This window comes from Myotis yumanensis, unplaced genomic scaffold, assembly GCF_028538775.1.
Source record: "Myotis yumanensis isolate MYYU_CA2020_CCGP unplaced genomic scaffold, mMyoYum1.0.hap1 SCAF_1, whole genome shotgun sequence".
NCBI classification, from domain to species: domain Eukaryota; kingdom Metazoa; phylum Chordata; class Mammalia; order Chiroptera; family Vespertilionidae; genus Myotis; species Myotis yumanensis.
In genome coordinates this window covers 48,186,315-48,763,030 of record NW_027223752.1, presented here as the reverse complement: position 1 = coordinate 48,763,030, position 576,716 = coordinate 48,186,315, and the positions used below count along the sequence as shown (strand labels likewise).

The following is a 576,716-nucleotide window of genomic DNA, read 5'->3' as shown; positions in this document are numbered from 1 at the left end:
GAAATTTGACCATGATTTCAAATAAGCAATTATGATTCAGAAGACATGCTTATTCATAGTTCCAAGGCCCCTGCCCCACCATACAGCAAGTGGCCGCACGCTCAGCACCTCCCTGGTCTCATCTGGGCGGTTCTAGCTTTGACTTGGAAACAAATGAATTCCATCCTCCCCTCCCCCTTCTAGTTTCCCTTTCTGTGTCTCTCCCATGTGTGTGTGTCTCTAATGAAGAGCACAGAAATTAGCAAACCAGCTTTGCCTCCTGGGCAGGATTTATGAAATCCAGGTGTTCCTGGATGTAACAGTTTTAAAACTTTCTTTTGGCTGCTCAGCGTTGTGCTGATTTTTGTTGGAGCATTGCCCTTCCCTTACTCACTGGTGAGGCTGACTCTACCCAGGCTCAGCAGAGACACCCCACCTGGCCAATCAGCAATGTGCTCAGGAACAGGCCCAGGCCTATGTCAGTCAAAGAGTTCGTTCCGGGATTTTTGCTGAACCTGCTGGGAGAGAGGGTCTGCCTTTCCCCTGGGCTTCATAAACGGGGTCAATGTGACTCTAGGGCTTCTGGTGGCCATCTTGCCACCACTTGGGGAGGGAGAGGCATATAGAAGAAAGCAAAGATGAGAGATAGTTTATATATTGATTTCAGAGAGGAAGGGAGAGGGAGAAAGAGATAGAAACATCAATAATAAGAGAGAATCATCGATTGACTGCTTCCTGCATGCCCCCTACCGGGGATCGAGCCCGCAACATGTGGATGTGCCCTGACCGGGAATCAAATCATAACCTTCTGGTTCATGGGTTGACACGCAACCTTAGAGCCACACCGGCCGGGCTTATTATTTTTTGCTTAAGCCCATTTGAATTGAAATTATATCACTTTCAATTTAAAGAAAGCTGACTGCTAGCTGGATGAAGTGTAAACTGATTTCTGAATCAAAGACAATATGTTTCTTTAGTTAAAGGAGAAAAAGAGAAGGCAGAGGAAAATAGTAACAGAGAAACTGGGATAGAGAGGCTGGAGTCTGTAAAATACTGCCTTACTTTTCCTCTCTGCTTATTAAAACCATTTCCCTCTCTCCCTCCAAACCATGTCATCTGTCTCTACTGTGCTTTTAGCAACACAGCCTTGAAAAGGAGACCCCGAGAGACTGGTCATGCAGAATGTTTAGACCATGGTAGGTTTTCTCCCCGAGGAGCCCTTCCTTGAGAATTCCTCCAGAGACTGTTTTGAACCCCAACCCTCGCTCCAAGCTGATAGGCAGCGGCCCTGGGGAACCGTGATCTGGATCCCCACCCACGGCTTGGAAAACAGTTCTGGAGTAAGCGTTCCGCTTCCAGGAGTCTTCAAACCGTCAGTGGACAAGCAGCCTCATGCCCTACCCAGGTGCCAGAGAGGATTAGATTTGGCTTTTAGTGGCCTCACCCTCCCACCCCCAAAAGAGTTTAAACAAGATAGAAATCTATTTTCTTCTTATGTAAATGAAGTCTGGATTTAGGCTTCCTGAAGTTGTCAAGAACCCAGTATCTTTTTATCTTGCCTTCCCACCATCCTCAGCATTTGGCACATCCATTCCCTCCTCCCTCCCTACCCCCCTCTCTCCTCTCACCCACACACCACTTTCACTTACATCACTGGACAAACAGACGCAACCAGCAAGGGAGGCCGGAAGGGTGTCAGCTAAATATTGGGGAGGGGGGGGTCTATTACTAAGGAAGAAAGGGAAAACGGATAGTGGGGGACAGTAGGAGTCTCTGCCATAGCTTTCCCGTGATGTGCACAGCAAAGCACTTCACAGGAACAGCTCAGCTGCTGGTGATGTTGCTGATGGGGCCTCTGGGGAAAAGAATAGCTCCAGACCCTTCAGTCCAGACACCCTGCTGTGCCAAATGGCCTGGGACCACCCGGGGAAGCCTACCCCTTCATTATCTGTTCTGACCATTCAGGGGTCACTGCCCCCAGGGAGTAAGGCCTCAATTCCCGCCTCAATTGCTCAAAGACAGCTGGACTTACAATGGCATTAGATCCGCAGAAACATCTTAGGAAACTCGCTGGGAGCCAGAAAGCAGGCAAAGGAGCCTTGTCCCTACTTGACCCCATCTCAACTGACACTGGACAATAGCGGCTTTCTTAGTGAAAAAATAAAGTGGGGCGTGTTTCTTGATATATTTCACTGCCATTTGACATTCAGGGTTCGTTTGTGAATAAGTGAACTGTGGAATTCCACACCGGGCTGTTTGATCTCGGAGCTCTTTCTGCCGCTCAGAAGGACTGGAGCCGCCTGGGAAGGTCGTGCAGGCACAGCTGTGTGACAAACAGCCTTCAGGGAGGACCCCGCCTCCCCACTCTCCGCTTGACATTTGCAAAGTGCTTGACATGCTGGCTGGCACTGGTTAGGGACTCAGTCAATATTAGTTTAATATGGGCCTGAGTGTTCTGGGTGAGAAGGGACTTATTATCATTTTATGAAATATTTATTACACATCAACTATGTATAAGGGACTCTCTAAGCACCGGGATGGGTCACAGAGATGAAAAAGACACCATCCTTTGCCCTCAAGTTTACAATTCTAATAAAAATTATTTCAAAAAGCTGTTTAATTCATGTTAATTATCAAAACAAAACAAAAAATAAGAAGTGCCCAGCCGGCATGGCTCAGTGGTTGAGCGTCGACCTATGAACAAGGAGGTCATGGTTCGATTCCCAGTCAGGGCATATGCCCTGGTTTCGGGCTTGATCCCCAGTAGGTGGCGTGCAGGAGGCAGCTGATTAATGATTTTCTCTCATCATTGATGTTTCTATCTCTCTCTCTCCCTCTACCTTCTGAAATCAATAAAAAAAATATTTAAAAAAATAATCAAGAGCAGAAGCTGGGGGTCCTGCTTTCTGCTTATGTAATTCTAAGTGTCCTTGAAGAGGCTGCTTTCTCAAGCCTCATTCTGTCTCCTGGAAGAAATGGTGAGGATTCGGTTCCCATGAGCCAGGTTTTGGGGAGTCTCAGGCAGAACGCTGTCCTTGGAAATGCCAGTGGGGGGCCTTCTGTTTGGTGCAGTCACCTCTTGTCTCAGGCTGAGCCTCTGCCACAGTTCACCTCTCTCTGAAGTGAGAGCAACTGTATTTGTTTCTTCCTAGCTCTTCTGTCCTCCCCCCTTGGAGTCTGTGTTGATGGAAGCAATGATATCTGGGAATTATGGGAAACTTCCTGAGAACTGATTTCACATCAGATCTTTCTTGGGAATGTAGGAGTGAAATAGCTGGCTTTTCAAAATAGCAGTTTTGTTTTGAATTAATCTTCACACCAGCTCTTCCCAGGAAAAAAATGATGGAGGAGGGAACAGAGGGCAGGATAAAATACCAAGAGAGTAAAACAAGATGCCCAAAGACCTGGGCAAAGATCAGAAATTTCTAGAGCCCAGTGCTCTTCTACCAGACAGCTGGGGGCAGCTCTTTGATCTCTGGGCACACAAGTCCTCTATGCCTGTGCCTTGGGCAGCCCCTATCTCTCCCCCAGGGCCACTGTCCTCCCCCTGCACAGCAAGTGTGCTGTGTCCAGCACTCTATGGTCTTCAAAGTCATCCACATTTTTGTTTCATTTATTCTATAGTCACTCCATGTTTATTGAGTACCAAGAGGTGCCGTCTGGAAATCTTGCCTCCATTTGCTACTAGGAGGGGCATGCATTTGCATCAACCTTTCTGTATAATTAGTCTCATTTCTCAAGAGTGGTTTTGGACTTGAAAGTAGATGTTCCTCCAACCTTTTCTGAAAGCTGTGCTTGCAGGTCTTAGGGAGGGGCCCACTCCTTCAAAATAGTCTTACATGTCCTTGGCCTAGATGAGCCCCGTCTCCCTGCTCATCCCCATGGGTATTCAAAACCAGAAGCATCGTTGCACAGTCCGGGTTGTCCCCAGGGAAGTCAGAGGTGGCTGGCTGTAACTAACAAACACTCTTTGTGTGGATGGGGCTGAGTCACCTGACAGGTCTGAAATGTAACTTCCTCCTCTGGGGCTAGGGGAACTGAATCTGAAAGACTAGAAAGGAGGGTCAAAATGAAGATAAAAGTAGAGTTTTGTACTTAGTGATAAAAAAAAAAAAAAGGTGAAAGGAGAAGGAATCCCATCTTGATGGTGTTGTATGTGAAACTGACTTGGAGATTTTGTTTGACTGCAGCTCAGTGTGAACCAAGGCCTGATCTGGCAGCTAGAAACCAAACAACCTTTGACTGTGTTGGCTGAGCCACAGTGTGTAGAGAAGGAGATGGGAGCCCCTTGGGCTTGCTGCAGGGCGGGCCATATCTGAAATGTTTAGGCTCAGTTATGGAGAATATATATATATATATATATATATATATATATATATATATATTCCCTTTCAGAGAGGAAGGGAGAGGGAGAGAGAGATAGAAACATCAATGATGAGAGAGAATCACTGATTGGCTGCCTCCTGCACACCTCCTACTGGGGATTGAGTCTGAAACCTGGGCATGTGCCCTTGACCGGAATCTAACCCAGCAGGCCAACACTCTATCCACTGAGCCAACCAGCTAGGGCTGGATCCACATTTTAAGAGACATACTAATATATTAGAAGGATTCCTTAAGAGGATGGTGTTAGTATAGAAACACCACCATATGAGAAATCATTGATATTCAGTCTATGAACACAATGTATGGACATGACAACTTTTTTCAGATATTTAATTGGTCATATGGAAAAGGGAGCCTGGAGAACTAAAGGTTGAGACGGGCTACATCATTTTCAGATCTTCCAATGTGGACCTTCCACTGTGGACTTCCACAACTTCCAGCCCCTTCACCTCAAAATGTGGTCTGCATTTTCCTCTATCCTTCCATTTCCTCCTGTTTCAGAAGAAGAATCATTCTTCCTTCTTTTGGAGGTTGCCTTATCCTCCCACCTCACCAATTACCATCTCCTCCAGAATCTTTACTTTTTCCTTCTCTACTGGTTCTTCCCATGAGCCTATGAATATGAGGAAGATAATGATTTTGGTTCTTATTAGGTGCTAGGTGCATTGTGATTTATCCGCCTCAGTCCCCAGACCAGCCTAATGATATCCTTCCTATTTATAGATGAGGAAACCGAGGCTCTGAGGAGTTCAGTGATATTCCCAAGTTCACACAGTTGCCAAGTGGTGAAATTAGAAGTCAATTCTAGGTCTATCTGCCTCTAATACTCTGAACTTCACTTGTATTCGGGCTTTTAAACACTCCCTTCCCTTTCCCAGCCAAATTCCTTGAAAGATGTCTCTTTTCACGTATCTACTTCCTCACCTCTAATTCACTCCTCAGCCTGTGCAGTCTGCTTTCTGCATTCACCCCCTGCAGAAACAGCTTCCCCCAAGGTCATCAGTGACCGGATGTTAATTCAAACAGTCTCTCCTCAGTTCTCATTCTACCTGGCCCTTCCTCAGCATTCACATTGCTGACCATACACCCCTTTCTCCCTCCCTTTTGTGTCTGGCTGAGCTCACCTTACCTCTCATCCTTCTACTCCTCATCTTAGATCCCTTAGGAATCTGTGTGTGAGATTTCCCTGGTAGATGTGAGGATAAGATATGGAGTGAAAAGAATGGAGTGTGCTCGAGAGCACAGTTCCAGCGATTCCCCTGTCCTCATCCATGTCATGTGGGGTCATAGTGGGCAGGGAATAAGGCAGAAATGAAGGACCAGGAATAGGGACTGGTATAGTTTCAAAAAAACAGAGAGAGCTGGCAGGCAGAAGGCAGTACTTAGGGAATGAGATGGTGAAGGTCAAGGAGAAAGCAGGCTGAGACCCTGGGAAAAAATGATCATGATGCAGAGCAGATGAATATTGGTGAAATTATGGATGTTGAGGAATTAAGAGTCTAGATTGTTGGCTGGCTCATCTACCTAGGCTCTTAAACCCTCTACAATCATGAAAGGAGGTGTGTTTAAATTCCCTAACTTGTGCCTGCAGCCCATATGAAGCTGCGTCCTCGGCAGCAACAAGATTTTGCATCCTTGGGGCCCATCTTCAATTTTCCAGTTTCCCCAGAGCTCAGCATTCCTACTCCAGGTAAGCAGGGCCATCAATCCAGTGCAGTACTGAGTGGAGCACATAACTCCAGGAGTGCCCCACCTTGAACCACTCTGATAGCACAGTGTCTAGCACACAGAGCACTTATTGAATAAACAGATGAATGAATGAATTCATTTCTTGTGAGTCTCACTCCAATTTAGTTCAGCAACATTATTTGAGCACTTACTGATATCAGGCTTTTTGTGAAGGATTGAGACAGATCAAGACGAGAGAAGGAAACAGAAAACAGCCTGATGCCCAGGCAGAAAATAGCCCTGGCTGATTCTAAATTAGGGCAACACCTTAGAGCATCGGTTCTCAACTTGTGGGTCGTGACCCCTTTGGGGGTGGAACGACCCTTTCACAGGGGTCGCCTAAGACCATTGGAAAACACGTATAATTACATATTGTTTTTGTGATTAATCACTATGCTTTAATTATGTCCAATTTGTAACAATGAAAATACATCCTGTAAATCAGATATTTACATTACGATTCATAACAGTAGCAAAATTACAGTTATGAAGTAGCAACGAAAATAATTTTATGGTTGGGGGTCACCACAACATGAGGAACTGTATTAAAGGGTCGCGGCATTAGGAAGGTTGAGAACCACTGCCTTAGAGGGTTCCAGATGCAGCCTAAGGCTCTCCTGGGCTCAGCATGCAAATCTCCTTTAGAATCCCAGAAACCCTTTAGCTTGATACATGACAGCAAGGCAGTCTTGATGTGACCACTCAAGAAAATTTAAATTTTCTCAGTTACTGGGCCTCTCCCCAAGTCACCAGGTGAATGAAGTCAAAATGTCATAGTATGGCCCTGGCAGGTTTGGCTCAGTGGATAGAATGTCAGCCTTCTGGTCAAGGGCCCATGCCCGGGTTGTGGGCTTGATCCCCAGTAGGGGGCGTGCAGGAGGCAACCAATCAAAGATTCTCTCTCATCATTGATGTTTTTATCTCTCCCTCTCCCTTCCTCTCTGATATATATATATATATATATATATATATATATATATATATATATATCTCATAGTATGTCTTGGACCAGTGATGGCGAACCTTTTGATCTCAGCGTGTCAGCATTTTGAAAAACCCTAACTTAACTCTGGTGCCGTGTCACATATAGAAATTTTTTGATACTTGCAACCATAGTAAAACAAAGACTTATATTTTTGATATTTATTTTATATATTTAAATGCCATTTAACAAAGAAAAATCAACCCAAAAAATGAGTTCACATCTCACCTCTGACACGCGTGTCAGAGGTTCGCCATCGCTGTCTTGGACAGAGCTGCTGCTGAGTCCTCAATGGAAGGCCCTGGAGGCTGCATTCAGGAGAGTCCCTCTGTATTCTCTCTTCAAGTTTTCCAAATTTAGGGGGAGAGGGGACTTACTGCTCATCCCCCTTGCTTCATCTCTCAGCTCATTTTATTCTGACAGGAGCCTGAAGATCTCTTTTTATTTACACAGAAACAACCCCTGCCTCCAAATTCCTTGCAGTATATTTTGGAAAATGCCCTCGGGGCTGTTTCTATCTACACCAAGTGCTAGAGCATCACAAGAGGCTTCTCCTAATTCCAGAAGAAGATGCAAGAAAAGAGCCTTGCCAGAGAGCCCACATTCCTCCCTGCTGTGCCCGCATTAAAGTGGCTGTGCCCTGACTCTCCTGTTCTAGGCAGCGAGGCCCGAGGAGAGCAGGCTGAAGACTCAGCGGGACAGAAGCATAGGCCTTGGAAGGCTGCCACCACAGGGCCTCCCTCAGGGACTTCCAGGAGAGCTTCCCTCTTTGTTAATTGCCTCGGTCCCTGCTACAGGAGCTATAAAAACCCAAGTAAAACTGGAGCATCCCACACCGTGGGGTCACTTTTGGCTGGCAGGCCTCCTCTGCATGCACTCCATTTCTCTCCCCCTCAAACAGAGGGGAAAAGACAACCCAGGGGAAAGAGGCCAAAGAGAGGAGCTCAGAACACTGGTGAGGAGGGGACTGGACCACGAGACAACAGGGAATCCCTTTACACAGAGGCCAGCTTTGATGTGGGAGTGGAGCAGGGGGATCCAGAAACCCTCGGGCAGAGGCTGAGCCCCAGACCTGGAGTCCCAGAGCTCTGACTCTGTTTAGACTCCTGGGCTAGTCCCCACACAGGAACTGGGTTGGCTATGGTGATAACTGGCCGCCCTGGGGACACATTCATCCGCTGATGTGCTGTACAGCACTGGGAGAAATTCTGATCCACTGTTCATAGATCAGGGGAGTCACAGATTTATGGCTCCTTTTGGAAGAAAAAGAAAACCAGAAGATATTGCTAAACTGCACTGTCATGACAAACTGCTCTGTACCGGCTGCACAGAGAGCATGCCTGACCATTCTCCACACGCTCCACCACAACCTGGGACCTCCCCCGGATGGTGGCCAGGTGCTATTGACCTTGCACTTGCCCTGCTGTTTTCCTTATAGTAGAGGAATATTTCTCTACATACCCTTTGCCATAAAAAATGATTTTTCAAAAAAAAAAAAAGATTTTTCAGCCTGCCCAGCGTGGCTCAGTGGTTGAGTGTTGACCTATGAACCAGGAGGTCATGGCTCGATTCCTGGTCAGGGCACATGCCTGGATTGCAGGCTCAGTCCCCAGGGGGGACGTGCAGGAGGCAGCCAATCAATGATTCTCTCTCATCATTGATGTTTCTATCTCTCTCTCCCTCTCTGAAATCAATTAAAAAATTTTTAAATGATTTTTCAACACTAGATCCCCCAGCTCCTATTGGCAGTTGAATTTGCAAACCTTGATCTAAGGTGCCTCTATTAGCCAATATTGTTTCAATTGCTAGAGACAGAAAATAAACTCACCAAGTTTAAACAGCAATAAGAAGAGGGGTGGGATGGCTCATGCAGGTAGGAAGGATACGTGGGTCGCTATAGATATGAAGGAAAGACTGCAAAAGGAATCAAAGAAAATGGCCATGCAACTCTGCCAGGACTCTCTCCAGCTCGCCGCTCTGCTTGTCTCTGCGTCTCTTTGCATGATGCCCTCATTCTCTTTCAGCAGAGATGCCTTTGCCACAGGAGTGGATCATGGCCACCTGAAGCCCTAATTTAGAAATCCCAGTAGAAAAAAGAGCTTCCTTTCTCCACTTCTGAAAGTTAATCCCAGGAAAGTTAATCCCACTGGCAGTTGGGTCACATCTCTTAGAGCTGCAGGATGTTTTCTTTCAAATCCCACACTTAGGTGGCTAGTCACTATTCTAAGCAGGTCACAAATATTAATTTATTTAATCACTTTTTTAAAAAGCCCATGAGTTAGGTCCCACTGCAAATGAAGAAACTGAGGCCCAGATAAGTTAAGTGGATTTCCCAAGGCCACTTAGCTATTTAGTTGGTGGAACTGGAGTTTAGACCCAGGCAGTGTGGCTCCGGAGTCCAAGCTTATACCCCCATGCTATGGTTGCAGTCCTATGCTGTGGTTGTACCCCCTGCTATTATTTTGCAGGTTTGCTGCATAATTCTAGAGGAAGAAATCTTGAACCCAGGAGAACTGGACTTGGGAGCATGACCTACACAGGCAACATGGAGGGCCAGCACATACCCACCCCTTGGGCAATCACTGTTGTCAGGGTGGATGGGAGACTGATGGTGGTTCATATCTGGAGTGTGTGGGGTAGGCACTGTGACTGACAGCCCCTGTACCACATCTCCTGAGGGATGAGTGGTTCCCCAGAGAGAGAAACCCAGGCCAATAATGCATGACCATCTCAGGAACATCTAGGGTCAGTCATGGCTTACAGCATCTGCTTGCCTTCCAGCCCCTACAGATATCCGAGATATGAGGTAGCCTCCGAGAACATATTCTGGTTTAGGGTCTCTTTTTCAAAAATTATAGGTTTAATCAATTAGACAATAAAAGGTAATCAGATACAGACAGTCCTCGGGTTACGTCGTTTCGTGGTTACGTCGCCACCTCCCATTTATTTATAAAAAAACGAAAGTTCCGTCATATCGACGTATGTACATGTGTGCTTTATGTTTTTTATTATTTATTTGCCACAAGTAAAGGTCAGGAATTGTTATCTTTCTTTAAATTGTTTTTATTGTCTCACTTCATTACTGCTGTGTATGTGCTCCATGTGAGTGATGTGGGTGCTTATGTAGGTGGGTTCCAACTTAACCGCGATTCGCGTTACGTTGCGCCATAGGAACAGATCTCCCGAGGACCTACTGTATAGCTCAATGTCAATAACACAAAAGTGGCTTAAAAAGAAAACTCTCCCAATCACTGTCTATTTTCATGCTCTGAGCTTCTCATAACTCCACCTTTTAGTTGAGAGACCCCATACAAGTTACCTACCCTTTCTGAATTTCAGGTTCTTCATCTGTAAAGTGGGAGTATAAGGCCTATCTTCTGGGGTTGTTAGGATTTGGTGAGATAAGCAACCATCTAGCATGGCCTTCGGCACATGGAAAGCTAATTTTCACTTTTGCTTTCATGGGCAAGTGTCATTCAGAACACTCTTCTCTCACTTCTACCATTCACAGACCTTATAAAGTTACATGGATTCTTATGCAGAACCTTACTGCAAAATAGATAAGGGCAAGCCACCCTGGATGAAGTGAAGGAAGGGCTGGGGGAGAGGTTAGTTTGGGCTCTCTGTTGTCCTCCACATAAGGCTCCTAGGAACAAAGTTTGAAAACCAGATCTGAGTCAATCCAGGTATCCAACAACACCACAAATATCCACTCTGTTTGCACTCCACAAATAAATTATCTACTTCATTATCCACCCCCAAACTTAATGTCTTAAGACAACCACCATTTTATTTGCTCATGATTCTATGAGTCAGCCTTTTGGGCTGAGCTCAGCAAGGAAGTTCTCCTGGACTACTTATATAGCTGCTATCATACAGAGGCTCCCACGGGACTGGATAGTCTAAGATGGCCTCATTCACACATCTGGCAGTCCATAGCCATCTCAATAGTCCATGCTGGCTACTGGCTAGGCTTTTATCTCTATACTAGAGGCCCTGTGCATGAAATTCATGAAGGGCGGGGCAGGGGAGGGTTCCCTCAGCCCCGCTTGCACCCTCTCACAATCCAGGACCCCTCGGGGGATGTCCGACTGTCAGTTTAGGCCTGATCAAGCCTAAACGTGCAGTCAGAATCCCTCTCTCAATCCGGGATTGCTGGCTCCTAACCGCTTGCCTGCCTGCCTGCCTGCCTGCTTGATCGCCCCTAACCACTCTGCCTGCCGTCCTGATTGCCCCTAACCACTTTGCCTCGGCCTTCTGCCCGCCACTGCTGAGGCTTCATCTGGAAGGTCATCCGGAAGGTTGTTTGGCTGTCTGGCCTATTTAGCATATTATGCTTTTATTATTATAGATCAGTGATGGCGAACCTATGACACGCGTGTCAGAGGTGACATGCGAACTCATTTTTTTGGTTGATTTTTCTTTGTTAAATGGCATTTAAATATATAAAATAAATATCAAAAATGTAAGTCTTTATTTTACTATGGTTGCAAATATCAAAAAATTTCTATATGTGACACGGCACCAGAGTTAAGTTAGGGTTTTTCAAAATGCTGACACGCCGAGCTCAAAAGATTCGCCATCACTGTTATAGATGGTCACTCATCCTAGGAGAGCTGCTCTGAGGCTCTTCATATGTAGCATTGAGTTCTAAGAGAGCAAGAATAAAAGCTGAAAGGCCTCTTAAGGTATGAGCTAGGCAGTTACATATTATCACTTTTGCCACATTCTACTGGTCAAAACAAGTCATAAGACTGGAACTGGAACCCAAGTTCTGCTGCCTGCCACCGTGAAAACCAAACTCGTGAGACAGATGCTGATGAAAAAGGAAAGAGGTTTATTCAAGTGTCAGCATCTTGAGAATATGGGGGACCCTTGCCATGAAGCCCATCTCAACATCTCAGTGCAGGCAGAAGTTTTTATAAGAAGGGAGAGGAGGTTGAAAAGTTCTCTACGTGCAGGCCAGCAGAGTCCATTCTGATAAGGACCTGGAAACTGGTCAAGTGATGGTCTGGTGTGTGTCATCCTGGTCTTTGTCATCCTGTTTCTATATCGTCCCGGGTCTATGGTTGAAGGTCAGCAAATCTCCTGGAACTGGGATGACTAAAGGTCAGAGTCTGTATCTTCTGAAGTTAGTTCTTAGGATTCTTATACAAACATGCTCTTTATCTACCAGCTACATAGTCGTCAGAATCAGCATTTACAGAAACAATATCAAAAGAATGGCGGTGGGACGGGGGGTGTACAACTATCCACTGTTACAAGAACAGCTCATATATAAATTCAAGAGGTAGTGAAATAGACTGTTGACAGGAGGAATGTCAAAGACACATTGAAAGGAGTTATTTATACAGAAATGGGAGGTGTTTTTGACTATTTTTTTTTGTAACCTACCACTTCTTATTTTCTATAACCTTTTAAAAATAAACTTGGCATGTGTCTGGTATACAAGGATGACAACTTATAGTGTGTGTGGGAGAATGTGGAAAACCCTGCCAGTTCTCTACTCATTGTTCTTTCTCCATCTCTTTCTTATTTACAGAATCTTAATTCTTTTTTCAGGGTGGTGATGTGCCCAGTTACAAAAATTCACCTTCCTAATAGTGGGGGTGACCATGTGGCCCAGTTCTGGCCAATGAATGTAACCAGAAGTCTCCTGGGCAGGGCCTCTGGGAGAGCTGTTGTTCTCTTGATAAAAAGGAATAGGTTCTGTGCTGCTTGCCTTTTGTCTTTCTCCCTTCTTTCCCCCTGCCTGATTGCTGCCTGGATTTCATATGCAATACTTAGGGGTGGAGTAGCCTTCTTGAAATCATGAGGATGTGGTGAAGGATGCCAGAATGGAAGCACAGAAGAAGCCTGATAGCTGATGGCATGATGGGGCATCAATTCTAGTCCTAGACTCTACCTCTGAGTTTCTTGGTGCCGGAGAAAAACAAACCTTACTTGGTTAGCTCACAGTTGGAGCGATGCTTTCTGATACTCAAACAGGGAGTGACAAGATGAGGAGACTGGAAGGAGGGCAGAGGCTGACGGTGAAGGGCCATAACTATTAGGAAGACACCACAGTTGCTATGAAAACCGAAATGAGTTTCTGCCTTTTGTTATACACATGTGTGTTTGGATGTGTTTGGATGTGCAGGAGTCTGGATATATATGTGTTTGAGTGTGGGGCGAATGTATGCATATCAAGATACTATGGTTGTTGAAAAATTTAAAATCAAATTGGAGTCCAGATTTGGAAAGGCTAAAATTATAGGTTGAAAGTGAAAAAATAAGTTTAATGGTGATGACTGAAACCCATTAGTTAGATTTTTAAAAAAATATGTCAAGACAGGAGAGCTTAGTTTCACAGATAAGGGTGGGGCGATGGGGGGACGGGTTTAAGTTGACTGCAAAGCCTTAGAATGAACCATGAGTTCTAAAATTTCACCCTTCTGACTGCGGTGATTATCTAGATCCAGAGCACAGGGAACAGACGTCCTTCAGCCTCTGCATGACTGAGCCCTGCAAACCAGCACTATGTCCATCCCAGGGCTGGTGAATGGAGCCCAGCCAGAGGAAGACCAGGATGCCATCCAAAGATCTGGGAAAGTTTAACTTGGATGAGAAGACATGGAGGGGGCTGATATAGTAATAACAGCAATAAGTCATCTATCACTGTCTATAAACCACACCTAAAACGTAGTGATTTAAACCAACAATAACCACTCATTTGCTCATGATTCTGCGGTCTGGGCTGGAGAGATTTTCTCTGCCCCATGTGGTGTAGTGGTGAGGGCTGGGCTCTCCGATATGTTTGCAGCCAGCTGGCAGGCTGACAGAGGCTGGACGAGCCATCATTTGTTTTCCTCGCATGTCTGTCACCTCATATGGGCTGGTTGGAATAGCTGCACCTCTCTGCTCATGCTCTTTCAGCCTCCTCCACATGGCCTCTCATCCTCAAGGCAGCCAGCCCAGGCTCCGTGGCTTCTGAGGACAGCAAGACAGTGAAAGCAGATGCTACACAGCTCCTAATGCCCAGGCCTAGAAACTTTGTCACCTTCTTCTGGACCAAGCAAGTCATGAGACCAGTCCAGATATAATGTGGGAAAAGACCACACAAAAGTATGAATATAGGAATGTGATTCATTTGGTAGCAATCTTTCAAAAAAACCAACATTCACTTTTTCTATAGTCTTTATCATTCACAAAGGACATTTACTTGTACTATCTTATTTGATCCTTACAACTAAGGTAAGATATGATCGATGGTGTGCTGGTAAAACAAAATAAAGCAAGAAAAAGCCCCAATTCATCACATTTGCCACTTGTCATGGTGTAAATACTCCCACCATGGCTCATTTTAAGAGACTAATGTGAGATCACTGAATGCAGAGCTGAGAGAACACACACTCAATAGCTGGTTCCAACACACCAGTGGATATTATCTCTACTTGCAGATGAGGTTATGGGACACTCTCAAAATCACACACAACTGATAATGACAGAACTGGGACTCAACCCAGATCTAAATTGTATGGTTTGGATAATTGTTCTCAACCACTGAGCCACACCAGCCAGGCTGGATCACTTTTCTTCAAGCAGTTTTCTTTTAACAGCTAATGGGCTGCTCTAGAGAAGGAGTAGCTGAAGTCTAGGCTGACCAGAAGGCAAAATAAGAGTCAATGTGAATAAGTTTCAGAGAGGCAGATTTCAATATAAGCAAGTCAATGTGCAAATGGATTCTCCAGTCATAGAGCCATCCAAAAAGAATGAATTCCTTTTTGCCATAGTGTTGTCCCTATCATAAAGTGTGAGTCCAGACCTTTGAAGATTTCTGAATTAGGGAAGAGGTTGAACTAGATAACCACAAAGACCCATTTATCTCAGATTCTGGATGTAAGAATGTTCTGAACTCCCAAATCTGGAATCATTTAATGTCCTTTTGAGACCAAAGAAGATAAGGGAAGGGGAAAAGGTGAGTGAAGAAAAGAGAAGATAAGAGAAGGAAGAAAGGGGGTGCATGTTAAGTCCTGGGAGAAGCTTGGCCAGATGAGAAGTCCCAGCCCTGGAGAGCTGGGTCTACTGAGTAAATTCAGGGTTGAGAAATGGGTCTTCACTAGGGTAGCCCTGGTCTAAGTGACAGAGCCTTATGACTCATAATATGGACCCACAACATTTATTCTATCCCAACTCAATTAAATGACCGCAGACAGGCCCAGACTTTGTGTCTGAAACATTAGGATGTTCTCAGTGTAGTAAAACGCAACCACCGATATAGCCTGGCTGTTTAGATAATGCTCTTTCTTTCCAAATGAGCTTCTTTAACTTTTCTCAGGAGGAAAACTTGCTGAGGATTTAGCCTTTAGTCTCTTTGGCTCAACCAGAACCCAACTGCTCCTCCTCCTGGCTGCTCACTAGGACAGCCGTGTGAAAGTACCGATGATTTGCTTGGTGGTCTGGCAGTCTCCGGCACTTTCCCCTCAGCCCTGAGGCCTTCAAAAAGCAGTTAAAGGTGTTGGTTTTACAACGAGAAGCACAAAACTGGAAGCTTTCCATAAAGAACAGCTCAAAACATGAGGAATAAATCTTGGCATTTGGCAATAAACACCTGGGATGTTTCCTGGGATGACTCAGGCGTCACCAACAATGCCAAGACATTACACGGGTAATCATCAAGCCTGAGAGCTTCCCGAGGTGCCCAAGACAGTTACTGACGTAGATAATTAATCTCTGAGAACATGTCTTTCAGTTCAAAAATTGCAAAAGTTCATGCAGCTCTGGTTCTGAGGAGGTGCTGCTTCCCTGTGCTAAACCCAAAGAAAGAAGGAAAATTGACCAAGTGAAGCCTGGCCCTGCTCTTTCTGCCGGCAGCTCCCTGAAGCAGGACCAGCTCTTGGGCCCATCCAAGGCTTTCAAGGACACGTTCACATCAAGGTTCCTAGGTGCCCACTGAGTGACATGCCCCCCCTCCCCCCAGCTCCCCAAGTCCAATGGACCGGACCCATCACCCATGGGTTGAAGGGTCTGGAATAGCTGGGCAGGATGTAAAATAAGCAATGATGGTTTCAAAAGCTGCTCCCCTGGAGACAGGTGCTAGGGTGGCTGTACTCCCCTCGGAAATACTTAGACAATAAGGAGCCATCACTGATTTATACACAAACTGGCACCAGCTGTAGAAACCAGAGGAGCCCTCTCCCCAGGCCCAGAGTGCCCTCAGTTATCTCTGTTTTGCTCTTGCACAGAAATAGGTGTAAAAACCGCAGGGAAACAGGGCATATGCTATTAAATTAGAGCTTCCTGTTTCCATTCCTCACTCAGCAAATGGTAGCACTGGGGCATCCAGTCAGAGACGGGAACTGCGGGACACTCTGAGCCTGGGACCTGGAGCTAACTCAGGGCTCAGGTTTGGGGACTGCTTCCTGAGATCCATGTTCCTTCCTCTCCTTACTCCTTTCCTCCTTCACTCCTCTCTTCACCAACTTCAAATTACTAGAATCACAGACCTTAAGGAACTTAAAGACCATGCTATTTAAACTCCTGCTTTTATAAGAAAGGCCCAGAGATGAGGGGCAGAGATGTTGACTCTTGAAGGACATTCAACTAGTTAATCAAGTCTCTCAGAAGCCAGTTCATACCATTAACCTTTTCAGTGAATGATCCTCTTCCCCATTTCTCTCTTTCCCAAACAGGGTGTGGGAGCCAGCCTCTAAGATCCCTGCCTCCTGGTATTCACACCCTTGTATAGCCCCCTCTCCCACTATGCCAAGGTTGTTCTATAGCAGCGGTTCTCAACCTGTGGGTCACGACCCATTTGGGGGTCGAACGACTCTTTCACAGAGGTCGCCTAAGACCATCGAAAAACACATATATAATTATATATTGTTTTTGTGATTAATCGCTATGCTTTAATTATGTTCAATTCGTAACAACGAAATTGGGGGTCACCACAACATGAGGAACTGTATTAAAGGGTCATGGCATTAGGAAGGTTGAGAACCACTCTTCTATAGAATATAGCAGACATGATGGTATGTCACTCCTGAGATTAGGTTACAAAAGACTGTGGCTTCTGCTGTGGACTTTCTCTTTTTCTTGAGTCACTCACTATGGGGGAGGTCAGCTGCCACATCATAAAAACATTCAAGTAGGTTATAAGAGGTTCACGTTGTGAGGAACTGAAGTCTCTGGCCAACAAACAATGAGCAACTAAGACCTATTCACAACCACATGATTGAGCTGGCAAGCAAATCCTTCCCCAATTGAGCCTTCAGATGACTGCTGCCCTGCCAACAGCTTAACTGCAACCTCATGAGAGACCATGAGTCAGAACCATGATCTGAGCCACTCCTGGATTCCTAACTCCCAAAAACTATGAGATAATAAAATGCTTGTTGTTTTAAGCTGATAAATTTAATAATCATTTGTTACATAAGAGTAGATTTAAAACACTAGAGTTTCTTCTTAAAAAAGAGAGAGAGAGAGAAAGTAAAATTGCAGTGTACCAATCAACAAGTCCTTGTCCTACACTTCCAGGGAAAAGGAAGTTTCCCTGAAGGTCTAGGGCAAGTATCTCATTGTCACAGGACTGAGTGCCTTTCCAGGCCTAAGTGAAAGAATTCTAGTTAGTGGGCTGCTAGAATGGCACCAGTTTCCTTTATAGAAGTTGTGAGCATGTGGCCCATGCAAATTCGGACCACATAACGTGCTTAACGTATAAACCTTACAAAGCTTTAGAAATAGAGTTCCTCATTGGTAGCTGTTCTGTAACTTAAGGATACTTCCTTAAGTTCAAGGTAATTTCCTATGATTCTAGGGTCCCAGTTAAGACTGAGTTTCCGTGTGATGTTTTCAGAGGCTGCAGCAAAGGTAGAGCCTGCATTTAATATGTCCTCCCCACCCCCATTCACTCTCACGGTGGACCAGCCCAACCTCATCTGTCATATACACACCTTCAAGAGAAGAAGCTCTTTGTAAGGTGTCTCAGCAAAAAGCATCTTACAAACACATACGTTCAACAGGATATGATCACAAATGCTCTTCCTGACAGACTTCCTCACTGGAGAGTCCATAAGTAACAGGTTCTATCCTATGCCCCCTGCCCTGTGCTCAGAGGGAAGCTCTGTCTTGTTTTCTTTCCAGAAAACCTATCGCTGGAAGCCTAATGTGCTTCCTGGTGCTAGGTATTTGTTTCCTAAAATATAGCTAATCTAGGTTAATGCTTTTCTTTCTTTCTTTTTCCTTTTTTCAATTTTTTTTTCTGCCCTTCAAGTGTATTCAAAGGAAACCTCCTCTGGGAAACTTGCTAACTTCTTATTTTAAAAATCCATCATGAATATTAGCTATTACCTTCCTTTTGGGAGGGATTTCCATTGAATATCTTGGAAACAGACAAGCCAGAGAGGTGAACCTGATGGGGTCTCCCAGGTCAGTTAGAGAAAGTGAGAGCTGGCTGGTGCTCACTCTGCAACGTCATGGTGTCTTACTGTACAAAATAAAGCCAAGTTCATTTGGCTGGGAGAGGGCTAGAGGCGCTTTCAGGACCCATTGTATGTGAGCCAACAACCTCATCCCTCCAGCTGTTCCTCGGTAGCCTAAAGGAGACCAGGAAGTAGAAGAAAATAAAGAAGTTGGATTCAGAAGTCAGTTTCCACCAACAGAAACAATGGGTGCAATTGTGCTTCTCACATAGCAGCAACTGCTCTCAAGAAGCATTAAATAAAATTATGCACATGCTGTCACTACCATGAGAACCTCGCCATGGGAATTTCCGGATGCAGTCTTTTGGAATCTGAGGGATCTGGGAAGACCATTCCAGTAAAAGAGAGATTCCATAGAAAACTCAAGTAGTGGCCAGTTCTTGGGTTACCTCTCCAAGTGAGAAAAAATGCAAATATGTGCTTTAGGAGCTTCCTCAAAACAAATGAAAATCTTTGTTAATGCAAAAGATATGCTTTTCCCTTATTATTAAGATAGTGCTGATAAGGGGCAGAAATAGAATGTTGGGGAACAAGCCAGAATTGTAAGAAATATTAATCGTGCTCTGTTAACCGTGATTGTTTTATTCTGATTAAAGAAGGCGCATTCTAACCTGCCTGGCAGGTACACACAGGACCTGGGAGCTCACCTGGAAATGCAGCCCGAACTCCCCATTTGGAGCTGCCCATTATCATGGAAAGGTTAACAACTTTGCTGCAGAAACCAGAATGCCAGACTTTGAAGACCCCAGCCCTTGCATATCACTGAGCCCTTGAAGACCCCAGCCTTTTTGCGTACCTGCAGGCCTTTGCAAATCTCCTGCCAGCTTATCTGTTAACTTTTTGGCGTACCCTTTGGCTACTTCCCCATGTAATCTTTATCCTTTCACCCAATATAAGAAGCTGGCTTGTGGTGGGGTGCAGAGCAGACTTTTGTGGATGACCTGCTCCTCTCCCATATTGCTGGCAGTATTGGAATAAACGCTCATATGTGACCCAACCCTTTCTCTGCTTAATTGACTCGAGTAGTGACAGGCAGCACGGACCCATTGTTTGTCTGGTTACAGTGCTGGACTTGCTTCTGGAAAACATCCAAGGACAGAGGCTGAACTGTTAACACATTCAGAGGCAAGAAAGAGACCCTCAGAACTGGGAAATTATCACTTTACATGGTTTCTTGCCCTTGCCTTGATCTGTGCTCATGCCAAATTCTGCAATGTCTCCAAATGGCGGTGGTCCTGTGTATATGCTATGACCTGAGACTTCTCAGAGGTAAGACTGCGGTGGACTCTCAGAGGCAATGCGGTATGCTAGTAAGAGCCAGCCCCTGCCTCAGGCACTTGCTAGCTGCTAACCTCTAAAACTTCCTTAGCTTCTCCCAGCCTGTTTCATCTGCTTTACAGTGGAGATTATAACCTACTTTCTGGAGGTTTTTGTTGTTGTTTTTTTGGTGAGACATTAATGAGATGATGTATATGAATGAGGTTTAAAAACTAAAAAGTAATCTCTGGATTCTAATGAATTGTGACCGATCTACCCCATTAATAGTTCAATGACTCAGGGTCAGAAGAGGAAGCCTTGCCATGTGCCACATACCATGTGAGACCTCATCTGAGCCTACCCAGAGCTCTGTTCCACCAGATGAGCAGAAATCTCGAGTGGGCATACTTACCTTCCTGGGGCCTTCCCAAGGCAGTGGAGTGATGCTGCTGGAACATCTTCGTTCCTTCTTTTCCTTCTGTCCATCTAGTATTGCTTTTTCTCTCCTACTGTGGTGTCTGTGTTCCATTTCTCACAACCTGTTTCATTTACAGATCAGAAGACCAATTTCAAAAAACTCATTGACCCAACTCTCTTCTGATGACTCTCACATCTCTGTCTCTAGCCCTTACCCCAATCCCAAATGCCTGCTGGGCAACACTATTTAGATGTCCATTCTACCTTTAATTTAGTTTTTTAAAAAGGATGTTTCCTTAAAATGGTTCCAACTCCCAACTATGATAAGCTAGTAAATTAAGGGATCTAGCTTTCATTTATTTATGTTACCCTTTACTCTCTTTTATTCCCTATTCCAACCTGTTACTAAAATCTGGTACATCTTCCTTCAAAATGGCTCTTGAAATCCCTTCATTCTTTCCAGGTCTTTCTTGCTATCCTGCTTCAAGTCTTCCTTCCCTGAAATCTGAATTCATGTCCCTACTTCTCCTCCAACTCTCTCCCATTTATTTGAACACAACTTGATCTTTGTATTGATGAGGAAAATAAGACATTTTTTGGGGGAGAGCAGCCTGACTCTGTGCCTAGTTAATCAGTATCCATAATGGACATTCCTGTTAGCCTATAGTCTAGTCCAGTGATGGCAAACCTATGACACTCGTGTCAGAGGTGACACACGAATTCATTTTTTGGTTGATTTTTCTTTGTTAAATGGCATTTAAATATATAAAATAAATATCAAAAGTATAAATCTTTGTTTTACTATGGTTTCAAATATCAAAAAATTTCTATATGTGACACGGCACCAGAGTTAAGTTAGGGTTTTTCAAAATGCTGACACGCCGAGCTCAAAAGGTTCGCCATAACTGGTCTAGTCACTGCCCCTTCCTTAATTATCTGGTTTGCAAGACCTATTTACCTAAATACTCACATTTTACAGAGGCCATAAACCATGAACAATCCACAATCCCCTGAGGGGGTTATCTGCGTTGGCGCCAGGCCAGGCCTTTAGGTGTGGTCTCAAGTCCCCCATCCCAACACATGGGGCTTTTTGCAAAGCCCGCGAAAGGTCCCGAAGTCTGATCCATATTTGGGGGACAAAGAAACCAAAGGGTATAAAGAGAAAGCTTCCTCCGTATTGGCTTGCTCAGGATATGGAAACAGGCTCCCCTGAGTCACAGTACTAGTATATCTGGAAATAAATGGGTTTTTCCTATATCGCTGGGTACTCCTGTGTATTTTTCAGTCGCCTGGTAAATTCTGTAACAGTATTAGTTAGGTTAGGCTGGGCTATGCTGCAATAACAAATGACTCTAAAATCTAAGCGGCTCTGCCCTAACTGGTTTGGCTCGGTGGATAGAGTGTCAGCCTGCTGACTCAGGGGTCCCGGGTTCGATTCTGGTCAAGGGCATGTACCTTGGTTGCAGGCACATCCCCAGTAGGGAGTGTGCAGGAAGCAGCTGATCGATGTTTCTCTCTCATTGATGTTTCTAACTCTCTATCCCTCTCTCTTCCTCTGTAAAAAATCAATACAAAAATATATTTAAAATCTAAGCGGCTCAATACAACAAAGGTTTACTTCTTATTTACATTACATAGCTATTATGGACTTGCTCTGGCTCTGCTCCAAGTTGTTTTCATTCTGGGAACCAACCTGATGGAACATTCCTTATTTGGGACAGTGTGGTTCTCAATGCAAAGGGAAAAGAGAACATGGTGATCCATGAGATAGCTATTAAAACTTTTGCTTAGGAATGGCATACATCCCTTTTACTCATATTTTATTGGCCACATGTCCAAGTCTGATGTCATCTGGGTAGGGATGTATAACCCTTCCATAGGGAGGGGAAACAAATAATTGTGAACACTACTATCATGCCACAGTACTCATTCCTACATTTCAGTTTTCCTCTTATCTCCCATGACTCAATGCCAGATGTCAAAACCTCAGCCATCTCGCTGTCCTATGAAGCCTACTCTCTCTAGCTCAGGTGCTTTCTCTTTGTAATGACCTCCAGTTGACTTTATAATCAATAGTCCCCGATACTGGATTTATTTTAAGTGTCTATCTGCCCATAGCCCTTTAGGTGACCTTGTGATCCACTACTCCTGGCCACAGCTCACTGGACCTTCAGGGATAGCAAATGACTTAAGGATAGCCAAAATATAAGCTCACAGAGGGCTATGAACTAAACCAAATATATATATAGAAAAAAAACAACTACCAAACACCACCAGGTGGAGAAAGGATATACCACTTGGAGTGCTACTTAAAGTTGAAGGGATGCCTTGAGGCAGAGTCAGAGCAGGTGGAAGTCATCTGTAAGTTGAGGTTCGAGAAGAGGCAGAGAAGGCTTGCCAGTCCTCAGAGTTGTTTTAAGTCCAGAGCTAACCACGTGGGCTCTTACAATGAATCCTTATTTTCTTGAGACGTTTGAGGGGTCTTTGTCCTTATTATCAACAAACCCGGAATAAAGCCACTTTGGGTTTAGAGAAACATCGGTTGTCAACTTGTTTCCCATGAGTTTAGTTGATCGTCCCATTTAGACTTTAGACCCCCCAAAAAAGGAGCATGTTTGTGTTCTCCATGAGCTTGGCACGGTGTAGATCTCCATAAATATTCTGCAAATGGCTTACATCAATTTCTATATAATTTGCCTCATTATCATCATTGTCTTCTTTGAAGCTAATTCTTGAAAATCAACCCAAAGCATTATTTGGAGGCAAATGAAAAAAGAAATACAAATCTCCATACCCAGGAAACAGTTCCTATGCCCACTTAGCACACACTTCTTTCTGGGGCCTTTGTCATTGATGGCTGTGGATTATGGGCACCGGGTGGACTTATCAGAGTTGCGGTAGCCCAGTCTCCAAGCCTCTCATTTAGGTCTCCCAGGGCAAATTGCTGGGTTTCAGACTCAGCCTCTTAAAACTAGGATTGACACCTGATTATGGTGAGGGGTAAATAGTGAAAATGAAGAACCATCAATGGAACGAGAAGCAACACAGATGCTTACTAGCAGCAAGTCCTCAATTTGCTTAAAAAATGCCCCATGTGCTCAAAGCAGCTCAGCCCAGACTGTCATGATATGAGATGTATAAAGTGAGCAGATGAGAGGAGCAGCAGGTGGCCGCTTGGCTACTGACCAGTTTCTGCAGAGGCCTTGGCTGTCCTTTGTTCTTCTTTCCCCGTTCCTTCTGCCTTCCAATCCCCCACGTCGAAAACAAGTTGGGGAAATAAGGGCAGGAGAGACCACGTACAGTTTTGTTTTGTTTTTTCATGTGTGTGTCTGTGTATAAAATTATTCAACAGAGAAAGGTTTAGTTGGCTCTGAAAAGACTACATACCACATTTCCCACCCCAGCTAGACATTAATTTTCTGCCAAGAAAAGGAAAAAATAGACAGATGGTAGATAGATAGATACCTAGTTACATAGATACCGACAGAGACAGACAGACAGATATTCACAGACAGACCCTGCCAGTTAGCACCAGCCCTTCATCCTTGGGAAGCATCCTTAGCATGACTCTCAGGAGGGGAGCAGAAAAGGCTCTGCTGAAGGATTTGACTCACTGGGTGTACCACTGATGGTCTGCCTGCAGGTGGAGAGAGGATTCCCTGAGGTTCTCTATTAAGAGGAATAACCAAGGGAGACTCCAGCCGCTCTCAACATCTTCGTATCCCGACATGAGGAATCAGGGAAAGCGCTTGACAACAGTGGCTGTCCCCAAACTCCTCTGTTTGTTTGGACTGTCCTAATGAAAGTCCAGAAACTTGTGTTAAACAACAGGCATTCATTGTCTCAAAGTTCTGGAAGCCAGAAGCCTGAGATAAAGGGGTCCTCAGAGTGGGTTCCTTCTGAGAGCTGTAAGGGAGAATCTGTCCCGGGCGTTTCTCCTAGTTTCTGGTGGTTTGCTGGTAATCTGTGGAATTCCTTGGCATGTAGAAACATCACCCATTTTCGCCTTCATGTTAACGTGGCATTCTCCCTCGGTGCTTGTCTGTCTCCAACTTTCCCCTTTTTTATAAGGACACAGACATATTGGAATAGGGCCTACCCCAATGACCTCATTTCAGCTTGATTGCTTCTGTAAAAGACCTTATCTCCAAATAAGGTCACATTCTGAGATAGTGGGGTTTAGGACTTCAACATATTTTTTTGTGTGTGGGTGGGACGACACAATTTAACTCACATCAGGCCTCATCTCATCTGACCCAGCATGCTGAAGTCTGCATTCACCCCAGCCAGCCCTGAGTTTTATAACCAGTCAGACACATTGACCTTCTCCCTTTGTCTTGACCTCTTGGGCTCAGTTAGCCAGAGGCCAGGGAAACAGAGGGATTAAAGCGTGCACAGCTTGAAAAGCGCAATGGAGGGAAGTGTCTTTAAAGCATCTCTAACCATTTTTGTGGTTTCTCCAAATTGGCGCATGTTCTCAGCTTTGCTTGATTATTCTAACTAACTCCACCCCTCTTTTTTAGGTAGTATTTTTTAAAATTAAATTTATTGAGGTGACATCCTATATAATAAAAGCCTAATATGCTAAGTGTCCGGTCGTCCCATTGTCCAGTCATCTGTTCAACCAATCAAAGTGTAATATGCTAATGATATGCTAAGGCCGCTCAACGCTCGCCATGCTGTACACTGACCACCACAGGGCAGATAGTCAACCGGTTGACCAGTCGCTATGATTTGTACTGACCAATAGGGGGCAGATAGTCAACCAGTCAACGAGTCACTATGACATGCACTGACCACCAGTGGGCAGATGCTCAACGCAGGAGCTGTCCCCTGGTGGTCAGTGCATTCCCACAGGGGGAGCACCACTTAGCCAGAAGCCAGGCTCACGGCTGGCGAGCGCAGCAGCAGTGGTAGGAGCCTCTCCAGCCTCCACAACAGCACTAAGGATGTCCAACTGCTGGCTTAGGCCTGCTCCTGGCGGGGAGCGGTCCTAAGCCAGCAGTCAGACATCCCCCAAGGGCTCCCAGACTGTGAGAGGGCGCAGGCCAGGCTGAGGGACATCCCGCCCCCTGAGTGCACGAATTTCATGCACTGGGCCTCTAGTTGGCTAATTAAAGTATGTAGGTTTCAAGTGTATAATTCTATGATACATCATCTGTATATTGCATTGTTTGCCCACCACCCAAAGTCAAATCTTTCATCACCATAGATTTGACCCCCTTTACCCTTTTCTTCCCCCTACCCCTCTTCCCTATGGTAACCACCATAATGTTGTCTGTGTCTATGAGTTTTTATTTTATGTTCATTTGTTGCTTTCAGTTTTATATCCCATATATGAGTGAAATCATATGGTTCTTGACTTTTTCTGTCTGACTTATTTCTCTTAGCATGATATTCTTAGGATCCATCCATGTTGTTTTACAAAAGGCAATATTTCATTTTTTATGGCTGAGTAATATTCCATTGTATATATGTAGCACATCTTCTTTATCCAATCATTTATCTAAGGACTAGAGGCTCAGCACATGAAATCATGCAGGTAGGGTCCCTAGGCCTAGCCTCCTGTGATCAGTGCCATCTTCTGCCCATTCACCAGTCCCCAGGCCAAACGTCGCCTCTGCCACCAGGCTGTCAGGCCATTGGGATCACCAGCTCATGCCCGGCTGCTCAGGGGCTCAGGCCTGCAGGAAAGCAAGCGCCAGCAACTTCACCTCCATGTGCATGTGCTGGGCCAGCTGCTGATGGAACCCGCTGCCCGCTTAGGGCCACTCATGCGGGTGCCGCTGCCACTGCTGCTGCTGCAGCTGCTGGGGCTTGAGGTGCTGACAGAAGCTGCAGGGTGCGCCCACGATCTACCCACCCCAGCGTGAGTGGCCCGAGCGGGCAGCGCGTTCCATCAGTGGCTGGCCCAGTGCACGTGCATGGAGGTGAAGTTGCTGGTGCCTGCTTTTCCACAGGCCTGAGCCCTCTGAGCAGCCAGGGATGAGCTGGTGATCCCAATGGCCTGACAGCCAGCCCAGTCCTCCTGCCACCCACCCCGATTCCCCTGTTCACCATCACTGATCCATCGGAGCCTGCAGGCCAGGGGCAGGGACCAAGAGGTCAGCCATTCAGCCCGCTCGCCAGTCCCCAGTCCTTCCCTGCCCCGCTCGCGGGCCGGCGAGGTGGGAAGGATCATGAGGTGCCCAATGCACCTCATGGTGACCAGTCATTTGGTCGTCACGGTCATCACGGACACTGGCTTTTTATATATATAGATACTTCAGCTGTTTTCCATGTCTTGGCCACTGTGAATAATGCTGCAATGAATGTAGGGGTGCATATATATTTGCAAATAAATGTTTTCACATTTTTTAGGTAGAATCCCAGAAGAGGGGTTGCTGGGTCATATGATAACTTTATTCTTAATTTTTGAGGAGCTTCCATACTGTTTTCTATAGTGGCTGTACCAGTTTACATTCCCACCAGCAGTGAATGAGGGTTCCTTTTTTCTCCACAACCTCTCCAACAATGTAATTAATTGCCTTGTTGATAACAGCCATTTTAACAAGTGTGAGGTGGTATCTCATTATAGTTTTGATTTACATTTCCCTAATAGTTACTAAAGTTGAGCATCTTTTCATATGTCTGTTGGTCACTTGTACATCTTCTTGGGAGAGATGTCTGTTCAGGTCCTCTGCCCATTTTTAATTGGATTGTTTGTTTGATGTCCAGTTGTATGAGTTCTTATATGTTTTGAATATTAACCCTTTATTGGAGCTGTTGTTTGCAAATACCTTCTCCTGATTGGTTGCCTTCTTGTTTTCCTGGCGGTTTCTTTTGCTTTGCAGAAGCTTTTTAGTTTGACATAATCTTATGCATTTATTTTTGCCTTTACTTCCCTTGCCTTTGGGCTCAAATTCTTAAAATCCTGTTAAGACCAAGGTCCATAAGTTTAATACCTATGTTTTCTTCTGTGTAATTTGTTTCAGATCTTATATTTAGCTCTTTGATCCATTCTATTTCTTCACACTTCCTTGGGAAGAGAGAGAAGGAACACCGAGGCTGGCTGCCTCCCTGGCTCCCGGTGACTGACTCTCTGCAGCAGGACTCTTGCCAGGCAGCCACTAAGGGAAGTAGAAGGAGCCCCAGAAACTTTGGGCTGTGAACATGGAGTTCATGGAGGCGGAAATACGGAGGTCAGTCCTGGCTCTCATGTGGGAGTCAAAAAAGGGAGGAGGTACAGAGGATGTGGGGAGAATAAGGGGACCAGAGAGGGGACAAAGGGGTTTGGAAAAAGAGATATTATTATTACAGACTTCTCTACAAAATAGGTAATTTGTGGGTAGTGCAGATAAATAAGCTTTTCATTAGGCTGAAAGGAAATTGTGTGTAATAGTTGGGATTATATTTGGTTTTGTGTAACAGAAAATCCCCAAATAATAGAGGCTTTATAAAGATTGACCTTTATTTCTCCCTTACATAAAAGAAGCCTGGAGATGGGCAATCCAGGGCTGGATGGCAGTCCCGTGGTCATCAGGAAATCAGGCTCTACTAATTATTCTGCTCCCCGAACCCTGGCATGTCTCCTCATGGTCCCTGAAGGCTGCTCAGCCTCCAGCTATCACATCCAGATACCAGGTAGCAGAAAAAGGACTTCTCAGAGACCCCATACATTAGGTGTGCCTACTCATTGTCCAGTAAGGTAACCATATGATCTTTCCTCGGGATAGCTGTGTAAGTAGCACAAACTGGGGATTTGATATTAAGAAAAGAAGAAGGAATGCTGGAGGGCAAACAGTGGTCTCCACCACCGTACTTTATATGAAGGGAGGAAGTCACTATCTGCATTCCTAGCTTATCCTTGAGGAGAGAATGTTTCTGAAGCAAAAATTCTTTGTGTCCGGGAGGATCTCCCTTTCCAACCTCATATTCCATCACGTTTGAATGGTCCCTTGGGTGTCAGCTCAACCTCAGCTCCTCAAGGAGTCCTCTCAGCCCCTTAGCCTGCATTAGCCTCCCTGTCCTATGCTCCCAGGGCACCTTGTGCTTCTCCTTCAAGCACTTTGCGCTCTAGTCATTATTGAATTACCTGGCGATTTTGTGTAAGGGCTGCCTTCCCTGTAAACTAGCCTGTGAGCTCTGTGACAGCAGGGGCTCTGCCTTGCTCACCATTATCTCTGTAGTTGGTGTCTTGGTTCTGTGGCTGGACCTAAGAATTAAACGGACATAAAACATGTTAACAAGATTGAGAAAAGCATACAAATTTTATGTAATATTTTTACATGTACATAGGAGTTTTTAAAATATTTTTAAATTTATTTGAGAGAGAGAGAGGAAGGGGTGGGGAGAGAGAGAGAGAGAGAGAGAGAGAGAGAGAGAGAGAGAGAGAGATTTGTTGTTCCATTTATCTATGTATTTGATGGTTGATTTCCGTATGTGCCCTGACCAGGGATTGAACCGGCAACCTTGGTGTATCAGGTTGGTGCTCCAACCAACTGAGTTACTTGGCCAGGGCTACCATAGGAATCTTCAAAAGGAAAATGAAGACCTAAAGAAGGCATTAGGCCAAAAATCTTATATACCTTTTAAAACAAAGAACCATATATCATGGGGATGTGACAAGACAAAGGGGCTTAGGCTAGGGGCAGTAAATTTTGGGCCAGTGACTAGGAAACGCCTGGGGGAAACTAATGGAAGATAAGAGTTATTTTAGTAGGTTTGTTGGCACATTTTAGTAGGTTTGTTGGTCCATTTGGGCGTCCGTCTCTGGTGATAAGAATGGTCTTCTCTTCCTGGTGCAGGGAGGGCACCTTTCTCAGGGGAAATGTAATGAGCTGCTTTCAGGTAGAAAGGGGAGGTCAGAGAGGCCTTCCTGCATCTGCTGTTTCTCAAGTGACTTCCGCGGAAAAGAATCAATATGGTAAAAGTGACATAATTTGGGGTGGCACATTCTGAGCCCCTTCATACACCCTCAATAAATACTTGTTAACTGACTGACTTTGAGTGATCAGAATACTAGCGAGGCCCCAGATTCAAGGCCATTTCCAATGAGACTTCTCTTGGACTGAATTCCCTGGCTGAGACTGGAGGGCAAACCCGGAGTCTCCAGGGCTGTGTGCCTGCCAGGATTTGAGCAGCCCGAGCGCCCCTGTGGATGGTCTGGGAGGGAGGAGGTTGGGGCTGTCAGATCAGCCTCTCGGGGGAAGACTCCCACGGCAAACTCCACTTTACCTCTTTACAAAGCCAGCAATGCCAGGAGCACACCCAGGAGGCGGGGAACAAACACGGCAGTGTGGGTGAGCTTCGGATCTGAAAACGCAACCAAAATGCAACCGGCTGCCCGATGTGTGGGGAGGAAAAGTAGGTCACCGTCTTCCCTCAGTCGGGTGACGTCCTCAGGCCCTAAAGGGGAAGGAAGAGCTGTGTGATCTCTGGCGCCACAGACTGAGCAGATTTGGTCACGCTCAACTTTGTGAGAACTACCTGCCCCACATCCCCTCACTTCCGGGGCTCCCTAAAAAATCAGGAAAACATCAGTCCAGGCTCTTCAGCCTTTAGGGCAGTGATGGCGAACCTTTTGAGCTCGGCGTGTCAGCATTTTGAAAAACCCTAACTTAACTCTGGTGCCGTGTCACATATAGAAATTTTTTGATATTTGCAACCATAGTAAAACAAAGACTTATATTTTTGATATTTATTTTATATATTTAAATGCCATTTAACAAAGAAAAATCAACCACAAAAATGAGTTCGCGTGTCACCTCTGACACACGTGTCATAGGTTCGCCATCACTGCTTTAGGACTTAGATAGGAATCTTCCTGAAGCCAGCTTTTTATTTTGTTATTATTTTTTTTTTATTGATTTCAGAGAGGAAGGGAGAAGGAGAGAGAGAGAAACATCAATGATGAGAGAAAATCATTGATCGGCTGCCTCCTGCACGCCTCACACTGGGGATTGAGCTCGAAACCCCAAGCATGTGTGAGCCCTGACCTCCTGGTTCGTAGGTGGACGCTCAACCACTGAGCCATGCTGGCCGGGCCTGAAGCCAGCTTTTTAAGCAGGAGCCCATTTGAGCACCACCCAAGGGAAAAGATAGAACCCAGAATCCAGCATGGCCCCCAAGCCCTCCATTTTAAACTTCAGGAGGGAGCATCCCTTTCTCTAGCATGGGACCACAGGATTTTAAAGGAGGGGGCAAGAAAGAGGGAGAGCTTGCGGGAGGCCTCCAGCAAAGCGCTGCCTTGAAGCTCATGAGATCTGTGAATAGGGTTCCCTCCAACTTCCCCTGCCCTGGGAGAAATGAGAACGAGATTGAGAAATGAAAACGCGGCTCTGATTTGGCAGACAAAATAACACCCCCTGCATCCTGTCCCTCCACACCCACCTTTATATTTATTCATAACAACGAGGCACACTTCCACCACTTCTCCTTCTGATTGAGAAGCAGAAAGTGATCTTCGCCCTGGGTATGATGTGGAGATTTTTCTGGGGCCAGTCTGAGATGATTCAGTGCTGCAGTTGTTGCCTCCTAGTTTGCAAGAGTTGATTATTAAATATTCAAGAATTTTGTGAGCCATTGCGAAACCATTGGTGACTTTGAAGTCTGCCATGGTGGGAATATTTACACTATGGAATTAGGCCAATCTTACAAATCGTGTGTGTGTGTGTGTGTGTGTGTGTGTGTGTGGAGAGAGAGAGAGAGAGAGAGAGAGAGAGAGAGAGAGAGATGCTGTACTAGCACACAATGCATTACTCACACAGGAGCTCTGAGTGGACTGCAGGAGATAGCAGGAGAAAGAGGGTGTTTAGTGCTTTTGCCAACATCTTTGTCATGTCTGCCTTCTCTGCTCTGCATACATTTCCTGGGGGTCAGTGTTTTCTCTGTAGAAACACCTATGGATCCCACTTCTGCTTCATCAGAGAAATCTACTTTTATCACCCCTGGGCTAAGGGGCTCCAAGAACCCAACCTCCAAGAGCATCAGGCCCATTTTCTTGCAGAAAAGAAGAGAGAAGAAAAAGCTGAGGAGGTGCCTTTAATGGCAACAAGTCAATGGGAAAGTAGACATGGGCAGCCTGAAACTCAAGGCTTGGCTTCCTTCAAATCCCCTGATAAAACCGCAATCCACGCTTGCCTATTAAGGCCACGGGTGATGTTTCTTATGTAAGTGGATCCCTCTGCTTCACAGTCATTTTCAGAGGTCACGAAAGGTTGAAAGGAAACAAATTATTTTCACGAAAAGGATAGTACATGAGACCAGGATTGGTATGGAGAAGGGTTCTTCAACTTTACTGGGCTGGCCAACTTGGGGGACGGGTGTTTGCAGAAACACAGACTTGCAGGATTTTCTCTGAGAAATTGAGACCCTGGAGATCTGCAAAGGGAGCCAAGAGCCAGCCTGGTGAAGAGCTCCCTCTCCCAACCCATCATTCCGCTGCTGCACTTGGAGAAACTGGTCTGAAGAGGCTCCTCAGGAGGCATTTTGTAGATGGTGGACTGACCCCTGCATAGCACCCTGCTCAGGGCCCAGGCCCTGCCTTGCCACAGAAGCTGGTCTTCAGGATTGATCTCTGGGACAGGTGGGTCCAGCGTTGTGCCGAGAGGTATGGGAATGCCATAAAAACACAGGAGAGCATTCCATTCCTCATCACTGTCAGTAAGAAATGGGGTGGAGCCTGGGGAAGGTAGTCCCAAGGCTCTCAGAAGAACAGCTGGGGTGTTGTTGCAGAACCAGAAACCTCTAAGAGATATAGGAACAGCCCCAGGTCTCAGCCTCCACCAAACCCTGCCCTCCAGCCCTGGGTGAGCCAAAACGGGGAGCATGGGGAAGCTCTGGGTGGAGGCCTCCATCTGTGGGAGGCCAGCCTTCCAATCTCCTCTCCACCTAGATCAACCACCCACCTGCAGTCAGACTGCCCCAGGGGCAGCCTCTCCATCCAGGCTCCTCCTCTACACATCTAGGGGTGACCGTGAACTTTTGTTTCTCGGCACAAGTGCAAGGATGCTCTTTCCCTGTGGGCTCAGAGAACCCTTCAGAAACTACCAAAAGTCGTTTTGAATTTAGACTTAGAAGGCCTGGCAAAATTCATCTCAAGAACTCAAATCTGCTTGCAACGATGAGGTGGAAGGGACTGTGGCATCCCACAGATGTGCTCACTCTGGAGGGAGGCTCCTGATCCACAGTTGTCCCTCCTCCGCCATCCTGTCCACTGCCCTCAGGAAGACACCCCCCTCCCCACTGAGAGGGCCCGGCCCTGCCAGAGGGTGTCATGGTGACAGAGAGAAAGATGTCAAGCTCTACCTCTGCACAGTGCATATTGTGTCACCAGAGGAGAACTCTACTGCAGCCCTTCCTGGGCCGTGCTCTTTATATTTCTAAGCCACTTCCTGTTTCCATTTCTAGGTCCTAAGCCAAGCTTACAGTTGCTGTGATTCACTCACTCAGGAGGCTCTGCTATTAACTCCCCTCAGAGACCATCGCTGCCTCTCAGGGAGGGATCGGTGAGTGCAACTTGGAACGACAAGGTCTTGGTTTGTTCTTAGGAAAACACACAAACTATCCCAGGCTTTTCAGAATGCTGCATGCCTAGGCCCAGAAACTTGGCACGCCTGGAAAATCTGTGACTTGCTTGGTTTGCATTTTCTGCTGTACTGACAACCAGGTCCTCAGTCCAGGGACGGAACAAGTACGCTTTTTTTTTTTTTAATCCTCACCCGAGGATATTTTTCCATTGGTTTTTAGAGAGAGTGGAAGAGAAAGGGAAAGACAGAGAAACATTGATGTGAGAGAAACACATCAATTGGTTGCCTCCTGCACACACCTTGACCAGGGCCCAGGCCGGGGAGGAGCCTGCAATGAGGTACATGCCCTTGACTGGAATAAAACCTGGGACCCTCCAGTCTGAAGGCCAATGCTCTATCCACTGAGCCAAACCAGCTAGGGCTGAATAAGTACGCCTTTAAAGGACTTTTTGCCAAAGACATTACTGGAAAACTTGCTTTGCCAAGGGGCCAGGCCTACCAGGCACCATTAGGCAACAGCTAGTAGTCCCAGAGGAAGACGTGAACAAGAAGCCATTTGAAAGCATTATCTTCTAGAAACTAAATTTCACAACAAGGAGCTCAGACATGAGCCAGTGTTCAGCAACCTGGGTTCATTTGAAGGCAGGCAAGAATAGGCTTTGCACAATTCTCCTGCCTTCCCTTTATGATTTCTAAGCAGTTTACTTCTTGGGAAGGATTATTCCAGTGGAACAGTGAGTACTAAGGACAAGGCATTGGCTGATTTGGTCAAGGTCAATGTGCCAAGTCAGCACCAGGGTGCTATTTTTGTCTCCTAATTTCATTTTCTGACGTTTCTTTCTGTGAAAACGTCCTGTAAGCTGGAGCACACCTGAGGTGGCACAGAAAATGCAGAGCTGCAATCTTTTCCCTTGTCCCTGAATGAGCCATGTATTCAGGACGACACTGGGGCCAGGGCTTGGGGCAGGGTCCCTGCAAGGGTCACCCAGGCTGCAGACACATGCATACCACATCTCATTCTACAGCAGGGAAGAGAAAGGAAGAGGGAATAACAGGCAGAGAAAGGCCCAGAAATTCAGGCCAGCCTAGGAAATAGGACTGGAATGCAGAGCCCTTTCCAGAGGCTCTCTAGGTCCTGATTGAGTGAGATTATCTCCAAAGAGAAAAGCAGGTACTCCGAGTCTAGTTGTGCAGAGAAGCAACAATGCTACATGCAGATCTACAGAAAACAGAACACAAAAAAATGTCATCTTCTTAATTATGGAGGATGTAGGGAAGTCGGAATTCTCAAACCCTGATGGTGGGAATGGAAACTGGGAAAACTTGGTTGGTTGGCAACTTGGTAATGTATGTTCAAGGCAGAGACAATGCTCTGTGTTCATGAAACTCTGTTTTTTCTCCTAGACACACAAGAAGACTACATTTCCCATCCTCCCTTGCAATTAGGAGTGATCAAGTGACTAAGTTTTGGACAACTAAAAGGTGGATAGAAGAAGTGATGTGAGTTACTTCCAAGTCTGGCCTTAAAACCATCTCTCCATTTTCTCTTCTCTTCTCTTCTTCTCTTTCATTTCCCCTTCCCCTTCCCCTTCCCCTTCTCCCTCCCTCTCTCTCCCCCTTTGCCTGTCAGCTGAAATCAGAGAATCAGTGGAGAACTCCAAGGCCCTGGCAAATGGGGAACAAATCCTGGTTCCAGACAACTGCACAAAATGCCCTCCACCCCCAACTATATGACCTACACTGAGCTGTAATATAAGAGAGAAGTAAATCTTTATTGTGTTAAGCCACTGAGATTGGGGGTGTTTGTTATAACATTTAGCCTATCCTGACTGATGTAGGATCAAAATCCTTATTAATGCCCATAAGTTTTGAGCTAAAAATTATATTCTTTGCAACATATCCTAGGGAAGTATTAAGAATAGTCACTATATCGCCGAAACCGGTTTGGCTAAGTGGATAGAGCATCAGCCTGTAGACTGAAGGGTCCCAGGTTCGATTCCGGTCAGGGGCATGTACCTGGGTTGCAGGCACGTCCCCAGTAGGGGATGTGTAGGAGGCAGCTGATCGATGTTTCTCTCATCGATGTTTCTGGCTCTCTATCTCTCTCCCTTCCTCTCTGTGGAAAATCAATAAAATATATTAAAAAAAAAAAAAAAAAGAATAGTCACTATAGTATTGCTTATAATAGCCAAAAAAGGAGAGGAAACATTAATCTCCAATAATAGAAGATTCTTTATATAAATAATAATACAGCTTTACAAAGAAATATTAGACACTTGATAACATTGAAATGTATTTATTGATGTGAAAAACAATCATGATATAGTGTTATATGTAAAAGAGCAAGGAACAAAACAATATGGAAGGTATGACTCTATAATCATTTACACATCTGTGTGTTTGTATATATAGAAAAGTCTAGTAATATACCAAATAACAGTGATTATTTCTGGTAATAGGATTACAAATGGCTTTTTAAAAAAATTGTCTCTTTTCTGCAATTTTATGCCTTTTCTACAATCTACACTAATAAAAGACAAAGATTTGAATTGACCATACCTTCACTATGCCCCAAGCCACACCCACCAGCCAATCAGAGCAACTATATGCAAATTAACCCAACCAAGATGGCGGCCGGCAGCCACAGAGCTGGAGCAAGCAGGAGGCTTGGTTGCCCGGGCAATGGAGGAAGCCAAGCTTCCCGCCTGCCTGGGCTGTGGCCTCCGCTCATGGCAACAAAGTTTCAATTTTAGAAGACAAATAAATCCCAGATACCTGCTTCCAGCCAGCCTCCACTGGGAGCTTGGGTCGCTGGGGGCCGTGGCCAGCCTGCAAACAGCCATCAGCCCCTCACCCAGGCTGGCCACACCCTCATGGGGTGAGGGTCCCTGCTGGGGGGCTTAGCCAGCCTGAAAACAGCCCTCAGCCCCTCACCCAGACTGGCCAGGCACCCCAGCAGGACCCCCAACCCTGAAGGGGCTGTGGCCAGCCTGCAAATGGCCCTCAGCTCCTCACTCAGGATGGCCAGGCACTCCAGTGGGGACTCCCACACTGAAGGGGCTGTGGCCAGCCTGCAAACAGCCCTCAGCCACTCACCCAGGCTGGCTAGGCACTCCTATATAATAAAAGGGTAATATGCAAATTGACCCTAACAGCAGAACAACTGGGAATGATTGGTCACTATGACACACACTGACCACCAGGGGGCAGATGCTCAATGCAAGAGCTGCCCCTTGGTGGTCAGTGCGCTCCCACAGGGGGAGCTCTGCTCAGCCACAAGCCAGGCGGACAGCTGCCAGTACAGCGGTGGTGGGAGCCTCTCCCGCCTCCTCAGCAGCGCTATGGATGTCTGACTGCAGCTTAGGCCTGCTCCCCGCTGGCAAGTGGACATCCCCCGAGGGCTCCCGGTCTGCCAGAGGGATGTCTGACTGCCAGCTTAGGCCCAATCCCCCAGGGAGCGGGCCTAAGCCAGCAGGTGGTCATCCCCCGAGGGGTCCCATTCTGCGAGAGGGCACAGGTCGGGCTGAGGGACCCACCTGAGTGCATAAATTTTGTGCACTGGGCCTTTAGTAAACATATATTTCTTCAGTTAAAAAAATTTTTTTAAGTAGCCTGCTAGAAATGGAAGGGTCTCCTTTGAACTTGCAGGCTGGCCATGCTCTCTCTGTGTATAGGTGTAATGCTTGCAAAGGAAACCCAGGTCCCTTAGATGCTGTATTGGTCAGGGGCTAAAACTCCACATCTGTTGATCTTATCCATCAGGAGCACACTCAAGCCCTTCACATAGCTTCAAGGCTCAATTCTACCAACCAATTTCCCTGGCTTTAAGGAAGGAAGTGCCTTTTCATCAGAATTCCCTTCTTTTGGGGTCCTAAGGTGGATGATTTTAGAAAACTGTACCACAGGTCTCCCTTCTCCCAAGACAAGCTGGGTGATGTAGTCCATACTTACACTGCAGAAAGCAGGGCAGGAAATAACATTCTAACTACAGGTCTTTATTCAGAAACCCAGCAGCCTCGCCACAAAATACACGCAGAGAGCCTTGAAGCCTCGGGGCCCTGGCCTACAAGATCAAAGAGTCTTACGCAATCTTTCCAACTGAACTTTGAACAAAAAGCAGTGCTGCAGGTTTTTGTTTTGACTTTCCAACCACATGATCATGCCAGAATTAAGTTGTAACTCCAATGTTTTTTTCCTGCTGAATTACTCCCTACCCTTTTCAACAGACGGTCACACAGAGAGGATATGCCACTGAGGTTTCCTGTTGAGGAAGGTTCTTTGGGTTCTGTGAGGGGACCATATATTAACACAACTCAAGTATAAATTTTGTGTGCAGTAGGACAAAGCTATTTTCGTTGAATTCAATGTCTTTTTTGGCAAACCACATGTCCCCAAACTGAAGGCATGTAAGGAAGGAATGACTTATTTTTAACAGTAGATTCTGATATACTGGTATTGCGTTGAGAAAATGGCTTTCCCAGGAGCTCGAGGACCGGGGAGTGCCCACAAGAAAACCTTAGCAATTCTTCTCCATGACTTAACTCCAATCTGCCCCTCAAGGCCCAGACAAAGAAAGTGCTCACAAAGGCCTCTGTGGGCAGGTCAGTGCACACCAATGTTTTCCCCATTTCCAAATTCCTCCCCAGTGAAAAGGTTGTATCATGTAATATCTAACCCGAGTGCTGTAGGCTCTGAGTGAACACCTTCTGGGCCAATGCAGTCAGACTCACATTGGTGTCTGGCTTAGAATTGCTCGGGGGCCCCTCCCACTCAGGGTCTCAGCCCCTCCAAGAGGTTTCCCCAGGTAATGAGAACCCAACAGAGAGGAGTAGCTAAATACACTGTGCTGGAGGTACAGTGTTATGTGATCTTGAGCAAGTCCCTTGTTTTCTCTATGTCTGGTTCCTCATTTGTAAAATGGTCTTAATAGTTGTAAGAATTAAATGAGAGAATTCATGTAATGCACTTCCAACTAAAAACAAAACACAGTATTTTCATTTTTTAAAAATGGCCTCCAAAGTCATTGACACATCTCCCATGCAGAGGTGGCCCTCTACGTCTCCTCTCTAATTTGGTGTCTGAAACTGCCTCACCAATAGAATGTAGGTAAGAGATGCCACACCAGTTTCCAGCTGCAAACCTTCAGAAACTGGTAGCTTCCACATCCTGCCTTGCTCTTGGAACCCAGACACCACACTATGAGGGAGCCTGGCCACATGGAGTGTGTTCTGGTGGAAAGCCCCAGCTGAGGTAAAGCAGAGACGGTTTTGAGATGACTCCAACTGCAATCACCATAGGACTGTAACCACAAAAATTGGAGATCAGAAACCCTGAGCAAAAACCACCTCGCTGATCCCAGTCAACCTCAGAACCATGAACCATAAGAATAAAATGATTGGTCCTGGCCACTGTGGCTCAGTTGGTTGGGCATCATCTCGATTCCCAGTCAGGGCATACTGCCCATTTTGCGGGCTTGATCCCTGGTCAGAGTACGTGTGGGAGGCAGTCAATATATGTCTCTCTAATTGACGTTTCTCTCTCTCTCTCTCTCTCTTTCTCTCTCTCCCCTCCCCACTCTCTCTTCTTCTTCTTCTTCTTCTTCTTCTTGAAGAAGAAGAAGAAGAAGAAGAAGAAGAAGAAGAAGAAGAAGAAGGAGGAGGAGGAGGAGGAGGAGGAGGAGGAGGAGGAGGAGGGGGAGGAGGAGGAGATTGTAGTTGAATTTAAGTAGTTGTTTTAAGTCACTGTTTTCAAGGAATCTGTTACTCAGCAATAGGTATCTGAAGCCTTTACTTGTTGCTTTAAGGTCTCACATTGGTCCATGAGTGATCTTCGCTCTCACTTGCTATTCCTCCTTTGGCAGGGGGATACTCGGTTATTCTGCTTCTTCCTCCTCAGCTTTGTACAGTCGGGTGTGCCCTTCCCCTCCCCTCACTCAGAGATTCTTGTACGTTTCTGAATCCAACTGCGAAGCTGACTGAAGTTTTCCCCCCAGCGGAAACTTCTTAGCTCCCGTGTTAATAAGAGCATTCAAAGAACAGGACAGACAGCTTCTCACCATTGCTTGCTGGCTTCTGTTGACTACATTTCCCTCTGTTAGAGCTTGTTTTTCCAAAAAGAATGTAAGTTCATTAAGGGCAGGCACCCTGTTTTAATTTGTGTACAATTTTAATTTTATTTTTGAGCAAATTTTAATTTTAAAAAAATATATTTTTTTTATTGATTTCAAAGAGGAAGGGACAGGGAGAGAGAGATAGAAGCATCAATGATGAGAATCATTCATTGGCTGCCTCCTGCACGCCCCCTACTGGGGATTGAGTCAGCAACAGGGGAATGTGCCCTGACTGGGAATCAAGTCTAGTTCACTGGTCGATGCTGAACTACTTAGCCACATCGGTGGGGCAAAATTTATTTTTTTGAGAAAAAAAGTGATCATAGCTAATGGGAACCAGTTAAAAGCCTAAGTCCATGATGATACTCAAAAAGGGACAAGTAGTCAAAAGTGTGCTAGAGGAAAATTACACTGCCCAATATGAGTCTATTGGTGCCCAAATTCTCAATTTAAAAAAAAAGTGTATGGGGATAAATAATTCTGTTGTTAAAACAGGGTGAAGATGATTCATATAAAATGAAAAATCCTGGTGTTAGAAGGAAATTTTCTTTGATTATCTCAATGTTGTCTCCTTACTGGGAATTTAAGCAGTTACTCTATTCTGTTCAAGATGTAAGAAATATTTTAACTGCTGAGTTATAACTGCAAAAATCGTGACTCTTGGGTCTGGCACTGGAGTAACAGTCAGCCCTGACGGACATTCGGTGGCTAAGTGGGGGGTGGGGCGAGGGGGGGGGGGGGCTGGGAGTGGTGGTGCTCCTAGCAGCATCGTGCACTCTGCACATGGCTCCTCCACGACCTCTGTCGGGAAGCGTGTTACATCATGTCTCCTGCTCTGTGGAACCAGCTCCCTCAGTTTCCCTATCCGTTGCCAACCAAGAAGCTTAACATGCTCTACGACCACGGGAGCACCTCCATTGTCCCCATCTCCAGGCTGGGTCAGTGGTGCCTTCTCTGTGCTCCCACGGCCCTTACTCTGCCTTTCTGTGACTGCGTCCGCCTCTCTCTAACAGACTGTGCTTCTTGAGGGCCTTGACCACCATTTGCTTTTCTCCTCCTGCTCCCTGGCAGGAGCAGGATCCCCCTTAATAAAGCGTTAACTGAATAAATGAGTAAATGAATTGCTGAGTGAATGTACTTTCCTTTATTTCCTTTCAACCAGGACAGATTACTTGCTTTTTCCCCAAGTGTGCCCTTGTTCCCTTGTCTCTGAGGGGACTGGGTTTTATGTGTTTCTGGAAGCCTTCCCAGGGCACACAGTAGTGTAACAGCAAGTTTGGCTGCATAATTTGCAGGATCCAGTGAAAAATGACAATGTAAGATGCTTAGTTCAAAAATTAGTAAGAATTTCCCAACAGTAACAGCAGAGCATTACGCCATGGAAAGTCACTCTGGCTGCCTTTTAACGGCACAGGTCACACGCCCATGAAGCCGGCCTGTGCAACAGCTACGTGGTATTTGCATCAGCCCTGCATGCCATGCCCCTCCTTCTGGTAATTGTAGTGTTTATTTGGGGAACCACCCTTTTATTTGGGGAACCACCCTTTTCTACGTAGCTTGGATGGGACTGATGTTCCATTTGGATGGGACTGCCTACCCCAAGAGTGAGCATGTGATCCTGGTCTGACCAATGAGAGCGCAGCCTCTTCCTTGTCACGATTGGTTCAGAGATGAGCAAGTGACCCAAGAACAGCCAATGAGAACCATACTTCAGAAAGGTGTTCTTTTTTGCTGGCGCTACTAAGTTGATAGGAAATAGGCCTAGAGCTTTTGGGAGTCACCAATAGGGGAAATCCTGCCTCAAGATAAAGCTGATACTGAAAAACCAGAGCTGAGAAGATGGGCAGTGAGGGGAGAGATTCGTGCCAACATCATTTAAGCAGCTGATTGAGCTGTCCCTCCAGACTTTTCTCTCTTTTTTTAATAATTTGTATAAAACAATAAATTTCCTTCTTGGCCTAAGCCAGTTTACTTTGGGTTTCAGTCCCCTGTAATCAAAACAGATCTGACAAATGAGTGGGAACTTAATAAATACCTTTCAGTTTGAATAACAGACCAGACGGGCTTGAAGGGATCCATTGTTACAGCCCTATTACCTGTCCTTTGCTTGGTTCCATTTGACTTGAGATTCAGGGCAAGAAACAGAATCGCCCAGAGAGACTGTGACTGGGTTATTAAAATGGGAATTTAATAGCATGTGGAGGACTCACCTCGTCTTCATGCTCATTGTTTCGCCGGTAGAGGGAGACAGAAACGAGGAGCCTGGGCTGAAACGAGGGGCTTTGCTTTGGAGACTTGAAAACAAAGTGTTTATGGTAAACATGTTTTACTTTGATCATATGAAATAATAATGATAAAGTTTATTGTTTAAAGGACTTGGAAAGACCTGACCCAGGCCAGTTTATCTTTCTGCAGACTTTCAGGGTACCAGTCCCATATAGTTCACTCGAACCAGCCATGCCAACCCTTCATCTAAAAGCCAAGCTTCGTAGACCCAGAAGTCCTGGTGAGCCCTGCGTCTCCCCCGCAGGACTCAGGCTGCCTGCTCCCCCCCTCTCTGCTCAGAGCTGCTGGGTCCAGGCCAGCAGGGCAGGGTGCCTAACCACTCCCCACCTGCATCCTTTCGCCAGTTTCATTTGGAATCTTCAGAAAGGGTCTCAGATTGCAGACTCTCCTGCCAACAACAAACATCATTTGTCCTTTGGCTGTGTTGGCATGAAAACCAAACTGTTTCATCCCCAGGCCAGCCAATACCGTGAGTCCAGTTAACGTCCCTCATGACCTCATCAGTCATCCTTCACTTCTGCTCAGAGTGCAAGCCTCATCCGTGCTCTGCTCCCCTCCCAGCCCCCCACACCCGCTCTCTGCATCTACCTCCCACGCGTATGTCCACTGCCGCCTCCCCTGACATCCCCTGTTCCACTGTGAGCCGCCTCTCCATCCTGCTCCCTCCCTTGGACTCTTCACTGAATATTTTTTTTATCTTTAAATTCTTTATTAGTTAAGGAATTACAAATGTGTCCTCATTCCCCCCCCCCCCTCATTAACCCCCATCCTCTCCGCCCCCCCGCCCCCCACTCATGCTCTCATCCCCCTGTTGTCCATGTCCATTGGTTTGGCTTATATGCATGCATACAAGTCCTTTGGTTGATCTCTTCCCCTTACCCCCACCCTCCCCTATTTTCCCTCTGAGGATTAATAGTCTGATTGCTGTTTCTCTGTCTTTGGATCTGTCCCTGTTCATCAGTCTATGTTGTTCTCTATAGTCCACAAATGAGTGAGATCATGTGGTATTTATCTTTCTCTGACTGGCTTATTTCACTTAGCATAATGCTCTCCAGTTCCATCCAAGCTGTTGCAAAAGGCAAGAGATCCTTCTTTTTTACTGCAGCATAGTATTCCATTGTATATTTGTACCACAGTTTTTTAATCCACTCATCTGCTGATGGGCACTTAGGCTGTTTCCAAATCTTAGCTATGGTGAATTGTGCTGCTATGAACATAGGTGTTGAGGATGTGGAGAAAAAGGAACCCTCTGCACTGCTGGTGGGAATGCAGACTGGTGCAGCCACTGTGGAGAACAGTATGGAGCTTCCTCAAAAAACTAAAAATGGAACTCCCATTTGACCCAGTGATCCACTTCTAGGAATATATCCCAAGAAGTCAGAAACACCAATCAGAAAGGATATATGCACCCCTATGTTCATAGCAGCACCATTCACTGAATATTTTGTGTCGATCCTCCCAAGGACGCCTACCACCTCCCCCCATCGGCCGCTCGCAGTTCTCAAGTGGAAACTTCCAGGGCCTCTCCCCATCGCTGTCATCCTTGGAAAGTTTCATTTTCTAATGGGTGTCTCAGCCAGTATCCTAGTATCAAGTTCATTTACCAACTCAACCTCAGTGAGCTTTGTCTTCTCCCCACGTCAGCCATGTTCATACTCTGTATAGTCTCAAAACTCAGAACTGAAATGTTAAATTCCATTTGTTTAAACACACTCACTCACCCCTCCAATTCTAACTTCAATTCCCTGGTTACCAGCTTTCATACTGTCAGCATTTTAAAAATATATATATTTTATTGATTTTTTACAGAGAGGAAGAGAGAGGGATAGAGAGTTAGAAACATCGATGAGAGAGAAACATCAATCAGCTGCCTCCTGCACACTCCCTACTGGGGATGTGCCCACAACCAAGGTACATGCCCTTGACTAGAATCCAACCTGGGACCCTTCAGTCTGCAGGCTGACGCTCTATCCACTGAGCCAAGCCAGCTAGGGCACGAAAATAATTTTATGGTTGGGTCACAACATGAGGAACTGTATTTAAAGGGCCAGAAGGTTGAGAACCACTGCGTAGAGCATGTTACTATACTGAATACTGCAGGCAACTGTAATATAGTGGTATTTATGTATCTAAACATACCTAACACAGTAAAAATACAGCATAAAAACATAAAAAGTGATACATGTGTCCAGGACATATGTCATGAATGGAGCTTGCAGGACTGGAAGTTGCTCTGGGTGAGGCAGTGAGTGAGTGGGGAGTGGCTGTGGAGGCCCAGGGCATTACTGTACACTACTGTGGACTTCATAAACACTGTACACTTAGGGTTAACCAGATTTATAAAACAACACAAGATTAAATCAAGCACAAGAGAAAATGATGCAATCAAAATATGAGGTAAACATGGAATGGATGAAGCTGTTGCCAGCATAACAGGACATACTGTTTTACAGAGACTACATTCTAAACTATTGATGAAAAGCATAGTATGGTAAATGCATCATCCAGTCACAATCATTTATTATCATCATCAAGTATTATGTACTGTACAGGATTGTAGGTGCTGGCAGCACAGAAGGTTTGTTTATACCAGCATCACCAGAAACATGCGAGTAATGTGCTGCACTGCAGCATATCATGGCCATGACTTCACTAGGCAAGAGGAAATTTTTAGCTCCATTATAATAGTTTTTTGTGTGTTTTAAAAATTTTTTTTATTTGAATTTATTGGGGTGATACTGGCTAACAAAATTATAAAGGTACAATTCTATAATACATCACCTGTATATTATATTGCGTTCACCACCCCAAGTCAAGTCTCTTTCCATCACCATTTACTTCTGCTTTACCCTCTTCTACCTCCCACCCGCCTTTCCCTTTGGCAACCACCATACTGTTGTCTATGAGATTTTTTTCTTTGCTTAATCCCTTCCATTATAAGCTTATGGGCCCACTGTAGTATATGTGGTCCTGTTAGGCAGCACACGGCTGTATTTGGCATTTAGTATCTTTGCATACAATGCAGCCCTTCCTGAGAGGCTCGAACCCCCTCCCCACTTAGGCTCCTTTCCAGCTCCTGTCCCAGCATGCCATTTGCTTCCACCGTCTCTAATTATTCAGAGTTTCCTGATCATTACCCAGTTCACAATCCTGTGCCTGGCAGGTGCTGTTTCTTCTTTCTAAAATGTTCCTTCTCCCCCATCTCCACTTGCCATCCAACGAACTTCCAGTCCTCCTTCAAAATCTAACAGATGTCACCTCTTCCACTAAGCCTTCCCTAAAACCTCAGTGTTAGATTTCTGTGCACTCCCATGTGACACCATAGACACGCAACTCCTTCTCTGTCTCGCCCAGCTGACTGTGGGTGTCTTAAGGCCTGGAACTTAGCACATTGTTCCATAGGTGAAGAAGGTGAGAAATTTAAAAGAGTAGAAACTGCCCCATTTGGCATAATTTGCCCTTGGAGTGTGAAAAGGTGTATAAGGTCAAATCACAGCAGGAAGATGGATTTGATTGGGGGTCCCTTTGCCGCATTCTTCCCTCTCCCAGGCTGATTCTAGGCAGCTAGGCCTCATCGCTTCACAGGCCTTGCAAGCCTCCATGGGGGAGAACTTACTTTCCTCTGTGCTCAAGATTCTCCGGGAAGGGTCTGGCTGCACACACAAAGTACCAACGTCATTGCTGATGGATGTCAGGAAAATCTGACAGGCCCATTGTGGGGAGCCTCTATAGGGTTAAACCTCGGACTGACCTGTTGGCAAAGTCACAAACAAGTCCCAGCTTAGACAGCACAGTCCTCTTAGCATAATTAGGCTTGACCTCATGACGCTCCCTAGATCTTACCTGGGAAGCTAATGGGCTGAGGGAAGTGCAACAAGAACAAAAACAAGTGAAACTCACAAGAACAGTGTAAACAGGTGAAACTCACAAGAACAGTGTAACTTTGGTAACCACTACCTTGTTTACCTCTGACTATAAAAAAAAAGGCTCAGCTTGCCTCTGGTTCTTTCTCTGTGGCCTCAGCCAGGCACAGGAAGATCCACGGAGACTAAAGAGAGCTAGAGAGTTCTGAACGCTGTCTCCGTGTAAAACATTCTTTGCCGACTCCGTCCACAACTTTGGGAACCCCTGGACCTCTGGGGCTGGACCCCAGCAGCCCATTTCACCCAACGGGAACTTCACTGTGATGTTTAAAGGTAAATAAACTACAAGCTGCCGACTGTGAAATCTATAGCTAGACCTGGTCCTTGCACTGAACTTCAGACGCTCAGATCCAAGTGCCCAATAAACTTCTTTACCTGGCTGTCTCCCAAACTTGACGGGCCTAAAATCAAACTCGTCATCTCTCTTGTCCCCGTATATCCATGACTGGGAGTCTACCAGTAACTCACCAGTGAGTTTTTCTGGAATTCACCCTCCTCTTCATTCCTCTCGCCAGGACCCTGGTCCCAGTCCTCAGCCTCTCTGGCCTGCGCAACAGCATCTGCTCCCAGCCTGTGCTCTCCTGGCTCCCCAGGGATCCATGCGAAATGTAAATTCGATCTTGTCCCTCCCCAGTCAGAGACCCTCTCACTGCCCAACACAAGTTGTCAAACTTTAGTCTGCACCTGAATCGCCTTGAGACCTTCTAAATCATGTAGCCCCTCTCCAAAACCAATAAATCTGAGGATCTGCTGGGTGGTGCCAAGGGACTCACATTCTTAACTAGTACTCGAGGGATTCAAACATTACAACTCGTGGGATGAACGCAAGCTCTTCATCCACTTTACCAAGCCCTCCTCATGTGAGCCTTGTCCTCTTCAGGAGAGGCCTACCCACCTCTCGAGCCTCACCCACCCCCTCACACACCCTGCTCTCTGTGCACTTCTCACCTTTGATCCCGCCCGCTGCCAGAAGGGTCCTCTCTGAATGACCCCCCTTTTCACGGAGGCCATTCTTACGTTGTAACTGAGCTACTCAGAACATCAGCATCACCTGGGAGCTTGTTAGACATGCAGAGTCACAGGCCCCACCCAGCCCTACTGAATCAGACCCCAGGTGATGCCAATGCACTTCAGAGAATAAGAAGCACAGGTGTAAAACTCAGCTCAAGCCCTAGGTCAGTGGTCGGCAAACTGCGGCTCGCAAGCCACATGCGGCTCTTTGGCCCCTTGAGTGTGACTCTTCCACAAACTACCGACTTCTGCGCGCATGGGCCACGAAGTTTCAGTCGCACTGTACATGCGCGCCCACACGTGGTATTTTGTGGAAGAGCCACACTCAAGGGGCCAAAGAGCCGCATGTGGCTCGCGAGCCGCAGTTTGCTGACCACTACAGGTGGTTTGGCTCAGTGGAGAGAGCGTGGGCCTGCAGACTGAAGGGTCCCAGGTTCCATTCCAGTCAAGGGCACATGCCCCCTTGCAGGCTTGATCCCCAGTAGGGGGCGTGGAGGAGGCAGCCAATCAATGATTCTCGCTCATCATGGATGTTTCTATCTCTCCCTCTCCCTTCCTCTCTCTAAAAATCAATGAAAATATTAGAAAAAAGACAACAAAACTCTGCTCAAATAGCACCTCTTCCAGGAAGCCTTCCCAGACTGACACACTCATCAAGTATTCCTCTAAATGAACACTGGGCATCCGCACCACTGCACCTGTAACATTTCGCAGGTTAAGGCCCCTATACTCCAGTCACAGAGAACTATAGTATTTATAGCATTGTCCAAAGAGGAGTTTTAACCCCCGAGAACCCCAAAGTCAAGGGCACACCCCTTTCTTTCTCACCGCCCCATTCCCCATCTTGGTATCCCTACCCCGTCTTCTCTGTGGGTGCTCAGCCCCACAGGTGTCCCCAACCTGCAGGGTCCCTGCCTCGCCAGGCTTCTTAGGGGATGCAGCTCTTCAGCCCCGTCTGCTTCCCCCTGAGAAGCTGCCGTGTGGCCTGGTCTCTTCGCCCCTCAGAGATCGCACAGGTGGGAGGAGAGAAGGAGGCAAGTGCCCGAGGCTCTCAAAGAGTTGGGAGCCCCAGGCTTCGGTACAAATGTGTTTACTTAGGTTGTTAATCCTTACCGGAGGATATTTTCCCATTGTTTTTTGTTTGTTTGTTTGTTTTTTAAGACAGAATGGAAGAGAGAGAGAGAGAGAAACACGTGGATTGGTTGCCTCCTGCAGGCCCCCGACGGGGGAGGACCAGAATCGAACCCGGACCCTTTGGTCCGCAGGCCGACACGCTATCCACTGAGCCAAACCAGCTCGGGCAGTTTTGCCTTGCTTCGTTTTGTTTTAAATGTATCTGCCTCTCCCCTCCTCGACCAGCGCGTGTCCTGTTCACTGCTGAACACCTGGCCTGTGCTTCACCGACGGGAAGAGCGACGGCCTGGGAGCCAGAGCCTGTTGGCGATGTCACCCTGGGCAGGCCCCTGTCCCTCTCTGAACACCCAGCTCTTGGCCTGTAAACGGGGATGACCATATAGCCTGGTCCCCTCACTCCATTCAGGGGCGTTTCTGTGACTATGCCCGGTGTGGTGCGCATGCGCACATGCACAGGCTTGCAAGCACACAGGTGCGCAGGCGCACACACAGCCACGCCCTCTCTGCCGTTCATCATCTCAGAGCACAGCAAAGCCCCGGTTTCCTGGCATCTTTCTGTGCTGCCGTGATGCCATGAATGACCTGGCTGATGCTCGGAAGAGCGTCAACAACACACACACAAAGGAAATGAGACACAGGCCGAGTTCTTCCCGGGCTGGGCTCCGCAGTCATTTGTTTCTAACGGTGATGATGAAGCAGGGTTACACTGAGAGTTTGAAGTCATCGCTTGATCACAGAGCTGGGGAGATATTTGTGACTCTCACCAACACATTAAGGAAAGTGTGGGTGAACCAAGTGTGGGGCCCCAGATTGGATGTGCAAGTCAAAGATCTAGAAAAACGGCAGAACCGTCTGCTCCCGTGCGGTCTGTTTGGTGTCACTGTACTGATGGATGCCTTCGCTGGCTTCATGATGAACACACACAGGAGATTCTTTTCTAGGGATGTAATACATACATACAACGTGTCTCAATGCAAGAGAGAGGGGGAGCGAGCCAAGCCCAGGTCAGCTGTCTGCCAGCTGCTGCAGAGTCTCTGCCAGGGCACTGGACGGGGAGGAACTAATCCCTTGGCATCCACATGAGCGTTGAGACTGGAGATTGTCCTTTGGGGGCAGGCTGGGCATCTGGTACATGTGGAAGGTCTCACTGTGAGTGTCCCAGAGCCGTTAGCATGCACAGAGGGACACTGGCCGTCCGGGAGCTCGGCCCAGCAGAAGCCTGGGCTGGCTTTAGCAGAAGAGTGAGGGAACTGTGGGCCCCGGAGCAGGGTGCTTGTGGAGGACGTCTATGGGACCTTTGTTTTACCTTTTACTTGCTGAGTGGTATGGGACCTGAATACAAAGGTTTTTATTTTTGGAATGGTTAGAACTCAGGCAGAAATGAGATTTTGAAACCAGATTATTCCTCCTCCACCATGTTATTAATAACAATGATTTATGACACACCTACTATGTACCACACATAGTATTAGGCACTTGGCTTATGTTGTCATAGGTAACATGCTCTCTTCACAAAATTGAAAAGGAGGCCAAGGAGCTGAAGTGATTTTTAGAACCTAAAGTAGAACTTGCAGTTCTGACTCCCAACTCCACTTCCCGCGCGCTGTCGGCCTTTCCCAAGCGTTCTCAGTGACCTCTTTGGTCAAATGAATTTAGGAATGTCTGCATATTTGTGTGCCCTTCGGTTTCAGTATGCTATTAGCTGAAAAACACAGAACACCCCGTGGCCTGAACACTGAAGAAACAACCTGAAGAGCGAATGCAATGGTGTAACAACATCGGGAATTGAGATCAGCTGCTTAGGATGTTCTTGGCTTTTCCCTCAGGATTCTGCAGGAGCTCCAAGCGCATGTCTACATGTGATAATGTCCAAAGACAGGAAGAGGCACATATTCATCTTGTGTTTCATTTCAAGAATGAGGAAAACCTTCTTAGGAGCCCCCCAAGCCTAATTTTTGTTATACCCCAATGGGCAGGGCTGCAGCACATATCCACACCTAAATCAATTACTGTCAGGGAGGATGGCTTAGTCAGTGGTCAGCAAACTGCGGCTCGTGAGCCACATTTGGCTCTTTGGCCCCTTGAGTGTGGCTCTTCCTAAGCCTTAGGAGTATCCTAATTAAGTTAATAACAATGTACCTACCTATACAGTTTAAGTTTAAAAAATTTGGCTCTCAAAAGAAATTTCATTCGTTGTACTGTTGATTTTTGGGTCTGTTGATAAATGAGTTTACCGACCACTGGCTTAGATCAATCTACTTGCCTCCTGGGCGCTGGGGAAGGAGCCCACAAAACACACAGATATCAGTCAAACAAAATCCATGGTATCTGAGCAGAGAAGTGGAGTGGGGAATGGTACTGAGTAGAAAATCAACAGGGTCTTCCATACTCCTGGAGAGTCCCATTGCACATAAGCATATTTAAGGCTCTGGTTTAGTTTCTTAATATATTTTTACTAGTGACCCAGTGCATGAATTCATGCACACTGAAAGGAAATTAATTAGAAGAAATATTTTAATATTGCTATTTGCCCTTTCTCTATAACAGAAGTGTCAACCAAATTTACCATCGACAATGACAGATAGAAACACACGTGTGATATTGCCGCCAGCGAGAGCTTTATGTGTATCACACATGCCTGAGTCAACTTAGCCTTTTATAGACATAGAATAAACTTGCTTAATTAGACCTGCTTTCTGATTTAGCTAAACTTTTTCCAGCCCAGTGAAGCATCCCAACTTCTCTTTCAGGTAATTGTCAGCAACACAGCAGTAAATATCAACACGAAGCACATTATTATTGTAGATCACGCAGGGAGAACAAAGGGTAAAATATTTAACTGCAGCAGTGTTTGACTATATTCTGCAGAGTGAGAAAACCTGAAGTCATTTTCAAGGTCCACCATTTCTTACCTCTTTTCAGTCGGGTCAAGTTTCTTAAGCTTTCTAAATCTCCGTTTTCCAGCTAATGAAAAGAAAATAGGATTCCACCAAGTCTCCTATCTACCTACTCCAGGACATCTGTGAGGATCAAATGAGAGGAGGCATGTGAAAACGTTTCACAGACATTTGGTTAAAGTGTAAAATGCTTCCACGTGGCTATGAAGCAAGTCGTGTTCCTGGGCTGGAGAAACTCCAAGGAGGTTAGTAGCTAGGAAGAGGAAGCTGGGTGTTGCTATGTGACATCATTACCCAGATGGTCAGACACTTAGCATATTAGCCTTTATATATATAGATTGCTTTCAGAGAGGAAGGGAGAGGGAGAGAGAGATAGAAACATCAATGATGAGCAAGAATCATTGATCAGCTGCCTCCTGCACGCCTCCTACTGGGGATTGAGCCTGACAACCCGGGCATGTGCCCTTGACCAGAATCGAACCTGGGACCCTTTAGTCTGCAGGCCAACACTCTATCCACTGAGCCAAACCAGCTAAGGCTGGCTTAGTTTCTTTACTAACGCACTTAACTTCTTCTGAACCCAATGCTTCTCAAAGTTACTTTTTCTTGGCGTTGTTAACTTGCTGCAGGCACATTGAGAAATACCAGGTCCCCATGTTGTTTGTCCCAGTTAAGCGCCAAGCCTGAGAACTCTAGAGCACACGCTCTGTGCACATGCCACATAACAATGAGAAAACAGCTCAAGAATTTGAAGGAGAGAGTTTTCCCGGGCCCCATTAACAGGAAATAAAGGCAGGAGTTTTCTTTCTTCTCTAGTCTCCTTTTCTTTCTGACCATTCTAAATTAATAGGCTTAAGACGTTATTTTTAGTTGAACTTCTTTCCACTAACCTTGCCACCAGGAAGGGAGAAAAATGACAGCTTTCAATATTGATTCAAGAAGGACCGATGGTTAGGTCAGACCAGGACTGCGTTTCCTCCCATTCTGCGCGTGCAGCAGCACTGGGAAAGCCTGTAAGAATGCTCTCCGACTCATTACTTCCCTGTGGCCTCTTCTCAGAAGCCAACAGCCGCCAGAGCCTGGACAGCTGGCAGTCAGCTCTCATAAAGCACTCAGCTCCGCACACCTCTCCCTTTCTCACTTCCTCCTGAGTCCTCCGGCCTTTCCACCCCGGACGACTTCTCTTCTGTGCATCTTCCCTTGTTGGAATTTCTTACTGATTTACAAAAAGGAGACCTCAAGCTGTCTTTGACATTGATATTGAATGGAAATAGGAGCCCACTGTAGCTCTCTGCTGAGGAAGCCAGCCCAGCGCCAACTGAGAGACAACTTTGAGTTCCCGCCCCGACCTCAAACTGTTGTTGCCTCTCCCACCCTCTCTGGTTCCTCAGTGGATATAGGGAAGGGCCCGGCAATTACTTAGCTCAAGAAAAAAAAAATGATTTCCCCTATGGGGTAGGATGGGAGCAGAAAAAACTTGAGAAAAGGTATAAGAAATCCTTTGTTTAAAAATAGTCCAGAATTTCTGCTTGGTATTTTCCTGATGTTTATTTATTGAAAAACCTGATTCCAGTTCCTCTTGAGTGTGAGGCGGACAGTGGAAAGGCTTGGCCTCACCCTGGAACCCGGCATGCATGCATCCAGCAGGTTGGTACTGAGCACCTCGGGGGCTTGGCCTAACCCTGGAACCCGGTGTGCATGCATCCAGCAGGTTGGTACTGAGCACCTCGCGGGCTTGGCCTCACTCTGGAACCCAGCGTGCATGCATCCAGCAGGTTGGTACTGAGCACCTCGGGGGCTTGGCCTGGGCACTGACTCACCGAGTCATCACTGGCCCTGATCCAGAAGTAGGGTCCTGGAAGCTCCCTGCTATGTGAGTCAGTGCCTGTTTAGTTGGTGTTATGGATTGAATGATTGTGTTCCCCCCAAATCCCTATGTTAAAGCAATAACCCCCAACCCCCAGTGTGATGGTATTTGGAGATGGGGCCTTTGAGTGATAGTTAGGGTAAATGAAGATAGGAGGATGGGGCCCTGGTCTGCTGATATTAGTACCCTTATAAAAAAAGGGAGACACTGGAGAGTTCTCTCTTTCTTCTCCTCCCCTCCCCTCCCATCTCTGCCCCTTCTCCCCTCTCCTTTCTTCTTCCTCTTCTTCTTCTTCTTCTTCTTCTTCTTCTTCTTCTTCTTCTTCTTCTTCTTCTTCTTCTTCTTCTTCTTCCTCCTCCTCTTCTTCTTCTTCTTCTTCTTCTTCTTCTTCTTCTTCTTCTTCTTCTTCTCCTTTTCTCTCTCTCTCTCTCCCTCTCTCTCTCTCTCAATGAGAAGGCAGACATCTGCAAGCCAGGAAGAGTGCCCAACTATCCCCAGGAATCCAATTGGCCATCACCTTGATATTGAACTTCTGTGCCTCCAGAACTGTGAGAAAATAAATTGCTGTTGTCATAGCCACTCAGTCTATGGAATTTTGTTATGGCAGCCTGAGCAGACTAAGGTTGTTGGGTACCCGGGAGGTGCCATGAGGGTGGGGTCCATGGGAACTTGGGAGTAGTGGCTAGTCACCAATAGGTACCGAAATATTTCACTATTTTAACAACTGGTAAAAATATACTGTTATATACCAGCACTGCTCATGGGGTTTACATTACAGAGGGAGCAGACTATACACAAAATAAGCAAAATAAATAATATATCAATGGTGTGATGTGCTGTGGAGGAAAACAAGGAAGAGGAGCGGATTAGGAAGCACCATGGGGCAGGGAGGAAAGAAGGAAAATGGCTTGTTCCTCGTCCTTTGAGGGCACTTTCCAGACATTGCACGTTACACTTAAAGCCCGTTGCTCAAAACTTAGTCACACAACCACACCTTGCTGCAAGGGAAGATGGGAAACCTGGCCTATTCTGCAAAGTTTCATTACTGATGACGCATAGAATGGATATTGGGGGACAGAAGGGGAACAACACCAATTACAGGCCAAATTGATAGCATGCGCCTCTTAATGTGATGCCCTGAGAAGAACTACAAAAACATGAGCATCACGAAGTACAAGAAAGGGTGGGGGGACTCTGCTAGAACACGGGGGACTAAAGGGAGGGGACAACGAACTGCAATTTGTCAGCCATGATTGGATCTTAAATTGAAAAAATTGAATATGGGTATATATTATGTAATATTATCATATCATTGTTAAGTTGAATGATATTGTAACAATGTAGACAAATGTTCAAGTTCTTAGGTGGTACACATTGAAATATTTAGGGGAGAAGTGTTATGACATAAGCAACTTATTTTCAAATAGTTCAGGACAAGAATGTGTATACATAGAGACAGAGGAAGTGAAACTACAGATGGGGCTAAATGCCTAACAACTGGTGGATCTGGGGGAAGGGTAGGTGGATGTGCATTGGAGGATTCTGTAAACTTCTCTGTAGTTTGATTTAAAACAAAAACAAAACATTGGCAAAGATGGTACAGAACCCTGGATGGGTTGGAGGGAGGACAGGGCCGGGCCCAAGCACGGCTGAATGCGGAGCTCCATCTCCTCAGCGGCTCTCGCCGCATCCATCAGCGCTTCTCTCTGCAGCCGGGGCTCTTTCTGTCTGGCTGCAGACAGGCTCAGACCAGGAGCAGGGCACAGTCCACTGGCCTCTCTAGATTCCCAGCCTCCCATCTAGTAACCAGAGAGGAAAGAAGTGCTCAACTCCGTGCTTCAGGCTCAAGAATCCCGGGAAGGGCCAGGACCCAGGCGTAGCTATTGACTCCAGGTCATGGGCAGGGGGCGGGGGGACTTCATAAAGGCAAAGGCACCAGGAGAGAGAATCACTTACAGCTGGTGGGGAGGAGGAGAGGAGCAGTGGAATCAGGTTGATTCATCACTTTCTTAGGTGACAGGAGAAGGTGAGGCCATTGCCTACAGGAGAGAAGATAAGAAGACAAGTTGGGTGTTCTATTTTGAACTGGTGAGTTCAGAAGCTCTGAGGGCATCTGGGGGGAGACATCTCACATATTGTTGGAAACAGTTCTGTAGCTCAGAAGAGCATTGGCCGTCCCAGGCGCTTGGTGACTGTGTGGGTGTGTCAGTGTCATCCCTGGTCCCACAGCTTAGCAGCAGAGCTTGTCCCTGTAACTGGGCCCCTGGGTGAGGGAGACCTGGCCAATCACAGGGGAGCAGAGGCCGGAGCCATGGAGAGTCATTGCATCCACATTTCTGTTCAATGCTTCAGCTTTCCCGACTCAGCCAGGGCTGCTCCTGGGCAGTGCTGAGCGAATGTTTGAACAGCATTTAGTTCCTAAGCCTGCAGTGGACTGAGCCCCGCAGGTTCAGAGCCTCCTGCCGGGGTAGGCAGCCCTCTCAGCTTCTCCTTCAAGCCCAGCTACCGCAGGAGCCACAGAGCCACTCAGAGCTCTGGCCTGGCTTTCCACAGACAGCTCCCTGCCAAGAAGTGTGTCACTGGGGGAAGGGAAATATAGCCAAAGTCCCAGGGGACTGGCCCCTTCTCCTAGCTTCCTCTCCAGGACACACAGGGCTCCTTTATTTGCTGTGGTCCTTTTCTCTTCTTATTCAGGGGAAGTTGAGCCTGTGTCTATCCCTGAAATCCAGAGTGAGTCAGGCATGGATTTGGATTCAGTTTCTCCATCCACCAAATGGGAATAATAGTGCCTCCTGGGAGGAAGTGGAAGCCAGTGAGCCAGCTCAGGTTAGGAGCTGGGCACAGAGCTTGGCGTGTGAGGGCTGGGAGACGTGTCAGCTGCTCTCTCCCCGGGAGAGTCCTCTCCTGATGCCGCTCAGCCCTCCCCTGGGGAGGTTTCTGGTCGCAGAACAGAAGAGATCCTTTCAAATTGGAGGCCCAACGATGCTGTAGGGAGGGAGGCTGGAGGAGGGCATGTGGGACTTCACTTGGGTAACTCCCAGGCAGAAGACTCTGGGGCTTTCCTATCATCTTCGCAGTAAATGGCCCATTTAGAAAGCTGAGTCACTGCCAGCCACTCAGCCTGTGGAGACAGGCAGAAACAGGAAACAAGGCAAACACCCTGCAGCACAGGCCTCACCCACTGGCCTGGGGTCCGCCTGGCTGTTCAGCTCTCAGAAGCACCTGGACAGGCTCAGGGTCTGCATGTTCCTGGACCAAGTTTACTCTCATCCCATTGATCCCTTTTCTTTGCTCCCAAATAGCCTCCTTGTTGTGGAGTTATACATTTACAAAGAAAGTGTGGCCTCCTCATGGCTTGCTCACAGAGGGTGCCAGGCCCGTACCTCCCCCCATTACCAAACTAAGTGGTCTGACATCTGAGTGAGAAGTAAGGCATCTACTGTGTCCCCAAAAGAACAGACCTGCCTGGCTGTCTCTGCTTATGCTGATCTCTATCATAAAAAGCAAATTCCTAGGAGGGTTTTCATACATTCAGGGGTCTGGGTGCCTGAGGTGCCGAATTCATGAAAGGCAGCCAAAAAAGAAGCAATGAGGGCAGCAGAGGTAGCAAAGAACAGCTGCACGAATGTGGCCATCAGTTCATCCAAGGCAAACCCTTGAAGAGGGATCAGGAGGGCACAGGCTTCCAATTGCTGATTTTATAGCCACTCAGCCCCCAACTGAATTCTGAGTCACCAATCAGGGCTGTTAAACCAGAGGGTCCCCATCCTGCCTCCAGCAGCCTAGTCAGTGCCAGTGCCCTGTAGGGGAGAGGGCGGCCCCATTGCACCATCTCCCGGTGTGCAGAGAAGTTTCCAACCCAAAGCAACATTTTTTGACAAAAGATTTTTATTGATTTCAGAGATGAAGGGAGAGAAAGAAAGATATAGAAACACCAATGATGAGAGAGAAGCACTGATCAGCTGCCTTCTGCAAACCCCCTACTGGGGATTGAGCCCGCAACCCCAGCACATGCCCTTGACTGGAATGGAACCTGGGACCCTTCAGTCTGCAGGCTGACAATCTATCCACTGAGTAAAACCAGCTAGGGCCAAAGCAACCTTAACACTCAACTACAGCTGCCCATAAAACAAGGCAAACCAGTTGCCCAGTGAAAACATTCTCAACTCTGGCCTCTCCCTCAGTAAACTTCTTGCAGGACCAAGTATGGGGCCCCAACTTGTCTGTGGCTTGAGGATCCAGCTCTCACTTGTGGGAGCTCTGAGTTGCAGGAGGTCCCGTTCCTGGGAAGTTCCTGGGCCCCCACAGCTTTGGGCATTAAGGTCCCAGTAAAGCATGGTGACCAGGGCAGTGATGGGATGGGGCTTCTATCAGTTGGTCAGTGGGGGCTGGTGGTAGGAGGGGTGGGAGGTGCCCATTCCTGTCTCCCAGGGGCTTAAGCTCCTCCCACTGCCCCCACATTAGGTGACCAGGGCTTCTTTGGGTGATACTGCTGGGTAGTGGGTCTCTGGTCCAACTATCAATAAGTAAAGAGTCTTCTGGAACCATAGACTCTTTTACCATCTACCATCCCTGAGAATTCCCAGGCCACACCCATCCACGATCCCCACAAGTCTTTCCATATTTTTGGTCCTCTTCCCCCTCTCTAAATCTCTCCCTCTCTTTATGGTGACATTCTCCTCCCCTTTCCTGCTACCCGAGGACTCAGGCCACCTTTCCTCCCATCACAGTGGTCAGCGGCCTGACTAGCAGGTGTCTCTCTGAATCTGTGGAGAACCCCGATGTGAGCATCACAGAGGCCCAGGCCTCTCCCTGAGGTGGGGGAAGGAGGAGACATTTTCTACTCCTTCCTAGTGAGTCATCTCCCCAACCTCCACCACCCACCACAGAAATTAAAGGGGGTAGGGGTAGTGCTTTTTTACAGAGAGAGAGAGAGAGAGAGAGAGAAAGAGAACAGGATGTCAGCTTACAATAAAACAAAGACTCAAGCAAATTATAACTAATAAGATTCAGCAAGTTTGCCAGATACAAGATCAGCCTGCACAAATCAACAGCATCTCTCCCACCCACAACAGCTACTAGAAAATATTACTAAAAAGAAATCTTCACAGTTGCAGTAAGGATCACAAAATATCTGAGCATTAACCCTAAAACTGCTATACAAATTTAAAAATTTAAGATGATCTGAATAAGTAGAGCACCTCCCATGCTTTTGGACAGGATGACCTAATATAGAATGCCTCATCTTGGATGGCTTTATTAAGACCTAATTGAATTAATGGCTAACCTACAGAGGCAGTGCAATTCCATTCAAAATTCCAAATTGGATTTCTTTTTGAGGAACTCAATACATCACTTAGGTAATATTATTTGTTTTTTCTTTTTATCTGTTGCACACAGTTTATTTAACAATAAAGAAATTAGTTGGTACTCTACCTGTAGTCATTGAATCTTCTTGTATTTTCATATCTATGGTAGTTTTAGCACTGGCATGATTGACACTAGACTTGCTTTTCCTCATTTCAAGTTTCACATAGAAGAAAGAATGCTCTTCTCTATTAACATTAGCATGGTCTAAGAGAGTGATCAGCCCTATTTTTTGTCTGTAACCAGTTTTATCAGAGAAACTAAGCAACATTTTCTACATCTGCCTGATAAGAGTTTGGCTTAAGCCAGTATGTATAGATGGATGTGTGGCGTGTGCGTGTGTACGCAGGAGCCAATTCCTATCATGAAGGGGCAACAATTCAATAACACCCAGAGTACATAATAGGAAAGAATCACCCCACAATGTCAGAAAGTCATCAGGATACATTATAAACTTGCATTATTTCAGGAATCAGTTTCTAAATATTATTTTTCTTCTCTTTTAAACATAAATGTTTAAAATCTTAAAAATACAAATAAAAAATATGCATATAATGAACTTGTTTTCCCATTCTAAAGGCATGAGTCACCAGCAATGACGCCCCAGAAAAAAAAATTTTTTTAAAACAAAAAGAGACCAGATATTTAAATCAACTGGTTTTTAACAAAAAATATGCTTTTTATTGTTTCTTTAAACAGCAATCTACCCTTCTGTTGCTTAAAGTAGCAGTTCCATCTAGGAATAAAACGAACCTAGCTGCTTGGATTTCAGTACAAAAGGCCCAAGAACATGAAAGGGAAAAATAGTGATTTTCTCACAAGGCTGCAAAACCTACACAAACTTTTCTAGGGTGTCTACTGTGGTGTCACCAACCAGGTACAGTTCACTGGGCAATGCACTGCTTTGGGGGTATTCAGCTGTGGTAGCATTGCATATTTGGGGTTCCACAAGTGTCACTGATCCACTGGGAGTCCTGGGTGGGGAGAACCAGTCTGCGGGGAGAGGTGGTGTGGTGAAGGCTGGGGCGTATCCATGGTGATGGGCTGGAATGTGGAGGCTGGGACTGGGGTCTGGAGACTGGACAGGGGCCAGAGCTCTCACCTGGCTACTGAGGGATGTGGCCATCTGCTGGCCAGGGAGGAGAGGCCTGTGGCTCTCTGAGAGCATGTGCTTCTGGGGCTCATGGGGTTTGTTAGGTCCGCGCTGACAGGAGACTGGTCAAAAGACGTTGTGAGAGTTTAGAAATTTTATTTATTTTTAAAAATATATTTTATTGATTTTTTACAGAGAGGAAGGGAGAGCGATAGAGAGTTAAAAACATCGATCAGTTGCCTCCTGCACAACACCTACTGGGGATGTGCCGTAACCAAGGTATATGCCAGGGGTCCTCAAACTTTTTAAACAGGGGCCCAGTTCACTGTCCCTCAGACTGTTGGAGGGCCGGACTATAGTTTAAAAAAAAACTATGAACAAATTCCTATGCACACAGCAGTGGCAAGAATACCCGGTGGGCCGGATAAATGTTTTCAGTGGGCCGCATGGGGCCCACGGGCCGTAGTTTGAGGACCCCTGGTATATGCTGTTGACTGGAATCAAACCTGGGACCTTTCAGTCTGCAGGCTGACACTCTATCCTCTGAGCCAAGCTGGTTAGGGCTAGAAATGGTATTATTAATACACACCAGCATATCCATTTCAGCAAGCAAGAGTAGGGAGGGCGGGATATTTATGTCTCGGTGTGGGTCGGATGGAGGTGCAGGCGGTTGCAGGAAGCTGGGTCAAGAGCTGCTTTTCTCAGCCGCTTACTTGTCACCTGTGACACCTGAAATGAGAATAACAGGAAAACAGCAGAGAGGACAGGAGCCTCAAGCGGGGACAATAGAAAACACTGAGCACAGGGGAGAAACTGAGGGCAGGGAAAGGTATAGAATTTGCCTGTTAGGTCCTAATAGGGTTTGGCTGGCCTGGGACCCAATCTGCTGCTGGATCTGCTGCTGCTGCATGGCTGCGGGTGGCATCAGCGTCCCTGAGGCTGCTGGAACTGGGCATGTCCTGCCAGGCCTGCAGCCATGCCAGCGCTGCCTTCCTGCTGCTGCTGCTGCTGCTGTTGCTGCTGCTGCTGCTGTTGCTCCGCAGCATCTCTCTGTGCTGTGGTTCATTCTCGCCACGATGGGGTTGGGCCTGGGTTCATGATGTTCAAGGCCTAGCCCTGGGGGTTCAGGCCTCCCATTGTTGCTGCTGCAGAGGGACAGCAGGTCGGGCCGCTGGTTTGCATGGCGTTCAGGTTCTGCAAGCCGGGCTGCAGGCTGGGCTGGAGCTGAAGGTTAGTGGGCTTCCCCGTGGACACGGGTGGGGCTAAGTTCAGGCTGAGCTGAAGAAGCTGACTAGTCACATGCTTACAGGCCAGGGCTGGGACTGAGTCGGAGGCTGTGGTGTCTGGGGTGTGTTGGGCTGCTGTGGGAGTGTCCAGGGTGGTGCTCAAGGAGGGGATGGCAGGCGGCTGAGGCACGTGACGGGAGTTCATGGTGGCATCCGCTGGCGCATGAGCTACCCCTGCGGCAGGCGGTTCCCAATCCGCTGCTGGCGGCGCCGGAGCCGCTGCTTGCGGAGCTTCTGTTTGATGTTGAGGCAGAAGAGAACGGGGCATGGGTTTTCTTGGCAGTGTAGGGCATGGTAGATGCAACGGAGGCTTAGGTCCTGGCACACTGGGCAGCCTCCATTGGCCTTGCGCTGGCAGCGCTTGGTGTGCCGCACAACAAGGTTCATCTTCCGGCAGAGGGTCCTCGAGCAGTTGGCGTCACCGCACTGGCAAGCGTGCTCCAGGGACTGGATCCTCTGCAGGAAGGACCGGCGGGTTTGCACCATGATCCGGATGCGCAGCAGGATGCCCAGGCGCCGAGACTCCCGCTGGTTACCGCTCTCATCGCCCTCCTTGGCCTCTTCATCCAGGCCCAGCCCCACCTTCACCATCTCGTGGATGTGGCCCTTGGTGTTGTAGCAGTTGATGCAAAGGTCGGAGTCCTCGCACCGATAACAGAACCAGCCTGTCTCCACCCGCTGCTTGCACTCAGTGCAGGTGAGGACACACCAGTCCTGGCCCTGGCTGTGCATCTCCACCGACATCGCTAGGGAACCTAGGAAAGAAGAGCAGAGAGGACAGACTTGTTCAGTCAAATACCTTCAAAACCACAGAAATACATGCAAACTTACCTTCTCAGGGGTCAAGCCACCAGTTACGGTTTTATTGGGCTATTTGCTACATCGGAACCAGTGCCCCCAAGGAACAACACTGCACCTGGAGGTCCCTGTGTGACCAGAATGAACTACAAAACAGTGGGTCCGTGGGGAGAAGGCACTTGCTGTTCCACAGGCCGCATATGGGAGTTGCCTCCGAAAGTCAGCGGCAGCTACACAGGCCTGCGTGTGAGACACAGGAGGCGGACGCACAAAACGGAGGCAGGCGGTGCACAAAGCCCAGGGCCCGTCCCTTCCCACTGAACACTGTGGTGTCGCTACTGAGAAGACCAGCTCCCGCCGCCAGCAGAGCTGCACTGCGAGCTCAGGGGATGCACTCAGGCTGAGACCAAACATCAGGGACTCCACCAAACAGCCCCATTCTCAGCATCCAGCAACTTTACCTCCACGAGTCCACGCAGACCTTCAGCTCCCTACACTGTTAGGTCTGATCAAACCACCTCAGCGACACCCCCTCCCCGGGAAACTGTCCCGTAGATCATTTGGCAACTGACCGTCCCTTCCGCTCAGACCACAGTCCCTTTGCTCAGACCAGTCACTTTCGGTCCCTTCCTTGCCCAGGGTCCTGACCGGCCCAGAGAATTTCCCGCAGGAAAAGCCCCTGTAGAGCCCTTTGAACCCTCTGCCTCCCCCGTCCCTGGGTGCTGGCACCATTTGGGGGCTGAGCCCATCTGCTTTCGAGATGACTTAATAAATTCATAATTTCTTACCACTTTCGGCCTCGTGCTGCTCCTCCTTCGCTCCTTCAGCGACCCTCATAAATTCCTAAAAGCATTTTTTTAAAAAAAGAAAAATTGAACAAAATTATGGCATAACCTCCTGGTTCCTCTTAGCTGCCTAAAGACAAATACCGGGAAGCGCTCCGCCCCCTTCCCGCCTCCGTCCCCTTTGCTGCCTCCGCCCCTTCCCCGCCTCCACCCGCTTCCCCGCCTCCGCCTCCTTCCCCGCCTCCTTCCCCGCCTCCGTCCCCTTTGCTGCCTCCGCCCCTTCCCCGCCTCCACCCCCTTCCCCGCCTCCGCCCCCTTTCCCGCCTCCGCCCCCTTTCTCGCCTCCGCCCCCTTCCGGTCCCCCCTCACCTCACTCTCCCCGCGCGGGGATTTCCGGAAGGACGTGTCCTCCTCCCAGATCCTTGGACAACAGATTTGGGTTTGTTCTCCGGTTGGGACAACAGGCAGAGACGTTTGCAGTGACGAGGAAGGAGGTGGAAGCTCATGCAGGGCTGACTTGCCCTGGTTCACCCCCTGATAAGTGGTGGAGCAGTTACAGAGAATTCAGTTGGGTTGGACGAAAACAAAACCAGACGTGGAGGATAAGTACTGGCCTATGGACTCATTTTGTGAAATAATGTTGATTTCATGTCATTTGTTAAATGAATCCATCAGACCGATTGTCCCAATTATGCCCCGATTAATTAATTATCTGTCTAGACCTAGTGGGACAAACGCAGGTGACAGGAGTCAGCAATCACGGCCTATGCCCTGGTGCTTCAATGTCTAGACAGCTGAGCCGAACCGGAACACATGAACACACGAGACAGAATCAGTGTGCAATCACTCGGGGTTTACTTACCTACTCCTAGTGGGTCCTAGGCTCCAGCAAAGGCCCCCCGCGATGCACACCGAAAGACGGACGATGCAGACGGAGACAGACAGGCGGCCGCACTTGGTTCAGGCCCCCACAGCAGAGCATCAGTCAGGGGCTTGTCCCACGGAGCGACGTGGAGTCCTCCTCTCACCAGGCAGGAGCCGGCGACTGAAGAAAATCTGTTGCTTATGCAGCCAGTGGCCAACAACGTGTGTCTCATCCGTGTGGGCCTTTGCTAGGAGCAGGGTGTGTACGCTTCAAGGGCTTTAGCAGTGGTTCTCACCTTGGCTGCACATTAGAATCACCTGGGAATCTTTTTAAAATCCTGACTTCTGGGCCTCATCCTCCGGAAATTCTGTTTCTTTGTTACTAATGTTGTGGCCCCACCCCATAACAAAGAAACAGAATTTCCGGAGGATGAGGCCCAGAAATCAGGATTTTAAAAAGATTCCCAGGTGATTCTAATGTGCAGCCAAGGTGGAGAACCACTGGCTCAGGGTATTCACATCCAGGTAGTGGGGCGTTCACCACGTTGTGGAAGTGACCCAGGACTGGGGTCTTCACACAGCAAACATTTCACACATTAATCACTTCACACCGTAAGTATTTCCACACATTACAGGGTTTCCTTATGACCATAACGTTATTATAACACTGCTGTGATACAATTGACTGTAGATTTGGGAAAACTCGGGTTTGTGTTTACATGTAGGCACACATTGCAGACATACTTCAGTAGGAAAGCCCTTTCTAAAGCATATTGAAACGAAAATAATCACATTTTCCAAAAGTTTAATGGTGCTTGATAGGGTTTACATAGAAGTAGGCAATTAACTTTAGTCCTGTTGGCATTCCAGTGCAGTTGCCAAGCAGTTCAAGCTTCTGGTTTCTAGATGTGCTTAGATTTCTAGAGGAAAATAAGTAAATGGAGGCATCTCCTAGAAGAAAAATCCAAATTGCCATTCAATTATAATATTAGAAAAACAGAAATGATCTCACTAAAATAAGGCATAACAATCAGATCTTATCAATTCTGTTTCCACTCTCTTTGCCTACTTGTCACTCATTCAGCATTTCTATAAAATAACACCCTTTCCTCTTGCTTTTAGCAGGAGTTGTCTAGGTTGTGCTGTATTAACGAGCAAACACCAAATAACGAAGGCTTGTAGCTTGATCATTGTTGAAGCTAAGTAATGGTATAGCAATTTTGAAATATTATTGTCTTTGCTTTTATATAGGGGTGTTTTTTTTTTGTAATAAACAGTTTTTAAGCCTCTATGGCTTAAAACAACAGAACTTTGTTTTTTGCTCACACTACATGTCCATCATGGATCACTGAGGTCTCTACTCCTCTACTGCACTCTGTCCTCAGTGAGAGACACGGGCCAGCAAGCTGTCACCATCAGGAGTGTTGCTGGTTACACGTGGAGTGAAGGACCATGCAGGAGCCATGTGCTGGATCTTAAGGCTTTGTGAGGAAGTAAACTATCATGGTGTTCTCCTTTCATTGGCAAAGGAAGGCTCATGGCCACACTTAACTTCAGGGGCTTAGAAACTATGATCCTACTATGTGTCAGGAGGAGTAAAACTGGATCTAGTTGGTGAAAAGGACTAATACTTGTCACAGCCCTGAAGAGATGTGAATGTGGGAGTTGAAGGCCAAAAGGTGCTTTTAATTTTTCCTAATAGATCTCACGCTAAAACAAAAACACTCAGCTTTCTCATTTGGGATAAAACAGTCAAAATTATAGCAAGTTGGACAGTCCCATAGTGTCAGGAACAGCTTATCTGTCTCTACGTTTCCAATGCAGAGAGTCCTGTCCTGTCTTTATCAGGCACTAACATAAGATTTGCTGAACTAAAGGAAGGGGGGAGGGGGAGGGAGAGGGCAGGGGGCAGGGACAAGCTGTGTGCATTACCCAGCATCCCTTAGAGCGCCCATTACTCATCTTGCTTCTTACTTTACCAAATTCTGTCTCGCCCTGGCTGGTATGGCTCAGTGGATGGAGCATCGGCCTGTGGACTGAAGAGTCCCCGTTTCGATTCTGGCCAAGGGCACATGCCTGGGTTGCGGGCTCCGTCCCTAGTAGAGGGCGTGCAGGAAGGCAGCCAATCAATGATTCTCTCTCATCACTGATCTCTCTCTCTCTCTCTCTCTCCCTTCCTCTCTGAAATCAATATATATATATTCTCTCGTGACATCCCCAGGCAGAGCGTGGAGGGCCTGGTGCTTTTCTAGTTCACTGGGTTATGGAGGCTGTTCTGTGTGGCCAGGATTTCTCAGCCGAGAGCCTTGAGCTTGAACTCACCAATGTCAGGAGCTCCAGGAGGGAGCCTCAGGATCATCCTCCCCCAATACTGCATCTTCCAGGTGAGGAAACTGAACCCCAAAGAAAGTAACCACTTCTATTTAGGACTATATGGCCTCCCGAGACCCTGTGTCTTAACATTCTCCATGCTTATGTCTGAATTAACTTTGCAACCTGGGTATCCTGGGCCCAGTCATGTGCTTTCTCTGTCTCTCTCTTTACTATGTTAGCCATGCTGTGAATTGCCATGTGCTCAGGCAAACGAGAGAGAGAGAGAGAGAGAGAGAGAGAGAGAGAGCTATTTAAATAGTGCTGGCAATTCTGCCTGCTATTCCACTAAATGAAGGAAGGAGAATATGCTGCTCCCAGTCGGTCTTGCTCTCCGGCCCCTCCTGTGTGTGATGATTAGCAAGGCTTTGTGTAGTTCTAACACAGTCCCTAGATACAGGCCAACTCTTCACCTGGGGCTCTGAACAGACACTACATATTCTGTCTCAAAACTCGAGGAAAAGCTGGTCCATCAAATGCAACAAAAAATGGAATCATGGTCTCCAACGTGGCAACTTCTGAAAGGATTTCCGAGGGTAATTGAAACTCTTCTCACTGTCTTAGGCCCTAAGCTGGGTGTGATGTGCCTATGCCCTAATCATGGCCCACACGGGAGACAGGCTGACAAGAAAGGACACATTCAGAGCAGGGCCAGGTTGAAGTCACCCTGTGGTGGCCTCTTGCTGAACAGTCTTATGGGCAAGGGAGTAAGGAGAGAATGAAAACATCACTGAACTATAAAATCATTAAAATATTGAAGAATTTAAAGACTTAATGACTCAGCAAAGATGGAAACGGTAGAAACGCAGAGCTCAGTCATTAGAAATGTGTTTTGCACACCACGTTCACCCTCCGTGAAAATGGGGGAGAAATACATTTAGGGTAAGATTGCCACAGTTGCCCAAGCGGGTGGGGTAGAAAAGTGGTCCTGAGCGCCCAATGAGACAAAAGCTTTCAGGTGCTCCCATTGCCTTTCTGAAGCTGCCACCATTTGAAGCTGTTGCCAATTCACCACTCCAGGGACTGCCGACTGTGCAAGATGCAGAAGCATTTGCTGAGAGAGATCCACTCACCGGGAAGAGGCCAGGAAGAGACGGGCTTGTGGAAGCATCAGGAGGAAAGGCAGCTGGAGAAATGTGTAGGCAGCAACACAAGGGAAGCGACGTGCCAGAGAGCACATTAGTCTCCTACCCATGCAAGGTGCTGTCTTCTTACCCATCCTTAGTTACGCACTGTGTTCACTTGCTGGGGCTGCCAAAACCAAGTATCAGATACCGGGGTGGGGGGTGGGGGGGTGGGGGCTTAGCCAACAGACATGTTTTCTCTCATTTCTGGAGGTTGGAAGTCCCAGATCAGGTGTTGGCAGGTTGGTTTCTTCTGAGGCTTCTCTCCTTGGCCTGTAGACGGCTTCCTTCTTTCTCTGTCTTCACTCGTCTTTCCGTTGGGCCAGCTGTGCCCACATCTCATCTTCTTCAAAGGACACCCATCTTTTTTGGTGTAGGGCCAACCCTCAGGAGCTCCTGTTAAACTTAATCACTGCGCTGAAAGCCTTATCTCCAAGTCACTCACCTGCTGAGGTACTGGGAGTTAGGACTTCAACATATAAATTTGGGAGGCAGGGGAGACACACTTTAGCCCATCAGTCACTAGATGATTATAATACATCAAAAAGGGAGGCTGAGAGGTTTCTTTCCTTCACAGAGAAGATGAAAAGGTCATGGTGTATGGGGTGGCTTCTGCCTTTTAAGCTGTTTGATTGCCTGAAACTCCAACAATGAAATCCTGTTGCCAAACTGCTGGGACAGTGAGAGGACAAAAGCCAGGGCTGTTGGCCATGGACCAGGCATGTGATCTTCAGCCAAGCCTCAGTTTCCTCATCTGTGAAACACGGTAATTAGGTCCCGATTGGTTGTAATGATTGGCACTCCAACTTGCTTCTGTGAGCTTTCCCATGTGGCAGAAACAAGAAAGCTGACACCTCCATTCTGGTTCTGAATGCCATCCCCAGCTCAATGCACTGTGTGAGATGGGAGGACAGCAATGAAGGCGAGGCCACTTTTCTGTTGCCATTTCTGTTGTCCAGGTGAATCACATAAAAAGGAAGGAGGAGGCTGGAATTAGGGTGCTAGGGTCTCATAACCAGGCTGAAGGTCTTGCAGAGCAGTCACTGTGAGGAAGTAGCAGCAGAGCAGTGCCCTGGGAACCCTTCCTTAAGACATGCTGCAAAATGTGAAAAAGTGCCTAGCTGCACTGCTGTAATAACAATTCTAATGCCTGTCAATAAGGGCCTGACTGAGTAAGCAGTGGCATATGCACACACACACAGTGGAATCCTATATAATATATAATAAGGGTCATATGCAAATTGACCTTAAGGGCTGAACAACTGGAACAAATGACCAGTCACTATGAGGTGCACTGACTATGAGTGGGCAGACACTTAACACAGGAACTGTCCCCTGGTAGTCAGTGTGCTTCCACAGGGGGAGCACCACTCAGTCAGAAACCGGCTCATGGCTGGCCAGTGCAGCTGCAGTGGTGGGAGCCTCTCCTGCCTCCGTGGCAGCACTAAGGATGTCTGACTAATGGCTTAGGCCCTCTCACCACGGGGAGTGGGCCTAAGCCGTTAGTCGGACATCCCCCAAGGGCTCCCAGGCTACCAGAGGGATGTCTGACTGCCAGCTTAGGCCTGATCCACCAGGGAGGGGTGCAGAGCTCCCTGCCAAGAAGTATGTCCCTGGGGGAAGGGAAATATAGCCAAAGGCCCAGGGGACTGGCCCCTTCTCCTAGCTTCCTCTCCAGGACACACAGTTCTCCCTTTCTTTGCTGTGATCCTTTTTGCCTGTGTCTATCCCTGAGATCCAGAGTGAGTTTTGGATTTGATTTTCTCCACCTATCAAATAGGAATAAGAGTGCAGCTGCCTCCTGGGAGGAAGTGGAAGCCAGTGAGTCAGCTCAGGTTAGGAGCTGGGCACAGAGCTTGGCATGTGGGGGCTGGGGGACAAGGCGAACACCCAGCAACACGGGCCGCACCCACAGGCCTGGGGTCGGCCTGGCTGTTCAGCTCTCAGAAGCACCAGGACAGACTCAGGGTCTGCATGATCCTGGACCAAGTTTACTCTCATCCCATTGATCCCTTTTCTTTGCTCCCAAATAGCCTCCTTGTTTTGGAGTTATACATTTACAAAGAAAGTGTGGCCTCCTCATGGCTTGCTCACAAAGGGTGCCAGGCCTGTACCTCCCTCCACTTCCAAACTAAGTGGTCTGATATCTGAGTGAGAACTGAGTCATCTACTGTGTCCCCGCAAGAATAGACCTGTCTGGAGAAACCAAGATGGCGGCATAGGTAAACACTGGAAATTTCTGCCTTGCACAACCACTTCAAAAATACAACTAAAAGACAAAATGGACATCATCCAGAACCACAGGAAGCCTGGCTGAGTGGAAATTCTACAACTAGAAGGAAAGAGAAAAGCACGCTGAGACTCAGAGGAGGTGCAGAAGTAAAGTGCAGAGGTATGTAGGTGCATGGGGAAAGGGCTGGCAACTGAGGGCGAGGTTGTCTCTTTCAATCAGGAGGGAGTCTCAAGCTCCCGACTGCTCTGAACTCCAGTTCCAGGTGAGTCTCTGGGGACCCAGACTCACATGGGGAGAAACTGAACTGTCTTGCATCAGTCGGAACTGGAGGGCGGTTTTCTCTCAGAGGTGCTTGCAGTGACTACCAGGGAACACTGAGATGCCGGGCATCTTAGGTAGGACTGAGGAGCAGCCATAGCTGTTTGCTCCACCCTATTGATCCCCTGAGACCCTGCCCCACCCAAGCTGTGCTCAGAGTCTTTTGCATCTGAAAGGCTTGGCCCTTTGCAATCTGAAAATTACCTCACAAACTGCACCTGGGCCAGAAAGACCCAGAGCTTCCAAAAGAAGGCCTAAGGCCCCACAGCAGCTTGCATTGCTTCATAGCTGGGCCTCATCTGGGCACCTCCAAACCCCAAACAAAGAAGAGGCATCTCCAGATCTCTCCATAGCTCCTACTGCAGCTGTGGGCAAACTACGACCCGAGGGCCGGATCCGGCCCTTTTGAAATGAATAATGATGTTTACTTTGAATTTATATTAGTTCACACAAACACTCCATCTATGCTTTTGTTCCAGCCCTCCGGTCCAGTTTAAGAACCCATTGTGGCCCTCGAGTCAAAAAGTTTGCCCACCCCTGTCCTACTGGGTAGCCTCAGGCAGAGGCTAAATTAGCACCTCCTTAGAAATCTAAGAGCCAGTGTACCCAGTGGTCAGAGTCGGACCATTCACCCTTGCCCCAGAAGGGTGTCTCCAGCACAGAAGTTCTCCCACCGCAGACACAGCTGATTCTAACAGCCAATCAGCCTGGAGGTCAATTCCTCCCAGTGATACCTACAACAATCAAGGCTTAACTACAACAAGACTGTGCACAAAGCCCACAAAGGGGTGCACCAAGAGTGTCCACCTCAGGTAATTGGGGAGACTGAGCCACTGGGCCCTATAGGACACCTAGCACACAAAGCCACTCTATCAACACAGGGAAGCATAAAAAATGTGGACACAAAGAAACAGGTCACAAATGACAGAAATGGAGGAAAGCAAACGACTGGACATAGAGTTCAAAACCACACTTATAAGGTTTTTCAAGAATTTTCTAGAAACCGCCAATAAATTTAGCGAGATCCTCGATAAATCTAGTGAGACTCTCGAGGATATGAACAAGGACCAACTAGAAATTAAGCATACACTGACTGAAATAAAGAATATTATAAAGAGATCCAAGAGCAGAATAGAGGATTGCAAGAATCAAGTCAAAGATTTGAAATACAAAGAAGCAAAAAACACCCAACTGGAAAAACAAAAAGAAAAAAGAATCCAAAAATATGAAGATAGTGTAAGGAGCCTCTGGGACAGCTTCAAGCATACCAACATCCGAATTATGGGGGTGCCAGAAGAAGAGAGAGAGCAAGATATTGAAAACCTTTTTGAAGAAATAATGACAGAAAACTTCCCTTACTTGGTGAAAGAAATAGACTTACAAGTCCAGGAAGCGCAGAGAACCCCAAACAAAAGGAATCCAAAGAGGACCACACCAAGACACATCATCATTAAAATGCCAAGAGCAAAAGACAAAGAGAGAATCTTAAAAGCAGCAAGAGAAAGAAAGTCAGTTACCTACAAGGGAGTACCCATACAACTGTCAGCTGATTTCTCAACAGAAACTTTGCAGGCCAGAAGGGAGTGGCAAGAAATATTCAAAGTGATGAATAGCAAGAACCTACAACCAAGAGTACTTTACCCAGCAAAGCTATCATTCAGAATTGAAGGTCAGATAAAGAGCTTCACAGATAAGAAAAAGCTAAAGGAGTTCATCACCACCAAACCAGTATTATATGAAATGCTGAAAGGTATCCTTTAAGAAGAGGAAGAAGAAGAAAAAGGTAAAGATACAAATTATGAACAACAAATACACATCTATCAACAAGTGAATCTAAAAATCAAGTGAATAAATAATCTGATGAACAGAATAAACTGGTGAATATAATAGAATCAGGGGCATAGAAAGGGAGTGGACTGACTATTCTCTGGGGAAAGGGGTGTGGGGAGTGCAGGAAGAGATTGGACAAAAATCGTACACCTATAGATGAGGACAGTGGCGGAGGGGGGGGGGGGGGGGGCTAAGGGCAGAGGGTGTGGTGGGAACTGGGTGGAGGGGAGCTATGGGGGGGGGAGGAACAACTGTAATAATCTGAACAATAAAGGTTTAATTTAAATTTAAAAAAGATTATTATTAATTTCAGAGATGAAGTGAGAGAAAGAAAGATATAGCAACATCAATGATAGAGAATCATTGATCGGCTGCCTCCAGCACACCCCCTACTGGTGATCGAGCCCGAACCCCCAGCGTGTGCCCTTTCCTGGAAACCAACCTGAGACCCTTCAGTCTGCAGGCTGATGCTCTATCCATTGACTCAAACCAGCTAGGGCCAAAGCAACAGTAACACTCAACTACAGCTGCCATTAAAAAAGGAAAACCAGTTGCCCAGTGAAAACATTCTCAACTCTGGCCTCTCCCTCAGTAAAACTTCTTGTCAGAACCAAGTGTGGGGCCCCAACTTGTCTGTGGCTTGAGGATCCAGCTCTCACTTGTGGGAGCTCTGAGATGCAGGAGGTTCCGTTCCTGGGAAGTTCCTGGACCCCCACAGCTTTGGGCATTAAGGTCCCAGCAAAGCATGGTGACCAGGACAGTGATGGGATGGGGCTTCTATCAGTTGGTCAGTGTGGGCTGGTGGTGGGAGGTGCCCATTCCTGTCTCCCAGGGGCTTAAGCTCCTCCCACTGCCCCACATTAGGTGACCAGGGCTTCTTTGGGTGATACTGCTGGGTAGTGGGTCTCTGATCCAACTATCAATAAGTAAAGAGTCTTCTGGAACCATAGACTCTTTTACCATCTACCATCCCTGAGAATTCCCAGTCCCCAAACCAACCCCAATCCACCGAAGTCCCTCTCAGGAGTCGTATCCTTTTCTTGATACTCCCCCCTCTAAATCCTCCCTCTCTTTTTGGTGACCTTCTCCTCCCCTTTCCTGCTACCAGAGGACTTAGGCCACCTTTCCTCCCATCACAGTGGTCAGCAGCCTGACTAGCAGGTGTCTCTCGGAATCTGTGGAGAACCCCGATGTGAGCATCACAGAGGCCCAGGCCTCTCCCTGAGGTGGGGGGAGGAGGAGACATTTTCTACTCCTTCCTAATGAGTCATCTCCCCAACCTCCACCACCCACCATAGAAATTAAATGGGGTGGGGGAGTGCTGAGAGAGAGAGAGAGAGAGAGAGAGAACAAGATGTCAGCTTACAATAAAACAAAGACTTAAGCAAATTATAATAAGATTCAGCAAGTTTGCCAGATACAAGATCAGCCTGCACAAATCAACAGCATCTCTCCCACCCACAACAGCTACTAGAAAATATTATTAAAAAGAAATCATTCACAGTAGCAATAAGGATCACAAAATATCTGGGCATTAACCCTAAAACTGCTATAGAAATTTTAAAATCCAAGATGATCTGAATAAGCAGAGCACTTCCCATGCTTTTGTACTGAATGACCTAATATAGAATGCCTCATCTTGGATGGCTTTATTAAGACCTAATTGAATTAATGATTAACCTACAGAGGCAGTGCAATTCCATTCACAATTCCAAATTGGATTTCTTTTTTTAAAAATTAATTAATTTATTGATTTAATATATTTCTTTATTGATTTCAGAGAGGAAGGGAGGAGAGATAGAAACATCAATGATGAGAATCATTGATTGGCTGCCTCCTGCACACCCCCTACTGGGGAACAAGCCCACAACTCAGGCATGTGCCCTAGGCCAGAACCAAACCTGGGACTCTTCAGTCCGAAGGCTGACGCTCTATCCACTGAGCCAAGCCGGCTAGGGCTGGATTTCTTTTTGAGGAACTCAGTACATCATTAAGGTATAGTTATTTGGTTTTTCTTTGTGTATTGCACTCAGTTTATTTAACAATATAAGATATGAGTTGGTAATTTACTATAGTGATTGAGTCTTCTTGTATTTTCATATCTATGGTAATTATAGCACTGGCATGATTGACACTAGACTTGCTTTCCTCAAGTTTCACATAGAAGAAAGAATGCTCTTCTCTATTAACATTAGCATGGTCTAAGAGAGTGATCATCCCTATTTTTGTCTGAAATCAGTTTTATCAGAGAAACTAAGCAACATTTTCAACATCTTTGACAAGAGTTTGGCTTAAGCCAGAATGTATAGATGGATGTGTGGTGTGTGTGGGTGAGTGTGTGTGTACGCTGGAGCAAATTCCTATCATCCACGGTCAATAATTTGAGAACACCCCGAGTAAAGAATAGAAAAAAAATCTCCCCACAATGTCAGAAAGTCGTCAGGATACATTATAAGCTTGCATTATTTCAGGAAGCAGTTTCTAAATATTATTTTTCTTCTCTTTTAAACATAAATGTTTAAAATCTTAAGAATATGGATATAATGAACTTTCTTTCCTATTAAGAAAGCATGAGTCACCATCAATTATCCCCTCACAGGAACAAAAAATTTTTTAAGGAAGCAAAAAGAGAGACATTTAAATCAACTGGTTTTAAACAAAAACATATTTTTATTGTTTCTTTGAAAAGCAATCGACCCTTCTGTGGCTTGGAAGTAACAGTTCCATCTAGGAATAAAAACAGCCTAGATTCTTGAATTTCAGTACAAATGGTCGAAGAACATTGAACAAAAAAGTGATTTTCTCACAATGCTACAAAACCTACACAAACTTTTCTAGGGTGTCTATTGTGGTGTCACCGATCAGGGACAGCTCACTGGGCAATACACTCCTGTGGGGGTATTCAGCTGTGGTAGCCTTGTATATTTGGGGTTTCTCAAGTGTCCCTGATCTATGGAGCTGGCCACGGTATCTGGGAGTCCTGGGTGGGGAGAACCAGTCTCGGGGGAGAGGTGGTGTGGTGAAGGCTGGGGCGTATCCGTGGTGATGGACTGGAATGTGGAGGCTGGGACTGGAGTCTAGAGACGGAACAGGGGCCTGATATCTCACCTGGCTACTGAGGGATATGGCCATCTGCTGGCCAGGGAGGAGAGGCCTGTGGCTCTCTGAGAGCATGTGCTGCTGGGGCTTATGGGGTGTGTTAGGTCCATGCTGACAGCAGACAGGTCAAAAGACGTTGTGAGCATTTAGAAATCTTATTTTTTTAATTTAAAAAATACAGTGGGGCCTTGAATTACGAGTGTCCCGACTAACGAGTTTTTCGAGATATGAGCTGTCTCTTGGCCAATTTTTTGCTTTGAGTTGCAAGCTAAAATTCGGGTTACGAGCCAGCTTCAGATACCCCACCGCTAGTTGGCGCAGCAAACCTCACAGTGAACGCCACAACATCAGCCCAGCATCATTGTCTCACTCGTTCACTTTAAGATTTGACATACGAGTAATTTGAGTTATGAGCTCCATCATAGAACGAATTAAATTCGTAAGTCAAGGCCCCACTGTATATATTATTGATTTTTTTTTTTACAGAGAGGAAGGGAGAGGGATAGAGAGTTAGAAACATCAATGAGAGAAAAACGTTAATCAGCTGCCTCCTGCACATCCTACTGGAGATGTGCCTGAAACCAAGGTATATGCTGCTGACCAGAATTGAACCTGGGACCCTTCAGTCTCCAGGCTGACACTCTATCCACTGAGCCAAGCCGGTTAGGGCTAGAAATGGTATTATTAATACACACCAGCATATCCATTTCAGCAAGCAAGAGTAGGGAGGGCGGGATATTTATGTCTCGTTGTGGGTCAGATGGAGGTGCAGGCGGTTGCAGGAAGCTGGGTCTAGCGTTGCTTTTCTCAGCTGCTTACTTGTCACCTGTGACACCTGAAATGAGAATAACAGGAAACGGCAGAGAAGACAGGAGCCTCAAGCGGGGACAATAGAAAGTACTGAGCACAGGGGAGAAACTGAGGGCAGGGAAAGGTACAGAATATGCCTGTTAGGCCCTAACACGGTTTGGCTGGCCTGGGACCCAATCTGCTGCTGGATCTGCTGCTGCTGCGTGGCTGCGGGTGGCATCAGCGTCCCTGAGGCTGCTGGAACTGGGCATGTCCTGCCAGGTCTGCAGCCATGCCAGCGCTGCCTTCCTGCTGCTCTGCTGCTGCTGCTGTTGCTCCTGCTGTTGCTCCCGCTGCTGCTGCTCCGCGGCATCTCTCTGTGCTGTGGTTCATTCTCACCACGCTGGGGTTGCGCCCCGGGTACATGATGTTCAAGGCCTGGCCCTGGTGGTTCAGGCCTCCCATTGCTGCTGCTGCAGAGGGACAGCAGGTCGGGGCCCGCTGGCTTGCATGGCGTTCAGGTTCTGCAAGCCGGGCTGCAGGCTGGGCTGGAGCTAAGGTTAGTGGGCTTCGCCGTGGACACGGGTGGGGCTAAGTTCAGGCCGAGCTGAAGAAGCCGGCTAGTCACATGCTTACAGGCTGGGGCTGGGGCTGAGTCGGAGGCTGTGGTGTCTGGGGTGTGTTGGGCTGCTGTGGGGGTGTCCAGGGTGGTGCTCGAGGAGGGGATGGCAGACGGCTGAGGCACGTGACGGGAGTTCATGGTGGCATCCGCTGGCGCATGAGCTACCCCTGCGGCAGGCGCTTCCCAATCCGCTGCTGGCGGCGCCAGAGCCGCAGCTCAGGGAGCTTTCGCTTGATGTTGAGGCAGAAGGGAACGGGGCATGGGTTTTCTTGGCAGTGTCTGGCATGGTAGCAGCAAAGGGCGATTAGCTGCTTGCACCTTGGGCAGTCTCCATTGGTTTTGCGCCGGCAGTGTTTGGTGTGCAGCACAGCATGCTTCATCTTCAGGCAGGACTTCAGCCAGCAGTAGGCGTCGCGGCACTGGCAGGCGTGCACCAGAGACCGGATGCAGCCCTGGATGGCCTGGCGCCGAGACTCCAGGGGGCTCCTGAACTGCATCTCCCCCTGGTTGCCGCCCTCATCGCCCTCCTCGGCCTCTTCATCCAGGCCCAGCCCCACCTTCACCATCTCGTGGGTGTGGCCCTTGGTGTTGTAGCAGTTGATGCAAAGGTCGTAGTCCTGGCACCCGGGGCAGTGCCAGCCTGTCTCCACCCGCTGCTTGCACTCAGTGCAGGTGAGGACACGGCGGTCCTGGCCCTGGCTGTGCATCTCCACCGACATCGCTAGGGAACCTAGGAAAGAAGAGCAGAGAGAACAGACTTGTTCAGTCAAATACCTTCAAAACCACAGAAATACATGCAAACTTACCTTCTCAGGGGTCAAGACACCAGTTACGGTTTTGTTGGGCTATTTGCTGCCACATTCCCTTTCTCAGACCAGACACCGTCCCTCCAGACTCGCCCGGAGAATCCCCGCTGAAGAACAGCCCCCTCGAGTCCTTAAAAACTCTGACCCCCGATCTCTGGGTGCGGCACCATTTAGGGGCTCAGCCCATCTACTTTCTAGATGACCTCATACATTTTTCTTTACCTCTTTCGGCCTCGTGCTATTCTTCCTTCGCTCCTACAACGACCCTTACAAATTCCTAAAAAAGCTTTAAGAAGAAAAGAAAACTATGCCTTAACTTTCGTTTTCTCTTAGCTGCCTAAAGACAGAAATCCGGAAGCGGTCTGCACCCTTTGCTGCCTCCGCCCCTTTCCCGCCTCCGCTCTCCCCGCGCCTCCCCCGCCCCCCCCCCCCCCGCCCCCCGCGCGCGGGGATCTCCAGAAGGACTTGTTTTCCTCCCAGATCCTTGGACAACAGATTTGGGTTTGTTCTCCGGTTGGGACAACAGGCAGAGACGTTTGCAGGGACGAGGATGGAGACGGAAGCTCTGGTTCACCCCCTGATAAGTGGTGGAGCAGTTACAGAGAATTCAGTTGAGTTGGACGAAAACAAAACCAGACATGGGGGATAAGTACTGGCCTATGGACTCATTTTGTGAAATAATATTGATTTCATTTCATTTGTTAAATGAATCCATCAGACCAATTGTCCCAATTATGCCCCGATTAATTATCTGTCCAGGGGTGGGCAAACTTTTTGACTCCAGGGCCACAATGGGTTCTTAAACTGGACCGGAGGGCCGGAACAAAAGCATGGATGGAGTGTTTGTGTGAACTAATATAAATTCAAAGTAAACATCATTACATAAAAGGGTACGGTCTTTTTTTTTTTTAGTTTTATTCATTTCAAACGGGCCGGATCCAGCCCGCGGGCCGTAGTTTGCCCACGGCTGGTAGACTTAGTGGGACAAACGCAGGTGACAGGAGTCAGCAATCACGGCCTATGCCCTGGTGCTTCAATGTCTAGACAGCTGAGCCGAACCGGAACACATGAACACACGAGACAGAATCAGTGTGCAATCACTCAGGGTTTACTTACCTACTCCTAGTGGGTCCTAGGCTCCAGCAAAGGCCCCCCGCGATGCACACGGAAAGACGGACGATGCAGACGGAGACAGACAGGCGGCCGCACTTGGTTCAGGCCCCCACAGCAGAGCATCAGTCAGGGGCTTGTCCCACGGAGCGACGTGGAGTCCTCCTCTCACCAGGCAGGAGCCGGCGACTGAAGAAAATCTGTTGCTTATGCAGCCAGTGGCCAACAACTTGTGTCTCATCCGTGTGGGCCTTTGCTAGGAGCAGGGTGTGTAGGCTTCAAGGGCTTTAGCAGTGGTTCTCACCTTGGCTGCACATTAGAATCACCTGGGAATCTTTTTAAAATCCTGACTTCTGGGCCTCATCCTCCGGAAATTCTGTTTCTTTGTTACTTAATGTTGTGGCCCCACCCCATAACAAAGAAACAGAATTTCCGGAGGATGAGGCCCAGAAATCAGGATTTTAAAAAGATTCCCAGGTAATTCTAATGTGCAGCCAAGGTGGAGAACCACTGGCTCAGGGTATTCACATCCAGGTAGTGGGGCGTTCACCACGTTGTGGAAGTGACCCAGGACTGGGGTCTTCACACAGCAAACATTTCACACATTAATCACTTCACACCGTAAGTATTTCCACACATTACAGGGTTTCCTTATGACCATAACGTTATTATAACACTGCTGTGATACAATTGACTAGATTTGGAAAAACTCGGGTTTGTGTTTACATGTAGGCACACATTGCAGACATACTTCAGTAGGAAAGCTCTTTCTAAAGCATATTAAAACGAAAATAATCACATTTTCCAACAGTTTAATGGTGCTTGTTAGGGTTTATGCGGAAGTAGGCAATTAACTTTAGTCCTGTTGCATTCCCAGTGCAGTTGCCAAGCAGTTTGAGCTTCTGGTTTCTAGATGTGCTTAGATTTCTAGAGGAAAATAAGTAACATGGAGGCATCTCCTAGAAGAAAAATCCAAATTGCCATTCAATTATAATATTAGAAAAACAGAAATGACCTCACTAAAAAATAAGGCATAACAACCAGATCTCATCAATTCTGTTTCCACTCTCTTTGCCTACTTGTCACTCATTCAGCATTTCTATAAAATAACACCCTTTCCTCTTGCTTTTAGCAAGAGTTGTCTAGGTTGTACTGTATTAACGAGCAAACTCCAAATAACGGAGGCTTATAGCTTGATCATTGTTGAAGCTAAGTAATGGGTATAGCAATTTTGATATATTATTGTCTCTGCTTTTATATAGGGTGGTTTTTTTTTTTTTTTGTAATAAACAGTTTTTAAGCCTCCATGGCTTAAAACAACAGATTTTGTTTTTTGCTCACACTACATGTCCATCATGGATCAGTGAGGTCTCTACTCCTCTACTGCACTCTGTCCTCAGTGAGAGACACAGGCCAGCAAGCTGTCACCATCAGGAGTGTTGCTGGTTACACGTGGAGTAAAGGACCATGCAGGAGCCATGTGCTGGATCTTAAGGCTTTGTGAGGAAGTAAACTATCATGGTGTTCTCCTTTCATTGGCAAAGGAAGGCTCATGGCCACACTTAACTTCAGGGGCTTGGAAACTATGATCCTACTATGTGTCAGGAGGAGTAAAACTGGATCTAGTTGGTGAAAAGGACTAATACTTGTCACAGCCCTGAAGAGATGTGAATGTGGGAGTTGAAGGCCAAAAGGTGCTTTTAATTTTTCCTAATAGATCTCACGCTAAAACAAAAACACTCAGCTTTCTCATTTGGGATAAAACAGTCAAAATTATAGCAAGTTGGACAGTCCCATAGTGTCAGGAACAGCTTATCTGTCTCTACGTTTCCAATGCAGAGAGTCCTGTCCTGTCTTTATCAGGCACTAACATAAGATTTGCTGAACTAAAGGAAGGGGGGAGGGGGAGGGAGAGGGCAGGGGGCAGGGACAAGCTGTGTGCATTACCCAGCATCCCTTAGAGCGCCCATTACTCATCTTGCTTCTTACTTTACCAAATTCTGTCTCGCCCTGGCTGGTATGGCTCAGTGGATGGAGCATCGGCCTGTGGACTGAAGAGTCCCCGTTTCGATTCTGGCCAAGGGCACATGCCTGGGTTGCGGGCTCCGTCCCTAGTAGAGGGCGTGCAGGAAGGCAGCCAATCAATGATTCTCTCTCATCACTGATCTCTCTCTCTCTCTCTCTCTCCCTTCCTCTCTGAAATCAATATATATATATTCTCTCGTGACATCCCCAGGCAGAGCGTGGAGGGCCTGGTGCTTTTCTAGTTCACTGGGTTATGGAGGCTGTTCTGTGTGGCCAGGATTTCTCAGCCGAGAGCCTTGAGCTTGAACTCACCAATGTCAGGAGCTCCAGGAGGGAGCCTCAGGATCATCCTCCCCCAATACTGCATCTTCCAGGTGAGGAAACTGAACCCCAAAGAAAGTAACCACTTCTATTTAGGACTATATGGCCTCCCGAGACCCTGTGTCTTAACATTCTCCATGCTTATGTCTGAATTAACTTTGCAACCTGGGTATCCTGGGCCCAGTCATGTGCTTTCTCTGTCTCTCTCTTTACTATGTTAGCCATGCTGTGAATTGCCATGTGCTCAGGCAAACGAGAGAGAGAGAGAGAGAGAGAGAGAGAGAGAGAGAGAGAGCTATTTAAATAGTGCTGGCAATTCTGCCTGCTATTCCACTAAATGAAGGAAGGAGAATATGCTGCTCCCAGTCGGTCTTGCTCTCCGGCCCCTCCTGTGTGTGATGATTAGCAAGGCTTTGTGTAGTTCTAGTACAGGAGGAGTAAAACTGGATCTAGTTGGTGAAAAGGACTAATACTTGTCACAGCCCTGAAGAGATGTGAATCTGGGAATTGAAGGAAAAATGGTGCTTTTAATTTTTCCTAATAGATCTCATGCTAAAACAAAAAACTCAGTTTTCTCATTTGGCATAAAACAGTCAAAATTATAGCAAGTTGGACAGTCCCATAGTGTCAGGAACAGCTTATCTGTCTCTACGTTTCCAATGCAGAGCTTCCTGTCCTGTCTTTATCAGGTGCTAACATAAGATTTGCTGAACTAAAGGAAGGGGGGAGGGGGTGGGGGAGAGGGAGGGCAGGGGGCAGGGACAAGCAGTGTGCATTACCCCGCATCCCTTAGAGCGCCCATTACTCATCTTGCTTCTTACTTTACCAAATTCTGTCTCGCCCTGGCTGGTATGGCTCAGTGGATGGAGCATTGGCCTGTGGACTGAAGAGTCCCCGGTTTGATTCTGGCCAAGGGCACATGCCTGGGTTGCGGGCTCCGTTCCTAGTAGAGGGCGTGCAAGAAGGCAGCCAATCAATGATTCTCTCTCATCACTGATCTCTCTCTCCCTCTCCCTTCCTCTCTGAAATCAATATATATATTTATATTCTCTGTCATGACATCCCCAGGCAGAGCGGGGAGGGGCTGGTGCTTTTCTAGTTCACTGGGTTATGGAGGCTGTTCTGCCTGGCCAGGATTTCTCAGCTGAGACCCTTGAGCTTGAACTCATCAATGTCAGGGGCTCCAGGAGGGACCCTCATGATCATCCTCCCCCAATACTGCATCTTCCAGGTGAGGAAATTGAACCCCAAAGAAAGTAACCACTTCTATTTAGGACTATATGGCCTCCCGAGACCCTGTGTCTTAACATTCTCCATGCTTATGTCTGAATTGACTTTGCAACCTGGGTATCCTGGGCCCAGTCATGTGCTTTCTCTGTCTCTCTCTTTACTATGTTAGCCATGCTGTGAATTGTCATGTGCTCAGGCAAACGAGAGAGAGAGAGACACTACATATTTTGTCTCAAAACTCGAAGAAAAGCTGGTCCATCGAATGCAACGAAAAATGAAATCATTGTCTCCAACGTGGCAACTTCTGAAAGGATTTCTGAGGGTAATTGGGACTCTTCTCACTGTCTTAGGACCTAAGCTGGGTGTGATGTGCCTATGCCCTAATCATGGCCCACACGGGAGACAGGCTGACAAGAAAGGACACATTCAGAGCAGGGCCAGGTTGAAGTCACCCTGTGGTGGCCTCTTGCTGAACAGTCTTATGGGCAAGGGAGTAAGGAGAGAATGAAAACATCACTGAACTATAAAATCATTAAAATATTGAAGAATTTAAAGACTTAATGACTCAGCAAAGATGGAAACGGTAGAAACGCAGAGCTCAGTCATTAGAAATGCATTTTGCACACCACGTTCACCCTCCGTGAAAATGGGGGAGAAATACATTTAGGGTAAGATTGCCACAGTTGCCCAAGCGGGTGGGGTAGAAAAGTGGTCCTGAGCGCCCAATGAGACAAAAGCTTTCAGGTGCTCCCATTGCCTTTCTGAAGCTGCCACCATTTGAAGCTGCCGCCAATTCACCACTCCAGGGACTGCCGACTGTGCAAGATGCAGAAGCATTTGCTGAGAGAGATCCACTCACCGGGAAGAGGCCAGGAAGAGACGGGCTTGTGGAAGCATCAGGAGGAAAGGCAGCTGGAGAAATGTGTAGGCAGCACCACGAGGGAAGCGACCTGCCAGAGAGCACATTAGTCTCCTACCCATGCAAGGTGCTGTCTTCTTACCCGTCCTTAGTTACACACTGTATTCACTTGCTGGGGCTGCCAAAACCAAGTATCAGATACCGGGGGGCTTACCCAACAGACACGTTTTCTCTCATTTCTGGAGGTTGGAAGTCCCAGATCAGGTGTTGGCAGGTTGGTTTCTTCTGAGGCTTCTCTCCTTGACTTGTAGACGGCTTCCTTCTTTCTGTGTCTTCACGCATCTTTCCTTTGGGCCAGCTGTGCCCACATCTCATCTTCTTCAATGGACACCCTCTTTTTGGAGGAGGGCCGACGCTCAGGAGCTCCTGTTAAACTTAATCACCGCGCTAAAGGCCTTATCTCCAAGTCACTCACCTGCTAAGGTACTGGGAGTTAGGACTTCAACATATAAATTTGGGAGGCAGGGGAGACACACTTTAGCCCATCAGTCACTAGATGATTATAATACATCAAAAAGGGAGGCTGAGAGGTTTCTTTCCTTCACAGAGAAGATGAAAAGGTCATGGTGTATGGGGTGGCTTCTGCCTTTTAAGCTGTTTGATTGTCTGAAACCCAACAAGGAGTTGCCAAACTGCTGGGACAGTGAGGAGACAAAAGCCAAGGTTCTTGGCCATGGACCAGGCATGTGATCTTCAGCCAAGCCTCAGTTTCCTCATCTGTGAAACACAGGAATTAGGTCCCGATTGGTTGTAATGATTGGCACTCCAACTTGCTCTGTGAGCTTTCCCATGTGGCAGAAACAAGAAAGCTGATACCTCCATTCTGGTTCTGAATGCCATCCCCAGCACTATGCACTGTGTGAGATGGGAGGACAGCAATGAAGGCGAGGCCACTTTTCTGTTGCCATTTCTGTTGTCCAGGTGAATCACATAAAAAGGAAGGAGGAGGCTGGAATTAGGGTGCTAGGGTCTCATAACCAGGCTGAGGGTCTTGCAGAGCAGTCACTGTGAGGGAGAAGCAGCAGAGCAGTGCCCTGGGAACCCTTCCTTAAGACATGCTACAAAATGTGAAAAAGTGCCTAGCTGCACTGCTGTAATAACAATTCTAATGCCTGTCAATAAGGGCCTGACTGAGTAAGCAGTGGCATATGCACACACACACAGTGGAATCCTATATAATATATAATAAGGGTCATATGCAAATTGACCTTAAGGGCTGAACAACTGGAACAAATGACCAGTCACTATGAGGTGCACTGACTATGAGTGGGCAGACACTTAACACAGGAACTGTCCCCTGGTAGTCAGTGTGCTTCCACAGGGGGAGCACCACTCAGTCAGAAGCCGGCTCATGGCTGGCCAGTGCAGCTGCAGTGGTGGGAGCCTCTCCTGCCTCCGTGGCAGCACTAAGGATGTCTGACTAATGGCTTAGGCCCTCTCACCACGGGGAGTGGGCCTAAGCCGTTAGTCGGACATCCCCCAAGGGCTCCCAGGCTACCAGAGGGATGTCTGACTGCCAGCTTAGGCCTGATCCACCAGGGAGGGGTGCAGAGCTCTGGCCTGGCTTTCCACAGACAGCTCCCTGCCAAGAAGTATGTCACTGGGGGAAGGGAAATATAGCCAAAGGCCCAGGGGACTGGCCCCTTCTCCTAGCTTCCTCTCCAGGACACACAGTTCTCCCTTTCTTTGCTGTGATCCTTTTTGCCTGTGTCTATGCCTGAGATCCAGAGTGAGTTTTGGATTTGAGTTTCTCCACCTATCAAATAGGAATAAGAGTGCAGCTGCCTCCTGGGAGGAAGTGGAAGCCAGTGAGTCAGCTCAGGTTAGGAGCTGGGCACAGAGCTTGGCATGTGGGGGCTGGGGGACAAGGCGAACACCCAGCAACACGGGCCGCACCCACAGGCCTGGGGTCCGCCTGGCTGTTCAGCTCTCAGAAGCACCTGGACAGCCTCAGCGTCTGCATGATCCTGGACCAAGTTTACTCTCATCCCATTGATCCCTTTTCTTTGCTCCCAAATAGCCTTCTTGTTTTGGAGTTATACATTTACAAAGAAAGTGTGGCCTCCTTATGGCTTGCACACAAAGGGTGCCAGGCCTGTACCTCCCTCCACTTCCAAACTAAGTGGTCTGATATCTGAGTGAGAACTGAGTCATCTACTGTGTCCCCGCAAGAATAGACCTGTCTGGAGAAACCAAGATGGCGGCATAGGTAAACACTGGAAATTTCTGCCTTGCACAACCACTTCAAAAATACAACTAAAAGACAAAATGGACATCATCCAGAACCACAGGAAGCCTGGCTGAGTGGAAATTCTACAACTAGAAGGAAGGAGAAAAGCACGCTGAGACTCAGAGGAGGTGCGGAAGTAAAGTGCAGAGGTATGTAGGTGCATGTGGAAAGGGCTGGCAACTGAGGGTGAGGTTGTCTCTTTCAATCAGGAGGGAGTCTCAAGCTCCCGACTGCTCTGAACTCCAGTTCTGGGTGAGTCTCTGGGGACCCAGACTCATATGGGGAGAAACTGAACTGTCTTGCATCAGTCGGAACTAGAGGGCGGCTTTCTCTCAGAGGTGCTTGCAGTGATTACCACGGAACATTGAGATGCCGGGCCTCTTCGGGTAGGACTGAGGAGCAGCCATAGCTGTTTGCTGAGGAGCAGCCATAGCTGTTTGCTCCACCCTGTTGATCCCCTGAGACCCTGCCCCACCCAAGCTGTGCTCAGAGTCTTTTGCATATGAAAGGCCTGGCCCTTTGCAATCTGAAAATTACCTCACAAACTGCACCTGGGCCAGAAAGACCCAGAGCTTCCAAAAGAAGGCCTAAGGCCCCACAGCAGCTTGCATTGCTTCATAGCTGGGCCTCATCTGGGCACCTCCAAACCTCAAACAAAGAAGAGGAATCTGCAGATCTCTCCATAGCTCCTACTGGGTAGCCTCAGGCAGAGGCTAAATTAGCACCTCCTTAGAAATCTAAGAGACAGTGTACCCAGTGGTCAGTGTGGGACCATCCACCCTTGCCCCAGAAGGGTATCTCCAGCACAGAAGTTCTCCCATGGCAGACATAGCAGATTCTAACAGCCAATCAGCCTGGAAGTCAATTCCTCCCAGTGATACCTACAACAATCAAGGCTTAACTACAACAAGACTGTGCACAAAGCCCACAAAGGGGTGCACCAAGAGTGTCCACCTCAGGTAATTGGGGAGGCTGAGCCACTGAGCCCTATAGGACACCTAGCACACAAAGCCACTCTATCAACACAGGGAAGCATAAAAAATGTGAACACAAAGAAACAGGTCACAAATGACAGAAATGGAGGAAAGCAAACGACTGGACATAGAGTTCAAAACCACACTTATAAGGTTTTTCAAGAATTTTCTAGAAACCGCCAATAAATTTAGCGAGATCCTCGATAAATCTAGTGAGACTCTCGAGGATATGAACAAGGACCAACTAGAAATTAAGCATACACTGACTGAAATAAAGAATATTATAAAGAGATCCAAGAGCAGAATAGAGGATTGCAAGAATCAAGTCAAAGATTTGAAATACAAAGAAGCAAAAAACACCCAACTGGAAAAACAAAAAGAAAAAAGAATCCAAAAATATGAAGATAGTGTAAGGAGCCTCTGGGACAGCTTCAAGCATACCAACATCCGAATTATGGGGGTGCCAGAAGAAGAGAGAGAGCAAGATATTGAAAACCTTTTTGAAGAAATAATGACAGAAAACTTCCCTTACTTGGTGAAAGAAATAGACTTACAAGTCCAGGAAGCGCAGAGAACCCCAAACAAAAGGAATCCAAAGAGGACCACACCAAGACACATCATCATTAAAATGCCAAGAGCAAAAGACAAAGAGAGAATCTTAAAAGCAGCAAGAGAAAGAAAGTCAGTTACCTACAAGGGAGTACCCATACAACTGTCAGCTGATTTCTCAACAGAAACTTTGCAGGCCAGAAGGGAGTGGCAAGAAATATTCAAAGTGATGAATAGCAAGAACCTACAACCAAGAGTACTTTACCCAGCAAAGCTATCATTCAGAATTGAAGGTCAGATAAAGAGCTTCACAGATAAGAAAAAGCTAAAGGAGTTCATCACCACCAAACCAGTATTATATGAAATGCTGAAAGGTATCCTTTAAGAAGAGGAAGAAGAAGAAAAAGGTAAAGATACAAATTATGAACAACAAATACACATCTATCAACAAGTGAATCTAAAAATCAAGTGAATAAATAATCTGATGAACAGAATAAACTGGTGAATATAATAGAATAAGGGGCATAGAAAGGGAGTGGACTGACTATTCTCTGGGGAAAGGGGTGTGGGGAGTGCAGGAAGAGATTGGACAAAAATCGTACACCTATAGATGAGGACAGTGGGGGGTGGGAGGCCTATGGGCAGAGGGTGTGGTGGGAACTGGGTGGAGGGGAGCTATGGGGGGGAAAAGAGGAACAACTGTAATAATATGAACAGTAAAGGTTTAATTTAAAAAAAAGAAAAAGGATTATTATTGATTTCAGAGATGAAGGGAAAGAAAGAAAGATATAGAAACACCAATGATAGAAAATCATTGATCGGCTGCCTCCAGCACGCCCCCTACTGGTGATCGAGCCCAAACCCCCAGCGTGTGCCCTTGCCTGGAAACGAACCTGAGACCGTTCAGTCTGCAGGCTGATGCTCTATCCATTGATTGAGTCAAACCACTAGGGCCAAAGCAACTGTAACACTCAACTACAGCTGCCCATTAAAAAAGGAAAACCAGTTTCCCAGTGAAAACATTCTCAACTCTGGCCTCTCCCTCAGTAAACTTGTCAGGACCAAGTGTGGGGCCCCAACTTGTCTGTGGCTTGAGGATCCAGCTCTCACTTGTGGGAGCTCTGAGATGCAGGAGGTTCCGTTCCTGGGAAGTTCCTGGGCCCCCACAGCTTTGGGCATTAAGGTCCCAGCAAAGCATGGTGACCAGGACAGTGATGGGATGGGGCTTCTATCAGTTGGTCAGTGTGGGCTGGTGGTGGGAGGTGCCCATTCCTGTCTCCCAGGGGCTTAAGCTCCTCCCACTGCCCCACATTAGGTGACCAGGGCTTCTTTGGGTGATACTGCTGGGTAGTGGGTCTCTGATCCAACTACCAATAAGTAAAGAGTCTTCTGGAACCATAGACTCTTTTACCATCTACCATCCCTGAGAATTCCCAGTCCCCAAACCAACCCCAATCCACCGAAGTCCCTCTCAGGAGTCTTATCCTTTTCTTGGTACTCCCCCCTCTAAATCCTCCCTCTCTTTTTGGTGACCTTCTCCTCCCCTTTCCTGCTACCAGAGGACTTAGGCCACCTTTCCTCCCATCACAGTGGTCAGCGGCCTGACTAGCAGGTGTCTCTCTGAATCTGTGGAGAACCCCGATGTGAGCATGACAGAGGCCCAGGCCTCTCCCTGTGGTGGGGGGAGGAGGAAACATTTTCTACTCCTTCCTAGTGAGTCATCTCCCCAACCTCCACCACCCACCACAGAAATTAAATGGGGTAGGGGAGTGCTGAGAGAGAGAGAGAGAGAGAGAGAGAGAGAGAGAGAGAGAGAAAGAAAACAGGATGTCAGCTTACAATAAAACAAAGACTCAAGCAAATTATAATAAGATTCAGCAAGTTTGCCAGATACAAGATCAGCCTGCACAAATCAACAGCATCTCTCCCACCCACAACAGCTACTAGAAAATATTATTAAAAAGAAATCATTCACAGTAGCAATAAGGATCACAAAATATCTGGGCATTAACCCTAAAACTGCTATAGAAATTTTAAAATCCAAGATGATCTGAATAAGCAGAGCACTTCCCATGCTTTTGTACTGAATGACCTAATATAGAATGCCTCATCTTGGATGGCTTTATTAAGACCTAATTGAATTAATGATTAACCTACAGAGGCAGTGCAATTCCATTCACAATTCCAAATTGGATCTCTTTTTTAAAAAATTTATTTATTTAATATATTTCTTTATTGATTTCAGAGAGGAAGGGAGGAGACATAGAAACATCAATGATGAGAATCATTGATTGGCTGCCTCCTGCACACCCCCTACTGGGGAACAAGCCCACAACTCAGGCAGGTGCCCTAGGCCAGAATCAAACCTGGGACTCTTCAGTCCGAAGGCTGACGCTCTATCCAATGAGCCAAGCCGGCTAGGGCTGGATTTCTTTTTGAGGAACTCAGTACATCATTAAGGTAAAGTTATTTGCTTTTTCTTTGTGTGTTGCACTCAGTTTATTTAACAATATAAGATATGAGTTGGTACTTTACCATAGTGATTGAGTCTTCTTGTATTTTCGTATCTATGGTAATTATAGCACTGGCATGATTGACACTAGAATTGCTTTTCCTCAAGTTTCACATAGAAGAAAGAATGCTCTTCTCTATTAACATTAGCATGGTCTAAGAGAGTGATCATCCCTATTTTTGTCTGAAATCAGTTTTATCAGAGAAACTAAGCAACATTTTCAACATCTTTGACAAGAGTTTGGCTTAAGCCAGAATGTATAGATGGATGTGTGGTGTGTGTGGGTGAGTGTGTGTGTACGCTGGAGCAAATTCCTATCATCCACGGTCAATAATTTGAGAACACCCCGAGTAAAGAATAGAAAAAAAATCTCCCCACAATGTCAGAAAGTCGTCAGGATACATTATAAGCTTACATTATTTCAGGAATCAGTTTCTAAATATTATTTTTCTTCTCTTTTAAACATAAGTGTTTAAAATCTTAAAAATATGGATATAATGAACTTTCTTTCCTATTAAGAAAGCATGAGTCACCAGCAATTACCCCCCACCGCCTCCCAGAAACAAAAAATTTTTTAAGGAAGCAAAAAAAGGGAGACATTTAAATCAACTGGTTTTAAACAAAAACATATTTTTATTGTTTCTTTGAACAGCAATCGACCCTTCTGCGGCTTGGAAGTAACAGTTCCATCTAGGAATAAAAACAGCCTAGATTCTTGAATTTCAGTACAAATGGTCGAAGAACATTGAACAAAAAAGTGATTTTCTCACAATGCTACAAAACCTACACAAACTTTTCTAGGGTGTCTATTGTGGTGTCACCGATCAGGGACACCTCACTGGGCAATGCACTCCTGTGGGGGTATTCAGCTGTGGTAGCCTTGTATATTTGGGGTTCCCCAAGTGTCCCTGATCTATGGAGCTGGCCATGGTGACTGGGAGTCCTGGGTGGGGAGAACAGTCTCGGGGGAGAGGTGGTGTGGTGAAGGCTGGGGCGTATCCGTGGTGATGGGCTGGAATGTGGAGGCTGGGATTGGAGTCTAGAGACAGAACAGGGGCCTGAGATCTCACCTGGCTACTGAGGGATATGGCCATCTGCTGGCCAGGGAGGAGAGACCTGTGGCTCTCTGAGAGCATGTGCTGCTGGGGCTTATGGGGTGTGTTAGGTCCATGCTGACAGCAGACAGGTCAAAAGATGTTGTGAGCATTTAGAAATCTTATTTTTTTAATTTTAAAAATAGTGGGGCCTTGAATTACGAGTGTCCCAACTAACGAGTTTTTCGAGATATGAGCTGTCTCTTGGCCAATTTTTTGCTTTAAGTTCCAAGCTAAAATTCGGGTTACGAGCCAGCTTCAGATACCCCACCGCTAGTTGGCGCAGCGAACGTCACAGTGAACGCCACAACATCAGCCCAGCATCACTGTCTCACTCGTTCACTTTAAGATTTGACATACAAGTAATTTGACTTATGAGCTCCATCACGAAACAAATTAAACTCGTAAGTCAAGGCCCCACTGTATATATTATTGATTTTTTTTTACAGAGAGGAAGGGAGAGGGATAGACAGAAACATCAATGAGAGAAAAACGATCAGTTGCCTCCTGCACCTCCTACTGGAGATGTGCCTGAAACCAAGGTATATGCTGCTGACCAGAATTGAACCTGGGACCCTTCAGTGTGCAGGCTGACACTCTATCCACTGAGCCAAGCTGGTTAGGGCTAGAAATGGTATTATTAATACACACCAGCATATCCATTTCAGCAAGCAAGAGTAGGGAGGGCAGGATATTTATGTCTCTCTGTGGGTCGGATGGAGGTGCAGGCGAATGCAGGAAGCTGGGTCTAGAGCTGCTTTTCTCAGCTGCTTAGTTGTCTCCTGTGACACCTGAAATGAGAATAACAGGAAAACAGCAGAGAGGACAGGAGCCTCAAGCTGGGACAATAGAAAGTACTGAGCACAGGGGAGAAACTGAGGGCAGGGAAAGGTACAGAATTTGCCTAACTGTTAGGCCCTAACACGGTTTGGCTGGCCTGGGACCCAATCTGCTGCTGGATCTGCTACTGCTGCATGGCTGCAGGTGGCATCAGCGTCCCTGAGGCTGCTGGAACTGGGCGTGTCCTGCCAGGCCTGCAGCCATGCCAGCGCTGCCTTCCTGCTGCTGCTGCTGCTGCTGCTGCTGCTGCTGTTGCTCCGCAGCATCTCTCTGTGCTGTGGTTCATTCTCACCACGCTGGGGTTGGGCCCGGGTTCATGATGTTCAAGGCCTGGCCCTGGTGGTTCAGGCCTCCCATTGCTGCTGCTGCAGAGGGACAGCAGGTCGGGGCCCGCTGGCTTGCATGGCGTTCAGGTTCTGCAGGCGGGGCTGGAGCTGAAGGTTAGTGGGCTTCCCTGTGGACACGGGTGGGGCTAAGTTCAGGCCGAGCTGAAGAAGCCGGCTAGTCACATGCTTACAGGCCGGGGCTGGGACTGAGTCGGAGGCTGTGGTGTCTGGGGTGTGTTGGGCTGCTGTGGGGGTGTCCAGGGTGGTGCTCAAGGAGGGGATGGCAGACTGCTGAGGCACGTGACGGGAGTTCATGGTGGCATCAGCTGGTGCATGAGCTACCCTTGCAGCAGGCGGTTCCCAATCCGCTGCTGGCGGCGCCGGAGACGCTGCTCGCGGAGCTTCTGTTTGATGTTGAGGCAGAGGGGAACAGGGCATGGGTTTTCGTGGCATTGTTTGGCATGGTAGCAACAAAGGGCTATTAGCTGCTTGCACACTGGGCAGCCTCCAAAGGCCTTGCGCTGGCAGCGAGTAGTGTGCAGCACAACACGCTTCAGCTTCTGACAGTCAGTCCGAGAGCAGTTGGTGTCGCGGCACTGGCGGGCGTGCCTCAGGGACTGGATGCAGCGCAGGATGCTCAGGCGCCGCAACCCCGGGAGGTTCTTCAACTGCAGCTCCCCCTGGTTGCCGCCCGCATCGCCCTCCTCAGCCTCCTCAGCCTCTTCATCCAGGCCCAGCCCCACCTTCACCATCTCGTGGGTGTGGCCCTTGGTGTTGTAGCAGTTGATGCAAAGGTCGTAGTCCTGGCACCCGGGGCAGTGCCAGCCTGTCTCCACCCGCTGCTTGCACTCAGTGCAGGTGAGGACACAGCGGTCCTGGCCCTGGCTGTGCACCTGCAGCAGCATCGCTAGGGAACCTAGGAAAGAAGAGCAGAGAGGACAGACTTGTTCAGTCAAATACCTTCAAAACCACAGAAATACATGCAAACTTACCTTCTCAGGGGTCAAGCCTCCAGTTACGGTTTTGTTGGGCTATTTGCTACATCGGAACCAGTGCCCCTAAGGAACAACACTGCACCTGGAGCTCCCTGTGTGACCAGAATGAACTACAAAACAGTGGGTCCGTGGGGAGAAGACACTTGCTGTTCCACAGGCCGCATATGGGAGTTGCCTCCTAAAATCAGCGGCAGCTACACAGGCCTGCGTGGGAGACACAGGAGGCGGAGGAACAAAACGGAGGCAGGCGGTGCACAAAGTCCAGGGCCCGTCCCTTCCCACTGAACACTGTGGTGTCGCTACTGAGAAGACCAGCTCCGGCCGCCAGCAGAGCTGCACTGCGAGCTCAGGGGATGCACTCAGGCTGAGACCAAACATCAGGGACTCCACCAAACAGCCCCATTCTCAGCATCCAGCAACTTTCACCTCCACGAGTCCACGCAGACCTTCAGCTCCCTACACTCTGTTAGGTCTGATCAAACCACCTCAGCGACACCCCCTCCCCGGGAAACTGTCCCGTAGATCATTTGGCAACTGACCGTCCCTTCCGCTCAGACCACAGTCCCTTCCGCTCAGACCACAGTCCCTTTGCTCAGACCACAGTCCCTTTGCTCAGACCAGTCACTTTCGGTCCCTTCCTTGCCCAGAGTCCTGACCGGGCCAGGGAATTTCCCGCAGGAAAAGCCCCTGTAGAGCCCTTTGAACCCTCTGCCTCCCCCGTCCCTGGGTGCTGGCACCATTTGGGGCTGAGCCCATCCGCTTTCCAGATGAGGTTGATCTAATAAATGTATAATTCGCTACCACTTTTGGCCTCGTGCATGTGAGGTCTGATCAAATAATCAAATTGATACCCCTCCCCTGGGAAAATGGCCCAAAGACCATTTTGCAGCCGACATTCCCTCCGCTCAGACCACATTCCCTTTCTCAGACCAGTCACCGTCCCTCCGGACCCGCCCGGAGGAGAATCCCCGAAGAGGAAAAAGCCCCCTCGAGTCCTTAAAAACTCTGACCCCCGATCTCTAGGTGCGGCAGCATTTAGGGGCTCAGCCCATCTACTTTCTAGATGACCTCATACATTTTTCTTTACCTCTTTGTCCTCGTGCAGTTCCTCCTTCGCTCCTTCGGCGCCCCTCACAAATTCCTGAAAGCTTTAAGAAGAGAACTATGGACAACTTCCGGTTTTCTAAAGACAGAAATCCGGAAGTGGTCCGTCCCCTTTCCGCTTCAGTTCCGTTCCTGCCTCCGTTCCCTTCCTCCCTCCGTCTCCTTTCCCGCCTCCGCCCCCTTTCCCGCCTCCGCCCCCTTTCCCGCCTCCGCCCCCTTCCGGTCCCCCCTCACCTCACTCTCCCCACGCCGGGATCTCCAGAAGGACGTGTCCTCCTCCCAGATCCTTGGACAACAGATTTGGGTTTGTTCTCCGGTTGGGACAACAGGCAGAGACGTTTGCAGGGACGAGGAAGGAGGTGGAAGCTCATGCAGGGCTGACTTGCCCTGGTTCACCCCCTGATAAGTGGTGGAGCAGTTACAGAGAATTCAGTTGGGTTGGACGAAAACAAAACCAGACGTGGAGGATAAGTACTGGCCTATGGACTCATTTTGTGAAATAATGTTGATTTCATGTCATTTGTTAAATGAATCCATCAGACCGATTGTCCCAATTATGCCCCGATTAATTAATTATCTGTCTAGACTTAGTGGGACAAACGCAGGTGACAGGAGTCAGCAATCACGGCCTATGCCCTGGTGCTTCAATGTCTAGACAGCTGAGCCGAACCGGAACACATGAACACACGAGACAGAATCAGTGTGCAATCACTCGGGGTTTACTTACCTACTCCTAGTGGGTCCTAGGCTCCAGCAAAGGCCCCCCGCGATGCACACCGAAAGACGGACGATGCAGACGGAGACAGACAGGCGGCCGCACTTGGTTCAGGCCCCCACAGCAGAGCATCAGTCAGGGGCTTGTCCCACGGAGCGACGTGGAGTCCTCCTCTCACCAGGCAGGAGCCGGCGACTGAAGAAAATCTGTTGCTTATGCAGCCAGTGGCCAACAACTTGTGTCTCATCCGTGTGGGCCTTTGCTAGGAGCAGGGTGTGTAGGCTTCAAGGGCTTTAGCAGTGGTTCTCACCTTGGCTGCACATTAGAATCACCTGGGAATCTTTTTAAAATCCTGACTTCTGGGCCTCATCCTCCGGAAATTCTGTTTCTTTGTTACTAATGTTGTGGCCCCACCCCATAACAAAGAAACAGAATTTCCGGAGGATGAGGCCCAGAAATCAGGATTTTAAAAAGATTCCCAGGTGATTCTAATGTGCAGCCAAGGTGGAGAACCACTGGCTCAGGGTATTCACATCCAGGTAGTGGGGCGTTCACCACGTTGTGGAAGTGACCCAGGACTGGGGTCTTCACACAGCAAACATTTCACACATTAATCACTTCACACCGTAAGTATTTCCACACATTACAGGGTTTCCTTATGACCATAACGTTATTATAACACTGCTGTGATACAATTGACTGTAGATTTGGGAAAACTCGGGTTTGTGTTTACATGTAGGCACACATTGCAGACATACTTCAGTAGGAAAGCCCTTTCTAAAGCATATTGAAACGAAAATAATCACATTTTCCAAAAGTTTAATGGTGCTTGTTAGGGTTAATGTGGAAGTAGGCAATTAACTTTAGTCCTGTTGCATTTCCAGTGCAGTTGCCAAGCAGTTGGAGCTTCTGGTTTCTAGATGTGCTTAGATTTCTAGAGGAAAATAAGTAACATGGGATGCAGCGCCTAGAAGAAAAATCCAAATTAACACTCAATTATAATATTAGAAAAACAAAAATGACCTCACTGAAAAATAAGGCATAACAACCAGATCTCATCAATTCTGTTTCCACTCTCTTTGCCTACTTGTCACTCACTCAGTATTACTGCAAAATAACACCCTTTACTCTTGCTTTTAGCAGGAGTCCTCTAGGTCAGTGGTCGGCAAACCGAGGTTCCCGAGCCACATGTGGCTCTTTGGCCCCTTGAGTGTGGCTCTTCCACAAAATACCACATGCTTGCACGCATGTACAGTGCGACGGAAAGTTCATGGCCCATGCGCAAAAGTCGGTTTTCAGCCTGGGCGAGTCTATTTTGAAGAAGTGGGGTGTGTTGGTTGGTGGGGCGATGGGAGACGCGGCGCAGAGGAGGAGTGCCTGAGATTCATGCAGGAGTTGAGTGAGCCAGTCAGTCAGCAGTCTCATGTGCAGTGGTTAGTGCTAGTCACGTCTGCAAATCGCGGGCAGGTGACAAAAGTACCTACTCGAAGCATAAAGTTACCTGTATTTTTCCAACCAACTGCAACTCCTACAGGTATTTTTGTCATCAACTTAAGAATTGTAATTCTTTTGTGTTGGTGGCTTTATTATTATAAAATGAAACATTTTTTAGGTGCCCTGTTTGACATGGCTACAAAGAAGAAGCAAAGAAAAACAGAAGACGAAAACTGTGAATTTACAGTTGAATTTGAAGTTGAATGTACCTACCTATATAGTTTTAAAAATTTGGATCTCAAAAGGAATTTCAATCCTTGTACTGTTGATATTTGGCTGTTGACTAATGAGTTTGCCGACAACTGGTCTAGGATTTGCTGTGTTAACAAGCAAACCCCAAATTAAGGAGTCTTATAGCTTGATCATTGTTGAAGCTAAGTAATGAGTATAGCAGTTTTGATAAGCTGTTGTCTGTGCTTTTATATAGGTTTATTTTTATAATAAACAGTTTTTAAACCGCCATTGCTTAAAGCAACAGAATTTTGTTTTTTGCTCACAGTATAGGTCCATCATGGATCAGTAAGGTCTCTACTCCTCCACTGCACTCTGTCCTCAGTGAAAGACACAGGCCAGCAAGCTGTCACCATCAGGAGTGTTGCTGGTTACACGTGGAGTAAAGGACCATGCAGGAGCCATGTGCTGGATCTTAAGGCTTTGTGAGGAAGTAAACTATCATGGTGTTTTCCTTTCATTGACAAAGGAAGGCTCATGGCCACACTTAACTTCAGGGGCTTGGAAACTATGATTCCACTATGTGCTCAGGAGGAGTAAAACTGGATCTACTTGGTGAACAGCACTAATACTTGTCACAGCCCTGAAGAGATGTGAATGTGGGAATTGAAGGCCAAAAGGTGCTTTTAATTTTTCCTAATAGATCTCACAACAAAAAAACAAAAACACTCAGCTTTCTCATTTGGGATAAAACTCTCAAATTATAGCAAGATGGACGGTCCCACAGAATCAGGAACAGCGTATCGTTTCCATGTTTCCAATGCAGAGAGTCCTGTCCTGTCTTTATCAGGTGCTAACTTAAGATTTGCTGAACTAAAGGAAACTGGGGCAAGCAGTGTGCATTACCCAGCATCCCTTAGAGCGCCCATTTCTCATCTTGCTTCTGACTTTACCAAACTCTGCCTCATGACATCCCCAGGCAGAGCGGGGAGGGCCTGGTGCTTTCCTAGTTCACTGGGTTATGGGGGCTGTTCTGCATGGCCAGGCTTTCTCAGCCGAGACCCTTGAGCTTGAACTCACCAATGTCAGGGGCTCCAGGAGGGACCCTCAGGTTCATACTACCCCAATACTGCATCTTCCAGGTGAGGAAACTGAACCCCAAAGAAAGTAACCACTTCTATTTAGGAATATATGGCCTCCCAAGACCCTGTGTCTTAACATTCTCCATGCTTATGTCTGAATTAACTTTGCAATCTGGGAATCCTGGGCCCAGTCATGTGCTTTCTCTGTCTCTCTCTTTACTATGTTAGCCATGCTGTGAATTGCCATGTGCTCAGGCAAATGAGAGAGAGAGAGAGAGAGAGAGAGAGAGAGCTATTTAAATAGTGCTGGCAATTCTGCCTGCTATTCCACTAAATGAAGGAAGGAGAATCTGCTGCTCCCAGTCGGTCTTGCCCTCCGGCCCCTCCTGTGTGTGATGATTAGCAAGGCTTTGTGTAGTTCTAACACAGTCCTTAGATACAGGCCAACTCTTCACCTGGGGCTCTGAAAAGACACTACATATTCTATCTCCAAACTCGAGGAAAAGCTGGTCCATCAAATGCAACGAAAAATGGAATTATGGTCTCCAACGTGGCAACTTCTGAAAGGATTTCCGAGGGTAATTGGGACTCTTCTCACTGTCTTAGGACCTAAGCTGGGGTGTGATGTGCCTATGCCCTAATCATGGCCCACACGGGAGACAGGCTGACAAGAAAGGACACATTCAGAACAGGGCCAGTGTGAAGTCACCCTGTGGTGGCCTCTTGCTGAACAGTCTTATGGGCAAGGGAGTAAGGAGAGAACGAAAACATCACTGAACTATAAAATCATTAAAATATGGAAGAATTTAAAGACTTAATGACTCAGCAAAGATGGAAACGGTAGAAACGCAGAGCTCAGTCATTAGAAATGCGTTTTGCACACCACGTTCACCCTCCGTGAAAATGGGGGAGAAATACATTTAGGGTAAGATTGCCACAGTTGCCCAAGCGGGTGGGGTAGAAAAGTGGTCCTGAGCGCCCAATGAGACAAAAGCTTTCAGGTGCTCCCATTGCCTTTCTGAAGCTGCCACCATTTGAAGCTGCTGCCAATTCACCACTCCAGGGACTGCCGACTGTGCAAGATGCAGAAGCATTTTGCTGAGAGAGATTCCCCTCAGGGGGAAGAGGCCAGGAAGAGACGGGCTTGGTGGAAGCATCAGGAGGAAAGGCAGCTGGAGAAATGTGTAGGCAGCAACACAAGGGAAGCGACCTGCCAGAGAGCACATTAGTCTCCTACCCATGCAAGGTGCCTTCTTCTTACCCGTCCTTAGTTACACACTGTATTCACTTGCTGGGGCTGCCAAAACTAAGTATCAGATACCGGGGCGGGGGGGGCGGCGGGGGGGCGGGGCTTAAGCAACAGACACGTTTTCTCACATTTCTGGAGGTTGGAAGTCCCAGATCAGGTGTTGGCAGGTTGGTTTCTTCTGAGGCTTCTCTCCTTGGCTTGTAGACGGCTTCCTTCTTTCTGTGTCTTCACTCGTCTTTCCTCTGTGCCTGCTGTGCCCACATCTCATCTTCTTTGAAGGATGTAGGGAGCTGCTATAGAGTTAAGCATGGGATTGACCTGTGGCAGAGCCACAAACAAGTCCCAGCTTAGAGGGCAGAGTCCTCTTAGCGTAATTAAGTTTGACCTTATGGCCGCCCCCTAGATCTTTCTTGGGTAGCTAATGTGCTGTGGGAGCTGAGCAGGTGCTGCCAAAACAAGTGAAGCTCATTGTAACTATGGTGACCACTATGGTGACCACTATCTTGTTTTTCTCTGACTATAACATAAAGCTTGCCCTCTGGATCCTTCTCTGTGGCCTCAGCCAGGGACAGGAGATACATTGAGCGCCAGCTGTATTCTCTTTGTCTTTTCTTTAATCCTTTGCCGCCCCTCCTCAGGCTCACCAAACCCTTGGCTGTGCTGGCCTGGCACAGGAGGACACCCTCTTTTTGGAGTAGGGCCTGTGATGAATTGAATGTCAGTAAAAAATTTTAACAAGGATGGGGTCAAGGATAGGTAACCAGGCATAACTCCAAGTCTCCCACTCCCAGACATCGGCGTCAAGGTCCTGATTAGACCCTTGTAACTGTAAATCAAGGAGGTTTGTGTTTTCTGGGAATAAAAGCTTGCGGAACACAAAGCTCAGGGCTGTTACAGGAGAAAGCCTGTGGCAGTCACTGGCCAGTTCAATAAATCCTCGCTTGCTGTTGAAGACCTAATTGGAGTTGGAGGTCTTATTCTCACGAACGTTGGTCCACAACAGGCCGACCCTCAGGACCTCCTGTTAAACTTAATCACCGCGCTACCGGCCTTATCGCCAAGTCACTCACCTGCTAAGGTACTGGGAGTTAGGACTTCAACATATAAATTTGGGGGGTAGGGGAGACACACTTTAGCCCATCACAGTCAATAGATGACTATAATACATCAAAAAGGGAGGCTGAGAGGTTTTGTTTTCTTCACAGAGAAGATGAAAAGGTCATGGTGTATGGGGTGGCTTCTGCCTTTTAAGTTGTTTGATTGCCTGAAACTCCAGCAAGGAACTCCTGTTGCCAAACTGCTGGGACAGTGAGGGGGCAAAAACCAGGGCTGTTGGCCATGGACAAGCCATGTGATCGTCAGTCAAGCCTCAGTTTCCTCATCTGTGAAACACGGGAATTAGGTCCCGATTGGTTGTAATGATTGGCACTCCAACTTGCTTCTGTGAGCTTTCCCATGTGGCAGAAACGAGAAAGCTAACACCTCCATTCTGGTTCTGAATGCCATCCCCAGCACTATGCACTGTGTGAGATGGGAGGACAGCATTGAAGGCGAGGCTACTTTTCTGTTGCCATTTCCGTTGTCCAGGTGAATCACATAAAAAGAAGGAGGAGGCTGGAATTAGGGTGCTAGGGTCTCATAACCAGGCTGAGGGTCTTGCAGAGCAGTCGCTGTGAGGGAGTAGCAGCAGAGCAGTGCCCTGGGAACCCTTCCTTAAGACATGCTACAAAATGTAAAAAAGTGCCTAGCTGCACTGCTGTAATAACAATTCTAATGCCTGTAAATAAGGGCCTAGCTGAGTAAGCAGTGGCATATGCACACACACACAGTGGAATCCTATATAATAAGGGTCATATGCAAATTGACCTTAAGAGCGGTACAACCGGAACAAATGACAAGTTGCTATGATGGGCACTGACTATGAGTGGGCAGACAATCAACAAAGGAACTGCCCCCTGGTAGTCAGTGTGCTTCCCCAGGGGAGGGCCACTCAGTCAGAAGCCGGCTCATGGCTGGCCAGTGAAGCTGCAGTGGTGGGAGCCTCTCCTGCCTCCGTGGCAGCACTAAGGATGTCCGACTAATGGCCTAGGCCCACTCACCACGGGGAGTGGGCCTATCCCACAAAGGCTCCCAGGCTGCCAGAGGGATGTCTGAGTGCCAGCTTAGGCCTGATTCCCCCAGGGAGGGGTGCAGAGCTCTGGCCTAGCTTTCCACAGACAGCTCACTGCCAAGAAGTGTGTCACTGGGGGAAGGGAAATATAGCCAAAGGTCCAGGGGACTGGCCCCTTCTCCTAGCTTCCTCTCCAGGACACACAGGGCTCCCTTTCTTTACTGTGGTCCTTTTTGCCTGTGTCTATCCCTGAGATCCAGAGTTTGTTTTGGATTTGAGTTTCTCCATCTACCAAATAGAAGTAATAGTGCAGCTGCCTCCTGGGAGGAAGTGGAAGCTAGTGAATCAGCTCAGGTTAGGAGCTGGGCACAGAGCTTGGCATGTGGGGGCTGGGGGACAAGGCGAACACCCCGCAGCACAGGCCTCACCCACAGGCCTGGGGTCCGCCTGGCTGTTCAGCTCTCAGAAGCACCTGGACAGCCTCAGAGTCTGCATGATCCTGGACCAAGTTTACTCTCATCCCATTGATCCCTTTTCTTTGCTCCCAAATAGCCTCCTTGTTTTGGAGTTATACATTTACAAAGAAAGTGTGGCCTCCTCATGGCTTGCTCACAGAGGGTGCCAGGCCTGTACCTCCCTCCACTTCCAAACTAAACGGTCTGACATCTGAGTGAGAAGTAAGACATCTACTGTGTCCCCGCAAGAATAGACCTGCCTGGCTGTCTCTGCTTATGCCAATCACTATCATAAAAAGCAAATTCCTAGGAGAGTTTTACACACATTCAGGGCTCTGGGTGCCTGAGGTGCTGAATTCATGAAAGGCAGCAAAAATAAAAAATAAAAAAAAAGAAGCAATGAAGGCAGCAGAGGTAGCAAAGAACAGCTGCACGAATGTGGCCATCAGTTCATCCAAGGCAAACCCTTGAAGAGGGATCAGGAGGGCACAGGCTTCCAATTGCTGATTTTATAGCCACTCAGCCCCCAACTGAATTCTGAGTCACCAATCAGGGCTGTTAAACCAGGGGCTCCCCATCGTGCCTCCAGCAGCCTAGTCAGTGCCAGTGCCCTGTAGGGGAGAGGGCGGCCCCATTGCACCATCTCCCGGTGTGCAGAGAAGTTTCCAACCCAAGGCAACATTTTTTGAAAAAAGATTATTATTGATTTCAGAGATGAAGGGAGAGAAAGAAAGACATAGAAACACCAATGATGAGAGAGAAGCACTGATCAGCTGCCTCCTACACGCCCCCTACTGGGGATCGAGGCCACATCCCCAGCGTGTGCCCTTGACTGGAATGGAACCTGGGACCCTTCAGTCTGCAGGCTGATGCTCTATCCATTGACTCAAACCAGCTAGGGCCAAAGCAACCTTAACACTCAACTACAGCTGCCCATAAAACAAGGCAAACCAGTTGCCCAGTGAAAACATTCTCAACTCTGGCCCCTCCCTCAGTAAACTTCTTGCAGGACCAAGTGTGGGGCCCCAACTTGTCTGTGGCTTGAGGATCCAGCTCTCACTTGTGGGAGCTCTGAGTTGCAGGAGGTCCCATTCCTGGGAAGTTCCTGGGCCCCCACAGCTTTGTGCATTAAGGTCCCAGCAAAGCATGGTGACCAGGGCAGTGATGGGATGGGGCTTCTACCAGTTGGTCAGTGTGGGCTGGTGGTGGGAGGGGTGGGAGGTGCCCATTCCTGTCTCCCAGGGGCTTAAGCTCCTCCCACTGCCCCCACATTAGGTGACCAGGGCTTCTTTGGGTGATACTGCTGGGTAGTGGGTCTCTGGTCCAACCTTTAATAAGTAAAGAGTCTTCTGGAACCATAGACTCTTTTACCATCTACCATCCCTGAGAATTCCCAGGCCACACCCATCCACGATCCCCACAAGTCTTTCCCTTTTCTCAGTCCACTTCCCCCTCTCTAAATTTCTCCCTCTCTTTATGGTGACATTCTCCTCCCCTTTCCTGCTACCAGAGGACTCAGGCCACCTTTCCTCCCATCACAGTGGTCAGCGGCCTGACTAGCAGGTGTCTCTCTGAATCTGTGGAGAACCCCGATGTGAGCATCACAGAGGCCCAGGCCTCTCCCTGAGGTGGGGGGAGGAGGAAACATTTTCTACTCCTTCCTAGTGAGTCATCTCCCCAACCTCCACCACCCACCATAGAAATTAAATGGGGTGGGGGGAGTGCTTCTTTAGAGAGAGAGAGAGAGAGAGAGACAGAGAGAGGGAGGGAGAAACAGAATGTCAGCTTACAATAAAACAAAGACTCAAGCAAATTATAACTAATAAGATTCAACAAGGTTGCCAAATACAAGATCAACCTGCACAAATCAACAGCATCTCTCCCACTGACAACAGCTACTAGAAAATATTACTAAAAAGAAATCATTCACAGTAGCAATGAGGATCACAAAATATCTGGGCATTAACACTAAAACTGCTATACAAATTTAAAAATTTAAGATGATCTGAATAAGTAGAGAATCTCCCATGCTTTTGTACTGAATGACCTAATATAGAATGCCTCATCTTGGATGGCTTTATTAAGACCTAATTGAATTAATGATTAACCTACAGAGGCAGTGCAATTCCATTCAAAATTCAAAATTGGATTTCTTTTTGAGGAACTCAGTACATCATTAAGGTAAAGTTATTTGCTTTTTCTTTCTGTGTTGCACTCAGTTTATTTAACAATATAAGATATGAGTTGGTACTTTACTATAGTGATTGAGTCTTCTTGTATTTTCATATCTATGGTAATTATAGCACTGGCATGATTGACACTAGACTTGCTTTCCTCAAGTTTCACATAGAAGAAAGAATGCTCTTCTCTATTAACATTAGCATGGTCTAAGAGAGTGATCATCCCTATTTTTGTCTGAAATCAGTTTTATCAGAGAAACTAAGCAACATTTTCAACATCTTTGACAAGAGTTTGGCTTAAGCCAGAATGTATAGATGGATGTGTGGTGTGTGTGGGTGAGTGTGTGTGTACGCTGGAGCAAATTCCTATCATCCACGGTCAATAATTCGAGAACACCCGGAGTAAATAATAGAAAAAATCACCCCACAATGTCAGAAAGTCATCAGGATACATTATAAACTTGCATTATTTCAGGAATCAGTTTCTGAATATTATTTTCCTTCTCTTTTAAACATAAATGTTTAAAATCTTAAAAATATGGATATAATGAACTTTCTTTCCTATTAAGAAAGCATGAGTCACCATCAATTACCCCCCTCACAGGAACAAAAAATTTTTTAAGAAAGCAAAAAGAGAGACATTTAAATCAACTGGTTTTTAACAAAAACATATACTTTTTATTGTTTCTTTGAACAGCAATCAACCCTTCTGTGGCTTGGAAGTAACAGTTCCATCTAGGAATAAAAACAGCCTAGATTCTTGAATTTCAGTACAAATGGTCGAAGAACATTGAACAAAAAAGTGATTTTCTCACAATGCTACAAAACTTACACAAACTTTTCTAGGGTGTCTATTGTGGTGTCACCAATCAGGGACAGCTCACTGGGCAATGCACTCCTATGGGGGTATTCAGCTGTGGTAGCCTTGTATATTTGGGGTTCCCCAAGTGTCCCTGATCCACTGGGATTCCTGGGTGGGGAGAACCAGTCTCGGGGGAGAGGTGGTGTGGTGAAGGCTGGGGCGTATCCATGGTGATGGACTGGAATGTGGAGGCTGGGACTGGGGTCTGGAGACTGGACAGGGGCCAGAGATCTCACCTGGCTACTGAGGGATGTGGCCATCTGCTGGCCAGGGAGGTGAGGCCTGTGGTTCTCCGGGAGCATGTGCTTCTGGGGCTCATGGGGTATGTTAGGTCTGTGCTGACAGCAAACAGGTCAAAAGACATGAGAATTTAGAAATTTTACTTTTTTAATTTAAAAAATACAGTGGGGCCTTGAATTACGAGTGTCCCGACTAACGAGTTTTTCGAGATATGAGCTGTCTCTTGGCCAATTTTTTGCTTTGAGTTGCAAGCTAAAATTCGGGTTACGAGCCAGCTTCAGATACCCCACCACTAGTTGGCGCAGCAAACCTCACAGTGAACCCCACAACATGAACCCAGCATCATTGTCTCACTCGTTCACTTTAAGATTTGACATACAAGTAATTTGAGTTATGAGCTCCATCACGGAACAAATTAAACTTGTAAGTCAAGGCCCCACTGTATATATTATTGATTTTTTACAGAGAGGAAGGGAGCGGGATAGACAGAAACATCAATGAGAGAAAAACGTTGATCAGCTGCCTCCTGCACCTCCTACTGGAGATGTGCCTGAAACCAAGGTATATGCTGCTGACCAGAATTGAACCTGGGACCCTTCAGTGTGCAGGCTGACTCTATCCACTGAGCCAAGCCGGTTAGGGCTAGAAATTGTGTTATTAATACACACCAGCATATCCATTTCAGCAAGCAAGAGTAGGGAGGGCGGGATATTTATGTCTAGGTGTGGGCCGTATGAAGGTGCAGGCGGTTGCAGGAAGCTGGGTCTAGAGCTGCTTTTCTCAGCCGCTTACTTGTCACCTGTGACACCTGAAATGAGAATAACAGGAAACGGCAGAAGGACAGGAGCCTCAAGCGGGGATAATAGAAAGAACTGAGTGCAGGGGAGAAACTGAGGGCAGGGAAAGGTACAGAATATGCCTAACTGTTAGGTCCTAACACGGTTTGGCTGGCCTGGGACCCAATCTGCTGCTGGATCTGCTGCTGCTGCATGGCTGCGGGTGGCATCAGCGTCCCTGAGGCTGCTGGAACTGGGCGTGTCCTGCCAGGCCTGCAGCCATACCAGCGCTGCCTTCCGGCTGCTGCTGCTGCTGCTGCTGCTGCTGCTGTTGCTCCGCAGCATCTCTCTGTGCTGTGGTTCATTCTCGCCACGATGGGGTTGGGCCCGGGTTCATGATGTTCAAGGCCTGGCCCTGGGGGTTCAGGCCTCCCATTGCTGCTGCTGCGGAGGGACAGCAGGTCCGGGCCCGCTGGCTTGCATGGCGTTCAGGTTCTGCAGGCTGGGCTGGAGCTGAAGGTTAGTGGGCTTCGCCATGGACACGGGTGGGGCTAAGTTCAGGCCGAGCTGGAGAAGCCGGCTAGTGACATGCTTACAGGCTGGGGCTGGGACTGAGTCGGAGGCTGTGGTGTCTGGGGTGTGTTGGGCTGCTGTGGGGGTGTCCAGGGTGGTGCTCAAGGAGGGGATGGCAGACTGCTGAGGCACGTTACAGGAGTTCATGGTGGCATCGGCTGGTGCATGAGCTACCCTTGCAGCAGGCGGTTCCCAATCCGCTGCTGGCGGCGCCGGAGACGCTGCTCGCGGAGCTTCTGTTTGATGTTGAGGCAGAGGGGAACGGGGCATGGGTTTTCGTGGCAGTGTTTGGCATGGTAGCAGCAAAGTGCGATTAGCTGCTTGCACACTGGGCAGCCTCCAAAGGCCTTGCGCTGGCAGCGGGTAGTGTGCAGCACAACACGCTTCAGCTTCTGACAGTCAGTCCGAGAGCAGTTGGTGTCGCGGCACTGGCGGGCGTGCCTCAGGGACTGGATGCAGCGCAGGATGCTCAGGCGCCGAGCCTGCCGGATGCTCCGGAACTGCAGCTCCCCCTGGTTGCCGCCCGCATCGCCCTCCTCAGCCTCCTCAGCCTCTTCATCCAGGCCCAGCCCCACCTTCACCATCTCGTGGGTGTGGCCCTTAGTGTTGTAGCAGTTGATGCAAAGGTCGGAGTCCTGGCACCCGGGGCAGTGCCAGCCTGTCTCCACCCGCTGCTTGCACTCAGTGCAGGTGAGGACACAGCGGTCCTGGCCCTGGCTGTGCACCTGCAGCAGCATCGCTAGGGAACCTAGGAAAGAAGAGCAGAGAGGACAGACTTGTTCAGTCAAATACCTTCAAAACCACAGAAATACATGCAAACTTACCTTCTCTGGGGTCAAGCCACCAGTTACGCTTTTGTTGGGCTATTTGCTACATCGGAACCAGTGCCCCCAAGGAACAACACACTGCACCTGGAGCTCCCTGTGTGACCAGAATGAACTACAAAACAGTGGGTCCGTGGGGAGAAGGCACTTGCTGTTCCACAGGCCGCATATGTGAGTTGCCTCCTAAAATCAGCGGCAGCTACACAGGCCTGCGTGTGAGACACAGGAGGCGGACGCACAAAACGGAGGCAGGCGGTGCACAAAGTCCAGGGCCCGTCCCTTCCCACTGAACACTGTGGTGTCGCTACTGAGAAGACCAGCTCCCGCCGCCAGCAGAGCTGCACTGCGAGCTCAGGGGATGCACTCAGGCTGAGACCAAACATCAGGGACTCCACCAAACAGCCCCATTCTCAGCATCCAGCAACTTTACCTCCACGAGTCCACGCAGACCTTCAGCTCCCTACACTCTGTTAGGTCTGATCAAACCACCTCAGCGACACCCCCTCCCCGGGAAACTGTCCCGTAGATCATTTGGCAACTGACCGTCCCTTCCGCTCAGACCACAGTCCCTTCCGCTCAGACCACAGTCCCTTTGCTCAGACCAGTCACTTTCGGTCCCTTCCTTGCCCAGAGTCCTGACCGGCCCAGAGAATTTCCCGCAGGAAAAGCCCCTGTAGAGCCCTTTGAACCCTCTGCCTCCCCCGTCCCTGGGTGCTGGCACCATTTGGGGCTGAGCCCATCTGCTTTCCAGATGAGGATGATCTAATAAATGTATAATTCGCTACCACTTTTGGCCTCGTGCATGTGAGGTCTGATCAAATAATCAAATTGATGCCCCTCCCCTGGGAAACTGGCCTAAAGACCATTTTGCAGCCGACATTCCCTCCGCTCAGACCACATTCCCTTTCTCAGACCAGTCACCGTCCCTCCGGACCCGCCCGGAGGAGAATCCCCGAAGAGGAAAAAGCCCCCTCGAGTCCTTAAAAACTCTGACCCCTGATCTCTGGTTGCGGCACCATTTAGGGGCTCAGCCCATCTACTTTCTCGATGACCTCATACATTTTTAATTCTTTACCTCTTTCGGCCTCGTGCAGTTCCTCCTTCGCTCCTTCGGCGCCCCTCACAAATTCCTGAAAGCTTGAAGAAGAGAACTATGGACAACTTCCGGTTTTCTAAAGACAGAAATCCGGAAGCGGTCCGTTCCCTTTCCGCCTCCGTTCCGTTCCCGCCTCCCTTCCGTTCCGCCTCCGTCCCTTTCCCGCCTCCGCCCCCTTCGCTGCCTCCGCCCGCTTTCCCGCCTCCGCCCCCTTCGCTGCCTCCGCCCCCTCCCAGGGCCCCCACCCCCCAACCCCCTTCACTCCATCCGCGCGGGGATCTCCGGAAGGACGTTTGCTCCTCCCAGATCCTTGGACAACAGATTTGGGTTTGTTCTCCGGTTGGGGCAAAAGGCAGAGACGTTGTGGCCCCACCCCATAACAAAGAAACAGAATTTCCGGAGGATGAGGCCCAGAAATCAGGATTTTAAAAAGATTCCCAGGTGATTCTAATGTGCAGCCAAGGTGGAGAACCACTGGCTCAGGGTATTCACATCCAGGTAGTGGGGCGTTCACCACGTTGTGGAAGTGACCCAGGACTGGGGTCTTCACACAGCAAACATTTCACACATTAATCACTTCACACCGTAAGTATTTCCACACATTACAGGGTTTCCTTATGACCATAACGTTATTATAACACTGCTGTGATACAATTGACTAGATTTGGAAAAACTCGGGTTTGTGTTTACATATAGGCACACATTGCAGACATAATTCAGTAGGAAAGCCCTTTCTAAAGCATATTAAAACGAAAATAATCACATTTTCCAAAAGTTTAATGGTGCTTGTTAGGGTTAATGTGGAAGTAGGCAATTAACTTTAGTCCTGTTGCATTTCCAGTGCAGTTGCCAAGCAGTTGGAGCTTCTGGTTTCTAGATGTGCTTAGATTTCTAGAGGAAAATAAGTAACATGGGATGCAGCGCCTAGAAGAAAAATCCAAATTAACACTCAATTATAATATTAGAAAAACAAAAATGACCTCACTAAAAAATAAGGCATAACAATCAGATCTCATCAATTCTGTTTCCATTCTCTTTGCCTACTTGTCACTCACTCAGTATTACTGCAAAATAACACCCTTTACTCTTTTTTTTAAAAAATATATTTTATTGATTTTCGACAGAGAGGAAGGGAGAGAGATAGAGAGTGAGAAACATCGATCAGCTGCCTCCTGCACATCTCCCACTGGGGATGTGCCCGCAACCCAGCACATGCCCTTGACCGGAATCGAACCCGGGACCCCTCAGTCCGCAGGCCGACGCCCCATCCACTGAGCCAAACCGGCCTCAGCAACACCCTTTACTCTTGCTTTTAGCAGGAGCCCTCTAGGTCAGTGGTCGGCAAACCGCGGCTCCCGAGCCACATGTGGCTCTTTGGCCCCTTGAGTGTGGCTCTTCCACAAAATACCATGTGCTGGCGCTCACGTACAGTCCAATTGAAACTTTTTGGCCCATGCGCAGAAGTTGGTTTTCAGCCTGGGCGAGTCTATTTTGAAGAAGTGGTGTTAGAAGAAGTGGTGGTGTTGGTCAGTCTGGCAACGGGAGACTCCGTGCAGGCGGGCCGAGGGGCACACAGCTCTGGGGAGGCGCACGGGATTCATGTAGGAGTTGAGGGAGCTGGTCAGTCAGCAGTCTCATGTGCAGTGGTTATTGCTAGTGGCGTCTGCAAATCGCGCGCAGGTGACAAAAGTACCTACTCGAAGCATAAAGTTACCTGTATTTTTCCAACCAGCTGCAACTCCTACAGGTATTTTTGTCATCAATTTAAGAATTGTCATTCTTTTGTGTTGGTGGCTTTATTATTATAAAATGAAACATTATTTAGGTGCCCTGTTTGAGATGGCTACAAAGAAGAAGCAAAGAAAAACAGAAGACGAAAACCGTGGATTTACAGTTGAATTTGAAGTTGAATGTACCTACCTATATAGTTTAAGTTTAAAAAATTTGGCTCTCTAGCCAGAACCGGTTTGGCTCAGTGGATAGAGCGTTGGTCTGCGGGCTCAAGGGTCCTGGGTTCGATTCCGGTCAAGGGCATGTACCTTAGTTGCGGGCACATCCCCAATGGGGGTTGTGCAGGAGGCAGCTGATTGATGTTTCTCTCTCATCGATGTTTCTGGCTCTCTATCCCTCGCCCTTCCTCTCTGTAAAAAATCAATAAAATATATTTTTTTAAAAAAATTTGGCTCTCAAAAGAAATTTCAATCATTGTACTGTTGATATTTGGCTCTGTTGACTAATGAGTTTGCTGACCACTGGTCTAAGTTTTGCTGTATTAACAAGCAAACCCCAAACTAAGGAGCCTTATAGCTTGATCATTGTTGAAGCTAAGTAATGGGTATAGAGGTTTTGATAATCTATTGTCTGTGCTTTTATATAGGTTATTTTTTTGTAATAAACAGTTTTTAAACCTCCATTGCTTAAAGCAAAAGAATTTTGTTTTTTGCTCACAGTACAGGTCCATCATGGATCAGTAAGGTCTCTACTCCTCTACTGCACTCTGTCCTCAATGAGAGACACAGGCCAGCAAGCTGTCACCATCAGGAGTGTTGCTGGTTACATTCGGAGGAAAGAGACTATGCAGGAGCCATGTGCTGGTCCTTACGGCTTTGTGAGGAAGTAAATGATCATGGTGTTCTCCTTTCATTGGCAAAGGAAGGCTCATGGCCACACTTAACTTCAGGGGCTTGGAAACTATGATCCCACTATGTGCTCAGGAGGAGTAAAACTGGATCTAGTTGGTGAACAGCACTAATACTTGTCACAGCCCTGAAGAGATGTGAATGTGGGAATTGAAGGCCAAAAGGTGCTTTTAATTTTTCCTAATAGATCTCACAACAAAAAACAAAAACACTCAGCTTTCTCATTTGGGATAAAACTCTCAAATTATAGCAAGATGGACGGTCCCACAGAATCAGGAACAGCGTATCGTCTCCATGTTTCCAATGCAGAGAGTCCTGTCCTGTCTTTATCAGGTGCTAACATAAGATTTGCTGAACTAAAGGAAACTGGGGCAAGCAGTGTGCATTACCCAGCATCCCTTAGAGCGCCCATTTCTCATCTTGCTTCTGACTTTACCAAACTCTGTCTCATGACATCCCCAGGCAGAGCGGGGAGGGCCTGGTGCTTTTCTAGTTCACTGGGTTATGGAGGCTGTTCTGCCTGCCCAGGATTTCTCAGCCGAGAGCCTTGAGCTTGAACTCACCAATGTCAGGGGCTCCAGGAGGGACCCTCAGGTTCATACTACCCCAATACTGCATCTTCCAGGTGAGGAAACTGAACCCCAAAGAAAGTAACCACTTCTATTTAGGAATATATGGCCTCCCAAGACCCTGTGTCTTAACATTCTCCATGCTTATGTCTGAATTAACTTTGCAATCTGGGAATCCTGGGCCCAGTCATGTGCTTTCTCTGTCTCTCTCTTTACTATGTTAGCCATGCTGTGAATTGTCATGTGCTCAGGCAAACGAGAGAGAGAGGGAGAGAGAGAGAGAGAGAGAGAGAGAGAGAGAGAGAGAGAGAGAGAGAAAGAGAGAGAGAGAGAGCTATTTAAATAGTGCTGGCAATTCTGCCTGCTATTCCACTAAATGAAGGAAGGAGAATATGCTGCTCCCAGTCGGTCTTGCTCTCCGGCCCCTCCTGTGCGTGATGATTAGCAAGGCTTTGTGTAGTTCTAGTACAGCCCCTAGATACAGGCCAACTCTTCACCTGGGGCTCTACTGAACAGACACTACATATTCTGTCCCCAAACTCGAGGAAAAGCTGGTTCATCGAATGCAACGAAAAATGGAATTATGGTCTCCAACGTGGCAACTTCTGAAAGGATTTCCGAGGGTAATTGAAACTCTTCTCACTGTCTTAGGCCCTAAGCTGGGGTGTGATGTGCCTAGCCCTAATCATGGCCCATACGGGAGACAGGCTGACAAGAAAGGACACATTCAGATCAGGACCAGGTGTGAAGTCACCCTGAGATGGGCTTTTGCTGGAGTTTTATGGGCAAGAGACAATGAAAACATCACTGAACCATAAGATCATTAAAATATTGAAGAATTTATAGACTTAATGACTCAGGAAAACTCAGTAGAAATGCAGAGCTCAGACATTAGAAATGGGTTTTGCACACCACGTTCACCCTCCGTGAAAATGGGGGAGAAATTCATTTAGGGTAAGATTGCCACAGTTGCCCAAGCGGGTGGGGTAGAAAAGTGGTCCTGAGCGCCCAATGAGACGAAAGCTTTCAGGTGCTCCCATTGCCTTTCTGAAGCTGCCACCATTTGAAGCTGCCGCCAATTCACCACTCCAGGGACTGCCGACAGTGCAAGATGCAGAAGTATTTGCTGAGAGAGATCCCCTCACCGGGAAGAGGCCAGGAAGAGACGGGCTTGGTGGAAGCATCAGGAGGAAAGGCAGCTGGAGAAATGTGTAGGCAGCAACACAAGGGAAGCAACCTACCAGAGAGCACATTAGTCTCCTACCCATGCAAGGTGCTGTCTTCTTACCCGTCCTTAGTTACGCACTGAATTCACTTGCTGGGGCTGCCAAAACCAAGTATCAGATACCGGGGTGGGGGGCGGGGAGCGGGGGGCCCTTAGCCAACAGATGCATTTTCTCTCATTTCTGGAGGTTGGAAGTCCCAGATCAGGTGTTGGCAGGTTGGTTTCTTCTGAGGCTTCTCTCCTTGGCTTGTAGAGGGCTTCCTCCTTTCTGTGTCTTCACTCGTCTTTCCTCTGTGCCAGCTGTACCCACATCTCATCTTCTTCAAAGGACACCCTCTTTTTGGTGTAGGGCCAACCCTCAGGAGCTCCTGTTAAACTTAATCACTGCGCTGAAGGCCTTATCTTCAAGTCACTCACCTGCTGAGGTACTGGGAGTTAGGACTTCAACATATAAATTTGGGAGGCAGGGGAGACACACTTTAGCCCATCAGTCACTAGATGACTATAATACATCAAAAAGGGAGGCTGAGAGGTTTCTTTCCTTCACAGAGAAGATGAAAAGGTCATGGTGTATGGGGTGGCTTCTGCCTTTTAAGCTGTTTGATTGTCTGAAACTCCAACAAGGACTCCTGTTGCCAAACTGCTGGGACAGTGAGGGGACAAAAGCCAGGACTGTTGGCCATGGACCAGGCATGTGATCTTCAGCCAAGCCTCAGTTTCCTCATCTGTGAAACACGGGAATTAGGTCCCGATTGGTTGTAATGATTGGCACTCCAACTTGCTTCTGTGAGCTTTCCCATGTGGCAGAAACAAGAAAGCTGACACCTCCATTCTGGTTCTGAATGCCATCCCCAGCACTATGCACTGTGTGAGATGGGAGGACAGCAATGAAGGCGAGGCCACTTTTCTGTTGCCATTTCTGTTGTCCAGGTGAATCACATAAAAGGAAGGAGGAGGCTGGAATTAGGGTGCTAGGGTCTCATAACCAGGCTGAGGGTCTTGCAGAGCAGTTGCTGTGAGGGAGTAGCAGCAGAGCAGTGCCCTGGGAACCCTTTCTTAGGACATGCTGCAAAATGTAAAAAAGTGCCTAGCTGCACTGCTGTAATAACAATTCTAATGCCTGTAAATAAGGGCCTAGCTGAATAAGCAGTGGCATATGCACACACATAGAGTGGAATCCTATATAAGAAAAGGGTAATATGCAAATTGACCTTAATGGCTGAACAACCGGAACAAACTATAATGTGCACTGACCCCCAGGGGGCAGACACTCAACGCAGGAGCTGCCCCCTGGTAATCCGTGTGCTTCCACAGGAGGAGTGCTGCTCAGTGAGAACCTGGCTCATGGCTGGCCAGTGCATCTGCAGTGGCAGTAGCCTTTCCTGCCTCCGCAGCAGCACTAAGGATGTCTGACTAACCAAAGGGAGTGGGCCTAAGCTATTAGTCAGACATCCCCCAAGGGCTCCCAGGCTGCCAGCTTAGGCTCAATCCCCAGTGTGTGGGTCTAAGCCGTCAGTCAGACATCCTCCAAGAGGTCTCAGACTGCAAGAGGGCACAGGCTGGGCCTAGAGACCCCCGAGTGCATGAATTTGCATGCACCGGGCCTCTAGTGTTCTATAAGGGAATAAAAATAATATTTCTGTATATTGCCCTGACATAGTTTTCAAGATATATAGTTGTGGGAACTATGCCAGAGTCGCCAGATAATTAGAGTGTGGAGGCCTTGTTGATAGTACACCTGACAGCCACGGCCACTCTGAACTTGGGAATCTTTTTTTAAAGGTAGAACTTTATTTACATTTTTATTGATGTTGGAGAGGAAGGGAGAGGGAGAGAGAGATAGAAACATCAATGATAAGAGAGAATCATTGATTGGCTGCCTCCTGCACGCTCCCTACTGGAGGTCGCGCCGGCAACCCAGGCATGTGCCCTTGACCGGAATCAAACCCGGGACCTTTCAGTCCACAGGCCGACGTTCTATCCACTGAGACAAACCGGCTAGGGCTGAACTTGGGAATCTTAATCACAATGTCCAATGACTACTCAGCTTCATGGCCACAGTGATCTCACGGTACACTGTGCTCCTCTATAACCCAAATGATTGATGTCACTGTTGGCAACTGGCCTCTTTTGTCCAAGTGGTATAATGCGTTACTGACCAGCTGGGGGTGCAGGAGTGCAGGAAAGCCTGGAGAGAGGGAAGAGGCTAGAGAGGCAAGAGTAGAGCGCTCAGGTGCCACTACTATGTGAGGCTGTGAGTCTAGGGGCAGCGTGCGTCTGTTCAGATAATAGCTGTGGGTACAAAGCCTAATGCTGCTTGGTGAGAACGATGTATTTGTTCACCAGCGGGTGTGCAGCTGCCTCTATGGGATTTTGCTATGAAGAACTGATTTGTCTGATGGCTAAACGGCCACTGGCTTTTACAATAAAGACTCATTCTTACTCACGCACAACTTCTCATGGCTTCTCTGTCTCTCAGACTGGTGTCCCAGAAGGTGCAGCCCTGGCAGAGGGGCTCAGAACCAATAATTAGTGTAGCGAGCAGTGTTTGAGAAGGAACCTACCCTGACACTTGCCGTAGTCATTAGTAGGAATCAGAAGAATATGCGGACTCAGAGCAGCTGTGCTCTAGCTGTGCTCTGACAATAGTCAAGTGAAAGAAGCAAAGTGGATAAAGAGGTATAAAAATACGCTATTTAGAAAGGGAGGATAGATATGTATACTTAAAAGAAATCTCAGAAAAATGGACAAACAAAAAAGAAGTCCTAAGACTTAATAGCCAAAATTGTGTGATTGTGAGGTCTCAAACTCTGGTGTGAAACTAGAAAGAAAGGGGCAAAACTGCCTGCCTGCTTCTCCCCCAGGTTCAGACTAGAAAGTAGGGAGGAAGCAGATGGGTGGCTGGGGAGGTGCAGAGGGTCAGTGAGCATTTCCTGGGTGTCTGCCATTTACAGCACCTGAGCCAGGCTCCTCACATTCATTTTCTCCTTTAATCCTTCTCAGCTTCGCTTTGAGCTAGGTCCGTGGTCGGCAAACTGCGGCTTGCGAGCCACATGCGGTTCTTGGGCCCCTTGAGTGTGGCTCTTCCACAAAATACCACATGCGGGCCCGCACGTACAGTGCGATTGAAACTTCGTGGCCCATGAGCAGAAGTCGGTTTTCGGCCTGGGCGAGTCTATTTTGAAGAAGTACTGTTGATATTTGGCTCTGTTGACTAATGAGTTTGCCGACCACTGAGCTAGGTGTTTCTACTACCCACACTTTATAGATAAGAAAAGGAGAGCAAAGAGAAGTTAGGCGACTTGGTCAAATTCATAAAACAAGTGAAGTCCCAGAAAGAGGGATTTGTACCTGGGCCTTTGATACCCCAGCTGTAGCCTCACCCTCCAGGTAGAGCCCTTAGGCCCGGCCACATAGAGGTAACGGCTCCTCAGAATCCAGTTTCTGACTTCTCCTCCGCCCACTCCTGAGACACCAGGCCTGGCTGCAAGGGAGGGGCCCCTAGCTTCCTCACTCCCGGCTTCTCCTGGTCTGGCTGCCGGGGAGGGAGGAGGCCCTCTAAGGCACTGGCTTTGGATTTGATTGCATGTGAAATCACCTGAGGGGTTTCAAAAACTACTGATAATCAGATTCTGTTTTAACATTACGGGGTTCAGCCTAGCAGCAGAGCCTGTCCCTGTGTTGGGGCCCTGGGCAAGGGAGACCTGACTAATCACAAGAGAGCAGAGGCCGGTGCCATGGAGATCATTGCATCCACATTTCTGTTCAATGTTTGAGCTTTCCCGACTCAGCCAGGGATGCTCCTGGGCGGTGCTGAGTGAGTGTTTGCACAGCATTTAGTTCCTAAACCTGCAGTGGCCTGAGCCCCCTGTTAGGTCGGAGAGAGCCCAGGATCCGATACATGCAGACGTGTGATGATATAATGGACTCCCCCCCCCCCCCCCCCCCCCCCCCCCCCCGGCATTTCTAACAGATCAGCATGCCAGACACAGATACTGGCTTCTCCCTGAATCAACATGCCCCCCACACAGATACTGACTCCTTCCTGAATACCCCTGCTGACCCCCTGCAGCGGAAACTTCCTCAGCTGAATACCTCAGCTCATGTCCCCGCCCCTCATCCCACCCCAGTATAAAAAAAGCGCCCCCTCCCTGTTAGCGAGAATCCACATGCCCTGTCATTGGGGTATGTGGGTCCCCCGGGGACGCAATAAACCTTTTCCTTTTCTTTCTTTTTCTGATTCACTGGACTCTCTTTATTTCCTACGCCGCCTCCTGAGCCACCTAACCTAACACCCCCCAGTTTCAGAGCCTCCTGCCAGGGTAGGCAGCCCTCTCAGCTTCTCCTTCAAGCCCAGCTACCACAGGAGCCACAGAGCCACTCAGAGCTCTGGCCTGGCTTTCCACAGACAGCTCCCTGCCAAGAAGTGTGTCACTGGGGCAGGGGTGGGCAAACTTTTTGACTCGAGGGCCACAATGGGTTCTTAAACTGGACCGGAGGGCCGGAACAAAAGCATGGATGGAGTGTTTGTGTGAACTAATATAAATTCAAAGGAAACATCATTACATAAAAGGGTACGGTCTTTTTTTTTTTTTTAGTTTTATTCATTTCAAACGGGCCCACGGCTGCACTGGGGGAAGGGAAATATAGCCAAAGGCCCAGGGGACTGGCCCCTTCTCCTAGCTTCCTCTCCAGGACACACAGGGCTCCTTTATTTGCTGTGGCCCTTTTGCCTGTGGCTATCCCTGAGATCCAGAGTGAGTTTTGGATTTGAGTTTCTCCATCTACCAAATGGGAATAAGCGTGCAGCTGCCTCCTGGGAGGAAGTGGAAGCCAGTGAGTCAGCTCAGGTTAGGAGCTGGGCACAGAGCTTGGCATGTGGGGGCTGGGGGACAAGGCGAACACCCTGCAGGGCTGGCCTCACCCACAGGCCTGGGGCCCGCCTGGCTGCTCAGCTCTCAGAAGCACCTGGACAGCCTCAGGGTCTGCATGTTCCCGGACCAAGTTTACTCTCATCCCGTTGATCCCTTTTCTTTGCTCCCAAATAGCCTCCTTGTTTTGGAGTTATACATTTACAAAGAAAGTGTGGCCTCCTCATGGCTTGCTCACAGAGGGTGCCAGGCCCGTACCTCCCCCATCCACCCAGATCCCCTCTCCCAACCTAAGCGTTCTGACATGAGCGTGAAGAGAGGCATCTACTGTGTCCAGGCATGAACAGACCCGCCAGGCTGTCTCTGCTTATGCTGATCTCTATCATAAAAAGCAAATTCCTAGGAGAGTTTCCATACATTCAGGGCTCTGGGTGCCTGAGGTGCCGAATTCATGAAAGGCAGCCAAAAAAGAAGCAATGAGGGCAGCAGAGATAGCAAAGAACAGCTGCACGAATGTGGCCATCAGTTCATCCAAGGCAAACCCTTGAAGAGGGATCAGGAGGGCACAGGCTTCCAATTGCTGATTTTATAGCCACTCAGCCCCCAACTGAATTCTGAGTCACCAATCAGGGCTGTTAAACCAGGGGCTCCCCATCCTGCCTCCAGCAGCCTAGTCAGTGCCAGTGTCCTGCAGGGGAGAGGGCGGCCCCATGAAGTTTCCAAACCAAAATAACCTTAGTACTCAGCTACAGTTGCCCAGTGACAACATTCTCAACTCTGGCCTCTCCCTCAGTAAACTTCTTGTCAGGACCAAGTGTGGGGCCCCAACTTGTCTGTGGCTTGAGGATCCAGCTCTCACTTGTGGGAGCTCTGAGATGCAGGAGGTTCCGTTCCTGGGAAGTTCCTGGGCCCCCACAGCTTTGGGCATTAAGGTCCCAGCAAAGCATGGTGACCAGGGCAGTGATGGGATGGGGCTTCTATCAGTTGGTCAGTGGGGGCTGGTGGTGGGAGGGGTGGGAGGTGCCCATTCCTGTCTCCCAGGGGCTTAAGCTCCTCCTACTGCCCCCACATTAGGTGACCAGGGCTTCTTTGGGTGATACTGCTGGGTAGTGGGTCTCTGGTCCAACTACCAATAAGTAAAGAGTCTTCTGGAACCATAGACTCTTTTACCATCTACCATCCCTGAGAATTCCCAGGCCCCACCCATCCAGGTTCCCCTCAAGTCTTTCCCTTTTCTCAGTCCACTTCCCCCTCTCTAAATCTCTCCCTCTCTTTATGGTGACATTCTCCTCCCCTTTGCTGCTACCAGAGGACTCAGGCCACCTTTCCTCCCATCACAGTGGTCAGCGGCCTGACTAGCAGGTGTCTCTCTGAATCTGTGGAGAACCCCGATGTGAGCATCACAGAGGCCCAGGCCTCTCCCTGAGGTGGGGGGAGGAGGAAACATTTTCTACTCCTTCCTAGTGAGTCATCTCCCCAACCTCCACCACCCACCACAGAAATTAAATGCGGGGGGTGGGGGTGCTTCTTAACATACTCACACACAAAACAGAATGTCAGCTTACAATAAAACAGACTTAAGCAAATTATAGCTAATAAGATTCAGCAAGTTTGCCAGATACAAGATCAGCCTGCACAAATCAACAGCATCTCTCCCACCCACAACAGCTACTAGAAAATATTACTAAAAAGAAATCTTCACAGTAGCAATAAGGATCACAAAATATCTGGGCATTAACACTAAAACTGCCAGATAAAATTTAAAAATTTTAGTAAAGGAAACAAAATGATCTGAATAAGTAGAGCACTTCCCATGCTTTTGTACCAGATGACCTAATATAGAATGCCTGGTCTTGGATGGCTTCATTAATACCTAATTAAATCCATGATTAACCTACCAATTCAGTGCAATTCCATTCAAAATTCCAGTTGTATTTTTTTTTGAGGAACTCAATACATCTTTAGGGTAATGTTATTTGCTGTTGTTTTTTCTTGTCTGTTGTACGCAGTTTATTTAACAATATGATATAAGAAATGAGTTGGTACTTTACCATCCTATACAGGGATTGGTCTTCTTGACTTTTCTTATTTGTGGTAGTTATAGCTCTTGCATGATTGACACTAGATTTGCTTTTCCTCATTTCAAGTTTCACATAGAAGAATGCTCTTCTCTATTAACATTAGCATGGTCTTAAGAGTCATCATCCCTATTTTTTGTCTAAAACTAGTTTTATCAGAGAAACAAAGCATCATTTTCTATATCTGCCAACGAGTTTGGCTTAAGCCAGTACAGACGTGTGGGAGTGTGTGTGTGTGTGTGTGTGCCCAGGAGCCAATTCCTATCAACAGGGGTAATACTGGGAGAATGCCCAGAGTTCACAATAGAAAAAATCTGCCCACAACATCAGAAAGTTGTCCGTGTTAGGTCGGAGAGAGCCCAGGATCGGATACATGCAGACATGTGATGAGACAATGGACTCCCCCTGGAATTTCTCACAGATCAACGTGCCAGACACAGATACCGGCTTCTTCTCCCTGAATCCACATACCTCCACACAGATGCTGACTCATTCCTGAATACCTTGCTGACCCCCTTGCAGCTGAAGCTTCCTCAACTGAATACCTCAGCTCACGTCCCCGCCCCTCACCCAACCGCAGTATAAAAAAAGCGCCTCCCTCCATGTTGGCGTGAATCCACGTGCCCTGTCTTTGGGGGTACGTGGGTTTCCCGGGGACGCAGAATAAACTTTCCTTTCCTTTCTTTTCTGATTCACTGGACTCTATTTCTTGCGCCGCTTCCTGAGCCACCTAACCTAACAGTCCGGATGAATTATAAGCTTGCATTATTTCAGGAATCAGTTTCTGAATATTATATTTCTTCTCACTTTTTAAACAAATGTTTAAAACCTTAAAAATATAAGTAAAAATATGGATATAATGGACTTGATTTTCCCGTTAAAAAAAAGGCATGAATCACCAGCAATGATGACAAAAAATCCAAACAGAACCGCTCTCCCCCAAGAACAAAAAAAATATTGAAAAAGCAAAAAGAGAGAGAACATATATTTAAATCAACTGGTTTTTAACAAAAAATATGCTTTTTATTGTTTCTTTAAACAGCAATCTACCCTTCTGTGGCTTGGAAGTAGCAGTTCCATCTAGGAATAAAGAGCCTAGATTCTTGGATTTCAGTACAAACGGTCCAAGAACATGGAACGAAAAATAGTGATTTTCTCACAAGGCTACAAAACCTACACAAACTTTTCTAGGGTATCTGTGGTGTCACCAACCAGGGACAGCTCACTGGGCAATGCACTGCTGTGGGGGTATTCAGCTGTGGTAGCATTGCATATTTGGGGTTCCCCAAGTGTCCCTGATCCACTGGGAGTCCTGGGTGGGGAGAACCAGTCTGGGGGGAGAGGTGGTGTGGTGAAGGCTGGGGCGTATCCGTGGTGATGGGCTCGAATGTGGAGCCTGAGGTGCTGGGGTCTGGAGACGGGACAGGGGCCAGAGATCTCACCTGGCTACTGAGGGTTGTGGCCATCTGCTGGCCAGGGAGGTGAGGCCAGTGGCTGTCTGACAGCTGTACTGCTGGGGCTCATGGGGTTTGTTAGGTCCGTGCTGACAGGAGACTGACCAAGAGACGTTGTGAGAGTTTTAGAAACTTTATTTTTAATACACACCAGCATATTTATTTCAGCAAGCAAGAGGAGGGAGGGCGGGATATTTATGTCTCGTTGTGGGTCAGATGGAGGTGCAGGCGGTTGCAGGAAGCTGGGTCTAGCGTTGCTTTTCTCGGCTGCTTAGCTGTCACCTGTGACACCTGAAATGAGAATAACAGGAAAACAGCAGAGAGGGCAGGAGCCTCAAGCGGGGACAATAGAAAGTACTGAGCACCGGGGAGAAACTGAGGGCAGGGAAAGGTACAGAATATGCCTGTTAGGTCCTAACACGGTTTGGCTGGCCTGGGACCCAATCTGCTGCTGGATCTGCTGCTGCTGCATGGCTGCGGGTGGCATCAGCGTCCCTGAGGCTGCTGGAACTGGGCGTGTCCAGCGCTGCCTTCCTCCTGCTGCTGCTGCTCCTGTGCTCCGCGGCATCTCTCTGTGCTGTGGTTCATTCTCGCCACGCTGGGGTTGCCCCCGGGTACATGATGTTCAAGGCCTGGCCCTGGGGGTTCAGGCCTCCCATTGCTGCTGCTGCGGAGGGACAGCAGGTCGGGGCCCGCTGGCTTGCATGGTGTTCAGGTTCTGTAGGCTGGGCTGGAGCTGAAGGCCGGGCTGGCTGGGCACTCACTTGGCCGTGTGCTATTTGATGAGATCTGCCATCAGCTGAGGGTTTGACTTGCGGATGCTGAGCACGTGCTGCTGCTGGGGGAGCTGGGAGACTTCAGGGTCCGCAGCAGGTCCTGCAGGCCCCCCGGTGAGATGCTCTGATGTGGCTGCACCTTGGGTCTGCATAGACATCACGGGTCTGGGCATGCCCCACATGGGCTGTCGCTGGGCGATGGGTGCCGGCTGCCACTGCCGGGGGTCGGGGAGCAGAATAGCAGGCCCACTGACCTGGTTGGGTCACATTCAGGCCCATGGGGGCCATCTGGCTCTCAGGGGTCACAGTCCCGCAGGGCATAGCGTTGTTGGTGCTCACCCAGTACAGATGCTGCCGCTGCTGTGCCTCACGTGCCACCTGCCGGGCGCCTCCATTGCTGCAGGTGGGCCTGGCAGGGGCCGTGGGGCTGGCACTGGTTAGTGGGCTTCCCAGTGCAAACTGGTGGGGGCTGAGTTCTGGCCACGCTGGAGAGGCCGGCTAGAGACATGCTCACAGGCGAGGGCTGGGGCAGGGTCGAGGGCTATGGTGTCCAGGGTGTGCTGGGATGCAGTGTGGGGGGCGCGGGTGGTGCTGAAGGAGGGAAGGCAGACGCTGCTGAGGCACGGTGCGGCTGTGGATGGTGGCATCCGCCGGTGCATGAGCTAGGCGTGCTGCCGGCGGTACTGCAACTCCTGCTGGCGGATCTTCTGCTTGATGTTGAGGCAGTAGGGAATGGGGCATGGGCTTTCTTGGCATTGTTTGGCATGGAAGCAGCACAGGGCGATGAACTGCTTGCACACACCACAACCTCCATTGGTCTTGCGCTCGCAGGTCTTGGTGTGCTCCATGACACGCTTCATCTTCAGGCAGGACGCCTGCGGGCAGCTGTAGTCGCCGCACTGGCGGGCGTGCCTCAGGGACTGGATGCAGCGCTGGATGGCCTGGCGCCGCAACTCCCGGAGGCTCCTCAACCGCCGCTCCCCCTGGTTGCCGCCCTCATCACCCTCCTTGGCCTCTTCATTCTGGACCAGCTCCACCTTCACCATCTCGTGGGTATGGCCCTTGGTGTTGTAGCAGTTGATGCAAAGGTCGGAGTCCTGGCACGAGAGGCAGTGCCAGCCTGTCTCCACCCGCTGCTTGCACTCAGTGCAGGTGAGGACACAGCGGTCCTGGCCCTGGCTGTGCATCTCCACCGACATCGCTAGGGAACCTAGGAAAGAAGAGCAGAGAGGACAGACTTGTTCAGTCAAATACCTTCAAAACCACAGAAATACATGCAAACTTACTTTCTCAGGGGTCAAGCCACCAGTTACGCTTTTGTTGGGCTATTTGCTACATCGGAACCAGTGCCCCCAAGGAACAACACACTGCACCTGGAGGTTCCCGTGTGACCAGAATGAACTACAAAACAGTGGGTCCGTGGGGAGAAGGCACTTGCTCTTCCACAGGCCGCATATGTGAGTTGCCTCCTAAAATCAGCGGCAGCTACACAGGCCTGCGTGTGAGACACAGGAGGCGGACGCACAAAACGGAGGCAGGCGGTGCACAAAGTCCAGGGCCCGTCCCTTCCCACTGAACACTGTGGTGTCGCTACTGAGAAGACCAGCTCCCGCCGCCAGCAGAGCTGCACTGCGAGCTCAGGGGATGCACTCAGGCTGAGACCAAACATCAGGGACTCCACCAAACAGCCCCATTCTCAGCATCCAGCAACTTTCACCTCCACGAGTCCACGCAGACCTTCAGCTCCCTACACTCTGTTAGGTCTGATCAAACCACCTCAGCGACACCCCCTCCCCGGGAAACTGTCCCGTAGATCATTTGGCAACTGACCGTCCCTTCCGCTCAGACCACAGTCCCTTTGCTCAGACCACAGTCCCTTTGCTCAGACCAGTCACTTTCGGTCCCTTCCTTGCCCAGGGTCCTGACCGGCCCAGAGAATTTCCCGCAGGAAAAGCCCCTGTAGAGCCCTTTGAACCCTCTGCCTCCCCCGTCCCTGGGTGCTGGCACCATTTGGGGCTGAGCCCATCCGCTTTCCAGATGAGGTTGATCTAATAAATGTATAATTCGCTACCACTTTGGCCTCGTGCATGTGAGGTCTGATCAAATAATCAAGTTGATACCCCTCCCCTGGGAAAATGGCCCAAAGACCATTTTGCAGCCGACATTCCCTCCGCTCAGACCACATTCCCTTTCTCAGACCAGTCACCGTCCCTCCGGACCCGCCCGGAGGAGAATCCCCGAAGAGGAAAAAGCCCCCTCGAGTCCTTAAAAACTCTGACCCCCGATCTCTGGGTGCGGCAGCATTTAGGGGCTCAGCCCATCTACTTTCTAGATGACCTCATACATTTTTAATTCTTTACCTCTTTCGGCCTCGTGCAGTTCCTCCTTCTCTCCTTCGGCGACCCGAACTGATGCCTAACAGCCTTAAGAAGAGAACAAAACTGGCAAAACTTCCTGGTTCCTCCTGAAAGCTGCCTAAAGGCAGAAATTCCTGCAGAAATGCGGGAACCGCTCCGCCCCCTTCGCTGCCCCCCCGCTTCCCCGCCTCCGCTCCGCCCGCCCCCCCCCCCCTCTCCGCTCCCCCTCACCCTTCCCTGGAATCTCCAGAAGGACTTGTTTTCCTCCCAGATCCTTGAACGACATATTTGGGTTTATCTGGTTGGGACAACAGGCAGAGACGTTTGCAGTGACGAGGAAGGAGACGGAAGCTCATGCAGGGCTGACTTGCCCTGGTTCGCCTCCCTGTAAGTGGTGGAGCAGTTACAGAGAATTCAGTTGGGTTGGACGAAAACAAAACCAGACGTGGAGGATAAGTACTGGCCTATGGACTCATTTTGTGAAATGATGTTGATTTCATTTCATTTGTTCAATGAATCCATCAGACTGCTGTGATACAATTGACTGTAGATTCGGAAAAACTCGGGTTTGTGTTTACATGTAGGCACACATTGCAGACATACTTCAGTAGGACAGCCCCTTCTAAAGCATATTTTAACAAAAATAATCACATTTTTCAAAAGTTTAATGGTGCTTGTTAGCGTTTACGTGGAAGCGGGCAATTAACTTTAGTCCTGTTGCATTTCCAGTGCAGTTGCCAAGCAGTTGGAGCTTCTGGTTTCTAGATGTGCTTAGACTTCTAGAGGAAAATAAGTAACATGGAAGGCATCGCCTAGAAGAAAAATCCAAATTGCCATTCAATTATAATATTAGAAAAACAGAAATGACCTCACTAAAATAAGGCATAACAACCAGATCTCATCAATTCTGTTTCCACTCTCTTTGCCTACTTGTCACTCATTCAGCATTTCTATAAAATAACACCCTTTCCTCTTGCTTTTAGCAGGAGTTGTCTAGGTTGTGCTGAATTAACGAGCAAACTCCAAATAACGGAGGCTTATAGCTTGATCATTGTTGAAGCTAAGTAATGGGTATAGAGGTTTTGATCATCTATTGTCTTTGCTTTTATATAGGTATTTTTTTTGTTGTTGTAAAAAACAGTTTTTAAAACTCCATGGCTTAAAGCAACAGAATTCTGTTTTTTGCTCACACTACATGTCCATCTTGGATCAGTGAGGTCTCTACTCCTCTACTGCACTCTGTCCTCAGTGAGAGACACAGGCCAGAAAGCTGTCACCATCAGGAGTGTTGCTAGTTACACGCGGAAGAAAAGGACCATGCAGGAGCCATGTGCTGGATCTTAAGGCTTTGTGAGGAAGTAAACTATCATGGTGTTCTCCTTTCATTGGCAAAGGAGGTCTCATGGCCACACTTAACTTCAGGGGCTTGGAAACTATGATCCCACTATGTGCTCAGGAGAAATAAAACTGGATCTAGTTGGTGAACAGCACTAATACTTGTCACAGCCCTGAAGAGATGTGATTCTGGAAATTGAAGGCAAAGAGGTGCTCTGATACTCCATCATTTTTCCCAGTGGGTTCATCCCAAAACAGAATCACTCAGCTTTCTCATTTGGGATAAAACACTCAAATTTATACCAAAGTCAGGAGTCCCACAGTATCAGGAACAGCGTATCGTCTCTATGTTTCCAATGCAGAGAGTCCTGTCCTGTCTTTATCAGGTGCTAACATAAGATTTGCTGAACTAAAGGGAACTGGGGGCAAGCAGTGTGCATTACCCAGCATCCCTTAGAGCGCCCATTTCTCATCTTGCTTCTGACTTTACCAAATTCTGTCTCATGACATCCCCAGGCAGAGCGGGGAGGGCCTGGTGCTTTTCTAGTTCACTGGGTTATGGGGGCTGTTCTGCGTGGCCAGGCTTTCTCAACCAAGAGCCTTGAGCTTGAACTAACCAATGTCAGGGGCTCCAGGAGGGAGCCTCAGGATCATACTACCCCAATACTGCATCTTCCAGGTGAGGAAACTGAACCCCAAAGCAAGTAACTGTTATGGGTTCACTCAGCGAGATAGACCACCGACTCAGAATTTAAATTTAAGAGCCTCGCTGAAACCGGTTTGGCTCAGTGGATAGAGCGTCAGTCTGCGGACTGAAAGGTCCCAGGTTCGATTCCGGTCAAGGGCATGTACCTGGGTTGCGGGCACATCCCCAGTGGTGGGTGTGCAGGAGGCAGCTGATCGATGTTTCTCTGCCATCGATGTTTCTGGCTCTCTATCCCTCTCCCTTCCTCTCTGTAAAGGATCAATAAAATATATTTTAAAAATAAATAAATAAATTTAAGAGCCTTTATTAAGGTGGCCAGCTGACTACAGTGCGTCCCTTTAGTAAGGGGCTTCGCAGCCTGCAGTGCTGAACAAGGGTATAGAAAAATCTTTTATTGCAAAATCTACATAATGTTTAAAAAAAAACCTACAAAGGATTTTATTAGCTGTTCCTTAGAAGTTCACAAAACACACAAAGCATTTCAGTAGCTGTTTCTTAGAAGTTCACAAGAACAAAGGGGAGGTAAACGGAGTTACATCTGGCTGGGTTGAATCATAATACATTGTTTTCTGAGACAATCTAGCAATTTTTCTCTGTCACGATCTCGACCAGGTAACTTTTCCATACCTCAGTCCCTCCCCCTAGCACATTCCGTAACCCTTTCATGCCTCAGTCCCTCACCCTAGCACAGTAACCACTTCTATTTGCTTTGGGAGTAGATGGCCTCCTTAGAATCCAGATTCCGTCTTCTTCTTCACTCACTCCTAGGCCTTCACCCAGGCCTTGCTGCAAGGGATGGGCCTCTAGCTCCCTCCCTCCCATCTTCTCCAGGTCTGGCTGCCAGGGAGGGAGAAGTGCCTCTAAGCCACTGGCTTTGGATTTGATTGCATATTAAAAGCACCTGAGGAGTTTCAAAAACTACTGATACTCAGCTTCTGGTTTAATGTGTATGGTTTGCAGCCTAACTGTGGGGTCTTCAGAAACTCCCCAGGCAATCCTAATGGGCGGCACTGTGTGAGGACCGGGGCTCTGAGCTCTCGCTGTTTTCACGTGTGGGGGTGTGCAGAACTAGCTTCTGAGAAAGGAACGCCCGTGTCAAAATATGCTGCTGCTGCTCAGCAGCTCTGTACCGCAAGCTGACAAAGGGCGTGTTGACAGTGAAGGGAGGCTATGGTCCTAAGGACAGATGGGCCTGGGAACCGCCAAGTGACCCAGCGGACTGCCAGGCCCTCTTGCCAAGACTCCTCAACTGGAACGGTGTGTTAATTTCCTAGGGCTGCCCCAACAAATTACAGCAAACTTAATGACTTGAAACAACAAAACTTAATAACTTGAAACAACAAAAAGTGGCTCCTTAGGGAGGACAGAAGCCCCAAATCAAGGCTCTTGACAGGGCTGGCTCCTCTGGACGTTCTGAGGGAGAATCTGTCCCAGGCTTCTCTCCGGGCTTCTAGGGGCTGCTGGCAACCCTTGGCGTTTCTCAGCTTGTCTCCACACGGCGCCCACCTGCCTCTGTCTTCACAGGGCCGCCCCTCTGTGTCTGCACGTCCCTGTCCTTTCTCTACAAGGACATCAGTTATTGGACTCCGAGCCCACCCTAAACCCAGGAAGGTCTCATCTAAAGACCCTTCACTTAATCACATCTGGCAAGATTCTATTTCCAAACAGGGTCACGTCCACAGGTCCTGGGCGTTAGGACTTGGCCTGTTTGGGGGGAGCCACAATTCAAACCACTACAGATGGGAAACAGGGTTCACTTTCTTACTGCTGCCCTCCCCAATGCTGCTCCTGAGCCGAGGAAACAGCTGACATAAATCCGTGCCCTAAGGACAAAGGGGATGGGCCTGGGACACAGCACTGAGCTTACCGTCAGAGTTCCATGTTAAACACGGTGCTCTCACAGCTCACTTAAACTTTGCCAGGAAACTGGTAGTTCTAGCTACTGCTCAAAGGGGGAAACTGAGGTGCAGGAGGCTACAGGACTGCCAAGCTCATAGAACTAGCAAGGGAGAGACCTCCCGCTCTAACCATGCTGCCCTCCTGTTGGGATCAGCTACTGTAAGGAGCCATGACTCAACCCCACTGTCTTCAAGGAAGTGGGCAGCTGGGAGACCCTTACCTGAGACCAGGGGTCTAATCAAGATCCAGCATCATGCCTGGCCAGCGTGGCTCCTGGCTGAATGTCAACCTATGATCCAGGAGGTCATGGTTTGATTCCTGGTCAGGACACATGCCTGGGTTGTGGGCTCAATCCCAGAGTGGGGTGTGCAGGAGGCAGCTGATCAGTGATTCTCTCTCATTTCCATCTCTCCCTCTCCCTTCTTTTCTGAAATCCATAAAAATATGTATTTTTTAAAAAGATCCAGCATCGTGCCAGCCAGTTTATCACCAGTAGCTCACGGGCCTGCTCTGGTCACTTCTTTCTCAGGTTCCTGTGACTTCCTTCAACGCCTGTCTACAAACACAGAGGCCTTGTGTGTGCCAGGCACCTTGGCCTCTGGGAGGAGCTCGGTCATTGTGAAGAGGTGACTTTGTGTTTGGTTGTTCCTGGCCTAGCTCAGCAGGAAGCCTGTTTGATAACACAAGGTTGAAGAAAATACATCTATTTCCCGGACTTAACAATCCAGGGGACCCACAGACACACGTTGATGCACAACGAAAACAGAAGCAGTGGGTTCTGACACCAGCCTCCAGGCTCTTGTCAACTCAGAATGAATGGGAACCTGAAACCTGAGCAGCCAGGGGATGGTGCTGGTGCCCTTACCTTCAGGTGGGGGCCCAGCTTTCCAGGGGTCCTGTGGTCTGGCCAGTGATGCCCGGTCAGCTTCATCTTTAGAGTCTTCATGATTAAGCCCAAAGGCTTCAGCTTTGCTTGTCCACCTTACCCATGGCCTCTGCTCCGTTTCTAGGAATGAAGAGACACCTGTGGTTGAACACCCCCAGTGTCCCTGCTGAGGACTCCTGCCCCCGGGCCCCTGTCGCCATCTCTTGGCCCTTGGGTATCAGCCACCATTACCATCACTTCAAATTTAAAAAATCAACCCTATCTTCCGCTTCTGACTAGTCCCCTTTCTAACCTTTTCCACCTGCTTAATGGCACCACCTAGAAAATACTAGTAGATGTCATTGTTTGGCCCTCTCCCCCTCTTTCCTCCTCGTGGCACAAGACAGGAGGCACAGTACAGAGAAGAGTAGATGAGGAAGGGAACAAACGTTGAGCACCCCCAGGAAGAGGCAGCCCTGTGCTGTGTGCTAAATCGCTGACCTCAGTAATCCAGGAGGTGGGGGGACAGTAATACTGTCCTAATTTTGCAGGTGAAAAACAGAGGCTCCGAACGACTCAGGGCCTTGAGGCCAGGCAGCTATTGGTAGAGACAGATCAGAATCCACCCTGTGCTCCCTGTACCCCACCGTCATATTCAGCCTGACTTGTTTTTTCTGGGGACTCCCAGATGTGCCGCTTTTCTCCTGCCTTTGCTAGCACTGCCCAGCCCAGGCCTTCGCCATCTGCTTCCTGAAGTGCTGTAACAGCTTCCCAGTTATTCTTTGCATCTACTCTTTAAAAAATATGTTCTTACTGATTTTAGAGAGAGAAGGAGGGAGAGAAACATGGATGTGAGAAACACTGATTGGTTGCCTCCCTGACTAGAGATTGAACCTCCAACCTGAGTATGTGCATGAGTCAACTTTCAACCAGCTGAGCCACACCAGCCAGGGCTGCCTCTACTTCATTCTGCTCCAAATGGCCGGTGTCCAGCTGCTGTTTAATTCTCCTGTAGTGCCCGGCCGAGGACCCTGAAACACGCCCCTGTCTCCAACATTACCACCACACACCTAGACGCACAGATGTGGTGAGATAATAACATCTCCCGCTTATTGAGTGCTAAGTGCCCTGCTCTATATGCACATTGCACTTAATGCTCGCAATAACACTGAGGTGTATAAATTTTTACGGATCCCCAGAGAGGCCAAAGCGAAGGCCGAAGTGGGAGTGTGGATTCTTCTCTGTGAAAGAAGCCTGGACTGGATTACCAAGGTCCCTTCCGGGTGTGTGCCATCCTGTGAGTTGAGAGCCACTGTATTTATTCTCAAGCCGCCCAAGTCAGCCACAGGACTGGGCCTGGCACCAGGCGGTTCCGGGGGGATTCTTCCTGACATACAAGATTGGAAATGGCACCATCATCCTTGGATTTCTACTTTGCAAATGTGTTGTTTTAGCCATGCTGGCCTACGCAGCACCCCGAGTTCTCCTAGAGCCCTTGCGGGGCTCCAGGCAGATAGAGATTCTGTTCCCTTCCTCCTCAAAGCTCAGACCCCTCCCCGTTTCCCTGGGAGAGAGAATCAGCTGAGTTCTCTCCTGTGGGCTTGCAGCCTGCGGCAGACAGGCAGGCCCCGGGCATGGCTGAACTGGAGCCCAGAATGACGTGACCTCATGTTTGGTATCTGATTTCAAAGCACAAGGCTCAGATTCTATCATAGCTGCACATTTCTGAGTCTTTATCTTCCATCCCTGCCTTAAGCATTTCAGTCCACCCAGCCAATCTCTCTCCCCTACCGCACCCCCACACCCCACTCTCATTCTTTGTCTTTTTTTGGAAGATATTTCGCAGTTGAAAAGAAACACATCAAAATTAAGACCATTCCTTGTGATAATAAAATATGTACAAAATAAGTGAAATCCTGAATTATTTTTTAAAAATATGTGGGTTTTTTTGTGCCTGTTTAAAAAAAAATACATTTTTATTGATTTTTAGAGAAAGAGGGGTAGGGAGAGAGAGATAGAAACATAGATGAGAGAGAAATATCGATGGACTACCCTGACTAGGATTTGAACCGGTGACCTCCTGGTGCATGGGATGACACCCAACCACTGAGCCACACACCTGGGCTGGCCTGAGTTCCTTAAAACCTGTCATTGAGGAATGAGTGTCTCTGGAACCATCCTTTTCACAGGGCTGAGAGCTGCAACGAATAGAACCCATCAGAGACTCAGATACACTCAGAATAAGAAATGCACCCGTTTGTTATGAGCAGCTGCATGCGGCTGAGTGCCCGGAGGGGTGTGGGAGAAAGGTGGCATTCATTCACTGCTCGGCAAAGGGCTGGTGCCAACAGCACCCAAGGAACCAGGTCCCAGTGCCATGGTGGCGCCTACCAGGTCAGCATCCGCACAGGCAGGGCCATGTGGGAGGACTTCCTGAGCAGCTCTCCCCAAACCCTCCAAGGAGACAGTCCAAGGGCCCTCCGTCTACGGCCTGCCTGCCGGGTGGGGGAGGGGCAGGGCCCAGCTGGTCAGCTTGCAGCCCCCAGGGATGAAAATCCTGCCTTCTGCAAAGGAAGGCCACCCTTCACTTCCAGTTGGGCCTTCCCTCTGGATCATGTTCAGCCAATGGGAATATAGAACGCCCCGTTAAATTTGAATTTAAGATAATGTTTCAGTATAAGTACTTTCCAAAGATTGCATGGGGCATACTTACATTAAAACATTTTTTGATTCATTATCAGAAGCTCAAATATAACTGGTGTCCTGTATGTTATCTGGCTCCCACACCGCCTTGCAGTCTTTCCTTCTGATAGGCCTTCCCAGGGAGTATTTATTCTCACCGTGTGCTCTCAAGTAGAAAGCTGTGTATTTCTGATTCTCCTGGGATTCCTGGTAAAAAGGCAAAGACTTCAGGCCACACCTACTGAATAAAATCTCCAGGGCTGGGACCCAGAAATAAGCATTTTATTTTATTTTTTGGTAAAATGTATTTTATTGATTTTTTACAGAGAGAAAGGGAGAAGGATAGAGAGTTAGAAACATCGATGAGAAACATCGATGAGCTGCTCCTGCACACTCCCCACTGGGGATGTGCCCGCAGCCAAGGTACATGCCCTTGACCGGAATTGAACCTGGGACCCTTGAGCCCACAGGCCGACGCTCTATCCACAGAGCCAAACCAGTTAGGGCCAGAAATAAGCATTTTTATCAAGTTGTTGTCTAGGTGATTCTGATACATATTTGCATTGGTTATCTCTTGCTTCTGAACAAGTAAACACAGACCGAAAGCAGCCATCTCTTATGTCACAGATTGTAAGGAACTTGGGGATGACTTAGCTTTGTGACACCGGCTCAGGGTCTCGAGATGCTGCACTAGGTGTGGGTACAAGCAGCAGCAGCTCATGGCTCTGCTGGTGCTAGAGAATCTGCCTCCCAGGTCACTCACGTGGCCTTTCCAGGCTTCAAGTCTGTGCTGGCTACTCGCTGGAAACACCAGTTCCTCACCACATGGCTGCTGGCTTTCCCCAGAGCCAGGGATGGGGTGTGGGGGTGGGATGGGGAGAGAGACTTCCCAAGACAAATCCAAAGGAAGAGAATTACACTCAAAGGAAGAGAATTACACAAGATCATGAATACAAAGAGGTAGGAGTCATTGAGGCTGCCTTGCAGGCTGCCTACCACAATGTTCACGTTTGAGAATGACTCCTACAGATCAGTCCTCAGCTCACTACAACCAAGACCACATTTAAAAAATGGGAGCCAGTTTCTTTTATTAATTTTTTTCTTCTATTTCCATTCCATCCATTACCCTTTGTGGATTTGAGACAACAACAAGGAAGAAGAAAAACAATCAAAATGATAATCTTAGGAGAATAGCAAAAAGTTAAAATTTTAAATGTCTACCAATATTTTTTGAGTAGAAGGAAATTATTGGCAAATGCTATACATATATAGCTGCTCACTCCTAAAAAGTTTTAGCCCTCAATGTGGCTCTTGAAGAAACTCCTATGAGGACTTCTGGAAACATAAGTAGGGTGACCGATTGTCTCAACTAGCCCAGGACTCTCCCACGTCCTGGAAAAGCCTCCAGTACAAGCAAAATGAAATGACTGGTCAGCTTCTTAACAAGAAGCCAGTGAGAAACCACATCAGCTACTCCGCCCCCATCTATAGATGGGGGTCCACCTCGTGATGAAGCGGAGAGAGCGAGAAGCCCGGCAGTGTGTGCCCTCAGCCGTGGCCTTAAGCTCTCTCATCTGGAAGACAAGGACACTAACTCACCATAACTCTGCTTCAATGAAGTTTTAAAATAATGTTGCACGAGAGGTGCCATTTAGATGCTCAGCTGCTAATTTGAAGAGCCAGACCCAGCACGAAAGGCGGGATTAAAAGGATCACTCCTTTACACCAAGCATGTCAAACTCAAAGGCTAACACGGGCCAAATAAACAAGGTTTAAGTGTATGTGGGCCGCAAAAAAACAAAAGCTTCAATTTTCATAGAAACGTAGGTTTATTTCGATAGAGACATGCTGAATACAAAGGGCTGAAGTAAATGAGTAATTGTTAACATAAAATAATAGAACATTTTAATAAAAATTAATATATTTTCTTGAACAATAACCAAACACTGAATAACTGCACAAGTTAATAAGTGTAACGCAAATAAACCTATTTTTCTTGTTTTCCAAAAGCGAAATATTTCCTGTTGCGCACACCAAACAAGTCAGTCCAAGACTAATGACATGACCATTGGCTGCTAAAATATTCGCTGCTAGTATTAGTGGAGAGAAATGGTGCACCTGTGCATTAAGGTGCATAAGGGAAATGAATGCAACAAGATTATAGTCATCACTCATTAGCAAACATTGTAGTTTGTTATTAATAATTATGTATAACAGGGATATTGTAAAAATTAAGTTACGAAATTTTTATTAAAACGTTTCTTATATACCGTTATATTGGCTGGGCCACAAAAATATTTGTTATGGCCCTCGGGCTGTGAGTTTGACATGCTTGCTTTTACACACTTGCAACCAAATCTGACATTTTCTCCCTCAACTAGGCTGGCTGTGCTGACCGCCTGTCAAGGTGAACACAGCCCACAAAAGCAACATACATACGTTTAGTTTTCATTTTAATTTTCCATTTAATCTCCAAATTACACTCTTCCCTCCAGAAAATGCTAAGCTACCAAAAAGGACAGTCATCTCAATTGTATCCTCAATGACAAGCTTCCCAGAAAGCCTGTGGGAAGACGTGATAGAAAAGACATGATTCATTTTTCACAGCCATGATGGTGTGACTCCCATCTCCCAGGGACAGAACCTGTCACCAGCATCGCTCTTCCCCTCACCCTCCTCCACTTCCATTCCTCAAGATTTGGGAGACTTTTCTTGTTGGCAAGAAAAGCAGTGATCTGTAAATTGTGTTGAAAGTGCTCATCCCCTCTCTGTTTTTCTTCTGCTTGCACCAGTTCTGAGCAGGCCTGGGCATTTATATGATGTAAACTCTCTAATTCAAAATAGACAATGATGCCCTGGCGAGGTGGCTCAGTTGGTTGAAGCGTCATCCAGTGCACCAAAAGGTTTCGGGTTTGATCCCCAGAACTCGAAAGATCGATGTTTCTCTTTCACATCAATGTCTCTCTCTCTCTCCCTTCCTCTTTCTAAAAATCAATAAAAACGTACCTTTGGGTGAGGATTTAAAAAAATAGACAATGCCATGTATGCATGGCCCTGACCCTAACCCCTGCTTCCCAGGGGACTGTTCCCTGCCACTTGGCAGCCTAGTAACCTAGAACCTCTCTGAGTTCCAATGAGAAGAATGATTCCTGGCCTACCAGCAGCAGGGAGTGTTTTGTGGAGATCAAATCAAATAAGATGAATGTAAATGAAAGATCTTTTAAAACTTAGAGTGTCATATAAATATAAGGTGTTTCGTTTTTATTAGGGTCCTTCCTCTGACATATTTCAGATATCTGGCAGCTGAGTATTCCCATAGTATTATTATTTGCATTATTTACTAGGTGAGAATTTCTACCTCCCAACCTTAGCAAGCTTACCTAATAATTATAGCAATCTTAAGGCTGCCCACAAAGCTGCTGCCTTATGATTTCTGTTTTATAATTTTAACTCTTAAGAGGCTGATTTTTGCCCTTGCAATTTAGACCCATCTCCATGGTGTGTCCTTTTCCTGACTTTCAAGAAGGTGATATTTCAGTTTATGCAGAATGTAGCTTTTAGTTTTCTACCATTTCTATAGAATTACAAAGTGTTTTAAAGATCTATTTTTGAAGTTAGCAGTTCTATCTCAATAAAATTGATTTTTGAAAATGAGCAATGTTAGCAAATCTTAATCCAGGGCATGAACCTTGGATGCAGGCTCTTCCCCAGCCTGTGCAGGAGGCAACCAATCGATGTGTGTCTCTCACATCGATGTTTCTCTCTGTCTTTTCCTCTCTCTTTCACTCTCCCTAAAAATCAATGGAAAAATATCCTTAGGTGAGGATTAACGAAATAAAGAACAGTATAAACAAAACAGAAACAGAAACAGAATCATAGACACAGAATAGACTGACAGTTGTCAGAGGAGTTGGGGGTTGGGGCACTGGGTTATTCAGTGAAGGGTTTGAGAAAAAGGTGAAGGGATTGAGAAGTACTAGTACAGATTGGTTGTTGCAGAATAGTCACACGAAGGTAAAGTACAGCCTAGGAAATACAATCAATAATCTATAATGATAAAATTGTAATATGCTAATTAGACCAGATGTCCTTCCAGATGACCTTCCAGACGAAGCTGGGGCTGTGAGGGAAACCTGGGTCCCGGGTGCCAGAGGGAAGCCGGTGCTGGCAGCCGGGGGAAGTAAGGCCTACTCTTGCACGAATTTCATGCATCGGACCTCTAGTATTGTAATAACTATGTACAATACCAGTTGGGTACTGGAAATATCAGTGGGACCACTCTGTAAAGTATATGACTATCTAACCACTATGCTGTTCACCTGAAACTAATAAAAATAATATTAAGTATAAACTGAATTGAGGGGGGGGGAATATAATAAGTGCCAGATGACTGAATAAGACAAAAACAGAAGATTAATGATGATGATGATGATAACAATAATAATAATAATAATAATAATAATAGAGACCTGACCAGTGTGGCCCATTTGGTTAGAGCATCATCCTGTGCACCAAAAGGTCATGGGTTCGATTCCTGATCAGGGCACATATCCAGGTTTCGGGTTTGATCCCTGGTTGGGTTGCATATGGGAGACAATTGATTAATGTTTCTCTCTCCCTCTGTCTCTCTGAAATCAATTTTAAAAGAAAAAGGGGGACAGAGTAACTGAAGGGGGGTTTGCATGACCACTCCCCTAATCCTGGTCGATACTTGGCATTGGTTATTTGGAAAGATGGTAGCAAAAGGCCTTGGGACTCCTGGATGAGTTAGTCATGAGAACTCTCCTGCGGCAGAAGAGTTTCTGGAGAGATTCACAAGCTGCAGCCATTCCTCCTCCTCTCAACCCGGGGAGGCTGCTCAGGCTCTCTCCTTGCAGACTCCCACGCTCCTTGCCATAGCCCCATGGAAGGACGGCAAACAATGCCACTCTTTTTGTTGCAAAATAATGGAGACATTTTCCAAGGCTATCTGGCAAGTTACGCCTGTGCTCATGAGAGATTGCTAAGAAAAATAAAGCCAAAGAATTTCTCCAGCCTTTTATCAATTAATTTCAAACCTACTTACAGCATTTACACTTCCTTACAAACACACACACACACACACACACACACACACACCCCATACTCTGCTCACGTTTCCCAGATCTGGGCAGAGATCTTTAAGTGCAAAGTTCTGAATTGTTAAGTGGCATTATTAGCTTGTATCGTATGTTAGCCCTAATCAGATTTAAACATTTAAGCAAGATCACATAAGGCAGCACTTCTATCCATTTTGACAGTCCTAAGCCCATCTATATGCAATTACAACATTTAATCTGGTTTCCTATTGGTTGGTAATTTAATTCTCCTACAACTGCAGCCAATCATCTGTCAATCATGAAAGCTGCCTTTAAAATCAACCTACACTCTATTGTGGGGAAAAAGTTTTTCATAAATGAGCCCTGCGAGAGTAAGGGATCGTCATGGAAACTTTTGAAATTCATGGTCTTATTTTTTCTGCTCAATTTGGTTTCAGGATGCTGTATCATCACAACGTAAAGACCTTAGGCATCCCATATAAGAAATCACATTTTAAAACTACCTTACCGGGTTAAGCTCGCGTGTAGCGGTGTGGCGGCGGCGGCCGCAGGGCAAGAGTTTGGCGCGATGTCTCACACCATTTTGCTGGTACAGCCTACCAAGAGGCCAGAGGCAGAACTTACGCTGACTGTGAATCAGTGAATGAATGCAGGGAAGGCGTATGTAAAGTGTAGGAAGAACATCTGAAGAGAATGAATCCCAACAGCCCCTCTATCACATGTGATATCAGCCAGTTGTTTGATTTTATTGGTGATCTGGCAGACCTCAGCTGTCTTGTTTACCAAGCTGGTACCCAGACATACCAGCCTTACAACAAAGATTGGTTTAAAGAGAAGATCTAGGTGCTCCTTCGTCGACAGGCCCAACAGGCCAGGAAGTAGTTGTGTTGGAAGCATTTGGGGGTTGTGGGTGGGCTTGGAACACAGGTGTGTACAGCTATCTGTAGTGGAAGTTTTGTATTAGAGTAATCCTGTTTCCATTTTCGTACACTCTAGCCAGGATTGAATGTGTTAGAATTCAGCCATGGGCAAACTACGGCCCGAGGGCTGGATCCAGCCCGTTTGAAATGAATAAAACAAACAAACAAAAAAAGACGTTACCCTTTTATGTAATGATGTTTACTTTGAATTTATATTAGTTCACACAAACACTCCATCCATGCTTTTGTTCCCGCCCTCCGGTCCAGTTTAAGAACCCATTGTGACCCTCGAGTCAAAAAGTTTGCCCACCCCTGTGTTAGATGATATGTGAAGATCTTGTTCAATCTGAACTCCCATCACCCCTTTCTCTCTCTCTCTCTGTCTCTCTCTCTTTTACTTAAACATTGTTATGATGATTCAGAAGGAATTTTTTTTTGTCAGTTAATGTTGATTCCAATCCTTCATATCTGCTTTATAACATTCACTGTACTAACCCTTCTTCAAGTTGGGGTGAGGGTAGTGACACAGTTTAATTATGTGCTAAGATAAAGTCTTAGTGAAAAACAAATACATGTTCTTTAGTTATATTAAAAAAAGAAGAAAAAACTACCTTACCAATTTATTTGGAATAACATGGTGTGAGTATCAGTTGTATTGAGTTTCAAATCTGGTGATATAAAAGAAAATTAGGCTCACTTCAATCTTTTCAAATATCTCATCTGCTCTGGACTATTACATCTAAAGTCAAGGAAAGTGTGTATTGTGTCTGTAATATCTGCACCCCAAGGGTCAGTCAGCTCTGCCCCCCAAGGTCCCCTCTGGTCTATCTTGGGAAAAGGGAGGTTTGATCTTGCACCTCCCCGAGGGCCCCGCCCAGTGTGGGTGCTCTCCCTGGCTCTTCCACTCTGCACCGTCCATCTGGTGAGCTCTGCCCTGTCCCTCCCCGTGCAGAGGGCACTGCTCCCTTCCTGTGGGCACCCAGAGGGCGAATGTGGATAAGTATGTTTCTTACACTGGCCTCTTCACGTCCTGTCACCACAGGTAGGCTATTCCCTGGTGTCAGGCTTTTCTGAAAGCTGCATAACTGAAGGGAATTACAAGAAAAGAGGTAAAAAAATGAAAACTCCACACTAAATGGAGGCTTTTCCTGTAACTCAAGAGGAAGCAGCAAGGAAGTTTAACCTTCCTTAGGTGACACCTTCCATTCGGAATGTGCTCTCCGGGCTGCAGGCCCAGGAAGTTATAGCTCTGCCTCCAGTTTCCAGGCACCCCGCTAAACATCGGGGTTGTTCCAGCCCCAGAATCCACCTGTTCTCCTAAGCTATTCATATTCTCAACCACTGAGTATTCCCCCTAAATGATCCCAAGATGGGGATGAAGAGGTGGAGGAGTGAACACCTGGGGGCAAAGGTGGTGGATTTGCTTTGTTGTTGTTGTTAAACACAGTTAAATCACTCCCACAACAGGAATTTGTTTCTTCACTTAAGCTTTCTGACTAGTTTTATGATGTTTACTTTTGTAGTTTGCTAGGTCAGGATCTCCACAGAATGATGATCAACAACCAATACTATTCTCTGAAGGTTGTAAATCACCTGCCAAGCAGATTACTTCCTGGGGAAAGTGATGGCTGAAAGGCTCTTAAGATAGCAGGAGGGCAGAAAGGTTTGGAGGCTCTACATCCAGTTAGGGCCTGCTCACTGGTCCTACATGGAAGGGAAACCCCACCCCAAACCAGCAGAACAGAGTCAGCTGGGCTATATAACTGGCTTCAGGCCTGGCTGGTGTCCGAGGCTCAGACTGAATCACCAGGACAGTGTCCCGATTTCTCTCTCTGCTTCCAAACGCCGCTTTCCTCTGTGAGGGCTGTTACACTCGGGCAGCTTGGGCTTATTTTGTCCTGAGTATTATTTACCCCAGAAAAGAAGTGCCTCTTATCCGGGAGTGTTCTGTGAGGTTAACTTCGGTCATGTGACACCTACCCGCAAGCTGTGGCTGGGAACATGAGGCTCTTGGCAGTAAAATCAGAAAGGAGAGGAAGACCGAGTTCCTCTGATGGGGAACTGTATGCTACACTGATTTCACATAGAGGCAGAAAGAGTTAAAGATGGAGGGAGGATAATGATGCCACTAATAAAACTAGAAAGTGAGGCAGAAGAGTCTACTTGGCAGAGATTTTGCTCAGAAATGGACATAAAGCTAATTGGGCAAGAGGAGGAAGATAGCAGGCAGGCAGGTGAAGAGGGGAGGCCAGAGCTCAGTGAGGGGTCAGAGACAGAGGGCTGGAGATGGGGAGCCTACAATAAGCTCATAGTTGGAAACATGAGAATTGCAAGATGTATGAAGGAGAGTGCACAGAGGTGAGCTGTGAAAGGACAGAACTCTGGAGAATTGTGAGGTAGGCAACACAAGGAAAGGGAATTAGGCAACTAATCACTGGGAGAGGGGAAACGTTGAACCTACTTAAGTCTAACAGGAGGAAAGTTATATTCCCAAAGAGAAAAATGAATAAGACCTCCATGTTCAACATGAATTTCCAGTGTTGGTTCTGTATCTTTCATTTCATATTCTCCTTGTTCCTTTTCACAAGTGAACTCACAAACAAAATCCAATGAGCAGTCACTGTGGCTAAAGATTTATGGTTTTCTTAGCACTAATTATTTCCACCATGGTCTAAGTTGTATTAGTTTGAGACCCGAGCTTCTTATCATTAGTAGTAGCATATTCTTTTTTGGGTCTTCTCTCATTTCTCTAGAATAAGGATCAAGTATTAAAATAACAATCCAAGCACCACTGTTCTACAAACAACTGAACTATTGTTGACTGGCAGGCAGTATCACTATGTTGATTTAGGGACAGCTGCACAAAATATGAACTTGGCACAGGAAAGGCAAGTTGGAGGAGTCGCTGTATGAAGTACACTGATGGGAGTTGTGTGACTATCAACAAAGTTAAATTGAGGACTGCTTGTCCCTGAAGCCAAGGAAGAAGACATTTTCAAGATTTCTTTTATTGTTTCATTTGTTTCCAAATATTCCTCTAAGCTTAGTATTTCCCAGGGTCTTATCTTGGATGTCTTTTTTCAATCTATACATTCAGGGCAATCTCTAAGACCTCATTATTCACTATCAACCCTATCATCTGCCCCTGAGCCTATATATTTAGCTGCCTATTACATTATATCTAACCAGGGTGTTGAGGCTGACAAGAATGCCATTGAAAAGGGACAAGATTCACATTGTAGATATTTTTGTTTGGAAGTTAAAGCAAAAAGTTAAAAGTCTAGCCATTGATCCCAGAGTTGTAAAATTTGTATACATGACAATTTTCTAGTAGGTGGCAATAAAATCTCTAGTTCTAATACAATTAGTATATTAAAACACTTTTCCAACAGAACATATTAAAAAAAAAAAAGGAACCTTTTCTGATGTGCACAAGGGCACGATAAGGACTGTGCAGGCCCTGGCTCCATTGGGCTCCACGGCACCGACGCCACTATTTCTCGTTCAGTGAGGTCCACAATGGCTCTCAACTCCTCCCCTTCCTTTCCATTTTCACTGTTACTTCCTGCATTCAGACCCTCCCACCCCAATATCTCTTGCCTGGGCCATTGTTATCGATGCCTTTCTGATCTCTTTGCCTGATGTTTTGCTCCCTCCAGTCCACCATCCAGACCATCAGAGTCTTTCTAACGTGATTTTGCTGTTTAATATCTTCTCATTGCCTACAGAATCCAACTTACACTCCTGAATAAGGTATGGACTCTCCATGTCCTTCCCCTGCCTTCATGCCTACCAGTCATTTGCTACATACACCCCATGTTCCAACAAGCACCACATTTGATACAGTTGCAGGTATTTGTCTAGAACAGCTGACAGGTTGCCCAATGAATTCCAATTCATTCTTTAAAAATCAGCTCAATTGTCCTCCCATAAAATCTTCCCTGATTATAGGGCCTAGGCAGAGTTAACCATTACTCTCCTTCATATTGCTGCTATGGCTTATTTATACCTTTATTATTGTACTTCTTTAAGAGTTACAATTATTTTTGCATATGTATTTCATATTATGGATGAGTGAGCAGCTTAAGGTTATGGATTGCATTTTATAGATTTGTTTGCCCCTAATACCCAAGAGAGTAGAGTGGAACCTCGGTTCTCAAACTTTGAGCTCAATTTGTTCCAGAAGGCTGTTGAGAAGTGATTTGTTCGAAAACCAAATCATTTTTCCCATTAGAAAGAATGTAAATGGAATTAATCCATTCCAGACCTCCAAAAGATGGTTTTAACCTTTCTTGTATATAGTATATGTCTAAAGTACTGTTTATAAATAAACACTTTTAAAACAAAAAGGACAGAGGAAGGACGGACATTGGTGTCGGGGAGACTATAACTACCATGTCTTTGCCAAAACCTCAGATGTGTGGCCTTCTGGTCAAGCGTCTGAGATTTCATATTGTTGGAGCCATCGTTGTATCCCTGGGGGTTGCAGCTGCCTCTAAGTTTGGTGTAGCTGAACCAAGAAAGAAGGCATATGCATATTTCTACAGAAATTATGATTCCATGAAAGATCTAGGAGATGAGCAAGGCTGGTATCTTTCAGAGTACAAAGTGATCTTGGAATGTAAAGAATTTCTTTTGAGTTGAATTCCATGGAAGTTTGTCACTGACCTGTGTTCCTGAACTATGAAACATGAATATTTGAGCTAGGAATAGTTTCTCTTGATAAACGAAATACTGTGGACAGTAAAAATGTAAAAATAAAAAATAAAGGACATAAAATGTAAATGAAAATTTAACAAAAAGGAAATGAAATGTATAGTAAAAGTGAAATTTTACGTACACACTAGAACTTATCTTTAATGTTGAGAGCTACAGATGAATGGATATGGAGAGGAGGGATGGAGGGATGTTATTGCTTGGAAAGGTCAGGTAGCTGTTCTGGGGTTCTTTCTCTCTCATCTCTTTGCTCCACTAGAACTTGCCTTCGGCTCACGGGCCTCTCATTAAAAACCTACCCAATGATGTTTGTTTTCGCTTGTGTTTTAACACTTGCCTGAAGAGAAACACTGCAGCATTGTCATTGAACAAGTTTATTGTTCGATTTGCTACTTCTTTATCTTCGTGATATTTCTCAACAAAACATTGCATTTCTCCCCATTTCCCAAGCCTTTCCTTTGTTGTTGTTTTTTTGCTTGTTTGTTAATCCTCACCCGAGGATATTTTTCCATTGATTTTTAGGGAGAGTAGAAGAGAGGGGGAAAGACAGAAACATCGAAACAAATCGATTGGTTGCCTCTTGCTTGAGTCCTGACCAGGGCTTCGGCCAGAGAAGAGCCTGCAACCAAGTACTTGCCCTTGACCAGAATTGAACCCAGGACCCTTTGGTCTACAGGCCGATGCTCTATCCACTGACTGGCTAGGACTCGAGCATTTCCTTGATTAGTGAAGTAGGAATATCATCCCTACCCTCCTCCACTTCTGAAGAGCGCTCCTCTGCTATTGTCTGTTGCTGCTCCCTCTGAAGGTCTTGGAGTTCCTGGGCAGACAGCTCAGTGTTGTGGTTCTCCACCAACGCCTCCACATCATCATCATTCACTTCCAACTCACAGACTTGCCCAGAGACACAGTATCCTCCACAGCCACACAGGCTTGTCCTCAAAGCCTTCAAAGTCTCTTTCAGCAACGGACTCAGGCCACAATGTCTTCCAGGCTGATTGCATGGTCTGGAAGACACTTCCCTCCAGGCTTTGTCTATGAGCCGCAAGCAAGTGAAGATATTAAAATGTTCCTACCAGAATTCCCTGAGGGTTAAATTAGTTTCAGAGGTCACCTCAAAACATCTCTGAAACTTTGTGTCAAGTTTTTTGAAATTAGAAATGACCTACTGGCTGAGAGGAGTTGTTAGGTGGCAAGAACCTGACAGTGATGAAGCTGTACTCCTCCACCAACTCAGCTGCCAAGCCTGGAGGTGGGCAGGAGCATTGTCTATTACAGGAAGTGCCCGAGTGGCCATTGTTTTTCCCCAGAGGTATTCCTTCACACTTGGGGCAAACACTTTATGAATCTCCTCAGTAAAAAATTGCCTGGTTACCCAAGATTTGCTATTAGCCTTCCACATCACATTCAACTTGTTTTTCATGCGATTATTTTTCTTGAAAACTTGTGAGTTTTCAGAATGGTAGACGAGTAGAGACTTCAGTTTAGAGTCCTCACTCACATTCCCACACAACAACAATGTGAGCCTGTTCCTCAGTGGCAATGATTTCCTCTGTGTGATGTAGGTCCTCTTTGGCATTTTCTTCCAGAAGAGGCCTGTCTCATCACAACCGAACCTGTGCTGGGGAACCGATCTGTTGGCCTCTGTGTGTTCTTGAAATCCTGTCATAACATTATCAGCAGCTACTTTGTTGGAACTGACAGCCTCCCCGTGCCTCACTATACTATGAATGCCACTTTTCTTAAATGTATTAAACCACCCTTATCACTTTCAGCTCTTGTTCCAGGGGTGTCTTTTAGGAGGTCAGCATGCAGCATCTTCACTTTCTCACATATCATTGTCTCCCAAATGCTGTCACTGGCTAACTGCTTTTCATATCCAAGTCAACAATTGCCTGTGATGGTTGTTTCGTGAGCGCTTTCACACCCTTAGCAACATCAGCACTCTTGATGGCCTCTTTATGTTTCCAGATCAGACATGCAAACACCTCTATCATACTTTGCAATTATTTCTTTTTTAAGCTCTATTGCCGTCCTCACAACTCTCCTTTTCACTTTGCTGCTATCACTAACCTTCCTAGGACCCTGGGGACTTACTGTATGTATTCAATAATAATACATATTTAGTATACAGCATCAAAAGCAAAAAAAACCCCACAAATATATTTACAGCACAATTTCTTGACATGCTAGCAATGTGAGAGTTAGTGGAAAACTGACTCATGCTTACGCATTCTCTCCTTTGTTTGCCGCCTGAGAGACGCCAGTGATCATACGGGTACCAGCATGAAAGGGTTATCAGATGGAGAACCAGTTTTGTTAGACAACATTGACATTTTTCCACAAACAACTTGGTTTTGAGAACCGGATTTTTTCAGGATGGGAGATGTTTGAGAACTGAGGTTTGACTGTATTAATGTGCATCCCAGACATCCAGCATCGTATCTATTGTCTGAATTGAAAGTGAATCAACGCGTCGAATGTTTCAGAGAGGTCATGGACAGTGGATTAGATAAAGGCCGAAGGGTAGAAGGGAAGGTAAATGTGGGAAAATGTCAACAGTAACAAGCCACATTTCATTTGCTGGGCTTTGAGGAGTCTCCAGGAACTTCTCTGCTAGGTTTTGTGGCCTCCTCTAGTCTGCTGTATTGGGGGCTATTTCTCTGTTTCATTTGTTTTGCTTTGGTATTACATTCTGCTGGGAAATACCAAATCAGTAATGCTTTTTTTCTTATTAACATTTTACAGGATCTTTTTGGCAACAGCAATCTCTAAAGAGGAGGTGAAGAAGTCATGGTGGGACATAACAGTAAATGACAGGTGCTGCTGAGCTTGGAATCCTTTTTGACAAGGAGGCTTTTGTTTTCCCTGGACCACATAATGTGTTGTTTACTAAAGAAGACTTTGCACCTCTCTAATTTGTATGAGTTTACCTTTCTGAATTCTCAGAGGCTTATGCTGGGGAGATGCCTTCTTCCCTACCCTCATCCCCATGTTATCTAGTTTAACCACCACTACAGTGCTATCAGTAGATGGTGCTCTCATTTTACACAAAAGGACACTAACCTTCAAGGTTTAACTTGCCTAAAACTTACAGCTAGATTAGATAGTAATCAAGCGAGCCATTTCTCAAGACAGAAACAGAATGTTCCAGCCTGGATGCATAAACAGAAGGTGATAGGATTTAGAACTGAACTAGGGCTGTCTTCCAGAGCAAATTGGGAATTCGGTTTCTACCGGCCACACTAAGCCTCTGATAGTCTCTCCTCGCCCTTGGACTCTCAGGTTAAAAACCAGAAACTCAACTAGACATAGAGTAACAGACTGAATGTGGGTGTCAAATCCATGCTATAGAGTGAGAGTTCTGAACAACAGAATTAAAAAAAAAAAAATCCCTCTGACAAGATTTAGAAACAGCTATTTTAAAAGCACATTATTGTACCTACAATCATAAATGGCACTGAAATTCAAAGACATTTTCTGGTTAAACATTTGTTATTTATGGGAGTGTGAAACTTGTTTTTCCTGTTTTTAGGTTTCAAGAAATCAGGCCTAAACTCCATGTGAATGATATGCCAGATTATTTTTTACACTCATTCTGAATGTAAATGTAATGCTTCCCATCTAAGTTTTGGATAAAACATACTATTTATTCTTGGAACACCCCAATATGCAGCTGTACTGTGCACACAGTACAAACGGGCTTTCAGGACACATTCCTAAAAGAACAAGGTCATCTATTGAATGTACACACATGAGATTGTTTGTATTATATACACATAACTTGGACAGTGATTTATCAAAGCCATAATGAGCCAACACGAAGACCTGGAACTCAGCCGGTTAATGCCTGGACTCAGTAGGTTAACAAATGGGAATAAAAGTTAACCTTTAAAAATTTACACCAGGAGTGCTTAAAAGCACTGAGCCATTAGAAGTCTAACAGACTGCCAGTGGTACTTTATTAGCGCTAATAACATGAAGGAAATGTGCTAACTACTGAAACATTCAAGCCTCTAAGAACTGCATCTAGAGTAGCTTTTTCAAAAACCTTTATTTTGTTTTGCAAGGAAGCAATAGCAGTTTTCAACCATGTGAATATTAAAATGAACTTACTCTTCATCAAAATGTTACTGTATTATAGGTAAGTAATAAATGTTTCTAAAAATTAAGACCGACTATTTAGTGTTCATGACAATCTTTTCCATCAATTGAAAACAAAAAGATCTTGAAAGTTTAATATGATGTAGTTAAGCATGTGCCACTTTATACTGACTGCTGGAGAAGCAGATACAATTCAAGGCTCTGACTTTCATTCTTGTCTGTTGGTACACAGTTTAAAGGATTAGTTAAGCTAAGTTACTGTATCTCACACATAGTCTTACCACATGGTAAAAGATCATTGATCCTGAAGGCAACTGCTACAGAGCATTTTAGGGTCATCTTGCTCTTTTAAGAGTTAATATATCTAACCTCTGAAAATGGTTATGCAGATACATCAAGTCTCAGACTTCAAAAATAATGACCTGCTGCTGTACCCTACCTGCTACCTAACTGGTCTCAGTTTAACAGACATAAGAGCCAAAGAAGGAAGAACTGGCTAAGAATCCAAGGCAATGGAATGTTAAGCTTGAAGCTCCAACCAGAAAGCCCAGGCTCCCATGTTTAGAAATGAGGATTTTTTTCTGTCCCCACACTTTTCAAATGATTTTTAGATAGGAAGGGAAAGGGAGAGGAAGAAACATCGATGTGAGAGGGAAATATCAATTGGCTAACTCCTGCACATCCCCTCCCAGGAATTGAGCCCACAAACCCAGGCATGTGTCTTGACCAGGGAATTAAACCAACAATCTTTCAGTGTATGGGTCGATACTCAACCAACTCACACCGGTCAGGGCTCTGAATGCTCAAGGAACTTGCTTTAGAACCATAAAAATGAACACCAAAGGGTTTTCTTCCACCATAATTTCTTCTTTCTAAAATTGTTCACTTGTTCAAATAACAGCACTGTGCAAGTATTCTCCACCTCCTCCCACCATGAGAGAGGAGTGATGTTTATATGGGTACTATACTGTCAAAAAGATGCCCACATTTTGCACTGCATCACAGATAGAAATTAATTTGCATTATTCACATTTCCCAGTCCCCACATGTAAAATAATTCCACCCCAACTATAATCACAACATTCATAGAACACTTACTATGTGTATGGTACCTACATGCATTGCATGTATTAAACTGATTTAATCCCTAGGGCAGTGATGGCGAACCTATGACACGCGTGTCAGAGGTGACACGCGAACTCATTTTTTTGGTTGATTTTTTTTTGTTAAATGGCATTTAAATATATAAAATAAATATCAAAAATATAAATCTTTGTTTTACTATGGTTGCAAATATCAAAAAATTTCTATATGTGACACGGCACCAGAGTTAAGTTAGGGTTTTTCAAAATGCTGACACGCTGAGCTCAAAAGGTTCGCCATCACTGCTCTAGGGTAAACTATGAGATAGATACTATTATGATCGTCACTTTACATGTGAGGAAACTGAGGCACACAGAGTTTAAGTAACTTCCTCAAAGGTCACACAGCTATTATGGCAGAACTGGGATTCAAACCCAGATAATCAGTCCCAGAGCCTGCGCTCTGACAACACTGTTTGCAGAATGCACATAAACATCATCAAGAGGATTTGCTCTAATGTTTTTAAAGTCTACTATTTTTAAAACTATTTTGTTAATTATATATATATGGCTAATATGCTAAGTGTCTGACTGTTCGACTGTTCAACCGGTAGCTATGATGCCCACTGACCACAGGCAAGCAGATGCTCAACACACAGGTATGGAAACATGGAACAGACTGATGAATCTCAGAGGGAAAGGGGGAGGGAGGAGGGTGGGAAGAGATTAACCAAAGATCTTATATGCATACTAGAGGCCTGCTCAGCCTGGCCTATGCCCTCTCGCAATCTGGGACTCCTTGGGGGATGTTGGACTGCCGATTTCAGCTCGATCCCCGCAGGCCAGGCTGAGGGACTCCACTGGTGCATGAACCTGTGCACTGGCCTCTAGTGAATTACATAAAATGAATTACATAAATTGAATTATATAAAATGCATCTCACAATCAATGGACACACTAGATCTTCACAGAACTCTACCAACACATAAGACCTAAGACAATGTCTTAAATGATCTCAAATACTAACAGTTTTAACCTAACTGGTGAAAATGATTTGAGAATTTCCCACCCAAAATAAAAATGTGCCGAAACCGGTTTGGCTGAGTGGATAGAGCATCGGCCTGCGGACTGAAGGGTCCCGGGTTCGAATCCGGTCAAGGGCATGTACCTGGGTTGCGGGCACATCCCCAGTGGGGGATGTGCAGGAGGTGGCTCATCGATGTTTCTCTCTCATCGATGTTTCTAACTATCTCTCTCCCTTCCTCTCTGTAAAAAATCAATAAAATATATTTTTTTAAAAAATGTTGCTTTTCCATTACTTGATTTTCAGTAAAATTTTGTTGCCCATTTTTTCTCCTGTAGTTGTATTAGCCTGAAGGTCTCTATGGTATAAAAACTGGATAGTCTATGTTTACAATGCTTTTCTATCTATAAAAGGCTAAGTGACCGACTGTCCATCCATCTGTGCGGCCGGTACATATGACGTGCACTGGCAATTTAAAAATAAATGTTGACTCATGCATGTGTGATACATATAAAGCTCTCACTGGCACCAATAGCACGTGTGTGTTTCAATCTGTCATTGCCAATCGTGAATTTGGTTGTTTTTGTTGACATTCTGAAGCTGAAAGCAAGCGGTGGCATCGTAAAAATATATCTAAACATGTGAGTCTTTGTCCTAAAAATGAGCATGTTCATAAATTAAATGAAGAAATTTTGGATATACTCAATGGAGATTTTCACACCTATTAGAGTGATGATTCCATAGATTCAACGGATGATGCTGAAAAGGAAAATTTTTCCCATAGAATTTCTTAACAGTATTACTCCTTTGGGAATACTGTGTCATAAATGAAAATTGAAAGTGGGTGCAATCCTCATGCTACTGAGAAATCTTAATAGTAAATGGAGTCTTTGTAATGGTACTAGATTTATTATCAAAAGATTGTGACCTAACATAATCGAAGCTGAAATATTAACAGGATCTGAAGAAGGAGTGGTTGTTCTGATTCCAAGAATTGACTTGTCCCCGTCTGACACTGGCCTCCCATTTAAATTAATTCAAAGACAGTTTCCCGTGATGCCAGCATTTGTGATGACTATTAATAAGTCAGAAGGACAAACTCTAGACAGAGTAGGAAAATTCCTACCTGAACCTGTTTTCGGACATGGTCAGTTATACTAGTATGTTGCTTTCTCTTGAGTTTGAAGAGCGTGTGACGTTAAAGTTGTAAATACTTCATCACAAGGGAAATTAGCCAAGCACTGAGAAAGTGTTTTTAATATTAATGTGGCATACAGAGAGATATTAGAATATGTTTAATCAATTTATCAGTCATTGTTTTTATCAATGTTGTTTTTATATCATGTTTTTGTTTTTATTTCATGTCTTTGTTATATCATGTTGTTATTGTTTATTAATCAATTTATATATTATTTTCATATACATTTTACTAATTTTCTTTCATCTCTGACACTTCTATTATAGAGAAAGGGTGAATAGCGATATTAAAATATTTCTTCTAGGTCTGAGGAACAGCAGCTGTGTGTGAAGCCTCCCCCCACCAGCCAGAGGAGCCACCACAACTGTGAACAGCACCCACCAGAGGAGCTGCTACCAACTGAGGAGCAGCTGCTACCACAACCACCCAAGGAGCAACCGCAGCCCAAGGAGCCACTACCACCTAAGGAGCAGCAACTGAACGACTCAACATCTAGATATGGCAGTACCATCAAACATGGGTAGACAAAGAAACCCCCAAAGGAAAGAAAAGGGGGACTCGCCAGAAAAGCAGCTAAGTGAGACAGAGGCATGCAACATGACAGAAAAAGAATCCAGATTAAGGGTCCTAGAGTGCATAAACCGGATGGAGGAAAAAATCAACAACTTATGCAAGAAGCAAAAAGAAACAGATGAAAAAATCAATAAATTATGTAAGAACCAAGAAGAAATGAAGAGTGATATAGCTGCAATAAAAAAACACCATTGAAAGTTTCAACAGTAGAATAGGAGAAGCGGAGGACCGAATTAGTGAATTAGAAGACAGGGAAACAAAACACACCCAAACTGAACAGCAATTGGAGAAAAAAATTAGAAGACAGGAGGAGAGCCTAAGGGAGCTATGGGACAACATGAAATGAAACAACATACGAATAATAGGGGTGCCAGAACAACAGAAAGAGGAACAAGGGTTAGAAAACCTATTGGAAGAAATAATATCAGAAAACTTCCCAAAGGTGGGGAAGAAAAAAATCACACAAGCACAGAGTCCCAAACAAGGTGAACCCAAAAAGACCCACACCAAGACACATCATAATTAGCATGGCAAATGTTCAGGACAAAGAGAGAATCTTAAAGGCTGCAAGAGAGAGACGGAAAGTTACATTCAAGGGATCTCCCATTAGATTAGCAAATGATTTCTCAACAGAAACACATCAGGCCAGAAAAGAATAGACAGAAATTTACAAAGTGATTCAAAGCAAAGGACTGAATCCAAGAATACTCTTTAAATATATTTTATTGATTTTTTACAGAGAGGAAGAGAGAGGGATAGAGAGTCAGAAACATCAATGAGAGAGAAACATCGACCAGCTGCCTCCTGCACATCTCCCACTGGGGATGTGCCCGCAACCCAGGCACATGCCCTTGACCGGAATCGAACCCGGGACCTTTCAGTCCGCAGGCCGACGCTCTATCCACTGAGCCAAACCGGCCTCGGCATGAATCCAAGAATACTCTATCCAGCAAGGCTATCGTTCAAAATTGAAGGGGAAATAATAAGCTTCACAGACAAAAAAAGGCCAAGGGAGTTTATCACCACCAAGCCAGCAATGCAAGAAATACTAAAGGGACTGGTGTAAAAAGAAGAAATAAAAAGCTCAGAAAGAAAACAGCCACACAAAAAAAAGAAATGGCTACAAACAAGTACCTTTCAATAATAACTTTAAACGTAAACGGACTAAATGCTCCAACTAAAAGACATCAAGTGGCTGAATGGATAAAAAAACATGACCCATACATTTGCTGTCTACAAGAGACCCACCTCAGAAGAAGGGACTCACACAGACTAAAAGTGAAGGGATGGAAAAATATCTTTCAGCCCTGACTGGTTTGGCTCAGTGGATAGAGCGTCGGCCTGCGGACCGAAGGATCCCTGGTTCAATTCTGGTCAAGGGCATGTACCTTGGTTGTGGGCACATCCCCAGTGGGGGGTGTGCAGGAGGCAGCTGATCGATGTTTCTCGCTCATTGATGTTTCTAACTCTCTATCCCTCTCCCTTCCTCTCTGTAAAAAATTAATAAAAATATAAAAAAAGAAAAAAGAAAAATATCTTTCAGGCAAATGGAAATGAAAAAAAAGCTGGGGTAGCAATACTTATATCGGACAAAATAGACCTCAAAGTGAAGGCCATAACAATAGATAAGGAAGGCCCTAACCGGTTTGGCTCAGTGGATAGAGCATCGGCCTGCGGACTCAAGGGTCCCAGGTTCGATTCCGGTCAGGGGCATGTGCCTTGGTTGCGGGCACATCCCCAGTGGGGAGTGTGCAGGAGGCGGCTGATCGGTGTTTCTCTCTCATCGGTGTTTCTAACTCTCTATCCCTCTCCCTTCCTCTCTGTAAAAAATCAATAAAATATATTAAAAAAAAAAGAGATAAGGAAGACCACTTCATAATACTAAAGGGATCAATACAACAAGAAGATATAACCCTGATAAACATATATGCATCCAATGTAGGAGCACCCAAATACATAAAAAAAACTCCTGGAAGATATCAAAGGAGAGATCAACAACAATACAATCATAGTAGGGGACTTTATTACACCACTGACATCACTGGATAAATCCTCTAGACAAACAATCAGCAAAGAAAAAACAATCCTAAATGACTCACTAGATCAGATGGACTTAACTGACATCTTCAGAACACTTCACCCCAAAGCCACAGAATATACACTCTTCTCAAGGGCTCATGGGACATATTCAAAAATAGACCACATATTGGGTCACAAAGTCTCCCCAAATTCAAGAAGACTGAAATCATACCAAGCATCTTCTCAGACCACGATGGCATAATATTAGAAATAAACTACAATAAAAACAACCCAAAATACTCAAAAAAATATATTTCTTCTAATTAATTTCCTTTCAATGTGCACGAATCTGTGCACCAGGCCACTAGTTATCAATGAATCAAAAAAGTTCAAATTCTGATGTCCTTTGAAGAAAAACTGAAAGTCAAATAGCTGGCTGAAGCTCACAGGAACATCAGTCTTTGATGTAACAGCTACCTACAATTCTACTGAGGAAGATACACTGGTTTGAAAAACTAATTAAAATTAATTAGTAGTTTTGCCCTAGCTGGTTTGGCTCAGTGGATAGAGCATCAGCCTGTGGACTGAAGGGTCCTGAGTTCGATTCCAGTCAAGGGCACATGCCTGGGTTTTGGGCTCAATCCCCAGTGGGGGGTGGGCAGGAGGCAGCCAATCAATGATACTCTCTCATCATTGATGTTTCCATCTCTCTCTCCCTCTCCCTTCCTCTCTGAAATCAATAAAAATATATCCTATATAATAAAAGGGTAATATGCAAATAGACCAAACAGCAGAACCACCAAACAACCAAAGTGTAATCTTACCTAATAATAGACAAACATGTAAATTGACCATACCTTCACTACGCTAACCAGGCAATCAGGAGAGTATGCAAATTAACCCAACAAAGATGGTGGTTAATTTGCATACGTAGGCCACAAGGGGCGGAGCGAAGCCTGACGGCCCCGGGGCCAGAGCAGCGAAGCCTGACGCTCTGGGGCTGTCTTCTGCTGGAGCCCAGCCAGAGTGAAGGCCTGGGTCCTGGGTGCCAGAGGCAAACCGGTGCCAGCAGCCAAGGAAAGGGTAGGCCTATTGCACGAATCTCTTCGTGCAACAGCCCTGTAGTATGCTAATGATATGCTAAGGCTGCTCAACTGATCGCTATGACATGCACTGACCACCAGGGGGCAGTAAACTGTTCAACCAGTCACTGTGATGTGCAGTGACCATCAGGGGGAAGATGCACAGACCAGTAGGTTAGCTTGCTGCTGGGCACTGAGTGAGATGGGCCGGACACACCCTGGAGCCCTCCCCTGGTTCCTCCCCAACTTGATCGTGCACCAGTGGGGTCCCTCAGCCTGGCCTGCGCCCTCTCGCAATCCAGGACCCCTTGGGGGATGTCAGAGAGCCAGTTTCAGCCCGATCCCACAGGCCACTCCCCTTGGGAGGGTGCCAGACGCAGGGCTCATGGCTGGCAAGCGCTGCTGCAGCAGCACGACCCCCTCCCGATCGGGACTGATTGGGCGCAAGCCCGCAGCAGGCACATGCAGGCGGCATTGGACTGCGGGTTTCGGCCCGATCCCTGCAGGCCACCCAGAGGGACCCCACCTGTGCATGAATTCGTGCACTGGGCCTCTAGTTCAAAAATAAGATAAAATTAATTAGTAGTTTCAAGTACCTCAGATATAAAATCATGCATTATATAAAAGGTGAATTTAATTTTTAGAACTTGAATTTAGCCTCTTAAATATCTGTCTCTCAGAGAAGATTGCAGAGAAATGGCTTCTGAATTGCAATTTATGTAGCTTTATGAGACATTCAAAAATTCAAAAGGCATATCAGAATGCAATGGAAGGAAGATAAATCAAATACAATTTCATAAGAAAAAAATTATAGTTTCACTTATATGGTTGTTATGATCTGAATGATTGTGTCCTCCCCCAAATTCATATGTTGTAACTTATTCCCCCAATCGGATGGTATTTGGAGGTTGGGCTTTTGGGGGTGAGCAGGAAGCTCTCAAAATGGGATTAGTACTCTCTAACAGTGGCTGGTGTTGCTAAATGGTTAGAGCATCAGCCTGAGCACCAAAGGATTGAGGGTTTGATTCCTGGTCAAGGGCACATACCTGGGTTGCAGGAACATCAATGTGTCTCTCTCACATTGATGTTTCTCTCTCTCTGCCCCCCTCCCTTCCACTCTCTAAAAAAAATCAATGAAAAAAATATCCTTGGGTGAGAATTTACAAAAAAAAAAGAGGAGGGGGTTCTCAGGGAGATCACTTGCCCCTTCTGCTATGTGAGGTTACAGTGAGAACAGATGTTCATAGGAAACAGGCAACTTGATCTTGGACTTCCCAGCTTCCAGAATTGTAATAAATAAATTCCTGTTGTTAATAAGCCAGCCAATTTATGGTAATTTGTTATAGCAGCCCAAACAGACTAAGATAATCATGTTATAGTGTGAAAGGAACTCATAATAGATAGGTAGGATTATTCTTTAAAATCCAATTTGATTCATCTTTTAAATGCAAGTGTGATTCCATTTGAAAATATTCTATTTTAACAACTTCCTTTCTATAAATTATTTAAAGACAAAGTCAAGCATTGCCACCTAGAGGGAACCTTTAGAAAAACAACAGTCATGTTTTTATGACCCTTGTTTCTCAAATGAAACATCTGTAATCTGAGTTTAATATTGTATTTGGCATCATATATCAAGGAAATTTTCAAGGAAAAGGGTAAGAAAAATTTGAAAGATATGTGTAAAAAATCCCATTACCAATCATTCTGGATTATTACTTCCTGAAATAATTAACAACAACCTAAGCACTCCCAAATTCACCAAACATATGATCTGTGGACCCTTCTTTGGTTATGAACTATAGCAGGTTAAGACTCAAAGCTATGCAGTCTCGAAGATTCTTAGTTGTAACTGGTATAGAAAGGAGACCCAAATCATTGGTGACTATACCTGTTAATGATTTTCTTTTTCCAGCTATTGAATTCCCCTTTCCACTTTAGTATCACCTTTACTTTCTTGGCCAGATTCTCTAAATTTTGAGCTATTTAGTCAGTTTCTAAAGCTCAGCCCTGTTTATTTAAAAATCTATTTCATAGGAGATTCCACATCAGATTCAAAGCTCTTTTCCTCTCTATGCAGCATAGGTCCACTCTAATCACGAATAGTTTGTTTTTGTATTTCTCCTCCCTTGGCTCTCTTCTTTTTGGGAAGCAGATGCTAGGTTTCCTTATAGCAGTAGCCCTCAATGTAGCCTATACACTAAAACCATCTGGAGCCCTTTAACAAAAACACCATGCCTCTGATATAATTGGACTCAGATGGGGCCTGGACATGGCTTTTAATTTTTGAGGTGATCCCATGTGTAGATTAGTTTGAGAAGCTGTCTTATTATGGAGGCTCCCTAATTGGCTATAACCGTGTTCTGGTAAGTGCCCCAGGGATTTCATGGTGCACAGTGCAACCCCCACTAGTGTGAACGGCCAGAGGCTCACTCCTGAGCAGCTCCACCCAGCACTGGCTGTCCTTTGAGATTTGAGAGTTGGCTATATTCAGCCAATTGGCATCACATCTCACTCACCTGTTGCACTTGCCTTTTAACCTCCTCTAATTGCTGCACAAGTTCTCTAGCCCCCAATTCACATATCACTCTCAGGCTGGCAGGATCCATCTCTGATAACTCTGCCTGACAGTCCCATTACCTCTCCAATTCCATTCCTGGGCTCTGGATAAAACAACAAATGTGCAGACCTGCTGGGTAAACACATTCAACCAGGTGGAAAAAATGCTGGTCTGCCCTTCTTGGAAGCATCCCAAATCTTGAATTATTCTCTCAGGCCTTCCTCCCATGGTTTCTAGGTGCAGATGCACCATTTCCTCCCTCAGGACAGAGCCCAAAGGACTAAATCCCATTCCTCTACAATGCACTTCTCCAAAAGAACCCCAGGCTCCCTGGCCATGTGGGGGATGGTGGTTAGTGAGGGCATGTTATATGAACTGGCACCTCTCAGTAAGCCCTGCAGTGCTCACTGGTCCTAACCACGGGTAGTTCTCTGATCTTAGAACATGGGGACCTGGTAACGTTTAACTTCCACTTTGGCCTTATTCCAGAATAGGGAAAAATCCCACTTGACTTTCTGTTACAAATTACTCTAATTCTACAGTTAGACACTTAGGTCAGTTCCCCAGAAACAGTGATGAACGTATGCAAACGACTTAAGATGTTAAGTCAAGTAAAGGACTGGGAATAGGATGGGAAGGGGAGGAAGAACACACAAGTGTGATTCTGGCCAAGTTGAATAGAGGTCGACTTCAGCCTGACTCCTCCAGGAAGTTCTGAAGTGTAAGGTACACCTGTCCTCCCTCGGCCGCCTCCACCACGGTGGGAGGCGGACCCAGAAACCCGCCCGCGCCTCCGGTCAAGTCCTCCAGAGTCAAGTCCCAGCCCACCCGTGTGTGCCTCGCCGGCACGGAGCCCTACCCACCCCGTGCATGCAGCCTCCTGCTGATCATGCGTTTTGGTGTGTCAACCACAGGCTTTTTATATAATAGATGTCGAGGGGCACTTTAGGCCAAAGACCCACAAGTAGACTGTATATCCTGAGTATAATGAAAAGGAGAGGAGAGTGACAAAGGATCTGAGGAATCCAGGTGCCCCATTACAGCTGGTCAATATCCAACTTAGTTTCACAAGTTCCATAATGTTATGGACAAGCTAGAAAATGGTCATTGGTCCTCAGACTTCACTAATAACTGGTGCTCTCTGCAACATAACTGCTTAATAAAATGCTAAGGGCAGGATGAACAAAGTATTCGAAAAAGAACAGTAAGACAAACAAGACTAAAGTAAGCCTGAAGGAAAAACTGTCCTGGTGATATTAATCCTTAATTTCTCTACAGGGGGCTGCTTTTGTCTTTCTGGAAAGCAGTTATCTGCTTTAGATGATTATTTTCTTCAAAGCAATTTCTGAAGCCTTAAAAAAAAAAAATCACAGGATCTCAAAAAGAATAATTATTTATTTTATTTTTATTATTTTTTAAATCCTCAACTGAGGATATTTTTTCCATTGATTTCAAAGAGAGTGGAAGGGAGGTAGGAGGAGGAGAGAAAAACATTGACACGAGAGAGAGACACATTGATTGGTTGTCTCCTAGGGCTGGCGAAGTATGTGTCCTTGACTGGGAATTGAACCCACAACCCTTCAGTCTGCGGACCGACACTCAAACCACTGAACAAATCGGCCAGGGCAAGAACATTTATTTTAACACATAAAATGTGCCACCTAGCACCAATGCCTGTAAGTACCAGAATTCTATAGTTTATTATTACTCTTTAGAACAGTTGAGATTTAAGTACTTGACAGATCAGTTTGTGAGCAGATGATTATCATAACATAAAGACTACACAGAATCAAAACCATTTGCTAAATGTATATAGAATTACATTTGCAGTTATTTAAAAATGTCTCTGTTTTGTAAACAAGTAAACATCAGTGATTTTTATCCACTTTTTCCTGGAAGATATATAGTATGAGAAAAGTGAACTAGCCTGAAAATGGGCTTTTTACTTTCACTCCAACCCCCCTCATTCTAATCTTATGATTTCTTAACTTTCATTCTTACTCACTACAGTGTAATTTACTAACTCATGTAGACACATATGGTGGAGGAAAAGAATAAAACTTTGGCCAATGTAACTATACAAAATATGTTGGGGCTTTTTTTAACGTAAAAGAACATTTACTAGTAAGTAATAAAGCTATCTTAAAAGCAACAAAGTGGAAGATACATGATAAAAACCACTGCATAATTATGTTAAAATGAAAACCTTTTAAATTTACCTATCTTGAAGATAAACTAAAACTGATTTGAATTTAAACTTTATTATACAGCAGTATATATTTCTCTTTAGAAACTGGATCAATTTATCTAATTCCGGAAAATAAGCTAAGTCAACCATGAAGCTTCACTGTTTATTTTTGGCAGACTTTAGGCTAACCTCAATACCTATTTTTATTTGAGGAGTGACTAATACACAATGTTTCTTTTAAGCAGAACTTGATACTGAGCTAAAAGTAAACTAAGTTGGATTTCAGGCCAATTAGCTGGCAGACCGGCAGTCATTTTCTGTTTTGCAGGCAGCCCATGATGGTTGTTGTCTATTATCAGATCTCTAAAGACATGCTGGAAAAATCTGTGAACACAATCTTCCCATGCTCCATTCACATCTTTAGCTTACCCAGGTTGCTGGAGGCTTGGGTAAGATGACTAAAGATATCAGGATGGAAATTTCTATAAGAAAAAACAAAACAGAAACTTTACAGAATGAATTATTACAAATGAAGTACTTACTGAGTACTTAATACTAGGTAATATACCTAATAATGGCTAAATGCTATTCAAATGAACAACTATGGATAATGTTTAGAGATGATTCTTTGCTGATACCTAAAGCACAAGTAACCAAAGAAAAAAGAAATATTCAACATCATCAAAATTAAAAACCTTTGTGCTTAAGGACATACTATCAAAAAATGAAAAGACAACTTAAAGAATGGGAGGAAGTATCTGGAAGTTATATATCCAGTAAGAGTCTAATATTTAGAATATATATATAAAAAACTTTACAACTATAATTTCTTCATACCTACTAAAATGGCTATAATAAAAAAGATGGACAATGACAAGTATTGGTGAGGATGTGGAGAACTGGGACATAAACCATTGCCGGTAGAAACATAAACCATTTTAATAGCTTTGGAATAGTTTGGCAATTCCAAAAAGTTAAACAGAGTTCCCATAAGACCTGACAATTCTATTTGAGGAACATACCCAAGAGATTTGAAAACATATGTCATACAGAAATGTTTACATGCACATTCATAGCAACATTATTCATTGGAGCCAAAAAGTGAAAGATACTAAAAAGCCTTTTAACTGGTGAACAGATGGATAAGGTATTGTATGTCCATACAAAGAAATATTATTCAACTATAAAAAGGGCGCTAAGTGCTGATGTGTGCTACAACATAGCTGAACCTTAAAAACACCATCCTGAGGGAAAGAAGTCAGACCCAGGAAGCCACATAGGGTGTGATTCCATTTACTAGTGTCCCCTGCACATTCCTATGAAACCTTTCATGAGCTGAAATGGCATAAAATGAAAAGTATCCCTGCTTTTGCATTATGCCACTTCATTTTTACGAAAGACTACGTTAGTACCCATTTTCACTAAGCAAAAGAAATCCAAAGAGAATGTTCGCTTTTATAGAAGACATTACCATACGAATGTAGGTCTTTTGTAAAAGCAAAATGGCATAAAGTGAACTTTCCGAAAGCAAGGGATACTGTATATGAAATGGTCAGAATATGCAAATCCACAGAGACAGAGAGTAGATTGGTAACCACAAATTAGGCGCTGGGGGTGGCAGAAACAGGAAGTGATCACTAACGAATACGGGGTTTCTTTTTGGGGTAATGAAAATGTTTAAAATTAGAAAGTGGTGTCCGGCTGGCATGGCTCAGTGGTTGAGCGTCGACCTGTGAATCAGGAGGTCATAGGTTCGATTCCCATTTAGGGCATATGCCCCGGCTGTGTGGGCTTGGTTCCCAGTAGGGAGCATGCAGGAGGCAGCTGATCAATGATTCTCTCTCATCATTGATGTTTCTCTCTCTCCCTCTCCCTTCCTCTCTGAATTAATAAAAATATATTTAAAAAAATTAGAAAGTGGTGATGGCTGTGCAACTCAGTGAACATACTTTAAAAACCACTTTAAGAGGGTAATTTTTATGGTACATAAATTATATCAATTTTTAAAAAGGAAATTATTCTTTGCCAAAATAAAGCCTTTATATTTCAAAAACAAAATCATTATGCCTCAAAAAAAATTCTACTTTTAAAACTACACCACAACTTCAACTAAAATGGACTCCTCTTAAGGCATAAACCATTTTTTTTTTACCTTTGTATCTCCAGCATCATGCCAGGTAAGTTTGTTGATTTGAATTACTAATCCCACCAATCCTCTTACCTTATAGTCCTAACATCTAATATTGATCTCAAAAATTATAAGTTATTTGCTTTTGACTAGAATTTACATAATCAGAAAACTTCATCATGAACAAATTCAAAGCAAAGATAACAGAAAAAATGTTATTAAATTTAACATCCTTAGTCAATAAAATTAATCATGTCCCTGCCTTATACCAACCAGTCACATACAAAAGGTGCTGGGATAAAAATGGACACAATTCTTCCTTTCTACAGACTCAAACTCTAGACATTGCTGAGGCAACCTGCATAAAATGTAAATGTTATAAGAAGTAAAGGAAGCAGCAAAAGGGGAATATACATAAAACAGTGCATTTCTCATTATCGGACAGATCTGTCTTGTTATATTTTACTTTAAAATTTTTTTTCTTTATTAAAGTGTAGATGACATAAGAATTATATATATGTATATATACATATATATATATATATATAAATTATATTTCTTTATTGATTTCACAGAGAAAGGGAGGAGAGAGAGATAGAAACATCAATGATGAGAGAGAACCATCGACTGGCTGCCTCCTACACCCCCCACCCCCCCCCAATGGGGAATGAGCCCGCAACCCAGGCATGTGCCCTTGGCCGGAATCGAACCTGGGACCCTTCAGTCCGCAGGTCGACGCTTTATCCAGAGCCAAGCCGGCTAGGGCCATAAGTATTATATTAGTTTCAGGTGTACAACATAGTGATTCGACATATAACTTTCCTGACCAGGAATTAAACCTGAGCTGCAGTGGTGACAGTACCAAATCCTAGCTACTAAACCACCAGGGAAGGGTTGTTATGTTTTACTTTGACTGTTAAAAAATTCTGAACGGTTGGATAAAGTTTACAAAGGTCAGAGCTGGCTGGCATTTTTAAATCTCTAATAAAAAATACCAGAAACTTATAAATAGCTAAGTTACCTATCTGAGGTAATGCCCGATTTTAAAGCTATATAATTTACAGCTGGACAGGAAGAAGAAGCCTGCCTTATTTTAGAGGAAGAACAGGAGGCCAGGTAAAGTGATCTTAATATTGAGTTAGTGCCTGAGTCCAGTAAATCATCATATTATTTCCCCACATCAAAATCAACATCTACACCACCTATAAGCTGAGAGACAGTGTCCAGCTAAACAAACCTCCTCAGAGGATAAAGAGCCAGGAACGTATTTACCGATTTTTTCTTTCTGAAGTATAAAATATGAATATCTTCACTTCGATATTCTTCATCATGTTTTTCCAAGGGAATTTTTTCAAAGTCAAAGTCTAGTTGAAGAAGCTATAAATTTAAAAGAGATATATTTCAAATTCAATAATATGAACTGTCCTGTGGTGAGAGAAGTCAGAATAGTGGAGTACTGACTGGGAAGGGGCACATGGGAGCCTTTTGAGGCTGTGAAAATGTTCCAAGTCCTTATCCTGGGCAGTGGTTACTTGGGTGTATGCACATGAAAAATTGAGTTGAGCATTTGAGCTGAACCTTAAAAACACTATCCTCAGTGACAGAAGCCAGACCCAGAAAGCCACATGGTGTAATTCCATTTACAAAAGCATTTTACATATTTTATGTATCTTACATATTTTAACTCAATTGGAACTGTTTAACAATACAAAACTTTCAATGATAAAGTTTCAAGAGTTCATTAACATTCCTCACATTTAAGAAAAAAACAGCCCAGCCAGGCAGTGGCTCAGTGGTTGAATGTCGACCTATGAACCAGGAGGTCAGGGTTCAATTCCCCGTCAGGATGATTCTCTCTCAACATTGATGTTTCTATCTATCTCTCCCTCTCCCTTTCTCTCTGAAATAAAAAACAAAAAACAAAAAAACCCACAAAAACAAAACAAAAACAAAAACTTTAAAAAAACCCACAAAAAAATAAAAACATTTCAACATATATCTGAAGCAGAGTCATATATTTGCTTTCTCATTTAATCAAAGTAGTCCTTTCAATGGATAAAACTGCAGGGCTATATATACAGGGGTGGGCAAAAGTAGGGTTACAACTGTGATTATACAAAACAGTTTATTCTTTTTTTATAGATTTTAAAAAAATTGATTTTCAGAGAGAGATGGAGGGAGAGGGAGAGAAACATCGTTCAGCTGCCTCCTATATACCGCCTACCAGGGATAGAACCGGAAACCCAGTCTGTGTCCTGACTGGGAATTGAACCAGCAATCTTCCAGTGCACGGGACACCGCCTAACCACCTGAGCCACACCAGCCAGGGCCAGAGTTTATTCTTCTATTATTATTTATTCATTATTGTATTATTTTCCATATGAACAACTATAAACCCACTTTTGTCCACCCCGGTATGAACCAAGAGAAGTCACTTGTAATGTGATGGATTTTTGCCCATAAAAAGGGATTGGGCTTGGCTGAGTGGCTCAATTGGTTGGAGCGTTGTCCTACACACCAAAAAGACTGAAGGTTTGATTCCTGGTCAGGGCACATACCTAAGTTGTGGGATTGATTCACGGTCAGGGCATGTATGGGAGGTAACCAACCAATGTTTCTCTCTCATGGATGTTTCCCTCCCACACCCTCTAAATTCAATGAACATATCCGTGGATGAGGATTAAGAAGTAAGTAAGTAAATAAATAAATAAATAAATAAATGTTTGGGTGAGACACATCGATTGGCTGCCTCCTGCACCTGCCCTGACCAGGTTGGGCATCCGAGCCTGCAACTGAGATATGGGCCCTTGACTGGAATTGAACCTGCAACTCTTCAGTTCACAGGCCGATGCTCTAACCACTGAGCAAATTGGCCAGAGTTGTGAGTTTTTGTTAAAAAAAAAAAAGAAACAAAATCAAACCCTGAAAACCTAAGATTATCTTGGTTAAAGCTTTCACAAAAATGTAGAGGTGAACACATAAGTAAAAACATACATTTCCATGATGTATTCATATATATATATTAAATACGTTCCCCAAAAGCCAGCATGTTTAATAAGGGAAACATTACAAACTTTCTCAGAAAAGACAAGGGCATCACTACTATTATTTTACATTGTTCTTTATATATTAGATCAACTAATTAGAAAATAAAAAGAAATAAAGGATCAAAAGATGAAAAAAGGGGGAGGGGGCTTAGTAGAATGATGGGCTGTCAAGAATCCTCCTTGGGTTCATACAACCAGAATGTTTTCCTGACTCAAAATTACCATAATATGCTTACACACAGTCATACACAGGCTCCCTGAAGGGTAATCACTACAAAGATAGATATAGTAGAGGACCCACCTCAAAATATTTTTTCTCGATTTCTGGATTTTTCCCCATTGTTCGCTGTTCATAACAACATATAATACAAGTCTCAGATCCACTAAGATCTTTTAGAGTTTTCAACAGCGGCTCCAAAGACTGTTCAAAAAAGAATAAAGTTTTTGTTTATAAAAATTTTTATATTTTTACTGTGAAAGGGGGGGTAAGGAAGGTGGAGGGGTAATTATCTCTCCCCTACAATTTATCCATCTTTGAATCAATCCAACAAAGTTCAAGTAGTTAAGACTCTAATGATTAGTAAACTCTTTTTTTCAGTAAACTCCTCTTAACCACTGTATTGACTTCAGTTTCCAAAGGAAGGATTCAAGTAATTGCATTTTCAAGATCCCATGGAAAACAAATGGAGCTGACTTCTCTTAAAAATTTAATTATTTAACTTGGGATTTAAATAATCAACAATTTACCACAAAAGCAAGTCTGACCTAACCTGAACGTAAGTTGGCTAAATGTTCATTATTTTAAAAAAATGTCTATAATTTGCACACAAATTGATAATTTTTAGAAACCATTCTATGAGTCTAATAAATCTTGCCACAGAACAATGAATTCCTTACAATGCAATTTAATTCTGTGTCTTGCTTAACATGTTCACTAAGAACAGCTAAAAAAAAAATAAAATAAAGAATCTTATATCCAAATGGCAAAATCCTTTTAAAACTTTACAGAAGCCTCTAGTAAAATGTGCATAACACTTTTCTCAACATGATTCACAGGTCCATATGATAATCAGTATTCCCTGGTGACCTTAATTTCCCTTTACTGTGTCATTAACTATTGGACAAATATCCTGAATTCCATATCCTAAAATGTGAAGAGATGTGTGCTCTAGAATTTAGGAAATATGGTACATCTTCTAAACAGACTTCTCTCATTGAATATTTACCTCTTCGTAGTATATGCAGTCGGCCATCAGTATGTAGTCTGGCGGAGAAGGAAAGTCTTCTATTTCTTCCCCCCTTAAAAATGCCAACCAAATATTTTAACTGTTGCTTTAATAATTAAAAATATTCTTGTTTGAAAAACAAGACCCGGAAGATCCCCTTTCTATTAGCCATGCTTTTAGCAAAACGCAATTTAAAGCAAACTACAAATCGTTACTAAAACAAGCCGAAAGGCCATACAAACCATTTCAGTACCTTGGCTTGAACAGAACCAGTGACAAGATGCTTGTTCATGTTAATATTCATCTTCAGCAAGTCTTGCAATTCCTCAAGATCGGTGACTACAACATCTGCCCTATAAAATAACGTCGACTGAGACGTAGACACACGGATGCGAAGCCAGTAATCAGTTTCCCAAGTCAAGCGGCGCCCCTCCCGCCAGCGCTTACCCGAGGGTCGCGGCCATGAGCCCCACGGCCCCGGTGCCGGCGCCCAGCTCCAGCACCGACCGCCGGCGCAGCGCGTGGGCCCCGTCGCCGGCGAACCCGGGCGTCTCCAGGTATTTAGAAAGAACAATGGCAGCGTCCCAGACCACGCAGCCCACGCCGCCGGAGCCATACTGCTGCAGTCGTAACGCCGTGCCATCTCTCTTCTCCAAAACTCGCACAAAGTTCCCCAACGGGTCCTCCGTTGAGGACTCCAGAGCAGCCTCCATGGCTGCCCCGCAACAGAATGCGGCGCACGAACTGACGTCACGCCCACGCGCATCCCCCTGAGGCCCCGCCTCCCGAGGGGCCCCGCGCCTCCTAGTGGCGGAGTTGGAGCCTCGATTTACCAGCAAAGGCACAAAGCCCGGAAGGCAGCGTTACCTGGGCGTGGCCCAGCGCTGGGCCGCCAGCTTCCCCTGCATCCTGGACAGCCTCTCTCCCCTAAATTACAAGTCTGGCTTAATGAACAGGCAGTTTAAATCACTTTTCCAGACAAAGAGAGTAGTATAATCTGCTCTTTAAAAAACAAAGTCAACCTCAGAATGTTTTTACCTGATTGGAGATTAACTCACACCGTAGTTATTGGCCTTAAATCCATCTCACCAAGGATGGCTATAATCCTGCTTATTAAAAATTGCCAACATGCTCCTAATTTTTCATCTGAATTCCTAAAAATTACTAGAAGCTTGCTGATTACGTTTAGCAGTAAAGACAATTACCCTCTAAAATTTACATCACTTAAATGCTTTGGGATTATGTAACTGAAGCTATCCATAACCCTTTGAAAATAATGTGCATATAAATATTTCTACAAAACTGACCAATCTCCCCCCTTGTTCCTTATACTGAAAACACATATTTTAAAAGTCTTTTAAAAATTAAGACTGGGGTGATTTATTAATCTTGTTAAGCACTCTGATACAAAGCATATAAAAGGCCACAGACCAGTAAATAAACAACGTGGCTTTGGCTACCTTACAACTGCTGCTACACCACTATCAGCAAAACACACTTTTTCATCACTTTTAAGGAAGGAGTCCAAATAGCAAATAAAAGTTTTACTCACTTCTCTGATTAAAAAGTTTAATAAAGCTTTAAGTATTTGCTGGTTTAAATATTACCAATCTAAAAAAAATATTTAAAAAAATTTTAGTTAACACAAGATTTATAGAGAAAGTTACTAGGTTTTGAAGGCAAGGCAGTTGGTTCCTATGCCATAAGAAACTTTTCCTTTGAATTTATCAATTAGTAAAGTAGCAGATTGTATTATACACCTCAAGTCACTTAAATTTATATAGGTTATTAGCATCTTTAAATATACAATATAAACAAAACTGTACATACATGGCATATTAACTTTGTTTTCCAAAATAATAGGCAATTCATTAGCTAAAGACACCATAGTTTGCAAAAACAAAAGGCACATCTGAAAAAATACATGCCCTTTTCTCCTCTATGATGGGGTTAGGTAGTCTTTTTGTTTACATTTTGGCTAAATAATAGACACAGTGCATTCTATGCTTTTCATTCTATTTTTCATTTTTGTCTTTAGCAGCAAATTCTGGCATTTAAGACATGGCATTAACAAGTTTAAGAACAATGGGTGTTATTCACAATTCTCCAAAATGTAAAAACTAGAAGATGGTCAAACAAGTTAAAAAATCAGTAACACCATACACCTCCTATATTTGTGTAAATTTATTGCCTTAAAAAGGCAGCTATTACTCAAATCTGAAAAGTTCCACAAATGCACTATCCCTTTTCAGTGCAATCAGTCACTTTAAACCATATTTTACAGAGACTACAGTGCAAATATAAATTCTTTATACTGGCCTTTTGGCAGCACTGAGGATCCAAGACAAGGCAATGCTACTGATCACCTGAGGATAATGACGAAGGACTTTTGTATTTTTATTTTTCCGATTTTAAAAGCTTATTTGATCAGTAGCATTTTTAAGAGCATTATTTGTAAAAAGTACTAAAATACTATGCCTTTTTTTAATAAATTAAAAAAACACATTTACAAATATCATTCCAGTGACAATGACTACATATGGCTAAGGTCATTGAGGAGTTTCTGCATTTTCTAGCAAAGGCAGTCTATACAATGGGGGGTGTGAAAGCTCCCGTTTGTAAGTCTTTGGTGGCAGTTTTGGTAGGTGAGGGCTTGAATTCTGCCTTGGTGGAACAGGGGGAGCTTGAGGATGAGCAAGATTATTGTGACTAGAACTGAGCACGTAGCATCGACGTGGTACCCTTGGAGAGGGTGTGCTAGGAGGAGTGTTTGGTGAATTTGGACACGTGCTAACGTCTCTGAACCAGTCTGGATCTCTGTGAAGATGTCCCAGTGGAGGTGGCTGAAGATTAAATGGACAGTTTATAAAGTGTTCTGGAGGCCGAAGGGGAACTGGTGGAGGAGTATCAGGAAGAGGATCTCTCGGCGGTGGTGGAGGTGGACTATGCAGAGGCCCATCAAATGCACCAGTAGGAGCAGGAACTCTGGGTTTTACCTTTGGAGGAGGAGGTTGTCTTGGTGGAATAGCAGGGGGGTCATCATCAGATTTTGTATTTCCCTTTAAAAAAAGTAATTAAATTATATTTCTGTTCTCCTGAAAAATCTGGAAGAAAAAGTTATTAAAAGAATTGCCCTGGTCGGTGTGCTCAGTTGTTAGAGCATCAGCCAGCAGGCCAAAGGGTCGAGGGTTCGATTCCCGGTCAAGGGCACGTACCTGGGCTGCAGGTTCGATCCTGGCCCTGATCAGGGCAGGTTCGGGAGGCAATCAATCAATGTGTCTCTGTCACATCAATGTTTCTCACTCTCCCCTCCCTCCCTCCCATCTTCCTAAAAAAATCAATGGAAAAAATATCCTCTAGTGAGGATTAACAATAACTGAATGAATGAATGAAAGAAAATTCCTATGTGTCAAGTTAAATCCAGGAGTTCAAAATAGGTTCATTTGATTCAGATTTATGACTAAATTACTCCCAGTTTAATTCAGGGCCCCAGTTTAATATTTTTATATATGAGATGTTTTAATAGAAATCTTAGAACATAATGCCATAGGTTATCTTGCTTTATATATACAACTCATAAACTTATGCATTTTTATAATAATAGACAAGTGAATGAAAAGTATATATAGTTTTGCAGACATGAAAGAACATGATGTTAAGAGGACTTAATATATAGCTGCTGCTTTCTGGCCACCTACTCTACTTTTCCCAGTGAGGCTTAGAGTTATGGTTTGAAACATTATGATCCAGGGACCAGCAGTAACAGCAACAGTGGGGAACTTTTTAGAAATGCAAATTATTGAGCCCCACCCCAGACCTACAGAAACAGAAACTCTGGTTTTCAACAAGCCTTCCAGGAGATTTTGATGCACCCTAAAGTTTAAAGAATGCTTTGAATATTAAAGTTATGTCCACCTCTTCTAGTACATAGTACAGGAGCAAAAATGTACTTCTGAGTATTTGTGAATCGGCCCAGTCTCTTTTTTAGAAAAAGTATTATGAGTAATTATTTAAAGTATTTTTCAAATAAAACAACCCAGATGTTTAAAAACCATAAAGTGTACCCAAATTTTAACTGACAGACTCTTTAGAAGAACAAGCACTGTTTTAAAGATTTACAACTTTGAATGAGATGAGGCAAACCTAAGTCCTGTTGAGTACCTTGGAATTTGAAGCATCATGATCAAATTTTTTTCGAGGAGGAAGGGGAGGAGGAATCAGTGGCTCTTCACTTAGTTTATGTAAACTACCACACGAACTGAAGAAAGACTCTGTGGGTTAAAAAGATTAGTTTAACCACAATTCACAATACATTCATTACATAAATTTAATTTCAATTTGTGATAACCTCTGCTATGGCATCTGTCAGACTGTATGGTAGCTGACTACTGTAAGCTTTCTGAGGGCAGTGTGTATTTATTTTTGTATCCCTAGCACTTAGCACAATGGTACTACCTGGCACGTAGTAGGTACTATCTCTATATATAAAAGCCTAAGCAACTGTTGTGACAGAACAACTGGAACAACCAGTTGACCAGTCGTTATGATGCATACTGACCACCAGGGAGCAGATGCTTAATGCAGGAGATGCCTCCTGGCCAACGCTGCTCAGCCAGAAGCCAGGCTCATGGCTGGCAAGCGTGGCTGTGGTGGTGGAAGCCTCTCTCAACTCCACAGCAGCACTACTGAGCAGTGGCAGCAGGTGCAGTGGGCCGGGATGAGCGTGAGCGGCACAGCACCTGGTCCTGGTTCTGGCTTCTCCCTGGCCACCTGCTACTTGGTACACTGCTATATCCCGCTAGCAATCTGGGACCCCTCGGGGGCCTAAACCGGCAGTCGGGGTCCCGGATTCCAAGAGGGCGCAGGCTGGGCTGAGGGACAATCCCCCCAGTGTATGAATTTTGTGCAATGGGCATCTAGTAGCTAAATAAAAGCATACAATTTCATTAAGATTAAATAGAGATGTCGAATAGGTTACTGAATATCTGAATCTAAAGGTCAAGAGAGAGATTCTGGGTAGAGGAAAAAATTGGGGAACTATCATCATATAGATGATGTAAGACTGCATGAGACAATCAAGTGAGAGAGAAGAAAAGAGGGCCAAGGACTGAATCTCAGGGCTTTCCCATGTTAACAGGTTAGGAAAATGAAGAGAAATCAGTAAGAGAGATTAAGGAGCTAAAAGTAGAAAAACCAAGAGAGTGGATGAACAGTCATCTTCATGTATATTACTGCTTTCCCAAAGAGATGATATTTTTGTATAAACGAAGGCTGAGACTGTCTTTCTTATTTGCCACTGAATCCATTGTACTTAGCAGAGTGACTGGTACAAAATGAGTACTCGATTTTCTGTTGAATGAGTAAGACCAAAGGGAGTGAACATTTTTATGATTTGATATGTTTTCAGATTTCTTTCCAGAAGGGTCAAACTAATATACCAACCTATAGGGGTAATGTATGAAAGAACCTTTTAACATACGCTTGCTCATATTTTGATCTGGATGGTTTATTCATGTCCATTGTTAATGGATTCTTGCTGTTTTTCTCATTGTGTGTGAGCACTTTTCACACTTATTATTTTATTTATTTCAAGGTTTATTTTAGGATATTCACAATTTTAGGCAGTTATTCTCAGTATTTTTAAATTAAATTTCAAACAATTTTATCATGTGAAAAATATATTTTACTACCATCCAAAATAATGGTGTTAGCCCTAGCTGGTTTGGCTCAGTGGATAGAACATTGGCCTCCAGAATGAAGGGTCCCCAGGTTCCATTCCAGTCAAGGGCATATGCCCGGGTTGCAGGCTCAATCCCCAGTAGGGGGCGTGTAAGAGGCAGCCAGTCAATGATTCTCTCTCATCATTGATGTTTCTATCTCTCCCTCCCTCTCCCTTCCTTTCTGAAATCAATAAAAATTAAAAAATTAAAAAGCAAATACTATAAAATGAAATAGTGTTATGGACTGAATTGTATTCCCTCCCAAAATATGTGTTGAACTCTAACCCAAGTGCCTATAAATGTTGACTTTATTTTAAAATATGGTCTTTACATATATAATCAAGTTAGTATGAAAGCAGGCCCTAATCCAGTGTGACTGGTGTCTTTTATAAGAAGAAGAGAAGAGACAAAGAAGAGACACATGGAGAAGATGGCCATGTGACAACAGAGACAGACTGAAGCAATACTTCTACAAATCAAAGGATGCCAAGGATTGCCAGCAAATGCCAGAAACTAGAAGAGGCCAGGAAAATTCTCCCCTATAGGTTTCTGAGGGAGCATGGCCCTGCCAACACCTTGATTTTTGGTTTTCTAGCCTCTAGAACTGTGCTCTTTTAAGCCACTCGGTTGTGGTATTTTATTACAGCAGCAATAGAAACTAATATACATAATAAAACATTTCTGCCACAGAACAAGGAAATTAATAAAATACAGAAACTTCAATTAAACCAGGATACATCTGAATTCTGAAGCATCAATGCATGAAAGTGGACTACAACGTATATGAAGGAGACAAATGGATAAGATGAAACCCATATGTCTATAGTCATTGATATTGAGAAAAAGCAGCAAATATGCCCCAAAGAACCAAGGGATCAGGAGTTAAAGGCATTTGGTACAATAAACTGCATGGGCATGAAAACAGAAGACTTGATTAAGTCTTTATAAGGGGCAATTAGAACTCCAACCCCATTCTCCACTTTGTGAGGCCAAGAAACTACCTCATGCCACCACTGGGACTTTTATTTTTCTGGAGGATCTAAAATTCAGACACGGGACACTAGTTTATGATAGGGAACGGCTGTTAATTTCAAGTGTTTTAGCATTATTTGCTTTTTAAAAAATTAAAATAAAGTTTGGAATTAAACATTTAAAAGAATAAACTTACTTTTCTCATAAGACAAGGGGCTCTCTTGCTACTATCTAAATCATATACATTTTACTATGATAGAAGCAGAAGTCCTCCAGAATGAAAGATTTATTCCCAAAGATGCTATGTCCTTCCTGAGTTATTGTTTTAAATAAATGACCATAGAAAGAAAGGTGACATTTACATCATAAATTATGAAATAATTAGGAATAGCAGAATAGTGATTTACTCAAAATACTGCTTTAATAAGATCATGTGAAGAAATAAGTGATCATGGGCTAGCCTGAGAACCTAAAAAACATTTAGTATATTATGCTTATGGGAAAGTGAATTGGACGGGGTGGAGAAGAGAAGAGATAACTGATATGAAATCATTTTTCATTCCATGCCCAGTTATGCTCTACGTAAGTTATATCATTTGATCCTTAACAAGCTTACAGATGCTAAGTAATGTGTTCAATGGTCACATAGCTCCTAAAACATAGACTGCAAAATGATGAAAACAAACTATAGTAAAGTTTAAATAGTACCCAGTTGTAAGCAAATATCCAATTTATTATAAGAATTTCACTCAAATATCAAATTTTAAAAATGCTGTTAAACCCCAAATACTCATATACAAATTTAATCAACTTAATTATTATCTTTATAATCATTTCATTAGAATCAACTAAAATTCTTACTTGAATGTGGCAAGAGAACTGGAGCAAAGATGCTATTGCTGCCTATGGGAATGAGAAAAATTAATTTGAAAAGAAAGATATGTATGATTCTTATTTTTTAATATGTCTGCACAAAGTAACATGCAATAATACACACAGAGTACAGAATTTTATCATCATCTTTTGCCATCTAAGTATTTTAAAGAAATGAACCCAATACTCTGTACTTAGAATGCAGTTTTTTCTTTATCGGCATTAGTTTCCTCTCTATCACAGTCTCTTTTTAAATTTCCTTCACAGAACTTATCTGCCTGTTTTCTTATTCATTGTCTATTGCTCTCTTTAGAGTAGTGGTGCTCAAAAGGTACTATATAAATGTTGTTGAATGAATAAATTAGAAAATAATGTGCAAAAACAATGCAGGAATGATGTTTTACTTCCTTGTGTTAATCACTGTTTTCACATTTCACTGTCACTTTCTATGCTAATAGAGTTTGAAAAGGATTCTATAGTTCTCTAATTAAAATGATGAGAATTACCTTAAACACAAGATTCCTTTTTTTTAACCAAATAGTTTACATCAAATACATACCACAGGAACTGTTCAGATCCACATCTAAAAACACACTAAGGTCTGAAGAAGCAGATACTGGTGGAGTAGATGGTGTATTTGGAGAGGTTGGTGCTGACACTGTTGACTCAAGCTCAGTTTCAGCAATCCGACTAAAGCTTATTTTACATGGTTCTCTTTCTAAAGGTGTTGGATGACCTCGTAAAGTGCCTGAGGTAGAGCCATGTCGGCCTGTATTAGGCCTTATTCCAGGAGATTTTAAAGAGAAAGTTGATTTCCTGGGCTAGGAAAAGCAAACATAATTATCATTACTAATTTGCATGTATTTTTATTTTTACGAGTTAGTGCTACTTTAATTCTTAGCATCCTATATAATAAAGAGGTAATATGCAAATTGACTGTCATGCCCTCACACAAGATGGCTGCCACACTGTGGGCACAAGATGGCTGGCAGGGGAGGTCAGTTGGGGGCAACTGGGTTGGCAGGGGAGGGCAGTTGGGGGTGACGGGCCAGCAGGGGAGGGCAGTTGGGGGCAACCGGGCTCGCAGGGAAGTGGTTAGGGGGTGATCAGACAGGCAGGCACGCGAGTGGTTGGGAGCCACCAGTCCTGGATTGTGAGAGGGATATCCGACTGCCAGTTTAGGTCCAATCCCTGTATAGTTATAAGGGTACAGTAACGTCCCAACATTCTAGTAAAATACTTTGGATATATGACACGTAGACACAGACAACAGTGTGGTGATAGCCAGAGGGAAAGAGGGTTGGGGGGAGGTGAAAGTGGGCAAAGGGGGAAAAATGGGGACAGAAAGACACTTTACTTTGGGTAATGGGTTCACAATACAGTACAGTATGTAGATAATGTTTTATTGAATTGTACGCTTGAAACCTGTAAAGTTTTGTTAAGCAACTAGAGGCCCAGTGCACAAAATTCGTGCACGGGTAAGGTCCCTAGGCCTGGCCGGCGATCAGGGCCAATCTGTGGGGCCCTTGCTGGCACCTGCCTTGCTGGCCTGGTGCTGCCCACTCGCCGGCCCCACTGCCACTGCTGCCAGTTGCCTCCCTCTGCGGGCAACCAGCAGGGTGATCGGGGGCGGGGGCCCGCTGGCACCAGCCTTGGCTGGCCTGGGGCCTGTGGGCTGGGGGCAACGCCTGTGTTGAGCATCTGGCCCCTGGTGGTCAGTGCATGTCATAGCGCCAGTCGTTACGCTAGTCATTCAGCTGTTTGGTCGATTTGTGTATTAGGCTTTTATTATATAGGATGTCATCCCAATAAATTCAATTTTTAAAAAAGAATACTTTGGGGTTTGATTGGCTTAATTTTAAGATGGACTTGAATATAAGTAAACCTCTTTTCATACTGCAGAAATAAAATTCTTAAAAATCTGTGTGAATAACTTTTTACTCTCAAAACACTTCAGCCTTCAAGTCACTGGTATCAATTTTACAAATATTTACTGTGGATATAATATATGCCACATATTATGATAAGTGCTTCCAAAAAAAAAAAAAAAAAAAAAAAGAGACCTTGCTTTTTTCTTCGTAATAGTAAATGACCAACTTCTACAATGCCACTCTAAAGTCTTTAGAGAAACTGCTATCATTGTCCTACCACCTTAATCTGCTCTCTTTAAAAAATTCTTATAGTGAAATAAAAACACATGAAATTCAGATTCAGATAACTTGAATTAAAATCTCAACTATGTCAATATCTTAGCTATGCAGCTCTAAAAAAGTTATTTAAACTCCTTTGAGCCTCAGTTTTTATGTTGGTAAAACTAGAGTAAGATGCATATCTGCTGTAGAAATGAGGTAATATGAAACTACAAGCGTACTGCTTGGCCCAAGTGTTTTTACTTCCTTTCACATCTTGCTTCACTTCTAGCTACTAAGAATTGGTCTTCCACTATTCTGATTGCCACTGTAAACCCAAGGAATAACTAGGAACTGTAGCAGCAAATTTTAACAAAAGAGGTGGGTTCTAGTGACAACCATGGTGCTCTAATGGCAGGAGTCATGGTCGAGCCAGAAGAACCACGATACACCTGCTTATTTTTCAGGTCTTTCCATTTCCTGTTTCATCCAGCTACCTGTCATTTTAGGTTCTCACTTTCTCACAGCTTTCCCCCTTACATTAGGATGGATAAAAAGTGAACAGATAAGTAAGTGGTACTAAGATAAATGATAAACTAGATTTTATTAAAAGGTTAACATTTTCCCCCACAATATATGTAATTTTAGAAATAGTATACTACTGTAAAACAAAACATTAAAACTAGCTCTTCAAGCCCTGGCTGGGCGGCTCAGTCAGTTGGAGCATTGTCCCATATCCCAAAAGGTTGTATGCTCCATCCCCAGTTGGGGTATGTATGAAAGCAACCAATCAATGTTCCTCCCTTCCTTCTCTCTCTCTCTCTCTCTCTCTCTCTCTCTCTCTCTTCCCCCTCTCCCTTCCTTTCTCTCCCCTTATCCCTCCTTTTCTCTCCCCCTTTCCCCTTCTGTCTCTCTAAAATCAATTAAAAAACAACAACATATCCTCAGGTAAGGATTAAAAGAGACCCAGCTATTCAAGTAAATTACACTTTTAATGGAAATACGTTGTTAAACATTGAAGATAATATTGTATTAAAAACATTTTTTTTCAAAATTGTAATGAACTTACAAATCGAGGTGGCTGTTTGCAGTTTCGGGGTTCAATTTCTAGTGATTTGTTGAACAAATAATCTGTAAACTCTTTTTCAGAAGCACTTCCCATGGGGTTAAGGTTTTCAAAGAACCGCTGGAATTAAATATCCATAAGTATATGTTTTAGATCTTGTTAAGACATTTATTTTATCAACAAAGAGATCATAATGTCTGAAAGTGGACAAAGATTTATTTTTCCAATCTTTCTGCTTTCGAATAAAATTGTATAAAAGTTATATATTCTAGTCTTAAAGTTCTATTAAGAAGATGAACAGATTTTCACTTATTACCACATAATGGCTTTATCCCTCAGTTAATATGATCCCTACTCATTATAACAATAAAATTATCATCACTAGTAAATTATCAAAAGTGTTTACAACAGAATTATAGTTTTAATCCACAATGAAACTTTGACAATCAGAAAAAAGGAGAGCTAAACTGGACAAAAGTTTATTCAAAAGCAATTTAGAGAACAATAATAAACAAACTTATAGAGTAAAATAACCTTTTTCTTTATGAGATAATATTTTATAAGCTTAAGTTTCAGTTTTAGGTAGAAAATTTAAATGATTTAGTAAAGTGAAAAAAGACAAATAAACAGTAATCTCATTAACCACAGATTTGACTGTTAATGTTTCACTATTAAAATATCCTTGTTTTAACTGTGTATGAATGCTTATGGATACCTAGATTACATTTGTTATGAAAAATTGGGATCACACCACAGGTCATTCTTTCTTAGGATTTTAGAGTACTTTGTTTTGAACTGGGAACAAAGAACAGTTACCATCTTATAATTTAGGAGGGAAGAATGGTGGCCATTTTCATTCAATGTGCCCAATCTGCAGACTACATCTGAAAGTTTAGCATAATTTTTAATGTGAGGTGAACTTATTCGGATAGTTATTTTATGTTCTGAATTTCAAATAAGTATAAAACAATAAAATTCATTTCATAAATATATCATAATTTACTCTAATTTAGAAGGTATTCCACATCTTACAGTACCACAGAATCAATATTAGGAATTATTGCTGAAAATAAAACATCATTTGATACAGCGGTTCTCAACCTGTGGGTCGTGACCCCTTTGGCGGTCAAACAACCCTTCCTCAGGGGTCGCCTACAACCATCCTGCATATCAGATATTTACATTACGATTCATAACAGTAGCAACATTAGTTATGAAGTAGCAACGAAAATAATTTTATGGTTGGGTCACAACATGAGGAACTGTATTTAAAGGGCCAGAAGGTTGAGAACCACTGATTTGATAGAATGTTTAAAAAAATAATTTTTTGCTATGCATATATACATACTATTCTACGAGCACCTTTGTATTTAAACCCAGTGTTCTTATGAAGGTATTAATTAATGTTTTATTGGTATGTAAAATACCTAAAATAGATACCAATCAGTGATAGTACTAGTAGTGGATTTTCTTTTTACTGCATGAACATCAGAAAGGTTCTTTCATTCCATTTCTCATACATTTTTTGCAAGTGTTACTTGAACCAGTTATACAAAAAAGCAATATTTTCAAGAGAAAATACCTAATAACAATTAACTTTAGATTGTTAATATAGAATATGTAATATTTGCCATGTCTATCTGTTCATTAATTATTAACAAAATTATCTTATTTTCATAGAAAAATATATAGCAAATGTGTGGTTATGACATTTTTAAGAGATGACAGGAATTAACATGTTCTCTTTTAAAGATAAGCCAAAAAAAATATTTACCCTCATTTCTGGTTCAATCCGTAAGCAATAAGGTTGATTTTGATACTGCTGAATTTCTCCAGTAATTTCAGCCACTTTCCTCCTCTTACTGAAATTGATTAAATCTTTCCCTTTCTTCTTTAAAAAATCATTATTTCCTTCTTCAGTCTTCAGAATATTTGTTAAATATATTCCTAGTAAAAATGTATTTGAAGAAAAATTATAAAACTGGTTATTTAACCATTTGGGAAAAACAACCTATTTAGAAAAGTTGAAAGATATCCTAAAATCCAGCAATTCTACTCCTGAGTGTTGATAAGTCTGACAGACATAATAATTAACTCTACATTAAGAATTTAACATGGAAGTAATTTAAAATAAAAATATTAGGGTTTTGAAAAAGCTTAATTTGTCATTTCTTAGACTAGTAGCCTAAAATAAAAGGGATTCGTTCACAAAGTCTAAACTGTAGTGCTAAATCTATTCTAACCATTTTAATATTTGGTTATAATATCTAATGCCAATGATCTTAAATGATTACTGATAAATAAATTTTAAGCTAATTCTAATTAATAAGACTAGAGATTTATAAACTAATTTTGTTCCCCAAAGCCCATAATTTAAACAGAAAAAGTATTATTCCTCATTCTGGGACAGTAAGAAAATTTTAGTTCCTTTTTCATGCGTAATTATTGATTTATTTAAATCAGTAGCTCTCATCTGGGGGCAATTTTGTTCCCTAGGGGACATTTGGGAATGTCTGGAGACATTTCTGGTTGTCACAACCAGTTGTGTGCGCGAGTGTGGGTGTGTACACTCATGCATGCTATGGTATGAATGCTCAAAAGTCATGTTGAAATCCTAATGCCCAATATGATGGTTTTAGGAGGTGGGGCCTTTCAGAGGTGTCTAAGTCATGAGGGTGGAGCCGTCATGAATGAGATATGTTCTCTTATAGAAGAGACCCCAGAGAGCTCCTTATAACAGCTCTATGAGGTATTATCAGTCTTCATTTTACAGGTAAGGAAATAGAGAGTTTAAGTTTTATTTATTAATATAGATAGCTAATAAAAGTAGATGCTCTCAGGTATCAAATAAGGACAATCTGCTTCTCAAGGATGGTTTCTTTTGTATACAATACTAGTACACTTTCCCCCAAAATATAAGTACACACCTAGTAACTTACCAAAAAAAGGCACACAAGGTGGATTGATTGACTTAAGTTTTACTAAGTATTTTTTAAAGTGATCTTGACTTAATTCCACAGCTTCATCCAAAATTTTCCTTTTTCTTTCCTGCAAGGCCTTTCAAATATATAATTAAGTATAACTTGTTTTTACAGTTCAATCATATTTTATGAATGCAGAGCTTTTAACTTTATACATTTTTATAAATATTTGATAAAACAATTTTTTAAATTAAGAGATAAGTATTCCTTTCTGCACTTGCCTGAAATTTATCTTCTGATATCTATAAATATAAAACTTAAAAACCTAGTTTTTTTTCTAACATAAATTAGAGGATTAAACAACAAAAAAATTCTTCCTCTGGACCTCATTATTTATAATTCTGATTAACACAGAGTTTCAAGTTATAGCTTTAGGAGAGAAATATGATTTCCTAGTGTTCAAATATTCTTCCACTGAAAGATATTTTGAGGCTATGGCAAGGTTTTGATAAGGAGAAGGCTGTGAGAAGACAAGAACTAAATAAAAATTTACTAAGTCAAGTAAGCAGAGTCATTTATTTTATATTTCATTATTCTATTTTCTTATTAAAATTAATTACATTATTTTAACCTGATAGTATATATACACACACACCCCCACAGCAAATATTATGCCTGATGGAGAACCATTCAATGTATTTCCTTTAACTTATTACAAATCTAACCAAAGAGATGTGAGATTTCCATCAAGAAAACCATGAACCTTATTAAACAAACAAACAAACTAACTAACTAACTAACTAACGGAAACATATGCTATGTTCATGTCATGGTTGGGAAGACACTGTAAAAACGTAAGCTCTTCACTAACTGATTTACAAAAACCATGCAATTCCTATCAAAATCCAAACTTTTAAAAAAAATGAAACTTAAGCTGATTCTTAAATGTATATAGAAGAACAAAGGGGTCAGGAGTAGTCACTCTTGAAAAAGAATGATTGGTGGGAACTTACAGAAGGCAACCAATTGATGTTTCTCTCTTTCTCCCTTCCGCTCTCTAAGCATGTCCTCAGGTGAGGACTAAAAAAAAAAAAAAAAAAGAAAGGAAAGGAAAGGAGAAAAGGGAATAAGCATGAAATTCAGAATCAAAAGGGTAGCTGGCTCTGAAGGGACAAGAAAAGAAATTGAATTTGTAGAAGTTCTTAAATTAGATGCCATGTATAGAGGTGTTCTTTATATTTTTATTCTTTATACCTAATACACATTTTCAGAATATTGTTCTGCACACAATATTATAAGAAACTAAATCTGAACTTCTCAAACTAAATATACTAAGAATATTTCAAAATCAGAATTGAATTTATTAAAAGACTAATATTTGGCACTATTTGACTGTTAATATCTTTAATACATAAAAAGTTCATACAAATCAACAAAATGAAAACACCCAAATAGAAAAAACATACATGAAAGCCATTTATCCTCCACTCCCCTCTAATCACAACCCTCTGAAAGAACCAATGTTAAGAAAAATGTATGTATCCTTCCACACTATTCTCAATGCTCATACAACTTCACTTACATGTATAATGTTTGTTCTGTTTGTTACATCAAAATGAAATCATATTATACTCATTATTCTGATGTTTTTTAAATGACTTTTCCCCAAAATATCACAAATACTCTTCCAAGACATACATATAGATCCTTATTAACTTTTTTTTTCTATAGTTGAACAATATTCTACATTATAGGAGTAGGACAACGTATTCAATCATTCTCTTATTGATGAACATCCAGGTTATTTCTAGTTTTCTGTTGCCACAGTTAATGCTACAGAAATTACATCTTTTTTTTTTTTTTAAATATATTTTATTGATTTTTTACAGAGAGGAAGGGAGAGAGATAGAGAGTCAGAAACATCGATGAGAGAGAAACATCGATCAGCTGCCTCCTGCACACCTCCCACTGGGGATGTGCCCACAACCCAGGTACATGCCCTTGACCGGATTCGAACCTGGGACCTTTCAGTCCGCAGGCCGACGCTCTATCCACTGAGCCAAACCGGTTTCGGCCAGAAATTACATCTTTGTACATTAACTTTATAGTCTGGCTCTTTTATTTCTGGATCTAAGACTATGCACATTTTAATTTTAACATTTATTGCCAGATCACTTTCCAGAAAGACTATAAAAATTCACATTGTCAAAGGAAATATATTTGCATTGCTGTGCCTCTAACATTTTATCCTTCACTTAGACCAGTGATTCTCAACCTTCCTAATGCCGAGACCCTTTAATACAGTTCCTCATGTTGTGGTGACCCCCAACCATAAAATTATTTTCATTGCTACTTCATAACTGTAATTTTGCTAGTTATGAATCGTAATGTAAATATCTGATATGCAGGATGTATTTAGGTGACCCCTGTGAAAGAGTCGTTCGACTCCCAAAGGGGTCGCGACCCACAGGTTGAGAACCGCTGACTTAGACAATAAAAAAGATTTTCTGGGTACAAAAACAAAGGAAGAATTCATAAATGAATGATTGATATGTTTAACTAAATAAAAATGATAAAACTTCGTATATAAAGACATATAAATTTTTTAAAAAGCAGTTAAATAAAGACAAATAGAAACTGAAGAAATACCTGGGCAATATTTGACTAGGTGTTAATATCTTTAATATATAAAAGATGGTAAAAATTAATAAGATGCAAACATCCAAATACCAGTAAGAGTATATAAATTACAAAGAAGAAAGTAAAATGGCCAATAAATACATTTAAAGACATTCAACCTTACTACTTATTTTTTTTTTTTAAATATCTAAAAAGGTTTTTCTCTGGGCTATGAAATCTGTAATTAAGTTTTTAGCAAGATAATAGCCAGAGGGATTTATCATATCTTGCTAGAAAGTGCCTTGATGATATTATCAAAAGTCTTAAAAGATACAAATACTCTGAGCCAGCTATTCCACCTCTAGAAATTTATTCTAGGGAAATAATCAAATTCTTACAAAGATTTCTGTAAATGGATGTTCCATGTTAAATTACTTACCACAGCAAAAAAATCAGAAGTAGCTTAATTGTCCCACAATAGTGTGTAAAATAAATTATGGTTTATATCACTGGATAGAAAATAACTCAGTCATTAAAAATTTGTTTTTGAAGATAAGCTAATAAAACAAGAAAACATGACCTAACCGGTTTGGCTCAGTGGATAGAGCATCGGCCTGCAGACTAAAGGGTCCCAGGTTTGATTCCGGTCAAGGGCATGTACTTATGGGCACATCCCCAGTAGGGGGTGTGCAGGAGGTAGCTGATCGATGTTTCTCTCTCATTGATGTTTCTAACTAACTCTCTATCCCTCTCCCTTCCTCGCTATAAAAAAAATCAATGAAATATATTTTTTTAAAAACCACCAAGAAAATATTTATGATAAAAAGGTACAGGCCATAAAAATCTATGTACAATATGATCTAAATTTTATTATTAAAAACATGTGAAATATCCCTTCTATACTTTCTGTATCTTCTGAATTTTCTATAATAAACACTAAACATATACTACTTTATGATTTGAAAAAACAAATAAATTTAGGTTTTAGAAAGGGTTCTCTCCATGTTATTATTTCTCAATCTACCAAAGATGATTAGAATAATTTGTATACTTATATCTGAAATCCTTTGTCATTATTTAAAGCTATCAATCAATGTGCTGTTGAAAAAAAATCCATTTGGAACTTCATTACATTTTTAGTAAGCATATTTTAATTAAACAAAGTCCCAAGTCCCAGATTCTTTCATGAACCCTAGGCTTACTTAGTATATATTGATGTAATTTTCTAATATCTTAAAATCATTGCATTTAAGGGAATAAGATAGATTTACAACAAAAGATAGGTGGTAGAAGGAATCTCTTTATAATTTTACCTTCCCTCAAAATAATGAAATATTTAAGCCCAAAACTTACCTCAAAGGTATGATCTAGTCTGTATACTGACACTGAGTTTACTGCACTGACTATTTCCAATACACCATTGAAATTATTCAAATCTTGAAAAACTTGCAGAATTTCTATAATTCTACTTAGTACTGCCACCCGTTCCTCAAAATTTTCTGCTTCCACAATGCACCTAACAAAAAAGAAAAAGAAAAAAATTCAGGGTTTAGAAAGCAATTTCCTCACCTCATATAGAAAATATATTTTCAGCAAGGATTTTGGCTTATATATTAGTTAATATTATGATTAAGAATGAGACACAGTAAGTAAAAACTTACTTTTCAAACCAGAGAGTAAGATTTGTAGTATGGCGAATCATTTTTAATAAATTCGGAGAATTTATTTCTTTATCTTCTTTGGTCCATACACTCCCTACAAGTTCAGAAGGTTGAACTTTCCTGTGGAACCAAAAATCAATGCAACTTAACCTACAAAGGATTATCAAAATTATTTAAAATTCTAATACTTAATAAGAAAAACACAATCTAAAAGATAAATGGACAAATATAAGAAGAGGTAGTAATTCACAGAGGAATAGACCCACTAGCCACAAATATAAATTAATACTTTCTCTTACTCAGGGAAAAGAGCATTAAACCATAATGAAATCCCATTTCACTTCAGTTAGACTAATAAAAGCCTGACACCAAATGGGCAAAAATGTGAAAGAACAAGAAATTTCCAATACTGGGGTGAAGTAAAAATTGATACAGCCACTTTATAAAGCAATTTGTCAATGTCTCATAATACTGAAGATATACAACATACTAGATCATCCAGCAATTCTATACCTATACTCTAGGTATATACTCTAGATACAACAGGTTATAAGAAAACATTTATAGGAATGTTCAGTGAAGCACTGTCTGTGAGAGTGAAAAGTCCCAAACAACCTAGAGGCTCATCATCAAGAGACTGTATAAAATATGGAGTATTCTTACAATGGAATACCATACAGCAATTAAAATAAGCAAACTAGCCCAGGAGGTGTTAGTGGTTGAGCATCAAACCATGAACCAGGAGGTCACGATTAGATTCCTAGTCAGGGCACATACCTGGGTAGCGGGCTCAATTCCCAGTAGGGGGCATACAGGAGGCAACCAATCAATGATTCTCTCTCATCATTGATACTTCTATCTCTCTCTCCCTCTCCCTTCCTCTCTCTGAAATCAATAAAAACATTTTTTTAAAAAAAAGAAAAAAAAAACAAAAAAAAAATCTAGAGCTATATTTCTTAACTTGAACAAGAGCCAGAAACAATTTAAGTAAAAAACAAGTTGCAGAATGATACATAAAATTTTTAAATGTGAAACAAAGCTATCTATTGTTAATGAATGTTTATATTGATATTAATTATAAAGATATAATCAGGAATAGTAAACACTAAATATAAGATAGTGATATTACTTGGGAGAAAGAGGAGGAATGGGGTTGGAGAGAATTACACAAAGGATTTCAACTTTATTCATAATTCTTTTGTTGTTCATGAGTGCTTATTATATTATTTTCTACATTTTTTGGAATACCTGAAATATTTAATAAAAATGTCAAACAAAAGAGCTGATTAAATAATTGTACATAGTGAGTTAGGGTTACATAATTTAAAAAATTGACCAGCACCCTGGCTGGTTGTGGCTCAGTTGGTTGAGCGTTGTCCCATTCACTGGTTCAATTCATGGTCAGGGCATATTGGGGTTGCGGGCTCAATCCCCAGCAGGGGGCATGCAGGAGCAGCTGATAGATGTTTCTCTCTCTCTCTCTCCCTTCCTCTCTCTAAAATCAATAAAAACATTTTTTTAAAATAAGTTTCCTTTTTTAAAAAAAAATATATTTTAATGATTTTTTACAGAGAGGAAGGGAGAGGGATAGAGAGTTAGAAACATCGATGAGAGAGAAACATCGATCAGCTGCCTCCTGCACACCCCCTACCGGGGATGTGCCTGTAACCAAGGTACATGCCCTTGGCCGGAATCGAACCTGGGACCATTCAGTCCGCAGGCTGACGCTCTATCCACTGAGCCAAACCGGTTAGGGCAAAATAAGTTTTCTTAAAGTGGTTCTATTATTTCACCAGAAATTTAGTTTAGTGTTAATGTTTTATGTAGTTACCCATCTTCCATAATACACATATCATTTAACAAAGGTATTCCTATGTTCTGAAAGCAAGTCCACATAGAGCTAGGTGCTTTTTTCTTTCTGATGTCTATTCGTGTAACAGTCACAATATGAAGAAAAACTTGATTCAGTACTATCTGCTTTGTTAACTCAAGTAAGAAGTCCTTCCATTCCTACTTATCACAAATCCCACATAATAAACAAAAACAACCTGAACTCCAAATTACTTAAAAAATAACATGATACTCTGAGTCAGATGTTGACAACCTCCAACTTGTGTGCTAAATTCTGAATAACACAGCCAAGGCAAAGCACAGGCCCAATTCTAAAGTAGACAGAGTTTTTTGCCTAGTGCTAATGGAGAATATCCCTTCCTACATTCCCTATTAGCACTAAACTTTATATAATCTTACTTTTCTATGTAATCCCTGTAAAAAAAATGGCTGCTAATCAGGATAATTTATTTTTATATACAGTGTCCCCAAAAAATGTATACACACACTTTAAATAATTATAAAGGCAATGTTTATTAAAATACACTAGAGGCCCCGTGCACAAAATTCGTGCATGGGGCCAGGGGTTCCCTCAGCCAGGCCTGCACCCTCTCCAATCTGGAATCCCTCTCGCAATCCGGAACCATTGGCTCCTAACCGCACACCTGCCTGCCTGCCTGATGTCCCTAACTGCTCCCTTGCCGGCCTGATGGCCCTAACTGCTCTCCCCTCCTGGCCTGATTGCCCTAACTGCCTATCTGCTCTCCCTTCCTGGCCTGATCCCCCTAACTGCCTATCTGCTATCCCTTCCTCTCTATGCCCTTCAGACCCCGGCACAGGCGTGCTGAGAGCTCTCTGCCATGGCCCCACCCCCATTCTGATTGGTCATTACGTGACGGCGTCCAGGTCAATTTGCACATTCCTCTATTATTAGTATAGATTTCATTTTCAAAACTGAGCTATCGGCTGTTAAAGTGTGTATACATTTTTTTGGGCACCCTGTATATGTATATTTTTAGTCCTCACCCCAGGACATGTTTACAGGGAGGAAAGGGGAGAGAGGGAGAGAGGGAGAGAGGGAGAGAGGGAGAGAGGGAGAGGAGAGAGGGAGAGAGAGAGAGAGAGATGTCATTTGGACCAGCAACATTTTGGTGCATAGCAAAGAAAGGTGATGGAATACAGATCAAAATAAATATAGCCAAGCACATGTCTAGTGATCCGTAGAAATGAAAGAAAATGGTTTGGAAGGATTTTTTGTTTTTTTATTTATTTTTTAAAATAGTTTCATTGATTTCAGAGACAAAGGGAGAGGGAGAGTTAGAAATATCAATGATAAGAATCATTGATTAGCTGCCCCCTGCACACCCCCTACTGGGGATCGAGCCTGCAACCTGGGCATGTGCCCTGATCATGACCTCTTGGTTCATAGGTCAATGCTCAACCAATGAGCCATGTCGGCCAGGCTGGAAGTTTTAACTATGGCTCATCATCACACTACTTTGGAAATAATTTTTCTTTAAAGTTAATATTGACTTCAAAGAGCTAATGTTATTTGATATGCCTTAAAAGAAATTAAGAAATCTTTATTCCTCTAACAATTTTGTTATTTATTTGCCTGACAAACCTAACCCTGCCAAGCTCCCAAGAAAAATTCTGATTATGTAGAATCTGAAAAAAAGAAAAGCAAAAAGAATAAAGCTCGTCTCACTCAATATTCTATCTACTTAGTTGCCAAAAGCCTAGCATCTATACTGACTGATTTAGCTGAAACAACTCAATAAAGCAATCTGAGAGAGGTAGTATTAGGAGTAGGAGCTCAGGGACTACTTGGAAAGTGGCTGCCGTTCTAATGCATTAGTATTCTCTCTGCCACTGCTCTTGTGAAGGATTGCTAAATACCAAATCTGGGCCTATACAGCAATACATTTTAAGGCTTTTGCCAGCCGAACAGACTGAAGTTAAAAACTGTGCTATAGCTGTAGCCAGTTTGGCTCAGTGCACAGAGCGTCAGCCTGTGGACCAAAGGGTCCCAGGTTCGATTCCGTACCTTGGTTGCAGTCTCCTCCCCAGCCCGGGCCCTGGTCAGGGTGCATGCAGGAGGCAACCAATTGATGTGTTTTCTCTCACATCCATGTTTCTCTCTGTCTTCCCCTCTCTCTTTCACTCTCTCTGAAAATCAATGGAAAAATATCCTCAGGTGAGGACTAAAACAAACAAACAAAAAAACAACTGTGCTATAAACTTTCCATCATGCTGATAAGAATAGATGAAGGTATTTTTAAGCACTCGTGAATAATTTACTAAATGTTCTGAAAACAGAGGTAGGTTCAAGCTTCTTGAAAACAGAGCAGCATATTATTGATAATGTCTACCTGTAGAGATCAGATTCCAAAAGTGTCAGCTGACGTGCAATTTCTATTGGATGAAGTGTCATGAGATCAAATGTTTCAAACTGTCCTGGTCTGCTGATATGCCATTCAATTGGTGGAGGTGGATTTTCAAAGGTAATATTATGGCTTATTCCATTTGCCTGAGCTTGTTTCTTCCTCTTGATGATCTTAGCAATTGACTCTACCCATTTCTTCATGGCTTTCCCTAGATAAAGATACAAAACAAAAATGTCTTTTATTTGATAGATAACATAAACCTTTACATAATGTTTAACATTTATCTAGCTTCAACAAGGACCAACTCAATGGTGTCCTTTTGTTTCATCTAATCCCTGTTATTTAAAAACAAATATAATATTTAAGTATATATTTATTTAAAAATTAAAGATTTTAAAAATAACAATACCATGATCACATATAAAAAATGACAATAACTTGTTAATATCATCAAATAGTGTTCAGTCTGGCTGGCATGGCTCAGTGGTTGAGCATCGACCTATGAACTAGGAGGTTGAGGTTTGATTCCCGGTCAGGGCACATGCCAGGCTATAGGCTCAATCCCCAGTGGGGGGTGTGCAGGAGGCAGCCAATCAATGATTCTTTCTCATCATTGATGTTTCTATCTTCCTTTCCCTCTCCCTTCCTTTCTGAAATCAATAAAAATATATTAAAAAAATATTAGTGTTCAAATTTCTCTGATTATCTCATGTTTTCTTTTAGTTGGTTTGAAATAGGATTTGAACGAGATCTACACATTGCACTGAGTTAGTGTGTCTCAAGTCTCCTTCAATCTCTCATTTTGCTTGTAATTTATTTTTACTCTGTGTTTCCCCAAGTCTGAATTTTGCCAATTCCATCCCTGTGGTATCACTGCCATGTTTTGCTGTCCCTGTATTTTCTGGAAATCAGATACATAGAGACTTGATCTGATTCAGGGTCAATTTTTGACACGAATATTTGCTAGTATATTTTTAACAGGAGACATAGAATGTCCAGTTACTTCTCTTTTTGTGATGTTACTAGGAATTGAGAAATGGTAATCTAATTCTATCATCCTTCTTCACTTACTAGTTATAATACTTCTAAAAAAGAAAGTTTCACAAATCAACTATTTGGTTATCCTGAGGTATGGTATAGACAAGGCCTTTAGATATTAACTATAGACATTAATATAAAATTTACTTGTTTTATTCTAATACGTGTGTGTATTATAAAAGCTTCTTAGATTACATACAATTTAGTGTCTCCATTGCAATATTATTTAAATTAATTTAGTACTATAAATAATTTTAAAGTACACCTGGAAATTTTATCTTGAACATCTCAAAATTTAAAGAAATCATATTCTCTATTTTAAGTAAAATTTCCCTTAAAAAACAAGTACATGAAATAAGTTAGGCTTAGTTATAGTATTCTTAATTAACACATTATACTATCAGATAAAATATAAATGTTCTTGATTCAATAACATACATTTAATGACACATACATCTGTTTAAATGTTCATGGCCTAGACTTTCATTTCATGGGCTGTGTTCTCCTACTTCAGGTAGGAAATTCCTGCCTTTCAGGTGCCAAAATGTATTAAACACTTTTCCAGGGGGAAGTAAACATTATTTAAAAAGTTATTAACTTTTCAAAACTAAAGAATAAGATTAAAGAGACTAAGGAAATATTTGTAATTATACAAATATATAATTAGTTGAAGGAATGGCAACCTTGACATGCGATAAAAATAAATGGCTTAAATTTATTAAAGAGCACATTTGACTTCTTTAAAAGAAAGATACTACTAAAAAACTTGAAAAGGTAAGGTTCTAAGACTTCAGGTGGTTCTAAATATATACAAGTTCCTTCGAGTCTTTAAATATTATTCCAAATCTTATTTCAGTTTTTTTAAAAATGAAAACTAGTTTAGCTTTTAAATTAAAAGTCACACATATTTAAAAATAAACTCATGTGTGACATAAGATTCAATCAAACCTTTAAATAATATACCTCTTACACTTGAAATGAAGGATTCTAGTCTTTCGAGCAACTCCAAATCTCTTTCAAAGTCATAAAAATGGTGTTCAACCCAGTGCCGAAATACATTTAAGATCCTGATAAAATGGGGAAACAAACAAACACATTTTAATGAAACATAAGCATTCAGTTACACTTCTTGTACCTCTCTTAATGCCATGGTGATAACTTTACATACAAAGGCCATAACACTCACAGAGCCTGTAATTTGTACTTAATTAATATCTTAAGTGCTTCAACAATATGAAGACAGATCTCAGACTGTAAATTATTTTAAAATTATACTTTTTAAATATTTTATAAGTATAAAAAATGGTTCCTGTAATGGTTCCTTCAGCAAAAGTACATTTTCTTTATTCAGACATGCAAAATTCATTCTCTATATTATACAAAGCTATTTTAAATGCTTATGTTAAAAAGGATTTTTATGATCTAAATTTTTATATATTTTCCATATAAGATGGAAAATCAACTAAGATTTAATATATTTGGTTCAAATTTCTATGTAATTTACAGACATATCCACATTCTTTTTTTTCAAAAGAAAAAATATTTCTGACAGAGCTATTTTGTTTTGCAGTATCACAAAATATTACTTATGACTGTCCAAGTAGAGATTTAATCAATCTATACAAATATAACATTCTACTCTTAGACTTAGAGATACAGTAAATTAATTAGATTAGCATTTCTCCTTCATTATTTCAGTGGGTGACTATTTCTATATTTTTATTCAATTAATTAGAGTGACATTGGTTAATAAAATTATATAGGTTTTAGGTGTACAATTTTATAACATATCACCTGTTATTGTATTGTGTGTTCACCACCCCAGGTCAAGTCTCCTTCCATCACCATTTAACCTTCCGTTGCACTCTTTTACCTTCCCCACCCCATTTTCCCTCTGGTAATCACCATACTGTTGTCAGTTTATGAGGATGGGTTTTGTTGTTTTTTTTCTTAATCCCTTCACCTTTTTCATCCAGCCCACCTATCCCCTCCCCTCTGACAGCTGAGTCTGTTTCTATTTTGTTTGTTAGTTTATTTTGTTCTTTAGATTCCACATATAAATGAAATCATATGGTATCTGTCTTGCTCTGACTGGCTTATTTCACTTAGCATAATACTCTCCAGGTTCATCCATGCTGTTGCAAAGGCTAAGATTTGCTTCTTTTTTTTTTTTTTACGGTAAAGCAGTATATTCCATTGTATAAATGTACCACAAATTTTTTATTCACTCATCTACTAATGGACACTTGAGCTGCTTCCAAATTTTGGTTACTATAAATAGCACTGCAGCGAACATAGGGGTGCATATAATATTCTTTCAAATTAATGTTTCGGGTTTCTTTGGATATATTCCCAGAAGAGGAATCACTGGGTCATAAGACAGTTCCATTTTTAATTTTGTGAGGAAACTCCAGACTGCTTTTCACAGTGGCTGCACCAATCTGCATTCCCCCACGAGGGTTCCCTTTTCTCCACATCCTTCCCAACACTTGTTCGTTTCTAGGTTAGCTTTCTTCTTTTCTAACTGACAGACAATAGTTTTTCTCCCAGGCTAAGAAAATTCTTTAAATTTCTAATATCTGTCATGCTATCTGAACAAAACCACCTTAGTCATTGTGTGCCTGGTTAGGTATGTGGCTTAGAAAATATTTCAAGATATCACAAAACTGTTAGCTTCTAGTTTGCACAGGGTTAATTCAAATAACTACTTCCATTTCCTCTCCTTCCTAGTTTCTACAGTAGCCAATGTAATTTCAAAATTATCATATAAGAGAAAAAAATATCTCATAATTAGATTTCATCAAAATGAAAAACTTCTCATCAAAATATATTATTAAGTAAAGTAATAGGGAAGCCACAGATTGAGAGAAGATATTTATAAAACATTTATTTGACAAAAGACTGGAATCTAATCCTACTCAGTAACTATAACAACTCAATAGTAAAAAAACAACTCAAAAAATAGGCAGAAGATTTGAATAGATTCTTCACAAAATAAGTATGAATAGCCAGTGAGAGACAATATAAAGTTCTCAAACATCATTAGTCATCAAATTAAAACCACAGAGAAATACCACTACACCCCCTCAGTGTATATAAGGTATAAAGGTAGTCATCATTAAATGTTAATGAGGATTTGAAGCAACTGGAACTCTAATACATTGCTAGTGAGAGTGTAATCTACACTAATAAAAGAGAAACATGCAAATTGGTCATCACTCCACTACGCCCACCAGCCAATCAGGGCGAGTATGCAAATTAAGTCAACAAAGATTGTGGCGGCCATGGAGCTGGAGTGAGCAGGGGGCTTGGGTTGCCCACAGCAATGGAGGAAGCCAAGCTTCCCGCCTGCTCTGGCCACTGCTAAAGGAGTGGCTGGGGGCCTTGGTCACCAGGGGCAACACAGGCTTCCAGTCGGCCCTGGCCTCTGCTCAAGGAGGGGCTGGGGGGCCTGGGTCGCTGGGGGCTACCCAGGCTTCCAGCTGGCCCTGGCCTCCGCTCAAGGAGGGGCTGGAAAAAAATAAAAGGAGGGGCTGCCCTCCACTCAAGGCGGGGTTGGAAAAAAAAAGGAGGGGCTGGGAGCCTGGGTCACGGGGAGGCGTGGCCTGCCTGAAAACAGCCCTCAGTCCCTTACCCAGGCTGGCCACACCCCCATGGAGTAAGAGTCCCCGCTGGGGGGCCAGGCAAGCCTGCAAACAGCCCTCAGCCCTGCACCCAAGGCTGGCCAGGCACCCCAGCGGGACCCCCCACACTGAAGGAGCTGTGGCCAGCCTAAAAATGGCCCTCAGTCCTTTATCCAGGCTGGCCACACCCCATGGAGTAAGAGTCCCCGCTGGGGGGTGTGGCCAGCCTGCAAACAGCCATCATGCCCTCACCCAGGCTGGCCAGGCACCCCAGCAGGGACCCCCACCCTGAAGGGGGTATGGCCAGCCTGAAAACAACCCTCACCCAGGCTGGTCATGCCACCATGGGGTGAGCGTCCCCACTGGGAGGCATGGCCAGCCTGCAAACAGCCATCAGCCCCTCACCCAGGCTGGCCAGGCACCCCAGCAGGAACCCCCACCCTGAAGGGGGTGTGGCCAGCTTGAAAACAGCCCTCAGCCCCTCACCTAGGCTGGCCATGCCCCCCCAGCGGGGACTCTCACCCCATGGGGGTGTGGCCGGCCTGCAAACTACCACAGGCCCCTCGCCCAGGCCACCCCACACCCCAAGGGAACCCTCACCCTTATCTGGGACACCCTTCAGGGCAAACCAGCCAGCCCCCACCCCTGCACCAGGCCTCTATACTAATAAAAGGGTAATATGCTAATTAGACTGGGAGGCCTTCCAGGAGACCTTCCAGATGTTCTTCTGGACAAAGCCATGGTGGCGGGGCTAAGGCAGGAGCGGTTAGAGGCCAAGAGGGGAGGGCAGTTGTGGGTGATCAGGCCAGGATAGGACGGCAGTGGTGGGTGATCAGGCTGGTGCAGGGGGCCTATGGGGGTGATCAGGCCGGCTGGGAGGGGAGGCAGTCGGGGGTGAGCAGACCAGCAGGGGGGCCAGCTGGGGGCGAGCAGGCCATCAGTTGGGGGTGATCAGGACTGTGGGGGGCAGTTTGGAGTGAGCAGGCCAGCAGGGGGGCAGTTGGGGGCAAGCAGGCCAGTGGGGAGGGAAGATGGGGGCGAGCAGGCCAGCAGGGGGGAGCAGTTGGGCGTGAGCATACTGGCACAGGGGGCAGTTGGGAGTGATCAGGCTGGCGGGGGTGGGGGCAGTTGGGGGCAAGCAGGCCAGCAGGCAGAGTGGTTAGGGGCAATCAGGCAGGCAGGCAGGTGAGCAGTTAGGAGCCAGCAGTCCCGGATTGCGAGAAGGATGTCTGACTGCCGGTTTAGGCCCAATCCCTGTAAATGGCAGTAGGACATCCTTTTGAGGGGTCCCAGATTGGAGAGGGTGCAGGCCCGGCTGAGGGACACACATACACACACACACACATCCTTCCCCTTCCCTCCCCCCGCACGAATTTCGTGCACTGGGCCACTAGTACAGTATAATCATTTTGGGAAAGATTTGGCAGTTTCTTTTAAAATTAAACATACACCTACCCTACGACTCCGCCATTCCACTCTGAGTTATTAACCCAAGATACTATGTAAGAAGTATATTCACAAAAAACTTGAAAAATAAAAGTTCATTGAAGCTTTTTTCATAAAAATGAAAACTGAAAGGAACCCAGGTGTCCTTCAGTGGGAAAATCAATAAACAAACTGTGGTATATTCATATAATAGAATACCACCTCAGCAATAAAACAGAACAAACTATTGATACAAGCAACAACATGCTCAAAAACATGTGCAGTGAAAGAAGTTAGACACAAAAGAGTGTACAATATAAGAATCCATTTATATAAAATTCTAAAATAGGTAAAATTAATCTATGTAGTAAGATAAATACTGCTTTGGGCAATCAGAACAAAAACTGATTAAAATGGGCATAAGGGGACTTTCTGAGGTGATGATAACATTTTATATCTTGAAAGGAATCTGGATTATAGAAATGTATATATCTGTTAAAAGTCAACCAAAGTATATTGTATACACAGTTTAGGAAAAAAGAATAAACAAATACCATTAATGATATACAAGTTGAAGTATTTAAAGAAAAGTGTACTTTGAATTACAACTCCCAAATGGATGATTAATGGACCAATAGAAGAATGATAAGTGAATAAATGTATGATAAAATCAGGATAGCAAAACATTAAGCCCAAGGTTATTAGATGTTCATAATGAGACATGAAGAAAAAAAGGTGTGTGTGTGTGTGTGTGTGTGTGTGAGGGAGAAGTTGACAGTAGGCAAACTCATATGCAATTGTATAAGTTTTACTTAATAGGTATCCTGTTCTGTAAGAAAGAACTTAACTGCTATGAGGTCAACAATAATACCTATACCTGAATTAAGAGGTAAAAACTTTTGTGCTAACTATACACTGAAAATCGAATGGCACATTCAAAATATAATATACACGCCAAACCTAAGTTGCACTGGTTGGACGTATTCCTTGCGAAACCTTTTAAGGTCTACACTAATTGGTTGTTCGCCTTTCTCTGCTGCCAATTTATCTGCTTCAGTAGGTTCTGGCTCTGGAATTTCAAATCTAAGAAGAAAAGCAAAATGAGAGAAATTTTTCAATGTTTATACATAAATGAAAAGGATTTCAAATGCAGCAATAAAAATATTTTAACTAAGCAACCTTCTTTTCTACTATTTATGTGAAAAGTACAATTACTGATAAATTTTCCTTAAAGCATTACATACTACAAAAAATTGCCCTTTGGCTATACAGTACTAAGGTTTTATAGTCTTACTTCTATAAAAAAGTTTAATAACTAGTATTTATCAACATAGAAAAGATCAATGGAAAAGATTCAAGCAAATAATCTGTAAGGAGTATAACCTCTTTAATATCCATAATATTTATTTTTTAATTGCAAGTAGATATAACTTTCCTTAAATAAATGAATATAAATCCTAAGAGAGGGTCCAAACTGAATTTTAAACTGTAAAGAACATACCTAAATGAATAAAGTAAAAAGCAAAGTTAAAAAAAATAAAAACTGCCCACAAGAAATACAGCTAAAATATGTCTAACACTAGAGGTCCGGTGCACAAAAATTTGTGCACTCGGGGGTCCCTCAGCCCAGCCTGTGCCCAGCTCCCTACGATCGCCCACGCCGCCCCTGCTCACGATCGCTGGCTCTGCCCATGCTCAGGCCTAACACCTCTGGCCAAGGCATTAGGCCTGGGCAAGGGACCCCCAGCACCCCACCATCGCCAACTCGGCCCCCGCTCCCTGCGATTGACGGCTCCGCCCTAATTCCTCTCACCCAGGCATTAGGCCTGGGCAGGGGACCCACAGTTCTCCAAGGGACCTCCTGCTCCACCCCTTCCCAGGCCTAATGCCTGTGGCCAAGGCATTAGGCCTGGGCAGGGGACCCCAAGCTCCCACCATCAGCAACTCTGCCCCTGCTCCCCATGATCGCTGGCACCACCCCTGCCCAGCTGCAGCCACCCTGCGATGACGGACTCCACCCCTGCCTGGGCATAACGCCTCAGGCCCAGGCAGCGGCGACCCGAAGCTGCAGCCGCCCCAAGATCTCGGGCTCCGCCCCACCCAGCTCCCATCGCTGGCTCCACCCCTACTTCCAGCTATCACCGGCCAGTGTGGCAAAGGTGCCCGATTCTCCGATCATGGCTGGGGGGCAGGGCTGCCCCCCGGCTCTTAGCTCCCCCCTAGGTTTCCGATCACTGTCAGTGGCAGGGGGCTTCTTCCGTGCTTTCCCTTTCGCCTCCCTGCATTGTGCCTACATATGCAAATTAACCGCCATCTTTGTTGGTGGTTAACCGCCATCTTGGCTGGTGATTACTTTGCATATCTTGCTAATTAGCCAATGGGAAGGGTAGCGGTCGTAAGCTAATTACCATGTTTCTCTTTTATTAGATTAGATATATGCTTTCTTAATTTTGGACATGGAAATACAACCAAGTATATCTTCACAGCTCATTACAGTGTCTCAGTCTGGTAAACTTTGTTTCATAGAAAAACAATGATAGAGGTCAAGATAAAATTCTGGCATTAAGTTTTTAAATGTGAAACAAAAATTATTTTAGAGTCCAGATGCTACATTTAACCTTTAAAGCATTTAAAATGCCACTAATTGTACTCAGTAAAAAATAAAAAGTCAATCTAAAACTTACTTTAAAAAATTAATTGCAATAAGAAAATGTTAATTTTTAGGTCTAATAATGATATTTTGATTATGTTTTTAATAAGAGTACTTATCTTTTAGAAATACAGCTGGAAATATTTACAGGTGAAATACACTGTCTAGAATTTATTGCAAAAGACAGTTGTCCCTTGGTATTCCAGAGGATTGGTTCCAAGACCCCAGCAGATACAAAATCCACTGTTGCTATGAACCCATAGAAACAGAGGCTGACTGTAATCCTGGGATCAGGATGTTGAAACGGTAGGAAAATAGGGGACACATGAGTTGATAATTACTGCAGTTGGATGACTGATACATGAGGTTATTTTATTTTCCTATTTACCCTTGTGCACATTTTGAAATATTTCATATTAAAAAGTTTGTTTTAAAAGTAAAAAAGTCTCTTTTATTGATTTTTTACAGAGAGGAAGGGAGAGAGATAGAGAGTTAGAAACATCGATGAGAGAGAAACATCGATGAGCTGCCTCCTGCACATCCCCCACTGGGGATGTGCCCGCAACCCAGGTACATGCCCTTGACCGGAATCGAATTTGGGACCTTTCAGTCCGCAGGCCGATGCTCTATCCACTGAGCCAAACCGGCTTTGGCCAGAAAACAATTTAATTAAGATACATAGTTTTATCCTCTAAAATGGGTCTTTCTGATTACCACTATAAACATTGCTAAGCTTTGAAAAGACCTCTATTATAAACAGGGATTTCAGTTTAAGCACACTGTTTAAAGTGAACAGAAATACTGCTAATTTTATGCCAAATAAATTATATTAAAAAACTACTTGAGTAGATACTAGGTACCCAGAATTTTACAAGATAAAAAACAGTTTAGTTTTTACAAAATGTAAATATAAGTGAAATAAAAATTTTTCTTACCGTTCAATCAGTAAGCTTAGCAATTCCTGTGGTTTACAAAATGAACGATATGTAGTAAGAAAAGTACGAACAAAATTGGGATCTGAAAAAATAGAGCATAAAACAGGTTGCATGTTCAATTTATTCAGCATATTTTGGAGGTCTTATTTCCTTTTTCCTTTTATCCTGGCTTTTCCCACTGTGGCTCTTTCTGCCAATCACGGTATTTCTTGAGAAATGAGGATTGTTTTCAAATTCAAGATTTATGGATATACAATTTTTATGAATATTTAATTATCAGTGAAGTTAATACTATATTTTAGAGACATTTAAAGGAATAAGACAGTTACTTATTCCTTTTGATTCTGCAGTATTTTTTTCATATTTTAGAGGCATTTTTTTTCAGGCCTCAAGCCTTTTGAACATTTTTAAAAGCTTTTAGCTCCTTTGGCCTAGATCCATGGTCGGCAAACTGCAGCTCGCGAGCCACATGCGGCTCTTTGGCCCCTTGAGTGTGGCTCTTCCTAAGCCTTAGGAGTACCCTAATTAAGTTAATAACAATGTACTATCTATATAGTTTAAGTTAAAAAAATTTGGCTCTCAAAAGAAATTTCAATCATTGTACTGTATATATTTGGCTCTGTTGACTAATGAGTTTGCCGACCACTGGCCTAGATAATCACTTGTAATGAGTTTCACATACCTGCATACATATGATATGTTAATCTTTCAATTAACTTCACCACTGTTCCTCCTTTAATAATGGGGATTCCACTTCTACTTTGCAAGTTGTCTTCAAAAACAATGTTTTCCTCAGAGTCTTTTACCACAAAACGATAAACTTCAGGACTTGGTAATCTCAGTGGTTGCTCATTTTCTTCTTTTAATAATACTGAATCTAGCATTCGATCTAGAGTACTACGATAATGAAGAGAAATAAGTGCTGCCATCCAATTATTTTTCTCTTCAGCAGACTTAGCAGCAAATATTATGCTGTTTTCATCTTTGGATACTAATTCAAAAGCATTTCTGTACTCAGAAGTATCTTCTTTATCACATATTTGTATTTTTCTCATGACAAATTTTTCTTTTAATCTATATTCTGCACTACTGTAACCTGGAAGGCGTGACTGGCTGTGATTGGGTTTGCAGCTAATCATTAAGCCATCAAAAAGAAAAATATGCCGTTCATGTTTAGCACCAATTCTTGTCAATGGACCTTCCATAATGAATTCATTACAACACTGTCCAATATCTTTGCCTTCCCATCCATCTATGTTTTTCTGAATTTCATTCATTTTTTTAATAGCCAGGTGCTTGCTTCTTAATTGACGATTATAAAAAGGGCAAACAGGATCCCTAAAAAAAATACCAAGACAAAGTTAGCTTATTCAATGACTAAGCAACCATAATTGCTTTAAGTGTAAACTACCTCAGATCAAGTGACAAAAATACTAAATAACCAAACACTAGATTTTGCACACAGCATTTATTTTCTCCTACTAACTTTGCCACTCACTACAAGCCTCAATTTCATTATTGTGAAAGAGAAGTACCAGAGGCTCTATATTTCATTCCTACTGCCCAAATGAATTAAAATTAAATAATCCTATTTCTTATATAAATTATACAAAATTTATCAACTATGTCTTTTAAAGTTTTTACACATATCTTAACAATATTAGAATGCCAATTTAAAAAGACTACAAGACCAAAATAAAAATGTAAAACCAAAGTATAATTTTCAAGAATGCAACTATCACTATAAATAACACTTCTTGAGAAAAACAGGCATCAGATGTAAGTGAAGTATGCAGAAGCATTCATATTTTTAACAGTTTGGAATTACCCAGGTCGGCGTCGAGGTGAATACTGCTTGTAAATTCGGTCCATACTACCTTGGAGATTCATGAGAGCAGTAATCGCTTGGTTCAAACATTCTCTATCTTCTTGTTCTTCGCTACGAGCTTTCAATTGCTAGGAAGACCCAAAAAGAAAAATTAAACCTACTTTGTTCAATAGTTTCCCTTTCTCATAATTAGAGGAAGCAGCAATATTATAACTCTAAATGAAGTTTAAATGCACTTAATAAAAACCGCTATGATTTCATATAATTATGTATACTTCTGATCCCTCAAATCAGTCTTCTTTCTACATATGTGTTTACAATACAAATATATAAAGTCCTATTACCAAAGCAATCAGGAAAAAAAACAACAACTGTGATAACCATTTGGACATTTTCTAGGTATATAAAAATAGCTCAAAACATGAAACTTAAAAGTGAATTTCATTTGTTAATAATTATGAATAGAGAAAATAAGAAACACAAATTATTTCATATCTATCTACTTATATAAAAACCCTGGGTGGTGTTCATCATGACCAGAACCGCCATGACCAAGCGGAAGGAAGTCAGTCCTGCAGGGGTTGTCTTGGAAACGGCTGTGCCCTCCCCTGAGCTGTTTCCCAGAGCTGTTTCCTGTAAGGGCGGGGTTTGAGGCAGGAACCCGCCCTGGGAGCGTGGAGGCATATCTTTCTAAAGTGTGCTGCGCCAGCACGGGGTGAACCTGAGTGGGGCGGCTGAAAGGCTTAGAAAAGACAGACAAGAGAATGAAAGCCGGGTCTCGGTAAGACAGTGACCATGCCCACAGCCATGCCTTTATTTTATAGCAGATGCTACAAGGCAAAGTAAGGGCGTGACCAAGATGTTTACAACATTCTCCTGGGTTTCAATCCTACTCAACTACATGCACCTGAACTCTATCAAGCCTACATCACTCAGGCACGTGGGGCCACGTGTTTGGACCATAGGTTCAAGCTTACAACTACAGCTGTTGGCTATAATTATGCTGGGAGGGCCCTGACCACCAAGCTGGGACTTGCACATGGCAATGAGAGGACTGTGCTCTCTCATCAGTCCAAGGCTTGAACCTGTCCAAAACACTGCAGTGGCTCCCCACAATAAAGTTTTAATTCTGTTTCTTTGTTACTAATGTTGTGGCCCCACCCCATAACAAAGAAACAATTTCCGGAGGATGAGGCCCAGGAATCAGGATTTAAAAAAAAATTCCAAGGTGATTCTAATGTGCAGCCAAGGTTGAGAACCACTGCTATAGATAATATTAAAAATATATCTAAACGTGCAATCCTTTGTCCAAAAAATGAGCATGTTCAAAAATTAAATGAAGAAAATTTGGATATACTCGATGGAGATTTTCACACATATTTGAGTAATGATTCCATTGATTCCACAGATGATGCTGAAAAGGAAAATTTTCCCATCGAATTTCTTAATAGTATTACTCCTTTGGGAATGCCGTGTCATAAATTAAAATTGAAAGTGGATGCATTCATCATGCTATTGAGAAATCTCAATAGTAAATGGGGTCTTTGTAATGGTACCAGATTTATTATCAAAAGATTATGACCTAACATTATCGAGGCTGAAGTATTAACAGGATCTGCAGAGGGAGAGGTTGTTCTGATTCCAAGAATTAATTTGTCCCAATCTGACACTGGCCTCCCATTTAAATTCATTTGACAACTGTTTCCCGTGATGCCAGCATTTGTGACTATTAATAAATCACAAGGATAAACTCTAGACAAAGTAGGCATATTCCTACCTGAACCCGTTTTTGCACATGGTCAGTTGTATGTTGCTTTCTCTCGAGTTTGAAGAGTATGTGATGTTAAAGTTCTAAGTACTTCATCACAAGGGAAATTAGTCAAGCACTCTGAAAGTGTTTTCACTCTAAATGTGGTGTTCAGGGTGATATTAGAATAAGTTTAATCACTTTATCAGTCATTGTTTGCATCACTGTTGTTTTTATATCATGTTTTTGTTTTCATATGTTTTTGTCATTTTTATATCATGCCTCTGTTGTTGTTATATCCTTTTGTTACTATTTATTAATAAATTTATATATTATTTTCATATACATTTCACTAATTTCCTTTCAGCTCTCACACTTCTATTATAGAGAAAGGGCAAATAGCAATATTAAAATATCTCCGCTAATTAATTCCCTTTTAAAAAATATATATTTTATTGATTTTTTACAGAGAGGAAGGGAGAAGGATAGAGAGTTAGAAACATCGACGAGAGAGAAACACTGATCAGATGCCTCCTGCACACTTCCCACTGGGGATGTGCCCACAACCAAGGTACATGCCCTTGACGGGAATTGAACCTGGGACCCTTGAGTCCGCATGACGATGCTCTATCCACTGAGCCAAACTAGTTAGGGCAATTAATTCCCTTTTAATGTGCACAAATTTCGTGCATCGGGCTACTAGTCCTATATAATAAAGAGCTAATATGCTAATTAGACCAAACAACAGAACAACCGCCCGGATGACCTTCCAGATGAAGCTGGGGGTGCGAGGGCTGGCCGAGGCAGCTGGGCTGTGAGGGCCGAGCCCCTTGCATGAATTTCGTGCATCGGGCCTCTATCTTATATAATAAAAGCCTAAGTGACCATTACGACAGAACAACCAGAAAGACTGGTCACTATGATGCGCAATGACCACCAGAAGGCAGACATTCAATGCAGGAGCTGCTCCCTGGTGGTCAGTACATTTCCACAGGGGGAGCGCCGCTTAGCCAGCTGGTGGCAGCACTAAGGAGCAGTGAGTTGAGCATTAAGGAGCAGTGAGCAGGCGGGTGGTAAGGAGTAAGGGGTCCCAGACTTCGAGAGGGATGTCTGCCTGCCAGCTTAGGAATTGGGCCTAAGCCAGCAGGCGTACATACCACAAGGGTTCCTGGACTGCAAGAGGGCACAGGCCAGGCTGATGGACCGTCTCCCCGCCCCCACACACACACATAGTGCACAAATTTCATGCTCTGGGCCTCTAGTCTTTATATATAAAAAACCTAAGTGACCGTTTGACCGGTACTATGACGCACACTGACCACCAGGGGGCAGACGCTCAACACACAGGCATGGAAACATGGAACAAACTGATGAATCTCAGAGGGGAAGGAGGAGGGCAGGAAGAGATTAACCAAAGATCTTATATGAATACTAGAGGCCCGGTGCACGGATTCATGCACTGGTGGGGTCCCTTGGCCTGGCCTGTGAGGATCAGGCCAAAACTGGCAGTACGACATCCCCCAAGGGGTCCCAGATTGCGAGAGGGTGCAGGCCAGGCCAAAAGACCCCAACGGTGCATGGGCCTCTAGTTTGTGATAATATCCTTTCAGTTCCTTGCTGAGGAAAAGGAACCATAGCTGAATGGTTCTGAGATTGTTTTTGGAATATGCGGAAAATTCAAATGTATCAACAATTACTCTCAAATAGTATCATTCCTTTTTATTCCTTTAGTATTTCAGTGGTATGTCTTAGAACAAAAATATTCTATCACAATACAATGACCAACTTCTGGAAATTTAACACTGGTAAAGGTCTATTATCTAATACCCACCACATGTCCAGTTTTGTCAATGTCCTAATCCTGTACGTTAGGGTAATTTCCCCCCAATATAGGACCTAGTTAGTGCTGCACTTAGCTGTCATGTTGCTACTGTCTTTTTTAATCTGCAACAGTTCCTCGGCATTTGTCTTTCATGGCCTCCCTGAATAAATAACACACATACACACACACACATCTATAAAAGCCCTATATATCCAACACCCATATTAATTTTTTTTTCTAACTTCCCTAGATAGAGTTAGTTCCTCCTGCTTCAGTGGTCCCATAGTACTACTTACATTAGGTACTTACATTTTAACTAGAGGCCTGGTTCACAACAACCGTGCACTGGGGAGGGGGAGGAGGGGAGGAAGGGGCCCTTCAGCCCGGCCTGCACCTTCTTGCAGTCCAAGACCCCTCACTCCTTACTGCCCACCTGCAGCGGAGGTGCGAGAATCTCCTGCCACCACTGCTGTGCTCACCTGCCGCTTCTGGCTGAGCGGTGCTCCCCCTGTTGGAGCATACTGACCAACCAGGGGGCAGCTCCTACATTAAGCACCTGCCCCCTGGTGGTCAGTGCACGTCATGGCAACTGGTCATTCCGTCATTTGATCTATTTGCATATTAGGGTTTTATTATATAGGATTCTTTGTTTGATGGTCATCTTCTTCACTAAACCATGACATCCTTAAACATGGGGATATGTTTTGCTCATTTTTTGTAGTATCTGCAAATGGTAGGTACTCAATAAGGTAATTAGAATGAATGACTACTGTATAAATACTTATAATTTTAATGTTTAGACAAATGACAATCATGAATATTTACTGAGCTCTTATTCTATACATGTTCTTTTATGCATTAGCTTATTTAATCTTTGTCACAACTCTGTAAGGTAGGTATTATTATTATACATGTTACAAATGATGAAACTGAAGCACAGAGCAGTTAAGTAATTCATCCAAGACGAGTAGGAGAGTCTGTATTCAAACCTGGGAACAAAATTCAGGGCCCATTTCTGCCATTACTACACTGCTTCTCTACAATGACACCAGATACAATTATGCAAAGTGCTGGTATATGCCTAAGCCTGGTGACCAGGAGTTGAAAGGGATTCCTTCCATGTTAAAAACAAACTGAATAATTAATAGTTTAAGAAATAAAATGAAGTTAAGTGTTCTTTGGAAAAGAGGTCAAAGAGATTAATGCCCTTGCAATAGGTGCTTAAATTAAGTTAATACAGTGGAAGTGAACTTTTATTAATTTGTAATATCTTATGAACTTGGCTGAAGAATATACTCCTTGTTTAACTTGACAATCATTATTCTCCTTAGTTACATATAAGTATATCTTGTCCAAGATTTTGCATTTCATGTTCACTTAAAGACTTAGCATGTTTCTCTTGAATTCTCAAAAAAATGTTATATCTACTATAGATATCTGTGTGCCTAAAGCAAGGGAAATTTTAATAAGTTATAATTTTTCTGTAATTCATTGTGTATATATATGTGATCAATTCTTTGTTTTGTAACAATAAACTTCTATCTAGGTTTTCATAAAAATAGAATTTAAGTAATTTGGTGGGAAATTTAACTCATTTGTATATTACTTTTCTTTGTGTCTTAAAAAATGCATTATCTTTCTTCAGATGTCTTTGAGTGATGTGTCAGTACTGAAAAAGTAAATATTATGTAGTAAAATAATCTTCATAATCTTTTTCAACAGCCAGAACATTTCCTTTAATAACATTATCTCAAGCTCTTGATTTTATGAATATACTTACTCAAATATACATACACAGGAACACAAAGACAGTGACAAAGCAAATATTACCTGTTAACAATCAGTAAATCTAGGTGAAGGGAGCTCACACTATACTATTTTTGTAACTTTTCTCTATGTTTTTCAAAGTAAAAGGTAAAAGAGTACTACCTAAAAATTCAATTATCTCGTATTTGAAATACTGGCTTATCTTTCCCAATGAACCTCATTGAAGTTATTAGTACTAGGTTTTCCTGTTAAGCTTTAAACTAAAGTAGGATAGATTAAGTTCTTTTGAGAGGAGAATTTTTATTCTTTCCATTACTAAATTTCCAAAGAATAACCAGAGAGTTAGAGAGCAAAAGAATGTTATTTGTCTTTGGAATAAATCAATTCTGAATGTGTTCTTAATAACAGAAGAATAAACATAAATGTTTCTTCAGAATATAAGAAGTATATTATAAAGTTACTTATAAATCAAGAAATAGTTTTTTCTTCTTCTTCCTCTTACATAAAAATGTATATGTTAAGAAAAAAATCTAAAATTTATCTGAGAAAAAATAGAAAATGAAAGTAGTTCATGATTAACCCCAAAGATGTTCAAATGAAAAGAACAAAAAGAATATATTATCTATAAAATACACTTATTGATTTAATAAGAATAATCCAATAATGTACTCTAAAATAATTTCAGGCAATCTATAAATGATGTCCTATCAGTTTTCATTATAGTTGTTTTTCTATTTTCTTATCATAAAACTGATTCTGGGAAGTAAAGCTTGAATAATATTTAAATGCTACGTCAACACATAAATCTTCCTTGCTGTGTGTCTGAAGCAAATATTTCAAATTAAAACTGCTCCGGATTATATTTACTATTCTCAAAGAAATGTGAAAGCCTTAAGTCACACTGGTCCAGCCTTTTTTTTATGGTTATCATCCAAAATGTGCATAACATGAAATGAAATTTCTTTTGGATGAGAACTTGAACCCAAACAATATCATAAAAAGGCAAACTACAGAATAGGAGAAAATATTTAGAAATGATATATCTGATAAGGTATTAATATCTAAAATACGTAAAGAACTCCTAAAACAAAATAAAAATATGCTCACTATCACTAATATTTAGAGAAATGCAAATCAAAACTACAATAAAATACCACTCCATACACATTAGGATGGCTACTATCAGAAAATAAAAACACAGAAAATAACAAGTGTTGGCAGGGATGTAGAGAAATTGGCACCCTGTACATTGTTGGTGGAGATGTAAAATGATATAGCTGCTATGGAATATGGTACAATGTTTCCTCAAAAAATTAAAAACTATAATTACCAGATGATTTAGCAATTTCACTTCTGGGTATATATCCAAAAGAATTGAACGCAAAGTCTTGAGGAAATATTTGTATATCCATATTCATAGCAGCGTTATTTACAACAGCCAAGAAGGAGAAGCAACCCAAGTATAAAATGACTCTGGTTTCATAACAAAAAAATAAACACCACTGAACTGAACACTTAAAAGAGGTAAGATAATAAGTTTCATGTTATGTAGTTGTATCACAATTAAAAATAAATAAAATGCTATATAAAACCAATAGTATCACAGTCAGAACAGATGTAAAAATAAAGTAACTTTTCATCTATTCATGTGATAATTCACTTAGCCTGTGTCTAGAACAGTGATGGCGAACTAATGACACACGTGTCAGAGGTGACATGCGAACTCATTTTTTTGGTTGATTTTTCTTTGTTAAGTGGCATTTAAATATATAAAATAAATATCAAAAGTATAAGTCTTTGTTTTACTATGGTTGCAAAGATCAAAAAATTTCTATATGTGACACGGCACCAGAGTTCAGTTAGGGTTTTTCAAAATGCTGACACGCCGAGCTCAAAAGATTCGCCATCACTGGTCTAGAATTAGTCCTTATTTCAGTGTTTTTCAAACTGCATGTTATAATCCATTAATGCATCACAATTATTTTTTTTTAAAAATGGAAGAGAGTATGTCAGAGTACACTGCATAAAACTTTGTGCGTGTGTGTGTGTGTGTGTGTGTGTGTATACAGTCATAATGTTAAACGTAGTTCTTACTATGGATCATTCCCACTGTATAACATACAGGGTGATTCCCACAGGACAATAAATGCCAGAAATAAGTGGGCTACTTTCTAGAATATCTAGGCCCTCTGGATCCCACTAATTAAGTATATGCTTACCAAAAATCAGTAAATGTTTCGAAATATGTTGATGCCAGTTGTGCTTATGTTATAATTATGTAATTTGATTACACATTTTATAAGTCAAAGAAGTATATATGTGTGTATATATATATATATATATACATATATATATATGATATTTATGTGAAAACTCAGTCAAATGATTTTAAAGGCAAGTCCCTTTAAAAAGGTATAGGGACAACGAATGTAAAAGATTTGGAAGAATTATAAAAACATAGATTTCTGCACTAAGATTGCTTTACAAGCACCTTCAAATTCATGTTTCATCTAAAAGAAAAGGGAAATAGAAATCATAAAAGATAATTTGTGACTTAAGTCAGAAAGATTCATATTCAAAGAAAATATTTTAACCTAGGTCAACAGATTAAGCATATCCTTCCTATATAATAAAAGCCTAATATGCAAATTGTCCCCTCAACCAAGAGTTCGATTGGGAGTTCGACCAGGAGTTCAACCAGGGGGCGGAGCTGGCCAGCCAACCTCCCTTGGCTCCTCCCTCCAGCAGGCCCTGCCCAATCAGCCCCCGACTGGGGTGGGCTAGCCAGACCCCACCCGTGCATGAATTCATGTACCAGGCCTCTGGTAAATATATAAGTACATATAAGATTTCATTTTATGATTCTTTGCTTTATTTTAACTAACTAACCAATTACTAGTTCCAATCGCAATAGCTAAGAATACTTGGAGTCCAGTGATTAATTGGCGATAAATGTAGATATGGCCTCAGGATGAGTAAGGCCATCATAGTTAATATCCTGACCTTAGGTACAGATCTCAGGGACTTTAAAAACTAAACATACAGATGAGAAAAAAACCAAAAAAACCCACCTTCAATTACTTCAATTATAGAGTCAAACCAGCATTTTTAAATGTTGGCCAATGTTAGAAGGCAATTATAACACTAATGATAGGATTTCCAATTAGACATGAGCATTACCTAAAATGTTTTAGGACTCCAAATACACATCTGGAGCTGCCAATGTATTATTCATATGAAGCCTGTAATCTTTCTTTTATGAGTTCTTTATGGATCCATTAGTCTCCATGGAGATATACACAATCAAGTGGCTCATCTATTTGTGCACAAAAGCTAGTGAGCTCCAGCATCACACATTATGGGTTACAAGATTCCATAAAAAAGAATTCTTGAGGTAGGCATTCATTAGAAATCATCAAATTAATACCTTGCCTAGATGCTTATAAAATATAGAGTTATTCTGGTTTTTATTTTAATATTATTACTAATGAGTTAGATAAAGTCTGAACAGGGTCTTTTAAGCCATCAACCTGGTATCCTGAAGGAGAGGTACAAAATGCTGAAGCAGAAAGATCCCTTACTTACAAAAGAGCAATAAAAAATGTCGGGAAGAAAATTTTACTGAGCAAGATACGTTGAAATTACAATTGAAAAGGGAAATAATCTAAAAGTAGGCAAAAGTCCTTAGATGTAAACTGTAGTTAATAAAGAACAGTAGCTAGTAGGTAGAGAAATAAAAATGGAGAGTCTAAAAAATCTCCATCTCTCCATATGCCCTTTTGGTGTCTTAAATATCAAGAGAAAGTGCAAATGGAACCTGGAGTGGAAAAAAAGAGCACTCAAATTCTGATGCCTGTCCAAAGGCAGCAGACTCTCTCTTTTATAACCAGGCAGTAGTGCTGTAAGGCTCAAAGAATGAATAATAGAGGGAAATCACCCATCACTCATCAGTGAAACTATAACCCTTAGAATAAATATAAAGTACATTCAGGTTAATTAATGCATAGCAACAAGAACAAATAGAAACGTGGAATACAAAGACAAACCACATAAGATACTCAAAATGGCGAAAGACTTAACTCCACAAAAGGTTATCCAAGAGACCAATAAACATACTATACACACATTCACTAATAATCAAAGAAATACAGATTAAAACTATCAGAGACTATTATAAATACAGATGACAGAAATTTTAAAGTATGAAAATATGCATAAAGAAAGATATCTCATGCATTCTGGAAGGAGTGTAAACTGTACAACCCACTTTGGAAAGCTGCTTGGCATTATCAATTAAATCTGAAAACATGCACACCCTAAAACCAAGCAATTCCATTCCTAAGTATATATGCTAGAGAAATAAAATGCATGCACACGTTACCAAGAGATAAATAAGAGAATGTCCATAGCAAGTGTTACCAGTAATAGCAAAACAACCAGAAAAGAATAAACAAATAATGGTTTATTCAAACTGGAAGAAAACTAAACTATAACAACATATAAGAACATCAATAAATATAACTTTGAGAGGAGATATAACATAGAAAATAATATATTGATCGAATAACAATTTGACCAATTTACATAAAATTCAGAAACAGGCTGTATATATATATATATATATATATATATATATATATATATATGTGCCATATATATATAGTATTAGTGATATATACATATGTGTTTAAACTGGAATCAAAAGCAAGGAAGTAACTGCCATTAAAGTTAGGGTAGAGGTTTAGCTTTGGGGTGTTTACACATTATATTTACTATGTAACACACTTATGTTTATGTTTTATTACATACTTTTCTGAGAAGTATGTAATGTACCATAATAAAGTTTATATTGCTTATTAGAACATTTAAGAATACAATATATTTTTATGTTTATTGATCTTTAAGAAGAGTTCAAGTTTTACCATAATTCTTTTTTAAATGTTGCTTGGGTCCTAGCTAAAAAAGGAAAAATACTACACTGCATGAAAAAATATGTCAACTTCAGAAGTATTTTTCTTAATAAGCTAAAGCAAGATGAAAATTTAGAACAGTGTTATGTATAAAAGTTATTATTTATTTAAAACAAAAGTTAAGCCCATCCGGTGTGGCTCAGCAGTTGAGCGTGGACCTATAAACCAGGAGGTCACAGTTCAATTCCCAGTCAGGGCATATGCCCAGGGAGCAGGCTCAATCCCCTGTAGGGGGGTGTGCAGGAGGCAACCAATCAATAATGTTTCTCTCATCATTAATGTTTCTATCTCTCTCTCCTTCTCCCTTCCTCTCTGAATTTAATAAAAATATATTTTAAAAAATATTAAATATAAGTTAAAACATTGTTGCTGTCTGCCTCCAAAAATTAATTTTGAAAAGTAAACTCTTGCCCAGCCAGTGTAGCTCAGTTGGTTGAGTGTTGACCCATGAACCAAGATGTCACTGGTTCGATTTCCAGTCAGGGCACATGCCTGGGTTTCAGGCTTGGTCCCCAGTAGAGGGTGTGCAGGAGGCAACCAATCAATAATGTTTCTCTCGTCAATGATGTTTCTATCTTTCTCTTCCTCGCCCTTTTTCTCTCTCTAAAAAAAAATCAATAAAAACATTAACTTAAGAAAAAAGTAAACTTTTTTTTTATAACATTAGTACTTTGAGAGTCTATATTATGAAATGACAGATGAAGATACATTTTCGTATCTCTATCCACATGGAAATGACATGAAGATAAGTAAGAAATGCAAGCTTTTCTTCATGTTCTGTAATAAGAAGTAAACATTTAAGATAATTTATTTTTATGAATAAAAAGTATTTTAAAATAATCTGATCAGATTAAAAAAACTAGTTTTTAAGCCTCATAAATGCCAGTACTTTTGGTTCAGAAAGCTTTCATCTTACCTTTAATAATTCAAAATAGTGCCAACAGTGATACACAGGCACTAGCATAAGACGTGGAAGGACATAACGAACTGCCTCTCTAAAACCATCAGCAATGGACTGCAAAGCAAAAAGATATAATATTATACCGCTGATATCAAGGATATATAACAGCAGTGCCAAACAGACATACCTTTTGAAATTACAAGAAACAGGCTTAACAAAACTATAATGAAAAACATGTTCTTTATTAAAATTGAAGAGTTGTCTGAAAGGACGAGATCTCAAACCTGTGGACACGTGGCCCCCGCCCTTCCCCGCATTCTCAGTGAAGGGGCAGGGACTGCGCCCTCCATCTTACCCTGGGTCCTCCATTTTTGGGTGGGGCTTCTTCCCGGAAGGAGCCTCTGCTAGCCACACCCAGGATTCTCTGGACTAACCAATGATAATCAAGGGAGGTGCACGCCATCACTATGACCACATCCTGTGTAATGAGACACTGACTCGCGCCTGGCCAATCAGTGGGGCCCACAGTCCCCTCTCCCGCCCTTACTCCACCCCCCTATAAAACTCCTGGTCCCATCAGGCTTCTCTCTCTCGGCCACTGGGCTTGCCGTTGTGTCGGTGAGTGTGGTGGACGGGAGCTCGAGCTAGCTTGAAATAAAGGACTCTCTGCTTTTGCATCAGCCCCCTGGTGGGCTCTTGGGAATCTTGAAATCTGGGCATAACATTGTCGATTAAGTTTTTTTTCTCCTTTTTACTCCTTAAAGTTGTTAAATACTTAAATTTCTTCATCTCTTACATGGCTATAATAACTTTCACTATAGTCCTCTCAGCTTTTCTTTAAAAAATTGGGGCTCCACATACTCTACAGGAATTTTGAAAAGTGATGAACTTTTTCTCACATTTTTATGTCACCATTTGAAATGCTTTAAATTTAAGTAGTTACAAAGGATATTTGGGGGGGGGGTGTTATATATATATTGTAAATATGATTTTAATACATTTCACCAAACAATGATTTAAAAAATTTCAGATTTAGCTCATTTAATTTATTAAAAATGTCTGTCATATCACTTAATTGACAGAGCCAATCTTCACTGTCAAAAAAAAAAACCAGTCAGATCAGACTCTTTTTCTGCAAAAACTCTGACTTCACTCTTAAATTCAAATACACATGTTAATGTCACAGTCTTAAGTATGGGAAGTATCTAGAAGAACTGAACACCCAGGTATGGGAACTTTAACTTTACAAAAGTCTCCATCATCTTTCTCCCACTGTCCAATGAATGGTGAAGTAAAATAAAAGTTAAACCACTGCTGCTGTCTGCCTCCAAAAATTAACTTTAAAAAGTACACTCTTGCCCACCCAGTGTAGCTCAGTTGGTTTTTTAAAAAGTTAATATTCACCCTGCTACATCCATCTCACTTCTTAATTCTTAGATATATATGACAAGACACAGGTAGACATGACATGCCATTTCAACTACCAAGAGTTTTAACAATCAAAGTTCTCTTGGAATCTTTGCTTTGTACTCAATGAACTTGTGACATTGTGATTTATAAGATATCTCATCTACATCACAGTTCCAGGCTCCCCAAACCCTAGGAATTTTCGAAGTTTAGAGAGTGAGAAAAAGTGCAAAAAGGTGCCTTTTGTTATGTTAATGATGACTTTTAGACTAGGGCTGGTTGCCAGGAGAACCAACCAACCCTCTGATTAGAGGTCTGGAATTTTCAGCCCCACTCCCAGGCCTGATTTAAGGGAGGGAAGAGGGGCTAGAGATTCGAGTTCAATTTCCAGTGGCCACTAACATTGTCAATCTAGACTACCTAATGAAGCCTCCATATAAATCCAGGAAGGGAATTCATTGGTCTTTTTGGAGAACTTACATGTTGGGGAACCAGAATGTTTCCACGTGCCACTATGCTGAGGCCCCAAGCTCTATGGGGACAAGCTTTTTTGTTGGGAACCTCATCCCATGTTGTTTGTTCATCTGGCTAATGCCTCATACCCCTTAATATCATTTTCCCTTTATATACTTTCATAATAAACCAGTAATCTAGTAAGTAAAATGTTTCTCTGAGCCAATTTAGCAAATTGAACCTAAGGAGGGAGTCATTAGAACCCCAATATAGCCAGTTGGTCAGATAAAGCAAGGGTTACATATATCTCAGTTTTAAAAACTAATAGTCTGGCCTGGCTGGTGTGGCTCAGTGGTTGAGCATCTATCTATGAACCAGGAGATCACCGTTCGATTCCTGGTTGGGGCACAAGCCTGGGTTGCGGGCTCAATCCCCAGTGTGGGGTTTACAGGAGGCAGCCAATCAATGATTCTCTCTCATCATTGATGTTTCTATCTTTCTCTCCCTCCCCCTTCCTCTCTGAAATCAATAACAACATGTATTTTTTAAAAGAAAACTAATAGTCTGTAGAATACATGATTTTCTAAAATATATAAGGGATTTAAAAGTCAGTCATGTTGGTTTTAAATATCATTATGCATGATTTATTTAAATTGGTATTTCTCTTCAGATAAATACAGACAGTAATATATAATATGAAGAATCTTGTATGTTGCCTTTAAAAGATATCCTCATAGATAAACACTCCCATAATTCTCACATATTAATTGAAATTAAGTTGTAATTTGTTCAATAGACTTGGCAACTATTAGTTGGGCCAAAGCTCATATTTTTAAGGTGTGCTATACAAATTCTAAAAATTTATTTATTTATATTTTTTATTATTGAAATTATTACATATGTCCTCTTTTCCCTGTTGTCCTCTCCCAGCCTGTCCCCACACCCCACTCCCGCCTGTGTCCATTGGTTATGCTTATATGCATACAAGTTCTTTGGTTGATCCCTTCTTCCCCCCCAACTCCTCCCCGCACCTAAAAATTTTTTTAAATAATTTTTTTAAATGAAGCATTACTTTAGCTTTTTAAAGTACAAGTGAGTTTGACCTGCAAAGGGGTTTTACCTAACTCTTTCAACTTCACTGAATATCTGGGGCACAGTGGGGCAGGATGAGCGGGAGCGGCAAGGCACCTGGCCTGAGTTCAGGCTCCTCCCCAGCCGCCTGCTGCTTCACGCACTACTACATCCCTTGGGGGATGTCAGACTGCAGGTTTTGGCCCAATGCGGGGATCCCTGAGTGGTCCTGGATTGCGAGAGGGCACAGGCCAGGCTGAGGGACCCCACTGGTGCATGAACCCGTGCTCCAGGCCTTTAGTATGTATGTATATACATGTGTGTGTGTATGTATCACATAGACACAGACAACAGTGTAGTGACAGCCAGAGAGAAAGGGAGGTGGGGAGTGGATTGATGTGGGCAAAGGGGGAGAAATAAGGATGGGAAGGGACTTTGCTTGGAGTGATAGGCACAGGATGCAGTATGCAGATAATATTTTATTGAGTTGTACACTTGAAACCTGTATGGTTTTATGAACCAATGTCACCCCAATAAATTTAATGAAAAAAACAAATATGAAGTCACGAGCATATAGGCAGTAGCTAAAGCAAAGGGTATAAATAAAGTCACTCAAGAAGAGCATTAGAGGGACAGAAAATCAGAGGTTGACCGTGGAGCCTGCAATTAAGGAGACTGAGAAGAAGAAATCAGAGAAGATGAAAGTTAGGAGAAAGTATCATGGGAGCCAAAAGGACAAGAGGAGGACTCACAAATATTACAGACATAAATATGAAATAAAAATATCCACTTGGTTTCATGGTTAAGTTGATTGTCAAGGCAGTTTTTATTGTTATACCCTGATTAAGACACAAGTGGTAGAAGTTTAGTGAAAAATGGTAAAAAGTAATATGAAGATAATTGGCTACAAAGGGGGAAAAAACAAAAAAAGAACATGACAAGGTTTATTGCTTGTTTTAAGAAAATAAAGATTTGACCATATTAATATGCTAAGGGAGAAGAGCCTGTCTAGATCAGGAAGTTTCTACAGCAATAAGTAGTCAAGGATCATCAAAGCCAACATAACCTTCGTTTAGTGTTATAAAGTAAAAATATAAATTTTGTCTCCACTTACTTTCACTTTATCTAACTGTATTACTGAACCAATTAATGTGTATACTTCCCATTAATATATTTATCTCCTTAAATTATAGGCCTGATAGAGAAATCGGTATGAGTACACATAAGGATATTCTCCACTCCTGATGATTTCAGTTCTATCTTGTTGAAAATAAGAACCTGAAATAGCTCTCCATAATCATCTCTATATCCCAGATCTAGAATTTGCCAGATCAGTATGTGTGATGGCATTCTTTAAAAGATTTCTATATTAAAAACAGATTAGTTTTTTCAATCTAAAATAGGGTTAAAATGAACAGATTTTGAAAGATTGGTGACAATTTTCCTCAGTTGCTTTGTGAAAGATCCTAGAATGACAAATATTTAGAATGAATTGGTAAAATAGTTCTTTAGTTGCTTTACTTTAAAAAATGACTTTAAATTTACCTGAAAGTGTAGAGCCACTGCAGGTCTGGCCATCAACTCACTGAAATGTTCATTAAATTTTGGTGAAAGAATGTCCTGGGATAATGTTTCATAAGGATCAAATGCTTGCTCCTATTTTTTAAAAAAGAAAATGTGTTAGGTTTAAAAGATCATCTTTTCTATTAATATGGCACAGGTTATTTAATGGCAAATTTTTTAGAACTCTTTGCCATCTACTTGGGAGGGGCAAACAGTAACTATGGCTGTAACTGAGAATTTTTTAAAAATGTAAACAATGACCTTGAGACCTTGAGCTATTGATCACAGGAAGCTACTAGTCTTAAAATAGGTCACTGACTTTGTGTTCACAAGTATTAAACTATTAAAATGCTTATGCACATTACCCCCAATAAGTAAAAAGTGTATCTATTAGTAAAAGAAGGCTGAGATTTGAAATTTCAGTTAGTCTTGCCTACATTGAAATAAGTTTATACTTAGGATACTTTCAAAGAAAGCAAAAAGTGATACTGCTCTTTGATGGTACTGTTCTTTTGGATAAAGATTAGAAAAAGAAAGCAAAGACTAATATACAGTAAAATAACAAGACAGAAACTACACATATTTTGTCCGATGTTTATATTTAAATTCCTACTATTTGATAATAATTAATATCTCCAATGTTTAGTTAAAACTAAGAGGTCTGTTTCATTTCTGTATTTAAAAAAATATAGCATGTTTTTCAGAAATAACAAGTATTGGCAAGAATGTAGAGAAATTGAAACCCTCATCTACTGCCAGTGGTAATGTAAAATGGTATAGCCCCTATAGAAAATACTTTTGGCAGTTCCTCAGAGAACTAAACAAAGAATTACCATATGACCCAGCAATTCTACTCCTAGGTATGTACCCCAAAGAACTGAAAACAGGGACTCAAACAGATACTTGTGTAACAATGTAATTGCAGCATTATTCACAATAGCCAAAAGGCAGAAAAAAACCACAAGTGTTCATCAACAAATAAGTGGATAAACAAAACATGATATATAGATACAATGCTTAACCATAGAAAGAAATGGAGTTCTGATACATGCAATGACATGGATGAACCTTGAAAACATTAAGTAAAATAAGCAGACACAAAAAACAAATATTGTATGATTCTAGTTATATCAAATATCTAGAATCAGCAAATTCATAGAGACAGAAAGTAGATTAGAAATTACCCATGCGCCGAAACCGGTTTGGCTCAGTAGATAGAGCGTCGGCCTGTAGACTGAAAGGTCCCAGGTTCGATTCCGGTCAAGGGCATGTACCTTGGTTGCAGGCATATCCCCAGTAGGAGATGTGCAGGAGGCAGCTGATCGATGTTTCTCTCTCATCGATGTTTCTAACTCTCTCTCTCTCCCTTCCTCTCTGTAAAAAATCAATAAAATATATTAAAAAAAAAAAAAAAAAAAAAGAAATTACCCATGGTTGGAGGGTGGGAAAAAGAGGGAGTTGTTGCTTAATGAGTAGAATTTCTGTTTAGGGTGGTAAAAAAGTTTTGGAAATAGATAATGGTAATGGTTGTATAATATTGTGCATTTAATTAACGACACTGAATTGTATACTTAAAAGTGGTTAAAATGGCAAATTTTTTAATATATATTTTACAAAAAAACAAAAATGCCTGGCTGGCGAGGCTCAGTGGTTGAGCGTCAACCTGTGAACTAGGAGGTCACGGTTCGATTCCAGGTGAGGGCACATGCCCAGGTTGCAGGCTCATCCCGTGTGGGGCTGCAGGAGGCAGCCAATCAATGATTCCCTCTCATCACTGATGTTTCAAATCTCACTCTCTCTCCCTCCCCCTTCCTCTCTGAAATCAATAAAAAAATATTTTTGTAAAAATTAGAAAATTGTTTTTGAATCATAGTATCTTTAAGAGTATAGCAGGCAAGCAAACTACAAATTAATATGCCAAGTTATCACAATATAAAAACTTTCTAATAAAAAGCAAAGCTGAATATTTTGGTTAGGCATCAGTAACTAAATATTTTCAATACTATATTTCATTGTATATAAAATAGATATATAAAAGTGACCTATATTTTCAGAAAAATTTAAATAAAAATTAGAAAATTTACATGAACTCTAAAGATGTACTTTGAAAATCCTGTTTTCCAAAAGAAATTAAAAAGAAATGGCCAATGAGTATGACAAGATGTTCAACATCATTAGTTTAAAAAAACACACAACAACAGTGAGATGCTGGAGTTTCTTTTACCACTAGACTGGCAAACTGGCATAATCTCAGAATTAGTGGAGGTGTGGGGAAAAAAGCCTGCATATACTAGAATTTATTTGGAAGTAAATTTGGCAAAATGTTTCAAAGTTCTAAAAACATGCCAAGTCTTTAGTACTACAATTCCTCTTCTACGAATATATTCTAAAAACAATTATTAGACTATGAAGTCACAGTATGAATATGTTTGTTGCAGTATTATTTACAATAACAAAAATGGAAACAACATACATGCCTAATGATAATAGATAGTTAAAATGTTATGGTGTCTCCATAACAACGTGGTACTATTCGGACTTTAAAAATTGGGCTGAAGTACTTTTATTAACCTGGAAAACAATTGTGATATATTCATCGAAAAAATAAAGCAGGTAATAAGAGAGTAATATCCTATTTTTGTAAGTACACATATGTATGTGTGTGTAGAAAATACTGTATGCTATAAGGATAACTTCTGCATGTTGCAAAACGAAGTGATTTTTATTTTATTTATATTTACCTCTTTGTGATTATTTTTACAGTAAATTACATTACTTTTATAATAATTTAGGACAACAAAATGATTTTCACTTTGGAAACAAAATTAAAATACAAACTTCCTTTTCAAATTTTGGAAATTAAGACTAAAATTCACAAAAGCTAAACAGCTCTGGTCAATAAAGTTTCTTTTACTTAAAATGCATTTGCCATTAAAAAAACTTAAAACTTACTATTTTATCAACTTTCACTATAAGTATTATCATACACACACTATAAAGTGTCATTATAAATAGAGTGGAACTGTACGTTGCTATTGGTTAAATTTTAAGTATTTTTTATAATAGCTGGTAATGTCTTCTAACTTTTACCAAAAAAATCTTACTAAATTTCTTAATAACAGCATTTAAGATTTAAATGAGAATAAAGTAGTTTTATAAACTTACTTCTGCCAAATCTTCAAAACAGCTGCCAGCTAAGGGGTGAGGACTGCTCTCATCAGTCATTTCAACTGTGTCTTCAATCAAACCTAAAAGTTTTATTGTCAACTCATGTATATCTGATATGTTACTGAAAATCTTTTCAATGTCCTGAAAAAATAAAAAAGGTCAAGATGCGAGGTTGAAAATATTGTTTAAAAGTTGTTAAAGTAATATAAATATTAAGGGTGTAGCTTACGCAATCACTTACTAATATATTCCAAGACATATAATATATTCTAAAACATAGCAAAAGTCAGTAACAAATAAGAAAGGGGAATTAAAAGCCTTTTGGATTACACATAATAAATTTATTGGAAAATATAGATTCTGGAATAGTTTTTATAAAATTTATTTATTTATTTATTTATTTATTGCTTAAAGTATTACAAAGGGTATTACATATGTGTCCTTTTTTTCCCCCCGCCCTTGACAATCCCCTGGCCTCTCCTACCCCCCAGTGTCTTATGTCCTTTGGTTATGCTTATATGCATGCATACAAGTCCTTCAGTTGATCTCTTACCCCCCTCCCTCCTGCCCCCCAACCCTCCCTGGCCTTCCCGCTGCAGTTAGACAATCTGTTTGAGGCAGTTCTGCCTCTGTATCTATTATTGTTCAAAAGTTTATAATGGTCTTTATTATCCATGAATGAGTGAGATTATGTGGTATTTTTCCTTCATTGACTGGTTTATTTCACTTAGCATAATGCTCTCCAGTTCCATCCATGCAAATAGTAAGAGTTCCTTCTTTTTTACAGCAGCATAGTATTCCATCGTGTAGATGTACCACAGTTTTCTAATCCATTCATCTACTGATGGGCACTTAGGCTGTTTCCAGATCTTAGCTATGGTGAATTGTGCCGCTATGAACATATGGGTGCATAAAATTTATTTTTCAATTGCAGTTGACATAAAATATTATATTAGTTTTAGGTATACAATTATGTGATCAAACATTTCTATACTTTATAAAGTGTATATAAGTCTAGCACCAATCTGACATCATACATAGTTATTATAATATTATCAACTATATTCCTTATGCTGAACTTTGTATCTCCATGACTATTTATTTTTTATTTATTTTTTATTTTTATATATATTTTTTATTGCTTAAAGTATTACAAAGGATATTACATATGTGTCCTTTTTTCCCCCCCGCCCTTGACAATCCTCTGGCTTCCCCTACCCCCCCCGTGTCTTATGTCCATTGGTTATGCTTATATGCATGCATACAAGTCCTTCAGTTGATCTCTTACCCCCCTCCCTCCTACCCCCCAACCCTCCCCGGCCTTTCCGCTGCAGTTTGACAATCTGTTTGAGGCAGCTCTGCCTCTGTATCTATTATTGTTCAAAAGTTTATAATGGTCTCTATTATCCATAAATGAGATCATATGGTATTTTTCCTTCATTGACTGGCTTATTTCACTTAGCATAATGCTCTCCAGTTCCATCCATGCCGTTGCAAATGGTAAGAGTTCCTTCTTTTTTACAGCAGCATAGTATTTCTTTGTGTAGATGTACCACAGTTTTCTAATCCATTCATCTACTGATGGGCACTTAGGCTGTTTCCAGATCTTAGCTATGGTGAATTGTGCTGCTATGAACATATGGGTGCATATATCCTCTCTGATTGGTGTTTCTGGTTTCTTGGGATATATTCCTAGAAGTGTGATCACAGGGTCAAATGGGAGTTCCATTTTTAGTTTTTTGAGGAAACTCCATACTGTCTTCCAGAGTGGCTGCACCAGTCTGCATTCCCACCAGCAGTGCACGAGTGTTCCTTTTTCTCCACATCCTCTCCAGCACTTATCGTTTGTTGATTTGTTGATGATAGCCAGTCTGACAGGTATGAGATGGTACCTCATTGTTGTTTTGATTTGCATCTCTCGGATGATTAGTGACTTTGAGCATGTTTTCATATGTCTCTTGGCTTTCTGAATGTCCTCTTTTGAAAGGCGTCTATTTAGGGCCTTTGCCCATTTTTTGATTGGGTTGTTTATCTTCCTTTTGTTAAGTTGTATGAGTTCCCTATAAATTTTGGAGATTAGGCCCTTATCAGATATGACATTGGCAAATATGTTTTCCCATACAGTGGGTTTTCTTGTTGTTTTGTTGATGGTTTCTTTTGCTGTGCAGAAGCTTTTTATTTTGATGTAGTCCCATTTGTTCATTTTCTCTTTAGTTTCAAGTGCCCTAGGAGCTGTATCAGTGAAGAAATTGCTTCGGCATATGTCTGAGATTTTGTTGCCTTTGGATTCTTCTGGAATTTTTACAGTTTCCCGTCCTACATTTAAGTCCTTTATCCATTTTGAGTTTATTTTTGTGTATGGTGTAAGTTGGTGGTCTAGTTTCATTTTCTTGCATATATCTGTCCAATTTTCCCAACACCACTTACTGAAGAGACTATCTTGGCTCCATTGTATGTTCTTGCCTCATTTGTCAAATATTAATTGAGCATATTGGTTCGGGCCGATTTCTGGGCTCTCTATTCTATTCCATTGACCTATATGTCTATTCTTGTGCCAGTACCAGGCAGTTTTGAGAACAGTGGCTTTGTAATACAGCTTGATATCTGGTATTGAGATCCCACCTACTTTGTTCTTTCTCAGGATTGCTGCAGCTATTCGGGGTCTTTAATTCCAGATGAATTTTTGGAGAGTTCGTTCTAGATCTGTGAAGTATGCTGTTGGTATTTTAATGGGAAGTGTGTTGAATTTATAGATTGCTTTGGGTAGTATGGACATTTTAATGATGTGGATTCTACCAATCCATGAACACGGTATGTTCTTCCATCTGTTTATGTCTTCCTCTATCTCTTTTTTCAACGTCCTGTAGTTTTCTGAGTAGAGGTCTTTTACCTCTTTAGTTAACTTTATTCCTAGGTAGCTTAATTTTTTTGGTAAATGGGATTGTTTTTATAATCTCTCTTTCTGAAAGTTCACTATTGGTGTATAGAAATGCCTCAGATTTCTTGGGGTTAATTTTGTATCCTGCTACATTGCCAAATTCATGTATTAAGTCTAGTAGTTTTTTGATGGAGTCTCTAGGGTTTTGTATGTATAATATCATGTCCATGACTATTTTTATAACTGGCAATCTGTGCTTCTTAATCCCTTTCACCATTTTTACCCATCCCCTTCCTCCTCCCATCTGGCAATTACCAATTTGTTATTTATATCTATAAGTTGTTTCTGTGTTTCAAATTCCACAAATGAAATCATATATATCTTTCTCTGTCTGACTTATTTCACCTAGCATAATACCTTCTAGGTCTATCTATGTTTTTGCAAATGGTAAGATTTCATTTTTCATGGGTGAGTAATATTCCATTGTACATATGTACATCTTTATGCAATCATCCACTGAAGGATACTTTGGTTGTTTCCATATCTTGGCTACCATAAATAATGCTGCAATGAACACCTGGATATAAATACCTTTACAAATAAATATTTCAAAATTTGGGGGTAGGCATCTAGAAGAGAATCCAGATTGCTGCGTCATATGGTAGCTCTATTCTTAATTTTTTGAGAACCCTCCATACTATTTTCCATAATGACTGTACCAATTTACATTCCCACTAGCAGTGTATGAGGGTTCCTTTTTCTCCATATCCTCTCCAACACTTATTTCTTATCTTATTGATAATAGCCACTAAGGTACCATTTCACTGTGGTTCTGATTTGTATTTCTCTTATAGCTAGTAAAGCTGAGTATCTGTTCATTTATCTGTTGGCCATTTTTATATCTTCTTGGGGAAAAGTTCTGTTCAGGTCCTCTGGCCAGTTTTTTATTTTTATTTTTTATTATCATTATTTTTTAAATACATTTTTTTAAATTGATTTCAGAGAAGAAGGGAGAGGGGGAGGGAGGGAGAGAGAGAGAGAGAGAGAGAGAGAGAGACATCAATGATGAGAGAATCATTGATCGGCGGCCTCCTGCACGCACCCTACCAGGGATCGAGCCCACAACCCGGGCATGTGCCCTTGACTGGAACTGAAGCTGGGATCCTTCAGTCCACAGACCGACATTCTATCCCCTGAGCCAAACCAGCCAGGGCCAGTTTTTTATTTTTTATTTCTTTCTTTAAACAGATCAGGTATTTAATTAGACTCGTCATAAGATATTTAGAACACCAACTTGTGAGAATAAGTCCCATTTGTGAGAGCAAAGACAGAGCGAAGGTAGCCCTGGAGCTGAGAAACAGCTTTGAATTTTGGCAGAATTTGTAAGTCCACTGTTTTCTGATTAACCTTGCATTGTTTTATAATCTCTTATGTCCCTTTCTCTCTGTCAAAGAGCTCACCATCCTGGTGTCTAGGCTTGTGCAGCCTCTTCTTTTAAAAATAAATTATTTTTAAATCTTTATTGACTTTTTGAGTGAGAGAGAAACACACATGCCCCTACTGTGGATCAAACCCACAACCTGACCATGAATTGAGCCTGCAACCTGGGTATGTGCCCTGACTGGGAAACAAACCTGCCACCTTTTGGTGTGGTAGACAACACTCCAACCAAATGAGCCACACTGGCTAGCTTCTTCTCTAAGTAAGCATCAGTGAGATGTTTGGGGATTTTCACAGCACTGATACCAATTTTAGTGGAGGTGGCGATGACAAATTTCTGGTGTGTTCTATGCCTTTGTAGAGGAACTCAATTTAGGGACAGAGGTCCAGTCATAAGTAGCAAGCCATTGTTCAGATGCTTCAGAAAAACCACCCTCTTGTCTCTGTGGTGCCCAGTGAGGATAATCAGAATGGTCACTGGGGAATGATGTGGGCCCACAGTCTTCTTACAGGTTAACTGAAGTGTTTCTTGTTGTGGTTCAACAGCTTTAGATGTGCATCATCAGTACAATAAGATCTAGGTATTTTGCTAAGTTTAACCACTTGGGTACCATAATTCTTCTTGCCACCAAATGGTTTTTCGATGGTACCAAGAACTTTCTCCTTTCACTTTTTAATCCTCGCTTTAGCTGCTGAATACTTCCTCTTGCAAATGGCCTTTCAGGAATACATAGCCCACTAGGAATATATGCCAATTCCTCTCACTAGCACAGGGTTTAGCTGCAGTGGGGCTTGCCCTTCTTAGGTGTGTTGGCCTTGAGTTACCCTTCTTAACCTTGCTATCAGCATCCGTTTTCTTGGCTTCAGGTTTTTCTCCTTAGTATCCAGCTTCTCATCTTTTTCACTTACCATCTAGCAAGTTGGGAAAGAAGCTCTGCCCATTTTAAAAATTAAATTGTGTTTTTATTGTTGTTAAAGTTGTATGGGTTCTTTGTATATTTTGAATAATAGTCCGTTTTCAGAAGTATTGTTTACAAACATTTTCTCCCATATGGTTGGTTGCCTTTTTGTTTTGTTTATGGTTACTTTTACTGTGCAGAAGCTTTTCATTTTTAGGTACTCCCATTCATTTATTTTTGCTTTTGCTTCTTTTGTCTTTGGGGTCAAGTTCACAAAAGCCTCTCTGAGATCAAGGTCCCTAAGTTTAGCACCTATGTTTTCTTCTATGTATTTTTATTGTTTCAGGTCTTATACTACGTCTTTAATCCATTAAATTTTTGCATTTGGTGTCCAACAGCAGTCTAGTTCTGGCTGGTGGCTCAGTTAGTTGAGCATGGTCCTGTGCACCAAAAGGTCACCAGTTTAGTTCCCAGTCAGGGCACATGCCAGGTTGTGGGTTTGGTCCCCAGTCCCAGTGTGTACTGGAGGCAACTCATCAATGTTTCTCACAGCGATGTCTCCCTCTCTCTTTTCATCCAAAATCAATAAAAACCTGTTTTAAAAAATAGCAGTCTAGCTTCATTCTTTTGTATGTGGTTTTCTAATTTTCCCAGTACCATTTATTAAGCAGGCAGTATGGTTTTGACTCACTACCATACTGTTTTGATTATTGTAGCTTTGTAGTATAATTTGAAGTCAGGGAGTATAATACCTCTGATATGTTGTTTCTTGTTGTGTTTTTTTTTTAAATATATTTTATTGATTTTTTTTTTTTTTTTTTTTTTTTTTACAGAGAGGAAGGGAGAGAGATAGAGAGTCAGAAACATCGATGAGAGAGAAACAGTGATCAGCTGCCTCCTGCACACCTCCAACTGGGGATGTGCCCGCAACCCAGGTACATGCCCTTGACCGGAATCGAACCTGGGACCTTTCAGTCCGAAGGCTGACGCTCAATCCACTGACCCAAACCAGTTTCGGTAGTTTCTTGTTTTGTTTTGTTTTTTTCAGGATGGCTTTGACTATTCAGGGTCCTCTGTGGTCCCATACAAATTTGATGGGTTTTTTTGCTCTATTTCTTTGAAAAATGTCATAAGGATTTTGATGGGGATTGCATAAAGTCTTTATATTGCTTTAGGTAATAAGACCATTTTAGCTATGTTGATTCTTCCAATCCATGAACATAGAATATCTTTCCATTTCTTTGTGTCTTCTCAATTTCTTACAACCTGTGCCTTATAGTTTTGGTATATAGGTTCTTCACTTCTTTTAAGTTTATTCCCAGGTATTTTATCCTTTTTGTTGCTATTGCAGACAAAATTCTTTTTCTTCATTTCTTTTTTTGATATTACATGGTTAGTATATAGGAAAAATATTTTTTAAAAAAAGAGTATTTGCTTACCTGAATTCTTTAGAGTTGACTTTCAAAGCTACAGACATAAAAAGATGAACAAAAACTTCCATCCTACTCTCACCTCTCCTGCCCTGTCTTTTAACAGAGCAGCTCTGCCTTTGTTAATGTGATATTTTGCATACTTTTATCCTTAAAAAGTTCCACTGTTAAAACTTTAAAGTACTGCCTTAAAGTACCTACCAAAAGACAGGAGAGCCCTTGCTGGTTTGGCTCAGTGGACAGAGCGTCAGCGCAGGGACGAAAGGGTCCCAGTTCTGATTTCAGTCAAGGGAATTGCAGACTCAATCCCCAACCCATGGATGTGTGTGGGAGGCAACCAATCAATGTTTCTCTCTCTGTGTCTCTCCCCCACCTTCCACTCTCTCTAAAAATCTATGGAAAAATATCCTCAGGTGAGGATTAACAAAAAACAAACACACAAAAAGACAGGAGAAAGCATGTCTTTTCTAGACCGTTCATCTTTTTCACCATCTTCAAATGAACGATAATAAATCTTAGATGCTGCATAGCAGAAAAAACGATTTCATTCCAGTATAATTCCCCTTTCTCATTTTGCATCAAATTCTCATTATCATCAAACTTATTACATCTATACTAATAAAAGGGTAATATGCTAATTAGACCGGACATCTTCTGGACAAAGCCATGGTGACAGGGGCCCAGGCAGAGGCGGTTAGGGGGCGATCAGGCCAGCAGAGGGGAGCAGTTAGGGGGTGATCGGGCCAGCAGGGGGGAGCAGTTAGGGAGTGATCAGGCCAGCAGGAGGAAGCAGTTAGGGAGCAATCAGGCCGGCAGGGGGGAGCAGTTGGGGGTGATCAGGCCGGCAGGTGAGGGCAGTTAGGGGCGATCAGGCTGGCAGGGGAGGGCAGTTAGAGGGAATCAGGCCGGCAGGGGAGGGCAGTTAGGGGCAATCAGGTCAGTAGGGGAGGGCAGTTAAGGGCTATCGGGCTGGCAGGGGAGCAGTTAGGGGGCGATCATGCTGGCTGGGGAGAAGTTAGGGGCATCAGACCAGCAGGCAGAAGTGGTTAGGGGCGATAAGGCAGGCAGGCAGGTGAGCGGTTAGGAGCCAGCGGTCCTGAATTGCGAGAGGGATATCTGACCGGCAGTCGAACATCCTCCAAGAGTTCCTGGATTGGAGAGGGTGCAGGCCGGGCTGAGGGACCCCCCTACCCATGCATGAATTTAGTACACCAGGCCTCTAGTTAGTATAATAATTTACATATTTTAGCCAAAACCGGTTTGGCTCAGTGGATAGAGCGTCGGCCTATGGACTGAAAGGTCCCGGGTTCGATTCCGGTCAAGGGCATGTACCTGGGTTGCGGGCACATCCCCCGTGGGAGATGTGCAGGAGGCAGCTGGTCGATGTTTCTCTCCCATCGATGTTTCTAACTATCTATCTCTCTCCCTTCCTCTCTGTAAAAAATCAATAAAATATATTTAAAAAAAAAAAATTCTTAAAAAAAATAAAAAAATAAAAAATAATTTACATATTTTAAAAACCCAGAAGTACTACATGAAAGAATGTTTGTTTTATATACTCCTAAAGTTACTATTTATGATTTTAAGCTGCTATCTAACCTTTAGGGTAGACAGAATTTCAAACCCAAAAAGTTACTTACAGAAGGTTTAAACAGCTTTTTGTCAGAAAGAAAGGCTTCTCGAAACACTTTTATGATCATATTTAGTTCCCGCAGATACTGTCTTTCTTCGGCAATTTCAGTTCTGACAAGGTCATAGTAGTTTAATTCACCTGAAGAACTAGGCTCATCTTCACAGAGAGAAACCAAACCTATGTCATCCTGATCAAACATGTCCATCAAAACCTGAGAAATAAATCAATAGTGCATGACTTATTTTCCTTACTTTTATAAAATCATCTCAAAGTACTTGCAATTAAAACATTATACTAAACAATGAGAGCTGTCTATATAACAGGCCAATATATGAAAAAATTCAAAATAAGAGAAATATGAAAAGTTGAAGGGAGAAAATAAATATTTCTGGAAATAAGATAAATCTAATAGTAAAATATGTGTGTGTGTGCGCAAAGAACAACTCAGTCAAAATCCTAGTTCAACTACTCATTCACCTGTGATTACAGATGATTATTCTTTTAAAGATAGATTCCTTATCCTATATAATAAAAGCATAATATGCAAATTGACCGAATAGTGGAACAACCGATGTGTGTGTGTGTGGGGGGCCTGCGAGCAGGTGGCTCCAGGCCAGTCAAGGCGCATTCCAGTGGGCAGAGGGAGGGGACAATGATGGGGAGGCGGCAGCAGCGACCAGCAGCAGGGCGATGGGGGCCAGCACCATCCTGATTGCCTGCCCAGTCACCTCCCACAGAGGGAGGCCACCAGCGATGGCGAGGCAATTCAGGGTGGGGCTGGCCTCTACTGTCCCCAGATCAGCTCGCTGGGGATGCCTCCTGCAGAGGGAGGCCACCTGCAACTGGGGTGGGGTAATTCAGGTTGGGGGAGGCCGCTTGCCATCCCCAGATTGGCCCGTCGGGGTCACCTCCCACAGAAGGAGGCCAGACTGCAGCTTAGGCCCGCTCCCCATGGGAGCTGAATATCCCCTGAGGGCTCCCGGACTGCGAGAGAATGCAGGCTGGGCTGAGGGACCACCCCCCCTCCCGAATGCACGAATTTTCATGCACTGGGCCTCTAGTATATAAAATGAAATTGATGAGAGAATTCAATGAGGTAATGTGTATAAAATGCATACTACTATGTCTAGCAAATAGCAGACATTCAAAATAGTAGTTCCTTGCCCTACTGTAAGGATGGTTATATGCACTTATATGTGTTCAAAGGAGAAAAAAAATGAAATGATACTATAGTAGAGGCACATGATAGATGAAAAGTGTGATGCTTTCCTGAAGGATAACATTAACAACTACTATTAAATTCATTTGTTAAAACCAATCACCCCAGCCGAAACCGGTTTGGCTCAGTGGATAGAGTGTCGGCCTGCGGACTGAAAGGTCCTGGGTTCGATTCTGGTCAAGGGCATGTACTTGGGTTGCGGGCACATCCCCAGTGGGAGATGTGCAGGAGGCAGCTGATCGATGTTTCTCTCTCATCGATGTTTCTAATTCTCTATCTCTCTCCCTTCCACTCTGTAAAAAATCAATAAAATATATTTTTAAAAAAACCAAAAAAACAAAAACAAAAACCAATTACCCCACAGAAGCTTAAGTTGTTATAGCAACAATTTCTCAGAAAATAGGAAAAATTGCTGCATAAGTCAACCAACATGCAAGAACTGGTTGTAAATTAGAAGCAGTAAGAAAAAGATGACCATACTTTTCTCAATTAAAAATAGTTAATAGCCTGGCCATCGTGGCTCAGTAGTTGAGTGTCGACCTATGAACCAGGAGGTAACCTTTTGATTCCCAGTCAGGGCATATGTCTGGGTTGTGGGCTCGATCCCCAGTGTGGGGCGTGCAGGAGGCAGCTAGTCAATGATTCTCTTTCATCATTGATGTTTCTATCTCTCTCTCCCTCTCTTGTCCTCTCTGAAATCAATAAAAATATATTTTTAAAAATCTCTTACCTCCCTTCCAATTATCACATTTATTTTAAAAATATATTTTTTTATTGATTTTAGAGAAGAAGGGAGAGGGAGGGAGGGAGGGAGGGAGGAAGGGAGGGAGGAAGAGAGAATCATTGATTGGCTGCTTCTTGCACGCCCCACACTGGGGATCAAGCCCACAACCTGGCATGTGCCCTTGACTGGAATCAAACCCGGGACCCTTCAGTCTGCAGGCTGATGCTCTATACCCTGAGCCAAACAGCTAGGGCTATAAAAATATATATTTTAAAAATAGTTAATAAAGAAAAATTGGACCTACTTATATATTCTGAAAACTACTTTCTTAGAGTTCAGGGGGGAAAAAGGCATAATCTCAACAAGGAAACTCCAAAACATAAAACAACTTCAAAGAGATGAGAGAAAATTCTGACAACACGCTATGAGATAATCATTCATTCATTCATTCATTCTTAAACTTCTGATTGACTAATCACCAGCCACTGTGCTAGATATTGGTAAAATATAGCAATGAACAAAATAAACACTGCCCTCCTGATCTTGTTGACTCTAACTCAGAAATATTTCTTAAATGTGGTCAGCTGCATCTGCTATACTTTCTCCTATGTGAACTCATCTTCTTAGATGATTACCAATGACTATGTAGATGATAATGATTCCTTAACTGTTTATCTCTAGCTTCAGCATCTCTCTGGACTCTAGGTAAGTGTTATGTAAGACTTGCTAGTTATCTCCCTTTCTGACCAAACCTATATAGGTGTACTCCACCTCAGCATCACTAATAGCAACATTAGGTACTTGATCATCATAACTAGAAAACTTGTCATTACCTTAGACTTCTCCAACTTCTATATTAAATCTGTCCCCAAATCCTGTTAACTGTAATTCAGAAACATCTCTTAAATCTGGTCAGTTCCTTGTATTCTCCTCAGTCTAAATCTAGAATGTCTTCTCTGACCTTCCTTACAACTATCACATTTATTTATCTGACAAATACATAGCCATTTTAATCACTTAGCTCAAATATAATTTTCTCTGTATAGCTTTTCCTACTCTCCCTGGTTCCCCTTTCAAAATCTTTTCCACTGGCTTCAGTCCTCTAGTAGCAATCTTCTTTCTTTCCTATGTAAACTCCTATATTGAAATTTCTAAGAGACCAGAACAATGACACTCAAATAGCAATAAGCTCATCTAGCATCCAGATCTTGGTTTTTAAATACTATAGGCCACAAAACAGAACCAGGATATTTTAGGAAACAACCAATTCCAGGCTTGAGCAGTAGGTAAAGAACAAGTTGAACCTAGAACATCTTATGTCAAAAGAGAGTGTTCAAAGATGATAGGGACAAAGAAGCCAACTTGAAGGAGCCCCACTGGCCAAATCTGGGACAATTTAATGAAGTAGTGGATTAGGGCCCATTGAGTAAAATAAATAAATGAATAAATTTAAACTGTGCTTATGTTTTTGTATGTAGGACATTAAACTATGTTGGAAACTTACTCTCAAGTGGTTCAGGGAACAGGCAAATTTTACTAAAAGTATGAGATAAAAACAAGTTTTAAAAAGCCATGCAATCATAATTTTCAAAGTAAAAATAGAAATAAGAAAGAATTTCTACTATGAAATTTGAGTAAAAAATCATTTTTGAGACTATGGTATAGTACAGCCGTGGACAAACTACAGCCCGCAGGCCGGATCCGGCCCGTTTGAAATGAATAAAACTGAAAAAAAAAAAAGACCGTACCCTTTTATGTAACGATGTTTACTTTGAATTTATATTAGTTCACACAAACACTCCATCCATGCTTTTGTTCCGGCCCTCCGGTCCAGTTTAAGAACCCATTGTGGCCCTCGAGTCAAAAAGTTTGCCCACCCCTGGATAGTGGCTCTCAATCATAATTGCTTATCAGAATCACTTGGGATACTTTCAAAAAATTTGAAAATACTGAGGCTTGGAGGCCCAACCCAGGCTCAGTAAATTAGAATCTTTGCAGGTGAGATGCATCAGTATTCTTTAAAAGCTTTCTGGTAATTTTGATGTACAAAGTAGAGAACCACCGGCATATGCCAGGTCCTGGGGGTCACTCACCCTTAGAGGTCTAGTTTAGGCAGCCTCTTTGTGAAGTGTTCCTGGTCTCCCTTATACCTTTAACTTATTCATTTAATATCTTTAATTACATTGTAATGCAATTATTTGTTTATAATATTTTTATTTCCCATTAAAATAAATTCCTTTTAACATAGTTTGCTGACTTTTTCAGTGCTGTATCTTCAATTCTCAGAACAGTGACTGGTCCATGACAGGTACTCAAAAATATTGACTTAAAGGGTAAGAAAAAAAGAAGGACAAGTAGAAAGGGAAGAAAAGGAGGAGAGAGAAAAAATAAAGACTCAATTTCTTTCCTCAGTAGCTTACAGCCAGGAAGGAAGAAGTATAACAAATTATCAAAAGGAAGTAAGTTTGGCATTGCAAAGTCTTTTTCTCTCTACCTGTGCCCCACTAAACTATTCTATGAAAACAAATTATGTTTTTCAAAATTACTTATGCTGAATACTCTGTACACTATTTGTTCCTAAAAATATAAAACTCAAAAAAACAACAACTGTAAAAGTCACACTACCTTTCTTAAACTAGTTTGAGGTTCTGCATGCTTTTTTCCTATAGATGAAAGATTCTTGTCGGGGGAAAAAGAGATTCCTATCTTGTCACATGATGAAAAATCCTAAAATATCCTGGTTAGTCTGTAAAGCCAGCATTTTTCTGCCTTCCAAAACCAGGAGTTATAAAAATTACTAATATAATAATAAAAAAGTGGGAGGTAGAAGTAATATATAGTCTCTATTATTCAAGTTGAATTTAAATTCCTTCTAACACTTACCTTATCTGCACACATTGACACTTTAATGTCCTGCTGAGATATTTCATAATGTCGAATATTAAAAACATAATTACCAGCCAATTTCAAAATATCAGCTGAGATATACTCTAGTACAGCCACAATATATAAGGACACATGGTAGTCCACTTTGTACCCTAAAACTTCCTGTGGAAAAAAATAAACAATTTAATTCTAAAAAATGACACTATCAAGTACTAGTCAGACACTTAAAAATTTCACTTTAACATTATCACTTACAAAGGATTCTCTATAAACCTAAAGTCTAAACTTACAGATACCATAAGATATAAAATGAATTATTGGTCCCAGTACCAGGGTTTTTTTTTTAAGAAAGAGACATCTGCCCTGGCCAGTTTGGCTCAGTGTAAGAGCGTTGGCCTGCGCACCAAAGGGTCTCAGGTTCAATTTCTGGTCAAGGGCACCAAAAAAAAAAAAAAAAAAGAGAGAGAGAGAGAAAGACACCTAATCTAACAAATTTGCCTTTAGTATCTAACTAAAAGAGACAGTTCATTTTAATATAGAAATCTTCGTTTGGACTTCACTGAAAACTTCTTAATACATTACCCAAAATCTATTTGACAAGTATCTGCTATCTTCAAGGACCTTGCTTTAACCAATATTCCCAAATTACAATGGTTTCTATATATATATATATGTAGAAAGGGAGGGTCTTAGAATTTTTACCAAGGGGTATTCAAATCCATGTATACCAAGTATTTCCTGTAGATTAAATAATATTCCCTAGTCTACTTTCCAATGTATATAAAAATATCTGTGATAAATACAGATTAATTTAAAAACAGTTTTGAACTCACAGTTTTTGGCATTATGCATCTTCTTAAGGTTGAAAATAAGTCAGGAGTAGTAGTCATCAGAAGATGCCACAAAGATGCATTATTGCTTATCACTAACTTTTAATATTATTTGAAACAATCTGATTTTTATCAAAGTATACTTATTTTTATTTTGTACACATATTAAGAAATATGTAAGTACGAGTAAGTACAAATACACACTCAAGTGCACATATACAATAACATAGATCATGCTATTTAAATACTGTATGTGTGTGTATATGTACATAGCAATGCTATATAAGTATTTTTTTTATGAAGAACTTCCCCAATGTTTAATTTTTTTATTACCTTCAGTGAAGGATGGATTTTGTCCACAGGCAGTAAGAGGGGATTTCTTCGTTTTCGTTTCTCTATGGCAGATTGTGCATCAGCAATAGCCCATTTATCAATTGGATGAGGAAAGGTCTTTTGAACTCGTTCCTATTTAGATGATAGCAGTACTATTATTAACAGAAGTGCTCATAAGTAGAAAATTCAGACAACTTTATTACCATTCTTAATGGAAGTAACAATGTTTTGACTCTTGTAATAAGTAAAAATATTTTTTTTAAATCAACAGAACTATTAAGATTCTTCCAAATAATCCCAAGGGTAAATAAAAAGGTGAAATTTAAATAAAAAGCTTTAAGTGTAAGCATAATTAAAATGGAACTGAAAAAAAAGAAAAAGTAATAATATTAGGAGAGATTAAAGCTAACATAAAATACTCTATCAGTGATTGTACAGTAAGGTTTCCTAACAAAAATTAACTCATTATTAATCATTATTATGCACTCACTCTCCTTTTCCTAATCTTAGACCTTCAGATATAGAGAAGAATTTTAAAAAGAAGAAAGATCAGGTACCTCTTGGAGGATCAAGAGGGTGGCGGAAGTTAGAGAATGACTTAAGGAAATGCATCTCTTACCAAAAAATATTCAAGCCTATTAGGTTACTATTATGGTTCATCTAACCTTAATGTGAACCAGTGATTGGTATGAATAATGAGAAGTAATGATAACTGAATCAATTTAGCAGAATTTCTAATTTTTTAAATTATATTAACCTTTTAGCATATTTAGCTATTGAAAAGTATGCTTTTATTATATTTATTTAATGAGCAATTATTACAGCAGAGATTAGGGAAACAAATGCTTTATTGACAGAGTTCCTGAAACTCTTAATAGTGCGGTAACTCCAAAGAAAGATTTTCCTTCATAGTGGGAGCTGCTGCCTTATTATGGAAACAACTAGAGGCCCAGTGCATGAATTTGTGTACAGGTGGGGTCCCTCGGCTTGGCCAGTGATTGTGGCTGATTGTGGCTGATCAGGGCCAACCAGCAGAGGGAGAGACCACAGGAGATTGGCAGGCCGCGGGAGGTTGGCTGTGGGAGTGCATTGACCACCAGGGGGCAGTTCCTGCGTTGAGTGTCTGCCCCCTGGTGGTCAGTGCATCATGACAGTAACTGGTTGATGGGTCATTTGGTCAACCGGTCTTAACGGTCACTTAGGCTTTTATATATATAGATATATAGATATTCAAAGGAAAGGTGATATAAACAGTATAGTGCAAAAGACAGACTCATAGATAGGGGGTAGGCCGGCAGCTGTCAGGGAGGAAGTGCTGGCTGCAGGGGTGGAAATACTGAGCAAAAAAGAAAAAAAGAGAAAAAACTCATGGACCATGCACAACAGTGGTGATTGCTGGGGGGGGGGGGGGGGGGGGGGGGGGGGGGTTTGGAGGAGGTGAAGAGGGTATAGGGGAATAGCGATGGATGGAGCCTTACTTATTTTAATGCTCACCCAAGGATATGTTTATTGATTCTAGAGCAGCGGTTCTCAACCTGTGGATCGCGACCCCTTTGGGGGTCGAACGACCCTTTCACAGGGGTTGCCTAAGACCACTGGAAAACACATATATAATTACATATTGTTTACAGTAGCAAAATTACAGTTATGAAGTAGCAACGAAAATAATTTTATGGTTGGGGGTCACCACATGAGGAACTGTATTAAAGGGTCGCGGCATTAGGAAGTTTGAGAACCACTGTTCTAGAGAGAAGAAGGCAGGGAGAGCAGAGCAGAGCAGAGTAACATCAATTGGCTGCCTCTCACACATACTCAACCCGGGATTCTCACTGGCAACCTAGTCATGTGCCTTGGCTGGGAATCAAGCACTCAACGTTTTGGTGTACAGAATGATGCTCCAACCAACTGAGCCACACCAGCCAGGGCAATATATTATTCCTTTAATATAATGACAATATTTATATGCAGTAAAATGTACAGATCTGAAGTGTACAATTCAATGAATTTCGGAAAATGCTTTCCTAATCAAGATACACAACATTTCTATCATCTCAATCTCCACCCCTCAAAGGCAGCCACCCATGATCCTGATTTCTATCATCATTCATTTTAGCTGTTTCTGAACTTGATCTAAATGGTATCATTATAATATATATTCTCTGGTATATTATATTATATTCTCTGGTATATAATGGTATATTATAATATGTCTGTGAATTGTAGCTATGTTACTGCAGATATCAATAGTTCGTTCTATTATTTTATTACTGAGTAGTATTCCATTTTATAAATCTGCCATAATTTGTTTACCTATTTTCTTATTGATAAAAATTTGAATTGTTTCCAAATTTTGGCTATTATGAATAAAACCATTTGGACATTCATGTATAAGTCTTTTTGTAAACATATATTTTCATTTATCTAGGGTTAAAGAAGTAAACTTGCTGGGTCATAGGATATATATATATATATATATATATTTATATATTTATATTTATATTTAACTTTACAAGCAATTGCCAACAATTTTCCAAAGTAGTGATACAATGTTTCACTCTCACCAATGTAAACAGTTCTCTTTGCTCTACATCTCATCAACACTTGACGTTATCAGTCTTTAATTTATCCCTTTCAGTGGGTGTGAAATGGTATCTCATTGTGGTTTTCATTTCTATTTCCTTGATGACTTGTGAGCTTGCGTACCTTTTCATATGTTTAGTGGCCATTAGTAGATCTTCTTTTATGAAATACCTGTTCAAAACTTTTGCCCATTTGGAGTAAAAGTAAGGTGTCTTTTTATTAGTAGAAGTTCTTAACATATTCTGGATACAAATTCTTTGCAAGGAATACATACTAAAAAAACATTTTCTCCTAGTCTGTGACACTTTTTTATCCTCATTAATTTTATTCTTTAATACTGTTATTTGAGTCCTTTGTAAAAAAATACTTGCTTAACCTCAGGTTATGAAGATATTCTCCTGCAGTTTCTTCTAGAAACTTTATTGTTTCAGCTTTTATGTTTAAGATCATGATCCATCATGAATTAACTTTTGTGTGAAATTAAGTTTCAAGGTTTTTTTGCCCCATAAATGAATACAGTTGTTTAGCACTTTTTTTTGGCTGAAAATTTTTCCTTTCCCCATTGAATTGCCTTGATATATTTGCCGAAAACGAACTGACCATCTAACCCACATAATGGCATTAGTTTCTACAATTTAGAACGTAATATATTTGGATTCAAAAATTTATTTGTGCAGTGGCTCAGTAAGTTTTTTAAATAACAAAATAGTTTTTTACCTCCACATCTTGAACAGTCCTTGGTTGGGCCATGCATAATTTATTAAGCAGCTGAAAAATCAGCTCTTCAATATAATAGAGAGATTCTTCATTAGCTGAGAGATTGGGATGTACTTGCTCCTGAACCTTTAAAAACAAAGTTCTCAGTTAATATACAGGCAAAAGAATATTTATTGAATAAAAGTCAGAGTGTTATCTACAATAATAAAAGGGTAATATGCTAATTAGACTGAACATCCTTCTAGGTGTCATTCTGGACGTCCTTCCGGACAAAGCCAGGGCCGGAGCGAAGCCCAGGTCTTGGGTACCTGGCGGCAGCAGCCACAGGAAAGCAGCCTGGGTCTTGGATGCCTGCCAGCAGTGGCTGGAGTGAAGCCGGTGCCGGCAGCCGGGGGAAGGAAGGCCTACTCTTGCATGAATTTTCATGCATCAGGCCTCTAGTGTATAATAACATGTTAGTATAGTTACTCATATACAGACATGGAACACATACACACAAATATCTGTATTTGTTGTTCTCTATAAGCTTTTCTTAATCCACAGAGCAGTGGTTCTTAAACTTTTTGAGATCCTATGACAATCTATTGACCTTTCTCCTCCTTACCACCAAAAAATTATATACACATAAAATATTCTACATAATTTCAGAGGAATCACAGATATCCTGAAGTTAACTAATATATCTACTAAAAGTCCCTGAATACCAGGTCAGAAATCCCAGCAATAGAGGTCTCTCTAAATAACTATAACATTTTACAAATTATAGAGCTGCTCTAAGATGTTAGTCCACTTTCTTTTACACTCCTTCCTTAATGTCACCTGGTAGTTGGGCTGAGCCTTTTTTGTTGTTAAATTTTTTTGTGTGTCCTCTAATAATTTTTTATTTTTCAATTGACATATAGTATTATATTAGTTTTAGGTATATAATCCTGTAATTAGACATTTATATAACTTACTAGAGGCCTGGTGCACAGATTTGTGCACCAGTGGAGTCCCCTGGCCTGGCCTGCAGGGATCAGGCCGAAACCAGCTCGCCAACATTCCCCAAGGAGTTCCAGATTGCAAGAGGGCATGGGCCAACCTGAGGGACCCCTAGCCGAGGGATCCGTGTACTGGGGCTCTAATATGCATATAAGATCTTTGGTTAATCTCTTCCTGCCCTCTCCCCTTCCCTCATCCCTCTGAGATTCATCAATCTGTTCCATGTTTCCATGTCTGTGGTTTCAGCTCCTGCGTTGAGCGTCTGCCCCCTGGTGGTCAGTGCGTGTCATTGCTATCGGCAGGTCAGCTGGTTGGCGGGTTGCTTAGGCTTTTAAATATATAGATAAAGTGATCACCCTGATAAACCTAGTACTCATCTAACAACATACACAGTCATTACAATACTAGTGACTATATTCCCTATGCTATATTTTATATCCAAACTATTCTGTAACTACCAATTTGTACTTCTTAATCCCTTCATCTTTTTCTCCCATCCCCCCAACCGCCCTCCCATCTGGCAGCTGTCAAAATGTGCTCTGTATCTATGAGTCTGTTTTGCTTATTCATTTATTTTGCTCTTTAGATTCCACAAATAAATGAAGTCATATGGCATTTGTCTTTCTCTGTCTGACTTATTTCACTCAGCATAATACCTTCTAGGTCAGTGGTCGGAAAACTGCGACTTGCGAGCCACATGTGGCTCTTTGGCCCCTTGAGTGTGGCTCTTCCACAAAATACCGACTTCTGCGCACGGGCCACGAAGTTTCAATCGCACTGTACGTGCGCGCCCCAGGTGGTATTTTGTAGAAGAGCCACACTCAAGGCGCCAAAGAGCCACATGTGGCTCGCGAGCCGCAGTTTGCCAACCACTGCTCTAGGGCCATCCATGTTGCAGATGGCAAGATTTCATTCATTTTTTTTTAATGGCCGAGTCATATTTCATTGTATAGATGAACCACTTCTTTACCCATTCATCTATTGAGGGACACTTACACTGCTCCCAAATCTTGGCTATCCTATATAATAAAAGGCTAATATGCAAATTGACCCAATGGTAGAACTGGTTGCTATGACATGCACTGACCACCAGGGGGCAGACACTCAACACAGGAGCTGCCCCCTGGTGGTCAGTGCACTCCCACATGGGGAGCTCCACTCAGCCAGAAGCTGGGCTCACTGCTGGCGAGTGCAGTGGTGGTGGTGGGAACCTCTCCTGCCTCTGCGTCAGACATCCCCCCAGGACTCTTGGACTGAGAGAGGGAGCAGGCTGGGCTGAGGAACCCTCCGAGTGCATGAATTTCGTGCACCAGGCCTCTAGTTGTACATAATGCTGCAATGAACTTATACATGAAAACGTATTTTCAACTTAGTGTTCTGGGTTTCTTCAGATAAATACTAAGAACTGGAATTGCTGGGTCCTTTGTTATCTCTTTGTTTTAAAATCTTCTTTGTCTGGTATAAGTATTGCTACCCAAGCTTTTTTGTTTTTTTCATTTCCATTTTCATAAAATATCTTTTTACATCCCTTTACTTTCAGTCTGTGTTTTTTTTTCTGAAGTGAGTCTCTTGTAAGCAGCATATGTAAAGGTCTTGTTTTGTTATCCATTCAGCCACCCTATGTCTAGTTGAAGAATTTAATCCATTTATATTTAAAGTAATGATTGCCAATTATTATTCATGACAGCTTTGCTGGGTAGAGTAATCTTGGTTTTAAGTCCTTATATCATGCCAATCACTTCTAGCCAGCAAAGTTTCTGTTGAGAAATCAGCTGACAGTCTTATGGGTTGTCACCCTTGTAAATAACTGTTTTTCTCTGGCCATTTTTAAGATTATTTCTTTGTCTTTAATCTTTGGCATTTTAATTATGATATGCTTTGATGTGGGCCCACTTTGAGTCATCTTGTTTGGGACTTTCTATGCTTCCTAGATTTATATGCCCATATCCTTTACCAGGTTAGGGAAGTTTTCAGTCATTTTTAAAAAAATTTATCTTTATTGTTGAAAGTATTACAGATGACCCCTTCTCCCCCCCCCCCACCTTTGACCCCCTCCATCCTCCACTACCTCCAGGCATTATTTTTTCAAATAGGTTTTCAATTCCTTGTTCTCTCTCTTCTCCTTCTAGCACCCGCAAGATGCAAATATTGGTATGCTTGAAGTTATCCCAGAAGCTCTTTAAACTATCATCCAGTGGTTCTCAACCTTCCTAATGCTGCGACCCTTTAATACAGTTCCTCATGTTGTGGTGATCCCCAACCATAAAATTATTTTCGCTGCTACTTCATAACTGTAATTTTGCTACTTTTATGAATTGTAATGTAAATATCTGATATGCAGGATGTATTTTCATTGTTCGCGACCCACAGGTTGAGAACCACTGCATCACTTTTCAAATTATTTTTTCCTTCTGTGTTCTGATAGGGTGTTTTCTGCATCTTTATCTTCCAATTTACTGATCTGACCCTGTGTTTTTTCTACTGTTGATTCTGTATTGTATTCTTCATTTCGATATTGTATTTTGCATTTCTGATTCTTTTTTATGTTTTCTACCTCCATTTTTATGTTTCCTATCTTTTTGCTAAAGTTCTCACTATATTCATCTACTCTTCCCCTAAGTTATTATTTTTTTTAATCCTCACCTGAGAATATATTTTCCACTGATTTTTTCTTTTTAGAGATAGTGGAGGGAAGGAAGGAGGGAGAGAGAAACATCTATGTGAGAGAGACACATTAATTGATTGCTTCCTGATCACACCCAGGCACATACTCCTGACTGGGAATCAAACCCAAGACTCTTTGGACCATGGGCCAATGCTCTAACAACTAAGCAAACTAGCCAGGGCTAATCTTCCCCTAAGTTTATTGAGCATCCTTCTAACAATGTTTGTTTGTTTGTTTATTTATCTTATTGTCTAAAGTTTTACATATGTTTTCTTTTCCCCCAATTGACAACCTCCCTACCCCCAGCCATTCCCACCCCGGGCAAGCCCCCCACCGCCCAGAGTCTGTGTCCATTGGTTATGCTAATATGCATGCATACAAGTCCTTTGGTTGCTCTCTACCCAACCCCTACCATTTGTCTCTGGCTCTATTCTTGTTCATCAAATTACATTGATCATTATATCCCACATATGAGTGAGACCACGTGATATTTATCCTTCTCCGACTGGCTTACTTCGCTTAGCATAATGCTCTCCAGTTCCATCTATGCTGCTGTAAATGGTAAAAGTTCCTTCTTTTTTACAGCAGCATAATATTCCATTGTGTAGATGTGCCACAGTTTTTTAATCCACTCATCTGCTGATGGGCACTTAAACTGTTTCCAAATCTTAGCTATTGTAAATTGTGCTGCTATGAACATAGGGGTGCATAGAGTAGTAATAACAGTGTTTTGTATTCTACATCTATTAGATTGCTTATCTCTATTTTATTTAGTTCTTTTCCTAGAGTTTTGTTCTGTTCTTTCATTTGGGACATGTTTCTCTGTCTCCTCATTTTGGCTGCTATCCTGTGTTTGTTTCTATGTATTAGGTAGAGCTGCTATATCTCCCAGTCTTGCTAGAGTAGCCTTATGTAGTAGGTGTCCTGTAGGGCCCAGTGGTGCTGCCTCTTGGGTCACCCAAGCTGGGGAACTGTATGCACCCTCCTGCTGTAGTTAAGCCTTGATTGCTGTTGGCATGTCAATGAGAGGGATTTCCCCCCAGGCCAATTGGCTGCAAGGCCTGACAGTGACTACAGCAAAGGAGCTGCTATCCAGGGCCAACCCTGTGGAGCAAGACACACTTCAGCAATGAGTTCACCCTTTGAGGATGTCCCTCGTGGAAGTGGCTGAGTAGTGCTCTGATGTGATCTGAAGCTGTCCATCTAGTGTGTTGGCTCTGGGTCCTCCTGGGATGCATAGGCCAAGATCAGCCACTGCCTGTGCCATGCCTAGGGCCACCTAGCACTATAAAGCAATCTGCAGATGACTCCTACTTGTGCTGGGCTTGGAGGTACCCAGGAGAAGCCAAGCTAGAAATGAGACTGGCTGCTGTTAGTACCAGGCATAGGGCCACTTAGCAAGAGGTATGGGCATGCCAAGGCCAGATGCTGCTTTTTTGAGGTTTGTGAACCTTTAAGAGATTTTAGGAAAGTCCAAAGTATGAGCCAACACAAGCAGTTTGTGTGGAAAAGCCACTGGAAGTGGCTTGGGTGGGTCTGAAAGTTGGGTGGGGCAGGGTCTTAGGGAATCACTAGACCTGGGTGATCAGTACTAGCCAAGTTGATGGAGACTTAGCTATGACACCCACCTGCCAGCTTTGTGGGGTTTGGCTCAGCAAAGGAACAATGGCCTCTACCAGCACTTCTGTCTGAGAGAAAGCTGCTCCTTCAACTCTCACCCAAAGCCAGACAATTCGGTTTCTCCCTATATGTCCCTGGTACCTTTTGAACTGCTATCCCAGAGCCGGAGCTTAGAGTGAGTTCAAGTAAGTCCTAAGAGGAACACCTGGGATTCCAACAGCCCTTCATCTCAGCAACAGCCTTCGCTGGTTTCACAGCCAGAAGTTATGGGGATTTCTCTTCCCAGGTGGGTGGGGGCCTGGTGTGTGACTGGGACCCTTTGCTCTTCGGGGGGGGGGGGACCTCTGCAGCAGAGATATCCCTCCCGATTTTTAATCACCACACATAGGTAGGGACCAGCCTGTTGCACGTCTCTACCCCTCTACCAGTCTCCACCTGGCTTCTTCTTTATATCCTTAGTTATAGGACTTGGGTTCAACTAGATTTCAGGTGGTCTGCAAGATGGTTATTCTGTAGTTTAGGTGTAATTTTGATGTGATTGTTGGAGAATATGAATCCCCCATTTACCTACTTCACTATCTTGGCCTGCTGTTAAATTTCTTAAAGTTAGAACTTAGTAATCTGTCCTAAAAATAATCCAGTCAAACTGGATATGAGGAATAATAAGGTAAAACATAATGTCTAGTATAGAGTAGGTATCAAGTAAATATTGGTTGAAAGAATAATTGAGAGAAGTACCACTATAACTTTTTATGCTATGGTATTAGAAGATGTAAGTGCCATTGACATAAAAAGTAATCGAAAATTTAGCCCTGGCAGGTGTGGCTGTTAGTTGTGGCTGTTGGTCCTGTACACCAAAAGGTGGTGGGTTCAATTCCCGGTCAGGGCACATAACCAGGTCACAGGTTCGATCCCCAGTCAGCGCGTATGTGGGAAGCAACCAACTGATGTTTCTCTCTGACACTGATGTTTCTCTCTCAAAAAGTCAATAAAAAGTAAAAGTTAAAAAAATATTTATAGTCTTGTAGTTATATTAATTACTGAAAAACTCATTCAATAATTAAAAACCTTCCCACAAAGAATAGCATGAAGTTTATCACTTCATCTAAATTCTCAAAATTCATCATAAAATTGTTCATTATGGCCGAGCCGGTTTGGCTCAGTGGATGGAGCGTGGGCCTGCGGACTCAGGGGTCCCGGGTTCGGTTCCGGTCAAGGGCATGTGCCTTGGTTGCGGGCACATCCCCGGTGGGGGGCGTGCAGGAGGCAGCTGATCGATCTCTCTCATCGATGTTTCTGACTCTCTGTCCCTCTTCCTTCTTCTCTGTAGAAGATCAGTAAAATATATTTAAAAAAAAAAAAAAAAAATTGTTCATTATGCCCTCTTGTGTTTTTTAAGTGTGTAAGATCTTTAGTAGCATCTCCTTTCATTCCTATATTTGTGTGTTCAATCTCTTTCTTGGTAAGTCTCTCAGAGGTTTATCAATTTTATTTTATTAAACTTTTCAAGAACCAATTTTTGCCTTTGTTGATCCTATTTTATGTTTGTAGTATATTAAAATTATATCTGCTTCATGTTCATGTTTTCTTTTGCTTTTTATTTAGTTACTTTTCCTAACTTCTTGAGATACATATGTGGTCATTATTTTTCAACCCTTCTTTTTGTCATATATACACTGAGTGTCCAGATTATTATGACCACCTGATGTTTGTAGGCAAATTAGCTATAATTTCGCGCTGAGGTTGCTAGAGGGCCAGACCATTATAAATTGGGAAGCAGGTTGTTTATCACGACAGTAGAAGGGATTTTTTTCTGAAGATATGGGTAAACAACGCAATTTAACAGCATTTGAACACGGGATATATTTGAACGTGAGTGGCCAGATTATTATGACCACCCCATCAGTACTTGGTTGGGCCACCTTTTGTCTTCAATACTGCAGCTATTCTTGGCACTGACTCCACGAGATGTTGAAAGGTGATGTGAGGAATCTGACACCATGCCTGATGAATAGCACTGTCCAGTTCTGTGAGATTTGATGGTTGTGGAACCAGCTGCCTGACGGCTCTTTTAACTTCGTCCCACAAATGCTCAATTGGATTGAGATCTGGTGATTGTGGGGCTACCTAAGCAAGGTAAAGTCTCCCTCATGTTCTTGAAACCACTCCTGCACAGTACAGCATCGTGGCATGGCATATTGTCTTGTTGGAAGATGCCATCTCCATTGGGATATGCCATCAACATGATAGGATGAACTTGATCAGCAACGATACTTAGGTCTGTTGTGCTATTCAGATGTTGTTCCACATGAATTAAAGGGCCCAACTCATGCCAGGAAAACATGCCCCAAACCATAACACTGCCCCCACCAGCTTGAAGGGTTGTACTCATGCATGTGGGGTGCATGCTTTCATGCTGTTTCCACCAAATTCTCACTCTGCCATCTGCATGATGCAACTGGAAATGTGATTCATTAGCCACATGACTTTTTTCCAATGCTCGACTGTCCAATCCTTGTGTTCCTGTGCGAATTGAAGACGTTTAATCTTGGTAACTGCAGACAGCAAAGGTGTTCAAACAGGCCTTTGGCTTCCATATCCCATACGATGCAGTGTATGGCTAATTTGCCTACAAACTTCAGGTGGTCATAATAATCTGGCCACTCACGTTCAAATATATCTCACGTTCAAATATATCTCACGTTCAAAGGCTGTTAAATCGTGTTGTTTACCCATATCTTCAGAAAAAGATCACTTCTACCATCGTGGTAAACAACCTGTTGCCCTATTTATAATGGTCTGGCCCCCTAGCAACTTCAGTGCGAAATTATAGCTAATTTGCCTACAAACGTCAGGTGGTCATAATAATCTGGCCATTCAGTGTATATTTTCTCTAAGAACTACTTCTGTAGAAAACAACAACACAAACAACAACAACAAAAAAAACCCCCACAGATTTTTTACATGGAATATTTTTGTAGCCACACATTTCAAAATAGCATCTAATTTCCACTACGGTTTCTTCTTTAACCTTTAAGATTTACAAGTATTTTTCTTTCTACACATATGGGATTTTTATTTTATTTTTCTAATAGCTCCAACCTTTATTCTGAAACAATATGCTTGTATGTACAAAGAATTCATGGACAGATATAGAAGACAACAAAAAAAATTTCTTTGGGGAGAAAGATCAAGGATTTAGTTCGTGAAAGACACATATTTTACTGACTCTTCTGCAGTGTTTGAGTATTTTTTAAAAATCAGTGTATATATTACCTTTTAAGTTAAAAATAAAAAATAAATTCCTAAAGAGATCTCAAAAGCAGCTTTTTCTTGAAAAACTTACTAACATAGTAGATATAGCAGCATCATAAAGGCTATTTTTTTAAAATATATATTATTGATTTTAGAGAGGGAGGGAGAGGGAGAGAGAGATGGAAACATCAATGATAAGAGAGAATCATTGACCGGCTGCCTCCTGAACATCCCACAATGGGGACTGTGCTTGCAACCTGGACATGTGCCCTGAGAATTGAACCATAACCTTCTGGTTCATAGGTCAACACACTCAAGCACTGAGCCATGCTGGCCGGGCTCCTAAGGACTTTTCATACTACTTTGGTCAAATAAATTGCTGTGCAAAGTCCTACTGTAAAACTGTAAAACAGAAGTCCTTATTTGTCATCTTTCCCTTTTGTTTTCCTATACACCAGTGGTTCTCAACCTTCCTAATGCCTCGACCCTTTAATACAGTTCCTCATGTTGTGGTGACCCCCAACCATAAAATTATTTTCGTTGCTACTTCATAACTGTAATTTTGCTACTGTTATGAATCATAATGTAAATAGCTGATATTAGGATGTATTTTCATTGTTACAAATTGAACATAATTAAAGCATAGTGATTAATCACAAAAACAATATGTAATTATATATGTGTTTTCCGATGGTTTTAAGCAATCCCTGTGAAAGGGTCACTCGACTCCCAAAGGGGTCCCGACCCACAGGCTGAGAACCGCTGCTATACACCATCTCTCACAAACTGGGTAGAATGTTATTCCCTCTTCTGTCGCTCTTCTTTGTTAAAGGATACAAGGGCTCTCTTCTCATCACACTGGAGATCTTGTTCTCTTTACACAGTGGTATAGCCTCCATTCTTCAGTGCCAGCTACCACTCATAACATAACCTGAGCATTCAAATGAAGCAATTGTCAGCCCAATTTCACTTCTTCGTGGGATACACTTTCCAGCTTTTACATACTCAGCCATGGGTGCACCTTCACCTGGGAACAGAGCATGGCCATTGTTCAAAGGTTTCTCATCTTGAGATATGTGTATTATAGGAGCTTCTGGACCTATAAGATCCATGATTACCTGCAATCTTTGAGTACTCAATCCAGATATTTTTTGGCAACTCCCCTTATGAATTCTTATAGCTTGAGTCACTGGGTTGGTTTTTTTTTGGTCTTTTTTCTTTTTTCCTCCCTCTTTGCTCCTTTCTCTTTGTTTTTGGCTTTCTTTTCTTCTTTTCCTCATCATCAAAGCTAGAATTAGTGTCAAGAGTGTGAATTACTGTCACTATTATCATATTAGCTGTATTTTCTTTTGGACTTTCTCTTTTTTTCCTGTAAGCTAAAATTAGTGTCAGAGTGTGAATTACTGTCACTATTATATTTGCTATATTTTCTTTTGGACTTTCTCTTTTCTTCTTGTTTTTTGAACGACTGGTTTTCTTTTTTCTTCAAACTGGAATTAGAACTGTTGGTCTTCTGAGTCTTTACCTCTTCATCTTCAAATGAAGTGTGTTCATCAGAATTCAGCTCAGGATAGTTTGGAGAAAGCACATACACCTCAGAAGCTCCCACCTCCCCAACCATTCCATGTCTTTCAGCCTTCTCTGCTGACAGCTCTCCACCATCTCGTAATATTCTGCCCATAGTTGGTCACCTGCCTAGTGGTGGTGATGGTAGTGGTATTCATCACAGTAGATGAAAGAGGATGAGAAGATATAGTTGCCGAGCCCAGGTTGGGGGGTGTCCACTCTCAAGACCTAGAGCGATGAGGGTAAGGAGAACCTGCCCACCAACCCCACGGAAGCCTAAGGCCCTTGCAGCCATGGAAGTGAGGGCAAAAGGGCTGCTCCTCATTGAGCTCGGTCACTGTCTCCGGGAGCCAGGGGCATCCTCAGAATAGTGGGACCTGAACACTAGTGCCATCACATATGGAATTTTTAAAAATTATCCTTTTTTAAAAGTTGAATTCTAGAATGATCACACTGTGGTAAGAAAACATGCCTATGAGATAATCAACCAAAGACCTTGTATGCATATATGCATAACCCATGGACACAGACAATAGGATGGTGAAGGTCTGGGGGAGTGGGTCAATAAGGGAAAAAAGGGGACATATGTAATACTTTCAGTAATAAATATTTAAAAAAATACCCCCTATGATTTCAATTTTTTAAAGCAAACTTTCCCAGAAAACAGAAAAAGAACAAGATAGACTTCCCAACTTACTATAAGGCTAGCCTTGATATAAAAACTCAAAAAGAGAGATGAAAATTATAAGCCATTATTTTCACTCATGAACCTAAAAACAAAAGACTGAACACAACATCAACTAAATTCCATTATACACACATGCACACACACGTATGTATATATATGTATATTATATATTATATATATACTAGAGGCCCAGTGCACAAAATTTGTGCAAGAATAGGCCTTCCTTCCCCTGGCTGCCGGCACCCGGGACGCGGGCTTCCCTAGCAGCCCCGGCTTCATCTGGAAAGACATCCTGTCTAATTAGCATATTACACTTATATTATTATAGATGTTTCTATCTCTCTCTCCCTCTCCCTTCCTCTCTGAAATCAATAAAAATATATTTAAATAAATAAAAGAATAAAAGTGAAAAATAATATGCTCATCTCAATAGACATAGAAACAGCATCTAAAAAATTCAACATTTATTCATAAGAAAGTCTCTTAATGAATTTATTTAATTTGTTAAGAGTATATCTACAAAAAACATCATAGTTAACGTTGGTGATAAACTGAAAGCTTTCCTTTTGATCAGAAAAAATGTTATCATTTCTATTCCACATTGTACTTGAAGTCCTAGCTAGCCTAGTACAGCAAGAAAAAGAAACAAAAATTAGAAACAAACAAACAAACTTATAGATGATTGATTGCCCATTGTGATAGTTAATTTTATTTATCAACTTCTAGGCCACAGGGTTCCCAGATATTTGGTTAAACATTGTTTATGAGTGTGTATGTGAGGGTGTTTATGGATTACATTAACATTTGAATTGAGAGAGATAGAGATTGATTCTGTCTCTGTGAGACATCAAACTAATATACCCATGAAGGAAAATCAAAATATTATACAAACAAACTACTTGGATTTATAAAAAATGAAACTGTATTCTATGTAACAGCCTCTAGTTACTTTATAAAACTTTGCCATTATCTATATTATCTATATATAAAAGGTGTTATACAGTCTAATATAATAAACACTAATTATATGTGGCTACTGAGCACCTGAAATATAGCTCCACTGAAGTGAGATGAACTGTAATAATAAAATACATATCAGGTATCAAAGATTTAGCATAAAAATGTCAAGTATCTCAATGAGTAGATTTTTTGGGTTAAATAAAATATATTAAAACCTATTTCATCTATTTCTCCTAACTCTTTTAATGTGCCTATAAGAAAATTTTTAATTACATATGTGGCTTATATTATATATCTATTGAACATCACTGCTCTAAAGAAATAAGTACACATTTACCAGAAAACACATATAAGAAGGCTCCTAAGTAACATTATTAGTAATACCCGTAAAGAAACTCAAAGATCTATCTAGAAGAGATAAATTGTGGCACATTCAGACAATGGGATATATATATATATATGATTAACTATAGCTACATATATTTTGGATATATTTTCAAAATAATGTTGGCAGAAAGAAGCCAGAACAGATATAATGGGATTCCATTCACAAAGTTCAAGATGAGCAAAAATAAAAGTAGTGTTTAGGAATACATAGTTAGACAACAAAACTATAAAGAGCAAGGCAGTGGTTACCATAAAAGTGGTTACCTTTTGGAGAGTTCTATCGAGAAAACTTCTGACAATGTGCTGTTTTCTAACATGGGTGATGGTTAAATAGGTGTTCCTCAAATTGTATATTTATGTTTTATGCATTTTCTGGTTGTGTGTTACCTCTCACCATAGATAAGGTTTTTAAAACTTAGAGAATAAGGGCTCTCCTAGTTCCCAGTTCAATGAATTACATTAAAATTTTAAAACACTGGAGACAAAGAGAATATCCTACAAGTTTAGGGTGAAGGGAGAAAGTGAGTCATTAGGCTAGCTCCAGATTTCAACAGTAACATTAGAAGCTAGAAGGCAATGATTTCCAACCTAGATCCTAACAAATTATAAAATGAAGACTTGCTTAGACAAAACAAGGTAAAAAATTTTATCTCCCATATATCCTTTCTCATCAAGCGTCTATAGTTTGTACCTCACTAAAACAAGAGTATAAATTAAGAAAGAGAAAAATATGGGGTAAGGGAAACGAAGGAATCAATACAGACGAAAAGTCAAAGGAACACCCAGGATGGAGTGAAGAGAAATTATGAGAGTTGTACAATAGGCAAAGAAGATCATCAGTCCAAATTGGAGCAGATCAGAGGCTCAAGGAGAAAATGTCTCAAGAAGATGAAATTGATAGAGCATATGATGAATCTAAAGATCTTAAGAGGATATTTAAACATCTGATAGAGAGTTTGACCTTGAATTAATAAGTATATAGAAAAGTATACAAAGAAACAAGACAAGCATTAACTCTAGTAAAAGTAAAAGGTTAGGTAGAAAAATAAAAGTGGATTAATTATAAAATAGCATCTACAATCATAATAATGTAAACTTCAAATATTGATCCAACTAAAATTAAGATAAAACCATGAGGTTACGGGGAAGGCAGAAAGTATATATGTGTGGTTGGAAAAAGAAATGTATGTTTATTAAAGAATATGAAATCCTTACCTTCCATGTTGGAAAGTCAACAGATAATGCACACAACAGAAAAATAAAGAAGTAGCAATATAAGTACTTTTTTTCCTTAGTGATATGGAATACTGAAACAAATCACTGTGAAAAATAGAAGTGATTGCCTGTAGGAAGCAGAAAATTTTGTGACTAAGGAGGAGGTACTTTTTTCATAACAAGACTTACAGAGCTAGTTATCTTTTTATTTGCATAAGTAATTTTGACAAAATACAAACTAATTTATAAAGAAACATGATTTGAAGTAAGGAAGTAAGAAAGAGGAAGAACACATGAAACTCTAGACAATAAAGACTTTTTAAAAAGAAGTGTGGATAGGAGTTTAAGGCAGTTAGAAACTCATATAGGACCAAATACAAAAAGTCAGGCTTCATGTTTTCTTAAAAATTCAAAATATTAGTAGATTTGGCAAAAATAAATATTTCCTCTTACATCTTGCACTTTAACATGACAAGAGAAAACTTAACTACATCTGACTTTATATTTCTATTAGATCAATATAATAAAAAAGACTTTCCTTTTTTATGTGAAATAAAAATTTATATTAGAAGGTTAGCAGTGGCGTTCACAAAGCTATCTCTTATAACATTCTTCCATAAAAGCCAAGGGCCCTCCTTCCTTAGTGAAAATGTGCATGAGAATTAAGATAATGTCTAAAAAAAAAAAAAAAAAAAAAAAAAAGATAATGTCTAACTGGTATGGATTTTTTTTTCTGTGATTATGATTTTAGTAAATAACCTGCAAAGGAACTTCAACATTGAGCATCAAAGTTTTTTATGCTAGCGCTAGCCGATTTTGCTCAGTGGCTAGAGCATCGGTCTAGAGACCAAAAGGTCCTGCGTTTGAACATATTCACAACGCAAGGACACATACCTTGGTTGCAGGCTCCTCCCTGGCCAGGACCCTGGTTGGGGCTCATCAACCAATCGATGTGTTTCTCTCACATCGATGTTTCTCTCTGTCTTTCCCTTTCTTTTTTACTTTCCCTAAAAGTCAATGGAAAAATATCCTCGGGTGAGGATTAACAAAAAAACAAAGTTTTTTATGCCAAACTTCTTAAAGTAGTTGCAAATATGAAAAATCATAAAAACAAATATATAATGTTAAAATCCAACCATGAATATTAATAGGACATCAAGATGACAATAAAAGATAATCATACTTTGCACTTCGACCAGATTTACTATCTCAGGACCCTAAGACACAGTAAACATAAAACTACCACATTAGAACAAAGTCACCTATCATTTTTTTCTGAAGGACTAGTCAGAAAAAGAGCAATTAAAATAATTTTCAGTCTTTAACAGTACATTAACAAGTCAGACCTGTATTTTAGTTACATCACATTTTCAAATTGCCAAAAGGTATTTCCTTACACATACACAGTAAACAAAAGTCATAATACTATAGAGATCCAAGCACAGACACTATAAAAGCATTAAACTTTAAATTATTTTTTACCCTAATACACACTAGATTTGACAAATTTCAGAATGCTGTTTCCTAATTTATATTTTTAAGTTCTCAATATTCACATAAATAAAAAATTTTGCCAGTATATTTGTTAAATCAACTAATATTTGAGTTTCTGGTACAATCCTATGTAATAAAAGCCTAATATGCTGCCGAAACTGGTTTGGCTGAGTGGATAGAGAGTTGGCCTGCGGACTGAAAGGTCCCGGGTTCGATTCTGGTCAAGGGCATGTACCTTGGTTGCGGGCACATCCCCAGTAGGGGGTGTGCGGGAGGCAGCTGATCGATGTTTCTAACTCTCTATCTCTCTCCCTTCCTCTCTGTAAAAAATCAATAAAATATATATATATTTTAAAATCGTGTGAGACCCAAACTCGGCCTGCCCCACCCCCACTGGGCTAGATCCGGACCCAGCCGGTTCCACTTTTCTCAAGCCCTGCCAGGCTGGGGGGCGCAGCCTCAGGTCCCCCGTCAAGCCCCACTGGGTGGAGGGGCACAGCCTGAGGTCCCCCAGCCCAGCACCGGGGCAGGGGGCACACCTTGAGGTCCTCTGTCAATCCCCGCTGGGCAGGAGGCATGGCTGAGGTCCCCTATCAAGCCTGGCCAGGCGGGGGGTGCGACCTCAGGTCCCCCGGCCTGGCACCAGGGCAGGGGAAACGGCCTGAGGTCCCCTGTCAAGTCCCACAGAGGGGTGTTGGGGGGGGGCACAGTCTGAAGTCCCTGCTGATTGCTTGTTAAGGCTCGTTATGGGAACGCAGCCTCCACTGTGTGTACAGCCATCTTCTGTTATGGAAACCCTGTCTCCACTGTAGGCACAGCCATCTTGTGTTACAGGAACAAACCCCCCTCTCCCCCCCGCGATGCCATCTTTGTGGTAGAGTGATGGTCAATTTGCATATTCCCTCTTTATTATATAGGATAATTTTGATAAAGGTGCAAAGGCTTTTAGCAAAGGAGAAAGGATAGCCTTTTTACTAAATGGTGGTAGAGCTTTGCACAGTAGCTAATGAGGTTTATTTTAGGCACGATTATTGCTAATTTGTATAAATAAATAAATAAATAAATAGTGGTAGAACAACCAGATATCCATATGCAAAAACATAAACATAACATATATAAAATTCTCATTATATATAAAAATTAACTAAAATTGATCATAAATCACAATGTAAAACCTAGAACTATAAAACTTCTAGAAGAAAAAAAAAAGGAGAAAATGTTTGTAATCCTGGGTTAACTAAAGATGTCTTAGATGGCACTAAAGGCATGGCTTCTTCAGAAGCAAATGGATACATTTCATTAAAATGTAAAACTTTTGCTCTTCAAAAATGATATCCTATATCAGTGGTCGCCAACCTTTCGGACCTCACAGACCACCAGTGGTCTGCAAACCACTGGTTGGTTACGGCTGCTCCAAAGGTTTCCTTAAACCAGCATTGCCAACCTTTTGGACCTCAAGGACCATCAGTGGTCCACATACCACTAGTTGGCGACCACTGTCCTAAATAATAAAAGGCTAATATGCAAATTGTCCCTTTGACTGGGAGTTCGACCAGGGAGTGGGACTGGCCGGCCAACCGCCCGTGGCCCCTCCCCCCGGCCGGCCCCGCCCCTAATCGGCCCCACCCCAACTCTGAATTTCGTGCACTGAGCCTCTAGTTCTCCCAATAAAGTTGCTAAAATATATAATCTAAGGTAAGCAGTCTTCTGATCAAGGTATATAATCAAGAAGTGAAACCACACCCATCAGTGTGGCTTTGCGGTTGAGCGTCCACCCATGCACCAAGAGGTCACAGATTAGATTTCCAGTGAGAGTACATGCCCAGGTTTCTACTCGATCCCCAATAAGGGGCTGTATACGGCAGCCAGTCAATCTTTTATCAGTGTTTCTATTTCTCTCTCCCTATCCCTTCCTCTCTACATCAATTTTTTGAAGTGGGGGGAAAAAAATAAAAGAATTGAAACCACAGTTTATGCTATAAACTCACTAAGGTCAGGAACCATTTCTATGTTTTTGGTTTCTTCCTATTTCCCCACTTTTTTATTCCTAACACACAGGTAACCTAGTATCTACCATGCCATGGTAAAGAAAGCACTCAGGAAATATTTGCTAAATAAATAAATTTACAGTAGCAAACAGATTTCTTGGCATGACTGAAAACTAGAGACTGGGAAAAATTAAGTACTCCATAATATTTGTTTTTATTTCACTAGATATGTACCTGGAGACTTAGTTATCTCATAAAACATTATAAATGAGGAGATTCCCACTCTATGTTCCCCTATACCCACTGCCTATTAATATTGACTTCTCACTTTCTTTCTTTTTTAAAATATATTTTATTGATTTTTTACAGAGAAGAAGGGAGAGGGACAGAGAGTTAGAAACATCAATGAAAGAGAAACATCGATCAGCTGCCTCTTGTACACCCTCTACTGGGGATGTGCCCGCAACCAAGGTACATGCCCTTGACCAGAATCAAACCTGGGACCCTTCAGTCCGCAGGCCGACGCTCTATCCACTGAGCCAAACCAGGCAGGGCTCACTTCTCACTTTCATTCAGTGCTCTTACTTAGGTGCTTTCTTGACAGGTTTTCAATGTAGTTTTATTTAAAACTAGTGGCCTGGTGCATGATATTTGTGCAGATTGAAAGGGAATTAATTAGAGAAATGTAATTTGGACTCACTATCTAATATCAATAATATGTGAGTGTAAGGCAGTCTGCATTTCTGAAATTCAACGACATAAATTTTAGCTATTACTTTGTCAAATAAATAGAAATTACAGGTATCATTTAAAAGAGCACTCAGCTTAATATTAAAAACTCTGGCTACCAAGTCAGGTCTGTTTTCAACTTTTTGCCAGCGTTGTAAATTGTTTGCAATGTCTGCCCATTTGGGGTTGCATGTCATGGTTATGAATAAATCGGGCTTGCCATAGTTCGTTACAATTGCCATAGCATCCTGATATCGCCGCTGCATATTTCTGGGACTACCCTTAAAAGATGGGAGTATTATCATTTTACCAATCAGCACACTGTCATTTTCAGATCTAGATTTGAGATAATCCATCAAACCACTATATTTTTCAACTCTCATCTTAGATTGGTTTGTTTTGATGAAATTTATCCGATTGGCCTCCATTTCTGAATATGAACCCACGATAAACTGTTAATTTTCCTGCATTTAAAATAGGATTGAACGTGTCCCACACAGACAGATGAAATCCATAATACTGCATTTGTGTGACTCGTGTCCTTACATTTTGTCTAGTATTATTGTAGATTACACTGTTGTCTCTGAGTCTTAATGCAATATCTGTTCCCCAGCCTTTTTCACCATGTGGAAAAAGAAGAGAATATGTCATTGCACCTAATGTAGAAAACAGGATATTAATTTGTTTCATTTTAGTGGCATTTGGATGATTGGGATCTGGTTTACAATGAATGAGCAAGTCCCTTTAAAAAGAGGGTCTCCATCTTTGTTTCTGAATATGACAGCAACCTTGGTTACATGGGGAGAATTATATCTACCTGGGTCACTGTTATGATCATAGTTCATTGCCATTTTACTTCTGTGGGAGGAATACCTTTTGCTGCTGTTTCAGATTGGGCTTCCTTTTCTACCTCATGTAGCATCTTGTATGATTTTGTTAATTAATTTATTTCATGTATGAGGTTGTTGATGTTGATCATGAGTCTTTCTGTGCAGCCTTGGTTTTCTGGCATTGCTAATCTTTTACTTGTACCTTTGGTTGTATCCAAAATATAGAGTTGAGCAAACTTCCAAGAAACACCATCCAAAGGATGTAAAGTTCTAGTACGGTAATAAACTTGTCCATGTATTCTAAAACAGTATGGCCCATATCCTAATGGCGATGCAATATTTGCACCCATGGAAGCAAAAGCAAAAGAACTATTTACGGAACAAATATTTTCCATGAATTTTTTACTGTCAGAATCTTCGTTTGTCATTAATCTTTTTAAATATGCCTTGTAATCTGGAAAATGTATATCATTTGGACAGACTTTCCCTTTGCTACAACATTGAGTAAATTTCCCATCGGATGGTTTTTCATCAGAGAAATTTAGTGATAGGCAAAATTCACATCGAACAGTCATTCCACTACAACTATGTTCGAGGATTGCATCATCACTGAGAAGGCAGTTCCTACCAGTATTGGTAGTACTTGTTGATGACTGTTCTCTAGACATATTCTGTTGTCACCACCGCTTTCTTTCAACTTTAAAGGGACAATGGTCTTTAGACATTTTCTGTTGATAACGCTTGGCATCAGAGCAACGTTTTTCCAGTAGCTGGTGTTCATATACATTGTGTCGCAGGGGCCACTTTTTTTCAAGATCAGACCCACACTGCTCTGGAGACATTCTCTGTGGATAATGCTGGCATCTTTTGGCTGCAGACCTACGTTGTATCAACAGTTGTTCTTTAGACATAGTCCTACCTCTCTACTGTCACGGTCTGAGACGCAGGTGAATGAGAGTCATGGCTATCAGACCGCTGAGAGCTGTCTGACCAATGGCTGATTCTGGCTGATTCTGTGGGGGTGGGACTTCCTCCTCCCTGCTGTCAGTTTCCACAGCTGTGATGAGGAAGCTGGGGTGACAGAGGGAGCCACGCCTCCAAGCTGCCCTCTCTCTCGCTCTGCTCTATGTCTAGCGGTTTCCTGCTCTGCCAAGTCCTCCAAACCTCCTGCTCTCCGCCCACTCTCCTGCTCTGCTCTCTGCTGGCAAGATCCCAGGAGCCCATGGGTGTGACTAGGCGTGGCCAGTCTCACCTCCTACAGCCGGCGAAGGTCCCAGGAGCCCACAGGCGTGGCTTGGCATGGCAGGCCTCACCTCCCGGGGCTGGCAATGGTCCCAGAAGCCCGCTGCCACCATCGCCTCCTGGGGCGCTTGACACCTGCATATGCAAATTAACCTACCATCTTTGTCAGGTTAATTTGCACACTCACTCTGATTGGCTGGTGAGCGTAGCGGAGGGATGGTTAATTTACATGTTTCTCTTTTATATACAGGACTAGAGGCCCGGTGCACAAAAATTTGTGCACTCGGGGGGGGAGGGGGGGCCCCTCAGCCCGGCCTGTGTCCTCTCGCAGCCTGGGACCTCTCAGGGGATGATCACCTGCTGGCTTAGGCCCACTCCCTGGGGGATTGGGCCTAAGATGGCAATCAGACATCCCTCTGGCAGCCCAGCAGCCCTCAGGGGATGTCCACTTGCCAGCGGGGAGCAGGCCTAAACTGCAGTTGGACATCCTTAGCTCTGCTGAGGAGGCAGGAGAGGCTCCCACCACCACTGCTGTACTGGCAGCCATCAGCCTGGCTTGCGGCTGAGCAGAGCTCCTCCCATGTGAGAGCACCTTGACCACCAGAGGGCAGCTCCTGCATTGAGCGTCTGCCCCTTGGTGGTCAGTGTGTGTCATAGTGACCAGTCATTCCCAGTCATTCTGCTGTTAGGGTCAGTTTGCATATTACCCTTTTACTATATAGCAGGGGTCCTCAAACTACGGCCTGCAGGCCACATGCAAATACAAATATTGTATTTCTTCCCGTTTTGTTTTTTTACTTCAAAATAAGATATGTGCAGTGTGCATAGGAATTTGCTCATAGTTTTGTTTTTTTAAAAACTATAGTCTGGCCCTCCAACGGTCTGAGGGACAGTGAACTGACACCCTGTTTAAAAAGTTTGAGGACCCCTGCTATATAGGATAGAGGCCTGGTGCACGGGTGGGGGCCGGCTGGTTTGCCCTGAAGGGTGTCTCGGATCAGGGTGGGGGTCCCGCTTGGGTGCCTGGCCAGCCTGGATGAGGGGGTGATGGCTGTCTGCAGCTGGTCACACCTCCTTCAGGGTGGGGGTCCCCACTGGGGTGCCTGGCCAGTCTGGGTGAGGGGCTCAGGGCCGTTTTCGGGCTGGCGGGTGACTGAAGCTCCCAACCTCTCCTTTTTTTCTTTCTTTTTTTATTCTGGGATTTATTTACCTTCTATGGCTGTCACTGGAACTGAGAGCCGGCTTTAGCTCTGAGGCTTGGCTCCAGCTTTGAGACCTCGGCTGCTGAAAGCAGGTTTCTGGGTTTGTTTAGCTTCTATAATTGCAACATTGTTTCTTAGAGTGCAGCTCAGAGGCCGGCAGCAGCAGGTGGGGAACCTTGGCTTCCTCCATCACTGGAGCAAGCAAGCCTCCTGTTCGTTTCAGCTGCCTGACTGCCGGCCGCCATTTTGGTTGGCAGTTAATTTGCATATCACCCTGATTAGCCAATGGGAAGCGTGTCAGAGGTACGGTTAATTACCATATTTGTCTATTATTAGATAGGATGAGGTAAGTTACAGGACAGGAAAATCATTCTATTTAGGTTAATATCAGGTGATGGCTTACCATAAAATAATCAAAACATGTAAAAGAGACTATTAGCTGAAGCTAAAATTTTTATCATTAAAATTTTCCTTGATTAGAATGAAATAGCATGTGATCTGTAAGACTAGATCAATGGTGCTCAACTTGTTCCAGTGGCAGAGAATTTGGAAGTCACAGTGTTACTTTAACTCTACACATTAAAATGTGAAATGTGGAACACTATATATTTCAAAGTCTTTCTACTTAACTATCATATGTTTTATATAAGAGAAGAATTTTAGGTTGTTAATTTTTAACGTGACTAGACTACATGAGATAATGCTAAATCCATTAGTTCCATTAAAATTCCTTCCTGATTCAAATATGCAGGCTAACAGAGGCTATAATCAAACTACTGTTCCCTTGAAAGAGAGGCCATGGTTAATATAAAAGACATACTTGATTTATGTCAAGTGGTAACACAGGTAATGCTTTGCATACTCAGCATAAAACACTTTAATGGAATAGTTTTGCTGCAAATATACCATACCAAACTTAAACTGAATTTAGAAGACTGCTAAATCATGCCCGACAGGGAGCTAAATGCAGTAAGTTAAAATGCATCCCCAATGCTCATACAGTTCTGGCTTAAACCCCTTGGGTCATTTTGGGTCAATTCTTAGTTTGGCATAATTCCAAATGACTCCCTGAAGTTCTACTGTTATATTTAGTGGCTTTAGGAAATCCAGAACAGGCCACAAAAATCATAGGGTCTCCTATTAGTTTCTAGCCTTCAATTGGAGTGATATTTTCAAAAAGCAATTTTGATCAAGTTAATCTAATTACTTTGTTATATAAATAACCCTATAGGACTTCCTTAACCTGGTCTCCCCAAAGTCTCCCAACTAGTTTCATCTCCTTCCTTCTTTAAAACAAGTCAGGCTCCTACCCTTCTCTAGGCCACAAAACCTTTCTTGCCCCCTTTCCTTTGTTTTGTTAATTCCTGTTGATCTTTCAGATATTTATTTACTTCTTCAGTCCTCTCTGCCACAGCCATTTAGAATGAAAGTTTTATTAGTGCAGGGGTTGTGCTACAACCTCCGTATCAAGAATAGGGCCTGGACACTGGCCGGTGTAGTTCAGTGATTAGAGTGTCGACCACCAGTGCACCAAAGGGTGGAGGGGTTCATTGTGGGTCAAGGGCAAGTATCTGGGTTGCAGGTTTGAACCCTGACCTTGGCCAGGGCAGTGAGGGAGGCAACCAATCCATGTGTCTCTTTCACATTGATGTCTCTCTCTCCCCCTCTCTCATTCTGTCTCTCCCTCTCCCTCTTCCCTCCCTTCCACTCTTTCTAAAAATCAATGGAAAAAAATAGCCTCGGGTGAGGATTAACAACAACAAAAAAGAATAGTGCCTGGCACACAGGAGGCACTCAATATATATCTAAATATGTCCTCCAGAACTCAGCACAATGTTACTTCCTTGACCTTCTCATGTCAGTGACATCAATTTTATTCTCTCAAAGCACCATACTTTTCTTCTAGGCCCCAGGAAAGAGCCAGTGCAATCTTCTAAAAACAGTTCCAACAGACATTAGTGCAAAGGCAGAAGCATAAGAATCTTTCAGATTTCACAAAAACATTTCTGAAACAAAACTCCCCACCCTCTTTTTCCTTGCCTGCTATTAATTAACTCAGACATTTTCTCACACTTCTTAAATCTTAGACATATATCTAAGAGCAAACTAATGATTAGGGTGGGGAGTCGATATTTAACCCGAATCAAATTAGTCTTAGGAACAAAGTAATTCAACCAATTCTTTTTAGCTCTCTATGATATCTGTACTACGGATAATAGGACAATAGATAATTTCTTTGCCATAGCTAGCCTGCAGAGGAACACCTTACAGAAAAGACATGCACAAGGGAAATATCAAGGACTAAAAAAACCTGATAAATGACATTAAGTCCTTGGCTATGTGGCTTGGTTAGTTGGAGCATCGTCCCATACACCAAAAGGTTGCAGTTTCGATTCCCAGTCAGGGCACATACCTAGGTTGCGGGTTCAATCCCCAGTCAGGGCAAGTACCAGAGGCAATGGATCAATTATTTCTCCTTCATATCAATGTTTCTGTCTCTCTCTCAATAAAAATATATCCTCGGGTGAGGATCATAAAAAAAAAATGACATTAAGGCATGTTTCCCATATATAAAATGCTTATACTAACATTTCTCAGCATACAATCAAACAGCACATGCACAAAATACCAAAGGCATTTCTAAGACGCAGGCAATAAACGGCATTTACAAATATATCCCACGCTCTTTTCCCCGCCCGCCTCCCCCCCCCCCCCCCCCAAGTAATATGATAGCTTCAATGTTCTTGGGGAGTAGTGGTGAAGGCATTTATGTTTCTGGCTCTTTTAGGTAAGATACATAATTTAGCAGTAATGTTAACAATGCATGTATTACCCATTAGTAGCATCATTTTGCTCTGCGTTACCTTTGTAGTTCTGTATGCATTTAAATGCTGAAGATGAAGTTCTGTTTTAAAAGTTAAAAAATAAAAAAAAAGTTAAAGAACATATTCCTATTTCCAACATTATTTTTCCATCAATGTTCATATTTCTACATAGTGAGATGAATATTTAATGTTGGTTTAAAAATATCCCTTGCATTTTCAAAGTCAACAATGGTGACTTTGCCAAATATATATCTATATATAAAAAAGGCTAATATGTTAAGTGTCCGACCATTTGACAGGTAGCTATAACACGCACTGACCACCAGGGGGCAGACGCTCAACGCACAGGCATGGAAACATGGAACAGACTGATGAATCTCAGAGGGAAGGGAGGAGGGCAAGAAGAGATTAACCAAAGATCTTATATGTATACTAAAGGCCTGAGCACTCTCACAATCCAGGACCCTCAGGGGATATCAGAGAGCTGGTTTTGGCCCGATCCCCACAGGCCAGGCCGAGGGACCCCACTGGCGCCAACATCCCCCGAGGGGTGCCAGATTGTGAGAGGACACAGGCCAGGCTGAGGGACCCCACCAGTGCATGAATCCGTGCACTGGGCCTCTAGTACACACACACACACACACACACACACACACACACACATTTTTTTCCCCACAAAATTTAGCCAAAATTTGAAAATAAGCAAAAGAGATTCCTAGGTGTTCTTCAGTGCAGTGTTGTGCTAGAACCTTTGATTGCTCTCTATTGACTGGGCTATTACAAATCTATAAGATTAATTTAGAGCTTTTTATCTGTTCCAGATGCAAGTTCTAATTTGTAGAAAAGATAACCCAAAATTTACTGTTTATATTCTTTTTAAAAATATTTTTATTGATTTCAGAGAGGAAGGGTGATAGAGAGAGCTGGAAATATCAGTGATGAGAGAGAACCACTAATTGGCTGCCTCCTGCAGGCCCCCCAACTGGGCATCGAGCCTGCAACCTGGGTATGTGCCCTTTACCAGAATCGAACCTGGGACCCTTCAGTCCACAGGCCGACGCTCTATCCACTGAGCCAAACGGGCTAAGGCTACTGTTTATATTCTTCTAGGACAAGCATGTCAAACTTGTGGTCCATGGGTATGCAGCCCACAACAAATATTTTTGTGGCCCAGACAATATAACGGTATTGTAAGAAACATTTTAATAAAAACTTAGTAACTTAATTTTTACAATATCCTGTTATACATAATTATTAATAACGAACTACAGCGTTCGCTAATGACTGATTACTATAATCGTGTTGCATTCATTTCCCTTACGCACCAGCACACCATTTCTCCCCACTAATATTAGCAGCGAATATTTTAGCAGACGATGGCCATGTCATTAGTCTTGGACTGACTTGTTTGGTGTGCACAACAGGAAATATATCGCTTTTGGAGAACAAGAAAAATAGGTTTATTTGCATTACACTTATTCATTTGTGCAGTTATTCAGTGTCTGGTTAATGTTCAAGAAAAAGTATTAATTTTTATTAAAATGTTCTATTATTTTATGTTAATGATTACTCTTTTACTTCAGCCCTTTGTATTCAGCATGTCTCTATCGAAATAAACCTACGTTTCTATGAAAATTGAAGCTTTTGTTTTTTTGCGGCCCACATAAACTTAAACCTTGTTTATTTGGCCCACGTTAGCCTTTGAGTTTGACATGCTTGTTGTAGGATATTAACTAATTTTGTATTTAAACCAACAATCTTGCCTTAGCATTCCTTTATTAAATTGCCTATAAATTTTCATATTAAGTGGCTTTAACAGCTTATTAGTTTCCTCATTAAGTCATGAGTTGAATCCAAATCATTGACATTTATGGGGGGGTCAAAGGTAGGCTTACAGTTGTTCGTATGAAAAATAATACTACAAACAACTGTAAACCTACTTTTGTCCCACTTTGTATTTGGTGAGGGTTATGATTTTATCTTTCTGAAAATTACACTTTAACAGTTTTAGAGCTTCCACCAAGATGCCCAGGTGGACTACCCTGATAGAGCCAATTAAAATTACACTGCTTCTTTCATATGCATATACAGACATTCCTTACAGAACTCTGAGCTCGGAATTGCTCTCATTTTTATAAACCAAAACCTCAAAGTTGAGAATTTCAGCCTAGATGGTAAGCACTTTTTGAGCAGGGTCTTTCTTTTACTCATCTTTGCATTCTTAAAATCCAGTATGGTGCCAAGTACCTAATGTGTTCAACAAATGTTAAACAAAGGTAGAGTACTCCACATGTTCAATAGCAACACCAACTGGAAGAGAAAATCCTATTAGTCTATTGCTGCTTCTACTAATAATGGTAGTAGTCTTTGTAACTATCTGTTCAGCTGGAGGAAGGAAGCCAAGTTCCAGATGCTTTGAATGTGAAGACAGAACTTCCCCAGAATGGCAGGAATTCTCACTGTGCAAAGACATGGGTGGCAGGTACATACCAGAATTTAACACATCCTGGAAAGAAACCCTTAGCAGAATTATAAACTTAAATGTTGCAATATCACAAATATCTAAATACCGCAAAACTAGGCATAATCCAAATTACTAATACCAAAAGTTTTCTAAAAATATAAAAAAAGGTCTTCTGTGAAAATATACCAATTGTATAATAGGAAAATAATAAATTAAATAGAAATTGCTTTTTGAATTTATCTCAAAAGACCAAATTTTCTTAGATATATTTATTCCATAAGCAAAGGATATATAAGAACTGTGGAATAAGACAATACAGATCTACAAAGCACATGAGTTCCAGGAAAAACAAACATAACATGTAAGTGCAAAACAATAGTCTCAGAGCAATGGATGCTAGTCCTGGCTTTGCTTCCAGCATAACCTGAAGAAGTCAATTTGTATCTGTGCATGAAGGATTATCAGGGTCAAAAGTACCTATTAAATAAGTTATGCAATACACACTCAGGTACTATTTGCTAACAGAAAGTGCTAGTAGATAGATACCTGCATCACACTGCCAACCACACAGACTCCATCGCACTTGTGTGTGGCGGAAGGGTCAATTACTACCTAAACGTTTTCCTCTGCTCTGAACGCAGGCCGGAGTTCACTATCACCACTCAGCACACGCTCCATTTCTTTCCCTCTCCTTTTAGAACAGGGCTGCCCATAGAAGGGGGGTCACTGTGATACACTTTAACACCTCGTGTACCAGCAAAATAACCTTCTAGCTGCCTGCCCCTAGTCACTTCCACCAAGTTCTTCAAAAAGACATGGCTTGGCCCAAGGAGGCACTATATCTCCTTGGAAGAACTAGGAAAAGAATGGAAAATGCGAAACTCTGAGTGCACGAGGACAATGTTTTTACCTTGAATATATACGACTTCCTTTCATTTATAGAAATTTAATGTATACTAGTGACATTTTAGTTTCCAAGTGCAGTTTTTTATGTTTAATCTCCTTATTATCTTATCATGTACTTCGTTATTTTGTACAAATGGCAGAAGGAACCCAGTCTCCGCCGATGGCATGGAAAGTCCATGTTCGGTAGGCGTGCTATCTTCTCACTTACAGTCTTTACATCTGTCTTCACAGATCTGACCTGATTATAAACGTGACAGTATGATTATCACCTGAATTCACAGAGGGAAGACGGCAGCATCTACGGGAGAGACGCACCCTAGCGATGCACCCAAACTCAAAAGGTGGATTTTTTTTTTTTTTTAATGAGTTACATCTTTTTTTATCCTCTTAAAAGGATTCCAAGTTCTAAATGACCAAACTCGACGGGGGCAATCTCTCGTAAACAAGCACTTTCGGGAAGTGGGGGGCACTCGAGAGTGACCTCGGGTCCATGGGAGAGCGCGGCCCCCTGACGCTCGCACATGTCAAACGCATCCATGCCACCACCAGCACTGCCCCTCGGCGAGCGGACGCCCGGGGAGCCCCGCCACGCACCGGCCTGAAGGGAATCCCAGGCCCGGGGAGGTGCTTTTGTCTGAGAAACTGTCTAACTACCGGCCGGACGGCCTCTCGCCGAATCCAGCCTGAGGACAACACATTGGTCAACGGCGGAAGTTGCCTGACGAAATGACCGCAACAGAAATCCAGTATTAAGATCATAACAAAACCGTCCTTCCGGGCCAAGCCAAAAACATAAAAACAAACAAAACAAAAAACCTTGAGAAAACGTCCTTCTGGATGTCGCAGGCCATTAGGAGCGCCCCCGTCGCCAGCCGGAGAGACACGGCTCGGCCCGCGGGCCGGGGACCCGGGAGGACGTGGGCTCCCCGTTAGAAGCTCGCAGGGGCCGCGGCCCGCACCCGCCCGCCGGCCGCCCCGCACCTCCCAGCCCGCGGCCGCCCGGGCACCGGCACTGACCTTCCGCAGGGCCGAGACCAACAGTCCCCGCCATTTCGGGCTGTTCTCTTCGCTGAAGAACTCGTAGGGCTGCGGCGCCTGCTGCATGGCCCCGGCGGCAGCGCCTCCGCATCGGGGGCTGCCCGCGGGCCAGGCCGGGCCACGCCGGGGGCCTGACAGGCAGGGCGCGGGCCGCCTCGCCTCGCCAGGCGCCGCCGCCTCCCGCCTGGGCCGCAGCGACGGCCGAGGCGGCTGGGAGGCGGCGCCGGCGGGCGGGGGCTCCGGGGCGGCTTCCTCGCCCGGGTGGCCCGGCCTCGCGCAGCGTCCGCCGAGGAAGCGCGCAGGCCCGGGAGCCCGGGAGACCCCGGCGGCAACCGAGGCGGCCGCCTCCTTTCCCAGCAGCGCGGCCCGGCCTCGGGCGGGTCCTCCTCCTTTGTCTGGGTCCGCGGTCCGGCGGGGGTCCGCTGGCCTCGCCCCCACCCCGGCTCCGCTACGGCTGCGGCGGGCGGAGACGGGCGGCGGTGGCTCTCCTCCTCATCGCCTCGCCCCCGCCTCCCAGGGGCCCGCCCGCCCGAGTCACCTCCCGAGGTCCCGGGGACCGCCCGGCGTGTGCGTCGGAGGAGCGAGCCGCACTCGGGCGCACCCGGGACCGGCCGCCGCCTCAGCCGCCGCCACAGCGCCCCAGGGCCGCCGACTCGGGCCCGCAGCCGCGGCGGCTCGGCCCGCCCCCTGGGCCCCGCGCTCACCACCCAGTCGCCGAGCTCAGCACGGAGCATGCGCGCCGCGGGGGCAGCGGCGCCGGCCGGGCGCGGGGGAGCAGGGGCGCGGGGCGGCCGCGGGAGGCTGCCTCTCCCCCGGGCCTGCCGCGGGCCTGTTGCAGACACACTCCCCAACCTCCTGCGTTTCACACGGACTCTCCCGCCTCTAGACCTTCCCGGGACAACATCTACACGGCGCCTCCCAGGACTCGGGCGTGGGAGGCAGCATGGGGGTGTGGAGGGAAAGGCATTGGGCTGGACGCGGTAGTTAGCGTGTGTCTGTGCACGGGTCTGTTCTCGAGGAGATGGTATCGTGGACGGGTGCCTTGGAGACGTGCGAAGCCCTTCGTACAGTAGGGTCAGAGAAAGGGCAGATGGCAGTGGCATTCATGAAGCTTGAACTTCATTCCATTCTTTTTAAAAAATATATTTTATTGATTTTTTACCGAGAGGAGGGGAGAGGGATAGTTAGAAACATTGCTCAGCCGCCTCTTGCACACTCCCTACTGGGGATGTGCTGGCAACCAAGGTACATGCCCTTGACCGGAATCGAACCCGGGACCCTTCATTCCGCAGGCCTACGTTCTATCCACTGAACCAAACCGGTTAGGGGTTCATTACATTCTTTTAGAGAGTTAGAAACATCAATGAGTGAGAAACATCCATCAGCTGCCTCCCGCACACCTCCTATTGGGGATGTGCCCGCAACCAAGGTACATGCCCTTGACAGAAATCGAACCCGGGACCCTAGAGTCCGCAGGCCCACGCTCCATCCACTGAGCCAAACCGGCTAGGGCTTCATCACATTCTTAAAGGTCCTTCCCTTGCACAGTCCCCGATGTGTTCGCAAAATCGTCGTTTTTGTAAAACTTTCCAAACATATTTTTGAATTGTTTTCTTAATGAAGTCCTCCTAATTGTGTAGGCATCAGGTCCCACGATCCCTGGATCTGCCCCTGTGGCCCAGTCATACTCAACAGCAAAGATCCCCCGACCATAGCTTTCCTGAGTTGAAGAGGCCTGACTCTGGAAATGTTATCATTAGCATATGTTTCATTCCACTACAGATGCTGAGTATATGGATTGTAAGAGATTGTTCCCAGCTACCAGCAGCAAGGAAAGGAAAGCGAGAACAGTGCAAAAAATGCCTGCCACATTTTAGTTCCAGGATCAGTAGCTGAGTGATTAACCTCCCCCAAAACACAAACCAAACACTTTGTCATTCTGGCAAGATCAGAATGGCAGGGTTGGAAAATTTACAGTATCTTTTTTCTAATCCAAGTATCCACCGAATCACGAATGTCTTGTAATAAATGGTGACCTCTACATTCCCATGTCCTGGGGATAAAAGTGAAATGCGTGTATTTATCCAAGTAATCTTTCTATCAGTGAGGACAAAGACTTTGGCTTACATAAAGTGTCATTGCTTTTTCCTCCTCTTCCTGAACTCCAGCCATAACTACTAAGCAAACTACGAGACTGTGATTGTATTTTCTTTTAGGAGAGTAAAGTTGTTATTGGAAGTTTCACTCTTGGCTAAGAATATTGGACGCCTTCTCAAGGCCAAATCTGGCTTGAAGACACATTTTGTTCAGCCAAGGCTATATTTAAATTCTTAGAGTTGTTGTTAACGTTTTAAAAACCAGGAGATTTTGTATACCTGGATTTTCAGCTTCTCTTGACAAAGATCTGGCAACACCGGGCCCTGCTGCATTCCTGCAAGGGAATAATCAGCAGGCAGTGAGTAGTGGCTGCCCTCTTTAGAAAAGTATGCCATCCTACTTCCAGTTGGCTATATTCCCCAGCTGGCACTCTTCACCCTTTTATGTAACCTGCCTAGTCTCTACAGGCATCTCAGTTGCGATCTCTGGGCGAGGCACACAGAATGTGATCCACGTGTGTGTGGAGGATAATCCAAGAATGACAGCAGTAAAAAGTTTCCCAAGCAGACAAATGGGCCATCTTGAAAACAATGTTGAATCCATACCCGCATACTCTACAATAGGATAAATTCCAGGTGTGTCAAAGATTGCAATGAAAAAAAACTACAGAATAATTTGTTTATAATGTTTGAGTACAAAAGACCTTTCTACTGTGATATAAAATCTAGAAGATTGATACATTCTATTTTTTAAAATGTATTGCAAAAAAAAAAAAATCACAAGCTGAGCCAAAAGGCAAATGACAAATTAGAAAAAAAATATCTGCAACTCATTTCCTAAAGAGTTCATTTCCCTAATATCTGAGAGTTCCTATAAATGAAAGATGAAAACTCAGAAAAAAAAGGATAAAGGATATGAAAAGACAGCTTACAGAAAAGGAAATTTAAATGTCTCAAACACATTAAAGATGCTTAACTTTACTCATAAAAATGCAAATTTTAATTATACTGTTACCATTTTTACCTATTTGAATAGCACAAATCGAAACGGCTGAGTACACACTATGTTGGTCAGGGTATGGGGAATCAGGTACTCACATGTTATTGGTGAAAGTGTAAACTGGTTCAACCTCCATCAAGGACAACTCAACAATATCTATGAAAGTTGCAAAGGCACATACCCTTTGACCCAGCAAATTCTAGGCATATGTCTGTCTAATAGGTATACTTGCTCAAATGTGAAATGTCTTAGTACAGGGTTATTCATTGCAGTATTGTTATAGCAAAAACAAAACAAAACACCCTAGAAATAAACAATTTAAATAAGCATCAGTAAGGAAAGAACAAAGTTGGAGTGATCGCACTACTGGATATCAAGTTATATTACAAAGCCACTGTAAACAAAACAGCCTGGTACTGGCACAAGAACAGGCATATAGATCAATGGAACAGAACAGAGAACCCAGAAATCGACCCAAGCCATTATTCTCAATTAATATGTGACAATGGAGGCAAGAGCATATAATGGAGTAAAGACGTTGGGAAAATTGGACAGTTACATGTGAAAAATGAAACTAGACAACCAACTTACACCATACACAAGAATATACTCAAAAGGGATTAAAGACTTAAAAGTATGTCATGAAACCATAAAAATCCTAGAAAAAAAAGTAGGCAGCAAAATATCAGACATCTCATGTAGCAGAATTTTCACAGATACATCATCTAGGGCAAGAGAAACAAATGAAAACAACAACAACAAACTAAAAGCTTCTGCACGGCAAAGGAAACCAGCATTAAAATGAAAAGGGAACCCACTGTATGGGAAAACATATTTGCCAAAGATACCTCTAATAAGGGGTTAATTTTCCAAATATTTAAAGTACTCACACAACTCAACAAAAGGAAGACAAACAATCTAATTTAAAAAATGGGCAGAAGACCTGAACAGACATTTCTCCAAAGAGGACATACAAATGGCCAAGAGACATATGAAAAAAATGCTCATCACTAATCATCAGAGAGATGCAAATTAAAACCACAATGAGATATCACCTCACACCTGTCAGAATGGCTATCATCAATAAATCAACAAACAACAAGTGCTGATGAGGATGTGGAGAAAAAGCCCTTGAACATGGTTGGTGGGAATGCAAACTGGTACAACCACTATGGAAAAGTTTCCTCAAAAAATGAAAAATGGCCCTAGCCAGTTTGGCTCAGTGGATTGAGTGCCGGCCTGCGGACTGAAGGGTCCCCGGTTCGATTCTGATCAAGGGCATATGCCCAGGTTGTGGGCTCAATCCCCAGTGGGGGGTATGCAGGAGGCAGCTGATCAATGATTCTCTCTCATTTATGTTTCCCTCTCTCTCTTCCTCTCTGAAATCAATAAAAATAAAATTTTTAAAGAGTACATATTTGATAACATCAGAAAAATATATTTAAAAAAATGAAAAATAGAACTGCAGTTTGACCTAATGATCCCACTTCTAGGAATATATCCTAAGAAGCCTGAAACATCAATCAGAAAGAGTATATTGTACCCCTATGTCCATAGCAGTGTTATTACAAAATCTAAGATCTGGAAACAGCCCAAGTGCCCATGAGTAGATGAATGGATAAAAAAATGCTGGTACATATACACAATGGAATACTATGCAGTTGTAAAAAGGGAGGATCCTTAACTCTTTGAGACAGCACAGAGGGACCTGGAGAGTATTACGCTAAATGAAATAAGTAGACAGAGAAAGACAAGTATCACATGATCTCACTTTTATGTGGAATCTAATGAACAAAATAAAATGACAAGCAAAATAGAACCAGAGAACCTGAAGCAGGCAAGAGACTGATATATTTCAGAGGGAAGGAGGGAGGCAGGAATAGTTTAATCAAATAACTTATATGCATACATGCATAACCCGTGGACACAGGCAATGGTGCAGTGAAGAGCTGGGGAGGGGGTAGGAGCGGGGTGGAGGGGGAAAAAGGGAACATCTGTAATGCTTTCAACAATAAAGATTTTTTTAAAAAAATCATCAGTAAACATAAGGGACTAGTTCAACAAAAAATAGTAAATCCATAGATGGAACCTATAAAGTCATTTTAAAAGAACCAGGTTACTGTGATCAGGCCTCTTGAACAGTCTCAAAGGTACGCTACAAAGCGAAAAGAGCAAGATGTATAATACAGTAATTCAGAGTGTGTTACTACTTATGTCAAAAAATGAAGGCAATGTATTTTATTATATATAAATATATCTGCAAAGCTGCACAAGATAGTGACAATTCTTGTTGCCTCAGGGATGGGACAGGTGGCTAGCAGAGAGAACACTTTTCACTGTGAATTTTTCTGTGACTTTTCAACCATATGAATGTTGTACTTATTCAAAACATTACTTAAAAGCTATTTGTAAATGAAAAATTTCTAACCTCATTATAAGCATTTGCTTCAAGTGTTAAAAATGCAACTATTGCCCTGGCTGGGTGACTCAATTGGAGCATCATCACATACACCAAAAGTTTACAGGTTTGATTCCTGGTCAGGGCACATTACTCAGGTTGCAGGTTCGATCCCCGGTCAGGGAGTATAAGAGAGGCGACCCATCAATGTTTCTCCCTCCCTCCCTCTCTCTCTCTCTTTCTCTCAAATCAATAAAACATATCCTCAGGTGAGGATTTAAAAAATGTAACTATTAAACATACTGATACTGTAAGGGGGAGGCCCTGTGGATATAACAAAAAGCTCAATTATATATTGGAGTTACAATTAATATGCTATCATAGCAATAATGTGATAGTAATTATGCCCTTTTAAAATTTAGAATGGCTTTTGGGAGACAACTTGAATGACCCAATCAGATTTTACAAGGCAGTTCAAATTTTACCACAAATATTCTCCTACTGAAAACATTTTCGAGAAGGACTTACTCAATGTTTCTACCATGTACTCTCTCTTCCTCAATTTATTTAAAGCTACAAGTGCCAGTCAGTAGCAAACCAAAGCAACACCACAGGAAACAATAAATGTCATTGTCACTCGCTTTCATGGTTCTTTGCTGTAGCTAACGTTGGCTCTCTTACAGTCCACCTGCCGGAAAGAAGTTGGAGCAGGTACTCAGATCATTTGCCCTATAATGACAGGCTCACGTCCATGAGCCCGGCCCCCTGTAAGACATAACATACCAAACATGTCTTCTCAAGAACTATAGTCTTTAATAAATTTCTTAAAGATTGATCTGTTGAACTCGCTTTCCTCTGCCCTCACCCCTGGAAAGCACTGTGTGTTTATAGGCTATAGACGTTCTGCTATGAAACAGGAATAATGCCCCCTGGTGCTCCGGGGTATAAAGATGACACGGAGGTCAGCCAGATATTGGCACCACTGTCAGATAGAAAGCCATTTTTGTAAGTTGGGAAGTGTTCCACTTTTTACCCAAAATATAAACTACTACTCTACCTCATTTCTAGATTACACATAGATACAGAAGATTTTTGTGCATTTTTAAAAGTCTGGCTACTAAAGCTTTGACAGTTCAAGTTCTACACACAAAAACAATTATTTGAATCAGAGTTTCAAATAAATGAAACTAAAAATTATGTTCGCAACACCAAGGCTCATTAAAATATTTTTTAATGTTAATATACATTTTCTTCTCTCAGAAATACACAAAACTTTTAAATATTACATTCATGTTACACAACAAAATCCTAATGACACCAATAACTTATGTTTTACAAACAGAATAACCTACACATTCAAAACTCTTTCAATAACTTTTTCACTTGTATTTTCAGGCTAGTACAGACCCATGTGGAATGAGGGTTGCTTTAATTAGGGCAGTTATTTTTGTAATTTCAGTTTTTCACAGCTTAGTGCATATGCAATCTTACTGTTGATGAAATGGAGAATTGTAATATTTCCCATTTCTTAACAGTCTCATTATGGAACAGAAAAACATATCCTGTGTACTACATTTCTTGGAGGAATCAGTTGTTATGAAGAACCACTAGGGTTTGTTTCTTCCGTGAATGGTTTCTGAATGCTTTCAATATGCTTACTCCAAGTTTTGAATAATTGCCTAGTCTATTTTCCTGGATGTGTTACTTCTTGAACATGAGCAGACGGTTATGTAGGTTTTCAAATTAATGAATGAGGTAGTTCAATCAATGTAATCACAGAGGCTTGCAGTGAAAAGGAAAAAAAAACAAAAAAGCTTTTTCTATCAGCCAAAATGTACATACTTCTAACTCATCCATTACACATCTTTGGAGTGATAAGAGGCAAAAACAAAACAAAAGAGGGCATGATTAATCCTGAGAGAGTACATGTAAGGGAAAGGGTGAAAATATCTTACCTACATGGTTGTCCTGTAATAAAAGTTTCCCCAATCAGTAGGCTGCCTTATTTTCATTTATATTTCTGTTTTCCTACTTTCTGAATTACAAGAATCCTTTCAATAGATACCACACACATATATGCAGTATATTATATACAGTATGGCACTGGCCAACAATTTAAAATACTCATGAAGCACACTTAAATGTAAGGCACTTTTGCGGTTTACAAAAGTGAATGCCTGTAAGTTAGGTATTTTCTAAAAATGAAGAAATAGGATCCCTGAAAAACCAAGTCGGCATGAATCGCTAGTGACCTTGGCCAACATCTGAGAACCTCGGTGTAACTCAAGAGCAGAGGTAAGAGGTAAATAATTTTTAAATCACAGAGTTCTGTATATCAGTGCCAGGATTCTAAAACTGCTCTCATAAAAACCTATCAGTTCTATGTTCTTTTAGTTTCTCAACCAGAAAAAACTGACAAGTTGGCAACAACCATTCATGGTGTACTGCTGTTTAGATTTAGTGGTGACACCATACCAAGTCAGCTATAAAGAGTTGGGAATAAAAAAGACTTTGCATTTCTCTGAAAATATTATAGCTTGATAGAATTTTACTCAAACTACTTTAAAATGTGAAATTTCATGTCTATTTTAAATCAAGAATTCCCAAATACAAATATTATTGCTCTAAATCTGAGTTTTTCTGACTTTAAAATGAAAAGATCTGGCCCTAACCGGTTTGGCTCAGTGGATACAGCATTGGCCTGCGGACTGAAGGACACATGCCTAGGTTGTGGGCTCAATCCCCAGTAGGGGGCATGCAGGAGGCAGCCGATCAATGATTCTCTCTCATCATTGATGTTTCTATCTCTTTCTCCCTCTCCCTCCTCTCTGAAATCAATAAAAATATATTTTAAAAAAACTAAAAGTTTTGTAACCTACAATATATTATATCTTCTTGTCTATAAGAGACCAAAAGGCTTACTATAAAGCCAAAAAATTAAGGGAATAAGCAAATTTTTATGCCATCATTTGCAGAAATTCCAAAAGACTGAATCTCTAGATTATGGTTGGTGAGGGCAAGGTCAGTTAAGAGTCAAGTCCTGGTTGGCACCGTTCAGTGGTTAGAGCACTGGCCCACACACCAAAGGGTCATGGGTTCAATTCCCAGTCAAGAGCATGTACCTGGGTTACAGGTTCTATCCCCAGCTCAGTTGGGGTTGAATGTGGGAGGCAACCAATCAATGGGTCTCTCTCATATCAATGTTTCCTTCCTCTTTCTCTCTCTCTCTCCTCTCTCCCCCACTCTCCTCCCTTCCACTCCCTGAAAAGCAATGGAAAAAATATCCTCAGATGAGGATTAACAAAACAAAAAAAAAAGAAAAGTCAAGGATTCAGGAAAAGGTACAACTGTACCTTTTCTATTTATTCTCTAAGTAAAAGAACATGGACTTTAAAAAATTATTTCTCTGTTATATCAGTTTAACAATTCAGTGGTTATTAAATGAGATAACTAAAAATGCTACTTTCAAACCATTTTTTAAAAATTAAAGAATTCAATTAGTACGTTCTTGTGGATGTTGCTGAATGTGGAGATTAAAATGCGTAGCTAGCTCCTTTCATTATTTACAGTTTAAATCTTTGTTGTACTTCATCTGCAATCATTCCAGAAATTGCAAGGGACGAAGTAGCAGCAGGGGAAGGTGCATTTCTCACGTGAAGAATGCGGTTTCCAATAACCCCATCTCCTCCGTCAAATACAAAATCGTCTACCAGATTTCCATCTCGATCCAGAGCTTGGGCTCTTACTCCAGCTGGACCTCTGCAAAACCAAGAGTGGCAGTCAACTGACTGCAAGAAACAGGACACTTCACAAGTCAGTGGTCTCAAAGCATTCTGAAAGCATTAAAGTCTTTATTCTTCTAAATGCACAATCATGTGGAAACCCATTAGGCTTGTCAGTTATAACCTGTAAACTTACATTCTCAGTCTACCGCAGCGGTTCTCAACCTTCCTAATGCAGCGACCCTTTCATACAGTTCCTCCTGTTGTGGTGACCCTCAACCATAAAATCATTTTCGTTGCTACTTCATCACTGTAATTTTGCTACTGTTATGAATCGTAATGTAAATAGCTGATATGCAGGATGTATTTTCATTGCTACAAATTGAACATAATTAAAGCATAGTGATTAATCACAAAAACAATATATAATTATATATGTGTTTTCCGATGGTCTTAGGCGACCCCTGTGAAAGGGTCGTTCTACCCCCAAAGGGGTCGCGACCCACAGGTTGAGGACCGCTGGTCTAGAGCATAATACCCACCAGATAACAGTGCCAATAAATGCTTATCAAATGAATTTACGAATGGGTTAGTTATAAATACCTTTTCTTTCCAAAGTAGCAGATAAATCCACATTTAATTAGAATAAATGTATTTTTATTTAAATGTATAAAATGAATTTATTATAAATTCAATAAATTAAAATAAGGCTCTTCTGATTAATACAAAGCAATAAAAGTAGGAGATATGCATGCCAATGCATTCCTAAATCCACCACAGAATTCTATTTTTGTGTTTTGTTTTGATTGTACACTATTAAAAATTTATGTAGAAAAATATCTGAAAATGGCAGCAAGTTCTTATTTTTGTAGTTTGTTTTAATTTTTAACAGTTTAGCCTTCAATATTGGGATAACCTTCAATTAATTAAAGAGATAACAAGATAAGAACAAAAATGAATTAATTTGATAGTAGGTTAAAACAGTAAGAGGCTTTTCCTACTAAAAGTGCTGTTTTATAACACGAGTTTACAAATTAGATTTTTTGTTTTTAAAATAGTTTAGAAATTTACAGATGAAATGGGAATAAAATATTTTTAGAATCCAAAAGCACCTTCATTGAATCTGCTCAAGAAAACAGTTTGAAAATACCTGCCTTATACATACCACCAAGACTCAAGAAATCAGACAATAATATTAATAAACATTTTTATTGATTTTGTGCCCACACAGATAAGCACTTGAGTAAGATATCGAGAACAATATGGGAGCTCTGCCCTCCGCGACCTCAGCGTGGCTGAGGAGAGATAATGCTAATAGCTATTATTTACCAATTGCTTAGTCAGTGTTAAGAATTCTATCATTTAATCCTTGCAACAACTCTAAGAGGCTGGTAACAGTTTATGCTTAACAGTGAAGAAACACAGAGTGATTAAGTAACCTGCCTGAAGTTACACGGATATACTATTCATTTGTAGAGAAGTAAAAATAACAACAAGGTGAAAGGTTCTACAATAAAGATAAGTAATCTGCCTTACATTTACAGAAGCCTGCAGGGAATCTGGACAAGATCTTTTTGAGCTGTAAGGATTTCCAAGTAAGAATCAGATACATCGCTTAGAACACAAGATACAGTCAGCCAGCCCTCGCCAGTGTGGCTCAGTTGTGAGAGCATAGGCCCCCGAGGTGCACATGGTTGCAGGTTTGATCCCCGGCCCCCATTGGGGAAATGTGCAGGAGGCGACAAATCAATGTGTCTCTCCCACATCGATGTTTCTCTCTCTCTCTCTCTCTCTCTCTCTCTCTCTCTCTCTCTCTCTCTCTCTCTCCCCCACCCCCCCTTCCTGTAACACAAGTATTCTGTAATGGGGGTGGGGAATCTTATGAATCCACTAAATCAAATGTATATTTTATTTGCTTGATCTCTTCTATCAACAGACCTAAGATCATTCACCACAATTGTGAATTTGTTGTTTTCTGCTTACAGTTGTGTCAGTTTTTGTTTTCTGTACTTTATATTATGTATATGCAATAAATTTATGGTGATCCTCTTAACCTCTAATAATAATTTTTGCCTTATGGTGTATTTTATCCGAAATGAACCCAGTACTCATCTTTCTTCTAATAAGCATTTGCATAGTATATGGATGGTTTTTTAAATCCAACCTAACAATCTCCATCTCAACTATTAAATACATTTACATGTATTGCAATTACTGATATGTTTGATTTTTACCATATTACTGGGGTATTATTGGGGTTTTTCTGGGATTTTCCCATTTCCTTCTTGACTTACTAAGTTTTCTATATTCTTTTTTCCTCCTTTATTGACTTGGAAATTATATAATCTATTTCTATTCTTGCATTTAGTTTTATTTATTCAGATGGGACTCATTGTGCATCCTGAATTTTGTCTTTTTTGTCAACTCCAGAAAATTCTCAAGCACTCTTCAAAGTATTGCCTCTTCTCAATTTTTCTGCAATTTCTCTGAAATGTAGTCTGGAATCTTCTCATTTTCTTCTCGATGCCTTTAGTACCTACTACCCACATGATGGATCTTTGTCTTGCAACACTGTTCTATAAATGCTTCAAATTTTAATTTACTGATTTTCTCGTAAGGTCTAACCAGTTATCTAACTTAGTCATTTGAATTTTAAAATTTAAGAACTATATTTTTAATTTCTAGAAATTCTAATTATTTGGTTTCCAAATTTGCCTAAGGTTTTGCTTTTTGTTTTTGTTCTTATTCATGTTTTCAATTCCTTTTAATTCACTGAAGCATATTAGTTTCTAATATTACCATTACTCAAAGTTGTGGGGGCCTTATTCTGGTATTTACTCTATCTGCTTACTCTCACTTGTGGTGTTTTGTAACTTTCGATGAATAGTTTTTGTTCAGCAGGACTTTATCTGGGGGAAAACTGGGGGGGTTGGGTTGAGGTTTTGTCCCTCCACAGAGGTTTTACATTTGCTTCTATCAGGTGCTCCAGAGGTATTGCCATCTTGGGAACACTTTTTTTTAATGGAATTTTTAAACATATACAAAAATAGAATGAACAGTATAATGAACTCTCATGTATGTATTACCCAGATTCAATAAATAATCAACATAGCCAATCTTGTTTTATCTATATTTCCACTCACTGCCCACCTCTCTCCACTGGATTATTTAAAAGCAAATTCCAGCCCTGACCGGTTTGGCTCAGTGGATAGAGTGTCGGCCTGCAGACTGAGGGGTCCCAGGTTCGATTCCAGTCAAGTGCATGTACCGTGGTTGCGGGCACATCCCCAGTAGGGGGTGTGCAGGAGGCAGCTGGTCGATGTTCCTCTCTCATCGATGTTTCTAACTCTCTCCATTCCTCTCTGTAAAAAATCAATAAAATATATTTTTAAAAAAGAATGAGCTTTAGAAAAAATAAAAAATAAAAGAAAATTCCAGATGGCACATCATTTCACTACATTTCTTTTAAAAGGATTCTTTTTAAAAAAAAATGTATTTTTATTGATTTCAGAGAGGAAGGGAGAGGGAGAGACAGAAACATCAATGATGAGAGAGAATCATTGATCAGATGCGTCCTGCACCCCCCACAATGGGGATCAAGCCTGCAACCTGGGCATATGCCCTGACTGGGAATTGAACCATGACCACCTAGGGCAATGTTCAACCACTGAGCCACGCCAGCGCTAAAAAGATTCTTTAACCCTTTGCGGTTGTTTGTCTACTCTCAGCCACCAATGCTTTTTCTTAACTCTATTCATTCATGTATCAGTTCATAATTTCTCTGAAAGCTCTTAAGTGTCTAAGCGACCTTGTCACGAACCAAAACATTGCCCCGACAAATCGGAGATATCGAAACTCAATATAAACAAACGCGGTCGTTCCACACTCGCCATGCAAAACACCGTGGCGAGTCAGTCGCCTTTTGAGAGTGAAGAAATCGACAAGCTTCGGAGATACTTCGCAGAATTTCAAATAAAGCTTTACAAATTACGTTTAACTGTAATTAGGCATTTTCGCTTGTTAAGATGTTTCAAAATAATACTCCAAAATGGCAAAAGAAAGTTACCAAAAGAAGTGTACTGCGAATCTGAAAGTAACGATGAAGAGTTTTATTTTGGCACCTTGAATACTGACTCTGATGTAGAAAGTGATAACGTTTGTAGTGATTCTACTAGTAGTGACGTAGTTCCAAAAAAGAATTAATAAATCTTGTTTATCCTTCATAATATTGCATGTTATGTATCACTGCTCTTTCAATGGAAATTAATTCCAACGAGTAAGACACCCATGTCCAAATTTAATACGACCACAAAGGGTTAAAAATAATAATAATAAATGAATTATTGCTTAGTATCATCAATATTTAGTCTTTAGTCAAATTACCCTTCTCTCTCTCTCTCTCTCTCTCTCTCTCTCTCTCTCCCCGTCTCTCTCTCTCTCCAAACAGCTGTGAGGAGAGGCCCAGGGTTCTAGATTTTTAGGAGATTCTACCCACCCTACTTTCCCCCTTCCCTCAAGACCAGGACAGACAAAATTCCTAACACTTCCTTGGTGCCAAGGGGAATTTTTTAAAAAGACTTCCTTTTCACTGAGGGTGCAGCCCTTCAAGAGTCCCTGGATTAACCCAGGGGTCTCAGTTCCAACTTTTTACCTTTTACAGACCCAAGGTCTCCTTTCCAGCACTTGAGTGGCAATTAAAATACAAGTCCCTAATGTTTTATATCTTGTTTTCTGTGGTTGATACATGAGTTTATACAACTGGAAAAATTCACTGACCACTTAAGATCTGCATTACTTTACTGTATGTAAATCACAAAGCAATTAAAAATAAAACATAACTATATTTCTATAAAAATCAGCCAATCCTCCCTATCCCTCCAGGACAGCATCAAGCACCAATTCCTCTCAGTATTTGGGTTTCCTATTTCCCCTCAGTCCTCACTCCTGGGATGCCCCTACCTTACTTTCTCGCACTCCCGGCTATATGTATTTCAAAGGATTTTTATTATATTTTCTCCAGACTCTCTTAGTGTTGGGTAGTGTGCGAGTTACCACATTTATTAGTTTAGTGGTTCTCAACCAAGGGAGATTTTGCCCTCTAGAGGACATTTGGCGATGTCTGTAGAAATTTTTGGTTGTCTTAACAAGGAAGTACTGCTGGCATCTAGTCAGTAGAGGTCAGAGATGCTGCTGAACATCCTACAGTGAACTGGGCAGTCTCCCAAAACAAAGACTTATTTGGCCCCAAATGTCAATAGTGCCAATACTAACAAACCCTGATCTAGATCACCTTTACTGCAGGAATATTTGGCTTTCACATTTGCCTTTCACAATGACACAGTACAGTCTTTAGCTATCACTCAGGATGAAAACATCTTGCCTAAAAATTTACTCTAGAATCCCCCCAATATGATATTTTTCAAAGTGAAGAGTGGGAAAAGGAGAGATTTTGGCATTTATGTCTTCATCTTTTACATCCTTGCAATATTAACAGATACAAACTGCTGTTGGATTACCATATCCAAATTAATCACAGAGCAAGTTAAAGGACTTTAGAGTTAAAATTAAGAACCTTAGAGATCAGATTTAACAATGAGAAATTTGAATGCCTAATGCATATATATTGACAGATTGTAACTTTACATTCCAATCTAATGTTCACTATTAAGTTACTGTCCAAGATACTCTGGCTAGGCAATGAGAAGTCAAACTGGATGCTCATTGGTGGTTACTGCAATTTAAGAACATAATCCTGAGCTAAATATCCCATTAAAAGTGCTGCTTCAGTTCTCTTTTACTATCCAGAACTGCTTAATATGCTTCTGTCTCAATATTACTGGTACAGCATTTTTGGTTTTACTACAGTGGGTTGCATGATAAGCAAGAACTGGACTTCAGAATGTGGGGAAGTCTACTGATCATTATTATTATTATTATTATTATTTAATATTTTAGGCATATGACAAAGTACAGAGAATAATATGATGAACATGTGCTTTCTTCACAAACAGCTTAAGAAATAAAGCATTATAGATATGATAATAGCCCCTGTGGAAATCTCTGGATCCCATTCCCTTCTCTCCCCAGAGGTAACCACTCTCCTGAATTAGGTGTTTACCACTATATTTGGTTTTATTTTCACATTACATGTGCAATCCATAAATAATATGTGGTATTGTATAAACTTATATAAATGGTATCAAACCTATCTTCTACAACTTCCTTTTTTATTGATAATTTCCCACATTTAATAGCTATAGGAACTGAATAAAAGGGAAGAAGTAAATGGAATTACTTTTCTATCTCCAAAGAGAAACTCATCTGTGACTGAGGTGAATTTGTCCCTAAACGCACCTGCCTACAATGCTGAATACCCTTCTCTACTACCTGCTAACGAAAGTGGTAACTGAAATCAACACTCCCACAGGCAGAGACAAAGAAGTGTTCACTAAAACCCACCAGCCCCAGTCCAGTTCTAACTTATGAAATCCACTGGTCTGAATTGTCTCCCTCAGGCTTTTACAAAAGGGTGGTAATCGAATATGAACAGTGAATTCACTGCAACTGTTTATACACCTATTGTATTTTCCAAGGAATATCAATAGCAGTAACAGACACCAGATTTGACCAACTTATTTTAGATATAAAACATAACAAGTTTGCTAAAGCGAACCACTGAAAACATAAAAGCCTTTATTTATAGATGAGTGAAAGAAAATAAAGCCTAGATATTTTTATCCCTTCCATTTCATAAGGTAAGTAGAGGGGTGAGAGAGATAAGAGTAAAACATTAGCTGGGTTTTCATAGTTCTTCTAAGGATTCAAAGAGGCTGGTCTGTGAATGACATATTAGAGTCAGACTTAGACCAGGACGTTCCCCTAAGGGAGACAGCTGACATGATGATTGCTCTCTTCTCAGTCAAGCTGCTGACATTTTATACCAGTCAAGTTTTGCAGCTGTTACTGAGGCGACAGACATTTAGTTCTCTGAAGATTCATGGGATGGATTCATGGAGGGGAGTATCTCAAAGTACACTGCTGATTAGGCCTAACAAATGGCTTATTCGGGGGAAAAGGTGAAAACCATACAAATGTCACCAACGAGAAAAGGAAATAGGCTCAGGTAGCATTTAGGACAACTTACAGATAAAGTCCAGAAAGCTTCTGACCTTTAAGAAAACAAAACAAAACAAAAAAAAACACACACACCAAAACAATTTAAGTAATCCTTCCTTTGACTCACATTGGTAGTTACTACATTACTTCCCACTTCTGTCCTGAAAATAGAGTCGCTGAGTGGAGTAGAATCCCCAAAAAGAAAAAAAAAAAGCAGTAGGAAAGAGGTAAGGTAAGTTGCCAAGTATAGGAGTGGTTTCTAGAAGATTTTAAGAATCAAACAAAATAGGGCATTGTAATGTGTTTATTACCTAATTAGTTAATACGGTGACCACTGATCTTATACAGAATTAAAGGAAAAGGCTTTGGAATCACAAGAGGCAGAAGCCAGGGAGAGCTTAAAAATTCCTGACAAGCCCTGGATGGTATGGCTCAGTTAGCTGGGCGTCATCCTGTGCGCTAAATGGTTGCCGGTTCGTTTCCGGATCAGGGCACATACCTAGGTTTTGGGCTCAATCCCTGGTAAGGGGTGTGCAGGAGGCAACCAGCTGATGTTTCGCTCTCATATTGATGTTTCTCTCCCCTTCTCTCTCCCTCCACCCCTCTCCCTCCTTCTCTAAAAATCAATAAAAAATCTTTTTGAAAAAATTTCAGACAAGATTTTTTTATCATGAGTGATAGCTAGACACAAAGGTGACGGCGGCATATTAATACTGATGCAATGGAGATTTCAGTTTAATGCTGTAAGGTAGTCTAAATAATTATATATGGTAGATGTAGTTCCAGCACTAAGGGCCACCACGCAGCGATGCCCAACTCATGCACTGCAAAGGGAACACAACAACTTGCTGGGAAAGAGAGAGCACACAAAGATTCAGTGGGCACACCGACTGAAAGGGAGCCTATGAGTCACCAAGTCAGAGCCACCTCCCAAGTTCCCCAAAATCACGACTGTACTTACAATCCTTATGGCTTTTTCTTACCTAAGTATATCACGGACAGTAATTTCAGGGATAAACTTCTGAAGGTGTTTCACTGTTGCACTGAGAAAACAGGCTTTATACATCTCACTGACTCCATAGGAGAAATTCTGGGAAACCAGTTTAATCAAGCCACTGGAAACAGAAAATAAAATCTTTGAGAGAAAGGAATTCTTTATTACTATTAAACATCTTTACAACTATTAGATTTGGACAGGGGCATCACAAAAATCTAGGCAAAGTCAGAAAAACCACATATTAAAAGAAAATCAACGTTTGGCCACTATAAGAAAGAAACTTCATCAAAGGAATGCCCTTCAAAACCAAAGGTAAACACCTTTCAAAGGTAAACACCTTAGATGACCTGAGAATGCTGGCTTCAAACTAGAATTCTATAGAACCTGCCACTAAAAGGCTTTCTGATACAAATGTTACATGTTTTCAAAACACACCTAAAACGCATTAGCAGATCTCTACCTCAGGACATTAAAGAAGTAAGATAGATGTTTACCTTTTTTTTTTTTTTTTAATCAGCCAGAGGTAAGATACTCTAGTAATGATTCTCAAGTGAGACTCCATGTAGTCTATGTATATATGTATTTTTAAAGGACACATGCTAAAAAACCCCATCCCAAACCTTCTGTTTCAGAATCTGTAAAAGGTGAAATTCAAGTATAACTCAAAAATCTTTCTAATAATTTTGATGTGAAAATCTCTGGAGAGCAACACTGCTAAAATAAACCATCCCCCGCACCCCCGCCTCCACCCCCAAAAGACAACCAAAAAAAAACAAAACAAAAACAAAAACACACAACACCTTACTGAGTTCTCACAATAAAGTAAAGATTCTGAGTCTCGGGTCAACACACTGTTAATTTTCCACCGAAGGAAACAACTTTGGTTGTCCGAAGTTTCTCCAGTGGTTTTCAAAATGATGGTGACTGGCTTGAAATCACTTTATCAAAGTAAGCCATCTACTGGTTTTGAAACTTTTTTTTTTTCAAATGCAACTAGAAGGTTAGCAAAACAAGGTTTGGATCGTCACATATGTATGTGACTGGGTCTTGGTCTTGTTATTTTTAACCAAGACTTCACTCTGGATTGTGAGAATTTCCCTGAGGTAGTTAAAACATTATTCTTATTCTTCAAGGCTCTTAATTTAGATTAATTAAAAAAAAAATCAATATAATAATCACAAATGTGAGGATTTACCCAATAAGTAGAATTTCAAGAAAGACAAAATTTCCCATGTGAAAAATATAAACACACAAAGTCACTTTTTAAAGTAAAGTAGTTACCTCTTGGTAATTACATCCGTAATATCTCGGGCACTGAAGTCAAAGGGTTTGTAGCCCTCTCGTTTGAAGGCAAGAACGGCATTAGGCCCTAGCCAAATACTGCCGTCCATCCTTGGTGTGAAGTGAACTCCTAGGAAAGGAAACCGGCTATCTGGAACCTACGGATTTAACGCAGCAAAGAACTGTGAGCCCTGCTCCATACTGCATGTTAGCATGCATGCAAATATTCAAGTGGTAATATAAATCACTTTCTTCCCATGCATTTAATTTGTATTATTTTGATCCGGACTGAGATATACTTTTTATTTACATGCTTCTGCCTAGGATGCCACACAGAAAACACTGATGCTACTGACACTAATACACACTCCCATCTATTCCTCTTTCTGGGAAAAGAAAAAAAAAAAGAACTGTCCTACTTCAGGTTATCCCTCTCCCTACCCTCCCACCACACCCCCAACTTGGGATGTATGTGGCTGGCAAGTAAAATCAGAGCTGCCAGAAACACACACTCATTCATAGGACAGGCTTTTGTAAAGTCGGAATGTACCGGGATAGAGCACATGCAATGGATGTTCTGGCAAGGTCAAAAACTCTAAGTAGACAAGTATTAGTAATTCCGTCTGGTTCAACCTAGTAGTTCCATGCAGAATGAACTCTTCATTAAAGGGCTCTGTCTTCTCCATCATGAAACTACAGAGTGGCCCTTTTTCTGCACCTATAGGTAGAACTGAGAAAGAGGGCTGGGTATCTGGGCATGCAAAAAGGGCAAGTTCTCTTATGAGTGTTCCACCAGATAGGAGGGAGAATTGGGTTATTTCTTGCTAGCCCTTCCCATGATGCACTCATGCTTTTTGAAGACATGTACTGGTGGGCAATTTAGTATAAGTTAATGACTATGATACCAGAATAAATGTTTAGGAATTTAACCATAAGAGAAAAAGATAAAAAGCTTGTATAAAAAGCCCTTCAAAATATCTCTTAGTTCTGACCCAGGTAAAAGTTTTTGTTTCATTCCCTTTCTGCCCCGTCATCTTGAGAAGGATGAGACTGCAAAAGCATCATACCTACCGGATAAATATTTCCTTTCACAAGATAGCATTTTTCTGGCTTCAAGAGCAAGTAATCCCCCCGGAATGGTACAATTTGAGGATCGGGACTGCAGCCACTCAGCTCGGAAATACGGTCTGAGTAAAGCCCTGCACATGTCACAACATACTGACATTGAACTTCCTCTCCCTAGTGTGTAAAAGAAGAACAATGATTTTTAGAAAGCAGAAAAACAGGTGACAGAAGAGACAATAAATAAGTATACAGAAAGGGACGTTTTTCTTTTTATTCCTTTTAAAAGAGGAAATTAAATGCAAGTATCAGCAACATAAATTCTTCAGCAATTAGGTGGCAGCTAGAAACTTAGGGTAGTGGCAGGCAAGAGGATGTCACCTTAAATTTTGTCCTTTAATGATTCAATGGTTGACCTACCTAGTGAGGATACTTGACAAGAGACTACACACAACACACACACACACACACACACACACACACACACACACACACCACACTTTACTAAGACCATAGAACTTCTTAACTATTTGTTGCATGAAGAAGCAAACTTCATTTAGATGTCCCCCCACCAATTTGGCTGCCTCTGTATTTCAGACAGCTTCTCCTATCTTATCTATGAGTAATTATCCTGGTAATTATCAGGTTGCTTCACACTACAAGGGCAACCCACCACCAACCAATTTTTCCTTCCTGTTCAATGTCTACTTTGCAAACTGAGGCTACTTTCAAAACCCCATTCATTCAATCCACATTTACAGAGTACACACACTACAGTCAAGGTTTGCTTTAACAACTAGGAGACTGCTAATCTTAGGCTGTGGTATTTCCCCATAAATTTTGTTTGTGATTATCACCTACATATTTTTAGATGAACTCTGCTAGGGTTAGCCAATTTACTACCCTATTTCCTAAATAATTTCATTTAACCCCAATTCACCACCACACTCCAATTCCCATCTCTTTACTTCTCACACAGTAAAAACTAGCATCTCCTTGTAATTTCTTGTTCTTAGATTTCCTCCCCAGATGACCTGTTTCTGAAGCCTCAGAGTTCTCATCTGTCCTAATATTCTTTCTTTTCAGCCCCTAGTGGTTCAGCCTTATTCTATCTTTGTATGCATCCTATTTTTGCCTACCTACCAAGGTAAGCCTCTTTTCAAGATTTATTCAAGTCACACTTCTGACAAAAATTAGATGCAACTTCTTTGCAGTGAGTTCAAATTAGCTAGGCTAAACCATGATAGTTTTAAGACACTTGAAGTCAAAGGGCTATGTCAACAACAACAAAAAAAATATGACTTCTCCTAAATTGGTTAATATCTTTCCTATTCATCTGGAGTTATATAGCAGAAGTACAAGAAATATTTTATGTGATATGAATCTACTAGTCCTTACTTGAAATGTCAGCAATTCTCATATTCTTACAACATAAAATGTAGATAAGCCATATGATAAATGTAATGATAAGAGAATTTGTAGAATGGTACCAGCATTCTAATAATCTAACAGTTCTCTTTAAAAAACTCAAGGAACAGTTCCAAAGGAAGACATGATTAAAAACTGTCACAGATCTCTGAAATCATTTTATGATATATATGAAACAATAATTATATTCACACTAATTTCATATCCAAAATGTAAATTTAGGTAAACATCAAATGATACAGCATTTGTTCAAAAATACCTTTCTTTAAAAAATTAAACTATTCATCTCTATTGCTATTTCATAAGTGAAACAGACTTTTCTCCTATATGCAATCTATAAATTTTAGTTTCCAAATCCTCCCCTCAAAAGTTTTTTTTTTAATTCCTTTTCTTTTAACCTCATAAAAGCACAGATGTTCAATTTGGTAAGTTGACTCAAATTTTTAAATTATTATTTAACTAAAGGAATATGCCAAAATAAAAGTCTACAATTATAGCAACTGTGGGTGAAATATAACCCACTGTTATCCCATAGGCCCCTGCTCATCAGCCATCATATGATGCCATACTCTAGTGAAAATAACCCATAGGTAGGGACAGAAACAGACTTTTAATCCTTCTTTGAATAGAGACGCTGGTTGCTCTGCCAGCAGATCTGACGGGAGCAGATAGTCATGTTTTATGGAGACTTTGGAAGGCCCCTGTAGGTGAAATCCGAGCACAGAATTTACGACTTTGGAGGAAAGTTATACCACCCTCTGCAGATAATTATCCTCCTTTTGAGAAAGTGCTTCTGGCTCTGACTCAACATTTGACCACAGGCCACCAAGTTACCATGTGAACTACCCATTATTAAGACGGTATTATCTAACTCACCAAGCCACAAAACTGGGTGTGTACAGTAGCACTCTGTTATCAAGAGGAAGTAGAATATACAAGATCAGGGTTGTATAGGTCTTGCTGCAGAGGCAAGTGGCTTAAATTCCCATGACCTCTACTCCGACTAAATTACCTCCTCCTGCCCCGGCCGGTGTTCTAAATGGTTAGAGCATTGGCCCATGCACTGAAGGGCTGTGGGTTCTACTCCCAGTCAAGGGCATGTACCTGGGTTGCAGGTTGGATCCCTGGCCCTGGCCAGGGCATGTGCGGGGGGCAACCAATCGATGTGTCTCTCACATCTATTTCTCTTTCTCTCTCTCTAAAAACCAATGGGAAAAATATCCTTGGGTGAGAATTAACAACAAAATTACCTCCTCCCTCTCAACTTGCCCCTGTGCCCCATAGGAAATTCTCTATATCCAGTTGGCCAAGGAAGAAAAAATAGAGGCCTGGTTTACAAATGGTTCTGCACACCATTCTGGCACCACTCGAAAGTAAACAGTGGCAGCACCAGAGCCCCACCTGAGAGTGGCCCGAAGGACTGTGGAAATGCTCCCAGCAGGTAGAACTTTGAACACTATATTGGTTGTTTATCTCACCCAGAAGGAGAGATGGCTAGAAGTATGCATCTACACAGTTGCATGTGCAATGACTGATGGTTTGGCTGGCTGGTCAAGAAAAGGAGCTCTGAGAAGAGGTGTGTGAATGGACCTCTTCAAAAAGGCTCGGAGGATACAGGTATTTAAGTTCCATACTGAAGAGTAAGCTCACTGAAGAGTAACTGGGGCAGAGGGAAGATTTTAATAATCAGGAGACAAGATAACCTACTCTGTGAACAGTAGTTAGCCTCTTTCCCAGCCACCTCTGTCCTTAGTCAATGACTTCACAAACTAAATGATTATGGCAGTAAGGATGGAGGTGATGTGTGGGATCAGCAACATGGACTTACTAAGGCTGATGTGTCTATAGCCACTCAATCTGCTGTTGGGAGAGTGCTCAGTCTCCCAATTTAAATAAAGGGGAGGGGGGCAGCACTTAGTCCTCACTGGAATAGACAATTGCTGTGGATATAGATTTGCCTTCCCTACCCACAACGCTTCTGCAGAAACCACCACCTGTGAACTTAATCAATTTTATGTTATTTTACCCAGAAGCATGACTTCTGATCAGTGAGCTTATTTTACAGTAAATGAAGTGTAATGATAAGCTCATGCTTGTGGAATTCACTGATGTTATCATTTCCAACCGCCCCCCGCTCCCCCTCCTCCCCGCCCCGCCCTGTATCCTGAAGCCGCTGGGTGACAGCGTGGAAAGGACTTTTGAAGATTCACTAACAGCACTAGCTGGCTAGCAACACCCTGCAGGGCTGGGACAAGGTCTTCCAGAATGCACTATATGCTCTAAATCAGTGATTAATATATGGTATTGTTTCTCCCATAGTCAGGAATTACAGCTCAGAAAATCAAGAGGTAGAAATGGGAGTAGCACCTTACACAGTTTCTGCTTCTAATCCAAATTTCAGCTTCCTCGCCCCACAACTTTGGGCTCTAATGGTTTAGAAGTCTTAGCTACCAAGGGAGAAGTGCTTCCATTAGAGAATAAGCAATGGTTCCATTACACTACAAGTTAATACTGTCACACTTGGCCATTTTGAGTTCCTCGTGACAGTGAATCAAAAGGCAATGAAGATTACTGTACTGAATGGGATAATTTTTAAAAATATACATTTTTATTGATTTCTGAGAGGCAGGGAGAGGGAGAGATAGAAACATCAATGACAAGAGAGAATCATTGTTTGGCTTGCCTCCTGAATGCCCCCTACGGGGGCATTCACAAACCAGGCAAGTGCCCTGACCAGGAATCATACTGTCTAGGACTGAATGGGGTAACTGATCCTGACTTTCAAGGAGAAAGAGAGTTGCTACCACACAGAGAGCTTGGGAATGATAAAGAGGAGTATGTTTGGCCCTAACCAGTTTGGCTCAGTGGCTAGAGCGTCGGCCTGTGGACTGAAGGGTCCCAGGTTCGATTCCGGTCAAGGGCATGTACCTTGGTTGCGGGCACATACCTAGTAGGGGGTGTGCAGGAGGCAGCTGATCGATGTTTCTCTCTCATCGATGTTTCCAACTCTCTATCCCTCTCCCTTCCTCTCTATAAAAAAATTAATAAAATATATTTAAAAAAAAAAAAAAGAGGAGTATGTTTGGGCTATAGATCTCCTGGCCTATCTCTTGGTATCCCCACACATTGCTATAAAAGTTGATGGAAACCACTACAACATAAAACAGGCAGGGCTGCTAATGGCAGAGACACTTCAGGAATAAAAGTTTGAGTTTTCCTGCCAAACTAGGAACCATGACCAGCTGAGAGGCTTGCCAAGGGCCAAGGGAGTATGGAATAGATAGTGGAAGAAGGAAATTATAAATATGACCACATGATTGGTGACATAAATGAGGAATATAGTTATGAGAAATGTAGTAATTTCTTCCTTACTGTGAAATAAAGATATGTCTATAATTAACCAATTCTTTCTTCTTCCTCATTGTTATAAAATGAATTGTGTTCCCCTTTCCCCAAAAATTCGTATGTTGAAGCCTCAACTCCCCATTTGACTATGCTTGGAGATAGAGCCTTTAGGGAGATAATTAAGGTGAAATAAAGTCACAGGAGTGAAGCCCTAATCTGATAGGACTGGTGTTCTTATAAGAGAAAGACACCAAAAATTGTGTGTGCTCACATTCTCATATTCTCTCTCTCTCTCTCTCTCTTCTCCTTCGTTCTGTCACTATAGTGGCACTGTCACTATATGAGCATGCACAGAGAAGAGACCAATTAAGGTCACAGTGAGAAGGCAGCCATCTACAAGCCGAGAAAGCTCTCACTAGAAACCAACCCTGATGGCACCCTGATCTTAGACTTTGAGCCTCCAGAACTGTGACAAAATAAATTTCTGTTGTTTAAGCCTGTGGTATTCTGCTATGGTAGTAAGCATGCCTTCAGTTGTATGAAAGATAGTTCAGCCTTGTAGATGGAAGCATGATTTTATTACTGTCTTTATTTGGAAAGTAAATGTGGTTATAAGGGGTGTGAATGGATGGCAAACTGAAAAGGGATGGACTGTGGGAGGTTATACTGTGTCAATTTGATTAAACTGGGAACTATGCTTGACAGAATCCCCTCCCTATATCGTTCCATCTTAAAGTTGAACAAAATAGGAATTGAATGTGATTTGACAGGTAGAAGTAAAGTAGCAGCCACTATTCTCTGAAGGTCACTCTAGGCCACGGTGCTGATAAACACTCACTGCCAAGTGAATTATAGCTCCACACCCAGCTCTGCTTCCCACATACTGATCCTACTGACCAACCGCTGTCCTACCCAAGCCCTGGCTGTAGACAAGAGCTGCCCCAGATCTCCTCATGAGCTTCTCATTTGCGGTTCCACTTCAGCAGGTGGATACACTTTGGCTTCTCAGACTGGCTGGATACGCCTCTAATCTACCAACTCTCCTTCTGAACCTTGACTTCCCAGGTGGTTCACAATGTGTCAGACCTAATTCCTACCATAAATCCGACTACACTCATTACGGACTCTGCTTTCCTGACTGAACTCTGACCATTCAAGAACACACAGCGAATGCAATACGTCTATCTATCAAATAGTTCTTGTTTTAGATTATGGGAAGATGAAGGAAGGCAGTCTATCACCCTCTGTACAACCTACACCCCCAAGTCTTCTCATTAGTAGAGAGTTGATAAGTTAATATAGATAAGCAGGTAGAACAATAAAATATCTATCAGTTTTGCCTTAAAATTAAATACTCCAAGTACTTATAATCATATTCTTTGCTGGCACTGTCACTATATGAATGCATTTCCAAGTTGAAACCCTTCTTAGAATGAAAACTGTTATATTTTAGCTCTCAAAGAATCTCTCTCACAATAACTTTATATTAGACAAATTTCATTCACTGACATAAAATACAGCACTGTGGTTAATTCAACTTTTTAAGAAAGGAGAGAGTCCTGCACAGTGTAGCTCAGTTGTTTGAGCATCATCTCATACACCAGAAGGTAGCAGGTTCAATTTCCAGTCAGATCACATACCTGGGTTGTGGGTTCAATCCCTGGGCCTGGTGTGTGTGGGAGGCAACCGATCAATATCTTTCTCTCTCTAAAATCAATAAAATAAAATTAAAAAAAAAAAAGAAATTTGAAGGGATGAAAGTAGATAAAATAGATGGAAGTAGTTTTGCTTAAGAATCTTTACCTTTGCCAAAACCGGTTTGGCTCAGTGGATAGAGCGTCGGCCTGCGGACTGAAAGGTCCCAGGTTCGATTCCAGTCAAGGGCATGTACCTGGGTTGCAGGCACATCCCCAGTGGGAGATGTGCAGGAGGCAGCTGATCGATGTTTCTCTCTCATCGATGTTTCTAACTCTCTATCTCTCTCCCTTCCTCTCTGTAAAAAATCAATAAAATATATTAAAAAAAAAAAAAAAGAATCTTTACCTTTGTATTCCTTATAACAATTGGATATTTCATCCCTGAAAAAAAAAAAAAGGAAAAAGGAATTGGTGAAAGATTTATTTTTAGTAAAAGAAGGCCTACAGTATTTGAAATATACTAGTAACAAACTTAAATGGGTTTCTTGTCACAACCATGATTACTTTCCACATTTCATTTTGAAGCTTTTACCAAGTAATAAGATTAAACTAGTTCATATTTGACAATATATAAAACTCTGGCATATTTTTTAGATTATTTTATATGAATTCACTTAATCTATGCTTATCAACCTCTCACCACTTCAGCTCTAGCATAAGCAGTCCCAGCTTTTTTCTCTGAACTACAAATCTAAACACCATGCTATAAAATAGATCATCATAAATCAGTATGTATTTTCCCACAGGACTAATGTTATGACACTTGTTGTTCAAATGTTGGTTACTGGATCTCTGTAGATGATTCTATGTTGTGAAAAGAAGCAAAAGTTATTAAAACACAAAATCTTCCAATAATAAAGTATTTATAAAATTAGTTTCCAATCAGATACAAGGGATCTCGAAGTCTTATAACACATAAGTGCAACAGTTAAAGAATATGATCTACTTTTACCATGAATAAATTTGATTGATTATGCTACCTACCTATAACAAATTTAATTATTTAACAATTTTGCTCATGATCTTATTATTTAGTAGGACACTGGGAGGATGATTCATATGGCCCAAATCTCCAAAAAGAAAAACCTGTCAAGGAAGAATAAACCCAGCACACTACATTTTCCCTCAAATTTCCCCAAAGCAAATTCAAAATTTACAAACCGATTCATTTAGTTTAAAAAAAAAAAATCCCCAAAGGGGGTCGTTCAGAATGGCTAAGTCATGTCCTATCCACAGACAATCTGCTTCAGTAAGACTGAGTAATGCTAAAGTCTGCAGTTTTAACAAACATCCCCAGGGATTCTGACTCTAACCTACAGGCTAAGGAAGAATTTGGGGGCTAATCTACAATAATAAAAGCATAATATGCTAATTAGACCAGATAGCCGAATGACCTTCCGGACGTCCTTCCAGACGAAGCTGGGACTGGGGCCGAGGCAAGCTGCCGCAGGCACAAGGGCTGAGGCCCTTGCATGATTTCGTGCATCAGGCCTCTAGTCCTATCTAATAAAAGAGAAACATGCAAATTGACCATACCCCCGAACGCTTCCCATTGGCTAATCAGCAGGATATGCAAATTAACTGCCAACCAAGATGGCAGCCGGCAGCCAGGCAGCTGAAGCAAACAGGAGGCTTGCTTGCTCCAGTGATGGAGGAAGCCAAAGTTTCCCGCCTGCCGCTGCCCAGCTCTGAGCTCCGGATGCAACAATGTTGCAATTATAGAAGCTAAACAAGCTCCAGAAACCTGCTTTCAGCGGCAGTGGGCTCAGAGCTTAGAGCGGCAGTGATGGCAACAGAGTTTCAATTATAGAAGCTAAACAAAGCCCAGATATCTGCTTTCAGCAGCCGAGGCCTCAAGCTGGAGCCGGCCTCAGAGCTAAAGCCGGCTCTCAGCTCCAGTGACAGCCACAGAAAGTAAATAAATCCCAGAATAAAAAAAGAAAGAAAAAAAGGAGAGGTTGGGAGCTTCAGTCACCTGCCAGCCTGAAAACGGCCCTCAGCCCTTCATCCAGACTGGCCAGGCACCCCAGTGGGGACCCCCACCCTAAAGGGGGTGCGGGTAGCCTAAAAACAGCCATCAGCCCGTCATCCAGGCTGGCCAGGCACCCAAGCGGGACCCCCACCCTGATCCGGGACACCCTTCAGGGCAAACCAGCCGGCCCCCACCCGTGCACCAGGCCTCTATCCTATACTACAGGCAGGGCAGGACAGCGTGAGCTGCCATCCGGGCCCCATGTGCAGCCCTGGGCAGCGGGGCATAAGCCCCGCCCCCAGCCGGGACCCCTATGTGCCACCTGAGCCACCAGCCGGGACCCCCGTGCCACCTAGGCCCCGCACTGCTAAGCCCCGCCCCCAGCCAGGACCCTATGACTATTGGAGAGCAGGAAAGTGCTGCTGGGCCCTGGGTCGCTGTGGTGAGCCGGCCATCGGTAAGTAGAAAAGTGTGGCCTGTAGGCAGCCCCCAGCTGCGCCTGATCCGGAAGCAGGAAAGCCCGGCCTGCGGGCAGCCCCCAGCTGGGCATGCTCCCCCGTCGCCATGGGGATCTGGGAGCAGGAAAGCAAGCCGGGCCTGCGGGCAGCTCCAAGCTGGGCCTGCTCCCTGGTTGCCATGGAGACCTGGAAGCAGGAAAGCCCCGCCTGTGGGCAGCCCCCAGCTGGGCATGCTCCCCTGTCGCCATGGCGATCCTTGAGCAGGAAAGCCCGGCTTGCAAGCAGCACCCCGATCCTGGCCATAACTCAAGGGAGAGTACAACATGCAGTGGAGGCCAGGAGCCTGAGAGATCAACACAGAGGGGCTCCTGCTCCAAGCCTCCATGGTGTGGCTGGGGGCAGGCCCCCAGCAGACACACACACACACACACACACACACAGGACGCCTGCTCCGAGCCTCTGCTGCCAGACTGTGGCCATCAGTAGGACATCCACTGAGGGCTCCCGGACTGTGAGAGGGGCAGGCTGGGCTGAGGGAACCCCAACCCCCCAGTGCACGAATTTCGTGCACCGGGCCTCTAGTCTATATATAAAAGCCTTATCAACCAGTATAACCAAACGACCGGAACAACCGGTCAACCAGTCGCTATGATGCACACTGACCACCAGGGGGCAGATGCTCAACACAGGAGCTGCCCCATGGTGTCAGTGTGCTCCCACAGCCAACCTCCTGTGCTGGCCAACCTCTCGTGGTCCCTCCCCTCCCCCCACTCCGGCTGGCCACCCTGCCTCGCATAGCCCCTACCCCCCCCCCCCCCAGCCCCGACCAGCCCCAATCGCCTGCCAGGCCAAGGGACCCCACCTGTGCACGAATTTGTGCATCCAGCCTCTAGTTTTATATAAACAGCCTTGGCAACTCAGGTTTTAACATCAGTCATAAGTGTCCGATCAGTGCCTAGTTCTATTAACACGAGACTCGCTGGAAGTCCCAGTTTGCCCACGTCCAATCTTACCTTCTGCACCTGCCTCCAGCTCTGTGCCCTACACTAGCCCAGCTCCTGGTGGACCTCCCCCAGCACTACCCCAGCCAAAAGCAGTCCAAAATTTGTTTAGAAGTCAATACAAGTATTCAAAAGAAAAGACAAGGACGGCTTACCATCTTCACTTCTTGAAGGACTTTCTCTAGCCATTTCAATATCTTTTACTTCAAAATTGGTCAAGACAGAGCCACCCGCATCTTGAAAATCCTGGGCAAATGACAAAGCCACCCGACGATAGTCCACAATGCCAGTATATGGGCAATCAATAGCCATTAGACCCTGGGATAGAATTATGAAAAAGTCAAGACACTACAATTAAAAATCACCGAGAACAGTTTGCTGAATAAATTTTATTTTGTGCTGAAAATTTTTACTGGTTATTTTGATGGGTAACACACATTATGCTTTCTTGAGGGGAAAAAAACCCTGATAATTTTAAAGAAAAATAAAATAAAATCTTGCTCCATAGTTCCTGAATTTGAACTTGAGTATACAGGGTGGGGCAAAAAGTAGGTTTACAGTTGCTCATATGGAAAATGATACAATAATTAAAAATATATATAAGAATGAATCCTGTGTTTCATGTTCTCACAGCTGTAAAACTACTTTTGCCTCACCCTGTAGGTATATACTAGATGCCCGGTGCACAAAATTCATGCACTGAGGGCAGGGGGTGTCCCTCAGCCCAGCCTGAGCCTTTTTGCAATCTGGGACCCCTTGGGGGATGTCTGACTGCCGGTTTAGGCCCCATCCCCACAGGTCAGTCGGACATCCCCCAAGGGATGTAGCAGTGCGCCAAATGGCAGGTGGCCAGGAGGAGCCAGAACCCAGGGCAAGGCACCACACCGCTCGCACTCATCCTGGCCTGCTGCACCTGCTGCTGCCACTCAGTAGTGCTGCCACGGAGTTGGAAGAGGCTTCCGCGTCAGCAGCTGTGCTCGCCAGCCATGAGCCTGGCTTCTGCTGAGTGGCAACACCCCTGTGGGAGCGCAGTGACCACCATAGGGAAGCTCCTGCATTGAGCATCTGCCCCCTGGTGGTCAGTGCACATCATAGCAATTGGTCGGCCAGTCATTCTGGTCATTCTGTTGTAATGGTCACTTAGGCTTTTATATATATAGATTCAATATATCCAAACAGATATAAGAAATAATACTACCGAGACCGGTTTGGCTCAGTGGATAGAGCGTCGGCCTGGGGACTGAAGGGTCCCAGGTTCGATTCCGGTCAAGGGCATGTACCTGGGTTGCGGGCACATCCCCAGTGGGAAATGTGCAGGAGGCAGCTGATCAATGTTTCTCTCCCATCGATGTTTCTAACTATCTATCTCTCTCCCTTCCTCTCTGTAAAAAATCAATAAAATATATTTAAAAAAAAAAAAAAAAAAAGAAATAATACTAACTAAATAAGAAAATTTCTATAATCAGAAAATAATTCTCCTCCTTAAAGGAGTTCATTTTGCTAGGCTCTTCCAGCTATTGCAATAAGTTTTTCAGTTTTATTCATCCCTCATCCAGATTCATATCTGATTGAGCTGAATTCTGTATCACTAAACAATTATTTTTTTAATTTAATTTTTCTCACCACCATTTATCCCCTCTCCCACCTCCCCTCTCCACCTCCCCTTCCCACTGTTGTCCATATCTATGAGTTCTCTTTTTTTTCCTTTTTTTCCTCAACCCCTCCCCCACACCTGCTCCCAAACACACACCAGAGCTGGCTGCTTGCTCTCTCTGAGTCTGTCTCTATTTTGCCTGGTAGTCAGTTCAGTTTGTTCATTAAATTCCACATATGAGCGAAATCATATGGTACTTGTCTTTCTATGACTGGCTTATTTCACTTACCAAAATGTTCTCCAATTAAAGTTTTAAATAAACTCCACTGAGATTTTCCTAGTAGTGGATCATATGTCATACACACTCAGTGAAAACTCAGAATTGTTCATATGTTTGCAGAGCATTGATTTGATTTGCTGCAGACTCTATTTTCAAGACTGCAAATACTGAATGAAGATCACATATGGTTAATTCAAACTTTCTCTTCAGGTATATGAGAAATTAACAGCCTGGGTTGTTCTGGTGTGTGTGTTTGTTTGTGTGTGTGTGTGTGTGTGTGTGTGTGTGTGTTTTGCCAAGATATGTTCAAGCTCTATAGATGAATGATTTATAAGCATTACTTAATTTTTTGGAATAAATGTATCCTTTTCTAATTCTGAAGAAAAGGATAAAAGTAGAATTTCACACACTAAGTACAGACTACACTTTGAGGAATCCTTAGTGATAGTACCATTTTATCTTGCCTTAATGTGTATGAGATTAGTTTTCTCTATCAATCTTCTCTAAGATTGCCTGGTCCAGGATGACTAAGACCCAGAAGCTGAGTATGACTGGTAAATGCTGCTATCTTCTTGTTTGGTCAGCACAGAATGTCACTGTATTGCTGTATTCAGTGCCCCACCCCTATCCCAATACATTTACCTGCTTATCCTTCAAAGCTTTTGACTTTGCTACCCACCCCTGACCAGTATTGCCATGTGCCCAGATCACACTAAGGGTAAAGGCTCACAAAACACCCAACAGTCTATCTTCACAAACTAAAAGCAACATTTGAAAAACCTCACCATTTTCCTGATGGTCTGCTTCCAGAATATGAGAGCATTTGCCCAAGTACAGGAAATCAGTCCTTTTGTTTTGATAGAGTAGATACACTAAGATTTTATATTAGACTTTATATGGCTTGACAATCCCTAGATTCATAGGTCAATAGCTATAATTCAATTTCAATCTATAAATAGTATTTTGGGTACAATAATCTTAAAATCTAAATTAGGATAATACCAATAGTTTAGTCACAAAAACTTTCTTACCTAGCATAAAATTCCGTGACAAGTATAACAGTGGGATAAAAGTGTGCTGTAAAAATGCTCCATATCAATAGATTTTTGGAATTCCAAGTATCTTCATATATTCCTATTACCTAGTATAATGCCTGACACACAGAAGACACCCAAACATTTACTAAATGAATCAACTTTTGAAGGTTGCTATCTTTAAACATACCAGATATTTTCCCTTTCTAGACCTTCTCTAAAAGATCTCCTTTCTTTTCTTTCCCTTTCTAGTTTTGACCTTGGCCTTGCCCCTCCTCATGAGATGCTGGTGGGCCCTACCTATACATGTATGTTGGGGGAAGGTGGAGCGAGTCACTGCCGCTAAGCAATCCAATGCCCTAGCCCAGGATGCGGGTTGGACAGGCTAGTAGTCTGCCAGGAGCTGGGCATGCACTGTCCAGGTTAGCAGGCCAGAACTTGAAATCTTAGGCCAAAGCAGGTCAGATGGCTAGGAAAGAACCAGGCAAGCAAAACAGGGAACATGGCCTTGACTGGTTTGGCTCAGTGGCTAGAGCATTGGCCTGTGGACTGAAGGGTCCCCGGTTCGATTCCAGTAAAGGGAATGTACCTTGGTTGCGGGCACATCCCCAGTAGGAGGTGTGCAGGAGGCAGCTGACTGATGTTTCTCTCTCATTGATGTTTCTAACTCTCTATCCCTCTCCCTTCCTCTCTGTAAAAAATCAATAAAATCTTATTTTTTTAAAAAACCAATACAAAACAGGGAACACTGGGAGTTAGAAGTCAGGAGGAACAGATGAACATGTGGTTGACCAGTTAAAGAAAAGACAGATGGATCTGCACAGCTAAAGTCAGAAGCAGCAGTCAGGATCTGCCCAGAAGAGAGCTGTCAAGAGCTATCCTCCAAAGTCAAAGTTTGCAGAGCCAGTTTAAAATTTTCCAAAATGCTTCCCTGGGAGTACTTAAATCTTTTGCTGAAAGGAATCTGCTCTAAGAAGCCCTTTAGAGCTGCCCTAATATACTTTTCCTTTTGGAGGTCCTAGGAGAAACAGAAGTAACCTTGTACTGTGCAAATTTTGCCCATCATTGCTGGTAGCAGTGGTGAGGTTGGGAAAGAAAGGAGGAATTTACTCAAGACACCTTTATGAAATAACCAGACTATATTTTCTACTATACTAGTATATTGCAACCCTAAATAGGCATTGAAAATTACAATGTGGCATCATATAAAGTAGATCACTTCTGCAGAGGCCTCAGAGAAAAGCAGGGCACACCTCTTTTATAAATTACACTAGTCATCTTTCAGTGGGGGTTCACCTAAACTCTCAGAATAAACTAAAAGCTTCTGATAAGCATGGTCTGGCAATGAGTTAGAAGCCAGACTCTTTAACATAGGTACCTGGAGTCCAGCTATTTTTCTTTTTAGTGCTTTTATTGATTTTAGAGAGAGGAAGGGAGAAGGAAAGAAAGATAGAAACATCAATGATGAGCGAGAATCATTGCTTGGCTGCCTCCTGTACGCCACCTACTGGGGATAGAGTCGGCATCCGGGGCATGTGCTCTGACCAGGAACCAAAAAGTGACATCCTCAACCACTGAACTACACCAGCAGGCTGGAGTCCAGCTATTGCATATTGTCAATAAAAAGGGGAGAAGGAACAGGAGAAACAGCCATTCACTGTAACAGCCAGTGGAACTAGGGGTTGAACTGATAGTGTCTGAAAGGCTATCAAAGAAAGTTGTTATGCAGAGTATTATTTTTCATGTCTCTCTCATGAATGAAAGGAAGATTTTTTCCCTATAGCATGTTTTAAGCAAGATACTCTACAACCCACTCTTCACACTCATGCCATTCTTATCTTTCTAAAATACAGACTGGATATCAAAGCCACTCTCCTCAAAAATTTTCAGTGGCTTCTGTGCCTACTAGATAAACGACAAAGTTATCAGCATGAATATCAGGCCCTTTATGTGGGCCTAATCTTGCCTTTCTAGTCTCACTTTTTATATTTTCCTATACACCCTGTGATCCAACCACACCTCACCGTGCTTTCCAAAGATGTCATATGGTCTCAAGCCTCCTCTTGCATTTGCTTATGTCCTTCAGACCTGGTATTTTTTCATTACTGTGAGTGAAAAGAGGGGTTCTATGGAAAGTAACCTCACAGGGTGATCTGATCATAAATCCAACTTGACCGGTCATGGTGGGTAGTCATGTCCCAGGCATACAACCTCTTTAGTAAAAAGTTTATCTTTGCGACCTGGCTGGTGTGGCTCAGTTGGTCTGAGCATTGTCCCATGCACCAAAAGGTCGCTGGTTCAATTCTTGGTCAGGGCACATACCCAGGTTGTGGGTACGATCCCAGGTCAGGGTGCGTACAGGAGGCAACTGATCGATGTTTCTCTCTCTCTCCCTCTCCCTTCCTCTCTTTCTCAAATCAATTAACAATATAGCCCTGACCAGTTTGGCTCAGTGTTTTGAGCGTTGGCCTGAGGACTGAAGGGTCCTGGGTTCGATTCCATCAGGGGCATGTGCCTTGGTTGCGGGCACATCTCCAGTGGGGGGTGTGCAGGAGGCAGCTGATCGATGTTTCTCTCTCATCGATGTTTCTGACTCTCTATCCCTCTCCCTTCCTCTCTGTAAAAAACAAATAAAATATATTTTTAAAAAATATATAATATATATATATTTTAAGAGGTTTATATTTGCCTTAAGCAAGCTTAGTCCATTGTGTCTGTGCATTTAGGTTAATACACCATAGAAATAAGCTGTAACCACCCCCAAGAGAGCACATAATCTTGCTAACTATCTTAATCTAATCCCTGCCTTGCTTTCTCTCACCTTCCTGTAAACTTCCCTTCTTAATTTCAAATGCATAAAAGAAGCTGTAAAACTTATTCTCCAGACCATCTGAGATCTTGCTCCCTGGCATATGTCATCAGTTTGGCTCAAATAAACTCTTAGGAAAATTTTCTACAGCAAGCATGTCAAACTCACGGCCCGCTTATTTAAATGAGGCATGAGACCTGCCAGCTGCGAGTTTGACACGCTTGCTCTACGGGTTTGGATATTTCTTATAATGACTTAGGGAAAGAAGAAATCAAGTGTCCAGAGTTTGTGGCAATGCCCTCTTGTGTTTGTCACCCCACTGCTTTTGTGACAGGATTATCTGTTTCTATATAATTCCTTCCTCCTATAAATTCACTTTCAGCCTCTATGTTCACAAGACCAAGCCCTAAATGAAAATGTCCCTGTGAGCGTGTGGAGTTGTGAATCACTTACCCTACAATATGGCTCCTTCTTTTTTATATCCTCCTGCTGGATCAGCCTTAGGCCCTGGACACCATTCTGCAGGCCTCTCTCATAAAGGGCCTGAAGTCTGGGAATTTCTTCTTGTTCGACAGCTACTATAAGCTTCAACAAATGATAATATGAATAGAGTTAAACAAACCATCAGCTATGAAAGATAAAGTGACTAGAAAAATCATAAATTGTTATATGACAAATTGGATCGATTTTTTAAAATTACTTTTTCTTCATGTATCTACTTCAACCTTCCTTCATGACTTCGTTTTCCTCCTCCACTGAAAAAAGTTCCCTTAAGAAAACTGCATAAGCCCAGCTTATGTAGTGGTTGAGTGTCAACCTCTCAATCAGGAGGTCACAGTTCGATTCCTGGTCAGGGCAGATGCCCAAATTGCGGGCTCAATCCCCAGTGGGGAGCATGCAGGAGGCAAATGATCAATGATTCTTTCTAATCATTGATGTTTCTATCTCTCTCTCCCTCTTCTTCCCTCTCTGAAATCAATAAAAATATATTAAAAAAAAGAAAAATACATGAAAAATTTTCCTCAAAGTTGAGATGTAATCTCAATTTCTACTTCTGCTATCAGCCACTACATACATCTTAGCCATAATCAACTGATATCACATTCACTCCCTCAGTCCCAGAAGGGAGAGAAGCACTCGATTACTTAATCTTTACATTAAAAAAAAAATCAGCAACAACAAAACAGAATGGCCTTCTTTTTTTTTTCTATAAGAGAATGTAAAATACCAGTACATCAAGAAAACATTTGGTATTCAGTATAATGGGATATCATAAACAGAAAACTATCCATTTTATTTTATGGAATAACGTACATTATAAAGTATTTACTAATGCATTCTGTTGCAAAGAAAAAAATAGGCAAATTTATCTACTTTACTCAAGACTCTTTTTCTACTTTTATCTGGGCAAAGTATCTTTTTAAATTAATTTCTTGCCCTAACCAGTGTGTCTCAGTGGATAGAGCCTCAGCCTGTGGACTGAAAGGTCATAGGTCCGATTCCGGCCAAGGGCATGTACCTTGGTTGTGGGCACATCCCCAGTAGGAGGTGTGCAGGAGGCAGCTGATCAATGTTTCTAACTCTCTATCCCTCTCCCTTCCTCTTTGTGAAAAATCAATAAAATATATTTTTAAAAAATTAAAGTATTTTCTTGCCCTAACTGTTTTGGCTCAGTGGATAGAGCGTCGGCCTGCGGACTGAGGAGGCCCAGGTTCGATTCCCGTCAACAGCCTGTACCTTGGTTGGGGGAACATCCCCAGTAGGGGGTGTGCAGGAGGCAGCTGATCGATGTTTCTCTCTCATCGATGTTTCTAACTCTCTCTCCCTTCCCCTCTGTAAAAAAAAATCAATAATATATATATATATTTTTAAAAAGAATATATAAATAAAAGTAGTTTCTTCCTTAACAGCTCCCAGCAAAGGAAGGCACAGATGTATATTCCCAGGTAAATGAGAATTTACAAATTACTATTTCATAGCAAGGAGTCAACACTTAATAGAGATAATACTCTTAATCAAGGTGTAAAGGTTATTTATTTATTTATTTATTTTTATATTTTATTGGTTTTTTACAGAGAGGAAGGGAAAGAGATAGAGAGATAGAAACATCAATGAGAGAGAGAGACATCGATCAGCTGCCTCCTGCACATCTCCTACTGGGGATGTGCCCGCAACCCAGGTACATGCCCTTGACCGGAATCGAACCTGGGACCTTTCAGTCCACAGGCCGACGCTCTATCCACTGAGCCAAACCGGTTTTGGCTGTAAAGGTTATTTAAACCAACAAATAACTAACCTTAAGAACAAAAGTGGAATCAAAGGACACTAAAGAAAATAAAAAGATAACACACTGAATGGGAGAAAATATTTGCAAATCATATAGGTGATATGGGACTAGTATCCAGATTATATAAAGAACTCTTATAACTCAACCAAAAAGACTATAAATACAGTTTTACATATTTTTTCACTTCATACCATGTCAAGACCATTTCCCCATACAATTTTTAAAAATCTTGATAGCATCTTCAATGATAACAATGAACTTTTATTCTTTTTAAAAAATATATTTTTTATTGATTTTTTACAGAGAGGAAGGGAGAGGGATAGAGTTAGAAACATTGATGAGAGAGAAATATCGATCAGCTGCCTCCTGCACACCCTCTACTGGGGATGTACCCGCAACCAAGGTACATGCCCTTGACTGGAATCGAACCTGGGACCCTTCAGTCCACAGGCCGACGCTCTATCCACTGAGTCAAACCGGTTAGGGCTGAACTTTTATTCTTAAAACTTACATGAAAAAGACTTAAAGGGAATATTGTGAATAACTTATGCCAACAAATTAGGTAATCTACATGAAATGGACAAATTCATAGGAAGACACAAACTTCTGAAACTGACTCAAGAAGAAAATCTGAATAGACCTATAGCATGCAAAGAGATTGAATTATTAACTTTAAAACTTCCCACAAAGATCAGGCCCAGGGACTATACTCATGAGTGCTACCAAATGTTTTAAAGAATTAATACCAATTCTTCATAAACTCTTCCAAAACACAAAAGAGAAGGGAACACTTCCTAACTAATTCAGTGAGGCCAGTATTAGCCAGATACCCAAACCAGACAAAGATTAAAAACAAAACAAACAAACAAAAAACACAAAACACAAAAAACACAAAAATCTCTTGTGAATATTGATGTAACAGTCCTGACTAGTAAACTGATGCAGCAACATACAAAAAGGATTATATTACCATGACCAAGTAAAATTTACTGAAGGAATAAAAGATCAATTTAACATCCAAAAGTCAATTAATGTAATATATTGATAGAATAAAAGACAAAAACTACATAATTGCTTCTATTGAAGCAGAAAAAGCATTTGAGAAAATCTAACACCCTTTTATGATTAAAAAAACAACAAGAACACAACTCTCAACAAATTAGAAATAGAAAGAAACTTCCTCAATCTGATAAAGGGCTCCTACAAAAAAACCACAACTAGCATCATACTTAATAGTGAAAAGTTGAATGCTTTCTCCTTAAGATCAGGAAAATCACGAAGTTGTCCACTTTCATTGCTTTCACTTTTCAACATTGCATTTGAGATTTTACATAGGGAAATCAGGCAAGAAAAAATATAAAAAGTAACCAAATTGAAAAAGAAGTTAAACTATTTTATTTGTAGATGGAATGATCCTACATATAGAAAATTTTTAAGGAATCCACATACCAAAAGAACAAACACACAGAAACACCTATTAGACTAAAACCAAGGAATAAATTTAACAAAAGAAATGCAAGACCTGCACAATGAAAAATACCTAACACTGTTGAAAGAAATTAAAGATCTAAGTAATGAAAAGACATCCCATGTTCATAAGATTTAATATTGTTAAGATGGCAATGCTCTCCAAATTGATCTATAGGTTCAATATAATCTCTATCAAAATCCCAGCTGCCTTTTTAGAGCAACTGACAAACTGACTCTGAAATTCATATGAAAATGCAAGGCACCCAGAATAGCCAAAACAATATATTTTTTAAAAATGTGTTGCTTTTTTATTTTTAAAATTGAATTCGGAGAGGAAGAGAGAGATAGAAACATTGATGAGAGAGAACATCGATCAGCTGCCTCCGGCATGCCCCATATTGGGGATCAAGCCGGCAACCCAGGGCAGTGCCCTGACCAGGAAACGAACCAGTGAACTCCTTGTGCATAGGATGGATGCTCAACCAACTGAGCCACAACGGTTAGCTAAACAATCTTGAAAAAGAAGAACAAAGCTGGAGGACTCACACTCCTTGATTTCAAAACAAAGAGTTACAGTAATCAAAATAGTGTGATAGGATATAAGGATAGACATATATCAATGCAATAAAATTGAGAATCCTAAACACACCCTCTGACATTTATGCACAATTGAGTTGTGATAAAGACAAAAAGCAATGTAGAAAGAATAGTCTTTTCAACAAATGGTGGTAAACAACTGGATCGACATATACAAGAAAATAAAGCTGGACCCCTTCCTCACACCATATACCAAAATTAATTAAAAAGTGGCCCTGGCTGGTATGGTTCAGTTGGTTAGGCATCATTCAGTGTACCTAACTGAATGATGACTCCTGGTCAGGGCACATGCCTGTGTAGTGGGCATGATCCCCAGCAGGAGGTGTGTTCAGAGGGCAACCAACAGATGTTCTGCTATCACATTAATGTTTCTCTTTCCCCCTTCCTCTCTCTCTAAAAAATCAATCAATCTATCTATCTATCTATCTATCTATCTCAGGTCCTTTATATATTTTAAGTGGTCATATGCTGGAGGTACAGGTGCAGAGAGTGAGGCAGGAAACTACTTCTAGTGGCAGGGTCTGTGTGGAAAGGGCAGTAGGCTGGCTGTGAAGGTGTGAAGAAGTCCCTAAAGCAGCCCAAGAAGCAGATGAAGAAAATGGGTGAAGTGGTAAGGCATTCAAGCAGAAACAGAAAGAGGGGCAAAAGGAACTCAAGGAGCTAAAAGTTAAGGCTGTGGGAAAGAAATGCCACACACGGGGAGATTGCACATTTGTAATTAAGAATTCTGGCAAAAAATAAGCTGTTCCTTGTACCTGGGACAATGGTGATCCTTAATCCCATTTCTGTTTAAACATCTGGATTCTCTGCCATAACATGTGTTATCACTTATAGCTAGAATGAAATGTTGTCTTGAAGCCTGTTGTACATTTAATAATAAACTTTTGTAAAACAAAAATCATACTGTGGTTCCTCTTCTCTTTCATTCTCAGCCATTTCTATCTCAGCTGGGAAGCAAACCCAGCCTAAAATCCTGCCAAAGTATACTCTGCAGTCTTTGTTCTCCACCAAATTCTATATCACCTGGAATAAAACCAATTCATCTGGGGGAAAAGGAAAGTGATGATAGACCTAAATGTCAGAGCTAAGGTTGTAACAAAACTCTTCAAAGAAAACATGGGAGTAATGTCCAGCCAATGTGGCTCAGAGGTTGAGTGTCAACTCAGGAACCAAGTCACCAGTTCGATTCCCAGTCAAGGCAATGCCCAGGTTGCGGGCTCGATCCTCAGCAGGGGCATGCGGGTGGCAGCCAATCGATGTTTCTATCTCATAGATGTTTTATCTCTCTGTCCATCTCCCTTCTTCTCTCTCTAAAATCAATAAAAACATATTTTTTAAAAACACACACAAAAAAAATAGGAGTAATTTTTTATGATCTAAGATTAGGCAATGATTTCTTAAGTATGACACTAAAAACACAAGCAACAAAAGAAAAAGAGATAAATTGGACTTCATAAAAATTAAAAACTTCTGTGCTTCAATGGATACTATCAAAAAAGTAAAAATCTACAGAATGGGAGAAAAACTTTAGTATTATTTTTTAAATTACTATTACTATTGTCATTACTATTATTTTATATTAAAAATAAAAATATTTTAATGTTTTACCATTATTTTAGTAAATATCTTGTGGCTAATAAGGGACTGTATCCAGAATATATAAAGGACATGTACAACTCAACAATGAGAAAACACATAACCCAATTTGAAAAGTGAGCAAAAGTTTTTTTTAAATATTTTTTTTTTAATTGATTTCAGAGAGGAAGGGAGCGAGATAGAGATAGAAACATCAATGATGAAAGAGAATCACTGATCAGCTGCCTCCTGCACATCCCCCACTGGGGATTGAGCCCGCAACCTGGGCATATGCCCTTGACCGGAATCGAACCACAGACCCTTTAGTCCGAAGGCCGATGCTCTATCCACTGAGCCAAACCAGCCATGGCTGGGCAAAAGATTTGAATAGACATTTTTTCAAAGATAAATGAATAGCCAATAAGCATATGAAAAGATGCTCAATATCATTAATAATTAGGGAAATGCAAATCAAAACCACAATGACATATACCTCTTCACATCGAGGATGGCTAAAATAAAAAAGACAGATAATAATAGATACTGGTGAGGATGTGGAGATATTAGAATCCTCATTAATTGTTGATGGGAATATAAAACAGTGCAGCACTTTGGAAAACAGTTTGGCAGCTCCTCAAACGTTAAACATGGAGTTACCTACAACCCAGCAATTCCACTCCTAGATACATGTCCGAGGGAAATGAAAACAGGTCCATACAAAAACCTGTATGAATTCCAAAGCAGTGTTATTTATAACAGCCAAAAGGTGGAAACAGCCCAAATGCCCATCAGCTGTAAAATGGATAAACAAACTTTGGTATGCCTACATAAGGAAATACATAAAAAGAATGAAGTATTGATTCATGCTACAAATGAATGAACCTGAAAAATATTATGCTAAGTGAAAGAAGCCAGTCACAAAAGACAACATATTGTATGAATTCATTTACATGAAATGTCCAGAATAGTCAAATCCAGAAAATACATTAGTGGTTGCCAGGGTCTGGGAAGAACTAGGAAGTAGGGGGAGTGGGGAATGACTATCAATGGATATATGGTTTCTTTTTGGGATAATGAATATGGTCTAAAATTAGATAATGGTGATAGCTACACCTTCTGTGACTACACTAAAAACTTGAATTGTATACTTTTAAAGGGTGAATTGTATGGTATGTAAATTATGTCAATATAGCTGTTACTTTAAAAATTACATGGAGTGCCCTGGCTGGTGTGGCTCAGTTGGTTGGAGCCTCATCCTGTACCCAAGTTTCAGGTTCTATCCCCAGTCAGGGTTCATATGGAAGGCAACCGATTAACGTTTCTCTCTCACATCAATGTTTCTCTCTCCCTCTTCCTTCCTTTCTCTATAAAATCATTAAAAACGTACCAAAAAATCTTTTTAATTACATGGAGTTAGTTACACCATCTTTTTAAAAGTTATTCTCTAATATTAGATTTTGCAAATTACTTGATATAAAGAAAGAAAATCCAGGGTTTTAAAAAAATTCAACATTAAACATCGGTAAGAAAATGTTAGTTATAAATAAGTCGAGGTCCTAGTAAAATACCATACCTTGCCACACTGCTTGTAAGAAATTCCCTTTTGGTTACAGTACTCATAGATGAGGGATGCACCCTGTACACATAATTTAGCTTTTAGAGATTCCGGTTTATAATAAATTCCACTATGTATGACACCACTGTTATGTCCAGTCTGGTGAATAGCTACCAAACAAGAGAAACAGGATAAGAGAAAATAAATGACTCATACAAAACCTAAGAAGTGGGGGAACAAACATATTTGAAGCTATCAGACCACATTATTTAAAATTCTTGCAGCCAGAGCACTGGTAAATTCCTCTAGCCGCCATCTTTGTTGACCGTATCACATCCCTCCAACCCACCTTTGATTTTAGTTACAACTTTGGTGCACAAACTCACCTCTCACTTCCAGCAAACCACTTCAAGGGACCATTATGGTTCTCTGCATTCTGCCCCAGGGCCTTGTCTAATGTGGGGAAAGAGAACTCAACATTCCTAGAGGCAACCCTCAACCAATAAGGACAGGAGCTGATGCTGGGAAATGTTTATGTAGCTCCTCAGAGGTTCCAGTAGAATCAAACTCACAACAACTTCAATAAGGTACCCTCATGTGGCTCTCCTTCCTTCCTTCCTTCCCCACCCCCTCACTCCTGTCTCCTAGATAACCTCTCAAGTAAATCACCTAGACCAGTGGTCGGCAAACTCATTAGTCAACAGAGCCAAATATCAACAGTACAATGATTGAAATTTCTTTTGAGAGCCAAATTTTTAAAACTTAAACTATATAGGTACGTACACTGTTATTAACTTAATTAGGGTACTCCTAAGTCTTGGGAAGAGCCACACTCAAGGGGCCAAAGAGCCGCATGTGGCTCGCGAGCCGCAGTTTGCCGACCACAGACCTATACCAAAGTCCTAGTCCCAGACTCTGCTTTATGGAGAACTCAAACTAGCCTACTAACATCGACACTCAGCATAACAGATGCAGATTTGACAAAATAAGCAGGGGTTCAGGATAAGCCTGAAGAGCAGCACTGATAACATACATCAACCATACATACCTAATTCTTTCTCCTTTTCCAGAACACCAATGGAAAGTGTTGGATGTCGTAGGATGAGTGCTCTGGCAGAGGCAAGCCCCACAATTCCGCCACCGATAATGACTACATCAAATGAGCTTCAAGAGAAAATCACTTTTAAAATAATGCACGTTTATATCATCACATGCAACATTTTTATCATCCATGGACAATTAATTAAACTATTAATTTGTAATCATTAAAAGCAAATATTTATTGGGTTTTGTGCTATTTGGCTTCATGCTCATGAAGACATCCTTCAAAGTAACCTGCATTGCTGGTCAGTAGTATAATCAGCTCCACCCAGCAGGCAGGGTGGCTAGTTGATCAAGCTGCTCTAAATCCCCACAGTACTCTGCCTGGGCCAGCTACATGTGTTAAGCATCACACTCTTCTCTACCATCTATTCTTTTAAAATTCAAGTGCAGTATTCTTGAGGATTAGCTAACACATTAAGCCTTCAACACCTTGGTATGCAACAATTTATCTTTTTTTTCTGTTAAAAAAATAACAGCCAGTAGGTTCAGAACCACAATTTTAGCCACGACAAACCCTGATTATACAACCATTTTAAAAATTAGAAAGGCCTTGTAAAGTCTAATGCAATGAGGCGTGTAAAAGATTCCTTTTAGCACTGACCTTAGGTTTTAGAGAAATATGGACACCCTTGCTTCTTCCCCTCCCCCCATTTAATCCCCTCCTGTATTATATTATTTTGATGCAAATCTTAAACATCATCTGTAATTATTTTAATATATTATTTCTAAAAGGCCTCTTCAAAACACACACATACCATTATTCTAACTAAAAAAATTTAACAAAAATGTTTTATATAATCAAATATTCACTATAAAACTTTTGGAAGAAAACACAGGAAAAAAAATCTTTGTGATGTAGGGCTAGGTGAAAGTTTACACCAAAAACATGATCCATGAAAGAAAAAATTGATTAGCTGTACTTCATCAAAATTAAAAACTTTTGCTCTGCAAAAGATCCTGTTAAGAGGATAAGAATAAAACCAACAAATTGGGGGGAAATACTTGCAAACCATTTATCTGACAAAGTACTCTATCTAGAATATCTATTAAGAACTTTCCAAAGACACTGGGGGGTAGGGGAGGCCAGGGGATTGTCAAGGGCGGGAAAAAAAAAAGGAGACATATGTAATACTCTTTGTAATACGTTAAGCAATAAAACAATAAAAAAAAAACTTTTCAAATAAACAAGCCATTTAGAAAATGGGCAAAAGATATGAACAAACATATCATCAAAGAGGACAGGTATACAGGTGGCAAATAAGCACATGAAAAGATATTCAATTCCATTACTCATTAGGGAAATGCAAATTAACTACAATGACAGATCACTACACTCTTATCAAAATGGCTAAAATTAAAAAAAAAAGTGATTATACCAAATGCTGGCGAAGATGAGGAAGAACTGAATCACTCACATATTACTGGTAGGAATGTAAAATAACAGTCACTCTGAAAAAAGAATATGGCAGTTTCTTAAAAAACTATACTGTAGGTCTTCGTGCCTGCATTTACCCCAGAGAAAGGAAAAATTATGCTCATACAAAGACTGTACATAAATATTTATAGCAGCTTTATTCGTAGCCAAAAACTGGAAACAACCCAGATATCCTTCAACTGGTGAATGGTTAAAAAAAAAGTGATACATCCATACCATGTAATGCTACTCAACAATTAAAGGGAATCACTATTCATATAGGTAACACTTAGATGGATCTCAAGGTGAAAAAAAGCCAATCTCAAAAGATTACATACTGTGTAATTCTACTTACAGAACATTCTCAAAGTGAAAAATTATAGAGCTGGGGAATAGATTAGTGGTTGCCACAGGTTAGGAAGTGGTTAGAAAGGTGTAGAGATGGGATGTGAATATAACACAAGTGATATTTTTGTATTGACGGAATATTTGTTTCTGAATTGTGGTGGTAGTTACACAAAATAACACATAATTGCATAGAAACATACACACACACACAAATGAGTGCATGTAAAACTGATGAAATCTGAACAAGGTTTATGGATTGAACCGATGTCAATTTCCTGGTATTGATATGGTACTATAGTTATGTAAGATGTTATCATTGGGGTAAATGAGAGTGCTGCTTTGTTGAAAACTTCTATAAAAGTATAAACAAAACCTTCCCTAAGCCTACGTTTCTTCCCTTAAGAAAAGCTTCCCCAAATCTTGTCCCATTCTAATCCCCCTCCAATACAGTAACATACAGCAACCAGAGTAAATTTTTGAAAGATCAGCATCCAATCACTCCCTCTTCTTAACAACCCTTTAAAAGCTTCCCAACGCTCTTAGAATAAAATTTGCTGTGCAATTAAAATAAAATAAAACCCCTGTTGTGAGGTAGCCCCTCTCCTGGTGTCCTTCCACACCATCTCTGACGCTAAGCTCCAGTCACACTCAACTTCTTAATTCTCGAAACAGCCAAGCTTCCCAGCTTCGCATAAACCATCATCTCTAAAGAAAGCAGAGAAAAACAGTGGTTTCCAATGTGACCTCCAAACTTTAAATCACAGGACACTGGATTCTGCAGGCTTCGACTAGCCTCTGAGCTGCTTCTCAGTGAGGTAACTCTGCGCAGTGTCTGCCTGGAACTGATTGAAGACTGGATCCAGATCTTCCAAGTAGCACCCGAGATGCCAGCTAATAAACAGCCTTATTTGATTGCTTGCAGTGGGCAAGGTCCTTGAACGCTCAAAACGATCACCTGCGGGCGAGCCTAGGCACCCATTCACAACCGAACCTTCAAGGAGCTCAAGCAAACCCGCCCGGAGTGAAATAGGACGTGGAGGGGTTGTGTGCAAAGACAGGCTGTAGTAGCCCTCTACTCAGCGCTCTCATTCTTCTCCTCCCGCCCACAAACACGACGAATAAATCCTGCAGGTGGCTCCTGAGACCCGAGCGTGGAGCCCGTGCTCCGCAGGATCTCGACCTTCTCTCACGCCGGGGGCACGGGAGTAAGAAGCACCTCCCCTGGGCACAGGTCCAGCAAGAAGCACCTCGAAGATGCAGCGTAGGCGGCGGGGGCGGGCCGGCGGCTACTCACCTAGTGCTGGCGCCGCGGGCATCCTGGCACAGCGGCCGCGGCCTGCCCAGCGCGGGCCCGCACGCCGCGGGGATGCCCCTGGGGGAACCTCCGCGGGCCCAGCCGCAGGCCGTGCCCAGGTAACGCAGCGCGGGGACCATCGCCTGCGTCCCCTCCCCTGCCTCAGCCCCAGCGTGGCCAGTGGAGCAGGACACTCCGCAGGGTCCGCGGTGCCCTCTAGCCCCGCCTCCCGCGCACGGACCAATGAGGCGCGCGCCTTCGCTCCACGTGGGAGGGCTGCCAGTGACCAATGGGCGCGCGCGGCGGAGGGCGAAGGGCAGGCCGGCGCAGCCGTACAAGCCGGGACGCTCGCTCGCTCCCTTCCTGCGACGCAGTGAGTTGAGGAGCTGGGCCCGAGCGGGACGGGCCTAGGGTGGTGGTTTCACGCTGCCCTTTCCCTTCTCCGCGCGCCGGGCTTACCGACAACCTGCCCTGCCGCGTCGCGGGGTCTGACCTTGGACGTCCACCGGCTGCGGGGCCCGGGAAGAAAGTCTGGGCATGATTATAGTGAAAACTCGTTTGGGCGGGCCCAGCGGCCTCCCTTCCTTCGGTTCGGCCCCGCCCAGCCCCGTGGGCTCCCGGGCTCCGGCCCTGATCAGCGCGCGCCGGCCGGCCTTAGCCCGCGCTCCGGACGGAGGCCCTTAGAGCCCCGCGGCCTTCTTTTGTGGGGCTCCCGCGCGGCCATTCATCCGGCTATTTAGGGTCCTGTAAATACCGCCTCGATGACCCAGGCCCCGCTCGGCCTCGGCCATCGTTTAGCGACCGGTTTCCTGGTCGTTAACACGGGGCCGAGATACAGTTTTCAGTACCCGGCGCGGGCCTGGGAATACCGACTTCCTGTGCAGGGCACACCTCCCGTGAACTTTCCTGAAAAGTGCGGGAGGTGGGCTGGAATCTCTCAAATACCTTATTACTCTAAAACTATGTAATGATGATCACCTGCCAGCTTAACACCGTGCTTCACGGCAGGTGAACGCGTGTCGGGTCAGAACAGCGGAACAGAACAATAGAATGGTACCGCCTCATGGCCGGAGGGACGCTACCAGCGGGTTTGGATTTGGTTCCAGGCCTGGGGGGGCTTCTGGAGCCTCTTCGCCTCTGTGCCCGCCCGCCCGCCCATGAACTAGGACTAATGTCGGGTCTCCCTCATAAGGCTCATCAGCTCTTAGCACAGCGAATACTCGAATACCCGGTAGTTGTCATGCTCGAAATGGCTTTAACCTTGGGATAGTTGTACATGTTCTGCTTCATTTGTGCAAACAATTAGAATGTTACCTGCTTGTCCCATCACAATTTATTTTCAAGGGATGGTTATTTTTGAAATTCTTAAAAAATTTTTGAGATAATTGTAGATGTCCATGCAGTTGTAAGAAACAGTAGAGATTCTGTGTACCGTTTGCTCAGACTCCCTCAGTGATAACATCTTGCAAAACTGTGGCACATTACAACCAGGAAGTTGACATTGACACCATCCATCGGTCTTATTTAGACTTCCCCAGTGTTACATGTATGTGTGTATTTAGTCCCACATAGTTTTCATCGCGTGTGTGGGTCCTTGTACCCACTCCCAGGGTCAAGCTACAGCACAGCTGCAGCACAAGAATCCCTCCCTGCCCTCGTATAACCGCACCTCCCTACCGCAGGGCACCCCTTCCCCAGGCTCTTCTCCCTTTCTAAAATTGTGTCACTTTAAGAATTTATATAAACAGAATGATACTGTATTTAACTTTTGGGAAACTGGCTTTTTGCATAATCCCCTGAGGTCCATCTCAATTGTCGCATGTATTCATGGCTCATTCCTTCTTACTGTCCAGTAGTAGTTCATGGTACCGCAGTATGTTTACCCCACTAAAGGATATCTGAGTTGTTGCCAGTTTTTAACTACTTTTGAATAAAGCTGCTGTTAACATTAATGTGAAGCTTTTTATGTATGAACCTATTTTTGTTTGCCTGGGAGAAATTCCCAAGCGTACAATTGCTGGGTCATATGATAAGCACCTGTTTATTTTGATAAGAAACTGCCAAACTGCTTTTCCAAAGTGGCTGCACCTTTATACATTTCCACCAGCAATATTCGAGTGATCCACCTTCTCCTGAGGATATTTTTCCATTGATTTTTAGAGCGAGTAGAAGGGAAGGGGAGAGACAGAAAAACATCAATGTGAGAGAGACACATCGATTGGTTGCCTCCCTCACTCGCCCCAACCAGGGCCTGCAACCGAGGTTCGTGTCCTTGCTGGAATTGAACCCAGGACCCTTCAGTCCTCGGGCTGATGCTTTATTCACTGACCCAAACCAGTAGCGCGGTGTCACTATTTTTTATTTTAATCATTCTGATAGGTATGTAGTGGAGATGGTTATTTTTATTTATTTATTTTTATTTTCTAAAGTTTTACACTTGTCTTCTTTTTCCCCAATTGACACACCTCCTCCCCCCACCAAGATGGTTATTTTTTAGTTTGCACAGATGTAGTAGTTGATTTGTTACTAGATTGAATACAGCATTAGACACTTCCAGGGTCTGTGATCAGACTTTCATGGGCCATAGTAGCTTTTTATTGCTCTGATTTTGAGCATGGGTTTCTTAGTTTAACAAGGTAAAAGCACTCCAATACACATGCTCTTTTTATAAAAATTTTTTTCTGCTTACCCTCTCCCCTTTCAATTAAGTAATTTCAAATCAAGAGCTCACCTTACATTTATACACCCTGTGAGATATTTGGCTAGCTAGAGACATTTGTGTTCACAACACCACCCTCAGCTGCGAGGTCTGGCCTCTAAGTCATAAACATAATTGCAAGTTTTAGAAACATCAGTTATAAATTTATGGCTCTAAGCCATGTTCTGATAGTAAGAAGGTCTTTTTAAGTTATTTTAATTCCTGAATTATTTATTGCAGCAGTAATTTAGTAGTAATTTTTAACTTGCTTTTAACTGGTTTCTTTTAATCCATTAGAGTTAAATTCACCAACTCACCACTAGAGGTCTCCTCTTTCCATATAGAAAGCATTCCCAGAGGTAGCTTGAATTCCTTAGAAATTGCTAAATTTAATTAGCAAGTCACACTTGAGAATGTAAAAACCTACCAATTTATTTTTTATCTTTATTGATAAATAAACATTTGATTTTCATGTTTAAATTATTTTAATATAATATCTAGTATTTTTAGAAATCATAGCTGAAGTAGCAAATTTGGCCTTTTCTTTAAGCTGAATTATAAGGTGGGCCAAAATAAGTCAAAGTCCATCAGTTTTCAGAGAACACTCAAATTTACCTGCTTAATAACAGTTTCTCTGGTTTTTACCTTTCTCCATGGAAATACATCAATCATTAAAGACTATTAGCAAATATTCATTAAACTCTTGCATTGTGCTAGGTACTAAGCAAAATGGAAATGAATAAGATGTGATCCTTGGTCTTTCTTTTGCTCTGCATACTTTTCTTTTTCTGCCTAACGAAACTTTTAATCATCCTTTAAGAGCCATCCCAAAAGAAAACTCTTTTAGGCTCTGACAGAACTTGTTCATACCTCTACTAAGACACCATGTTGCATGTTATTTCTTTATGTCTTCTGCCTTCATTAGACTATACATTCTATGAGGACAGGAACCATATCTTTGTCTCTGTTGTTTTGTTTGGTTTTTCTATCTTCCCATTATATCTCTTGAACTAGGTATAGCAGACATTCAATAAATATTTATTGAGTGAATGAATAGATGGATGGATGAAGGTGGCATTTGACTAAGGTCTTGAAGTTGGGTAAGATTTCCATAGACAGGATTGGGTGGGTGGGGAGGAATGGTAAATAGAGGGCACAGCCTGAGTTGAATTGAAGCTAGAAAGTCCAGATTCATAAATGAGGTTGGCAGCCAATGGAGTTATTAGAGGTGGACACAGGTGGAGGGAGCTTTAACAAAAAGCTGGGAAGGGCTGAGAACGTAGAAGTGATAGCCGGGGGAAGGGAAAGTTTGCAGTAATGCAGGCAGAGTGATGGTGGAAAAGGGAGGGGGTGGGTAGGTGATTCCAGATTCTGTCCTCAGACCTCATCTCTCACTGTTCCACAACCTCCACATCCTCAGTCACTTCCTCAGCTCTGAGGTGGTTCCCACTCAGGCCTCTTTCTAGTCCTCCCTTTTTCCCTGAGTTGCAGGATCATCTTATGACCAAGGAAAGAGCTCTGGACTGGTAGTAGCCAGAATTAGGTTCAAGTTTCAGCACTGCCACCAATTAGCCATGAAACACTGGGCAAGTCCTTTTAAACACATGCATTTATTAAAACCCCACCTTGTTCTGGAAAGGATGTAGGGTGTCAGCAAGTTACTTAATATCAGGGCTTCAGTTTCCTTGTCTCTAAATGAGGTGACGTGGAGACAGTGTAGTCTAGGTGATCTGAGTTCCTTCCAGCTCTACCATTCTAATCACTGATTCTAATCACTTGTCGGTCCTCTCCTCTTAGAAGTTCTGCCAACACTTCATATTTAGAATATGAAAAACTGGGGAATAAACCACAACCCTGTCCTTCTGACATTGATTTCATAATGGCACCATCATCCAACCAGTGACTCAGGAGCAAAACAGTGTCATCTTCAGTTTCTCTGGCCCTCGCCCCTATAATCTCATTTACTGAATCATGTGGGATCTATTCTGCAATGTCATTCCAATTCTCCTCTCCCCCAGCCCCCCACCCTGGCCGTTTCCCATGGCCACATGTAGTTGAAGCCCTTGTTAGCTGTCTTTCTGTCCGGTGCTAGTGTACTCGATCTTGATGTTGCTGTTTGAGTAGTATTCCTGAATCATAGTTCTAAAAATGCCAGTGTTCTGTGCTAAAACTTCAGTGACTTCCAACCACCTGCAGAAGAAAGTCAAAATTTCCTGGCTGATTATGCCAGACCCTTTCTGATGTGACTGTGTAAATTGTCTCCTCATTACGTACCCTCATAAGCTAACCAAACTGAAATGCATCATGACTTCAATGTCCCTGCCTCAGCTAATCACCTGGATTATTGAAATTCTGGTCTGTTCTTATTTTAACTTTTGAAGTACTTATCAGACAATATCTTTTATTTTAACTACTTGGTAACTTGTTTTCGCTCACTCCACTCTGCCTTAAGTTGTTAGTTCCTCAAAGGCAGAGACCAAGTTTCATTTCTCAGTGTTTCCCCCACACCTGGCATACTTCTAGAGAAACTTGAATTGACATAAATCAAATTGAGATCCATTTTAAAAATCACTTCCTCAACTCATGGTTATAGGTTTTTACATCTGGAAGTCATCTGTGCACATCATCTCTTTTTACAAATGAGAAAACCAAGGGTCAGAGAGGTGAAGTTACTTGCCCAGTCTTTCCCAGCTGCCCTGACACAGCTCTTTGCACTGTTCTGGTGACACTATTTGCACTCTTGTCATAGGAAGATCTGTTTCCATGGCACTTCTTCCTTCCTGGATATAACTGTGTGGACCGCAGCATATTGCTCCGGAGGTGATTTTAGTTTGCCATTTTGATACTGGAAATGTAGATTGGGAGTGGGGTTGTTTCAGTAATTTTATATGGACACCAGGTGGCAACAGTGCAGACAGGATAGAACAGTGGAACTTAATATCAAGGTTGGAAGGAACCACAGAGGTTTTTTTGTTTGTTTGTTTGTTTGTTTTTGTAGCAAAAGAAACTGGGAAACTGAGACAGGAGTGACTTCTTCAATAGAGATTGAGAGGCAAGGGAGTCATCAGCTTTATTGGCACAGCATCATTGACTGAAGTTGTGAAGTGACTATATGTACATGACTCTGATTGCCAGTTGATGATCAAATAGTAATACTGTGTTGTGTTTCTAGATCAAATGATGCTGTTTGGAAAAATTTCCTGGCAGTTGTGTGGCTTAAAGAAACTCCCATGGTCATGTGACTCCAGATACTTCTGGGGCTGGTTGAATGCAGTATTTAATAAGTAAGTTACTCTAATTAAAATGAAGAAATGTGAGAATTGTTAAAGATAGATGAATTCGCAATAGTTATTTGGTTATTTCTTGTATTCCAAATGATTTTTTTGCATAGTGTGTGCAGTATGAGCCTCATTTTGTTTAAAAACAAATAAAATATATACACAAATTGAATAAAGACCCAAAAATAGATGATAAAATATTAACATGACTGGGTTGCAGGATGTCAGTGACTTTTATCCTATTTGGCTTTTCCATGCCTTTCAAGTTTCCTAAAATGAACATTTATTATTTTTATAATCAGAAAAGCTCAGTAAATGTAATTTTAGAATATTTAACTCTATGGCTTCTTAATGGATGTAGTTAGCCTTTTGAATACTATGAAGGCAACTCAAGTTTTTAAAAAATGTGTGGCATGCTTAGAAGCATCATTTTCAAACTGAAGAAGCTAATTTCCTCATTGCTTAATATAGCAACAACACCATTGACTAGAGAAAAAGGCATATATAAAAATTAATGTCACTTAATAAGATTAATTTGAACATAGGTTCAAAATTATTCCCTTTAATCTTTTATCATTAATAAAAACAATAACCAAGTGTATCATTCTTTTGATACAAGTTATTGAGTACTTCCTGGTGTCAAGCACTGTGCTACATCTGAATCAATGAAGACTCACTTCTGCCTGATAAACTCATATAAAAATAATATGCCTTCACAGAGTTCACTTGGAAACAAAAATAAAGCAAGAAAGGTAGCAGGTAGAGTCATTGTATGTTTTTTTTTTTGACATGGATCTCACTAGTATACTTGTTTCCCTCAGTCATTTGAAATGAAAAGTCTTTTCTGTATTTATGTTGATGAATATAGTTAAAAAGCTAATGATTATAGTAAAAGCTAACTGCTTTTGTTTTCTTTCCAATAGAGTAGATCGTGAACGCATCAAGGAAGTTGGCCCCGAAAGGGCTGCCTCCGAGTGGCTGCTTCGCTGTGGGGCCATGGTGCGCTATCATGGGCAGGAGAGGTGGCAGAAGGACTACAACAACCTCCCAACAGGCCCTCTGGACAAATACAAGATCCAGGCCATCGATGCCACTGACTCTTGTATCATGAACATTGGATTTGATCATCTAGGTAACTAGCCTATCATTTGCTTATGAAAAATGCAGGTAATTTACAGTGACATTTTGTTGCAGTTGAATATTATAGTCGTAGATATGTTCTTTTTGCCTTTTCAATATCATCCAGTTTGTTTCTTCTTATGTATAATATTTTTAAATTAGAGGTTACAAGCACCTTCCTCTCCTTTCTCCCCTTACTAAGTTTGTCTCTACATGACTTTATTCTGTGGCTTATTGACTTAAAATTCAAGCCTTGTTTGTCAAACTGTCTGTCAAACTTTTGTCATTGAGAGATCCTCGATGATGTAGGAATAATTCTATCCACACAGCTTCTGCTTGGGTGGTTCTCCCCCGCACCCACGCCCTCCCACCCCCCACCCCCGGCCAGTGCCTGGATGTTTCACTGCAAAATGGTCCTGTCAGCACAACTTGTATAGTGAATACCATGTATAGTTATTAAGGTGACTAATTGTTCCAGTTTTCCTGGGAGGTTTCCCAGAGGTTTCCCAGGACATAGGACTTTCAATCCTAAAGTCAGAACAGCCCTGGGAAAACTAGGAGAGTTGGTTATTTTAATGGTAAAACAGGTTCTTCAACTGCTCTTTTCCTCCCAGAGGGCCTACAGCATGTTGAAAAGATAAGGCTATGCAAGTGTCATTATATCGAGGATGACTGTTTGGAGAGAATTAGTCAACTTGAAAATTTACAAAAAAGTTTGTTGGAAATGGAAATAATTTCATGTGGGAATGTCACAGACAAAGGCATCATTGCTTTGCAAAATTTAAGGTAGGTGGTCAGTGCCAAAATGGAAACTTGATAATGATGTTAAGGTGAAAAATCAGAATTTAAATCAGTTGAGGGATGGTGTCTTGTTTTGAAAAATAAAAGAAAATGACTTAACTTTCATCTTTAATACTTTAAAACAGTTGAAATGATCAACTTTACTACATTATGGTTTTATTGCATTTTTTAGGGATATTGCTTAAAAAATTAAATCTAAGTAAAGTTCCTAGCATGGTGCCAACTACAGTAAGCTCTCAAACATTAGCTATTATGCTTCCTCTCCACTTTTTAAATTAATTTCTTCCATGTTTTGCCAATAACCTATCACAGGAAGTTTGAGAAATTTTAAACATTAGAACCAAAAATACTAAATTATTTGTTTCTTACATTAGTTGAGGCTTCAAGGCTTCATCTTGAATTCCTTTAAGAACTTTGCTAATTTGTTTCCCTTTCTGGGTTAAGATTCATATTTTCTCTCTCTCAGGCAAAGGTATTCTATGCCATAATATACATATAGTATTTGGAAAGATTCAGCTAGAATTATTGATGTAATTCTGAACAATGAATATACATATTCTGACTGTAGTTTTTTCTAAAAGTCAATAAATCAAGTTTAGTTTTAATGCTATAAGAGTAAAGGCCAAATTGAAGTAACTTCTTTCTTTTTTTACAGAAACCTCAGGTATTTGTTGCTAAGTGATCTTCCTGGAATAAGAGAGAAAGAAAACCTTGTTAAAATCTTTAAGGCATTACTACCTTATCTGGAACTAAAATTAGACTTGAAGCAAAATAATCATCATCAATAACTGCCTTATTCAATATAAAGTATCATTTAAAATTGATCCTAAACAGCAACGAATATTATGTAAGCATCAATAGAACTATAAGGATGTCATATCATGATATTTTAAAAGCAGAAAGTCCATCATGTAGAAAATAAATATTCAGATGAGACTCATTAAAGTTACTAAACTGAAGTGATGCAAACTAGGTAACATTTTAATTCTAATTTACTCATTTTATATAGATATCTCGATGTAGATACTGACTTAGAATTCTTTAAAGACATTTAAATGTACAACACAGATATTCTTGATTGTATTTTAACAGTAATTTATGTTACACTTTAAAGTTATTGAAGCATGTTACTATAAATGTATAATTTTGGAAAACTGAAAGCTAAATTTCAGATTCATTGAAGTCAATTACGCCAAGAAGTCGGTAGTTGTGGAGGCATTCATATTGCTCTCAGGATTTGCATGCCTTTCTCATAATTCTGCATTCCTATGTTTTTCATACTTACACCCTTTCTCTGAATGAGTAGTTTCTGGCTAACTTGTCTATTTGCTAAGCTTAGTCTGGTATTTTATTATAAGTAGACACAAATACTTGGCTGAATTCAAATAGTTCTGCTGATTGCATTAGAATAGAGGGAACAATCATGAAGACCAGCACTTACTTTTTGCTTAAATTAAAAAATTGCTATAAACAGAAAACTTTAACATGTGAATCATAAATGAATTTTTATTTCCCCATATACAGTGGATATTATTTCCTGTGAGCTCAAGGATACCATAAAGACAAAATTCATTTTATATCTGGAAAACAGTGTTAAAGATTATTAAGTAGATAAAAATATATCTTTATTTTTTACCTGCTTAAAGTGGCCCTGATTCAGTTATTGTTAGTTATATGCCAACTTGTTTGTGGATTTCTGTACATTTGGTTTGAATATAACTTTGCAAATAATGTCAAAATAAACACTTTCTATCATACAGAATTTAGGTAGAAAAATGAATTTTAATTGTGTTCAGAAACTAGCTTATATAAATAGCACATACCATAAATGATACACTATTTACTAATATAATTGCCACTGTCATTTTAAAAAATCAGAAATCAGTACATTTACAAAAAAGACAAGGATATAGAATAGTTTCATGTGAAACAGTGGTGATTCCATGTGAAGAAAGGATTACAGATATGGTTAACCATAAGCATACATTTAATAGAACTCATAAAAAATAAGCACTTCTGTCTCGTTTGTTTGATTATTGTATGATGAAGCAACTGATTCACCACAGTTTAGTCTGGAGCTACTTTTCTATTCTGAGTGGTTTTCTGTAAAACTATTAGATTAATTAGGCAGTTATAGTCATCTGCCTTGTCAAGTGCATTGTTTTGTGTTAAGGAAAAGAAGAAAAACACCAAACGTAAGCTAGTCACAGAAGTTGGATATCCTTCTTTGTCCTTTGAATCAAGGCTACATAACAAGAATGAGTTAATACTGGGATTAGTCAGCTTACTATCAGCTCTACGCAAGAAGCTACATACATCAGGAAGACTATGGATATCATTAAATTGGCTGGACAGCCAAAATGATTGAACAGTTGTCAGAATTTGGTGGATTACTTAGCTGTAAGTAGTAAGGTCTAATGCTCTCATGAAGAAAATTAACATAGCAGTAAACTGAGGGTGTAGAAGAAATGTTTCGAAGATACAGTCAATACAACTTTTAAAACCATGGCTGAGAACTGCTAGGAAATAGTAGCATCACATCAACCAAAAATGGCTGAGTTACAAGAAACAGAATTTTATATTGCCCTTGTGTCCAGGTGACAAGGATGAAAAAGCTGTTTTTATAGGAGCAATAGGCCAAAGCAGAGCTAATTTTGTCATTTTAAGTATCACTGTGCAAAGCTAGGAATCCTTAGTAATACATTTTTTTTTAAATCCTCACTGGAGGATATTTTTTTCATTGGTTTTTAGAGAGCGAGTGGAAGAAAGGGAGGGAGGTAGAGAAAGTGAGAGAGACACATTGATGTGAGAGAGACACTCAATTAGTTCCTCCTGCACACACCCCAACCAGGTCAGGCCAGGGATCCAATCTGCAACCCAGGTATGTGCCCTTGACCGGAAATGGTACCTGAGACCCTTCGATGCTCAGGCTGACGATCTTTACCACCCATCAGCACTTAGACTACATTTTTATTATTAGTTATCATAGTGTACACACGCACACACAGAGTGGGGCAAAAGTAGGTTTACAGTTATGAAAACATGAAACTCAGTTTATTCTTATATTATTATTGTATTGTTTTCTATACAAGCAACTGTAAATTTACTTTTGCCCCACCCTGTGTGTATATGTATTAGGTTTACAACCTAATGTCTTTCATGACCCAAGTAAAAGCTCACAAGCAATTTCTTCCAAAACCCAGATCCCTATAACCCTACCTGCAGATCTGTCTCCAAGCCTGAGGCTGAGCTGGAGAGAATGAAGTTCTAAATGCTTTTAGGCTGGCAGGTGTAGTTCTTGCCAAGCCTATAGGTTTTGTTCTACTCCCTGATCACCTTGGCAGCTGCCAATCTTCATGCCATTGTTAGCAAGGGGAATTGAGTGAACAAATGTAGATGGATATAGTAAACCCATCTTGCCTGAAAAAGTGACAAAGATGAATCCTTTACTAAAGGTAAAGACAAAAGTACATGGGGAAAATATCTATAAACATATCACTAAATATATAAGCATATGCTAGTCTTTTGTGATAATCCATGATATTAAATATTTTGAACAACTCTTAAATATTCCAAAAAATGGTTTAAATTTTTAAAAACCAAGAGATAGAGCAAGCAGGAAATGGGATTTTAAGTATTTTGATTTCAAGAACAAAAACTCTTTTTAAATATGATGTTGAAGCAGTCTGAAAAAGCAGGAGATAGGATCCAAGGAAATACATTTGGGTGTTTTGTAATCTATTTTTCACTTGTTGCATATTGTACAACTGAAGCATAAATCTTTTTTATGTGACTAGTTTTGCCAGAGGAATGGGCAGTAGATACTATTTATATGTCTGTCCATAAGTCCAGCTACTTAGATACAACAAAAACACAAGTGGAAATCAAAACGAGTTTTTCCTTTCTGTTCTGGATACCATCATCAAGCATGGAAGATTGCTTCTGGAATTTCCCTTCACATCTTGCCAAGTGGCTTCCTCCAGTTAGTTACTTATGTTTTCTCAACATTGTGATGGTCTTCAGTCAAATGTATGTTATATTTTCTTGGGGGTTATTGATCAGTTCTTTTTTGTCATCCATCTCCAAGCTCCTTAAATGTTTGGAAAATGGTAGTTAAGTTTCTTGGTATTATAGTAGTACTTCTTATTATCCAAAGCTGGAAGGATGCTGCTGCCAGTCAACTGAGGTAGGTTCTGAAACTGAAAATACAACACATAGAATTAGGTTCAACACCATACACTTCTTTCATTGTTGATAACACATCACAAAAGACATAAGTAAAATTTTTAGCACAGAAATACTTTTTCTGCCCAGAATCCAGAACCTGAGGACAAAATATTTAATTTTGGTCTCTGCTTTTCCTTTTAGAGGTTTATTTCATATTAAAAAGAAAAACATGCACATTAAAGAAAATTTAGAGAATGTAAAAATGAAAAATCTACATGTTAACATTATTGGGGGAAAGCAGACATTCACAGGACCTTAGGAACCTTTTAAGCCAATGCCTTGTTTTATAGCAAAGAAAACTGATGTCAGGGCACTTGGGCGATTTGCCTGCTTACTCCTTGGTTAAAAAGAACTCCCTTCATGTGAAAATGTCATGTGAAAGTAAGGAGAACACACATATATTATTTGTACCTATCTACACTAATAAAAGACAAAGATGCTAATTGACCATACCTTTGCTATGCCCCAAGCCATGCCCACCAGCCAATCAGAGCAACTATATGCAAATTAACCCAACCAAGATGGCGGCCAACAGCCACGGAGTTGGAGCAAGCAGGAGGCCTGGTTGCCTGGGTGATGGACGAAGCCAAGCTTCCCATCTGCCCTGAGCTGGCTGTGGCCTCCGCTCATGGCAACAAAGTTTCAATTATAGAAGACAAATAAATCCCAGATAGCTGCTTCCAGCCAGTCTCCACTGGGAGCTTGGGTGGCTGGGGGCTGTGGCCAGCCTGCAAACAGCCATCAGCCCCTCACCCAGGCTGGATACATCCTCATGGGGTGAGGGTCCCTGCTGGGGGGCTTGGCAAGCCTGCAAACAGCCATCAGTCCCTCACCCAGACTGGCCAGGCACCCCAGCAGGACCCCCCCACCCTGAAGGGGGTGTGGCCAGCCTGAAAATGGCCCTCAGCCCCTCACCCAGGCTGGCCAAGCACTCCTAAATAATAAAAGGGTAATATGCAAATTGACCCTAACAGCAGAACAACTGGGAATGACTGGTCACTATGACACACACTGACCACCAGAGGGCAGATACTCAATGCAGGAGCTGCCCCCTGGTGGTCAGTGCGCTCCCACAGGGGAGCTCTGCTCAGCCACAAGCCAGGCTGATGGCTGCCAGTACAGCAGTGGTGGTGGGAGCCTCTCCTGCCTCCTCAGCAGCGCTAAGGATGTCCGACTGCAGCTAGGCCTACTCCCCGCTGGCAAGTGGACATCCCCCGAGGGCTCCCGGGCTGCCAGCGGGATGTCTGACTGCCAGCTTAGGCCCAATCCCCTGGGGAGTGGGCCTAAGCCAGCAGGTGGTCATCTCCCCAGGGGTCCTAGACTGTGAGCAGGCACAGGCCGGGCTGAGGGACCCCCCTGAGTGCACAAATTTTTGTGCACTGGGCCTCTAGTATATATATATAAAAGGCTAAACAACTGGCCAACTGGCTGGTAGGTATGACGCGCACTGACCACCAGGGGTCAGACGCTCAACGCAGGAGCTGCTGAGCTGAGGTGACTTGGCAGTGGTGGTTCCTGGGTGACATGCCCTGGAACCAGAGAGGAGGGAGCCCGATTCCGGGGTGCGATTCCGGGGTGTGACACCTGAGAACTGCCCTCTGGCAATCTGGGACTCCTGGGGGGATGTCAGAGAGCGGGTGTCGGCCGATCTCCACAGGCCAGGCTGAGGGACCCCACCTGCCGGAAGGACCCTGTTCACTCCACAGACGCCCTTCGAGCCGCAGTGTCGCCCCAGGTGCGGCCGGCCAGGGAAAGACTGCGGGAGGTTGGCTCCAGGGCATGTCCGGCCCGTGTCTCACCCAGTCCTGCCCTGCCAGCCACCTTCTAATTAATTTCCTTTCAATGTGCAGGAATCCCTTCACTGGGGCACTAGTTGTACTATATAGCCATAGGTATCTGGAAAGCAGGTACTTTTTATTTTTCAATCAAACAGCTGAATTGTTCAGTACTTACAAGTAATACAAATTAGTGGTATTCCGATATTCTTTCAAGTAAAAATATTTCCATCAAGACCCTTTATTATTGAACACAAAGAAACAGCAAGATAAGGGGAGAAAGTCTATTTCCAGTCTGTTTTGCTATTTGGATCACATATGATAGAGAATAAAATAAAATAAAAGCATTCTTAATTTTGAAACTCTGGTCTATCTTAGGGCCCTGGAGTTCATTTGGTACCTGTTCCTAATGGCCTGAACAACCTCTTCCCTCCTCCAAACCTCACACACACCATCAGATATCATTCAGCCTGCTGTGCAGTGGAGGCTGCAAAGGGAAAGTTTAAGGCAGTTCCGGAAGTGACTAGGGCAGCCAGCTCATCTTAGTTGTGGTTCCGACTATAGTCCATTCTAAATTTTTACAGCTTTTGGCTTATGACAAGGCAATGGAAGGCCATTCTGCCACTTTACGCCAATCGCGACTCTCCAGGGGCTCCCAGTGTGCCGTTTGGATGCTATTTGGTTACATGCAGTTCTGCTGCTATCACTGAGGCACTCATCACTGCATTTACCCTAGCCAACTCTGACGATTAAAGGATCAGGATGGAAAACACTTCCTTTTTGGGGATGTCAATTAATATTCAAGGTAAACAAGATGACCCAGAGCTAGCTGGGATAAATCTGACTTCATTTTCCAAAGCTGGACTGACACCCGGGTACCCGGCTGAGACCTGTGCTCATGCATGCCAAACACCCTGGCCCTGTGTGGCAGCCGGGAACTGCAGGGCAAGGACACCTTTAGGCTTCAAGGAGAAGGAGCCTTAGGAGGCAGCTGTCTCTTGGGGCCCTGGTTGGGAAATCATGTGACCAGTGTCCTGGGGCTGGAACGAGGTGCTAGACCGAGGTGCTGGAGCTGCAAGCCACAATTGCCACTCAAATATAGATTCAGACTCTTTCACCAGGTGGCAGGTATGAGGTCATTGAAGCTGTAACCTGGGATGCTTTCGTAAAGCAGTGCCCCATTTTTACCCCAGGCAGGTGCTTTGGGTTTTGTCTCAGGGTCTTCCTTGTTGGTTTGTCATGATATTTTGCCAAATCCCTTATTTCTCTGATGCTGTCAAAATATGGGTGCTGCAACAGCTGTTCACACGTCAGTCTCTCAGCAGGATCCATGTGAAGACAGCCCTGAAAGAAGAGAACATTCCATCTTACTTTAAAAATATAATACTAACTTATTAATGTAATTTCTTTCTCCTTTGTAAGATTAAACTTACAGTTTAATCAGTTGGAAACAAGAGGGGGCGGGAGGAAGTAAAGGGGGAAAAAAACATCCAATCATGATTTTAGTTCCTTCCATGATCATTCCTAAATGAGAAACCACGTAATAGTTTCTAGAAATAGTAACAAAAATCATTTCTCCACCTTGTTCTCTTCCTGAGAACAGTTGGTGCTCTGCCCCGAGGGAGTAGAATACACTTAGTCTGTTTAGTCCCTTGCATGGACTTTGTAAAAACTAGATGTGGTGCCCTAGCCAGTTTGGCTTAGTGGACAGAGTGTCGGCCTGCAAACAAGGGTCCCGGGTTCGATTTTGGTCAAGGGCACATGCCCAGTTGTGGGTTCGATCCCCAGTGGGGGGCCTGCAGGAGGCAGCCAATCAATGATTCTCTCTCATCATTGATGTTTCTCTCTCTCCCTCTCCTTTCCTCTCTGAAATCAACAAAAGAAAAAAACAAAACAACTAGATGTGTATTTTTTTTAATTCAAAAAATAATACCTACACGTGGTAAAAATAAAATGCCTACAAGATTCAGCAAAGTCTCTCCACCACTCTAGTTCTTCCATTCCCCCTTCTAAAATCAGATTTTTTGTGTATGTTCCTTCTGAAATAGTCTATGCATTACAAGCACACGTGTCTGCATGGAAGCAGAGGCATAATATACATCCCTTTATATTACAACATTCTTAACTATTTGCTTTGCCAATAAATAGGCCATAGGGCTCATAATTGAATAGATTAAATCTCATGACCCCATACCCAATGAACTGTCTCACATTTTAAATTATGTTATAAATGCATCTGTAAATGCATTAAATACTTTTTGAAATGGATGAAATATATTGACAGTAACTTGCAAATATTTTAATTGGCACCTCATTTACATAAGACATTTCTAAAAATGTGTATGTATATAAAGTTTTGTATATAAAGCTTTAAAATCAAAATCTACTTCAAGTATACTAGGGAGTTGGCTCTTTAAAAGGATCCTATGGCTAAACATTTTTCGAAGAAAAGGATCCTTTTTAAAAACAAGCACCACTCCTTTGAAATTTCTATTTTGTGTAAATTTAGAAGTCAAATACAATGTTGGGTTTATGTAAAGTGGTGTGTGCCTCGGTTGGGCATCTTCCCATGTACTGAAAGGTTTCTGGTTCAATTCCCAGTCAGGGCACAAGTCTGGATTTCGGGTTCCATCCCAGGAGGGGGCATGCAGGAGGCAGCTGATGAATATCTCCCTCTCCCTCTCCTAAAAAGCAATTTAAAAAAACTTTAAAGTGAAAAACACTTACAGATGTTATTACCGTAATAGAATGGGACCCATTTTAAAAACTGAAAATATTTATACTTTTGAAAGGAGAAGAATTCTGTGGATTCCCCAGGGAGAACAGAGGCTGTGTGCTTCCTGGTTGGCTGGAAACCATGATTTTACCTTCAAGAGCCCCAGGGCAGGATAAGAGATGTTTGGAAATTTTAATTCAAGTGGTTCCTGTTTAAAAAAAAAAAAAAAGAAGAGGGAGGTTTTATTTGCAGCATGTATTCAAATAGGAGGTTACCTCAGATTGCATTTCTTCTGAGTGAGAGAATCATCTTCCTGGCACCTTCCTTGCCTCCTCCACCCTCTGCCCACCAGACCTGTCACCTGCAACAACCTCCCTGCCTGTTTCACAAGCTCCACCTCTCCCCACCTCCAAATTGCTTTTCCAGTTTTCTTCCTAACCACTCCTCTTACTTCCTGGAAAACTGATGCAGGTAGCAAATTATGAGAAGACAACACTAGTGAAAGAAAAAAAAAATTGTCAAGCAATTGTTATTTCTTTTTTTCCTGCCTCAGATTATATAACTTGCCTTGCCTCAGATAATTTTTGGCACCAACATTGGCTTTTATATAAAGGGGCCCAATTATCTGCATTTATTGACATTCACAAAAACGAAGCTTCCAAATAGATTTTTTGTTACCCAGGTGAACAGATGCCTCTTGGTTTTCTGAAATAAACTGCTGTGTCCTACCACAAGAGCCTGCTGTCTCCCTGATCATCCTGTTGTTTAAACTGTCTCCCAAGCAGATATTCATCAAACTCTCTTTGGCCATGTAAGACCAGTCACATGCCGGAGTCAATGACAAATAGCAAACAGGATAAAGTGGGAGGAATGCCCAGTGTCAGACAGACAGACAGGCCAGTTAAAGAGATAGGCCACTGACAAAGAGGCTAATCAGAGACGGGTGCTGAGAAAATAAGAGCCAGTCATCTGAGTAAAACAGATGGCCAGCTGTGCTGAGTGCATAAAGGCGGCAGTGTGGCCAGGCTCCTCGGATGACACACTCCCTGGTGCTGCAAGCACAGTGTTCTTTTGGACAGGGAACCAGCCAGCAACAGCCAGTTCCCGAGTGTGCACTTATTAATCATGGATAAGAGACAAGAGCCTCAGATTTGAAATTCCCTACAATATATGGAGAAAAAAAAAATCCTAAAGCTCCCATCCCCCCAGCTTAAATCAACAATTTTCAACCGTGTGCTGAAAGAATTTTTAAAACATGCAATACCTGACCTTTTTTCTCTTAGGTTATCAAATTAAAAAATGACAACAGCCAACACAATAGCTGTCCGGTGTGAATGAATCAAAATTACACCTATTTTTTTTGGTCAGATCGGCAAAAATATATTTTTTTATTGTGCACAGAATTTTAGCAATTGGTTCATATGTGCCAAGTTTGAAAACCGCTGGCTTAAATATTTCCCTTGCTATTTCTGTGTGTGGAATCTGAGCACGGCCGGGGATGGACCTGACAGTGCAGACATTGAGCCCTGCTGTCTCAGCAACAGTGCCTGCGAGGCCGCCGGCTGTTGGCTGTGATACGATGGGCCCATCCTGCCTGCTTGGCCAGTTTTCCCGGCCCCAGAAGCAGCAGGCCTCCCCCAGCAGCATTACCGCCAGCAGAGGGACTCAGACACAGATGTTGAACCAGCACGTCCTCTCCGCTGCTTCTTCCTGTATTTCTGTCAACAGGAAATCCCCGGCAGGACAACCTCTGGGAAACCACGGGAAGCCTTTTACATTTATAAAACCGGGGTTGTTTCTGAGGCTTCACCGGTAGACAGGGAACAGGAAACCGCTAAGGGACATTTAGTGTGGAACTGGGAATGTCCAGGTCACCCGGGAGCCAGCTGGGTCACCTCCCACATGGCAGGTGACATTCCTGCCTCTGTCCCAGCGTGCTCCCAGCACGACCCACTTTTCCTCTTGCTGGCGGCTGCGGGAGTGGGAAAAGGAAGCCCTCGCTGTGAGACAGGCCAAGGGGAACAAAGCGCAAGTGGAACCTGATGAAACTTCCAGGTGGAAACTGAGCAACCCGAGGGTTAGTTTCCATTTGAAAGTACTTTCTGTGACAGTAGAAACTCGGGATTTCACAAACCTCCCTTGCGCTCTGAAATGTTTTTGATGATCATACAGGCTCATTAGAAGACATAAAAAAAAATTTAAAACCATAAAGGAAGAAAAAGGTTACCCCACCTCAGAGAGATATATGCTGTTAATATTTTTGTGTATATCCTTGCAGTCATTTATTTGACAAATGTAAAAAGCTTTGCATGATTTTCCAAAGGTTGTCAGATTTTTTATACTTGTATATAAATACATGTATTGTGTATTAAATACTTATTAAAATGATGTCAAATTATGTATACTGATTCATAACCATTTTTTTCCATTTAGCAATACGTTGTGAACTTTTTTTTAAGTGAATACATAAAATGTATTTTTATTGGCTATGTGGTATTTCTATTGTAAGGCTATGTACCATAAGTTATTTAATCCCTTTAGTGATAGGACACTAAAGGAAATTATTTCTATTAAAGAATGCTATGTCTTTATGTCTTTGTCTAATGATTTCATTGGAATAAATTCTTGAAAGTGGACTAAGAGTATGCACATTTTTAATTTTTCAGTTTTTTTTAGAATGAGTGCGTTCCCTACACTGGCCAAAGAGGACAGGCACCGGAGTGAGGCTGGCCATGCAAGTTCAGTAGAGCAGGGCTTTAGGACAATGCTGGATTTTCCTGGATGAGTCATTGTCTAAACGTTGATTGGCTCTGAGCTACCTACCTTCAACTGCTGAAAATGACAAAAGACAGGTGAGGTGAGGGCAGGCACTCTGCATTTCTGTCCATCGTGCTCTCTCACCTCTGTCATCAGCAGCTTACTCTAAATTAGCACTGATGGCCAGGGTCTTGCTAGCCAATTTGCCCCAATTTCTTTTTTACTCTTAGACGGACCTTGCAGGGCAGACTGGGCCATGGGGCTGACATTCAGCTCTGACATGCAGAATGCTTTCCAAAATGGGTCACTCACCATATCTTCAGGGTCTGGAATTTTCACCCCACCGAAGTACTGATGGGTGCTAAATACTTGCTGGTGCCTAGGGATGAGATCTCCTTTGGACAAGAAGAAAGAGGAAGGTAAAACGAGATGGGTTAGCAAGCACTGATTTGTGGTTTCCCTCCCGGTACTGTGTCTGTCTGTGCTTACACCTCTGAAGTCTGCAGTCTGCTCTCCCAATCAGAGGGAGGGAGAGGCTTTGAGGCAACCTCAACAACCTGTACTGAGACCTGCAGTGCGGCAAGCGCTGTGTTAGGCACAGAGGAAGCACGCACAGGAATAGAAGGCTACAAGGTTCTTGCTCCTCAAACCAAACAACTCAGAAGCACACACACACACACACACACACACACATCAAATAGCAACCTCCCCTTTGAATAGCAAAAGTGCAATAACTACAAATCAAAATCATGTTAACTGAATCCTGATGGGTTAAGACAAAAGTGTACTGGCCTATCAGAACAGTGCCTGACACATAGCAAGCTCTCAGTAATTATCTGAGGAAGAAAAGGGGAGAAGGAAGGGAGGGGAATCATGGAGGATCTAGCCGGAAGGAAGACATTTATAAACTGGAACCACCTTTTCTTGTTTCACCAAGTAGCCATCACCTGAAAATCCCATTTTCTCTGCTCTGTAGAAGTATTTACGATACGAAGCAATGAAACAAAAGGAGCATTTCTGTATTCTGGGGATTATGTAAGGCTCACTCTACCCACATTTCAGCCAAATCAGATAAAATTATCCTCAGGAAAATTCTAGGGATAGAATTTGAAGAGGAATTTCGCTCAGAGAACACAAGGGGATCCTCAGAGAAGGGCGCCCCTGAGGCGCACTCAGATCTACTTCCTAGACCAGAGTGAACATAACCCTCCCAACCAGGCCCCCAGAAACGCTGCTATTGGGCTGGGCTGAAGTTCCTACCACAGGGTATCAAGTTGTCTAATTTTACCAATTTGGTTTGGAACTTTACCTTCACTCAAACCCCAAAGCTGCTGTCCCACCCCATTTTGGACACAAGCAGCCAAAATACACTCTCTAATGCCTTGCCCAGACCTCAGTGGTCTTCGTCATGAGAGCAGTGCCTGGACCTTAACAACCTTCTTCCATCAGAGCTGGGGGGGGGGGGGAGGCATGGAGAAGGTGTCCTAAAATCACCAGGAGAAACACAGCAAGGAAGGCTGAGTGTCCCTGGAAGGCTCCCAGTCTCTTTTGTGTCATCAAAAGAAGCCATCAGCAAATATGTACTGCCTACTATGTAGACCAGGGGTGGGCAAACTTTTTGACTCGAGGGCCACAATGGGTTCTGAAACTGGACCGGAGGGCCGGAACAAAAGCATGGATGGAGTGTTTGTGTGAACTAATATAAATTCAAAGGGAACATCATTACATAAAAGGGTACGGTCTTTTTTTTTTTTTAGTTTTATTCATTTCAAACGGGCCGGATCCGGCCCGCGGGCCGTAGTTTGCCCACAGCTGATGTAGACAGTAAACGCTGGTGGACAGATAGACATGAAAGATACGATCTCACCCTCAGGCAGCTTACAGCATATTGGGGAGTAAAAGGCATGGTGACAGCAGGTGCTACAAGCGTTCAGAAGAGGGCAAGTGGGTTCTCAGGGGAGTAGCAGCTAAACTCCTGACTTCGGAAGAGGACAATCACTGCTCATAGGTCTTTTCATGTCTCTCTCCTTCTCTCCCTTCTCCTCCCCTCGCCCCCTCCACCCCACGAGTAGAAAGAAAGGAAGGGGTGGGAAAGCAAGACAAGCAAAGTGACATTAGATGAACGACTCTCTTCCTGACACCTAGAAGGTTGAGAATCTTTCTCTGAATAATCCAAACAAGCCTGGCAGGCTGGAGTCAGGACAACCAACGAATGAATGACCACATTGTCATAAATGAAACGAGATACATCGGCATCCTGTAAACTGCTCGGCCCTTATAGAAATGTACGCTGTTACTGTTGCTGTGATCATCATTCAGAGTTTCACTTGATCCAAACTATGCCAAAGAGACAATCGTGTCTTTTTGGACCATAGAACACACTCAACATTGTGGGTTCTTTTTATTAAAACAAACGTGGACGCCTTTCACGGAGTCATTTAAAGGAGGCGTTGAGAGTGTCCCTCCTTCGTAACGACAAAGGGCGTCAGGTGAGACTAGGACGTGGCTCTGCCCTGCACTGATGTGGGTAAAACTACCCAGTTGCCCAAAAGGTAGAACAGAGACACCACTTACCCAAGGTTTTCCTGATCAGATAGAGCTGATCCACATCGGATTTTCCTGGCCACAGAGGCACCCCTGACAGCAGCTCAGCAAAGACACAGCCAATTGCCCAAACATCTACTGGGGGGCCGTACTGCATGTCCCCCACCAACAGCTCGGGGGAGCGGTACCACCTGGTAGCCACGTAGTCTGTGTAGTAGTCACTTGGTCCAGCTGGCCAGTGATGGGACATGGGAAACAGAGAGAACAGTGCAAACGTGGAATCAAAACCAGGAGGGGGAAGACCTCAGACACCCAGCTGTGCCCCATCATGTGGCTTTTCTAAATCACTGGGTCCGCAATACGACTTGCACATTAAAATCACTCGGAATATAGAACTTTCAAAATTACTGATGCTGGGGCCCCACCCCAGTCCAATTAAACCACGATTCCTGGGCGGGGAAATCAGTATAGTTTTTATAGTTGTAATTCCCCATGTGATTCTAACTTGCAGCCAAAGTTGAAAACCACTCTTCTAAAATAGTACTTCTGAAAAGTACGATATAGCAAGCTATAGCATACATGTTTAAACTACTGTATGTGTCTACCTATTTTCAGCAATTACATAATTGTAATTTATAGTAAGCTAGTATATACTTAGTATATATAAGAACTAGCTTTCGATAGCATTTAGATCATTTATTGTATAAAGAATCTTTCTATCATTTATACTTAAGAGAAACGTCAATACTCACTCAAAAGTCGAGCAAATCCAAAGTCACACAGCTTAATCACTGAATGTCTTGTGATGAGGATATTTTCTGGCTTCACATCTCTATGTATGCACTAGTCACAAAAATCGAACCAAAACAGATTATTAAAGAGCAACTATACTATGTGGGATCAATAAAACACATGAATAATGAGGAAAAATAATTGAGAAATCCTTTGAACTTCTCACTGGCCTTTTGGATAATAGGATGAAAAATACCAAAATTGGCAAAACGTAAGCATGAAGTAAATCTAGTACCACACCTATCATAGCCTGAATCACCCTAAATTCCTGAAGGTCCCAAAGGGACCAACCAGGGCACCCAGGTAACTTTACATTGTAGTTAAACACTTTTTTAGTGTAAGTATGTCTTACGTAGTGTTTGGCATGTACTAGTGTGTAGTCTGGCAACCCTCCGTGAAAGGGAAACGTGGAAAAGCTTGGACAGGGCTTTGCTGGAGCCACAGGTTGGTGCATAAGTGGGATTCATAGTTCAGTTGTTTAACAGAACAGAACACAGTCCACCTGGTAAACAGGACGAGCGCTGGGCCTGCAGAGATAAGCTGGGAAGAGAAGGGCGGAACCACTAGCCTCCTGCGAGGCCTCCCTTCCAGCTCTGACATGTGTCCTGACAAGATAAACAGGAGTGGGCCGCAGTCACCCTCTGCAGAGAGTCACTAGATGTCAGCTCCGTCCCACACACAAGCGTTCTCGGAGCTGCATCCACCCCACAGTTTAGACCAGCCGTGGGCAAACTACGGTCCGCGGGCGGATCCGCCCGTTTGAAATGAATAAAAGTAAAAAAAAAAAAAGACCGTATCCTTTTATGTAATGATGTTTACTTTGCATTTATATTAGTTCACACAAACACTCCATCCATGCTTTTGTTCCGGCCCTCCGGTCCAGTTTAAGAACCCATTGTGGCCCTCGAGTCAAAAAGTTTGCCCACCCCTGGTTTAGACTCAGATCACCTGTGGTTTCCAAACCACAGCTGACATGGTTTCACAGGGAGATGTTCGAAGAATGCTTAAGAATCTTCACATGATTTTCTGATTAAATACTTTTCTTGGCAAAGAACAAATCAACAACTTGGTTAACAATTACATAAAACAATTGGGTGAAAATGCTTTTCAAGGTTCCCAATAAATAATCCTGCCCTCGTCCAAGCTTGTTCCTCTCCGGAGAGGAATGTTGGCTCCTTCTGCAAGAGAGACCCCCTTCGGCTGCGGCTGAAACCCTGCGGCATTCTTGCCTTTCTAGCATTTGGAAAGAGGACAGAGGCTCTTCTTGGGCCTGGCCTCATACTCTCTCCAAACGACCTTCAGGGTGAGAGAGCAGTGTCAATGTTCCCCCAAAGGGTACTCATGACTCTGGAAAACATTTGGGGAGACAATTTCTGAATTATTTTATTACAATCTTATCTGGTTCTCAGCAATTAATGGCCCTGAGATCCCTCCACTCTTCACCACTGGCTCACATGTTACTATAAATGGGCACACCCGTGGATATCATGGTGACAGATGGTCAGCAGGACTTGTAAGCAAGAATGTGCTCCTAGTCTGTTCTGGGAATTCTTTACAAGTTTCTACACCCTCCCCCCACCAGCGCATGTGGCCAAACAGAGTGGTCAGCGGCTCTCCAGGGAACCGTGGTATGCATTGGTCCTTAGTGTCTCTGATTTTCCCCACCAGGGCCTTTATGCAGTCTCTCTTGCTCCCCATCCTGAAACCTACTCTCGGAAAAGCGCTAAGCCTCACTCTCAGTAAACAGCAATATAAAGCGTCCATGCTGCCCTAGTTGGTTTGGCTCAATGGACAGAATGTCAACCTGGGGACTGAAGGGTCCCAGGTTCAATTCCAGTCAAGGGCACATGCCTAGGTTGTGGGCTTGATCCCCAGTAGTGGGCGTTCAGGAGGCAGCCTGTCCATGATTTTCTCTCATCATTTATGTTTCTATCTCTTTCTCCCTCTCCCTTCCTCTCTGAAATCCATAAAAATATATTAAAAAAATAAATAAAGTGCCCACGCTCCCTTCTATACATGCGTTTTGACAAGGACTATAGCTTCAGCGAGGTGGAGACTCGGTAGGGAAAAGCGCTCACTACTGTCCTATTTTCTCCATCTGGGAAAGCAGCGTCAGGGAAAGTCATGTAGATCAGGCCCACCAGCTAAACTGGCCCCAGCAGCCAGTAGGTCGACATGCTGCAGTCAGGCTGCCCTTGTGGCCAAATGGAGCTCTAACGCTGGAATTGGCTTCGTGTGCAGGGAGTGGGCAGTGCTGTACTGGAGGGGCAGCAGGCTCCCAGCATCTGTGAAGTCAGAGCCTGGGTCACTGCCTCTGCCAGGCCCTGCTGTGGCCAGGAGTGGCACAGGCTTCCACGGGGCTGGCTCGTCCCAGACCTGGCACTTATATCTCAGCAAAGCAGGCACTAGCATGGGGGCATTGTGCGTGGGACCCCGCCTCCTGCAACTGCATGGGCAGCAGTCACGAGGGGTTCCTCTCCCTAATTTCAGAGCCTTCAGAGGATAGCAGACCCATACAGACTCCAAGTGGATGGGATGCTACCTTAAACCTGAGTAGCTTCTGATGAGTAGAAACCATAAAAATGCATCTTTCATGTGACCCAAACAAGAAGGAATCGCTAGGTTGGCACGTTTAGCCTCCACATAGCCTAACCAGGCTTAAGGAGATTTGGATGAAAAATTATATCCACAAAAGCATGACATAAACTTTGAATGAAGGCTCTGCCTCAGCTTAAAGGCAGCCTTCTGATTTTTTGTTTTTTTAAGGGCGATCATGAGACTTACGTTGTGTTTATGGCAAAAATTCACAGCTTGCAATGTCTGCCAAGTTATGCTCTTCACGAGATGCTCTGGTACCCTAGTGAAAATAAAGAAGCAGCACAAACACATTCTTTAGTGTAGCCATGGAATTCAGCTCAGAAAAGAAAAAGAAAAAAGTAAACTAAGATAGGCTTAAATAGTGCAAACTCCTAGGCCGCACGGAAAGTCATCTAACTCATTGACCCGTCTTTCCACAGGCCCAACATAAAGAACATGTGGCCAGCACACTGCTGAGCTCTGGGGACAGCAGGCGAACAACAATACCATCTCTCATCTGCTGCCACAGGGAGGGACCATGAAGATCCACAGGACTTCAAGTCTTTATGACCACCGACCTCAAACATCTGTGACACTGCTGGAACCTGCCTGGTAACTTGAGCTCCATTTCTATAGGAAGCTTTTTGTTGCTGGAAAGCTAGTTAATTTACAGCATAAAATATGTTGTGCATTTTTGCAAGTGGCCCCAAGCTAGTGGCCTTGCAGCGGAGCTCATCTTCTCTGTGTGCACACGTGGCTTCTCCAGGCTCCCGAGGCAGGATGCTTTTTAAGGTAATGGAGACTTTGGTGAGGACAGGGAAGAGGTTTGCATTGCACGCCATGTAACAAAAGTTAGTGATGATCCATAACTCACCTGGGCCCCTGATTCTTTCCCACACTGCTCCTCCCTGGGACCTGGCTGCATCCCCCCCTCCCCTTATCTTTCGGCCTGACCTCTTTCACAGCACCTAAACTTGATGCCACTGCTTCCAGCACTTCTCTGACTTTAAGCTTATATAACAGGGCAACCAGTAGCTCCAGCAGGTCCCTTGGGCCAGTTAGAAAAAAGCACTTCCCGAGGGAGGATTTTTTTTTTTTAATTAGGCAATGAGTGAAATGGACTACAGAAAGTATACATTTATATTCAGAGACCCCCACCCACCAGCTGAGCCTAGTGTTCTTATGAATCAAACATTAAACAACATTGCTGTGGTCCTCCACCAGAACTAAAATGTAAGCCAGCTGTGGGGGTGGGGGGACGGGCAGAGATAAACCAAAGAACTTACATTCTAATATGCATAGCCCATGGACACGGACAATAAGGTGGTGAAGAACTGGGGCGGGGGGGTGGGAGGGGGAGGTTGGAGGGAGGTGGGTTAAGGGAGGGAAATGGGAGACATCTGTAACATTGTCAACAATAATTTAAAAAAAGAAGAAGAAAAGTAAGCCAGGGAGGAAACTCCCGAGTAGCTATGTTAAGGTGACCAAACAAAGTCACTTCCAGCCTCTGAGAGGGGCTGCCAGGTCACTGTTGTCACAGACCAGATGTTGAGGAAATCCTTTCAAGCAGAGAAGAGGATGCTTCGACGGTGGGACACGTGCAGGAGGCCACTTCCAGGAAGACCGGCCGGGACATTTCTGCACCTGAACTATGCCCCTGGGCTTCGAGCAGCTTCTCTCCCAATTCTCTTCCTTATCCTAGTGGCATAGCCACACGGATGCTAGAAAAAGTCACCCGTCTAAAGAAGGGAGCCTGGAGGACCAGCCAGTTAACCCCAAAGAGTCCCGAGAAGGCTCAGGAAGTAACAGCTAGATCTCTGTGGAGGGAAGGGGTGTGGACAAACCTGCTTGGGAAACAATTAAACCCCTAGCCCCTTCCCCTGTCCTACTCCAATAGGAAATGCTCCTCCCCCAGTAGTAGAAGGCTGCGGTTTGTTTTCTGGGGAGCATAAAATCGAGGATGTTTGGTCCGCAGTGACGGTGGATTAAAGCAGGGGATTAAATGACTGCAGACATACGAAGTACAGAATGTGGAGACTCCCCAGCCCTCTTCCTGCACTAGGTCCTGAGAAGGCTGGCAGCCAGACTTTACTCTTGAGGTAAAATATTGGAAGACTTTTTTGGTGGGAGCTCAGGAGGGAGGATCTGAAGATTGGCGTTCCCCTAGCAAAGGGCCCAACCAGATAACCCCACAGTGACGTCCCAAGCTTCTGAGAATTCCCTACTCTAAACCATAGACATACAAGATTCTATTTGCCCAAGAGAGTCTCAAATAAGAAGGTCAGAGACCAAAAAAAACAGAAAAAGGGCCACTCGAAAGAAAGAGAAACGATGGGGCGTGAAGGGAACATTAAAACACAACATGGATGTCCTCAGAGAAGATGGCAACAGGAAAGCTGCTGCATCCGTGAAACAAGAACAGGACATCGTAAACCCCACGGGGACCAGAGAGCCAGACCTCCAAGTAATAGAAGGTCCAGGAAAAGAGAAAACAAAGGCTAGGAAATCAAGAACAAAACAATTTAAAAAAAATTTTTTCCCCTCTGACAGAAAGAATCCACCAAGTGCCTCAGTAATGGACACAAAAAGCAAGGCCCATGATTTTCAAAATCCAGAATGCAGTGAGTAAAGAAAGGACGCTACAAGCTTCAGGAAATAAAAAAGAAACAGAACTCACAAAGAAGCAGAAAATAGAACGACAACAGACTCCTTAACAGCACTAGGAGAGAGAAGGCACTTAAAAATGCCTCCAAAATTGAACATCATGGTAAGCCATTCAGAAAAAGACAAGTACCATATGATTTCACTCATATGTGGAATTTAATGTGCAAACTGAACTGCCAAGCAAAACAGAGACAGAATCATTGCTAGAGAGCAGGCAGACAGCTTGAGATTGGGTTGGGGGTGGATTGGGGGCAGGGTGGTGGTGAGGGGGATGGGAGGGAGGGAGGGAGGGGGTGGCAGGATTGAGTAAAAAAAAAAGAGAGAACTCATGGACATGGACAATAGTGATTTTGGGGGTGGAGGGATATGGGTGGAGGTAGAAGACTGCATAGAGGGAATAAATGGTGATAGAAAAAAAATTAAATTAAAAAATGCCTCCAAATTTTTGAAGAAATATTATTTTTCACCAAAAACAAACAAAATAGAAATCAAGCGTGAAGAGAAAATACTTTTTAAACATTCAAGGATAAGGTCTCAGTCTCTCTCTTTTTTAAAATTCATTTTATTGTTGAGAGTATGACCGATGTCCCCCATTTTCTCCCCTCTGCCCCCCTCCACCCATCACCCCTGCCAGGCCCTCATCTGTCTGTTGTCTGAGCCCATGGACTATGCATATATACTTATAAGTTCTTTGGTTAATCTCTCTTTTAACCTGTCGGGAAGCCCCCTGGAGGACACACTCCATCAAAAAGGCGTAAACTATCAAAGAAGATGACAGGAAACAGAGAAAGCTGAGACCTGGCCCACGAGGGGGGGCACGGGAACTTCTGGGAGGAGGTGAAGGGAATGACGGAGGACAACTGCCTTAAAGCAACCATCCCGGTTGGAACAGCGTGACTCAAGAGCCAGGCATGCTGAGGGTTGTCATCGCCGTGCCCTCTGCCTTATACCATCTTAAGCAAATATGAAAATATTTCACAAACAAACTTAAAAGCTTTGAAGCGTCTGGGTGTCTGGCCAGACCTTCCAGGCTAAAGCAGACATTCTTAAAGCTGTAGCCTAGGCTGGCAGGGTGAAGGAATTCACTCCACTTCACAGTGTGTGTTTCCCAGCTGGTGGGAAACGGTGCTCGGTGCTCGTGGCTGGGGTCTGGGGCAGAGTGAGGCAGGGAAGGGGCCCAGTTCTCCCTCAATCTCTACTGTTTCTAACCGTCCCCCCCCCCCCCCCCCCCCCGGATTCCAGCTCAAAGACAAGCTGTCCCTTTAGAGTAGTGGTTCTCAACCTTCCTAATGCCGCGACCCTTTCATACAGTTCCTCATGTTGTGGTGACCCTCAACCATAAAATTATTTTCGTTGCTACCTCATAACTGTAATTTTGCTACTGTTATGAATCGTAATGTAAATACCTGATATGCAGGATGTATTTTCATTGTTACAAATTGAACATAATTAAAGTATAGTGATTAATCACAAAAACAATATGTAATTATATATGTGTTTTGCGATGGTCTTAGGCGACCCCTGTGAAGGGGTCGTTCGACCCCCAAAGGGGCCGCGACCCACAGGTTGAGAATTGCTGCTTTAGAGGAATCATGTGTAAGCTCAGCCTCAGCCTGTGCGGGAAGTGGCTTGAGATTTTTCCTCTGGCCCGGTTCTCCTCCCCCACGGGATTAGGCAGTGGGACTTTGAACAAACTATGTCCCCAATTCCTCTTCCTTGTAAACCTGGGCCCCTTGGACTCGCAGCGGGCTGGGCAGGTCTCGTGGGATTTGTTCTCCTGAGGATGTCAGCTCCCCAGACCTAGAAATGCGGGTCTAGGCAGGATAGGAAAAAAGTGAGCAAGCACACTCATCAGCCAAGGTGGGAGGGGCCTGGCAAGGTGTGTCTTCATTCCTTGGGTAGCCCATGGGGGTCTCCAGTCAGTTGCCTCACCGAGAGCTACGACTTCCTCTGAAGCCCACTGGGCTGTCACCCAGCTCAGCAGAGGTGCCCTTCTGGGGAGGGTGGACTGGGACCCACCTCCCACCAGCAGGACGCGTGGAGGAGCAGTACACCCCTGAGTCCTCCACCGGTGTGACCTCACTACATGCTTCCTGCCTGCTTGGGAATGTTGTTTCACACCCAGGCACCTAAGGGGGTCCCAACTGTTTTACTCCAAGGGGAGATGAGGATCGGGATGGGCGATAGGAATGTCTGTAATCGAGATTTCTGTGTGTTATCTCTTTAAAGGATTGGCGATGGATGGGCTTGGCCAAAATAAGTAGGTAAACCCAGAAAGAGGAAGGCAGGAGATCCAGGCAGTAGCAGATCCAACTGTAGGGAAATGCAGTGGGATTCCAAGGATGAGAGCAAAGGGAAGTCCCAGGAGGACAACTGGGTAACAGGCTTCGCACACAAGCCAGGCAGAGAGAGAACGAAATTCTAACAGCAGGATGTCACCAAAAAAAAAAAAAAAAAAAAAAGGAATGAGTGAATCATCTGATATGATTATCTTGTGGAAAAGTATGTTGAGAGGCTATAGAAAGAGTGAGAAAAGTTAGCAATAGGGTTAAAGAATATTAAGCAAATTTAAAAAGCAAGGCAAATATTAATTTGCAGAAAAAGTACGAAAGGAGACCCTAGTATGGTATAATGCTCAGCTATAGTAATATTTACATAAGCATAATAATAGAAACAGTGACTATTGAATTAATAAAATTTAATGTAACTTTTTTTGGAGAATAGAAAAGAGAAACAGAGGGGACAATGGTGTAAGAAAGTGAAATTTTCCTCTGTCATGAGATGAGAGAAATGATGAAGAAAGAACATGGACCTCTTTCAGCATTCTCAATATCAGCTGTTCCCGCTTCTGCTTTTCTAACATTTGTGACATTACAAGACGCCAAACGATCAAAGCTTCATTTCTACACAAGACTACAACACAGTTAGGGGAGAAAGGGCTGGCCAAGCTCCTGCAGAAACAATATGTTCTTAGGAATTTATCTTATAGAACTATTTATGCAAGTGGTTGGTCAATGCAGAGAACTAGAAACAATCTAAATATTTACCAATGAGGGATTAAATAAAGAAACCATGGTATGTTTGCACAATGAAATTCTATATAGCCACTTTATTTTATTTTTTTGCCACTTTAAAAATATAGAAGTAAATATGTATAAATAGGGGGACAGCTCCAAAATATACTTCAAAAATCCAGAATAGTATGTAGAGTATAATCTATTTAAATATATATTCATAAAATAATTAAAAATAATTTTTCAGCCCTGGCTGGTGTTGCTAAGTGGTTAGAGCATTGGCCATCCCATCGAAGGGTCAAGGGTCCTATTCCCAGTCAAGGGCATGTACCTAGGTTGCAGGTTCAATCCCCGGTCCCAGTTAGGGCGCATGTGGGAGGCAACCAGTCAATGTGTCTCTCTCACATCGATGTTTCTCTCTCCCTCTCTTGCCCTTCCTCCCTCCCTTTCCCTCTAAAAATCAATGGAAAAAATATCCTTGGGTGAGGATTAACAAAAAAACAACAAAATAACAACAATTTTTCAAACTGATGAAATTTCTTTTTATACATTACTGTGGTGCTAGGACAGTGATGGCGAACCTTTTGAGCTCAGCGTGTCAGCATTTTGAAAAACCCTAATTTAACTCTGGTGCCATGTCACATATAGAAATTTTTTGATATTTGCAACCATAGTAAAACAAAGACTTATATTTTTGATATTTATTTTATATATTTAAATGCCATTAACAAAGAAAAATCAACCAAAAAAATGAGTTCGTGTGTCACCTCTGACAATCGTGTCATAGGTTCGCCATCACTGTGCAGCTAGAAACATTTTTATAACCAACAATATGTCACTTTCAATTTAAAAAGAGAGAGAGATTTTTATGGTTCTACAAAGTTTGGGAATTCCATTGTCAGAAACTGAAAACTTGTACTGACAATCTTTACCCACCACATGTTCTTTGAACAAACTACACTGGAGTCAGAGGAGGAACTGGTGGTAATGGAAAGAATCAGTGAAGTACTGTGTCTGGCTGCACTTATAGTGGGGCAGGAAAATAAAGAGAGAACACCTAAACTAGTCATTTATGAAACTTTGAGTTATGAGAGACCAATAGTTTATCTATACTAATAAAAAGGTAATATGCTAATTAGAACGGACATCTTCTGGACGTCATTCCGGACAAAGCCATGGTGGCGGGGCCGAGGCAGAGGCGGTTAGGGGGATCAGGCCGGTAGGGGAAAGCAGTTAGGGAGATCAGGCCAGCAGGGGAGAGCAGTTAGGGGTATCAGGCTGGCAGGGGAGAGCAGTTAGGGGGATTAGGCCGGCAGGCAGGGGAGTGGTTAGGAGCCAGCGGTCCTGGATTTTGAGAGGGATGTCTGACTGCTGATTTAGGCCCGATCCTGCAGCAGGGATCGGGCCTAAACTGGCAGTCGGACATCCCTCAAGGGGTCCTGGATTGGAGAGCGTGCAGGCTGACCTGAAGGACCCCCCCGCCCCTGCACAAATTTCATGCACTGGGCCTCTAGTATAATAATAAGTATAAAGCATTTTAAGACCTACAGAAGATAAGCAATGGTAAGATGCTTGTAAGAGGGCAAATGTGAACAACAGAACCACAGCACTGGAAATTATAATAGAAACATATTTGTGTCAGTGTAGCAGATACCTATCTTGTGGCATAAATTGGCTCATCAGTATCAACATGAATCTGAATCTTCTCCAAAAGCTTTCCAAAGGAGAAGTTACAAACCTGTTAATAAGGAGCTGAATTCATGTCCACTTCAGATTCAAAGTAGAAATAAGTCTTTGAGCCTGATTTGACAAGAATTATTTTAAATAAGAAAACATTGCCATGGTAATAAATGAACATGGAGAAAATACTTTTAAAAACACAAATAAAATGAAAAATACCTTTATCAATCATAACTCAGAGATAATCACTACTAAAATTTATATATTAATTATTTTCTTTTTTCTACCTATATATAAGATCTATCAAAATGAAATATGTATTTTTATGTTAGCATTTTTTTCACTTTGCAACTACTTATGAACATCTTTTGTCAATGTCTGTTTTTTTTTGGTTTTTGTTTTTAATATATTTTATTGATTTTTTTACAGAGAGGAAGGGAGAGAGGTAGAGAGTTAGAAACATCGATGAGAGAGAAACATCGATCAGCTGCCTCCTACACATCTCCTACTGGGGATGTGCCCGCAACCGAGGTACATGCCCTTGACCGGAATCGAACCTGGGACCTTTCAGTCCGCAGGCCGACGCTCTATCCACTGAGCCAAACCGGTTTCGGCCAATGTCTGTTTTAACTATAAGCATGATTATTAGTAGCTCCACTGTATTCCACTGTAAAGACATACCATAATTTACTTAACCAACTCTCTATCAGTGGACATTTCTGTTGTTTACAATTTTTCATTATAAACAATACTTTTACAATCTTAACACATACACTCAATTATTTTCTTCTGGTAAATTATTAGAAGTAAAACTGTTCAGTCTAAGATTGTGTCTTTAAGGCTTTTCTTTCTTTCTCTCTCTCTCTCTCTTTTTTTTTTTTTTTGGTGTTTTTGTTGTTGTTTTGTTAATCCTTGCCAGAGGATATTTTTTTCCCATTAAATTTTAGAGAGAGTGGAAGGGAGAAGGAGAGAGAGAGAAACATTGATATGAGAGAGACACATTGATTGGTTGCCTCCAGTAAGCGCTCTCTCTCTCCTCCCTCCCTCCCTTCCTCTCTCTCCAAAATCAATCAATAAATTTTTTTTAAAAAAAGATAGCTATCACAAAGGAGGCCATATTTGAGCTGTATCTGAAGGACAAGCAGGAATTTGCTAGACAAAGGAGAGGAGGTAGGGCAACCCCAGCTGAGAAAACAGCACATCCTAAAACACTGGCTCTCAACCTTCTGGCCCTTTAAATACAGTTCCTCATGTTGTGACCCAACCATAAAATTATTTTCGTTGCTACTTCATAACTGTAATGTTGCTACTGTTATTAATCATAATGTAAATATCTGATAAGCAGGATGGTCTAAGGCGACCCCTGTGAACGGGTCGTTCGACCGCCAAAGGGATCGCGACCCACAGGTTGAGAACTGCTGTCCTAAAGCCTAGAATGCAAATGATTCCATGGAGTGGGAAACAGGTGGGAACGGGGTGATCCAGTAGAGTGACCATAGTGATCACAGGACGTCCTTGCAGTAAGTGTGCAAACCGAAGGAGGCCCCTACCTGGCCCAAGGCAGGGCAAACTCCAGCATTAGCACATTCCCCCTGCTGATGTTATGTGACAGATCAAATATGAATCCAAGGGAGAACCCAAGTCTTCTGACTTCTAGGATATGAGACCATCAGTGGGTAGCATTATAGAGCTGGAAGTTCCCTTAAACTTGACCTGGCACTGAACTCTCATTTTTCCAGGTGGGGACACCTGTAGGCAACTTCATCCTACAGATGATAAAGACCCACTTTTACTGGGATGTGCTTACAAATAACCCACTTCCATAGTAAAACATTTTTATATGTCCTGGAATATATATAACATATTTTAGCCAGTGGAGTTAAGAAAAAAAAAACTGCTTTCAAAACTCTAATCGATCCTTGTCCTGTCCTTGTTTTCTTCTCAAACTACATGCCAAAAAAGAACTGACTCCCTATTGCTTTCAACCCCCCACAAATCAGTGTTTCCAAGTGACTCAATCTAACATAATTAATCAAACTCCCTGCAACACCTCCCTTGTACCAACCACATAGCCACGAGTAACTTATACTAATAAGTTTCATTGAAGTGTCACTTCCAAGCTGTCCAAAGAGTAAATATCAACATACTAAAGGTTTCTCCCTTGAATACATTTCTCCACATCAATGACTTTCTGAAGGGATGTGTGTGTTTTCTTGGCGCTCGCTGGTTGTGTAAATTAACATGAAAAGCCTATGCCATGGTCACTAACAGACTGTAAGCCACTTTAATCCCATGTGCCTGGAGGTCATGCTAGATAATATAGAACCACCATTATATGGCAGAGCAAGCTCTTGGCCTAGGCTCGAAAGCACTGTTAAAAGAGCCCCAGCCTCCAGCTGCTGAGTGAATGTGACCGGGATGAGGGGACATTCCACCACTCTGTATACTGTCCCCAGCCAAAGTTGGGCTCCCTAGAACAAGGCAAAAGGAGAGGTGGACTATTCTTTCCTGCTTAACTTCTCTTAAATCTCCTCACCGTTCAATCCAAAGGCCACCTCCTCCACGAAGTCTTCCTTGACTGACCTGCTTTGAATCATATCTCCCAGGGCCTGCTCATTATTCTACCCTCTCCTTTTGGCTACAGTGATTGCATCAACTGAGATGAACCAATCAGAGTCTTCCACTGGACTTTATATGCAGATACTTCCTTCTTCTAGAATGTCCTTTCTTCTAGAATGGCTACATAGGTTGATAAAAGCCTGTGGTCATGCTTTCTATCATATTCTTCCCTTCCTAACTCTGTCTATCCCCCCCCACCCCGCCCCACACACACATCTTCCAAAATTCACCTTATAAGGAGACTTGTGTACAAAGTAGAATGAAAACAACACAAAGAAGAGCCGAGAGAGAACAGCCACCACCTATGGTGCTCTACCCTAAGACATCTGCTGAGGAGTGGGTGGGAGCCAAAATTCAGCCTCTATTCTATTCACCCAGGTAAGGGCTACCCTCCACCCTTGAAAGGGAGCCCCCCTTTTTTTTCAAAGGAAGTATCTGCCTGCTCCCTAAGCCTTCTCATGCACACATAAGAGTTGCATATGCTAGAGAGATGTGGTAAGATCAGCAAAGCCTTTTAAGTCATCCCCAATCCTTCCTACTTACAGCTACCAACACATTCCTTTTTCACCCACACTTGCTTCAGCTGGGTTTTTGACACTTGTAACCAAAGAAGTCCTGACTGAGACAGCAGAACAGACACCCAGATTGCTTTGGATGCAGCAACACATTTGTTTGTTTATTTCCTCACCCAAGGATATTTTTCCATTGATTTTTAGAGAGAGTGGAAGAGAGAGAGGGGGATAGACAGAGAGAAATATCAATGTGAGAGAAACACATCGATTAGTTGCCTCCTACATGCGCCCAGACCAGGGCTCGGGCTGGGGAGGAGCCTGCAACCAAGCTATGTGCCCTTGACCGGAATCGAACCCGGGACCCTTGAGTCTGCAGGCCAATGCTCTATCCACTGAGCCAAACCGGCCAGGGCAACGCATTTGTTTTAGCCGTTAACTTCCTAATAGCCATTTTCTTTGGGATCTTCTTTCCAATCTCCAAGTCCTCAGACTTCCTGAATCAGGCACAGAATAACTAATACCCTCCCTTTTCTTTCTTAGAGACTCAGATAGTTTATATGCGGAGATAATGTACCAAAGAAATCAAGTTCAACCTGATAATGCTGTGGTTGCTTTCTTCATGACAATGATTAGATAGGCTCTCTTTTCTAACCTTTTTGGTAACGCCTCCTCTGTGGACCCCAGCAGCAGGGTATGCTGTCCAGACACTGGCTGTTTGTGCCTAACCTGAAAAAGGGTCATTGCTAATTTCTCCTCACAGATCCTGCTGTGTTTCATTGCGTTTTGTTTGTAAGGGATGGATCGCTCACCCTCGTTGGTATCTGTCCAGCTCGTGCAGAACCGTGCGGTCGCAGTACTCAAACACCAGGTGCAGCCTCCGCTTCCGCCGGAAGACTTCGATCAGGTTCACGAGGTTGGGATGCTTGAGTTGCTGAAAACAGGAAGGACAAGGCGCCAAATGTGAGGTGTGGGAGACAGCGTTCTCTAGTTCGGACCCAGTAAAAAGAGAGCTGCGCGTCCTTTAGGAAGTTTTTGTCTTGGTTGAAGTAACCTGTAAACAGTATTACCTTACTTCTCTTCATGAGCCGTTTGCTAGTAGCTTGTATGTGAAAAGCGATTATAGCCCAGGTGGTTGGTGGAGGCAAAGAGAGATATGAGAAGGCTGGGAAAGGAAGGAGAGTGAAAAGGGAGAGATGGTTTAGTCAATACAAACTCATCCTCTAAGGCTCAGATGAAATGGCCCGTCCTAAGGAGGTCTCCCCTGCCACCCAGGGCTCCGTGCCCCAGCATGGCTGCTAGCTCCCCTGAAGTATGTGTCCTTCAGAACCTGTTGTATTTACTAAGTAATTACAGAGTAAAAATTCCTCAGTTGATTGTTTATGTCTCTGCTGTCAATAGATATAACAGATACATTCCACAGAATGTAAGGACCATGATATCAGGGTCTGTGTTCTCTTGTTTACTCAAAATGATGTTGTTGGACCCCCAGCACACGGCCTCGGCAATTATTTGTGGATGAATAGATAAATCACGCTTCCTAAGCTGATGAAACATTTTAAGACAGGAAAACGAGGAAGACTTCAATCTGATGTGCCTGAAGGTGTGTGTCTAGAACATGGACCAGGGCGGAGGCCAGACAGATGGCGAGAAAGGCACTGTTCAGAGATATTCTTTGTGATTAGAATAGTCAGATGTGGTGAGGGACTGGAGGTGAGGGAGGGGGAAGAGGAAGTCATCAAGAATGACTAAAGGTTTGTATCGTGGGGCAGATGGCGGGGTCAGCAGTGGGAGAGGGAATGGTTTCTTTGGGGAAGAAATGACTATCTTTGGCATGTTGTATTATTATTCATTAATTATTGCAGTATTTTCTATAAGAACAACTGTAAACTTACTTTATCCCACCCCTGTGTTTGAGCATGCTGGGTGGTGGTGAGTCTTATGGAAAGAAATATAGTAGGTAGGGAACATAATAGGGGTTGCAATTTAAAACATGGTGATCAGAGAAGAACTCACTGAAAAGGTAACAAATGGAAAAAAAGTCTAGAGAAGGTGAAGGTCATGAGGATTTCCAGAAAATTGTTCTAGGCAGAAAGAACTGCCATTCCAAAGGCTCTTCTGTGGGATCCTGCCTGGAATGTTTGCAGAACAGCAAGGAGGTCCGCGTTCGCTGCCTCTCGCATGCTGCTTCCCCTCCTTCAGTGCATCCTTTAATTTAGCCATTGCTGCAGCTTCCAGCTTTGCCCAGATGTAGCCGGCAGCCCTCACCTCAGCTGTACTCTGTGCCTTGGCTTTCTGCCCCAGGGCTGCTGGGTGCTGGGATATGGGATGCTGGCGGGTTGGCTGTACCATGCAGGAGGGAGAACTCCGTGGGGCGAACCCTTGACCAATGGGGGACAGGAAGTGGTGGGTAAGTCCTCTGGTCCTCAGGCTCCTTGCAGAGACCTGGCAGGAGGAGCCCCTTTGCCCCTGCGCTGGCTTTTCCTCCTTCCCTATCTCTCTCTCTCCGATCCCTGGTATCACTCCTGCTCCCTGGTATCACTTCCCAAAACAAGCTACTAACAGAGTCGCTTGTCTGAGACTGCTTTCTGGGAGGTGTCCAGGCTGAGAGAGTTGGTACTAGAAGTGGCCCAGGCTGGCAGATCTTCAGAAAGGGATCTGGAACTGGATCAATCCCCAGGCAGATGGCCAGGCCCCCACAGCTGGTGGCAAGTGGGGCGACAGGAAGCTCCGGGGAGCAGCAACAACACAATGACTGAGACTTCCATCAGTCCTGCTTTTGAATGTGGTGCAGATTGCCTTGTGCATTAGCAGTGGCACGTGACTAATATGGGGCAAAGATAATTACAGGGATTATCGAATGACTGGCTTTTGTTAACACCTTTAGGTCAGTTGAGAAAAGAAAAGAGAAAATGATAGATAGGTTCCGGTTAGCCATCCATCAACTGTGGGAGTCAGAAGGCCTCTGTGGCAGCCCTGACCAACCGGGTGGTGCAGTTGGTTGGAGCATTGTCCCATACATGTTTCAGGTTCAATCTCCAGCCAGGGTGCATGTAGGAGGCAATGGTGTCAATGTTTCTCTCTCTTTGTCTCTCTGTCTCTGTCTCTCTTCCTCTCTCTCTCTAAAATCCATAAGAAACATATCCTTGGGTGAGGATTAAAAAAAATAAAAGGCCTCTATGACAGTATTTAAAGAGACATTTATCTCCCGTAGATGCAGGATAGATTGTGCTAAAAGCAGGCTCAGGACTTAACATGTATACAAAAGCAACGATGCACAGTCTCAACAGATCTCTTATGCTAAAGTCAGGGCTCTGGCGAGAAAAGCGAGGGACGCAGAGGTCTGGGATGGGGACATTTAGGGGATGAGTCTGAGAATCTCAAACCCTCAAATTTCTCAGAGCGCTCTGAGCTGGGAGAAGCAGCCTCTTATACCTTTGCCACATGAAGGCCTGAAAATACCTCAGTGAGGCAGGTGGCTCCTGACTGGATCCCCACCTCCTCCCAGGGCCCACAGACCTCTAACTAGGATGAGGCTATAACAGTGCCTCAGCAGGCAATATGGTTCCTGCTCCAGGAGGAAATAACTGTCCTTGAGAATTACAAGACCTGGCTCCTACGTACCAGCAGGAAACAGAAGTCTGCTGGGCCATGCGGTGGAGAAATATAAGGCTGGAAAAGGGGGGGTTCACTGGCCGGGGAGCACTGTCCCGTGACCTGGGTCTTAATTCCTGACAAGGACACCTGGTAACTCCCTAAGAGAGACTGAGCACCTGACCATGGGCCATCAGGTGATTCTGTGACCCAGAGCCGCCCTGTGAGCTGGGTAATAGAGACACGCCGTCATAAGGCTGTGAGGATGCACCAGTAATAATCCACCAAACCATGAAAAGTATACATGTGTGATCGGACTCCAGGAGGTCCGGGGGGAAACAAGCAAGTTACAAAAAGGGGTGGCTCATTCTCCTGTCATCTACTTTGTTGCACTGTCACCCCTCCTTCAATTGACATGTATGTATGGTTCCATGGGAGTTTACAACTAATGGAGGAGAAAAACCCAAGACCAGCTCCCAGATGGATCGGCTCATTATGCTGTCACTAGGTCTGCCACCACCAAAGCCCCCTGGGCGGCGGCCTTGCAGGACAGTGATGAAAGGGAATCCTCCCACTGAGCAGAGCCTCAAGCAGTGCACAGAGCGAGCACAGAGCTTGAGTGTCTGTGGGCTTCACTGATGCTGAGGAGGCCTTGGGCATCCAAGCAGAGGGTGTCTTCTCTGGAGGGTGCCAGCCTGCTCTGTCCTTGGCCAGCCCAGGGCTTCTGTAACCGATCCATGCACAGGGTGCCACGGCTGCAGGGGTGGTGGCGACAGTTGGCCCTGCAGCACCGGCTCCCTTTCTCCCCAAGGCTGACCTGGCTGCTGCTGCTGCTGAGGACATAACCTGCCAGTAACAAAACCTGACGCTTGGGGACTGACATGCTCTGTCCTTGAAGGAGACCAGCTGCCCGTGGAAGGGCTGTGATTGTCCTTACTGGAATAGATACTAATTCTTGCAAGGGGTTTGCCTGTCCTGCCTGCCCCACAATCACGAGCTTAGAGGATGTTTGCTTTACCACCATGGGAGTCCACACAACATCAGACCAACGGGCCCATTTTCCTGTGAAGGAGGCATGACAATTAGCACACAGCCATGGAATCCATCGGTTCTACTAAACACCTCGTCACCTACAACCAGCCGCCTAAGGGAATGATGGAGGCTGTACCCCAGCCTTCGAGGACACATGCATTGAACCAGCGGCCACCACATGGGGCTATGTCTTCATTTCAGTAGGGAATCTGTGGGTCTGGGATCCAGGAGCAGAAGTGGGACTCTCTCATCACCCCTCCTGGTGATCCACTTAGAGAAAGCGTGCTTTCTATCCCCCATATTCTCCCAAATTTTCAGGGCAGGAAACCCAAATGTTCATTAATACATGAGTAGTTAAATAAATAATATAGGACTTTATAGTACATTCAAATGATAAAATAGTATGTAGCTATTAAAAAGAATAAGGTATATCTATATGTGCTGACTTGGAAAGACGTCCAAGGTATATTGTGTTTTTTTAAAAAAATATATTTTATTGCATTTTTACAGAGAGGAAGGGAGAGGGATAGAGAGTTAGAAACATTGATGAGAGAGTAACATCGAGTCAGCTGCCTCCTGCACACCCCTTACTGGGGATGTGCCCGCAACCCAGGTACATGCCCTTGACCAGAATCGAACCTGGGACCCTTCAGTCCGCAGGCCGATGCTCTATACCAGCCGTGGGCAAACTACGGCCCGCGGGCCGGATCCAGCCCGTTTGAAATGAATAAAACTAAAAAAAAAAAAAAAAAGACCGTACCCTTTTATGTAATGATGTTTACTTTGAATTTATATTAGTTCACACAAACACTCCATCCATGCTTTTGTTCCGGCCCTCCGGTCCAGTTTAAGAACCCATTGTGGCCCTCGAGTCAAAAAGTTTGCCCACCCCTGCTCTATACACTGAGCCAAACCAGTTAGGGCCAAGGTATATTGTTAAATGTAAAAAGGAACTCACAGAACAGTAGATTCAATACGCCAGCATTTGTGTCTGTTTTTAAAAAGGAAATATACTAATATGTCTTTGTATAAGCACAGCAGTCCTCTGGAATGACATATGAGAGACTGTGGGTGGGAGGAAGGGAACGAGAATGGAAAGTGAAGGACAAGGTGGGTTTCCTTTTTCACTTTACATTCTTCTGTACCTTCAGGTTTTTCTTACGTAAGCATATATTACTTTATCATACAAATGTCTTTTAAATGACTTGCATAGCTCTCTTCACTGTACTGTCAAACCAAGGTAGATATTTTGAAGTTAGCTTCAGGGAACTAGTTAATACATCAGCTGTGGGGAAGGAAAAGCTATTTTCATTATTTAAAAAGCTATGTAATTATTACCACCATCCCCAGCCTAGAGGGAAATATTCCACACCCATCATTACGGTGTTGCTGAGGAATCATTCTTTAACTCTTTGGGTAAAAAAAAAAGAAAAGTGCCTTGATCCCACATTTCCTCCAAATGCCAAGCACCCCCATGGTAGGCACCCTTGCTGAGTTTTGTTTCAGGGACGACTAGAGAAGTTAAGTGTGTGACGGACGGAGAGGAGGGGTCCTGAAAAGGCTGGAACCATGGGTGGGAAGGTGGGGGCGGGGAAGCTGAAGTTATGTTTGCTGTGGACAACATGGACGGGACAGAATGTACCAGGCTGGTCCTCTGGCCAGAGACCCAGGCTGTGATCTCTTCTGGATGCCTTTCTAGACCCAGCACAGGCTAAGAATGTGCACAGTGGATGCTTGATCTGTGTTCTTGTGATTAATGAAGTACATGAAAAGTACCAGAAAAGAAGCAATAGTACAAATGTGATCAAAATGAACATGAACAATGACCCGGCCAAAAATGAATGCAGCAATGTACTGATAGTTATAAAAGAAGTTATTTGTTTGGTTTTGACATATGGTTGATAGCTTCAGTTGATTTAGAAACTCACCTTTCGTTATTCTAACCTAAAAAAGAAATGGAGTTCAAAGATTTTTCAACCAGGCAATTTTACCCAATAGCATTTTTACTACAGGGCTTTTAAAGTTGATAAGTAATAAAGAAGGTTAATAATTAGCAAGAAAATATGCCCATTGAAAGCAAATTTGTGGCCTAACACATGAATCCTGCCAAATAAAAAGGTGAATTAAAACATTAAAAAAATTTAAAGTGAAAGACACAAGTCTGGCCCATTTAAAAAATTTTCCATTCTGTATAAAAAGTACTCCCTTCCGGTTTGACTATTCTATAATAACTATACAGGGTGGGCTAATGTAGGCTTACAGTTGTAAACACACAAAACACAGAGTTTATTCTTGTAGTAGTAGTTATTAAGTATCGCATTATTTTCCTTACGGACAACTGTAAACCTACTTTTGCCCACCCTGTATGTAACGGTTGTCTGCCTATAAATTCAATTTGCTGGAAATAAAAATAATTTAAGTGGTTAAAGAAAAGCAATAGCAACTTTTTTTTTTTTTAATCAGTGTGTATTATAAAATCACTTATCCTGCCTCCTCCGGCTCTGTGGTATTTTATTTTCTAGAGTCTGAGGTGTGTGGCATGGTGTGTGGAGGAGCATTTAGGGCAGATAGTATGCGCTTAATCCCCTGACAAACTGGGTGCCTTTAAGAAGGTAATGAACCAGCTTGTTGATTTCTGCTTCTTTTGTTCTTGAAATATTTGTGTGGCAGCTTTATTACTTAGGAGTTCACTACACAGCAGGAATACAATCTTTCTAGATAAACACGTTATGAGCTAAGGCAAAAAAAATCTTCTAATAAACAAACAAAACAGTGAGTTACTATTTGCAGTGAGTATGCTATCTTGTAAAAATGAAATTAAACAGGTCTCCACTTGTTGGACAAATACGTAGAGATGATGATACGGGGCCTGTTTGGTTTCTATCATCGTGGGCAGGGGCAGGCTCTGCTTCCTCTTCCACGCTGCTGACAACCCGTTTCCACAAACTGCCAGCACCTCTCTATGTGCTAGCAATGGACGGCGAATGGAGCTGCCATTCTCTAATGACATCTGCGTGGCGTGGAAGCTGTATAATCTGAAGGCCCAACACTAAGCCTGCAGGCCAACCACTGTCTGCAGATGTGTTCTGTTTGGCTTGAATGGTGTGTATTTTATTTTTTTAATTGACTTGTCAATGTTCTTATGTTTTTGTTTTTAATCCTCACCCGAGGGTATTTATCCATTGATCTAAAAAGAGAGTGGAAGAGAGAGGGAAAGACAGAGAGAAACATCGATGTGAGAGAAACACATCAATTGATTGCCTCCTGCACACGCCCTGACTGTGCCCCCGACCGGAATCGATCCTGGGAGCCTTTGGTCTGCAGGCCAACGCTTGATTTACTGAGCCAAACTGGCTAGGACGACTTGTCAATGTTTTAAAGTCAGATTTCATTATCACTGAAGTAAACTGGGCTCCTTGGAAAATGGCTGATTCCGGAGCTGGGCAGGATGAGCCTGAGGCATTTTGTTGTGCACATAATAAAGACGGACTAAAGGAATGACAGGCCTCTGTCAGGACAAAGGACCTGGGTCCTAGGAGCCCCAAGTGGTCAAATGTGTGCAATTTGAGAACAAAAAAGAATAATGACAGTGATGGTTTTTAACATGTTGAAAAAAACCCCACAAATTCACAGTGATAGTAGGAAATATATGTATGAGATGGGAGAGGGGTGCGAAGGAAAGCTCTTTTTTTTTTTAACTGAAAAATCATAACTAATGAATATAGAGAGAATTGTTGAAAGTCTCCATTTTATAATAACTCATTATAATTGATTGAGGCAAGGATCCTTGGGTGAAAGTTATTGGGGAACAAGTTTAGAATTATAACTCCACAGGTTACTTATTAATTATAAAGGAGAAATGTTTCTTTACAATTGAGGAATATGGCAGACCCACCTTAACTATGAGATTAAAACTGAAAGCACCGATTGTGGGAGCATGCACTTCCTGAGGAGAACTAGTGTAATGGACACATCCTCACTCATGCAGCATCCCACTGAAAACATGGATCCTGCATCACATCATGTGGGAACAGTCAGACAACCTTCGCTGAGGCACATTCTGCAAAACTATTGGCCTAGCTAGATGCTTCAAAAATGCCGTATCATGAAAGACCAAAAAAGAATTTAAAAGTTGGGGAACTCTTTTAGATTAAAGGTATACTAAAGAGACATGGCAACTAAATGCAATGTATTGTCATTGATTAGATCCTGGATTATATAGTTAGTTAGTTAGTTAGTTAGTTAAATAACTATTATTGAGACAATATGAGAAATTTGAGCACAACCGTAATACTATTATTGTGTCAAAGATGTGACACAATACTATTATTGTGTCAAAAATTTATTGAGTGTAGAAATCATATTGTAGTTATATAGAAAAATCCCCTTGTTCTAGGAGAGTTATACTCCATACTTAGGAAAATGATTCGGCCAAAAAGGTGTGTGTGTGTGTGTCTGTGTGACTGGCAGAGACAGAAAGGAAATGAAGACGTCTAACAGCCAACTAATGAGTCTAGATAAGCATATGGAGGTGCTCATTGTCTTATTCTTCCCACTTCTTTATATTTTGAAAATGTTTTCAAAAAACAAAAATTTGTGGGGATAAACCAAGGAGATTTTACATAAAATTCTGATTTCTGGATTTTTAAAGAGCGACTGAAAATCTAGCCCCCTCGGCTTGCAGTCTATGGAGCTGAGCCATGGCTGCCCACTCTACATGAGACATGCAGTCTCCGGCTTGCCCCAGTCCCCACCTCTCCATCTTGTCTTACGGTCAGCCTGTTTCTTTCATTTATGTGATCAGTGGGGTTTGTAATCTCATATAAGCCATAACAGAGAATGTTGAACAGAGCTAACACAACTTATAGAAATGTTACTAATTCATTTCAACCAGCCAACTAAACAATTTGAAGAGAGTGGAACTAGAAATTAGCACCAATTAGCAACAGCAGGATTAAATTCTTAAAGAAGTCACAGAATTTTCCATTGAGACTTTTATTGAGTTGGGAAATATTAGTAAACTAATATCGGGGGAAGCAAAAGCCTTTACAAATTGTGAAAGCTCTAATTAGATTCTAGTGCTGGGAGCTCTAATTAGATTCCCGTGGCACTCGGCTAGCATTCAGTGGAATGGGGCCCTGGCATGAGCACGTGGAATTCAGCACTTAACAAGTGCTTTTGATAACAGAGAACCTTGACAGTCATACTTCCCACTGCACGTCACCGTCACCTGGATGGTAAGTAGCCCAGAGGTATTTCTGGTCTGATCTTTGAAAGCAGTGAACCTCGTGAGGGAGACTGTGAGGTGCTTCACCTCCAATGCCTCCCTTGGGTACCAGCGCCCATGTTTAAATCCCACCTTTCTGCCTTCCCACCTCTGTGTTTCTCTCTCCTATGCTCTTGTTTTTTTAATCGCATTTATTGGGGTGACATTGGTTAATAATATTATATAGATTTCAGGTGTACAAGTCTATAATACATCATCTGTATATTGTATTGTGTGTTGAGCACCCCAAGTCATTTATTTATCCCCTCTTTATCCTCTTCTATTTCCCTTTCCCTCTGGTAATCACCATATTGTTGTCTGTGTCTATAAGTTTTGTTTGTTTTTTCTTAATCCCCTCAGTTTTTTCGCCCAGTCTCCCAAACCCCTCGCCTCTAACAGCTGTCAGTCTGTTCTCTGTATCTGAGTCTATTTCTATTTTGTTAGTTTATTTTCATTAGAGTCCACATATAAGTGAAATCATATGGTACTTGTCTTTCTCTGACTGGCTTATTTCACTTAGCATAATACTCTCTAGGTCCATTCATGCTGTTGCAGAAGGTAAGATTTCCTCTTTTTCTAAGGCCGAGTAGCATTCCATTGTGTACATGTACCACAGCTTTTCTTTAAAAAATATGTTTTTATTGATTTTAGAGAGAGAAGAAGGGAGAGGGAGCGAGTGAGAGAGAAACATTGATCAGCTACCTCCTGCATGCACTCCTACTGGGGATCAAACCCAAAACACAGGCATGTGCCCTGACCAGGAATTAAACCTGCGACCCTTCAGTGCACAGGACAATGCTCAAACAACTGAGCCACACTAACCAGGTCTGTACCACAGCTTTTTATCCACTCATCTACTGATAGACACTTGGGCTGCTTCCAAATCATGGCTATTGTAAATAACACTGCGATGAACATAAGGGTGCACATATTCTTTCAAATTAACGTCGGGTTTCTTTGGATATAGACCCAGAAGTAGAATCGCTGAGTTATAGGCAGTACAATTTTTAATGTTTTGAGGTAACTCCATACCACTTTCTGCAGTGGCTGCACCAATTTACTGTTCTTTTTGACTCTATTTTCCTGCCTTTGCAGCTTTAAAGTAGGTATTTGGCCCAAAAGTACTCTGCTCCCCTCAGCAAAAAGTCAGCGAAGCAATGCCAAACAGAGACATAAATCACGGCGATAAGGTGGGCCGGGTTCCAGGAGGCACTGGAGCTTACCCAAGGTCACCCAACAGCTCTGAGCCAGACCAGAAAGTGCACCTCCTGACTATGGTTCCTATCCCTGTGCAGTCACACAGCCCACAGCCTTGCTGGAAGGATACAGAGAGTGAGGAGACAGTAGGAAAAAGGGGGTGCTCTGAACATCTGGTGGGTTATTACTATGCATGAGGACAAAGTACACACTCAACATTCTCACCTTCCCATACCCTAGGAATTGTCCTTTCATATTTGTCCTCCAAAGAAGTCTTTTTACATATACTTTCCTAATCACCTCCCAAAGAAATGTTAATACCACAAATATACTTTATGTCTGTATATGTTCTATTTGTATATCTGTGCGTTATAGAATACAAAAGTTAGACTTTTTTGCCTCCTGCTCCCCAGGATCAATGTTCTTCCTTGTGGGGGTGATGTGTGTGTGTGTGTGTGTGTGTGTGTGTGTGTGTGTGTGATGTGCCATTGAGTCAGCTCTGAGTCTGGGTGACCCTATGAATAGTGACGTCCACAATGTCTTGTCCTCAACAGCCCTACTCAGCCCTGGTACACCCATGCCTGTAGCTTCTTCTGTGAAGTCAATCCATCTCATATTTGATCTCTCTCGTTTCCTGCTGCCTTCTATTTTTCCCAGCATTATTGACCTTTCCAAAGAACCCTGCCTTCTCAAGATGTGCCTGGAGTAGAACAGCTTCAGTTTTGTCATTTTTGCCTCCAACAATGTTTTAGGCTTAATTTCCTCTATGACCCGCTTATTCATCTCTTTGGAAGTCCAGGGTATCTGTAGAGTTCTCCTCCAACATTCTATTTCAAATAAATCAATATTTTTCTATCAGCCTTCTTCACTGTTCAACTTTCACACTGTACAGAGTAATTGGGAATATGAGGGTGTGGATGATCTTAGCTTTGGTCTCTAATGACACATCTTTGCCCTTGGTGACTGTTCCTAATTCTTCCGCTGCTGCCCTCCGAGCCTCAGCCTTCTCTTGATTTCTTGCCTGCAGTCTCCATTTGAATTGATGACTGAACCACGGTAAGCCAAGTCTTTAACAATTTCAATGTCTTCATTGTGTAGTTCTAGTCATAATTTTTGTCTCTTGATGTTCAAATGCAGTCCTGCTTTGGCACCTTATTCTTTGACTTTCATCAGAAGACGTTTCAGATCATTGCTACTTTCTGCCAGTAGGTTGGTGTCATCTGCATATCTTAAGTGACACATGTGTGCTTTACTGTAAGGATAATGTTTTAAATGAACACTTTCCCCCCATGGTTATTCTTATCTTTGTTGCTAGCAAACCCTAACTTCTTACTTTCTAATATAATCTACATGGTTGTGGAATGACAGTTGGAAAGAACTACTATTCCAGTAAGAATCTGCACCCAGGCATCCATGGCAGCCATGAGTCCCACAGCTAAGGCCCTGATGGAGCCCACAGCTAAGGCCCTGATGGAGCCCACAGCTAAGGCCCTGATGGAGCCCACAGCTAAGGCCCGGATGGAGCCCACAGCTAAGGCCCGGATGGAGCCCACAGCTAAGGCCCGGATGGAGCCCACAGCTAAGGCCCAGATGGAGCCCACAGCTAAGGTCCGGATGGAGCCCACAGCTAAGGCCCTGATGGAGCCCACAGCTAAGGCCCGGATGGAGCCCACAGCTAAGGCCCGGATGGAGCCCACAGCTAAGGCCCTGATGGAGCCCACAGCTAAGGCCCTGATGGAGCCCACAGCTAAGGCCCGGATGGAGCCCACAGCTAAGGCCCGGATGGAGCAAGGGCAGGATAAACCCTGAGGACCAGTCATTGGGAGACTTCAGAGTGTGGTGTTCACTGTAACGTGATGGTTCTGATGTGTGGAAGCAGCAGGGAGTGGACTTGGGGACAGATAAAACAGTGTCTGCATTTCAGCTCACTAACCAGGAGGACATGGCAAATCATTAACCATCACAAACCCATTTGTGAAATGGGATAACAATGCCATCTAAGGTTGTCTAAGTATAATTTGTGCATCCTAGGTCAGGCTACAGGGCACTTTGCTCAAGTCTACTGGGTGGCCAATAGCAATATGTGACTCCTTCTCATTTTTCTTCTCTTCTGGAGGGTGGGTTGTCACAGATAATGTCCTAGCCGCTGCTTTCAGCCCTCAATTGATGTTGGTCTGACCTAACCTAAGGCCCCTTCTGCTGAAGGTCTGCCCAGACACCTCATAGGGGCACTGTCCTGTCTTCAACTCCTCTAGGAGCATATACTCTTCTCATCACTGCTGGCTGGAATTCTTTGCTTCTTCTTCCAATAGTTCTACCATTTTCATCCCACAGAGAGAATACTCAGCATCATAGAGGCTTGGGACCTTAGTAACACAATTATCCTTGGTTGGTTGGTTTGTGTTTATTTTGCAACACACAGCTATTTTCTTGTTGGACACGTAGTTATTCCCAGGATGCTGGGTTGGGTTCAGGTACAGTTACCTGCTTTATGTAGAAACAGTGCTCACTTCCCATCACAGGGCCTGTGATGACTTCAGCCTATCATGCCAGACTTCTTGACTTAAGGTGATTTTCTTTCAGGGACTTTGTCTCCCTCCAAAATCTGGTTTCTGTCATGACTACCCCACCTCCCATGCAAAATATCTTTATATGCTTGAATCCCAGTTATGAAAAGGGGTTAAATTCGTTCCTGTAGGGTTCATAGGTTATATACAAATCAGAAGATTTCATACATGCTGGTGGAAGAAGTTCTACACCCATAGTTTGAAGATAGCTGTGGGTCTTGTTACATAAAGATTAAGGATAATGTCTGTGAAGAACCTAGCAACATTCCAAATAAAATAAGAGGTAGCCTGATCTCCCAGCTGGTCCATGAGTTGGTCTTTTATTGTGCTATTATAGCTATGTTTTTGGGTCATAGCTCAGGTTAATAACCTAATGTCATGGCCCCAGATATTCTCTCTCTCCAACACCATTGTTTTCTCTTTACTGGATTAATCCCATTGGCATACAAATATACTTATTTCTCCTGTATTAAAAACAACAGCAACAAAAATTCTCTTGCCCTCATATCCTTCTAAGTGCCTGTTGCCTGTTTTCTTAGCTTCCTTTTATAATAAAATCTCTTTAAAAAGTTGTTTATATTCTTGCCTCTACTTTACACCCCCCATTCTCTCTTGAACCCTCTTGATGAAGCTTTCGTTTCTACCACTCCCTGCACACCGCTCTTTTCAAGATCTCAGATGACCCTCACCTTTTCAAAGCCAATGCCTAATTCTAAGTCTCTACTAATGATGACCTTTGACACCATTGACATTCCCTCATTCTTTTTATGTTTGTTAATCCTCACCCAATGATGTTTTTTCCATTGAATTTTAGAGAGAATGGAAGGGATTGGAGAGGAAGAGAGAGAGAAAGAGAAACATTGATGTGAGAGAGACACATGGATTGGTTGAACCCACAACCCAGGTATGTGCCCTTAACCAGGAATTGAACTGGTGACCCCTCAGTGTAAGGGCTGATGCTCTAACCATTGAACACAATAGCTAGGGCCATTCCTTCATTCTTGAAACATTTTCTTCACTAAACTTTTAAGAACATTGTTCTTGGGATTTTCTGACCTTGTCAATCACCCCTTCTTGCCTCCCTTGCCGGTTCTTCCCTATCTTCCTGACGTCCAGATGCTGGAGCTCCAGGGCTCAGTCTTTGATATTGTGTCTGCATTCCCTATGGTGACCCAGTCTCATGGCTTTAATTACCATTGCTATGCTGATGTCTCCCAACTTAATATCCGCAACCTGGACTTACCCCTTAATGCCAGACATGCACATTAATTGCCCACTTCACAGTCTCCTTGGATTCACATCCCAAATGTAACATACAAAATAGAACTCTTGATTTCCTTCCCCCCAGATTTGTACTTCACTCTCCCTATCTCTTTGCTTTTCCAGTTACTCAGGTCAAGAACGTTGGAGTCATTCTTGGTTCTTCATCCAACCACCAGACTCCTATGTGCTTTTCTCTGAGAATAAATCTAGAGTATGACCACCACCACTCTACCACTCTGACCCCATGATTACTCCAAAATTCTTTTTTTTTTTTTTTTTTAAATATATTTTATTGATTTTTTACAGAGAGGAAGGGAGAGAGATAGAGAGTTAGAAACATCGATGACAGAGACATCGATCAGCTGCCTCCTGCACATCTCCTACCGGGATGTGCCCGCAACCCAGGTACATGCCCTTGACCGGAATCGAACCTGGGACCTTTCAGTCCGCAGGCCGACGCTCTATCCACTGAGCCAAACCGGTTTCGGCTACTCCAAAATTCTTTAAATGATCTTCCTGATTGTAGAGCTGGAGTAACCAGCAGCTAGAGGAATCCTTCTAGGATATAAGATATGCCCAGGCATCCCTCTACTCAAACACTCAAAGTAAAATCCACAGTCCCTACCATGGCCCACAAGGCCCTCGTTTCTGACCCCCTTACCTCTTTAATTTCATCTCCCATGACCCTCGTCATCCTTATTTACTCTGCTCCAGACACACTGATCTATTTGCTCCTCCTAGAACACACGAAAACATACATAGAACCATCACTCGATCCTGCTTTGGGGCCTTTGTACTTGTTCCCTCTGCCTGGAAGCTCATCTCCTGGATAGCTAATGAGTCATCCCTTCACATTTCCTTTTAGTCTCTATTTAAATATCATTATTTAGAAAGACTTTTCCTAACCACCCTAAATATCAAACAAGTCCCTCCATTACTCTTTCTCTCTTATCTTGTTTTATTTTTCACCACTTGACATATAATTGTTGGTTTACTGTCAGTCTTTCCTTCCCTATGAGAAAACGGGCCAAGAATAGTGCCTGGTACATGGCACTTGTTCTATAAAAACTTGCCAAATGAACATGTGCCAACTAGATTATGCACTGGTGTTTCATCAAAGCACTAACTCAAAATATTGAATTTTTCCCTTTTATTTTTCCACAGTGGAAAATGAGTTTGACAAACAAACAAACAAACAAACAAAACCTCAGACACAGAACACAGTATGGTGGTTACCAGAGGGGAAGAGAGGTGGGGAGAAGTTGAAGTGGGTAAAGGCGGTCAAATATATGGTGACAGGAAAGAGACTAAACTTTGGATTGTGAGCACACACTACAATATACAGATGATGTATTATAGAATTGTACACTTGAAACTTACATACACTTATTAACCAGTTTCACCCCAACAAATTTAATTTAAAAAAATAAAATGAGTTTGAGAAAGGGTAGAATAGTTGCTTTGAGCTCAGGTATTGCAGTATAATTTTATTACTGTCACTAGAAATGAATCTGTTCTTAGAGTAGAGTTATGAGTTGACTGATTTTAACTGGAGCAAATGTTAATTTTTTTATAAAGCCTAATTATCTAACCTAAATAAAATCTAATTCAAAATTAAAACATTAAAGGGTTGACTTCAGTAGGACCTTCTGGTGAAGAGTGGTTATATTTAGTTTAAGAAGCAGTTTATTAATACAAATACTAAATTTTTCTCATAAAAATGTATCACCCATTTTTATGGCACAAAATAATGCATTTGAAAGTGTTTCAAATTTTCAGAAAAAAATGTTTTCTAAAAATATTAGCAAAAACGCTTTCTAGATAATAAATATCATCCTCAAAAGCATTTAACGGATAGTGACATTTTCATATATGCTGTCACACCGAGAATTGGAAGCATTATAGATGTGCTACCTTAAAAATTACAAAGTCAATTGCTGGACAATTCCTTTCTACAGTCATATCTGCTTAGGAGGAAACAAATATTTCTGAGTTCAATAGCAACTATTGGGAGTGGCTTTAAATTGGTAAATGAACAGTTTTAAAAACAGACACCCAACGACTTCCCTGAGGATTGACACAGGCCAAATTCTATTACAGACTCCAAGACACCATTCAATTCTTTTGTACTATTATTTTGTTGTAGCGGATATAGATCCTATTGAGCAGGATATGACCTGATCTGGGGAATCTTTTTGTTCTGGACATAGTGCTTAGTTTCATGAGACTTAGGCTTCACAAAACAAATGATGTCGCCATTTTCATCAATGGATAATGAAGTGAGAAAAATAAGGGCAATGGTACACACTCACATCCACACAAATTGTACACATACTGTATACTCACACACACCAGAGAAATGAATGTACACATATACTCACACGCACCAGAGAAATGAATGTTCATAAATCTTATTTATAGTTGTCAATTTCTCTCTCTTGGGAAGACTGCTTTTTTCCTAAAAAAGACTGTGCTTTTCCTAGTTTTGTTTTGTTTTTTAAATACTAAAATGTCCTTTTATTTATGAAGTGACAGTGATAGTTGTTGGTAGTTGGTGTTTTAAAATGTTGACAACCTTGTCTTGTCAGGTGGTTCAGTTGGTTGTAGCATTGTTCTGTACACTAAAAGGCTGCAAGTTTGATTCCCGGTCAGGGCACATACCTAACTTCTGAGTTCGATCCCTAGTCGGGTTACTTATGGGAGGCAACTGATCGATGTCCCTCTCTCACATCTCTCTCTCTCTCTCCATCCACCCCCCACTTCCCCTCTCTCTCAAATAAACTGGAAAAAGAAACACATATCCTTGGCTGAGGATTAAAATGCAGACAGACAACCCTATCCCAATCTGTAAAAATAACAATAACAAAAAAAATTTTTTTGAAACATTACTGGTCCATGAAATCCAAATATCCACAAATGACAACTTTCTAAAACAAACAAAACAAAACAAACACTTGACTAGCTTCCCTTTTTTGTAGGAGAAAACCAAATCCTTAGCCTGGCTTTCAAAGTCCTCTACATCTGGTCTTGACCTATCCTTCTAGCTTTCCTTATCGTAATGGCAGCAGCCAGGTGATCAGCACCTGCCTGTCCTCACCTGCTTTGCTAAGGTCACTGGAGTACCTTCAGCCTTAGTCCTCCTGGCTCCTAGTTCCTAACCTCACCAGGGGTCATTTAAAGCCCTAGCTCTGTGAGGGATATTCAAAGAACACCTAGGAACTTAAACTCACTGAGCTGCAGCCTTCCCCTGGGCCCAGGGAACTGTGTTTTGCTCACAGCTTGATACTCCTCCTTCCCATGGGCACTTAAGCCCTGCCTTCAATTCCAGTTTAGATGAGACCCTAAAACACTTACCGCTCTCTCCTCTCTCTCACCAATTTCCTGTTCTCAGGGGCTGCAACACCTGCCCTGGAGTCAGGCTCCAATCCCCAAAGGCCGGCTGGGACCCAGGTGCAGCCACGTGCTAGCCATCACATCCCAGGGCCAGACCTGTGTTTCCAGGAAAATGCTCACACTCCCTCCCACTGGATACTGGCTTCCTTTCCGTCCCTTCTCTACCTGGTTTGTTAGCACCCAGCAGGCATCTTGGCCAAGCCTGGAGTTATTAACTGTGTCCCTCAATATACTGCTTCCCACTTACACACCTTCTCCTTGGATAGACTGTTTGCCCCAAACGCTTTCTTTCTCATTCCATGCTTCCCTAAGCATCTCAAAATCTAGCTTAAACATGCCTCCTAACGCTTTGTTTTCATTATTCAACAAATGCTTATAGGGTTCTTGCCAGGCATGGAGACACCAGGTGAATGGCATAGGCCTGCCCATTAAGAACCCAGTCACCCTGAGTGAGAGCCAAGAAGAAATTACTTCCCATCCACAAGTTAACGTCTGAAAGTGAGTACAACTTGATGTAAACATGTGTTAGGCACAATGGGGCTCTATAAGTAGTTACTGAGAAAATAAATGGAAAAAACGTGACTTTATTCAATATACCCTCAATTCACTTATTCAGCAAATATTTAGTAAATACCCATTATGTGTTAGGACTATCACAGAATTCTGAAGAGTTAGGGTTTAAAGGAACAGTCTCTACAGAAATCTAGTCCCATCGCCTCATACAGATAGGGGAGTCTACATCTGTGCACTTGGTTTTGGAGAGTGGGGTGCCACACACTTTGAAAGCAGACTCCTGCGCCCTACCCTTAGGGCACATCGATATTCAGTTATTCAAGGGAACACCTCTGACTCCCTAACTGGTTGGCAACACCTCCCTTTCCCAAGAGCTTATTTTCTAAACCCTTTTTGTAAAACCCAGCAAGAAGACTTACTGGAGGCCTACTAAACGCCAAGTAGTTGATACAGAGATACAGAGGCGAGGTCCCCATTCTGGAGGAACTCAGTTAATTAAGGGAGCCACACCTGTAAACACCATATTGCTAAAGAGAGGGGAGAGATTTCAGAGGCATCACAGGTGATCTTCAGAGTCAGGAAAAGACTCTCCACTAGAAAGAAATGTTCCTTTTCTTTGGAGTAAAGGAACCCTTTGAAATGCAATCATCGCCTTCTCCTCTAGGAAAGCCTGGGAAAGTGAAAAACTGTCCACTGGCCCAAGAGAATGGGGAGAACCCCTCCCTGTGTAGGGAGGGTGGGGAAGGGCAGAGGGGCCCAGACGGTGAACACTTCTGGTCTCACCCCTCCGAGGGGAGCACTTCCGGAAGAGGGGTGATTGGAAGTGTTTTCTCAGAACAGACAACATCCAGGTAAAGAACATTCTAAACCGAAAGAAGCAAGTGTTCCCAGTACCCACTCACTCTATTTTATCCAAAGTCTGCTGCTGCTGCCCATTTGGGATCCTTATCCAGAGATAACCCCACATACTCAATTCGTGGGGGAAAGAAGAGTTTTCTTAGAGAGGCCTGGAGAAATGGAGAAGCAGGAAAAAGAGAAAATCCCGAGTGTTCCATCATCTCCCCCAAAGTTGCTCTTTCCTTGTCATAGAGTCAGTCCACATGTCAGCACACAGGCGTTAACCATTTAAAACCAGGTTAGCCACCACCACACTCATTACATGTCACGGTTTACCTTGCAGTATGGGTTCATCTCCACAGAAATTCAGAGAAGCATCTTTACATTAGAGGGAAAAAATAGTTTTAGCTTGTAATAAACAACGCCCCCTCTCCCATTTGAAATCATGGTCTCCCAGGGTTCACGAATAAACATTTCAAAAGTGATCATCCCACTTTTTTGAGAAGAATCCTTCTTCTCAAGGCAGGACAACATGATGCTCAGCAGTAGATAAATGTGAGGGGTAAGGAGAACCTGTCAGCTTCCTGACAATTTGAAAACAGGTGAATGATCAATTCTCTTCATGCACTAAGACCCTCAACAGAAGTCAGCCTGGGAGTGTAAAAGCCATGAATGCTAACAATGCGGTAAGTTCTTGTGCTCTCTATCACAGCTGATGGCCCTTGAAGGACCAGCTCTATAGGTGACATGGGAGAGAAGCTACTGGGAAGGAAAATAAAATAGCCCACAGCATCTCTGAAAGTGATACCACCTTGCCCACCTCTGCTTTCTAGCTCCAACTTATATAACTGGTGCCTTGTGCACAGACGTCCCATTTGTGTCAAAAGGCCATGAAGGAAGGAGATGTAACCACATCGCAAGGCCTCCGATTTTTTTTTTTTTTTTTATCCCTGAAAATTCACTTGAAAGAACCCATTACCTTGAGCATGCGGATTTCGCGAAGGGCGATTTTCTTGATGACCGGGTCATCTTCTGATTCCAGAAACCTCTTGATGGCCACAACCTGGCCCGTGTCCCTGCTTCTGCATTTGAAAACAACGCCGTAGGATCCTTCACCAATTTTCCCAATTTTTTCATACTTCTCCATCACAGAGGAATGAACCTTCTTAAAGTGGGTCTTCACATAGTTTGCAAGTGTCGCTTAAAGAAGACTGGCGCCCACGGACTGCCCCGGGGCCCCCTCCGGACGCTCCTGTGCGGGACCTGGAGGAACAAGGCACCTGATCGCGGGTTAGGACCTGACAGCTTTGAGGCCGCGCCCCTCGGCAGTGGCCACGTGCCCGAAGGACAGCCCAGGGTCGGGTAACCCACTCTTCTCTGACATATGCCCTGCGAGTGACAATGGAACCCCGCACCCTAAAACGAGCCGAGTTGTAAGAGAATCTATCTTTTTCGTGTTATAGTTCATCCGATCTAAGACACACGAGCTGGCTAAGGGCTTCCCCCGGTTCTAATTTCGGGTCTGATTTCCCTGCCGCAAGAAGACACCGCCCGGCTCCTGGAGGGGGCGGCGGCGAGTCCGGGAGGAGGGGAGACCCGCCGGGAGGGGCGCGGGCCTGGAGCTCCAGAACCGAGGGCCACGCCGACCCGCCGCGCGCGGGGCCCCCGCTGCCGACCCGCGGTCGCAGGAAGATGCTCTGCCCGCCCTCCCGCGCCTCGAGCGGCACCACGTGGCGGCCAAGCCCGCCCGGCCCGGTCCGGCCCGGCCCGCTCCTCCTTCCGACCCTGACTCACGCGCTGCGGCTGCCGGGCCTGGCCCTGCTCCCACCTCGCGACTGCAGCCCGGCTCTGCTCCCGGCTGGGTCCCTATGGGAACTGGTCCCCGCCCCCGGCTGGCCTGGGCGGGGCCGCCGCGCCTGGCTTCCCTGCTGCACCCGCCGAGGTCCCTGCAGCGGAGAAGGGCCCTGGTGGGTGGTCCTCGGGCCCCTGAAGGAGCTGCCCCCACCGTGGACTGGGGCCCTGCACTGACGTCCCTCTGCCGGCGAGAAGGCCTGCAAGATTGCAAACTCCAGCCGGAGGGGAAATGCAGCCGGAGCAGAGTCTGCGGGAAGACGCCTGCGCCAGGAGTCCTCCCCCCATCCTCCTACCCGCCACCCCACTTCATGCATCAAGGGCTTAGCGGTGATCACACCGAGTAACAACTGATTACTCCCCGGTATTTTCCGCTAAACTGTGAACGCCCTGAGGGCAGCTTCTGCGCCTGACCTGACCAGTGGCGTAGCATCCAGTCAGTGAATGAATGAATGAATGAATGAAAAACAGGGAGAGAAAGGCAAAGAAGAAGAAGATTTGGCCAAAATTGGTTAAAGTCAGCGCTTCACTCCACCGGCTTGGTTGGAGGGGGAGGGTGCTCCTTGGCTACTGACTTCCACTGCAGCCAGGCTTCTGGCGTGGGAGATGGAGGTTACAGAGCCTGCCTCGCTTGAGGTTCCTTATTCCCAACTGGCTCCTGCTTGCTCCGGTTTGAGCACAGAGGAGGGAAGTAGTAAACCTGGGGAAGTCGTGAAATAATTTGCCACCCGGCACACCGCCTCAATACTGGGTCATCTATCCTGTTTCATCTGCCCAGCACTGAGGTGGGTGTTTGCCCTGCAGCTAATACCCGAGGAGAATTAACATACTGTCTACAAAACAGAGACCAGGCCCGTGCCAAGCAGCTGCCACTAACCGTAAATCAGGACAGGGTCAGGTGGGAGCAGGAGCTGGGAGGAGAGGGATGGGTGGCTGCCTTGACAATGCAGTAGCATATACACTGAGTGGCCAGATTATTATGACCACCCCATCAGTACTTCATTGACACTTCCAAAAATACTGAATATTGAAAACTTCCTAAGCAAATACTCTCAAGGTTTTATTATTATTATTTGTATAACTGATTCACTTCATTGTACTGATGGGGTGGTCATAATAATCTGGCCACTCAGTGTAGAAGGTCCAGGGGTGGACTGGAGTTCATCTGAGAACCTCCCAGGAATTGTTTGCGAACGGCAACCACTGATGTGTTTTCTGTCTCTCCCGTATCGCCTTCTCCTGAATGTCATGTCAATGGAATGATACATTATGTAGCCTTTTGAGCTAGGCTTCTTTCACTTGGCATAAGTAATTTGAGATTCACTCATTTTGTTCTATTTATCAGTTTATTCCTGTTTATTACTGAGTAGCGTTCCATTGTATGGGTGTACCATAGCCTGTTCACCCATCCCCACTTGAAGAACATTTCAGTTGTTTCCAGTTTGGGTGATTATAAGCCAAGCCACTGTAAACACTCATGCATGGTCCATTGTGGGAACATATGTTTTTATTTTTCTTGGGAAAATAATACTTAGGAGGAGTCCTGCTGGGTCATATGATAAGTATATGTTATTGACGTAACTGCCAAAATGTTTTCCAAAGAGACTGTACCATTTACCTTCCCGCCAGCAACATTCCAGTTACTCTGCCTCTTTGCCAGCACTTAGTATGCCAGATCTCTTTATTTCAACCATTTTAACATTTGGGCTTTAATTTGGAATTCTCTAATGACTAACGTTGAGCAGTCTTTCCTATGCTTATCTGTCATCTGGATGTTTTCTCACTGATCTATCAAAAGCCCTAGGAAGTTTTAGTAAATTCCTTGGGATTTTCTATGAGGACAATCATGTCATCTGCAAATAGGGACCGTTTTGGTTCTTCCCAACTGGTATGCCGTTTCTCTCTTTTTCTTGCCTTATTGCCCTTGGCAGGTCCTCCAGTGGGAACTCAAATAGGAGCAGTGAGAGCAGATATCCTTACACCTGTCTTAGGAGGAAACCATTTTTTAAAAATATATTTTATTGATTTTTTACAGAGAGGAAGGGAGAGGGATAGAGAGTTAGAAACATCGATGAGAGAAACATCAACCAGCTGCCTCCTGCACATCTCCCACTGGGCATGTGCCCGCAACCAAGGTACATGCCCTTGACCGGAGTCGAACCTGGGACCCTTGAGTCCACAGGCTGGCGATCCATCCACTGAGCCAAACCGGCCAGGGCAGGAGGAAAACATTCATTCTTGCACCACTAGGTATGATGCTAGATCTCTTTGTAGATGCTGTGGCAGACGGCCTCTAAGATGGCCCTTAATGACCCTGCTTCTTGGTATTCATGCCCTTGTGTGCTCCTCTCCCTTTCAGTATAGACTTGAACTAGTGACTTGCTTCTAAGGAACGGAATATGTCAAAAGTAATGTAATATCACTTCTGAGGTTAGGTTACGAAGAGACTGTGACTTCCACCTTGGGTGCTCCCTTGGGCTCTCATTTCCTTGCTCTGAGGAAATATAGATGCCATGTTACGAGCTGCCTTATGGCCAGGAACCGAGGAAGCCAACAGCCAGGAAGAACTTAGCACTAGTCTAATATTCTGTGAGGAAATGAGTCCTCCCAACAACCATGTGAGTGAGCTTGGAAGCAGATCTCCCCCCTGCACCACACCACCATTCCAGGGAGATTTCAGATAGACTTCGCCCCAGCTGACAAACACAAGTTCAGTCTCCTGGGAGGCCTTGAGCCAGAGGCACCTCCAGAAACGGTGAGAGGACAAATGTTTGATATTTATGCTTTGAGGTTATTTGTTATGCAGCAAATAGAACTAATCCAGAGGCCCTTTATTAGATTGGGAAACTTCTCTTTAATTCCAGTTTGCTGAGAGGTGTTTTTTAAATAATGAATTGATGTTGAGTTTTGTCAAATGCGTTTCTACATCTATTGAGATGATTGTATGATTTTTCTTCTTCTTTATATTATATGATTTTCCTTAGTCTGTTGATATAGTGAATTATATTGATTGATTTATATGTATATATTTTAAAACATGTTTTTATTGATTTCAGAGGGAGGAAGGAGATAGAGAGAGGGATAGAAACATCAATGATGAGAGAGAATCATTGACCGGCTGCTTTCTGCACACCACCTACTGGGGATCAAGCCTGCACCCCAGGCATGTGCCCTGATGAGGAATTGAACCGTGATCTCCTGGTTCATGGGTCGACACTCAACCCCTGAGCTACACTGGATGGGCTGTTTGATTGATTTTTTAAAAACTTTATTGTTAAAATTATTACAAATGTCCCCTTTTTTCCTCCTGTTGACCCCCTCCCCACTCCTGTCATGATCTCACTAATATATCTATTGATTTTTTTTGTTTGAAAAAGGTTTAATTAACAAAATTTTTTTTCATAAATATTTGCAGTAGTATTTATCTATTGATTTTTAAATGTTGAACTAACCTTGCATACTGGGATAAAACCAACTTGGTTATGATATTCTATTATTTTAATACATTGCTGGAGTTGATTAGTAATGCTTTACTGAGGATTTTTGCGTTAATGTTACTAAGATATATTGATCCATAGTCTTCTTGTAATGTCTTTGTCTAGTTTTGGTATCAGAGTAATGCTGATCTCATAAAATGAGTTAGAAAGTGTTTTCCTCTCTAATATTTTCTGGAGATGTTTATATTAAATTGGTATTATTTATTCCTTAGATATTTGGTAGAATTTGCCAGCAAAGCAATCTGAGCCTGGAGTTTTCATTGTTGAAATACTTTAAATTACAAATTCTGTTTCTTTAATAAAATATAGAACTATTCAGTATATCTGGTTCTTCTTGAGTGAGCTTTGATAGTTTGTGTCTTTCAAGGAATTTGCCTATTTTATCTAGATATTTGAATTTATGAGCACAAAGTTGTCTATATATAACAATTATACGTTATTTTTTTAATGTTATTCACATGTAATAATATTACATTATTATCCTCTTAATGTCTATAGTAGTGTTTCCTATGTCATTCTTGATATTAGTAATATTTTCCCTCCTTTTCCCTGATCAGTTTGACTAAGGCTTATCAATTTTATTGACCTTTAAAAGAAACAGCTTTTGATTTTATTGATTTTATCTATGTTTTTTTCTGTTTTTCAATTTTGTTGATTTCATCTCTTTAATATTTTCTTTCTTCTGCTTGCTTTGTTTTTGCCTGCTTTTTCTAGTTTTTTTTTTGAAGATGGAAGCTGATGCCATTAATTCTAGGTCTTTTCTTCTTTTCTAATATAAGCCTTTAATGCAGTGATGGCGAACCTTTTGAGCTCAGCGTGTCAGCATTTTGAAAAACCCTACCTTAACTCTGGTGCCGTGTCACATATAGAAATTTTTTGATATTTGCAACCATAGTAAAACAAAGACTTATATTTTTGATATTTATTTTATATATTTAAATGCCATTTAACAAAGAAAAATCAACCAAAAAAATGAGTTCGCGTGTCACCTCTGACACGCGTGTCATAGGTTCGCCATCACTGCTTTAATACCACAAAATTTCCTGTAAGCACCACTGTAAATGAATCCCCAAAATATTGATGTTGCATTTTCATTTTCATTCACCTCAAACATTTTTATTATTTTTTAACTTATTGATTTCAGAGACAGAGAAACACTATTTGTTATTCCACTTATTTATACATTCATTGGTTGATTTCTTGAATGTGCTCTGACCAGGGATCAAACCCCCAACCTTGGCATATTGAGACAATGCTCTAACTAACTGAGCTACCCTACCCAGCCAGGGCCAAAATATTTTCTAATTTCCCTTGAGACTTCCTATGTGACCTGTAGGTTATTTTGAAGTGTGTTGCTTAATTTCCAACTATTTTGGGATTTTCCAGATATTTTTTTTTGTTACTGATTTCTAGTTTAATTCCATTGTTTCCAGAGAAATCCCTTTTATTATTTAAATTCTTTGAAATTTGTTGAGGTTTTCTTCATGACCCAAAATATGGTATATGTTGGTGAAAGTTTCTTTTTGACAATATTTTAAGATGAGGTAGGAAAGTCACTGTGAACTTTTCCAGAGCTACCTTGTCTAAGGTTCACACCAGGCCAAAGTGAGTCTGGAAAATTAACTTTATGGTTCAGTACCCAAGGATCCTGGGACTGTGCCAAGCCCAGTGGTAGTTAAAGGAGGGAGCAAGTGCACCGGTTATTTACGCCTAAGTAGGCAGTGAACCAGAAAGCTAGCGTGTCTTGCAGCTGCACCAGTTGTTATGTTTGGAGGAAGTTGGATTAAAATATAAGAGAACAACTTTGAAAGGGAGACAAACAGTTGATGTCACCATTTAGTGCCAAGCAGAGAGGATACCATGGCCTCTATACTGCCAATCACAGCAGTCCTTTTGGTTGGCAGGACTGAAAAGGGTTTTCACATCGAAGAGTTGTAACTCCTGTGCAGTATAGTTCTTGGGAAGCAGAAGAATGTGGGCTCTTTTTCTCAAGCAAACGTAAAAGAACCATGACACATTATTTCCCACTTATAGTGATTGTTTTTGCAGCTCTGCATAATCAGAGAGAATACTTCCATGTCCCTGGATGACACCAACAGTACTGTGGTATTTTAATCATTTAAGAAAGCAATAATCATTCAGTAGACTAACACATGCTCAGAGAAAGAGCCTGGGGTTGGGAATCAGAGACCAGGATTTCTGCCTTCTTACTGGTGTTTCATCTTGTGCAAGATAATTACTATTGCCCACACAACCGCCACCACAATAACTATTTAATTAGTGCTTACTTCGTGGCAGGCATTATGCTAAGAATATTTTATACTCACGCCTCACCACAGCCCTAGGAGAGGAGTGTCACTATTATGCTGAGGTTTCAGAGGAGGAGCGTGAGCTTTAGGATGGGCAAGTAAGGACACAAAGTGGGCGACTGGACGCAGGCATCTGACTCCAGAAGCTTTGCTCCTAACCGTGTAGCTAATACTACCAAACATATGATGAGGAAAATAAGACATTTTGGGGGGGGGAGTGGGGGATAGCAGCCTGACTCTGTACCTAGTTAATCAGTATCCCTAATGCACATTCCTGTTAGCCTATAGTCTAGTCACTGCCCCCTCCTTAATTATCTGGTCTTACAAGACCTATTTATCTAAATACTCACGTTTTACAGAGGCCATAAACCATGAACAATCCACAACCCCCCCCGGAGGGGGTTATCAGCACTGGCGCCAGGCCAGGCCTTTAGGTGTGGTCTCACAGCCCCCATCCCAACACAGGGTTTTTTTTTCAAAGCCCGAGAAAGGTCTGGAAGCCTGATCGATATTTAGGGGACAAAGAAACAAAAGGGTATGAAGAGAAAGCTTCCTCCATATTGGCTTGCTCAGGCTTTGGAAACAGGCTCCCTTGAGTCACGGCACTAGTACATCTGGAAATAAATGGGTTTTTCCTGTGTCTCTGGGTACTCCTGTGCATATTTCGGTCACCTGGTAAATTCTGTCACACATAGAGGGGTGGTTGTCAGGGTGTCTGAGTTAATCAATGCACAGGACATTGGGAGCTGGCCTAAAATACTTACAATGCACAACGGAGGACCCTCCTCCTCTTTAAGCTGCCCGGAGGATGAACCTTGTCATCATGCTTCCTTCTCACTGGAGCTCAGCAGCTTCATCTGTGTGCAGCCCGGCACTACAGCACAGTTCCCCATGAGGCTACAAGAACATCGGCTCTTCATTTGAGTGTGAACCCGGCGGCCAGGCTTGAAGTTCCTCTCCCTCCACCCCCCAATTATGTTTCCTGTAAGGAAAAGACAGTTGAGTCACTGTGATTTTAAAATGACACTATAAAGCTGCTTCAGGAAATACTTGAATTTATTTTCCCTGTTTAAAGAGGATTTGGAAAGGAAATCGTTTCCAGGGCACATACAGAAAGTAGTTAATAACTACCATTTAGGGGCACTTATGTTTTGGGCTCATTAACCACATTATCTCTAATCTTTATAACAATCATACATGGTTGGATTTACTTCCTGGTTGGGATGATGAAGTGCCCCGTTTGATAAAAGAAGAAGCTGAGGCTGTGAGAGGTTGGTCAATGGAGACAAGGCCACCCAGCCATCCAGGGCTGAAGGCAGGCTTCAAACCCAGCTCTGCCATGTCCAAGCCCACGCCCAGTGGCGGATGGAGTTATGACAACGAAGAACACCTTGAGAAAGGTCCTCCGTCTTCAGATGCGCAGGGAGCTGAGGATGAGAGCTGACATCCTGATACACAGCAACCTAAAGAGGAGCCAGGTGTCAGCCAAGCTCCTCCTGACCAGGCACTGCTACACGCTACAAACCAGGCCTGTAAATAACTCCCCCTCTTACTGGAGATAGTAAAGCCTAGTGGATCAAGGTAAATATTGGAAAAGGAACTTAAATAAAATAAGAGCCTATCCTCTTGACTTTATATGTGGGCCCAGACAACATAAAATGTTCTCATCCCTCATTAACATAACTTTAGTTATTTTGTCATATGGCCAGCCACCCCTTTTAAGCACCTCTTCTAAAAGCTTTCCTTTCTCAACCTTCTTTTAACAACCTCAACACTTCTTTGCATTTTCAGATTTTAAAACAACCACCTAATACTTTCACCAATGAACCCAAATGCCGTGACTGCTCAGCAGTGTAACACTGGAGGGTTCATCACCAGAGCGTGTGTGTCAGTAGATATGACGATCCTTCTTTTGGAAATAAGTCTCAGAACCTCAAGGTGTACATCTCTTTGCCACTTTGGACAGTTATTTGCTAATCATACTCATAAGGCAATCTAAGTACATTCTGTGCTTTTATGATTTTTTAAAATGTAAATTTATGAGACAATAAATAGAAAAAAAATTAACTTTCTGAACTTCAGCTTAAAACTGTGACACAGAGAGATCCGATTGGACAGCAGACTTTTACTGGGTGCTGACACAGGAGACGCCGTGCTGGGCACTGGAAATCAGACGTGACTTTCCTGAGATCCAACACTGAACGTCCATGCAGGGCCAGTGCTCCGCCTCCTCGCCCAGCAGGTTTCCTCCGGGAGGCAACCGGATGGGAGGACTTGGAGGGCTGGGGTTTAAATCGTATATTTTGCTTTTCAAAATACTTTCCCAGAGTCTGTGGAGGAAAGAAGGCACATCTGACAATTGAGGAAACAGATACAAAAAATTTAAATGACTGCTCAGAGTAAAAAACAGGCATAAAACCAGGGTCTCAATTCTGAGTTGCATTCTTTCCACTTGTGGTACCATACTGCAGCTTCAAATGAGCTCTAATTATGTGGTTAAAGAATATAAACCCGCTTTAAGGAAACCTAATATCAAAATAAAAATAGTTGTGTTCATGACAAGGTGAAGAAGGGAGGAAGGAGAGGACAAGAAGTATAAATTATTTGCATTTAAAAAGTATTCTTCACTCTAATGAGATTTCTTTTCATACTGATCGTTTTAGAAACACTCTCAGTCCTCTCAACTCTTACTTCCTGTATAAAAACTTTGTGATGCTTATTCATTGGCATCTGAATAACTCTTTGTACAAACAGTAACCTCTGGTACCCTAGATACATTTCCCATGTCAACTACTGAATTTTTAGGCGTCTATTGATCCAAAAGATCTAAATAGTTTCATAAGATCATCTTTACGCTGCATGTCAAAGATTGAACGAAGATTATAGTTACACCCACATGCAGAAATCTTATCATTGTAAATAGCGTTCACAGGAATGGCTCAGCATCACATATTAAGTAGTGAGATATTACTGAGGCATCTAAAGCAAACTCATGTGTAGGTCCTTGTAAAAAAACATCATTTAAACAACATTTCCCACAAACAGTAAGAAATCCTTCACTTTAAACATCAACATATTTATTTTTCTACAATATCACCTGACCTAATTTTCCTGGTAAGAGCATGAACTCTAGGCCTAGATTACCTAGGATCAAATCCAGCTCTGCTCTGAGCCAGTCGCATAGCCTCCTTATGCTTCATTTGAGTCATCTGCAACATAGAAATTAATTACTGCCCCAGCTCGTTTGGCTCAGTGGATAAAGTGTTGGCCTGTGGACTGAAGGGTCTCGGGTTCCATTCTGGTCAAGGGCACATGCCGGGGTTGCCGGCTTGATCCCCAGTAGGGGGCATGCAGGAGGCAGCCGATCCATGATTCTCTCTCATCATTGATGTTTTTCTCTCTCTCTCCCTTCCATTCTGAAATCAATAAAAATATTTTTTTAAAATAAAACGCACATAACATAATGGGCATGGCTGCTATACGATGGGACTCCTTAAAAACATTACAAAATAGCCCTGGCCGGTGGTTAGAGCACAGCCCTGTGTTCCAAAGGGTCGCAGGTTCGATTCCGGGCCCTGGTTGGTCGGGGCATGTGCAGAAGGCAATTGATGTGTCTCTGGCAAATTGATGTCTCTCTCTCTCTCTCTGTCTCCCTCCCACTCTCTCTCTCCCTTTCACTCTCTCTAGAAATCAATGGAAAAAACATCCTTGGGTGAGGATTAACAAAACAAAAACATTACAAAATAAACCGCAGATAAGATTTTGCAGATTGCTCTAAGTATCTTGAAATTCTCTCCTGACGTGAGCAGGATAGACCTAGATTCCCACTGCTACTGGTATATGGAAAGGCCAACAATTAAAAAATATTTCAAGTTCTCCGTAGTTTGGTTCCACCATTACTCTCTAAAAATCAAGTATAAACAGTTTGATAAACAGAGAGTACACATGTATAGATCTAACACCAGTGCACATGCACATTCACTGCATTGTTTCAAGTTGGGAAAACAAGATTTAGCTTTTAGCTTGGCTGGTGTGGCTCAGTGGTTGAGCATTGACCTTTGCACCAGGAGGTCACCTGTTCCATTCCAATCCCGGGTCAGGGCACATGCCCAGGCTTGATCCCCAGCAGGGGGCATGCAGAAGGCAGCAGATGAATGTTGATGTTTCTCATCAATGTTTCTATTTCTCTACCTTTTCTTTCCTCTCTCTCTAAAAAAACAAAAAAACATGTATTTTTAAAAAAGATTTAGCTTTTAATGTAATGTGGCTCAGTTGGTTGGATAGTTGTCCTGTACAGCAAAAGGTTGTGTGTTCGATTCCCAGTCAGGGCATATACCTAGGTTGCAGGTTCAATTCCCTGGTTGTGGGTGTATGGGAGGCAACCAATCAATGTTTCTCTCTTTCTAAAAACCAATGAAAACATATCCTTAGGTGAGAATTAAAACACACACAAACCTGCCAAACTATCTTTCAAAGAGTTGCCTATTTTCTATTTCCATTAGCAATGTGCAGGCACCGGTTTCTTCACAATCTCACCAATTTGTCTTTTTTGTTTTGGCCATGTTGGTGGGTGTATGAAAGTACTGTATTGTTGAATATGAATTTCTCTGATGACCAAGAAAGATGAAATCATATTGGCTACTTGGATGTTACCTTCTGTGGAGTGCCTGTTCAGAATCTTTTGGACATTTTTCTATTGGGTTGTTTGCCTTTTTCTTATGCTGTTTTTATCTTCTAGGTAGGTCTTTTGTGATACATGCAAGTTTCTTTTCCATTTTGTGGCTATCTTCTCATTCTTGTAACGGTGTCCTTAGATGAACAGAGTATGTTAATTTTAATTAAGCCCCTCTGACCAACTTTTTCTCTTATAGTCTAAGGCTTAATTTTCTATTTAGGAAATCCTTGCTTACTCCAAGTTCATGAAGATATTTTCTTTTTGTTTTTTAATATATTTTATTGATTTTTTACAGAGAGGAAGGGAGAGGGATAGAGAGTTAGAAACAACGATGAGAGAGAAACATCAATCAACTGCCTCCTGCACACTCCCTACTGGGGATGTGCCCGCAACCAAGGTACATGCCCTTGACCAGAATTGAACCTGGGACCCTTGAGTCCCCAGGCTGACGCTCTATCCACTGAGCCAAACCAGTTAGGGCTATTGTTTTCTTTTTAAAAGCTTTATAGTTTTATATATTTTAGATTTATAATCTATTGGATAGTTGTATTTATTGTGCAAGGTAGTAGTCAAGATTCATTTGATTTTCCATTATAATTTTCAATAAAATTTATTGAAAATACTATATTTTCCTTCATTCCACTGCTGTGCAACTGTCATACATAAGTGACTAAGTGTGGGTCTGTTTCAGGACTCTTAATTACATTTGTCTGTCTGTGCCAATGTCATACTATCTTAACTGCTGTTGTGGCTTTATCGTTAACTCTTGAAATCTGGTAGCCTAAAACTCCCAGGTTTTTCTTATTTAAGGCAACAAAATCTCAGACATATGCCAAAGCAATTTCTTCACTGATACAGCTCCTAGGGCACTTGAAACTAAAGAGAAAATGAACAAATGGGACTACATCAAAATAAAAAGCTTCTGCACAGCAAAAGAAACCATCAACAAAACAACGAGAAAACCCACTGCATGGGAAAACATATTTGCCAATGTCATATCTGATAAGGGCCTAATCTCCAAAATTTATAGGGAACTCATACAACTTAACAAAAGGAAGATAAACAATCCAATCAAAAAATGGGCAAAGGACCTAAATAGACACCTTTCAAAAGAGGACATTCAGAAAGCCAAGAGACATATGAAAACATGCTCAAAGTCACTAATCATCCAAGAGATGCAAATCAAAACAACAATGAGGTACCATCTCACACCTGTCAGACTGGCTATCATCAACAAATCAACAAACGACAAGTGCTGGAGAGGATGTGGAGAAAAAGGAACATTCGTGCACTGCTGGTGGGAATGCAGACTGGTGCAGCCACTCTGGAAGACAGTATGGAGTTTCCTCAAAAAACTAAAAATGGAACTCCCATTTGACCCTGTGATCCCACTTCTAGGAATATATCCCAAGAAACCAGAAACACCAATCAGAAAGGATCTATGCACCCATATGTTCATAGCAGCACAATTCACCATAGCTAAAATCTGGAAACAGCCTAAGTGCCCATCAGTAGATGAATGGATTAGAAAACTGTGGTACATCTACACGATGGAATACTATGCTGCTGTAAAAAAGAAGGAACTCTTACCATTTGCAACAGCATGGATGGAACTGGAGAGCATTATGCTAAGTGAAATAAGCCAGTCAATGAAGGAAAAATACCACATGATCTCACTCATTCATGGATAATAGAGACCATTATAAACTTTTGAACAATAATAGATACAGAGGCAGAGCTGCCTCAAACAGATTGTCAAACTGCAGCGGGAAGGCCGGGGAGGGTTGGGGGGCAGGAGGGAGGGGGGTAAGAGATCAACCGAAGGACTTGTATGCATGCATATAAGCATAACCAATGGACATAAGACACTGGGGGGGGTAGGGCAGGCCAGGGGATTGTCAAGGGTGGGGGAAAAAAGGACACATATGTAATACCCTTTGTAATACTTTAAGGAATAAAAAAATTTAAAAAAAGAAAAAAGAAAAAAAAATTGCCTTGACTATTCCTGGCCCTGAACATCCTATATAATCAAGAGGTAATATGAAAATTGACCCTCATGCCATAACACAATATGGTGATGTGCACAATGGGGGCAGGGCAGCGGGGGCAGGGCCAGCGGCTGCTTTGCGTGGCTTCTGCCAGGGTTTCCACGGCCCTGTGTGCGTGCCACAGGGGTGGGGACTAGAGGCGGGGCATTGGGGCAGCACTCCAGGACTTGGGGCCATCCCACAGCCAAGGGGGGTGGGGGGTGTTCCAGGTCTCACGAAATCTCCCGCAATGGGTCACTAGTTTTATATAATTTGAGAATCAGCTTATCAATTTCCATAAAATATCTGCTGGGATCACACTGAATCTTTTTTAAATTATGTTTTTATTGACTTTTAGAGAGAGGGAGAGGAATATAGAAATATTGATGGGCTGCCTTCTGCATGGCCCCCACTGGGGATCCAGTCTGCATGCAACCCGGGCATGTGCCCCGACTGGGGACTGAATCGGAAACCTCTTGGTGTGTAGGTCAATGCTCAATCACTGACCCACACCAGCTGGGCTGCATCTTTTTTGTTGTTGTTGCTAATCCTCATAGGAGGATATTTTTCCCATTGAGTCTAGTTCAGTATAAGCTCAGATTTCTTACTCTTTCAGCTTTCTGTCTCAGGGCCTTCTTTGATAGTTAAGGAGCCTATATGGGAAAGGTTCTGTGGAAGGTAAAGGTTTCAAGACCTTGTACAGCTAAAAATGCTTTCATTTTACTCTTAGGTTTAATAGTTTATTTGAATCCAGAATTTTAGGTTGGAAATTTCTTTCAGAATATTGAAGGCACTGCTTCTGTTGAAATTTGAAGCTATTGTTTCTTGTTCCTTGGTATTTGACCTGCCCTTTTTCTTTGGAAACATAGCAGATCTTCTCTTTGATCTGTGCCGCTGACATTTCATAATAATGTGCTTTGGTATAGGTGTTCTTTTTTTTCACCTAGTGTTCTTTCAATCTAGAATCTTAAGTTCTTCAGTACTGGAAAATTTCTTGAAATACTCTGACTTGTTGCTTTTCCTTTTTGGATCTCTGGGAGATGGATATTTGGCCTCCTGGGCTGTTACTATTTTATTTTTAATCCTCACCCGAGAATATTTTTCCCACTGATTTCTAGAGGATGGAGTAGAAGGGAGGGCGGGGGAAGAAACATCCATGGGAGAGACATCAATTGGCTGCCTCCTGCAACTAACCTTACTGAAGCTGGGGAACCTGCAACCAAGGTGCATGCCCTTGACTGGGAATTGAACCCTCAACCCTTTGGTCCGTAGGCTGATGCTCTAACCACAGTGCAAAACCAGCCAGGGCTTTTCTTTTTTCCCCTCCAATATGTCATTCCTTTTTGTTTGATTTTCTGAGAAATCCAACTTTGTATTTTAAACTTTCTGTTGAATTATTCAGGTATGCTATATTTTCTTAGAGCTTTTTTTGTTTTGTTTTGAAAGGTCCTTTATTTAGTACCCTACTCTTGATTCATAGTTGGTACATCTTTCTGAAGATAACATTTTTCTTGATGCTTTTATCCTGCATAGTCGGTTTCTTCTCCAATTGTTTTTTTTTTCTTTCATATTAGAGGCCTTCCTCAGATGTTTTATAACTCCTGGTTGCTTAATCATTTTTAATAGCATAGGACTAAAAGTAAGCTCCAGACACATGGGGTGATGGGGTTGTCAACTGTGATGGTCACTGTAGAGTTATCTAGCTGGGTAGTTTAGCTAGGACACCTGATGTCAGGAGCTGTGTAGGTCTTTCTAGTTGCACTGGCCAGATTGCACAGAGAAGACTCTTCCAATATTGTAGGATGGGAAGATCTGGCTGCCAGGATTCAGTGAGAGAAGGATGACACTGGTATCCAGTATGTAAATATGTCCTGTTTTGAGTATGGTCCCCTTCCATCTATTATATCTATCCAGTGTTCTTCAGTCCAGAGGCCCCATTTAACATACCCCAAATAAACAGCCACACACTTACTGAAATCACATGTGCATTTTTAAAGGACAATACTTTATTTGCATAACATTTTATTGTTTGCATACTGCATAATGAAAAGAACAGAGTCACAAGACTCATGGTCTGGCTCAACCCCTAATTGCTGTGTGAATTGGGTCTATTAACCCTGCTAACTTCTTATTTCCCTATCTGAAAAATAGAGACGATAATACCTATTTTACAGAATTGCCAACGACCAAATGAGATAGTTATACTGTTTTTCTCTCAAGTAATTGCTCAAAATAAATCAGTAGTTTGCTATTGCTAACTCCTTGTTCATCATCTCAATGTTAACTGCCCTCAGTGAATGCATTAAGACACCAGGTACCAATGTGACACTTTACTTTGGATACTAACAATAGCAAAAGAGACGTAAACGAAAAAATGGCCTTATTTCCTATTTTTAGAATATTGGTTTTTATAATACTTATTTATACTATCCCATGAGGAATTCAATTTCACTTAAAACTTTTTTCTTAAACCTACTCAAAATGAATACCTACATATGTGAAAAACCCAAGATTACACATGTAGTTGCTTTACAGCGTCCCTTCTGGTATAGTACATGTGAATTACATATCATGGGCAGTTAAATACTCCCCCCCACCACACACACACATTAAGGGATGATAATATATATGAAGGTTAATTTCTTATGCATTATCCCTAATGTAAAAAAATCACAGGTGTATTATACTGCTTGTCAAGAATACATCCACATGGTAGTCATTCCTACATACATACCTCTTCTAATAATAGTTCAACCATCATCAGTATCTTCTGTATGATCCCTTATAGCTATTTGTAGTTGAAAACACAAAATTCACTTTAAGGCAATTCTGGATAATATTGTTTTATAAAATACTTGTTAAACAAAATTGCATGTATGTATTGAACCTCCAAACACACTGCCTTTAACCCCTCTTACTACTCTTAAAAGGTAAACAAAATTTTTATACATCATAAAAAAATGTAAGCTGCTCTGCAACCCTCCTTTGCTAAAAGTTAGATAACATTACACCACTCCAGCAAGAGATTAATAAATAAGGATTAAATATTCTATTTTACAAAAACATACAGAATAGCCAATGTAAAAGTGAAAGGCTTATTTGATAATTTGTTTATAAAATTACGTTAAGAAGGAATAAAACGTGATATGAAATGAGATAACTGTCACTAAATTTATCTCCTTGAAGATAATCACATGAACTGTTATCTAAAAATATGACACCCTTGTTACAAACATTATTTTTTAAAAAAAGACTGGGCTTCCTGGAACTATAGGACTATTTATCTCATAGCTTTTATTAAGCAAACTTGATATAACCACCACACAGTGGCAAGAGATAAAACAGCTGTTTCCAGCTACAGAAAATATTGAATTCTACCTTAAAGTACAGATCATTTGAGATATAACCCATAACAGTTAAAGCAAATCATAGCGTAGTTTGTACTGAATTTCCTTAAGATATTTTTGCTTTCAATGGAATATATTCATTTTCCTGTCATTTGAGATCAGTTTCTGTTGCTTAGTAACTATTTTCATGTCCAGCCAAGATGTAAAGATTGCTGTGTGCAGTAGGATTTTCTGTTGGCCTACTTTCCAAAACGACAACCCTGCAATTAAACCAAAACAAAAGTTTTGTGTAAGAGTAAAGACAGAGATTGCATGCTTCAAATACTAACATCAAACCAGGAAAGAATACCATTGTTTAGATTCTCAGAAGATTACATGAAGATCACAGATGCACAGTTAAGTTCAGCTTTACATTTTATAACTTAAAAACTAAACTGAATAAGAATTGATGAATTTATGTATATAAAGTATTGAAAACATTTCAGGAGAGTCTCATTCTCTTATTCCAACTACACTAAATTGGCTTACTCATATGCCAATGAAAGGTATAAATAGCTTTAGAAAATACACTAAGAAGAAGGGGGGTGGAAGAAGGGCTGAGGATAAAACATGATTTCTATGAGACACCCATTCAAATTGTTCTTTAAGGTATTTTTTAAAAAAGAAAAGTTTTAAAAAAAGTATAAAGTGGGGCCCAACTCCTTTGTCCATGGAACAAGGGCAAGGAAAGAGTTCAATCAAAGGACCAATAGGAAGAAAAATCAATAAAGTGCCATTCCATAGGATTTACACTGTTGTTGAGGGGTTTGGAAACAGAATAAAAAATAATGTACCCATGAACAGAAAAAAAGTCTTGGAGGGGAAATTTTTCTAGTGTATGAGTTTTCTACAACTAGCATATTATTACTTTTGTAATAAAACAATTAAAAAGTAATATGTACTTTATATAATGTATTGCAGAAAAGTAGAAGGGAAAATAAAATTACCTATAACCCAGCTACCCAGTTAACCATTATTATTTTTACATAAAATAAAATAAAATATATAAATCTTAAAATCAAAGAGATGCTCAAGTAAGATAAACAGAATAATGCAATGATCTGAAGAAAAAAGTTTTTTTTTTAGGGCAAACTGTGACAGAATGGAGAAAGACAAAGGGAATAGCTGAAGGAAAAAGTTTGGGGTGGGGAAGGTAGAAAGAAATACATAACTAAGAGAAATGGCTTATGATGCCTACCCTCTATTAAGCATAATTGTCTCATACTATGTCTTGTTTAGGTGCTATTTACGCCAGGATTATTGGACGATCCACAATTCTTCTGTCAGCCCTTCCTGGAGAAGCAAAGAGCCTCCCATTTTAGAGTCTTTAACCAGGTGGTCCTCAAATTCGTTCTTTCTTTTTTCCCCTCCAGGACTAATTACTAAGTTGCCATGCTCTGCGGGCTTACCTTTTCTACTCACTAGTTACCATTTTTCAAAAAATATTTTTTTCTCCTTACAAAAGTCTCCTAAAAATTTTTATGGGGTCATAACTCCACCCCCCCTTTCCTTAAGTGTGTAATATTTAAGCAATTATTTTGTGACTAGACTGAACTTGAAGACCAGAGGATCTCAATCCTCAACTTAGGACTAATGCATACTACTAGTCAATTTTGCTGCAATAACAATTTTTGTTGAGAAAATAGAAAGGAATGGGTGTTTATTTTTAAATTGACTCATTGTTGTTGAAAGTATTACCCATGTCCCCTTTTCCCCCCCATTGACCTCTTCTAGCTCGACCCCACCCCCTATCCCAGACCTTCACCGCCCTATTGTCTGTGTCCATGGGTTATGCATATATGCATACAAGTTCTTTGGTTGCTGTAGGAATGGATGTTTTATTAGTTGTTGAGGTAGACAATATAGACTTTGGGGAACAAAAACTACTAAATTTTTTCTAAGATGGCACAGTTTTGGAATTTGTCTTTAGTTTTTATCACAGAGATCCACATAATTCCTCCTAATTTAGACTGACCTCAGAAAATGAGTTGAATTGTTTCTGATATAAAAGCAGATGCCAGGGGGTACATATTCTGTTGGATTTGTATAGTAACTAGAGGCTCAGTGCACGAATTCGTGCATGGGTGGGGTCCAGCTGCCTACCCCGATGGGCCGAGCTGGGGGGTGGAAGGCACAGTCGGTTGGGGGGTGCCGATCAGGTCCCCGATCGGGCTGGTTGGCTGCCGCAGTGCATGTCATAACAACTGGTCGTTCCGGTAGCTTGGCTTTTATATATATAGATAGTTAATAGAAGGTAACATGCTAGGAAGAAATGATGAAAACAAAGGAGCCTGAAATGAAATATGTCCTGGTACTAGGGACATAAACACCTATATTAACACATTTTGTCTTGGCTGAGTATAACTATCTCTAGAATCAAGATCCTCACACTGATAAAAGATTGATTAATCGATTAAAATACTATTCTCTCTTTCAATAAAGATGCTGAAAAATCCTCTAAGACAGTGGTTCTCAACCTTCTGGCCCTTTAAATACAGTTCCTCATGTTGTGACCCAACCATAAAATTATTTTCGTTGCTATTTCATAACTGTAATGTTGCTACTGTTATGAATCGTAATGTAAATATCTGATATGCAGGATGGTCTTAGGCGACCCCTGTGAAAGGGTCGTTCGAACGCCAAAGGGATCTCGACCCACAGGTTGAGAACCACTGCTCTAAGAGTTTGTGTGACAGTATTTAAGAACACAACCACCAAACTCCTTTGATAATTAAAACAACCACACTATTTACCTGTCTGATCCTAATAAGCGGAAAACTCTTGTTTCATCTGAAATCTCTTGGGTAACCTATGAGAGAAAATACCTATTAGTAATACCTTATTCCCATATTACTTAAATAATAATTTAAAAATTATTTAGATAGAGCAGGTATTAAACAATTATAATTTCTGATAGACTCACTTCCTCCAATGAAATAAATTTCAGGAAGTACCTTTTGACCATCTATTAGTAGAAATAAAACATTTATGAAACACCTGTTATGGGTTAGGCACTTTCCCTAGAACTCTTTGTATTATCATTCCCGTATTACTGGAGAGGAAAAAACACGAAGACTCGCAGAGGTTAAGTAACTTGCTTAAGGTTATGTAACTGGTAGACCCAAGATTAAGACACAGGTTTGCTGGATGGCAGAGCTCCTGTTCTTTCCTGGTGTCATAGTGCAGATTGCAGCAGAGCTGTGGTGGACACGCCCACGTGCCAGGGTCTAACACCAGTGTACCAGTGGTCCTCTGCTCTGTCTTCTCCAAAGCTGTAGAAGGCACTCAGTCAAGCACAGGTACTATACCAAAATGTGGGGCGTTATACCCCTAGGGACAACCCTTAACCAAAAGGGACAGCAGTTGGTGTATAAATGCATCAGATTCCCCACCTTCAAATGAGTCAATTTTGAGGTGTACTCTAAACTGTTCCTCAGTGGGCAGTACGGGATTAAACCCTGGTTGCCCATAGTGGGAACCAGTTTATTATTGTGCTCTGTATTGGCTTTTTGCCCCTCTCTACTTTCCATTCCTCACTCCATCACTTGTTTTCTGGAATCTACTCCCAAATAAACTAACTGCACTTGAGTCCTTGTCTTAACATTGCCGAAGGATCACGAGAATTCTCGCTTCATATTACACAGTGTTTTACAAAGTATTATACTTTAAAAAGATATTAGCTTGTAAGAACATGTAATAATAACTTCAAAATGCAATGGGTATTTAATTTTAAAGCGTGCCTTTAACATTTATGTAAAACGTTTTTTGTACTCTTTCAACAGAAACTTATCTGGCCACTGGTGAAAGCTAGCAATAAAACTACTGGTCCACAATGTGTCAAGGTCAGCTTCTGGAGGAACCCAAACTACAACAGTATGGATGTAAAGTAACTATAAAAATAGTCTGTTATCAATGAATTTGTAGAGAGCTAGGAAGATAGAATTAATAAACTTAAATAAGAAAACAAATTAGGTGATTTACTAGGTGGAGCTAATTTTCATATATTAAGTTTTTAAAAATGTTCCAATCATTGTGGACTGGAATGGATGAATATTACTTTATTAATTTTACAGCAAGGCCTGAATTCAAGTGTGAGAACATAAGCAGAAAGAAAGAGGTAATCAAGATGAGTTAAAAATGGGAAATAAAATTTGTACTTGATATGGTGAACAACAGGTATCTTCTATAAATTTCTAACTAAAGGAGTGATACAATGAAATTAGCATCTGAGGACAATTAATCTTACGGCAATAAGCAGGGCTGTAGGCTTCATTAAAGCCAGGGACCGGGAGACATTTAGTGACATGGGTCAGTAACTAGCTAAACTGACATATTCAAAGATAGCGAATTTATGTCATTTTCTCTTAGAAGTATTCTAATTCTTTATTCATATAAGTGGTGAAAATACTCAAGTACATAAGAGTGGATAAAACTACAGGTAATTCAAGAAAAAGACTTTAAGCTTTAAAATAAGCCCACACACTGGTATTTGTAAGGCCATGGTATACAAGAATTATACAGGTACTCACACAAATGGGAAATGTCTCTGTTAGTATTGTCTTAACTATTAGGATTTCTCAAGGTGGAAGCACAAGTTCCCCCTCTCCTGCATGAAATGCATCCTGAATATCTCAGCTAAAAGTAATTTTTAGAGATCCTTCAAATCCAGGCTATGTCATCCAGACAAGTTACTTAGCCCTCTGTGCCTGTAAAAATGGGAATATGAATAGTACCTAACCCCACTGGATTATAAGCCTTAAGTAGCTAATATTTGTAAAGTGCCAGGAACATAGACATTAGAAGAGTTTGAAATTATTTATAATTATACTTCCCTATGCCTTACAATGCTATAATAATAGTGTTTTGCATGTAGCTGGTACTCAATAACTATTTTCTGAATGAGTTAATTTTCTTATATTTTCCTTAGTCCTGGGATCTAATACATACCAATTTAGGATTTTTAAATAAAATATTAAAAAAGAAGCTATACACTTCTAAATTATGGAAAAGGCTTATTAAATTTAGAAAACTACTGCAAGGTTAGTAACCATATTTAAAAATTACAAATTACAAATTTGTAATTGTGGCCACTGAGAATTTTGCAATACAAAACTGAACTGGAAGAATAATACTGGCAATTATGCTCTGCCAGTTCACAGCATTAAAACCACTAAACATAGCCCTGGTGGGGGTGGTGCAGTTGGTTGAGCATCATACAATGCACCAAAGGTTACCAGTTCAATCGTGCCTGGGTTGTAGGCTCGATCCCCAGTAGTGGGTATGCAGGAGGCAGCTGATCGGTACTTCTCTCTCACTTTGATGTTTCTCTTTCTCCCTCCTTTCCTATCTCTCTCAAATCAACTTAAAAAAAAATAAAGGCACTAAACATAGTAATGTAGATTCAGAAAGAAAATGTATAAAATGAACATTTCAATATTAAAAATCTTTAGTGGAAATCACTGGAGGTAATCTGAGAAACCTTACCTCATCTGATTTGAAGCTTTTACCCTGCATTCCATGTTTCCAGAAAGCCAACACACTGTCTTGAAGGCATACTAAAAAAGATAAGGGGGAAGTGAAACTGAAATACAGCACAAGTAGTTCATTATACATTTCCTTAACTGTTTTTAATAAATGATAATGTAAGGCTATCCAAATGCTTGGTGCAAAATTCCACTGTCTAGACCATTAGTTCCCAACATTTTTGTGGCTAAGCCATGTCTAAACTCAAATAATTTACTGAGTCGGGTCACACAAGTTTAAAAAAAAATTTTTAAAAAAATACACACACACACATATAATAGGCATTCATTTAAACATGGGCTAACTTCTTTTTAAAAATATTTTTTATTTTTCAATTACAGCTGACATACAATATTATTAGCTTCAGTTGTACAACATAGTGATCCGACATTGGTATAACTTACAAAGAAACATAAGCTGGTATCAGTATATTAATTTTTCTTTTATATACTATCTTTTTTCTTAAGTGAATGAAATAATAAAAATATATAACTGGCTTTTTGAATAAAAAACATCGTTATTTAAATACTGCCATATAATCAGAAGTAGCTATTAGGAAGCTTCTTTTATTTATGTTCACATTTTCCCTATTACAAAATTACTTAAAAAAACCAACCAACCAACCAGTCTCACAATCCAAAATTTAACCCCACAATGAATAGTTATACTCTCTGTGCCAATTCTTATTTGGAGGGGCTCTCAGTTACCACGCTCACTGCTGGGCCCCAGCCTCGCTTTCTCAGGCTTTGGTCTTGCAGGCCCCACTGCACACATGTGGGTTCCTGATGGCTTTGGATTCAGGAGCAACCGTGACCCCACAGGATGGCCACCATGTGGCATGCCACAACACCCTCCTGCCCACCCATCTCCCATGCTCCCCTGGGGTGGCCTGAAGGTCTTGAAGGGAAACCTACTCTTGCTGTGCTTTGTCTATTTCTGTGTCCTGTGTGGTGCTAGCCACAGGCCTGGGCCCAATGAGGCACTCCTATGTAATGATCTAGTGGTTCAGAAACAGAGTGGGCAGGCCCCCGATTGGAGGATGCCGTGGAGCGTCTGGGTCCTTTCTGGCAGGGGGCTGGAGTCATTAAGGTGCAGCGAAAGAGTGAGAAAACCCATTTTTGATTGTTGGAAAGTTAGACATATGCCCTACACTAGTAAAGGTGATGGGAGAAAGTAATAGAAACTTACTGTATTTTTTATTAGAATACTGATTCTATAAAAAGTTAATGTAAGAATGTCTTGAAAACATAATTTTACTCAATAAAATAAAACTATTTTACTAAAAAAAAATCACACAAGTTTCACTAACTGTGATGAATATGAAACCCAGTTACCAGTTTATTTTTAAAAGTGTTTAAAGGGACTCTTTTTACCCAGGAGATCCTTGTAATTATTTCAAGGTTCACTGTCGGGGAGAGATGGTAGCTTATGAGGAACAAATTTTTGTGTAACAATTAAAGTTCCCTAAAAAATTTGGCACATATGAAAAAGCTGAGGTATCAGTGTGTTTCAGTTAGAATGAAGAGAAACTATAAAGATCTCCATCAGGATCTCTATTGAAGATACCAAAGCTTAGAAACTGGCATGCAATATCCAGGACTTAAAGAAGTAGAGGGAGAAACGAGCTCCAAAATTCCTTTTGTCCTGGCATCTACAGAAAGTTTAGGCTTTCTGCCTCATTAAATTAAGATTTTTCAATCATAAGCAAATTATATTTATGTAAGATATTTACACAGAGGGATGATCATACTTTGTGACAGGGCAAAACGCCATTTGGGAAACCATTAAAGTAATTTTTGAAAAACCTTTCTAAATAATGAGAAATATATTTTTTAAAGTAAATATACATTTAATTACAAAATACAATATTTTTCAAGACCAAAATAAAAACTGCCAACTTTGTTTTAACTATTTTTGACTTATGGTAGAATCATATCGTACAATGTTCAGTGTTTCCAGCCACATTATTTTTTTCATAAGTTCTATCATCCCTAGGGGAAATACTTACTGACATATAATCAATGAGAAATTTTTATCATAAAACCAATGAGTATTATAGAGTAAAACACTCATTGACAATAAAACAAATTAAAATGGCACATTAGTTTCCAAGTGGGAAAGTATCTACTTATATAGAAATAGATCTAAAAGCAATAACTATCAACACACACCAAGCAGAATCAGACACAAAGAATTATAGCATATCTAACACCATTAATCATATCACACAAATACCTTCAGGATTTGGAAAGAATTGGGAGAAGTATAATTCACTTGAGGCAGTAAAAGGAACAATAAACAGAAATTTTAAAATGATTTCAAGTTTTAAATATTTAGAAACCAAAAATAAAAGATTTATTATCATCTACACCTGCTTTGTCCAATACAATAGCAACTAGCCATATGTGGCTATTTACATTAAAATGTAAATTAATTAAAATTTAAAAAATGTAGCACTAGCCATGTTTCAAGTACTTAACAGGTATGGTTAATGACTACTATATTTAAGAGCACAGAGAACACTTCCATATCACAGAAACTTCTAAGACACAGTGCTGGTCTAGACTACAGATACAGAATGAAGGAAAAACCAAGTATTCTAATAGCATTATTAAAAAAAAAAAAGACTTACCTACAGACTCAATGCAAAAATCAAAAGTTAGCTCAGAGGCCAGTTTCTTACTTGACTTTAGTTTTCCTTGTAGATTTACAATTTTTACAAATTCTTAAAAGAAGAAAAAACAAGTCAAGACTGGAAATCCAAATCTGTTAAAATAAATTTAACTTGATATGTGGATTTTACATGGATATAGAACAATATTCTTAATGATGTTCAACCATTTAGATTCAAACATGCCCAGAGAGAAACTATCATTAATGTGTTTTATAATATAACTATAAGAGTACCTCCTTTGGTAAATGGCAATTCCGTTGCTATTTTTTTCTTTTTTAGATGGTATATATTGAACACTTACATTCTCATTTTAAAAAAAGTACAATGTTTCTTTAAAAGTGGCTACCTTGCTGCTTATATATTTAGCAGTAAGAAGTGATTTTTTTCCCCCTTACAAATTACAAAACATGATAAGTATATCCATAGTCATTTATAACTTCAGTATTGAGTACTATTGTAACAAAGGGGCAATGAGTAGTACTCTTGAGGGTCACAATTTCTTTATAAGTAAACTCTGGGATAGAGATATACATAATTTATTTCCCTTTCATCTATTTGTTTTTCACTTTAACTATCTTAGCTCTGAGGTGGAAGACACCTTTGTCTGTATTGCTTTCTTATCTACCTAAGATAATTTGTGATTTCAGACCTATCTCCAACTGGTGTGTACTAAAACCGGTTTATACTGTATAGTTGATACTTAATTTTTGAAGTCTTATATTGCTCCTTAAAAAAAATATCTCAAGAAAGTCAACTCTCCATTTACTTTGAATAAATGGAGGGCTTAGCTAATCAAAGGCTTAAAATTTTTTTTAAAAAAAAATACATAAATCAACAATATGAGACTAAGCACAATTTATTTTCCTTGGATGTCCCAGAAGGTATTAAGGATTTAACAATAAAGGTTCAAAATTATTAAAATCAAATTCTGATTATCTGTTTATTTGCTTAATAAATATAGGTAAAATATAATTTATTGAATATAAATTATATTTGGGTAAAATATAATTTATCAAACTAACTTAAATATAATTGAATAATACTCCAATCGTATCAATATTAAAAGAATCAAAAGTACTTAAAAATGATGGGTGAATGAGATACTTTTGAGTTTTGGGTTACTTATCTCTAATAATAGATTATCTTTATGATTATATAAGGTAAATATACTAGGTAGCCTTCAGGGAATAGAAATTAGGACAGAAACACAGGCAAATTTGGTAGTACAACAATTTAAAAAATAACCCTATTCAGTAATTTAAAAAATATTAAAATGGATCAAACATAGCAAATACTGCCAAGTTTTAAATATAGTTCCAAATCTAGGTGAATTTCACCTTGCAGGATTCATTGCATAAAAATAAGGTGGGTTTGCAAAATTGAATACCTATTGTTAAAAGTTTCTCTGATTACATTACAACATTCTTCTATCAATAATAACTCTTCCTTAATCAAAAGAACCACAACTCGATGAAGGTGTTAAATCTATCTGTACATTACAACCTCACTGACATGATTCCAAGTCATGTTATACGACTATAAATGACGATGGTTATGCGCTGCATAATGACGATTTTGTCAATAACAGACTGCATATATGACGGTGGTTCTATAAAATTATAATGGAGTTGAAAATTTCAATTTCCTAGAGATTATTCTACACTTTTTACTGTTATTTTAGTGTACGCTTTCTACTTATAGGAAGTAATGTTTTCCATAAAACAGCATGCTATGTTATGTTGGCAGCTGCCACATACATCTAATGTTTAGAGTGTCTCCTGATTGCATCATTTTCTCTTGTGCTTGATTTACTCTGTGCTGTACAGTACACACCGTACATGTTTGTAGCCTAGGAACAATAGGCTATATACCATATATAATCTAGGTGTGTAGTAGGCTGTACCATCGAGGTTTGTGTAAGTGCACTCTTATGATGTTCCCATGTCAGAATCACCTAACAATGCATTTTTTTAGAACTGGGTATCCCCATTAAGTGGCACATGACTACATACCTTCTATTTTTTCATTAATTGAGGTATGGAAAAAACTCTCAAAATAGTTTTACAAAGAATTTTATACAGCATAGTTTTATATAGATTTTTACCCCAAAGTTATGGCAAACTGTTCTAATATAATGTTTTCAAGTAGGCCAAACAAAGAAAAAAGTCACAGAGAATAGTAATGACAAACATCAATTAATTACTATTTATGATATCTGTAGCCAGTTTAGATTTTCATCAATAAAATAAGGCCACTTAAGATGAAAAAAGTGAAAAATTTTCAATTATAGTATAATAGAATCACTTCAATGAAATGACTTGTTATATCAAGTAGAATACTCAGAATAAACTTTAAAATAGTACTTACTATCTAAACACACTAAAACGGTATCCCTCTCCAACTGTGTTACATGAATGGAATCTAACTGTTGGCTGCCTTGGAGGGAAAAAAAAATAAGGTTAGTTCTACAACAAGCTTTAAAAACTAGAGCTTAGAAAAGAACACAAATTCTGACCTTTTCTGTAATTTAAAACTAAACTTTGAAATTTAACACAAATTGGATTTTGTAATAATATGGTATTTTTTCAAAATATGTATATAGGTCAACTTAGGAGAACAAACATTAAGTTCTAAGCAAGGCTAGGTGAGCTGAGAAAAGCTCAATATTACAGGTAATTAACACTTCAGCTAGTTCTAAAAAGGTGAGTTACAAAAATAAAATGAAGCAAAGGGTAAAATACACAAAAGTAAGTAAGGTACATGCTATACAATGATTAGATTTTGCTCTGCATTTAACAGGAACCAATGGGAAGATGGAAACAAGATCAGTTATGTAAATCACAGCATCCCTGAGATAAAAACAAGCCAGTAATTCAGAAAAAGGAAAAAAAAAAAAATTAAAATAAAACTGTAATCAGAAAAAAATTTTCCTGGTGTGTGGGTGTGTGTTAAGTTCCTTTAAAGAGGATACTCAGTAATATAATGAACATTTCTGTCAACAATATCTTGTCAGGAAGCAATTTTCATCACTTTGCTGATATTTGCAGGGTTGTTTCTTTTAATATAAACTGACAGATATGATGGCATTTGTGTGTGTGTGTGTGTAATGGCATTTTTGGTAAAACAATTCATTTTAGGCATTCAGATTGCTTGAATAGTCTAGCTAAATCTAAAAAAATATTTTAGATTATTTAGAGCAGTCATTCTTTATAAAAAAAATATTTTTATTGATTTCACAGAGGAAGAGAGAGGAAGAGATAGAAACATCAGTGATGAAAGAGAATCATTGATCGCACACCCGCTACTGGGGATTGAGCTTGCAACCTGGGCATGTGCTTGAACCGATTCAAACCCGGGACCGTTCAGTCTACAGGCTGATGCTCTATCCACTGTGCCAAACCAGCTAAGGCTAGGACAATCATTCTTAACGGCATTTCTTTGGGAAGCCAATGGATCCTCTCCCTTAAAAACTGCACATCTAAGCCCTGACTGGTTTGGCTCAGTGGATAGAGCGTCAGCCTGTGGACTCAAGGGTCCCGGGTTTGATTCCAGTCAAGGGCATGTACCTTGGTTGCAGGCACATCCCCAGTGGGGGGTGTGCAGGAGGCAGCTGATCGATGTTTCTCTCTCATCGATGTTTCTAACTCTCTATTCCTCTCCCTTCCTCTCTGTAAAAAATCAATAAAATATATTTTTAAAAAAAAACAAACAAAAAAACCCTGCACATCTAAACGTAAATACAAAGTTTTATAAATTATTTTTGGGTGTTTTTGGACCTTCCAAAGCTCATACACAGAGATGAATTCTGGTGGACAGAACTGATAAATTGTTGGTCACTTGGTCAATAGTCCAAAAATAGTTTTTCTCAGTAAATCTATGTTCATGCATTTATTGAATAAATATTTATGGGGTGCTGACAATATCCTTGGAATAGGAGTTCATTTTAACAGTTACAACTGTTGTCCACTCAAGGCAGGGGGGTGCTTAAAAATGAACACAGCTGGGAGGTAGGTTAACAATCACTTGTGAAAACAGAAAAGCTTAATAAGGACAGCCTCTGGTTGAAGGGATCTGAATGACCCTCAGAGTCCTGGCTCTCCTCAGGAAGCAATTTTGGTTCTGCATTAATTTTTGTCTACAAAGTGTTAATAAGTGGGTAGAACAGTACAGGCATTAGAAAACAAACAAGGGCCCTGGCTGATGTGGCTCCGTTGGCTGGTGTCGCCCCATGAACTGAAAGCTGCTGGATAGATTCTCAGTTAGGGCACATGCCCAGGTTGCAGGCTTGATCACCAGGAAGGGGCATGCATGAGGCAGCTGACTGATGTTTTCCTTTCATATTGATGTTTCTCTCTCTCTTTGTAAAAATCAATAAAAAATCTTAGAAAAAACCTCAAAACCTTCCCTCCCCCAAATTTCATAAGTGGACTCTGAATGTCTAACCTTCATTAGCAATGCAGCCTAATATATCATATAGAAGAAAGTTGCAAGTACACATTAGATAACTGTATGAAATAACTTGCGCTATACTATTATTACATACTAACCAATAAAGAAATAAGTTGGGGCTGTCTCCCCAAAATATTTTGGTTTTTAAATAAATTGATCTATAGATAATCCTTCCTTTTGGCAGTAACTTCATAATAGGAACATATTTTTTGGGGGGCTGCTTGTATTTCATGATACTAAAACAATGTCATTTGTACCTTTCTGTTAGCTATGCTAGGAGGCTATGCATCTAACTCAACCAAAAGTATTAAACAATAAATTAAAAAGAAATGTGGGGTACAAGTGAAAGTGGGAGGGTACAGAATACATTCCTATTTTATTCTACCAGAAATTATGAGTTGTCCATAAAGAGACTGACGTAGTTCAGTGCATGCTGTAACTGGTTTATACTGGGTTGTTAAATTTTCAGGACTTTTGTGAGCCAGATGACACCAGGTTGGTAGTTTGAAACTGGCCATGGGCAGAGTAATTATACCACAGAAATAGGCAATTGCTATTAACCAGGCTTCTCTGCACCCTAAGAGCCTGTTGTTAAATATTTATCAGAATATACCACTAGTTCATACTGATTCTTATTATGAAAGTAACATTAGTGGTTCCACATTAACTTCAATTGCTGAATTGTATAAAGAATTCCTATAATTTAGCCTATAAATAATCAAAAGCTAAAGACATTTAATAAGAAACATCAAACTTTGGATAGTTATAATGGACTTCACAAGATGAGTAGGTAATGAAATAGCTATAACTAAAGTTTGCCTGACTTCTTGTATAAAAATGTCTTCATAAACCTGCAGTTACAAATGATCAAATAATACACTAGCACAACAAATAAATGAGAAAAAATGAAGACCCCTTCATTTCACTTACTATGGAGATGTTAAAAATAAGTTGATTGATTTGTTCCAATTTTAAAGTATGAATATAAACTTCCCAACTTTTTCTGAACTTCCATTGAGACACGTTGGATAAAATCCTAAGCTAATGAATCATTCTCAGACAGTGCAAGAGATATGTCCCTGTATCTTTAAATGGTGAAGCTTGGATGCCACACATGGAAAGCACTTGAACTCAATGATTCTAAGCAGTGTTGAGGGAAAAAGTGATAGAAAAAAAAAGGAAACCTTTTTGCTTGAGAAGCTAGTAAAATTTGAAAAAGTACAGGGGTGGGCAAAAGTAGGTCCACAGTTGTTTGTATGAAAAAATACAAATAAATACACAATAATACAAGAATAAACTCTGTGTTTCACATACTCATAATTGTAAACCTACTTTTCCCCAGCCCTGTATCTCAGAAAACTTAAGTCATTAAAATTTTCCTTGGTAAAATAATTTGTATCAAATTACCTCAGGCAGGTAGAGATCATAAACTGTATGTACATGATTCTCTAGGCTTACTTGGGAAACTATGATCTGAGTGTTTATTTGACTGAACCCACATTAGTTGAAACCATTCTGGTTTTTTTTCATATGCAAAAGCATCAATATTTTAACATAAGATAAAAACACTTACCAGCACCAATTTCTGTAAACCATGATGATGCAGAATTCAAATTGATTGTCTCAAACTGAACTACCTGATTTGATTCGGTGCCTTTGCTAATAGCTACACAGACCATAGGGTATTCTTGTTCTGGTATTACCAGCATTTCAAAAACATTCAAAGGACTTGGCAGAGGAAAATCAAAGTGCTGTAAAAATAAACAAAAAAAGTATAATTTAGAAACAATCTCTGAATAAAAGTACAATTTAGAAACAATACTGCTGCTGAATAAAGTCAATGGAATGGCTTTCATTTTCTTGATCAATGTAATTCTAAAAATAATCACCATAAGGATTATAAATATCTATAAAATATGTTTTAGAGAATTGACCACATTCATCTTCATGGCCGTGATGCTTCTGAAAGTTTATTAACGTAAGTTAAAGAGGAGGACAACCCACTTGGGTCCCCTCCCTGCAGGAGGTAGCTTTTCTGTAATAAAACTTTGCTTTTGCTAAAAAAAAAAAGAAAAAAAGAAAAAAAAAGGCAATCTTAAGAACAAAAAACTCCTAACCCAAATAAAGACCTATCTATAAATAACTATAAACATGCCCATTCTACACAGTAATAATGGAATCTTAAAATTTTAAGTTCAGTTGCACACTAGTGTTTTCTGAAGAAGAAAAATGTAAACAAAGTAATATATACCTTTATCAACATGAATTTCTGCATTGGCTCATACCACTGAAGTAAAACAATTCCAGACTGTAAAGCTCCACAGAGGTATTTATGTCCTGTGTAAGGGTTTCTGACTGGAAGGAAGCAAAACAGACATACCTAAAACACTGAATACCTTTCTATGAAAATATAACTGGTTTATGTCTAACCATATGCTATACACCTGAAAATAATACAAAATAATATTGAATATAAACTATAAATGAAAAAAAGATATTTAAAAAAAATCATTAGTTTAGCTAAAAGCTAGACTCACCTAAAAGCTAACTCATCTTTCTTTATAAAGGCAATGCTAATATAAATGGGGAAAAAACTAGGAAACGTGGCCTTCAGTGGATGGAAGAACTATTTGAAGCAATTATTTAGCTGATAAAGGAAAATTATTGTTTCTGTTCACTAGGATGATAAGAATAAGTACAAAGATGTATTTTTTGGGGGAAGGGTTGCTACCCTTTCCTTTTCAGTTTTTTACCTCTTTATTTTATTTTTAAATTTTTTTTTATTGATTAAGGTATTACATATGTGTCCTTATTCCCCCATTGCCCCCGACATTACCTCTTTATTTTAAAATTATATACATTGATTTCTAAACATTTTTAATATAGTGCATTGTTAAGCAGAGGAACTTTTTTACAAGAACAGTATTTTAAGCACTAAAACACCTAAACTAGTATGCAAGCTGAAGAGCCACTTAAGTAAATTGACCGAAAGAGGGAATTCGGACAAGGTCTAGGAGGCAACTGAAATCTATGATTTCATTTTTGGTATAGTTTACAGCTGAGTTAAAACAAGGTGAAAATAACTGTTTTACATCTTGCTAGAGATGTAACTTCCTTGACTCAAATCTATAAAAACTTATTGGTCTTTCCTTCTCTGCAACTTGACACCCATCAATAATGATTATAAAAGTAGTTATTTGCAATAAGCTCTATCTTAATGTACTGGTGTCCCCAAAACATGGACACACACTTTAACAGCTGGTATCTCAATGGATGTTTTTTTCTTTTCAGCCAGACTAAGCTTTGAACAAAGGAAATTCATCCAAGAATGCTACTGGAAATTTGAAAATGCAGTTGCAGGACAAACACTGCCTTTATAATTACTCAAAGTATGTATACATTTTTTGGGACATACATAACCCCCCCAAAAAATGTATACACACTTTAACAGCTGTTCGCTCACTTAATTTTCACTCCTTTCACTTCAGGTTTAACTGATTTGAAATAATGGGGGAAGCCAGACTAAGCTTTGAACAAAGAAAATTTATCCACTAGACTTTTTTGTGGGGATAAATAAAAGATAAAGTTCACGGTACAAAACCAGCAACAGCTGACGAATTAAGGGCGCACAAAGACCGAACGAAATGATTCTTGATGTTTGTAATTCCATTGCTTCGTGTTATCAGCAGTGCCTGGACAGAATGGTCATCAGTTTGAAAACAGGCATTGAAAAAAAATTATTAATTTCTGTAGATTCTTTTAACTTTTGAAAATGAACTATATGTTAATAAATTGACTTTATAACCATTCAAAGTGTGTATACATTTTTTGGTGGACACCCTATATTTATGAGTTTATATCTTAGGTTGTAAGCATCTGGACCTTTCTTGAGTCATGATCTGATAATAGATATGAACCTGATTCTCCTCTAGAAAAACACGCATGAAATTTGCTTTCAACTAGAGAGTAAGCTTGGAACCATGTAGCATGAAGATCAATGTGTATGGCCACTAATTATATAAAAAGAATAAACAGGAAGTTAGGAGCTCAGGATCTGAAGTCATGGACTGGGTCTGATCCCAGGTTCTGTTACTTACTAGTAACATACCAAGTATCACAGAGTGGTGTTAGGGTTAAGTAAGATAAGTATACAGTACAGAATTTAACCTTATCAAATGAGGTCTGCATTCTGTTGTCCCTTCTGGGAGGTACTCTCTAAGCCTTCGGAATGTCATAACTGATAGGAGTATCTTAGTTTGCCTGGGCCCTTGGGTCACTGGATAGTCTGACAATATGATTTAGAGTGGGGGCTGGCAACACTGGAGAGTCTAAAGGGGAACTGGTCCTTCCAGAAAGACAACAATGTGAGTTAAGATAGGGGCTTTGGGTCATGCAGTATCAGTTGACCGACCTCCAGAGGGGCTGGATACTGAGATCAGCCCTGGGGGCAATCAATCATGCCTATGTGTTGAGGTTTGAGTAAGCTTCCCTGGTTGGAAATGCTGTGTACTGCCACGCATCATTGTCAGAAAAGTAATGCTATCCATAACTCCTTAGGGAGGGGTCAACAGAAGCTCTACATTTAATACTTTTCCTAGACTCTGTCCCATACACTTCTTCCCTTGGCTGATTTTAATTCATATCCTTTCCCTGTAATAGACCATAACCATGAGTATAAAACCACTTTCAGTGAATCCTTCAAGAGAATTTTTGAACATGAAGGTAATTTTAGGAAACCCCCAAATTTGCAATTGGAATAGAAATGAGGGTATTCATGTATGGACTGTTTTCTCTGATTCTTGGTTGGCTTAACTCCAGCAATAATAATGTTCATAAAGCACTAAGCAATAACTGTTAAATAGAAGTGTTAAGTAAATGAAAGTAGGACAGTAGCAGAGATACAGCCTCAGGGACTAAGGTTAGAAAATCCTGGGCACACTATGCTCTGAGAAAGCATTAGGACTACTATCTCCAAAGAATTTTTACCCCATGTCCCACTATACATTCTTGTGCTTCACTGGCCCCTTAATTCCTTATAAAAACAAATATAAAGCCTATCTTCCTTCCTATTTGATATTATAAGTCTTTTCAGATAAGTCTCTTCAGCATAATTTGATATTATAAGTCTAATCATCAGTTTGAGAAATAGCATTTACTCACCTATGCAACATTTGTGGCAGCCTTTTGTATCAGGAATCTTTGTAGTTAAAGCAAATTTTCTGTAAACATAAGACAATATAAATGTACTCTCTTGTAATGGCTTCCAAACAGTGGTCTGTGAATCAGTTGCAACAGAACCGTCAATGAGCTTTAAATAAAACTGTCTTGGACTCTGACCCTAAAGTATGATTTTATAGGACTGAGGCAGGGCCTGGGAATCTGTATTATAAAACTTGTATAGAAACAGACTCATAGACACAGAGAGTGGACTGGCAGTTGCCAGAAGTGAACTGGGGGTTGAGGGACTTGGTAAAAGATGTGAAGAGATTAAGAAGTTCAAATTGGTAGTTATAAAATAGTCATGGGAATGTAAACTATAGCATAGGGAATATATTAAATGATATTAAGATAGCTATATATGGTGCCAGGTGGGTAGTGAAAATATCAGGGGGAACACTTTATAAAATACATGATTGTTTAACCACTATGCTATATTCCTAAAACCAAAACAAAATAATATAAAAGTAAACTGTGATGAAAATTTAAAATAAAATAAGATGCACTAAAAATACTTCCATAGGGGAATTCTCATGAAAATACAGATCTTTCAAAATCAAGACAAAACGTTTTTCAGTGGGCAAAGAATAATGGCTGTTTTAAAAATAAACACCAATTTCCTTCTCTCCCAGCATAATAAAAATATTTTGTACCTTGGTAGTATGCGGTCTGGAAATCTATGAGTTTGAATATGAGCAGCTAATCCTAGTTTTTTGGCTTGTTCAAACAAAGCTATAAGATTATGAGAGTAGAGCTGAAAGCTTTTTCCTATAAAAGAGAAATATGTTATTTTTATTAGAATCATTTACAGAAGAAAAAATGTAATTTTCAAGCAAAAAAACCACAAAAACATAATTACCTTCTAAAATGAGGAGTCCAGAAATGTTCAAAAAGCCAACCAATATAGAAAAACACATACAAACAAACAAACAAATAAAAAACCCAGTTAATACTATTTTGAAAGATAATAGGTAAAGTTAGTTTTAAGAAAGTAGGCAATTGTGTTTCTTAATACACAAATTAGGAATATTCTGACTAGTAGGTGACCTGGGTAGAATATACATAATCCTTAATGAAGTCAACATAGAAAGAACATTGCTGAACATCTTTGTACAATGGATTGAGTTACAATGATGTGCATTAGATTATTTTAGTATAACATGGAAAATTCTATAAAACTATGTTACATTATTTTCTGGGATATAGCTATTTATTAATAATTTATCAAAACACCTGGGATTAAAACTGACTGTGAATGACATCTTTATAAGAGATTGAAATACTGAGACAAGTAAAGCAAACTAGTATTATATGCCATAAAACAAGGATAACAGTGATATATATATATATTACTAGAGGCCCAGTGGTATTATAAGAACATAAAACAGTATTTATCATTTTAACATTAGAAAACTTTATATATACATACACACACAGGGTGAGGCAAAAGGTTTACAGTTGTATGTAAAGTAATTTCTTATTACTAATTATTAGTTATTAATCATTATATTTCTCATACTGACAACTGTAAACCTGCTTTTGCCCCACCCTGTATGTATGTACATATGTGTGTGTGGAGACTGTGTGCGCTATTCTCATCCTCAACAAAAGTCTCTGTAGTTTTTTAGAATACAAACATTCTGCCTAACATTGCACCACCCTTCTTTTCTCCATTATCCCTATATACCATGTAACTAGCTAGGCAGCTAAACACACAAGTACATGTATGTATGCACATCCACATAAACGGAGACCCTTAAGCAGAACAATATTTTCTGCTATTAATTCATTCTGTTTTATGGGTCATTTCAACTAGAACATGGAAAGAGCTAATTTATAGGATAACCTTCCCCTATTTTCCTTAGTCATTTTATAAATATATAAAATGTATCTGTGTGGTTTTTTTTTTTGTTTTTTTTTTTTTTTTCTGTGTGGTTTTTAAGCTTATTTCCAAGACAGGCATGAGTAGATATAAAAGAAGTGTTAGAGGAAAGTGATCTTATATGTATATAATTCAAAATTGTAAATTAACTGAAACAATTGTGTTTAAGTTTATTTTCATCATCATCATCATAAATTAATTATTTTGTTAAACAAAAGAATATAAAATTTTGGGGAAACATAATTTAAATCAAAGAGATTAAATACTCTTTCGAGGACCCCACTTCTTACAAGCTATTTATGCACAATCAAGTAATATGCTCTTCGTAAATACTGTCATTAGCTTACATATATAAACTCCTTAAGAATTTCTAATTAGGTGATGGTTAGTGGAAGAATTTAAGTTACACATCCACACTTAAAATTATGAAAATAACATTTCTTAAATTAGGCCACAGTTCATAATGCTCTACCTATCAACAAGAATGTATATCAGCACTGATGCTTTAAGCAAAAGTAGCTGGAAGGTACACTTAATACGGATATATCTGACAGTACAGTAAATAGGGCAGGGATAGAACCCTCACATGATCCACTGATACACAGCACAAGAGAGTATCAAACAAAAAGAACTTTTAAAAATTTTTAAATACTAAAATTATTTAATTATTCAAAGCAGAGAAAGGGGTGAGTGCTATTTTAATAGTTAATAGTATTAGGATTAATTAAGGAACAGAGAAATAATTATCTTGTACTCTACTATCAAAATAAAAGCAAGCAGCAAATCTCTACGTAGCCTATTAAATCTAAATGTAAAAGAAAATAGGTTTTTGTAGGTAAGAATGGGGAAAAAAAAGCCTAAAATAACCACCCATGAACCTGTCCCCAACAACCAACAAAAAAAGGAAAACACAAAAACAAAATTAGAATAGGTTGCTCTGGAACCCACTTGTCTATAAGACTTTAAAGCATCGGTCTAAGATAATTAATATGTGGCCCAGAATAACATGAATTCTACCAGGAAACATTTGTTGAAGTCTTCAGTTTATCAAGCACTCTGGGTATTATCTCATCCAATCCTCACAGCAACCTGAGGCTGTTACTGTTACCACCATGACCATCATTCTCATTTACAATTAAGAAAACTAAATCTGAGAGAGACTTGCTCAAGATAACAGAGAAGAAAGTATCTCTGATTCTTTCCCTTCAACTGTTAATTCTCAACTGAAGGCAGGAATAATAGTGACAGTGGAGGTGGATGGGTGGAAGGGCATGGCCTCAGGTGACAATCACTGTGCTATTTCTCTGATGCTGAGATCCTGGGAAGATTAGGGAAGTGCTACCTTAATGGAAGATAGGGTCCCTTCTCAAAGTTTCTTCCCATTCTAAGTTGGTAAAAAAACATTTGCAGGTCTTAAAGGTACTATACTAGATTATACACAGAATAACAAATAACATTTTTAAATAATGTATATTAAAATTATATTTCTCTGCTTGTCTATGATTTATTTTTTACATTATGGTTATCATATACATACCTGATAATGACATTAAAGTATTATTGATGACATAGAGCCAAGTACATTTCCTTGGAAATAACTATATAAAAAAAAAAGAGAGAGAAAAGATAGTTAAAACTCTCCAATTTTCATCTTCTTACCTCTTAACCTCCAAATTCCAACAGTCTGAAATAGCATAAAAATAACTATTTTCAAAAACCTTTCTAAGCTATATATGATAAAAGCCTAATATGCAAATTGACCATCACACCATCACACAAAGATGGCCACCCCCATGTGGTCAAAAGATGGCCGCCCCCATATGGTCAAGATGGCTGGCAGGGGAGGGCTGTTGTGGGCCACCAGGCTAGCAGGGGAGGGCAGTTAGGGGCGACCAGGTTGGTAGGGGAGGGCAGTTGGGGGCAACTGGGCCTGCAGGGAAGGGCAGTTAGGGGCGAACGGGCTGGCAGGGGAGGGCAGTTAGGGGCAACCAGGTCGGCAGGGGAGGGCAGTTGGGGCGACTGGACCAGGAGGGGAGGGCAGTTGGGGGCAACCGGGCAGGCAGGAGAGGGCAGTTGGGGGGACCAGGCCTGCAGGGAAGGGCAGTTGGGGGGACCAGGCCTGCAGGGGAGGGCAGTTAAGGGTGACCAGGCCGGCAGGGGAGGGCAGATAGGGGCGACCGAGCCGGCAGGGGAGGGCAGTTTGGGACGATCGGGCCAGCAGGGGAGCAGTTAGGTGTCGATCAGGCTGGCAGGGGGGTGGTTAGGGGGTGATCAGGCTGGCAAGCAGAAGCTGTTAGGGGCTATCAGGCAGGCAGGCAGGTGAGCGCTTTGGAGCCAGCAGTCCTGGATTGTGAGAGGGATGTCCAACTGCCGGTACACAGGGATCGGCCCTAAACCAGCAGTCAGACACCCCTGGGCCCTGAGGGGTCCCAGATTGCAGGTTGGGCTGAGGGCCCTCCTCCCCCCCAGTGCACGAATTTCATGCACCAGGCCTCTAGTATATGTGTGTGTGTGTGTGTATGTATGTATAATTTCACTTCTTTAAATATTTAAATCATAAAAATTAAAACTGAGGCCCATATAAATTGATTTGAAATTAAGATATTTCTTTTGCTCAATTTACTCAACTCTTCTTGAGCTAAAACTCCTGAATTACCTGTTCCATTGTTGCCTCATGTAGCTCATTGAGATTCAATGTGTAAATACCGTCTTCAGTTCCAAAAATAATGTACTGATCTAAAATAGTTGAGATAAACCACCAGAATTTACCATCAGTTTCTGAAATCACTCATTAAAATAATATCTCTATTTTTTTAATTGTACTAAAAGTCAGACAGCCACACATCCATGCAAAGAAAAATTATTTTTTAAAATCTATGCCACTTCTTTAACTTTCTCCAATTCTATTCTTATTTTTAAAAGCAGACATATGCACTATTACTAACTCACTCTGGCTTTATCTATACATCCTTTTTTCAACATAATAATTTTTGTATCTTAAGCTTTTTTTATTATTAGCTATATATTTTTTACCAGACATCTCAAATACTCTTTGAACAAGGAAACTACAAATTAAATAGAAATTATAAATTATGACACATCAGAAATCATGAGCATACCCAGTATACAAACAATGGTTTCTAAATATTATTTTCAACTTTAAAAACAAGGATTCTAATCCTGGGCAAGGAAAGTGTAAGATTAGTTTAGAAATCTTGCTGTTTCAGAAAGTAAGGAAGTACTCAAAAAATGATGAGACATATCAAACAAAAGAACACAGGAGCTCCCACTGCTCAAAAATTCTGACAATTTAAGGGCTACAATAAATATTAAAAGTGATAGATCATACCTTACTGAATAAAAAAAAGAATTCATATATTCAAATTGGTAAAAATACTTGAATGAATGGTAAAGAAGGGAAAATTACTGTGTCAATAGATATCAATGGATTGTCACCAATGGACGCTAAAACTAGTTGGTGAAAAGTCTGATGAGCAAGAGGATATTTATATAGTTTTAATGTATCTCCACACTTATTGTCAATTAGTTTGGGAAAATAAGTACTTCTTTATTAGAAAGGAAAAAACAGTAATTTGACCGTAGAGAATCTAGCTAGTGAACATTGCCTAAAACAACTGGTCAATGTTAATGTCACTAGTATTTGTTGAGCCTCCTGCTATATGCACTGAGATGAGCACAATAACACTTCTGTGATATTCCTGCCAAAAATGCATAACCTGATCTAAGCATGAAGACTCACCCAAATTAAAGGACATTCTACAAACTAAGTAGCTTCAAAAATGTCAAGATCAAGAGAGAGATGGAAAGGTTGATAAACTGTTCTGGACTAATAACATAGACTAAAGAGACATGATAGCTAACTGTCACATGTGACCTTGAATTTTGAATGGGGGGTGGGGAAAGGGCAGAAATGATAAAAGATATTATTGGGGTGATTTATAAAATTTAAATATGCATTATGGATTAAAAAATAGTATTATATCACTGATAATTTCCTGATCTTTATAATTGTATTGTGGTTATGTTAAGAGATGATTCTTGTTCCTAAGAAATATAAGGGAAATTTAAGGGGAAGAGAGCATTATGTTTTCAAGTCATTCTCAAGCGATTCAGAAAAAAAACGCACATATAGGGAATAGTAAAACAAATGGGCAAAATAGAAACAACCAATGATTCTGAGTTTCTTGCACTATTTTTCTAATTTTTCTGTAAGTTTGAAATTATATCAAAATTTAAATTTATAAACACATACACACAAAAATAAATTTCCTTATTGTTAAAAATACTTTGTTATATTTTGTAATAATGATATTTAAAGCAGATAATTATATGATATGACCTGTTTTATTACTGTGTTGAAATAGAAACAAACATTTCCTAAACACCCTCTACTACCTAATTTCTGTTTGCTAATTACCAGACACCCAGGTAGGCTCTGCTTTCTTGCAACAAGGTGAGTTATAGTAACAGCTGTTATAAATGATCATACTGAGAACCAAAGTATCTTTCCCAAGTCACACAGTAATGACAAAACAGGGATTCAAATCTAGATCTGTTTGATTCCAAATTTTTGCCTCTATATATTATGCTTTCTCACTTTAAAAATGTAGTCTAAATTTTTAAAAATAAAATTTGTATTTCACACTTGCAGAAAAGTTGTAATAGTACAAAGAATTCCTGAATGTCCTTCACACAAGATCCCACATCTGTTAACATTTACTACTTTGGCTTTATCCTTCTTTCTCTTTCCATAAACACATTTTTTGCTGAACTTTTTTTTTTTTTTTTTTTTTTTGCGCTTCAGATAAGTTACAAGCCTAATGCCCTTTTGCTCCTAAGTGTTTCGGTATGCATTTCTTAAAGAAAAAGAACAACTTCTTATATAATCACAGAACAATGATCAAAATCAGAAAATTAACAGTGAATAATATTGAGATTATCAGCTGTCCAAGCATTGTCTTTTTACGTAAAAGAAAATCCCAAAGTATGAGTGTAATCAGTTGTGATGTCTCTTTGGTCTCCTTTAATCAGGAACAGTTCCTGTATACTTTATATAATCCTATCTAATAATAGACAAACATGGTAATTAACTGCACCTTCGCTACGCCTCCCATAGGCTAATCAGCGAGATATGCAAATTAACCGTCAACAAAGATGGCGGCTAATTTGCATATACCAGCTGGGAGCGAAGACTGAAGACACCGTAGAAGGAAGCCAACTAACGGAGCCGGAGCCGAGGTAGTGGAGACGGGTGGGGTAGGAGCCACAGAGACGGGCGGGGTAGGAGCCACAGAGACGGGAGCGAAGCCCTATTCTTGCAGGAATCCTCCTGCAACGGGCCTCTAGTCCTGGCTAATAAATACAGAATATGCAAATTGACCATCATTTCGCGACAAAGATGGAGGTGCCCGCAGCCAATAAGGAGGGAATATGCAAATTAACACGACAAAGATGGTGGCGGCCGGCCCGGAGCGAAGGTGGGAGACAGCAGCCAGAGCAAAGGCCTGGGTCCTGGGTGCTGGAGGGAAACCAGTGCCAGCAGCCAGGGGAAGGAAGGCCTATTCTTGCATGAATCTTCGTGCATTGGGCCTCTAGTATATAAATAAATTGATTTCAGAGAGGAAAGGATAGGGAGAGAGAGAAATAACAATGATGAAAGAAATCATTGATGAATTGGCTGCCTCCTGCACGCCCCACACTGGGGATTGAGCCCACAACTTGGGCATGTGCCCTGACCGGGAATCAAACCATGACCTCCTGGTTCATAGGTCAATGCTCAACCACTGAGCCATTCAGGCTGGATCAGTTTCTGTATGTATACTCTTACATTCTAATGCTTTAAATAAAAAAGTCTATTAACCTACTTAAGTGTTGCAAGTACCTACACTATTTAATATCCAAGTCATATTTTTTGTTGTTGTTAATCCTTACCCGAGGATATTTTTCCATTGATCTTTAGAGAGAGTGGAAGGAAGGGGAAGAGACTCAGAGAGAGAAACATGGATGTGAAAGAGAGACACATTTGATTGGTTACCTCCCACACGCACCCCAACCAGGGCCAGGATGGAGCCTGCAATCAAGGTTTGTGTCCTTGACCAAAATCGAACCAGGAACTCTTCTAGTCTGCTGCTCTATCCACTGAGCTAAACCACCTAGGCTCTAAGTCATATTTTAAAGTAACAATCTCAGTTCACTGATCATAAAGATCCTTTCCCATAACAAGTATTTTATTGGAGATGTACATAAAAGTTCAGAAATTTTACCTTTTGTATCTGGATGTATCCAGGATGTTGCACAATTAATTTTCAAAGGGCAGCCATCAAAAACTTTGGAAAAACATGCTCCCATCTTATTTATAAAGAAAAAAAATGTTGACTTCTTTGATTAAATAATTTTGTATATTCTTAGAAAATGGCTAAGATTATTATGAAATGTTAAACTGACTCTTATTTACATACACTTATAGCTTCATTACAAAACAAAATTCACATTTCTGTTATTTAACCCCTTCTACCAACAGGGTCTCATAATCTTTCCTGTGTAATCCATATTTTAGGGCAAAAATATAAAATTTATCAAAATATCTACTCATGTTAATGATACCCTAGGAATTTTAAGTCACTGCTTATTTTTAGAATAACATTTAATAATGTGAAACAATGGATGATTTTACTGAGTAACGCTACCTTCGTTATAATTGTGCTATAACTCTTTAATATACTAATATTTATACTATATGTTAGACTTTTACTAAATAAAACAGTACAATTTATAAAGCATCCTATTCATATGATAGGTTCTACTGAAAGACCCAAGAACAAGCATTAACAAGTGTCCCTGTTTTTTTTAGTTGTGCACAGTTCAACGTGAAAATAGCTTCATATGTAGAAAAATATTTAACCCATATAATGAAGAGGACACAGTACCACTAATATCATCATATTAGAATTAAATTGGCCTTTGTAGGCTAATCTGAGAACCCAACTGCCCATATTTATAAAAAAGTGAAACTCTACAAGTTCTATCGAACTCACTCAAATTAGGGTATATGGTATACCCAAATACATTTAATGCCTTTGTATTTTATAAACCTTTCCACTCAATGGCTTGATAAACAATCTGCTGCTGCTTCTAAAGAGATAAAAATTGGTAAGTAATTCACATAAAAATATTCCTTACCAGCACTTTTGGGGTGGGTGGGAGGCCATTGATGACTGGTTTCTATGGTAAAAAAAAAAAAAAAAATCATTAATACTGTAAGACCTCTTAAGCCTTTTTTCAAGCCTTAAAAAAACTTTACACATTTTGAAATTTAGTTATTTAAATTCTTAAATTTAATAGACTATGTCCCTTATATGATAAATACAGCATTAGTTACAACTAATAACCAAGTGCCTGTTATACCTACAGGGAACTCTCGCTTGTCCTTTTTTCGTGGGAGTTGTGGTGCTTGTGCTGATCCTTCTGTATTTTCGCTAATCAGTTTTGAAATACCATCACCATTTCCTAAAGAGAATCATGTTTAAAAGTTGAAGAACCATACAAGTAAGTACTTTCCTTGAAAAACAACTTTCCCTTTTCCCCAATACTTGTTTTTCAGTTTTACAGTCTACATTCAGGTGTACAGCATAGTGGTTAAACAAGTATATACTTTACAAAGTGATCGCCCCACTCCCCCATATCTCAAGTACCCACTTGGCACCATACTTGGTTATTATAGTATTACTGACAATATTCTCTATGCTGTATTTTGTATTCCTGTGACTATTTCATAACCAGCAATTTGTACTTCTTCATCCCTTCGCCTTTTTCATCCAGCCTTTCAAATCACTCCTCCCCTCTGGCAACCATCAGTCTGCTCTCTATATCAATGAACCTGTTTTTGTTTGTTCATTTGTTGTTTTTTTACTTTAGATTACATATATAAGCGAAATTATATGGTATTTGTCTTTCTCCGATTTATTTTACTTAGCATAATATTGGGTAGTCCTTTATTGGGAAATATTCTCCACCAGACAAGTTAAGGTATCTTTCGTACCTTTCTCTGGATTCTATACAGGTAGCATAGCATCTTTAGCAGTGATCTATATGCATGAAAACAACAAATGTCTTTTCATGTGAGAAAAATGAAATCTGACCAATTGATACTGATATTCAAGGCCTTTCATAATTGAACTTCATTCTATCTTTTTGGTCCAATCTCCCTTTAAAAGCTCACACTTCTACCATATTAGACTGTATTTCCAACACATTCAAATTTTCCTGCTTCAATGCATTTGTTCATTCTTTCTTGTTCTCCAAGAATGCCTGCCAGCACTGGCTCCACCTACTGAAGGCTCCCCAAGCCCTTAAATACTTTGCAAGGGCCCATTTCTTCTCCCCTATCCTTATCTCTCTCAGGTATCTCTCATCCTCTATTACATATAGTTAATTATTGTAGAAGACACTTATACAAACTGTCTTGTCTAATGTTATGTGTACATAGGTATAACTTCAACTATAGATCCTGAACTTCTGGATGGCAGAACATCCATTCATCTTTCTAGATCCTGCAATATTTAGTGAGGAATCAAATTAGGGTTGAGTTGGACTGAATCTATGTATAGCTCATCCATGTGGAATTTTAAAGAAATTTCACAAAGATTTAAAGACTAATAAAACTAACTAAAGAAAAAAAGACATTCTTTAAAACATGATCAAAATGGCTTTCCTTTCAATTTTCACTTTCATTTATTTGCCCAGATCAAAATATCTAGCTGTATGTACTCCAGGGCTGCCAATACTGCTAGCCATACCAATAGAGGAAGTCTCAGCTACAGGAACACAACTTGGGCTACTCTGTCTTCTGAGAACTTGGGGAGCTCTGTTCTCTGAATCAGGGCAACGTTTTATAGTTGATGATTTTTCTTCATCTAGGAGGTTGTCTTCAGGGTAACTGTTTATTCTTGGCTAGTGTTAATAAGATACAAAAGTACTTTAATAAATTTGAATATAAAACAGTAACACTTCATTATCATTATGTATCAAAGACTTTAGGGGGAGGAGGACATGCCTATTTTTCTTTCTTAGAGTTCAATTCACTTTGCTAAATAATAAGTAAAGTATGCAAGAGTTGAGTTACTGTCTCAACATAGCCATAAATTTGCCATGTGATTTTTAATCAACCATAGCCTAAAGTTGATAAAATTTTTATAACTAATAAAATTATGTAAATAAGGCATAAAATATTTAATATCTAGAAACAGCAAGAAAATGACTTAATGAAGTACGACTCTACTGAAATGTCAAATTGCAGTAATAAAGCAGGAATGTAAATAATGATTCCTCTCCATGCAGCCAAGTATTTTTTCAAATGAGTAATAACCTATTTTTGCCTTTTTCTAATAGCTATTAAAATCTTATATTTCTTATGAAATCTTTAATATATACTTTATATCTCCATACCACCTCTCAAACAAAACTGCATCTAAAATATATTTAAAAGAATTCTGAACAAATTTAATAACATTATTTAAAAATTTTAATTACTTTCTTATTTAAACAAGGATTTATTATTTAAAATCTACCAAGAGCTCACCTTAGGAGGAAGGGGAGGTGGTATTGCCCGTTTTGAGGTTGATCTAATATGAAAAGAAAAATGCAATTTAGATGGTGATAAATTATCATAACATAGATACACTATTAAATGTGCATTAGGGGATAGAAAAGACAATTAGATCATGGTACAAAGTATTTTAGAAATCTGTAAGAAAACCTAAGATCTCATTCTGTCAAACTGTATTAGTATAACGAAAAAATAGAGATTTTTATACACTGAATAAAAGGCTTTTTTACTTTATAGTTATGCTTGGCAACATTTAATATATAATAAAAACTAAATTAAACTTAGTAGGAAAACACAGAGCCAGAATCCTAGAGTTGAAACCCACAGTGAATCATAGGTTCAAATGGCCATATCAAGTCCTCTGCTGGTCTAACTGGGGTAAACAGATCAGCAACATTGGCATCACTTAGAAACTTTTATAAATGCACCTTCTAGCCCACTGAATCAGAATCTGCATTTTAGCAAGATCTCCAGGTGGGCATCCAGGCACATCAAAGATTGAGAATCATTGATCCAGTCCCAATGACTGTATTCTATAGACAGGGTTGGCAAACTTTTTTTGTAAAGGGCCAGATAGTAAATACTATGGCTTTCTAAACTATAAAGTGGTCACAACTACTTAACTCTTTTGTTGTATCATGAAAGCAGCCATCCTATCTAATAAAGAGGGAATATGCAAATTGACCATCACACCAACACAAAGATGGCAGCGCCCAGTCCTTTGGGGGGGGGGGGGAGCGCGCAGCCACCATCCGAGGCTTGCCTGTGCCTTGGGCCGGCCCTGGGCGGCTGGGGGGCTAAGGGCAGGTCTGGCTGCACCATGCACCTGCCATGCTCCCGGCTGGGCTGAAAGGACTGTGGGACTCTGGCAGCAGGCACAAGGAGGCGCAGCCGACACCCAAGGCGCAGGCAAGCCTCAGATGGTGGCTGCCCAGCTGCCCAGGGCTGCCCGAGGCTCAGGTAAGGCTTGTGCTACCAGCAGTGACAGCAGCATAGGTGTGATGGGGGCGTCGCCTTCCCCTGATCACTGGGTTGCCTCCTGCCCCTGAGGGCTCCCAGACTGTTAGAGGGGGCATGCTGGGCTGAGGGGCTCCCTCCTCCAGTGCATGAATTTTCATGCACCGGGCCTCTAGTAGATAATAAATAAACAAATGAACATGGTAATGCTCCAATAAACTTTCATCTATGGACACTGAAATTTAAACTTCACATAATTTTAGAGTATAACAAAATATCATTGTTTTATTTTTTTCAATCATTAAAATATGTAAATACCATTCTAGTTTGTGGGCCGTACTAAAAATAGGCAGTGGGTCAAATGTGGATTATAAGCCAGTTTACCAACCCTAGATTATAGGTCTAATGTGGGAGCCCAGGAATCTATATTTCAAAAAGCTCTCTAGGTACTGCAATGCATAAACAGGTTTGAAACAACTCACCTAGGCTATCCCTGTCAATACTGAGGGAAGACAGGTCTAGAATATGAAGTAACTACATTGCAGAGATGAAACTGGGACTTTTTGACTTCCACTATAGTATTATTTTCCCCATGATGTCTTGTGGTTCATCTTTCAGTACTAGTATATTAACATTACAAATACTATATTCTAATTTAAAGTACAAAAACCAAAAATCTTAAGAATCTATACATAATGCATTTTGGTAATTAAAAAAAGTCAGAAATTTTACAATGACAAGAAGTGAGTACAACTTTTTGAAGAATGAAAATGAAAGCTTATTAGGATAAATCACATCCCCTCCCAATATTGCTCTTATGTAATCAAGTAAAATAAAGTTTACATTAGTAAACAACTTACTTTCCAGTACTTGCACCATCAACAAAAGGATTCCACTGTAGTACAAAGTTTGGGTCTGATGATACTCCCTGTGAAAGTAAAAAACAGTGTTTAAAATGTTACCTTAAAACAGATACTAATCATTTTATTTGATTTAAAAAATCATTTAGTGTCATGATTGTTAATCATCTTGGTTTCAATCAATTTTTTAATCTTTAGCTAGATTAGTTGTTATTTGACATATTTAGGTCAATGACTCATCAGTTGGCTAAAACTTAAGAAAGTCCATAAACATACTATATATAGCTTCAAGTGTAACAAGTCCTCTTTACCAATAATAATAATAAAAGAATAAACTCTGTTTTGTGTACTCACAACTGTAAATCTACTTTTGCCCCACTCTGTATATAGTAATAATACCACTTCCAAAGATTAACATGAAGAGGTCCATTAACAGAAGACAATTACTCTAGAAACTATTCTGTTATTAATATAAAGTAGGTTAAGATAATATTGAGGCTGACTCTAATAATATCTTGTTCTATCTACTACTTCTTTCCTTTCAGATAAGGAAAGGGTTAACTAAATAGTAATTGCAGAATAAGAGCAATGGTTTAAAAATAACCTATATTAACAGGTAACTATTAAAAATAGTAAGCCAATGCAATAATGTACGAAAAACCAAAAAGAATAAGAAAAAAAAATTCTGAGAGCTTAAAGCTGAGCATCAAAATCCATATACAGTACTCAATAACTTCATGCAAGTTCCTCGAAAGACTCAGAAGGGTCTAAATAAATGGTTACAATGGTATATTACACATTTTTCCCTAAGAAAAAATACACCGAAATGTAGGCTTTTTCGAATTTTAATGTGTAAAATACACTATCAAAATTAATACTTAAGAGAACATTACTTTGTTCCAAGGCCAAAGTATACATAACTATAAGTTTTCTCAAATTTTAGTATGTAAAATACTTTAAAGTCATAATTCCTACCATTTCATCCCGTGCCTCTGTTTCTTTTCTCAAAGGAGGTTCAAATTGTAACTTGTCAACTGCAAAATATGTAACAGATATTCACCAAATCTATCTATTTTACAGGAAAGTAAGAGAGAAGAGAGAAAAGAAGAAAAGACAAAATCGCTCTCTCTCTTTTTTAACCATAAGAGTACCCCTTACTTTATGCTTACCAAAACAAAGTAACAATGTGGAATCATCCTAACTACTCTATTAATTCTTGGTCTGAGTCCAAAAATTAATAGCACTTTTTATGTATAAGAGATTTTTAAAAACTAACAGTAGATGACAAAGGATTTTAAAAAACTTTAAAACACTTTAAAGATGTTTTCTAGGCTGCAGACTCTGTTTTGAAACTAATTTAAGCTACAACTTTATGGTAGGAATGAACCACCGATCCCCAAATTACTTATAATTATTTAAAAAAAAACCCCACAAATGATACTTTGTCAAGTTAAATGTTACAATGGTATTCAGGAATTTAATATTGTATTTTGACAAATGTGTATTTTATTTGGCCTAGTCAGACTGATTTTAGAATTAAGAGTACTTCTTTTATATGAAATATTCTAAAACAGAGAAAAGGATGGTTTATTACTTATTCATTAGGTACACAGAACTTTAAAATTCTAAAATCTAATGTGACTAAAAGACTAAAAGAAATTAAAATTAAGGCCTGGGCCCAGCTGCTGCCTGCACACCTCCTACTGGGGATATGCCCGCAACCAAGGTACATGACCTTGACCGGAATCGAACCTGGGACCTTTCAGTCTGCAGGCTGACGCTCTAGCCACTGAGCCAAACCAGTTAGGGCAGGAAAATTCTTGTATAACCTTAACATCAAGAAGGCCTTGCTTCACATAACACAAAACCAAAAGTTATACAAGAAAAGATGCATAAGACTATATTAATTGAATACTATACAGCTGCATAAAAGAGAGAAAGCTTTATAATGGAACATCAACTTTGCTCTTTTCTATCTGGTATCTGAAGTCCAGATATTTCACTTGGAATTACATAAGAAGGTAGCACAAGAACATCAGCAATCTGGGACTAACAAAGAGATAAAATCTTGAATTACTGGTTTAACTATAAATAGATATGACTGAAACAACTGATATGGAAGGATATTTCTAACTCTTCATTGACCTATATTTCTGATGCTGTATCCAGAAAGCTAGAAATATTTGGGTTCAAGAAAACTGACTTGAAATGCTCATTTGCAATAATTCTAATTAACCTAAATACTTAATAAGCTTTTGTCCTCCATTATGGTTTGTAATTTTATTTATATCTTTTTTTACTGAAAACTACTTTAAATCTCTTTGAAACAAGTATGCATTTAAACCAATATACCCATACTTAAAACTTCTTTGCAAATCTATTTTCTAAATTACTATGGATAAAATGACAAATACTGTTGATACTAAACTTTTATCTGTCAATGATTTCTTGAATAAAAATCCATTTCCTTTTATTTATTTATTCATTTATTTAATCCTCACGTGAGGATATTTTTCCATGATTTTTTTAGAGAGAATGGAAGGGAGGGGGACAGACAGAGAGAGAAACATTGATGCAAGAGAGAAACATCAAGAGACACATCCACTGGTTTTCTCCCACACACTTCCCAACTCAGGCTGGGGATTGAGCCTGGAGCCGAGTTATTTGCCCTTGACTGGAATCAAACCTGAGACCCTTCAATCTGCAGGCTGACTCTCCGACCACTGAGAAAATTGGCTAGGGCAATTTAAAAAATACAATTTTTAAACATGTATTTTAGAAAAGACTTACGTTAGTGTTAATGTTAAACTGTCTTAAAAAAAACTAAAACCAACCCAAATATCCAACAATAAAAAACTGTCCAACTATAAAGTATCAACTCAATAAACAGGATACAACCATCACACATAATGGTTTATAAAGGCTAGGCTAATATGTAGAAAATACTTAGGTAAAATTTTATGTATATTATAAATTCAGCCACCTAAAAATATACATGGAAAAACATGAAGAAAATTCAGCAAAATATTATCTGTGGGTTGGCATGAGTGATGTGATTGTAGGCAATGTTGATTTTCTAGTTTTTCCTCTTGCAAATTTTCTGCAATAGACATATATTACCTTTGTAATTAGAAAATGAAAAACTATTTTATTGAAATCCAAGGGAATTCCTTTATAAACCAGAAAAGCAACCTCTATTTTAGAGGTATCCTAATATGTCAAAGTATGTAGCCTCAATTGGTTTGAGACTTTATTATTCCAAAAAACGACAAGAACACCCAGCTCAACCCTCCAAAACCACCAACTGAAAATATATACCAAACACATACAATTTATTTCTGAAGCTGTTCGTTCAGCTCTGGCATTCCTGTTTGTAGATCTAATGGTATGACGAATGATTGCATGGGGCTGTGGATATAAACATACAATTAAAAATTTTATTTTTCAATTAGTTTATATTCAATATAATTTTTTATTAGTTTCAGGTGTACAGTATAATGGTTAGACAGTCATATACTTTACAAAGTATCCATCCGATATTTCAAGTACCCACCTGGCACCATACTTATTACAATATTACAATATTATTGACTATATTCCCTATGCTGTACCTTACACCTCCAGGACTATTTTGTGACTACCAATTTGTAGTTCTTAATCCCTTCATGTTTTAAAAAGATTTCAATGATAAAGTTCAAAGTTTCTTTTTAAATTAAACGTTCACTTATCGACAAACATGACTACCTACTAATAAATTATAGGACAAAAATTAAAAAATATAATGAACACCAAGGTACTTTAAAAGTTTATTCACTTAGCCCTGGCCAGGTAGCTCAACTGGTTTAAGCACCATCCGATATGCCAAGGTTGCAGGTTTGATCCCCAGTCAGGGCCCATACAAGAAGCAACCAATGAATGCATAAATAAGTAGAACAACAAATTGATGTCTCTCTCTCTCTCTCCTCACCTTCCCTCACTCTAAAAAAAACCCCCAATAAATAAAATTTAAAAAAAGTTTATTCATTTATTCCATGTCTATACTGTATAAAATATATGAGATTCAAAGAAAGCCAGAGATCTTCAAAGAGTTTATAGTCTAGGACCGTGATGGCGAACCTATGACATGCGTGTCAAAGGTGACACATGAACTCATTTTTTTGATTGATTTTTCTTTGTTAAATGGCATTTAAATATGTAAAATAAATATCAAAAATATAAGTCTTTGTTTTACTATGGTTGCAAATATCAAAAAATTTCTATATGTGACACGGCACCAGAGTTAAGTTAGGGTTTTTCAAAATGCTGACACGCCGAGCTCAAAAGGTTCGCCATCACTGGTCTAGGAAGACAAGACACAAATACTTATAAGATTAGAAAATGGTAAGTGCCATTCATTAAGAAGATTATTACTAAAAAAAGATTACTATTTTTTTAAAAACACATTTTTATTGATTACAGAGAGAAAGGGAGAGGGAGAGATAAAGAGATAGAAACATCAATGATGAGAGAGAATCACTGATCAGCTGCCTTCTGCATGCCTCACACTGGGTATCGAGCCTGCAACCTGGAGTTAGTAATTATTTGGCTATAATGAAGATTATCTGAAGAGATGACAATGCTAGAAGGAGACTGAGGATGAGCAGGATCATCAAGATTGTCAGGTTAGGGCTCTTAATTTTATTTTCTTGGCAAAGGTATTTTTTGGAGATTTTACAGAGAGAGGGTGGCATCACCTGTCATTTTTAAGAGTGATCTGATAGCCCTGACCGGTGTGGCTCAGTTGGTTGAGCATTTGAGCATGGTCCTAGGCACCAAAAGGTTGCCGGTTCCATTCCCAATCAGGGTACATGCCAGGTTGTGGGCTCAATCCCCAGGAGGCAGCCAATCAAAGTTTTCTCTCTCTCACATCAATGTTTCTCTCTCTTTCTCTGAAATCAATAAAAACATTATTTTTAAAAAAAGAATAATCTGATGAATGTGTAAGGGGGCACAGTGGGAAGAAATACTGGATGCAGGGAGACTAAGTAAGAATATTGTAGTAAATCAAATGAGACGCATACTACTTCCACCCTTTTGTATAACTTCCTGATTCTTTTGAAACTATGCCTTCAGCTGAACCCCTATCAAATTTCTGATGATTCTCATTCACTGATTACTCAGACAGTGCCTATATTTTTTTCTCTATTTCAAAACCCACCATCATACCAACAGACTTCAAAAGCCCACTGTTAAAAAAAAAAAAAAAAGCCCACTGATTTTAAATTTTCTGGCCTCATCTCTAGAGGCATTCTTCAATGCATTCTCTACTCCTAGATCCCACCCTGAATCCTATCATCCGTTCTCATATACAAATTCACACAATACTCCAAACTTCTCATCCTTTCAACTCACTCTCTTATTTATCCCCATTAAACTTTTATAATGTTCACATTAGAATCTCAAGTCCATCAATCCATTACTTTTTCACTATCAGAATTTTTCCTAACTTCACTTTTCTTCCTACCCAGTTTCTACCTGGCAGACCACAACTGGAATCTCTTGCCAATATTCTAAATTCCCTTTGTCTCAGAGTCCTTCACTATACTAGCATGCCAAAATGATAGCCCCAGAAAAATTAAACTAGCTACCTTTTGTTTACATCTGGGGTACATATCACTGCTGGATGAATATTACCCAGCAAAACACACTGAAAATCTCTCATGTAAGGCTTCAGCTTTGCCCAAAACACTTCTTGAATCATTTAACCCATATAGTAACCTCTACACATCTTCTCCACACTCTTCAAACCCATCCATATTCCTTCCCACCTTTAGGAGATAACCTTGCTACTTACTTCACAGAGAAAACAGAAACATCAACTAGAAACCTACTACCTACACTGTCAGCTACCCTCTCTATTGCAAGGGAAGTGTTTCTTTTCTTTTCTCAATTTCAGTCTCTCTTTCCTTCTCAGGGATTTTGTCTATTCATCTTGCTTCTCGTGGTTCTTCTATCTCTATCTATTGGATCCTTTTCATAAGCACTTCATCCTGCTCAAACTTTTTGCCACACATAAAACCGTCAATAAATCCCCCACCAATTCATTTTTCTCTAGCTATTGCTCTATCCTACTCCCCCATTTCCCAACTAAACTTCATAAATCAATTGCTATACTTATCTTTCAAACTATTCTAATCTAGATTCACTTCTACTATTTGAAAATTATCCTTTTTAAAGTATTCAAATTCTACCACCCATATCCAATGATTTCTTTAACTCAACTTCTAGACAGTATTCTAATTAAAACTTTCCTTCTTTATTTTAATGTTCTTTATCAATCCTTTGCCATTCCCCTTAGCTTACTTGACTCTTGAATCGTGGGAGAAATCTCAGGATATTGTCCTAGGCTCCCTGCTTTTCTCATTCTACTGAAAACTAGCTTCCTTTGCGTGATCACACCTACCCTTTAGGGTATTATCAACGACATCTATTTCTAATGTCTTTCAAATTTATATCTCTAGTCCAAACTTCTCTCTGCAAGCTACAACCACATAGCTCTCACTTTTTATGAGATTTCCCTATTTGGAAGTTTTGTGCAACATTAAAATTACCATATATAAAACTAAACTGATCTTTCCTACTGATTAAGTCAAAAATCTGGAATAACCCTTTTCTTTTTTTTTTTCTTTTTTTTTTTTTTTTTTTAAATATATTTTATTGGTTTTTTTTTTACAGAGAGGAAGGGAGAGAGATAGAGAGTTAGAAACATCGATGAGAGAGAAACATCGATCAGCTGCCTCCTGCACATCTCCCACTGGGGATGTGCCCGCAACCCAGGTACATGCCCTTGACCGGAATCGAACCTGGGACCTTTCAGTCCGCAGGCCAACGCTCTATCCACTGAGCCAAACCGGTTTCGGCTGGAATAACCCTTTTCTGACTGCACCCCCCTCAACCCTCATGTCTTCATCCCATCATCAATTCTCTCATATACAATAATTTTTTTGTTTTGTTTAGTTAATCCTCACCAGAGGTTATTTTTTCCATTGATTCTTTTAGAGAGTGGAAGGGAGGGGAGGTGGAGAGCCAAGGAGAGAGACACATTAATGTGTGTCTCTCACAAGGATTGGATGCCTCCCGCACGAGACTGCAACTGAGGTACATGCCCTTGACTGGAATCGAACTCTTGACCCTTCAGTCTGTACCACTGGCCGACTGAGCCAAACAGGCTAGGGCTCTCATATAATTCTTGAATTAGTTTTCTTTTCTCCATTCTTGCTCTACCACCCTACTCTAAAACGCCATTATCTCTATTCAGAAAAACTTATATCACTCCTTTACCCTTCAATAGCTTCTATTGCCCTTAAGCTAAAGCCCAAAATTTTCAACATGGCTTGAAATGACTAGCTCTATAACTTCCTCTCTCACCACTTCCTTCCTTGTTTTCTGCTCTAAGGCTGACTTATCTCTAGTTCATCAAATACACCGCTTTCTCTCTTATCACCAAGCCTTCAAACATACTATTCCCTCTGCTCAAAACACTTTTGCCTGTTCTCTTCCTTTAATTCAATTTATCCTTTAGGTTTTTAGCATACATGTCACTTCTACAGTGAGTCCTTTCTTGTCCCTATGATATGACCCCATAGCATCTTGTATTTACCAGTCCATAATAGTTATCACACTTGTAAGTTTTTGTTTATATTTCTGAATTGAGGGCATATAAATTCTTTGAAGGCAGGAATAGTGTCAAATCCTATATACCGTGTCCCCAACTGCCTGGCACAAGGTTTTTTATATTTCAAAGACTGGTGATATCACTAAATATAGAAACAGAAATCTCAGAAGGTAGAGCAGATTTGGAAACCAAGCAAAATAATATGGGGGAATAAAACAGAAGTTTTGTTATTTAATATGTCATTTAATATGTAACAAAATGTTCACTGGGTACCGATGATAAGACTATGCTATATATATATCTATATAAACTGAGTGGTCAGATTATCATGACCACCTGACGTTTGTAGGCAAATTAATTTCGCCTACAATTTCGCGCTGAAGTTGCTCTAGAGGGCCAGAACATTATAAATAGGGAAGCAGGTTGTTTATCACGACAGTAGAAGTGATTTTTTTCTGAAGATATGGGTAAACAACGTGACTTAACAGCCTTTGAACGTGAGATATATTTGGACGTGAGTGGCCATATTATTATGACCACCTGACGTTTGTAGGCAAATTAGCCATACACTGCATCGTATGGGATATGGGAGCCGAAGGCCTGTTCGAACACCTTTGCTGTCTGCAGTTATCAAGATAAAACGTCTCTAATTTGCACAGGAACACAAGGATTGTACAGTCGAGCATTGGAAAAAAGTCATGTGGCTGATGAAGCACGTTTCCAATTGCATCATGCAGATGGCAGAGTGAGAATTTGGTGGAAACAGCATGAAAGCATGCACCCCACATGCATGAGTACAACCCTTCAAGCTGGTGGGGGCAGTGTTATAGTTTGGGGCATGTTTTCCTGGCATGATTTGGGCCCTTTAATTTGTGTGGAACAACGTCTGAATAGCACAACATACATAAGTATCGTTGCTGATCAAGTTCATCCTATCATGTTGATGGCATATCCCAACAGAGATGGCTTCTTCCAACAAGACAATGCGCCATGCCACGGTGCTCATATTGTGCAGGAGTGGTTTCAAAAACATGAGGGAGACTTTACCTTGCTTAGGTGGCCCCCACAATCACCAGATCTCAATCCAATTGAGCATTTGTGGGATGAAGTTAAAAGAGCCATCAGGCAGCTGGTTCCACAACCATCAAATCTCACAGAACTGGACAGTGCTATTCATCAGGCATGGTGTCAGATTCCTCGCATCACCTTTCAACATCTTGTGGAGTCAATGTCAAGAATCACCGCAGTATTGAAGGCAAAAGGTGGCCCAACGAAGTACTGATGGGGTGGTCATAATAATCTGGCCACTCACGTTCAAATATATCCCACGTTCAAAGGCTGTTAAATCGTGTTGTTTACCCATATCTTCAGAAAAAAATCACTTCTACTGTCGTGGTAAACAACCTGCTTCCCTATTTATAATGTTCTGGCCCTCCAGCAACTTCAAGCGCGAAATTATAGCTAATTTGCCTACAAACGTCAGGTGGTCATAATAATCTGGCCACTCAGTGTATATCTATAGCAATGATTCCTTTTCAATGATTAGTTTTCAAAGATTGCTTAATGACTTTCTATTAAGTACATACATAGAAATGATGGTGTAATAACTAAGATAGTAGGCTTTAGAATTAGTTTGCCTGGATCCAAATCCTGGTTCTACTACTGCCTAGTCATATGATCTTGTCAAATTACTTCTAGCCTTTCTTCTTCATTTCCTCATTTGTAAAATGGGGACAGTAATACCTATTGCAAAGGACTGTTCTGGGTATTAGATGAGTTAACATGGAAATTATTTGGCCTAATAGTCATTGGCCACACAATACCTACCCAATGAGTGTTAGTAGTAATCATAATACTTATATGGCATAACTTAAATCTTAAGAACACAAAATAGAAAATTTCCTTCAATAAATAACAACACAAAGTTTAGTTCCATAGTCAGGCCAAAAATAAAGATAGAGCTATAAAAAGAAATAAAGGCAGAAAGAGAAATGAACAGACAGATTTTAAGAAACACAAAAATAAAAAGGAATCAAAAAGAAGAGGAAGAGACACTGGTGAAAAAACATAGTTATATACAGACAGGAAGTCCCTCATTCCTGATTTACAAGTTATATTGTTAAATATGGTCTATTCAAAATAATTCGACAATATTTTCAGTTATAAATAGCTCTGCAAGTAATTATGTAAAAAAATAATAGTTTTGCACAAGTATTAGAAAGAATAAATTTCTATGGGAACCTCAACTTAATTCTTAAAAATTATTTGTATCTGTTAGTGACCTGTATAACAAATTACAAAGATCTGGAAAGAACTAGGATTAAGAAATGGTTATGTTATGTATATTATACCACAATTTTAAAAAAAAGTATCAAGTCGTAATTTTATTCAGGATAAGTGTAGTTTATACTGCTAATTAATCTTTGTAGCTAAATCTGTTTTAACTAACTTAAGAGTTAAAAAACAAATTCGTAAGGCCATATTAAATATTTATTTTCAAATATTAGACTGCAAACACTCCTTACCTCAAAGTCATCATCATCTCCTTCAGTGTAATGTGAATGGTTGTCTGGATTGTTCACTTTGTCCAAAAGTTCAACTGCTAGGGCCCTAGAGAGACCTGGCTGTCCTACAAAAGTGTGCTAAGTGAAAATAAAACAATTTCATGAGTATGCTTTTACATCTATGGCTTACAGTAATGTTATCTGTATTTTCCATTCAGTAAATATCAAAGGTAAGTATATGGGAGCCTACTAGTACAAATAAATTAGAGAATGTATTAGCAAAATATTAATCACAGAATCCATAGTTATATATTATAAAGCTAAAGAATCTTTGTGGAATAAGTTTATAACATTAACATATAAGGTAGTAAAAGTAAAACTTTGGCTATAATAATGACATTCATTACTCATGTCATTATGCTAATAAAATTATGTTAATGTACAAAGACATACAGTGAAATTATGACATTTAATAGTTTTCTTAGACTGCTATACTCATTTTTTTGTACTATAAAAATATTTAACAAACACATATACACATAGAGCATTCTATAAATTAATAGAAGTATCCAAGAAAAGCAATTTTAATGACAGCAATATTTTTAATAGTTTTCTCTATGGTAGGGGTTGGCAAACTACATACAGCCCATGGGCAAAATCTGGTGCACTGGCTCTTTCTGTAAATAAAGTTTTATTGGGTGTTAAAGCCACACCCATTTGTATGCACTATCTAAGGATGCTTCTGTGTTAGAAGCGCAAAACTGCATAGTTGTGGCAGAGGCTAGACAGCCCACAAAGCCTATAATATTTACTATCTGACTCTTTACAGAAAGTTTGCTAACCCCTGCTGTAAGAGTCACTAACATTTTTATATTAAAAAACCTAAATACATTTGTTCTAGTGATATGCCTAATTAAGACATGACTACAGAAGATTCCCCTATAATTTCAATGACTTACAGTCAGAAGTCTTTCAGCAGTTGGTCTTTTTTTTGGGTTTTTGGTTAGTGCTATTTTGACAAAATTATGGAATGTTGATGACCTTAAAATAAAAGGAGACATGTACAAAAATATTTCACTAATATTAGTTTTTTGGTGTTACTAAATAAAGTTAACTTACAAGTAGTTTCAAAGTCTGAAACACATGATTTTTTTCTCTCTTAGGCTTCTTAACTCTATATAAGCCCAAAAACTAAACCCAAAGCACAGATATTCCTTGGTGCCCTGGCCAGTGTCACTTAGTTGGTTGAACACTGTCCCATGCACCAAAAGGTCGCCAGTTGGATTCCTGGTCAGGGCACATACATGCCCAGGGTGCGAGCTCAATACCCAGTAGGGGGTGAGCAGGAGGCAGCCAACTGATGTCTTCCTTTCACTTGGATGTTTCTCTCTCTCTCTCTCTCTCTCTCTCTCCCTCTCTCTAGAAAAATCAATAACAATGTATTTAAAAAGAAGAAATGTGTGTTAGTTCCATCTCTTAAGTAAAATTCAATTAGTTGACAGAATAGTAATATATGAGCTCTAAAAAACACAGTAAAAAGCAGAAATGCATAGCTGTATCACTTATAGGATTCATAATCTATTAAACTTAGAAATCAAAATGACCTTTTCTTATTGCCTAATTTATATAGTATGTAAATGTTCTGCTACATCAAAAGAGTTGAATGGTGAGGAGATAGGGTTGGGAGATAATGTAAAGGATTATTTAAAGCCTTTAAAACAGTGGTTCTCAACCTTCCTAATGCCGCGACCCTTTAATACAGTTCCTCATGTTGTGGTGACCCCCAATTTCATTGTTACAAATTGAACATAATTAAAGCATAGTGATTAATTACAAAAACAATATGTAATTATATATGTGTTTTCCGATGGTCTTAGGCGACCCCTGTGAAAGGGTCGTTTGACCCCCAAAGGGGTCGCGACCCACAGGTTGAGAACCACTGCTTTAAAAGGTCACTGAATTTCTTAGAAACGAGGACAAAGAAGTGATTTTAGCAAGCAGAAGAGTTTTCCTGCCACCTGCATTGATGAAGCAGGGAAAATGACATAAATTAAAGGAATCACGCTTGGATTATTAATTAATAGCAAAGATGGGTTTTTGCACCATAGCCAAAATTCCACTGGAGGAGGGACTGGGCAAGAACCAAAGAGAATAAATAACCTTAGTTATTACCAATGACAGCAAACACACAGCATTTCTCTTCAGAAAATTCACATTACTGCATTACATTTGGTGACTTGAGGAGTTACATAATGTCTGAGACTGGCAAAGGTATCCAATGGTAATGAATCCTCTGGACTCTAACTATGAATTCAGTGGTTATAGCTAATAGTTATTCATTCCTGAATGAATATTCAGTCCCTCCTGCCATAAACCCCTCTCGTTTAAATTGCTTAGGACAGTGATGGCGAACCTCTGACACGCGAACTCATTTTTTTGGTTGATTTTTCTTTGTTCAATGGCATTTAAATATATAAAATAAATATCAAAAATATGTCTTTATTTTACTATGATTGCAAATATCAAAAAATTTCTATATGTGACACGGCACCAGAGTTAAGTTAGGGTTTTTCAAAATGCTGACATGCCGAGCTCAAAAGGTTCACCATCACTGGTCTAGGAACTTCAGGTGACAAGGAATAGGAAGAAACCTGTGTCAATACAAAAGAATACAGCTAGCAGAATATAAAACTGTTTTGGGGGGAACAGGACTCTCAGAATCTGAAATAAGTATGAACATACAGAATTTGGGGGGCCCATGGACCATTAAAGAGACCCATGTAATCTAGATGAAAAATAACTGAATTTAAGAACTTGAAAACTTATTTGCATAGTTTTTAAAAATTAAATGTATGGAAAGACATTACCAGGAAAACTATTTTCAATTTTTATCATCCAATTGAAGATGTCCTTGTGAACTATAAGAATATTCAAACTGCTTTACTTTGTATAAGAAAGAAGATATCAGAATGAAAATATGCAGTAACCTTTTCTTTTTGGAGGGAAGGGTGGGGGGGGAGAGAGAAAGAGAGAGAGAAATATACTGATGCAAGAGAGAGACATTGAATGGTTGCCTCCCACACGCCGGGGATCAAATTTGCAACCGAGTATGTGCCCTTGACCAGGAATCAAACCCAAGACTCTTTGGTTTTCAGGCCAACACTCTAACCATTAGGACATACAGGCCAGGGCAGTAATAACCTTTTAGAATATTAAGGAAGGAAGGTGAGAAAAGTTATTAAAGATTAACTTAAGTGTCATGATATCTGGGGAAACTTTTCACATCATCTTCCATAAAAGTCACCACGTAATTAATTAAAGTACAGAGTAAAAATATCAATTTTCGAAGTCAATGCATTTATGTCAAATCCTTTCCTCACCACCTCTTACCCCAAAATGCCAAAACATAAGAATATGATCAGAATTTTTTAAGACAGCAATACATTACTAGGTGTACCAGTTAATAATGCGAATTTTTTTCAATAGATGGAGTTACACATATGTTGATATACATACGATTTGATATGTATGCTATGTTGTATTGACAGCAAGCTTCAAAACCTCTTATGTCAAATTTGCTGAAGGTTTTAACATCATAGATATTTTTATGCTTAAAAATGTTGAATTTCATGCCAAAAAAAGAGCATTTGCAGGAAGTTTTAATTCATTACTTTATTTTGAAGAAAAAGTTATTGTATACTTCAAGAAGCTTATGGTGAACATGCTACATCTCAAGATACTTGTGAACGTTGGTTTAAACGTTTTAAAAGTGATGATTTCGATGTGAAAAACAAAGAACATCCAGGTCAACTGAAAAAGTTTGAAGACCAACAATTACAAGCATTATTGGATGAAGACGCATGTCAAACTCAAAAACAACTTGCAGAAAGATTAAACGTTGCTCAGCAAACAATTTCCGATTGTTTACAAGCAATGGGAAAGATTTTAAAGGAAGGAAAATGGGTGCCACATCAACTGAATGAAAGACAAATGGAAAACCGAAAAGTCATCAGTAAAATGTTGCTTCAACGGCACGAAAGAATTTTTTGCATCGAATTGTGACTGGCGATGAAAAGTGGATTTATTTTGAGAATCCCAAATGCACAAAATCATGGGTTGATCCAGGTCCACCATCAACATCGACTGCAAGGCCAAATCGCTTCAGAAAGAAAACAATGCTCTGCGTTTGGTGGCATCAGGAATGTGTATTATGAGCTTCTAAAACCAGGTGAAACTGGTAATACTGATCACTACTGCCAACAAATAATCAATTTGAACTACGCTTTGATCGTGAAACAACCAGAATGTGTCAGAAGACATACCAAAGTAATTTTGCTTCATCACACACTTCAAAACCAGTTAAAGACACGTTAAAAGATCTTGCCGGGGAAGTATTAACCCACCCGCCGTATTCACCAGACCTTGCTCCTTCAGATTACCACTTGTTCTGATTGATGGTACATGCACTTTCTGAGCAGCACTTCAAAACGTACCAAGAAGTGGGAAACTGGGTCTCTGAATGGTTTGCCTCAAAACAAGAAAAGTTCTATTGGGACGGTACCCACAAATTATCTGAAAGATGAGGGAAATGTGTAGCTAGCGATGGACATTACTTTGAATAAAGCACTTTTGTATTTCTCTTAAAATTATCGTGTTTTCTTTGATTACAAAATCCGCTATTATTAACCAGTACACCTAGTATAAAGGAACACTGATCAGAAAAACCTAGATCCTTACCATAGCTCTGTAAGTAAGTTAGATGTGTAACTTTAGGTAAACTGTTGTTTAATGCCTCTGGGCTTCAGTTTCATTATCCATAAAACACGAGAACTAAACCTGTATCCATTTCAACTGTAAAATTCTATAAATCTATATATTTTTTAACTTACCATTTTGTTTTGTCCTTTAGTTTTGGGGGCTGAAAATTACTTTTGGACATTAAGAAGAGGGCCCTGAAATAAAAACTTCAGTCAAAGAGCAATACCAAAATACTTTTATTACTACATTTAATAATCAGATGAGCATTCTGTAATAAATTTATACAAGATTACTACATATGTAGACACCGATGAAAACTGGTATAAAATATGGAAATTAAATTTTTTATATTTTGGAAAACCTATGGAAAATTTCCCCTGGCTAGAGAAAGGATCTTTAAATTTCAAACAAGCTCTTATTCACATGGCAAAGCTACCAAATGTTAGAGAAGGGTTTTGTGATCATACTGTTAGATATATAACTGATATTTTATCTTAGGTAAAAATCTATATAAATTGTATATCATTGTGTAACACACACCTAACATTAGGTTGTATGTTTAACTGAAAATTTGCCTCTATAATTATTTTGGGTGTATAGGCAAATCATGTTCACTTCATAGTCCAGTGATGGAGAACCTTTTGAGCTCGGCGTGTCAGCATTTTGAAAAACCCTAATTTAACTCTGGTGCCGTGTCACATATAAAAATTTTTTGATATTTGCAACCATAGTTAAACAAAGACTTATATTTTTTGATATTTATTTTACATATTTAAATGCCACTTAACAAAGAAAAATCAACCAAAAAAATGATTTCACATGTCACCTCTGACACGCATGTCATAGGTTCGCCATCACTGTAGTCTGTTCTCCTTTTTGGTCAATAATTTTCCACACCCTTTCATTATGAATGATACAGAAGTCAACCTACAAGAGAACTTTCTTTATCTGGGAGTCTACCTGTGACCCATTTTCTATAGACTATAGGGGCTGAAGAATGGAGGATTTAAGAAGGAAGTTCTAAAATGCTCTATTTCACTAATTCCTACAAAACCCCTTCCAGGTTTCTAAGCAAACTGTTTAGTCTTTTTTTTTTTTTTAATGTCAAAGATATTTTCTCATTTTAAAAGCTAAATGATCTATAATAAAAGCATAACATGCTAATTAGACTGGACAGCCAAACGTCCTTCTGGACAAAGTGGCAGCTGTTGCGAGGGCCCAAGGCAGGCAGCTGCGGCAGGGTGATGGGGGCGGTGCTTCCCCCTGATCACCTGGTCACCTCCCCTGAGGACTCCTGGACTGTGAGGGGGGGCAGGCCAGGCTGAGGGAGCCCCTGCCAGGGCACGAATTTTCGTGCACCAGGCCTCTCAGTCATATATAAAGGGAAACTGACAAAAAAAAAAAAGGTCTATACTCCTACAACCCTAAGATATTATTTGAAATTTTCTGCTTTTCTTTTTAGTCTTTATCTTAATAATAACCAATTACTACGTCACTGTATATGGTAATATTATGTTTTGCCTTTTTTTAAATTAATAATTTCTCATGTTTCTTTGGTTTATGTAATAGCTGCCCTTAATACTAAATAATTTGCTTAACAACTCACCAATTATGGGACATTTAGATTTCCCCCCTGTTATCCAGAATTGGATAATCCTTAGCTTTTTTTCCTGAATTATTTCCCAAGTATAATTTTCTTAGTGAAATTACTGAAACATTTGGATGGCCCATAACAAATAATGTCTAAATTATTTTTTTAAAAGTCTGCACTTTTTGACATTCCACCTAAATGTAGGTATCTTTTAACTTGTATAACTTTAGTTACTTGTGAGGTCAAATAGTTCTCCATGTTTCTTTAGTACTTGCTCATAAACAATATATATTTTGCCTATAAAGTCTTTGAATGAGTTCCTTATGAAATATATATTATTCTATCATGTGAGGAAAACAAAATACCCATTCTGTTGATTTTCTTTTTTTTTTTTTTTTTTATAAATATATTTTATTGATTTTTTACAGAGAGGAAGGGAGAGAGATAGATAGTTAGAAACATCGATGGGAGAGAAACATCGACCAGCTGCCTCCTGCACATCTCCCACGGAGGATGTGCCCACAACCCAGGTACATGCCCTTGACCGGAATCGAACCCGGGACCTTTCAGTCCACAGGCCGACGCTCTATCCACTGAGCCAAACCGGCTTTGGCTGTTGATTTTCTTTTTAACTTTATACTATTTACTTTAAAAGTTTAAATTTTAGTCCAATTTATCTTTTCATTAAAAATATTAAAAACCCTTCAAAGGCCCTCAAATTTTTTTCTCATACAATTTAATCTAAATGCAAATGACAATTATACTAAGCACAACTCTTTATGTCTAGGAAAAGTAAAAAACAACAAAAAACATGCTGAAATGAACAACAAAAAAATCTTATCTGCAGTCTTTCATATGTTTATGAATCTACTTAAGACAAAAAAAGAAACAAGTTCAACGGACAGAAGAATGAATGTAATGACTTAAAAAAGATTTCAGACAGTACTGTTTGCTCCTTGTTGTTTTAGGAATAGTAATACAAACGAGCAGGGTTTAGATGAGATTACCCTTAAGTCCCTTATAAACCTTTACCATTTTAACATACTTGAAAATTAGCTTGGAATATCCAACTTATCAGTATCTCACTTCCCAGAAGACTTATTAATAAGTGCATAATCTTAAATAGTGACAACACCTCATTGGATGAAGATCAAACATAGGTGGTTGAAGTTCTCCAAGTTCAATTGCTGTTATTCCTACTGCCCAGATATCACAGAGTTGGTTGTAGCCACCATTCTTTTCTACTGCTGCAACTTCTGGGGCCATCCTAGAAGGAATCAGTGAATATATCATTTTCATTTTTTAAAAATGATATGAAATCTGCTACTTTTGTCTTATTCACTAGACTTCCTGGAGGAAAAGGAACTAAGAGACATTTGCTAAGAAGAAACTTTATTTTATTTTATTTTTTTAAAATATATTTTATTGATTTTTTACAGAGAGAAAGGGAGAGAGACAGAGAGCTAGAAACATCGATGAGAGAGAAACATCGATCAGCTGCATCCTGCACATCTCCTACTGGGGATGTGCCCGCAACCCAGGTACATGCCCTTGACCGGAATTGAACCTGGGACCTTTCAGTCCGCAGGCCGACGCTCTATCCACTGAGCCAAGCCGGTTTCGGCAGAAACTTTATTTTAAAAGACTTATAAAGACCTCATACATACACAGACACACATTCTTTAAATTCATTATTTAAAAATCTTGAATCCTCTACTCTGAATACTAGTGCTCTGAGGAAAAAATCGTGTTGTCTTATTTCAGTTTCTGTTTTGTAAATCTTGTTATGTAATATGGGAAAAGAAAAAAAACACCTAAATCCCTGTGAAGGTCAGAGAAAAGTTCCCAAAGGAGGTGAGACTTAAAGAATGAATCATCAGGGAGCTAAGAGGAGTAGGGAGTTGGGACATTTTAATCAGATAAAACAAGTGTAAATGAAGGGAGACAAGAAAAGAGCATGCAATATTTGGAGAAGTGATAGGACAGTTCTACTCAATGTATGATATGGGGCATAAATTGCTTGCTATGAGTCTGTAATAAGTATAGAAATTCAGAGTAAGCACTTACTCTCATCAAATACATAATCAGTTTTTAGTTTGTCATTTTTAATTTATTTTACTGAAAGGTCATTCATTACAGACAGTTTGAGTGGGACAATAAAGTATTTGAAAAATGAACATCAGAGATGGTGCTAGATGGACCATGAATGGCCTAGTGATTATATAAGAAATTCAGACTTTACTGTGAAAATGAAAGGTTAATTATGGGGGTAAGCTTGATCTAAAACTCATGGCAACATGAAGGACAGTGTGAGAGGAGGTGAAACCAGCATTATGCAGTTGAATTAGATTATTTCAAAAACACAAGGGAAAAAACAAAGGATTTTTTGAAGGCAGTGGCAGAGGGGACAGAATAAAAGGGGTTGGCTATAGAGAATGATGTGAGTATAAAATGCTTATGCATATACAAATGTAGCTATTATCAAACAGCTGTTTTGAATATATACAAGACTGAAGGTCAACTGAGTAGTGGAATTGGAGTTATCTACTTGGCAGTCAGTGATGTATAATGATGGTATCTGAAGTTATAAAGCATAGATGATGTTGCTCAGGAGAAATATTCTTTTATTTTTAACTAGAGGCCCGGTGCACGAAATTCGTGCACGGGGCTGGGGGGTCCCTCAGCCCTGCCTGCACCCTCTGCAATTTGGGACCCCTACACCTTTTTCTTATCTAGCTAACTTCTTCACATTAAAAAAAAAATAACTGAAATGCCACCTACTCTAGGAAATCCTCTTTGAACAAATCTCTTTACAATCTGTATTAAGTATTTTCATAGTATGTCATTCTTTTTCTTTAACAGCAACTTAAAGTGGATGCAATGTGGTTCTCATTCTTGCATCTGAATTTTTTCTTCTTGCTCTTGTAATAGCAAAGCTTATCCAATTTACATTTGCTCCTCAAGGGCTTATATTTGGTTCAATTTCTAGTTGACTCCCTGCCTTTTTTTTTTAAGCAATAAATTTGGGTTGTGACAGTAAGCCTCACTTGTAATCAAGCCTGTAGGTCTCCCTATCTGAATATTTCTATAATACCTATCACTTTAGCATACCAGAGATTGTGTTCATTTATAGAAAATAACATTAAATTTCACCTGATCATCTGATCTTCTACTAATATTTTATAGCAAGATGTATTCTTCTAGTAATTTAACTATTACAAAACGGAGGCATGCAGAAATAAATCACATTGAACAATAAAGAATGACTCAAATATCAAAGCATAGTACACTTAGGGCCTCCCTTGTCCTGTGACTCAGATATAGCATATTACACAGTTCACATGGAACTCAGTTTCCTTTAAAATAGGAAGGGATCCCATACTCATGAAGCAGCTACTTCCACACATATTTTTTAAATTTAATTCACAGCACATACTCTTTGTACTAATTGTTGGGAAATCACCCTAGCAATTGCCTCTGTTCCTCTCTGTATTGTTGCCTTACATTCTGATGTCATTACTGTGCTTTATCATCCACTCACTCTAATAAGATTGTGAATTATTTAAGGGCAGAGATCATGACTTGAGCTTGTGTGTTCCCTGTCATGGTGCCTAGATAAATACTCAAATGCCATCCAGTCCAAATGACTGTGATGAGAGAGGCCCACCATTGCTGGAGACCTCTGATTTTTATTTAAGGGGCCTCACTTGTTCTGTGCCTTTACAGAGAGGTGAGTAGTGGCTGAGGGAATCTGAGGAAACCCAGACAGAATTCTCCTCCTAAAAGATTTGGCTAAGCTGGCACCCAGGACCGCCAGGCATTTGTCCAATTAAAACCCGGACACACAGCAATAACATAGGCACTGGTCTCCTACTGCTAATGCCTAGGGATCAAACCCCAGCCTGTAGGAACTCACCCCCTCAGTCAGGACCGGGCCGCTGGGTGGACCTGGGCTGGTACTCCTAACTCTCGGGAGAGGGAGACTTCCTGTGGCTGCAGGCTAGAGGCTCCGGACTCCTCGCCACCCACCCAAACAGGTCCATAGCGCAGGCTGGTAAGCGGAGCAGCTTCTTCGCCTGGGATCATGGGGAGGCCTGGCCTGGCCTGTTCGCCCCGTGATGGGCACCAGGCTTGGGGGCGTGGACCCGGGCCGCTGCTTGGTGCCGGTGCACGCGCAAGCAGCCATGGGGCGGGAACATCTGCTTGGCACCTGCGCCCGTAGGCCCAGAGTGGCCAGGGGCATTCTGGGACCCTGGCTGCTCAGGGCCTATGTGCGGGCCTACAGGCCAGGAGCGGCCTCCCAAGGATGTTCCCAGGACCCAGGCCACTCAGCGCCTGCATATGCAAATTAACCCGCCATCTTTGTCGGGTTAATTTGCATATTCTCCGGATTGGCTAGTGAGCATAGTGGAGGGATGGTCAATTTACATGTTTCTCTTTTATTATATAGGACTAGAAAGCCCATGCACAAAAATTTGTGCACTGGCAGGGAAGGGGGGTCCCTCAGCCCAACCTGTGCCCTCTCACGGATCACGCTGCTGCTCGCCCTGCCCACCCCGCCCAAGAAACTGCAGGCTCGGATCCCGCGCTGGGGCGAGCGGCCGCTCAGAACTGCTGCCACCCACCCCGCCCACCCCTCCCACCCCTCCCACCCCGCCCAAGACACAGCAGGCCCGGATCCCGCCCAGCTCAGATCTGCTGCCGCCCGCCCCGCCCACCCTGCCCAAGACACGGCAGGCCAGGATCTTGCCTTGGGCGGCAGCGGGATCTGCCTGCAGTATGCAAATTAGCCGCCATCTTTGTTGGCAGTTAACCGTCATCTTAGTTGGCAGTTAATTTGCATATTGCCCTGATTAGCCTATGGGAAGGGTAGCGAAGTTACAGTTAATTACCATGTTTGTCTATTATTAGATAGGATGTTTACTATCTTAAAATTAATTTATATTTATATTGAATACCCACAAGGTAGAAGTTGCTTTTATATGCACTTAGGTTTCAAAAAGTTATATAACAAATGTCTCTCAACTAAAATGTGGTTAAGGATATAAAATACATATACTGAAAATGCCAACATGTACATGCTCTCTGCAAGTACTAGATAGTAATAATGGGTATAGAAACAAAGAGAAGAAAATGATCACCATGGAGCAAGGTGACTGAAGGCAAATTTCATAGAGGAAAGAAGCTGAGCTAGATCCCAGAAAAAGCTTATGAGTTTCATCTCCTCTGCCCACTGGAGTCAGGTGTTAGTGGCTAACTGTAGCACCAAGCTGACCAGGACTGTTGCACTTCCTGGTTCAGTGGAAAACAGAGATGTGACCAATCACTCAGCCATTGGTGAAGTAAGGCAGAGAGTATGCCACTCTTCAGACAGAATAGGACTTAAGACAACTATACTAGGGAGGTAATAACCAATATCCAGAATAGTCAGGGTACAAAAAACTGATAATTTTGACTAAAGAAGAGTGTTGACTGGGAAGGACAGCTACAGAAAAGAGATTAAAGAGGAAATAGGCATGTGAAGAATGAAATTTTATAGGTAATCTAACTCACCTATTTTCTTTTAACTTTATTTAAATCGGGGCTTGTTTCTGTGGTTAAAAGTAATATGTGTTGACTGAAGAGAATTTGGAATATATGACAAGATATGGAAGAAAACAAGTTAACAATTATACCATCCAAAGAGAACCACTGTTTCACATATTTTATCCATAAATTTAAAACACACACATACCTTCTATAAAATGGTATAATATTGCATATGCTTTTAATCTTCCTTTTATAATTAACATTATATCATGAGCCTATACACTAAATCATTCATCTTTTACAACAGGATTTTTAATACCAGCAATTTATTCCATTAATTTGAATGAATGTACATAATTTCCTTAACTAATTTCTACTGGATATGCATCTATTCCCTCTATTTTTCATTATTAAAGTATTTGATAAAGTTCTTAATATGTAAATCTGTATGTCTCTGATAAATTAATACAAGCAGAATTGAGACTAGAACATAAAAATAACTTAAGGTTTATGAAAAAAATTGTTGCCAAATTATCTTTCAAAACTGTTCAACCAATTTCTACTTTCATTATCAAATATTTAGTGATAGTGATAGATATTACCCATGATTCCAAATATTTTCCAATTTGATAGAAAAGAATGTAATTGTTTACTTAATTTGCATTTTTTGTCATCATTGGGGGAAATTTTTTTCATATTTTATATCTTATATGTATGATTTTAATAGCTCTGCTTCTAAGGAAACACTCTTTATTGTCTTATTAAGAACTTACATATTGTCCTAGCCAGTTTTTCTCAATGGTTAAAGTGCCGGCCTGTGGACTAGAGGCCTGGGTTAGATTCCTGGTCAAGGGCACATACCTCAGTTGCAAGTTCCCCAGCCTGGGTAGGGGCGCATGTGGGAGACAATCAATGTGTCTCTCTCACATCACATTGATGTTTCTCTCTCTATTCCCTCCCCCGCTCCCATCTCCTCCTTCCCTTCCACTCTCTCTAGAAAGCAATGGAAAAATATATCCTTGGGTGAATATTGAAAAAAAAAACTTACATATTAAAGATATTAAAACCTAGTTTGTCATATTTTAGCCATTACTTCCTGGTTTGTTACTTGCTGTTCCCTTTTTTTTTTAAGTGGGTGGACATATAATAACTTGAAATTTTCATGTAGTTAAATCTATCAATTTTTCCCTTTAACATTTTATGCCAAGAAAGGCTTATACAACTCTTTAAATTTATTTTTATTAATTTCAGAGAGGGAGGGAGAGAGTGACAAAAGCATCAATGATGAGAATCATCGATTGGCTGCCTCCTGCACACCCCGTACTAGACATTGAGCCCACAACCCATGACGGGAATGTGCCCTGACCAGGAATCAAACCTTGACCTCCTGGTTCATGGGTCAATGCTCAACCATGAGAGCCATATGGGCTAGGCATGGGCTACTCAACTCTAGTCATTGATACTTCTTTTGGTTTTAGTTTTATATTTGACTATTTCCATATACAATTTATTTTGATATTAATATGAGGTATCGAGGTACTTAAATTTCTTTCCAAATAAAAAATTATCCAAATAATACCAGTAAAATATCCAAAATTTCATCAAACATTAAATGGCACCATTTATAATATTCATTAAATGATTTTACATATTGAAATTTATTACTAGGCTTTTTATTATATTTCAATTATCTGTCTTCACTAATGAAAGCAGTGTTTAATGAATTTATTTTTTAATTTTTTAAAATTGATTTTAGAGAGGGAGAGAGAGAGAGAAACATCAATGTGAGAGAGAAACTTCAATCGGTTAAGTTGCCTTCTGCAAACACCCTGACCGGGGATGGTACCCGCAACCTGGGTATGTGCCCTGACTGGAAATTGAACAGAAACCTTTCAGCGCACAGAACGATGCTCAACCAAGTCACAGCGGCCAGGGCTGAACGCAGTGTTTTAGAAAGATTATTTTGTCAGTAACTGGTAGGATGCATTATGAGTAGGGTAGGATGCATGAGTTTTAACAAACAGATAGATAGCAAAGTCCAAGATTAAAATAGAAGCAATACCAAAAGAAAGGGTAACAAAATGACAAGAGATTGTAATATGAGTTTTTCTTTTGAAACTCTCATACATATGAGTGCTCTCAATACAAGATCCCAGAGATGGCAGGAATTATTAGAATTTTAACATTGAATTAGAATTATGATAGTATCAAGGAGCATACAAGCCTTCAGACTTCCTAAAGAAATGAAAATGCATAAAATTCAATTATAATATAAATTTGTCTTACCAGTAAGGGGTGCCAATGAAAGATTTTCTCTTTGCAATGGTAGCTGTTATTTTTGCAGCTACACCAAAGTCAGCTGGTGGGGGGGAAAATAAAACAGAAAATTTTTAGTTCTTTTCAATAAAAGCATTAACATTTCTAAGTTTCATCCTTCGGCTTGACATTATTAATAATTCAGATAGTAATGCTAGGGAAATATATAAAAATTGAATACCTAAATTCCTTCTTGCTTGATTTATAACACACCCATTAAAAGAAAATAATTTACTGGTGCTTTACTAGAATGAAAATGTACATTATTAAGGACAAAGTTAATAAAAATATTTTTATGACAAGCACATTAAAGTTAATTTGAGCCCGACTGGTGTGGCTCAGTGGTTGAGCATTGAACCATGAACCAGGAAGCTACGGCTTGATTCCAAGTCAGGACACATGCTGGGGGTTGAGGACTTGATCCTCAGTTGGGGTGTGCAAGATACAGCCCATTGATGATTCTCTCTCATCACTGATGTTTTTATCTCTCTCCCTCTCCCTTCCTCTCTCTGAAATCAATAAGAACATATGTTTTTTAAGTTAATTTGAAAAATATAGCAAAAAATAAAACACCCACCTGAATTCCTTTTATTCTAACACAACCAGGTTAGTATTTTGGTGCTATTATTAAAAAAATGTTTTTTGAGTGTACCCTGGTGGGAGGGAAGTTGGTGAGCTTTGGCCAAGCAAAAAAGTTCTTTTTCTATGTATAAACTTTGTTATTGTTGTTGCTAAACATGGTTGTAAAAAACTAAATACAAATATAGTTCATTTTTGTCATGTAACAGATCATGGGATTTTACTCTTACTCTTCTTAACTATTAATTTGTTTTAAAACCTCACCCAAGGATATGCTCTTATTGATTTTAGAGAGAGAGGAAGGGAGAGAGAAACATCAATTGATCACCTCCTGTACACACCCTGACAGGGATGGAACCCGCAACTTTCCGGTGCACAGGTTGACGCTCCAACCAACTAAGCCACCTGGCCAAGATGACTGACTGAATAATGTTTCTTAAGTGGATTTATCGCAATTTAACAGTTTTTCTATTGCTAAAACTATGTTCTTATTTTCTTCTATTACAGATAATATTATGATTAACCCTTCTGTGAGTATGGATTTTTTTATCTTTAGAATTAATCTCCTTAAACTGAGTCTCAGGAGTAAAACTGCAGGGTCAAACAATGAACATGGTTCTTGACATGATTATTAAACTTGTCTAATGTTAAATTTAAAATTAATTAAAATTTTGGAAAAATGTTAGAAACTTGAAATAACATACCTAATTTTACATCACCATGATCTGTCAATAAAATATTTGCACCCTAAAACAAAAATACAAATACTATTTAATTAGTATCATAAAATTCATTCCAATAAAATCATCAATTTAAACATATTAAATATACTTACTTTGATATCTCTATGCATTTTGCCTTTAGTATGCAAATAGGCAAGACCCTAAAATTAAAAAAATAAAAGGTAGCATTAGCAAAATTGCAAAACTGATGCCTAAACTTCCTGCTTGAATTCTTATTGAATAAGAAAAACGAAAATGTCTTTCTGGTGGCTAAAAACTCCCGATGAGTTTCTAACTGTGAGAGGGCACAGGCCGGGCTGAGGGGACCCCCCCACACACCCGTGCACAACATTCTAGTAATAATAAAAACATAAAAATGATTGATCATGATTTCATACTTGTTATTTTTACTAGTCAATGTTTACTATACTTTAAGATTTCAAATTCATTTCTGATAAAAAAATCAGAAATATTTTACTACTAGAGGCCTGATGCATGTCGTGTACTCGGGGGATGTCTGACTGACGGCTTAAGGCTTAAGCTGTCAGTCAGACATCCTTAGCGCTGCTGTGCAGGCAGGAGAGGCTCCAGCCACTGCTACTGTGCTCGCCAGCAGTGAGCCCGGCTTCTGGCTGAGTGGCGCTCCCCCTGTGGGAGTGCACTGACCACCAGGGGGCAGCTCCTGCATTGAGTATCTGCCCCCTGGTGGTCAGTGCACGTCATAGTAACTGGTTGTTCCGCCATTCAGTTTATTTGCATATCAGCCTTTTATTATATACTAGTGGCCCGGTGCATGAAATTCGTGCATGGGGAGGGGGGGGTCCCTCAGCCCAACCTGCACCCTCTCTAATTTAGGATCCCTCAGGGGATGTCCGACTGCCAGTTTAGGCCTGATCCCACCGGCAGTCGGACATCCCTCTCGCAATCCGGGACCTCTGGCTCCTAACCGCTCACCTACCTGCCTGCATGATCACCCCTAACCACTCTGCCTGCCAGCCTGCTCGCCCCCAACTGCCTCCCCCACTGGCCTGCTCACCCCAACTGCCCCCCCATCAGCCTGCTCACCCCCAACTTCCCCCCCACTGCCAGCCTGCTCATCCCCAACTGCCCCCCACTGCTGACCTGTTCTTCCCAACTGCCCTCCCCTGCTGGCCTCATGACCCCCAACTGTCCTCCCCTGCCAGCCTCATGGCTCCCAACTGCCCTTCACGGCCAGCCTCATGGCCCCCAACTTCCCTCCCCAGCTGGCCTCATGGCCCCTAACTGTCCTCCCAGGCCGGCCTTCTCACCCCCAACTGCCCCCCCTCCCCCCGCTGGCCTGCTCGCCCCCAACTGTCCCCCTACCAGCCTGATCACCCCCAACTTCCCTCCCCTCTTGACCTGATCATCCCTAACCCCCTCTGCCTCGGCCCCACCACCATGGCTTTGTCTGGAAGGACATCCGGAAGGTCTCCCAGTCTAATTAGCATATATCTTTTTATTAGTATAGATTATATAGGATTTTTTGTTGTTAATCCTCACCTGAGGATATTTTTCCATTGAATTTTAGGGAGAGTGGAAGAGAGAGGGAAAGAGAGAGAGAAACATTGATGTGAAAAAAACACATCGAGTGGTTGCCTCCTGCGCTAGCCCTGACCAGGGTCTGGGCTGGGGAGGAGCCTGCAATCAGGATTCCCTTGACCGGAATCGAACCTGGGAACCTTTGGTCCACAGGCTGACGCTCTATCCACTGAGCCAAACCAGCTAGGGCTCAAGGTCAATCTTGTTTCATCCTGACCCTCACATACCACACACACTCCCTCTACCACCATATTATTCTGAAGTCTCAGATTTCATATTTCATCAACTAAGACAGTGTCTTTAAAAAAACATACATAACCACAATGATATTATTATACCCTCATAATGAACAATTATTTAATACTATCAAATATCCAGTATTCACAATTTAAAGTGGGATTCAAACAAGGTTTGTACACTACAATTTGTTGAAATGACTCCTACTTCTCTTTTAATTTATAGAATCCTGTGCATTATCTTATTACTGTTACCTTGTAAGTTTTTGTTAAAGAAAGTGCTGTTTATCATGTGCAGTCTCTCAGGATTTGGATTTTGCTAATTACATCCTAATGATGCTGTTTTACATGTTTCTCTGATCCCTGTATTACTACTAAATGAGCACTTACATCTAGGGTCTTGATGAGACCCAAGATTGAATTATTTTGGTAAAATTACTTCATGGGTGGTGCTATATTAGTCAGAGTTTAGTCAGGAGACTAAAAAAAAGTAAGTAATTTGAACTATAGAACTAAAAAGGAACAATGAGAGCCAACAGCAGCAGCAACTGCAGGAAGCTGCTACCAAAACTCTAGGACCTGGGGGAGCAGGGTAGAGAAGAGGCTGGAATTATTAATACTTAGAAGCCTGGACAAAGAGTCCTGTAGAACTGAAATTGAGATATCTGAGAAGGTGCTAATGTCCACTAGAAATTACACAATGTCTGGCTGTCTTTTAGTGATATTAACAGCCACTGATACTCATCTAATTTCTGTCATAATAGATCATTTCTGAATTTTCTAGAATTTATGTAAAAGAAATCATTCAGCATATTCTTTTTTGTCTGGCTCTTTCATAATAATTAATATGACATTCCTTGTAATGTATACATCAATACTTCATTCTTCTTTATTACTGAGTAGTAGTCCATTATACAGATATACCAAAATTTGTTTATCCATTTCCCTATTGACAGACATTTGGGTTGTTTCCAGGTTTTGGCTATCTATAATAATAATAATATAAGCGTAATATGCTAATTAGACTGGACAATCTTCCAAATGAGGGAGGCCCGGGTCCCGGGTGCCAGAGGGAAGCCAGTGCCGGCAGTCGGGGGAAGGAAGGCCTACTTTTGCATGAATTTTGTGCATCAGGCCTATAGTTATAAATAAATCTGCTGTGAAGATTCATGTATAGTTGTTGCATGATTTTTTCCCTCATGGGTAAATACCTAGCAGTGTTAACAACTGGATCATACAGTGGTACAAGTTAAACTTCTGGTGAATGCCAAACTGTCTTTCAAAGCAGCTGTACAATTTTACATTGAAACCAGAAGTGCATTAGAGTTCCCGTTAATCCACATCCTCACCAACCTTCCTAAGTCAGTTTTTTTTATTTTTTGTTTTAGCCATTCTAATTGGTGTGTAGTGGTATTTCACTGTGGCTTTAATGCACACTTTTTAATAACTAATGATATTGAGCATCTTTTCCATCCATATATCTTCTTTGGTGAAGTGTCTGGTTAAGTCTTTTGTCCATTTGCCTACTGGGTTGTTGTTTTCTTGAGTTTTGAGAGTTCTTTATATAATGTGGATATAAGTCCCTGGTCAGGTATATTATTTGCAAATTTCTACTTTTAGTATTGTCCTTTTATTCTCTTAACAGTGCCTCTTGAAGAAGAGAGTTTTAGTTTTGACAAAGTATAATTTAGCAAGTTTTTATTTTATGGATCATGCTTTTCCTGTTATGTCTGAAAAGTCTTTGCTTAACTCAACATTGCAAAATTTTCTCCTCTGTCGTGGTATTTGAGTCAACACATCTGTCTCAGCCTGTATTTGTGTTTATTCAATTTACAGGATTTTAAGGATATGTATAAGCATATTTGTTTAACCTTTATTTCTAAATGTCAACTACAAAGATAAAAGTTCAACAGTATTCAGGTAAATACTTTCTTACTTTTCTTAAATCCAATCTTATTCATTACAAATAGGTACAAGCATCTGCCTGTCTTATTATATCTTCTACTTTGTGCCTGAGCATTTATTTATTAAAGTACAAATTAATTCATTATATTTTTTCCTTTCACTTCTAGAATTTCTAGTGTATAGAAATCCAACTGATTTTGTATATTGATCTTGAATCCTACAACCTTTCTAGCTATACTTATTAGCTCTAGTAGCTACTTTGTAGATTCAATTCCATTTTCTACATAGATTATTTTATAGTGAATAAAAACAGTTTTACTTCTTACTTTCTAATATGGATGCCTTTAATTTCATTGTTTTTTCTTTTTGCAATGGCCAAAATCTCTAGCACAATGTTGAAAAGAAGTTGTGAGAACAGACACATTGCCTGGATTGACCTTGGTGTAAAAGCATCTAATCTTTACCATTCAGAATGACACAGTTGTAGGTTTTTCATAGCTGCTCTTTATCAAGTTAAACAAGTTCCATTCTATTCCCAGTATACTGAGAACTTTTATCACAAATGAATGTTTTATTTTGCTAAATGCTTTTTTTGTGTCTAGACAATCATGTGGTTTTTCTTTTTGCTTGCTAATATGGACAATTACTTGAAATGATTTTTGAATGTTAAAACAACATTGCATTCTAGGATACTGCCCTCCACCCCGCCTTATTCATGATGTATTATCCTTTTTATATACATGAATTGCCTTTGTTAACATTTTATTTTCCTTTTTAATTTCTGCATCTATGTTTATGAAGGATTAGAGGCCCAGCGCACGAAATTGTGCGGGTAGGGTCTAGGGCAGCCGTGGGCAAACTATGGCCCGCAGGCAAGATCCGCCCGTTTGAAATGAATAAAACTAAAAAAAAAAGACCGTACCCTTTTATGTAATGATGTTTACTTTGAATTTATATTAGTTCACACAAACACTCCATCCATGCTTTTGTTCTGGCCCTCCGGTCCAGTTTAAGAACCCATTGTGGCCCTCGAGTCAAAAAGTTTGCCCACCCCTGGGCTAGGCCTAGCCCTAGCCTATAATCAGGGCCATCTTCTGCCCATCTGCCAGTCCCCAGGCTAAACGCCCCATCGGCTGCTGGGGCGGGTAGGTTACTGGCGCGCCCTGCAGCTTCCTTCAGTGCCATAAACCCCAGTAGCAGCGGCAGCAGCGGTAGCCAGCGGCAGCACCCATGTGAACGGCCCTGAGTGGGCAGGACGTTCCATCAGTGGCCAGCCTGGCGCACGCACATGGAGGTGAAGTTACCAGTGCCCGCTTTCCCGCCGGCCTGAGCCCCCGAGCAGCCGGGGATGAGCTGGGGATCTCAGCGGCCTGACAGCCAGCCAGGTCCTCCTGCCACCCACCCCAGTTCCCCGGTTCCCCATTGCTGATCCATCGGAGCCTGTGGGCCGGGGGGAAGGGACCAAGAGGTCAGCTGTTCTGCACGCTCGCCAGTCCCTTCCCACCCTGCTGCCACCCACCTGCTTCCCTGTGGTTCCCTGTTCGCCTGTGGGGGGTAGGGGGGTGGGGGTGGGTGGAAGGGTGGGAGAGGTGGGGGAGGGGAGGGACCAAGAGGTGGTCAATGCACCTCATGGCAACTGGTCGAGCAGTCATTACGCTTATGGTCCCTGGCCTTTTATTATATAGGACTAGAGGCCCGGTGCACAAAAATTTGTGCACTCGGGAGGGGAGGGGGGTCCCCCATCCCGGCCTGTGCCCTCTCGCAGTCTGGGACCCCTCCGGAGATAATGACCTGCTGGCTTAGGCCTGCTCCCGGGTGGCAGAGGGCACGCCCAATCCCTAGGTGCAGCCCCTGGTGGGGCTCAGAGCAGGGCCGATTGGGGAGTTGGGGCGCCGCCCCGTCATGCACAGAGCAGGGCAGATCGGGAGGTTGCGATGCCACCCTCAGTCACGCTCAGGGTAGGGCCGATTGGGGGGTTGGGGCACTGCCCCCTGTCACACTCAAGGCAGGGTCGATGGGGAGGTTGCGGCGCCACTCCCTGTCACGCACAGAGCAGGGCCGATCAGGGGGTTGGGGCACTGCCCCCGTCACTCACAGAGCAGGGCACATCAGGGGGGTTGGGGTTCCGTACCCTGTCACACACAGAGCAGGGTCGATCAGGGGGTTGGGGAGCTCCCCCCGTCCGCACAGAGCAGGGCCCATCAGGGGGTTGAGCAGCTCCCCCGTCATGCACAGAGCAGGGCCGATCAGGGGGTTGAGGAGCTCCCCCCTGTCACTCACAGAGTAGGGCCGATAGGGGAGTTGGGGCACCGCCCCCTGTCACACACAGAGCAGGGCAGATCAGGGAGTTTGGGCGCTGCCCCCTGTCATGCTGATCCCGGTGCCGGGAGGCCTCGCGGCTCCGCTGATCCCGGTGCTGGGAGGCATATTACCTTTTTACTATATAGAATAGAGGCCTGGTGCACGGGTGGGGGCCGGCTGGTTTGCCCTGAAGGGTGTCCTGGATCAGGGTGGGGGTCCCCACTGGGGTGCCTGGCCAGGCTGGGTGAGGGGCTGAAGGCCGTTTTCCGGCTGGCGGGTGACTAAAGCTCCCAACAGCTCCTTTTTTTCTTTTTTTTTTATTCTGGGCCAGCTTTAGCTCTGAGGCCTCGGCTGCTGAAAGCCGGTTTCTGGCCTTTGTTTTTACTTCTGTATTTGATACAATGTTGCGGTCCGGCTGGCTGAACCTGGCTGACTGAAAGCGGTTTCTGGGGTTTTGTTTAGCTTCTTATTTGCAACATAGTAATAGTTGCTTAGAGTTGCAGCTGAGAGGCCGGCAACTCAGGAGGGGAACGTTAGAGTCAGCCGTCACTGGAGCAAGCAAGCCTCCCTGTTCGCTTCAGTGCATGGCTGCCGGCCGCCATCTTGGCTGACAGTTAATTTGCATAAGGATATGCTGATTAGCCAATGGGAAGGGTAGCGGTCGTACGCTAATTACCATGTTTCTCTTTTACTAGTGTAGATATTAGTCTGCAGTTTTGTTCTCTTGTAATGTCTAACTTTGGCTTCAAGTCAATGCTGGCCCATAAAATGATTAGGGAGGTATTCTCTACTCTTCAGTTTTCTAGAAGATTTCATATAGAATTGGCAGTATTTCTTCCTTAAATGTTTGATAGAATTTATCCATGACATCATCTGACTTGGAGATTTATTTGTGGGAATAGATATAAACTATTCAGATGATTTCTAACTGACTGAGCTTTGGTAGTTTGTTAGGAAATTTTCTATTTTATCTAAGTTGTAGGCTTTATTGGCATAAAGCTGTTCTTAATATTCCTTGGGTATTGATTATCCTATTATTCTCTTAATATTTGTAAATTCTCATAATATTAGTAATTTGTGTCTCCCCTTTTTATTTTTCTTAATCACTGTGGCTAGAGGTTTATCAGTTTTATTAATCTCAAAGAATCATATTTCTGTTTCAATGCTTTGCTCATGTTTCCTGCTTCCTATTTAAATGATTTGCACTCTAATCTTCATTACTTTCTTTCTCTGCTTACTTTGGGTTTAATTTGCTCATCTTTTTCCAGTTTCTTAAGATGGAAAGTGAGGATGTTGTTTTCAGATTTTTCCTTCTTTCTAAAAGAGCTTAAAACACCTTTTTAGTGTTATAAACATTCCTCTAAGTACTGCCTTAGCAGCATCCCAAATTTTGATGAGTTGTGCTTTCATTTCATTGGTTTTAAAATACTTTTTAGTTTCTCTTTTGATTTCTTCTTTGACTCTTATGTTATTTATTAGTGCTTTATTTAGTTTGATTTCTAATTTAATTGCATGTGGTCAGAGAAAATACTTTGTATTACTTAAATCCTTTTAAATGTATTGAGACATATTTTATGGCCCAGAATATAGTCTATTTTGGTAAATGCTCTATGGACACTTAGAAAAGCACATGTATCCCACTGTTGTTGGACTAAAATGTCAGTAAGGTCAAGTTGGTTGATTGTGTTGTTCAAATTTTCTATATATTTACTGATTTTCTGCCTATTTGTTCTACAAAATTATTTTGAGAGGGGTACCGGACTGTGCATTAATCTATTTTTCCTTGCAGTGCTATGGTTTTTGCTTATTTATTTTGAAGCTGTGTTTTATTAGGAACATAAATATTTAGGATTGTTATGCTTTTTGATAAAATTACCTTCTTTAGTAATAGTTTTTGCTCTGAAGTCTATCTACTTTCTCTGAAATTAATATGGCCACTCAGCATTGTTTTGAATAGTCAGTATGGTATATCTATTTATTTTCTTTTAACTTTCGATCTATTTGTCATTATAAAAGTATTTTCTTGTAGGCAGCATCTAGTTATGTTTTGCTTTATTCCATTCTGACAACTTCTGTCTTTTTTTCTTTTGCAAATTAACCGCCAACAAAGATGGCGGCTAATTTGCATGCTGCAGGCAGGGTGGGACAGCGTGAGCTGCCAGCGCGCCGCCATCCAGCAGGTCACGGGCGGCAAGGCAGGCAGACCCAGAAGCCCCAGAAGCCGCCTGATATGGCAGTAACTCTATCAGTAAGCACCCTGAAAGTCAGTGGCATAAATGCACCAATTAAAAGACAGATTATGAGGGTGAATCAAAAACAAAACCCACTTTAAAAATAAAGACACATATAGATTAAAAGTAAATGAATTAAGCTGAAGCCTGTTTTGCTCAGTGGATAGAGCATTAGCCCGTGGACTGAAGGGTCCCAGGTTCGATTCCAGTCAAGGGCATGTACCTCAGTTGCTGGCTTGATCCCCAGTCCCTATCAAAGCATGTGCAGGAGGCAACCAATCAATGTGTCTCTCCCTTTCCCTTCACTCTCTCTAAAATTCAATGGAAAAATATCCTTGGGTGAAGATTAACAAAAACAAAGTAAATGAATTAAGTAACATTAAAGAGATTATAAGAAAAATATATTCTAAATTTTGTTAGTTGTATAATGGTTATGTTTAAATTATTAACACCTAAGAAATTGGGTGAAGGGTACATATAATATGCTGTAGCATTTTATAGTTTTTTTTACATGTATGAGATTATTTCAAATTAAAATATTAAAAAATTAAAAATTAATAAAATATTAATTGAAATGTATCTGCATTATATGAAAAATCTCCTAATTGCTTCTAGCATAATTTATTAAATTGTGCTAAAATTTACAAGGGTTCAATTAAAAAATATCTTAATTCTAAATGATATAATAGAAAATATATAATAGTGCAGTTATAAGCACTTATCTGAAAATAAAAATTTAAAGAAGTGAATTTAAAGAGGGGATTAGCCAAAGAAAATATATGCACAACCCATGGACACAGACAACAGTATGGTGATGGCCAGAGAGAAGTGGGGGGCAAGAGCTGGGTAGAGGGGGCAAAAGGGGGGAAATAGGGACATCCTATCTACACTAATAAAAGAGAAACATGGTAATTAGCGTACGACCGCTACCCTTCCCATTGGCTAATCAGTGAGTATATGCAAATTAACTGTCAGCCAAGATGGCGGCCGGCAGCCAGGCAGCTGATGCGAACAGGGAGGCTTGCTTCCTTCAGTGACAGAGGACTCCAACGTTCCCCGCCGGCCTCTGAGCTTCAGTTGGAAACATAGTAACATTTATAGAAGATAAACAAAAGCCCAGAAACCTCCTGTCAGTCAGCTGGGATCTCAGAGCTGGAGTCGCAACATTGTTTCAAATACAGAAAACAAAGGCCAGAAACCTGCTTTCAGCCGAGCCTCAGAGAGAAAGCCGGCTCTCAGCTCCAGTGACAGCCATAGAAGGTAAATAAATGCCAGAATAAAAAAAAAAGAAAAAAAGGAGAGGTTTGGAGCTCCAGTCACCTGCCAGCCTGAAAACGGCCCTCAGCCCCTCACCCAGACTGGCCAGGCACCCCAGTGGGGACCCCCACCCTGAAGCAACAAGATGGCAGCTAATTTGCATACTGAAGGCAGGCGGCAGCAGGCAAGGCTGTCTGCGGTCTGGGACCTGGATCTGTGACCCTGCCGGGCGGGGGGCAGTGCTTGGGGCTGTCTGCCGTCTGGGACCCGGATCTGTGACCCTGCCAGGCGGGATCAGCGGAGCCGCAAGGCCTCCCAGCACTGGGATCAGCGTGACAGGGGGCAGCGCCCAAACCCCCTGATCGCTCTGCAGCTCTGTGTGTGACAGGGGGCAGCACCCCAACCCCCCCCACCCCCCACGGGCCCTGCTCTATGTGAGACGGGGTAGAGCCATACCTCCCCATCGGCTCTGCCCTGAGTGTGACAGTGGCGGCGCCCCAACCTCCTGATCGGCCCTGCTCTGTGTGTGACAGGGTGTGGCGCCCCAACTCCCCCCCCCCCCCCATGGACCCTGCTCTGTGTGTGACAGGGGGTGGTGCCCCAACTCCCCTATTGGCCCTGCTCTGTGCGTGACAGGGGGGAGCTCCTCAACCCCCTGATCGGCCCTGCTCTGTGCGTGACAGGGGGGAGCTCCCCAAACCCCTGATCGGCCCTGCTCTGTGCGTGACAGGGGGGAGCTCCCCAAACCCCTGATGGGCCCTGCTCTGTGTGTGACAGGGGGGAGCTTCCCAAACCCCTGATTGACCCTGCTCTGTGTGTGACAGGGTACGGAGCCCCAACCCCCCTGATGGTCCCTGCTCTGTGAGTGACAGGGGCAGCGCCCCAACCCCCTGATCGGCCCTGCTCTTTGCGTGGCAGGGTGTGGCGCCACAACCTCCCCATTGACCCTGCCTTGAGTGTGACAGAGGGCGGTGCCCCAACCCCCCAACCGGCCCTACCCTGAACGTGACTAGGGGTGGCATCGCAACCTCCCCATCCGCCCTGCTCTGTGCATGACAGGGGGCGGCGCCCCAACTCCCCAATCGGCCCTGCTCTGAGCCCCACCAGGCGCTGCACCTAGGGATTGGGCGTGCCCTCTGCCACCCGGGAGCAGGCCTAAGCCAGCAGGTCATTATCTCCCGAGGGGTCCCAGACTGCGAGAGGGCACAGGCCAGGCTGAGGGACCCCCCTCTCCCCCCGAGTGCACAAATTTTTGTGCACCGGGCCTCTAGTATAATAATAATAAAAGGCTAATGTGCACATTGACTGAACAGCAGAATGACCGGTTGCATGATGCGCACTGGCCACCAGGGGGCAGACGCTCAATGCAGGAGCTGCCCTCTGGTGGTCAGTGCACTTCCATATGGGGAGTGCCACTCAGACAGAAGCTGGCTCATGGCTGGCCAGTGCAGTGGTGGTGGCAGGAGCCTCTCCGTGGTGGCACTAAGAATGTCCAACTAATGGTTTAGACCTGATCCCTTGGGGGCCTAAGCCGTTAGTGGGACATCCCCTGAGGGCTCCCTGGCTGCCAGAAGGATGTCTGACTGCAAGTTTAGGCCTGATTCCCTGGGGAGTGGGCCTAAGTCGACAGGTGGACATCTCCCAAGGGGTCCTGGACTGTGAATGGGCACAGGCCAGGCTGAGGGACCCCCCCCCCCCCCCCCCCCGCCACCGAGTGCACAAATTTTTGTGCACCGGACCTCTAGTATTTAAAAAAACTGTATATACAGGGTGTCCCCCAAAAATGTATACACATTTTAACAGCTGATGGCTCAATTTTGAAAATAAAATGTATTTTAATAAAAACTGCCTTTGTAATTATTCAAAGTGTGTGTATACATTTTTTGGACACCTATATTTAAGGTGTACATGATAACTTGATTACTTGAGTCAAAGTAGTTAACCTATCATCTCCTCACATAGTTGCTGTTTGTGAAGAGAGCACCCGAAATCTATTCTTAGCGTATTTTCAGTATAGCAGTATTAACCTTAGTCATCACGCTATACATTAGTAATTAATCAATCTATATGATTGCAACTTTATACTCTTTGATCAACATCTCCCCATTTTTCTTCCCCAACTTTGCCCAGACCCTGGTAACCATCATTCTACTTTCTGTATCTGTAAGTTCAACTAGGTTCTACAGATAAGTAAGATCATGTAGTATTATTTGTCTTTCTATTCCTGGCTTATTTCACTTAGCAAAATGTTCTCCAAATTCATTCGTGTTGTCACAAATGACAGGATTCCCTCTTTTTATGATTGAACTAGAGGCCCAGTGCATGAAAATTCATGCACTAGAGGGGGTTGTCCCTTGGCCCAGCCTGCCCCCTCTCATAGTCCAGGAGCCCTCAGGGGCGGGAGGTGACCCGGTGATCAGGGGAAGGCAATGCCTGATCACACCTCTGCTGCTGCCACTGCCAGCAGCGCAAGCCTCGGCCGGCCCTGGTTACCTGAGCCTTGGGCGGCCCTGGGCAGCTGGGGGGCTGAGGGGACTGGGGGATTCTGGAGGCAGGCACTCGGAGTAGCCAGGCCTGCCTGGGGGCAAGCTCGGCCTTGCCATGTGCCTGCCGCCCCAGCAGGGCTGAGGGGACTGGGCGCCGCCATCTTGTGGCTGTGGGCACCACCATCTTTGAGGGCATGGCAGTCAATTAGCATATTCCCTCCTTATTGGCTATGGGTGCTGCCATCTTTGAAGGCAGGGCAGGCAATTAGCATCTTTGAGGGTGGGGCATTCAATTAGCATATTCCCTCCTTATTGGCTGTGGGTGCCACCATCTTTGAGGGCAGGGCAGTCAATTAGCATCTTTGAGGGTGGGGCAGTCAATTAGCATATTCCCTCTTTATTAGATAGAATAATATGGTGTGTGTGTGTGTGTGTGTGTCACACCTTCTTTAACCATTCAGACAGAGGTGAAAATTTGTGAAAATAATAAAATTTTAAAATTGGAACTAATCTTGGAGGCCACTTCTTCCAAAGAGTCATTTTATCCTTGAGGAACTAGAACTATAGAAGAAATTATGGTCATAAACCAGAGCAAGAATGCAAATGCAAGTTACTATTTCCATTCTGTACTCTGTCCATTACTATACAAGCAATGACCTTTGCAAATTAAAATATAAAAAATTTATTCTGTCAATAATTCTTTGCTATGAGTATATGATTAGCTTTGTATTGTATGTGGATACAAAGAGATTTCTATGTTATGTGAATGTTAAGAAGTATATATATATATAATTTCCTTTCATATATCTAACAGTAAGATTTAACATGGTATGTCTTTTAAAGCATGTGGAAACCAAATCTTTTTTAAATGACTAGAGCTTTCTCTGAAATCAGGTCAATCTCCTCTATATGGAAGAACACACAGAACCATTTATTACATTCTGAACAAACTATACAATCTAGGAAATGTAAGGACAGAAGCATCAATTAATAATGATCAGTTGTAAATTAACAAAATAAAAAACACAAGCACTACAACTTAATAACCCTCTTCCTTTTTTAAATGCTTTAAAGTATATGAACAAAACTGTGAATTGCTAATTTTCTCAATGAGTAGTCTTTCAGGACACTGAAAAGATAGATATATTGGGATAAATGCTGCATACTGTATACTATGGAAGATTCACAACCTACTTTAACATATTAAAAGCACTCACAGGTTTGAAATAAAGAAACGTCTGCATAATACGATATTTCCCAAGCTTTTAGAAAAAAGATTCTGCTCAAATAAACTCACAAAAATTCTTTACAAAAAATAAAAATAGATTTAGCTATCAATGATTCTTATTAATATCACACAGAACTAGGATTTCCAGATACCATTCTGGGTAATTGTTATGCTAATTTATTTTCTTTTGGGGAAAAAATGGCAAAGACCACTGTGTATATCAGCATCAGCTTAAAAGAATTCCTATCAATCATTCATGAAAGAAATAACTAGGCTTACAGAATTACAATATGAGAAGTTAACAGAAAAAGATTGGTTTTCAAACTTTTTTGTGCACATCACCATTTTATAGTTTTCAATTGTAAAAGGAGAACTGCCTTTTAGCTACATAAGTAATTGTAGTACCTGTAAAGTTTCTCTGCATACATAGGCTATTTGCAATTCTGATAATGGTCCAGTAACTAGAAAGAAAAAAAAAAAAGACCACATTGTAATACATTTGAATACATCAGATTAAAAATAGTCTACTATTGCCCTAACCGGTTTGGCTCAGTGGATAGAGCGTCAGCCTGCGGACTCAAGGGTCCCAGGTTCGATTCCGGTCAAGGGCATGTACCTTGGTTGCGGGCACATCCCCAGTAGGGTGTGTGCAAGAAGCAGCTGATCGATGTTTCTGGCTCTCTATCCCTCTCCCTTCCTCTCTATAAAAAAATCAATAAAATATATATATAAAAAAATAGTCTACTATTAATTTTTTATTTTTATTTATTTTTTTTAAAATATATTTTACTGATTTTTTACAGAGAGGAAGGGAGAGAGATAGAGAGCTAGAAACATCAATGAGAGAGAAACATCGATCAGCTGCCTCCTGCACACGCCCACAACCCAGGTACATGCCCTTGACCGGAATCGAACCTGGGACCTTTCAGTCCGCAGGCCGACGCTCTATCCACTGAGCCAAACCAGTTTTGGCTACTATTAATTTTTTAATTGATTTCAGAGAAAGGAAGGGTGAGAGAGAGATAGAAACATTAATGATGAGAGCATATCATTAATCGGCTGCTTCCTGCATGCCCCTACTGTGGATCAAGCTGGCAACCCAGGCATGTGCCCTGACCAGGAATTGAAGCCAACCTTTCAGTGCACAGGACAATACCCAACCAACTGAGCCACAAAGGCCATGGTAAGATATTATTTCTTTAGTATAATTCTTTACTACAGCTGTCAAAATAGAGAGGCTTGATCCAGGACCTTATCTAAGTGTTTAAAAAAGCAGGCAGATCACTTCTGGCAACCAGATCTCTCCCTATTATGAAATACAAAATCCTTCTGCATGTACCCAATATTTGAAATCTAGAGTGGTGTATGCTGACAGTGAAACCAAATGAGGTACTTCCTTTTAATCTTAAGAGAAATATTTTACTGCACATTTTAATCACTGATTCTCTACACCTACTCTGAAACATAAACTTTTGATTCTTAGTAACCTGGGAAATCACAGTAAAAGAAAAGCCACTTTATTAACAGTTTATTTTAAGTGTAGAGCAGTGATTCCCAAAGTGGGCGCTACCGCCCCCTGGTAGGCACTGCAGCGATCCAGGGGGGCGGTGATGGCCACAGGTGCATTTGGGGGCGATGAGTAACTGCTATTAAAATTTAAAAAAAATTAATTTCCAGGGCCTGAGTAATATTTTTTCTGGAAAGGGGGCGGTAGGCCAAATAAGTTTGGGAACCACTGGTGTAGAGGCTCTTGATTACTATGTTAATATACTATTTACAGAAATGAATACTACTTAAGATTCGATTCAATTCAACAAATACCAGATTTTAATAATGGAAAGTAGAAACTTCATGAAGATAAAATTAATGCCTCAAAACAATTCTTTAATTGAACACAAGAAGTAATGAAAAATGCCAACTATATAGTTTTATTTATCCATATTCTTGGGTTCTCATTCTGTAATAGTGCAATGAATAAAAATTATAATTACTGTATAAAAACTCTATATGAAAGATAATAATTCTTCCTAAAATCATAGAAAATACTTTTTTAGTTTTTGTTTTTATTGATTTTTAGAGAGTGAGAGGAAGGGAAAACGGAAAGGGAGAGGGAGAGAGGGAAAGAGAGAGGGAGAGGGAGAGGGAGAGAGGGAGAGAGAGAGAGAGAGAGGGGGAGAGGGAGAGAAGAAGAGAGGGAGATGGGGAGAGAGAGAGGAAGACATCAATCTGTTGTTCCACTTATAAAATGCATTCATTGGTTGATTCTTGTATGTGCCCTGACTGGGGATCAAACCCACAACCTTGGCGTATCGGGATGACACTCTAAGCAACTGAGCTACCCAGTCATGGCCACAGAAAATACTTTTAAATCAAGTGGCATAAGCTATTTTCTATCAATAATTCTTTAAAATCAACAACAGGGTAAAATAAAAGAGAATAGTCATTCTAGTATGATATAATACATAAGAAAATAAAAGACTACTAAATAAGAAAATAAACCTTATTTTTCTCTTTTAAAACATGAGATTAGTTTTTGCTTTAAACACTTAATTATTTTGTATATTTGCAACTATGTGGTATTAAATATTATTTTAAATAAAAAGAGTCAATCCCCACTCAGGGCATGTATAGAAGGCAACCTATCGATGTTACCTCTTTCTCTCTCTCTTTCCCCTTTTCTCCCTCTCTAAAAAATAAAAAATAAAAAAAAAGAGGCAGTTGCCAGAGTTTAGACATCACAACCTTTTTTTGTCATGGCTTATTTGTTGTGATAAAATTAGATTATTATATTTATTAATGTATAATTAAATAAGACATCAATACATTTATATTATAATTCAAATTTTTACTTATGAGTCCCACTTCTCCTCCCTAGAGGTAATGACTTATCAATTGGATATGTTTCCTTTCATTTTGGTGTGCATTGACATTCGTACGTATACTTTTAAAAAGTCTAAGTATGATTGATTATGTTATACAAATTTTTTCATGATTCATTTTTTCCATTTAAAAAAATGTCCTTGCCCTAGCTGGTTTGGCTCAGTGGAGAGAGCATCGGCCTGTGGACTGAAGGGTCCCAGGTTCGATTTCGGTCAAGGGCATATACCTTGGCTGCGGGCACATACCCAGTAGGGAGTGTGCAGGAGGCAGCTGATCGATGTTTCTCTGTCATCGATGTTTCTAACTCTCTATCCCTCTCCCTTCCTCTCTGTAAAAAATCAATAAAATATATTTTAAAAAATGTCCTTGGGGCAATATACCCCAGACAATATAAATGGAACTACTGCATCTTTTTAACTGCTTCATAGTATTCCATATTATAGATGCAGTATATATTTAACCACTGCTCTATTGACTGACAATTAAAAATTTGACCTCTACAATCTACATATATTATTTCAATGGCTATAGCACTTGTTTTTAGAAGTACTACGGTTTCATTTGTAAACTACATCTGTAAATTGCATGAAATTTGATAAGGCTTTCAATATAAAGATTTCAGCATAGAAACATTAGAAAAGACTCCTTAAATATTTAAAAATACATAATAAATTAAACAACACATGGTTGCAATAGTTTTACTATTCTATATCCAGTTAAATAAAGTTATTTTATAAAGATCTATGCTTAGTCTCATAAACTCTAGAAATTCAGGAAATTGTCAACAACAAAACAAACTGGAAGCTAAACTGTAGAGACAAAAGAAAAACTATTTCTATATAATATTATGAGACAAAATCAAATTCAAATGAAAAAAACTGCCTAAATTAACAGAATGCTAAACAAAAATATTATAGCAACAACTAAATTGCTTTCCTAGATAGCAGGTTAAAATATTAAGACAGATACATAATTTATTTTATGAGAGAATTACCCTTTGCATTTTAATTCTTACTTACAAGGAAGTTTAGGCAGTTTTATTGGTAGAAAAAATACTTTCCTAAAAGACTACATCTAAAAAGTAAAATTTGGATTGTTCAAGTACATTTGACTTCCTCAGTTCAGGCTCCAGCAAATTTAACTGAATAAACAAAAAATTAAATTTAAATTTCTTTTATGCAATACTCCAAAAACAGAACAGATGAGTGTAAAACAGTAAATCTACCTGTTAATATCCCTGGTTAACTAGACATGTCAAATAACAACCATTAAAATCAGAGTCAGTCTCAAAATATAAAAACAAATTAATAGTACCATGGTAAATATCTTGAAGTGATCCGCCACCACAGTATTCCATACAAATCCACAGTTTTTCCCGACTAATATGAAAGAGAAAGAAAAGTATATTAGCTAGTAATTCTCAACCACTCACAACTGTGAAGGCTCAGCACACCAAGTTTTAGGATGAATTATTACAACAGAAAATTGCCCTGGCAGTCTCTTTTATTTTTATTTTTCCTTTTTACTGAATTAATTGGGGTATGGCAATCTCTCTTCAAGCTACAGAAAACATACTGACTTCAGCATTGTTCCTATCTTACATAGTTTGGAATACGACAACTTTTATAAGCTAAAACACTTACTTGTAATCTTTCATAATATTTCATTAAGGTAGCCAGATAAGGCATAATTGCATAAATGGAGGTGTTACTATTAATATAGAGGGAAACAATAAGAGAACCTGAGAAATTTTAGAACTTTAGACAATATAATTTTTAAAATTTATATGTATAACTGCACTGACATAAAAGGGAGGGAGAGTGGTAGCAAAGAAATACAAAGAGAGATTAGAAGCTTTTTTTTTTTTTTTTTACCTGAGATAGCTCCCAAAGTAGGCAACAATGTTGCAATGTTTACATTCTTTAACCATAAATATTTCTTGCTGAATCAAAGAAAAATCATCTCCTGAAAAACAAAATAATAGCTTGGTCATCATGTTAGATTTTGAGTCTCTATATATGGGAAGGATGGAAAACTTTACAATAAATATTAGAGATGAGGAATTCTTACTACTTCAAAGGGAATGTAAACTGGTACATTCTTTCTATAAAACCAGAAGCCATAATAATGTACAAAATCTTTGAACTCATAATTTTGCTTCAAAAATTTTTTTCTTGAGATATGCAGATAAATGTTCTCTACAGTGTGACTTAACAATTAGAGAATGATTAAATAACTTATGGTATAGTTATAGATATAATACAGTTAAAAACAGGTTTTGATATGAAAATATGTTCATGTTACATTAAGTGTAGGGATAGTTTATATAATTATGTAAGTACATATGTATATAGAAAAAACGTTTTAAAAACATACACCATATTTATGTCTGGGTAGTAAAATTAAAAGTAACTTTGCTTTCTTCTTTTGATTTGCATTTTCCAATCTGTCTATCATAAACCTATATGAGTTAACAAGAAAAAGTTATATTAACATGAAATATTATTTATGGGAATTTATAGTTGTTAGATACATTCTGGCACTCCATTATGAACCATTTGGGGCTCTTGCCCCTCCTGGCGATTTTCTTCTCTCTCTAAAATCAATAAAAACACATTAAAATAAAAAAAAGATATTTCGTCTTAAATATTCTGCAGTTTCACCACTACATTTGCACATGGGCATTTCTTATTATTTATTCTGGTTGAAATTCTTAAATATTTGGTGTTTTCTCTGAGTTCTGAAAAATTTTCAATAGAAATGCTCCAAATGCCTTTGTCAAATTGTATCCTTAATTAGACCTAAGTTAGATCTTTTCACTCTATCTTGGACTTATTTTATATTCTTCCATATTTTTGCTTCTTTGAGCTATGTTTTGCATAGTTTCTTCATTCAATCTATATCTAACTTTGTTACATCTATTGAATTTTAAATATATAATTATTTTTCATTTTCAGAACATCAATTTGGTTATTTTTCAAATCTGCCTGTCTTTCTTTTAGCAATTTATTACTTTTACTCATAGTTTCAAACCATTCTTTTATTTTTCTAATCATATCGTATGTAATTCCAAAATCTGATGTCTTAATAGTTCTGTTCTGCTTGTTGTTTCTGCTAGCTCTTGCTCAAAGCACCTTAATTCCTTGTGTCTTCTGTGATTTTTGACTCTTGAGCTAATATTTCTTGGAGCTTTATGTGTGGGAATTCTTTCAAGCTTGAGTTAAAGTGAGAGACTATCTTACCTTCTGCTATGTGACTGGGTGTGCCACCCAAGGACACATTTGCAACTATTAATCCAAGAGTTTTTGTTTGTTTTTGCTAATCCCCACCAGAGGATATTTTTCCCATTGATTTTTGGAGAGAGTGGAAGGGAGGGAGGGAGGAAGAGGAAAAGGGGGAAAGGGTAAAGGAGAGAGAGAGAGAGAGACAAATAGACTGGCTGCCTCTTGAACACACCCCAGCCCTGGACACCCTTGGGTGCACAGGCCGATGCGCAACACTGGCCAGGGCAAAAAAACCCGAGGTTTTTAAAGCAACACACACAGTGCGATTCCAATTCAAGACAAGCAATATTTATTGTTGTTGTTTGCAGATGACAAAGTACAATTAAAGAAAACCCTAAAGACTCCTCCAAAAAGCATTAGAACTAATAAATAAATTTGGTAAAGTAGCAGGATGTAAAATTAATAAAGAAATCGATTGCATTCTGAGCTACAGAAATGGTTAATCATTTTTAGAAATAATCATTTGTCTGTGTATAAAAAGAATACATTTTTATATACCAGTAACGAACAATCAGAAAAAATTAAGAAAACAATTCCATCAAAATTAAAAATTGCCTAGGAATAAATTTAACTAAGGAAATAAAAGACCTGTACTCAGAAAACTCTCAGACACTGAAGAAAAAAATCAAAGACAATACAAACAAATGGAAGGATATACTCCAAATAGCCAAAGCAATACTGAAAAAGAATAATTTTTCAATTGAGCAAAATGAATGAAGAATGCAAATAAATAGGACAGTCAATTCTAACAAAACAATTTCTTTGGGATGTCAATCTTAGACTCTGAAAATTCAACTAAAGAGAAAAATCCTATCCATTTTAAATTCACCAATTTAGAACCTGGCATTGTAGTTCACCTTTTTTATTAGTAACAGAAAATATTTACATTTCAACTTTATCTTGTGTTCAAAAACAAACTGGAATCTAACTGAAAAAGAGTACCCTAGAAGTAAGTGACTTTTACCTATTTAAATAGCAGGAAATATCTAACCGTATTAGTTTTCTATATCTATTATGTAAAAGAACATATTTGGGGGCTTTTGTGACCTCAAATTAACATTTTCCACCAATTCAGGCTTGAGCTTTCCAAATACTGAAGATAGTATACTAATGTTTTACTCTACAGATTATTTTTAAAAATTGAAATTATTAGATTTGAAAATAAGAGCAAATAGTGAATAGCAAGAACGTAACACTTAACTAGGATAGCTGACATTTGTCCCATTTGGCCAAAGCCCTTACTTTGGAATTTCTTTGAAGAACATTAACAAGGCAAACTAACAGCTGTTTAAATCTTTATAGACATTGACTTTTTAAAAATTTGTTCTTTCTGTGCTTATCCAGGAAACAAGACAAAAGTGAGAAACGTTTTAAACATCTATTAAAAGATACTTAAAGATTCTTACTTATTTTTTAAAAACTGTTATTTTATTTAAACATACTGAACTATTTCATTACTTCAATTTAGCATTTAAAAAAACAAGCAAGCAAAAGTATACTGCATTAATGACTCTGGGTGGTAATTTTACTAAATCCCATCCCTGTAAGTAAGACTTACAGTTTTCAACAAACTATAATTTGCATAACTTTAAAATATTATCATATAGTTTCACCATAAAAGAAGGATAATTAGAAGAGAGGAGAGAGGGGAAGGGAAAGTAGGATTCTGATGATTAACTGTCCTAAGAATCTTGCTCCTGTTCTGGCTATTGGCTGCTACTAACTACAAACTTGTTTGAGCAAATGAACATCTGTAAATTGAGTTAGAGGTCTAGCTGAAATTCAGACAAGGACAGGAAAACATGGTCATAAACATCATCATAATACCTGCCTCCTATTCTGGGGTAGTTCTGATGCCTGAACAAAGAGATGGAAAAATGCAACTAAAAATCAAAACAGTATCACTAATATACATTATTTACTTTCAATACTAATCACTGGTATGTCAAACTTTATCTGTAAGATGGTATCATATTTAATAAGCAGCTACTATTAAAATGTAATACAGAAATGGTTAAATCATTCTTAGAAATAATCATTTGGCCCTAACCAGTTTGGCTCAGTGGATAGAGAGTCGGCCTGCAGACTGAAGGGTCCCAGGTTCGATTCTGGTCAAGGGCATGTACCTTGGTTGCGGGCACATCCCAAGTAGGGGGCGTGCAGGAGGCAGCTGATCGATGTTTCTCATCGATATTTCTAACTCTCTATTCCACTCCCTGCCTCTCTGTAAAAAATCAATAAAATATATTTTTTAAAAAATAATCATTTGTCTGTGTATAAAAAGAATAAGAAAAACATGAGGACCTAGGAAGGAATGCTGACTTATCTTTTTCAATTGTTTTTGTGACTAATTAAAAAACCAACTCTCTGTGCCAATTTATTTTTATTGTTAACGCTAATGTTCACTTTAGAATTTTTATGAGTATTAGGAAAAGCATCAAAGGCAAATTTTCAGTAAAATTTTAAATATAATATAAATGTAAATTGCCAGGGGTTAAGTCAGTAAATCAGTAATAAAATTCAAGGCTCTAAAATTACTATAAACTTTAATTATTTTTAACTGGAGTGAAAAGTATTATTGAGTTTATAGCTGCAATTTCATTTACTTAAAAAAAAAGTTTTGTTTATAATGAATCAGACATAAGGCTTTTTGTAAGTCATACTGGCAAATAATTATCTTTTCATGTCTAAAAACAATTCTAAACCAGCTCATCTGTTAAATCAATATAAGGAAGCACTTTTGTAATGTACTGGCTTAAGTGCAATTTTTTAAAAAGCTGAATTCATTTCTGAAATACAGCTATCTCCAGAATTATCTGGCATATCTGAACTGAATGATGAAATAATTCTTTAGCATACCATCAGATTTTTTATCTAAACATTCCCTTAGGTCTATTGTGAAATGTGAAAAACACCATCTACTCTGGCTTTACTGAAAATGCTAAAACACCATGCTGTAAAAATCTATGGTCATACAGAAAACATTTCTTTTAAAGGCAAGAGACAAAAGGAAAAAAAACTCCACAATTAAAATGTAATACCCTAGCTGGTTTGGCTCAGTGGATAGAGCGTCAGCCTGCAGACTGAAGGGTCCCAGGTTTGATTCCGGTCAAGGGCACATGCCCAGGTTGCAGGCTCGATCCCCAGTGTGGCGTGTGCAGGAGGCAGCCAATCGATGATTATCTCTCATCATTGATATTTCTCTCTCCCTCTCCCTTCCTCTCTGAAATCAATAAAAATATATCAAAAAAAGTAATGAAACAACCCAAATAAATAAAATCACCATCACAAACAGAAGATCAATTCCTCAATTCTAAAGCACAGATGATGAAAATAAATGAAACTGTTTTCTAAAAAGAAAAGAATATATACTTAAACTAATTTAGAACCTGGCATTTTATTTCTCAGGTGACTAATTTTTAAAATTAAAATCACTACTAACCAAGAATAAAAATCTAAAGGTATAATAAAGATTAAGGCTGTATTTTCTGCACATCAGAGCTTAGAGAAGATATGCAGGCAGCACTTGGTGCCACAATCAATCAGGCAGAAGCAACAAGTCACCTACCTGTAAGAAGAAAAATATCAGGCTGGCCTTACAATTTTCTCTAACAGTATTCAAGGGAGAAAATGTCTATAGGTTTTTTGATTGTGGGAAAAGAATGTATAATACAGTAATTATATAGATATTAATTTGTCATTCTTATACAAAGACAACAGAAAGACAATTATAATATTCATCTGTACAAAGAATATACTGTTCCAGGTGTTGAAATATGGCAGTGAAGACAGATCACTATTCTCATGGATCTTACACTGTAGGAGAGACTGACCTTAAACAAACAAATATATATAAATAAATAAGTATCAAGCAGTCACATGTCCTATGCAGAGAACTAAAATAACCAGCGCCTGGGTGTCTACTTTAAATTAGGTAGTCAGAAATGGGTCTCTCTGAGGACACAACATTTAAATTGAAATCTGAATGACCAAGAATCTCCTGAGCAAAGATCATGAAAAGTAGTACTTCAAGTAGAATAGAAGACCTAGTTTAATCTTGGACTGTTTTGTTTAATTTTAATCCTCACCCGAGGATGTTTTTATTGGTATTTTTAGAAAGATAGAAACATCCATGTAAGAGAAACATCCATCAGTTGCCTTGATTGGGGATGAAATCCGCAACCTTTTGGTGTGTGGGACAACACTCCAATCAACTAGGCTGTTCCAATAAAAAGAAAGCAGAGGCAGAGTAAGGAAGTGGAAACGATACATGATGAGCTCAGAATAGTAGACAGGGCAGCTCATATAGGGTTTTATAAGCAAGGTTCAAAGTCTGAATATTATTCTAAGTGGATTTGGAAACACCACAAATGTTTTAAAGCAGGAGAGCACAAAAATTTGTGTTTTAAAAAGACCACTCTGGTAGTTTTATGGAAACTAGGTGGTGGTAGATGGGAAGTGTGGGAGAGGAAACGGGGAGGCCAAGAGAGTGGAGATGGTAATAATGAGAAGTAGTTGGATTCAGGATATGTTTTGGAAGTGGAGTTGAAGGAACTTGCTGACAGACTGACCCTGGAGTGCAAACAAAAGAGAGAAATCAAGGCAATGGCTTGGCTAACTGCCTAGCAAAATGGGGAAGACTGATCTAGGAAAAGCAGGTTTGGGAAGATCAATTTGTGGATTCAAATTATATTATCCCTAACACTTACATGATCCATCCCATCAACAGCTAACCTATCATGTATGTGTGTGTGTGTGTGTGTGTATATATTTATATATATATATACACACACACTCTAGAGGCCCGGTGCACGAAATTCGTGCACTCAGTGGGTGGGGAAGCGGTCTCTCAGCCCGGCCTGCACCCTCTCACAATCTGGGAGCCCTCAGGGGATGTCCGATCAGTCGGACATCCTTAACACTGCCGGAGAGGTGGGAGAGGCTCCTGCCACGGTTGCTGTGCTCGCCAGCTGTGAACCAGGCCTCGGGTTGAGCAGCACTCCCCTTGTGGGAGCGCACTGACTATCAGGGGGCAGCTCCTGCATTGAGTGTCTGCCCCCTGGTGGTCAGTGTGTGTAATAGCGACCAGTCGTTCTGCCTTTCAGTCAATTTGCATATTACCCTTTTATTATATAGGATACACACACACACACACACACACACACACAAATTATATTATCCCTAACACTTACATGATCCATCCCATCAACAGCTAACCTATCTTATATATATATATATATATCTTCTATACTATTAATAAAAGCCTATGTGTTCGTCACGCCCTCACTCCATGATGCCCTCACACCACAACAAGCGATCACCAGGAAGCTGCGTGCGCAGTGGGCATGCGCGGGTGGGCGGGGCTGCGTGTACATGTGAGTGGACAAGGGCTTGACGCTGTCTGTGCGGCGCGGAGGTGGGCCCGTGGCTCCAGCCTACCTCTTTGGGGCAATCCATCAAGGAACCCCTTATGGGTGGGTGGGGCCTACCTCTTTGGGGCAATCGATTTTGGGGCTCCCACACTGTGAGAGGTCACAGGCCAGGCTGAGGGAGGGCCCCCCCCCCCAGTGCACGAATTTTGTGCACCGGGCCTCTAGTATATAATAAAATCCTAATATGCAAATAGACCAAATGGCAGAATGACCGGTTGCTATGACACGCACTGGCCACCAGGGGGCAGATACTCAACGCAGGAGCTTCCTCCTGGTGGTCAGTGTGCTCTCAGGCGGGTGGTAAGGAGTGATGGGTCCCGGACTGCAAGAGGGTGCAGGCCAGGCTGAGGGACTCCCCTCGTCAGTGCATGAAATTTCATGCACCAGGCCTCTAGTCCAGGGGTCCTCAAACTTTTTAAACAGGGGACCAGTTCACTGTCCCTCAGACCGTTGGAGGGCCGGACTATAGTTTAAAAAAAAACTATGAACAAATTCCTATGCACACTGCACATATCTTATTTTGAAGTAAAAAAACAAAACGGGCCGAAACCAGTTTGGCTCAGTGGATAGAGCGTCGGCCTGCGGACTGAAAGGTCCCAGGTTCGATTCCGGTTAAGGGCATGTACCTGGGTTGCGGGCACATCCCCAGTGGGAGATGTGCAGGAGGCAGCTGATCGATGTTTCTCTCTCATCGATGTTTCTAACTCTCTATCTCTCTCCCTTCCTCTCTGTAAAAAAATCAATAAAATATATTTTTAAAAAAACGGGAACAAATACAATATTTGTATTTGCATGTGGCCCACGGGCCGTAGTTTGAGGACCCCTGCGCTAGTCTATATATCTAAGAGCCTAAGTGACCAGTCGATTGGTCGCAATGATGCACACTGACCACCAGGGGGCAGATGCTCAACATGGGAGCTGCCCCAGGCCAGGACCGGTGAACGGGCATCGCCAGGCTGCCAGCTGAGGCAGATGCCAGCAAGGGCCCCCCAACTGCTCCACCGGTTGTCCCACAGATTGGCCCTGATAGCCAGCCAGGCCTAGGGACCCTGCCCTATATATTGGGAACAGTATTTTAGATTTAAAAATTAAAACCTGGCAAGGCTACTCTAACACTGAAAAAACAGGATGATGCAGCGATGACATGCATGGACTCTGGCTTGTACATTTTGTGGTCAGCCCTGATTCTGACACTTATAACTGTGTGACAAAGCCAATTACTTAACTTCTCTCTGCTTCAGGTTTTCCACCCATAAGATGGGGGAAATGATACTACTGCCTCAGAAGGATCATGTTATGTACTACTTTTTATAATCAGGGCAAAAAAAATGTAGCTGCCCATACAACAGCAAGATGCCTTTCACGTATATGAAAAGTATGGTCACTGGTGCATGCAGTGTCCCAGATTGTGAGAGGGATGTCCGAGGGTAGATTGCGAGAGGGTGCAGGCTGGGCTGAGGGGACCCTCCCCCATGCACGACTTTCATGCACCGGGCCTCTAGTCATACATAATAGTCAAAATATTGTATTTGAAAAGCAAAACTATTTTAACTGCTAAAATTAAGAAACTGTTGGCATAATTACTGGTCACACAATTTACTCTACATGTCTAGGTTTATGAAGCAGCAAACAAACAGATCATCAACTATATACCTACTGGTCAAAAATTACTACTTCTCATCTCAATAACATTTTTTGCAGAACGAGAAAAACACATCCTAAAGTTTATATGGACTCTCAAGAGACCCCAAAATAGCCAAAACAATCTTGAAAAAGAATAAAGCTGGATGACTTGCATTTCCTGATTTGAGAACTTACTACAAAGCTACGGTATCAAAATAGTGTGATATTAGCATAAAGAAAGACATACAGACCAATGGAATAGAAAGCCCAGAAATAATACTTAAATTATTTTTGACAAGGGTGCTAAGACCATTCAGAGGAGAATCTTAAAACTGGATATACATCAGCAAAAGAATGAAGTTGGACCCTTATCTAACACCACATACAAAATTAACTCAAAATGAATCAAAGACTTAAATTAAATGTAAGACCTAAAACTATAAAACTCTTAAAACATAGGCAATAGCTTCATGATATTAAATTTAAATTTAGCAATAATTTCTTGGGAATGACACCAAAGGTATAGCAACAAAAGAATAATTTAAAAATTGGGACTTTATGAAATTTTTAAAATTTAGGGCATCAAAAGACACAATCACACAGTAAAAAGGCAACCCAAATAATAGGAGAAAATATTTGTAAATCACAAATCTGGTGAGATTAACATCTAGAGCAGTGGTTCTCAACCTGTGTGTCCTGACCCCTTTGGGGGTCGAACGACCCTTTCACAGGGGTCGCCTAAGACCATCGCAAACCACATATATGATTACATATTGTTTTTGTGATTAATCACTATGCTTTAATTATGTTCAATTTGTAACAATGAAAATACATCCTGCATATCAGATATTTACATTATGATCCGTAACAGTAGCAAAATTACAGTTATGAAGTAGCAACGAAAATGATTTTATGGTTGGGGGTCACCACAACATGAGGAACTGTATTAAAGGGTTGCGGCATTAGGAAGGTTGAGAACCACTGATCTAGACTATATACAGAACACCACCAAAAAACAACCAGATTAAGAAAAGGACTTATAATAAATACTTCTCCAAAGCAGATATACAAATGACCAATAAGCACATGAAAAGATACCAACATTACTAATTATTAGGAAATACAAATAAAAACTACACACCATCTATTCTCACCCATTAAGATTGCTGCTATAACAAACAAACCAAAATAGAAAAATAACTGTTGGCAAGAATATAGAGAAACTGAAACCCTTGTGCACTGTTGGAAGGAATGTAAAATTGCACAGGCACTGTGGAAAATAGTATGGCGGTCCCTAAAAAATTAAAAATAGAAATATCATATGATCTAGCAATTCCACTTCTGGTATATACTCAAAAGACTGAAAGCAGGGTCTCAAAGAAATACTTATAGCTTATGTTCATAGCAATATTATTCACAATAGCTAAAGTTGAAAGCAACCCAAGTGTCGAACAGATGACTGGATAAGTAAAATGTGGCATATATATACACAATGGAACATTATTCAGTCCTAAAAAGAAAGGAAACTGATGTGGCAACATGGATGAAGCTTGAGGACATTATGGTAAGTGAAATAAACCAGTAACAGAAAGACAAATATTGTATATGAAGTACCTAAAGTAGTCAACATCAGAGACAGAAAATAGAATGGTGGTTGACAACAGGGGCTGGGGGGAAGAGGGGAATGGGAAGTTACTGGTAACTGGCTATAGAGTTTCAAATGAAAAGAGTTCAGGAGTTGGATGGTGGTGATGGTAGCACATTGTCAATGTAATTTAGACCAAACTAAACTGTATACTTAAACATGGTTTAGCCCTGGCCAGTTTTCTCAATGGTTAGAGCATTGGCCCACAGACCAAAGGGTCTTGGGTTTGATTCCCAGTCAAGAGCATGTACCTCGGTTGCAGGTTTGATCTCTGGCCCTGGTCAGGGCATGTGGGAGGCAACCAGTCAATGTGTTTCTCTCCCATAGATGTTTCTCTCTCTTTCCCCCTCCTCCCTCCCTTCCACTCACTCTCTAAAGATCAATGGGAAAAAAATCCTTGGATGAGGATTAAAAAAAAAAAAAGGTTTAGATGGTAAATTTTATGTAATGTTTATTTTACCACAGTAAAAAAAAAAAAAAAAAAAAAAAACTTGGAGGAAAAAAAAGCTACTACTGCTCTCATTAGAAACTTTTAATTTTGACAATATGGATGGATCTTGAGGGCATTATAAGTACTAGTATAACAGATCTCACTTATGTGTGGAATCTTTTAAAAAACAAGCTCATGGATACAGAGAACAGATAGGAGGTGAATGGTTGGGCAAAATGAGTGAAATAATACAAAAGGTAGGAACTTCCAGCTATAAAATAAGTAAGTCATGGGATATAATGTACAGCATGGTGACTATCTACATATATAAAAGCCTAAGCAGCTGAACGACCAAACGGCTGGTCAACCGGTCACTATGACGCACACTGAGCACCAGGGGGCAGACGTTCAATGCAGAAGCTGTCCCCTGGAGGTCAGTGCACTCCCACAGCCAACCTCCTGTGGCCGGCCAACCTCCCGCAGTCCCTCCCCCTGGCCAGCCAACCTCCCGTGGTCCCTCCCCGCGGCCGGCCGCCCCAATTAGCCCCAATTGGGCCTGGGCGAGAAGGCCCCGATCAGCCCCGATCACCAGCCAGGTGGAGGGACCCCACCTGTGCACGAATTCATGCACCGAGCCTCTAGTAGTTAATAATATTATATTGCATATTTGAAAGTTGATAAGAGAATAAAATCTTAAAAAAATATATCTGTATTGATTTCAGAGAGGAGAGGAAGAGGGAGAGACAGAAACATCAATGGTGAGAAAGGATCATTGATTGGCCACCTCCTGCATGGGCCCCACTGGGGATCAAGCCCGCAACCCGGGCATGTGCTGTGACCGGGAACCAAACTCCAATCTCCAATCTCCTGGTTCATAGGTCGATGCTCAACCACCAAGCCATGCCAGCCAGGCAAGAGAGCAAATCTTAAAAGTTCTCATGACAGGAAAAAAAAAAAGTAACTATGTATGGTGACAGATATTAACTAGACTTATTGTGATCCTTTCACAATATAGACAAATATTGAATCATTATGCTATACACCTGAAACTAACATAATGTTTGTTGTATGTCACTTATAACTCAATTAAAAAAAAAAGAATATTTACTGACCTATGTAAAAATTATGTAATGTCCTTTATGTAATGTAGGTGAAGAACAGCATATAGTACATGTAGTTTATACTGTAAAATGTTTACATGTATACACAGGAGGAAAATAAGAGGAAATACACTAAAAGGCAATAATAGTTGTCTCTGGGTGACAAATGGATTATTTTTATTTTCTTCTCTACACATTTCTGAATTTTCTAATTTTTGTGGTATACCTGGGCACAATACCAATTGAATACTTTTTTTAAAGATCCCATTACTAAGAAAAGAAAACTTTGAGGATATCAAAATAATAAAATTGTTTCAGGTCTTATATAGTACTTTTGTTTTCAAAGCAAATCACTCAGTATGTTTTAAAACAAACAGCCTTCTGACAGAAAAAAAGTATTAAAAAAAATAAGCATTAGTCTAAGACTGAATTATTAAACCTAAATCAATCAGCCAAACAACAGCTAATATATAAAATATCATTATGCCAAATATTACTAAATATCCCCCCAAATCAATGAATATTTTCCTAATCAAATTCTCATAGAAGTTAATACCGAAGCTCAATTATTTCACTATAACTTAGAAGACAATTACTTTAACATTGTCAATGTGTCTTCCAATTTTTGAATGTGCACATTTGAACTTTTATTTAGTAACAAAACTACTACATCAAACTTGTCTTTAACTAATAACCTCCAATGCAATTTAATGTAGCCATATTTGAGACATCCTAATTGCCCTGACAATATATAAGCATTTCTTTTGGAAGAAGGGAAACAAGAAAATATGGAAAATGCTTTTAAGTTCTATATTTGTGAATGGCACCAGAAAAGTATTAAAAAATTGTCATGAGTGTTTTAATACATACCAGGCTCCAATTTGATAATTTTTACTGCAGCCAACTCTCCCGTATGTATATTTCTGGCCTAAAATGAAAATAAAATGTTTTAAAAGTTTGTTAACTATATAAAAGTTACTTGTATTATATTAACTGTTGCTTATCAATCATGCTTTTAATAAAGCTAAAAAAAAAAATTTTAATGAGTATACTAATTTTTCCATTAAAGGAAAATATACAAAATATTACCTTTACTCCCATCACTTAAAAACAATTACTATTTAAAACGGTGTACTTCCTCCAAGTCTTTTCTTTATACTTGAGTTAATATTTTTCTATTTTGTATTTTTATCTTTACTGTTGAAAGTATTACAGATGTCCTCTTCTTCACCAACCCCATTCCCCAATATTTTTCTTAATTAAAAAAAATACTCATGAGGAAACTGGACTTTGGGTGGTGAGCATGCAATAGAGTATACAGATGTTGAATTATAATGTTGTACACCTGAAATTTACATATTGTCATTAACCAATGTGAGGAGCATAGGGACCTGGGCCTGAGATCCCAAGGACACCACACCAAAAAACCCCACAGACCTGCCATTACCCCATGGCCCCTCGCTGGGATTCCAAGGCTTCCTGATGTCCAGAAAAAAACACACAAATAGGCCCACCACAAGAATGCAACCATTCCTCCACTCCCTACCGAAATGTCTTATTTCCCCCTTCTAAACTTTTGCTTTTCATACCCTGACACAGAAAATTCCCAAGGCCGCTTTTTTTTTTTAAGTCTACCTTTTCACACAAGTCTGCTTTGCCCCCAACTTATAAACAGCTAAGCAGAGCCAGCCCCTAAGCCAGTTCAGAGGACCTTTTTTTCCCTCTGTGCTGCCTCTCTTGTGCTCCAGCATAAGCTTAATAAAATATGTCTGGAAAATTCTCTGGGGCTTCCTCTCGATTTCTATCTTGGGGAACCCAAGAACCCCAACACTGGTAACAAAATGTTACTTCAATAAATTTAACTTAGTCCACTGGGGCGTGTCTCAGTGATTGAGTGTTGACTTATGAACCAGGAGGTCATGGTTTGATTCCCAGTTAGGGCATATGCACCATCTCCAGTAAAAGGCGTGCAAAAGGCAGCCAATCAATGATTTTCTCTCATCACTGATGTTTCTATATCACTCTTCCTCTCCCTTCCTCTCTGAAATCAATAAAAATATATTTTTAAAAATTCTTAAAGTTAACTTAAAAAAAGAAAAGCAAGGAAAAATACTCATGGTTGTTATATATTTGATAAATATAGTCACAGGTCATTAAAGGAAAATAAAAATAAAATAAATAAAAATAAATCCCTGGCTGGATGGCTAAGTTTGTTGGAGCCTCACCCTGTGTACCAAAAGGTTGCAGAGTTGATTTCTGGTCAGGACACATACTAGGTTGTGGGTTTGTTCCCAGGTCGGGTGTATACAGGAGGCAAGTGATGGATGTTTCTTTCTCTTTCTCTCTCCCTCCCTCCCTCCCTCCCTCCCTCCCACCCTCCCTTCCTCCTCCAAAGACAATAAAAACATACCCTCAGGGGAGGATTAAAATCAAACACACACACAAATCATCTGTATCTTACAATTTGGAGGGGAAAAGTTTAAAAGTTAACATTTAGCCGAAACCGCTTTGGCTCAGTGGGTAGAGCATCGGCCTGCGGACTGAAAAGTCCCAGGTTCGATCCCGGTCAAGGGCATGTACCTTGGTTGTGGGCACATCCCCAGTAGGAGGTGTGCAGGAGGCGGCTGATCGATGTTTCTCTCTCATCGATGTTTCTAACTCTCTATCTCTCTTCCTTCCTCTTGGTAAAAAATCAATAAAATATAAAAAAAAACACAAAAAAAGCATTTAGTGTATGTGTTTCTTTTTCTGGTCCGTGTGTGCATGCATATGTGCATGTGTGCATGACAGTGTGTATGTGTTGCAGAAGACAATGATGTCATCACAATCTTCTACAACATGCTTTGCAATGCTGCTTAATTTTCCATTAATGGAATATATGATATATTTAATGCATGAGGATATATATATGTTGTAGAAGAGGATGATGTCATCAGCCTTCTAAACATGATTTGCAATACTGCCTAATTTTCCATTAATGGAACATATAATTTAATTAATATGTTATTGTTGGACATTTAGGATTTTAATATTATCTTGTAATTATAAACAGAGGGATAAATATATCTTAGATTTATACCTATCCACAGCTTTATTTTCTTCAGACTAATTCCTAGAAGAAAAACTACCACTTAAAATATTAGAGACAGACTTATTATAATTAGTGCTTCAAATAATCACACTGCAAATATTTTAGCATATAGTAATTTATCAGTACAAGAATAATTGTTAGGTAAAAAGGTACGTGGATTTAAAAGGGATATATCGCCATACTGCTCTAAAATAAATTATGTGAATGTATATTTTCACCAACCTTGGATGTTAAATCTGTCAAGTTCTACTGTAAGCACAAATTTTTATTGTTTTTAAAGTTATGTACTTTCTCCATGCTATACATAATTTTAAATGGCTATATAATAGTCCATATAAACGTTTTCCTTTACTGCTAGACATAAAGGATGTTACAGTCTTTTCATTTTTTAAAATTATTTCTTTCAGATTCTAAAGTATGAAATTACTAGGTCAAAGGGTATGAATATGAACATTTAAAAGGCCATTAACACATACTGTTAAAGACTAGTAGCTTAAAAGGGTTGCACCATTATACTGTCATCACTAATATGGGTGCTCATTTTCACTGCACCTAGGGCACCCCGTATGTGGAAATGCAATTAAATAATTTTCTAAGCATAACAGGCATTCGAGCAATATACTTTGCCTGTCACTGGAAACCAAAAGAAAATATGAGTCTATACTTTTCAATTACAGATTATCAAACAAGTGCTAATAACATTAAAAGATCTAATAAGCTTCTCTGAGAGTTTGGAACAATTAATTCCAGTTTCAGTCAGATTAATCAGAAGCAAATGACCTGTTTTGAAAACACTGTCCTCCTTTTGGTATATTCACTTCCCCTGCCCTCTTCCCTGCCCCTTTAGCCCAGTTAATCTAGATTATATTTCAGAACGCAATTTAGGTATCACCTCTTCTAGGGAGTCTTGCCTAATATCCCAAGGCTAGATTAAGTGTGTTCTCTTCTTAACTCTAGGAGAAATTATTTTTTTTTTTTAATCTTTATTGTTGAAAGTATTACAGATGTCCCTCTTATTTCCCCATTGACCCATGTTCCCCACCTGGCACCCCTCTCTCACCCCAGGCCTTCACCATGATTCTTTGAAGGTCTATGAGGTAGATGCTCTATTAATTTGTTGAATGCACAATTATGATTGTAGGAAGGTTATTATTCTCTTTACTTAAAAAATAAGAATAAAATATTAATATCCTCTACAACTTAGAAGTGCTATGAAACTGATCATATACTGTTTTAAATGATCTACTAGTTTTCATTTATGTTGATTTATTTTCCATTTTTATTACTAATAATTAAATAAAGCATTTGGAGAAAAATGTATTCATAAAAAATACTACAAAACATTGTTTTTAAAAACTCAAATAATATAAATAAAAGATTATAATCCCCCTCCCTCCTAATCTCATCCCAGAGTTAACTCCTATGAATAATTTAGAGTATATTCTTCCAAACATCAACTCTTAAAAACACATACACTGACAGTTTGATAGCTTCTTACAAAGCTACTGTTACCATATGATGCAGCAATTCCCCACTTCTAGGCATTTACCCAATTAAGTTAAAGACCTATGTCCACACAAAAACCTGCACAACAATGTTTATAGCAGGCTTTATTCATACTTGCCAATACTGGAGCAATCAAGATGTCCTCTAATAGGTAAATGGATAAGCTGTACATCCATACATTGAAATATTATTCAGTAATAAAAATAACTGAGCCATCAAACCATCAAAAGATACGGAGAAATCTTAAATGTATACTGTTAAGTTAAAGAAGCCAGTCTGAGAAGGCCACACAGTACGATTCCAACTATATGACATTCTGGAAAAGACGTAACTGTAGAAAGAGTAAAAAGAACAATGGCTGCCAGGGAGTGGAGAGTGATGAACAGGTGAAGCACAGGGAATTTTTAGCATGCTGAAACTATTCTGTATGAAACTTAATGGTGGATACATGTCATTATATCTCTGTCAAAATCCATAGAACTGTACACCACAAAGAGTGAACCTTAATGTAAACTATGGACTATAATAATATCAATATTGGTTCAATAATTATAATAAATGTACCACTCATACAAGATATTAATAAAAGGAGAAAATGTGTGTGGGTGGGTGGGGGAGGTGTGGATGCATATAACTCTATGTACTCTTTGCTCAATTATTCTGTAAATCTAATACTGTACTAAAAATTAAGTCTATTAATTATTTTTAAAATAACATATAAAATTATTTTAAGTATACACTTTCAGACTCATTCAAGTCAACACAAATTAGAATCAACACAAATACATTGTTTCAATGTATTTGAACCAAAATATTGCAAGGACCAAAGACACCTTTACTTATTTTTTTAGAGTTTCTGATGGGTTCAGAAAGAAACATACCATTGGAGGATTTGAACAACAATCACAGAACTATATAAAATAAAGATGGTGGATAGTCTCTTCAATTAATGGTGCTGGAAAAACTGGAAAACCACATGCAAACAAATAAAACTGGATTACGGTTTGTCCCCATGTATAAAAATTAATTCAAAATGGATTGAAGACCTAAATATAAGATCCGAACCTATAAGTTACATAGAAGAAAATATAGGTACCAAACTTATGGACCTGAGTGGTAAAGAACATTTTATGGACTTGACCCCAAAGGCAAGGGAGGTAAAGGTAAAAAAAATAAATGAATGGGACCTATTTCAAACTGAAGAGCTTCTACACTACAAAAGAAAAGGATAACAAAACAAATAGGCAGCCAACCAGATGGTAGATGATACTTGCAAATAGTAACTCTGACAAAGGTTTAACACATTGTATGCGGGAAACGTATTTATACGTTTTACGTATTTATACGTTCTACCAGTGTAGTAGAGCGTGGGACACGTATTAATACGTTTTTTATAGACTAGGGGTAGAATGCGGGTAACATATAAATATGTAAACTAAAGTTATCGTAATTTTACTGAACGTTGCCATTTGCACAAAAAAATAGCAAAAATGGCCCGCGCCACCTGTTAGCGCGCGATAAAAACTACCCGCAAACAATGTTAATTTCCAAAATATATAAAGAACTCATAAAACTCAACACCAAACAACTCAATCAAAAAATGGGCAGAAGACCTGAAATACACCTCTTCCAAGAAGACATACGAACAGCCAATAGATACATGAAAAGATGTTCAACTTCCCTGGCAATTAGGAAAATGCAAATTAAAACGATATACCACCTTACACCTATTAGGAGTTGCCATTATCAACAAGACAAGCAATAACAAGTGTTGGAGAGGTTGTGGAAAAAAGGGAACCCTCATTCACTGAGAGTGGGAATGTATACTGGTACAAACCAGTATGGAAAGCAGTCTAGCGATTCCTCAAAAAATTAAGAATTGAGCCACCATATGACCCAGCAACCCCACTCCTGGGTATAGTATGCCCAAAAAACTCAAATCATGTATTCTCAAAGATATATGCACCCCTATGTTCACTGCAGCATTATTCACGGTGGCCAAGACATGGAAACAACCAAAGTGTTCTGTGATAGAGGACTGGATAAAGATATTGTGGTACATATACACCAGGGGTCCTCAAACTTTTTAAACAGGGGGCCAGTTCACTGTCCCTCAGACCGTTGGAGGGCGGGACTATAGTTTTTAAAAAAAACTATGAACAAATTCCTATGCACACTGCACATATCTTATTTTGAAGTAAAAAACCAAAACGGGAACAAATACAATATTTGTATTTGCATGTGGCCCGCGGGCCGTAGTTTGAGGACCCCTGATATACACAATGGAATACTACTCAGCCATAAGCAAGGATGAAATAGTGCCATTTGCAACAACATGGATGGACCTTGAAAACATTATGCTAAGAGAAATAAGTCAGACAGAAAAAGCTAAGAACCACATGATTTCACTCATATGGTTCACTCATATCTACACTAATAAAAGAGAAACATGGTAATTAGCGTACGACCGCTACCCTTTTCATTGGCTAATCAGTGAGTATATGCAAATTAACTGTCAGCCAAGATGGCGGCCGGCAGCCAGGCAGCTGGAAGCGAACATGAGGCTTGCTTGCTGCAGTGACTGCAGACTCCAACATTCCCCGCCTGCCTTGCCGACCTCTGAGCCGGCAGTTTGAAACTTTGTAACAAATATAGAAGCTAAACAAATGGCCAGGATCTCAGAGCTGGAGTTATACATTGTTTCGATTATAGAACCCTCAGCAGCGGAAGCCTCAGAGCTAGAGCCAGAGCTAAAGCTGGCCCAGAATAAAATTTAAAAAAAGAGAAAAAAAAGGAGCGGTTGGGATCTTCAGTCAACAACCACCAGCCTGAAAGCAGCCCTCAGCCCCTCACCCAGACTGGCCAGGCACCCCAGTGGGGACCCCCACCCTGAAGAGTGTGTGACCAGCTGCAAGCAGCCATCATCCCCTCACCCAGGCTGGCCAGGCACCCCAGTGGGGACCCCCACCCTGATCCAGGACACCCCTCAGGGCAAACCAGCCAGCCCCCAGGCCTCTATCCTATATAGTAAAAGGGTAATATGCCTCCCAGCACTGGGATCAGTGTGACAGGGGGCAGCGCCCAAACCCCCTGATCGCCCTGCGGCTCTGTGTGTGACAGGGGGCGGGGCCACAACCTCCCTATCCGCCCTGCTGTTCATGACAGGGGAAGGTGCCCCAACCCCCTGATCAGCCCTGCTCTGTGCCTGATAGGGGGGAGCTCCCCAATCCCCTGATCGGCCCTGCTCTGTGCGTGACTGGGGGTGGCACCGCAACCTCCCCATCGACCCTGCCTTGAGTGTGACGGGGGCGGTGCCCCAACCCCCCAATCAGCCCTACCCTGAGCGTGACTGAGGGTGGCATCGCAACCTCCCGATCCGCCCTGCTCTGTGCATGATGGGGCGGTACCCCAACTCCCCAATCGGCCCTGCTCTGAGCCTGACCAGGGTCTGCACCTAGGGATTGGGCGTGCCCTCTGCCACCCGGGAGCAGGCCTAAGCCAGCAGGTCATTATCTCCGGAGGGGTCCCAGACTGCGAGAAGGCACAGGCCGGGCTGTGACAGAATATTTGACTTTGGGTAGTGGGCACATAGTGCTATATACATATTTTGTAATTTAGAAATCCACACATGAAATCTCTATATTCATGTTGACCAATGTCACCCCAATAAAATTTAATAAAAAATAAAAATAAAATTCAGCTACAACATGCAGAGGTTTTCAAAATATATGTAATTAAGTAAAAAGTAAAGAAAATACCATAACCCTAACTCTCATTGATAGAATAAATATGTAAATGTCAGTCTCTACTTTGAAGACATATTTCTGTTCTTTCCAAGTGAACAACTGATGGGCAAGTGTTTTTATTCTGTAATTTTCCAGCTGCATTTTTAAAACAGAAAGCAGTACCAGGCTCTTTTTTAATGAAAGCAAAGAGGCTTTCAGAAAAAAAAGATATTCTAAATAGAGACTTTACAGATTCAATGTACTAAAGAGATCTTTCAGGTATTTAAATATTCAATTTCACACTAAAATCCAAAGTAGTCATACGTAATACTGGTGTTTGAAACCCAACATTTCCCTGCAACAAGTTAAATGTGACAGTCTCAAGCATTTTTGTTTTTAAACCATAAGAATTTGAAGATCCTGCATTATATTTACAGAAGGAACTAATAGAAGTACTACAGCACTTCTACAAAAACGATCTAAATATATTTCTGATTCCTATCCATTTTCGTAGATTACTGGTATACACTAATATTGTGCATAAGAGTATACTAAACACCCAGAAATCTAATAAAGTATTTTACTATAGTAAATCTCTTGTTTAACTCTTATTAATCAGGAACTGAAATTATTGAGTGGAAAAGTTTAACCAATAAGATCAATATCACCATAAATCGATAAAAAAGCCTTTCCACTTAATTGTTTCTATTCTCATTGCCAATGCAGTTCTCTTTAATTTCCTAAGTAACATTTTCAAGTCAATATTCTACTGTGGAAGTATTTTAACTCAAACTCTCCTGTCTTGGATTTTTAAATTTCCAGTAAAAAGTTAGCCTTAGGTTTCCACTTGCACCAAGAAAAAAAATTAAAGATGCTGATCTTTCTAACTAAGCCATTTCTATTTCAACAATACTATCCAGTTGCTGTTTTATCAGCCATGAACTTTCCTACATGCTGTGAAAATTTTAATTTGATAAATAATTAAAGGAAAGTTTTATGTTTATACATTTTAACTACAAATTTTCAACAAAGAATAAGAAGATATACACATTAAATCTTAGTAGCCATAAAGTCAGAAGATAATTTTTTTAAATGTTTTTACTGATTTTTAGAGAGAGAGAGAAAGGGAGGAGAGGGAGAGGGAGGGAGAGAGAGAAACATCCATCAGCTACCTCCTGCATGAGCCCCACAACCAAGGCATGTGCCTGGTCAGGAAATGAACTGGTGATCTTTTGGTGCATGGGACGATGCCCAATTAACTGAGCCACAATAGCCAGGGCAGTTTTTCAAAACTAAGGTTAAAAAAAATGAAACCGGTGCCGTGGCCAGTTTGGTTCCATGGTGATAGCGTTGTTCTGTGCACTGAAAGGTTGCCAGTTTGATTCCAGGTCAAGGCATATTGATCCTGGGTCAAGGCACATTGATTCCAGGTCAAGGCACACTGATCCCGGGTTAAGGCACGTACCTGGGTTGTGAGTTTGATCCCTCCTCCCCGTCTGGGTAAGGAAGGCAACCAATGGATGTTTGTATCTCACATCCAATGTTTCTTTTTCTCTTCCTCTCCCCACCCCTCCCTCCTCTCCCTCCACCTTCTCCTCCCCCTCCTCCTCTTCTTCTTCCTCTCACCCTTCCCCCGCCCTCCCTTCAGCTCTTATATTCCACTTTACTGTTGTTCACATGAGGCCCCTTATCCTATCCCCTAATAACTTTCTCTTAGCATAGTTTTAGAGTCACAAAACTTTTCCAGGAAGCCAACCAGGGACATCAGTTTTAAATATGCCCCCTTCCACTAAAAATAATCTTTAACATAACAAGAGAAAATCCAGATGTCTAAATATTTAACAAGCAATCTCTAGTGGCTAGTGATTACTACTCAGAGTCAGAATTATACACCACAGATTAAAGAATATGAACTTCAATACAAAAGTGGCAATACAAGACCTATAAGGTTTGAAGGAATGCAAAGTAGCTCATTTGTCCACAAAAGAAGAACACAGTCAATTATTTCATAACCTGTAAAACCTCTATACTTGATTTCTTTATGGAACATTATTTTTGACTGGTTCATTCATTCAACAAATATTACTGAATACTTATTATGTGCCAGGCACTGTTGTTGATACTAGGCATGTAATGAAATAAAATAGTTTTTGTCTTCAGGGAGCTTTTATCACTTAGAGAGACAGAGAAGTGAATAGTAAATACAACAAAGTGTGAAAAATGTTCCCAAGGTAATATAAGACAACCTAGTAGGATTCTGAGCCCAGTCAAAGTTGACTGGAGAAAGCTTCCAGAAAGAAGTAAACCTAAGCTGAGACTTGATGAGACTTTCCTGGGAGGAGTGGGGGGTAAGGGACTGCGGCAGAATTCCAAGCAAAGGTCGTAAGAAAGAAAAAAGCATGGGCATTTCAAAGAAGTAAAACTGCCTTGTATTAGGGAACATCCTATTCTATCCTATCCTATATAATAAAAGGGTAATATGCAAATCAACTGAATGGCAGAACAATCGGTACTATGGCCGGTTGCTATGATGTGCACTGACCACCAGGGGGCAGATGCTCAACGCAGGAGCTGCCCCTGGTGGTCAGTGTGCTCCCCAGGGGGAGCACCACTCAGCCCCAAGCCAGGCTGATGGCTGGCAAGCAGCCCTAAGTCATCAGTCGGATATCCCCTGAGGGCTTCCATACTGCAAAAGGGTGCAGGCTATCAACCACCATCCTCTTGTAGCTATCATTTACTAACTTGGTCATAGCTCCTTGTTCATGTTAAGACTTCATGGCCCCTGGCTCACAGTCTTCCTCTCCACCTCTCTCTTGCCACCATCCTTACAAACTTCAACATCCGGATCTCCTTGACATCCTATCTGAATCTTGATTTCAAACACTGCACTTCCTGATCATAACCTTCTATCCTTTCAGCTCACTTATACTCTAGTCCTCCCATTCCAGCAATTCTTCCTCCTCACGAACCCAATGCATTCTCCTATGACAACCAATTACCTCTCAATTCCTCACACTCTTGCTTAACTTGTAAGGGTTCCATGATCCATCAAGCTATTTGTAATCACTCTCTTGAAACATCCTTAACTTTCTCACCCTTCTTTCCCTCTATCATAATAACCTGGCAAAATCCTAATCTGATTAAGCCCTATTACCCACTAATTCCATAAAAATTAATGACCTTGGGTTTTGGACTTAAGCAACTGGGTGGATGCCATAAATTTTATTTAGATTGGGAAGGTGTTGGAATGAATGGCTTTGTGGAGCAGGTATCACTGAGTGTTCTGTGTTAGACATGTTAAGGTTGAGATGCCTGTCAGGTTTCCATGGATTTAGGAATCTGGAACTCACTGAAAACAGATTTGTTGCTAAAGAAGAATATTAAGAAATATAAAGAAAAGGTGAAATTCTATCATCAGTCAGGACAGGTTAGAGAGGAGGGAGTAAAAGAGAGGGTGAGGCATTATTGGAGGTTTCAAAACAGAGGAGCAAAATAGTTTTTATGAAGAGTTGAAGAATGGAAAAATCAAATCTAGTGGAGAAGCTGTAGTTAGATTTGTATTATGATTGGAAATTAAAACCAGTTAGCATGATCTTTAAAAATATATATTTTTGTTGGTTTCAGAGAGGAACAGGGAGGGAGGGAGGGAGGGAGAGAAACATCAATGATGAGAGAGAATCATTGATCAGCTGCCTCCTGCTCGCCCCACACTGGAATTGAGCCTGCAACCCAAGCATGTGCCCTGACCGGAAATTGAACTGTGACCTGCTGGTTCATAGGTTGATGCTCAACCACTGAGCCACGCAGGCTGGGCCATTTAGCTATCCAATACCAGTATGGAATTAACAATGTACTGTTAAACAAAAGTACATTATCAAATACATAATAAATACTACAGAATAAAAATTGAATATAATTATGTATATGCTTATATATAATGTCTGATATATGTATATATCTTTTAAATAAATTTTTATTGATTTCAGAGAGGAAAGGAAAGGGAGAGATAGAAACATCAACGATGAGAGAGAATCATTGATTGGCTGCATTGTGCACGCCCCCTACTGGGGATGGAGCCAGAAACCCAGACATTGGGTTTTGAACCGTGACCTCCTGGTTCATAGGTTGATGCTCAACCACTGAGCCACACCCTGCTGGGCTGTTTATATCCTTAATATGAGTTTTTAAAAGTCTAGAAAGATATATACAATGCTTATATTGTGGCAAAGGAGATAGAGGTAATTTTTCATTTATTCACATATCAAATTTTTCTAAAATGAACACATTACGTAGAAGGCTACCTATGCTGAGGCAAGGAAGAGAGGCAAAATAGGAAGGCAAGTCCTACTCATGGATCAATGCTATTTCAGAAAGAACAGGAAATTATTTCGGGGGGGGGGGGGGGGAGGGAATGGTAAGGGACCCAAGCATCTCCACTGTCTATTACAATTAAGACAGGAGCTAAAAAGCTTAAAATGCAAAAATTGTTACTAATTTATCAAAAGTTACGTCTATTAAAATACATTAAGTCATGCTCCCATGGGCAGTCCCGATGTTGGTAAGAAGAGGGGTAAAAAGGGGGCAAGAAGGCACAGGCACCTAAGGAGGGGGCGCATGTGTGTGCGAAGTAACATATCGGTTCAACTTTTTCTTCATTCCATGTCTTAATCATCTGCTAACATATCATACAACTTATGTTTATTGCTTATTATATTTCTCCTCCCAGATTCTCGATGGCAAGAATCTTTCTCTACTTTGTCCACCCAGAACAGTGTCTAGCATCTAGCACATAAGCGACCCTCTATAAATATTGATTAAATGTTAAATACTCCTTTTCATCCTGTCACCCACCCTGTTGCATCTCAGCTCCCCATTTATCAATGTGCCTCATCCTAATCAAACTGACAGGGGACTAACTGGGGCTGGAAATCAATGAGTCTCTACATCAGAGAGGAAGAGAAGGGAAGGGGGAGGGAGGGAGGGAGGGAAAAAAGAAAGCTTTAAATTTACCCCCTACATTAGTTCCTAACAACCTCATCCTAAGTTTTTGCCTTTAATCTCCTTTCTAAATTCCCAAATTGTCTGATTTCCTTTTGTAAACTCAGCAACACTTCTGTTCACTTAGGTGATAAAACAAAATTTAAAGGATAATAACTGAAAGCTGTAATCAGTTTCAATGAAAGGAACTGTGGAAAAAACAGAAACTGTGGAAAAAACAGAAACTGTGGAAAAAAAACATTTGTGTGTTTCATTTCTTTTTCTCTTCATAGCTAAACTGCATCAAGGAGTGATCTACATTCCCTCTACTTCCTTATTTACCATTCACACCTCAACTCTTTTGATCTTAACCCTTTCAAACTTCTTACTTATATGACCACTTTGTGCTCACTCCTTCAAAACATTTATTGAACACATACTATGTTATACGCACTATGCTAGGCTACCTGACTCAGTGGTAAACACAGGTCCCTGTTCTCACGCACTCTGAGTAGAGCAGGAAGACTGTCGGCAACACTTATGAGTGACAAATGATGAGTATTATGGCAAGAAATCACACAGATAGATATGACCTGGAAGAGACAGAAAAGGCCTTTCTAAAAGTACAATGTTTAAAAGGAAACCCAAAGAGTAGAAGATAAACAGATGAACGAGAAGAAGAGGAAGAGTGTTCTAAGGAAAAGGAAATAGTACCTGCAAAAACCAGAAGGAAGAACAGAGAGTACAGTGCACATAAGAAGCTGAAGAAGTTTATTCTAGAATGGCGAGGCTTTTGGTATAGGCAGGGCCTTAAAGGCATATTAGTCTAAGACTTTATTCTATGGAAAAGGGGAATGACACAAAACCTCAGATTTATATTTTCTGAGAAATCAATATTTTCCTACTGCCATCAGAATGGAAGGCAACAAAAATGGATGCAGATGATATAGATGGGCTCTTGAAACTCTTGATATCTATGAAAATAATTTCCTTATACCTTTCTTTCTTCTCAGATACTTTCAATATACATTATTTTCTTCTGCCACTTTAACACTATAGCCTTTCCTCAACTCCCTACAAATTCTACAGGGTGACCTCACCTATACTTCACAGGTACAACCCATCTGATAACTTCCAAACCTGTATCCCCAGCCCAGATGTCTGAAAGCCAGAGCTGCATTTCCTACCATTTATTAGACATATCCATCTATGCAATGCCCTATGTCCAAAACTAAAAACAAGATGCAGACCACACAAATCTGGTATTTCCTAATTCTGTTGATGGCACTAATTTCACCCAAGCCAGAAATTCTAAATGCCTTTAATGACCTGTTTTTCTACTATCAACTACCAGGGAATTTTGATCATCTTCTAAACATGACTCAAACCCATCCTTTCCTTTTGTCTCTAATACCAGTGCCTAAATGTATATTTGCATAAATTTTCATCTCGATTACTCAGTGACTGGTCCTTATACTTCCAGCAACTTTGTCTAATCCATTCTCTACATCAGCGGTTCTCAACCTGTGGGTCGTGACCCCTTTGGGGGTCGAACAACCCTTTCACAGAGGTCACCTAAGACCATCGGAAAACACATATATAATTACATATTGTTTTTGTGATTAATCACTATGCTTTAATTATGTTCAATTTGTAACAATGAAAATACATCCTGCATATCAGATATTTACATTAGGATTCATAACAGTAGCAAAATTACAGTTATGAAGTAGCAACGAAAATAATTTTATGGTTGGGGTCACCACAACATGAGGAACTGTATTAAAGGGTCGCGGCATTAGGAAGGTTGAGAACCACTGAAGCTTCATTTTAAATGAAGCTTTATATTCCTCTTTTTTGTAACAAGGGAATAGCCAGTTTAAGATTGAGATCTCCCATCTTGGAGATTTTCGGGAAAGAGGTGTTTCAGAGGGGATCTACAGTTTTGAAGAACATAAAAATAATTCATCAAGAATCTGAAAGTTGTAGTTCTTTTAGGGCTGCTTTATAAGGTATCTCAGGTGTAAAAAAAAAAAAAAGAGAGAGAGAGAGAGAGAGATAATACCTGATTAGAACAGTGACTAATTTACCTTCATTATTCTTCACTGTAATAATGTTCCTAGTTTATATCACTGATTGGAAATACTTCTAAAACTTCCTATGGTTTTCAGCTCATCAGAAACACAGTGATGAATAGCAAAATTACTCTAACTGCTCTGAGCTTTAAAAACTTCAGCACTACAGCAGAATGGTACACATTTTTCGGCATACTAAAGATTAAATATAAACTGGCAAAATTCTGTAGGACTTAGAGTGCTGAAAATAGATAGGCTATGAAACAGTTTTCCAGAAATACATATTTTTCCTAGAGAACTCAAGTAATTGAAATTTGTAATAAAAGTACATATGCAAGACATTACAATAGGCATTGCAGGAATACAGAGCACTAAATGCTAACTTAGTGTTCTTATGTCAAAAGCACATGCCCACAGAACTAGGTGATAGGATTATTGATACTTATTCATTCACTCAGCAGATTTTTAGAAAGCACTTACTCTGTTCCTAGTTGTAATCCTAGGAGCTATTAGACATAGAGCAGTGAACAAAACAGATAAGACTCTTGCCCTCCTGGAGCAGGGTAGTGGGTTGAGATAGATAATAAAGAAGAAAAAAAAAAGTAAAACTAAATTGGTATAAGTGCACATGAAAAAATAAAGTAGGCAAAAACAGATGGAGAGGGTGTAAAAGCAATGGGGAAGCAAGGCATGTGGGCTGAGGAAAGACATTCTGAGCAAGACATTCTGAAAGAACCAAGACCCAAAGGCCCATAATATGCTTATTATGTATGTTTAAGGAACAGCCAGCAGGCCAGTGTGGCTAGAACAGAATGAAGGAAAGGGGCGAGCTGTAGATGTGGTTGGAGAGAAGGGGTGGGGGTGGTGAAGCTCCTGGAGGAGCATTTCAGTAAGGTTTTCATGGACAGGTAGGATAGCGACAGGTTGAAATGAGGGTGGTAGGTGATGCCGGGTAATGAGAACAAGGAAAAACAAAAGACAAGGAACCAGAGTTGAAGATGTTTAGGAGTCAGAAGCTGGCCTAGTGTATGAGCATACATGTAAAGGTGAGGGAGCATGAATGTGAGGGAAGGGGGTCATGGGGGAGGGGTGGTGGTGAAGGTGGTATATGATAAATATTCATTCTCTGATCCTCAGTTTAGAAACTGTGGAAGAGGGACACAGAGTACTAGGAGGAAAGGCAAGTGTTTACTGCCCCTTTAATATAACCCTTTGCTTTCCTTGTCAAGAATAAAATCCTACTCCAGAGAGCTGCTTTAGTTGTTATAAAGAAAAAAAGTAGAGGTCTTCGGATTTTTGCGGGGAAAAGCACTTATATACATAGTGAATCATAAGACAAAGATGACTAAAAGGGAAGACTGAGAAGGCAAACAGGAATTTCAATTTTTTAAAGAGCATTCCACAAAATGACTAATCCACGGGTAAACAGCTGAGTTAATTACCTATTAATTCTACATAAAGCAAAAGAGGATCCTGTTATAATTACCCACTTTGAATTCAAAGGTATACAAGGCAAGAGCTGGGACCTACCTCACAATTCAACACCCCATACATATCTAGAACAGTGCCTTGCACAGAAAATTCAAGTGCCTGTTTAAGGAATAGAAAGCCTACACTTTACAGTCCACCCCAGGAGAATAAAACAGCACTAGAGCTGTCATAGCACCACCTTAAATTGTTAGTATTAACAGGAAGCATATTAAACAAAAGCAGAAAAAATAGGAAGAAAGAATGCTTTCCTTCCATATCGCCACCTGTGCAAAACCACCACATACCCCAGAGGAGCCTACGGGTTACTTTCCATATGACATACACGGCCCTTTCAGCAAGAGTGTTGTTTGGAACAATGAGATTACATGTCGTGATTAAATCCCATGAAGAGAGCTGTTGCAAAATCAAAGGAAATCTCCCTTCCTATACCCATATGAGTTGCATTAATGCTCCCTTTCTGGGACAGAGAACGCAACGCATGAGGCAATCTAAAACAATCTCCTTCCTCCTGATCCTTGAAGAACTCGGCGGATGGAGGGAATTGGGGCTGCTTCTCGATGTTTCCCTAAACCCCAAACGAAGAGTAACTCACCCTCACTGGTCTCAAGTGATGCAAAAGAGCACAATTAAAAACAACACAGCAGCTCTTACCCACTCTTGGTCATGGGATGTTATGAATCCCAGAAAGTAGAAAGAAAAAAAAAACAACACAAACAATCATCAACCAGATACAAAGGGTGAAACTTCTGCCAGGAAATGCATCTTTCTACAAAGGATGTTTGTGCTCACGTCATTCTGACCCAGTGTTAGATTGTGTACAGTTATAACCGAGAGACGGCTTTTCAAACGACTTTTTAAATTAAGCCCATCCGTTTTAAAAAGGTGTTTTTTTTTTTAAGTGCAAATGTCGGAATGTCAATGTTCTTTCCTGTCGCCCATGAAGCGTTTTTCCAGGCTGAAGCTCAAACATCCTCAAGTGCGACTCCGGGGCAGATCTGAGCTCCCCTCAATACCACAAACAAGCGTCAGCACGCCTTCACACCACAAAAAAGCACAGCGGCGGTTTGCCAAGGTGTGCGGTTAGTTCTGCTTCTCGGTAGCGATCTGAGCAAGCCGTGCACACTGGGTGCTCCGCGCCGAGGAAACGGGACCCCGGCCGCTTTCATCTCCAAGACGCAACAATAAAAGCATCCTCTCCGGTCCTCCCTCTGCACCCCAAAACCCTCTTCCCGGGGGGCCCGCGCCCGCAGGGAGAGAGAGCCGGGCTCGGGCCGGCCGGCCTCACCTTGTAGACGTCCCCGTAGGTGCCGCTGCCGACCCGCTGGACCAGCTCGTAGTCCTGCTGCGGGTTCCGCCTCAGGATGTCCGCCGCAGGCCGCAGCGGGGCCTCCATCTTCGCTCCGCGCCTGCCCCGCCGGCTCTGCCCGCGGCGCCCGACTCCCGCTAACGAGGATGAGAGGCGCCGCTTCCCAACATGGAGCCTCTGACCGCAGCTCCGCCTGCACGAGGGACAGACCAGCAAAGGAGGGTCGGCGCCGCGGGCGACGACCCCGAGCGGCCCAGCCCCCTTCCTTCCGCCGCCGAAGGGCGCGAAGAAGCGGACCAGGAAGAGTCCCCGGCTCCCCGCAGCCCCGTCCCGACCGCAGCCCTTCCCCTCCGCGGCCGCCCGCGCACTGTCCGGCCCGGCTGCCCCCGTCCGCTGGGCCCGGGGCCGGCTCGGTACCTGAGGGGGCGGCCCCGCTGCGTGGAGCGCCGCGCCCGGACCTACTTCCTCGCCGGCGCCTGCGTCCTACGTCCGGCGCCTGCGTCCTGCTTCCCAGCGGCGCCCGCTCGCTCGCCCGCCCGCCGCTCCCCGTCCAGCGCCACCGGCCCCTGTGGCACCGCACGTCCTCGCGGGCGGCGGAGGCGCGTACGGTGGCCGCCGCTGCAGTCGCACCACGTTCGCCACTCGGGGCTGCGTCACCGGGAGACACGTTCCCGGCCGGCGGGTGTCGGCGCCCAGCAGCTGTCCCGCCCGAGCGCGCCGGCCGCGGGACCAGAGCGCCGCCCTGAGGCCCGGTCGGGGCACGACAGCCTCCCGGGCGCGCCCCTGGCCCGGCGCGTCCGTGTGAGGCCCAGGCTCTGTTACCCGCGGCAGAGAGTAGGGGCGCCCTGGGCTTTCATTCGTGGGCCCGCCGGCCTCGGCTCCACGGCCCCCAGACGTGTCAGGTAAACGCAGCGACGGGTAGAGGGAAGAGGGGGCGCGCGAGGGCGAAGGGAACGCACCCTCGCCGGTCACGGAAAAAGGACGTTGTTGCGGGCCCCGGGCCAGCAGGAACCTGGCACCGGGGCGCCGGGAGAGAGGTGGGGGAGTGCCAGGTGAGCTGAGTCGCGGCACACCCTGCTGCACCTTCCTGTTTTGCAAACTCTTCCCGGTGGGACCAGTTTGAGGCCGCACCGCACACCTGCACAACCTGTCTTCTGCGGAGTTTTCCCCGAGACGTTTCTAAAAACCCGAGTTCCTCGGAAATGCCGATGACTGCCGTTCCTGTTGGACACACGCGCTGTCTCACCGCGGGTATCGCCCCTTGGATGGGATCATGGGTTCTGCAGAATCAGGGACACAGTGGCAGGGACCACAGCCCGGTTCTGGTTCTACCACTTCCTCGGCATGTCATCTGGGACAGGCCATTGTATTAGGCAATATCTCACTCTCCTTATCTGTAGCTTGAAAGGGATCCAGTTTTGCATCTGACCTCCCAGAACGTGTTTGTAAAGCATTTCGCAGGATTATGAAGAGGCTGGTCAAATAGAAGAGGTGTAAGGCCTGGCCGGTGGCTCAATGGTTAGAGCGTTGGCCTGCCACCCCACCCCCTCCAGGCGCCCACGGGAGCCAACGAATCCATGTGTCTCTCTCACATTGATGTTTCTCTCTCTCTCTCTCTCTCTTTCTCTCTCTCTCTCCCTCCCCCCTCCCACTCACTCTGAAAAGCAATGGAATAAATATCCTCAAGTGAGGATTAAGAAACCAAAAAAAAAAAAGCAAAAATAACTTCACAGTGTACAGGCTATCAAACAGGAGTTCCGGGAAGTAATTTGATATTTCACAAGCTGTTTTGCAGTTTCAGTTCCAGTCTTGTTATGGAGGTAGAAATAACTTTGCTGGACTTATGTATACTGGCAAAATTATTCCTAGAGCCCAGTAGAAGTTCTGAACAGGAAAGCCAGATGACACACAGTCAACACATTGAGGGGCTGAAAAGTAAAAGAGCAAGTTGCAGGCGTTGGCTTGTGGCTTTGAACGTCCAATTCAATTCCGTTCTTGGGCAGTAGGCTCCTTGTTGATCCTTGTCATCAGTTGTATAATGTAGAAACTAAGTCCACACCTTAACAGGACAGGGAATATATGTATTTTCTTGTGCTCCATGCACAAAGGGCACTTATTTAGGGAACATAAGCAAGCTCAGACTTAAGTGCTTTATGGACAAAGCTTATGTGTTTGCTGTATTGAAAAAATTGTTGAAGAACAGTTCGTCCTTTCAGAACTTCTTGGCACTTGTTTTGGTGGGCACATACTTTTGGCTTCAATGACTCAAAATCTTTTCAAATGTTCTGTTGGTGTCCTTGTACTTGTTTGCTGTCATAGATTCTCTTTTCTTTTTTTCACCTCTGACCCTATAAGCATTGATCCTTTCTGTAGTCTGAAAATTATGTACTCTTACTTATTTATACCTGCATTATTCTACAGAAAATTTAAGACATCGTACAGAAAATGCATACTATAACACAAGACAAAAATAAATAAATGAGGCAAGAGGTATGATGTTAAAGAGAGGGAAAATAGGGTAGTGGAACAATGTAACAAATTAGCCAAAGTAGAGTTTTATAGTGTTTTGTGAGATCAGTCAAGAGAGAGGCATATTTTTTCCTGATACTAAGACTTCAGAAAAATTTACCTCATGAGCATTCATAAAGTGGAAACTTGGAATTCCCAGTTTGAAACAAGGATAATTTCCTTCTGATAATCCTCCAAGCATGTTATTCTTGAAACAGTGTTTGATATGAATTAAGCAATAGAAAATTTGAGGTCAGAGGTTTCAATACGACCCTGGAGTGAAGATATTTTATGTTGCCAGTAATGGCAGGTCCATATGCTTTGACCATCAACTCAGAGGTGGTTAGCATGGAAAAAGTTGGGATTCTACGTGGTGGTTAAAAAGTGTGTCTGCTATAATCATTATTTTACTTGTACCACAATTGATGCAAAGAGGAAAGCATTTGCTTTATACTAACTCCAAAGAATTTTCGGGATTTTAAAATTCGTACTGGTTGAGTTAATTTTAGTTAGATTGGTGAAGTCATAGCTAGTGGTTAAATATTACATGGTTGGTAAAGAAATTCAAGTTCAATTTCCATAAAATAAACATACAGTGCATAAATTTAATTTTACATGCTAAGCAATTAAGCATATAGTTTCAAGGTTGACTGTTACATAATAATTATGTAACAAAAAAATTGTAGCTAACAGGTAAGTTTTTTACAAACTACCCAATTTGATGATATGGTATAGAATAAGAATATATATGGCTTGGTAAGCCCTTCATCCCAACCTAATTATCTTATATTCTTAGTGTCTTCATAATATCTGTTATGTAAGTACGATATTTTTCTGTGTATAAGATGCTATTTTTTCCCTAAAATCATTAGACTGAAAATCGAGGGGCATCTTATACATGGAAGTCTGTCAAGGAGGGAGCTGCACGGGTGCCTAGCTGCCCATACCTTGTCAAACAGGCTTCCTCCAATCACGAGCCTTATTGTTAGTGACGTCAGCTGATGTCGTAATTGGAGGTAGAGGTGGAGAGTGCACAGATGCAACAGGGACTGGAGCGTTCTGAGCCCATAAAGATGTCAAAAAATAAAAAGATAAAAACTGGTAAGTGATTGTCTTACTCTGCAAAATTCAAAAGAGCATGGAGATAGAGCTGCAGAGAGACAATTTGGACCTCCTCCCACTGAGTGTCTGATCAGACAGTGGAGAAAACAGGAAGAATAACTCAAGATGCCAAAAAGAAGGCCTTAAGAGGAAAACCAGCAAAATGGGCAAACTTGGAGCAGAGGCTTAAGACTTGGATTATGGAGTACTGCCAGAGTGGCTTATGTGTGTCAACCAAGCTTACTCAATGTCAAGCAAGAATGTTTGCAAGCAAAATGAACATTGTTGATTTTACAGGAAAGGCAAAATGGTGCTTCAATTTCATGAGGAGAGAAGGGTTGGCCATGAGAACACGAACAAAGCTCAGAAAATGCCACCAGTTTTTGAGGGTGATCTCACATATATAGACAATGACTCAGAAGATAGCAGTGATACAATAGAAGTTGAAGAAATTGATATGTCTGGAACTAATAGTGATAAAGAAGAGAGCAGCGATGCAACAGAGGCTGAATAAATGATATGCTGCCTAATATCATAGTACTGTATGTAAAAATTACCTGCAGTAATTACTAAATAAAAATGTGTTCTGTTTTATGTTTAAAATATTGATTTCTTAATTTTGTGTTGGAAAAGTGGGAGGCATCTTATACATGGGGGCATCTTATACATGGAAACATATGGTATATTCCTGCTTTTACTCTATAAATAACCCATAATGGTTTGTTCTGTGCTTTGCAGTGTTTTTCCCTTCTTTCAAAATTTTTTTTAATAAAAGGCTAATTGTAAACTGTGGCCTCGGGTTTCAACTTTAGCCAAGGCTGAATTTTTAAAAATTGGAGACATAAAAATTTTTAACTTCTATATAGGTAAGGTTCACAATTTTCTATGCAAGACAGAATGACTAACATAAAACGTAAGGACAGTATTTTAGTCTATAGAACATATAGGTTTAAGCAATGTAATCTCCTGATGAATCTTGCAACCTAAACTAGTTGCAAAGTATAACTCTACGTGATTGAATTGGTTGTTCTATAGGTTTGTTAAATATAAATTAATTAAATGTTGGAAGACATCTGCCATAACTATGATTTGGACTTTCAAATCTTAACCTATGTTTTCTTGGCCCCAACAGGATATCTCAATCGGTTAGAGCGTCATCCTGATACATCAAGCTTGTGGGCTTAATCCCAGGCAGGGCACATGCAAGAATTAACCAGTGAATGCATAAATAAATGGAACAACAGATTGATGTTTCTTTTTTTCTCTCTCTCTCCCTCTCTCCCTTTCTCTAAAGTCAATAAATTTTTTAAAGAGCCCTATTATTTATCTTACTAATTATGTCCAGTTTTCTATGAGGTAAAAACCATGTTCTCAAAGTACATATAGGAAAATTCTATTTTCTACTGGATAGCGGTAGAACATGTATCTCATTCAGAATCAGTAACAAGTCATTAGGATGGAAGTTTTAAACACAAGAGTTGAGCCTGACCAGAATGGCTCAGTTGGTTGAGCATTATCATGTGCACCAAAAGGTTGCCAGTTTGGTCCCAGGTCAGGGCATGTACGGAGGGCAGCTGATTTATGTTTCTTTCTCTCTCTTCCTCTTCCTCTCTAGAATCAAAAATATTTTTGAAAAAAAGAGTTGAGGAAGGCAGTGCGCAACCCATTTTATCCAGCTTGACTTGCTCATCTGATATGTTAAAAGGCTGTTACTATTTCCCTGATCCTGACATGGTAGTTTTATGGTTTATGTGAGAATTGGTAACAGGGCTCCTGTATTCAACTCACAAATTGGTCCTGTCTGCAAATTCAGTAACTAAGAAAAGATACATATTACAAATAACCTTATGTTGTTCCTTAACAATTTTCTCAAAACATGAGTATAATGTTCAGAAGGGGTGCCTAAAGTTGGCTTACACCTCATTTAGACTAGTATTTTGAGCAACTAATGCAGAAGAGCCCACAATGCCTGGCTGTAGCCCTATCCTATAGTATACAGCTCTTGCAGGATTCTAATAAGCTCTTTTTTCCCTTGATCCTGTAAGCTAAGAATAATAGCTCCCCACTGTTGCTAGTTTCAGGGTTCTTCACTATCCTTGTTGGTTCCTTTAACCCTGTCCTCATTTTATAAATAGTCCTTTTATTGGCTTCTCTTTCTGTGCTACCCTTTTATTGCCAGAACCCTGATTGCTAGAGGAATTGAAAGTAACCTCAGGAAAGAAATTCTTGCTTCTGGTATGGCATTACTCACATATCTGATGATTACCTTTATAAACTATTTGTCCGGGAAAGTGGAACAGTGTTATTTCGTAGCACGGAGTGGCATTACAATTACTCACATAATTATCAATAGTGGCATGTGATGGAATGCTGATGGGAAGCGTAGCATTGGAAGACCAACCTCTAGCACTTAACTGCTTTGATAGTGATGATTACTAAAAACTGTGGTGTCATTTGCTCTGACTGCTTCTTTGAGAATACATAGGAAAAAAGACAAGAGAGCCTTGAATTTCAAACTTCAGGCATGAGTAGAAAACCTGAAAGCTTCTTTGACAGCTTGGAAGAAACCTATTATCTCTTATAGCTACAAGGCAGATGTGGCTGAGAATCAAGCCCAGAGCCTAATGGTAAAGGCTACAGAGTTGCAATGTCAATTAAATGTGATCTGGATCTGTTATGCCAAGGTCAGAGCACTGGTGGAGAACTGGACCCTGCTGCATGAAATGGGGGCATTTGGACAAATATGAACAAGGTTGAGAACTTTTAATAAGAGTTAGATTTCAGCATAGCCCTGATGGAGAAGGACAAGACCTATTCTTGAAGAAGAGAGTTTATGTACTGAAAAAATTACAGGATTTTGCCAAATACTTACCTGAGGTTTGGATTTGATTTGTTGACTTGAGCAACTGGTAGTCCTTCTAAATTGGTTGTTTGAAGCTGGTAGTTTATATGCTGAGATGCCAGAACTTTCCTGTCATACTGTAGAGGAAGGAATCTGAGATTCAGGAAGATGGGAATGTTGGACTTGCTGTATTATGCGCATCCTGTTTAGTTATGCTCTATCCATACCATCCCTAGGCGTGGCCATCAAATTTACTTTTATTAGTGCATTGAGTAAAGAGCCACAGATATCCCTGAAAAATTCTCTGGTTGGTTGGAGATGATGACGGAGATGGCATAATGAAATTGGGATCCATAATTCAGTGGGAATATCCCTGTATATGGGCCTAGGAGCCAAGAGGCGGATATAGGAGTGGCTCTTCTATTATTCCTAAGAACTCACTTGAAGAATTTTTGTCTCTACAACTTTGTCTCTATAATTTTGTCTTTAAATCGACCTTGGTGGATCTGAAGGCCCTAATGCCCAGGGCACAGATACTATTTCCTGATAACATGGTCATAGTTCTATTAAATAAGAAGCTTAATCTACCACCTGGCTGATACATATTATTTTCATATACATTTTACTAATTTTCTTTCATCTCTGACACTTCTATTATAGAGAAAGGGTGAATAGCAATATTAAAATATTTATTCTAATTAATTTCCTTTCAATGTGCAGGAATCCATGCACCAGGCCACTAGTTTATGATAAAATCTCTCAGCAAAGTGGGAATAGAGGGAACATACCTCAACATAATAAAGGCCATATGTGAAAACCCTACAGCAAACATCACAATCAATGGGCAGAAATTAAAAGCATTACCCTTAAGATCAGAAATAAGACGGCGATGCTGCTTTCACTACTTTTATTCAACATAATACTGGAAGTACTAGCCACAGCAATCAGACAAGAAGAAGAAATAAAAGGCATACAAATTGGAAAGGAGGGCATAAAATGCCTTTATTCACAGATGACATGATATTATACATAGAAAACCCCAAAGACTCCACCCAAAAGCTATTAGATCTAATAAATTCAGCAAAGTAGCTGGATACAGAATTAACATTCAGAAATTCAGTGGCATTTCTATACACCAATAATTAACTATCAGAAAGAGAAACTAAACAAACAATCCCATTTACTATTGCAACAAAATTAATAAGGTACCTAAGAATAAATTTAACCAAGGAGGTTAAAAACTTGTACTCCGAAAAATTATAGGACTTTGAAGAACGAAATTGAGGAAGATAGAAATAAGTGGAAGCATATACTGTATTAATGGATTGGAAGAATTAACATAATTAAAATCTCCACACTACCCAAAGTAATCTATAGCTTCAATGCAATTCCATTAAAATACCTACGGTATATTTCATAGATGGACAAATATTCCAAAAATTTATTTGAAACCAAGAAAGATCCAAATAGCCTCAGCAATCTTGAGAAAGAGGAACAAAGTTGGAAGTATCACAATAACTGATATTAAACTATACTATAAAGCCATTGTAATCAAAATAGTCTGGTATTGGCATAAGAACAGAAAAATAGATAAATGGAACAGAACAGAAAGCCCAGAAATCAACCCATGCCATATGGTCAGTTAATATTTGACAGAGGAGGCAAGAGCAAACAATGTGTTAAAGACAGTCTCTTTAATAAATGGTGTTGGGAAAATTGGACATAAAAAAAATGAAATTAGACCACCAGCTTATACCATACACAAGAATAAACTTAAAATGGATAAAAGACTTACATATAAGCTGGGAAACCATAAAAATTTGAGAAGAAAACATAGGCAGTAAAATATCAGATATCTCTTGCAGCAATATATTTTTAAGTATTTTTATTTTTTACATGCAAAATACAATATTTCAAGAAAAACGACTTTAAATATAATAATGTTATATGCAATTAACATTTCAAGAAATACTATTTTAAATATAATAATATTACCAAAACTATACTAACATAGTATAATATCACAAAAGTTGTAGGAAATATTAAAAATCTGCAAATAGGGTTACTTCTATTCTAAAATATTTCCCCTAAATATAAAATGTAGAATAAATGATGTAATTATTTTAAAAACACCATTTTAAATTACTAATGTAAATTGATCTAGGTAAGGATGATCAATGAAAGCTAACAGCCATTGAATGAAAGATTCTTTTTTTTTTAAAAATATATTTTATTGATTTTTTACAGAGAGGAAGGGAGAGAGATAGATAGTTAGAAACATCGATGGGAGAGAAACATCGACCAGCTGCCTCCTGCACATCTCCCACGGGGGATGTGCCCGCAACCCAGGTACATGCCCCTGACCGGAATCGAACCCGGGACCCTTCAGTCCGCAGGCCAACGCTCTATCCACTGAGCCAAACCGGTCCTGGTGGAATGAAAGATTCTTGGCCAAGTTATCTACACAGTCACCAAGTACATCCCACAGATTACTTATTAATTACAATGGGTAAAGGGTTTTTTAAAAAATTAATTTCTTTTTCAATTTGGAATAGATATTATAGAACAATTATTTTTGTAGATCTACTGTACTCTTTGTTTTGGTTAATCCTCACTGGAGGGTAATTTTTCCCCATTGATTTTAGAGAGAGTGGAAAGAAGGGGTTAGAGGAGAGAGAGAGAGAAACATCAATATGAGGGAGACACATCAATTGGTTGCCTCCTGCATGTGCCCCAATTGGGGCAGGGAACCTACAACCCAGGAACATGCCCTTGACTGGATTCAAACCTGCCACCTTTGGGTTCTCAGGCTGATGCTCTAACCACTGAGAAACACCATCCAGGTCTGTACCCTTTTTTAAAAATAGGATTCACCTGAAAGGGATAATTATGCTAGAATGTGAGCTGGGAATTATAGCAAAATAATAATAATAATAATAATGATAATAATAATACAAAAAGAAGTACAGAACACTTCTTTTTGTACTGTGAATTTGGTTTGTAGGTTCAGCAATGAGATAATTTCTGTCTTCCTATATTGTTTTATTAGTGTTCAGGGAATGCAATTCTAATGAACACAGTTCCCGTTAAAACTATAATGTAAACTTGGTTTCTAGTGTTCACAGTTCTGAGGTCACTAGAACCATTAACTGAAATATGGAATGCATAAAATTTGGCAGTAGTAGGTAAGGCTGTTTTTTGACAAGTTGATTTTGATGTGTTAGTAAAAAAAGTGAAGATGACCTCAGGCGGTTATAAATTCAGCTCTGTTGTGATGATCCTCTCTCAAAAGAGTTTAAGACCGGAAGTATACATTTGGGAATCATCAGCATGGAGGTCCTGTCTGAAGGACACCACAGTAAATTATGTTGAGAGAACATAGAGTGGGGAGTTGCTGATGAGGAACAAGCAGAAACTAAGGACCTGGTAATTCAGAGGCCAGCAGCAATCTCCTGGTCAAAACTGACATGCAAAGTGTGGCCAACAACCAAGTGCAGGAGAAGACTATGAGGAGGTAGGAATGGGATGATGGTCTCTCAAGGGTCAAGTAGCACGAAGGCACAGTGTGTCTACGATACTGAAAACTAAGTTTGTAGGCAGAGAGGAAGAAAGGAAAAAGAGAGATTGAAGTATATTTTTAAGTATTTATTGCCTTTTGCTTTCCCTTTGAAATTGTTTGCAACCTTTGTGGCTGCCAAGGCTCACCCAGACTCTGTACTGTGACTTTACTTCAAGTATTTGCCAATATAAATCCAGACATTTTTTTTTTTTTTTTTTTTTTTTTTTTTTTTTTTTTTTAAATATATTTTATTGATTTTTTACAGAGAGGAAGGGAGAGAGATAGAGAGTTAGAAACATCGATGAGAGAGAAACATCGATCAGCTGCCTCCTGCACATCTCCCACTGGGGATGTGCCCGCAACCCAGGTACATGCCCTTGACCGGAATCGAACCTGGGACCTTTCAGTCTGCAGGCCGACGCTCTATCCACTGAGCCAAACCGGTTTGGCTAAATCCAGACATTATCTCCACAAATCTAGTGGGAAGTTTTGCCTGCTAGACATTTAGTTACAGATTATAATGAATTTTCAGCTTTCATTTATCTTGATCTTCTTGATCTAATTTTGCTATCCTAATTTTAAAAGACAGGCCTGTTCGGTAGACAGGTACAAAATGCATAATACCCTCTTTACTAACATGACCTTGCTTTTAAAATAGGGGGAAATGGTACCTGGTAGAAAAATGAGGGTTATTTTAACTTTTTTAGCTACATAAATGTTGCCACCATTTTTGTACTAATATGTAACTGTTCTAGAAAACAGGTATTTGAACATCCAGCATAATACAGTATATTGGTTTGTGTATTTCTGTGACTAGATAATGCTGTTAAATTCTTTGAGAGTGAATGGGAGGGGGTGCTGTTTGTGTGTGTTTTCCATTGAAAATGTTACAGCACATCGTCTGTCACTGTCTTCACGCTCTGGGGGTGGGCAGAGGTAGGGAGGGTGTGACGCTGATATTTGTGTGAATTCGGGCTTGTGATGCTGAGCTTGGTTCATCCGTTTTCTCCTCCCTTCTCCTTCCCACCAGCGCCACAGCAACATCCTCAGAGTCTGAGCATACTGCGCCCAGCGCGGGCACAGAGCCTCCCACTGCCAGCAACCTGGGGCCCAGGAGAAGAGCGAGCGCGGTGACAGCGCCTCACTGCCACCAGTCCCTGGACCACCATGGCCAAGAACCAAAAGGACAGAAATAGTTGGGGTGAGTAGAATGTGGTGACTTCTGCTGCCTGCACGGGGCCGGCCCTCTACTTTCCGCTTCTGGGGAGGAGGAGGGCCAAGGACTACCGGGCGCCAGCATCCAGGGCTGGGAGTCGGCCGAGCTGCTCCCTGTCTGGCCAGAGGAACCATGGCAGAGCGGTATCCAGGTAACTGCGTGCCGTAGGTGAGGGCTTTGGTTTCGTGCAGCCAGAGCCTCCTGTTTCTCCCGTCTTCCCTAGTCTACCTCTTCCCAGCATTTGGACAGCACCCACCCTTCGCCTCCCGGAGACTGCCTGGTTCCACTTTAGCGGTAGGTTGGCAGGAAGGAGATGAGGGTGGGAAGGGGCCTGTTGTTACTCGGTGGAGAGGAGTAAGGGATAGGGGATCCTCAACCTCCCTCTTCCAGGGAGCGGCGAGCTCTCCGGGGCGCGGGCTCCCAGCGGGCTGTGGGGCTACTGGAACAATGAAGCGGGGAGCTTGCCGGCCCAGTGAGAGCGTTGCAGACCTGAGCAACAGAGAAGGGACGCCCGCTTGGGAGTGCCCCAGCGCTGCAGTACTCATTTTTAATTTGGGGGTTGGGTGGGGAATTTGGGGAGAGGAAAGGAAAGTTGTGGTTTCCAGCCTTCTGCCCCACCCCAACCTGGTACCCCATTCAGAGTGGCATTGTTCTTTGATTTTACCGGAGATATTGGGCTCATGATTGGGCTCATGATTCAGCACCAGGCCGAGGGGAGGGGGAAGGAGAAGCTAGGCCCAGTGGGTTCACGCTGTGAGTGGGTGGGCGGTGCTCACGCAAGCGGAGAAGAGCAAGCGCAGTGATGCAGGAGAAATCTCGGCCCCGCCCGCCTGCTCTGCTGCTCGACTTGATTTAAGATGCTTAGTGTGGGCAGGTTGGGCATCTTTTTCTGCCTTGGGCATCCAATTTCTTCCAGTCTCGGTACTAAACACGCTACCACATTAGGAACTAAAGCCTTATAGGGCATTTTATTATATAAACCAGAGCAGATCTTAGGTTACTGTGGCTTGACGGGTAGAGACATATGTTGTTCATGAGTTTTGAATTATTATTTGGAAACTTTATACCCACTAGATATTCAGGGCTTCTTGATTATCTTCCATATCTCAGTGAGATCTATAACTGTCAATCAGACCAAGAGGTATAAATTTTAATTTTAATTAGTTATTTCAGTGTACTTTTATAAAAAAAGCCTTATTTCTCCTTGCTCAGATTGGTCACAGGACCAGCTTAAATCCCAGTAGAAAAGGTTCACATATGAGAGATTATTCAAGGTTTGTGGTAGATATGGGGAGTTGGTAGCAGGGAGGTCTATCTTTAGTTGTCTGAGTTTAAAAGAAAGTGGTTCCATTTTACTGAGGTCACCAAACCCTAATTTAGTAGGTGTGACCATTGCAATAACACTGTTTTCTTTGCTTCTTCTGATATACAGGTAAGCTTTTTCAGTGTCCCCTTTCCACCCTCCCTCCCCTTGGCTTCTAGAGTAAGATTTGCTTGAACACTCACAGTTAAGGTATGTATGTTCAAGTCAGTTTTGGTCTTGATCTTCGTGCATTGTTGACTCCACCCTGTTTGGAGACAGGCATGTGAAAATTTATGGTGAGGATTAAAATTTTTCTCTTTCACGAAGCTTTGGATCATTATTCTTCAGTATTTCCTTTGGTTACAGATTTCTTATTTAGTGGAGGTTTTTTCTCTCTTGGGAATGTGTTTCTCAAATGGGATTTTCGTAAAAATCACATTGGGAACTTATTAGACATGCAGATTCCCATATCTTCCAGCCAAAGCTTTTGAAATGGGGTCCAAGAATCTGCCTTTTAATTAGCATCTTAGGTGATTGAGAAGTAGGTGGTCTTTGGATGTTACTTTCAGAAACACTATAATTGTTTATTTATATTTGATAGAAACATATCCCAAACAGTTCACCCAGAAGACACCACGAGAGTTTCAACTCAAGTGATGAATTAGGAAAAGAATACTAGAGTCACTGTGTGTTCGTTGGAAATGTTTGCATAAAAGAAATAGTGGAGTTGTGGAGCTTTATCTTAAAGCTCCATAGAAATGCTTTACTGCTCAGATTTTTCTTTGCTGTAAAGTATATATGACATAAATGATTTAGAAAATGTGACATATGGAGTAGGAGATAGAGGTTTTTGGCAAAGTATTAGTCATATCTGTCTTGACTCCATTTTATTACCAGCACCTAGTACAATGCCTAACACATAGTAGACATTTAATAATACCAATAATAGCTAATATCATTGAGCTAATATCAATGAGGTAGGTACTATAATCCTTATGTTACATATGAAAAGGTAAATGATGGAGCCAAGATTCCAACTCTGGCAGTTAGACTTCAATATCTTTGCCACTATGCTATACTGCCTCTTTGTTGAGATAATACCTTCTGCATTATATAGAACTACAGTTTTCAAGGCACAAATGCATTATTGCATTTGACCTTTAGTCTCTTAAGTTTTCAGGACATATTTCCTGTTTTGCAGATGAAAAAATTGAGTCTCCCATTGGGTAAATAACTTGGTGAAAGTCACATGTTTGGCAAATTGAAGGACTAAGATTAGAACCTAGGGTTGTCTTCTAATTTATTTTCTGTAACATGATGCTGTGGAATGTTTTATAAGATATTGGGCATGGTGTCAGGGGAATAGAGAGAACAGGTCTTTGTAGAAGCCAGAAGTCACTGGTGAGAAAAAACTCAGGTGATAGCTATAAAAGACTGACCTTATCATCTATCTAGATAAATATTTCCCAGACAAGTTAGAAAGTCAAGACCAGAGGGCAAAGGTAGACTATCCAGAATTGGACAATATAGTGATTTCTAAGAAAAAGGCAAGAGATATATTTGTAAAATCTGTATAGGAGACCTAAAATTTAGATAAGGATCCTGTAGGACCATGTAACAGGTTTATTATTATCTGAGTGGTCAGAGACCTGTTAGGTCTACATGGGCCATGGGAGCTAGAAAGCAGAAAAGCATCTCTGCTGACATCCAGAATTGGGGGTGATATTTGAGGATCATATCCACAGGTACAACTGGTAAGCAGGTTTGTGAGTAGGACTGAGAATCCCACCACCTGTACCTAAATCTACACTGAACTAAAATTTGAATAAATTTAAGCTTTTAAAAATTAACTCTTCAAAGATAGGCATTATCCTTTTTTTAATATATAAGGAATCTGAGACTCATCATGAGTTACTTGCCAGAGGTTCCATAATTTATAAATTATAGACCTAAGATAGAAATTGAGAGTTGTTTGCTTCTCCAATCCATGTGATGGGGACAAGGAACTAAAATAGTATGCCAAAAGGGGCCACACTAAGCCTATCCAGGTGTAAGCTGGTATAAGAGATCAAGGCTCTATAAATTCGATCGCCTTGGACTAGAAAAGAAAGCAAAGAATGTGCTAGTGTGAAAAGTAAAGGGAACAGATGAATATCAGGAGGCAGTAGCCCAGAAAGCAGCCTTTCAGTGTTGGGTTTAGAGCTTAAGTACTACCAGAAACAAAACAGAAGTGCGCCCTTTTTTGCTTATTTGCTTTTGTAATTACAGTTGGTTAAAAACTTGGGATACCACATCGGAATTTGAGTTTTCCACAATGTAACAGAAACTGTCTCTGCAATATTGCTTTAGAAAAATAATATTTGCACTAAAATGTCAGCTTTTCCTGGCCTAAGAATAAAAAACTATCTTAGCTGCACAGTATGTGTAGCAAATGTCTATTTGTTACAATTAATTTTTAGGTTTCTGTTTTTTGAGGAAAAGTTAAAAACATTTTTTCCAGTTTTATTGAGAAATAATTGACATCACTCTATAGGTTTAAGGTGTGCGGTATGATGGTTTTATTTACATATATCATGAAATGATTACCATATCCATCATCTCATATAGATACAAGTAGAGGCCCTGTGCACAAAAATTTGTGCACTCGGGGGTGGGGGGGTCCCTCAGCCCAGCCTGTGCCCTCTCACAGTCTGGGATCCCTTGGGGGATCACCACCTGCTGGCTTAGGCCTGCTCCCCGGGGGATTGGGCCTAAGATGGCAATCAGACATCCCTCTGGCAGTCCGGCAGCCCTCTGGGGATATCCACTTGCCAGCGGGGAGCAGGTCTAAGCTGCAGTCGGACATCCTTAGCACTGCTGAGGAGGCAGGAGAGGCTCCCACCACCACCACTGTACTGGCAGCTGGCAGCCTGGCTTGTGGCTGAGCAGAGCTCCCCCCTGTGGGAGCGCACTGACCACCAGAGGGCAGCTCCTGCATTGAGCGTCTGCCCCCTGGTGGTCAGTGTGTGTCATAGTGACCAGTCATTCCCAGTCATTCTGCTGTTAGGGTCAGTTTGCATATTACCCTTTTATTATATAGGATAACAAGAAAAGAAAAACATGTTCTCCTTGTGATGAGAACTCTTAGTATCTACTCTCTTAACTTTGTTATACATATATCATACATCAGTGTTAAATATAGTCACCATGTTATACATCACATCCCTAGTACTTATTTATCTTGTAAATGGAAGTTTGTACCTTTTGACTAACTTCCTCCAATACCTCCTCCCCGAAACCCCTCACCTTTGGTAATTACAAATCCGATCTCTTTTTCTATGAATTTGGTAGTTTTATTGGTTGGTTGGTTGGTTGGTTAGATTCCACAAATAAGTTAGATGATACAGTATTTATCTTTGTCTGACTTATTTCACCTAGCATAATGCCTTCAAGATCCATCCTTGTTTTCTATAACTGAATAATATTCACATGTATATGGCAACATTTTTATCCATTTAGCCATCAATGGATACTTAGAAGATTATTTCCATGTCTTGACTGTTGTAAATAATGGTGCTATGAACATGGGAGAACAGATATCTCTTGAGTTAGTGTTTTCATTTCCTTAGGATATAGTCCTAGAATAAAATTGCTGGATCATATTTTTAACTAGATCTATTTTCAGTTTTTTTGAGAAATCTCCATACAGTTTTCCATAGTGGCTATACCAACGTATAATTCCACTTACAGTGCACATGGATCCCTTTTCTCTATCTCCTCACCAGCACATGTTATCTCTCATCTTTTTAAAAAATATATATTTTATTGATTTTTTTATAGAGAAGAAGGGAGGGAGAGAGAGAGAGAGTTAGAAACATTGATGGGAGAGAAACATTGATCAGCTGCCTCCTGCACACCTCCTACTGGGGAAGTGCCTGCAACCAAGGTACATGCCCTTGACTGGAATTGAACCTGGGACCCTTCAGTCTGCAGGCCGACGTTCTATCCACTGAGCCAAACCAGTTAGGGCATCTCTCATCTTTTTGATGATGACTGTTCTAATAGACAAGAGGTGATATTTCATTGTCATTTTAATTTCCTTAATGACTAGTGATGTTGAGTACCATCTTTCATGTACCTGTTTGCTTATCTTCCTTGGGAAAAGTATAAATACAATCTTGAGTATAGTATAGTTACCTTCGGATCTTTCTTTTCCCATTGGATGTATTATATTTTTTTAATGAAATTAGACTGCTTGTTCCTTTTCACTTGCCTCATTTTCTATATATCTATTCCTCCTGAAACAAAATAAAATTTCTAATGGGTTATATATGTACTTCTTCCCTACAGACTCTCCCTCCCCATTTTTCTAATTTAATTTTCTTTCTCTACCTCTTTTTTCAAACACATTTTCATATGTGTGTGTGTGTGTATATATATATATATATATACTAGAGGCCCGGTGCACGAAATTTGGGCATGGGTAGACCTGGCTGATGATCAGGGCCATTGAGGCCTTCTGACTGACGGCTGGGGCCTCCTTTCTTGGGTTGCTGGCTGGGGCCTTCCTTTGTTCTGTGCCTCTATAGCGAGGCGCATGGCATAGCGAGCAATCGAACTCCCAGTCTCTTGGTCAAACTCCCGAGGGGATAATTTGCATATTAGGCTTTTATATATATAGATTATACTTTGTATCTGCTTATGCCTTGTCCCTTTCTCCCTCCCTCTTTCTTTCTTCCTTCCTTCCTTCTTTCCTTTCTTCCTTCCTTCCTTCCTTTCTTTCTCTCTCTCTCTCTCTCTCTCTCTGTCTGTCTCTCTCTCTCTCTCTCTCTCTCTCTCTCCTTTTTTTCTTGTTTTTGCTTACACATTGTCTTGATGTCTCCTGGCTTATAGCTTTGCTCTATTTCAAATCCTGCAGTATTTATTATCTGTAGAACCAATGACTAGACTGTAAGTAGAACCTGTAATTATCAGGAAAGTAAGCCTCAGGGAAATGATTCACTGTTACTTTTAGTCACTAAAAAGTTGGGATATTTTTAAATTTAGAAACTCTTCCTCTTTTACATACAAATTCTTATGAAAAATATCTATTTACAAAAGAACAAATAAAACATAGATGCTGAGTTTTGTTTTGTTTTTTAAATATATTTTATTGATTTTTTACAGAGAGGAAGGGAGAGCGATAGAGAGTTAGAAGCATCGATGAGCGAGAAACATCAATCAGCTGCCTCCTGCACACTCCCCAATGGGGATGTGCCCGCAGCCAAGGTACATGTCCTTGACCGGAATTGAACCTGGGACCCTTCAGTCCACAGCCCGACGCTCTGTTCACTGAGCCAAACTGGTTAGAGTGAAGCTGAGTTTTAAAAAGAATGATAGTGAGCACCTGTATCCTCCTTCCCTGGCTGAAGAAATATACTTTATCAATATTTTGGCACAATTATGTGCCCCTCTTTATTATTTTTTTTAATCCTCACCTGAGGATATTTCCATTGATTTTAAGAGAGAGTGGAAGAGAGAGGAAAAGACAGAGAGAAATATCAATGTGAGAGAAGCACATGGATTGGTTGCCTCCTGCACGAGCCCTGACCAGGGCCTGGGCTAGGGAGGAGCCTACAACCTGGGCATGTGCCCTTGACTGGAATCAAACCTGGAACCCTTCAGTCTGCAGGCCAATGCTCTATCCATGAGCCAAACCAGCTAGGGCTGACTTTGCTCTCTTAATGGTATATTTTAAGAAACAGAAATTTTTGCTCTGACCGGTTTGGCTCAGTGGATAGAGCGTCATCCTGTGGACTGGAGGGTCCCAGGTTCGATTCTGGTCAAGGGCATGAACGTGGGTTGCGGGCACATCCCCAGTAGGGGGTGTGCAGGAGGCAGCTGATCGATGTTTCTAGCTCTCTATCCCTCTCCCTTCCTCTCTGTAAAAAAATCAATAAAATATATTTTAAAAAAAGAAACAGAAATTTTATATTTAAAAGTACTCCACTTAATATTTTCCTTTATGGCTTGTACTCTTTATAATTTAACAAATCTTCCCCCTACCTCAAAGTTATAAAATACTCTATAATACTTAGTTTTAAAGTTGTATATATCTTTTTTTACATTTTTTATTGTGGTAAAATACACATAACGTGACATTTACTGTCTTAACCACTTTTAAGTGTAAAGTTGAGTGATATTAACTACATTCATGTGGTTGTACAGCCAGCTACCAGCATCCATCTCCAGAACTCTTTTCATCTTACAAAACGTCTATGTCGTGGAACACTAAGTCCCCATTCCCTTTTTCTCCCAGACTTTGGCAACCTCCATTGTATTCTCTCTCTCCATGATATTGACTATTCTAAGAATCTCATATAAGTAGAATCATACAGTAGTGTATTTGTCTTTTTATGACTGGGTTAATTCACTTAACATAATGCCCTCAAAGTTCATCCATTTTGTAGTATATGTCAGAATTTTCTTCCTTTTTAAGGCTGAATAACATTCCATTACACACACACACACACACATACACACACACACACACCACTGTGCTTATCCATTTATCTGTTGATAAACACTTGGGTTGCATCCATGTTTTAGCAATTGTGAATAATGCTGTTATAAACATAGGTGTACAAATATCTCTTTGAGACCTAGCTTTAAATTCTTTGAGTATATGCCTAGAAGTAGAATTGCTGAATCACATGGTAATTCTATTTTTAATTTTTTTGAGGAACCACCATATTGTATTCCATTGTGATTGCCCCATTTTCCATTCCCACTAACAGTGAAATTTTTCTAAATTATTGCCAACACGTCTTATTTTCTGATTTTATTTTATTTTTATAGTAGCTATCCGAATGGGTGTGAAATGGTATCTTATTGTGGTCTTGATTTGCATTTCATATCCTGATTTCTCTTTTGATCCATTTATTGTTTATGAGTCTATTGCATTATTTCCACAATTTGTGAATTCTCCAGTTTTACTTCTATTACTGACTTCTACCTTTATCTCTTTGCAGTTAGTGAAGATATGTTGTATTGTATCTATCTTTTAAAAACCTATTGAGACTTAATTTTGAACCTAACATAGATTCTGTCCTGGAGAATGCTCCATTTGCAGTTGAGGAGAATGTGTACTCCATTGTCGTCCTGTATATGTCTGTTAGATCTAGTTGATTATTATGTAGTTGATTCTATTTTCTTGCTTGTTGCCTATCTGGTCCTTCTATCCATTATTGAGCATGGGGTATTGAAGTCTCCAATTTTTGCTTCACATATTTTGATGGCCTGCTATTGGCTGCATAAATGTTTATAACTGTTATATGTTATTGCTGTGTTGAAACTTTTAATATACAATGTTCTTCTTTGTTTCTTGTAACCTTTTTTACTTAAAGTCTATTTTGTCTGATATAAGTATAGCCACTCCTATTTCCTTTTGGTTACCATTTGCATTGAATATATTTTTCCATTCTTTCACTTTCAACCTGTTTGTGTTATGGATCTTGAGTGAATCTCTTGTAGACAGCCTGTAGTTGGATCATGTTGTTGTTGTTGTTTTATCCATTCTGCCATTCTCTGTCTTTTGATTAGAGTTTAATCCATTTACATTTAATGTAATTACTGATAAGGAGGGATTTACTTCTGCCATTTACTGTTTGTTTTCTTTATGTCTTATAGCTATTTTGTCCCTCATTTCTTGCACTACTGTCTTCTTATGTGTTTAGATTTGTGTGTTTTTAAACCTGGGATCTAGTCCTAAATTGACAGCTATTAACTGTGTGAACTTGGATATATCATTTGTTAGTGGGTCTGATCTTGGGAAAGTTATTTATCTAATTCTTAATTTTCTCATGTGTCAAAAATACAGATAATAAATACCTTGATAAATTGTTTAAAGGAATAAACAAGTAACACAAGAAGGCATCCATGGTAGATTGCCTGATACAGAAATTCTATTTCCTTTTCTGGGCAAGGTCAGTTACATCTTTGGCTTTAACTTTCCCAAATCTACAATAATACTAATAGCATTTACTATGTACCAGCCACTGGTCTCAGTGTGTTATATGCATATATTAATTTACAACAACCTTATGAGTTAGACACATAGAGGTTAAACAACTTGCCTATGGTTACTCAGCTAAAAAGTGGGGAGGCCTTGATTTGAATCTCAACAGTCCAGTTTTTAACCAGACTGTGTTTTTAACCAGAGCCTGTGTTTTTAACCACCACACTGTACTGCCTTTCTAAAAGGAGTTATAGGCTGTATTAGTTGTTTATTGCCTGTTATGCTGCATGATAAACAATCACAAAACCTCAGAGGCATAGAACAGTATTTATTGATCACATGTTGAAATGTGTGTTAGGCAACTCTGTTGATGTTGGCTTGCTACCTCACGTCAATGAGGGTTAGCTTGTTGCAGGGTGTGGCTGGGACTGGACAATTTGCTCCTATTCCAAGTGACTCTCACCCTGCAACAATCATATTAGTCTAGGAATATTCTCATGGTGCATGGTAGAGGCATGCCTGCTACAGGAAATCATGTGGCTGACCTCTGAGTCAAAGCAGGAGCACATTATAAAGTCACAAAGGCAGCGGATATAAGAATGTGTCACTTGACACATTGAGGTTGTTTTGTAATTTACCACAAATGCCAAGGCCCAGGGTTCCAAAATTCTTGTATATTAAGGATGAATTCTAAAAGTTAATCTCAAAAATAGCATTTCTGATCATTTAATAGAAACTCAGAACACACGAAAGTGCATACAGACATATACACACACACATAAATTTATAGAAAGTATGCAAACTTCTTGAAGGAATACTTAAACCAGCCAGTAGTCCAAAGGTAGTAGTGGTGATGATGATGATAGCTAATGAGCTATCAGCCTTTAAAGCTTGCTATGTGAAAGCACTGTTCTAAGCACTTTACATAGTAACTCCCTCGATCTTTATAACAACCCTATTGAATAGGTACTATGAGTAGTTTCCATTTTGCAGATGAAGAAACTGAGAGATTTAGTAATTTCCTAGGTTCACATCATTTTTTGTAAGATTTCCACATAAAGTAACTTTCAAAAGTTTCTTATTTTTTATCGAATTATTTCCAGACCTCTTTGCCATGGAAGATCTTCTGTAATCTGGCCCTACCCAATTCAATTCTCTGTCATTTTCATTACTATAAGGTATAGCTTTAGACCAGCAGTTCTCAACCTGTGGGTTTTGACCCCTTTGGCGGTCGAATGACCCTTTCACAGGGGTCGCCTAAGACCATCCTGCATATCAGATATTTACATTACGATTCATAACAGTAGCAACATTACAGTTATGAAGTAGCAACGAAAATAATTTTATGGTTGGGTCACAACATGAGGAACTGTATTTAAAGGGCCAGAAGGTTGAGAACCACTGCTTTAGACAATTAAGAGTCTGAGATTTTGTAGATGGGATGCATACATTGGAGGGAGCTGAGCTAGTTGCATTAGAGATTTATTCCAGTTTCAAGAATATGTGATTCTTTTTTTAATTTTTTTTTTATTGCTTAAAGTATTACAAAGGGTATTACATATGTGTCCTTCCCCCACCCCCCGCCCTTGACAATCCGCTGGCCTCCCCTACCCCCCAGTGTCTTATGTCCATTGGTTATGCTTATATGCATGCATACAAGTCCTTCGGTTGATCTCTTATCCCCTCCCTCCTGCCCCCCAACCCTCCCTGGCCTTCCCGCTGCAGTTTGACAATCTGTTTGAGGCAGCTCTGCCTCTGTATCTATTATTGTTCATAAGTTTATAATGGTCTTTATTATCCATGAATGAGTGAGATCATGTGGTATTTTTCCTTCATTGACTGGCTTATTTCACTTAAGAATATGTGATTCTGAGTCCTTTTATGTATTTCCTCCTATGTATGTGTAGCTCTAAAAAATTTTACAAGGCTCTTTCATCTGAATAACTAAACTTATTCCTAGGAGATGAAGAAAGTATCTACTAAAGCCATTTTATTCCTCTTTCTTAAAAGTAGACTCCTTTGTTTTGATTTTCTCACTCTGCAAACAGAAATCTCTGCACTGATGTAGAACTGTTTTGAAACTAAAATTGTTTTATTTGGTCACATAATCAGAAAGACCAGATGTAAATGTTTCTGAGATATGATGTGAATGACATTAACATGTCATTTAAAAGGAGTATTTCTAATTCAACTGTGTTCCTGTTTCAGATGTTTGAGAGTTGTTATATGTGTTATATGCATATATTAATTTACAACAACCTTATGAGTTAGACACATAGAGGTTAAACAACTTGCCTATGGTTACTCAGCTAAAAAGTGGGGAGGCCTTGATTTGAATCTCAACAGTCCAGTATATGTACTTTCTTGGTATTTTGAGATGATTACCTGACACAATTGCTATTATATTCAACAGGTGGGTTTTCAGAAAAGACAAATGAATGGAGCTCAGAAGAGGAGGAGCCAGTGAAAAAGGCAGGACCAGTCCAAGTCCTTGTTGTCAAAGACCACCATTCTTTTGAGTTAGATGAAACTGCACTAAATCGAATCCTTCTCTCAGAGGCTGTCAGAGACAAAGAGGTTGTTGCTGTATCTGTGGCTGGAGCATTTAGAAAAGGAAAATCATTCCTAATGGACTTCATGTTGAGATACATGTACAGCCAGGTATGTAAGAGTTTTTTTAAATTTTCTGTCTCTGTGCTGTCACTTTGTGCTTTTATTTAGTAGTGTCCATTATTTCTATTATTATGTATCCTAAATATGCACTTGTTTAAAAATGCTATACTGTAATCATTCCAACTTTGGTGCTTTGGGCACCAAACTACACAGGCCACTTTTGCCTGAAGCCACTTAGCTACATTACCCTTAGAACATACCTTATTTTTTACGCTTAAAAATAGACACCACATAGTAATATGATTATAAACTTTACATGTTATAGGGTTTAAAATGTCAGATAACTTTTGTCATAACATTTTATTGTAATCATTTCCCCCAACATTTATTATGACAATTTTCAAGCATGCAACAAAGTTAAGAGAATTTTGCAGTGAATACCTGGGTATCCACTAATGAGATTCTACCATTAACATTAATATTCTTGCATTATCCCATGTGTCTCTAACTCTTCTTTCCACCCATCACTTCATCTTATTTTACTGATTCATGTCAAAGTAAATTGCTGATGTCAGTATACTTCCCCCCAAATTTTCTCAATATACATCATTATTATATATTTTAGTATTTATTTTTTTCTCTTGTTATAAAATTTACATAGTTACATGCACAAATCTTGAGTACCTTCGCTTATTTTTTTGAAAATGCATATACTTCTATATCCCCAAATTCTATCAAGTATATCTCACCTTTACCCCAGAAATTTCTCTCTGATCTTTTCCAACTCATTTCTTACCCCACCCCCAGAGGCAACAGTATCGTAACATTTGCATCAGCAGCATGTCACAGAAATGAGACTTTAAGGTACCTAGGATAAACCAAAAGCAGAGGGATAAATAGGAGATTGGAGCTAGGGAACAGAGGGTTGGTAGTAGAGAGCATATCAGTATTTTTTCTACCTTTTATCCATAGCAATTCTGATGCAAATATGGATTTGAGGGAAGAAGACACACTACCCAAGAAACTTGGTTCTATGTATTTATACCATAATTATCCATTTTGGATTGATCTTTTCTAGTTGGGTTATTTTTGAACAATTTTGTAACGTTAATATCTTATGTCTAGTGTCAGTTCAAACAAATCAAGAACAAAACTGCTAAAATCTCAGGCTTTGAAAGCAAGAAAAACTTACCACTCTCTATTTCTAGCATACCAACATTAGTGTGCTATATAACACAGGTGGGAAAATTGAATGAACAAAATTAGTGTACTTTACATTATTTGGGATTATATACAGTTTTATACATATTCATAGTTTTAACTGTTAAACATTTGAATGAAATGCTCAATAACACTTGTTGCTTGTGTTAAATAGCATTTTCTCAGATTAAAGCTCAGATTTGTTTTTGTCTTTCTGCACCTACTACTAGATACCTTTCCTCCTGCTATTATTTACTTCCTCCTCCCCCAATACCAAAGCATTGTGTATGTTACTGTTTATATCCTGATATACTGTATTCTCTCATATCTTTATTTCTTTGTTTCTGGAATACCCTCCCCAAATTTGCTCACCTGGAAAATTTCTAAACATCCTTCAATGTTTAGCTCAAATGTCACCTCTCCTTTAAAGTATTACATAACCAAGAGTTAGTTATTTCTTTTCTTATGTTTCCATTTATGACACTACATAATAATAGAAATAATGGACACTACTAAATAAAAGCACAAAGTGACAGCACAGAAAGAAGAGTTAGAGACACATGGGATATGTTCCCATTTTAACAGGCATATATTATATTATATTAGTTAGTTAGCATGTCTATCCCCTGTTAAGTTATGAGCTTCCATTGGTCTGAAATATCTTTGTATCCCAGGATCTAGCATAACATGTGGCAGATGATTGCTTCCTCTGTAATTTCTTTTTGGATTATTTAGTAAAGAAATTGTGTCAGTACAGTAGATGTGCATATGTTGTTTCCTTTTGGCTAGAGTTAGAAAGAGAATACAGATCTTAATGGATGAGTAGAAAATACTATACTACATATCTAGTTCTGTATCAGAGACTTTCTTAATTTTATAGGAATCAGTTGATTGGGTTGGAGATTACAATGAACCGTTGACTGGATTTTCATGGAGAGGTGGATCTGAACGAGAGACTACAGGAATCCAGATATGGAGTGAAGTCTTCCTTGTCAATAAACCTGATGGTAAAAAGGTATGATGTGAACTTCTTAAAGAAAATAGATTTTTCACTTGCAACAGTTATCACTTTTCAGGATCCTCAAAAACTCTCTTTTGAAAACTAATTTTTGGCCATTTGACATGATATTTAAAAGGGAAGTGGGTAGCATTCTATTGCGTTTCCTATTTTCCTTTCTAGGGGTCAGGGTAAGCAAAATTGTAGAAACAATGGAACAGAAGCTCAGCTAACATCTAAACTTTGTTTCAGTGCTGTTTCTGTTATGGTTGATTACCAGTGAAAGTTAATCATTACAGTATTCAGCAACTAATTGCATTTTTATTTTCTGTGGCCTTCATGGCACACATAAAAATATTCATTATTAATGATTTATTTTAGTTCTTATGATGTTAACTTTGTGTTAACCCTAAAACTCTACATGTTCTATAAAATATCAGTAATGTTCTCTACTTGCCTATAGGTTGCAGTGCTATTGATGGATACTCAGGGAACCTTTGATAGTCAGTCAACTTTGAGAGACTCTGCCACAGTATTTGCCCTTAGCACAATGATCAGCTCTATACAGGTATGGAATAAAATAAATTCATATTTATGGATGTTTCTTTCACTAAAAATTATGAATATATGTATTTCTGTGTGCTAGTGAGACAAGCAACAGAAATGGTAAATCATGTATATTATTAGGCTTAATTAGCATACCAGTTCTAATGATTTCTGTAACAGTAGAATTGTTTTTATTATCGTCACCTAATTTCTGATAAGTTTTCAAATTGCTTACTTTAGTCAGAAAAGATTATATTATCTTATTGATAATTTTTTCTGTTTAAAGCATGTAATAAACTCAATAATATTAAATCTTATAATGTATGCAGTTACATTGGGATCACCTAGTTAAGTTATATTAATTGAAACAAGATTTATAAATGCAAATTTTATTTTACATAGCTAGTAGAAACATTTCTAAAAGTAAAAAACATGTATATGTGTTCATAGCTTTTAAAAACATATTACTATACATTTAGGAAAGTAACTGTCTTCTTGTAAAAAAAAAAATTTATCTTTTTTCTTTCTCTGCCTTTTTTAAAAGTATTTTCTGTGAGGTATATTGTAGGCTTTATAAGTTGTCCTAAAGTACTTGGAGAATTTTACTATAGTAATAGAACACATAGCATAAAAAATTTTAAACCAAATTAAAATTATTTTCTATTTACTGTAAAGAGCAAGAAGAGATAGTAGACAAGAAACAGTTAAAAAAAAAGGTAAGATAGTTTTAAAAGTTAGGGAAGACAAAGTGGTTAGGATGAGTAAGTGAAGGCTAAAATTATAAGCAAGTAGGGAAAATGGAGCTAGTGAACTGGCAATAAAGGCATGGTGTAAGGGTAGGACAACCGTGAGAAGGTTGATAGAAGGAAGACTGAAATTTTTTTTTTATAAAGGACTTTAAGATAAAAAGCCATGATTGTAACTTATAGTTGACTAGCTTTTAAAATTATACTTCTTAAATGAGTAACCCTTTAAAATACCGACTTACCTAATTTCTTCATAATTGACAATATAACCCATTTACACAAGCCAATTAAAACCAGATTGACTTTGCCTTTGTAATATTTATTATTTACTATGTATATTTTACCTGAAGACATTCAATATTTTCACTGAAAATGTAAGTCTTTTTAGTAATGACTATTTCTTACTATCTGAGAAATGATCTATTTAAAAATATATTATCTGTAATAATACATAAAGATATACATATCCTTAAGTTTTCTTTGATGTTACTGATATTTATTCCCCTCAAAAAATGTCACTTTGATACAGTGATCTGTTCATGAAGTGATAATGTATATGTTTATGGGTGTGGACATAATATTCAAAATCTAACTTCCATGTGATGAAACTTTCTGTAGACACAACTCAGATAACCAGTTGTGAAGAAGTCAACATAAAATTTTAAGAAAACTTTATGGGTTGTTCAGATTTAGATTGCCATTATTTATATGAAGGAGTGTTTTATTGACTAGTTGTTGAGTTCATAAAGTATTTTTAGTATTTTGCCTCCAGACAGGTGGCTATTGCATTTCTAGAACAATTTTATGATCGTTGTACATTGTTTATTGTCTCTCAAGCTTTTTATACTCCTCAATTATGGTCTTATAAATATCATTATGTAAGAATGTATGTTAGAGAGTTCACATTTGTGATAACTGATATTTAGAAAAATAGAGAATGACAAAGTAGTGCTGAGGATGATGCTAATTATTTCCTCGTTTTAACTTTATTTCTTAATCAAGGTATATAACTTATCCCAAAATGTCCAGGAGGATGATCTTCAGCACCTCCAGGTAACAATATTTATAATCTTTTTAAATATCTGGTAATCTTTTAAGCATGCATAGTGGAACTTCAGGAGGATTTAGAAACAACCAAATGGAGGTTGTCCTAGTTCCAGGTTTCTTGTTCCAGCCTTGTATGGTTATATTCTGTCTAACTCAGTTTCCAAACTCCTTTGTTTCTGTAAAATTACTTGCTATTGACCTGCATATGAAACTATGTGGCAAGTTAGAATAGAAAAATGATCTTTAGTTTAAAAATGACCCAAAATATGAAGTAGAAGTCGTAAGATCAAGGATTTAATAATTGCTAGTGTGATATCAGTTGTATGCCAGTTTTTCCCCCTGTGGACCATTTTATACCTAAGAACTATGAGGGGTTTACCTGATGATAACTCATAGAATTATATTTTAGATCTGAAAGAGACCTCAGTGACACCTAATTTATACTTCATATTTTATACATGAGGAAAATTAGGCTGAAAGAAATAAATGACTTGCCTAAATTCTTGTGGCTAATTAGTGGTAGAGTGGGAGTAAAAATATGGTTATCTGACTGGGCTTAGTGTTTCTTCTATTCTCCAAGCATCATTTAAATCTCAAGTAAAAGATTAGCTATTCCTAAATATACTTCAGATCTCTGTAACACTCTGCTCCCTTTCAATTCATGTTATATTGGTTACATAGGAAAGCCTATTGTTTCTCTGATAGTTGCCCTCTGTATATTTTGTAGAAAGTTTTGCTTTCAGTGTATTATTTAATTTTTACAATAAGAGCCATGTACAAATTTAACAGATAACAAGATGACAAAACAGGGTAATCTCTAATGTCAGAAAAATCATTTGAGTTTACAACCAGTATTACTCCCAAATATATTTATTTTCTTCTTTTTAAATCAGTTTTTTATTATTTTATTTTTTTATTGATCTTAGAGAGAGGAAGGGAGGGAGGGAGGGAGGGAGGGAGGGAGAGAGAGAGAGAGAGAGAGAGAGAGAGAGAGAGAGAGAGAGAGAAAACATCAATGATCTATTGCCTCCCATGCATGGAAACCTGGGTCATGTGCCCTGACCAGGGAATCAACCTGCCACCATTTGGTTTAGGTGACAACCTTCCAACCAACTGAGTCACACTAGCCAGGGCTAAAATATATTTCTTGTACATCTCACTGACCATTTATGACAAATAGGCAATATGCTGAGTAAGTGTTAAATTTTTGTTGTTGTTGTTGCTCTCTTTTTTATTTTAATTTGTGTTTTTATTTGATTTGATTTGTGTTATATATTTCTTATACAGTAATAAGTACAATAACTTCTTCAAGCATGTACTGTTCAATACCAGTTTTAGGAATTTCTTAAAGAAGGACTGATTTTGGATTTTTATATTGAGTAAATTATCTTTTTTGAGATCACTTAAAAATTTTCCTGTAAATGACAATATCTCAGTCTTCCTCAAAAAAGATTGTGAATTCAATTTATGTTAGTAGATAATTCTAATGAGAGTGTTTAATCCCTGACCAGCTGCCTTTTATTTTTTTAAAAATATATTTTTATTGATCTCAAAGAGGAAGGGAGAGGGAGAGAGAGATAGAAACATCAATGATGAGAGAGAATCATTGGTTGGATGCCTCCTGCATGCCCCCTACTGGGGATCGAGCCTGTAACCCGGGCCTGTGCCCTTGACTGGAATCGAACCCGGGACTCTTCAGTCCAGAGGCCAATGCTCTATCCACTGAGCCAAACCAGCTAGGGCTAGCTGTCTTTTAAATATGATATTCCAGACTTTCATTAATCACTTTAATCAAATAACTAGTAATTACCCTTAGCTTTCTATATTCCCATAGCCTGCATGAAGAGGAGGAAAGGATGGTAATCCTGTGTGTCAGCTTTCTTCCCCAACTCTGAAAAGTCACTGTGGCTTGTTAATCTTGTATATTTAGTGGCATTTCCTGTGCATACATGGGAAAAGCCACTCAGCCACTCTGGATGAAACTCTCATCAGAGGCCCAATCACAGTCACCCTTAGGTTGTGTTCTCCAAAACCTTCCATTTCTAGCAACATAAAAACTGCTATGGTGCCTCTCAATTGGGCACAATAAAAAATATTAGACAGCAGTGTATTTGATGTTTTGATTTTTAAGCCAGATATCTATATGACTTTGTAATAATCCAGGCCATTGTGTGTCCTCAGGCAACAACACATATATATCCTACATAATTTATTGCTTTCTGGTCTAATTACGCAAGTTCTATTTTGAAAGGTCATTTAACATGTTTCCCCCCATTGTCCCTACAAAAAACTGTCCTATATTCTAGATATAAAAGATGTTAGCTTTAAAATGGAAACTTTATTTTTAAAATATCTAATTACTGTACTGTTTTATCTAATACTTAGTTCCTTAAAATGATTATTGTAATCTTAAGAATATAGTATTATCTTATAGCTTGGGGAAAAATATGAATGGAAGAAAGCCAAAAAGTAAAACTTTGCAGATACTGAAGTTTTCTTTGTGCATGTGTGTTTGTATGTGTGTGTTTGTATGTGTGTGTGATTTTCCTTCTAGCTTTTCACTGAGTATGGCAGACTGGCAATGGAGGAAACATTCCTGAAGCCATTTCAGGTAAGTTGGGGTTAACTGATGATAAATTCCTATCAAAATTTCCTGAAGACCATATTTTAATTAATTGTGAGGGTCTGTTTCTCTGTTTTAAAATTTCACTTCAGAAGCACTTTTGGATACCCATTTAATGCTATTCGATGCAAGGAGAAGATAGATATGTGGAAATAAAAATTTAACAAACTGTTTTTTAAAAAGGGGGAAGGAAAAATAAAAGAATGAATGATATTTTGGTTCCTGCAAAAATATCAGGTTTTCTCCCCTGAACCAACCCTAGAGATGTCATAAAAAAATAAACATACTATGGAGTGAAAAAGTTGCCTCTTAAAGACTATCTACAGTATGATGGCATTTTTAATATAGCTCAAAAATGAGCATAACTAAATTAATAGCATATTGTTTAAGAATACATATACATATGTGTTAAAACTATATTGAAAGCAAAATTTAAGGTAGTGATTACCACTGGAGAGGAGAAATAGGGATATACCAGGGAGGGATACACAGGAAGCTTCACTGTTTTGGTATGTTCAGTTACCTAAGTGGGTTTGTGGATTCACAGGTTCATGTTACTAATGTGCATAATAATATGCATATAAGTTATTTTGTAGGTGTCATATCATAAAAATTTTAAATCTTAAAAAGTCAATAATATGTCTCAAAACAGCAATTACCAACTAACAAATGTAAGTTATTTTGTGTGTATGCAGTGTTTTGTTTTTTTTTAATATATTTTATTGATTTTTTACAGAGGGGAAGGGAGAGAGATAGGGAGTTAGAAACATCGATGAGAGAGAAACATCGATTAGCTGCCTCCTGCACATCTCCTACTGGAGATGTGCCTGCAACCCAGGTACATGCCCTTGACCGGAACCGAACCCGGGACCTTTCAGTCCGCAGGCCAACGCTCTATCCACTGAGCCAAACCGGTTTTAGCTATGCAGTGTTTTTTAAGTATACAATTCACAATAGCAAAAAACACACACAAAAACTTTGATAATTAACTCCCATAATATAAAGACTTTTATGGAGAAAAATGCAAAGATTTATTAAAGATCATAAAGGGAAATTCGTATAAAACAGATATATTTTAGATAGAGTGATTTAATGTTGTAGAGAATTTAATTCTCCCCAAATTAATCAATAAACTCAGTGCAATTTTAATTAAAATTACCACCGAATTTCTAAAGAAACTCAACACATTGTGCTATAACTTCTATGGAAGAATTAAGTTCTGTTTTTATTTAAATCAGTTTTTAAAAAGAAAATCAAAATTGGAGGATTGAATACACATTAAGAAACCATACAAAATGAAAATGGTGTGGTCCTGCACAGATACAAGAAAAAAGCCCAATGGAACGAAACAGACACCAAATATATCCCTATCTATAATAATAAAAGTGTAATATGCTAATTAGACCAGACGTCCTTCTGGACGACCTTCTGGACGAAGCCAGGCTGTGAGGGAAGCCTGGGTCCCCGGTGCCAGAGGGAAGCTGGTACCAGCAGTGGGGGGAAGGAAGGTGTACTCTTACATGAATTTTGTTTATCAGGCCTCTAGTATATATAGAAACCTGGTATTCAACAGAGGTGGTGTCATAAACCAGTAGCAAATGGATGGATTAATAGCTGAGATTTGGAAAAACTAATTCACTATTTGAAGAAAAAGTTGAATTTCTGTTAAACACCATATAGATTAGTAAGCTCCAATTGGATTAAAGAACTAAATATGAAAGTTAAAATTATACTAATAGAAGAAAATACTGGAAAATATCCTTCTGAACTGGGGTGAAGAAACATTTATATACTAGGATTCTCACAAAATAAACCATGTAGTGAAAAATTGATGGGTATTATTACATTAAAATAGAGTATTTCTATTTATCAGAAGACTCTATAAGAAGCAAAGTGAACAGATTGGTAGAAGATATTGACAATGTCAAAGACAACAAGGACTTAATATGTAGAATACACAAGGCAGTTTTACAATTAAGTAAGGACATTTTGCCAATTAAAAATAAGCAAAGGAACCATGATACATCTATTAGAATGGCCAAATTTCAGAGCATCAACACCAAATGCTCCACAAAAGAGGATGTGGAGTAACAGGTACTCTCATACATTTCTGGTGGGAATGTAAATGGTACAGTCACTTTGGAAGATAGTTTGGTGGTTTCTTACAAAATTAAACATTCTCTTATATGAACCAGTGATTGCACTCTTTGGTATTTACTCAAAGAAGTTGAAAACTTACATCCACACAAAAACTGGCACACAGATGTTTGTAGCAGCTTTATTTATAATTTCCAAAAACTTGGAAGCAGCCAAAATGTCCTTTAATAGATAAACTGCATATATCCAGACAATGAAATATTCAGCGTAAAAAAGGAAATGAGTTATCAGTCTATGAAAGAGACATGGAGAAACATTAAATGCACATTACTAAGTGAAATAAGCCAATTTGAAAAGGCTACATATTGTATGATTCCAACTATATGATATTCTGGCAGAGGCAAAACAATGGACACAAAGATCAGAGGATGGTGGGGGAAGCGAGGAGTGGAGAAATGAATAGGCAGAGCACAGAGGATTTTTAAGGCCATGAAAATACTCTATATGATATTGTAACGATGGGTATATGTCATTATACCTTTGTCCAAGCCCATATCATGTACAACGCTAAGAATGAACCCTATGGATTTTGAGTAATTATGATGTGACAATGTAGGTCCATTGTTGATGAAAAAAAAGAATGCACCATTCTGGTGGGTGATATTAATAAATGAGGCTGTGCATGTGTGGGGACAGGTGATACTTGCCAATACTCTGCACTTTCCTCTCATTTTTCTTGTAAACCTACAGCTGCTCTAAAAATAGTCTTATAAAACATTAAAAATGATAAACTGTACTTAATTTTTTAAAAAAACAGGCAAAAGATATGCAGACAATTCACAGAATGAAAACCTGATTGGTTAACACATTTTTGAAGGATGTCAGGTCTCATTGATAATCAGATAAAAATTAAAATAATGAGATACCACTTTATACTCTTTAAGTAGGCAAAAAGTGGAACATGGAGTTAATACCATATTATAGCTACAATTTGGATAAATGGGAAAGCCAGGACCTATTGGTGAAAGTGCAGATTGGAGCAGCCATTCTGTGGAGCAGGGGAAATGTGTAAGGATATTGACTGGAGCATTGATAGAGTAGTGGTAGTGGGAAGTTGGAGGCAATTTAGGTGTCCATTACTAGAAGAATGGATACATAAGAGCATACTCTGGAATATTTTGCAACATCCAAAGGCAGTGAACCAGAAGTATACGGAGTAGCATGAATAATAGAGTGTTTAAATTGATACTGAATTAAGCAGAAAAAATTTGAGATCTATAACATACTATTTATGATTATTTAAAACACTATAGATCAGTGGTTATCAACCTTTGTTATGGGGTGAGGCCACAACATTACTAACAAAGAAACAGAATTTCCGGAGGATGAGGCCCAGAAATCAGGATTTTAAAAAGATTCCCAGGTGATTCTAATGTGCAGCCAAGGTTGAGAACCACTGCTCTATATAAACAAAATATATGTATTAGAGTTGAGAACAGAAAATTGAGAGATGGGAATGGGGGTCTGGGAAAAATATGATAAAGAAAAAGGGGCCTTTGCATGGAGAGATGATGGTATGCTCTGAGTGAGAGTATGAATCTCTCCCCTATGGTCTGGGGAAGCAGGTGGGGTAAGGTAGAATAAAACCAGTTCTTGCTTACAATCTTCTTTTTTTTAATATATTTTATTGATTTTTTACAGAGAGGAAGAGAGAGGGATAGAGAGTTAGAAACATCGATGAGAGAGAAACATCAATCAGCTGCCTCCTGCACGCCCCCCACTGGGGATGTGCCCACAACCAAGGTACATGCCCTTGACTGGAATCGAACCTGGGACCCTTGAGTCCGCAGGCCGAAGCTCTATCCACTGAGCCAAACCAGTTCTGGCAGCTTACAATCTTCTGTATGGTTTACAATACCTACTAGATTCTGTTGTCTTTTTAAAAAGTATTTGTCAGGCTGATATTTGAAGTGTTGTATGGTAATTAGGCTATTTGTTTTGACTTTTGTCTTCTCTGAACCTGTTACTCTCAGGAACCATTGGCATAGACTGGGGAACTGCATTGTAAATTCTGGAAAGGAATGTTAAGTCTTATCAGCAGGCATCACTGCTTCTTACACTTTGCCAGATATACTAAAGTCAGAGAGACCAACCAATGCTCGGGAAGGGGGAGAGAGAGAGAGAGAGAGAGAGAGAGAGAGAGAGAGAGAGAGAGAAAGTCATAGAGTTACTGCTTGTTGGTAAACTGTTGGCTTATGAAATGTCAATGAAAAAATTATGACTAAATGAGTCAACTAACTCCTAAACATGTTTGGATGTGTAAATCTAAGTATCTGAAATTGAATTGAGAAACTCATTAAGTAGCAAACATGGCTTCCAACACTATTTAATAATATTTAAGATTAAAACAACCAAATTCAAACCAAAAAATACTATACAACATGAAATTAAAAGATAAAATACAAATATATTAAAATCTCAGGACATGTAAGATAGCAGCAAAATAATTCACATTTAAATTAGCATGGAGGGAAAATCTAAAATAAAGTAATTTTGAAATAAAAGTTGTTAATTCAGCAAGCTTTCTTAGAAGTTCACGTCTATCCTCTTCCTCACTCCAGAAAATTCACTGTTTTTTTCTATTGTGAACGAGTGTCACCTCTATAACCCACATAAAACATGTATTGATATATCCTACATGTTTGTAATATTAATTGCTATGTAATGTATTTTCATATTAATATGCCATAATTTGTAAAGTCATTTCCCAATTGTTGAGTATTTGGTGTTATTTCACTGTTACTCATAGTACTGCTAGAACACTGATTTTTTAAATAATTTCCTAAAGGATTAGTCTCCAAAGGGAAGTTAACAAAGGTTATATTTTTCATGTTTTAAAAAATATATACGGTCATTTATAGGATATACACAGCATCCCTTGCCCCAGTTGCCTTCCTGAATTTAATTCATTCAAAAAACAGTATTTATGACTTCAAATGTTTTTATTTGAGAAAATCAAGGTAATTTATAGTCTTGATTTTTATCTCTACCTACATATATATATGAACAAATCAAGATTCATCAATGTTGAAAACTGATGGCTTTTGAAATAAGGACCGAGATTCATAGCATTCCGTACATGATAAATGTAAAGCATACAAATTGTCCAGGGAGAGGGTGAGGCCAATGGGTGTGCTTTTATTAGCTGGCTCATACCAGTTCACAAGAGCTAACTAGTAAATATTCAGGAATTATGTAAGCCAATTATTAAACAGTTGGTAGCTTGAAATCAGCTATAGTGTGCATACAGAAATTGTTGAATGCTACAAATCAAGGTGTTGTGTTGTTGTTGGAGAGGTAGTTTACTAGCACATCATTGGATGGGAATAATAGGCATGGAAATAGGGAATTTGACACTGTAGATAGATAAATAGAATATAGATTTTTGATTTGAAAAAATAAGACTTCATATTTGATCATATTCTACACATGGTCCTCATTATGTCGACTTGGGAAGGTGTCCAGTGAAAAAGACCAAGAAATGAAACTAAAATCTCCCAAGAAAAATGCAAAATATAGCCAAATCCACATATTTGGTTTCATTTATCCTAGTTCATGAACTTCTATTTTGTAAAAGTTGCTTCATAGCTAACCTCTATTTTCAAAATACATGTTTTAGGTGTAATTGTTCTGAATACTAGTTGTTATATTTTATTTTGACAGAAATTGGCATATAATTAAAGATAGTGGATATAGGTACTTTTAAATTCTCCTCTCCATAAGAATATCTTCTTTCCCCACAAGAATCCACAAAACAAAACAAGAAGAGAGGCTCTACCTTAGTGAAACAAGAAATAGCCATAAGGCAAACTAAGAAGCATTCATTTTTAAGGAAAGAAGATGTGAGCCAAAAATTTTATATCCAGCAAAATTGACTTTCAAGTATAAATGGCATAAACTGTTATCAACACGTAAGAATGCAAAAAATAGTGTTCCCATGAGCCCTTAATGAGAATTCTACCAAAGAATGCACTTCAGATAAGCAAAGATGACATAACTTCGATCAAATGAGAGATAATCAGATACTACGTGCCTCCTGATAAAAGGACACTCTGCTTCCCATAGTCTTGCCAAAGAAATAAAACCTGTGTCAGACCAAGCCTCTGTCTCTAGCTGCCAATTTGCAGGAAACCCAGAGGACAAAAGAACATGTTGAACTGCTCCATAAATATGCAGTCAGCAAGGTCCCAGTTATGGGAAACTCTACAGGTCAAATTCCTAAGTTCTTCAACAGATGAACTGTAAAGGGGAAAAGGGGTGGAAGAGGAACCTGTAAATTAAATGAGAATTAAAAGACATAATTTTTAATGGGCAAGTCTGAAAGATTCAGTTAGAAACTCAGAAAATATAAACTTTGTTTAAAACATTGATTTTAGAGAGAGGAAGGGAGAGAGAGAAACATCGATGCAAGGGAGAACATTGATTTGGTTACCTTCCATATGCTGGGTGTGCCCTGACTGGGAATTGAACTGGCCACCACTTAGTACAAGACAATGCTCTAACCAATGGACAACACTGGCCAGTGCAGAAAATGTAAACTTTTAGAAGGATCATTTAAAGATAAGCTAATTTTATAAAATATGATTTTTTTCTTTATTACCTACAGTTTTTCAGAAACAAAAATTGAAATATCAATCTAATTTACAAAAAGCATATTTTAATCAGCCCTTAGATCGTAAAGTACATATTTTATACTTAACTTTGAGGAGCAGTACAGCAGGGATTTTGAAGTAAGACCCAAGTTTACTGCTAATTCTTTCATCTCTGGCTATGTGAGTTTGAGCAAGTTACTTAATGTCAGATGAGGGTGGAGGTGATTTTTATATATCTCTTTTGAAAAGAATAATAAAGTATAACCAATCTCTTAGGGCTGCTATAGAAATATATGAAATATCATGTGTACAATCCCTGGTATTGAAGATGGCATATTATAGGCACTCAATAAATGAAAGCTAATACTACATTGGTTTCAATAGGTCTGGGGTGGAGCTCAAGAATTCTGTACTTTTAAAAAAGCTTCCCAAATGATTTTAATGTTGTTCTAATTTGGGAAACACAGTCACTGATAAAATCCTTCTGGATGTGAACAAATATTTAACTTGAAGGATGATTATCTATGATTTTCTTAGAATAGTGGAAAAACTGGAAAATATTTATGAGAAGGGCAAAATAAATTATGGTCTATCCATGTGCTAAAATACCATGTTGCCATTAAAATAAAAATCAAATAGCTAACAGAGCACTAACTAGGTATCAGGCACTATTCTAAATGCCTATATATTATCTCATTTATTAGTCCTGTGAGGTGGGTCTATTATTATCTCTAATTGACAAATGAGGAGGCTAAAAATGTACGTAACATTACAAATAAAAATTGTGAAGCTGAAACATTTCTAAACTATCAATAATGAAAAATGTTTTATAATAAGAAATTGGCTTCATTAGAAGAAAGACTGAGTTAGCTTTCTAACAAAAAATATTTCAAAATCATCATATGAAGAAGTGATAAAATCATTTGCAGCAAAAACTGTAGAGGGCAAAATATATTATAAAGGTATGTTATTTTGCTGGAGTGTGTGTGTGTGTGTGTGTGTAAGAGAGAGACTCGTCAGCTTTTTTGAATTAGTAATTTATTTTTCTCATTCTAAATAAATATTCACTTTTAAGCCCAATTTTGTATACTTTTTCTTATTGAGCCTTCCCCCTACAGATTGTGTAAGATTCAGGCCCCACAAAACCCAGATTACCACCCCTTTTATGCCAGTTATGCATAATGAGAACCCCTATAGAAGAGAGTGGGACACATGTAATAGAGGAAAAAATATCTAGAGAGTAATAGAGGAAACTTTCCTCAAATAAAACTTGAATCTTCATAAAAAGCTGTTTGAAAACCACCAAGCTGAATGCATCCCACCAAGAAATGAGACAGAGTTGCCCTCAAATTGGCACTATGTAACTATGATCAGTTTTGGGGCAGCTTTTGGTTTACACTTAGTGGAAATAGGTAGGATGCTCTAATAGAGGAAAGACTACTCAGAAACTGTCAAAGATTTTATGTTTGCTTTAATTCCACAATGTGGTAAAGAATATTTGAATAGTATTCTTTAATTGGTTTCAATTAAAAAGCAGTGGGAGGCAACTTAGAATCTCCTTATCAATTCTTTCTTTGAATTATTTCGTAGAGTCTGATATTTCTTGTTCGAGACTGGAGTTTCCCATACGAATTTTCATATGGATCTGATGGTGGCTCCAAATTTTTGGAAAAACGCCTCAAGGTTTGTTAGATATTTAGGTGCATGAAATTTCATCATTAGTAATCTAGAATTATTTTTGTTGAATGATTTGCTGAATACTTAGTAGCCAAATTCTCATTTGACCCTCATAGTATCTCTATGAATAAACTAAGACAGATACTTAACAAAATACTTTCAGAATTACAATTTTCAAATATTTTCAATAATTATGATACAGATAAAGAGTTCTTTTGTAGGTATCTATAAAACAATGATTTATTCGAAAAAACAATGAAGAATTAAGTTAGTTCAAGACCACAGTTTAAATATCTGGATTCATGTTTTAGCAGAGGTTTAAAAGTCAATTTAACAAAAATATCTAATTTTGAAATCCCCAATCTTATAACATTTTGCTAGTAGTTCACAGAAAGTAAAATTAGAAGACTTTCCATTTTTAATGTCATGATAGTTTAATATTGACTGATTTACATTGAATAGATATTACACAAAAATACCTACTGAGAAGTCCGGAAAAAAAAACATAAAAAAATTTCCTTTATAATCAGAATTTCTGAGCTTAACTTTTTAGGTTTATAATTACTTTTAGGGTAATTCGTACTATTAACTGTCAAATACATGTAAAAAAAGTGCAACTTAGCTTATAAACACCTATCTATTCAGATGCTTTCCTAGAATTTGAATGTATACCTACCAGGTGACAAGAAGCTGTTTTGAGTATCTCCTGAAAAGAAGGGAGGAATATTTTATGATCTATTCATGTCTCCTGTGAGTACTTTGAATTAAAAAAGGAATTTGTAGGAATTAGCTAGAGTAAAACCCCACTAATATGTACTAAAAAAAGGGGGGGAAGGCCCATCTGAGTTGGCATAAGAATAGACATTTGTTAACTGTAATAATAATGCCATATTTATGCTATACAGTTACTTAGGTATGGCAGTATGGCAGGTTCACCCAAGATTTTATTCTTTCTTTAATATCAGCCCTGACATGTCATTTTTATAATTGTGGGCCAAGATAGAAAATATAAGATGCCACAGACTTCTTTAAAGTTCAGTTTATATTGAAAGTCATTTAAACTTCAGGATGATTTACTACTGCAGGTCTCAGGGAACCAGCATGAAGAACTACAGAATGTTCGAAAACACATCCATTCCTGTTTCACCAAAATTTCCTGTTTTCTGCTACCTCATCCTGGCTTAAAAGTAGCTACCAATCCAAACTTTGATGGAAAACTGAAAGGTTTGTCTGTCTTTTAATGAATATGTTTATATCACTTAGTCCGATATAAAAATATCATTTATCCGCTGGGCTTATGACTGCTTGTTCATTCACTGACATGAGGCTGATGATTAGAAATCGTTAGAATTGTGATTCCTGGGCTGGTGCTAGAGCGCCTCCTTGGTGAACTGTGGGAATCTGTGGCTGCTGAATATGTACATTGAGAAAAGAGGCTAAAACCCTGAGTTCACTTGGGAGGCAGTAGCCCTCACCTTTTTGCAGAGGTTCCTGCTCACCTTTGTGCATTGAGAAATGCTCCTTAATGACTTCCTGTGTAATTTTTATTATTTACATTAAAGGGGAAAATAGATGTCTATATTCCTGGAATGTTGCATTAAGTTATATAATTAGAGATTGAAATATTTCATGGTACTGAATTAAGTCCTTTAAAACTGCTACTAAAGAATTTAATTATAAATTATTAAAAGCTTCACTAAAAAGGAGATCCTCTTTGGAATGAGGAACAGTTTTTTAAAAACCAAAGCACTAGAGTGTTTTTCAAATAGTATGTATTAATAGCATGTAATTCTCTCTTGAACAGAGGCATGTCTAACATTTTAAGATTCCCAAGCAAGAATTAATGAGAAAAAAAGAGATTCCAAAGCAACTCAACTTGTTAAAGAGGGGGTGGAAGTAGGATATGGGGAAGCAGAAGTTAATCTTTCCTAATAAATAATCACCAGGCCTTTAGATGTTTGCTTTGTAGTTAATACAAGGTAGTACAAAGACATTTCTGACTTTTTTTACTTGTAAGCCTGGCATTGAGTACACCACTAAAGTTCAGACGTTTGCTAAATATAAGGTGGCCTTTCCGCATTGTGCCAGGGCTGGTGAGACAGTGACACACATTTTTCAGCACAGTTGTTCTGAAAGGGCTTTCAAGTTACTTTTTAAAAAAGGACAACATAACTTATATCCAGTTTTATAGAACTGGCAGTTTTGAAAAGCAAACCTATCCCCCCACTCCCAAACCGATCCATGGTATTTACTCTCAGATACTTTATATTTAGCTATGGCAGTTAGTATCATAAATAGAATCCCAAAATTTTCAATCAGCACTGTTTTTATACATGTTTTAAATGATCTTACCTTTATATAACAGAACAAATAGCAGTAGGCTATTAATGCATGGATTCCAGGATCCTACAATTTCTTATGAATTCCAATCTACGAGTGAACACACAGACCTCTTGATATTATGCAATTACTTAATGGCTTCCCTGCATTTTGAATAAATTACATAAAAAGAGGGCTTCCCACAAGGCCTCTCTTTCTTCTCTGGAGTTGGGAGCTGTAAACAGGCAGAGAAGGGACAGGCCTTCAACAATAGTCTTTTATTGGACAAAAGTACTCTGGCTTGTTCTATTTCTGTGGTATACTATACATCTGCAGTTTTTAAATTAACTGATACATTTTGCAATGAAAGATCTCAAGGAGAGAATTTAAGACAAATCATGCAGATTTGTAACAAATATGTTCTCCAAATTTGATTTACATCTAAACATGTATTGACCCACACAATTGGTTTACAGTTACCATAAGTTATGAGTTTATCAAAGTAGCTAGACAGAGAGAGCAAGGAAAGGCAGCTTTAGTTTCCCATCGAACATTCCATTTTTATGAGGTTCATAGAACTGCTGCAGAATCCTGCTGTGTGCTGAAATGTTCTATTTTGCCTGTTTCTCATTGGGCAAAGATTGGTTTTCCATCCCATCCTGAATCTTATAATTTGGTGATTTCTATCCAGGATGTCTTGTGTGCTGGCCATGCTATTCTCCAGAGGGCTGGCATCTGAGTGTTTGCCTCTGGGGAAGAAATGTCTCTGAATATAAAAACATGCAAAAATTGTTCTTTGATAATAGTTTCTCACACACTTTTCACACACAGGAATAACGTTCAAGTTCATTATTAATAGTAATAATTGTTATAATTGCTATTTGTTCATGGTCCCTCACATTATTGAAATTATCTATTTCTAGTGTTATTTAAAACTTAAAATACTATGATTAAATTTAATTGCAGTTTAATAACTTCCCACATAGGAAATCCAAAGGACCCAAAGCACTGAATTACATTCAATCATGCTACATTCAACAACTCCTCACCAAGTGCCTACAGAATGCCTCTCCTAGTATAGCAAATCAGTCTTTTAGTAAACAAGGAGTTACCTTTTTTGGAGGTTGCTCTGTGTTATAGTGCCCCAGGTAACCACACCATATATTGTGGAGCTGCTTCCTTAGCAGCTCAGGTAAGACTTCAGAAAGCATAACCAACACCATCGCAAGGTGATTATTGTTTAAAAAAAAAAAAAAAAGTTGTTTCTAATGACTTGTCAGAGTCAGGTAATCCTGAGAAAATATCTTCCTTGGTTAATTTACACAGCAGCACTCCACCAGTGCATCTGCCCTGCAGCGATCTTATGCATCATGTCCTCAGTTATTGTGACAGATAACCACTCTGGCCTAGTCCCTGAATTCCTAGCAAGGTTTCGCTCTTGTGGAAGAAATTATTGAAGAAATGATGAAAACAGAACATCATCCTGAATAATCATCTACCCACACATATTTATTGATCAGTTGCAATGAGCCAAAGCTGATTAATATACTTCTGCAATTTGATCTGAACTGGTCTGCAGATGTTCTGGATTATGTACTTATTGTGTTCAACTAATACTGGTAGCAGGAGCTAAAGTATGTTAGTTATGAATATATTGTTCATATTTTATGAATCCAAAATTGAAATACCTGGCATTGGTCTTAGTAGACCAAGGCTAATGCCATATTCAGAACACATTTTTAATCCAATTATGCTGATTACCTTGATGATTACCACACTTGCCAGTGAATTAGATGTACAGGTGTATCTTATTCCATTCCAATTTTATAAGGAAAATTGGGGGGAGGGTCTAAGTACATGTTTTGAAAGTGATTTAAAAGTGGTTTTATATGGAGAAGGCCTTTTTTGTCATATGCAGAAATTCAGAAAAAATCATACATTATAGATATATAGTAATATTCTACAGATGCTGAAAAAAAGCATGAAATCATATAGCAATAAAGAAACCTATTCATATCAGTGAATACAGGTACATAGCAGGAAACAAAACACAACACACGAATGTGGTAACATAATACAAATACCAGTATTGTATTTCAGTGAATACTGATAACTAAATAGCACACCACAATAACAAATACATTTGAATAAATCCATATATAATACAAAGCAAAATAATAAGTAAAGTTTGGTACAGTGCAAAATAAATTTGAATAAACTCCTATACAATAGTGATAAAGCATGAGCAAGTTTCAAAGCTGTACAAAATGTGAAGCAAAATAAGTCTGAAGGATTTCTGTCTGCTCATGCATGTCATAAAAGCAGAAAGCAAGAGAAGAGAAATATGAATTCTTATGCAAACTGGTATTGCAATGTATATTGAAGCTATAAAAACAAGTAGGGAAAATGCAAACACAATCATAAGGTTTTCATCTTTAGCCTTAAAACCTCGGAAATCATCAATTCCAAAGTCTGAAAACTCAGTGACTCTGCTGAAATTCAGATTTTAAAAAATTATATGTAGCTATTGCATTTACTTAGATATCAAGTCTCTGGACATACCTTCTTTTTTACACATATAATGTGTATTTTTCTATATGTTTTGAAATAATGATTTAATAGTCAGTGTTCATAATACTTCTTTAAAGACCTATTTGCTTTGTTACTTTGCTAAGTCTGTAATGTTAAGATTAACCTAATGCTGATTAAAAAAACAAAAACTCCAACTACCTCTGATCTGCTTGCTAAATTAGGTCTCCGTGTTTTCTTGCCATGTTATTTTGAGTTTCACCACTAGAGGTAGCATCAGCATCCCTATCTTTTTGAACTTCAGTTCCTAGTTACACCATACCCACTATACACTTTTCATAAGGTGGGCACACTAAACACAGAATGATTTTGAATATATTTTCTGAAGGGAACACATCTTCTCAGCTGGTAAATATATGGCTTTTCTCCCCATTTATGAGCCTATATATAAAACTACAAAAAAGAATAAAGGCAGAATACATGAAATGTTTATGTGAATAGGGTGTAAAATATTTGAATAACGTTTAATATCAAGAAAGCTACTTTATAGGTGGAAGACAAGATAAATGTGTAATTGAAGTGGCGATAAGAAAGACCAGCGGCCGAAACCGGTTTGGCTCAGTGGATAGAGCGTCGGCCTGCGGGCTGGGGGGTCCCGGGTTTGATTCCGGTCAAGGGCATGTACCTGGGTTGCGGGCACATCCCCAGTGGGAGATGTGCAGGAGGCAGCTGGTCGATGTTTCTCTCTCATCGATGTTTCTAACTCTCTATCTCTCTCCCTTCCTCTCTGTAAAGAATCAATAAAATATATTAAAAAAAAAAAAAAAAAGACCAGCAGTAGAAAGTTTGGGCAAAGTGGATCATCCACCCTAAGAAAAGTGGGTTCCAGTTGTTGTTTGGATGATAGGAAAGCGATAGCTTTATCACTGGGGAAGAAACAGAGGAAATCAAAGGATGTATTATTATTGTGTGGCATGGAGGACTAGATAGAATTTTTAAAATAATGAATTTGCTTTTACTTGTAGAAATAGATGATGAATTCATCAAAAACTTGAAAATACTCATTCCTTGGCTACTTAGTCCTGAGAGCCTAGATATTAAAGAGATCAATGGGAACAAAATCACCTGCCGAGGTCTGGTGGAGTACTTCAAGGTATTGCTCTCATTTCTAGCACATTTGTGAGTACTTAGATTTGACATGTTTGGAATGCAGTTCCCACTTGAAGCTACAACAAAAAAATTATAGACTGTAATATGGGGGCAAAAGTATGAGGAATCTGTACAAATAATGAAAAATTATGAGATTCCCAGGAGGAACTTGTTTTCTGAAATTATTTTTTGAGGGAACTCCTTGAGGTAACTTTCCTGTCCCTTAGAGGGAAATATATTTTGAAATATGAATGTATCTAAGAGTTGGAAATATCTTTTTTAGGGGGAGGGGTGTTTCCCAGGGTCCAAACCACATAGTCCTCAGTCATGATCTGTACTGAATTTTACCTTCATTCTGAAGATTTTCTCAAAGGGGCTACACCTTGCCTTCCTACTGGAGAACATGCTTCCACATTTCCCTCTGCACCAAGGGCCAATTTGAAGTGGAATTATTTTAAATTTGCATTTACCTGTTTACCTCAGGTAGCACTGGGTACAATGCATTTTTTTTTACCAACCCACAAATATAGTGGAGAATTTCAGTTACCAATCTAATTTGTGTATTGATGATCTAAGGACTAAAATATCAATTTTTAAAATCAACATTCTGTCATTTAAAATGCAGTCATACACCTCCTGTGTGGTTACTGACCATCACTCTCAGCAATAAAGGATATATTATTTATCTCATAATTGAGTTCTTACTGTGCATAACACTGTGGAGGGGCTTAGAATTTAGTAGGAGATTCAGGACCCTTACACAATTCTGTTCCATGAAGTTTATGACATCACCAGGTACAAATTCCTGTGGCTAACTGAAAAAGAAAGGTTACTCCTAGCAGAGGGATCTGAGAGAGTTTTAAAGGATGTAGAAGTGAGCTAAGCCTTCAAGAAGAGTAGGATTGGCAAGTGGAGATGTGTGAAAAGGGCATTTCAGGAAGGGGAACAAAAACTAAGAGGGAATTAAAGTATGAGAAAAAGATAATTAGTTCCTGAAACTGCCAAGACCTTATTTTTTTGGTACTGTCAAGACCTTAGACCTTAGAATATAATTTAACAGAATTACAGAAATATTTAATAGAATTACTTGAACATGAGTCTTTCTTTTTTTCTTTTTAGGCTTATATAAAGATTTATCAAGGTGAAGAATTACCACATCCCAAATCCATGTTACAGGTATTTATTAGCCATGCTAAGCAAAACATGTGCTTCAATCTGGTTGTCAGAAATTACCAAATGAAAATAGTAGACAGAATGATTTATTAGAAGATTATTTTTCTAATAACTGCCCATTTGTGTGTTCAGCTAAACATTTTCACATAAACATACAGCAGCCTCACTTGTGCTGAGATACAAACACTTTATACCCAAGAGTTTTCATACTCTGTATTACATTTGTTTAGAAAACAGACTCACACATGTAACAAGTAGGAAAGCAGGTTTTAAACAAGTGGTGAAACTGGGCTTTTCCTTACTTAAAAAATTTCTTAAAGTTCTTGATAGTTCCTTTTTGTTATCAGATATTGTTCTATCAGTATAGCAGTCCTTAAATTTGAAATTATATTTCTATTTCTATATATTATTTCCATGTTTTTGGGTTTATAGATTTTCCCCAACCCTCAATTTGGTGAGAGGCTTAAAAATGTTGAGGAAAAAAATCTTCCAAATGAAAATTCATTTTGGAACTATGGTTTATTTATTTACTTTTAATATATTTTTTATTGATTTCAGAGAGGAAGGGAGAAGGAGAAAAAGAAACATCAGTGATAGAAAACCACTGATCAGCCGCCTCCTGCATGCCCCAGTGTTGAACTGAGCCCACAACTGGGCAACGTGCCCCAACCGGGTATCGAACTGACCTCCTAGTTCACAGGTCAACTCTCAACCAGAGCCACACTGGCTGGGCAGAACTATGGTTTATTGAGTAAACATCTATGTATTATATATTTCAAAATTTTAGTTTTACTAATTTTTAAGATATAGAAATATTTCAATGATTTAAAATTATTTGATGATCTTGGGTTCTTGCACATTTCTTGCTCATGATGCTTATAAATGAGAACTGCCTGTGGAAATTAATGAATTCCATTTTACATAATATTTTTACTTTGTCCAAAGGCCACAGCAGAAGCTAACAATTTAGCGGCCGTAGCAAATGCCAAGGATACATACAACAAGAAAATGGAAGAGGTAAGAATTAAATTATATTTTAAACCAAATTAGTATTTTTTTCCATGAAATACTGATTTCATTTCTTTTTCTTCCACATTATACTGAATAAACATACAAAGAGGCAGGTTTGACTTATTCTTTCCCAGCCTATGTGTATCGCATTTCTATTTATTATATTCCTAAAATATTTTAAAAGAAACACTATGTCTGCACAATTTTCAACGTATTTTAAATGTTACTTCTATATTTAATAGACACATTTTAATTATTGTCAGATCTTCCCAATTTATAAGATTTAGTGGCTAAAATAACATGCTACCCTCTCCACTTCACCTCCCTTCATTCCACAGTTCCAGAATTTCTATCTTAGATATAAAAACCTGTTAGGAAAAAAGAAATTAAACTTTAAGGGCTAATATTTCTACATACTATATTTCCTTTTTTAACAATCTCAATGAGGATGTGCCTAAAAATTATTGTGTATATCTACTAATATGATGGGTCTTTTTTCCCCTGAAAATATTATAAAATTAAAATTATATTCAAAATTGATGGAGTCAAGAGAAATATAATATATGAAATGGCATAACTAAGGGGTAATTAGGATTACCCCTTAGGTCAGGGAGTGTATAGGAGGCATCATGTGATTCTCACATCGATGTTTCTCTCTCTCTAAAAATCAATACTTTATGTAGTTAAATCTCAAATAACCAAATGATATAAATAAGATTTCCCTTGTAACTTCTGAAGAAAACAGAAAATGTGGTCCAAGAACATTTAATGTTTCCATTTAGTCTCTTGAATGGGCTCCATTGAAACAAAAATCAGTGAAACTGCCAAATAAAACTTTTAATGATTTTACTTTAGAGCTTTATAGCATTGCTCATTGTTTAAATTAAACTTCATTTGTCAAAATTACTTCAGTGCAGTTAGAAAAAATTTCCTAAAGGGACTATTTTTCTTGAATTTAGATTCGTTCTGTAAATGAACTCAGTTTGCAGTTCACTTTGTGTCATGCCTTTTCATCTTGGATTTTCATCTTGGATCAAGTTATGGATATTCTTTCCCATGTCAAAAATAAAAAAAAATTAAGAATGACTTTATATAAGTAACCTATAAAGCAACAGTCCCACTTATAGTTACACCTGATAGTTATTAACTGTGGAAAATGTGGGTTGACAAAACATATGTAGGCTTCTTGGTAATTAATATGTTCTAACAAATTTAAGTGAAAATGTTTACAGTTGCTAATTTTACTCTGCATTGCATAAACAATACTTCTGCATCTGATACAGATTTGTGGTGGTGACAAACCATTTCTGGCCCCTAATGACCTGCAGACCAAACATCTGGAGCTTAAGGAAGAGTCTGTGAAGCTATTCCGAGGGGTGAAGAAGATGGGTGGGGAGGAATTTAGCCGGCGTTACCTGCAGCAGTTGGAGAATGAAATAGATGAACTTTATATGCAGTATATCAAGCACAATGATAGCAAAAATATCTTCCATGCAGCTCGTACTCCAGCCACACTGTTTGTTGTCATTTTTATCACATATGTGATTGCTGGTGTGACTGGATTCATTGGTTTGGACATCATAGCTAGCCTATGCAATATGATAATGGGACTGACCCTTATCACCCTGTGCACGTGGGCATACATCCGGTACTCTGGAGAATACCGAGAGCTGGGAGCTGTAATAGACCAGGTGGCTGCAGCCTTGTGGGACCAGGTAGGAACACTTTACTTCTCTTCAGCTAAATTCAGCACACATTTGATTGTCTATATTACAGACAGGGCATTTGTTAAGATGTTGGAAAGATACAGATGAACATGACTTAGGGGCCCAGTTTTCAAGAACTTTAGAATATATCAAGATGGCCAGATACAACCAACTAACTGTATAATATGTGAAGTCCCAACAACTGTTTTCCAGTTAACAATTCAATATTTTTCAAAAATACATGGATTAGGCAATGGTTTTATTTTTTTATCCTAAAAGAAAAAGTTGTTAAAAGAAGTATAAGAAAATACAGTTGTTTTTATTTAGCTGCTTGTGACTCAATTATATGTTAGCCTTACTTCATACTTATGACCTATTTTATTATTTGATAAGCACTGGCTTTGTTAGGATCATATACAAACCACTAACTTAAGTTGTTGTATCACTGTCTCTTTTAGTACCAACTCATTAAAGCAATATCTGATTACTTCAGATTATCTTCATTTGAACTAGACATTTGCACTAGACATTGGCCATAGCATGAGTCCAGGTCAGCTTCTTGATCAGCTGCTCATGGGGTCAGTTAGTTGTTCTTTATGGTCCAATTAACCATAACCTAGGGAGTCAGGCACGCCATGGTCCATTGTTTAAATAATTGATTATGGACAGGGGAGATAATTACAAACGCACCCAGAACAGCTCTTTATGTCATTCTGGAAGTATCATCAGTTACCTCATGGAAATTTAGGGGGATTTAGTGAAACTAAAGTTGAGATTCTCCAGAAAATTTTAGTGTTAAAACTTCTGAACATTTATGGTCTGTGTAAGTATACTCTTCTCCCAGCATGAAGAGTATACTTACACATAGAATTTTAATGGATTTACCATGTGCCTTTAAAAAAATCTAGCTGAGATAAACTAATGGTAGCACTATGGGAAAAGAATGAATGAAAGCCCTGGCCAGGTGGCTCAATTGGTTGGAGCATTGTCCTGTACACAAAAAGACTGTGGGTTCGATTTCTGGTCAGGGCACATACCTAAGTTGCAGGTTTGGTCCCTGGTCAGAGAGTGTATAGGAGGCAACTGATTGATGATTCTCACATTGATGTTTCTCTCTCTCTAAAAATCAATAAAAACATATTCTCGGGTGAGAATTAAAAAAAAAATGAATTAAAAACTGGATCCTCTGAGCCACTGTCTCAAATAGCCCCTCAACCTCAAAAGATAGAAGAGGGGCTATTTGAGGGAAAAAAAACCAATGCCCTCCTAGAATATGATGCTGAAACCTATAAGGGATATAGAATTGGGTTTTTCAAAAGATTTATATAAATATGTAATACAAACAAAAAATTTGTTCACAAATTAATACTGTGAACAACGTTAAATATTGTGATGCTATTAATGAGACAGGATATATACTTTTCTTTTCTCCCTTTTAAACTGCCTTTGCTACAGGGAACTACAAATGAGGTAAGTTAAATTTTTCTAATTAAGAGCTTATATTTGTAAACATTATGACTTTTTATTAATAAACCAATTAGCCATTAAAGGATGTCTAAATGTAGATTAGAAAATCTTTGATAACTACTGCTCCTATGTTCTCCTTGCATTTATAATTTTAATTGTGAATTTTTAACATGGTTTAAAAACAGTATTTAATTTATTCCAGACATCATGTGATTTGAAATGCATAGGAAACACAAACACATGAATATTGGTAATATTTTATATCTTTTGTTTCCTAAATATGTAGGAGATTTCAAAATTCCTAAGCTCCAACATTGTGCATTTTTCTCTGCTGAAGAATGAAACATGTACAGTTATGGATCTTGAGGAAACTTAACTACTGGACAGCACTTACTTAACTCTGACTTTTGAGTGACAATTACCCATACACTTTAAGCAGGTTCCAGACCAAAAGTGCAGCATAACTTTCTTGGCATACCTCAGACATGACTTGTTAATTGGTGTTCATTTCTCCCACCACCCTTTCATTCTATCACTCTCCAATGTGCAAACTCTGTATCTAAGGGAAGAATCTAAGCTTCCAGGAAGGAATCATTTGTTACGTAAGAAAACTTATCTCTGGAGTCATTTAGGTTATTGTGTTCAGAACGCAAAACTGATCCTGAACTACAGAGACAATGCATAATTCCTTACTTAGTTTCTGCTGTTACATGCAACTGGATTATGTCCTGTAATCAAATAACAACGTTAAACTTAATATTTACAAGTCAATAAAGAATTATTTTATATAAAATTCAGTAAAACAAATTCACTAAAGTAAAAACAAATTTCAACTTTATAAAGCAAACCTTAAGGAAAATAAATCTATGCTTTTATAAGAATAGGGATTAAACTAAATGTGTTAGAATCAGAATATAATAGAACTAGGACAATACCATGTTGCACCAATATGCATTCATATAACTGATGATGGTACTATTAGACTAAGAAAATAGCCATATAGATACAAATAGATAAAAATTAATGGTATTTCCTGGGAATCAATTACTGTTTAAAGAATAGCAAGCTTTTATCGATTTTTAAAAATATTCAGACTTTTTTAGACTCCAGAATTACATAAAATAAGTTGGTCTAATTGAGTGCTCATTACGTGAAAGTCGGAAGAGGGAATTTATCTTAAGACATTAGGTGGGGAGGGGGGAGAGAACATTAAAATATTTTTGAACACTTATATAAAGCAATATGTAAAAATTCCTGATTCAAGCACTGTTATAAAGACACAAAGAACAATTCAGAGGTAGTTTTAATGATGAAAGGCTTTCTGAGATAATGTTTCTGAATAAGGTTTTGTAAAATATGAACTAATTAACAGAAATAAGGCAAGAAAATGTTTGAGTGGGCCCCAGTGTGGCAGAGGGAGGGGGCAACATATGTGCTTATTTGCATGACTGTATGAGGAAATAATGGAGACTGAAGGTGTCCCCATTCTGAAAAACCTATAAGGAAGCCCTGAGAACAAGTGGTCCAGCTATTACAATACAGTAGCTATTGATAGTCAAAAGTTATGAGCTCCTGTAATTTCTCTAAAATTGACAAGTTCTCAACAAGCCCCTGGGGCATAGTGAGTGGTTAGGAAGCTGTGCTCCACGAGGTGTGCAGGTAAAAAGGAAATGCAGTCTGAGAATAAAACATTTACCATGAAGATCAATCCACAAAAGTAGTAACACACACTGTAGAGCTGAAAGTACTTTTGGGTTCTAAGATATTAGTTATTAATTTATATTCCATAGAGATTAATGATATAGATACCAAATTTAGCAAGCTAACTTTTATATAGTACCATAAACTAATTACACTTAAAAGAAAAATGTTTACATCTGTGTGTTTTAAAATCTGTATTCTTGTCTTTTCAGGCTTTATACAAGCTTTATAACGCAGCAGCAACCCACAGACATCTGTATCATCAGGCTTTTCCTGCACCAAAGTCAGAATCTACTGAACAATCAGAAAAGAAGAAAACTTAATCCAAATGTTAAAAAATACAGGTGCATGACCAATTTTCAGTTACATGTCTCCATGTAAACATTCAGTGCTTCCATCAGAAAGAGTAAAATACCAAACACCTCTGAAGACTGCAAAAATGGTTTCGTTCTTTCATTTCAGTGTTTAATAGGTGTATGTATGCATGGTTATTATCATTTCATTAACATGTACAGTTTCCTGATTTTGTCTTCAAATATACTGCTATAATTTAAAGTTGTCTATTTATGATGATAGTACATGTGTTCTGCTTGAATTTACTGAATTCTACTACAGGGTTATAATTAAACCATGTGGTAATATTACTCCCTGTTTGGATATGCTCATTTAATTTTTACAGAAGAATTTTGAAATTATTTCATAGTCATTTGTTAAAGCACAGCATCACAACTCAAAAGGCTTGATTCAGTCTATATCATCTTACATATACCATAAGCTCTTATTTTTAAAGACATTTAAGAGAGCTTTTCAGTTGCTTTATCAAAAACTATGTATTGCTTTTTATATTATGATTTAATATAGAATATAAACCTCTTGATAAAAAATGCACAATAGATCACTTTGTATGTATTTGAGTTTCTGCATTGTATATTTTTTCATTTGCTACACAAAGAAATGTATTCATCATAGGTTTATTCTTTTAATATGTCAACTACTATTAAAGTTTACTCTGGTTCCTAAGATTAAAAACAAATGCTTACTGAATTTGGAAATATTTGGGAGTGTTGATAAAGAATGATGACGGTTTATCTTTCTTTTAAAAATTCAGAATGGATTTTCTTTAATGTTGGCCACATTTCAAATTTAGGTTTCCATTTTAAGAAATAGGTACCTTCCAGTTCTTTTAAAACAGTGATTCTATACTGTATTTCTAATTACTAAAATCTATAGTGGAATTTCATTGAGCATACACCTTTTAAAGAGAAAAAAAAGTGTGGTAATGAAAAAAAAAAGTAATGCCTCTTATCTGGGAGCACTAAAACAGTAATTTCTAACTTTCTTTGAAATGGCTAAGCCGTAATTAAACAGTAATATAAAGTAAGGAGCAACAGAAAAGAATAATTAAGATAGAAGAGTGTGTAAGAGTTCATAAGGTATGTAAGCTTAAATCTTAGAAAAGTTTGATCACATGCCCTGCAAAGTAACTTTTCCCATTGATAAAATTCCACTAGCTTATTTTCATTTTTCAATACCCCTTTCAATGTACTGTTTTCTTTGATGATGGGTCTTATGAATGGAAAAACCGAATATTTAAAGCACTATGTGTAAAATATAGACTCAAACATTTAGTTTCCACAAAAATATATTTAATAAGCTGCTTGTATAAAATCAAACATTTAATATTTCCAACATTTTATTAACAAATTAAACTCACTATTATGTAACTGGGAGTGCTTTGTATTTTGGAAGATTACCTAAACTAAAAACATATTTACATATTTACAACACATGTAAATATAATTGAAGAGCTACTTCAACTCATGTTAAAATTACTGGAATTTTAGAGATTTATAGGATAGAAGTGCCATAAATTTGTCTGCAATCAAATGTACTACACAAATTATGAACAATATCTTTGTAACTATTAACTTAAAAGGAAAAAAATGGGAATAAATACTGGGTTTTAAAGTTTGTGACAAAGTCTTAAAGATAAAAGAAAATCAATTTATTGACCAAGATTTCTTAATGAATCCCTGATTGTCATTTTTGGCAGCTCAACCCAGCTTGTTAGGATGGTAGCATGTCATGCTATAGGGAACCCTCCACTGTTTCATCAGAGCCATGCTCTTAAATGCCAAAAGTAAGGAAGTGATGTTAGCTACTCTGAATGCTGTACACACCTCTCCCACACAGGCTAAAGCCTTATGCCAAAATTCATTCCTTAAAGATTGAAGGCCCTTCACTCTTTCATACCAAATGAATACTTCCTCATCACATTTAAAACGTTCTTTACATTTGGGAGGGAGGGGAATACCATAAATTATATATAAAAATTTATCACAATAAAGGTTCCAAATCCCATTTTATGTTTTGAACTATACACAATAGTAACAATTAAAGCATTCGATTCCAGACAATGTTCCACACTAAAGCAGGAAACATCTTTTTTTAAATACTGCATAGGTTATCTCTCGCTTTGTTTTTTAAAGAAAGGTACTGCTACTGTAAGAGTTTATCAAGTGATCATTTCCTATTTAATATCTCATAATGACATTTCTTGCTGCATTTGTCTCCACTAAGAATATTCAAAGCAGTTTCCTAATATGCAGCATTAAGAAGTTTGCCACATTGGCTCTTAAGGTGAAACATTTTTTTTTTCTCAATAAGAGTATTTTTAATAACAAAATACATGTAAAATTAGAATTTTGTAATTTCTAAAAAGCTGCCTTTATTAACCAAAGTACTTGTTTGCAGTCTTTTATCTGTGAGAATATTTTAAAGCCCTTATAAAACTTAAATTCTATTTTTATTTTTAAAAAATTTACTTAAAAATTCTTGCCATGTTGCTGGGCATACCACTGCTGCCTCTGCTTGCGGTTTTCCAACTCTGTGAGAAGAGCCTGTCTGTAGGCTTCATACATTTTGACAATCTGTTCCAGTTCTTTCATGAAAAGCAACTTCAGCATTCCCTGGTATGTATCTAGGTCAGCAAGCTGGAAGAGTTCCCACTTCAGAATATGGTCATATCTGTTTTAAAAACACAATCATACATATATTCAGAATACACACATTAAATATGTATTTATAGTAATCAACTGGTCTATTTTTATAAATATCAACTTTATTAAAATTAAACAAACCATAATCTATAATTGAGTCAACTGCTACTTAAATATACTATTTTTTAGAGAGGAGAAAATAATTACTACTTCATTTCAATTTCAATTTCAAAATACCCATTTCATCTTAAGTGTCAGTTATTCTAATATTAACATTAGATAGCAATAAACATATTTCAAACCACTGTGGTTCTATAATTTGTGAAGAAGACATTCTATGCTATTCATAAGTTCATCTAAAGTTAATTGTCAGGAACTTAAGAATGCTTTAAACCACAGTGGGCCTACAAATACTACATAAAACGGGCAAGGTCATTTGTGTCAGTGTCAATAGGGCTTTTTAAAAAATAAGTTTTTTATTGATGTTTGAAAGGGAGAGAGAGACAGAAACGTTAATGAGAGAGAAACATCAACATTGATCAGCTGCTTCCTGCATGCCCCCTACTGGGATCGAGCTAGCAACCTGGGCTAGTGCCCTGACGGGGAATCAAACCAGGGACATCTTGGTTCATGGGTTGATGCTCAACCACTGAGCCACACTGGCAGGGCTTGATAGATGAGGAATGCTGAGATGAGGAATGCTGTTCTCTACAGCAAACAAGGAACTAAAAAGAAGAAGGAATGAAGAGGAACCATCATTCGTGGGTTGAGTTTTCCTGAGGCTGAGTATACAGTATTTAAAAACAAAAAAACCCCAACAACAGAAAAACTCAAGCAGAAAGCAAATAAGCTCTGTTTAAAATGAGAGAATAAGTAGACTGTAGAAGATTCCACAATGTAGGGAAGGATTCATAAAATTATATCTGTATTTCAGAAGAAGGCCTTCTTCAATGGTAGGTAGATCACATACTGAGATGGTAGCCTGCCACAAGCTACTAAAGCAGTAACTTATCCTTTGAATTGAAAGACACTCTAATCCAAGTTTATTTTACAGATGAAAAAACTGAAACCCCAAGAGGCTATATATCTCTTGCAATACTATTTAGTGACTACAACTTCAGAAAGGCCTAAAGAACTATGGACCAAGATGCTTCAGAGTAATAATTTTGACTGTTAATACTAAGACTAGTCAAAGAACTTGAACTAGAGCAGGGCATATACCTATGTGATAATGAAGTTATACCTCTCAAATCATACTGCAGAGCTGACATAATAGGAAGTTTTATAAATTCTGGTAAATTTATTTTTAATGATCATTTCTAATATTTCCTACCCAATGGTCCTTTGGTAATTCATTTACTATATAATTCCAAAAGGATCACTTGTCTAATATAAATTTTAAAAGGCTTTTTAGAAAGGGAAACAGTAAACAAATACTGAGCAGCCAGTATGAGCCACATACTGTGTATAAATATAATTCTGTATAAGTATTTTAAAAAAGGAAAAAGCTTTAGATAATTATCTGACTTCCTAATCACAGTATTTAGCATCAAGAATAGGATTATGGATAGAAGCAACAAAATCAAGAGTAACTAAAGGATATCCTTTGGGAAGAAGAAAAAGCATTCTAAGGAACAACACAGAGAACAAAAGTAAGCAATGCACCAATTTCTGTTCCAAATTCTTGCCCCTGCTGTTTCTGTATAATTTCTTCCCTTCTGCCTATAATAAATCCTATTATGCCTAGTTATTTTTACCATTTTTTCCTTCTTAACTAGCCAAATAATCTACTTCTCCAAGTTTAACTTTTAGCCACTTATACTCTAAATATACAGGTAAATAATTTAGAAAATAGGCTGTAAAAACTCCTCAATAGCCTATACTTACAGCATCTCTTTTGCTGTTTTTCCTAGGACAGTATTCTATTCAAACACTACTTATAAATAAACCATATATGCAAACAGCCATTGCTATAATGCCACCAAAAGCAAAAAGAAACCCAAAAGGTGTTCACACCGCAGTGGATGCTGGCTTTAAGAGCAAAAATGCTGCCTTTCTCAGATCCAGGTATCATAATGTGGTCTAAGTTCCCGGCACCTGCCCCCTTTAACAGTGTGCCCACTATTTCTTTCCACCTATACCCGGAGCTGGGTCAATGGTGGCACTGGAATCAAGCCACAGGAATGAAACAGAATCCATTCCACAATGCTGTGGGGGACTGTGTTGGAGTGTGTGTAAGGAATATTAGAAAGGAAGTATATTCCTAACAGTCTTTTTCCTGTTAAAGATTAAATCTCATAATTTTATCTGATATTACAGTTATATGATGCATTACAGATTTTTGTGAGCAGAGTTAGAAACATAATTTCAATAAAATTAAATCATTTAGAACATAATCTGTTTCTAAGTCAAGTTCTGGAAGTATATGCAAACAATATTTTTGTAAGTTACATCTGGAGACAGAATTAAAAATTTCAGTAAGCTAGAAAATGGTCAATTGTTAAATAGGAAGAAGAAAGGCTACTTTTTTTTTTTTCTAAAACCTATTTTTTTATAAGTAATTGATTCTCCGTCATCTAATTCATAGACAACAGCTCACCCTTTATTGATAGAACAAGATTAACCATTTCCATACTCTTTAGGGATAAAAATTTAGGAGCAACTAAAAAGCAATAGGTTTCCTGACGTTTTAAGTTTTAAAGCAAAGAAGTATTTGCTCTCTTTTCTAGTAGAGTTCTGAGCTATCTGAAGATTTTTTTTAAAAAGTTGCTTGCCCTAACCGGTTTGGCTCAGTGGATGGAGCGTCCGCCTGCGGACTGAAGGGTCCCAGGGTCGGTTCCAGTCAAGGGCATGTACCTTGGTTGCGGGCACATCCCCAGTAGGGAGTGTGCAGGAGGCAGCTGATCGATGTTTCTAACTCTCTATCCCTCTCCCTTCCTCTCTGTAAAAAATCAATGAAATATATATATTTTTTAAAAGTTGCTAGTTTCCTAAAGTTTTATAGCTATCTCATAGAACCAGATATGAAAGGGACTATAATCTTTAGGAGTCTTCCCTTTTACAAGAAGCAAGGAATTCCATTTAAGTATTATCTTTTTTCCCCCAAAGAGAAGCTTTTTATTTTTTCTAACAATGACTATAAAGTAGAAAGAGTAACCCTCTCTTCAATCTTACCAACTCTCCCAAATAACAAAAGTTAACAGTTGGGCACATATTCTTCCAGACTTAAGGAGAATAAAAATACACACACCTATTGTATTTGACTTGGGATCAGCATAAGAACAAAGGCTATACACAAGTAGTGGGTCAAGTATTATTCAAGAGTGAAAGAAGAAGGGATTAAGCAAAAAACAATTAACAAAAAAATCCTCAGACACTGACAACAGCATGGTGATTACCAGAGGGGAAGGGGGTGGGGGGAGGTAGAAGAGTGTACAGGGAGGATAAATGGTGATGGAAGGAGACTTCATTTGACTTGGAGTGATGAACAAATAACATACAGTTAATGTATTATAGAATTGTACCCCTGAAACCTATATAATTTTATTAACCAATGTCACCTCAATAAAGTTAATTAAAAAAAGGGGAAAAGGGAAGAAAAGTCCATCTGCTGTCACATTCTTAATACCATTCTTATACTACAGAGATATTATCAGATAAAGAAGCTGAGAATCAAACCATGCTAAACTTCTATGGATACCTAATTTCAAATGTGTACCTAATTTCAAGTAAACTAAAACTAAACTTTAGGTAAGCATTGTATATCTTGCAGAATAATATTTATAATTAAAACTTAAAATTACATTAAATTGGCCCTGGCCAGTGATGTCCAGTGGTTGGAGCATCAGCTTGAGCACTGAAAGGTCACATGTACCTTGATGGCAGGTTCATTCCTAGCCCCAGTTAGGGTACATGCTGGAAGCAGCCAGTTGATGTGTGTCTCTCACATTGATGTGTGTGTGTGTGTGTGTGTGTGTGTGTGTGTGTCTCCCCCTCTTTCTCTCCTTCCCCTTCTTTCTCAAAATAGAGGGAATGTAAAGGAATATGTATGTTGGCCAAAAATTAATAATTCATAGTAAATGACCAATAACTATGAGAATATTAAACTTGCCTAAATGAGCATCATCTATATACATATAAAAAGCCAGTGACTGGACGCCATAATGACCAGAACGACTGGTCGCTATGATGCCCACTGCGGCCAGTGAACCGGACTGATTGGGGGGTGGAGTGGGGCCTGCGGCCAACCTCTCATGGCCCCGCCCCCCGCTAGCCTGCTCCTGATTGGCCTCTCCCACCCTGATTGAAGGTGGGGCGCCGGCCAACACCCCCCTCCCCGCTGCCCTTCCCCCAAGCCGCCCCACCCTGATTGGCCCGCAGCCCCTCCCCGCAGACAGCCCCGCCTGATTGCACTCCCCAACCCAATAGGGGGCAGGGCCGGCTGGCCAACCTCCTGCAGCCCCTCCCCTGCCTGGTCCCACCCCAGATCGGGCCCCTCACCCTGATCAGGGGCATGGATGGCCAGCCAACCACCTGCAGCCCCTCCCCCCAGCTGGTCCTGCCCCTGATGGCCCTCCACCACCCCGATTGGCCCATGGCTCCTCCCCCCAGTAAGCTCCGCCCCTGATCAGCCCCCCACTCCGATCAGGGACAGGATCAGCCAGCCAACCACCCATGGACCTTCCCCCAGGCTGCTGGCCCTCAATCGACCCCCCCCCCAGCAATCAGGGGTGGGGCTGGCCGGCCAACCTCCTACAGCCCCTCCCCCTGGCCGCTGACCCCGACCGGCCCCCTGCACCCCATTTGGGGGTGGGGCCGGCCAGCCCACTGCCCCTCCCTATGGCCAGCCCTGCCCCCAATCGGCCCCCCCACCCCAATTGGGGGCAGGGTCCGCCAACCAATCACCCTTGGCCCCTCTCCCCAGCCAGCCCGGTCCTGATCGGCCCGATCGGAGTGGGCCGGCTGGCCAATCTCCGGACGTCTCCTCCTCCCGACAGACCCAGCCCTGATTCACCCCGATTGGGGCCAGGCCGGCTAGACCCCACCGGTGCACGAATTCATGCACTGGGCCTCTAGTAGTCAAATAATTATAAGGTATATCCTTTAGATAATGTACCAACTATTCAAATTAAAAGCCTAAAAAGAAGCTAATAAGAACAAATGGCTCTAAGCAAGAAAAAATCATTAAAGTAATATTCATACATACACACACAAACACACAAAGAGCTGATAAATATATAGCAGGATGGTAAAAATTTAGACCCCTTGAAAATTTTATTTCAAAAGAAGAGTTACTGTTTCAAAAAGTGTATATATAAAAAGTTTTATATTCCTCTGAATATCAAAGATTTAATTTTTTTATTCCAAATTCATTGTCCAATCATCTTAAAACTCTTTAAAACTCTTCTTTGGGCTATTTTATGCTGATAATTTTTGCTGATAAAAGGGAAATAAGAGTAAGACTACAAAACCTGTAACTGAATGTTACCTTATATAGTTGTTAAAAGTTCACGAAATAATTATTATGTATAAAATGCCTGCCAAAGTACCAGGAATTTAATAGCTGCTAAGTAAATGCAATCTATATATATAAAAGCTTAAGCGACCATCCGACTGTTTGACCGGTAGCTGTGATGCGCAATGACCACCTGGGGACAGACACTCAACGCAAGAGCTGCCAAGCTGTGGTGACTTGGCAGCAGTGGTTCTTGGGTGACGCACCCAGAACCAGAGAGGAGGGAGCCTGATTCTGGGGTCGGGGGATGTCGGAGAGCTGGTTTTGGCCCGATCCCCGCAGGCCAGGCCGAGGGACCCCACTTGTGCACAAATCTGTGCACCAGGCCTCTAATTATTAAATAAGAAAGTACCAATGACAATAGTTAATGATCTTTGAAGTTAAAAGATAAAGGTTTGAAATCTACCACTTAACAGTTGTGTGATCTGAGCAGAGAGAGATAAAGCCTCCATTTTTTCCATTTGTGAAATGGCTTTGGGGAAGATTTTATGAGATAACATGCTTAAAAGTTTAGCACAGTAAAGTACATAAGAAACACTGGATAATAAATAACTATTTACTTCCAAATACTTTGTATATAACACTGTTACTAATTTTAATCATGTCCGTATCTACTTCTGTTTTCCCAGAAAAGTTCTTTGAGGCCAAGATTTCATTTATTCATTCATGATTACATTCCAAGAACAGTGCCTAGCATGCCACCCAAAAAATATCTTTAATGAGCCTGCCAAACTCATAGCCACTTTGAAAAACTAGCACATGTATGGTCTTCCACTCACTCCTCAACAAAGATTTGTGCTGTAAATTCACTTACTTCACAGGGGCTCGAGCATAAACCTGAAGCCAGTCAGGAATTTCTGCAGTATGATATGGATTTGCAGGTACCAGAAGGGACTGATTTCTTTCAGTTTGCTGTGGCTGGTATGTGACAGGAGGAGGTTGATCATACCGAGGTACACTAAGAAGAAAGAATTGACCTTCATTAAGATAAAGGCCCTAAATTTAAACAATTATAAAAAACAAATAATATTTAAGTGTTGTTTTTTTAATGTTTTTATTGATTTCAGAGAGAGGAAGGGAGAGGGAGAGAGAGATAGAAATGTCAATAATAAGAGAATCATCGATTGGATGCCTCCTGCATACTCCCTCCTACTGGGGATAGAGCCTGCAACCGAGGAATGTGCCCTGACTGGGAATCGAACCGTGACCTCCTGATTCATGGGCCAATGCTCAACCACTGAACCACACCAACCAGGCTTTAAGACTATTTTAATGAGCCTCCTGTCCAAACTCAGTTCCTTCTACCACCTAAAAAACAATAAAGTTTACAAAGCATAATTAACATGTTTTTCTCAGCAACTCTGTAGACAATTATTTTTTATCATACTATAGGGGAATTAAAATCTATCTTCTCTTAGAAACTAGTAGGTCACTGACAATGGATATAAACTAAGGTAAATCTTTACATATTTTTAGAAATTTCTTCTGGCTTGTATTCAGTCTTTTCAAGGTTAACTTCAAAGGCTACAAAAAATTAGAATTTTAACATTTATACAGAGGCTTAAAACTAGAATCATAAATTCCTGTAATTACTAGTAATTAGCTGTAAATTTATGTTGGGAAGGTTGATAGTTTGTCTCAAAATGATAATGGCCTTTCTTCATCATTTAGGCTGAAAAGGAGGTTTAAAATGTGTAGTACAGTAGGAATGCTTGAAATATTCACATTAACTGTAATATTTCCTTTCTGTATTTGCCACCTTAAGAGAGCATTATGGGAGTTAGATAGAACCTATTTTAAATCAGAATTAAACACACACACACACACACACACACACACACACACACACACAACCACCACCATGCTTTTATTAATTCTAATGGCCTCTGTATGTTGGGGGCAGGGAGAGAATAGCATCACAGGGCAGAGACTGTTATATAGAAAAATGCTAAGGAGAGCACTGACCCAAAGAGTGAGTTCTGATAGGTCAAAATGATCTATTCCAGTCTTGGACAAAACTGGAAGGGCCTGCCTCCCAACATTAGGATTTAAGTGTAGCCTGGCCACTGTGGCTCAGTGTTTTGAGCGTCAACCCATGAACCAAGAGGTCACCAGTTCAATTCCCAGTCAGGGCACATGCCCGGGTTGTGGGCTTAATCCCCAGATGAGACAGATCAGTGTTCCTATCTCTTTATCTCTCTCTCTTCCTCTCTCTCTAAAATCAATAAAAGCATATTTAAAAAAAGATTTACATGTATATCAGAAAAGGTCATTGCAATACTAAACTGGGGTTAAAATGTTAGATTTAGACTGTGTTTAACAATGTAAAAATCAATGTGCAAATGGCACTGAATCGTATCTTCAATTCTTCTTTCATAACTCGGTGCAACTGGAAGATGAGGAAAAACTAAGGCTTTGATGTCAGCTATGTCTAGAGCAGCGGTTCTCAACCTGTGGGTCGCGACCCCTTTGGCGGTCGAACCTTTCACAGGGGTCGCCTAAGACCATCCTGCATATCAGACTTACCTTACGATTCATAACAGTAGCAACATTACAGTTATGAAGTAGCAACGAAAATAATTTTATGGTTGGGTCACAACATGAGGAACTGTATTTAAAGGGCCAGAAGGTTGAGAACCACTGGTCTAGAGGATTTGGCCATTTAGAAATTGTATGAATGAAAGCAAAACTGCTTTACTTCTCTTAACTCCAGCCTCCTTATTTATAAAACGAAATAAATCCATACCAAAGATGACTGTTCTCAGGATTAAGTGACCTAATATAAGAGTTCTGTATAAGGATTAGCGTAATATAGACAATCAAATAGCTATTAATACTACCTACCTTTGTAAGCTTAATGAAGGTGTTTATTCTCTCCATTCAATGTCTAGAGTTGCTGAGAAAAGCATATTATGAAAATGCTTTGTAAACTATAAAAATTCTGTAATAATGTAAGTTTAATGATGAACAGAAAGTTCAATATACTCTCAAATCTAGTTATCTGAACCACAAAGTCCTCTGCTACCTGGTAACAATGTAACCATATTTTTTTTCCATCACTCATTCAACAAAGAGCTGCTACATTCCACTTCATGCCCATCTCTGAGTTGGGTGCTAGGGATGCAGTAGGAATAAGTGGGACTCATCCTTGCCTTTGGGTGGGTGGCTCTGAAATACTTCTATGTGATAGGCCTGAAAATGGAGGCCAGGGAGGCATAAGCTTGTTTGAGATGGTACAGAGAGTAGGCAAAGGGAGCCCAACACAGGCAGAGCATTTGGTTTGGTTCTTCTGAAGAGATGATAACTTCAGTTGTTCAATAAACAATGACAGAGTGCTACTAAGTGGAAAAAACTGCTGTTCAAATATGAATTAATAAATCTAAATATGTATGTAAAATGATTAAAACAATACAATGATAAAGCTTAGTTTTCTAGGTGATATTAAAATGTATTTTCAGGAATTTAATGATTCTAAAAAATGCAAATGTTTGCTATAACTGGAGATCTGTATTACGCTAGATTCTAAACATCTATTAACATGCTGATGATATTCTAGACATTTTGAATCTTATGGTTCAGTTCTTGAACGTTCAAATGTAATTAATTGGGCCCTGGTCGGTGTGGCTCAGTAGGTTGGAGTGTCATCCTAGCACCAAAAGGTGGTGGGTTCGATTTCCAGTCAGGGCACATAACCAGGTTGTGGGTTCGATCCCCCCACCAATCAATGTTTCTCTCTCCCTCCCTTCTTCTAAGAGCTTTTTTTTTAAATGTAGTTAATCAGGAATATTTGTAAATTCATTACTAAACTAATACTATCTTTTTTATGTACTTTGAAATCCAGTATGTATTTTATATTTAAAGCATATCTCAATTTGGATTAATCACATTTCAATGCTCAATAGCAATATGTGACAACTGGTTACAGTAGTAAGAGGGCTAGAAATCTGGTAATAAGCAAGATAGGCAATCTTTTATGTGATTCCAATTTTCACTTTCCTGCCAGGTAAGAGAAAAAAAAGAACATAACGTGTCTGAAATCGAATAAAAACAGCAAGATGTTACAATCCAAAAGTATACTTTGAAACATTAGGAGGTAGGTCTGTATTATTTATAGGAATTTAAATGTTAAGAGACAGATGTTTTACTTACTTTAATTTCTGGGTATCTACAGCAAAAACATTCTAACACATTAAAGTAGAATCTGATCATAAGAATACTGATCCTGTTTTTGAGGTTCTTTAATGAGAAATACTTTTTTAAATTATAAAGTCATTCATTAGTTTAAAAAAAAAAAAAGTCCAGAGAAAGGTATCATCCCATATAATAAAAGCCTAATATGCAAATTGTACCCTCGACCACGAGTTCAACTGGGAGTTTGACCAGGGAGCGGGGCTGGCCTGCCAACCTCCCACGTCCCCACCCCCTAGCTGGCTCCATCCCCAATAGGCCCCCACACCCTGATCGGGGGCAGGACCAGCCAGCCAACCTCCCGTGTCCCCTCCCCCCAGCCAACCCAGCCCAATCAGCCCTGATTGGGGCAGGCAGGCCAGACCCCACCCGTGTACAAATTTGTGCAAGAATTCCACCAGGCCTCTAGTAAACTTCGAAAAATAAAGCTTTCAAACATCAAACTTCAGGATACTGTTCTCTTTGATGAAAATATCTCAAAATCTAACATTAGACAATCTCAAAACAAAAAGTTGAAAATAAACTCAATACCTAGGAGCACAGGGATGCCTATATTGAGCCTTCTTATTTGTGTGATCCACATAATAGGTTCCAAATTCTGATGACTCAACTCGCTCCCATCCTGGAGGAAGTCCTTCTCGCTCAAGAGGATGGCTCCAATGAGTTGTATTTGTGTTGTGATCTATATAATATTTTCTCCCTCTCATTGTCCAGTCCACAGACCAACCAGGAGGAAGGGGTAAATCTTCAGAACTATGGTTGGTTAAATTTCCTAAAGATGTAGCAGCAACTCTCCCAATACCTGAGAAGAAAGAGAAAAAGAGAAGAAATAGGATAATTATTCAAAGCTAAAAGATGCTATTTGATGAATGTAAAATTCTTCTGTTAAAATTAATAATTTTATTACTATGAATAAAATTCATAAAACTAGACAGTATTACTATTATTTAATTATAAAACCAGGGAGAAGTAGTCTCCTTCTTTGAAATTGGGTGATTTTAGTTGATGCTTCCATCACCAGGCCATACAAACTTTTAACTACTAACAAAGCTACTTAAGTAGGTATACTGCTAAAGGAAAAGTGAAGAAAAAAAAATTTCACCTCATTCAAGATTTTAGATTTGACATTTCATCTAAAATAGTAAAATAAACTTTTAAAACTATTTCCAGTTTATAATTTTTAAAAAATAATCTGGCTGTGCCCCAGAATTACTAAGTAAGTTTATCAAGGTAGCAGGATATAAGGTCAACCTACAAGAATCAATTAATACCTATATACTAACAATAATTGGAAACATTTAACTACTTATACCATTTATAATAGCTCTAAAAAATCAAACATTTACATACTAACCAAGCAAAACACATACAGGATCTGTATGCTGAAAACTACAAACATTGATGAAAAAATGAAGGTGGTACTACCATGTTAATGGACTGGAAGACTCGAAATATTTAAGGTGTCCATTATTCTTGGAATGATCTTTAGGTTTAGGTAATTATAATCAAATTCTAGCAGGAGTTTTTGTAGATATAGACAGATATAGACAAGCATACTCTAAAATGTACATAAAAAGGCAAAAGAAGTGGAGAAACCAAAACAATTTTTAAAAAATATATTTTATTGTTTTTTGTTCATCAGTTTATAATGGTCTTTATTATCCATAAATGAGTGAGATCATATGGTATTTTTCTTTCATTGACTGGCTTATTTCACTTGGCATAATGCTCTCCAGTTCCATCCATGCTGTTGCAAATGGTAAGAATTCCTTCTTTTTTACAGCAGCATAGTATTCCATTGTGTAGATGTACCACAGTTTTCTAATCCACTCATCTGCTGATGGCCACTTAGGCTGTTTCCAAATCTTAGCTATGGTAAATTGTGCTGGTATGAACATAGGGATGCATATATTCTTTCTGATTGGTGTTTCTGGTTTCTTGGGATACATTCCTAGAAGTGGGATCACTGGGTCAAATGGGAGTTCCATTTTTAACTTTTTGAGGAAACTCCATACTGTCTTCCATAGTGGCTGCACCAGTCTGCATTCCCACCAGCAGTGCACAAGTGTTCCTTTTTCTCAGCATCCTCGCCAGCACTTGTCGTTTGTTGATTTGTTGATGATAGCCATTCTGACAGGTGTGAGATGATTCCTCATTGTTGTTTTGATTTGCATCTCTCAGATGATTAGTGACTGAGCATGTTTTCAAATGTCTCTTGGCTTTAGGAATGTCCTCTTTTGAAAAGTGTCTATTTAGGTCCTTTGCCCATTGTTTGTTTGATTGGATTGTTTATCTTCCTTTTGTTAAGTTGTATGAGTTCCCTATAAATGTTGGAGATTAAACCCTTATCGGTGATAACATTGGCAAATATGGTCTCCCATGCAGGGGGCTTTCTTGTTGTTTTGTTGATGGTTTCTTTTGCTGTGCAGAAGCCTTTTATTTTGATGTAGTCCCATTTGTTTATTTTATTTTTAAATATATTTTATTGATTTTTTACAGAGAGGAAGGGAGAGGGATAGAGAGTTAGAAACATCGATCAGCTGCCTCCTGCACATCTCCCACTGGGGATGTGCCCCCAACCCAAGTACACGCCCTTGACCGGAATTGAACCTGGGACCCTTCAGTCCACAGGCCGACGCTCTATCCACTGAGCCAAACCGGTTTCGGCTATTTTATTTTTAGTTTCCAATGCCCTAGGAGCAGTATCAGTGAAGAAATTGCTTCAGCATATGTCTGAGATTTTGTTGCCTTTGGATTCCTCTAGTATTTTTATGGTTTCCCGTCTTACATTTAAGTCCTTTATCCATTTTGAGTTTATTTTTGTGTATGGTGTATGTTGGTGGTCTAGTTTCATTTTTTTGCATGTATCTGTCCAATTTTCCCAACACCATTTATTGAAGAGACTATCTTGACTCCATTGTATGTTCTTGCCTCATTTGTCAAATATTAATTGAGCATATTAGTTCGGGTCAATTTCTGGGTTCTCTATTCTATTCCATTGATCTATATGTCTGTTCTTGTGCCAGTACCAGGCAGTTTTGAGAACAGTGGCTTTGTAATACAGCTTGATATCTGGTATTGAGATCCCATCTACTTTGTTCTTCTTTCTCAGGATCGCTACAGCTATTTGGGGTCTTTTTTTATTCCAGATGAATTTTTGGAGAGTTTGTTTTAGGTCTGTGAAATATGCTGTTGGTATTTTAATGGGAAGTGCGTTGAATTTATAGATTGCTTTGGGTAGTATGGACATTTTAATGATGTGGATTCTACCAATCCATGAACATGGTATGTTCTTCCATCTGTTTATGTCTTCCTCTATCACTTTTTTCAACGTCCTGTACTTTTCTGAGTAGAGGTCTTTTACCTCTTTAGTTAAGTTTATTCCTAGGTATCTTAATTTTTTTGGTGCGATGGTAAATTGGATTGCTTTTTTAGTCTCTTTCTGAAAGTTCACTATTCGTGTATAGAAATGCCATATACTTCTTGGTGTTAATTTTGTATCCTGCTACATTGCCGAATTCATCTAATAGTTCTTTGATGGAGTCTTTAGGGATTTTTATGTACAATATCATGTCATCTGCTAATAAGGACAGTTTTACTTCTTCTTTTCCAATTTGGATGCCTTTTATATCTTCTTCTTGTCTGATCGCAATGGCTAGTACTTCCAGTACTATGTCGAACAGGAGTGGTAAGAGTGGGCATCCCTGTCTTCTTCCTGTTCTTAAGGGAAATGGTTGTAGTTTTTGCCCAGTGAGTATGATGGTGGCTGTGGGTTTGTCATATATGGCTTTTATTATGTTGAGGTATGATCCTTCTATTCCCACCCTGCTGAGAGTTTTTATCAAAAATGGGTGTTGGATTTTGTCAAATGCTTTTTCTGCATCAATTGATATGATTATGTGGTTTTTTTCTCTCAATTTATTTATGTAATGTATCACGTTTACTGATTTGCGGATACTGTACCATCCTTGCATCCCTGGGATAAATCCTACTTGGTCATGGTATATGATCTTTCTGATGTACTGCTGGATCCAATTTGCTATGATTTTGTTGAGGATTTTGGCATCTATGTTCATGAGGGATATTGGCCTGTAATTCTCTTTCATTGTGTTGTCTTTACCTGGCTTTGGTATTAGGGTGATGCTGGCTTCATAGAATGAGCTTGGAAGTGTTCCTTCCTCTTGAATTTTTTGGAATAGTCTGAGGAGGATAGGTTTTAGTCCTTCCTTGAATGTTTGGTAAAACTCCCCTGTGAAGCCTTCTGGCCCTGGGCTTTTGTTTGCTGGAAGCTTTTTGATGACTGCTTCAATTTCTTCCATAGTTATTGGCCTATTGAGATTTTTAGATTCTTCCTGACCCAAAACAATTTTTAAAAGAAAGAATAAAGATGGAGGGACTCGCCCTAACTGGTTTGGCTCAGTGGATAGAGCGTCGGCCTGAGGACTCAAGGGTCCAGGTTCGATTCCAGTCAAGGGCATGTACCTTGGTTGCGGGCACATTCCCAGTAGGGGGTGTGCAGGAGGCAGCTGATCGATGTTTCTCTCTCATCGATGTTTCTAACTTTCTATCCCTCTCCCTTCCTCTCTGTAAAAAAATAATTAAAATATATATATAAAAAAAGATGGAGGACTCATGGTATCTGATTTTAAGACTTACTATAAAGATATAGTAATCAAAACAGTGTGGTATTATCAAAAAGGCAACCAGATCAATGAAACAGAGAATCCAAAAAAAATCTACATATACATGGTCAATTAATTTTTGACAAGGGTGAAAAATTTTGAAAGAATAGCTTTATCAACAAATGATGTTGGAACAACTGGACATCCATATGCAAAAAAATTAATAAAAATGAACTCAAGATGGATCATATAGCTGATGTAAAACATAAAACTATAAAATTTTATAGAAAAAGTAGGACAGCCTTGGCTGGTTTGGCTCAATGGATAGAGCATCGGCCTGCGGACTGAAGGGTCCCGAGTTTGAGTCCAGTCAAGGGCACATGCCTGGGTTGTGGGCTTGATCCCCAGTAGGGGGCATGCAGGAGGCAACCAATCAATGATTCTCTCTCATCATTGATGTTTCTATCTCTCTCCCTCTCCCTTCTTCTCTGAAATCAATAAAATATATATAAAAGAAAAGAAAAAGGATACATTTTTTTTTAATATATTTTTTTTATTGATTTTTTACAGAGAGGAAGGGAGAGAGATAGTTAGAAACATCGACGGGAGAGAAACATCGATGGGAGAGAAACATCGATCAGCTGCCTCCTGCACATCTCCCACTGGGGATGTGCCCACAACCTAGGTACATGCCCTTGACCGGAATCGAACCTGGGACCCTTCAGTCCGCAGGCCGACGCTCTATCCACTGAGCCAAACCGGTTTTGGCAGGATACATTTTTGAAACCTTTTGTTAGGCAAAGCGGTCTCAACTAAAAAAAAAAAAAAAAATCCCTGAATTCATAAAGATACTAAAATACAAACTCACTGGTTACACCTTTGGAAGTAGCCAGGGTACCAATTCACTATTCTGAAAAAACAGTCAATAAAAGGAAAGTTCTAACATTTATCCAGTCTTATATGAACAGCAGCCAAGTAATTGATAAGGAAAAGTTCTTCATTATAGAATTCCAACTGATAGAGAAGAAATGATAGAATTGGAGTATCATGAATTTGTAACACCTAATGAAATATTGGATCTAGTGAATGATAATTAATGGCTGCCAAATTATTAGGTAAAAGGCTGAAGGATGTCTTTATAATGGATGAGTGGGGCTGACATCTAATCCCATGATCAATTTTAACATCGAAGAGGAATCAGTCATTGTATGTCTCTGGAACTGATGCAACAGAATGTACACAACACCACCTATAAAGTATTCTGGCAAAAAGGAAAATGCAAGAAAAAACAAAACAAAACAATCACTCTCGGTACCATCTGGGAAGAAAAGGCTACATTCTTAAAGCAGATGGTGATTGTAGAACAGCACAAAGTCTTTGATGAAACTGACCTTGGCTTCTGTCAATCTGCAACTGAAGGTTTATTTAATAAGCGTAGCTTATGCAATTTCAATACTTAAAGAGAAAATATTTAAACAGAAAAGAAATAAGTCAATAAACTAAACATACTCACATAAGTAATAACTTTGAAATCACATTGCGTAAGCATGTAATGGCTCTATACTTTCTTATACTTCCATCATTAAATATGTATTACTAGCCACAACCAAGGATAGCAATCCCATATAATAAAAGCCCAGCGACCGAAAGGCACAACGACCAAAACAGCTAGTCGACCAGTCACTGTGACACACGTTGACCCCAGGGGGCAGGTGCTCAATGCAGAAGCTGCCCCCTGGTGGTCAGTGTGCTGCCACAGTGGGAGCTCCACTCAGCTGACTGGGATGAGAACCTCAGGCCAACGGGCAGCACCACTGCCATGCAAAGCTGACCCTGGAGGCTGGGGGGCAAGTTCGTGGCTCCCGCTGAACTGAGGCCTATTCCACTGCCTCTCAGTGCTATTGTCCCTGAGCCCAGCCCTGACCAGGTTCCCTGGCGAGGCGAGTGCTCTGGCTCCACTGAAGATGCCAGACCATGGAGCAGCCGCTCAAAGGGTGGGTCCACAGCCGCTGGGCTGACTGGGATGAGCGGTGCTCCCACAGCAACCACGCCCCCACCCCCAACAGTGCACGATTGCCGTGCACCGGGCCTCTAGTTTTGAAATAAAAAAATACACACACAAAGTGGGACAAGAGTAGGTTTATAGTGGCTCATATGGAAAACAATACAATAATTAATAAATACTAACACAAGAATAAACTGTTTTGCATACTCAAACTGTAAACCTACTTTTGCCCCACCTTGTATATACATAAACACATACTCAATTCAATGTACTCAGAATTATTTATAAGAACCATAACATTTGACCTGACAGAGGTCCAGCTGGAAATGTACAAATTTATAAATACAGCATTATTAAGAACAAAAACTATTATAGTTATTAAAAACTGTACAGGCTTACAGAGTATTAAAGTTTGTGACAATTTTATTCCTCTCCTTAGAAAATCCAAAGTTTCATATACTGAACTTGCCAAAATCCAGAAATACATGTACTTTTGCATTTAAACATTATGTACCAAACACTAGATTTAAAACATGATAAACCTGAAATTCATAGAGGAATCACAAAGGGCTCTCTGTAAAAATCTAATTTCAAGGAACTAAACCTTGGCAATTTGATAAGGAGCCATGAAGTTCACAAAGTTCCACATAGGTTCATCAGCTTTTTAAATGTCATGTTAGGAGAGATATCTACAAATAATATTTTTGGTTTCGTGACACACTCCACCTGTACATTTTGAAAGTGCCATATACACTAAATTTTTTTCAAACTATTATTTGGGATAATTTTATAAAACCTATTGAGAGGTAGAGAGACCGAGATCTAGCAACTGGAGCAACATGGCCAAGCCTTGTGGGGTGTGCCTGAGCGAGGAAGCCTGCAAACAGGTAGATGCCTTCAGGTAAAATCTTTCCCAGGAGGCCAAGGAATTCCTCTACAGATTCTTGCCATAGCTCATACACGTGAATCAGCTCTTGCAAGAAGACTCCCTCAACATGGCTGACCTGACCTCTCTCCAAGCCGCACTGGACATCCCTATTCCAGACCCCTGACCCAAAGATGATGAGATGGAAACATATAAGCAGGAGAAGAAAGAAGTCCCTAAGTGTGGCTTTCTCCCTGGGAATGAGAAGCTCTTGGCCCTGCTTGCCCTGGTTAAACCAAAAATCTGGACTCTCAAAGAAAAATGTATTCTGGTGATCATGTAGATCCAGCACCTGATCCCCAAGATTGAGGATGGAAATGACTTTGGGGTATCAATCCAGAAGAAGGTGCTGGAGAGGGTGAATGCAGTCAAGAACAAGTAGAAGCCTTCCAGACAACCATTTCCAAGTACTTCTCAGAACACGGGGATGCTGTGGCCAAGGCCTCTAAGGAGACCCATGTAATGCATTACCGTGCCTGGTGCACGAGCGAGATGAGGTGGCCTATGGGGAGCTCAGGGACATGGTCCTGGACCTAAGAGCCTTCTATGCTGAGCTTTATCATATCATTAGCAGCAACCTAGAGAAAACTGTCAACCCAAAGGGTGAAGAGAAGACTATCTAAGTACTGAGCCCCGGGCTAGAAGGGAAATAAATTATCAAAACTTTGTGTGGAAAAAAAAAAGCCTATTGAGAAATAAATGTACAGTACAAAAAGATTGGAAACAACTGATCTAAAACATAAAGCATTACTAATAATAAATATGTATAGGAGACTAAAAAAAAGAAAAAGGCTATAGCAAGCTTTAATACACCAGATCACCACTCTAAGTTCAGCCAGAAAGTTGAAACTTTAGTAACAAACATGTCAAATCTGGAAAAAGGGCATGAACGCTAACAATTTTGAGTGTCTGTTCTGCCCCTAGTCATTTCCATCTGTACTATTTCATACTCAAAACAGCTCGAATGAGGTAATAGAATCACTACCAATTTACAGAGTTTGAGGAAACCAAGTTTCAAGTAAGTTATTTTACCAAAGGCCACACAGTGGTATAAGGTCAAATGACAGTATTACCAACCATGTAATATTAGCAACAAAAGATCATTTGTAATTCTTCAAAGAAAAATATGACTACTACTAATAAAAGGCAAACCATCAATTTTGAATTCAATCAGTGGAAAATGAGAATCTTGTTTCTGAGCTATGAGGAAAAAATAGTTTTTTACTGTCTCCCCTGTCCCACTCTTTCTCAAACTAACCAATCAACCAAAAATTAAAAAAAATAGTTTTTCATAATTTTAATTGGCCCCAGAAGAATGAGTGGCATTCATAATCCTCAAAATAACTTCTATTTGCAGGAACTAATCGCACACCTTCCATTTATATAAAATAAAGCATTCATAAGCTAAATACAGGGGTGGGCTAATGGGTATGGAAAAAGGTAGGTTATGATTATTATAATAGCTTTGTGTTTCATGTACTCACAACTATAAACCTACTTTTGCTTACCCTGTACATGAATTCCCAAAGACACAGAAAAAAGAATTATTTTGTTTCTCTTCCAAGCTTTCACTAGATATATCTCTAAGAACTTAATCTCATATAACCAGGCAAATATCTATGAGATGTGTCCTTATAGAAAAAGCTCAAAAATTCTAGTTTCCTAATTTTATAACAGCTACAGAGAAGAAAATGGAATCTGGAACTCTAATGGAGGTCTATAAGCTCCAGGTTAATAAATACTAAACATTATAGCCCATGTTATAATCAAAATGTTTATAAAAAGATCTAAGAGTTGAAGCAAGCCAACTACTTCCTCTGCAAAATAATTACAAATAAATTTGTGTCCCTAAAGATTATTAACCCCTCCTCAAAGATGACTCTGGTTCACTACATATTTATGCATATCCTGGAATACATAGAAAGTCCAGTGGTTTTTTTTGTAAAGCCTGACACTTTCCATTTTGATTCTTATAACTTGATGTCTTCAGTTGTCTTTAAAAATATATTTTAAAGTTTGTTACTTAAAACTGTATAAAACTAAATTATTTAAGTGCAGAACAAACAAATTCAATCTGCCTTTAGTATTCTAACTAAAGACTTCCTGTTAATAGGATTCCTTCCTTTGGCACATACAATAAGTGTCTGACTGATATGTTGGCCAAATGGCTAAAGGTCAAATTTCACAGCTAAACGTAGAACTTACTAGATCCTAAAACCCTTTAGGATATTATACAACTTGCTTTCATACTTCTGCTAAATATAATAAAATGAAGTTAATCACTGAGCTAGGTATTCTGGGAAGTCTAAATAACTATTGTCTGGAATTACTACTCTTTAACTCACTACAAAACTATTTCCTTCCATACATTTTTTTATGCTTATTACATTAGTAACAGCAATCAAAATGTAAAGCTTGTGAAAATAAATGTCTGTATCACATCCTTACCCTCCTACCAACATACTTTCTCCTTTCCATTCATTCAAATTCCTTGAACTCTCTCCAGTATAAATCTTGAAAATATAGTAGGTTTCAAATCTTTTTCTAGATGATTTCATGAAACTTCCATTTATTGTCTCAAATTTCTTTCCTTCTGGAAAAGACAGACTTTTCTGTTTCATTAATAATTGGTTATTAATCCTTTCCTGCCACTTAAGATACTCCCTCAAAGTAGTTTTTTTCTAAAGAACATTCAATCTTATTGCTCACATATAAATTAATCTTGTTAAAGCTCTCAAGCATGTATAACTTCTGCAATAAATGCAAATCTTTTAAAAAATAACATTCTTTAATTTGAAAAAGTATATAATTAACTTATACTTTTTAAATTTCAAAATCATTTTTTTGTGTTAATCTTCACCAGAGGATATGTGTTGTTTTTTTTTTAGAGAGAGAGTAGAAGGAAGGGGGGAGGGGAGAGAGAGAGAGAGAGAAAACAAAAACATTGAGAGTCACATCAACTGGTTGCCTCCTACATGCCCCAACAAGTCGGCTGGACCAAACCTGAAACCCAGGTATGTGCCCTTGACTGGGAATAGAACCCTGACGGTCCTTTTGTGTGCGTGGGCAGAGGCTCTAACAACTGAGCCACACTGGCAGGGCTAGTTTCAAAATCTTGATTGGAAAAAAAATTTTTAATTGAATTTATTGGGTGCTACTGGTTAACAAAATTACACAGGTTTCAGGTGCACAATTTCATATCATCTGTACACTCTTATTGTGTGTTCACCACCCTAAGTAAAGTCTCCTTCCATTACCATTTATCGCCCCTCTACCCTCCCCACAATCCCCCCTCCCCTGCAATCCCTACACTATTGTCTGTTTGTGAGTATTTTTCTCAATCCCTCCAGTCCCTACCTCCACCCCCACCCCACTCCCCAGCCTGCTCTCTGTCTATGGGTCTGTTTCTATTTTGCTTGATAGTTTACTTTGTTCATTAGATTCCACTTAAGTGAAATCATATGGTACTTTTCTTCCTCTGACTGGCTTATTTCACTTAGCATAATGCTCTTAAGGTCTGGAAAATTAAAAGTTTGTCATTAGACTTATAAAAACTGTCAGACTGCTTCTGAGAAGATCAGTAGAAATTTATTTCTTAAAGTATTTTCTCAATGATATTTTGCAAGTAAGATTTTTTAAAAAAGATTTTAACTTGGTATTATTAATTCTTCATACTTACATTCAGGCAGAAAAGTGTTATGACTATCAGTGATTTTTTGTAATATATATATACATGGGAAAGGTAAGTGTGAAGAACCACCATCTGTATTAACGGTAAATAATGTTATAAGCTATTATTCGGGCTGTTAGCTACCAAAACTGTCTTAAGACTCCAGACTTGAAGTCTCTGGATTAATTCACTCACTCAACCATTTATTTCTGAAGTTCCTCCTATACAGTCAGATGCAATGCTAATGGGTCCTATGTGACTATTCATTCTTTCCCTCATCCTTATAATCGCATTAGTGGCCGAACACCATCAATGAAGATGTGTTCCACTTCTCCCCTTTCCAAATGTCCCCAGCTTAGGTCAGGTCCTCATTAACATTTAAAATATTAACTACCAAGTTTTTTTTTATCCATTCATCTACTGATGGACACTTGTACTGTTTCCAGATCTTAAGCTGTTAAAAAAATTTGTTGCTATGAACATAGGGGTGCATATATTCTTTCTGATTGGTGTTTCAGGTTTCTGAGGATATATTCCTAGAAGTGGGATCACTGGGTCAAATGGCAGTTCCAGTTTTCATTTTTTAAGGAAACTCCACACTGTTTTTCATAGTGGTTGTACCAGTCGGCATTCCCATCAACAATGTACAAGGTTTCCTTTTTCTCCACATCCTCACTAGCACTTCTTGTTTGTTGACTTATTAATGATAGTCATTCTGGCAGGTGTGAGGTGGTACTCTGTCGTTTTGATTTGCATCTCTCTGATTAGTGATGAGCATTTTTTCATATGTTTCAGGCATTTATTTATCCTCTTTGGAGAAATGTCTATTCATATATTTTGCTCATTTTTTAATTGGATTGTTTATCTTTTGTTAAGTTGTATGAATACTTTATATATGTGGGAAATTATTCCCTTATCATATGTATCATTGGCAAATATTTCTCCCATATACTAATAGTGGGTTCTCTTTTCATTTTGATGCTGGTTTTCTTTGCTATGCAGAAGCATTTTACTTTCATGTAGTACCATTTGTTTATTTTTTCATTTGTTCTCTTGCCCTAGGCGATGTATCTGTGAAAATTCTGCTATGTAAGGTGTCTGATATTTTGCTGCCTACGCTTTCTTCCAGGATTTTTATGGTTTCACAACTTATATTTAAGTAAAAAAAAAAAAAGTGGTACATTTACACAATGGAATACTATGCAGCAGTAAAAAGAAGGATCTCTTACCCTTTGAGACAGCATGGAGGGACCTGAAGAGTATTATACTAAGTGAAATAAGCCAGTTAGAGAAAGACAAGTATCACATAATCTCACTTATATGTGAAATCTCATGAAAATAAACTGACAAACAAAACAGACCCAGAGACATGAAGCATACAACAGACTGATGTATTTCAGAGGGGGAGGGTAGAAGAGATTAACCAAAGAACTTACATGCATATATGCATAACCCACGGACACAGATAATAGTATGGTGAAAGTCTGAGGGGCGGAAGCAGGTGGAGTGGGTCAATGGGGGGAAAAAAGGAGACATCTGTAATACTTGCAACAATAAAGATGAATTAAAAAATAAAATATTAACTACCAAGTGTAAGATTACCAAGTCACTGAAATTACTAATAAATAGCATATTACATTAAGAAAATCATTCAAGTAAGAAACAGATACAAAACTGTATAGATTTTAATTATAACAGTGTAAAGAAAAAGAATGTCATGGGAAAAGATGAAAGAAATAACTAAAATATTAAGAATCTCTGGTGTGATAGATACTTAACCTTTACTTTTCTGTATTTTATAAATTTCCTATAATAAGCAGATATTACTCTAAAAATATAAATGAGCTTTAAAAACTTACTACACTTTGGTTGGACAGATTATTTCTGAGGTTTAAAACTACATTTTATTAGAAATAGCCAAAATAAACACTGAAGTGTACAACTGTCTAATCCTTTAACACAGAACTTCTTTAAAAATTAAAAAGGCACTCACCTATGCTCAGTAGAGTATTTCTATGTACCTAGAAAACCTCTTCTCTTCAATGTTCCAATGAGATTTCAATGTTGACTCTCACAAAATAAGCTACTCTTACCAATTATTCCACACTAATCAATTTAAAAAAGAATTTTTTTTCCCCATCACCATTTATCCCTTCCATGGCCTCTTCCACCTCTACCCATCCCCCACAATCACCACTGTAGTCCATGACCATGAGTTTTGGGTTTTTTTTTTGCTCAATCCCTCCACCCTTCCAACTCCTCCCCACCCCCACCCCCACCCCCCGAGCTGTCTGCCTGCTTTCTATCTATAAGTCTGTCTCTATTTTGCTTCATACACTACTCAATTTTAAAACCTGAGATTTACTCATTCCCAAACTCGTATTTGTCTCATTTTTCCTTCAAAAATATTACAGATTTGCCTTTTCCTCTGCAATACCACTGGTACCTGCAGTCCACTTTTCTCTAGGAATGTACACCAAGTATACCTAGTAAACTGATCTTTAAACAGTGCTTTCATAAAATGATTTGCCTTTTTGAAATCTGCAATGATTTTGCTTGACTCAAGTTTCAATCCTATAGCCTGTTGTTGGACCACAAATCTCCATTCCACCTTACATCTTATTCAAACTAGGCAAAACTACACAGCTCCGTGGACTTGCATGGTGTCTACTCTGTTTTCACTTGGTTATTTCCAAATTTCCAACTAAAATGCCCTTCATCTGCCCCCATTAATCTAAAATACAAGCTAAAAGCACAGATGAAGTCCTATCTCTTCTACCAATCATTCCAGCCTACCCTGACAATATTTTTCTGCCTCTCTATTGTACCTACAGTTAGTACCACAAAGTATACAAATTGTTTTGTTACTATTTTGCATATATTGGTTTTGTTCCTTCAAATAAGGTACCAAAGAGGAATAATAAGGTCAGGGAAAAATGGTAAACATATGACTCAGTCTAAATGAATGTTTTCTATACGCAAAATACTCATGCTCCAAAGTATTAAGTTAGCTTATTTGAAATTTCATGGATTACAAAATAGATGTCTCACGTATTTTTTTATTTTTAACCTGCCAAAATTTAAAGCCTACAACTACTTACAGGAAAAAAATAGTCAGATGAAAAAGTTTAATTTTCAGCTTGCTTCAGTTTATTTGGTGTATTCCAGTACTTTAGGATTAAAGCAAATTGTGCATTTCTCCTATCTCTTCAGCTCCTTTTATAAGAATCCTCAAGTCAGCAAATATGGAAAGCAGATTTCAAAAATTTATAACTAATATTTTTGCTCATTTCATAAAAGAACAACAAAAAGCTATTTCACAGTAAGTCTGTCTGACCAACTTGGGAACTAATTATTGAACTACGACACCAGTTTTGCTAAGAGAAACAGTGCAGGTTCTAGCTAAGTAATGATGCAATTGCTCATGGTATTAACTACCATGCCTGATTCTTCCTATCTGCCTTGCCTTTTCCCATTTAAGTCCAGTTTCTCTGAAACCTTAACCTAGATTCAATCCAACTGTAGACATTAAATTATCTAAGTTTTCAAAGTTCATAGTGTTAATAGTAAACATATCCTTCAAATAAGTACCAAGTTTTTACAAAATGAGTTAATAAAATAAAGGAACACAAAATTCTTTCCCTCATTATAGGTTAATAATTATTTGCAAGCTGGTTCAGCAATATTGGCAAAATGAAGAATTTCCTTAAGAATATGTTGACTTCCCAAGAAAATCTAGAAAAGAGCATCTTTTAAATTGTGTTAATAAATCTAATATAGTAGTTCTAATTTTAAATTACCTGAAGCATGCCTCCCCTGATTCTGTGGCATTCTTTGGAAGAGATCGTGGTTGTATTCATAATATCTGTAATCTTCATGTGTACGATCTCCAAGTGGGCGCCTTCGCTGACCATCAAAATAATTATCTGAATAATAATATCGGGAACCAGAGTCTCCATTTTCAACAGCAAAATTAACTTCTGTTAAAAATGACTGCGAAGAGCCATATTCCCTAGGGACATCTGCTAGACTCCTGGCAAGATAAGAAGGTGCTGATAATCTGTTGCTTTCTCTTCTCATTATTTCATGAGGTGTTCTTTGAACTGGAGTTCTAAGGAAACTCTGGTTCCTTGAAACTATTCCATCTCCAGAAGCTGAAAAGGCATTAGGGCTTGAATCTGGAAGACAGATATCAGTTCGTCTTGGAATTGTTGGACCATGCCGGATGAATGAAGGCATGAGATCTATAATGAAACAATAAAATGACCATTTCAATAAGTAACACTTTTTCAAAGTTGCTCATTTGCATCTATCACCCCAAAATACAAAATTTCAATGGACTTAAGAAAACACAATTAAATTTAAAAAAATATATATATATATATATGTATATATAAAAATATATATATATTATTGATTTCAGAGAGGAAGGGTGAGGGGGAGAAAGATAAGAACATCAATGATGAGAGAATCATTGGTCAGCTGCCTCCTGTACTCCCCATACTGGGGATTGAGCCCACCACCTGGGCATGTGCCCTGACTGGGAAATGAACCATGACCTCCTGGTTCATTGGTTGACACTCAACCACAGCCACAATTAAATTTTTTTATTTAAGATAGGACTTAGGGGTCCTGGCCAGATAACTCAGTGGGCTGGAGCACAGCCAAGGTTTTGGTTTCAATCCAAAGTCAGGGCAAATACAAGAATCAACCAATGTATGCATAAATAAGTGGAAATATAAATACAACAAATCTATGTTTGTCTCTTTCTCTCTACCTTCCGCTCTCTCTTTAAAAATCAATCAATTTGAAAAAAAAGATAGTTATTGGGTATTTTAAAATTGAGGCTGCCCTAGCCAGGTGGCTCAGTTGGTTTGTGTGTTGTCCCATACATCAAAAGGTTGCAGGTTCAATTCCTGGTTGGGAGGCCATGGGAGGCTACCAATTGATGTATCTTATAACAATGTCTTTCTCATTCTCTTTCTCTCTCATTTCCTCTCTCTCTGAAAATCAATGAACAGCCCTGGCCGATTGCTCAATGGTTAGAGCATCTGCCCATGCAATGAAGGGTCTTGGGCTGGATTTCAGGTCAAGAGCATATACCTGGGTTGTCGGGTTCATTCCCCACACAAGGTCAGGATACATGGGGAGGCAGCCAGTCCATATGTTTCTCTCACATTGATGTGTGTGTCTCTCTCTCCCCACCCCCCCTTTCCTTCCACTCTCTCTGAAAAGCAATAGAAAAAATATTCTCAGGTGAGGATTAACAAAACAGAACAAAACAAAAATCAATAAACATATCCTCAGGTGAGGATTAAATTATTTTTTTAATTGAGGTTGATTAATCTTTCTCTACTTTCAAGTGTTAATAAGTACCAAGACTCTGGTCTTCCAGTACAAATGTGTTGAATCAAATATATTCTGTATGCTACCATACATATTATGAAGAAGTATCAATAAGATTAACTATGAAATACATATTAATGAAATACTCATGAATAAATGTGTAAAATTAGTAATCTGTTTTCTTTTAAAAAATAGAACATATTGCTATTCCCAAACATATAAAGGTAGAATCCTTTAAAAAGATTTTTAAATTATTAACTTGGTCTTCCTATTCCTGGAATTACATAAAATAATAAAGTGCTATGGCAAAAGGAAAAGCCAAACATTTAGCTATGAAAATTTTAAAATAGAAATATTTCATTTCCTAGAGGTACACAATGTTGAATTAGTACAAAAAAAGCCAAGCCTGAAATTATGGCTCCTTTAAAACACGTAACTATAACTTGAAACAGAAGAGAATAGTAGAACAATAGCTTTCAGGATAGAGTACTTCAGAATACAGAACTTAAATAGTTTAGACATTAATGGTTAGAAAGCAAAATACATGAAGAACATTGGATCTAGAGACTTTTATCAGTTCATTGAGTAAATAATATTAGAGGGCACTCAATAAGTTTCAGAATCAAACTCTAGACAGAAATTAATACCTAAATAAACAAGTCTCGACACTTGAAACAAAAAATATTAAGTTATTTGCTTAAAGATATGACAAACATATTTCATAATTTCAAGCAATGTTTAATAAACTATTGGCAGCACACTGCAAGTTATCATTAACTTTGCCCAAAATGTGAGAACGTGTAACTGAAAAATGAACTGTTAAAAAAAGGTTTAAGCCCTGGCTGGTTTTGCTCAGTGGTTAGTCGACCGAAGGACTGAAAGCTCCTGAGTTCGATTCTGGTCAAGGGCAAGGTATCTCTGTTGGGCCCAGCCCCTCCCAGTGTGTGGGAGGCAACCAACTGATGTGTCTCTCCTGTCTCTCTCACATCTAGTTTCTCTCTCTGTTTCTCCCGCTCCCTTCCACTCTTTCTAAAAATCAATGAAAAAAATATCCTCGAATGAGGATTAACAACAACAACAACAAAAGGTTTAAAAATCAAGTTTCTGGTTACTGGTGCACCCGTTTAAATCTATTTTGTTGTTCTATAAGAAAGTACTGCAAATACAAGGTTAAATCTGGAAGGTTGATGATGTAAGTATAGTGGAAAAACATGCTCCCCACCTTCTTCTGTGTGATTTTGGGCAAGTACTAGGAATCTCTATGAACAGCTTTCCCAATTATAATATGAGGTAATGATTAAGTCACAAGGTTATCCCAAGCTTCCAAGAAAGAAACCTACACAAACAGCCAGCATGCAGTATGAGCATCAAAAATATTAGCTCCTTACCTCACAAATGATCTGAACACATAGCAAGTATTAAAAATTCAAAAGACAGAAATAATTAAAGTTTTAAAAGATTCAGCTGGAAAACCAAAGTCAAATACTTAAACTGAACAGCAATAGGTGCTGGGGGGTGGGAGGGTAGAAATGCATCCTATTAAAGTAAAAAAAAAAAACAAAAACCACTTTTGCCCTAGCTGGTTTGGCTCCGTGGATAGAGCGTCAGCCTGCGGACTGAAGGGTCCCAGGTTCAATTCCGGGCAAGGGCACATGCCCAGGTTGCAGGTTCAATCCCCTGTGTGGGGCGTGCAGGAGGCGGCCAATCAATGATTCTCATCATTGACGTTTCTCTCCCTCTCCCTCTCCCTGCCTCTCTGAAATCAATAAAAACAAATGTGTACTTAAAAAAAAACCACTTTTGGTAATGTCTCCTAAAATATGCCACATCATTTTGAGTATGTTTGTCTTGTGGGGGGTCCTTGGGACTTTTTTATTGGAAGCAATTCTCATCACTATAGCCAAATGCACACGATTGTGGTTCCTCTACTCTGAGATCTAAGGCCGATGAGGCCGTGGGTAGCGGCCGTGCAGCCGCGGCCAGCCGTGCCCTCCCGGCGCGGCATCCCCGGCGGAGCTCGGGAATCCCAGCCCCAGTTCGCACACCGTCCCGCGCGGGCGAGCGACACCCGCAATGTTTACAAACACAAGGCACAGCCCGACGTGTCTAGAAGAGAAACAAAGTGTTCCCGTCCACTCACGTTGACTCCTCTAGCATCAGGGGACCAGTCATTTAAGTATGTATTTCCTAAGGGACCTCTTTTTTTTTTTTTTTTTTCCAGTAAAACAACACACTGCCATAGGGAACCGGGAAGTTTGTTGTTATTTTTAGGGGGGCGAGGGGAGGAGGGGAAACTGGTTTAAGTTTCTTAGTCTTTATCGATTTCAAATAACAAACACGACTTCAGGCATCTTGAAAAGTAAAAACCAACCAACAAAACTACTTCCCAGAGACCAAGGGGAGTGAAAAGGCGCGGGGAGGCGCGGCCGCCGGGACAGGTAGGGGTGCGCCCGGCTCGACACTCACTCCGCAGCAGGGGCGACGTCTCCTTCTTCACGTACTTGCCCTGCACCTCGGCCGGCTTGGACACTTCGTTCTTGGTTTTCTTTCGGGACAGCATCTTGGTCGCCGAGGCCCTAGACCGCCCCGGGTGCCGGCCGTTCCCGCCGCCGCCGCCGCCGCCGGCGCCGCCGCCTCCTTCCCTCCGGAGCCGCCGCCGCCGCCGCCGCCTCTCCGCAGCCCGGGGTCGCCCGCAGGGACAGCCGCATGTTCGGGGCGCTAAGCGCGCCGGCCGCCGCTCAGTCGCCGGTCAGTTCCTTCCCGGAAGTCTGCCTGCCCCGCGGCGCCGCCCGAGGACTCCTGGAGGAGAGGCCAGCGACGCCGGGCCAGGGCCATGGTCCGCCGCGGGCCGCCGAATAACCGCTACCGCTATCGCCGCCGCCGCCTACGTCCCGTAAACTTTCCCCGCGGCCGCTGGGAATTCTGGGAAACTCGACGCTGCGCGGCCGCCGCGGCCGCCCCGCCCCCACTCTGGCCGGGGCGCGGCTCGGGCTGCGGGGCGTCCGTCCGCTCGGAGCTAACGGGTTGCCCTACGGCCGCGGCCGCCTTCGCGGCTCCTCAGCGTGAGGCAGTCCCGAGGCCGGGAAAGGAGGACGCCGCCGCCCAGGCCGAGCGCGGAGGTCGGGAGCTCTCGCCGCGGAGCCCCCTCTTCCCACAGATTGTCCCCTCAGGACTTGGAGGGAGCCGGTGACGCCCCCCCTCCCCGCCCCTCCAGAACGCGTCCCCGCCATCATTCTGGAGTGCAGACGCCCCTTTGGAGTTTCTTGGTAAATTCAGGGCCCTCATAACGCAGAAAGCGAATAGAATTAAAGGACCACAACCCCCAGACTAGTGCCCCCCCCCCAAATTTAGATGTCTCTTTTTGTTGAAAACATTGATCTGGCCAATACAAATTAAACACATATAAAGAGTGTGTCTCTCTGATAAAAGACAAAACGGAGAGAGAAAAAATGCAGTGGGGCCTTGACTTACGAGTGTCCCAACTAACGAGTTTTTTGAGATACCAGCTGTCTCTTGGCCGATTTTTTCATTGAGTTGATAGAGTAATTTGAGTTAACGAGCTCCTTAACGAGCTCGTCTCGGAACGAATTAAACTCGTAAGTCAAGGCCCCACTGTACATCTTATTTCAGATAAATTTGATGTTAGCAAATTTTATTAAATCATTACCTATCGTTATTATACTGGATCGCCACAGACGTCCTCTTGGAGCGGAATATCACAGTCTCAGAATGTTGAAGACTGAGCGCGAAGGCTCAGGATCCGAGTGGTCGAAGATGGCCCCGTCTTTGCAGGCGGTTGGGCGCCCTTGGTGCAGAGCTCGGCGTGCATTCCTGAGCTGTCAAACACGGACTGGGCGCCCAGGATGGGCTCTGCTCTCCTGCTCGAGGTGTAGCAATCAAGGAAGCAGACAAGATCCCTCACTCTCGTGGGGAAGAGAGACAATAAGGAAGGAACATAAGAAACAAATAGTGTTACAGAGTGGTAAGTGCCGAGGTGCAAACAAAACAAGAAAAAAGAGGGCTTGGGACTTTGGACAGTGTGATGCAGTGGTTCTCAACCTTCTGGCCCTTTAAATACAGTTCCTCATGTTGTGACCCAACCATAAAATTATTTTCGTTGCTACTTCATAACTGTAATGTTGCTACTGTCATGAATCATAATGTAAATATCTGATATGCAGGATGGTCTTAGGCGACCCCTGTGAAAGGGTCGTTGGGCTGCCAAAGGGGCCGCGACCCACAGGTTGAGAACCGCTGGACTGTGATGGGATGACGGGAGGAGACTGCCGGCCGTGACCCGGTGAGGGAACCGGTAATCCGATCTCTGGTCTTCTGGGCAGAAAGCACGTGCGAGGCCCCCCAGGTTGCCATGCTCGGAGCAGCTTGGAGGAAGGGAAGGTCGGTCGCTGGCGCAGAGGAGAGTAGAGGGAAATCAGGTTAGATGGATGGCAATGGCTGGGGCGCCTAGGCCTTGTGGGCCATGGCAGGGGATTTCACGTGAAGTCCGATCGGACTTAGTGTTCTGATAGGAGGGCTGCCGAGGCCGGGCTGCGAGTGGGCTGAATGGGAACCAAGGTAAAGGGAGGAAGATCAGTCGGAAGCCCTTGCTGGCTTGGACCAGGGTGACAGCAGTGGAGATGATAAGTGGGCAGATTTTGGACATGTTTTAAAGACAGCCAACAGGATCTGCTGACAGATTGAATACAGAATGTGTGTGTGTGTGAGAGAGAGAACTCAAGGAACACTCCCATGGGGATGTAAATCTTAACAATAGAGCAGAATGGAGCTCAATAGAATAGCAGATTGTCCTCTAAAAGGAACCTTAGAAAAGCAGTTACTTGTTCCTGTGGTTCAGGTACGAAGACCAGTGCTACACTATTGGTAATACAGCTGGAGAAGAAAATGTAATGAAACATAAATGAATAGACAATGGGGTTTTGTTACAGATAGGATAGGAAGGCGGAGGATGAAGGAGAGAAGGTGGTGCCAGTGCAGTGCCAGGATCCTGTCCAGGGCTTCCCTCAGAAGGATGAGAGAACAAAAGGATATCAGGGCATTTGTTAAGAAAACCAGCTCTTCACACCTGGGGTTTTCCCACAGACTGAAATACAGGATGCCTTTCACATAGAATCGTAGAATTTTATAATGGAAAAAGAATTGAGATCAGCTAGGCTAACCTCATCTTATTGATGTGGGAACAAAACTAGAAAAATTAAATGTTTGCCTCAGGTTATGTTCCTGGGTAGTGGCAGACTAATCTCAGCACCGGGGTTTTCTACTTGCATTTTGGACCTTTTTCTGCTATGGCGCATTAAGAATCCTGCTAATGTGAGTCCAGAGTGTTTCTGACACAGTTGTTTTGAAAGCCACCCATGTTCCTTACAAAATACTCCCCTTTTCAATGCTATTTCAATTATTTGAATTGCAGCAGAGAGAAAGCCTCAATTAGGTGCTCTTCTTAAGAGTTATAATTTGCCTTTTTATCAAGAAGGTTACATTCCAGAATCAACAATCTGCAGGCAGCATCAGCAGTAGCAATGCATAGCGGTATGTGAACTTTGAATCCAATCCTTAAATATAGATGCTTTGCATTCACATCTGTTTTCTATAAATTCCTGGACTTCTTGGAGTTTTTAGGAATCCAGATTTTGCAGCTATAATTCTTCAGACATTGCTCTTGAGAAGGATATATTTATATAAAAGCATAATATGCAAACTGACCGGATGGTGGAACGACCAGTCGGCTATGACATGCACTGACCACCAGGGGGAAGATGCTCAACGCAAGCGCTGTCCCCAGCCCGCAGGCCAACCTCTTGGGCCCCCCTGCCCAGCAGGCTCTGATCACCCGATGGGGAACGGGAAACCAGGGGTGGGTGGCAGTGGATGCAGGTGATGCTGGGGCCCTGATCATCCCACCAGTCGCCCCACACTCGGAGGGTGACCAGTGGCAGTGGCGGCAGGGGGCGGGGCCAGCTGCCAGCAGCCAGGGAAGATTGTCCCTGATCACAGGCCAGGCCTACGGACACTACCCGTGCACGATTTCATGTGCCAGGCCTCTAGTATTACATAATAGAGATTGTTTTCCCCTTGCAGTTGCATTCTCCATGGAGAAAATCGACTATCTTATCAACAATGATTTTTAAAAATTTAACATTAAAATTTATTTTAAAGGAGGCAATAAGGTATTATTCTGGGCTAACCTCATAACTCTCTGGGTTTTAGTTTCCTCATATGAAAATGAAGAAATTGGACTGGTTGAATTCCAAAGTGTTTTTCAGCCCTACAGTTTTGTGCCACACAGGCAGAAGAAAAAACACAAAAATAAAAAACAGTTACCCAAGTAGGACAATAGGCATATAGGTGATTTCCTTCTTTAAAAATATTTATCTTTATTGCTATATATTTTTTAAAAGCTGCTGCCCTGGCTGGACTAGTGGGCTCAGTGGTTGAGTGTTGACCTGTGAACCAGGAGGTCATGATTCAATTCCTGGTCAGGGTACATGCCAGGATTACCTGCTGGATCCCCATTAGGGGGCATGCAGGAGGCAGATGATGAATGATTCTCATTATTGCTGTTTCTAGCTCTCTCCCTCTCTCTTCCTTTCTGAAATCAAATTTTTTAAAGTATAAAAATAAAAAAATAAATAAAAGCTGCTGCCCGGGCCGGGTAGCTTAGTTGGTTGGAGCATCATCCATATACCAAAAGGTTGCAGGGGGCAACTGAATGATCTCTCTCTCTCTCTCTCTCTCTCTCTCTCAACATATCATCATTACCATAAAATAAAATTTCATATCTGATTGCTTCTTTCAAAGATAGACAAGGTTCTTATGCTATTTTTACTTTCTCATGCTAGAATCATGTAATATTTTAAAGGGTGAATTAGCTAATAAAGGGTGTCCAAGAAAGAACCAAATGGAAATAAGCCCTCCATATGGAGCTTCTTCAAAAAATAAATAAATAAAAAGAGAGGAACTTCTCTTCAACCCACTATTTTTGGTCTTGTAACAAGATAAACTTAATCTGTCTCAGAAGGAAACAATAATTATGCTAGGGGTTTTCAAGCCCCCAAAGTTTTGCTTTTAAAATCTGGGAGGATACATTCCTGAGTACACTTTTAGGCAGAAGCTTTAGCTATTTTCTATGAAGGATAAGGATTTGTGATATGTACACAGCTCTGAAAATATAAATGCTGGATATTAGCAACTAAATTGTCCCCCAGCTAATACAGAGAATTAGTACCATAAGTCTGATCAAAACGAGTAAAGCTGAGAAATTTGGTGTCCCTAAGCTAAGCTCTTATTCCTATATATTGTTATTACCTGGATTTAGAGGTCCTCTGAAACCTTGACAGCTAGCCAAAATTAATCTTTTATTCTTTGCAATGCTATCCTTTGACTTCAATCGGCTGTCCTTATGGGCCTTTCTGTATCATTGCCTCTCTAACCCTAGAAACTGACATATTTCTTCCAAAATTAGGCCCTACCTTTAGCCATTTTCAACTTTATGTTTAACTGCTCTTTGCAATTACCAATTTTCACTTGGCTAATAGTAATTTTTTTTTTTTTTTTGAGAATCCGTAAAAATTTACTGAGGGTTCTCATTATGGAGTATCTACTGATGTTTATCTAATGTGGAAACATCTGCATCCCTTTCTACAACACATGGAAGCCAAGGGATCCTCAGAAACACCATGTCTACTTCATCTGCCAATGGGTGATGCCATTATTTCTCTCTTGCTGTGGCCACTCCATGCTGACACAGAGGACACCTGCAAAGATGATCTTCAACAGTCCCAAGTGGAAATTGGGACCTACTCTCTCTGTTCAGTATTTATTCTCCCTATCAAAATACTCCATTTCCAGGTCATGACTTCTGGGAACTCACTCTGCATCATCTCTTCTCTATCTTGTGGACTACTTTCTTGAAAGCTCTACCGACCCTTTTCTCTGGGACAATAAGCTTTTAGCCTTAGGATGCAAGGTAAACATGATTTATGGGGAAGGAGGAAATGAAAAATACATTTGTTTGAAATATTTTCAAGAGAGCAGTTTAAATGGAATTCTTGCAGTTAGACCAAAATACAAAGGATTAAGGGGGGAAAAAGGAAATAGCCTGTTCTATATGGAGAATGGCCATATAAAAATATCTCCTCTTCCCTCCTAGAACACCACTTAATTGACAAAGAATAAAAGGGAAGTAAGTCCATAAATATTATGGGAACAAAATATGGGCCATCAGTGAATATGACATTAATGAATTTCAACTAGAGTGATGGGATTGAGGTGAGGTGGGAAGGAAGTGAAGAGAACAGATGAAACAGGACAGAAGTAGCTGCAACCTAAAATACATGTGAACATACATACAGCCAATGACCTGGGAGAGGCTTGGGGCTCACAAGTATCTGGTTTAATTAAAGAAGGTAAGAAAGAAACGTGGCGTTGAAATAGACATTAATTAAAAGTCAAAACTTCATTCTTCTCCCTCTGCCCCCAGAATTTCCATCAGCTAGATCTATCCCACAGAAAGGGGATATTTGGGTCCTTTTCTCAAGAAATCGAATGGCCCTACAACAAAGATCTTGGCATTCTAACATTTGTAGATGCTGCAACAAAACAGCCAACTCATCTCATAGGGAAGTCTGCCAGGCAATGGGCCCTGATCCTTCACACAGACTCCTAAGTGTTTTTTTTTGAAGTTCTTATAAAGTTTAATAATCTCATAAAAAATCTGCACAATCACCACAGGTAAAGTCACTGAAGAATCTTTATTCCTTCTATTGTGCAATCTCCAGCTCACTTTTAGCCAGCACCAACACTGGCCTTTGCAGTTCCCCTGACTTTCTTCATTCTGTTCTTGCATTCCTTTCTGTTTTCCTGAGGTCTTCTTTTCATACAGGCCATATCTTGCAAGGCTGTGTTTGGGTTCATTTTCTTTGTGTAATCCAAGGAAACATAAATCATGCCAAAACCAGTGGTCTTGTCACTACCAAAATGGGTTCAGAATCCAAACGCAAAGATAATATCTGGGGTAGTCTTATAAATGTTGGCTAGTTTTCCCCAAATTTCTATCTTGGGAACTGTTGCCTTCCCAGGGTGAAGGACATCAATGACCATTTGTTTCCATTGAAGTAGTCTGTTGGTCATGAACTTCCCGGCCCAGATAATTACTGTGTTATTCATGATAGAGTTTGATCTTCATGCAGCCAGGGAGGCCAAGTGTTGTGGTGTTGTTGTTTTTGTAAATGTATTATTATTAAATATAAATGTGTAACCAAGGATCACTGGAGATTTTAGGGAAAATTGCAACATGAGAGACAACAGATAAACAAAAAATAGACTCAAAGAAAAGAAATAATTCAGAAGATAGAGGAATACTTTAAACAACAACATCTATTACCATCAAAAGAGATATTTGTGTGAAGATATTGCACCCATAAATCAACAAAAAGATTCCATGAAAAAGAAACAGAGAGCAATAAATAGCTCCTGGAATTTAAAGATAGGGGTTGCCAAATAAAATATTCAGAAGAAAAGGTAAAGATGAGCAAATCTCCCAGAAAACAGATGACAGAAACAGAAAATATAAGGAAAAATAAGAAGTAGTCTCTGTATAAGTCTCATATGAAAACGTGAGTTCCAGAAAGAGATAATAGAGAAAATGGAGAGGACATCATAAAAAATTAATACAAGGTATTTTTTTCAAAGATGAAGGAATTTTTGAATTGAAAAAGTATCTCAAGTGCCCCTCAAAAATAATGAAAAAAGACTCATGTCTCAATATGACATTGTGAAATTTCAGAACATCAAGGATAAAGGGACGATCCTAAAAGCTTCCCTTTAACTGAAAGCAAAGGCCAATTATAAAGGAATGAGAATCAGACTAGCATCAGGTTTTTCATCATCAATGAGAACTCTTAGAAAACAATGGAACAATGCCTTCAAATAAATGAGGGGAAATCAGTTTTATTTTACAATTCCATACCCATCCAAAATATCAATCAAAAGCAAGGGGAGAATAAAGACATTTTTGGACATGAAGGAACTCAGAGTATACTCCCCATATATCCTATCCTAGTAAGTTGTCAGAAGATAAGTTCTGCTCTAGCCAGTTTTGCTCAATGGTGTTGCCGCTCAGACGAAGGGTTGCGGGTTCGATTCCAATCAAGGGCACATGCCTCGGTTGCAGGCTAGATCCCCAGCCCCTGATCAGGGTGCATGTGGGGGACGACCAGGTTGGTGTGTCTCTCTCACATCGATGTTTCTCTTTGTCTCTCGCCCTCCCTTCCATTCTCTAAAAATCAATGGAAAAAAAATCCTCTGGTGATCAGTTCTAACAAAATAAACTCTTCTACATTCAAAGAACAAACAAAACAAAAGAAGGAAAATAGGGATAAAAGAAATAGTGAATCTAACTCAAGAAAGTAATAAATTTAAGTTTCAGTACCACAACTATACATCTGGAACTCAGTCAGTCCAGATTGGAATAGAATTTAAGTGGACTCTAGAAGGAAGTACCTAGGGAAAGATGGAATTTAAGAAATCTGTACAATTTGGAACAAATTAAGAAGGTGAAAAATGTTGAAGATTCAAGGAAAAATGAAAGGCAGGAACATGAAAAACTTGTGGGCCCTTCTGAAAAGACTTGCTTGAGAATGAAATCCAACAAACCAGAGTCAAAATTTAAAAATCGGGATTGGAGGTGCAGTTGAAAATGGAATGGTGTTAAGCATTAAATACATTTTAATATAGAAATGCCTAAACAATTGTGGAAATTAAGATTTTAAAGAAATCAGACTTTGCCTTGTGTTTTCCCTATCAAATACATCTTTAATTTTTTTTTTTTTTTTACTTTAAAGAGTTTAATATCTTTAAAACCTAACCTGAATCATGCTTTTAGTCAAAGCAAGTCTGAGCAGGTCATTAAATACCAAGATCCTTTGTGTTTGTCTGGTGATGCTGTTTGTCTCATGCTGATCAGGACTGAGAAACTAGGAATAACAACGTAGACAAA

General features: G+C 41.0%; 9 protein-coding genes and 8 pseudogenes across 19 annotated transcripts; 5 read left to right on the top strand and 12 right to left on the bottom strand.

Moving 5' to 3' along the window:
* Nucleotides 1-58,023: 58,023 nt before the first annotated feature.
* Nucleotides 58,024-61,418, bottom strand: LOC139002789 (histone lysine acetyltransferase CREBBP-like). The gene is made up of 2 exons (XM_070403917.1): nt 61,277-61,418; nt 58,024-60,445 (listed from the first exon to the last, which is right to left on the bottom strand). Exons 1-2 carry the CDS (start codon nt 61,323-61,325, stop codon nt 59,859-59,861), a joined length of 636 nt encoding a protein of 211 aa, XP_070260018.1. The 5' UTR covers nt 61,326-61,418; the 3' UTR covers nt 58,024-59,858.
* An 11,236-nt stretch (nt 61,419-72,654) lies between these two features.
* Nucleotides 72,655-75,685, bottom strand: LOC139013835 (histone lysine acetyltransferase CREBBP pseudogene; annotated as a pseudogene).
* A 12,123-nt stretch (nt 75,686-87,808) lies between these two features.
* Nucleotides 87,809-91,688, bottom strand: LOC139013829 (histone lysine acetyltransferase CREBBP pseudogene; annotated as a pseudogene).
* Nucleotides 91,689-101,668: 9,980 nt separating this feature from the next.
* On the bottom strand, nt 101,669-105,478 carry LOC139013821 (histone lysine acetyltransferase CREBBP pseudogene; annotated as a pseudogene).
* A 12,856-nt stretch (nt 105,479-118,334) lies between these two features.
* Nucleotides 118,335-162,615, bottom strand: VCPKMT (valosin containing protein lysine methyltransferase). 6 transcript variants are annotated; one of them, XR_011472126.1, is made up of 10 exons: nt 162,233-162,554; nt 162,028-162,138; nt 161,786-161,858; nt 160,861-160,980; nt 158,785-158,889; nt 155,814-155,866; nt 126,159-126,299; nt 121,585-122,165; nt 121,357-121,419; nt 118,335-120,206 (listed from the first exon to the last, which is right to left on the bottom strand). XR_011472126.1 is itself a non-coding variant. In XM_070420128.1 (7 exons), the coding sequence occupies exons 1-6, from the start codon at nt 162,496-162,498 to the stop codon at nt 155,852-155,854; spliced, it is 690 nt and encodes a 229-aa protein (XP_070276229.1). In that variant the 5' UTR covers nt 162,499-162,554; the 3' UTR covers nt 135,479-135,506; nt 155,814-155,851. The 6 variants fall into 6 exon arrangements, 4 of the variants coding, with proteins under 4 accessions (XP_070276229.1, XP_070276251.1, XP_070276260.1 ...); XR_011472132.1 differs by lacking the exon at nt 158,785-158,889 and having other exon boundaries at nt 162,233-162,615; XM_070420128.1 differs by lacking the exons at nt 118,335-120,206; nt 121,357-121,419; nt 121,585-122,165; nt 126,159-126,299 and adding an exon at nt 135,479-135,506.
* On the top strand, nt 134,487-134,800 carry LOC139002784 (enhancer of rudimentary homolog pseudogene; annotated as a pseudogene).
* On the top strand, nt 137,173-139,538 carry LOC138997112 (cytochrome c oxidase subunit 6C pseudogene; annotated as a pseudogene).
* A 525-nt stretch (nt 162,616-163,140) lies between the features above and the next one.
* Nucleotides 163,141-260,037, bottom strand: SOS2 (SOS Ras/Rho guanine nucleotide exchange factor 2). Of its 2 annotated transcripts, XM_070420105.1 has the most exons (23): nt 259,935-260,037; nt 231,901-232,026; nt 228,604-228,735; nt 227,438-227,602; nt 222,619-222,822; nt 214,329-214,472; nt 211,146-211,256; nt 206,685-206,783; nt 195,463-195,590; nt 194,317-194,972; nt 193,635-193,716; nt 191,010-191,132; nt 185,965-186,068; nt 183,949-184,171; nt 179,747-179,866; nt 179,439-179,601; nt 175,485-175,602; nt 174,320-174,492; nt 172,549-172,665; nt 169,910-170,171; nt 169,339-169,380; nt 165,947-166,056; nt 163,141-164,844 (listed from the first exon to the last, which is right to left on the bottom strand). In XM_070420105.1, the coding sequence occupies exons 1-23, from the start codon at nt 260,019-260,021 to the stop codon at nt 164,335-164,337; spliced, it is 3,999 nt and encodes a 1,332-aa protein (XP_070276206.1). In that variant the 5' UTR covers nt 260,022-260,037; the 3' UTR covers nt 163,141-164,334. The 2 variants fall into 2 exon arrangements, with proteins under 2 accessions (XP_070276206.1, XP_070276214.1); XM_070420113.1 differs by lacking the exon at nt 169,339-169,380.
* Nucleotides 218,777-219,561, bottom strand: LOC139013775 (large ribosomal subunit protein eL6 pseudogene; annotated as a pseudogene).
* Nucleotides 238,348-243,059, bottom strand: LOC139013769 (NKAP-like protein; annotated as a pseudogene).
* A 6,641-nt stretch (nt 260,038-266,678) lies between the features above and the next one.
* Nucleotides 266,679-307,041, bottom strand: L2HGDH (L-2-hydroxyglutarate dehydrogenase). The gene is made up of 10 exons (XM_070420006.1): nt 306,890-307,041; nt 303,778-303,893; nt 302,748-302,899; nt 295,699-295,830; nt 289,684-289,846; nt 286,444-286,478; nt 279,637-279,804; nt 278,566-278,723; nt 277,271-277,402; nt 266,679-269,208 (listed from the first exon to the last, which is right to left on the bottom strand). The coding sequence occupies exons 1-10, from the start codon at nt 307,027-307,029 to the stop codon at nt 269,013-269,015; spliced, it is 1,392 nt and encodes a 463-aa protein (XP_070276107.1). The 5' UTR covers nt 307,030-307,041; the 3' UTR covers nt 266,679-269,012.
* A 158-nt stretch (nt 307,042-307,199) lies between these two features.
* Nucleotides 307,200-317,838, top strand: DMAC2L (distal membrane arm assembly component 2 like). Its single transcript, XM_070420059.1, has 5 exons — nt 307,200-307,262; nt 312,760-312,871; nt 313,789-313,997; nt 314,599-314,770; nt 315,441-317,838. The coding sequence occupies exons 2-5, from the start codon at nt 312,765-312,767 to the stop codon at nt 315,571-315,573; spliced, it is 621 nt and encodes a 206-aa protein (XP_070276160.1). The 5' UTR covers nt 307,200-307,262; nt 312,760-312,764; the 3' UTR covers nt 315,574-317,838.
* CDKL1 (cyclin dependent kinase like 1) lies at nt 316,274-364,222 on the bottom strand. Of its 4 annotated transcripts, none has more exons than XM_070420038.1 (10): nt 364,116-364,222; nt 363,301-363,584; nt 343,472-343,593; nt 332,381-332,453; nt 329,557-329,647; nt 328,835-329,035; nt 326,573-326,655; nt 323,655-323,711; nt 321,976-322,131; nt 316,274-318,984 (listed from the first exon to the last, which is right to left on the bottom strand). In XM_070420038.1, exons 2-10 carry the CDS (start codon nt 363,466-363,468, stop codon nt 318,877-318,879), a joined length of 1,059 nt encoding a protein of 352 aa, XP_070276139.1. In that variant the 5' UTR covers nt 363,469-363,584; nt 364,116-364,222; the 3' UTR covers nt 316,274-318,876. The 4 variants fall into 4 exon arrangements, with proteins under 4 accessions (XP_070276139.1, XP_070276132.1, XP_070276122.1 ...); XM_070420031.1 differs by having other exon boundaries at nt 363,301-363,601; nt 364,116-364,166; XM_070420021.1 differs by lacking the exon at nt 364,116-364,222 and having other exon boundaries at nt 363,301-364,062.
* Nucleotides 364,223-378,652: 14,430 nt separating this feature from the next.
* On the bottom strand, nt 378,653-485,356 carry MAP4K5 (mitogen-activated protein kinase kinase kinase kinase 5). The gene is made up of 32 exons (XM_070419958.1): nt 485,093-485,356; nt 484,655-484,868; nt 467,375-467,432; nt 454,865-454,955; nt 454,305-454,369; nt 450,516-450,571; nt 437,020-437,067; nt 436,889-436,931; nt 435,576-435,648; nt 428,896-429,027; nt 426,301-426,363; nt 422,371-422,452; nt 421,433-421,549; nt 414,583-414,661; nt 412,229-412,287; nt 411,254-411,321; nt 409,410-409,452; nt 408,628-408,781; nt 407,241-407,338; nt 407,012-407,053; nt 406,096-406,180; nt 402,468-402,547; nt 401,349-401,409; nt 398,583-398,697; nt 397,873-397,931; nt 394,964-395,067; nt 394,286-394,463; nt 390,631-390,699; nt 388,222-388,314; nt 385,551-385,621; nt 382,820-382,875; nt 378,653-380,287 (listed from the first exon to the last, which is right to left on the bottom strand). The coding sequence occupies exons 2-32, from the start codon at nt 484,760-484,762 to the stop codon at nt 380,200-380,202; spliced, it is 2,538 nt and encodes an 845-aa protein (XP_070276059.1). The 5' UTR covers nt 484,763-484,868; nt 485,093-485,356; the 3' UTR covers nt 378,653-380,199.
* Nucleotides 485,338-539,017, top strand: ATL1 (atlastin GTPase 1). Of its 2 annotated transcripts, XM_070419970.1 has the most exons (15): nt 485,340-485,577; nt 495,716-495,886; nt 507,593-507,840; nt 509,873-510,007; nt 510,453-510,557; nt 512,284-512,334; nt 514,883-514,939; nt 523,291-523,383; nt 524,463-524,601; nt 529,251-529,378; nt 530,494-530,550; nt 531,493-531,564; nt 532,842-533,273; nt 534,720-534,734; nt 536,645-539,017. In XM_070419970.1, the coding sequence occupies exons 2-15, from the start codon at nt 495,853-495,855 to the stop codon at nt 536,753-536,755; spliced, it is 1,677 nt and encodes a 558-aa protein (XP_070276071.1). In that variant the 5' UTR covers nt 485,340-485,577; nt 495,716-495,852; the 3' UTR covers nt 536,756-539,017. The 2 variants fall into 2 exon arrangements, with proteins under 2 accessions (XP_070276080.1, XP_070276071.1); XM_070419979.1 differs by lacking the exon at nt 534,720-534,734 and having other exon boundaries at nt 485,338-485,577.
* SAV1 (salvador family WW domain containing protein 1) lies at nt 538,063-568,600 on the bottom strand. The gene is made up of 5 exons (XM_070419992.1): nt 568,169-568,600; nt 564,157-564,600; nt 549,666-549,936; nt 545,761-545,904; nt 538,063-539,459 (listed from the first exon to the last, which is right to left on the bottom strand). Exons 1-5 carry the CDS (start codon nt 568,260-568,262, stop codon nt 539,258-539,260), a joined length of 1,155 nt encoding a protein of 384 aa, XP_070276093.1. The 5' UTR covers nt 568,263-568,600; the 3' UTR covers nt 538,063-539,257.
* LOC139011661 (proteasome activator complex subunit 2 pseudogene) lies at nt 556,601-557,309 on the top strand (annotated as a pseudogene).
* Nucleotides 568,601-576,716: the final 8,116 nt, after the last annotated feature.

Bases quoted from the DNA above. Each gene is read 5' to 3' on its own strand.
- LOC139002789 (XM_070403917.1), bottom strand. From the start codon at position 61,325: ATGAGGGTCGCTGAAGGAGCGAAGGAGGAGCAGCACGAGGCCGAAAGT. The intron at 60,446-61,276 runs GTAAGAAATTAT...CTTCTTTCCTAG, and splicing joins GCAGCACGAGGCCGAAAGTG to GTTCCCTAGCGATGTCGGTG.
- VCPKMT (XM_070420159.1), bottom strand. From the start codon at position 162,498: ATGGAGGCTGCTCTGGAGTCCTCAACGGAGGACCCGTTGGGGAACTTT. The intron at 160,981-161,785 runs GTAAATATTCAA...TTTTTTGAACAG, and splicing joins ACTGCATATACTACGAAGAG to TCTTTGGAGCCGCTGTTGAA. The intron at 158,890-160,860 runs GTGGGTCCTCTA...TTAAATTTATAG, and splicing joins TCGAGAAAAAATATTTTGAG to CTTCTTCAACTAGACTTTGA.
- SOS2 (XM_070420105.1), bottom strand. From the start codon at position 260,021: ATGCAGCAGGCGCCGCAGCCCTACGAGTTCTTCAGCGAAGAGAACAGC. The intron at 222,823-227,437 runs GTAAGTGTTAGA...TTTATTTCTCAG, and splicing joins TGTCAATGTGTGCAGATAAG to GTTTTGATGGACATGTTTGA. The intron at 172,666-174,319 runs GTAAATATTTTT...ATTTAATTCCAG, and splicing joins GGATTGAACCAGAAATGAGG to CGGTTCTTTGAAAACCTTAA.
- L2HGDH (XM_070420006.1), bottom strand. From the start codon at position 307,029: ATGGTCCCCGCGCTGCGTTACCTGGGCACGGCCTGCGGCTGGGCCCGC. The intron at 286,479-289,683 runs GTAAGCCGTCCT...TTTTTTTTTCAG, and splicing joins TCCTTCAAGAAGTGAAGATG to GGATGAAATATCCAATTGTT. The intron at 277,403-278,565 runs GTAACTACTTTA...TTCTGTTTCCAG, and splicing joins ACGGATGTAATTACCAAGAG to TGGCTTGATTAAACTGGTTT.
- DMAC2L (XM_070420059.1), top strand. From the start codon at position 312,765: ATGATGCTGTTTGGAAAAATTTCCTGGCAGTTGTGTGGCTTAAAGAAA. The intron at 313,998-314,598 runs GTAACTAGCCTA...TTTTCCTCCCAG, and splicing joins CATTGGATTTGATCATCTAG to AGGGCCTACAGCATGTTGAA. The intron at 314,771-315,440 runs GTAGGTGGTCAG...CTTTTTTTACAG, and splicing joins ATTGCTTTGCAAAATTTAAG to AAACCTCAGGTATTTGTTGC.
- CDKL1 (XM_070420038.1), bottom strand. From the start codon at position 363,468: ATGGAGAAGTATGAAAAAATTGGGAAAATTGGTGAAGGATCCTACGGC. The intron at 332,454-343,471 runs GTGAGCGATCCA...TATTTTCACTAG, and splicing joins CTGGACAGATACCAACGAGG to GGTACCAGAGCATCTCGTGA. The intron at 329,036-329,556 runs GTGAGTATTGAC...ATCACTGGCCAG, and splicing joins TGGATTTGCTCGACTTTTGA to CTGGACCAAGTGACTACTAC.
- MAP4K5 (XM_070419958.1), bottom strand. From the start codon at position 484,762: ATGGAGGCCCCGCTGCGGCCTGCGGCGGACATCCTGAGGCGGAACCCG. The intron at 454,370-454,864 runs GTAAAAAAAAAA...CTTTCATATTAG, and splicing joins TACTTTGGGAGCTATCTCAG to TCGGGAAAAACTGTGGATTT. The intron at 422,453-426,300 runs GTAAGTTAAAAA...TTTTATTTTAAG, and splicing joins CTAAAGGACAAAACAAAATG to GTCATCAACATTCCATAATT.
- ATL1 (XM_070419970.1), top strand. From the start codon at position 495,853: ATGGCCAAGAACCAAAAGGACAGAAATAGTTGGG. The intron at 510,558-512,283 runs GTATGGAATAAA...TTCTTAATCAAG, and splicing joins CAATGATCAGCTCTATACAG to GTATATAACTTATCCCAAAA. The intron at 514,940-523,290 runs GTAAGTTGGGGT...ATTATTTCGTAG, and splicing joins CATTCCTGAAGCCATTTCAG to AGTCTGATATTTCTTGTTCG.
- SAV1 (XM_070419992.1), bottom strand. From the start codon at position 568,262: ATGCTGTCCCGAAAGAAAACCAAGAACGAAGTGTCCAAGCCGGCCGAG. The intron at 564,601-568,168 runs GTGAGTGTCGAG...GTTTCATTATAG, and splicing joins GACGTCGCCCCTGCTGCGGA to ATCTCATGCCTTCATTCATC. The intron at 549,937-564,156 runs GTAATTTAAAAT...CTTTCTTCTCAG, and splicing joins TCAGGGGAGGCATGCTTCAG to GTATTGGGAGAGTTGCTGCT.